The sequence below is a fragment of the Canis lupus genome, chromosome 9 (assembly GCF_011100685.1).
Source record: "Canis lupus familiaris isolate Mischka breed German Shepherd chromosome 9, alternate assembly UU_Cfam_GSD_1.0, whole genome shotgun sequence".
In the NCBI taxonomy this organism is placed as follows: Eukaryota; Metazoa; Chordata; class Mammalia; order Carnivora; family Canidae; genus Canis; species Canis lupus.
In genome coordinates, this window is record NC_049230.1 from 29,837,166 (window position 1) to 30,413,881 (window position 576,716).

The window sequence follows — 576,716 nt, forward strand, 5'->3', positions numbered from 1 at the left end:
TTTTGAACTAGGAAGAGATCTTTTGAACACAGAAAAGAGACCCACTCTCTATACTGAAACAGGGATAGGGGTCTGGAGGCTGGTCCATTCAGCTTCCTCCTCATTTCCCCTCAGCAAAAATCAGGACATCTCAAAAGGAACATATCATCTATTTTTTTAGCCACTGATTTAGATCAACTCACTAACCAAGAGTTTACCAAAGAAGATAAATGTTCAACTGCCAGTAGTTTTAATACTATTTAGTGGTGCCTGCTAACATGAAATTTTCTAGTCCAATGCATCTGTTAACCACTCTCACTTCACCATCAAAATAAACATTACTTCTAATGTATCCTCAAGAGCAACTACATAATTTACAAACAAAACAAAACCAAAAAAACCCATGTTAAATATTTTAAGAAGCTGGCAGAAGGGCATTAATCAAGAGGTCCTTCACATGAAAACTCTGACACATAGGGTGCATGCCCACAAAGTCAGTGGGCTTACCCTTCTTATTTTTAACCCTAAAAATGTAGGCAGTAAATTGGTAACTAGAAAAATGATGAATTCCTGTGAGAGTCACTTCTGGCTTAAACCACTTTTCCCCACATTTTCCATCTAGGAAGTATGGGTGAGTCATTCAATGTGTCTTTGAGGAAGAGTTGGATAGTCTCACTGTAGATTTCAAAACATAGTTCCTGAGATTTGAATTTTACCCTCTAGCAAAAACAGAACAAAAAGTCATAAATAAAAACTCACAACTGCCCATCAGTGACCCATATTTTGCCTCTTTTGCTTTAAGCTTTTTTGTTGCAGACACTGTTCTTGACTCCTTTAAGTGAAGTTCTGAAGTTGGAAAGCAAGGTAAAATATTATAGTGGCCAAGGGAGGTTAGCCTGATTTTTTAGATGAAACAGATGGGCAATCAAGGGATTTGAGCATTCTCTCTCTATCTTATTACATATTTTGAAGTTTTTCTCCAAGAGTAGTGAGTAAACTAAACCTTAGAGAATTAGTTTGATGCAGGTAGACAAAACTCTTCCCTTTTAGTAGCTTTTCATACCCTTCCCCTCACCAGGCTTCAGAGTAGTGAATCCAAGAAAAAATCTTCAGCATCTTCAAACAGTAGAAGGGCTGCTAAAGAAATGCAGCTTGGAAGGGGAGCATCTTATAGTTGGCTTATTTTATTGTATCATGTCTGGCCAGAATCTATAAGGCCATCAGTCTAAAAAATAAGATAATTAACAGGAAAAGAAAGCTTAATTTTTTTCCATATAGTCCCCCACCAAAGAATCACTTGTATTTTATGTTTTAAAACAGGAAGGAATAAATATGTTGGGTTGGCCCACACAACCATTAATTCATAAACTCAGGGATTAACATTTTGCAAGAGTTAACTCATGGTACTCTAAAGCTAAATTATTTCTGACCACATTTGCCTAAAAAATAGAAGATATGAGCATCCCTTCAAGACAACTAACTAAAAATCCTCTCACCCTTGAAAAGAGTGTAATGAAAACTACATAATGCAAAGCAGAAAATAAAACTATTAAAATAAAATAAAATAAAACTATTTGTGTCAGGCTTTTGGATGTGGCATTTTTTTAGGAGTAGACTTTCTTAATTATACTGGCAGAAGTAAATGTACATAAGACGGGCTGACACATGGGAAAAGCTATAGCATCCCAAAGCTTTTGAGAAGAAAGGTGTTATCAATTGGGATTTTAGAAGGTAGCTAATTCATTTATGAATAAATACTCCTTAAAAATTCTCATGTGCTCAGGATTAAATGACTTCATTAATATGTAATGATACTTTAAAATTAAGTGATCCCTTCCTGAGTTCCATTTATGGAGATCAAAAGATGACCACATCCATGTCCAGATGTGCAAATGTAATCAGAGGCAGAAAAAAAACAAAACAAAAAAAAAAAAAAAATTGCGTCCTTTACCCCACCATTATCCTCAATTCAGACACCTGCAGTCACTACCTGCCAGAAACTGAACACCTACTTGATTTCTTTTCCTGATCAGGTACTGATATTTGAAGAAGATATCTTTTCATACCCAAACTGAGGTGGATATCCTTTGGTGGAAATGAAGAAGGGACATGAAAACAAGAATTGGAAAGTTGAAAGGCAGTGGCCTTGTGATTTACATTACATCCCCACAAGCACAATACTGGAGGCAGCAGGCAGTAGGGAACACATGCATGATATTGCAGGCTAAAGCCAGAGGATAAAGCATTTTGTTTTTCTTTAAATTCATTTTTTCTATTGTTGTTGTTATGCTCTCTATTAGTTCAGAGTAACAGCCACTGGGGAGTAAGATAAGATCCCAGCTCAGTATAGTAAAGCCAAGCCAGATAAATCTCTGCTAGATACGGGAAGTTGGATGGGAAACTGTGAACATCAAACTCTCCTTGAGCTGTAAATCTGAGAAAAGGATTCAATTACTATTCAAAGAGACAGCAGAAATAAAGAAATATCCCACACTGTCTCTTGACAGATTCGGAACGGCACCTACCTCACCCAAGAACAAGTGTTCCTAATTCTATAACTCTTTGAAAATATTATCATAAAGTATTGGAAAGGTCTAACAAATAATAGGCCTGGGTGGAAGATAAATAGATGTAACAATTGTAAACTTCATTTTTTTTTATTACCACTTACTGGGCAGTAAGATCTAGTACTATTTTTTACTTGATATGGAAATGTGTTTCTCTCTCAAGATTATCAAAGCAGTGGGAAACCACTTGTCTTCCTGACTCTTTTTGCCCAGCCAATTTATATTAAGGATGAATTTGCCCACTTCTAATATGTCTCACCATGGAGCATTTCAATTTCTAATTTTATACAAGCTTAAAATGAAAAAAAAAAAAACAAAAATACTTGTAAATTCATCTTTTTGATATGTGCAAGTGATATAATAAAAGCAAATTATAATTCTTTGGAGGTCACACACATCAGCATTTTCCTTGCTTTCTTTGGTTCTGCCTTATCTATAATTTTTTGGTTCAATCTGGTTCAATCTGTTGGAAGAATCCCATCCACAAGGACTAACCTGCCAATCACAGTCAGTATAAGATGTAAAATAAAACCTACAGGTCTGTGTTTAGGATCCATAGCCTGTCATCACCACCACTGCCCCCATACCTCAATCTTCTCCACCACCAAGCTCCACTTACCACCCATTCTCCCTTCCATCACTTCACCATCTCTCCTTGTCTCCATCACCATTATCACCATCACCACCTCTTCTCTGCCCTCCACGAATTCCCTCATAACCTCTCATCTCCACTCCTCCCGTGTCCTATTCCTTACTTGACCAATACACTTCCTCCTTTCTTCAGGCCTATTGGAGCTTAGAGATGAGACATGATCTGAAAATCAGGATCTGGAGGCCCTTCCCTCACTGGTTCTCTTCTCTATGCTGAGTTTCTATGGCTGCCAATAACTTGGTAAACTTGAGCTCTCTCATTCTAGAACTTTAAGAGTCCATTGTAGAAAATAAGCTCTTTCTAAACTCTATGCATGTCCCACCTCTTTTCCAAACTAACCTCTGCCCTCAATTCAGATAAGTAACCTCTGCTTGCTTGGATACTTGACTGCTCTTTCATTCCTCTCCTTAAAGAACTATCAAAGAACCCCGTTTCCCGCCCATATCCAGTCTTCATATCTAAGTCCATCTCTCATATCCAAGTCTATTTTGCCTGATTGTTTATCTCACTCTTACCAAATTTTTGTGTCTAGACCTCACACACTGTACCAAAGCCTTACAGAATTATAATAAGTCTTGTTCCTTTGTTTCTGATTTGCCCTTTCCATTTCCCTCTAGAGTCATTTTACTTTGAAATATAAGTCTTGTTTCTAGCAAGAAGTATCACAGATTTAAGCACATAAAATACTACAAGATTTAGCTTTTTGTGTTCAATTGTTATGAAGAATAGGATGGACACACCATATTTGTTGAGAGTCAATCCAATGTATTAAGCTTTTAGACTTCTTCTGGTGTACTGGAAATGTGAATGTTCCCAATTTGACTCCTCTAAAGGAAATATTGCTGAAAATCTATAAGGTTTCTGAAATTTGAGGTAAGATTCATGTGCCTTGTGTTCTTGCTCAAGAAGAAATAGCATGAATGGCATTGTTAATAAAGAAGCTCCATTATTCTCAAAAGTTTAACTTAAGACCAGTTGATTGCCAAAGAGAAAACATGCTGAATCAATTCATATGACAAGTACTAGTTCATTTTCCAAGAATGTAGAAACAGTAACTTGGATTTGGTTCAACCAGTTTGCTACCAAATCAACAATTAGTATAAAAAGGACATATGAAAATAAAACGCAAGGAAGTGGAGGAAATTAAAATGCAAGTAATGCTTTCCTTTTCCTCAGGTTAGACTCCAATGTTTCATGGTCTAAGAACACATAAAGGTTGAATGACCAGAAGTCATGAATTCAGAGAAAGGTCAAAACAATACTCAGGGGTCTACCAACTACCATATCAATAAATTCCTTGCTATGCCACAATGATTTATTTCCCTGTTTCACTGATTTCTATGTCAGAATTAGGAAAATGCCTTCAGCATCCAAAGGTGCATAATCAAAAATAGACTGCAAAAGAGACTTCATTATAAACAACAGATATAAATTCTGGCAAACTTAAAGAGAACATGATTATTGGAAAGATTGTGGATAGCTAACATAATCAATGGAAAGAGTGCAGAACTAGGCTCTGGGTAGCAGGACCATACCAAGACATATAAGTGTTCATACTGGAATGAAGAAGCTTTAAATATTTTCCACGTTGCCACAGCACCACCAATATTGAAAGAAAGAAACTCAATTAGTCAACTTTATCATATGTTCTAACATGCCCACTCCTTGGAGAAGGGATAGAAGATCATGCTGATTAATAGTGCCACCTGGATCATCCATAATTAGAGAAGTTGCTACTGAGGGGTGCCTGCGTGGCTCAGTCAGTTAAGTGTCTTTGGTTCAGGTCATGATCTCCAGGTCCTGTGATTAAGCCCAGGGTGGCAGACTTCCTGCTCATTGGGGAGTCTGCGTCTCCTCTTCCTCTGCCCCTCTCCCACACTCTCTTTCAAATAAATATAAAAAAGCTTAAAAAAAAAGTTGTTACTCAAAAGTTAATTGGAATGCTATTACATAAAAAAAGTGGTGGGCTGGGTAATGGACACAGAATCGCTAGATAAGCAAGAAATTTCTACTACCTTACCCAATATATTTATGTAAGTTACTTTCTCATTATTTTTCTGTTCAAATGCTCCTGGGATGGTCACTCAGCCATTCAGAGGCATTGTCCTGTCAATACAAACAATCCACAGCATTCTTACAACTGAGTATTCAGGACATGGGATGTGCTAATGTGGCACATTATTTGCTCTGCCCTTGTAGACCATGATTCTGAAGAAAACCAACAGGTTGACTTCTGTCCCTGATAATAAATTCAGTGTTTGTCAAATTTTATAAATGTTTTAGCAGAAAAGTTTGAGGGATTATTCTCCTCAGAAAGTTTCTCTACCTCTCCAGAGTCCTCCAGAACAAGGGGGGGATAAAGGCTTTAACCTCAATCACAGATAGGTTTCTCCCCCTGGCTATACTGAATTCTCCTTAGGCAATCACTTGGAATTCAAGACAACTTTTTAGATCTGTCTTGAGAGTACAAAGGAAGGAAGAAGAGAGGGGAAGGACAAGAAACAATGAGGGAAGTTATGCACATCTGCTACCCATTTGGGCTGCAGTTGTTTCACATGCACTAAGACAACTAACCACGATAAAGCAAAAACATCTGTTGTTCTGACCCCACAGTATGCCAAGTGACCAATGTGACTGATTCCTCTAAATGAAATTAATGAACTAATTAGTCTTCTATTGACCAGTCTGAGAATTTATACTGGAAAATGATAGAAGATTATGGAATTCAGATAAAATCAGACTGAGATTTATATCCCTGTACCTCTATTAACAAGACAAAGGAATATAACCCCTCTGAACCTTATTTGGTATCTATAAAGTGACTTTATTTTGCTCCTATTCAGTAAGATGATGTTTGTATAGTGACTTGTGCTTTATAGATGCTCAGCAATGATCATTCTCTTTTGTCTCTCTGGTATAATTAAAGGAATAAACTCTGGAACACACACAAATGTATACTCTTCTATATTCCTCACTTATTAACTGAGCATTGGTTGCAAGTCTACACTATGACGGAAACTGCTCTGGAGACTGGGTATATCGGGGCATACAAGTCAAAAAAAGTTTCTTCCTCATGAAGTTTATAAGGCTAGGGAAAGATAGTAACAAATAAGTAAATAACTACAAAATAGAGAAGAATAGTAGTGAGTGCATAGATAATAAATTCACTATATAAATAGTCAAAGATGGCTGCTCTGAAGAGGTAACATTTGAATAATAATAAAAGCTTACCTTGGATAGATATGGAGAAAGATCAACCAGATAGAAGCAGCAGCAAAGATTAAGGTCTTAAGTAGCAGTGAGCCTCACATTTTTGAAGAACAAGAAGGCCAGCATTAGTGAAGCTTAGAGAGAATGGGATAAACCATTAAGAGAGATCACAAAGCGGGCTCCTGCCAGATCACATAGGGCCTCATAGGCTCTCATGTAGAGTTTAGATTTTATTCTACTCCAATGAAAAACCATGGCAGGGAGGGAGTCTTAAGAAAGTGAAATGATTTGAATTCTGATTTAAAATAATCACACAGACTACTATGTGGAGAATAAATTATTGAAGACCATTATCATCCCCACACTAAAGATATTTCCATTTCCATTCTAATCACACTCTTCCAGATACAGTCTAGGTTACCTGTGAATCTCTTCAAATGCATATTGAACATGAAATTTTGAGTACTATCTAAGCAGTCCCAAGTATTAAGAAACTATTTACCTGCTTCTTTGTACATCTATCAACAAAATCTAAGGTCATATTCACTTTTTAAAAAATAACTGCATGTCAAGATGAAGAGTTACAGACTGACTCCTACTTGAAATAATTTTAAAATTGGGCAAAATATATGAGACAAAGATTTTCAGACATTGTGTGTTAGGTAGCACAGGAAAATGATCTCTAAGAGAAGAAAAAACAAGGTAAGTCCTATAACTGCTCTAGCTTATGACCTGCAAAATTTCCACTGAGTCGAGGAGCTAAGTTTGGGAATCAAGTCAAGGTGGCAAGAGTTCTCAGAGCAAAGTACCTAAGAGAGGAAGGCTGCAGATAAAGAGCCCTGGAGATCTGTAGAAAGTTTCCCCATGCAGTTTCAGCTGAGAACTTAGTGCATATAAGCAAGAAAACAACCTAAACTCTGGGAAAGAATCATCAACAAGGACTAGAGGGAACAGTCATTAGAGTTCACATGGGGCCAAAAATAGTTTGTGTCCCCACCAGTCAGAGTGTAAGAACCATGTGTCATGCATCAAGCATTGAATAGAGTATCTAGGAGGATATTGAGTCAATAACAGAGAAAGATTAGACTATTAGACTAAAGTTTACTCTCATTCCACCTTAAAAAACTTAAAAGCAAATCTAGAAAGGATCCAACAATTTCTGTGTAATTTAACTGCATTTCACAATAAAGCCAAAAGAAAAAAAAATCAAAAGGGAAATTAGAAAGTATTTTAAACTTAATGAAAATTTTTAAATATCAAAACTGGTTAGACACAGCTAACAAACTTAGAGGGAAATTTATATGCTTAGTATTTACATATAATATAAGAAAGGCCCCAAATCAATAATCTCAGCTTGACTTTAAAAATAAAAGCAGAAAACAAAAATTAAACCCAAAGTGAGCAGGAAAAAAGATGAAGTAGAAATCAATAAATAGAAAATACAAAAGCAGTAGTGAAAAATCAGTAAAACCCAGATCTGGTTCTTTGAGTAGATAAATAAAAGCAATAAACCTCTAGCCAGACCAATTAGTGAAGGGGGGGAGGGGAGTCTGAAAGAGAGAATAATTACAGATCCCACAAATATTAACAGGATAAGAAAATATTATGAGCTATATGCCTATAAATTTAATGAATTAGATGAAATGGACAAATTTCTTAAGACACATGTAATTAAAATTCATTCAAGAATAATTACATAATTTGTACAGTCCTATACCTACTAAACATTTTGAATTGTAATTTAAAAACATTTCCACAAAAGGAATTCAAGGATCTGATAGTTTCACTAGTGAATGCTACAAAACATTTAAAAAGAAAATAATTCACTCAGCATAATACCCTCCAGTTCCATCCACGTTGAAGCAAATGGTGGGTATTTGTCGTTTCTAATGGCTGAGTAATATTCCATTGTATATATAAACCACATCTTCTTTATCCATTCATCTTTTGATGTCTCAAGCAGAGCTTTAGACTTCCAAGATGGCCCATAAATATCTGTTGAATATAATTGAATAAGGAATGAATTAGAAAAATATTTCATCAAGGTAAAATGTATTTATTAATTTATTTACTATGTATTTATTGAGTACTATGAAAATGTTTTTGGCCAAAAAAAAAAAAAAATACATCCAAAGAAGCACGATATTATTTTAGAACAACAATTCATCTCCCTTGCTAGTAAAGGCCAGATTTGGTCAATAAATAATTGATAATTTACTGCCTAAAATGAATTGTGAGGGGTGTGTGTGAGTAGCATAGTCCGTTAAGTGTCTAACTCTTATTTTGGCTCAGGTCATGATTACAAGGTCATGAGATAAAGCCTTGTGTCAAGACCATGCTCAGCTCTCAGTCTGCTTGAGATTCTCTCCTTCACCCTCTGCCACTCCCCCCTCTTTCTCTAAATTAAATAAATAAATCTTTTAAAAATTTTTTTAAAAAAATAAAAAAGAAAAAAAGAAAAAGAAAATAATTCTACACAAATTTCTTCCAGAAAACTGAATACAGGGAAATATTTCATAACTTATTTTAATAAGGCCAGAATTAGGGGTGCCTGGGTGACTTAGCTGGTTAAACAGCTGCCTTTGGCTCAGGTCATGAGTCCTGGAATGGAGTCTCATGTTTGGCTCCCTGCTCAGCAGGAAACCTGCTTCTCCCTCTCTTCTGCTCCCCACCCCTAGCTTGTACTTTCTCTCCCCCTCACTCTCAAATAATAAAATCTTTAAAAAAAAAAATGAGGCCAGAATTATCTTTATACCCAAATCAAACAAAGACACTGAAAGAAAGCAGCAAATAAATACCCCCCTTAAATATATCAAAATCTCTTAGTGTTAGCAAATCAAATCTAATAACATTTAAACAGAAAAATGCACAATGACCAAGAAAGTTTATCTTGGAAATGTAAGGCTGTTTTAATGTTTTAAAATTAGTTAATGTAACTAACCATATTAACAAATTTAAAAACAAAGACCATGATCATCTGAATAAATACAAAAAAATCATTTGACAAGATCCAACAACCATTCCTATTTAAAACTCTCAGGAACGAATGGTATTTCCTCAACCTGATAAAGGGCATCTACAAAAACCTTAGTTATTACCATACTTCATGTTGAATATAGAATGCTTTCCTCATAAGATTGGAAATAGGGCAAATGGTATCTATAGTCAGCCCTTTTATCGTTTTGCCCTTTTACATTTTACTGAGGGTTCCAATTGGTACAATGACTCAAGAAAATGAATATAGGGCATCTAGAGTGGAATGGAAGAACAATCTTTATTTGCAGATGCCATGCTTACCTGAGTTGCAAATCATACAAAATCCACACAATCAGAATTAATGGGGATAGTAAGATTTCAGGATAAAGGCAAAATAAAGATAACTCAGTTGTATTTCTATATGCCAACAATAAAACAACCAAAAACTGAAATTGTTTTATTTTTATTTTTTTAAAGATTTTATTTACTTATTCGAGACAGAGAGAGAGAGAGAGAGAGGCAGAGACTCAGGCAGAGGGAGAAGCAGGCTCCATGCAGGGAGCCTGACGTGGGACTCAATCCTGGATCTCCAGGATCCCACCCTGGGCTGAAGGTGGCGCTAAACCGCTGAGCTACCCGGGCGGCCCGAAACTGAAATTTTAAAATATCATTTAAAATAGCACAAAATAGGAAATACATTTTTTAAGATTTTATTTATTTATTCATAAGAGACACAGAGAGAGAGAGAGAGGCAGAGACACAGGCAGAGGGAGAAGCAGGCTTCCTGCAAGGAGCCCAATGTGGGACTTGATCCTGGATCCCGGGATCACACCCTGAGCGGGAAGGCAGATACTCAACCACTGAGCCACCCAGGCATCCCAAAATATGAAATACTACAAAATATGTTTAAGATCTAAAAACTAGAAAACAATGCTGAGAAAAATTAAAGACCTAGAGAGATGGATGTATATTCTATGTTCATTGATTGGATGATTCAGTATTACTAACATGTCCACTCCCCCAAATTGATCAACTGATCAATTCAACATCAGTCAAATCTCAGCAAGCTTTTTGTCTGAAATTGACAGAATTATTCTAAAACATATGGAAATGAAAAGGACAGACCATTAGCCAAAACTTTAGGAAAAAAAAAAAAAAGAAGAAGAAACAAAGATGCATACTATCTGATTTCAAATCTTATTTTGAAGCTATAGCAATCAACAGTCTGCATGTGTAAGTGTGTCATCAATGGAATTTTGACCAAGGTACACAAACAATTCAACAGAGAGAGAATAGTCTATGATAAATGGTACTAGAACAACTGAACAGCTATAAGGAAAAAATAAACCTTTACCTCTATCTCCTACAAAATACAAATTTTAACTAGAAATGAATCACAAAACTAAATTTGAAAGTTAAAACTATAAAACTTCTACAAAAAATTTTGAGAGAAAATCTTTACACTGTGGGTATGGAAAAGATATCTTAAAGGGCACAGAAAGCACAAACTATAAAGAAATAATTAATAAATTATATTTCATTAAAATCCAAAAGTTCTGATCTTCAAAAGATTTTGCCATAAAAAGGAAAAAGTGAGCCACAGACTGAGAAAGAAAAATCTTTGTACGAATCTGTCCAACAATGACTTGTATTTAGAAAACATAATGAACCACTCAATAATAAACCCAATAGAAAAACGGGCATAGAGTTTAATGTTTAACCAAAAAATATTTAGAAACACATAAAATGCATATCATTAGTCACCAGGGAAATGCAAATTCAAATCATAATGAGATACCACTACTAGAATGGCTAAAATTAAAAGGACTAAACATACCAATACTCAGTAAGGATATAGAGCACCAGAAAGTCTCTACACTACTGATGGGTAAGTAAAATGATAGAATCACTTTATAAAAATAATTTGGCAATTTTTTTAAAAAGTTAAACATGGGGGGGTGGGCAGGGCAAGATGGTGGAGGAGTAGGGTCCCCAAGTCACCTGTCCCCACCAATTTACCTAGATAACTTTTAAACCATCCTGAAAACCTATGAATTCCACCTGAGATTTACAGAGAGAACAGTTGGAACGCTACACAGAGAGAAGTATTTTCGCTAACAAGGTAGGAAGGCGGGGGGGGGGGGGGGGGGGGGGGGGGGGGGGGGGGAACAGAAAAGAATCCAGTGGGGGAAGGGGCCCCCGCGAGGAGCCAGGCTAAGGAGGGCGGGGAGAGAGCCTCAGGGACAGGAAAGCCCCGCCCCAGGGAAGTAGGAACTTAAAAAATCCGCACCAGATTCTTCCCAAACGAAAGGCATTTAGCAGGGAACTTGGGCAGAACTGCAGGAAGGACAGTGGAGCCTCCAGTCTCCCGGAGTCACTAACAGAGGAAGTGCGCCTCGGGGGAGAGCGCGCCACAGACTGTGGGCCGAGCCGGGGAAGGGCTGGAGCGCACGGGGCCTGGGGGAGAAGCTGGTGGGTCAGGCGGGGGTTCCTGGCGGAGGGGCTGCGCCCTGCTGCCTACGGGAGCCAGGGCCAGGAGCAGGATTCCAGCAGCACAGGCCCCGGATCCCAGGACGCTGGGGGACACAGCCCAGGATCCTGTGGTCCCCCCCGGGACAGGAGGAGGTGGGGAGGGCACAGGACAGGAGGACGCTCCTGCTGCGGGGCACTCCCCGCCCCCAGCTGTGCAGATCAGTGCCCCCACCCCTGGAGCATCTAGGCCAGTGCGGACTGGGAGCTGCGGGAGTTACTGTGGGAGCTGACTCTAGGGCTGGAGAGCTAGCCAGTGTCACTGTGTCCTTGGGAGGGGCAGGGCCACCAGGGAACTGGGGCCTCACAGGATAAACAGCTCCCACTGAGCCATGCACCAGCATGGGGTGGAGCATCTCCCCCAGGTGCACACACTTGAGAGTCAGCACAGCAGGGCCCTCCCCCAGAAGATCAGCTGGAAGGACAGGGGAAGAGCAAGTTCTTGACTGAGCAGCACTGGAAAGCTCCAGGGGAAGTCAAGGGATTTACAGTATATAGAACAGAGGATACACTTCCTTTTTTTTTTTTTTTTTTTCTTCTTCTTTCCAGTACAACTCCTTTTTATATCAGACTGTAAATTTCCAATTTTTTTTCTCCTTTCCTACCTTACCTACAATATTTTGCCACCTCTTCATTTTTAAGATTCTACTTTTTTGACTTTCATATTTCTACAATTATAGATCCTAGATACATTTTCCACTTCTAGATTCCCTTCAACATACTCAATTATGGGAGATATACAAGATATGTTTTTTGTTTGTTTGTTTTGTGTTTGTTTTCTCGCTCTCATTTTGTTCTACAATGGTGGAAGTTAATACCTTCTAAAACATGACCAGTATACACCCAGAACCAAGTGGTATACCGTGCTGGTTCATTCTGTGAGATTCTTCATTCCCATTCTGCCCCCCTCTTTTATCTCATTTATGTTTTGGTGCTCAATATTGGGGCCCTCTACAAGTATTTCTGGTATAAATAAATTTGGGACTGAGCATCTTCTAACATACAGAACTTAATATACTCAGAACCAAGAGGATCACCCTTAGAAACCCTCAGGTATACTACCTTCTCCCTCCACTACAACTTCTGCACCACCACCATCTCCCAGTACCCCCCCTTTTTTTTCTTCTCCTTTTTCTTTTTTTCTTTTTTTTTTCCTCTTCTTTAGGGTTCCTAGCCTTTTATTTTTTACTACTTTGTTTTAAAATTTGTTTTTCACTTTAATGGTTCCTTTGTTTTATTTCATTTGATCTTTGTTTTCAATTTCTGGTCTCTGACCTTGTCAGAATCATCAAGGGTGAAATTTACTTAGGTGGTGGTTGATATTCTTGACTCAGCCCACTCATACAGCCACTCTGCACTGAGCAAAATGACTAGAAAGAAGAACTCACCACAAAAGAAAGAATCAGAAATAGTACTCTCTCCCACAGAATTACAGAATTTGGATTACAATTCGATGTCAGAAAGCCAATTAAGAAGCACAATTATAAAGCTACTGGTGGCTCTGGAAAAAAAGCATAAAGGATTCAAGAGACTTCATGACTGCAGGATTTAGATCCAATCAGGCCAAAATTAAAAATCAATGAAATGAGATGCAATCCAAACTGGAGGTCCTAACAACATGGGTTAATGAGGTAGAAGAACGAGTGACTGACATAGAAGACAATTTGATGGCAAGGAAGGAAGCGGAGGATAAAGGAGAAAAACAATTAAAAGACCATGAGGAAAGGTTAAGGGAAATAAATGACAGCTCAAAAGGAAAAATCTATTTTTAATTGGGGTTCCAGAGGGCGCCCCGAGGAACAGAGGGCCATAAAGCATATTTGAACAAATCATAGCTGAGAACTTCCCTAACCGGGGGAGGGAAAGAGGCATTCAGATCCAGGAGATACAGAGATCCCCCCCTAAAATCAATAAAAACCGTTCAATGCCTCAACATTTAATAGTGAAACTTGCAAATTCCAAAGATAAAGAGAAAATCCTTAGCAGCAAGAGACAAGAGATCCCTAACTTATATGGGGAGAACTATTAGATTAACAGCAGACCTCTCCACAGAGACCTGGCAGGCCAGAAAGGGCTGGCAGGGTATATTCAGGGTCCTAAGTGAGAAGAACATGCAGCCAAGAATACTTTATCCAGCAAGGCTCTCATTCAGAATAGAAGGAGAGATAAAGAGCTTCCAAGATAGGCAGAAACTGAAAGAATATGTGACCACCAAACAAGCTCTGCCAGAAATATTAAGAGGGATTCTGTAAAAGAAAGATGAAGTCCAAGGAAACAATCCTCAAAAACAGGGACTGAATAGGTATTATGATGACACTAAATTCGTATCTTTCGATAGTAACTCTGAATGTGAATAGGCTTAATGATCCCATCAAAAGGTGCAGGGTTTCAGACTGGATAAAAAAGCAAGACCCACCTATTTGCTGTCTACAAGAGACTCATTTTAGATCTAAGGACACCTACAGCCTGAAAATAAAAGGATGGAGAACGATTTACCATTTAAATGGTCCTCAAAAGAAAGCTGGGGTAGCCATCCTCATAGCAGATAAATTAAATTTTATCCCAAAGACTGTAGTAAGAGATGAAGAGGGAGACTATATCATACTTAAAGAATCTATCCAACAAGAGGACCTAACGATCATGAATATTTATGCCCCGAATGTAGGAGCTGCCAAGTATATCAATTAATAACCAAAGACAAGACATACTTAAATAATAATACACTTATACTGAGAGACTTCAACACAGCACTTTCTGCAATGACAGATGTTCTAAGCACAACATCTCCAAAGAAACAAGAGCTTCGAATGATACACTGGACCAGATGGATTTCAGGTATTTGCAGAAGTTTACATCCAAACGCAACTGAATACACATTCTTCTCAAGTGCACATGGAACTTTCTCCAGAATAGACCATATACTGGGTCACAAATCAGGTCTCAGCTGATACCAAAAGATTGGGACTGTCCCCTGCATATTTTCAGACCATAATGCTTTGAAACTTGAACTCAATCACAAGAAGAAATTTGGAAGAAACTAAAACACATGGAGTTTAAAGAGCATCCTTCTAAAAGGGTCAAACAGGAAAATTAGAGAAGAATTTAAAAGATTCATGGAAACTAATGAGAATGAAGATACAACCATTCAAAATATTTGGGATACAGCAAAAGCAGTCCTAATAGGTAAATACATTGCAATTCAAGCATCCCTCAAAAAATTGGGAAAAACTCAAATACACAAGCTAACCTCATACCTAAAGGAACTGGAGAAAGAACAGCAAATAAAACCTACACCAAGCAGAAGAAGAGAGTTAATAAAGACTCAAGCAGAACTCGATAAAATAGAGGCCAGAAGAACCATAGAACAGATCAAGTAAACCAGGAGTTGGTTCTTTGAAAGAATTAATAAGATAGATAAACCATTAGCCAGCCTTATTAAAGAGAGAAAAAACTCTAATTAATAAAATCATGAATGAAAAAGGAGAGATCACCACTAATACCAAGGAAATACAAATGATTTTAAAAACATATTATGAGCAGCTATATGCCAATAAATTAGGCAATCTAGAAGAAATAGGTGCATTTCTAGAAAATCACAAACTACCAAAACTGGAACAGGAAGAAATAGAAAACCTGAACAGGCCAATAACCAGGGAGGAAATTGAAGCAGTCATCAAAAACCTTCCAAGACACAAAAGTCCAGGGCCAGATGGCTTCCCAGGGGAATTCTATCAGATGTTTAAAGAAAAAACAATACCTATCCTACTAAAGCTGTTATGAAAAATAGAAAGGGATGGAATACTACCAAACTCGTTTCATGAGGCCAGCATCACCTTAATTCCAAAACCAGACAAAGACCCCAGCAAAAAAGGAGAATTATAGACCAATATCCCTGATGAACACAGGTGCAAAAATTCTCAACAAGATACTAACCAATAGGATTCAATAGTACATTAAGAAGATTATTCACCATGACCAAGTGGGATTTATCTTCCAGATGCAAGGCTGGTTCAACACTCGTAAAGCAATCAACGTGATAGATCATATCAACAAGAGAAAAAACAAGAACCATAGGATCCTCTCAATAGATGCAAAGAAAGCATTTGACAAAATATAGCATCCATTCCTGATCAAAACTCTTCAGAGTATAGAGATAGAGGGAACATTCCTCAGCATCTTAAAAGCCATCTACGAAAAGCCCACAGCAAATATCATTCTCAATGGGGAAACACTGGGAGCCTTTCCCCTAAGATCAGGAACACGACAGGGATGTCCACTCTCACCACTGCTATTCAACATAGTACTAGAAATCCTAGTCTTAGCAATCAGACAACAAAAAGGAAAAAAAGACATTCAAATTGGCAAAGAAGTCAAACTCTCCCTCTTTGCAGATGACATGATACTGTACATAGAGAACCCAAAAGACTCCACCCCAAGATCGCTAGAACTCATACAGCAATTCGGCAGTGCGGCAGGATACAAAATCAATGCCCAGAAATCAGTGGCATTTCTATACACTAACAATGAGACTGAAGAAAGAGAAATTAAGGAGTCAATCCCATTTACAATTGCACCCCAAAGTATAAGATACCTAGGAATAAACCTAACCAAAGAGGTAAAGGATCTATACCCTAAAAACTACAGAACACTTCTGAAAGAAATTGAGGAAGACACAAAAATATGGAAAAATATTCCATGCTCATGGATTGGAAGAATTAATATTGTGAAAATGTCCATGCTACCCAGGGAATTTACATGGTTAATGCAATCCCTATCAAAATACCATGGACTTTCTTCAGAGATTTGGAACAAATCATCTTAAGATTTGTGTGGAATCAGAAAACACCCCAAATAGCCAGGAGAATATTAAAAAAGAAAACCAGAGCTGGGGGCATCACAATGCCAGATTTCAAGTTGTACTACAAAGCTGTGATCATCAAAACACTGTGGTACTGGCACAAAAACAGACACATAGATCAATGGAACAGAATAGAGAACCCAGAAATGGGCCCTCAACCCTATGGCCAACTAATATTTGACAAAGCAGGAAAGACTTTCCACTGGAAAAAGGACAGTCTCCTCAATAAATGGTGCTGGGAAAATTGGACAGCCACGTACAGAAGAATAAAACGAGAACATTCTCTTACACCATACACAAAGATAAAATGGAAGAAATATCTAAATGTGAGACAAGAATCCATCAAAATCCTATAAAAAACAGGCAACACCCTTTTTGAACTTGGTCACAGCAACTTCTTGCAAGATACATCTATGAAGGCAAGAGAAACAAAAGCAAAAATGAACTATTGGGACTTCATCAAGATAAGAAGCTTTTGCAAAGCAAAAGATACCGTCAACAAAACTCAAAGACAACCTACAGAATGGGAGGAGATATTTGCAACTGACATATCAGATAAAGGGCTAGTATCCAAGATCTATAAAGAACTTATTAAACTCAACAGCAAAGGAACAAACAATCCAATCATGAAATGGGCAAAAGACATGAACAGAAATTTCACCAAAGACATAGACATGGCCAACAAGCACATGAGAAAATGCTCCACATCACTGGCCATCAGGGAAATACAAATCAAAACCACAATGAGATACCACCTCACACCAATGAGAATAGTGAAAATTAACAAGACAGAAAACAACAAATGTTGGAGAGGATGCGGAGAAAGGGGAACCCTCTTGCACTGTTGGTGGGAATGTGAACTTGTACAGCCACTCTGGAAAACTTGTGGAGTTTCCTCAAAGAGTTAAAAATAGAGCAGCCCTACCACCCAGGAATTGCACTGCTGGGGATTTACCCCAAAGATACAGATGCAGTGAAACGGCAGGACACCCCAATGTTTCTAGCAGCAATATCCACAATAGCCAAACTGTGGAAGGAGCCTCGGTGTCCACTGAAAAATAAATGGATAAAGAAGATGTGGTCTATGTATACAATGGAATATTACTCAGCCATTAGAAATGACAAATACCCGCCATTTGCTTCGACGTGGATGGAACTGGAGGGTATTATGCTGAGGGAAGTAAGTCAATCGGAGAACAAAAAACATTATATGGTCTCATTCATTTGGGGAATATAAAAAATAGTGAAAAGGAATAAAGGGGAAAGGAGAGAAAATGAATGGGAAATATCAGAGAGGAAGACAGAACATGAGAGACTCCTAACTCTGGGAAATGAACAAGGGGTGGTAGAAGGGGAGGTGGTGGGGGGGCTAGGGTGACTGGGTGATGGGCACTGAGGGGGGCACTTGACAGGATGAGCATTGGGTGTTATGCTATATGTTGACAAATCAAACTCCAATAAAAAATATACAAAAACAAGTTAAACATACTTTTGCCATACAGCTCAAGCATTCCACTCCTATCCAATAGAAATGAGAACATATATTCACATAAAAATTTGCACATGAAACCTCAGAGCAGCTTCACTTATAAAAAGCAAATACTGAAAAATCCAATGTCTATTAACTTTTGAATGAATAAACAATTTATGGCATACTAAAGGACGATAAAAGAATGAACTACTGATATATACATCAATATGGATAAACCTCAATTAACACTAAGTGAGGAAAGCCAGGGAAGGAAGGAAGGAAGGAAGGAAAGAAGGAAGGCAGGCAAGGAGGGAGGGAGGGACTGAGGGAGGGACGGAGGGAGGGAGGGGAGGAGAGAAGGTACTCTATGATTCCTTTTGCATAAAATTCTAGGAAATCCAAACTAATTGATTGCTAGAGACAAAAATCAGGTCATTTATTGCTTTGTGGCCTAGTACATTTTTATAAATGTGCCATGAGTGCTTTAAGAGAATATATACCCTCTAATTGTTGGATATATAATTTGTTTATTTCTACTAAATTAAGTTTGTTAATTTTGTTATTCTATGTCCTTTTAAATATTTTTTTTTTCTTTGGGACACCTGGTGGCTCAGTGGTTGAGCCTCTGCCTTTAGCTCAGGTCATGATCCCAGGGTCCTGGGATCAAGTCCCTTATCAGGCTTCACAAGGAGCCTGTGTGTGTCTCTGCCTCTGAATCTCTCATGAATAAATAAAATCTTAAAAAAAAATTTTTTTTATTCTATTCTCCTAACCTACCAATTACAGGGAGACATTTGTTAAAATATCCATTCTGTTTGTCAATTTGTTAACTTTGATTTATATATATTGAGGCTATAGTATTAATCACAAACAAGTTTATAACTGCTACATTTCCTCCTCTCATTAGGTCAGGAAACGTTATTAGGGATCATGAAGTCTATTTTAATATTACTATAGCTATATCAGCTTTCTGTTAATAATTTCTATACCTTTTCCCTTTATTTCCAGTTTTCTATATCCTTAAGTTTAAATGGGTGCCTTATAAACATGTATCTAGATTCTCTCTTAAGATTTATTTGTGAGAGAGAGAGAATGTGGTGGGGAGGGGCAGAGGGAGAGGGAGAGAGAGTCTGTTAAGCAGACTCTGCACTGAGCAAGAGCTGGATGCAAGGCTCTATTCCCAGGACCCTGAGATCATGACCTGAGCTGAAACCATGAGTCAGATGCTTAGCTGACTGTGCCACCTGTAGATTCTCTTGTATCAATCTCATAATCTTTGTTCTAAGTACTAAACTCAGTCCATATACATTTATGGTGATTATTTGCATAATTTGATTTATTTCTATCACCTTACCCTACAAGTAAAAACTTAGTCCATTTATGTAGAGGTTATCTTCAAAGTCAAAAATTAATCAATGTTTCTATACATTTTCTGAACTAGAACTGTGAAACATTTGAACTTTAATCATATACCTCCCAACTTAAATGTTACTTTTGCCCAGTATTTTAGTTCCACTTTTTTTCAATCAACTCCCCTCCCATTAAAGGTTATTTAGGTATATCTTTACAGATTTCTTTGATCAGTATTTATTCTCAAAACTCATTGTGGTTCAATTTTCTTCTTCCTAAAGAACATCTTATATAGAAGGTTTTTTCAGTGAAGATGAGTGGTAAAACCCCTTAGTTTTGCTTTTCTGAGGATAATAATAACACCTTTATTGTGGGTATAGGATGCTTCACAACATATTATTCCAACAGTAACTCTACTAGTATCTAGTATGTATTATCCCTGGGTTACAGATGAGGACATATCTCTGAGAAGGTTGGCTTACTTCACCAGTGAGTAACTGATGAAAGCAGGACTCTACATGGAGCAACTTGACTCCAAAGCTCAAAACCCTAATTTCCCAATGCACTAGGAAGGGAAGTTAGAGTTGGGGTAGGGATCAAAGGGGTGGATGCAGGAGTCTAATAGTGATGCTCCAAGAATAAGAGTGCTAAACAGAGCAGTTGCAGCTTCTGGAGAATACTTAGGACATTTCCTATGCCTCAAGTTTTGCTTTGTTTTGTTTTGAGAAAAAACAAAAATTGAAAGGCTATGCATCTCAAAGTTATACCTTCTCAGAGTAGGCTGACTCTCAGGTTCTTCTATGAACCTCCCATCAAAACATAGTTCTAGCTTCCAAATGAGCCCTCAGGGGAGGTGATAATTCCATAAGTCTTTTTAGTAATTAAACAGCCTTCAAGCACGACTTTTCTTTCACCTTGTCTGATTTTTCCTTTCTTTGGTCACCAGGAACTTTCACCTAGCTTTGCTTAGACACCACCTCTGGTTTTCCCAAGACACTGGCATTCTATTACATGCCTCTCATGTGTCCTGGTGAATTCCACGGACTAAACTATAATCTAAAAAAATATCAGACAAGAGGTATGGAAACTGAAAGGAACTCAGACACTGAAGTCACATGTTCCAGTTCTCTATTAACTCTGCTGACAGAGACATCTGGAGTGTGTCCCTAACAGTCATCCTTTCCAACAGTTGATGGGAACTATTTGTAGTCCCCAGCCCCAAGCTCTTGCTCATGCAATTCTACTCATCCAGAATTCTTTCTGAGTATTCCCTACTGGGGTAAATGCCACCCACCTTCTCAGAGTGGCCCACCACCCACCTCTCACTTAGCTTTCCTTCTTTAACCCACATGGTTTCCTCCCAAAGCTGCACAAAAGCAGTTCAAAGTACTGTCCAACTGTTCCTATCTTTATCTTTTCTTCCCTGGTAGATTATGAGCTCCCCATATGCAGTGAATTATTTCTTTGTAACCCCTTATGGTAATTGCATAAAAATGACAGCATAGTGGAGGCTCAAACAAATTTATGCTGATTAAGTGACTATGTTCTGTGATAAACTATAGCTGTTAATAATGATTACCTCCCCAAGATATGTGAACATGTAGAATAGAGAAAATAGAATTTTCAAATCAAATGCAGGTAGGGTCAAGTCTAAGGCTTCATTGAGTATACTGCTGAGTAGTTATGTGATCTTGGACTATTATCTTACAGCTCCAAATCTATGTTTTCACGTAAAAATGAATTTCCAAGGATCTCTGAGGATTAAATGAAATTGTCTGTCAAAGTGGCTAGCACTGGGCTAGGACATAGTAGAGGCTCTAAATGTGTCAATGTTCCTTTTATTTCCAAGGAGAAAGATTTCTTGGCAAATAAACTCACATTACCTCAGTTTCTACAGAGCAACAACCTCAAGAAATCATTGTATGCAAAATAAATGCTCTTAATTTCAGTCCCTGATCTCATAACTGAGGTTCTTGAAATATAAACCAATAAAAAAACTAGACAGTTTGTTTAAATACATGGATTGGGTGATTGTGATGAACTAAAATTTGAGAAACTTGGATATAAAATACACTTACTTTGAACCAATTTCATTGTAGTCAAGATTCTGGTACACCAGCTGGACAAAACCTCTTCTTACAGAAATCTATCTTGAAAGTGATTATTTCTTCCTGTTTATGCTTCTTATCACAAAAACACACTTTACTTACCATGCATAAATATATATTATCAAACTATTAAAGCATTTGAGGAAATAGCAAAAAGTTAGAAATACTCTAAATGTCTATCAGTAAGGGACAGTTTCTTGGTAGTCACATGATGCAATTACATTCAATAGTGTGAATTCACTAGATCTACATGCATCTAACAACATGGATCACTCTCTAAAATATTGTTAAATGAAACAAGTTTCTAAACATTCACATAAATATTGCAAAATACGAGAGAGTATTAAGTTTTTGTGTATACTAGAAATAAAAACATATGGACTAGAAGGATTCATGCAAAATTTACAATGAGAATTAACTGTAGGTAAGGAGAAGACTGGAATTAATGAAATATAGAGACATCTATTTAAGAGAAAAATGAGAAAAAGAAATTTTTAAAATAGGTAATTTGTCAATTTCGCATTTATCAATTTTCTATCATGACTACATGAATGTTAGTAATACTTTCCATGTTTTTTTTCTATTTAGGTTTTCTTTTCCAAATTAGAAAAGAGTAGTTATTTGAAGTTTAATGTCTGAAAACATTATGAGGGAAATAAAACAGCTATAAAGCAATGAGTGATAGAGATAATAGAGCAACATAAAATAGCAGAAGAAAAGACATGAGTCAGCTGTGATTTCTGTAATTACACTGATTGAATTTTGTGGTTATTTGGGAAAAGGAGGTTCCATTCCCACACGTAACAGTGTTACAAAACAGCAGCTTGAGGTTTCAGGGGCACCTTGCTTCTGATAGGCACGTCTTTCACAGGGCTTTTGGGAATAACTTTTCCAAGACTCATCCTGGCTCCTAAAACTTTCAATCAAATTACACACAAACAGAACCACCTGAACATTACAATTACCCTGTCCTGTCACCTTCTGTATGGAGTAATCCTTATTAATGTTCTAGCACTTCAAAAACCAGGAGATAGGGACGCCTGGATGACTCAGCGGTTGAGCGTCTGCCTTTGGCTCAGGGTGTGATCCTGGAGTCTGGGGATTGAGTCCTGCATTGGGCTTCCTGCAGGGAGCCTGCTTCTCCCTCTGCCTGTATCTCTGCTTCTCTCTGTGTCTTTCACGAACGAATAAATAAAATCTTAAAAAAAAAAAAAAAAAAAAAAAAAAACAGGAGATAGCATTTTGTAAGAGATCTAACAATGTGCCCCTGTGATGTCCCAGCATATTACATACATTATTTTAGTTCTCATGAGGTAACATGCTACCATATGTTACAGGTGAAGAAATGGGTACTTATGAGATTAAGACCCATAGCCAAAATGGGGTGACTATAAAGTGTCATGTGTCTGAGTCCCCACAGAAAACATCTCTACTCTTTCCTGCTAAGAGGGAAAGTATGTGGGGTTAGGCAATAGCAAAATAAATTATGTTGGAGGCAGAAGGGCAATTATTTGTGTCTTAAGTGGTGTGAGTGTGATTATCAAAATGTAGAAAGCAGACAGTCTCTGGATGGCTGATGGCAGATTTTCCATCGCTCTTAATTACTATTCAATTACATTCAACATGTCTGCAGCAACGATAACATTGACTAGAAACTAAGCAGAAGGTTCTGCCTTTTTTTTTTTTTTTTTTTTTTTAGAAGGTTCTGCCTTGATTGATTTTACCTTATCTTGGAGCCCCCAGCCCTAGAGCTCACCTCCAGCCAGACCCCAAGCAAAAGCCCACTAACATCCCTTGCCATGCACCTGCCATCAGTTCAGCTTTGGTTAACAAACATGTAACCACTGAGAGACAGAAGTGATTTGCACTCCCATGTTTCAATATTCAAAAGCCAGTAGTCTTTTCTGCATACTAACTGACTTTCCTGTTTAAATAGCAGCAAATAGAAGAGAATCTTAATTAATATTTGCCTGTAGTGAGAAACTTTAAGGAATAATCTTCTGGGATTAATCATAAACCTACTCCCTTTTATCTCATTCTGAGTTCTGTATGGGATACTTAAAATCCATAGGACTTCTAAAACATTAGATAGGAAAGAAACAGCCCACCTTGGTTTTCCCAATCTCTGCATTTGCCCATGCTTGACTGTATCACTTCAAAGGAGACAGCTGAATGAATGTTCATTTCCTAATAAATTCTTAGAGAAATAAAGACATGGGGAAAACTGTGACACAGGAGCTTGAGTAGTCAGCTATGAAGGCTGCATTCCATTAGCCCTTTAAGACTTTAATAGAGAGAAAGGCATTAACTCAAATTGGAGTCTATAAATGGTTCTGGTCATGCTGCCTAAGTTTGGGATTCCAAATACTACAAGGAAGCTTTGCCATGAAGTTTGTCAATTAATTCCTCAAGCCCAAAGGGGATTCGAAAGAAGATTAAGCCATATGCTACTGATTCATTTACACTTAACTCAGCAATATGTTGTTTAGAAAGTAAGATGGGTGGGGGAGAGCACAAGGGAACCTTGAAGTGCCTTTTTAATACCATTAAAGATTTATTTGCTTCATAATAGTAAAGTAGAGATTATTTCCCCAAATGTAATTCAAGTCTAATCTCACTTAACACCTTCAAAGTAAGGTGAGGTTGGAAACAGCTGGCTTTCAGTTGACTGTGCTCAACACATGCTTGAGAAGATCAGACTTCTGAGTTGAGGAAAGGCAATCTATAGGAAAGAGCTTAAGGGAAGGGCTGATGACATTGCATTTACTGTTCATTTCTCTCCAGTGCTTATCACTCCTCCCAGTTCTTGGTGGGAAGATCATTTCATCTGCTTTTTCCAGCTGTTACGGGCTAAGTGTTGGGCAGAAGTCAATATGGAGACGAAACTTTTCAGTATATTCTTTTGTTTAAAAAAGTCACGTGACTCAAGAACCCAATGGTGGCACAATCTCCATATTTTCCTTTGCTTCAATTTGCCTTCTAACCCATCTCCCTCCACATTTCAAATGGTTCTCAAGCTTCTAAAGGCCAGAGGGGAACTGTTAACAAAGTGTACTGTGGCTGGAAGAAACCAAGGCAAATGAAGAAATCCCACATTTCTTCACATTATAAAGCCTAAATTGTCCTTTTATGGATTTCCAAAATAATAATTTCTATGTATAGGACACTATAATGGGTAACATTTGGAAAGATAATGGCTCCATTGATCATCTTCCTAGAGGCTGGCTATTAAGAAGGCAAAGGTGGTGGCACATTACAAATCTTCTCCTTGGATTTATTTATATCCTCTCTCTATTTTCTGAGGTAACCCAGAAACACATAGAGAGAAATTAAAATGCATAGATGGAATTCTGGAATGTTAGTGATGATGGTAACCATATAGTGTGATTCTCCCTGAATTCCTCCATTAAAAGAAAGCAACTAAAATAGCAAATCACACAGACAATATCCACAACAAAATTTTAACAAAGGATTATTTCTATGAACTCCAAAATATAAACAGGTGGGGAAGGATCATGTAGAGCCAAAAGGCCCTTGTGATATCAGTATCTCTATGGGATGATGAAGAAGAAAGTCATGGGGCATTATGTACATTCTGAGAACAGAAGAACCCCTAAGATTGTGCATTCTCCAAAGATTCCTTGTTGACAACACAGGCTAGTTGAGGACAGCAGAAAACCCTGGGAGGAGCTGTCACACTTCCTTGTAGACATCCGGGTAACAAGGTATCTGTGGAGAAGTCTGAAAGTACTGAAAGAAAACATGACCTATCAACTCTCAAAACTAATCAACTCCCTTTCCCAGGACAAAGTCCCACACTGAGAAGAAACGACCAGAAGGAGATTCCAAATTGAGCAGGGAAGTGATGACAGGTATACAGGAAAAATAAAACCCTGATAAAGGTGGGGGACCACCAGAGGAGGCAGCTCTCAGAATGTACAAAATACTTCACTTTGAGAAAAAGGAATCAAAGCAGCAGCCCTAGAGACCTGAAACTAGAATAAGTACTTCAACCCAACCCTTCTCCCTGAATGTACAGGAAAGCCAGTTTCACATAAAAGTGAGCAATCAAAAAGAATGGAGGTAAAGCACTGTATCAAGTTCTCATGAGCAACTATAGAGAAGATGGACAAATTAACACCCGTACAAATAATAAAAATACACCAGAACAAGTCTGCAACACGAATCAAAACTGTAGCCTACTCTCAAATAAGCCAAAAGGCACATAGATATAAGATAAAGAAGTACAACATAAAAGTAGGTGAAATAAGATGAAGAAAAATAAACTGCCAAAAAACATTACAGAAATGAAAACTAAGAAGAAACACAAGAGGAAATGAAACACAAAAGTTAAGGAAAAAAAAGTAACAGGTATAGAAAAAATTTTCTAAAGAACCAATATACCAGGGACACCTGGATTGCTCAGTGGCTGAGCATCTGCCTTTGCCTCAGGTCATGATTCCTGGGTCCTGGGATGGAGTCCCACATCAGTTCCCCGCAGAGACCCTGCTTCTCCCTCTGCCTATGTCTCTGCTTCTCTCTGTGTCTCTCATGAATAAATAAAATCTTTAAAAAAAAAAAAATCAATTTTTTTTTCTCCAACAGATTTATTTGGAAAGGAATGGATTTTGAGGAGAAAAAACATGGGGCAGAGGTATGGAATAGAAAATAAATACAAACGTAAGCTGTTTTTTTAATTGTTTTATAACCACAACAAATTCGTACAGAGAATGCCCTGTACAAAACAACACAATAAAGGTTCAAAGATCGAGGTGTTCCCCTAGGCAAGGCTGAAGATTTCAGTCTCTGGTATTTGGAATTTTAGTCCTTGGTTTTGGATGGATCACTGGGTGTGTGACACAGTCCATGCTTTTAACCAGATTTGAACAGAAGAATGGCCACTTGGCCCAGGTAGAAGTAGATGAAGTGTTTGGTTTCATGTATCACATAACTACCGAAGTTCCTCCCCACGATGCAGTGCCAGGTGGGGTTGTACTTCTTGTCAAACTCCTTCTTAATATGGGCCGCAATGTCCTTCTCTTTGTTATATTTCTCCAACGCCTGAGTCGCACACTCCACCGAGTCCTGTTGCATCTCCTCTGACAAGCTTTCCATTGTTATGTAACAAATATACCCAAAACTTAGGGCTTCAAACAATAATGACATATTATCTTTCATGGCTTCTGAACATCAGAGAACACATAAATGAGATCAATTATTTCTACTCCGTGAGGTCTACAGCCTCAGCTGGGAGGATTTGAAGGCTGGAATCGACCGAACACTATTCCGTCATATGCCTGGCAGTCAGTACTGGTAATTTTCTGAGTGCCTGGCTGGGTCTATTGGCTGGAACAGCTGTATATGGTCTTTCCAGGTGGTGTGAGCCTCCTTGAAACACAAAGGCAGGATTTCAAGGACAAGTATCCCAAAGAATGCCAGGAGGAAGCTGCATTATTCCTATGGCCTAATCTCAGAAGTTGTAGAGTATCCCTTATTATGTCATCCATTGGTCAGTGTAGTTACAAGGCATGACCCTGATTCAAGGAGAAGAAACAGACTCTGCTTGTGAAGGAAAAGTGTGTCAGTCCCGCTGTGAGGAGGACATGTCGGGAAAATAAATATGCAGACATGACCATCTTTGGAAAAATATATCTGGACACAAGACCTAATAGAATTTCTAAAGTACGGGCACCTGGGTGGCTGAGGTGGTTAAGCTTCTAACTCTTGATTCCAGCTCAAGTTATGATCTCAGGGTTCTAGGATCAAGCCCTGAGTCACCTCTGCTCTCAGCAGGGAGTCTGCTTAAGGTTTCTCTCTGTCTCCCCCAGCTGACATGTTCACTAACACAAGCAAAGATAAATAAATCTTAAAAAATAATAATAATTTCTGTAGTAAACCAACACAATGAGATAAAACAAATTTCAAACTTTAATTGAAGAAAGCTTCCCTAAAAGTTTTACCTAAAATAAAAAAAGTGTTGACATTATGTTCTATAAGGGTACACAACTAGCTGGGGAAAAAAAAAATCAACCCAGAAGAACCCAAAATAAGACATTCTAGTAAAGTTACCAAACTATAAAGAAAAAAGAAAAAAATTCCTTTGGACATTCATGCAAACCAACCAATTCACTTATAAGGGAAATAAAGTGTCATCATATTTTTACACCAGTGCATTATTCCAGATAACAACGGAATAATATGCTAACTTACTATAGGAAAGAAAACATGAAACAAGAATTTCATACACAAATGGACTTTTTAGTTATAAAGCTCATAGATAAACTATTATGAGCATGCAAGGATTTGGAGAATATAGTTCCTTTGTGCCTTTCCAGAGGAATTACTAGAGAATAAGACATTCTAAATGAACCAAGAGAGATTGATATAAAGATTGGTGGAAGATACATTCTGTAAAATACAGATTCTGGCTGTGACTTTGTCTATCACAGAATTAATAGTAGTGTTAATTGGCATAAATATGACTTTAAAAATATCAACTTCTATGCTCCCAAATATAAAATGAATGATGATATGTCCTTGAACTTTGTGGCCTGAAAAGAATATGAAAATCCTTCCATGAAAGCACAGGTACATCATTATAACTGATTTATATTGTGTGATTAAGATCCTAAAGCCAATATTTATCTAATTTATTAGGTTTTCTAATTAAAATGAGTGGTGCTTTCATAGATATCCTGAGGATTTCAAATTGCATAGGTCATAATGTGACTACTTAATGCAGCACTGAGGTCTTGTCAATGGACTCAAATTGACAAGAGCAACTAATTAATGTTACTAGAAGACAGTAATACAGCCGTATTTGACTATTTTTTAATTGACTCTGAATAAAACTGTTCTCTCACTATCTTTAGTTGGAATATACAAAAAATATTCCCTATTTCTTCAAATTATCTCACTATTGCTTAGAAGGTATAACTATGCCTATTTTTAAATATCCTAGAAACATATATGAAGATCTCTTAAAAGGAAAAGTTGTGAGATGTTTATAACAAAATGTTCAATTTTATAAGCAACAAGATCAATAGCAATGGCTATTTAAGTTCATAAACTTCTCAAACTTTGAATAAGGGAAAGGAAACAGGTTTACACTGGCTGTTCCCTCTGTCCTGAACATACTTCTTTCAGATATCCACCTGGCACACTTCCCCACCCCCTTCAAGTTGGCTCCTTCTAAGGGGGAACATCTAGCAGCACCTCACTTAAAAAGGAATTCTCCAACCTTACTCTCTGCTTATTTGTCTCCATGCTTTCAGTTTGATACAAAATACGTTTGTTTTGTTCACTACTATACTCCCAGTGCCTAGAAAAGCACCTGGCACATAGAAAGCGTTCAATAAATACATTTGGATGAAAGAAAAAATAGTGGGTCAGGGAAGGTTCTAGATGAGCCTTGTGATCAAAGGTTGAAAGTCATATGGCAAAGCAATTTTTGCCTTCCAAGCCCTGGAACCCTATCCCAAAACTTAGCAATTAGCTCTCTTATGCTTGTTATATATGCAGGATATTCAAAGATGTTACATTATCACTCAGGATCATACACTGTGTAACTGGGATACTTACTATGAGGCTACGTCTTCAGGTACAAATTCAATGTTCTTGCCACATTAACAGATCCTTCTTAGTAATCTAGTTAGTCACTGGAGTCCACAGATGTTACAATGAGCTTTAAAATCTCAACTACAAGGAAAATGGTGAAAATACTATAACTATAAAGTATAAAGTAAAAGAGAAAAAACAAGTATTTAATGGAACCGAGTGGTTCTCAATTGGGGCAGTTTTGAACCCCAGGGGACATTTGTCAATGTCTGGAGACATTTTTGTCGTTACGTATGGGAGAGTACTACTGGCTTCTAGCAGGTAGAGGATAAGGATACTGCTAAATGTCTTACAGTGCATATAGTACATAAAATTAGCAGTCTCCAGATGTCAAGAGAGCTGAGGTTGAGAAGCTCTGACAATCTGAGACTTATGTACACCCAAGAAGGACTAAGGCACCATGGAATCCAGTATAAGGGATAGAACTATTCTTACCACATTACCTTAAATCATTTAGTTCACTGTTTTCATTTTAAATGTTATTCTTTAACCAATGTACTGTGCTTACATATAAAACCCTTTAATTGGTATTTAATTACTGTTCAATTCTTTTTCTTGTAATTAACTCATTAAATGTCTTACTAAGTAAAAACACTAAGCAAATGAGCTAATTAGTGTCTAATTATCGGTTACTAAAGATTACTATAAATGACTTACAAATGGCTAGCTTCTTTACTACTACTGAGAATTTCAATTGCTAACCCTAAGTAATTGACTGCAATTTATGTAGCTGGGTGTATATGTAAACTGCATGACTGTTAAAGCTGAAGCAAGAAACCTTCATCATTTTTCTGGGGGAAGAAGTACATTAGCAAAAGGAATTTTTGGATTCATGACCACATGCCTCCATCCTGCGGCAGAGCGTGGAATAAAGAGTGGCATATTGGAGACAGAAAAGAAACAGACTGTGGAAGGACTAAACTAAGTTAGAGATTCTGGCTTAGCCAGCACTGGAACATTGAGAGGGAAGCTCTAACTTAAACCAGGGATCAAGAGTCAGAGTCTAACCACTCCAGAAGGTAGGTTTTATTATTATGAACTATTTCATTTATATTACTATCACCTGCTTTTCAAGTGGAGAAACTAGGTACAGAGGGGTTCAGCTGCTTGCCCAAAGACACAGAACAAGCAAACAGATTCAAACCAGCAATCTAGCACCAGAGTTGTTCTCTTTTTCATTAGTAAATGACGCCTTCTTCCTACTACCATGAAAACCCATCTGCCTTTGGCTCAGGATGTGATCCCAGGGTCTTGGGATCAAGTCCCACATTGGGCTCTCTGTGGTGAGCCGCCTTCTCCTCTGCCTATGTCTGTGCCTCTCTCTCTCTCTCATGAATAAATAAACAAAATCTTAAAAAAAAAAAAAAAACCAGCATACAAAACCTACCATTGCATAATGAAGTGGATAGGTTTGTTTCATTGTTGAATTTAGTTTCTAATCCTAAAGAATGGTCAATTTCATAGGCACACTCCCTGGCCTTGAGACACCATGCCATTGGACAAGCTTTATTTTTTTAAAATATTTTATTTACTTATTTAGCACATGTGCATGCCTGAATGGAGGGAGGGGCAGAGGGGAAGGTAGAGAGAGAATCTTAAGCAGACTAAGTAAACTGGGCAGAGAGCCCAACATGGGGTTCAATCTCACAACTCTGAGATCATGACCTGAGCTGAAATCAAGAGTCAGACACTTAACCAACTGAGCCACCCAGACACCCCAGATAAGCTTTGAATCAAATATAAATAGGCTTTAAATCAAATATGTAGCTTTAAATCAAATCAAGCAGATCTGGGTTTGGGTTTCCACTCTGCAGATTACTCTTCATGTGACTTTTGGTAAGATACTGAATCACCTCATTTTTTTTTCATCTGTAAAATGGGGATAATAATGCTTATTCAAAAGATCATCATGATGATTAAAAAAAGATCATATAAAATGTTTACACTAGAACCTGGCATATACGAGGTGTTCATTTACTTTTATTGCTATAGCAAATAGGAATCTGGAAAAATTTTGTTGTAATTATGCTAAAATGAAGTGTTCTATACCCTGTAAATCAAAAGCAACATAAGAGAAGTTTCTTGTTTCTGTGCAACAGAAGTTTTCTTTACACCTCATAATTGTATAGAGTAGTGGAATTTGTAATTAAGGGAGTGGCAAAAAAAAAAGGATAAAGAAATATAAGGAGAGAGCTTTGCAAAGTGGCAGAATCATAGCAAATGAGGTTTATCCAAGGTGCAATTATTTCTAATTGTAAAGAAATATAAGGAGAATTGCCATTTTTGTGGAAGCTAATCTACTCCTATTTCCTATGGGTACACCAAGAAAGAAGAGCCCATAAACTCATTTGCTCTTTCACCACCCAACATTTATTGAGTGCCTACTATCTACTAGGACTAAGATACTCACTTGAAATAGAAATTTTTAAGATAAAAGGAAATAATTTATGGTAGGAGACAATGAGTTTTTTCTATTCCACAAATATTTACAAAATCCTAGTAGTAAAAAGGCAGGAGAGACCATCAAGACCTCAGCCTCTTCTGGAACTTAGCATGAGCAATTCTGTGTGATGTAACAGGAGGCAGGATGCAAAGAGCACCTTCTTCAGATCTAGGGTATACAGCAGTTTCTCAGTGAAATGCTCTCTAAATCAAATCTTGAAGGATAAGTAAACACTTCCTGAGCCCAGAGGCACTGTCACACTGTGGAAATGAAAATGAACACGTGGCTTAGAATCCCAGATCTGACAGTCCTACTCCCTGTGTAACACCAGGCAAGTTATTTAACTGCTCTATGCTTCAGTTTCCCCCTTTACAAAGTGAAAATAAGAGCACCTACTTCATCCTCCGGCAAAAAGTACTGAATACATCAATAAATGTAAAACCCTCAGGATTATATCTGACTCATAATTAAGTGCCCAATAAATTTTAGCCATCATTTTTAATCTTTCCAGTTTCAGTTCAAATGAGAAGTGAATGGCATGTACAAGGTTTCAGAGATGAGAACATGGAACCATTTGGAAAACTGCATGTAGATGGATCTAACCGGAGCAAAGCATTCCTCTAGGGGTGCAGATAGAGCCCATATCCTGAGGAAGAGGCCTGAGTACTTCTCTGACTAATCCAGATGTTATCATGATGGTTATGGGTTGTGGGAGACACAGAAGGATTTTTTTAAGCATGGATTGACTGGATCTAATTTCTAATTCAGTAAGAATGTGGAAAGCAGGCAGGCCAGAGGCAAAACTGGCTGTAAGAAGTCAGCTACAGTGCTACTGCAATTAGTTTCTCAGGTGAAAAGTTAAGGGTCTTAACCTACAGCAGTAGAGTGAGGAATGATGACTTTCTTGTAGGTAAGATGGTTGGGTTAAAGGTCTTGTTTTGACCTCCTGTAAGACTGATCATAAATCTCTTACTCATATACTAGGGTTCACAGTATAAGAAGAAAGGTGTTTGTGTTTTTTTGTTTGTTTTTTTTTCCAGGGCTTGGATAACGTGGCTTTTCTTTCTCTTCCTGTTCCTCAGTAGACATTTACTTTCTAAATACTCCCAAGAATGATGCATTCTAAATGCTTGTAGACTTAGAAAGAATTCAGAAGAATCACTGGTCTCCATGGGCAGGCCAGCAGTCTACTTCTACATAAGACCCCTGAATAGAAGCAAAAGTAAATAGACATACATTGATTTATATCCCCAAGCCTGCCATATTACCAAGTCTACCTACCATGTGTTATAATATCTCCATGTACCATATTTCATTACAAGAGGTGGGAACAAATTTACTCAATCTCATCCATTCCACTGAATTAAATCATGTACTTTTGAAATATGCATCTTAAATTACTAACAACTTGGGTTAGTGCTGTTTCCATAAAATATGCTAATACTTAGTTATGTTTCAGAGAAAGAACTAATTCATCAAGGCTAACTGAATGGTTTTAGAACTTCCTAAGAAGCGCAGATGAATGTGATTTCAGAATCATTTATTGTTAATGTGCAGAGCTAAATTTGTTGGCAAAATTCCTCTGGTATTCTTGGTGAATGACTCCAGGTGCAGTTATTAAGGTCAAATATTATGGTGTCACTGTCAAGATTTTTTTCCTATAAAAACTAAGGGAGGATTACATGTCTCTTAATATACAGGTCCCTAATGAACTATGTCCCACCTGCAGCTATTAAAGCAAGATTCATCTCAATAAAATGTGTGCTTATCAAAGTTCCAATTGTAGTCGTAAGAAAATCAAAGATTCATCACTTATAAAATCATAAAATTAAAGGGTAGAAAGGAAGTTGCATAGCTTATTCTCTATTCCCTTGGCTCTAGATGAGATAATATGTAAAACGGTATACTTCCCTTTGGTATGTGAAGGCCATCTGTGTGACACGTCTCCTCTGAGGGTCAGGGTTGTTTCAGCTGAGCTGGTGGGAAAGGCAGCTGCCCCCTCTTTTTCTCACCATTCCACCTGAAAATTCTACCTTTGGGCATCTGCCAAAGATGCACATTTGGTCAAGAAGCACAACCTTCCAAGGAGAAGGACCATTTATCTTATCAAGGGTATTCAAGGATTTGTACTTTCCTGCTCCAAGTTCTAAACAGATTTATTTAGGACCAGCAGGAAGATGATATAGGACAGTAAATTTTCCAAGACAGCCCTTCTCTGAAAGCCTGTTCCAGAGACTGACAGCCCTCACAGTTTAGAATCTGAGTACAATCTGAATGTATGCCAAAAGGATTTAAAAAAAAATATATGTCTAATCTTTCTCCTTTTTTACAATTAACAAACCCAGTGATATGAAATGACTCCCTTAGGTTAGTTAACTAGATAAAGGTAGACCAAGGATTAGAACTCAATTATCGTACACTGTCCAAATAATCTACATGGCTTATGTAGTGGAATATACTCCTGCTTTTACATCTCTTTTGAGGATTTTTATTTTCCATTTCAATATTAGAGGAAAGGGGATATTTGGCAAATTTAACCTCTGATTTGCAGGATAACTGGGATTTGAGGTAAATGGAGCAAATGTTTACAAGTTACTGACTGACTACTGAATTGTTTTACTACCTCAGATGATATGGCCAAATGCCCCCAACGATGGACATTTCTTGTTTTAAAAAAGTAAGGATCTCAGCAATACAAAGGAAAATGACACTGAATCCCCCCCATGATTTCTGGGTAAGTACATTTGGCACTGGTTCAGAACAGAGGACAAGACTGAATATGCATAGCTAAGAGAGCATGAGCTTGGAACTTTTTACAACTCTTCAGGAGTCTAGAGGAGCAACAAGGGAGAAGCAGCAATTATAGTTTCTAACTCCTATGCCACTTTCTCTCCCTCAGCCTTATAAAATAATCAAATGTACCAACCATTCCTTTCCTAGCTCTGCTTGATATTTAATTTAGTAGGGACTTGTGCTAAGGGCTGCATGCTTAAAAGGATTTATGAGCAGACTATTTGAAAGAAACATTATAGTTTCAGAATTTCAACTCAAACCCACTAAAAAGAGTGTTATTTCCTTGGAATCTCAATTCCTGCAACAAGGAAAACTGTGGAAATCAGAACTACTTTACCTAAAGGGCCCTTTGTGTCCTCTGCACATCTCCATCAGGACCACACATCGTGACCACTAGAAATACGTTTGAGAGTGAGGTGGGGGAATGGGAAGTGAGCAGAAGCTCAGTGGTTAAAGTCACTGAAAAAAAAAAATCACTTAGAGATTTCTACTGGTGTTGGCAGGTAGTGGGAAGACTTATAAAGCTAGATAAGTAGCCAAGAAATGGATTTTTTTAACCTTCCTATTTAAAGTATTTTAAAATGATAAAATGATAAAGAAACCATAGACTGAGAAATGTCTGTCAGGTCTAGTGGCCTTTTAAATATATAAGAATGGAATCTGGGCTATAGCCAAATCTGATGAACTTTCAAATAGGTATTTAATTGAAAAAAGAAAAAACAAAGATTGCTATAAATGAAACAATCAAGAGACAGAAAAAAAAAATCTCTTGTAGCTCTAGAACACTAGTCTGAATGAGGCTAGACCAGAAGTCAGCAAACTACTTATGTATAGGATCAGATAGTAAATATTTTAGGGTTTTCAGACTCAATCTGTCACAACTACTCAACTCTGCCATTATGGTGTGAAAGCACCATAGACAACTTATAGGCAAATGGGCTTGGTTGTGTTCCAATAAAAATTTATTTATAAAAGTAGGCAGTGGGGTGAAGTTAGCCTTCTGGTTGGCTGTAGTTTATGAACCTCTGGCCTAGACTTTGGTACCAGGCTGGCTACTTAGAATCCTAAGGGCATTAACACTGAGGACCTGCTGGGCCATGTGTGCACCCAAAATCAAAGAACAGGAACCAGCCACTCCAGTGAGACTGGTCTAAAAGGGTAGATAGTCTCAAGAGGAGAAAGTGACAATAATGCTTTTCAGTCTCACTATTCAAATAGAGGAACTATATTCCTTAGTCCCTGAGTGATTTGTTTACATTAGCTTAACAACTTAATCAAATATATCCAACATTTCAATAGTTTAATATGATACAATTTTAAAAAATCCTAAGGGCAAATTTCAAACTAAAATGTCCAAAGAAAAGGAAGATATGGGTGTTAAATGGAGGAAATTGAGTTTCCATACATGCCTTGCTGACAGATGCCAAATAAAACTTTGGAATATTCCTTGACTTTCTCTTAACTTGACTGAGATTTTCTCCTCTAAGATTCATGGATTTATGAATTAAGGGTCTACTTCTGATGTGGTCTGCTTTAAAGCATCCTAATTTGTCAATAAAAATTGGATATCATACAATTGCAGAGAGAGGTAAGCTAGTGATAAATCCATCTTAATCTCTGAAGGAAAAAAAATCACAATGCATTTTATAAACATGAGGCATAGAAGTGGTGAAGACTGGCATTGAAATAAGAGACTAACAGACTTCACTAACTTTTCTCAATCCTCTCCCATGAACCGCCTTGTAAATTTAAAATGCAGAAATCACTAGCACATGCTTTAGAGTTTTTATTGGAGGAATTATGTCTTTAAAATTCACACACCATTTATCACTTTGTTTTATGCAGGGGAAAGGAAATGCCTAATGTCCATATGTGTTGTCATTTGTTAAAGGCTTTCCTTAGATATGATGATAAATCAGTCTCCAGCTGTGTGTCAGCAACACTGTCAGACCAAGAAAAGGAACCCGAGCTGCTTTTCATATTTTCAGCTTCTCTTAAACAGAATTTACTTCATCTTCATAGAATCAAAAACCTTAAAGGGAGAAGCTTTAGCAAGTCTCCTCCTTTATCACCTAAAATATTGCCCCTTGCACATACTGGTCTTCTTTTCAGTGCTATAAAGGAACTTCTCTAACTGCTATAATAGTTTCTCTTAGTAACAAAACTCCAACTTTTCTGTTTTGCCTTTGCTATTCATAAGCTCTGATTTATTCTAAAGAATTTCAAGACATTTTTAATAGACTTTCAAAATTTCAAATGAACAGAGTATTTTGAGAATGTAGTTTGTTTTCTTTTATTGTGAGAGAAGGCACAACTTGGATTTCTAGATTACAGAAAAAATAATCCCCCTTTGCCTAATTGCTGGTCATCTGATCTGGTCATCTGATCTTTATCTACAGCTTATTCTTGATCCTTCATCTACAGCAAGTGTCCTTGTACTTGCCACATACAAAGAAACCCTCCTTGTCTGTCTGGTCCCTCTTTAAGGGAATCATTTAATAGACCTGTAACGCCATCATACTCATACAAAAGGCAGTGCCAGGTGTTTCTGTATTATGAGGATGACACAAAAACTACACCCTTTTCTAGTGCAGCTATGAGTCATCAGGGAAAGAGTTGGGACTCAGAGCTAGATCTTGAATCAGACAGCTGTGGCTATGAAATTTAGATCTGAGAAAAGGGAGATTGTAATAACATGTACCTCAGAGAATTAAAGGAAATAATTTATGTAGAAATACTTTGTAGACTGTTAGCACTAATCTGTTATTGTTGGCCTGACAACTTTCTTTTTCTGTACTGGGAAAATCATCTCATGAACATGGCCCTACTCTCCTTTGAGCCAGACTGCATTGGATAGGAACAGACATGAGTTTTGTATCCTCCTCAACATTTTCTGGCAAGTTTTTTGCCTTCCATGCTGTCTGCAGATCATGTCCACGTGTACTTCCTAGCCTACACTGATGTTAGCCTGAAATGGTTGGAGTAACAAAACTCTATTTAGCCATACAGCCAGGGAGGAGGAGGAGGAGGAAGGAGATGGGGGCAAAGAGAGGGGACCAAGAGGTTAGAGAATAAAGGAAGTTTTTAAATGATGCTATGCCAGAGACAAATTATCTCTGTAGAGGAGCTTTTCTCAAGCTCTCTCACGCTTAGAAATGTTTTTGTTCAGTCCTACAGATCAGAGATCAAGTAGAATACAAACACATGAGGAGATGGCATGTTAAAGCTAATGCCAACAAGAAGTTCCCAAAATGTGGAGACCGAGATGAAGACTCTACACTTCAATAGTGAAAGCTGAACAACTGTTAGCTATGGTATTATGAATCTTGTGTATTTTAATATTCTCCAACAGTAAGAGGTAACTAGCCCAGCATAAATTGTGTGAGTTAAGACCTGCCTGAAATCAGAAGCAACCCCTCCTTAAGAATAGTGAAAGAAAGCCAAATAGGGACACCATAAGCACATTAACTTTTCCTTAGTGAAGAGGATTAGAACTTAACCTTAGAATCACCTTATAAAAAACACATAAAACACTTTATAGAATTTAATTTGATTTATATAGAGATGGTTATGCTTCTAGAGTGAGTTTTGCTGCCTGACCTGAGTTAAAAGCAAGTAGTAGTCAAAAATCTGGTATCCAGAATTGGCAAAGGAAGGAGCCCTATCAATCCTAACAGAATTATGCCATCACGTATTTTTCTATCTAGTTTTGCCACATTTTGTGCTTACTGTGAAATGTTTTTCCAACTCTTCTTTTCAAGTATTGTCAGAAGAAACTACTAGACTTTGGAATTTTCAAATCATGGATGTTCATGGTTTGGTGCAGAGTGGTGTCATAAGAGGATTATTTTTCAAATAACATAAACTCAAAATCCTACAAATGAGAGCTCTCAGTAAGAATTATTGAGAGAAGGAAAACTATTTTCTGAGGGGGTATGGCCTCTTTGATGAGTACATCCCACCTTTGATCCTGATATCAACCATATACATTCTCCAAAGACACTACTTTTATTGGGATAGACTAGAATTCTTAAACACAACTTGAATAAAATTAAAGAATTAGCAAAACACAAATGAAAGCACACAAATGTAAAAACAAAATCAGCTTAGAATCCAGTGAATTTAACAGGCATAGTTCTATACACAGAATTTTTTTAAAAACTAGTTAGAACTGGATTAAAATTCTGGCTCTATTATTAGCCATGCAATATTGGAAAAATTTCCATGAATATAATTTCCTCGACTTAAAAAAATTACAGTATTTTTTCATGTTGTATCACATGGTTAAGTCTCCCAATAATAGCTGAATAATCTAGAGGTTTACATTTGATCTAAAATAGGCTAGTCAAATGCACTCTTCTAACAACTGGTAAATTTTTCATTGAGACACAAAGATTGAAAGTGTGAAGTACAGTAACATTTATACCATTGAAAAGACCATAAACTCCTACTTCTGAGATACTAGGGGCTTTTTTTCCCCTTGCTCTTCTATAGGTATGCTTATTTCCTATGACCCTATGAGATACACAAGAAACCTCCCAATAATTGTCTATGGATTTTTGTGTGTATGTGGCCTTAGTAGCCATAACTTGCTTTCTGATTCTTTTGATTCTTGTAATCAGAAGAATGTTGAATCAAAAAGATATTAGGAAGAATATTGCTACAAGTAAAAAAAAAATTTTATTAAAGTCCGATTTGCCAACATATAGTATAACACCCAGTGCTCATCTCATCAAGTGCCCTCCTCAGTGCCTGTCACCCAGTTACCCCATCCCCCCATCCACCTCCTACAAGTAAAAGTTTCTGAAGTGAGGAATTGCAATAGCCCTCCCATGATCCTGAGCTGGGAAGCCTATGATGTAATGCCACAGCAGTTGATTCAACAACTCTTGGTTATCCAGGCTGTGATCCAGGCTGGCCCACTGAATCATCAGATCTTAGAGAATCACTAGAAGTGATTAACCTAATTCAGGATAGGATCATGAATTCAACCCTAGGACCTTTGAATCTGGGGGAGAAAGAATCTTTCTAGTGGCTAATGAGGACATGGAATGTAACACTGGAGCTGCTAGTGGCACTCTTGACACCTTAGAGAACCTGCCTAAGAAGGAATCAACAATAGAAAAGCATAACCAAGAAATAAGGGGAATGGCACTTTGCTTGAGGACTTGGATCTAACCAGGCCTAAATTATCATCTTGATACTAGTCCCTGCAGTCCTCTAAATTCTTTATAAAAAGAACTTCTTTGACGTACTAGATAATTCTATGACTTGTTAAAAGCTTTTAGCCACTAACAACAATGCTGGCTGAAGAAACTTGACAATACCATAACAATCTGGACATATGTGCAACTGCTATCTTTCAAATGATAATGTATAAGTGTTTAAGTATCTAAAGGATTTTTAGAGGTTTGGGGTTGTTTTTATTTTGGATTTAGCCCCACTGCCTAAATGCCTTGGCCAAACTTGATGAGCTTGAGTTACCTCATTTATACATAGGTGATTCCATAAAAAAAGAAGGTCCATCTCCTCTGGTAAGGTAAGAGGACCTACACCAGCCTGTCTACTACGCCTGCTGGAAATGACTGTCTGAACAAGTGTTTTCTCATCTTGTCAGAACAAAAAATGACCCAACTTTTTTGAGGAATGAGGACCACAGATTGTCGGGACACCTTCACCATTTACTTGGCCATATTGGTGAGATTCTATTGACTCTTAATTATCCTCTTGCTGGAATGCTTTATTTTGTTTCCTGTTTCTAAGAAAGACAAGTGGTTGCCTTAAAGCTTGCTTATAGTTTATCTGAATTAAGTGATTCTATTTCTATTCTACTTATCTAGGAGAAAAAGAATATGTTCCATTTCCCTGTTTCTGAAATTAGAAAATTTGTTTCTAATACCACTAATACATAGGCTTATGGCCTAGATTTTTCAGGCACAGGAGCCATTAAATTCCCATTGGCTCCAACCAATTTGAATTTTCTGTAACTTACTACCAAGAGAGCCTTGACTAATACACTACCTGACCCGCAACATTAGGCTTATCTAGCCTTCTAGTCCTAGACAAGCCTGAATAGGATCTGTGTTTTCATCCTCATAGCTCCTTTGCTGATGAGTCTCCTGTGTTCTAGTCTTCACTCATCCCAGTCTTTATAGGAACAATGTAGTACATTAAAGTGCCCACTAAAGTTATATGTATAATGTCAACCCAAATCAATATTAACACAGATTGGTTTTAAACATACATATTTTGATATTCCTAAAAATATTGTCCACTTAAGGGTAGGAATGATACCCTATTTGTCTTTATATGCTCCATATCTAGGAAAATGCTAGACACTGATGCTACTTGCATCAATTAATGGAGATGAAATGAATCAGAAAAATTCAGGCAGTGGGGAGAACTGAAGTGGGTGACTGCTGATACAGAGTCCCTGTAGGCTATATAAAAATGTTGCATGAGAAAATTCTTTTTCTAAGTCCAAGGCAAAAATCATATCGATGAAGCGCTGTAAGAAGAAAATGGTACACTAGAGGCTGTACATAAAATTTGAAGCCCTAGGGAAGGTAGAATTGTCTGTGCTGGTTTAGGAGGAAAGAGAAAGACTACGATTTCAGAAATCATATTGGAAGAATCTGGACACCCTCAAATAATCATAGTAATCCAGCAGGGATAAGGCTTGGTTCTGCCCTGTTACGGAGGCTGCCATGTACATAATGTTCCCAGGGTTCACAGCAGTCGCCGGACAGTCAAAGGAGTCATACCCAAGGAAGGACCATGACTCCTTAGAGGGATGATCCCACCTCTTGTACATGCTTCATTCTTTATTCCATACCCAAGTATCTAAAGCAGAGGAGGTGAGGGAGGGAACAGTAAGAAAGACTTCTGAATAAATAATTTTTAAAGCCTGTGTTAAGAAAAAACTCTAGTCCATAGATAGTCCTAGGAGCAGCTTCTCTGTAACTGAACTAAAGGTTGCCTTAATAGTTAGACTGCTTGGAACAATAGGGAAACTAAGTTGTTTTAGTCCTATCAGCAAAATGGACACAACACTACCTACCCTGTTTTCCTAGAGTTATTATAAGGCCCAATGACAAAATTAACTTATGCATATGAAAGCACTTGGTAAATCTGAATGAGTTTCTTGATTACAGGTTTTATTAATGTCCTTCCTTTTTTTTTTTTTTAATTTTTTATTTATTTATGATAGTCACAGAGAGAGAGAGAGCGCGGCAGAGACACAGGCAGAGGGAGGAACAGGCTCCATGCACCGGGAGCCCAATGTGGGATTCGATCCCGGGTCTCCAGGATCGCGCCCTGGGCCAAAGGCAGGCGCCAAACCGCTGCGCCACCCAGGGATCCCAATGTCCTTCCTTATGCCTAGATTGTGTGTCCTGGCTTTTAGGGTTGGACACTGTGTAAGTCAAGCACCAATTCTGAATTGTTAGTGGAAGCTAATTGCTGCAAACAACAGCCCCCAAATCACAATGGCTTATCACAATCTCTCACTCATGTCACACTCCATAATGGGTGAGCAAGTAATTTTTTTTTTAACCCAGTCCCTTGTATCTCATGGCTTCACCCAACTCTGGGTTCATGGAGCCATCTCTTCTCTACCAGAAGATGGAAAAATAGAGAGAGGACAGCCCGTGAGAGAATTTCATGGGCAAATGCACACTTCTGCTCACATTCTCTCATACAGAACTCCATCATGTTATTGTACCTGACCACAAAAGGATCTGGAAAGAGTAAGCATGTTGGTACCCAAAAGGAAGAGCAGAATTGTGAGCTCTAGATCACAGACACTCAGCCAAGGTACTAATGAACTTATGAACTTCTCCATATTCTATTACATGAAAAGATCCAACCCATCTATGTATTCCCACAGCTTCTGGTTTAGAGACCCACTATAAATCCTAATTAAATATACTATAATCTACTTAAATGCAGGAACTTTTTATCACTTCAGTCCCACAATGCTTAAATATAGAGGGTACTCAAAATATGCTAGTTGAAACGCTAGAACTAGTCAAGTCCTTAATTCCACCTAACAAAATATTCAAGTCCAAAATTATCTGTGGTTTCTTAAACACCTCCCACAACTCCAAGTTGCTGGCAAGAAATGGTTGCCTAGCCACAAAAGTTATACTAAAACTTAGGGCTTTCTCCCTCTTTCAAAACCAGAGACTTTCATGACTAACACTGAGTTTAATACATAGTAGCACTAATTATAAATGTGGTGAGTAAGCAAGTGCATGAGTAATTGTGTGAGCTAACAGGCTACAGACCCACGAGCTTTATAAATTAGGTGAGTTTGCTATTCAATCATTCAAACATTTGAAAATCAGAAATTTCAGTTTTCAGTTTTTAGACCTCTAATTGTCTTGTAGGTTTTTTGGTCTTGATCCATGTGGGTCTATTTATCTAGTTCCCTGTTAACCTGGTAGAAGATAAAGATACCAGTTTTAGTCCTTGACTGAACACTAAGTCATTATATTTTTGAGCAATTTTGCAGTTCCCAGGACTGCCACCTTTCCCTCCTTGGAGTCACAGCCCTTATTTGTCACTCATTTGAGACTTTCTTACCTGCTAGCTATACCAGCTTATTGTCTTATTAGTGTCATCTTTCCAATCATCAATTCTTCATCTGGGAAGGGCTTTTCTTCTCAAATCAGTTGGAAACAGTATACAACTATGGCCCATATGTTCTTTGCTATTTCTAACAGTCACTTTTGCCATACACAAAGAACAAATAAATATTCCTGAGATTCACAGATGAACCTGTTCTACATGCAGCAGACACTAGCTCTGACCATGTGTCAGGGGTAACACTGAAGTATACATTAAGTCATAGCCCCTGACATCCAATAGCATCATTTAGTGGGAAAATAAAGATACTAAAAATTACCTACTATTCTATATAATAAGAGTTATAAAAGGATAAAGTAATATATAAAAGAAGTGAAGAAACTTAATAAACTGTATAGGTTAAAAAAAAAATCCCAGCTCCACCACTATTGGCTGTGTGGCTTTGGCAAACTACTTAATCTCTCCTACCTTCAGTTTCCTCATCTGTAAAATTTTAATAATGATATTTACCTCATAAGTTTGTAAAGAGGATTAAATGTGTTAACATATGTAAAATGGTTAGAATTGTACCCAATTCCAATAAATACCTAATGTTGTCTATTGTCCTGATTAGTTATTACTACTGTTTTTTATAAAGTACAGTGAAGATACGGTAGGTGATGTGCCTAAATCAAGGTGTATCTAAATGAGTATATATTTTCAAGTTTTTAAAAGTAAGATGGTTCTGGAGGTAGTTTAAAAGGCTCTGTGTTAAAAAAAAAAAAAAAGGCTCTGTGTATTTCCAAGTATTATTATTTACTGAATTAGAATTCTGTTGTTCTATCCTTAGATCTCAGATGAAGCCAGTATAACTTATCAAAACTCAGTTTGTACTGCCCAAATACATCGTATTTATCTGTCATTGGAATGGATCTGATAAACATCAGAATTACTGAATTCTTTCTGAATTACTACTGCAGCATGCTAACTCATGAAGTCTTCCAGTTACCAAGCAAGCAGACTGCTTTCTTTGCTGTTTGAGATGCAGAGATTCAAAGGTGAGATTCAGAGCTGAGTCGTTTGTAGAACTGGCAGGCTAGTGAGACTCCTGGGTATCTAGTCATATGATTTTATGGTATAGGATTATAGTTAGGGGGAAGAATCTAGAGTGAGGAGGCTTGAATCAATGACAGAGGAGAGAATTTGATATGGAGGGAATTGCTTGGCATCTGTCTCCCTGCTGGCCAAAGGATTTTAAAATTTGATAGAGAGATATTGCATCCAGAAGATCTGATAAAGGATAGGTGATATTCTGGGAACAAAATGTGCTTTTTCAAATGTTATGAAATGAGACAGAATTGGAGTGCCATTTTCATCACACCATGCCCACCACCAAACCCTTGTTCCACTGCCACATACCCAGGGTACTTTAAGTTCCCTCCTAGCACAAATGGCATCTAATCCCCTGAGGCACATTGTAATGAGAGTCAGGGTGGGGCAGCTACAGAGCCAATCAGAACCTCTACTAGAAATTCTAGCAGAGTACATGAGCAAACTTGTTTTGGGGCACATGGGTACAAGTGCTCATATGCTAGGGACTCTCAGAGGGAACTAGGGGAGTTTTTAAACGGTACTATAAATCTGTAAAATGGGAACAATCTGCATTTACCAAGGGAGAACACAACCTTAGCAGAAGTATGCCATTTTCACTACCTAGTAAGCAACAAGAGTGGGATTCAAATTCACTTCTCTATCCAAGGATCCATTCCCTTTTCAGAGTATCATATTGCCAAATTATTTCATATTGTGGCCATAATACCATAATAGTTACTTATGGGGAACAAAACAAAGAGAACAAAAAAGAACTGTAGACCTTCATATTACTCTAAATTACTACATTGTCCACTATTTCTGCTACGATCTGGAACACACACATACCCAATACCCACCCCACAACACTTCTTTGTACCAGAGGAAGTGTGTCTTAACTTAATGAAGTTATATAATTACTTAATAATTTAAAAAAATAGACTTTCATTTCTATGTTACCTACCCACTTGGCCAAGATGAAAGCCGAGAAGTAAATCACACTAGGATCAAGGTAGCTGAGGTAGTGAAAAGACAGAAGTTACATCTTACATGTGCTTCTCCAAATCTGAATCCCTCCATCCCCAAATGGCAGGAATGCTTAATTAAATCCATATTTTTTAAACACTCCAATCTTTTTTAATGTCATTATTTTTCATCTTTTGCATCTGGGTAAATACTCCTATTTTGGCACGAGAAAGAGAAGGCGGATTCCAGAAACCGTTCTGCTGCTAGGAGACCTAAAGGCCTGAAAATGAGTTTTTGACAAATTGAAGAAGCCACCTCCTTGCCCTGCTCCTAGACAGCATGGTATTTCATAAGGTAGCCTTATCCCTTTCCACTGTACCCCCTGGCCTAACCCAGACTACACTGTTCAGTGCTCTCTCTGGAACCCTCTTATGCCCAGAAAACTCCTATTTCAACGTGCCTTGGAATCATCCAGGACAGTTACTGTGACCAAAGTAGTTTTTTTAAATAGAAGGCCAACCAGTTATTTGGATTTGTATCTCCCAATGATCAGTGCTGCTTTGCAACAGAAAGCAATTTCTCTGCTTTATTAAGCACCATTCTTTTATGCTGACCATATACACTGTGAGTGAAAAGACTCCTTCCAAATATGGCTCCAAACAGTTGATTAAAAAGATTTAGGTATGATCTTGCAAGGTTAGGTATTTCTATACACTCAGCTTTAATTTGGAATTATATCTTCATTTGACTCAAGAGATTCTCTTTAATTTCATGATTATAAAAGACCTCAGTTCTCCCATATGTGCCCAAATTAAGCTAGGAAGACTTGAAATTCACCACCATATGGAATTAGTTTGTCCTTCCTCTGGGTTCCCATGACAGTTCAAACTTGTCTTTAGTTTTATATTTATTAGGTATCTTACGTACTTATATCTTTCTTTACGTGTAGCCAGTAAATGCCTGAAAGACAATATACTTTAGTCATCTTTTTATCCCCAAAGCCTAACCCAGTGCCCAGCAAGTAGCTAATAAGTACCCAGTATAGATGCAGTCAGATTAGAATTTTTCATGTCCATGATAACTACTTTATACCCTCGGGCACTGATTGTACTACCACATCTCATTTCTTTCCCATTTATACCTCATGTGCATCTTCTCTTTACTCCATGAACCAGCACAAGCCTGTCACACAGCCCTGCCTGAAACCACAAGAAAATAACAGTTCTAAGAAGGAGGACATTGAAAAATGTTTACAAAGCTAACAGACATGGTATTGAGATTTTCCTGCTTCTTTACCTGTATATCCCATTTTTCCTCATGTTTATTCAAGCTCAAGCTCTCCATTACCTGTTCTAGTAAAAAGAAGTGATAGCACACATAATTCAAAATAGAAGATCATCTAAATAGTCCCCTTTTCCTTTTGGGGAATGTATCATACAAAAACAAGGCTTTAGAGATATGAGGCTGACATCACACTTCCTATTTACAAGATGACCCTGAATAAGTCATTCAATGTTCCCAAAACTGTTTCTTTGCCTGCAGTGCTAACCTTTACTAGCCATAAAATGAGTGTCTGGATCAGACAAGTCAGTCTATATTCTGCAAATCATAAAATGCAACACATATCTAAGATTGTGTGATCACATTTGGAATGGATTACCTAATGGCAAGGAGTGATGAAGAAGTTGGCATCAGGTTAAAAGTTGGTGCTCTGCCAAGCAAATATTAAAATAAGTTTACAGTTCCCAAAACTAAACCAAGTGACAGTGTGGAAAGGCAGTCCAGTTACATATTAGGTACAGGGATAGCTGACTAAGGTTATAAAAGATCCATGACTGATCCACTATGTGGCTGTTTCCTCTGCAGATAATCAAGAGTTGAGTGACTCACATCAAGGGCACACAACGGCACCTTGTACTACCGTTACCCATATGGTAGAAAACGAAGGTTACTTGTGCCAAATGCAGATCCAATTAAAACTTGGAAAGGTTGCTCCATTATCACATTTGCAGCCATAATTAAATTTGTGAACTGAGAAGAGCTGCCAAGCTTGCCTCTCTGCTTTGGAAGGTGGGACATCTGTTAACATTAGTATGGACATGGAGCATGGGGAGTAAGTCACAAAAATTCTGCTTCAAAATGAACATTCAAAATAAACTATAGTTTAAGGCTCTGAACACTAAGCCTTCTATTGTTTAATGTGCCTCTGTTTACCTGTTACCTTTTTCAATTCATGATTTTTTAATATAAATGACTTTCCCCTGCCATTGCTCATTTCCAAAGTCAAGGTTTTTAAGGATTAATATTCATGTCTGATCACACTTTCAAGAAGGAAGTTGATCTATGATCAGAATCAAGCAGCTTTAAGGAGGACCCTTAGTATTCCCTATGGAGCTACTAGAGAATGCTGGAATTGTATACGACTTGATTCAACCACCTGTAGAAGGCAGCAAAACTGGAAGGCTCTAAAGCATGCAGTTAAGTAATAATGTATTTGTAGGACTTGTTATAGTTGACAAAATGTTTATATTCACAAATTATCTCAAACTGGACAGTAATCTAATGTGGTAGTTTACTTGTATTCTCATTGTGCAGGAAAGTAAGAATCTGAAACATCAAGTGAAATGCTGATAATTTCACAGTTGACTGGTAAAGAAAAGAGGAACAGAATACAGGTTTAATAATCCTACTCTACATATGTATGTATTTCCCTTATAAGCTATATAAATACAAGTCAACAGAGTCATTCACCTTGCTCCCCACCCCATATAAAGAACTAAATGTTTTCATCCAAACAATTTTTTCAAGATTATGACACTGAAGTCTACTTTCTGCCCATCAGGATGAAACCCTAACGTGAACAATGTGAACCAAAGTAATGTTCTCAAAATATTGATAAATCCTGCATTGGACTATAAAGGAAACCAGAAAGTATCTGGGCCCTAATGTGTACGGTACCAAAAGGGGAAAGAGCAAAGTGTGGTAGAAAGAGCTCTAAGTGGGAGGCCTAAGTTCTGGTTCTTATGGCACATCCTTCACTCATTTTAGCATTGCTTCCACAGGAGAAGACATGTAGCTAGAGAACTACCCCCCTGAGATCCTTTTCAGGCTTAAAAACTTCATGACCTCCTGTGAAGGACACTGAGCTAGAACTGCCACCTTATATGTTTCTGATATACTGTCATCTGAGTTTGAATGACACTAAGCTCATGCAGGCTTCACAGTCACCAACGTTTCCCCTATAGTAATTCAGCCCCCAGTCTCTCTCACAAATTACAGTCCATCTTAAGTGGTTGTAAACCTAGGCAAGGGAGCAAACAAATTGCCTTTGTGGTTAATGACAGGACAGCAAGAGACCTCAGCACAGCAATTTATATAGAAGGATTCTCAGAAGAGAATGCTGTCTACTAAGCCTGAACCGGAGATTTCAGTGGTCGTTTTGATGCAGGAAGGCCCGGTCTGAGGACCCAGAAGGTGCCCCGCAGGACCAGCTGAGAGGATCCCTGGCTACATATTGAAAAGAAATAAAACACAAGCCAACAAGGAGTGAAAGCAGAGTTTTATGAAGGTATAGAGTGTGCAGGTACCGACAGAGTATCTGGGAGATTCAGAAAGAAAAAAGGGTCCCGTATTTGCTTGGGGTCTGAGATTTTTACTGAGGATTGTGGTCTGGTGCATGTATCCTCTCAGGCATCCAGGAACTATTTAAAACAAGGATGAGGGCCCGGGTGTCCTTCATAAGTCATTTATTCCTTGGAGCCAGGGGTTCTTGGCATTGATATGTCTAGAGCCAGTGGTCCAGAATGCACATATGAGATCATTCTCACCTTCTTTAGATGTCATAGATTCTAAAGAAATCATTAATCCTTTGTCCCTTACAAGGAGGACATACACTATGTGCATTCTGAGGCATGTATAAAGTGGGGGTGCAGACCCTAGCAAGCACAGAAGCAGGAAAAGGAGCAAAAAGCAGAATGGGGTATGGAAAAAGAAAATTCTGAGAATCTATAACTAGAATCACTATGTAAGATTAGTGAATTCTAGAATTATTATTAATTTTATATATACACACATACATATTTTTATTTTACATGTTTATATATATATGAAGGTATGCTTGTTTATACATATAAAGTGCCTACACACACACAATGTAGGAAGATGAAAACTAGAAATCAAGAGCACTACAGAATACTTTTAAAAGTTAAATTTTCCAGAGAGTTTAACATTTCTGACCTAAAAGCAGAATGCTGTAAGAGCTTGCAGTCTATGAAGGATCTTCACACACATGGCTTTGTTTGATCCTTACTACAACCTTCTGAAGTAAGAAAGGGTATTTTTCCCATTTAATAATGTTAAGGGTAGTCATTACGGATTGTGCCCAAAATAACAATGAAGAGGTCTATTATGCATTTGAAGCCATCAGAGCACATGTCAAAAGCTCACAAAATATACAACTTCTCTTCATATTGCTGTTTCAGATGACTACCAAACTTAATTCAGCCCCATTACCCACCCCAAATGGCAACCAAATGAAATCACTAAACATTCAAGAACATACATATCAGTATAGACAGTGTCCAGGCTTTCTCACTCTCTTGTCAAGTGACCAGGGCAATGTAACATAGAGTAGCATTTTGGTCAGAGTTTAGATTACATGAAAAAGTGTTCCAAATATATGTGAAATAACAAAACTATATATGACTAAATGAATCTTTTTCCTTTTGGGCATTTTCTTCTTTCAGTTTATTATTATTTATGTGTTAGTAACATTTATACAGCAATTATAGTCAAGTGCAATTTACTAAGAAAAATTGTTCCAATACTGCATGAATTTAACTTTCTAATTAAAGTCTTCCGATATATAATCTGTTGACCTTCCGACATTTTACCTAGCTAATTCCTACAAGGCATCAAAGCTCAGCTTAGTTCTGGTATCATTTTCTGACCTCTGTGTTTCTATCACACATTTATTTGGCAATTTACCATCTACACCACTGGACTCAAATCCCTTGAGGTTGGGAGCCTATCTGTCTTTGTATCCTGGTCTCCTGTCACTTACAGGTGCTCAATACATGAGAATAAATGACAGATGAAAGTAGGAAATAGGAGATATGATCCAGTTAACATACTGGAGAATGCACATTTAATGCAATTCACTAAATTACTTTTTCAGCATTTTGGCCAATATTGTAGCATGCCCAACAGAATCTAGACTTCATGTTTAAATTAAACACAAACTACATTCTCAGGAGAGATTCTCAAAACCGGGGGCTAGACAGGGTCTCCAGGAACATTTGGTCCAACCCATACACACAGACAAGTGAGTGTCTAAATAATCCAACAGAGATGCCTAGGTGGCTCAGTGACTGAGTGTCTGCCTTTGGCTCAGGTCGTGATCCGGGGATCCTGGGAGGAGCCTGCTTCTCCCTCTGCCTACGTCTCTGCCTACGTCTCTGCCTCTCCCTCTGTGTCTCTCTCATGAATGAATAAATAAATTATTTAAAATAAAATAATCCAGCAGATTTTGTTTCACTTAAAGCTTCATTTTTTTTCTCTTGAAACAGGAAAATAAAGAGGGTAAAATAACCCTTTGTAGAACAGTTTCCCATCCAAAAGAAACCTGCTCCCTTGCCCTGACCCCTGAAAGTGTCCCTGGAAAACTGCCACTTATATAAATTTTTCCTTGTTCATATTTCCTTCTCCATTCTTTCATTGGCATAATCTCTTCCTCCCTCACACACACTTTCAACTACCGAACAGAATGTCCATTTCACACTGTTCAAAATCTCAGTCTCATTTTTCAGCACTAAAACGATACCGTACCCTGCAGCTTTTCCGACATTCATTCTTTTAAAGGCATTGGCTGAACCAAGTTCATTGGCTGTGGGTTTAATAAACTCTCCCGGGTGCTGGTATCTTTCAGCCTGTCAATTTAAAAACCCTTTCTTGAGCACTATAGATCACTGCAGAGAGAGAAGTGCACTCAAAAAGAGAGACAGCAGGAAAATACCAGAATGCAAAGACTGCAAATGAATGGCTCAAAGGCTGCCACTGATGAAGATAATTAATAGCCCAGTTGTAAACAAAATCACTTTAAGAATGCAAAATGAGATATCACCATTAGGAAGAAGCTGTTTATGTTCTGACACCTTCAGGGGTAATGAATACAATATACATTAAAAATTACCCAAGATGTACATTTAAAAATCCTTAGATTTCCTACTAAGCACTCAACCCCCTGCCTAAAAAACAAAAGATATAAACAGCTCTATCAGTGGTCTTGTTCCTTAATTACTTATTTCATTTTACTCACATAAAATTAGAACCAGTCTTAAGTCCAATCATCCTGAAGGATGACACATTTCCTTCTCTTAAATTTTATCACATTCTCTATACAACATCTCCTTTGCAAAATGTCCACATATGGCCTTGCATTGCCTTTTAATTGTATATGTTTAAGTGTCTTATCTCACCCAACGAAATCATAAACTACTTGAGGATAGAAATAACTTTTATTTCTCTTGTCTAACACACAACAGCTGGCATAGTAAAAAGCACAACACAGGTGCTCTATATAAACTCTGATACGAATAAAATGAGAAACTTAGAGATTGAGAAAGTTTGATTCTTTCGTTCCTTCTGGACTTTACAGAAATGCTATCTCAGGGCTTTCTCAAACTCATGCATTATTGATTTTTACAGGTGCCACCTTTTTCTAAGGAGATATGGGGCAATAACAGCCAACCACAGTGTGTTACACTAATCAGCAACAATTTCGGTCTTATCCTAATCAGAAACCATTGTGCAGTTAGGATGGGTCCCATAAATGACAATCATCTCACCATTGTTAAATGGTGAATACACCATAATATCATCAAAGCAGAAAACTGCCCCAAAGCATTCTCTTAAGTAATCGTACTGAAAGATTAGGCACCAGCAGGTAATTTGGCCTTATCTTTCTCTGGAAAAACTTAGAAGTGACTTGAAGTTGAATAAATCACCATGAGCCATTGTAAGAACAAATCACCCAGGGCAATTTGGTATCTTTCTGTCTTCACACACAAGGGGAAGATCATTTTATAGTCATGATTTTCATATTATATTCTGGGCTCTGTAGTTCTTTAGAGTGAATAATATTCTCCTTCCCCCATCAAATATAGTGTGCCTCAATTGATTCAAGTATAGGTTTCCCAGAAATAAGAGATATCGACACTGGATTAATTGCTTTCCCAGTTTCCTTGATGATGTTGAGACCTAAAACCAATCCTGGAAATATCAGCCAAAAAAAAGAAATCAGAATGTGATAAAAGACATTAAAAAAAAAAAAAAAGTGAGGCCAAGAACAGAGAGGATATGAGAATGCTTTGATAAATTTTTTAAAATAATCATTGTAGTTCCCTGGGGAACCATATTATTAAGTTACTAAATCTGTATGCATTAAACACCTAGTATGTGCGAATAACTGTGCTGAGAAATTCAAGGCATACAGAGATAAAGATCCATCCAAGCCCTAAGCAACCTGGTGATCTAGTAGAAAACATACACACAAAAACAAGCATTAAGTCATCATAAGGTAATATGGAAAAAGTTTATATCAGTGTTTCAGTAGTCTTGTCGTATTTAAGAGTCCATATATCTATACAAAGCTCAGAGGATTCTTATAATTAGTCAAATTTGGAAGAGCCTCAATTAAAGAAATTGTAGTTGAGTTGAGACCATTTACAATATGGAATGATAAATGCATAATTAGGAAACTTATGTTCATTTGTCTGGTTTTGAAGAATAAATAAGATTCCTATACTTGAGAGAAATATAGGGGTGAAGAACATTCCAAGCTAAGGAATAATCTGAGCAAGCATAAAGGCAGGGAGTCACAAAGCATATCAAGGGGAGAGAGGGAACTCAGTCCAGAAAGGCAGATAGAAGCCAGAATATCTGGTCTTGACTGACAAGGTAATGAGTTAGTTTAGCCTTTACTCACCACAGACTAGGAAATAACTGGTAATTTTCCGTCAGAAGAATGGCATAATCACAGTATTACTTATGAAGAATTATTTAGCAATCACAGCATTACAAGAGGAATTGGATTAGTGAAAAAAATGGAAGCTTAAAAACAAAGGAGTGGCTATTGTAATAGCTTAAGCAAAAATGAGGTACTAAATCAGATAGCAGGGGTGGAAAAGAGGGGATCAAACAAAGTGAATCTTTGAAGAATTTATAGAACTTGATTATTAATTGTATATGGAGGAAAATGGAGAAGAGGCAGGAAGATGACAGACATTTCAATGCCTGATAGCCATAGAAGAATGGAGGTTAACTAGAAATAAAAGAATTCAAAAGTGGAGCTAGTTTTAATAGTATAGGAGTAGGATTGGACAGATGATGATTTCATCTATTGAGTTCAGATTTATTGAGCTTAAACTATTTGAAGAATATATAAGTGGAAATATCTGGTATAGAGATGGGGGCCAGAAAGGTAACATAAGTGAATGGAGCAGACCATAGATAGGCCAAACAAAGGTCCTGCGGACACTCTTAATCACACTATCTAGCAATTAATCTTTCAACTCTTTAAATAACAAGGAACACAAGCCCACACAAAAACTTCTACCTGGGTGTTTATAAAAGCTTTATTCATAATTTCCAAAACTTGAATACAACCAATATGCCCTTCAGTGAGTGAATGGATAAACTGGAGTACATCCAGACAATGGATTATTCTTCAGTACTAAAAGGAAATAAACTATCAAGGAATGAAAAGACATGGAGGGAGCTTAAATGCCCATTACTAAGTGAAAGAAGTTAACTTGAAAGAGCTTCATTTATGATTCTGTAAGATATTCCAGAAAAGGCAAAAACTATAGAGAGTAAAATGATCTGTAGTTGCCAGAACTTGAGAAGAGGAAAGGATGAACTGATGAAAGAGTGGATTTTTAGGGCAGTGAAACTACTCTGTAAGCTACTATAATGGATACATATCATTAAACATTCATGCAAATCCATAGAATGTCCAATGCCAAGTGTGAACCCTAATGTAAACTATGGGCTTTGGGTGATAATGTGTTTATGTCAGTTCATCAATTGCAACAAATGTACTACTCTGATGGTAGATGCTGATAATAAGGGAGACTACGTATGTGTGAAGGGAGGGGATATATTGGATATCTCTGCAACTTCCTCTTTGCTAGGAACCTAAAACTGCTCTAAAAAATGAAGTCTTTAACCACACACACACACACACTCACTCACACAGAATAATGATGCCAAAAATTCCAGTGATTCATTTTTATGTTACCATTGACCCTTTATCCTCTACACAAATGCATATACCACATCACATTTCTAATGAGTATTTCTAATAAAAAGCAGGAACAAATATGCAGAATGAGAAAAGGGAGGATTTAAGGAAAGAACTTTCTGGAAAGGAGGTAGACAGGAAGACAAGGGGCAACAATGAAGGCATCCACTTCCACAAATATTCTCTTAAGACTGAAAAATACTTTCTTTTTTGGAATAAATCTTAGTTGTTGATGAAGCTGTGGAGTGCTTGGGACTTCAAATAATTGCTACCAGGGGTATAAATTAGTATAGTTGCTTTGGAAAATTGTTTGCTATTATCTACTAAAGCTAAATATATGGATACACTATCATAACTCAGTAATTCCCCTCCTTCATACAAATCCAACAGAAATGCATGTGTGTTCACCAAAAAGACACATACGAAAGTGTTCACAGCAACACTGTACTAGCCAAAAACCAGAACCTAAATGCCTATCAATAGTGGAATGCATAACTGTACTGTGGCACAACAGTAGATACTATATAGCAAAGAGAAAAATGAACTATTATACATGAAACCTAAATGCCTAGGACAAACATTATAATAAATGAAAGAAGCCAGACACTAAAAATGCCATTTATATAAAGCCCCAAAAGGTAAACATTCTATAGGGAATAAAGTCAGGAGAGTAAGGGTACCTGGGTGGCTCAGTGGTTGAGCGTCTGCCTTTGGCTCAGGTCATGATCCTGGGGTCCTGGAATGGAGTCCCACATCAAACTCCCCACAGGGAGCCTGCTTCTCCCCCTGACTTTGTCTCTGCCTCTCTCTGTTGTCTCTCATGAATACATAAAATCATAAAAAAGTCAGGAGAGCAGTAGATGTTGAAAGGAGGATGAGTGGCTGACACAAAGCTTGAAGAGTATCTCCAAGGCACTGACAATATTCTTTCTTAATCTTAGTGATTACAAGTTCACTTTGTGAAATGTACCAAGCTGTACAGTAATGATTTGTGTTTTCTTCATGTATGTTCTGTTTTAGAAGCTTCCTTACAAGTTGTATAGGATTGGAGGATTAGGCCTGATTTTTTTTACTCAAGATATCAAAAACTCCTCTATGATGATTAGAAACTGAAATTTAAAGGACTTCACTGTTTAATCTGAGTCCTACATATTTTAATATTTATTTTGATTTATGACATAATTAAGATTTTCTGTTGATAAAGGGGAGAACACTTCTACTTTACGGAAAAAGCTTCAATTAATTGATTCTGTTTTTAAATCGGTAGAATCACTTTCTTCGATATTAAGTAACTCACTTGTTTAAGGCATGTTCTGAGGATTGAAAGCTGAGGCTAAAACAAAATACAAAAACAAGTAGCCCAGATTTAATGGGTTGGGGAATTGGGAAGAATGGATTTGGGTCACAAATGAAAGCTATCAGCCTGAAGGGAAGTAAAAATCACTAAATGTCAGTTCATTCCATGGTGGGTTGTTTCTGTAGTTTGGCAGTTATCGCATTCACCTGACATGGTGGATATGGCTTGGAGTCTGAAATACAGAGCCAGAGTCTCCGCAGGGAGTCCTCCCCTAGCACTCTGGCTATTTGGTATGCAAAAGATTTCATATGAGCCAGCATAATATAGGTTAGAGATGAAATAACGTTCCCTTTACCCTCCTCCCACACCCTAATCCACCTGCGTTCACGCGTGCTCACACACACCATGATTCCTTTGATTGGTAGTGGCTGCCTGGAGGACGAGTTAGGGCAGATTCTGAGGCAATATGCAGGTTCAGCAGAAAAGTGTTGGGATGGTTCATCTACGTTTATTAGGAGGGTAAGAGGAAGAATGCAAGGTGACCAATGTATCTCCATTTGCCTGACACTCTCGGTTTTAGCACTGAAAGTCTCACATTCCAGGATTCCACACAAACCAAGACATTCCTCCTTCTACCAGGAAATGGTTACCTGCTTGCCTTCCATGTTCTAGTTCAAAGAGTGAGCTCTTTGAAGAAAAATAACCTGGGCTAGCTCTTTCGCACAGCTAATTTTGTTAAATACCTTGGAAACACCACTTGGTCTCTCAGAATCTCAAGGTTCTTGTGTTAAGTGAAGAAAATCATACCTATGGTATTAGAAGGACAACAGGAAACAACAGTTATAAGATAATGAGCACTGCAGTTCACACTGTAGAATCTCAGGAAATATTGGTTCAGTCTTCTTTCTGGAACTGCAAGTTTTAATTGAGGCTACAACTAGTACCCTTAATCAGGACAAGCCAGTGTGAATGGCATGTGGGTGTGTGAATAGCCCTATCCAGATCAGCTTTCCAAACTGTGTTAGATAAGATCTAATTAACACCCAAAAAGGGTTGCAGGACAAAATACTTTCCAGACACTCTGGGTTAAATAAAGTCAAACAGCCTCTTTCCTGTGAGTCTTCCCAGGAAATTTTTTCCTCATGGATCATCTCTTAAGATGAACTCTCTTCAGAATACACCCAATAAAATGCTGACCCATCCTTGCTACAGGAAAAGCAATGCAAAGTTCATGTCTATGTGAAAAATCCAAAAGTGTTTGCTCCTGAAGATAAAAATTTGTGGATGAAAGGAAGAGCAGTGGTCTGGGAGTCAGAGACCCAGGAGCAGGCCGACATTTTGATCATTACTGAGTTTTATGCCCCTAGTCCCTTCTGCACAATGCAAAAAAAAAAAGAAAAAAGAAAAAGAAAAAAAAATTCTAGAAAGTAACATCCCCTCCCAATATTCCCATTTTTAAAAAAATTATTCCCTTGGAAGCAGCATTCTTCAAATGCCTTGATATTAGAAAGTTAACTACAGAATCCTTTCATCATTTGCTTTTTGCTTCCTTGGCTGTATTTTTTTTTTTTCCCCCTTGGCTGTATTTTTAGTTGTTACTTTTACTTCCTTATAAATGGCTTTTCCAGCACAATCATTATATATATATTATGTCACCAGTTTCCACTGCTGACTCTTTCTCTTCCTTTGAATAGCTTCTCACTCTTCCATATCCTAGGACATGCTTTTCCCTACTGAGATTATGATCTTTCATAAAGCACCTCCACATACAAATAGCCTGGGAAAGAAAATGTACCTTACAATTACAGGGACCAGTGATTCCCAGGGCCATGCAGATAATGCACTCCTGGGTTTTATTTCTACATCTCCACTCCATAAGACTGCAATGAGGACTCTCCCCACTCCCTCCCCCCACAAAAAAAGCATTATGTGAATCAATTCTTATGACAGTAATTGTAATGAGGATAGGAAATGGTACAATTTAAGCATTTGACACCTGAAGCTCCACTTGGTAAAAATCTAATCTATTTTTCATTAGAGTGTCCTCACAGAAGATCCCATGGGACAGGCCAGAAGCCCCTGCTCCACTTGCAATCAGATTAGTCCATCTGGCTTCCTGCCATCTCTAAATGCTGTTCTCTGAACAACAGTCACATGCAGGCTGACACTCCAGTGATTTTTTTTTTTTTTTTTTTTTTTTTTTTTTTTTTAGTTTCAGCCAAGAAAATGTAGCCCATTGTGCTGAAATGTCATGTTAACAGTGCATGCAGAAAAGGTATTGCTTCCGTAAAAACTATGGGATAAATTTTTGATGGTATCAAACTAGACAACCTAAGAATTCAATGCACTATTACCCTCTTACCAACAGGATTTCCAAAGGAACTCAAAGTAAATTATAGCACAGGATTAATAAAATCTTCTTTTGTTTTTAGCTGAGTATTACTCTATATTCCCTAAAGAAAAGTGCTGATAATATTGGGTTGTAACACACAGCTTAGTTTCAAGGCCTGTTCATCTGCTTCTCACATGCAAGCCTGGATCCAACTTTACCACCCCCTGGCCCAGAGCTATAACAAGTATTCAGGTGGAGAAAGAACAGAATTTCCAAATTTTCCATAACAAGCATGAGTTACCGTTAACATATTCATATGGGAAATATCAGAAAGGGAGACAGAACATAAAGACTCCTACTCTGGGAAACGAACTAGGGGTGATGGAAGGGGAGGAGGGTGGGGGGTGGGGGTGAATGGGTGACGGGCACTGAGGGGGGCACTTGACAGGATGAGCACTGGGTGTTATTCTGTACGTTGGTAAATTGAACACCAATAAAAAATAAATTTATTATAAAAAAATATTTAAATGGCTTTAAGGCACTGGTTCAACGAACTACTTGAAGGACCCAGATTGGAATGACACAAGTGAGACATTACATTTCTTAGGTCTGGGATCTAGAGTTTACAGAAATTTGGTGGGAATGCACGGAAAACATTGAAAACCACCATTGCTTAGAGTCTTCTCAAAACTTGTGTTGTAGTTTCCAAAGCTTCCTCTTCTCGTGTACGGGGTGGGGTGGGAGGTGGACTGGAAGGCACTTGTTCCTGCCTTCTTGGATTAATGATAAGGTAGGGTGTTGTGTGAGGTTCAGGCTCTGCTGCTCAAATGTTTGAATCCCAAGGGAACAGGACTATACTGGTATAGAATTCCGAAACTGATATATTGAAATGGCAGGATGAGATTCTAAAAATACCTTTTATTTATGGGCATCTCAAGGGGGAAATGGAAGGAAAGAACAGAGAAGCTCATTACTTTGACCCTTGAACCCTTTCTAGGACAAACGAAATGGGCTGTTAGATCTGAAAAATGGATTACTCCAACTTCCTTGTAGATTCCATTTTCTCCATTTTTTTTTTTTTTGCTAATCATTAACATTTTTAATTGTTTCCCCCACACATACTTTTTGCTTTTAACTTCATGATAGAAGAAAAAAATATATTTAAATAAGTAAAGCTCAAGTGTTCCTTTGATAGGCAGATTTGCCTCAATGAGCTGTCCAGACTAATCCCCAGCAAAGTCACAGATAATGAAATGCATCCTCTGGGTTGACAAGTCAGCGTCGCATAAAATTGAGAAGCAATTTGCCTCCACTACTGTTCTCTGTAGGTAACTACTGCCTCAGGAACATGCCAGCTATGCTAAATGCCATTTCCCAGCACTGGGCTCATAAGCTGACTTCAGAAAGTTTCACTGTGGCAGTTTGGGAAGGAAGATCCTCTGGTTTCATGGGTAAAGCAAATGAGATATTGAGCATCAGGCCAATGCAATCTCTTTTGCTCCCATTGTTCAGTCCTGATAAATAATATTTGTATATACACATGCACTTCCCCATTCAAGTTTTAACAACTAGTAATTTTCTTCTTACTGTAAGTAATCAGCACTACACATCAGGATTTCTCAGTAGGGACACCTGGGTGGCTCAGCGGTTAAGCAAGTCTGCCTTTCAGCTCAGGGCATGATCCTGGAGTTTACGAATCAAGTTCCACATTGGGCTCCCTGCATGGAGCCTGCTTCTCCCTCTGCCTATGTCTTTGCCTCTCTCTTATTGTCTCTCATGAATAAATAAAAATCTTAAAAAAAAAAAAAGAATTTCTCAGTAGTACTTATCTCTGTGTTCTGGGATCCTGGCATGCTGAGAAATTTCAATAAATATTTTCTCAAAGAACTTACAAATAGATTAGCATAGGATGTTTGGTATGGCTAGCCAATATTCTTTAGTAGATTCTACTATCTTCTACTATCAAAAGTTAGTATCATGAATGAGCTTGCCCAGGAGTGGATAGCACAGAGCAAGAAAAAAACCCAAGGCAGACAAAAACCTCCAACCCAAACAGGCAGACCAAATTAAGATGTTTCATCTAAGAACAGCAGAACTACAACCATCAGATAAAGATTCAGAAGCAGGACTCTGGTTCCTAGGAGAATGACTAAACTCAAAGATTAGCCCCTAGTCCTGCATGGTTTACAAGAAAGTGATTTGAAAAGAATGAAGATAAAAACAGTCTCAGGCCTGTGCATAAATACCTAGAAGAAATTATGTTGAGACTGTGGGTATAGAGCTGGTTGATTTCTTCTGCCTTAGGTCTAACTTCTGGTACTGGAGTGGGCCTGAATCTATAAAAAGGAGCTAAGCATTGTAGACTTAGAGGGGAGAGGAATGCAGAGGGTAATACAACAGACAAGGTATGACCCTTGCTGCATTAACATGGAGTCCACCAATGTTTAGATAGAAAGTGTTGAGCATCCTGAAAGGTTCTACACTTCTGGAGTAAAGACAATATACTAGGACTTAAAAGCAGAGTAAAAAAGAAATAGACTTGATCTTGCAAATCATAACACTAAGACTTCACAGGTTCAAAATGATTAGTAATTTAACTGCCAACTAAAACAAAACATTCTCCAGTTGAAAATAAGGGAATCCAATCTTCATAAGGTATCATTAAAATACTCACTACTCAATAAAAATTTAACAGAGATGGAGGGGACACAGTAACATGTAACCAATAGTTTAAAGAAATGTACTCAGTAGCAAACCAAATATTGCTGTTTTCAGACAGGACTTTAAAATAATTCAGATTATAGGAGACCTGAGTGACTCAGTGGTTGAGCATCTGCCTTTAGCTCAGGTCGTGATGCTGGGATCCAGACCCGCATCGGTCTCCCCAAAGGGAGCTTGCTTCTCCCTCTGCCTCTCTGTCTCTCATGAATAAAATCTTTAAAAAATAAAGTGTTGAACAGTTTACAGGAAAAGATATTGAAAACTTCATGAGATTTGAACATTGTAAAAAACAAATCTAAATACAAAGTAATAGAATATTAGAAATCAAAAATTTTAAAAACTTATTAGAGGAGATTAACAAAATTACATACAACAAAAGATTGTTGAACTTGAACTCAGGTCAATGAAAATTATCCAAGTGAAGCAGAGAAAGAAAAAAAAATTGGAAAAAAAATGAACAAAACCTCAGTTACATTTGTAACAATATCAGGCACTCTAAATTCATACAATTGGCCAACTTTACTCTAAATTTGACCAAAAACAGCAACTCACAAATCCAGAAATATCAGCAAACTCCAATGAGGATAAATATATATATAAAAAAAAAATCACACCTAAACAGCTAAAGTTCTGGAAAACAAAGATAAAGATCTTACAATCAACCCCAGGAGGAAAAAAATCATTACATACATGGAAATAATGAGAAAGTGACAGTATCATATCAGAAACAATGATAGCCAGAAACCAACAGAATATAGATTTAGGGCCTGCAAGAATAAAGTCCCCAACCTATAGTTCTATATCCAGTGAATATAGTCCTTAAAAATGGAGGTAAAATACAGATGCTTTCAGGAAAAAAAGAAAGAAAGACACTTTATTGAAAACAGACCCACAAGGATACCCCTCCAAATTTTCAGCTGTATGGAAAGTTTATATATTACTTATTTTTCAAAAATATTGATGTTTCTCTAAGTTTTTGTGTATATTTTTACAGTTTAGACCTCTTTCCCATCTCATTCCAATATATGAATTGACAATAATAGCTAAGAAAAGATGTAGTTATGAGACAGCCAATGCTTTCCCATTACTACATTTTTTTTCCTGGCTTATTATTTCAATTACTATATACTGTAAACAACTTTATTAAATCACTACTATTTCAGATGAGAAAACATGTAAGTTGCCCAAGATAGGTTTAAATGCCACTCCCATTTAACATACTGCAGAACTGTGAAATTTGGGAAGACTGCCTGCGTTTATCCTACAAACTCTACTTCCCTGATCCCTAGAATGGAATAATTACCGACAGTTTCTTACAATGTTTACATATTCATTACATTAAAATCTAATGCCTCGGGATCCCTGGGTGGCGCAGCAGTTTGGCGCCTGCCTTTGGCCCGGGGCGCGATCCTGGAGACACAGGATCGAATCCCACATCGGGCTCCCGGTGCATGGAGCCTGCTTCTCCCTGCTTCTCCCTCTGCCTGTGTCTCTGCCTCTCTCTTCTGTGTGTGTCTCTCATAAATAAATAAAATCTTTTAAAAAAAATAAAATAAAATAAAATAAAATCTAATGCCTCCCCTTATTTTGTACGTGATGGGAGATGAGGATTTAACTATATACTAAGTATTTCCATATTTGAGGGTCTGGATCATCTAGCCTATTCACTGATCAATCTACTTCTGTGCCAGCAGCAGATTCTTTAATTATTATGGCTTTATGGAAAAGAGTTTTGACAGTGGATCATCACAGAAACTGTTAAGCTTTCTGTGTACTGTGACCTTTTGGTACACTGATGACAAACTCCAAATGCAGCCTAAAAGGTTACACAAAATTCAGCTCTAATAGCACAGTTTCCTTCAGTTGGCACTAAGAGTAGGGGGTTGGGAAAGTGTGGATTTGAACTGGTTATTTGCTTTTTTGACACCCCCCCCCCCACATCTAATCTTCAATAAAGTGACATTTTGTTACTTCATTCATACTGCTAATGTAGGAGAGATAACCTTATCATTCAACTCCCTGGGATAAGAGCAGCAATCGGGCAGCCCAGATTTATTAGTTATAGCAAGAGAAAAGCTCAGAACACATTGCTCAATTCTTACCTCATATTTCTTGTATATTTTCAGTCATTATTTCTTTTTCACTCATAAATTTGGTTTTAATAGAAGGGTCATGAATAAGCTTCTGCCTTTCCCTTATCATCCAATGAAAGACCATTTCCCAGGCTGGAATGTAAATGAGGGCATACAAACCTTGCTCTCTTATAATGGGATTTTTTTGACCACGATTTTCTAGTCCCTTCTTTCAAAATTATGAACATTTTTCAGAACACTATGTAAGATAGCCTTTGCTCTTATACATACAAAAACTATGAATGATATGGGAAGTCAAGTTTACTTTCTGAGCTTTCTAATAAACATTTCATAAAAAAAATCATCCCTCCCATAGGAGAAGTCCACAGACAGCATGTGGGGACCTAACATGTGATAAGCTTGGATGCTACTCCCACTGATAGGTCTCACTGTTCTTGTAGAAACAATTTCAGTGGTTAACAATGACCCTTAAGATTTTCCTGCACCCAAGGCTACCAAGAACAATTCACTTCCAACCTGCTTTTCCCCTGTGAAAAATGATACAAGATATAGGATTGTTTTGCATTACCACTCAGACTATTTCTTTAAAAATTTCTCTAGAACCTACGAGAGCCTACGGCAAAAGTTTAAGCTGCTTCTCTAATTTCTGAGGTAAACACCTGCACATGTTTGTAATATTTATGCTCATTGTTATAATTACCTTACAGCCCTTTTTTCTTTCTCCCCTCTCCTTTCCTTCTAGACTCTAGGTCTTTTTCTCCTGGTAATCATAACCTACTTAATGTCTTTTTCCCCTGGCCTCCATGAACTTACTTCTTTCACTCTGTATATCCCCCATCTTGCTTCCTACTATTAATCTTTATCTTTCTGCTTGCTATTAAATGCATGGCTTGAACAATGCTACCTTTCATTTAGTTTTACCTACGTTTTAATATCAGAGAATGTTAGAACTGAAAGGGATCTTGAAATCACCTACTCAGGAAAAAAGAAAAGCAAAAGAAATGTTAAAAATAATAAACATAAATATGATATAAAGAAGTCCTAATATATCAGTAATTACAATGAACCATATGGTCAGTTAAAAGACAGATTTTTTTTTTCATTTCAAAAAAGGACAGAAAAATATGTACCAGGAAAACCCTTTAAAAGTTGATTTGCAAAGAGATACCAATATCCAAAAAAAAGAAAGAAAACCCTATCAGTGATTATCACTAATACTTAAAAAAAGTCAACTCACCTAGAAAATATAACCATTTTGAAATTATATCTTAATAAAAATACCTCAAAATATCAGCAAAAAACAGTAAAATTACAGAAAGAAAAAAAACTAAAAAACTCCCTTCACAGAATAGTTGAACATACCTCTCATTACTGGCATGTCCAGTGCATAAAAAACTAAGATGCTGAAAATCTGAACATAAATAACATGACTGATTAATGGATATATATAATAACCCCTATACTTTTTAAATATATGTTATTTCCATGTATACTAGGGATATTTATAAAAGCATTTATGAATACTGGCCCTAAGTCTCAAAAGATTTCAAAGAATATCATACAGATGTTTTCCTACCAATCCAATTAGAAATCAATAAAAAAATTAAAAGACTTCCCATGTATTTGGAAATTTTAAAATACCTCTTTTTAAATCACTAAAGAGTTGAAAAAGAAATTATGGAAATGTTAAGATACTTAAGTACTTGATATATATCAAACCCTAGGGAATATAAGTATTTAGAAAGAAATTTTAGCTTTAAGCTTATAATAGAAAAGAAAAAGATTGAAATTAGTGAGGGAAGCATAATAAAATTAGAAAACAGTAATCAAGTTAAAAGCAGAAAATGAAATACAAAACAAAGCCATCAGAAGCATTACCCAGACAAATCTGACTTTTTTTTTAAAGAGATAACCTTGATAATTCTCTGGAAGATTAATACAGGAAAAGAGACAGAATTAAAATGTGATTTAAAAGAAGGCATAAATGGAAAAACAAGGAATAACTACAGTTATATTCGATTTTTTTATTGTTATTATTTTTAAAGATTTTAATTATTCATGAGACACAGAGATAAAGAGACAGAGACATAGGCAGAAGGAGAAACAGGCTCCCCGCAGGCAGCCTGATGCAGGACTCAATCCCAGGACCTTGGGATCATGAACTGTGCCAAAGGCAGCCGCTCAACCACTGAACCACCCAGGCACCCACATTCGAGATTTTCTAAATGCTAAGACAGCACTATGAAAAACCAAACATTTTGAAAACTTTGATGAATTATTAGTAGATAACAATTTACCAAAAAATTTGCAAAGCAGACTAGTTTTACAACTACTCTGAAAGTCTTCACACAAAAACTACTCAGGTAATATTGCAAAAGATTTTCACCAAACTTCTAAGCAGCACATATTTTCAAAATTATACAAAATCTTCCAGAAAATAGGAAAATAGGAAATACTTTCTGTGGAATATAATTTTTGCCCATTTTCATCAGTTTCTCGATAGGTTCATGTGAAGAAACAAATAGCTAGCTACATATGGGTGAGTCTGCAGGAACACTCTACTTGGCATTTTTTTTCACGTTGGATTATTAACTTTACCTCTCTTGCTCATGTTTGCAGAGTAATCTGAGAGCATATTTTATTAAAGTTGCCAACTTGGAGTATATAAATGAATTCCAACTCTTTAAAATAAACAAGGATTAAACAAGTTATTTTTTAAGGTAAGAAGATAAAAAAATCAAAATTATTTGTCAACTCTTTGGAGAAATAATCTCCTCTCTTTGAAGCCATCTAAGAAATCACAAAAACAATTGAAGACTTGTTTGACCATCTAAAATGAAAGGCGATGTGTATTAAAAATAAAGTTTAGGGATCCCTGGGTGGCGCAGCGGTTTGGCGCCTGCCTTTGGCCTAGGGCCCGATCCTGGAGACCCAGGATCGAATCCCACATCGGGCTCCCAGTGCATGGAGCCTGCTTCTCCCTCTGCCTGTGTCTCTGCCTCTCCCTCTCTCTCTCTCTCTCTCTCTCTCTCTCTGTGACTATCATAAATAAATAAAAATTAAAAAATAAAAAATAAAAAATAAAAATAAAGTTTATTAAAAAGGGAAACAAGGGGTGCCTGGGTGGCTCAGTCAGTTAAGCATTCAACTTTTGATTGCAGCTCAGGTTACAATCCCAGGATCATAGGATCAAGCCCCACATGGAGCCTGCTTATGATTCTCTCTCCCTCACCCACCCACCCGACTCAAGCTCTCATGCTCTTTTAAAAATATTTATATTTTTTATGTTGTGTGATTTTTATATTTTGTGTGTGATATTTTTATATTTTATATACATATATTTTATATTTATATATATTTTTTTTATATATGGCTTCTAGTACTATGTGGAACAATAGTGATGAGAGTGGACATCTTTGTCATGTACCTGACCTTAGGTGCAGTGGTCAATGGGAATTCTTCCTTTTATATGAAAAATATATATATTTCATATATACATATATACACATACATATATATGTGAATATATTGAATATATGAATATATGAAACATTTGCAGTAAGCTGTTAACATAGGTTACAAGAAAATATCTCGAGCCCACCAGCATATAAAATGGGCAATGAATAGAAACCGTTTATTCACACAAAAGAGGGCTCTAATAAACATATGGAAAATGTTCAACCTCACTATTAATAGAAGTTTAAAGTCAACCTTGAGATAATGTATATTTGAATTATTTAAAAGTTTTAAATATTCACACTAAAGAAAATGGCAATATTGTGTTGAGCTTAGTATTTCCTTAGTATAAGGTGGTATCTTTTGAATCTACTAAAAGAATGCATTTTTATTTAAAACAACAAAAACGCTATATCCATAAAGATAGTGCACTAATACCTTAGAAATATTTTTTATTTTATTGGAGTTCAATTTGCCAACATTTAGCATAACACCCAGGGCTCATACCACCAAGTGCCCCCCCACCCCCAGTTCCCATCACCCAGTCACCCCAAGCCCCCGCCCTAGCTCAGCAAATTTTTAAAGACAATTTGAATGCCCATGTAGGTAATACATTGTTTTGTGTGTGTGTGTGTGTGTGTGTGTGTGTGTGTGTGTGTGTGTTTTAGGTAATACATTGTAAATATAATAATGTAACATGGTACTGCCCAAATGTTATTAAGCAGCTACTAAAACAAAATGAATAGCTATAGGGCATGACAAGTGTTTTGTTTTGTTTTGTTTTTTTAAGATTTTATTTTATTCATGATAGATATAAAGAGATAGGCAGAGACACAGCTAGAGGGAGAAGCAGGCTCCATGTAGGGAGCCCGACATGGGACTCGATCCCGGGACTCCAGGATCGCACCCTGGGCCAAAGGCAGGCGCTAAATCGCCAAGCCACCCAGAGATCCCCGAGCATGACAAGTGTTAATGACAAAGTATAAGCAGATTACAAATTCAGTTACTAAAATAACTACAAAACAATATACACCATGCAGTTGAAAGGGCAATTGAAAATGAAGGAAACCAATGATCAGATTAGAACATACTAAGTGATTTATATTTTCATTGGTTAAACTTCCTTTCATTTTGTTGCAAAACTGATTTTTAAAAGAAATTGTTTTAATGAATAAGAGATGATACAAGCCAGCCTTTTAAACCCAGGTACTTTATTTTTTAAGATTTTAGTTATTCATGAGAGACAGAGAGAGAGAGGCAGAGACACAGGCAGAGGGAGAAGCAGGCTCCATGCAGGGAGCCCGACGTGGGACTTGATTCCGGGTCTCCAGGATCAGGCCCTGGACTGAAGGCGGCGCTAAACCGCTGAGCCACCTGGGCTGCCCAAACCCAGGGACTTTAATATGGACATTTATCATAGTGAACGGATTTCAAAAATGACCATTAAACTTCCAGATTTATTAACATCAAAGTACTCCAAATCACTATTTTTGTATCTTTTTGGGTCAATACCTAGTTAGCACAATTGCTGCATCATAGGGTAGTTCTATTTTTAACTTTTTAAGGAAACTCCATCCTGTTTTCCAGGGTAGCTACACCAGTTTGCATACCCACCAACAGTGCAAGGTTTCCCTTTTCTCCAAATCCTCACCAACATCTGTTGTTCCCTGAGTTAATTTTAGCCATTCCGACCAATGTGAGGTGGCATCTCACTGTGGTTTTGATTTGTATTTCCCTGATGGCAAGTTGAGCACCGTGTTTCACACATCTGTTAGTCATTTCTAGGTCTTTTTTGGGAAAATGTCTGTTCAGGTCTTCTACCCATTTCTTAGCCAGATTTTTTTTTTTTTTTTGGGTATTGAGTTTGATAAGTTCTTTATAGATTTTAGATACCAACCCTTTATGTGATATACCATTTATGATTATCTCATCCCATCCTATAGGTTGCCTTTTAGTTCTGATGATTGATTGTTTCACTATGCAAAACTTTTCATCTTGATGAAGTCCCAATAGTTCATTGTTGCTTTTGTTTCCCTTGCCTTTGGAGGCATGTCTAACAAGAAGCTGCTGAGGTTAAAGAGGTTGCTGCTGCCTGTGTTCTCTTCTAGGATTTTGATGGATTCCTATCTCACATTTAGGCCTTTAACCCATTTTATTTTTTTGTATGGTTTAAGAAAGTGATCTAGTTTCATTTCTCTGTATGTGACTGCCCAATTTTCCCAGCACCATTTATTGAAGAGATGGTCTTTTTTCCATTGTATATTCTCTCCTGCTTTGTTGAAGATTGGTTAACCATAGAGTTAAGGGTCCACTTCTGGGTTCTCTATTCTGTTCCATTGATCTTTGTGTTTTTGTGCCAACACCATACTGTCTTGATGCTTACAACTTTGTAATTCAGCTTGAAGTCTGGAACTGTGATGCCTCCAGTTTTGTTTTTTTTCAACATGCCTTTGGCTATTCAGGGTCTTTTCTGGCTCTATACAAATTTTAACATTTGTTCTAGCTTCGTGAAAAATGTTGGTGGTATTTTGATAGGGATTGCACTAACTGTATAGATTGCTTTGGGTAGCATAGACCTATTAACGGTATTTGTTCTTCCAGTCCATGAGCATGGACTATTTTTTCAATTTCTTGGTGTCTTCAATTTCTTTCATAACTGTACAGATCCTTTACCACTCTAATTTCTATATATCTCATGATTTTTGGTGCAGTGGTCCTTCTCTTTCTTCTGCCTCATTGGCAGATAGAAATGAAAATTATGGGATGCCTGGGTGACTCAGTGATCGAGTTTCTGCCTTCAGCTCAGGGTGTGATCCTGGGATTAAGTCCCACATTGGGCTCTCTGCAGGAGTCTACTTCTCCCTCTGTCTCTGCCTCTCTGTCTCTCATATGAATAAATAAAATCTTTTAAAAATGCAACTTATTTTTGTGCATTAATTTTATATCCTGCAACTTTGCTGAATTCTTGTATCAGTTCTAGTAATTTTTTGGGTGGAGTCTTTGGGGTTTTCTATATAGAGTATCATGTTGTCTGTAAAGAGTGAAAGTTTGACTTCTTTGCAGATTTGGACACCTTTTATTACTTTTGTCTGATTGCTGAGACTAAGGCTTCCAGTACTATGTTGAACAACAGTGATGAGAGTAGACATCTTTCTCATGTACCTGACCTTAGGGGGAAAGCTGTTTTTCCCCCCATTGAGGATATTTGCTATGGGTCTTTCACATATGGCTTATAGGATGTTGAGGTATGCTCCCTTTATTCCTACATGGTGAAGGGTTTTTAATCAAGAAAGAATGCTGTGTTTTGTCAAACGGTTTTCTGTACCTATTGAAATGAGCATAGGATTCTTGTCCTTTCTCTTATTAATGTTGTGTATCATATTGATTTGCAGATGTTCAACCCTGCAGCCTAGGAATAAATCCCACTTGGTTGTAGCGAATGATTTTTCTAGTGCATTGTTGGATTCAGTTTGCTAATATTTTGTTGAGGATTTTTCCATCTAGGTTCATGAGAGATATTGGCCTTTTTTTAATGGTGCCTATCTGATTTTGTAATCAAGGTATATGCTGGCCTCATAGAAGGAATTTGGAAATTTTCCTTCCATTTTGATTTTTTGGAATAGTTTCAAAAGTATATGTATTAATTCTTCTTTAGGTGTTCAATAGCCCCTGACAAGCCATTCAGCCCTGGATTCTTGTTAGATTTATTATTATTATTATTACTGGTTCCATTTCTTTCCTGGTTATGGGTCTATTCATTCTTGTTTTGGTAGTCTATAGGTTTCTAGGAATTTATCCATTTCTTTCAGATTGCTTAATTTGTTGACATAATTGCTCATCATATTCTCTTCTAATTGTATTTCTTCAGTGTTGATTGTGATCTCTCCTCTTTCATGCATGATTTTGAGCCCTTTCTCTTTTTGGTGTAAGATGTCTGAACCAGAATTTAAAACAGTGATCATGAAGATACTATCTGAGCTTGAAAAAAAAATCATAGAAGACACCAGAGAATCCCTTACTGCAGAGATAAGAACTAAAATCTAGTCAGGCAAAAGTTAAAAATGCTATTACCAAGATGCAGTCTCAAGTGGATCAAATGAGGATAAGTGAATCAGAAAAGTGAATCAGTAACATACAAGGTTAAATCATAGAAAATATGGAAGTTGAAGAGAGGGAAGGACACCTATTAGATCACAAAGAGACTTAGGAAACTCAGTGATTCCATAAAATAATATCTGTATCAGAGGAATCTCAGAAGATGAAGAGTCAGGGGGAAAGGAGAAAAAGGTTTATTTGATCAAATTACAGCTGAGAACTTCCATAATTTGGGAAGGAAACAGGTATTCAAGTCCAAGAGGCACAGAGAACCCTCCTTAAAAAAAAAAAAATAGGTAAACACACCTTAACATATTATAGTGAAGCATAGAAGTTACAAAGATAAGGAGAAAATACTGAAAGCAGTTCTGGACAAGAGGTTATTAACCTACAAGTGTAGACACATAAGGCTGGCAGCAGACTGTCCACCGAGACCTGGCAGGCCAGAAAGGACTGGCATGATATATTCAATGTGCTAAATGGGGAAAAATATTCAGCCACGAATATTTTATCCAGCAAGGCTGTCACTCAGAACAGAGGGAGAGAGAGTTTCCAGGACAAACAAAAGCTAAAGAAATTCGTGAACATTAAACCAGCCTTGTAAGAAATATTTTTTTGTAAGAAATATTAAAGAGGGATCCTTTGGAAAGAGAGCCCAAAAGTAATAAAGACCAGAAAGGAACAGAGATGATCTACACAAATAGCAACATTACAGTTTTTACAATGGCACTAAATTCATATCTTTCAATAATTACTCTGAATGTAAATGTACTAAATGCTCCAATCAAAATACACAGGATATCAGAATGGATTAAAAAAAAAAAAAAGACCCATCAATCTGTTTTCAAGAGACTCATTTAAGACCCAAAGACACCTCCAGACTGAAAGTGAGGGGATGGAGAACCATTTATCATACTAATAGACATCAAAAGATACTGAAGCTTTAAAGCCTCTGCCAATTCTATTCTAAAGGGTTTAGATTACTATTTTAGATTATTATTTTAGCAGAACCATTAACAGGCCATTGCATACGCAAAGTAGATCCAAACTCAGATAAATTATTCTGTACGATTTGATGGAAATTGAATGGGGGGGGGTGCTGGTTGTGCAGGAATATCATAGATACTTCTAAAAGCATCCAATATTCAGTTTTAAGTTTTTTTATCTATAAGGTGATAGCCTATCATCCTGAACCTTCTCAAAGACTGCACACATATATAAACACATGCACACAGACACAAATGCTTCACATAAAAGATCTGGGGAGTAAACAATGAAAAACTTAATGTCTGACTCACTACACTGCAGAAAGAAGGGTCATAGAAAGTCAACTATGATTGAATTGAATATCAATGTGAAAAGATGACCTTGAGAATGTAAGCCCATGAGAACCTGCAGAAGTGTGTGGGAAAGTATTAGACTCAGTTCAGAATTTAAATCTCAAAAGACAGTTTGGTTTCACCACATCTAGGTAAATAGTACACATCTGGGTAACAGGATCTTTTATATGTATATACCTATATGTAGAAAAGATGTGAATAAACCTTTCAGAGTTTGGTTCATCCATTTATTCAACAAATATTTATTTAGTGCATATCAATTGCCAGACATGATTGTCAGACACCAAGAATGTGAAGAATAAGACAAAATTCCTTTTCTCAAGAACTGAATGGTTTAATAGGTGAGAAAGATAAGGAAATGGGCAATTTCAATTCAATATAATAAGAACTAAGGAGGAAATAACCCACAGTGCTATGAAAACAAAACTTATGATCAAAAAGATATGGTAAACATACCTCCTAGATTTTTTCAGAGCAAACCCAATTTCAAATAATCTGTCCCCACAGATATATTTAAAAATCTCAAAACTTGTACTCTGATCAAAGATTCAAAAAATACAGCCAACATTTCCATAGTCTATCAAGAGCTTATTCATTTTTATGTTTTTCCACCTTTAAAATCATCTTAGGAGTACCTGTACATGCCAAGATGGAAAAGGCTCACCACACAGCCTCTCTCCCACTGCTTAGAACTCAATACTCTACACAGAATGCTAAAAGCAAACACCTGAGAATTTTGAAAAATAAACAGTATCAGAAAACTTCTAGACCAACCAGTGCTGTGTTCTCTGTTTTGTAACTTTTCCCCCCTTCTTTGATCCCAAGGTAGTGAGGCAAGGAATGCACAGTAGGATCAGATAGTTAAAACTCTGGGGCGGGGGAACCACAACATCCTTTTGCTGGCTACAGACTGAGAAAAGAGTCTCCTGTAAGCCAGAGAATTTTTAAAATAATTCCCAGAGTTTTGGATCTCTTTTCTCACTCTCTTGCCTAGATGTGTCTCAAAGCCAGCCTAAGCGGCAGAGCACCATTGATGGTGATTGTGTGGGTACCTAAACCCTTAAGAGCAAAATACCATAGGAAATGGGGAAAAGGAGGTTTGTAGTTTAAGAAGTGTGGGGAGTTACCCAGTTAAACTTTTCTCATTTTCCTCTTGCCTCATCACACCAAGGGCCAAGAGCAGCCCTAACTGTGTAGAACTAGGAAACAGTGTAAGGGGCTGAAATGCATTTTTCTAGAAGAAGAAACTAAAATAACAGATCCCAGGATCTAGGAAGCTCAAACAAGGCTGGGACTAGGGTGAAGCAATGTAGCATCTGAGAGCATAATTTTAAGAGGTCACTGACTCTCAGGATGTTCAAGTGCCAATCTTATACACAGACCACAGTGAGGGCCTCCTAAATTTTTGATTATCTGACTCTTAAGAAAAAATTGCTGAATGCATTAGAGAAAACTGACATAAAAAGAGAAAAGTGATCTAAATTAGTATAGATTTCTGATCAGGAACTTGCAAAGCCAGAAGGCAGTAGAAGAACATCTTTAAAATATTGAAAGAAAAGAATGGTCAACCTACAACTCTGTATCCAGTGAAAATATCCTTAAAAATGAAGACAAAATAAAGACATTTTTCAGGTGAAGGAAAAAGGTATGAAGTCAGATGAAGAAAAATTTATCACTAGCAAATCTGTTCTAAAGCAGATGCAGTAAGAAATTCTTCAGGTGGAAGGGAAATGCAACTTATAAATGAAGGAAAAGCAACAGCAATGGTTTTTACCTGGATAAACAATACTCTTTCTCAAGTTTTCTCAAGAGCAAAAATAAATGGAACTAAATAAGTAACAGGAAATTCGATGAAACCAAAAGCTGGTTCTTCGAAAAGATGAAATGTATGATCATTAAGACTGATGAATAAGGGATGCCTGGGTGGCTCAGCAGTTGGGTGTCTGCCTCAGGACGTAATCCCCAAATTCCGGGATCAAGTCCCACATTGGGCTCCCTGCGGGGATCCTGCTTCTCCCTCTGCCTATGTCTGCCTCATTCTGTGTGTGTCTCTCATGAATAAATAAAATCTTAAAAAAAAGACTGGTGAATAAAAAGTGAAGATACAATTTGCTAATATCAGGAATAAAGGCAGTATATCACTACATACAACACAGATATTAAAGTACTACAAACATTAAACTCATAAATTCAATAAAATAGTCCAAATTCCTTGATAGACACAAACTACAAAAAACTGATTCAAGAAAGTTAGATAACTGGACTAGTCCCATAGTTGCTAAAGAAACTGAACTTTTGGTTTTAAATCTAACAAAAAAACAAAAATTAAACTTCAGTCCTAGATGGATTCACTGGCGAATTCTACAGAAGCTTTAAAGAAGAAACTATGTGAATTTTATGCAATTGCTCCCACACAAAAGATAATACACCCAAATATCATTTTATGTGGTCAGCATTACCTTGATACCAAACCTAAAGACACTATAAAAAATACAGTACATGAATATAGTTCAAAAATCCACAAAAATAGACTTAAAATATTAGCAAATCAAATCAAGCAATACAAGGACCATGACCGCTTTGGGTTTATCCTAGAAGTTAAAAGTTGTTTCACCCTTCAAGTCAATCAATGTAATTTATCATCTTAAAAGACTATGGAAGAAAAACCAATCATTTCAATAGATGCAAAAGATAGAGTTGAGAAAATTCAATATCCATTAATGAATTTTTAAAAACCGCCCAGCAACTATGAATGTACAATATCTTCCTTAACTTGATAAAAATCACCTACAAAAACACTATAGATAACACCATGCTTTCATTTCATAATGGTGAAAGATTAAATGCTTTCCTCCTAAAATCAGGAATAAGGTAAAGATGTATGCTTTCACCACTCCCATTCAATATTATTGTGCTGAAAGACCTAACCGGTGCATTGAGGTGTAGGGGTGGGAAAAATAAAAGGTATACAGATTAAAAAGTAAAACCCTGTTTTCAGATGATATTATTGTGCATATGGAAAATCCAAAGGAATCTACAAATGAACTTCTAGAAATATTAAGTGTGTTTAGCAAGGTTCCAGGAATCAATGTCAACATTAAAAAAAAAGTTTCTATATATTATGGATCTTTGAAAATAAAAATTGGAAACAAATAACACCAAGTTTAAATACATAGGTATAAATAAAATATGTGCAGAACCATGTCATGAAAAGTATAAAACACTAATGAAAGAAATCAAGATCTAAATAAAGAAATATGCCATATTCATAGATTGGAAGAGTCAACACCTGTCTGTTCTCTCCAATCTGATCCATAAACTTAACACAATCACAATCAAAACCCCATAATCCTATTCTTGGTATTGACAAGCAGATTCTAAAATATATGGGAAAGCAAAGGTACTAAAATAGTCAAATTCTGAAAAAGATCAAAGTCATAAAACTCATATTACCAAACTCAAGACTTAATAAAAAGCCACAATAATTAAGATAGTATAGTACCAGTGAAAGGATTGCCACACAGATCAATAAAACAGAATAAGGATTTTATTAATGCCTATTCATATACGGACAACTGATTTTTTTGACAAAATGACAAAGAATTTATTTTTTTAAAGATTTTATTTATTTATTCATGAGAGACAGAGAAAGGAGAGAGAGAGAGAGAAGCAGGCGCCACACAGGGAGGCCAATGTGGGATTTGATCCCGGGTCTCTAGGATCACCATCCAGGCTGCAGGTGGCGCCAAAATGCTACGCCACCATGGCTGCCCAATGACAAAGACAGTTTAATGAAGAAACTATAGTCTTCTCAGAATTGATGCTGGAACAACTGGATATCCATATGCAAAAATAAAAATGAATCAGAACTTACATCTTTTTATACAAAGAATTAACTCAATATAAAATGCAAAACTATAAAAATTGTAAAACAAACAAAGTGCCTGGGTGGCTCAGTCAGTTAAAGGTCTGCTTTTGGCTCAGGTGACAATCCCAGGGTCCTGGGATCAAATTCCACATTGGGCCCCCTGCTCAGTGGGGAGCCCGCTTCTCCCTCTCCCTCTGCCTGCTGCTCACCCTGCTTGTGTGTATATGTGCTGTCAAATACTTAAAAGAAAAGGTTTTTAAAACTAGGTCTGTGGAGACTTTAGATTCTCCAAAGAGTTCTTAATAATGAAACCATAAGTGTAGTCCACAAAAGGAAAAATCATGATAAATTGGGCTTCATCAAAATATAAAACGTTAGCCCTGTGAAAGATACTGTCAAGAGAGGAAAATATAAGCCACAGATTAGGAGAAAATATTTCCAAGTCAAATATCTGACAAAACTTATAAACAATCCATAAAGAACCCTCAAAATTCTATAAGAAAACAGTGTAATTTAAAAGTGGGCACAAGTTCTGAATAGACACCTCACCAGAAGGTATATGGACGGCAAACATGTAAACAGATGATCAACATTAAAATTTAATGACAATGCCACTATATACACCTATTAGTATGGCTAAACTGTTTTATAAAATGTGGACAAAGCAGTGGCAAGAATGTAGAACTGGAATTTTCCTACATTACTGAAAAATACAAAATGGTCTAGTGTGGAAAACAGTTTGGCCATATATTATAACTAAGCATGTACCATACTAGACTATAATCTCACTCCTAGGTATTTGCCCAAGAAATATGAAAACTTATGTTCATACAAAAATACATATGCAAATATTTATAGTAGTTTCATTCACAATTGCAAAAAACTGGAAATAACAAGGTCCTTCAGCTTGTGAAGAGATAAATTACGATGCAGGCACACAATGAAATACCTCTCAACAATGAAAAATCATGAATTACTGATTCACACGACAACCTCAAATTCATGGAGGAACCTCAAATGCATCTTGTTAGGCCAGGAAAGAGACTCAAAAGACCATGTATTGCACAATTTTTTAATAGGATATTCTGAGCACACATAGATCAGTGGAACAGAATAGAGAATCCAGAAGTGGACCCTGAACTTTATGGTCAACTAATATTCGATAAAGGAGGAAAGACTATCCATTGGAAGAAAGACAGTCTCGTCAATAAATGGTGCTGGGAAAATTGGACATCCACATGCAGAAGAATGAAACTAGACCACTCTCTTGCACCATACACAAAGATAACTCAAAATGGATGAAAGATCTAAATGTGAGACAAGATTCCATCAAAATCCTAGAGAAGAACACAGGCAACACCCTTTTTGAACTCGGCCATAGTAACTTCTTGCAAGATACATCCACGAAGGCAAAAGAAACAAAAGCAAAAATGAACTATTGGGACTTCATCAAGATAAGAAGCTTTTGCACAGCAAAGGATACAGTCAACAAAACTCAAAGACAACCTACAGAATGGGAGAAGATATTTGCAAATGACATATCAGATAAAGGGCTAGTTTCCAAGATCTATAAAGAACTTATTAAACTCAACACCAAAGAAACAATCCAATCATGAAATGGGCAAAAGACATGAACAGAAATCTCACAGAGGAAGACATAGACATGGCCAACATGCATATGAGAAAATGCTCTGCATCACTTGCCATCAGGGAAATACAAATCAAAACCACAATGAGATACCACCTCACACCGGTGAGAATGGGGCAAATTAACAAGGCAGGAAACTACAAATGTTGGAGAGGATGCGGAGAAAAGGGAACCCTCTTACACTGTTGGTGGGAATGTGAACTGGTGCAGCCACTCTGGAAAACTGTGTGGAGATTCCTCAAACAGTTAAAAATAGACCTGCCCTATGACCCAGCAATTGCACTGTTGGGGATTTACCCCAAAGATACAGATGCAATGAAACGCCGGGACACCTGCACCCCGATGTTTATAGCAGCAATGGCCACGATAGCCAAACTGTGGAAGGAGCCTCGGTGTCCAACGAAAGATGAATGGATAAAGAAGATGTGGTTTATGTATACAATGGAATATTACTCAGCTATTAGAAATGACAAATACCCACCATTTGCTTCAACGTGGATGGAACTGGAGGGTATTATGCTGAGTGAAGTAAGTCAGTCGGAGAAGGACAAACATTATATGTTCTCATTCATTTGGGGAATATAAATAATAGTGAAAGGGAAAATAAGGGAAGGGAGAAGAAATGTGTGGGAAATATCAGAAAGGGAGACAGAACGTAAAGACTGCTAACTCTGGGAAACGAACTAGGGGTGGTAGAAGGGGAGAAGGGCGGGGGGTGGGAGTGAATGGGTGACGGGCACTGGGGGTTATTCTGTATGTTAGTAAATTGAACACCAATAAAAAATAAATTAAAAAAAAAAAAAAGGATATTCTGAGCAGGCAAAACTATAGACACAGCAAACAGGTTTATGGTTGCCAAAGGCTGGAGCAAGGGGAAGGAAACAGCTACAGACGAAAACTATGAGAGAATTTTTGTGGAATAAAACTGTTCTGTTAGGACTGCAGTGTTAACAGATACAAGTTTATTATCAAATGAATGCACCATGACGAGTGTTCTACTGCATGTAATGTTTTAAAAACACTTTACACACACCTGAACACATAGGAAAGTAAAAGACCATGGACTTGTGACCTCTAGCAAGAATTAAGAACAAACATACCAAAACACCAAGTACCTAGATTGTTAGGAGAAAGCTAACAATGGTGTTGTAAAGACTTTCATCATGGCATAGATTAACAGCCAATGTTTCCGTACCCAGTTCTCACCTTTAACAAAAAGGTATGTGATCTAATCAAATGATAAGGCTCTTCATGCAGAGAACACATTATATGTAACCCTCTTAGAGCCACTGTACATCTGTGTAAAGCATTTGGAGGCACTCAATGGAAATATGTACATTCACAGACTTTGTTATTACCACAATTAAGGCAAAATATAGCTAGCTAAAAAGATCATGCCAAGATAATGAAGATCTTTTAATTACCAGAGTCTTTGTAGCAAGTCAACTTTATGTTGAACTCAATTTCCCCTTGTCACACTAAACCAGAGAGAAACTCAAAGTGCAATCCTGGAATTTAAGAAATGGAAGAAGCTACAGGGATCATAGACTCATACCAAACTCATTTTAAAAGCATAAAATATAGTATCCTACCTTGTAGAATGCAGGATATAGAATTTATTCTCTTATGATGTTAGCAAACAGTTTCAGACTAGAATAGGAAGTTTAAGATATCTGTATATAAAACAGGCCAAGAAAAAGAAATGACCTTAATTTTTATATGAATCTAGCTCCTGATTTCTTGTGACCCTGCTTTTAAGAATGCATGGATTTTGTTGCAGAGTTTCATAATTGTTTTGGAGATTGTATATATTTATTCATGAGAGACACAGAGAGAGAGACAGAGACATAGGCAGAGGGAAAAGCAGGCTCCCTGCAAGGATCCTGGGATCACACCCTGAGCCAAAGGCAGAAGCTCAACCACTGAGCCACCCAGGCGTCCCTATTTCTGGTTTTACAGATAAGTCAGGATAGTATTTTCTACAAACATGCAAGGGAGGTAACAAGCCCCAACAAACTTACTGCCTTAAACCTCTCATCCCAACCCCAGCCTTATCTGCACCAAGGAGAAGAAAGAAGATGCTGTCTTGCTAGGGTCCAAGAAAATAAAGCCACAGAAGGAGGACAGGCAATCTAAGAGCACATGAGAAGACCCCATAGATTAATATTAATTTCCAGCCTTATCTAATGGAAAAGTTGATATATATCCCCAGAAGAGTTAGGGCACAGGCCAAAGTAGCCTATTACAGGTACAGAATTTCCTAAAATATTATCTTATTCCATACAAAATTTGCATGCTGTCCCATAATTTATCACTATTATAATACACAAATAAGTTTCCACAAATCTCATTTTTAGGAAAGGACCCAAAAGTTACTGGATATGAGCAATGTTCATTCTTTAGCTCTTTGGGTCCTTTTCCCCAAGCACAATACTCCAAGGTGCTAAGTACAGAAAAGTTTGTTATAAACGTACATACATACTATCATCTGGTGAAATTCACTCTACAAAATTTAAAAACACTTTCTCCAAGAAAAGTGACTGAGGACCCAAGAATTTTGGCAAGTTAGAAAGGACCATGAATGTAGATGGACACACCTTCACATCTCACCCATACATTTCAGGAAACAGAGGGTGAACATTAAGATAGGTTGACACTTTCCTTTTTAAACAGTTTCCAACAGTTTTAAACAGAAAAACAATATTTGAGTACCCACCATGTACAAAGCACCATGCTAGGCACTTTATATCCAATAACCTCATTTATTCTCTATTGCATCTCTGTGTGTCTGTGTAACATGTTTTCCAGGTAATGATACTGAACCTGGCTGAAAGTCAACACACCAATTCAGTAGCAGAGGTTTGAACTCCCAGAACTTTCTTACAGCCAGAGCCTATGTACCATGCTTCCTCCCTAATTCTTCCACAAAAATAATAAAATAAAATAAAATAAAATAAAATAAAATAAAATAAAATAAAATAAAATAAAATAAATAAAATTTAAAAAACCACGTTTGCTGTCACTGGGCAATTGAAATAATAAACTAATGCCCTGCATCAGATTTTGTGCCTTCAGAACTAGCTTTAAAAAGTTAAAATAAATTTAAAAATCAAGCTTTGGGACACACACGGTTAAGTGGCTGACTCCTGGTTTTGGCTCAGTTCATGACCTCAGGATCCTAGGATGGAGCCCCATGCTGGGTTCCATGCTCAGCAGGGAGTTGGCTTCAGAATTCTCTCTCCCTCTCTCCCTTTTCTCTTCACTCACACATATGCTCCTCTCCCTAATAAAATCTTAAAAAAACAAACAAACAAACAAACAAAAAAAAAAACAAGCTTTTACTAGAAATCATTCGAAGCTGCCCATTATGATGGTCTTTCTCAAATCTTTGGTAGAAATCAGTTTGACATTGTCTAGGTACATTGAAGATGCACATACCATATAACCAGTAATTCTACTTTGGGGTATAAACTCTAGAGAAATGCATACAGATATCCACCAAGCTTCCCATTTAAGAATGTTAACATCACCTTTGTTTGCTATAGCCCGAAGTGGAGACAGCTCAATAGCCCATCAGCAATAGGGCAGATAATTATTGTTAACTCATACAACTCCATTCATACAATGGCATATGCATAAAAATAAAAATAGATTAGACATACAGCACGAACTTATCTTTCAATGTCGAACCAAAGTAGCTACACACAAAAGGAATTCTTATAGTAGGATTCATGCTACATAAAGTTCAAAACATGCAAAACTAAGCTATGCTATTCAGGAATGCTTGCATTTGTGGTAAAATTTTTAAAAAACCACCTGCCACACTAGGGATTACATACCATGAAATCAATGATAGGAGATACTCTGAAGGGAGAGAAGATAGTCTGATAGATGAGGCCCTCTGTGAGGGTTATGTTAATGTTACAACAGGCTTATTTCTCGACTTGGATTGTATTACAAAGTATTCACTCTATTATGCACTTTTTTCTATCAATAATTGTAAAATGTTTACAAAATTAAACTTTAAAAATAAAACTCTTGGGGGGGAATCATTTCACTTTAGTAAACTCCGACTTCTGAATTCCTTACCTTAATTTCCCGTTTTAATTTTCAGGTGCTGAGAAGGTTGAAGTTGCAGATGAGAGTAAGAATAGAAATGAGGGGCAGCCCGGGTGGCTCAGTGGTTTAGCGCTGCCTTCAGCCCAGGGCCTGATCCTGGAGACCAGGGATCCAGTCCCATGTCAGGCTCCCTGCATGGAGCCTGCTTCTCCCTCTGCCTTTGTCTCTGCCTCTCTCTGTCTCTCATAAATAAAATCTTAAAAAAAAAAAAAAAAAAAAAAAAAAGAATAGAAATGAGGATAATCAAGTGAAACTGTCCTGAAATTATTCAAACTACAAAATATAGATGTAAGAATATATGTAGACGGAAAATAGAATTCATGTTGAAGGTCAACAAACTTTAAACCCATATAAACAACATATCAACCATCTTACACAAAGAAAGTCAGTATTAAGGTTACTATATGTTATGGATGCTTATACACAAAGACCTCCAAGAGGTAAGTTTTCATCTGAATTTTGAAGGAGCTGAGGGACATGGCTTGCCAACAAAAGATTGTGCTAATAAAGGCACATTTCACCCTAGGGAGACATGTAATATGTGCAGCAGGTGTTAGCAAGTTTTAGCCAAAGAATATGAGCATGGGGGAAGCCCAGGTGGCTCAGTGATTTAGCGCTACCTTTGGCCCAGGGTGTGATCCTGGAGACCTGGGATTGAGTCCCAAGCCAGGCTCCTTGCATGGGGGCTGCCTCTCCCTCTCTCGGTCTCTCATGAATAAATAAAATCTTTAAAAAAAAAAAAAAAAAAAAAAGAGAGAGAAGATGATGAGCATGGAAGATGGACTCAGCTGGAGTGTAACTATGGTATAAAGAATAATGAAGTGATATTTGCAATATAAATAATATAAAAGAATCAAGTGAGATTTATATAACACATACAGGTACAAATATATGCATATTTATAACAATACATAAAGAACTCTTCAAGACATCCTCAATTTAAAGATGTACAAAAGACGAATATTTCACAAAATCAGAGATCAAAATAGCCAATAAAGATACGAAAAAGTGCTCACCTAATTAGCAAAAACTCAAAATCAAAATGAAACACCACATACCCACTGAATTCACTAAAATGGAAAAGTCAACATTGCTAAAATACTGGCAAGGATATGGTACAATGAATTTTGTTAACTTATTGGTAAGCACAAAAATTGGAAAAGCTTTGGAAAATGTTTGGTAGCTACCAAGGCTTTGGTAGCTAAACATATATACTCTATGACCCTGCAGTGTCACTCCCAGATGGGCACTCAACAGAAATGAGTGCTGTAGCCAAAGACTAGGATAAGAATGTTGATAGAATGACCCACAATGTCCATCCACAGTACAATGAGTAGATAAACTGAGGTATGGTCATACAATGAAATACTATACAGCAATGAAAAAGAAAAAGCTGATACATATGACCATATGGATTAATCTCACAGATAAGATGGTAAATGGAACAAGTCAGATACTAAAGATTAAGGTTTTATAGTTCTATTTGACATTTTAAAAAAGGCAGAAACCTATCTATAATAGGAAGCCAGAATAGTGGTTGGCCTTAGTGGAAGGAAAACCACCCATAAAGAGGCAAAGTTGATCCTTCAAGCACCCTTCACATGCTCTGTGCCTTGATCTGGATGGTAATTACAGGGGTTTTTGCACATGAAAAAATTAAGCTGTACAGTTCATATTTATATATATACTGCAGTTATAGCTCAAGAAAAAATAAAAATATAAAGACCAAAAATTAAAATATCAAAGTAATTAAAGAAGTGTAGCTCTGGCAAAAATAGGGTAAATTAATTTCTCACGAATTTCCCCAAAATTTTATGGTCATAAGATTAAGAGATTTTTTTAAAAGAAATATCACATTCCTCTCTACTTATAACCCAACCCTAAAACACGAGCTATTTTCATGTACCCATATTCAGTTATATATTCTTTTTCATAGCTTTGTATAGTATACACTGTTACCCAGAGAGTCATTCTGGACACAAATCCCATATAGAGAAAAGTCAGAATTCAGAATCAGAGAACCTAATTTAATCATTGATGGGCTATTTATTAACGGTGTGACTTTCACCAAATTAATCTAAATCTTTGGTCACTTAAAGGGAACAAAAATTTTATCTACCTCATAGAGCTGAGAATAAATTAGGTAATGTGCATGTACAAGCGCTACTCAAAAGTTTGGTAGTTTACATTAACATAGGTGACCATAGTGTGGCTATAATTCTTCTTTCTGCTATTCTCATTTCCTCTATAATTAGCATTTCTACAATGACAAGCAATCTTCATAGTGGTCTGCCTAATTTCCACTCCCCCTTCATTTCACGAACACAAACTCAATTTTATTTGAGGTTGGCAATATGCCCAGCCCAGTGATCAATCAGGATTGATCTAAACCAGTCAAAACAAAGCTGTTCCCAACATCCCAGCCTTCCAACAAACCAGGGTGATGGGTTTCTGTGACTAAGTTCTGGCAATGAAACCAAAGGAGAAAAATCCAGTGGGGAACTAAGGAGTGCTACTGGGAAGGCATTCACTTAACTGGAAAAAAAAAAAAAAAAAAAAAAGACTCTTCTGGCTCTTCTCTTTGCCCTCTCCTTCCTGCCTTGACCTAGACATACTACTTACAGCTTTAAAAGCCTTTCTGTGTAAATGAGAGAAAGGATTAAGAATTTTTCCAGAGACCTCAGCCATGGAAACACCAATGCCCTGCAACAGCCCATGCAATCACCTACCTCTGGGCTTCTTGCCTTATGAGAAAAATAAGTTCAAGTTTCTAGAAACCAGTTAAAGTTTCTGTTATTGCATTTGAGACCATTCCAAACTAATATAGTTTTAATGCCTTTGGAAAAGTTCATCAAATTGATATCATCAAATTAGTTATTTTCCTTTTGCCAGAAATTTAGAATTAGATCAACAAACATTTACAGATGGTCTCCTATGCATTAGTTCTGTGTTATTGAATAAACTACATTCCTTCCCATGAAGGAACTGACAGTGTTTCCAATACTGCACTATTGAAAAAAAAAAAATCCAAGCTGAAAACCACTGTGCATATATTTTTCTTTGGAGTTCTTTCCAAAAGAAATAGCTCTCTTGTTTATTGTGCTCTCACTGACCTTTGGTTCCAGGAACATACCAAGCTCATTCTAAATTAGTAAATCTTCACAAGTAGTTTTTTTTTTTTTCCCCCAGAATGTTCTTCCCTCACACATCAGTGTCTAGCTAAGTCTTTGTCAATGAGACCTCAACTTAAGTGCCACTTCCTCAGTATGGTCTTTCACCCCAATCACACTAAAGCAGTCATCCGTCACAGCATCCTGTTTTAATTATCTGTAGAATACTTGACCCAATGTCCTATTTTTCTTGCCTATTGATTTATCTTTATTGTCTGCTCCCCTACCCCTACCTCACTATCAGAATGTAAATTCCATATAAGAATCTCATTTGTTTGGATCACCTCTATAACTCCACTATATGGAACAGGGTTTGGCCAGCTACAGCCTGCAGCCAAATCCTGCCAGCTTCCTGTCTTACAAAGTTATTAGAACACAACCACTCACATTTGTTTTTATATTATCTATGGCTGCTTTTGTGCTACAAGGACAGAGTAGAATAGTTGCCACGGAGACCAGATGGCCCACAAAACTGAAAATATTTGCTATCTGCACTTCATAGAAAAAAGTTTGCCAATTCCCTATCTGGAAGAAGTATGCTTAGCACAAATTAGGCACTTCATAAATCCAAAAAATGTTAAAATTTTATATTAAAGACTACTGAGAAACTTTATTGGGTTTTTTTTTTTTTTCAGTCTATAGATACATTTGTTCTTAATGAAGTATCAGTCCTGTTTTAGCAGAGTTGGTCTTTCCTGGAAACACTTCCTAGAGGGTAATTCCACACCAAACTTCCAAAAGAACAACTCATCACATTGAAACAGACGATTAAAGTTTAGCTCAGCATACTTCAAAATCATGGGGACATCTCAAAGGCAGAATCTAACATTTCTTTTTCCCCAAGTTAACAAGTTAAATCAGGTTCCACCCGCACTTCTTCATAGAGGCACTCTAGATCTGCTTTTGCCAACCCAAATTACACTGCCTTTTCAATCTTAGCCAATTAAAGTTATGTTTTATATGTTATGCTAACATCAAGGTTTTCCAAAAATTAGAGCACTTTTTAATTCAAATCTTTTTACTGTTTTTAATTACCAAAATAAAACAAAACTGCTTTGAGCCAAAGCTAGGGTTTCAACTCTCATGTCCATTAAGAGTCACTCGTTTTTGTTTCTTAGGAATAGAACGTTTAACAAGATCTGACATAAACAATGGAAGTTTAATACCCAGATGATTTTAGGAATCTACCTCCCATGTTTTTACTTGCTGAGACCTTAGGGTCTTCTACTAGGTATATCCAGGGCAGCTCCAGCCAAGTTTTGTCTCCAGCAGGACATAGGGGTAAGACAGGAGGAAAAATGCAAAGAAGTTGTAGAGGTCTCTAATTGCACCTATTCGACCACCACAAGACTTCTAAAAAGAATCCTTATATCTCAGGGTCCCCTCCCTTTGAGATCTATCAGTTCTATCATAAGCTCTGCATATCTTTTTTAGAATCTGCCTGGTTGACATCCACCTGATTTATGCCTCCACTGAGTCCTTCTAGGTTGAGGTTCTATTTGGTCTTTGTTTGGTCTAGCCCTCAAGCTAGACTCACTCCATCCCTATATTCAAGAGGTCCTCACGTTCCCAGTATGTGGGATTTGCTAAGGGAATTATAATAGGCAAATGTAAATATGTGGAAGGCTGATCTACACTCAATTACTTCAGTTCCCATTTTGTATACAGAGAGCCAGAGAAACTGCAAATCACCGGTGGGGGGTGGGGGGTGGGGGGGTGGAATGGCAGATCTACCTTTGACTAAGAGAAAGTTACTCAATTCCTGTGGACTTCAGGCATGTCATGTGTAATAATTTTCCTTCTGAATCTAATGTAAAGTTCCTCTAGCATTTAGCCACCATTTCACTTTCTTTGGCCTCTATTTTCAAGGCTCCCATAGAAATACTTGAATTGTTACCAACTGAGACATTGTAGGAATAAACTTTTAAAATTCCCTAATTGATACACAAGACAACTTGGATGAATCTCAGGGACATTATGCTGAGTGGAGGGGGAAAAAGCCAAATTCAAAAGGTTACATAATGCATGTTTCAATGTCTGTAACGCTCTCAAAATTGCAAAATTCTAGAAATGGAAACTAGATTAGAGTTTTCCAAGGAGTGGGGTGAGAAGTGGTGAGAAGACAGGGTAGCAATGGATGGGATTTTAAAGGGGTAGCATGAGGATAAGTGAAACAAGTCAGAGAAAAATACCATAGGATTTCACTCATATGTGGGATTTAAGAAGCAAAACAAACCAAAAAATAGACTCTTAAATATAGAGAACTAGTGGTTGCCAGTACGCTTATTGTGAAGAACACAGAGTACTGTATAGAATTGTTGAAGCATTATGCTATATACTCAAAATTAAAACACTGTTAATTATACTTGAATTAAAACAAATTTTTAAGGGGGGATAGAAGGAATTTTTCAGGTGATAAAGGAGTTTTCTATCTTGGTTGTGGTAATGGTAACAGAGTCTACATGTCATAAAACTACACCAAACTAGACACAAGAAGGAGTGCATGTGACTGGCCAACTCTGAATAATCTTTGGATTGTGACCAATGCCAGTTTCCTGGGTTTGATATTATACTACATAAGTTTGTAAAGTGTTACTATCACAGGAAATTGGGTTAAGGGTACAGAGAGCCTCTTTATATTTTTATAGTTTCCTGTGAATCTATGATTTTAAAATTTAAAAACTATTTTAAATCTCCTAATCTTAGTAAAGGACATTGTTGGGTTACCAGTGAGTGTGGCTCTCCCCAGCCACACCTTGGGCAAATCCACCCCACCAGCCCCAAAAGTCTCCTATCCCCCCAGGAAAAGTGTCAAGGGTTATCAGGGCTGCTGTCAAACATATCCCAAATCTAACCAGGTTGCTTCTCTTTTTAAAACACATCTATACAATTAAATTCAAACTCCTTAGTATGACATGCAGGCTCATTGTAAACTGTATCCGGCTTACTTTTCCAACCTCATTATATGCCCTGCCCCTCTCCTGCCAAAAAAAATATTTTCATGCTTGTGGTTCTGATTATACTCTTCTTTCTGGAATGCCTTTCTTCATGGTTGTTCCAGAAGGACTCAGCTGTCAGTCCTCTGCAGCCCTGCAGTATTGCCAGCAGCCAGAGATAGGAGTATCTCAGGAGATATCTGGCCTCCCTCTACAAATTCAGTGTTTTTGAGGCAGCCCAGCTCTGCTCTTAACAGACCTTGCAACTAAACAGCAGCATAGGACAAGTTAAAAGCTCGATTCACCAAACAACCCATCGGAGATTGCTCACATCCTCTCACCCCAGCCAGGATTCCTAAGAGTTTGTCTTGGCCAAGTCCTAAATCCACTCACCAATGTTTTATAGTTATCCCTCTAGGAGTCCTGAAACAAAGCCTAACCTAAATTATCCCCAGAAGGGAAGCATGCTGGTTTTTCTCTCCCATTTCAGGTGTTTACTACACACGAAGATTTCAGAATCACCACAAGAGTAGTGATGACAAAAGGTAGCACAAAGACATGGAATTGAAATAATAAATCAGCTAGACTTTCCCCACACAGGTTACCCCCAAGAGGTTGAGAACAGATTAATTTGCATCACACAACCCCAAGGTTTCACTGGCATACATTTGAGTGGAGAAAATACAGTTCAGCTGCAACTTAACTGGGGAGAAGAGGGGAAGATAAGCCAAGAAAACCAAGTGGCATTATCAGAGCCCAGAATTACAAAGCTGGTCCAGTCCTGGTTTGTTTATCCTGAGGATTTCTGACCATTCTTGGTTCTTCTTTCCATTCCGATCTTATCACTCTGATGACTAATGCCACTGACAAGTAATAGCGCTCCTGAAGGAGGTGCAGTCAAAACAAAATCATTTTTAAAGATTAGGGAACAGATGCATCTGCATAAAGAGATTGAAATATATTTGTGAGATCGATTCTTGACCAACAGAGTACACATTTTTATCTAGCCCTGAGCGGATTTTTACCTAAGCGGGACAGTCTGATTAACCCTATCTCCAAAATCTCATCATAACTGCACCATTTAATTCAATCACCAAGCAAAGCATATGGAAAAGAATAAAGAAGTGCTGATCCTTTTAAATAACTCGGCAGCATATTATCCTTGGTGAACTCCTGGGGGCTGTGTTAAGGTCAGCTTTGTGTTGGTTCTCTGGGACCATGGCGTGTTCTGGACACATTTCTCACCTTGGGCACAGAACTACAGAGGTTCCAGTTCACAGTGACGATGTAGCAAAATCCTGAACATACCTCCTCCCTCAGACATGTGGAATCTACAGCTACATATGGAACAACTTTCTTGGGGGGTAGGGGGGAGAACTAGCTGAGGGACTCCCTACACGTGCAGGAAAGGAGAAGGGATCCCACAACCAAGAGGGTAGGAGTGGTTCCCCCCGGGGAAGGTCACTTGCAAGCAGGAGGGAACTCAGAACTGGGAGCCTTTCCCCAGATCAAAGGGTTTGAACCCAATGGGGGCTCACATTTTAAGAACCATCCCTCAGGAATAAACCCCCTCACATCTTTAACAGGAAGGCAGTGGTGCTGGCATCCAGGAGACCTACCAGACCACAGTGCAGAGTGAGAAAGGGCTCCCGCCCTTAGGCCACAGGCCCCATGGCCCTGCGCAGAGGGAGGCAGCCCCCTGGACTTTCCTGTTCTTGTCTTGAAGTGGTGCTGGCCTGCGGGGCAGGCACCCGAACCTAACACCCACCTAGAGGCCCGCTGAAGTAGCCAGGACAGCCCGCACCATCTGCCTGCGCTCCCTCTGCCTCACACCAGCCTCAAGCAAGCTGGTAAAGAGCTTATATATAGGCTTGTGGCTCCCAGGCTTCTGCAGCTGCGCCCAGGGGCACTTCTAGCTCATCCCTCACAGGTGGCCAGCAGGGCTTCCACCTGTGGGCTTTGCACAATTGGAACCAATGGAGAAAGATTTCTTAACCAGGGCACAGCAAGAGGAGCCCAGTCTTTCTATGAAAGAACTACAGCTGTGCACACTCCGAAACATTTAAGTCTGGAAATTAAGATGGAACACAAAGAACCTGAAGCCTTTGGAACTGGCCACACATGAGCATTCTTAGGAGAAAGGCCCTATTCTGAAGAACAGGATCCTGACTCTTCATTTCTTCTCAACCACTTCTCCCACCAGGTAAGTAATAACCCCAGAACTTTGTCAATCATACTCAAAAGAAGCTATGGTTGTTGAAGCAGAGGATTCAACCCAGTAGATTGAATGGTTCCTTCCTTCCAGCTACCCAGAGCTATTTCAGCCAGTGTCAGAAAGTGAAAGATACCCAAAGAGCAATCAAATCGACGTAGATGCCAAGAAGTTAACTGGCCAATTTGAGGATATAAGAGATGTGCATTAATATAGTCTATCTACACAGATCTAAATACTAGTCACTGCAAAATCTGTTTAGAAACACAAAAGCATATGGGTGCCTGGGTGATTCAGTCAGTTAAGCCCTGGACTACTTGGTTTCAGCTCAAGTCATGATCTCATGAGTGGTGAGATTAAGCCCCACATCAGACTCTGCACTCAGCAAGGAGTCGGCTTGAACAGTGTTTGCTTTCTCCTCCCACTTGCACTGTGTTTGCTTTCTCTCTCTCAGATAAATAAACAAATCTTTAAAAATAAAACACAAAAGCATAGAACTCTTAGTGATTTTTTTAATTCAATGAAGTTATACTTTGAGTTCTAAATGCTTTAATTTTATCATCCATTGACCTTTACCACATGTACATAGAATTCTGCCTCCACCTAATTGTGAAATATTAAATCCACCTGTCACTGTGTATCTGCTTAACCACTTTGAAGAATATTCCTAAAGAAAGTATTTTCAAATCTTTCCAAAACAATTTCATCTAATTAATGGCTTAGGCATATGTCCTTGGGAATGGGTTCAACATACAAGGAACGATGCTTTTACAAAAGCAGCCCTCTACTCACTGTCTTCACAAAGAATTGGCAGGTTATATAAGTACAGCTGGCACACCATTGGAGATTTGTGCCCTCAAACTTACCTGATGGAAAGCATTAATAAGAATTAAAGGCTTTTTAAAAATAATTTAATCTATCTTCAGCTCTGTTTAAACACCTTCCTTAAAGAGGTAGGGCTGAAAAAAAAACAACAACAACAACAACAAAAAAACCAGGTAGGGCTGGTCCAGTTGATAAGCAAAGACTCAGTGCTAGAGGTTTCCAAAAACTTTAAACTAGAGGGTGGCAACCTATCTAAGGCAGTGTGAAAAGAAGCAGAAACATGTACATAAGCCAAAATCTATTGCAATAGCTGAAAAGCAAGATGCCAAAAAGCAATTTAAAAAGAAAAGAAAAATCTACAGTGCCAGAAATGAGAGATCTGAGGGAAAGAGTCAAAAGTTTGAGGTTACAAGGGGCTTACATCAGACAAAAATTACGTCAGAAACAAGCAAGGAAGATCCAAAGTGCTAACTGAAAACACCATTCAAACGCCTGTGGTGTGCTTTCACAGTTGGACAGATAGGAAGGACATAACCAGCTGGCTTAACATATCAGAAGTAGGCTGCAGAAGCCTTTGATCACACCAATGGAAGCAGTGTATGGGTCAATCATCCCAAAATAGGTCACGGATGCTAAATGATTCCTCAAAGCCTTTGTCAAATCACCTCTGTGCAAAACAGATCACACAAGAATGGGCTCTCTTGGCACTGTCAGTTCAGAACCTAATCAATGATTTAAAATTTTTTAAAGGTAGTGTTCTAAACTTTCTACTTAAAATTTGTACTTAGGGTAAAAATGCAAGTCATATTCCTTAATTTTCCTATCAAAATGTTAATAAGTCTTCCACTTTTGCGTCTCTATCTAAAGTACATGGAGCTCCTTCAATGAACAACACAGAATATTGGTACTTAAGAGACACTGATCTTCAACTTCATATTATATTCTATCCATTTAATGTCCAAACTCTGAGACTACTGATATTCCAGAAATATAGGCTAAGAAACTTGCTAAATATTCATTCCCCTCAATCCTCTAAGCTCTATCCCTGAATCAAATCAAATAGCCAGAAAAGCTACGTGTAAGGATTAGTTCCCTGTAGAAATGCCTTTAGAAACCAGTTTAACATTATGTCTTCCTCTTATTGAGAGGACCAAAAAATTTGTCCTCTCTTGCAAAATTACTATTGGAAAAAAAAAATACACAAGTCTAGTATACTGTGTAATGCTTACTATATAAAACATAGCAAAAACAAAATCAGTGTAATTACATCCTTTGATAAACAGAACTTGCCTATTATACTTTATTAGAAAATGACAGCATTGAGATTTTCCACCATGACATCCAGCAAGCTCAAAACTAACATTTTTGCACCTTCTTTTTATTTTGTATTTTTTTACTCTTGTTTTATTTGAGGCCCTCTCAAGTCATTTTTGGAAAGAAGAAATATATAGATTAATCAATATTATAATTGAACACCAGAGTGATAAAAATGGAATGATAACTATAGCTTCATTGTTGATTAAATTTTTTATTAGTGTTCAACTCATGGTTAGATCCATCTATTAATTTCTGATATTTAGAAAAATTCTATGGTATGTATCTACCAACTTCCATTTCATTTTCATCTTCCTGGACATCCAGGAAGAATACACTTCTTGCCCAAACTGCTAAATTTGCACTGTATCCATGGATTCTGGCCTATGAAATTTAGGTGGAATGGTGTATGTCACTTTAGGCATGGCACTTAGAACATTCTATATGCACTCTCTTCCCTTGCTTCCCTAGAAGCCACAATGAGAAAGCAACATTATAAAAAGGTGTAGCCTTCATCTGCCTGGGTCTCCAAGTGACTATGTAGAGTAGAGGGATTATTATTAAATTCATTGGTAAATTCATTAATTGGTTTTTTAATTAATTAGAAAATTAATTGGTACCTATTGATGATTAATGGGTACAAATTGGTAACTTAATTGGTACATTAATTGGTAAATGCATTAATTCATAAATTTTTTCTTGGAATAAGCCATTGAGAGTATAGCATTAACTCTGTTATCACATAGCCTCTTCTCTCCTAACTAGTCACTGTGAAAAATATCATTCATAGAACCCTTCATAAAAATCCCCACCTTTTACTCTTGACTTGGATTACAGACTCAAATACCTTTCTGCTCTATTATCCCAACAAGCTAGACTAGAAAACATACAAAATTATATGGCTTCCTCTTTACATGGTTTGTTTTTTAATTGTGGTAAGATACACATAACATAAAATTTATCATCTTCACCATTTTGAAGTATACAGTTCATTAGTGTTAAGTATATTCACATTGCTGTGTAACCATCACCACCATCCATCTCCAGAGCTATTTTCCCCTTGCCTCTGTGCTTACTAAATAATGATTCTCCAATCCTCCCTACCTCTAGCCCCTGACAATCACCATTCTGCATTCTTCATCTATGAATCTGACTACTCTAGGTATTTCATATAAGTGGAGTCATTAGTGTTTGTCCTTTTGTGATTGACTTATTTCACTTAGCATAATGTCTGTCCTCAAAGATTGTGTTGTACCATGTGTGAGAATTTCCTTCCCATTAAGAGTGAATAATATTCATTGTATGTATATACTATATCTTATTTGTCCATTCATTCATCAATGGACACTTGGGTTGCTTCTACCTTTGGTTATTATGAACAAAATGCTGCTATGAATATAAGTGTACAAATATCTCTTTAAGATTCTACTTCCATTTTTCTTGTGTAAACACCCAGAAGTAGAGTTGCTATATCATATAATAATTCCATAGGTTTTTGAGGAACTGCCATACTGTTTTTCACAGTGGCCACACCACTTTACATATGTACCAATTGTATACAAAGATTCCAATTTCTTCACATCTTCACCAACACTTGTTCTTTTCTTTTGATAGTAGATATCCTAATGGGTTTGAAATGGGATGTCATTGCATCCCATTTTATTTGTATTTCCTCAGTGATAAGAGGTGTTGAACATCTTTCATCTGCTTATTAACCACTCATATTTTCTTTGGAGAAATGTCTATGCAAGTCCTTTGCTCATTTTTTAATTAAGTTCTTGGTGGTTTTTTTTTATTTTGTTGTTGTTGTTGAGTTACCTAGATGGTCTTTTAAAGCCCGAACCTAAGTGACTAGCGCTTTCTTCATCCTTTTCTTTTGGATCCCATTCAGAACTTCTGCTCCCCAGAAATGAATGCTTATTTTTTCTTCTTAAAATAAGCTTTCTCCTCATATGCAGCAAAACTGGGGTATTTTCATCAAATGTAGAGACTAAAGTACATTTTATCTGAGAAAAAGAGGTGAAACTTTTTGAAAAGTTAGAGCTTGGTGTGTGATATATATTATATTATATATATATGATATATATATATAATATATATATATCATAATATATTAATTCACACAAAAAGCCAACAAAGATTAGGTCAACAGTGAAGGACAAGCGAGGCAAAATCAACCAAAGACCTGATATTTATGGCCCTAAGGAAAGAAGCTTAGTTCAGACAAAAATAGCTGAAGGGTCCACAGCAGGTATTCCACAAGTTGGAGTTATCTGAGGTACATTTACAGCAAGCAATTGAATCTTTATTTGTCCAACTCAGAGAATTAAACCTGTCAATCTGGGTCAGGGTGGGTATTGCTAGTTTACCACTGTCCTGCTCCAAAGAGATTTTCTATCTGTTTCCACTGTACTCCATGCAAGTACAGGTATGGAAACATACCTTTACTTACCATTACTATCATGACAGGTACCAGGGCTCCACCCTTTTCCTCTGCGACCCCACCCTGCCTTTCTCTATGGCTTCCAATTGTCTTGGAATCTTACAAGGTGGGAGAAAGTGATAGATTGTTCACATAGGATAAGTTGGCCAGGGACAGAGCAGCTTCCAAGCACCAAAGTGTCTTCCTGCTGGGTCAGTAAGCCATGTTCCAATGACTAGTGAAGAGAAGTCCTCCCTAGGCAAGAAGGAAATCTAGCATAGCCTTGGGCATATGTGATGCAGCATGGTCAATAGCAGGGATGTTGGATGATCACCCACACCATTGATGGAATCTGGTCACCGGGGGTAAACACTCATTGCTTGGGTGGAATCTGTGAAGTATGGGGAACTGACTCACTAGCATAGCATCCCTTGATGTAGGCTCCCCTGAATTCAACCCCTACAAACTTTCTCTGTCATCATTTACTGTCTCCTTTTGTCCCTTCCCCCAGACCTGGAGAATCCTTTCCATACCAGTGAAGAGGAGAAGCCTTGATACTCATCACACCTTCTTCCTAATAGTCTGAATATGAAAACCACCCTTTCCATAACTCTTAGAACCTAAACATAAGAAACTCAAAAACCATGAAGAGGCACATTTTTTTCTATGCTTTGCTAATATATCCTTGCCCTGATAAAAAATTTTTTAAAAAGCAAGGAAACACCTGTGTATCTGAATGAGGGTGGTCAGTGGGTATTATATCAGAAAAGCCACAGTCCCCAGGCAATTACCTCAAGCAGTTCTATTTATATCTCAACACTTGAAGTTTGGCTAATCAGCACAGGAAGTAGCAGAAATAGGTTTTTATTGCTTAAATGTGTAGCATATAAAATAGCATGATGAATGGTAGATATGGAACTCTTTGGGAAAATCAAAAACATTTAAGATGTGCATTGGCTAAACATTCTAGAGATATACTCCACTCTTACAAGAACAGGGTATAAGAATCTGGAACAGACTTCTGGCTTTTTCCCTGAGGGATGTCCTCTATGGCTTGATCCCTATCACCTGATCTTCTATGAAGCCTCATTACAGAGACTTCTAGTTAACTGATAATGACTATGAGATGAACTGAATTCTGCCTCTGAGAAAATGCCATGCCTGGATCCTACAAGTGATGGACAGAACACCCAAAAAGACAGTGAGTAGAGATTTTTGGCACTTGCTAACAGAGTAGATTGTAAAACTGTTTTGTGCCTCCTCCATAAATCGATTTTCCAATAAAGGTCTGTGTGCATAGTAGGATTTGATGTAAGATGTAAGATTGTAGGAAGTAACTAATCCTCACTTATTTTAAATTCCTTTGGAGGCTACCTTCAGGATTTAAGTGTTGACCATGACTACATCAGCTAAGAGGGATAATAAAATAACAGAAAAAAATTTAATATTATAAATGTATTTTTTCCACTATAGGAAGTTTCCAGATTGTAGGGTAAGCACCAAGGCTGTAACACACTTCTATAGTCAACTGTGATGGGGAGTGGAGGGTGTGTAACTAGGAAGGAAAAGTTCTAGAAAGTACATAGAGCAATTCAAAGGCTGTATAGACATAAAAATATTCTATATATGGTTAACCATTTCAGGTATGGAGATGACTGAGTATCCTAATTAATTTCAGGATTGGCTCTGATAAGTTTTCCAGGAACTGTGGAAGGCCTGAATCTTCAGGGACATTTCAGTATATATATTCATTGGAAACCCACGGAGACAAAGGCAGAGAATAAAGCAGAAGCTGACAGTATGGCAGTCTCCTTTTCTGAATAGACAGATAAATTTTGCAAACAAATCAATCTACAAATGAATATGTAGAAATCTCTGGCCAAAACTTGTGTGCAGAAGTATATCACCTTTCTTGTCTTTCTGTAACTGAAATAAAATTATATTTTTGCTAATCATTCAGCCAGGTGATGAAAACTTAATCTCAGTTAGAGTTGCTGCTTCTTTAGTCAAGTTGTGCCAAATGCCAGGGAAATTATATGGTGTCAGTGCTTGGTTGGGTGGGGTGTGGTGGGGTATACACATGTTGAATCTATTTGCCTATTTTGTACTCCTCTGGGAACAGATCCTGAGACAAAGATTCACATGCACAAAATTTGTTCAGAGCTGATCCCAGAAAACAATGGTAGGGGAGTGAGAAGTGAGCTGGGATAAGGAAGCCATGGCAGTCTGTAAGATCGAGCTGCTTTTTGCTGGGATATTCTGAGACTCAATGTAGAACACATTCCTTTTGACCATCTAAGCTCAAGAGACCTTGGGTATTTTTATACCAGATCCCATTAATCTACTGGTTGAGGTGAGGTGTAGTTGCTGGAGGTGGAGGTGACACTGATTCTCCAGCACTGCTGGGCTGCCTAGCAGAGAAGTAGAACAGGCTCAAGAATCAGGAAAAGCCCTGTAGCAGTTGGAAGTCAGGCTGTTGTCATGGCCTGCACCACAGTGGTAGGTAGAGCCAGAGGTGACATATTATAAGGTACCAACATCCTCTGCTACGTTGAGTCCCAGTGTCATTATCTGTTCCCCTAAGAGTGCCTCACTCCCTTCTGGGTTTGTTTGTTTGTTTTAAGAATTTATTTATTTATTTATTTATTTATTTATTTATTTATTTATTTATTTTATTTTTTTATTTTTATTTTTATTTGAGACACAGAGAGAGAGGCAGAGACATAGGCAGAGGGAGAAGCAGTCTCCCTGTAGGGAGCCTGATGCAGGACTCCATCCCGGGAACCCAGGATCACGACCTGAGCCAAAGGCAGACACTCTACCACTGAGCCACCCAGGTGCCCCTCCTTTCTGGTTTTGATCATTAATCCACTGGGTCACCTTGTGGCTTCTCATTCATGATAAGCCTCCTGAAGTTTAACTTTCTTTCTCCTACTTCAATATTTTTCTCTATGCAACGGAGTAATTCAACAAACCCCAACCCATGCAGAGTTGCAAGAGATTCATAAGACTATCTGATCCTCAACTACCTCCGTGCTCACAGACACATGACATGACTTTGCTGCTCCAGTGACAAGTTAGGTAATAAAAACTCTAAGCTTTCTAAGGTCCCATCTTCCCAGCTCATAACCATTTCCTCTCTAGGGTCTTGCAACCTCCCTGAGATTCTATTCTGGAAGCAGCATACAGAGTCTTCAGAAATACCTGTCATTTTTTTATTGCCTTTCTCCCTCCCAGTTAGCCCAAGGAGGTAGGTCAAGATGGGGATACCCCTACTTTTTCAGGGACCTGCAGCATCTAAGCTTATACTACATTGCTTCTCTTCAGTCTGTTTCTACCTTCCAACCTGTGGAATCCCTGTCTGGTCTCCTGGCCTGATTCCTGGCTCTGACTGACATCTTGTATTCTTCCAATTCTATTGTTCTTTTGCAAAAAAGCCACATTTTTCTTGGCTTCTTTTTTTATGGAAATGAGTTTTTATTGCTTAAATGTGTAGCATATGCATGAATGCCTCAGAGCTAGCAGTCCAAATGAGGAACAGAAAATACAAAAAACAAAAGTACAACAAAAAGATTTTGGTAACTATTTCAAAAATATCATGAAGCCATGACTGTCAACCATGCTGATTGCTCTTTTGCTTGATAAGAATTGTATTCATTCATTAAGGAGTGGTTTTCTGCAGACACCCTCAATTTGGAAACAGTCCATTTCTTTATCTGACCGTGTTATTTCAGGGAGTGTAGCAGTGTTTACTGGAGCAGATATCCCTATAATTTCACAGCTCCTTCTTTTCTATCCAGGAGGTGACCAGCACATCATTTCTGTCTCTAAATGAGAAGAGTTAACCTTGCTGCACTTTCTGGATTTACTGTTGGAGGCTTCAGTGTCTGTCCCTTATGTTTCCAGATTTGCAAATGAGACAGAGCCTAGTGTTATCTCACAACTCATGCAAATTAGATGCCAGGAAGGCTATTGAAAAGGGAAGATGGTATCATCTGTCTTGCAAGGGCATTGCTCAGATTGACAGCCCTACAGTTAACCTCCTCTTTTCCTTCCCATGAATTAATAGCCCAGTTCACCCTCCCCAAGAAGTCATCTGCTTTATTGAAATTAAATTCCAGCTACCCTGGGGAGAGCCGCTAGACAGAATCTGTCACTTGTTGCCTTTGTTCTCTCGGACTAGAAAGGTCCATATACTGAAAGATAGATGGTGCTGAAGAATTTTTAAGGAAGATTTTTGATGTGGCTGATGAAAGGGGGAGGGGGAGGAAGTAAGGACATGGCCCTCATTTTCAGATGCCTACATATATATTGGCTTTAGTCAGTAGCATCTATGCTGGGTCCTACCATCATTCTGGCATTTCCCATGATGTCCAAGAGATGATACTGCCAGACTTATTCACCAATATACAGCCTGACACATGATAGCAGCCCAGGCTTAAGATTAACTCAAGCCACCCCATGAAAATATGAGCTGCTGAGGAGTAGCAGGCAACATTTTTTCAATATGTTCAGATGAACCTATAATTAGGGTGCAACTCTCCAGTCAAGAGTTTCACAAGAGACACACAAGTGTTTATGACAGGACTATAATTAGAAACATCCCTAGGTAACTAATTATTCATTCAACAATTATTTATTGAACAACTACTATGTTCCAGGGACTATTCTATGCTCAGGATACAGTGGCAAGCCAGGCAAACATGATCACTGCCCTCAAAAATTATAGTCTTTCTGGGAAACCTGAAAGAATAAACCATAAAATCAAATAAATAAACTAGCTGATTTCAGACTGAGATAAATGTCATGGTGGACACAAGACAAGGTAAGTGATAGCAGTTAGCACTAGGATGGACACACTTTGGGTAGGTAGTCGGGGAAGGCCCCTCTGAAGAGGCCACATATAAAATGAGACATGAATGGTGAGAAGGAGACACATAAAAAAAAACAGACTAGGTTTCAAAACCCTAAGGTACAAATGAGTTTGGGATAGTCCAAGAAGCAGGAGGCCAGTGTGGCTGAAATCTAGTGACTCAGGGGAATGGAAGCGGCCAAAACCCATTGGAATTGGTGGGAAGACTTTGGAGAATTTTCAGCTGGAGTTGGCATCATGTATGTCTTAAAAATATCACTTGGACATTTATATATCAAAGTGGGTGAAAATTGGGTAATTAATCAAGAGGGAGGCAGAAACACTGGTTGGGTGGCAATAGTGTAATCCAGATGAGGAATGGAGGACATATAGATTCAGGGGTTTGGGGAAAATAAAGCACATTGATTTTAAATCAGAAATATCATAATCAGGGATGCCTAGGCTCAGCGATTGAGCATCTATCTGCCTTTGGCTCAGGGCATGATCCCAGACTCCCGGGATCCAGTCTCATATCAGGCTTCCTGCATGAACCCTGTTTCTCCCTTTGCCTATGTCTCTGCCTCTGTGTGTGTGTGTCTCTCATGAATAAATAAATAAAATCTTTAAAAAAAAAGATTAAAAAGAGAGATCAAGATTGATAGTGCAAGTGTTTAAAGGTAAACTCAGATAAAAAGAATTTGACAATAAAACATGTCTTTTTAGGAGATGAAAGGACATCTCAAAACAGGAAGTCTACCACTTGAGACAGGAAGAAAAACATAGTTAAATTTGGTTGTCTTGTAATTCACCTTCAGCTTGATTAATTGGAGAATCAAAGCTTTTGTTTAATTTGAGTTTCTCAAACACAAAAGCTTTTTATGAATAGCATCTCATTTATATAAACAAAATTTCCACAGCATCTTCTCTCAATCTAGGATTCTTTGTTTTAGGTGTTCCCTTTTCAATCAAGCTGGGCAGAAGGAAGCATATAATTTTTAATTGAGGCCTGAATTCTACAGGTGTTAGTGGTGGTGGTGATTCAAAGAAGGATAAAGGTTCAGAATATATATACAAGAGAAGAGATTAATGATATTTTGCTAGTGGATATGAGATAGGGTAAAGAAAAGTGAGGAACTAAGGTAAATTCCTCAACTTTGGGCTTGAGCAATAATGTAGGTTTTTTTTCTTGAGGATGAACAGTTTTTCAATTTTTTATTTTTAGCTTTTTTTTCATCATAAGTGTACTCTTTAATCACCATTTCCCCAGCCACCTCACCTCTGGTAACCTTCAGTTTGTTCTCTAGAGTTAAGAACCTATTTTATGGTTCATCTCTCTCTTTTCTATTTTTCCTTTGCTCATTATTTTGTTTCTTAAATTTCACATAAGAGTGAAATCACATGGCATTTCTCTTTCTCTAACTGACTTAGTTCACTTTAGCATTATATTCTCTAGCTCTATCCATGTCATTGCAAATGGCAAAATTTCATTCTTTATCATGGCTGAATGATATATATATATCATATATATATATATATATCACTTCCTTATCCATTCATCTGTTGATGGACACTTGGGCTGCTTCCATAGTTTGGCTATTGTTAATAATTCTACCCAGTAGTGTGATTCCTGGATCATAGGTAGTTCTATTTTAAATTTTTTTGAGGAAACTTCATAATGTTTTCCAGAGTGGCTGCACCAGTTTTTATATTCCCACCAGTAACGCACAAGAGTTCCTTTTTCTCCACATCCTCACCAGCACTTATTGTTTCTTGTGTTTTTGACTTTAGCCATTCTGACAGGTGTCAAGTGATATCTCATTGTGGTTTTGATTTGCCTTTCCCTGGTGATAAATAATGAGCATCTTTTCATGAGTCTTTTGGCTATATGTAAGTCTCCGGAGAAGTGTCTGTTCATATCTTCTCACTGTTTCTTAAAAGGATTATTTGGTTTGGGGTGTTGAGTTATATAAGTTATTTATATCACTATTTCTTAAAAGGATTATTTGGTTTGGGGTGTTGAGTTATTTAAGTTCTTTATATATTTTGGATACTAACCCTTTATTGGACATGTCATTTGCAAATGACTTCTCCCTTTTAATTTTGCCTTTTAGTTTTGATTCTTCCCTTCGCCATACAGAAGACTCTTATCTTAATGGAGGCATAATACTTTATTTTTGCTTTTATTTCCCTCACCTAAGCAGACATAGCTAGAAAAACGTTGCTATTACTGATGTCAGAGACATTACTACTTGTGCTCTCTTCCAGGATTTCTCTTGCATGTTGCTGTCCAGTTTTGCCAACACCATTTGTTGAAGAGACTTTTTCCCACTGTGTAATCTTTCCTGTATTGTCAAAAATTAATTGACCATATAATTTTGGGTTTCTTTTGGGGTTTTCTGTTCTGTTCCATTGATCTGTGTGCTTGTTTTTATGCCAATACCATGCTCTTTTAATTATTATCACTTTGTAGTATAACTTGAAGTCTGGAATAGTCGTGCCTCTAGTTTTGTTTCTATTTTTTCAAGATTGCTTTAACAATTTGAGGTGTTTGGTGGTTCCATACAAATTATAGGATTGTTCTAGTTCTGTGAAAAACACTAGTGGTATTTTTATAAGGATTGCATTAAATCTGTAGATTGCTTTGGGTAATATAGACATTTTAATAATATTTCTTCTTCCAGTTCATGAGCATGGAATATCTTTCCATTTCTTTGCCTTGACTTGAATTTCTTCCATCAGTGTTTTATACTTTTCACAGTACAGGTCTTCTACCTACTTGGTTAAGTTTATTCTTAGGTATTTTATTGTTTTGGTGCAATTGCAAATGGGGTTGTTTTAATAATTTCACTTTCTGTTGCTTCATTATTAGTGTATAGAAATGCAACAGATTTCTGTACATTGATTTTGTATCTTACAACCTTACTAGATTCATTTATCAGTTTTAGTAGCTTTTTGGTGAAGTCTTTCAGGTTTCTATATTGAATACCATGTCATCTACAAATAGAGTTTTACTTCCTCCTTACTAATTTCGATGCCTTTTATTTCTTTATGTTGTCTGATTGCTGTGGCTGGGACTTCCAGCACTATATTGAATAAAAGTGGTGAGAGTGGGCATCCTTGTCTTGTTGCTGATCTTAGGAGGAAAGCTCTCAGTTTTTCTCCACTGAGTATGATGTTGACTGTGGGTTTTTCATCTATGGCCTTTATTATGTTGAGGTATATTCCCTCTACACTTACTTTGCAGAGGATTTTTATCATGAATGGATGTTGTTCTTTGTCAAATGCTTTTTCTGCATCTATTGAAATGATCATATGGTTTTTATGCTTTCTCTCATTTTTTAAAATTTATTCACTTGAGAGAGAGACAGAGACAGAGACAGAGAGAGCACAAGCAGAGGGAGAGGCAGTGGGAGCTGGGAGCCTGATGTGGGGCTCAAACCTAGAACCTGGAGATCATGACCTGAGCTGAAGGCAGACGCTTAACCACCGGAGCCAACCCGGCACCCCTATGCTTTCTCTTATTGATGTGATGTATCACTTTGATTGTTTTGCAAATATTAAACCACCCTTGCAACCCAGGAAAAGCATTCTACTTGATCATGGTATGTGATTTTTTTTAATATATTGTTGGATTCAGTTTGCTAATATTTTGTTGTGGATTTTTGCATCTATATTCATGAGAGATATTGGCCTATAGTTCTCTATTTTAGTGATGTCTTTTTCTGGGTTTGATATCAGGGTAATGCTGGCTTCAACAAACAAATTTGGAAGCTTTCATTCTTCTTCTATTTTTTGGAATAGTTTGAGAAGAATAGGTATTAATTATTCTTTAAATGTTTGGTAGAAGGGCACCATGGCTCAGGTCATGGTCTCCAGGTCCTGGGATCAAGCCTCATGTCAGGCTTCCTGCTCAGTGGGGAGTCTCTCTCTCTCTCTCTCTCTCTCATCTTTCTCTCTGAAATAAATAAATAAAACATTTTTAAATTTTTTTTTTAATTAAAAAAATATATGTTTGGTAGAATTCACCTGTGAAGCCATTTAATCCTGGACTTTGATTTGTTGGGAGTTTTTTGATTAGTGATTCAATTTCATTGCTGGCAACAGTCTGTTCAAATTTTCTATTTCTTCCTGTTTCAGATTATATATTTCTAGGAATTTATCCATTTCTTTTAAGTTATCCAATTTGTTGGCATATAGATTTTCATAATATTCTGTTACAATTGTTTGTATTTCTATGGTGTGGTTGCTATTTCTTCTCTTTCATTTGTGATTCTGAGTCCTCTGGGTGTGTTTGTGTATGTGTGAGTGTGTGTGTGAGTGTATGTTTTGATGAGTATGGCTAGAGATTTATTAATTTTGTTGACCTTCTCAAAGAACCAGCTCCTGATGTCTTTGATCTTTCTATTGGGTTTTTATAGTTTCTATATCATTTATTTCTGCTCTAATCCTTATTATTTCCTTCCTTCTGCTGGTTTTGGGTTTTATTTGTTCTTTTTCTAGCTCCTTTAGGTGTAAAGTTAAGTTGTTTATTTGAGATTTTCCTTGCTTCTTGAGGTAGGCCTTGTAATTTTTTATTTCTTTGATTTTGTGTTTGACCCATTCATTGTTTAGTAATCTGCTATTTAACCTCCATGTATTTGTCCTCTTTCCAGATTTTTTCTTGTGGTTGACTTCTAGTTTTATAGTCTTGTGGTTGGAAAAGATGCATAGCATAACCAGTTTTTTGAATTTGTTGAAACTTATTTTATGGCCTAATATGTGATCTATTCTGGAGAATGTTCCATGTGCACTTGAAAAGAATGTGTATTCTGCTGTTTGAGGATAGAATGTTCTGAATATATCTGTTAACTCCATCTAGTCCAGTGTGTCATTAAAAGTCACTATGTCCTTGTCAATTTTCTGTTTTCATGATCTGTCCATTGATGTAAGTAGGTTATTAAAGTTCTCTACTATTATTGTATTACTATTGATTAACTCCTTTATGTTTATTATTAAATGTCCTATGTATTTGGGTGCTCCCATGGTGGGTGCATAAATATTATAATTGTTATAGCCTCTTGATGGGTTGTCCCTTTATTATTACATAGTATCCTTTTTGTCTCTTGAATAACATAGATCTCTTTGGAAGTAGGAAGCCTTGAGAGCTTCTGAAACTAAGAATTAAACTTTTTAGAAAATAAGGAGTCTGAGGAGTTTTTCTTACCATATGAATAGATTCAAGCCTCTTGAGGGTAGGGATCATATTATCTATCCATTTATCCAGCAACTAAAATACTGAATGTAGTTAAAGATGTGTAGATTGCTGTAGAGTCAACTCCAAATAGAAAATTGTGTTAATGTGGGTAGAGGGTCAGTAAATCTAAGAGCTTTGAACAGGCTGCCTAGCATAGCTGGAAAACCAATTGTGGATAAGATATAATAATAATGATCATTACAATCACCAGCATTTGAGAGAGTAGCTTGTGTCATTTTTAGGGTACCTTACATATATTGTTTCAGTTAATCTTCACAGAACCCTATGGGATAGATCTTTTTATTATCTTCACTTTACAGATGAGGAAACTAAGACAATTGATGACCAAACTTGCCAGAGTCACATTGGTAGAATTGGCAGAACCAAAATTAGAACCCACACTGACCATGAAACCTTGGCTCAGGACCACTAGTTTACTATGTATAAATGGTGAATATATTCCTGACATTTTTGACATTCACCAAAAGTGAATCAAGAAATTATATGGAAATACCTCTGTCATAAAAGAAACTGAAATATCAAGGAAGGTAGATGAGTCCATCTGAAGTTGAAGAGAGAGCTACTTTCTGACTGCTGTGGTCACAGAATGGCCCAACGCATAGGATGGTAAACCATGACCTCTGGAGCTACATTTGCTGCATACCTATCCACTTAAAGAAACAGTGCCTACTCTCTCCTTTAGGCTAGCTTCTCCAAGACTGGGACCTGTAACCCTAGAAGGTATTTATTTGGTTTTCCTTTCCTCAATATACTAGTGTTCTCCAAAGAAACAGACCCAATAGGCAATTACAGAAGTAGGCAAATCCAAAATCTGCAGGGTGGACAAGCTGGACACCCAAGAAAAGCCAATATTGCAGTTCAAGTCCATCTGCTGGCAGAATTTCTCATTGCTCGTGGGAGGTCAACCTTTTGTTCTGCTGTGGACTTCAACTAACTGAGTGAGACCCAACCATTTTATAGAGGGTAATCTAGTTTCCTCAAAGTTCACCAACTTAAATGTAAATCTCATCTAAAAAGAACAATCACAGGAGCACCTGTGTGGCTTAATGATTAAGAGTCTGCCTTTGGCTCAGGTCATGGTCTCAAGGTCCTGGGATGGAACCCCACATCAGGCTTCCTGGTCAGCAGGGAGTCTGCTTCTTGTTCTCTTTCTGCCTCCTCCTCCCTACTCATTTCTCTCTCTCTCTCTCAGGTAAATAAATAAAATATTTAAAAAATAAAAAGAACATCACAGAAACATGACCAAATATCTAGGCACCATGGCCCAGCCAAGTTGGCACATAAAATTAACCATCAAACTCAATTAGGTAAAATGAGAAAATACCAGTGGGCTCTAGACTTTTTCATGGGAATATGAATATTCTTCTTCCCTGGGAATATCCCAATCTTCTGGAGAATGCAGCATAATGCATAGACTAATGGTTAAATGTCCAAGTGTTGGTATCAGGTCTGATCTTGAGTCCTGGTTCTGACGCTAACTTTGTAATTACAGGAAAGTCACATTCACCTTCTACCCAAAGGTTTCTTAACTGTGAAAAAGAATTCATAGTGTCTCCATCTCCTAGAGTTACAATGAAATAATGGAAATAGAGCACATGGCATGCCTGTTTGGTACCTAATGGGTCTCCACTACTGCCAGCAGAAGTCATCTAACCTTGTCCAGGAAATGGTGAGGACAACTACTTTCATTATTTGGAATAGAAAAATAAAAGCAACATGAAGAATCCAGATCAAAAAATATTCCTAATTCCCCAAAGCTAGACTCATACTATTTTCCTACCTACTCAAAAGCACAATGAGGTCTCTTTCTTTGCACTATTTGGCACATAATTGTATTTATGAGGTTTAACACTTATTTCTATTCTCTAAGTCTATGTGTTTCTCAGATCCACAAGATGTTAATAGGTGCTACCTCCCCCCACACACACACACACACAAGTTCCTGGCCATCTAAGATTTGGAATTTATACAGGCTTCTTCATCACAAGCTTTCTTGGAGCTGTTGGTATGTATAAGGACACTGAAATCTCTGAAGGAGGATATAATATGCAACATTTCAAATTTAATTGACCACAGAATCCTTTCTGAGGGTTGCTCTCCCACAATTAGTGTGCTGCAGCACACTCTTTGGGAAACAATGCCTAATTGTTTCAAGGGTGTCAGGCTTGTCTTTCAAGTTAAACCATAAAGTCCCCAAGAGGAGAGAAATAATTGCTTCTTTTGTATTCCCCATAGCACCAGCACAGAGCAGGAAATAGAGCATTTCAGTAAATATATGTCATTTGATAAAATTATTTTAATTGCTCAATCAGCATATATTCTCCATTTTCAGAGTGCCTCCTCTATGCTGGATATTACCCTAGGCACTAAGAAAATTAAATACAGCCCCTACCCTCAAGAAACACACAGTGCAGTAATAAAGAAAGGCAAATATATAAATACATTACTGCTCATTCACTACTATAATGTCGTATTTACACGATTGTGGAGTGACACAAAGAAGGCAACAATAGTTTCATGGCAGGAGGCAGAGAATGGGAAGGTAGGACAGGGGTGAGCAAAGGCTTTCACTGCAAAGTTGACCACTGAATGAACTAAAGCTTGAGCATGGGGAAGGAATTCTCCAGACAAGCAAGGAGTTAAAGGGAATTCCAGGAAAAAGCATAATGCTTGTCCAAGATCACAGATGTAAAAATAGCACAGCTTGAGATCTCACATCATGAGAGTTCTTTGAAGGAGATTCCATGAGGCAGATCATGGAATACCTGGTATCTTGCATGCCATGTTAGAAAGTTTTAATTGTTCTTGAGGTAATGGGTAGCCAGTGATAGATTGGGAGTCCTTGAAAATGTCAAGGAAGTTTTTGACAGGAAGGGAAAAATAGGACCTAGGAACCACATCCTCCCTGCAGAACTCTCAACTTGAGAACACTGTTGACAATGACAGGGCATGATATCTGTGTTTCTTCCTAATTGAAACAAATCCCTATCATTTTCATTTAATGATACCATAATATCACTGTCACTTCCCCATCCCCTATTCATAGCCCTTTTTGGAATAATACTGTCCCTCCAGTATAATGAATTACTAATTAATATTTGACTATTTTTAAAAAGATGAAAGCTTTTGGAAACTGTGAATGATAATATTATCATAAACTGATCTCGTTTAGAAACCCCATGATATCTGAAGAAGAGAATTATGTCAACAGCATCCTTGGAGATATTTAAGTTTATTGTTTTAAAAAATTACTCCTTAATATGAGGGTATATAAAGAAGATACTTTGGTTGAAGCATGCCATGTAATATCAGAGAATGATTAGGATTCTAGTTTGTAGGACACTAGCAATTAATGGAATTGTTCTTGGGGGAGAACTCAACATATACTTTTAAATGTGTTAAAAATTTTACATGATCTACTGTATAATGTAATATACATTAGAGCATTTGGAGTTTCTGGGATTACAAGTCATGAATGGTATTTTTTTCTGCATTTTCAAACATTTCAAAGACCATATATTTATCACATTTCTTATTATTGAGATATTACTGTGGACTCAATACTTTACAAGGGTTTTTTTCTTTTTTTTTTTAAGATTTTATTTATTTATTCATGAGAGACAGAGAGAGAGACAGAGAGGCAAAGACACAGGCAGAGGGAGAAGCAGGCTCCACATAGGGAGCCCGACACGGGACTCGATCCTGGGTCTCCAAGATCACGCCGTGGGCTGAAGGTGGTGCTAAACCACTGAGCCACCAGGGCTGCCTAGGTTTTTTTTTTCTTAAGGAAAAAAAAATTTTTTTACAGGATTCTTTAAAGATTCTTCTAGAATAAACCTCCAAGTGAAGCCACTCACTTGATCATAACTTGAGATACGACTCTGGGCCTTGAGATAATGGCATTATCCTCTTCCCTTTTTCCCTCAAACCCCACTGATGATTAATCCTTCCTGCTTTGCACAACTTCATTACCACATGCGCCGTGAGTGACTGAAATCCACTTAATGTGTTTTCAGAGTAACATGATTTCACAGAGAATCTTCAATTCCCTGCATGATGGACTAGGAAATAAAGAAAGTCATTGTCTGCCAGATTCAAAGAGGCTATAAACTATTCACCGTATTTGGTGATGCTGTGACAGCAGCGGTCTTCCATGGGTGTAGTGCAGGGAGAAGGGGCACCTGCTCCCAAGAATGACAGGAGATGAGAGATGTATTAACTGCAGGAAATCCCCCTAAATTAAATAAGCAAGCCAAACCAGAAAATAGAAAAGCTCAAAATGACCTGGTAGTCCCCAGAGAAGGCAACCAAATAAAAGACAAATCCCCCAGCTAATCCTGAGGGCTCTGGCTTGAGAACATAATCAGGGACAATCTCACAGGCAAGTAGAGGAGGCTGCTTCTCACCTGGAAGAATCCAAGGGGGTGCTGGTGTTCAAAGTTAGCTCTTCACTCTGGTCCTCAGGGGCAGGGAGTGGGCCACAGGGATCTAGAGTCCCCCTCTCAGCTCTGCCAGTGAAAGCACTCATATTTTCAACCCAAAGTAATCAGATTCAGAGGTTCTAGCACTCTCTAACCATTTTAAGGGGTAGATTAATAAATCAATATGTCATTTAATTAATATACCAGCTGCTGCTGGCGGGGGGTGGGGGTGTCACATAGGGGTGCCCAAGCAGTTTCACTCATACCCCAAGGCCCAAAACTCTAGTTTTATAACACCAGCAAAACCTGCCCTATGCACAGTACAGGCATTACTGTAATACAACATATACATTCCTGAACAACATTAAGTTTTACAAAATTAGGTTTAAAAATCACAAGGTTTATGCAGAATATGGGGTTAGGGCAAACCACTCAAGACATACGTAACTGTACCCTGAGCACTTTTGGTCTCAATGATTGGAAACTCAAGAGATAAGTTAGAGAACCCAAATAGACCACTCAGCAGGTCTGAGAAAATGCACATCGAAGAGTAGATTACAGATGTGCACACAGAAGGAAGTGCAATCTGCCCAAGGCTGGAAGAGCCCCACTCTGGAGAGGGACATCTCAGTAGAGATGCTGTTGTTTCATTTGCTTCATAGAGAACTAAAAAGGCCTCTGTCTGTGCCTCAAACAACAGATGTCTTTTTCTTTCCTACTGAAGACTATAACTCCACTCTTCAGCTCACTTTGCTAAGGAAAAGTCACATGTGAATCAACACCACATCCACATTATGTGATGTCATACCTTCACTTACCAATCACATGTTGGCTAATTCAACACCATAGAGAATTGTGTTGTAGTAGGACAACTTAACTGACTTTCTGTTCTGTATCTCTCCTTCAGACCAGGTAGCCCAGAGTGGAACAGGGAACAGAGATCTGGGTGTCATCATCAAATCACAGGCTACAATGATCCTAAAATGTGCCACCATTTTCTTTTTTTGAATAGCTAATAGTAAGAGGTTGCCAGAGCTTGTTGGAAACAAGCCTGAGGTGCACATGGGCAGATGTAGACATAGCTCCCTAAGAGGATTTATAACATTAGAATGTCTCACAGGAGACAAGTACAGGCTATATTAGTACAGCAGACTTTTCTAGACCTTCAGCTGCACTGAGAATGGGGTAAGGGGACAGAAGGCGGGAGTGGCACTGTGTGCAGTAAAGTAAGAAGAAATGAGAATGTGGGGACACCTGGGTGGCTCACTGGTTGAGCGTCTGCCTTCGGCTCAGGGTGTGATCCCAAGGTCCTGGGATTGAGTCACACATCGGGCTTCCTGCAGGGAGCCTGCTTCTCCCTCTACCTATATCTCTGCCTCTCTCTCTGTATCTCTCATGAATAAATAAATAAAATCTTAAAAAAAAAAAAAAGAGAATGTGGCATCGTGTAAGACAGAAGGAGAAAGTGTTCTAAGAAGAGAGTTGCCAACTGTGTGTAGCGCTGTTGAAAGATCAAGTAACAGAAAATCCTTGGATCTGGCAACATGAAGATTATTGTTTTGCTTGACAAGAGCAGTCACAGAAGAATGATGGAAACAAAGCCTGCTGAGAGTGAACAAGGAGAATGTGTTATAAAGAAGTAAAGAGACTTTAGACTAGGGGCTTGTAAAGGCCAAATAGTAAATATTTTAGACTTGCAGACCTTATAGTCTCTGTCACAACTACTTAATTTTGCCATTATAGGTTGAAAACAGCCACAGATAATATATAAGGAGATGGGCAAGGCTGTGTTCCAGTAAAACTCTATGAGGTGAAATTTGTATTTCATATAATTTTCCCATGTCACAAAACATATTCTTTTGATTCTTTCCCATTTATAAATGCAAAATCCACTCTTCATTCTTAAACTGCACAAAAATGATTGTCAGGCCAGATTTGGACTGCAGGCAATGGTGTGACAACCTCTGTGACAAACCTCTCTTAGGTTTTCTGTGAATGGTGTTAAGATGATGCAATCTGTAGATCAAAAGGGAATGCAAATTCCATGCAGAAGAGACATTTCCTCTATTGTTGTCAAGTCTGCCCTCAATTTCTAACCCAGGACTTAGCACATAATAAATGCTTAATAAATATGTGCTAGACAAATGAATTAATTTAACCTAGATCTATTAAATCTGTTTACTTTCTTCTCTAGCCCACTGCCACACAGGCACATAGCTTAAATTAGAGCCTACAGTAGTTCTCACCAGATAACATAATAATAACCTGTGTGTTGTATGCTGTGATTTCTTCATTCCTTCTGGGATAGGAGTCATACCTGTCCGCCAGACTGACTGCCTGATTACTTAGCCTTGCTTGGAAACTCTTGATGTAGACATCTGCCTGTCTGTTCAAACTTTCACCCTGCAAATACATTTGAGACTGCTATCCCATCTTCTGAAAACATCCTGGTTGAGTGAGGAAATTCCCCACCTGAATCTTGATGTCAATTGCATTAGACTCCCTTTCCTTAATAGAGATACCAAACTAAATGATAAGGCTCAGCCAAGAGGAGTATGTATATGTATCTATCTACATATGCATATGTGTACATACTATAAACAGACATATATGTACATGTACACAAATATATACATATAGACACTTATGTACATATACTCTGTCTTTCCTAATTTCCCTCTTTGTCTTTAGAGAGGCCTACTCTCTTGTCTTTTTCATAGCCTCTGAGCTACTTTGCCTTATAAGCCCATAAACGGGTAAGCCCTTTCAGACCCCTGCAGACCCTCTGGTAGCTATGCTGGCTGGAGAAACAGGTAACCCTGGGTTTGAGGAATGACAAAATTTTTCTTGATCTACTAGCTATTTGCTAAGAACTCTGCTGCACACAGATCCAGGATCTGTGTTTGCAAAGATCACTTGGGAAGACAGAACCAGAGAGAGGTGCTGTCAGCATAGAATTTCCACTATAAAAGTGACTCAAGGAGCAAACGCTCACATTGCTTTTTCCCTCCTCTGAACTCACATCACTTAGAGTGTAAGCCACTTGGAATTTAATCACACACTGCACTGGCATATTAAAGCCCTCCACCCACCTTTTTAGCCTTATCATTCATTGCATACTCTTTTTGATCCCCCACAGGCTATATTTGAGTCACACTAAATTTTCTGCCATTTCCGAACAACCCATTTATCTCTACCTCATTTATTCGCTCATTTTGCAGCCTGCAACCTACCCCTCTCTCACTTCTCTCCAGCCCTCATCTCATTCTCTCAAAGTCCTACCCATCTTTCAAGGCTTCACTATAATTCTCTTTCTCCCAGGAAATTTTCCCAGATGCCTACATTGACATCCACATCTCCAGGCCCTGCCTTCCACTTCATTTTGTTTCTTCCTCTGTTGCAACGTCTGCCACCTTTAATGTGTTTGCATAGATAAAGCTTTGCTCTAGAGTTGTACTAGTGGTTCAAGTCTTACCTCTATCAATTACTCACAAAGGGATCTTAATGAAGTGAGTTGACTTCTCTGAGCTGTTTCTCATTGATAAAATGCCTAAATGTTTTCAAGTGTACTTGAGCACCAAATGAGATAATAAATGGAAATCACCTGACTAGGTGATCAACAAAAGACCAGTTTGCTCCTTCATCTACCCCAATCTGTAAAGAATGACTTTATCTATACAACTTCCATATTTGCTCCTACCCAAGTATTTTCCATTGGGATCTGGCCTATTTTCTCAAGAGGAAAGTAATTAAACCCAAACACCTATACCCAACCTCTCAAGTTAAACAAAAATAGAATCAAGGAGTTATAAAGTAGAAGAAAAAAAATTTTAAAGATGTATTTATTCATGAGAGACACACAGAGAGAGGCAAAGATATAGAGGGAGATATAGAGGGAGAAACAGGCTTCTCACAGGGAGCCCAATGTGGTACTCCGTCTCTGGACCCAGGATCATGCCCTGAGCCAAAAGGCAGACGTTCAACCGCTGAGCCACCCAGACATCCCTAGAGTTGAAGAAATTCTAAGAAAGCATCTGGTACCATTACCTAACTTTAAACCAGTCTGTCACCTGATAGCCACAAGGTCTGCACATGGACCCAACCTAATGGAATCACTGGCCATTATCTAGTGCCAAAAATCCAAGCCTACAAAACTGCTTCAGCAAAAGATTTTCCTCTCTACTTTATATCCTTCCAAATGTGCTAACCGTGCACTATGACCATGGCAATACTGCCTTAGTTTATAAATAAGAAATTCTTGAGAGAAACTACTAAGAAAGCATTCACCTTCTATGACTGTCATTACATGTTTACATTACCAAATCTTTTATATTTCTGATCTTTAATTCTTTCTCCCTTTACACATTTCATTTCAAAGTAATGATGGCATTAGAACAAATCCAGCTTATCCCATTCTACAAAATGAAAAATTTGGAATTGTAATGGTAAGGACAATATGGTGATGTTGTCATTGATCTCTCTACCATGACCAATAAAATCTAGAAGCCTATTCCATGATATCCCTAGACAAAGTGTGGGCTCAAACTCAGTGGATGGACATCATCCTTCTAGGGGCAAGTCTGGCCTCTACCAGATTGAGCAGGAATGACCCTATATGTGAAATGCTTAGAATAGGATATTTTCAATTTGCAATGAAAGAAAAACAAGGCAGGAGTTGACAGCCCCACAAGTAAAAAAGTGTTTTTGAAAAGGAAATTTACCCAAGAAGATGATCACATTGAAAAATCAAATCTCCTCAGGCAAAGCAGACCGTATGCTAGTAAAGGTCAGTTATTTCTTCTAAATCAGAGTTGTAGCAACCAGCTATTTATTTTAAAGTGAGTCCCTTGGTGTTTGTTCTACAGATCCTGGTCTCTTATATAGTGACTACTATAAGGGGGGGAAGGCAGAAATATTATTTCCTATGATATACACCTGGGAATATTAAACAGTGCTTGTTTATTTAAACGTGCTGTTTATACTAAATTCAAAGTGTATTATCCTACATCTCAGTTGATATTGAGATACTTAGCCAAATGCTTAATGCCCAGAACAACTATATTAGATTTACCAGGTATGGTTTAAAAATAAGTAATGTCAGAATTTTTGCAGTAGCTCTTGAGTTAACTCTTAGTCATCCAGTATGATGTGAATAATGCCTAAAATAATCCCTGAATTGTAAAGAAATGATTGAATAGTGCAGAAGAAATACTAGGAATTTGTTTAGGTGGTTCTGAAGAGAGCTGAGAACTTTTAATCAGATTAACAAAAAAACTAAGGCATTAAGAGTTCTGCAACAAGTTCCACTGTGGAAACAGAAGGGTTGCCCACATTGACAAGCAGTGCTCTAACACCAACTGGGTATTCTGCAATTCAACTCAATTCTAATACTCTACGTGGAGACAGTATCAGCTCCCACAGGTTAAAGGCTCAGTCCCACAAGGCTACCCACCATCCCCTCCACTTCAGGTGCCAAATTACAAGTCTAGGTTGTCACCTGTGCTTCTGACCTACTGGCTATGAATCAGTTGTTCCCAAAGCCCCCCTCCTTGGGTTCAATCATTTTGCGAGTACAGCTCACAAAACTCAGGGAGCTCTAGTGATTTTACTAGATCACTGGTTAACTATAAAAGGATATAACACAGCAACAGCCAGCTGAAAGGGATGCATAGGACAAAATATGGGGTAAGGCACAAAGCTTCCATGCTCTCTCCAAGCACACTACTCTCTCCAAATCTACACATGTTCACCAGCCCGAAATCTTTCTAAACCCAGTCCTTTGGATTTTTATGGAGGCTTCATCACGAGGTCTGATTGATTAAATTATTGACCATTGGTGATTGATTCAACCTTCCACCCTTCTCCAGTGGAGGAGGGGACTGAAAATCCAACACCAAATGGATCTTTGGCTGTCCTGGCAACAAGTCACATTCTTAAGTGGGGTCTAAAATCACCTTATTCACATAACAAAAGACACCTTTGTGGCTCTCAGCACTTAGGAAATTTCAAGGATTTTTGAGGATCTGTGCCAGAAACAGGGCTGAAGACCAAATATATATTTCTTATTATAAATCACAATATCACAGGAACAAACCAAAAGTTGGGGTGACTAAGATATCTAAAGGTGCTCCATGCTGGAACTCCTGACAGGGCCAATAACTCTCAGATTGGAGAGGGCCAAAATGCTGGTATAGGAACATCCAGGGAACTGGTACCTACCAGGAATGACTCTTCCTAAGGAGCAGTCAACAATTTAATAGGCTTCCACAGGAACACAGACCTAGGGTTGTCTGACTCTCAGTAAGAAACCAGGTGAATAGCATCATATATTCACCAAGTCAGATCCTATAATAGGGGCTTTACCTACCTCACACCAGTTCATCCTCATAATACTTCTGCGAAGTAGGACTTATTTTTTCCACTTTACAGAGAAAGGAGTTGAGGTCCCAAAGGGTGAATGAGTTTGTCTGAGGTGACACAGCTTGAGTAGCAGAGATAGGGCTCGAACTTCATTTGTATAGTATATAAGTCTGAATACTTAACCACTATACATCCCAGACCCCCAGGAGGTGAGAGAGAAGGGAACCAAAGACTCAAGAGTGGTCATAGGCCAAAGCCAAGAGTAGAAGGAATGTACCTGCTAGTTGACCTTTAAATATTTCAAGTTAAGGGTCAGGTTCTAATGATTTCTTCTGGATGGCCAATGCATTTGTTTTTTCATGCTTTTTCAGGATCCTTTTAGCTAGATTCACATTCCCTGGTTTTCAGTATATGGTTCTGTCTCCCCTAGTTGGTCCAGGGATGGGACCTTTCCAAATTCCCTTGTTAATTCCTTAATGTCAGTCTCCACCCTGTAAGGTCTCTTGATAACTGGCAGTTACTTTAAGATATACCCACTCCACCAACCCCAGTTGGAAAGTTTAGCACATAGATGGGCCCCGACTTCTCTGACTTCCTTTTCCCAGAGGCCCCTTAACTCCATCCCTCCCACCCCACCATTGGGGAGGGCTTAAGACCCAAGCAGGAGGCTACAATATCCTGTAACAGCAGTAATGCTGTGGTTGAGCAAAAACTCCAATTCTAAGGAGACATTCTAATGATGGTAAATTCAAAAACCCTCATCCCTCATTCCAAAAGAGGCCACAAATGAACCTCGTCAAACGCCCATATAGATTCTATCTGTTAAGTGGCAGACAAAAGAGCAAGGACGCTTTTCAGATATTCAGGCTTCAGTGGAAATATACACTGCCGACCTCCAGGCCATTACTGAGAAAACATTTTTCTCTACCAGAAAATTCTAGCAGCCTCTCCTCAGGTTTGGCTCATTGATTCAATGGGTGCACCATACCTTTCTTCTCAGGTGCAACCTGTCAGCTACCTAGCTCCTTCTGGTTTCCAAAAATGCCATATTTTGCTCAGTGAGTGCTTAATTGGTGCTTTAATACCAGCTTAGTTCTCCCTCCATTATTCCTGAACCCTGACAGCCCCATCACTTTTCTCCCCTTTAATGTTTAATGCTATGATGACTGTTGCTGATTAGGACTAAATTTTACCCCAGGATGTCCAGAGAATAAATGTTTTTATTAAGAGTACAAGAGAAGGAGAGCCATTCTGAAAAATAGAAAAGATTCCTGTGATATCCCTCTTGAGACTCATTGAGCAGAGAGCAGAGCTGGCTTGTGGTTATTATTTGATCAGCTAGAGCTAATCTGTGTTGATGCCTCCTGCCAAGTCCTGCCATTTGTGTGTGAATTTTCATCTACTAATACATAATATATAGATCTGGATATAGGCAAATCAATTATCCTGCTTCAAGGAAGCAAAGCAAAACTAATGGAAACATTAGCCTAAGACTTCAGGAACATTGGAGAATTGAAGACCCAGGTATGGGTGTTTTACGAGTATGTGTGAGAACTTTCAAAGAAGAGTGAGGCAGAGAAAGGGTCCAGAGAGCAGAGGGGCAAATTTTCATTGCTTGAGTCCAAAATTACCTGGCTGTTTTGTGTAGAGGACATCTAACTACAAAAACAAAGATTCATGTGAAACAACACCCAGATGATTCCCAGAACCTTGGCTTCCCTGTGTTAAATTATCAGATGCAACAAGATATGTATTTAGCTCTATTGAGGCAAACTAAGGATTGGCATGAACATACACTGGAGAAATTATAAGTAACAGACTGTTCTAGGGAAGATTGTCTGTGCCACGCTTGAATTCTTCAGTTCACAAGAAATCTGAAAATTGATGGCACAGACACAATGTCTTAATGTCTGTGGGGGGTTAGAAGATGTGAAATTGGATGGGGTTGGGGGTACTTTGAAGGCTGGCTTCTACTGCATGCTTGTGAAACTAGTTTAAATCCATCTCTCTCCAGAGACTGATTTTTAAAACTTTTAAAACATACACTACTCCCTTTTAATTATTTACATGTAAAAATGTTACTGGATCTGTTGTTATTTTTCAGAAAACACAGATTTTTTTTTCTGGTGAATTCAATCTAGAATTTTATGATTTAAGACACTTGTAAAAAGCAATTTTTTATACCACTAAGAATTCTTAGGATGGAGCTCAGTGTCTAGCATAAAGTAAGTTCTTAATAAATGTCTAAATGGAAAGGTAGATGGGTGAGTGAATGAATGAAGAGTCTTATATGCATTCAGCTAGAGCATCCTATATGCACATGGCTGTAGGTAGATAATAACTAGATATTTTTAAGAAGAGTAGAAGGACCCTAGGCTCATCTCATCTGAAGGATGCAAGTAGATAACACTCACATCAATGTAAATAACTCAGAAAACAGCCTGAAGACTAGCAGAATAAAATCCCAACTAAATGTAGAGAAGACGACACATGGAATAGGATAGGAAGGGCAGAGATCTGGTGGGGAACTAAACAGGCTCCTGGGACTGTCTGTTGGAGGGAGGGACACTGTAGACACAGAAAGGGAAGAGAAACAGACCCCTACAGCAAGGAGCTTGCACAGGGAAGATGAATACCCACAACTTTTGGCTTCAAGAGCAAGAAAGGCCAAATTTTGTGAGTTCTTACAACCAGTAGCACTTAAAACCTGAAATCTAAAAAAATCAGCAGGCGTGGCTCTGGGAGAGCTGGAAGAGTGAGAGGAAACCAAGTTCTTGCCCTTAAAGAGATAGCACAACCAAGAGCCCATGGAGATACAGCATAGAAGCAGCAATTTTAAAGGTGCCAAGGCATAAAAGAGGGATTATTATTTACTCATCTCAGAGCCTACCACAGGGGCAGAATCACTGGGGAACTCCTCCAGGAACAAAGGAATTGGCAGGTGCCATTTTCCTTCCCCCACTCCAGTATAGAGAGAGGGCTATCTGCAGGACTCCCTACCTAACTTATAGCACTGCCGTCCTGACCCCATCCCCATGCTATACAAGACCCATCTATATGTTGCCTACAAGAGACTCGTTTCAGGCTAAAAGACATGTGCTGATTGAAAGTGAAGGTCTGGAAAAGCATTTATCATGCAAATGGATGTGAAAAGAAGGCCAAGGTAGCAATACTTATATTGGACAAAATAAACTTTAAACAAAGTTTAGACTATAAGCAGAGACAAAGAAGGACACTAAATAATCATTGGGGACAATCCAACAAGAATACATAACAATTGTCACTATTTATGCACCCAACATACTTAAAGCAGTTAATAACAAACATAAAGAAAATAGTCAATCACGATACAATAATAGCAGGGGACTTTAACACCCCACTTACATCAATGGACAGATAATCCAATCAGAAAATCAGCAAGGAAACAGTAGCTTTGAATGACACATTGGACCAGATAGGTTTAACAGATATATTCAGAATATCCCATCCTCAAACAGCAGAATACATATTCTTTTCAAGTGTACGTGGAACATTCTCCAGAATAGATCACATATTAGGCCACAAAACAAGTCTCAACAATTCAAAAAGATCAAAGTCATTTTATGCATCTTTTTCAATCACAACACTATGAAACAACAAATCAACCACAAGAAAAAAATCTGGAGAGATCACAAATATATGAAGGTTAAATAATATGCTACTAAACAAAGAATGGATCAACCAAGAAATCAGAGAAGAAATTTTTTTAAAAAAATACATGGAGACAGGTGAAAATGAAAACATAAGGGTTCAAAATCTTTGGGATGGGATCCCTGGGTGGCGCAGCAGTTTGGCGCCTGCCTTTGGCCCAGGGCGCGATCCTGGAGACCCAGGATCAAATCCCACATCGGGCTCCCGGTGCATGGAGCCTGCTTCTCCCTCTGCCTATGTCTCAGCCTCTCTCTCTCTCTCTGTGACTAACATAAATAAATAAAAATTTAAAAAAATTAAAAAAAAATCTTTGGGATGTAGCAAAAGTTCTAAGAGAGATGTTGGTAGCAATACAGGCCTACCTCAAGAAGCAAGAAAAATCTCAAATAAACTATCTAAACATATACCTAAAAGAGCTAGAAAAGGAAGAACAAGCAAACCCAAAACCATTAAAAGGAAAGAAATAATAAAAAAGAGAAGAAATAAATGATATTTGAAAAATAATAAAAAGAGAAGAAATAAATGATATTTAAAAAATGATATTAAAAAATTATCACTTAAAAAATGGTAAAAAAATAAATGATATAAAAAATATTTTAAAAATGAAATCTTGGCATTTGCAATGATGTGGATGGAACTAAAGAGTATTATTCTAAGCAAAATAAGTCAGATAGAGAGAAATACCATGTGATTTCACTCATATGTGAAAATCAAGAAACAAAACAAATGAGCAAAGGAAAAAAACAGAGGAGCAAATCAAGAAACATACTCTCAACTATAGAGAACAAACTGATGGTTACCAGAGGGGAAGTGGGTGGTTGTTTAAATAGGTGATAGGAATTGGGAGTACACTTATGATGAGTATTTGGTATTGTATGGAAGTGCTGAATAATATTAATTAATTAATATTAAACTATATGTTAACTAGAATTTAAATAAGACTTATTTAAAATTAAAAATTAAAAAAAAAAAAAACAGGATGGATCAATGAAACCAGAAACTTCTTTCAAAAGATCAACAAAACTGATAAACCTTTAGCCAGACCCATCAAAAAGGGAGAGAATTTAAATAAGCAAAATCAGAAATGAAAGAGGAGAAATAACAACAAACACCACAGAAATACAAACAATTATAACAGAATATTATGAAAAATTATATACCAACAAATTGTATAACCCAGAAGACATGGATGAATTCTGAGAAACACATAACCTCCCAAAATTGAATCAGGAAGAAATAGAAAATTTGAACAGACAAATTACCAGCAATGAAATTGAATCAGTAATCAAAAAACTCCCAATAAACAAAAGTCTAGGACCAGAGAGCTTCACAAGCAAACTCTACCAAACATTTAAAGAAGAGTTAATACCTATTCTCAAACTATTCCAAAAAATAGAAGAGGAAGAAAGACTTCCAAGTTCATTCTATGAGGCCAGCATTAACCTGATATGAAAACCAGATAAAGATACCACTAAAAAAGAGAACTACAGGCCAATATCTCTTATGAATATAGATGCAAAGGTCTTCAAGAAAATATTAACAAACAGAATCTAGCTATACATTAAAAAAAAAATTACTCACCATAATCAACTGGGATTTATTCCCAGGATGCAAAGGTTCAATATTTGTAAAACAATTGAAGTGATTCATCACATCAATGAGAAGGCATTAAAGCCATATGATCATTTCAATAGATGCAGAAAAAGCATTTGACAAAGAACAACATCCATTTATGATAAAAATCCTCTGTAAAGTAGATGTAGAGGGAACATACCTCAATATCATAAAGGCCATAGATGAAAAACCCACAGGCAACATCATACTCAGTGGTGAAAAACTAAGAGCTTGCCTCCTAAGATCAGGAGCAAGACAAAGATGTCCACTCTCACTACTTTTATTCAGTGTAGTACTAGAAGTCCTAGCCACAGCAATCAAACAAGAAAAAGGCATAAAAAGCATCCAAATTGGTAAGGAAGAAGTAAAACTTTCATTATTTGCATATGACATAATACTACATATAGAAACCTGAAAGACTCCACCAAAAAGCTACTAGAACTGATAAATGAATTCAGTAAGGTTGCAGGATACAAAATCAATGTATAGAAATTCTTTTGTTGTTGTTAATGTATAGGAATTCATTACATTTTTATGCACTAATAATGAAGCAACAGAAAGAGAAATTAAGAATGTAATCCCATTTACAACTGCACCAAAAATAATAAAATACCTAGGAATAAACTTGAGGTGAAAGACCTGTATTCTGAAAATCATAAAATATTTATGAACGAATCCAAAAAATCCAAAAGAGAACACGGGCAGTAATGTCTTTGACATAAACCATAGTAACATTTTTACAGATATATCTTCTGAAGCAAGGGAAATACAAGCAAAAATAAAGTATTGGGACTACATCAGAATAAAAAGCTTCTGCATGATGAAGGAAACAATTACCAAGACTAAAAGGCAACCTACTAAAGGGGAAAAAATATTTGCAAATGACCTATCTGATAAAGGGTTAGTATTCAAAAATATGTAAAGAACTTATATAACTCAATACCTAAAAAGCAGATAATCCTATTTTTAAATGGACAGAAGACATGAACAGGCATTTCTCCAAAGAAGGCATACAGATGGCCAACAAACACATGGAAAGATGCTCAACGTTATTAATCATCAGGGAAGTGCAAATCAAATCCTCAATGAGATATCACCTCACGCCTATTAGAATGGCTAAAATCAACAACAAAGAAGCAAGAAGTATTTCAAGAATGTGGAAAAAAAGGAACCCTCATGCACAGTTGGTGGGGATGCAAACTGACGCAGCCACTGTGTAAAACCATGGAGTTTCCTCAAGAAATTTAAAATAGAACTACCCTATGATCCAGGAAACACATTACTTGGCATTTACCCAAAGAATACAAAAACACTATTGCAAAAGGATATGTGCCCCTATGTTTATTGAAGCATTATTTACAATAGCCAAATTATGAAAGCAGCCCAAATACCCATCAGTAGATGAACGGATAGAGAATATAGGGGGCATGTGTGTGTGCATGTGTGTGTGCGTGTGTATGATGGAATATTATTTAGCCATTAAAAAGATTGAAATCTTGGCATTTGGCACAACATGGATGGAGCTAGAGAGTATAATGCTAAGCAAAGAAATTCAGTGAAGGAAAGGAAAATACCATGTGATTTCACTGATATGTAAAAGTCAAGAAACAAAACAAATGAGCAAAGGATAAAAAAGAGAGACAAAACAAGAAACAGACTCAACTATAGAGAACAAACATATGGTTATTAGAGGGGTGATGGGGTGGGATGGGTAAAATAGGTGATAGGGATTAAGGGTACACCTTGTCTTGATGAGTACTGAGTAATGTATAGAATTATTGAATCACTATATTGTACCCCTGAAATCAATAGAACACAGTATGCTAACTATACTGAATTAAAGTTAAAAACTTAAAAATATTTTTAAATTATAATAATATTTTTATGAACATTTTAAATGACTATGACCACATTCCAGGATTTGGTAGTGAATCCATCCCTCTATGAATAAAGCAGAAACCAGGTAACAGTCATATATTTGTGAGTAGAATACAGAAAATATAGGTAACCACTGTATGATCTGTTCACTTGAGAAGTCATCATCCTTAGAAATGACAGGAGACCTACCTATAACATGCCATTAAAAAAAGCCAAGCTAAGCAAATATCAAGAGATGCCATAACGTCTGAAATATTGACAGTGGAATTCTAAATAGGTGGGCAAAATTCTGGATGGTTCAGAGAACACAAAAAGCCAGATTTATCTAAAACAAATAATGCAATTTGGTGGTGGCCTATAAAATTCAATATCTTAAATTTGTGTCAGATAGGATGCTGTGATGATGTAAACACAGAAATAATTTTGATGCTAGCACTATTAGCAACTGTCATGTGTTGAACACCCTGTGCTCTATACTTTGACTCATTTCACACTCAAAACAGCATGAAGCTGAGTGTCATTACCTCCATTTTATAAATGAGGAAAAAATCATGGACAAAAGATAAAGTAGCTTTATATACTTTAAAAGATGGAATAGCCAGGATATGACAGAGTTAGCATTTGAACCCAAGTCCATCTGATTCCAAAATTCAGCTTTTGATCCCCAAGAACTCCTACCTTCTGCTTCTAAAAGAACAAATGAATACAGGAAATTAATATTTTGTTAGTTTGCACTAATCCAAACATCATTTTAATACATATCTTCACATCCTCAGTCCCTATGTGAAGATTCTATGTTGGCTCCTGGAGATATGAAGGTGAATAAAGCACAGTCCTTAGTCTCAAGAAACTTACAGTCTAACATAGGAAATAGACACAAGCACAATGAAATGTAACATAGGACCCAGAGCTGTACAGGTAATACAAGTGAGGGATTAATTGTCTGTGTAGTGAAGAAATAAAAATGAATATTTTTTGTCAAAGAATTATGGGTACTTTTAACTGGTATACTCAATAATGAGATTAAGAACTGAGATGAGAACAAAGTGTTATGCCCAATAAGGTAGGTTTCTAATTCTGTTGTCATTTGTTTCTGTGCAGAGCTCTATATGATTATGAAATATTTTATGAAATGTACTACATCAAAAATGAAGCTAGAGGGTCAGGCTCCTTGCAAAACTGAAGCAGAAAAGCAAGAATGTATTCAAGAGTGCAGTGATAATTATTACTAACAGTTAAATTTTCACCATTTTAATTAAATCAATACTTTGGGAAATACAGCATCCTCTGTTGTAGAGCTGACTTTGTTAAAATTTTTTTTTAAGTGGCTGTGATTTTCAACATGTCATTAAACTATAGGCTAAGGTAGTTATAGATAAGTAGTAAAGAAAAGCAATAGAACATCAAATAACTTACTACAAAAGAAATATGCTCATGGATTGACCAGACAAAAGAACTCTATGAATACCTTAGTACCTAATTATGAATCACATACATAATAATAAAAATATCTAAAGATAATCCTATGAACATAAAGAAATTCTCATTATGGAAGAAACACTGTGAAGTAAAATTGATTTATTTTATGTATAAGAGAGACTTATCTTGAAAACATTTGCACAGAGATAAACCTCAGGAAAGTTTTAAAGCCATGAAGAAATTTTCCGTAGGTTTTGTAAAGAACTATTGTCCTTATCAAAGAAGGCTAGGCAGAGATTTCTTCACTAGGCACAAAAAGCATAAACTATCAAAGATAAAATTGATAAAAGAAAAAGTTAATTTCATTATAATTAAACACTTCTCTTTGAAGAACACTGCTAAGAAAAATGAAAAGCCACAAACTGAGAACAAATATTTGTAAAACACATGTCAGATAATAGACAGATATATAAAGATCACTTACAACTCAATAATAAAAAGCAAACAACCCAATTCATAGTGGAAAAAGATCTGAATAGACATTTTATCACAGAAGATACTGTAGTCCGCTTATCTATGGGGACTACATTCCAAGACCCGCAGTGGATGCCTGAAACAGCAAATAGTACCAAATCCTATGTTTGCTGTTTTTTCTTGTACATGCATACCTATGATAAAGTTTAATTTATAAGTTAGGCACAGTAAGAGATTAATAACAATAACTGATAATAAAATGGAACAATTATGAGGATACTCTAATAAGTTATGTGAATGCGGTCTCTCTCAAAATGTCTTATTGTACTGTACTCTTCTTGTGAGGATGTGACATGATAAAATACCCACATAATGAGATGAAGTGAGGTGAATAACATAAATATAGTGATATAGCATTAGGCTACTATTGACCTTCTGACCATTTGTCGGAAGGAAGATCTGGGACCACAGTTAGTTTGCCACAGGTAACTGGAACCATGAGAAGTGAAACTGTGGATTAGGCAGGACCACTGTATACAGATGGCAAATAAGAACATGGAATGATGCTCAAATCTTATAATTTATTGGGTATCTACATTTACAAATTATATCCTTGTTAAGGAAATGCAAATTAAAACCACAATGAGATATTACTGCACACCTGTTAGAATGGCTAAACTATAAAGACAGCCTACTACAGTAGGTGAAAATATAAAATAACTGGAAATCTCACACACTGCTAATGGCAATGTAAAATTTCCTACCACTTTGGAAAACATTCTGGCAATTTCTTAAAAAGCTAAATATATACTTAACCACATGACCCAACCATTTTACTTCTAGGTAATCACCTGAGAGAAATAAAAACATATGCCCAGGGGTGCCTAGTTGGCTCAGTTGGATAAGTGGTTGACTCTTGATTTCGTCTCAAGCCATGATCTTAGGGTCCTGGGATCGAGCCCTGCATTGGGCTCCATTCTCAGTGGGTAGTCTGTTTCTCCCTCTCCTTCTTCTCCTCCCCCTGCTCATGCTCTCACTCTCAAATAAATAAATAAACCTTTAAAAACAAAGCAAAACATACATCCACACAAGGACTTCTTTATGAATGTCCATAGCAGCTTTATTTGTAATAGCCACAAACGAAGGGGAAACGTTCATTACCTTGTGAATGATAAACAATGTGTGGTACACCCATATAATGGAATATTACTTAATAATGAAAAGGAACCAACAATTGATACATGCAACAACAAGGAGGAAGCTCAAAGTTTTATGCTAAGTGAAGGAGACCAGATTTAAAAGGCACATACTACAGACACCATTTATATGACATACTGAAAAGGCACAACTAATGTGAAAGACACATGTCAGTAGTTTCCAAGTCTGATGAGGGTGGAAAGGAGAGGGAACACTGACTACAAGGAAGGAAGTTTCCTAAGTGATGGAAACACTGTATACTTTGAGTGTGGTGATAGCTACACAACTGTGTATATCTGTCAAAATTCATAGAACTGTGCATCAAAAAAGTATAAATTTTGCTGTATGTAAATTATACTTCAATCAACCTGACTTTAGGGGTGCCTGGGTGGCTCAGTTGATTAAGTGTCTACCTTCTGCTCAAGTCATGATCTCAGGGTCCTGGGATCAGCCCAGGTTAGGCTCCCTGTTCGGTGGAGAGCCTGCTTTTCCCTCTCCCTCTGCCACTCCCCCTGCGTGTTCTCTTGCTCTTTCTCTCAAATAAATAAATACTTTAAAAAAAATCATTCAATCAACCTGATTTTAATATAATGTATATGAAATACTTATTTTATTTACCTTTAATGTTTAGTAATAGAAAAATTGTCACATGTAGGAAATCATAAACTATCATTTATTCAACAGTAAAAGCAAAATTGCTACCTGAATTTACTAATAAATTTTTTAAAGATTTTATTTATTTATTTGAGAGAGAGGGAGTATGGGGAGGGGCAGAGAGGAAGGGTGAAAGAATCTAAGGCAGACTCTGCACTGAGCACAGAGCCTCCCACGAGGCTTGATTCCATGACCAGGAGATCATGACCTGAGCCAAAACCAAGAGTTGGACACTTGACCAACTGAGCCACCCAGGCACCTCAATATTTTTGAATTTTTAAAAAGTCAACCATGAGCTACTGATCCTCAAAGATTTCTCACCTATAAAAGAATGTGTATTAAACTGAATGGAGATTTTTCCATTCCACACTTTAAAGTTAATAATTTTTGGCTAACCTTTTGTCATCTCCAAAAAGTCCCACGTTATATAGTTACTTTTAGGATTATAAAATAATAGATATCTGAACCAAATGGACTTCACTGGTTACATTTCTGCTTTCTCAGTATGAACAAAATATACCAATTAGTAGGAGGCCCTTTATGTCATTTTAATTTTAAGGATTATTTCAACCTATGTGTATGACATGTGACCTGTGGTCTGTAGCACACTATCTAATAAGCAATAGTGAAAGGAGAATCACACTTTCATAGGTGAAGCTACTGACTGGCTGCTGCGATTGCAATGCTCATGGAGGCTGACATCCATCAGATGATTCCAGCTCACCCTGTGCAGTATGAAGCTCAGCAATTGCCTCTGACTGAGAAAGAGTATGACTTCACATTATTGTTTCTGAGATTTCTAAAGCAGGGTCTCTGCCTTGGCACGTGATAAATATACTTCTCTCTCAGTTTATTTCCATCTATTTATATGGAATATTTCCCATAAAGGACTCATGAAGCGGTAGACAGGAAGCTGCTTCAGGCACTGGTGGAATGGCCTAATCATTTAATCTTTTGCAGAGAGCTCAAGGAGGGACTCATATCCAGGAAAGAGCTGCAGCTGCCCTCCAGAACAGTTGATGCTTAGCATGGTACTAGGGTGACACATCCATACATCTTAATAAAGCACTGTGCATTAATCTATTAGTAGCAACTCAGGGAAATACTCCAGTGGCCAAAGCAGAGTGGGTATGTGGTCAAGACTAACAAGATAGACGGGAGAAAAATATTACAAAGAAACTTAACAGTGTTTTCTCTAATTCTGTATTTTCAAAATTGAAAAGAATGCTTCACAGTAAAGGAATTGCCATTGGAAGAATCAGCTGGGTATGATGGGGATTGAAGGATAGGGAGCTATTCAAGCAATCCAGATGTGTATTGAGGGTATTTGTTCCCATTGATATAGAGGAAATCAGGAGAAACAACAACTGCCAATTTCTGGAATGTCAGCAACAGAAAAAACAATGGAGATGCAGTTACAAGAAATGTTACTTAATTTTTAAAAATGTAAAATCATACAAGCCAAAGTGAGGTTGGAGATCAGGTAACAGCCAGTTGACCAGTTTCTTGGGCTCTAGAGTCAAAGCTGTTTGCATATAATAGATGAGGTCAAGTGAAGGTAGGCACTACTGCTATACAAGCAGGAGCACTGAACTTAGATTCAAAGGATTTGTGCTTGAATCTCCATTTCTGCTACTTGCTAGCAGAATGTGACCTTTGGTAAGTTATTAAACTTTTCTAGAATTAAGTGAAATAATGAATATGAAAGTATATGGCACTACTAGTAGAAGACACCAAGTAGAATTTTGCTTGATCTGTTCACCTATTCCAGAGACCTTAATGCATGCAGTTAAGTTTTGGATAATGAACATTTATTTTTAAATGTTTTATGGTACACAGTTCATTGGTATAGAACTCATCAATCAAGATGTCAATATCTTTCTTGAGTTGGCCCACACAAATGGAGTCCTTCTTTCAGTTGACCCACCTAAATACCTAATATATACTGCCTTAGCTTGTGTGTACTTGCTGGTAAATTACTTTGTAAACATTCTTATGTCTGTTCACGTGTACATGTCCCGTCTACTCAATTAGGATTATTGATGTATTGAGCCATAAGGCATTTTAAAGAAGAGTTTAGGCCAAACTCTTCATTGTACAGGTGGGAGTATCAAGGTTCAGGGAAGTCCACTAACTTGTCTCAAGTCATATATTGATTGGTAAACAAGTTCTCTTCATCCCCTGGCCAATGCTTCTTTCTCCCTAACTCTCATCACAAACTATTCTAAAAATAAGTATCTAAGGAAAAGAACCAGTTTTCCTGTGATTATTGCTCATTCCTAATATTTAGTATACATTTCATACAACCTAGATGACCAGAGACATTTGAAACTTTCAATGTTTATAGTTGCATGCAGAAATACCAGAAGTATGCTTCCAATGATCAACTCATTCTACAAACCCCATCCTTTTTTCATCAGGTTAATAATACTATTATAGAGATCTTTATGCTCTATAAAACATTTTTGTATCTATTGTCAAATTTGATCAGTTTGGAAAACCTGTGGAGGTGTCAGAGTAGGTAGTATTACCCCCATTTTAAAGTTAAAGAAACAGAGGGTCAGAGAGGTTAGATAATTTCCTTAGCAGCTCATGGGTGGAGCTGGCACTCTAACCAACTCAGGTTTTCTGGTTTAATAATCTAATATACTCCAACTGCACTATGCTACATCATATCAATAGGTATATTCTCAACAAAATATTAATTTTAAGAACTGTACTGGATTGTTCAGAATTCTTTACCATGTAAGTGACCAAAACCCATTCAAAAAAGCTTGAATTTTGTTTAAAAAAAAAAAAAGGCAGGGGAGTGGGAGGCTGGTGGGGAATGTGAAATCCATTGGCTTGATATAACCAAACTATGCAAGGCAAAGGTAGAGCAGCCTTAATGAACACCAAACTTCACAGCTTTATCAGCAAGTGAATGGACTTTCTCTCCCAGTCCCCTTTGGAAATCCTAAGGAACAACTCTGTTGGAGATCAGGAGTCAATTTGTATTATATGTTTATTTCTTAAAGTCTTAGACCAATCCAGAAGCTATTAGAAAATGGGGGAGGGGTGGGTGGGTGCAAGGGGGATGAAAACTAAGGAGAAAAATACCAGTACTAAAATACTTGATTTGTAGCATTTGCTTATCTCTGTGGTGTAAATACTCCCACCGTGGCTGATTTTGAGCTACCGATATGACGTCATAGACCCAAAATTCCTGAAAATTTAACAGTTGGCTCTTGTGAACCAGTATAAACTAGCCTCAACATATCAAAGCCATGTAGCACTGATTAACCATACTTAGACCTAAAGAGGTCAGGAAATTCACAGAAGCCGTGAGTTCATGGCAAATGTTCCTTCCTAACACTGGAAAGGAGAAACAACTAAAATCGGCAAATAGTAATATTGAATACCTACTAAATGGCAGTCATTTGGCTTGTCAATATGAAGATAAAAGATACATTCCCACCCTCAAGAATTTCATCCTCAGAAGGATGATGCACCAGCTAAAGAGTGACAGATAATGTGCGATATACTATAATAAGAACTTTAATTCATTCCTTCATAGATATTTATGGTTCATTCATTACATACTGAGCATTATGCTTACATTTAGATAAGAAAACCAGATAGTTCATACAAAAGTTTTAATGGAGGGAAGGAGCTCCAGGGTAGAAGGAGCATAGAAGGAGACAAGAAAGTAAGAGTTGGGGTCAGAGAGGTAAGCAGGAACCATCATGTATGGAACAGTGGTTTTCAAAGTGTGGTCCCCAAACCAGCAGCATCAACATCACGTAAGAACTTAAGAGATGCGAATTCTCCACCTGTATTCCAGGCCTGCTGAATCAGAACCTCTGGGGTGAGGCCCAACATTCTGGGGTTTAATAGATCCTCCAGGTGGTTGTGATACATCCATGTAATACGTGCATAGAATTTTATAGATCAGGATAAGTCATTTAGATTTAGTCTAAAGTATAGGGTAAAGATCATTGATGATTTTAAGATGTGGGGAGAAGTGTGTGGTATCATCAGATTTGTGTCTTTAAAAAATCACTCTCTTTGGCTTTGCAGAGAGTATAATGTAGAGATGTAAGAGTACAAGCAGGACAATGAATCAGGAGACTTCTTAAGACTATGAATTAGGGTAATCTTAGATTATGACTCTAAGGATGGACATGGAGAAAAGTTGATAGATTAGGGTGTTTTGGATATCCACAGAACTTATTGATACGGTGGATGAAAGAAAGTAAGAAGTCAAGGATAATACCCACATTTGGTTCCCAAACAATGGAGTAGATTGTGATGCCATTAGCTGAGGCAAAGAAGGAGGAGTACATTTGGAGGTGAAAATCAAGAGTCCCCTTATGATGGTGTTATTTTTGAAATGGCTATTAAACATCTGTGTTTATGGCTGTGTCAATTAAGCAGTTTGATATCAGGGTCTGAAGTTTCAAGAAAAAAATGCCAAAGATACACACTTAGAGTCATCAGTACATTAATTGTATGTAAACCCATGGGATTGGATGACATCACCTGGAGAGAGTCCATAGATAGATTAGAAAGGAAGGTTCAGCCCCCAGGCATCTGACATTTACAGATCTAAGAGAGAAGCATGGTCATAAAAAAAGTATCATCTTGAAATAGGAAGAGGCTAAGAAACTATACTTATGGTGTCATGGAATAATCAAGTAAAAAGAATGTTTAAAAACAAAAGGCAAGAGAGCATCAGTTGTTTGAATGCTGCCAAGAGCTCAATAAAATTAGACAAAGAAATTATCAGTGGATCATCCTAGATCATTGGTAACCGTGATGAAAGAAGTTTCCCTGAAGTGATAGAAAAAAAAAAAACACTTAAAATGAGTTGAGGAGAGAATGTGAGGTAAGGAAATGGAGAAAGGGAACATAATTACTCTATGTGAAGAGGGATAGAGAAATGGGAAGGAACTTGGAGGTCATTTGGGATTGAGGCAGGTTTGCACCCCCTGTCCCTGTGTCAGACAGACTGTATTTGCCTCTGACAGCTTTACCATACAGCAGGCAGGTCAGGAAGAAGAAAATAATACCCCCAAATCTAACCAATTACAATTATAATAAATGCATAAAACAGAATGACATTTACTGAACACCTATGATAGGTAGGGTACTATGAGGATATACAGAGAGAAATCAACATGGAAAGATGAAGGCAGTTAGATAATTAAAGGAAAAGCCAGAGTGTGACAACTCTACAGCAGAGGTACAAAGTGTTTTGGGATCAAAGAGAAAAAAGGGATTGATTTTTGCTGAACTGTTGCTAATCTTCAAGAAAAACAGAGGATTGGGACTGTTTTCATGAAGGATAGAGAATTAACTTATAGAGGGGCTAGTTTGCTAGGCACTAATTAAGAGAATAGTCAGTGGAGCAGTAAAAGTGGAAATATATCCGCTCCAATTACATTCTAGAGAATAATAACTAATATTATGTAATGTCTGACTTGTAAAATATCTTTGTATTTTTGTTTTCTGTATTTATGGGAAATAGAAGGGTTGGATACCTGCAAAGTGAGAGAGGAAGAGAAAGGAGAAGAGGGAAGAAATGGAAATCTAAAAGGAAAGAAATAGATTTATTGAGCATCTATTAACCTATTCTATGCCAAACGTTGTTGTGGTGCTTTCACATCTATCCATCAACTCCTCAAATCTTTGGCCAACCTTGCTTGGCCCCCTTTATTTCAGTACTAATCCCTAGATGATCATTTTAGAGAAAACTACATACAGTTTTTTCTGAAGATGTCTCCCAATGAGTGTATGTCCTCCCCCAATATAAATGAATAATAGATTATGATTCTTCTGTAGTTATTAACTGGGCAACTATTAATTGCAAGAATCTCACCTGGGGTGGGTTGGGGAAGGGCAGGGAGTGGGGGAATATTTTTTTCATTATGAAGAATTTCTAAACACTGAGAGACTGCAAAAGGTAATCTTGTATGGTGGTCTCCAAATCCATTGTACAGCTGGATCCTGGGAAATGCTTTTTGAAAATGTAGATGACCAAACCTCCCTCCACCACCAGCACTGAGCCCCTGATTCTGTTGATCTGATGTGCAGGTAAGAGGCTGCAAGGTGTAAAAGATCTTTCGGTAATTTTGATGTGCAGCCAGTTGTGGAAAGCACAACTCTACTACAGGCAGTTCTCTCACAATTTATGTTTTCATGACATGATTTGACTATAATAGGACTGAAAAATCAGGGCATATTGTTTGCATTGCAAGGACAAGTCTCAGTACAAAGGGGTGGCCAGGAACTCACAATGCCAAAAGGGAGCAAGAAAATCTGTCACCCACATGGTATGGCAAAATGCTTTTGCTGACCTATTGCAGCTACTATATTTGAAAGATCCAGAGCTTTGTTTTGCAATAACATTGAATATAACAAGTCATGAAGAAAAGAGTATGAGATGTTCTGCTAATGAGGATGCTGGTGGTTAAAGGGAAAGAAGCCATTTCATTTGAGAAAATTAAACACTGGATATCTGCTCAGTGATATTTGAGGTTTATAATTACATACTTTGCCTATAGAAACACCCTCATTATTGAAAATTTTCAGGAAAAATAATCTATTTTATTCCATTTGAACGGTTGTTTTGATAACACTTTTAAAATGTCACCATGTTTCTTTAAATAATGCAACTAATATTTAATAGCAAAATAGATGACAGTCTCTGCCTGTGAACAGATATCATAATAAATATGCAAATATGCATGTGTGGCTAGAAGCAAGCATAAGGGGCATCTAATTCTGCTCAGGGGGGTCTTAAAAGATTGGTAAGAATTATGTTGAAAAGGTAGGGGGGATATTAAGAAACTACTTATTGCATTTGTTTATCTTAACCTTTTAGGTGTTAAAAGAAATTTTCCAGTACCTTTGTTTATTCTACAATCTCACCACTCTACTAATTAGAAAGTTCTTCTTGAATGCTCTAAATCCCTTTCTATGTAATTCCAATTCACTCCCAAGAGGATGCTTTTGTTGACAGAAATCCTGCTTATAGACATAGCACTTGGATGGTTTGATTTCCCTATAGAGGCAGGTATTGACAGCCAACTCAAGGCTCTTTCTTCTCCCTCATCCTCATCTGACTCCTTCCCAAGGATGAGGCAGGCTTGGGGGAAGACAGGGCTGCCTTTAAGGAGCCAGAGTGCTGATCCAGATGACTATACTTAGACTGCAGGCTATGCTTTTAGGTGTGGAATTTTTACAGGTGCTAAAATGTCTTTGTATCAGCAGAGTCTTTCTCCCCTTTCTGTAGAATTCCCTCAGATACTAGGCATGGCCAGGACTGCTTCAAATGGGAAGAGACCCACCAGCTCTGTCACTTCTCATGCCCCCCTTTCCTAGGGCTGGGCAAGGACAGTGCCAGGACAGGGACATCTTTACACTGAGGCACAGGGCTTTTTTACATTCTAGCTCCCTTGGCATGGCTTCTTCTCCCAGCAATGGGACAAAGTTCCAGAATTGGAAGTGGACTTTGGAGGGAAAAAAGTAAATTTGGCCATTTCCCCACCTTTGGTTCTAAGTTCTTAACTAAGCCAAAAAGGGAACTCTCTATAGTTTAGCTCCCTCTAGAGTTTTGTATTGAGGTTTGAAGACAAATCTTGCTAAAAACAAAGTGTTTACTCTCCTTTGCCTCCATTGTGTTTATATCATTCAAACTGATTTTGTTCAAGTCTTTTCAAGTGACCCAACCCAATTTCATCCCCATTCCCTCTTTATAATGCCCTCAACTCACCTTCCCCACCCTGTGGAAAACACAAGTCAATACTGGGATCTGTGTTTTCAGCCTCAGTTTCTAAAACTGCTACTCCAGGTAACTAAATGTATTCAGGTTGTGCTTCCTACTTCCAAGTAGTAATTTTTCTGTGAAGTCAATTACTGAAGAGTCCAGGTCTTTCTACCCAGCACCTGCCTATTAATTTGCTATGACCAACCTACAACATCTGTCAACTCTTCTCATGAATTAATAGGTCTGTAATTAAAATCCAACAGAGAGCTCAAAAATTAATTAGGACAGGAAACAGCCATGTGAGCAGCATGGAACATAGCTTTCAATAAAGAAAAGACAAGCTTCATGTAAAACAAGGGTATGCCACAGGCCTCTATCTCTGCATCAGCTGGTGCCTACACTGCCTTTTCTGATCAGTTACCTCATTGTGAAGGTGACTCACAGAGGCTGCCATGTAGTGAGCATCAATCCATCGCATTGACTGTCTGACTTGTTACTCAAAATATAATCCAGGGGCGTGTATTTCTCCTGCTTACAGAAAAAAATAAAAATAAAAATTCGGAAGGATCCAATATCTCATTGTTCACACTTGGGTTTTCTTCTTCAGATCTCCATGCTCTGTGCATGGAGAATTCTCTTACATTTTCTGAAGCTTGAGCTCCAGGGCATACTCTGTGGAAGCAGGATGTGCAGTGGTTACATACACTGGAAGCAAATGCATCTGCTTGCTTACTACAGGACCTACAAGTTATCAATACACTGTGCCTTGGTGCCTAGTACATGGCAATTTTGCAAATCTTAGGTGTGCTATTAATGCAGTTTGGTCCCTAACAGAAAAACAGTAATGATGTCTATTTTCACCTGCTCTCAAGAGAGGATGGCTAAGGGATTCATATTAATAATTCCAATGTATTCTCAGATCTGTAAGAAATAATTTCCAAAGGCAGAGTGCCATGTTTTATGCAATGTTTGACAACTGGCTAAACTTTTTTTCTTAACAATAAGAATAAATCAGAGAAATAAAATATCTTTCAGCATAGCTTTTGGAAAAAAAGATAGGTTAACAAATCCAAGTCCCCTTCAAAAATAAAGTACCTTTCTACCCTGAGTGGCTGTAAAAATTGTACATTCTTTCCCATTTTGTGAAAGAAAAGGACAAAAATTTCTTCCCAAATCTGTTATTTTAAGATTGGCAGCCAGAGAAGGGGACCATAAAACACTGTCAGAGATGACAAGGGTTGAATTAAATTCCAGGGACTATTAAGAGTGATGTGAAGGACTCATCTCTGGCCAGGGATAACTGGACATAAAAGAGTATTGATTAATAATGTAACCTTCCTTTAAACTTGTTCCCAGGCAGCCCAAAATCCTTCACTACATTCAGGTGAGAAATATGAAAGGTTTCACCAAGATCTTCAAAAGAAGCAACAACTGGAATAAACTAGACTTGTCATGGAAGAATTTCTACCATATGGAGCCCTAATGCCTCACTGAGCAGCACAGAACGGCCTGAAGGGGATACACATTCATGCTTGTTCCTCGTCAAATGCCCCCAGAGAAAATGTCTGTGCTTTTTCAAGGAAGTTTTACTTAGTGTTACTCTATTCAAAGACCAGAGAAAATGTATAAAACTAACAGTTAACAGAGAAATCTCCTTACATAGCCAGCCATATCTGGTGATGCATATTTGATGTACGACTCTGGTTCCCAATGTATAGGCAGAGGACAGTGTTAGCTAGGCTCTTTGGAGTTCTCAGAAACAGAGATTCACTGAGGTTACCTCTAGCAACAAGGAATCAGCTATGAAAAAAAAAAATCAGCTATGAGGTTTCATGTGGAACTAAGAATAATAGAAGTCCCCCAGGAACTCAAGAATGGCCAGACTGAAGCTGGAATATGGATTAAAAGCTGTAAGATTTTTTTTCAGGACACACAATTCTCAAGACCCATTGTCTTGACAGGAAATTAGCATCAAAATTTTGACAGCCACTCTCCCCACCACCACCAGGTGGTAATCTTCTCAGATTCTCTACTATTGGTATCATTAACCAGCTACTCCACCGTCTACTTGGATATTATTTTTTTTTATCTTTTGGCTTTAGTTTACTGATACTCTCTGACTACTCTTGGCTCCTGGTGTGGCTGATCCTAGTAATAATTTTTGTATCCATCTGTCTATCCATCCATCCATCCATCCATCCAATTTATCAAGAAATACTGATTTCTTCAAAAATCTCATGCCAGCTTCCTTCCAAGGCTGCTCATTACCTTGAGACTGGCTAATAGATTTGCTACCCATACTTCAGGTGCCCTTTCCTAGTCTAATTAGCGAAAATGGTAGCATCAGATGATTTGGAACAGAGACCTGCAAAGTATGGCCCACAGGCCAAATCTGGCCTGCCATCTGTTTTTTTTGTACTCTGATTCATTGATGTATTGTCTATGGCTGCCCTCACACTCCAGGGGCAGACAGAATTAAGGAGTTCCCACAAAGTCTAGAATATATACTGTCTGGCTTTTTACAAAAAGTGTCTCCTGATCTCTCAATTAGAACATGGTCAAGTGTTCGAAGCAAGGACAGGGTTTGTACATCAGTTTCCTCAGGAAGAGCTCAGGAGTATAGCAGGTATTCTGAAGCTAAAGGCCATAAGGAAGCTCGGAATTAAGTCCTTAAGGACAGATGCATACTATAGACCAAATAGATGTACATTTAAATGCATATAGATGATTTTTTTGTGAATAATATATAAATTAATTCACTTAAAAGTGATATTTATACTATATTATCTCTTTAGTAACTTTTTCCCCCTTTATGAATTGGAATGTATCTCCAAGTATGCTGGGGAGCCCTGATACAGAAATATCAAAACAGGACATGATCTGAAAAGCATTTCTATCTCACCCTGGGATAAAATTAATGTTGTTGTATTTGAGCATTCACCTTATAACCTGGGCCTGAGATTAAAATGAAATACTATGATTTCTACCACTTCTATTCCAGGCATCCCAAAACTCATCCTTTTTTGAAAAGAAGCCAATGAGGGAAAACCATAATCACTAGATTCCAGGACTTGACAAAAAGTGAATTTTCCTTCCATCTGCACAAAGAAATTAACTGTGCCCACTAAGTTATGAGTTCTTGGGATGCCTGGGTGGCTCAGTGGTTGAGCATCTGCCTTTAGTTCAGGGCATGATCCTGGAATTCCGGGATCGAGTCCCGCATCAGGCTTCCTCCAGGGAGCCTGCTTCTCCCTCTGTCTACATCTGTCTCTCTGTGTCTCTCATAAACAAATGAATAAATAAAATCTTAAAAAAGAAAGTTATGAGTTTCTTCCTTTCTTGATTGTGAGCACTTGGAGCACAAAGATTGGATTTTACCTCCTACATATATCACTGATTCCTTATGCGTTTGTAGAATGAAGAAGTGAATGTTGCCATATGTTCTCATAGCTCAGTTAGCAAAGCTGACATAGACCTTTAACTGTAAAGGACATTGGACACACCATTGTAACTGCTCTCACCCCTATAGAGATGGAAAAACTCTAAAAGCAAAAGTTCTGCCTGTAAGGGAGTCAGGGGCAGAATTTTTGAGATCCAGACTTGCTAGAGCTCCCTTCCCTTCCTGGGCATTGCATTATTTGTGCTCAGGCCTACAGTAACAGATCTGGCTCTAACCCTATGCTTCACAGACCCTTAATCCATGTGGGTATCTAATCCTCCATGCAAAGTTACTTCCCAGTCTGTGCTTCCGTGGTACTACTGTGTCCACACGTTTAGTCACCACTTAGACTAAATAGCAATTATCATTTACTAGACATTTCTCTCACTAGATGAGGAGCTCATGCTATGCCTCTGTGTGATAAAATTTAATCATGTGTGCTAAGTGAAGGAATGAATGAATAAATGATCTAATAAGGATGTAAGATATAAAGCTTGGTTCTCTCGTGTCTTCCTAACCATCTATGCTAATTGATTGTGACCCACTTCCATTACTAAACCCATCTCCAACTTCACACCTTTATATATTTTTTAAGATTTTATTGTATTATTTATTTGAGAGAGAGAGAGAGAGAAAGCACAAGCAAGGGGAGGGGGTCAAGGGAGACAAAATCTCAGGCAGACTCCTTGCTGAGTGGTGAGCCTAATGCACAGCTCCATCCCATGACCCTGAGATCATGACCTGAGCTGAAATCAAGAGTCAGATACCATTTAACCGGCTGAGCCAGCCAGGTGCCCCAGCCTCACACCTTTCTAATGGTGTAGGCTCCGCAGGCAGGCTTTACTGATATTTCAAAGTTTGCACAACTGTAGATTGTATTTGTCATCCAGAACTTCAAATCCTAGACATGGCTTTTGTTAATCCATTCCCTCCTGCAGCGACCTGATCCTTGATACATGTCAATTCTCCCAAACAACCAACTCCCCTAGACCTCCTATCTGCCTGCTAAATAAAGAATACCAGGTTTTACTCTAGTGCCAGGTTTTAGTGCCAACATAAGACCCCAGGAAAATAAAATGAGCAGAATCATTGTGTTTCCCCTCAGAACAGCTAGCCTTTAGCAGTCAAACCCCTGAAAAACACAGCTGATTGAGGTTCCTGGAGCACTCCCTCCCCATTCAGTGAAGCATTCTGCCAGAAAGTGGCTGCCCCTCTAGGCCTTCGGGAGAATTTGATAAGTTAAACAAGGCTGCCCTCTCGTGGTTAAAAAAAAATTATCTGTATAAAATAAAACGCATTCTATCCTCCTTGTATAAGAAATTCGGGCACTCTATTGAAAATATGAATATTCATATCTTTTAAAAAGCGGATAATTTAAAGTACACTGCGGTAAACTTCTAAAATAAAATTGTAAGTGAGGGGATCCCTGGGTGGCTCAGCAGTTTAGCACCTGCCTTTGGCTCGGGGCGTGATCCTGGAGACATGGGATCGAGGTCCACATTGGGCTCCCTGCATAGAGCCTGCTTCTCTCTCTGCCTGTGTCTCTGCACCCCCCCACCATCTGTCTCTCATGAATGAATAGATAAGGTCTTTTAAAAAATTGTAAGTGAAAAGGTATATTCACAGTTTAAAACCTGCTCTAGATTAAATTATAATCATCAAGTATTCATGACTGGTTCCAGAATTTAAAGGCAGTTGGAATAATTCCTTGATATATGGGATTTCTTTCTTTCTTAGATGATTTATTTTAGACTTTGGTTGCCTTACACAACAGTAACACAAGTTCCCTTCATTCACGAGCAATTATCTAGGAAGTAAGTACGAGGGAGTTTCAATAATTCTAAGACATTCTTTGTTTCCTCTCATATTTTAACATTTCTGATGCATTTTTACAATTGTAGTCTGTCATAATTGATCACCACGCAGCAGTAGAGATGTTGTCATTGCCTGGACACTTGCAATCTATTTGTTATTGCTGGTAACTCACAAAACAACTGCAGCACCTTGATGTTTTGGTCCCAAATCTATTTAAGGACCATTGGGGTGGAGAAGAGAGAGTCCTGCTCCTTGTCTGAAAAACCTTTCATGGACACTCTTTGGTAAGATTAAGAAAGCACCACCATTGAAACTTGCAAAAAGGGTGTCAACAGCTTAAGAGAAAATACTAAGAGAGAAAAGGGGGCACTCTTAAGAAATGATGTGTTCTCAGCGCTCTTGATGACACAAAGGATAACATGGTGCTGGAAAACGCATTGACACACTGACATTTCTAAGTCAAAGAGTGAGTCGAGAGATTTTGATTTTGTATGTGAAGAAAAAAAAAATTTGTTAAATGTATTTTGCTTACATTTTCCTTTTCATTCATGAACAGAAGTCCTATGTACCAAAAAAAAATTTTTTGTCTAGTTCTAATAAGTCTCAAGGGGTTATTTAAATAAACATAAACTTTCTAAGTGATAAGGAAGCAGGAAGTCATCATTTAATTGGGAACTTGTTTTTCTCTTTTAGTAGTCCCTAAAACAACAGTGCATCTTGCAACAGAAGGCATTTCAGCTTCAGTGAACTATGGAAAGTACTAGCAGCACTGCCATCACTGAGTGACACAGTGATGAATAAAACAGACCTTTCTCTGCCTCACAGAGCCAGCCAGTAAGGGACAGACAACTATAAACATGCAAATAAAGAAATGAGACCATTTCAAATACTAGTAAGTGCTGTGAAGACAGTGACACAGAGGAATAGGATAAAGAGGGGCTAGCATGGAGAGGGAGGCTTTAGATCAGCACTACTATAGGGAGAAGTCCAAGAGAGTGCACCATCCCATTACAAGAGCTAAGAGAGGAACTGTGTTCAAGAAGCAGGCAGAGTCAACTGTGACAAATGATATTAGGAGGGAAAGCAAATGAACTGAGCAGTCTGTCCTTAGTATAGTATTCACATTTGAAAGGTATCTTAAAGCTAGCCTAAAGTGGGTTGAGGATGAACGAGAGGTGTGGATATAGGAGCAAATATTCATCTTTATGAGTAGGTCTGCTTTCAGGGGAAGGTCTTACCCATAGGCAATACAGGGTATCTGGAGGGTATGTTTCGCAGTGTAAGTGAGAGCAATAGTAAGTCCTGCGAACAGGCAACAAGTAAACAAATAATTGCACAAGACCATTTCAGATTATAATCAGTGTCATAAAGGGCATAACCATGATGGTATGGTAGAAAGTAGGGAATAGGAGCCTACTTTATTTAGACTTTGGGCTTTAGCAATTAGTGAGCAGCAGTGAGATGCCAAGGCATTTGCTCAGAGTGTTCAAATGTTTTGTCATTTAGTCTTGAGACTCGCTTTCTGAGAAACATGGAATTAGCTCCATGTTCTAGATAAGGAAACAGGTTCTGAAGGAATGATTTGCTGGTCAAAGCCCACCGTTGGTGAACAGAGGTACTGGGATCTGAACCAATCTGGCATCTAAACGAAATGCCTCTGTTCACCTTGCAATCTACCTCCTCTTCTAAGGCTCTCCTATAGAACAAACTTCCCAATAGCAGCCCACTGCTTGGCTCCAGCCTTAGATTCCATTTCTGAGTCTCTGGGGTAGTTCAGAGCCCCATTCCCACAAGACCTTTCTTCAAGTAAATTATTCAACAAATCACACATTATTCATACTGTACTAATAAAAATTAAATGCATGACTGGCATAATGCTTTTGGGTGCTAATAGGATCCTCTCTTCCCAAACAGGTAACACCTACATATTTAAACATGACATTTAGGGAGATATTGCCAAGCCTCACTATTTCAGGCCACCTGGTAGACTGGGTAAAAAAAAAAAAAGATAACTAGTTAATATTTACTGAGCTTTGTTACATGCCAAGCACCATTTTAAGTGCCTACATTCATCATCTCATTATTTTTCAAAACAACACTATGGATTTGCAATTATTTTTATCATCTGGGAGCTGTTATTTGAACCCAGGTGAGCTGACTTGCAAATCTGAGCTAGATTTTCAAAAGAACACACAGGAATTAAATTACAAACCCCAAATGAGTTAAGTGTAACTGATGAGATCATGAAATCAACAGAAAGGCAGTTGGCTTGGGTTATGAAAATACTGGTTCCCTTAATTTATTTTCCAAATTGTGTTTAAGCTTCACAGGAGGGACACCTGGGTGGCTCAGTTGGTTAAATGTCTGCCTGTGGCTCAGGTCATGATCCTGGGGTCCTGGGATAGAGCTCCACATCAGGTTCCCTGCTCAGCAGAGAGCCTGCTTTTCCCTCTCCCTCTGCCCCACCCGCTGCTTGTGTGCGCTCTCTCTTTCTCTCTGTATGTGTGTGTGTGTGTGTGTGTGTGTGTCAAATAAATAAATAAAATCTTAAAAAAAAAAAGAAGCTTCACAGGAATTCAGCCAACAGATGTCCCTTTGTCCCAGAACTCAACGGAGATCCTTAATTGTAAGGATAATGAGGGAAGCTAATGGAAAGCACTTGTTTGGTTTAAAGTTCAATATTGGAGGAAAGGTAACTGTTTAAAGTCAATCAACATACTCCTACTTGGCACTGCTGGATGAGGAACAGTGGGCTAGATGCTACAGGTCCTCCTTGAGATTCATGAATGATCCTTCCTCTGGGGGCAGTGATAAAAAAATTGGAAAAGAGTCTAAGCTTTGGAAGCAAACCCAAATTCACCCCCTGATAATGAGTAACTTTAGCTGAGTGAGTAGAACAGGAATGATTCTTAATTTATAAGATTATTATGAGACTTATTGGAGATACCAAAGCACTTTATACAGTGGCTAACCCAATAAAAAGTAACAAGTGTTAGCTTCCACCCCTCTTATGTGCCTTGTCCTCTCTCATCTTGGGTCTCTGAGTTTGGCTGAAAGCCCACAGACATGGAATAAATAAGTGCTTGGTATGGGGTTTGGGGAGAGAAGCCCTCTCATGGGAAGCTGATACGGGTGATCCCAAGAGCTGGAAGAGAGGGAAGGTGGGGCTTTGAAGTTAATTTCCAGAATTAGAAATAGCTATGATTTAGTATTTTAAACATAACTGTGGAAATAAAATCAACATATATGTTTGTACATCCAGTTTACAAGAATAACGGGTAAATTATTATGTGAAAGACAGTAAATTTTAAAGCTAAGTAATATATTTGTTGACGCACAGGATCTTGGCTGTGTTTGGGAGAACGTAGGCTTCAGTCCAATTTCCTCCCTAAACAGTATTAAGGCTTATGATATTTAAGAACTGCCAGATTGAGTAGTGTCCATAAAGGGAAAAAAGCAAGGGGACAGAGAGAGACAGAGAACACAGAGTAGGGAATCTATTTCCCTTTCTATGGAAAGGGAAAAGTTGGAGACAACTTCAAGATATTTTATTTGTGGAATAATAGTACCATTAGCCCATCTAGGAACATTTAAAAGTCTTGATGCCCTTGATGCATCTCAGGTTTGCAGAATCAGTCTTTGAGGCTGAGACAGGCATCAGTACTCATTACAGCAATCCATGTGATTCTAATACATCAGTAACTGTCTTCTTCAAAAATGTCAGGTAGGATATGGAGATGATAGAGAAAGCAGATGAGTATAATTCTAGATGTATTAAGGTTAGGGTTCTTTTTTTTTTTTTTTTTTTTTTTTTTTTTTTTTTTTTTTTTAAGGTTAGGGTTCTGACGAGACATCCAGGAGGGAATTAAGGACTGGATCTCAGAAAGAATAGAGGAGCTCAAGATTTTGGAGAGCCATTTATGTATTCAGTAAACCTTCGTTACAGCCTGCTAAGTGCCTGGATAGCAAGTCCAGTAAATAGGGTCCCGTTCCCTTGAGGGACTTCTATCTGAGAGGCAGGGAACAGATTTCTAAACAAAGAAGTCATATAAAGTGTTATGGGCTCTAAGAAGTCTATGTGTAGGACTTGGCTGAAAAGCTCAAAGAAAAGCTTGGCAGTGGTCAGAAAAGACTTCACAGAAAAGGGACCAGGAGAAGGGACCTTGAGGAAAACAGAGAAGGAGGAAAAGGCTGACTGTGGAACTGTGGCAAGCTAGAGAGGAAAATGAAGCCCAGTGAAGATCTTGAGAAAGAGCAGTCAGAAAAAGGAGTGTAGGATAGAGAAGGGCCCTGAGGTGAGGGGTGGGGAGAAGGGTGGCTAATGGGAAGGCCATCAGAGGGCACTTCACTAGCAAAGTGTGTGAAAATGTGTTTACTTTGGTGTTTCTAATCTGTAAAATGGTTATAAAGTTACTGGTTTCATAGAGCTATTATAGGATTAAGTGCTTGCAATGTATTTAGAGAGTAGCTACCATATAGTTCTAGTACAGAAAATATAACATTCTTGAACAAGTGCAGAGAACAGCAGGACTCTGTACCAACATATATGACTGCCCCTATACTACCTTCTTCCAGAGGTTTCCCTTAGAATCAAACAGATTCTCTTTAAAAGAGTGGGGAGGAAGGACTGTCGTGCTCAATGAGCAGATTCACCTAGTGGCAATATGAGCTTTGGACTCAGGCAGCCATTATTCTAACTCTAGCCAATCTATGTATTAGCTTTATTTTTCTTAAATTCAGAAATTTCTTAATTCACATCTTTGTAAAAATAAGGTGAATTCTACTTGCTTCCAGGATCATGGAGACTGCATTCAGATAGATTTCTAGTTCCAGCTTACTTCGTGTATTTTAAATCAAGGTTATTTACTTTGCTTCCACTTAGCATTATGACTTACATATAAATGTTTAGAAGTTGCTCTTTGGAGGGGCCCTTGAGTGGCTCAGTTGGTTAAGTGCCAACTCCTCGTTTTCAGCTCAGGTCATGACCTCATGGGTCTGGAGAACAAACTCCAGATCTATAGGGCTCTGCACTCAGGGAGCTTGATTCTATCCCTCTGTGTCTCTTCCCATTCTATATCTTCCTCAAATAAATAAATAAATCTTTTTTTTTAATTTAAAAATCTTTAAAGTCTTTTAAAAGAAATCTGTTCTTTGGAATTGAAATTTTGGTGAGAGTTTTGCTCCTGGTGTACAGAAAATTTACTATTGTTTGTTTCTAGGATTCCGTCCCCTTCTGTGACCTTAACTTGGTTGTGAATTCTACTATCCTGCTTCCAGACCATAATGGCACTGAGTGGCACTGACTTTTTTTTTTCATGGATAAATTCTTTATTTAGACCAAGAGACAGAGCATAAACACGCGTGCATGCGCGTATACACACACACAATGTAAAGGCATTTCACAGGCAAAGGGATAGGCAATGGGGGGAAGAAGCCACGAGAGCAGCTAGGGGCCTACAATGGTTATCATTTCTTGGAATTGCTGCTTAAAAGCTACAAGGAAAAACCCACTCCCAGTGAAGTCCCAGGCCATAAAAACACAACAGAGTTGGAAGCAGAGGGGTCGTGAAGAAAGTGGTAGAGCACAGAAAAGAGAAAGCTGCAACCACCATCACACCCTTCTGTGCATTGGGGAGTGAAAACCTTCTCCCAAGGCAGAGCTGCAATCCTGGTTCTGTTCACCCAGCCATAACATCCTGAACGCACTTTTTGCTGCTGTTTCTCCTGTTCTCTCAAGTGCCTCAATTCGGTAAACACAAGAAAATAAATAAGTAAAATAAAATAAATAAAATAAAATAAAATAAAATAAAATAAAATAAAATAAAATAAAATAAAATAAAATAAAATAAAATAAAATAAAATAAAAACAGAGGCACCTGGGGGCCTCAGTGGTTCAGCGTGTCTGCCTTCGGCTCAAGGCGTGATCCCAGGATCCTGGGATCAAGTCCCACATCAGGCTCCCGGCGGGAAGCCTGTTCTCCCTCTGGCTATGTCTCTGCCTCTCTCTCTGTGTCTCTCATGAGTGAATAAATAAAATTTTTAAAGAAAAAGAAAAGAAAAAAAAAACTTCTCACATAAGAAGTTGCAGAGTTATGTTAAAAATCTGTCTAGATGTTTGGTTCCTTCCTAGTTCTCAATCCCTGTTGGAAGGCCACTGACACCACTAGCAGCCTAAGCTAAAGTTGACTTTCTCTTTAAGATTGTTTGATTGCAGGGTTCAGAGAAAGTGAAATACCTAGAATCTATAACATGGAATGGAGATTGGGTGGGTGATGTCACAAAAGAGATTTTCAACAGTGTCAGCAGGCTGTAGTTACGCCTAAGGAAGTGGATAAATGGCACCATCCAGAACAGCCACTCACCCTGGATAAGCAGGTGGAGAAGATCAATTACAGGTAGGACCAAACCCATTATAAGGAACACCATCACAGTAAAGATGTTTCATTCTAGACGTTAGAATCCCAGGTATTAGCCCACTTAGGTCAAGAAAAATTAGAACAGAAATAGGAAAAAAAAAAAGTTAACTCCTTGGCACCACTGAAATTAGTTTTGACTTTTAAAGTGTAAGACTAAGGACGTAGGTCAGAACAAGTCCTCTTTGATCTCTCTAGTCACCAGTTCCAGGGCCAAAGAAGGGGTTTGTGGAACTGGCCCAAGTTGACAGCAAAAAAAAGCAAGGTCTGGTGGGACAGGGAGCCCATCCGATGGCTAACTGCCATCAGCTGGAGACACCCCACTCTTGGGGTGAGAGACTGTCAACATGGTTAATCAGATGTTAATTGAATGCACAGGAAAAGGAAATAAATTCTGCTTCTGAAAGGCAGCTGGGAAGGGCTTGGACTGCTGAGGCTCGGATTTACATTCCAGAGCCGTCCAGAAGCCGAACACTGTGCTGGAGCTGGAGGAAAGCCCCTCTGCTCTGCGCAGCTTTACTGGAAAACACAGCTCCCGGGAGGGAGTGGGGGAGGGTTAGGAGCCCACAGCGTTCTCGGCGGCGCCCCGGGGTCCCTCAGGAGATGGAGGCGAGACAGAGGAGGCCGCTCCCGGGCGTCCCTACGTTCGAAGCCTTTCCCTCTGGCCAGGGATCACCACCTTTAGAGGTGGGGCCTCGCCTCCCGAGGATCGCTAGGGTGCGAGCGGGGGTGGGAAGTATTTCTATTACTCAATTTATTTAATGGTTAAATATTTATTTGGTGGGTGCCAGACACTGACCTAAGCGGTTTACCTCCTTAATTCTCCCAATAATCCTGAGATCTGTGCGATTAACCCCACATTTCCCTCTCTACTGAAGGGGGAGCAGGAGGCGCGCAGAAGAGCGGCAACCTGCGGAGCGGGCGGCGGCGTCGGAGCGCGGGTCTCTAACCGCCCCCGCCCCCGCCCCCGCCCCCCCCGACTGTGGCCTCCCAGGGCTGCGGCCCGCGGCTCCGCCCGGCACGTGGCAGGTGCGCGGGCGCCCGGTGTCCCCGCCCCCCGCGCCCGGCGCCCCGCAGCGGCCGGGCAGGTCGCGCAGCCTCTGCCGAGCCCGGGAAGCGCTCGGGCGGAGAGGAGGAGCCAGGGGCACCGAGCGGGTGGAGTCGGGAGCCCGAGAGCGGTGGAGGCGGATTTCCTGGGCCCGGCTCGGAGGGGCTACTATGGCGTTTGGCAGGAGTCACCGGGATCCCTATGCGACCTCCGTGGGCCACCTCATAGGTAAAAAGCCGGGGGGGAAGGAGACGGCCAGGGGAGGCCTTGGGGACCCGGGGCCCCTTCTCGCTTGACTCCGTTCTCAGCCTCGTCCAAGTTGGAGGAAATGCTTCCCCTCCCCCTGCAACTTTCCCAGGGCACCCGCACCCCACCCGGCCCCTTCGCGGCATCTCCTTTGGGCTGACTTCCCAGCCCCCCTCCTCCCCGGAAGCCCTCCTTAAAACCTGCGTCCCTTCTGGCGCTTCCTGGGGCGTGGAGCCGGACAGGTGAGCACGCACGGGCCCCAGGTGTGGAACGTTTGGGCCTGTGCGCGGAGAGGGCGAGCTCCTGGGCCAGGGGAAAGTTGTGCCTCCAGTGCGCTCGCTGCGCGCTGCAGGGCACCGTGTGGCTCTCTCTGTTTTCGCCGAGGAGGCAAAGAAGGTTCAAAGGGGCTGAGTGATGTGACCTCACTGTCAGAGGCAGGTCCCTTTAAACCGGTTCTCTCTGGCGCCAAGCCCACAACAACCTGAGTTGTTACTTCTGGGTAAACAAAGAGCATGAAAATGCCCAACCCTGGAGTGAAGGAAGCGAAGCGGGGAGCAAAGGAGCAGTCCGGGGTCACAGGAGGCCCGGGGAGGAACCGTGCACGTTATTTGCCTAAGTCCTTTCTTCTGTGGCTGCACTCTCAATAACGTGCTGGGAAGCAGAAGCCAGGGACTGGACTGTTTTGACCAGCACCAGCCGCCTTCCTCCTCGCTTCCAGTCCTCCCTTGGGGACCAGGTGTGGCACGGTGCCTGTGGATGCCAAGCAAAGCGTGATCATGTCAGGAACCTAGTGGGCTGATGAAATCCTGAGAACCTGGTGGTTACAGGAAGGAGGCTCAGATTTGGACAGTTTTGCCGGCAGCTCAATTAACAAGGAACCCTCCACTCAACCTGAACCTTAGTTCCCACATCTTTGGAAAATAAGAGTAACAATCACAGAGGGGGAGAGGCTTTCTAAACCGGCTATATGTCCCTTTTGGATATTAAAATGAACTTTGAGCAGAAAGATTCAGACTGCATCTTCATAAGCCGACGAATTATTTAATGCTTTAAATATTTACTGATTGTCAGCTATATGCCTAGACCTGAAGAAAGAGGAGACACGGTCTCAACCCTCTAGGAACCTGCAATCTTGTAGGGAAAAACACACAATTACGTAGTAACTACAATACATACCTTTGTATGTAACTACAATACAGTACCCTTGCAATACAAGGAAACTGCAAAAACACTCCAAACTTGTGTAAAGGGAGAAACTTGGTCATGGCTTCTGAAGGGTGAATAGGAGTTTTCTAGGAAGATAGGAAGGTAGGAGGAAGCACATGGAGTGGAGAGCAAGGAATCTGGCAGAAGGAATGACAGTATGTGTCTAAACAACACAAAGTTGGTCAGCTTTGTCCGTGGAGTGCCAAATTCAAATAGCTCTTTTCCTAGATTGGAAACAGGCTAAACTTGAGGGTTCTCTCAACCAAACCCTATTCTTTCTTCCTCTTCATTTTTTTATGAAGAGGAAATTTTCTTTCCATTCCCCCTCTACCTTGTGTTTTCATTCTGAGGATCTTATCCTTTCATGAAGGAAATATATTAAGCTCATTTAGGTTCTCAGATGGCATTTTGTATTCTTTAGGAGAATGGCTAGAGAGGGAAAAATATCTGCTTGTTTGATGAGCATTCAAGTCAGCCTGGTACACATTTGGTTAGTACAAGTGCTAGGAGTGACCTTGCTTTAATGTTCAAAGATATAGACCATTTCAGTAGTTCTGGTCTCTTTCTCAACGTGGCCCTCTCTCCCCCGAGAATAAATGACTTTAAACAAACAAACAACTAGACATCAAATAAATTTGAATGCTAGTTCTACCTTGTACTGGCTGTATAGCCTTGGGTAATTTCCTTAACTTCTCTCAACTTCTGTTTCATCTATAATAGTGGGTTAAATGAAGTTGCATAAGATGAAATACTTTGCACTATGTACTGCACTTTGTAGGTGGCTGCTCAATAGGTGCTTGTCCTCAGAAAGACGGGCAAGCAAGCAGATAGAGATTTAGCCAGCCTATCCTGGCCCTACAGCCTGGTGTTGTGCCTACAGCTTTTATTAATAGATCATTCATTACTGCTGTAATGGCAGCACTCTGAACTTGAGTTCCAATTGATTCCCAAATTACTGGGAATTGCTCAGGGGAAAAAAAAAAAACAAACCCTCTTTGCCTTTTGGAAATATAAACTTAATTGTACTTGCTAGCGAACCCCAGGCAGGTTATTTCAGCAAGACGAGAGATTTTTTTTAATTCTGTTGTAGCTCAAACTCAACAGCTTTTTCTTTGCAGAAAAGGCTACATTTGCTGGAGTCCAAACTGAAGATTGGGGCCAGTTTATGCACATCTGTGACATAATTAACACTGCCCACGATGGGTGAGTACAGTGTGTGGTGCACACATTTGCCTCTGATAAGAAGCATCAGAACTGCAGCACATTTTCTCTTAAACTCTTTGTTTTCTTATTGAGTGTTTTAGTCACCCCCTGGGCACGAGTATCTTTTGAAGACCTATCTAGTTGAAACAGAAAGATACCTACTTATTTCAGCATGTGGAATATCTGAGAATCCATTATAAAATTTTTCTCTTTGCCTTCTCTTTAATAGTTTAAAATTTTGTCCTTGTGAAGCTCAAATTCCTTTTTCTTTAAAGAGAGCAGAATTGTTTCCTTCTTTAGAAATTCCCCTGCTCTGATACCACTATTATATGCTACTGTAACGGAAAAAATATTATCCAGAAGCTAGTGAACTCCTGGTGGTGACCTGTCCACCAGGTTGTCCTGGGCAACTATCATTATTAACCAGGAAATCATCTAGCAGTTTGGTTTTTTCCCTCATTATAAGACATTTTTTTCTAAATGTCAGCTCGCTCATGTTCATGCTGTGTTCTTAAATGATGTGCTATCCTTTGTTGTACTTTTTAAACTTGAGGAGATTGAAGATTTCAAAAAATCATTAAGGCCAACTATTTTGTGAATTTAGTCTGAATTGCAAGTTGCTGTAAGGGATATAATTCTGTTAATTTTCCCGTGCTTGTTCAAGATTTAGTCTAGTTTGGTGGTGAAAAAAAAAAATTACACTTATTGACTATATTGGTTGTATTAAAGTAAGTACTTAGGGTGTTTATGGTATTTTCCCTATAATCTTATTTACCATATTTGGTTCCTCTGAAGGTTTTCTTCACGGATAATACTAATTTTTTCATTGATAATATCAAGGGAATATCAAAGAAAAATTTTTCCTCTCAAAAAAGTATCTTTATTCTTAAACTTTGCTGAGAGTTTAATCCTAAATTCTATATACAATGTTTTAGAAGTATAGATATCTATATACTTATAGTAGTTACAATTCTATATAAGCATGTATAATTGGGGGCAGCCCAGTTGGCTCAGCAGTTTAGCGCCGCCTTCAGCCCAGGGCATGATCCTGGGGTCCTGGGATCAAGTCCCATGTCAGGCTCCCTGCATGGAGCCTGCCTCTCCCTCTGCCTGTGTCTCTGCCTCTCTCTCTCTCTCTCATGAATAAATAAATAAATCTTTAAAAAGGCATGTATAATTGTCACGTAATAGAAATTCTACCTGTGTAAACACAGACAAAACTTTAAGGAAATATGTAAAAAGGGTTTGTTTACTTTTTTCAGTATTTTGAGATATAATTAGCATATATAGCACTTTGTAAGTTTAAAGTGTGTAGCATAATATGACCTACATGTATTATTAAATGATTACCACAATAAGTTAACATTTATCACTCTATATAGTTACAAAAATTTTTTTTCTTGTGATGAGAGCGTTTTAGTGTCTACTCTTAGCAACCTTCAAATATCCTGTACAGCACTGTTAATTATAGTCATCCTATTATACCTTACATCCCCAGGAGTTATTAATCTTATAACTGGAAGTTTGCACCTTTCGACCACCTCAAAGTAAATATTGATCCTCTACTTTTACATAATTCTTTCTTTTATAATGTAAAATCGTAGTCTATCAGAAGCTGACCTACATGGTCCTAATTCTTCCTACATCACCTACCCTGGAAGGTGCTCTGGAAATAGTCTTAATCAAAAATGGTAACCTTCATTGTTTTGGGAATTACATTTCCTGTAAACCAGTTTTGTGCATTGATAGAGGGATAGGGATATGAGTGCATTTCGCATGTAGTTCTTTCTAGGCAATACTATTATGTCAGCATTCCATTTGATTCTCTCAAGGGGATAGATAGTATTGTCTGCTTAGATGAATGAGAAAACAGATGAATGAGATGTTAGGTAACCTGCTCAAGCAGAATCGGGGCCTTGGTCTTCTCTTTAGCCACTCCTCTTTCCACAAGACACATTGCTTTTCAGAGACTGCTTATTTTCAGCAGTGCCTACATTGATGATGTCACTGTATTATTGCTATAGGCCAAAAGATGCAGTAAAAGCTTTGAAGAAAAGGATTTCCAAAAACTACAATCATAAAGAAATCCAACTCACTTTGTCAGTAAGTACTTTTAACGTTATACTCAAGACTAGGATTTCCTAAGCCATAGACACCTTCTGTTTTGGGAAGGGAAAAAAATATGTATATATATGTATTCACAAACACGCACACACACACAATCTGAGATAATTAGCAATAAGTTATTTAGAATATGAATTAAAACTGAGACTTACAGAATTGAGAGAGCTTTGCTGATTGTCATATCATTTAATTTCATGGAAAGAGTGTGTTCCTGGAAAATCAGCTTTTCCAGGTCAGGAGGTCAGAACTGGTAATTCCAAACTTGTAGATACTGAGCCAATCAAGAAGTCTGTATGTGTGCTAACCATGAGGAGAATTGAAGTCTTGAAAAATGCTTCCCTGTTAGCTTTTTACCTCACTTGAGCAGCTCTGTGGAATCCTGAGGTGCTGGCAGCTCATTAAGTTTCAACCAAGCTCTCCTGTGTCATAGGATTCGGAGACTATTCTTTGTTGATTTAAACAGTGCTGTGCACCTTATTGTGTGTGACTTGGGTGTGGGCACTTATTGGATGTGTTCCCATTTTTCTTCTCATCCTTGGCTATAGGACCTCTTCAGTCCCTTTGGTGAGTTGCCATCTTTACTATGGTATGTTTTGCAAGCCCTGCCTGCTGCCTAAGTGAGTGAGCTCTACAGCTTTCTCATTTCTCCCGCATGCTTTTGTTTCCCTCAGCCAGGCACTGGGCCACAGGGTTAGGGCCCTAACCAGCCAGCATCACCCTCCCCTTGGGGGCTCTCGGAGTGTATGTATATCAAGAGGATGATGGGGCTGAGGTGCACACAGGCCCAGTGTTTGAGTTTCATGGGGAAGAAAACTCCTATCTTGCTTGGAGAGTAAGAGAATGAAAAGAAATGAAATGAGTGGTCTTGACACTATCTCTGAAGAAATCCTTCAAGTTAAGATGTGAACATGGTTTTAGAGACCTTTTCCTCCTTTACCTCTTTTTTATCCTTTTCCTTCTGTCTTGTCCTTTACTCATAGCAGCCACTTTACTCATAGATTCCACTCCTAAAATGGAGGGGAATCTAGGCTATCTCAGGGCTACTAAAGATTGGAGAATTAACTGAAAAAGGTAAGGGAAGAAGATGAATTTATGACTGATGTTTTAGCATTTGGTATTATTTCACCTTTTTATGGTTTATTCTGTGTATTGAATGTGTCTTTTTCTTGCAGTACCCAGCCTTCTTGGTAATTCTGTGGTTGCTTCTTATCCCTATCTCCTTGTCTTTCTACATCCTGGTTCCTTCTTTGCATATTGAGCTAGGGCCTTTCTTGAGGAAGCGGGGTTATTCTAGAGGGCTGTCTCTTCTCGCCCTCTGTTTCTCTTTGGGTTCCCATTCTTTGTCCCCTTTAGGTAATCTGATCTCTCAAGCTGTACTACCAGCTAGCTGCCTGTTCCCATTACCTGTTCCACCTCAGATAGCTGTACATCTTTTATCTTGTGTTTTCCACACCAGAACATGAGAATGAGAAAATCTAAAACTTATGCCAAATAAGAGGGAGATCATGGGTTGAGGATCAGAAAAGCTCCTCATAGGATACATGGGTGGCTCAGTGGTTGAGCCATCTGCCTTAGGCTCAGGTCGTGATCCTGGGGGCCTGGGATCAAGTTCCATATCAGGCTCCCCACAAGGAGTCTGCTTCTCCCTCTGCCTATGTCTCTACCTCTCCCTCTGTGTCTCTTATGAATTAAAAAAAAAAAAAAAAAAAAAAAGCTCCTTGTTGTTAGGGTCAGAGTTCATTAAAGTACCTACTTCTTGGGTTTTCTTAAAATAGGCGTTTGACTCATGATAGCCTCCCACATATTTGCCCAATAACCTCACCTCTGACTCGTCACTGCATTGAAAAGGTGTTTATGACTTCAGAATGGACTTTAATATTAACTTAAGCCAGGCCTAATTATGAGGGAAATTAGTCACAGAATCATCCAATGTCTGTCAAAGCAATTAAATGTTTACCAATCAACTCTTTAAAAATTAATCCCCATATGTGATGCTTCCATTTTATTATTCTGAAGTGATGAGAGCCTGTCAAAGTCAATTATAAATGTTCTTTGAAGTATGTGTCATTTGGTTTCTCCATGGACTTGTTAGCTTTGATTAGGTCTGATGGGATTGGACTACACTGTGATTTCCTACTGTCAGTTGGTGAAATTTTGTCAAGAAGCCAGTAGTTTTGTTTTTTAAAAAGCATTTTGTTACCAAGCTTCATAACTCCTAGCCAGAGGCTAACCCTTTGAATGAGTCCATTGTGATAAGCCTCAGCAAGATACTATTATTGTTAAGTGCAAAGCAGTTGAACAGGTTCTTGGAAATCAATTAATTAATAGGCTTTTGTGGAACACCAGATAGGTGGTGAGCTATAGGGGCTACAGAACTTCTATAAAATGTGTCCATTCGTCCAGGAGCCCTTTGTAGAGTGAGTTCATCCCCTAGGGTGGCCATACCTTGGTGGGGTCTTCAGCTTTGAATAGCCGATAGCCTGGTTTACTATGCTTGGTTCAGAAATTTTTTTGCAAGAACTAAAACTACCAAGTAGCTCTTTTTCTTCTAGTCTTTGTAAGAAGAATACTTATGTCAGCTAATCAACATATTCTCTCCCAATAGAAAATTATCCATGGTGGGATGCCTGGGTGGCTCAGTGGTTGAGCATCTGCCTTCAGCTCAGGTCGTGATCCTGGGGTCTGGGGATCGAGTTCCTGTGAGGAGCCTGCTTCTCCCTCTGCCCATATCTCTGCTTCTCTGTCTCATGAATAAATAAATAAAATCTTTAAAAAAATTATCCATGGAAACATATCAAAATAGTTACCATATATTAAGATCCTGCTATGTGTCTGGCTCTTCGTATACATTATATTTCATTTAGGCCTTACAAGAAGTCTCTAGAGGGAGATATTATTGGTTATTTTACAGATGAGAAGACTGAGGCTTAGAACGATAAACAGCTTCGAAGTCCAGCACAAAAGGAGATTAGTGAGGCTTGAAGTCCTTCTCTAAACTCTCTTGGTCCCTTGGCTTCTAGGTTGCCTATCCCGCCTGAGATTATGGTGTCTTGGTTGTCCTATTTCAAAGATAGCTTATCTGAACACAATCTGAACATCGAAATTGTACCAAAGCCCAATTTTAAAATGGAGAAAAGCAACACCTAAATTTTTCTAATTTGCCACAATAGGTTCTAGTACTTAGTGGACTCTAGGGTGAAAGAGGTACCAGTGACGTAATGGAAGAGGTGAGCTAGAAATAATTAGTCCTGAAATTCTAGATTCCAGGGGGAAAACACAAAGGGCCATGATTTGTGATCTCCAGATGTTAACTTTCTCAGCATTTTATGTTGACTCTCTGATTTTATCCATGTAACCTCCTGGGAATGTTACCCATTACCATAAAATATCAGTGATCCAAAGATAAAAATTGGTTTGTGAAATATTTAGCAAGAAACTCCACATACATTTTACCATTATGGAAAGTGAGACTTAGAGGCTATCTTGCCTAATGAGACTGCCTAATGGGTTTGGTGAAGTATTTCTATAAATTCCCATTGAACTAGTTGTTCCTTTTCTCTCTGTATTTCACCTAGTAACTCATCATAATGCATCCAGCAAAAAGTCATTCATTATTCAGCTTTTCAACTTAACTTTCTCTAAACAACTTGCTTCAAAATGTTCATCTGAATAGATTTTGGGTTTTGTTTTTATTTTCTTTTGCTTTATAATTTTTCTGTGTTTCAGGGGCACCTGGGTGGCACAGTCAGTTGAGTGTCCTACTCTTGGTTTCAGCTCATGATCTCAGGATCTTAATACCAAGTCCTGCATTGGGCTCTGCACTTAGCAAGGAGTCTGCTTGAGATTCTCTCTCACTCTCCTTCTTCCCTTCCCCTCCTCTGCTCATGCACACGTGTGCTTGCTCTCTCTCTCTTTCTCTCTCTGAAATCTTTAAAAATCAATATTTTCTGTGTTTCACATAACCACATGTGTTCAGTTTCTATATTTCTGATTGCCTTCTTAGCCATATTGCTCTTAAAACTATAGCTTTCATACCTCTTCTCTTTGTATTGCTGTTATAGTGACACAGCACAGAACGGGCGGAGGGGGGCGGGTCAGTTTTCAGGGCTGCTTTTCTGCAGAGGTGATCATGCCTGTCCTGCTCACATTATGGTTTCTGTGACTTCTCTAACTTGAGAGGTGGCAGCATGGAAAATAGAGATTTGTTTTTTAGATTACTTCTAGAAATCCTTTCTGCATGGAGTTTTTCAGTGCCAGCTCATTTTTACTCAGCCTGACTACTGCTCATGGTGCTTGATTGAAAATGCTCCCCGCCCAACCCTGCTAGTAGAAGTAATGACCCCACTGATCAACAACCCAGGCAGAGTTTTTCTCCATTCACATCCTTAGCTGTTTTGACACAAGACCCTTGTAGAAACTGCCCTCTTTGGACTTTGCCAGTGTTATGTTCTCTATATGCTTCAGTTTCTGTTGGTTGCTCCGATTGCCTTCATTGAGTTTTCTTCTGGCCTGAATAGTGGTGAAATCTATTGTTCTAGCTATTACTCCCTGCTCCTCAAATGCAGCCTTGGTTTCTCATGTTAGGGTCCCTCCCTCCTGAACTGCAGCCATTGCATGGATAGCTGAGTTAAACGTCTCTCCCTGAATGTCCCACCGTCTGTTTTGCCTTCATCAACTTGGGCTCCTGTAACAAAAATATCACCTACTGACTGACTGGCATAAACAGATATTGACTTCTCACAGTTCTGGGTGCTATGAAGTCTAAGCTCAAGGTGCCAGCAGATCCAGAGACTGGGGAGAGCCCACTTTCTGGCCATCTTGTCATTGCATCCTCACACAACTAGGAGAGATCATCTCTTGTCCTTTTTTATAAGGGCACTAATCTCATTCATCAGAGCTACATGCTCATGACTTAATTACTTCCCAAAAGACCTATTTCCAAATACTCTCACATTAGGGATTAGGAATGTCAACATATGATTTTGGAAGGGACACAGACATTTAGTCCACAGTACTGTTAAAATATCTAAAATTCAGTTCTAATTTAAGGGGGTACCTGGGTGGCTCAGTTGGTTAAGTGTCAGAATCTTGATTTTTGGCTTTGGTCATGATCTCCAGGTTGTGAGATCAAGCCCTGCGCTGAGCATGGAGCCTACTTAAGATCCTTTCTCTCCCTCTCCCCCTACCCCGCCTACTTATATGTGCTCATGCTCTCTCTCAAATAAATAAATAAAAATAAATCCATCTCCTCATTTTTACCCTAGACCAAGCCTGCAACCCTATCCACTTCCAAATTTCCATCCAAGATGCCATCAGTCTCCTACAGAATAACAGCAGCTTAACATTCAGCCATCATTTACCAACATACATCAGTTGTACAGTTCGGCCTTCATGATTCTCTTGTCTTTCCTCACACTTGTATCATCCTGGTTTAGGCTTTCTGCATCAGTTCTGTGATAGTGGGTGCCTACTAGATTCTCTATCCTTCCAGGTTCCATTTGTAAAGTGCTGCTTGAAAAACCTTCCCAGAGTATCACTTTGCACCTTTTTCTGAAGTAGAGGCGTGGTGACAAAGTAACAACCCTCCACTGACTTTGTGCAATGGCCAAACTCTTTACATTCACTGCCCATGTGTTTCTCTACAGTTTGCATGATGCCACTTTATCCACACCATCTTCCCAGTGTCTCCCATCTGCCTACATGAAGAAGCCCCTATCAACCAGAGTATTCCTATTCCTCCTGATAATTTATGTACTTTGTCATTCATCCATTTATTTAAATATCACTTAACCTGCCTAGAATATAGCTCTATGCTCATTTGTACTTAAATATTTTTCAAGGCCCAGCTTAGGACCAGCTTTTTCCAAAAGTCTTAAGACCACTTGGCCCTAAGTTATCACTTGACCCTAAATTATTTATCCATAAAGGTCTGTCACTAGGGTGATTATGTAATTTATCATTCAGGCCAAGACATTTTAGAGAGTGAAGGGTATTATTGTTAATAAAGCCAGCACAACAGGAATGTACCAGAACTTCCTGGAAAAAAACTAGGACAGATATCACCCAGTCTGTAGCCCATGTGTCTATCGCACTTCCCATTTGGCCCTTGGCATTTACTACCTTGTATTGTTAATGCTCTGAGGATGGTGTCCTGACTCCCCAAGAAGTCGGTCCTCTAAACACTTACTTCATGCCCTATAGACTTCCTCACATTCCCAGAACCTAATGCTTTGCCATCGATTTTAGTAGACCATGAACCCTGTTTAATTGGAATGCTGATAGAAATCATTACTTAGCAATTTTTTCCTTATATTTAGGAGGTGGTTTTTCCAGAGATATAATTAAATTTTAATTTTTCTGTCTAATGTAGCTTATTGACATGTGCATGCAGAACTGTGGTCCAAGTTTCCAATCTCTGATTGTGAAGAAGGAGTTCATTAAAGATAGTCTGGTTAAGCTGCTGAACCCCAGATACACCTTGCCATTAGACATTCAGAATAGAATCTTGAATTTCATTAAGGTAAGTCTATTGTATGCCTTATGGGATGGTAGACCTCTAAAATTAGGGCTCTAATTATGTACCTCCTGATCAGTTTAGTGATCCTTTACAACCTCAGATTGAGCCAGAGAGTATTTTAGGCTTTCACTTTCCAAGTCCTAATTTCTTGGCATTGGATGGTGCCCTTTTTCTGAATAATTTGGTTATCTCAGTTTTTATCTTATTCATGTCAGATCAGAAAAAATAACGTGTACATTTATTTGGCAGATATGGAAACTGTTCCAGGTTAGACAACAGACTACTTTCAAAGTTATTTGATAGAGGAACTACTATGCTATTTCAGAAATCTATTAATTCTGGATTCATTACAGCAAAAAAAAAAAAAAAAAACAATAAGTACCTATGCCAGGCTTTCTTTAAAATGCCAGGGTGGGAATTTGATGATTAAAAATATATTATTGTTCTAGTCTCTGAAGAACATATGTTTTTATTCATGGCATTCACAACCAGCTTTCTCTTTCTGAGTAAGACACGTAATTGTCAGTGTCTCATGTTTGTTATCAGCTTCAAAATTGTGTTTTGATTTTGCTGCTGCTTTAACTCTGGAACCATCTCTTGAATTCAGACTTGGTCACAAGGTTTCCCAGGAGGTGTGGATGTAAGCGAAGTGAAGGAAGTGTACCTTGACCTCCTTAAGAAAGGTGTTCAGTTTCCTACCTCAGAGGCAGAGGCTGAAACAGCAAGACAAGAGGTAGGATGCCTTCCTTGGGCTAATAGAGAATTAGTATGTTATGAGATTCTTCTCTCCTTGAAAAGAACAACCCTGCCTCCATCCACACTCCATCCAAAAAGTTGAATTTATGAGAAGACCATTGCAATATCTCCTAGAATAATCAAGAAGGTTGGTGTTAGCTGGATCTTTGGAACAACAGAGAGCCAACCACTCAAATGTCCTATGACTTGTCTCTCATTGCGGGCTATCTTTTCCCACATAGTAGATAACATTTCTCTTAAATTTTCATGTTAGAGCTTTAACTTTTTCAGATTCCAAGCTCAAAAACCTTTGAAAAGGGACCAACCTGGGTCAGTTTTCTATTTCTGAACAAATTAACTGAGGTCCTATAAAAATATGGTGGCTCCAGATGGAAATCATTTAGACAGAGGAGGGGACAATTCTCAAAGGAAAGAACTCGTGCTAGACAGGCAAGAGTCTCTACCATGGGAAGTCTTGTATTAAACAATAATGGTTTTTGCATATAAGGTTTTGAACTTGTAATGCTTTGAGTACTGATTATAATTCAGCTCTTAACTTTCAGTAATTTCTGTAATGTGAAAGCAGTCATTCTTCCCTTCTGTAGATTGGTGAGTCCTGCCTTGATGGAAAAGCAGTTCAGGTGTATACCAGAAGTCTGACCTTTGAGGAGGCTTTGTCCAGAGGCTAACTCTTCTATCTGTGCAGTCTGTTCCCTGAACACTAGCTACCTGCCCCAACCTTTACCTGCTATGAGTCTGCTCACCATGCCCCTTTTATTCTTTCTTTCAAGGCATAATATAGTAGTGGTGTAGGACCTTATAACTCAATATGTGATTTGGGGAATATATAATATGGGAGCTTGTTAGGCATATTCCTCTGTTGAATAAATTAAACTCCTCATTTTTACAAGGTTTCTAGGTGACTTCTCTGGACCTAATGTCAAAACACTGGCCTGAACCTGCTTCAGGTTCTCTACTCAGGGTTGGAAATGAGGCATTGACTTTGGGAAGCACTCATTAGCGGAGAAGAAGGCGTTTTGCCAGTTGTGGCTTTAAAAGACTTGACATGAATTGACTTAGCATTTCTTTTTAAAAACTCAAAGAGAGGGCAGCAATAATCTCACATGGCAGTTTATCTTGTAGATCCTTGGTGTAAACTAAGAGCATTTTATTGTAATTTAGTTAATAACTATAATAGCCACCTTTTATTGAATACCTACTCTATTATGGGCACACTATTAGCACTCTTCTCAAAATGCTGGGCAGGTTGTACCCTTGACAATTGACTCTGGGCTAACACCCTCTACCCAGGACTTTTGGTTGGGAGAAGCGATTAAGTCATTTGAATGGACAAACTGGGCTTGGGGTGGCTGTGTTAATTCCAGTAGTAATACTTCCATGTTTCACATTGATAGACCACTGAGATCTCCTCGAGCCCATCAACGTCTGTTCCTACCGCACCAGCTCTTTCTTCTGTAATTGTTCCCGAGAGCTCTACTCTTACATTGGTTCCAGAACAGGTAACAACAATGACAGCACTTTATATACAGTTTATTTTTATTTATTTCAGAGAGAGTGAGCACAAGTGAGCATGCATGCAGGGGGAGGGGCAGAGGGAGAGGGAGCATCCCAATCAGACTTGGTGCTGAGCTCCAAGCCCAAAGTGGGACTCAATCTTACAATCCTGAGATCACAACCTGAGCCAAAACCAAGAATCAGATGCTTAACCCACTGAGCCATCCAGGTGTCCCTGCAGTTTGATGCTGCTGCTTAACATTAGGAGGTGGAGGCACCTTATTACCATCACTTTACAGAGGAGAGAACTGAAGCTTAGTGATAATATGTGACGTATCATGGTCATGTTTAAGTAGAAGGAATTCTCTGGACTCTGTCTGATTCTAAAGCCCAAACTCTCAACCATTGTGCTTGGTTAGTGGCTTTGTCTTTGTGGAGGCTGAGCTGTGGAATGGATCTTGTGTCAACCAGCTGATTCCTGTTGTTCCTGATAAGACCGTCCATATCTCTTTCAGAGAGTTCAGTAAGTGGAAGCCTGTTACTTAGCATTAATTGTGCCAACTGAATTGCTTTTTTTTTTTTTTTGTCTATATGTGTATCAGAGATCCAGATAATCGGTTATTATTGACACTTATTTATGTTCTGCTATGAGGGAACTGTCATTTAAGACTGGATTATTATATTCAGTATTCTATAAAATACTATAAAATTTTATGAAAATCCATGTGATCGATTCCTCTTAACATTGAATGCAGTTGGGGATCCATGGGTGGCTCAGCAGTTTAGCGCCTGCCTTTGGCTCAGGGCATGATCCTGGAGTCCTGGGATCGAGTCCTACATTGGGCTCCCTGCATGGAGCCTGCTTCTCCCTCTGCCTGTGTCTCTACCCCTATATCTCTCTGTCTCTCATGAATAAATAAATAAAATCTTAAAAAAAATAAAAATAACTAAAATAAAATTGAATGCAAGAAGAAAAAAAGTGTTTTTCTCTTGATTTTTTTTTCCTTTTCTAACTCCATGGGAACTAGAAAATGCTCATTTTTTTCCCCATTGATTTTGCCACTAACATTTGCCATTTTGTCCAGATGCCATTATAGTCACCTTCCCCCTTTCCCATATTGGTTCTAATATTTTTCCCCTTCACTTTTTCTTAGAGCACATTTCTAGATTTACATGAGATCTCAAGTCCTTTTAGAAGGGTAACAGATTTTACATTTATTAAAAAATTAGATATTTTATAAATTTGAAAACATTAAATTTCACAAAAGCCTTTTCTCTACTAGCAAATGTCCTCTTGGTAGCAGAAAACAAGGTAACCATTCATCATTACATACTTTTGATTGTGTTGCTTTCCGCAGATTGGAAAGTTGCACAGTGAATTGGATATGGTGAAAATGAATGTGAGAGTGATGTCTGCAATATTGATGGAGAATATTCCTGGGTCTGAAAACCGCGAAGACATAGAGCTTCTGCAGGTATAGTATGATTTCATGGACAGTCAGCCACAGTCTTTTAAGGTGTCTTCTATCTCAAGACTCTAAGAATAGTATCATCTAATTCATCTTCAGTGATTTCTAAACTTAACAAGGAGATGCAAGGATGACTTTATCATGAATGTAATAGTTACTTAAGCATGGTTCTTACTCTCTTACAATGAATAATTTAACAACATTAAATCATTTATAGCCTTAGTCGTATACAATCTCTGTTACTGTTTTAAATATGTACAGGTTGCTTCTATATCCATTTGCTCAATAAATGGACTGAGTAACAACAGTGGTGGTAAAGGATATAGAACTGAGGAGGCTATTCTAGTCCCCAAGGAATTTCTGTCTAGTGAGCAAGATTGTTTTGTCAACAACCAGTTTAAATAAAGTATTGTAGGGATCCCTGGGTGGCGCAGCGGTTTGGCGCCTGCCTTTGGCCCAGGGCGCCATCCTGGAGACCCGGGATCGAATCCCACGTCGGGCTCCCGGTGCATGGAGCCTGCTTCTCCCTCTGCCTGTGTCTCTGCCCCCCCGCCTCTGTGTGACTATCATAAATAAATAAATAAAATCTTAAAAAAAAATAAAGTATTGTAGGTGCTGCAATAGAAATTTATCATACATTTGGGATCCGGGGTGAGGGCAGGGAGAATGGTGAGGGTTTTGGAGAGATTTAGATGAAGGCAGTGCTCCTGCTGTTGGAGGAAGACATGAATGGTGCATTTGGACTTGTATGAGCATGTGAGGAAAACCACAAATGGTTCGTTATTACTGAAACCATGGCCTTCCCAGACGTTTCCCTGTGTCTGTGCATCCATATACTCTTCCCTCTAATAGTTCTCAATTTTAAATTTTAACACAAACTTTAACACATTAACTTTAGAAAGTGGTGGGGAGGGGAGGAATCAGTTTCTAAGTCTTTTTCTTCCAACAAGTTATAGAATCTTACCCTATTTTTACTTTTCTCTGCCTCCCACTCCCGGCTGCTCACGTTGCTGTTATCTTTCCTTTAACTTCGTAGACTGTTAGTAGATAATGTCTTTCTTGATCATTGCTTATTTGAGAAATAGTAAAAATTTCTCTTTCAGCATTACTCCTTGAATATCTTGCTGTGTCATTAATTATCACTAGTGGTAAACTTTGGGTGTTTTCATGTCCAAAAATGTCTTTTTTTGCTGCTGCTATTAAGTTTGATTAGACACAGAATTCTCACTGCAAAATTCTTAAGTCCATCCAAGATACTGCTCCATTGTTCTTTTGTACCCAGTGGTGGTGATGAGAAGTAGGAGTTTGATTCTTGAGTCTTTTATAGCGTTTTTTTTTTTTCTTTTTGTATGTATGAGTTCTGTTTACCTTACTATTTCTGAAATTCCACTATACTGTGTGTAGGGGGATGTATGTGCATATATGCGTTTCCTTTAGCCTGTGTAGTATTTGATAAGCCTTTTTGCCCTATCAATATCTGTGTATCTTAATTCTGGGAAATTCTCAGCTCTTTAGGTATTTCTTTTCTACCATGTGATCTCTTCATATGCAACTTCTCTTAGATGATGAAACTTCCAGTTGTATTTTTCTAATCTCTCAACATTTTTTCTTGTACTTTTCATCTCTTAATTCTTTCATGTTGTAATTCTAGGCAAGTTTCTCCATTCTGTGTACTTCTCTGAAACTTGCACATCAGTTTGTCTCTTCAGCCCTTCTAATGAACATTTTATTTCAAAAATTATATTTTCTTGGGATGTCTGGGTGTCACAAGTCTGTTAAGCATCCAACTCTTGATTTCGGTTCAGGTCATGATCTTGGGGTCATGAGATCCAGCCCTGCATGGAGCTCTGCATTCAGCAGACGTTCTGCTTGAGATTCTCTCCCTCTATTGCTCCTCTCCTTCTTTCTATCTCAAATAAATCTTTAAAAACTTGTTTTCTTAATCAGTCTGGATTTTTGTAACTTTTTCTTCATAGATATGCTTTCCTCTTCTATTTTTCTAAGGATAGTAATTATTTTTTGGTTGCTTTTTCCCTTTGCTCTTTGGATTCTTGTTCCTTGAATGCACATTCTTCATCATTTCTTTCAGTCATATTCCTCAGGTATCTGCTAGATTGGTGATTGTGAGCTCGTTTTTGTGTGAAGTTCCCTGGCAGCAGTTGGCATTCTCTGTGACCCAGCTCACCTGGGTGCTGAGGATAAGACGCAATCACAGCAGCATATGCTTGGTACCATTTTTAGAGTGTGCAAGATTGGTAGGGGATGATGCTGGATGGGATATATGGGTAGCTGATCTTCTGAGTTATACACTTCCTACTTTTCCTGCATGCTAATTCCTGTGGCCATGTCTGAAAAATACTATCTGTCCCATATTCTTGCTTTGATATTTAATTTTTAAATTTTAGTTAACATGCTTGTTACACATCGTGAGTCACAAAATTTATTATCTGTAAAAGCCTTTAATTGTGGATTTTTTAAAAAAGGATTACTACATAGGAACTACATTTAAGGGATCCCTGGGTGGCACAGCGGTTTGGTGCCTGCCTTTGGCCCAGGGCGCGATCCTCGAGACCCGGGATCAAATCCCACGTTGGGCTCCCGGTGCATGGAGCCTGCTTCTCCCTCTGCCTGTGTCTCTGCCTCTCTCTCTCTCTCTCTTTCTCTCTCTCTCTCTCTGCATGACTATCATAAATAAAAATAAAAAAAAAAAACTTAAAAAAAAAACTACATTTAATGATTAATTTTCCTTTTAACCTCCTAATAGGATATATTAATATTACCTTTGCTGGTTAAGTATCCCCTTAGCTCTTGATGTTCCAGTAACTGAAATAATACCTTGTCTCTGCCCCAAGCATTGCTCCCACCTGGTAAGAGATACTCCCATCTCAGTTCTCAAATGGAGAGGTGTGGGCCTGCTTGTTCTGCTTGGTTGTTTCACTGCTGTACCTCTTAGGTGTCTGTTGGCTGCCCCTTGTGCCATCTTGTTCTAGCCTCTGTAGTCTCTAGGCATGGAGCATCCTTCATTTTCCATCCATGTTCTGCAGCATTACTGCTTATGGGCAGCCTTGGATGTCCTGCATTATGCTTTCCCCTAACCCAGAAGTTGGCAAACTGTGGCCAGTGGGCCACATGTAGGCTTTGGTTTATTTTTGTGCCACCCATGAACTCAATGTTTTTAAAATTTTAAAAAAGTTGTTAAAAAAGTTTCTCAAGCTATATCTGCAAGCCTACTTCCAGAGATCACTAAGGAATCAGATATACCTCTTAAGGAACTCTGTACCACTCCCCACCCACTATTACTGGATTTGAGTCTGTGGTACCTCTCAGGGACACAGGGATAAAAAGAGCATTTAAAACCACAGCTTGAGAACATAAAGCTCCAGGTGAGGAGTGGTAAGATCTGGTCTATACAGGTTATTGAGGACTTTATATACCATGCTAGAGTGGGCTTTCACTCTGATGGCAGAAGGGAACCATAAAGGGATAGAAGATGAAGGGCAATATAACCAGATACAATTTTAGAAAGATGCATCTGGTGACATTGAGATAAGTGCTAAAGAAGTGATTCTAAGAAATGGTTGAAGACAACCTTTACCACTTACACTACATTGTACTACATTCTAAGAGAGAAATGATCTCTGTGATCAAATAAGTTTGCAAGTCTGCCTATTACATTTCTCCTCTCAGAGATTCATAAAGCTTCTTAATGTACTAAAGATGCCTAAGACTCTTTGTTTAACCCAACATTTACAAATGTATTTGACCAAAGAATCCCCATTTGCTGAACATGTTAACATCTGACAGATTGGGCTGATGAGCCTAATATGCTTTGAGAAACAAATCAATATTTTGGATCAGTGGCTGCAAGTACATTATTTTTAGAATATTTTACATAGGAAAATTACATGATTTTGCTAAGGATTCTTGGGGTTCTTGGCCTTGGACAAATCACTTACTATCATTGGACTTCATTTCTATACATATAACTTAAAGAGCTAAGAGGATACTTAACCAACAAAGATAATATATCCTATTAGGTTAAAAGGAAAATTAATCATTAACTGTAGTTCCTATGTAGTTAGTAATCCTTTTTTAAAAATCCACAATTGAAGGCTTTTACAGAAAATAAATTTTGTGACTCAGGATGTATAACAAGCATGTTAACTAAATTTAAAAATTAAATATCAAAGCAAGAATATGGGACAGATAGTATTTTTCAGAAATGGCCACAGCAGTATTTCTAATGCCACATGGTCTTCCCAGGCCTTTCAGAGCTTCTAAAGCAACATGATTTATGATTTTTCTCCCCTCTTCATCCATTTGTGGCAAGCAGTCCCTCATTAAAAACATACAGTGAAGCATCCCATTAGAATATGTGAATCCAGCTTTGTGTGTGCTGTCCTGGAGTACACTGAAATGCCTTTTTGTGTCAGTCTTTGGGTGCAGATGTTTGGTTGCATTTTGCAAGGATAATGCTAATACGCTGTTTCGATGCCAGAGTTTAGGGCTGTGTGTTGCCTTGAATAACAAGGAGACTTGGGGTATAAATCAACATTAGAATACCACTCATGGCCCATTGGAGTTGAATGGGTTCTGGCACCTGATCAGTTTTACGGAGGCCTTTGATTGTGTAACTTTATTTTTCTTTTTGTTTTTCATTAGTAACACATAGGGATCTCATGAGGAGTGCTATTCTTATATGCTTTTGACAAGAATTGGAATTTTTTCGTGTACTCTCAATTACTCAGAAAACTATTTCTCTTCTCATAACATTTCTGACACCAAGTGGGTGAGGTTCCACCACGCACACACATTAAACAGCTCTAACACTAACTACCCAGAGTTAGCACAGACCCCACAGGGTCAGGGCTCAGTCCCACAAGACCATCCCCACTTCATTCAGATGCTTGTTGCAGATCTGGGTATTCTATACTTTGGACCAATAAGCTGTAAACTTGGGATTCTTACAACCCCCTCCTTGGGTTGGACTGTTTGCTAGAATGCCTCACAGAACTCAGGGAAACATTTATATGTGCTGCTTTATTATAGAGGCTGTTACAAAGGATACAGATAAACAGTCAGGGAAGAGATACATAGGATGAGGTCCAAAAGGGTTCCAAAGTGCTTGCTACAGGAGCTCTTGTACCCATGGACTTGGAATGTGATTGAGTCACCCAGGCGCCCCCTCATTCTTTCTTGAAAGCTGAGGCATATATGTTAAAATAGTATTATATCGTGTCCAGCATTTTTTTTTTTTTTTAGGTATTTTGTCTTCAGGAAAGTTTTTAGGATCTTGAGCTGGAAACTGCTGGAAACCAAAAACTGTACAGCATGCTTTTTCTAAAAATTGAGATAAAATTTACATGGTAAAGAATTAACCGGTGTTCCTGGGTGGCTCAGTTGGTTAAGTGTCTACCTTTGGCTCAGGTCACGTCCCACATCTATATATAGCTTTTTAAAAGGTAAACTACCTCATGTCATCCTTCCTTGGAACCCTCCAGTGGCTTCCCATCACACTTGGAAAAAAAACCCAAAAAAACCCAACCTCCTTATTCTGGCTACAAAGCCCTCCCTGATCAGCTCCTGCCCCCTTCTCCTTCCACAATACATGCAGCTCTTCTTATTGGTCCATGTACACTGGCCACCCTCCTGGTCCTTGGACACACCAGGTTTGTTCTTGCTGGGGAGTATTTCATGCTTGACCATCATGTTTCCCTAACAGCCAGCTTTTTTTCCTCACTCTCAACTTAGTCTTACCTCCTCTGAGAAGCCTTTCCTGACTTTCCAGGCTTTAGACTCTGGGCTTTTGTCTCCTGCCCCTTCACCATTTCATCTTCTACCTAGGCTTCAAAGCTTGTCTTGAATATTTATTCAGCTGCCTTTGCTTAATAGAATGGAAACTCCACAAAGATTATCTCCCCTATTGCTCAGGTTCTGGCTTCTAGAGCAATGCCTGCCATAATGGACTTACTCAGTAAAAATATCTTTGATAAATTAATGTTTTTTCCCCTAAGTTTTGTGTGGTTTAAAATAAAAAACTTTGGGGCACCTGGGTGTCTCATTTGGTTAAGCATCTGCCTTTGGCTCAGGTCACAATCCCAGAGTCCTGGGATTGAGCCCCCCACGTTGGGGATCCCTGCTTAGCAAGGAGTCTGCTTCCCCTTTGCCCCTATCCCCACCCACCTCCACTCATGCTTACTCTCTCATACTCAAACAAAATCTTAAAAAAAAAAATAAAATACTTAGCCTTGCTGTGAGAGACAGTGTCTTCATTTCTTTTTTCTCAATTAGATAGCAAGTTGTCCAAATAGCATTTACTAACAATTCATACTAACTCCATTACTTTTAAACACTCCTTCATTGTATTTTATATTCTAATACAAGGGCATCTTTCTGGAGGCTGTTCTGTTTGTTTGATCTGTTTATTCTGCCCTTTGTTGGTATCATGCTATTTTAATGATCCTAAGTATGTAATTTCATGCCTTTGTAGGGTATGTTAGTGAAACATGTGGCATACTCAGTTTGGATAAGAGGAGAGTTTAATCAAGGTACTATTTATTCAGCAAGATATTGCAGGATTTAGGGAGACCACAGGTGCTAGCTCACTATCCTGTGCTACTAACTCATATCCATAGGCATAAATAGGCAAGAGGGAAGTTTTGCCAGAACCCAAAAGAAAGAATGATGGAGAAAAGCAGCCTTGAGAGTAGAGGTGCTTTTGGTGGAAGGATTAGAGGGGGAAAAATATAGCCAGATCTCCCTCTCTTTCCTTCCTTCCATTTCCTGCCAGTGCATGCTGCTTGTGAACTCAATCACAAGTGAGAGGGCAAGGGACCTGGTGATATGTTCCCTGCAGGCCATGCCCCAGAGCAGAGAGTGTGGATGGTGAATTTGGAGGGTAAAAGGCATTCAACACATAAGAAAACTCTTAAAAAAAAAAAAAAAATTCATTGGCCTTTCTTATACAGTATACCAGTGGTCACAGTCTTATGCAATTTGTTAATGTTAAAACAGGCCTCTGTATTTGGAATCTCTTCCTGTTTTGTCTGTGGGTATTTACCTGCTACCAACTGTTCTGTTTTGGGAGAGTTGTTTTTTGTTTTGTTTTTTGAGCCTGTTCCCTGTCTGTGTTCTTCCATCTGAAATCTGGTATATTTGAATTCCCTTTTCTCTTCTTCCAGGCCAGTCTACACAGTTATATCCTGAAGCTCCTGCTCTTTGTTAGACTTCCAGGCAGTAAAACTATTGTATAGTGGGCACCTTCCCCTGCTGCCATATTCTCATGGCCTTTGACCTTCATTGGGGTGGAAACTGGATTTCATTTCATCTCAGTGTTGTGATGAATCAAAAGTGTCTGCTCCAGTCACAGAGATGAAATATAGCATGAGTCTTGCCTTTGCTTTCTTAGCATTTTACACTTGGCTTAGAGCTACTTTACTCTTAACCTTGAATATCTGACTTCCCTGTACCTCTCATTTCAGTCTCCTCTTGTTTTTGCCTAGCCCTAGTAGGGCAATGAAAAAAAGAGAATGTTTTAGTCTTCTGTAGAAGAAAACAAGTTCTGATTTAAGAGTACAACTGGAGAAAGCCTTGGTCTTGCTTAGTAGATAAGTTTATAATTAGGTGAATTTAAAATTTCATCTCATAAGGATAATTTGTTACCAGTTGGGAGGAAAAAAAAAAAAAAGTAAAATGTCCTTCAGTGGGGATGCCTGGGTGGCTCAGTGGTTGAGCATCTGCCTTTGGCTCAAGTCATGATCCTGCGGTCCTGGGATCAAGTCCTGCATCAGGCTCCCTGCAGGGAGCCTGCTTCTATCTCTGCCTGTGTCTCTGCCTGTGTTTCTCATGAATAGATAAATAAAATTGTAAAAAAAAAAATTCTTCATTGGACACTCTTACTGTCTTTACCATTTAGAAACTTGTAGAAGGAACTTTGAGTGTCTCTGAGATCATCTCCCTTCCTTTACAGAAAGGGGATGATCTGCCCACACAGTGGCAAGTCATGGAGCTGGGGGGAGAGCCTTGTTCTCCTAAACCTATATTCTATCCATTTACCAACTTCTCATTTTGAGCCCAGAATCAACTTTCTAGTATGGGTGGCTAACCTATAGCCACCTATACTATTCTAGCCAGGTTGGAAGCAACCTGAAGGCAGTAACCAAGTCATATGCTTCTAAACCCATACAGTTTATGCATGTTTATGGTACATGCTTTGACACTGAATGAGTTCACTAAGTACCTGCTGAATTGAATAGATCGATGCTCTTTGTTGAGGAATTAATGATTTAGGGCAAAAGAGCTAAGGAGTTACTGAAGACAAAGACTTTTGGGGAAATCTTGAAAATATTTGGTTAGGAAAAAGGAGGATTCTACTAAATTAATTTGCTATTCACTCAGCTGACCTCTTGTGTAAGGAAAAGGACTACAAGCAGGTGACACAGAACTGTTTGGTTTTAGGGTGAGGGGTAGTTTTTTATTTTATTTTATTTTTTTGCAGATAGAGACATTTTCTAAGGGCTCCTGTAGTCTGAGTGAGGAGGATTGAGAGGGAGGAAATATGTTATGGGCTGATAATAGGAGTATCACCCTACAGATATTATTTCCAAAGACGGCTTGCAAGAAACACATTTTTCCCCCATTTTCACTTTTTCACAGGAGATGTTCAGGCACTCCGATTTTTCTTTTTATTAAGTTGCACTATGTTGCTGAATGTGGGCTGGTTATGGTTGGAGTTGAAAGTGCAAAAGAATCTCCTTCCTTAATTCTTGAGTCCTCTGTGGGGGACTAGGAACCATCTGGATGTCAGAAGAGACTCTTAATGAGCTCTTTTTGTTTTGCTCCAAAGACTTTTGAATTGATTGTTAAATTCCCTTGAACTGAGAAGTCTACCTTTGCTTTGATATGATATTTCAGGGGGCAGTTCCAGGGGCTCTGTGATGGACATATGCACCAGCAGCTGTTACTCTGTGTTTTGACTGTCTCCTTCTGGCTCCCCACATCCACAGCCCTGCAGGTGCCTGCCGTGGGGAACTTCTGACCCATCCTCTTGGTTCATGGTGCTTGATCTAGGCTCTTTCCAGGTGGCGTGGCCCTCCTCTGAGACGAACATCAATTGCAAAGATCAGAGTGGGCTGGCTTTTGAAGAGGTTTTACAGATTCTGCTCTGCAAACCTGCTGAGAAATATGGTGTTCCTTTCATGTTTCCATTCCATCTGTCTTTAGAGAGGGCAAAGGGAGGGTCGTCTTGTGACCGAGGGCTATTGATGTTGGCTGCAAATTTCATTTCAAATTAATTTCTACATTTTTGTCATGGGCATCTAACAGCCATTGTATTTCCTTGATCTTGACATTGCTCTAGCAAGGCTGCTAGTGAATAAGAAGGAGAATAATTTCATTACATTCACTAATGGAAAAGTTCTCATTCATCATGGGGATTATATTAAACATGTTCTTTGTTCTTTCCTCAGTATAATATTGGGTCCTGAGTAAAGGTGTATTACATGATTATATTAGCTGTTAAATTTCCAGTGATACTTCCTTATGCAGTTTATACATTTATTGACTACCTGCTGTATGCCAGACACTATGGGGTTTCAGCTTTACCATTTCCTATTTTTATAACAACCTGCAAGATAGTCATTATCCTTGTTTTTTAGATATGTAAAAAACAAAACTGAATCTAAAATTTAACTAAATCCCATATCAGGAATGCATATGGGAGAGGCCTTTGGTCTACTGAGTCTAAAATCTGTTCTCTTGGGTTGCCTGGGTGGCTCAGTGGTTAAGCATTTGCCTTAGGCTCAGGGCATTATCCCAGATTTTTGGGATTGAGTTCTGCATCGGGCTCCCCACAGGGAGCCTGCTTCTCCCTCTGCCTATGTCTCTGCCTCTCTCTCTGTATCTCTCATGAATAAATAAATAAAATCATTTAAAAAAATAAAGTCTGTTCTCTTTGTATTCCAGGAGGCCATATGTAAGCCAAATTTAGCTTACCACCTGTCTTTGTTTTATTAGGATATGGCCGCACCTACTTATTTGCATGTTATCCATGGTTGCTCTCATGTTATAATGGCAGAGTTGGGTAGTTCTTTTTCTCTGACAGAGAACATATGGTCCAAGAGTATATTTAATACTCTCTGAGCTTTTAAGAAAAAGTTAACCAACCCCTGCTGATAGTGGCCACATCATTAGCAAATAGGACAGTTTTTCTGGCTGCAGATTGTGGTTACAAAACCCAGAATCTATCCTTTATCTGTCCATATGGCTTTTTTCCTTTTTATTTCCTTTTATCTTCTAAATATTTTTGTTAGAATTCTATAGAGGGTAGTGGCTTTTACCTCTGAGTCCAAATGCCAGTTATTAATGGTTTGATTAATTTATTTGGAGATTTCCTGTCAGGGCTCTTGTAATAGATGGTTTGAGATTCTAAATGGTTTAGCCAGCTCTAAGTTTTTCAGTGGGTCTGTCTTTCTTGAGGAGAAACGAGTCAGATAATGGAATAGTATGATGATATAGGAAGTTCTGTCACTCTCGTTTTGAGAGTGTACTTAATGTATTATTACATTTACAAATTCTAGCTGAGGTGAATTTAAAGAAACATGAATATTAATTTTATGCTCCTCAGGCTTGCCTATAAGGATATAAGTGTAAGGCAGCAGTTTTCAAATTGCCCATGTACATAAGAAACACCTCAGATGCTTACTTGAAAAAACAAAAAAAGTAGATTCCCAGATCCTCAGCCCTGGAGATTCTGAATGAGTGGGTCGGCTGTAGGTACTCCTGATGCTCATGAGGAAAAGTTAGTTTGAGGAGTACAGTCCGGGCTTACTGCAGTGACTCTAGGTAGTCCAAACAAGGATAGCATCCCTGACTTTTTTTTTTTTTATTTTGTTTCCGTTTACCTTGGAATGTGATGTTGTAATTGTAAACTTTATTTAAGTAAAATGTAATAGGAAAATTATGCCACTATAAATGTATTTTAACTACTACTTTCTTCTACCACTAATAGTGACAGTGAGCATTTTGTGTTTTATGTGGTGCTTTATAGTCATAGAGTTCCTCATTATACATATCTCATTTGCTTTTTATGTCATCCCTTGAGGTAGATGTGGCAACTAGTATAACTTCCATTTATCAAATGTGGAACCTGAGATTTAGAAAACAAGTGATTTCTATATTCTGCAACTTGTGAGCAGTACCTCATATACCAGTTATAATTTCTAGTCATTTGTTCTGTGCAGTGTACCATAGTATCCTTATAATACTGTTTTGGTTTTTTAGAGGAAAATATAATCATGTGTAACTCATTACCTTCTGATAAGGATAAGCTGTACATAAATACTTTGGTAATCTCCCATAAGTAACTCATGATGGAAGTGATCAACCAGCATTTACAGATTGGCCAGTTTCTTTATAGAACTTCTCTAGCATGGAAAAAGAAATTTTTCTCCTTTCTTTGACAGAAACTTTATAAGACAAGTCGAGAGATGCAGGAGAGGATCATGGACCTGCTCATAGTGGTGGAGAATGAAGACGTAACCATGGAGCTGATTCAAGTGAATGAGGATTTGAATAACGCCCTCCTTGGATGTGAGAGGTGAGCTGATGTGTACCCTCCTCAACCTCCTCCAAGTCTGGTTCCCCCCTCCCCCGTGGCTTGGCATTCTTATGAGAGTGCCTACTGGGTAAACATTCAGTTAGGATCAGGAACAGCTTGAAGACAAGCCTGCCTTCCTTCCAAGATCGGGAATGTGGTCCTGGCCTTCTGGGAGCTTGTGATATGGCTTGCACAAATGAGAGCACATCTGAGCAGTGCCAGTAGCATTCTTGGGCATTCTCAGGCAGTGTAAACATCTGACCATAGCAGGGCCTGGATCTTATTCACTTGATCATGTCTGCACAACTCAGTGGAGACTCAAATAGATGAACAGTATAAACAAAGCATCTTAGTAAAAGTGAGGTTTGTCCTAAGTTTGAGATGGACAAGGACATAAAACAGTACAGAGGGGAGAGGAGGATATTTTATATGACGAAAGTAGTCTATACAAAACGAGAGCAGTAGTGAGGACATTTTGTATATGAATATTTCTTTTTAAATTTCTATTCAGAAAAGTAAGAAGGCAAGATTTTAAATATTTATCATTTGTCACTAACATTTTAGTGTTTTTCCAACATTTTTTGTAGCTATGATCATGTAAAGGACATACACTTTTGTTTCTCTCAATTTTATTCACAAGTATTTACGTAACCCTATGTTTTAAGTCCTTTTGATAATGTTATTGTTTTTTAAGATTCTGCTGATTCATTTGAGAGAGTGAGTGAGTGCACAAGCCAGGGAAGAGGGAGAGGGAGAAGCAGACTCCTCACTGATTAGGGAGCCCGATGTGGGGCTCAATCCTAGGACCCCGGAATCATGACCTGAGCCAAAGGCAGTCACTTAACTGACTGAGCCACACAGGTGCCCAAAATGTCTTTATTTTTGGAGAATCCCTTCTAAAATATCTAAGGGTGAAATATCATAAAGTCTATAATTTTAAATATTTTAGCAAAAAATATATAAATATGGCAAAAAAATGCACCATTACTAAATTTAGCTGATGAATGGGATGTTCATTATGCTGTTCTCTTTACTTTCCTGTAAGTTTGAACTTTTCCTAATAAGTTAAAGCAAATGAATCTGAGTTAACAGTTAATGTCACCTATCTCAAACAACTTATTTCAGTGCTTTTAAAAAAAAAAGTTGTACATAAATGCACCCAGAGATCTATTATTAGGAACCTGAAAAAAGAAAAACCCATAGCTCCAGGCAAATCTCATGGTCTCTTTCCAAAACTATCCTGGGACTTCCTGTTACAGTAATTCTAGAGCATCTGAGCTCCCCATACTTTTTCTAGGTCCTCATTTCTCAGTAGGAGTGGTGTTGATAATTTAGGTGAGGCAGTTTTCCCATGTGTGGACCCTGCTTAGTGGTTCCTATGGGAAATAGAATAGGGCTGGACTTAAAAAAAAAAAAAAATTCAAATCTTGATGATTTCCAAGAAAATTGCTAAAGTAAGCAATTGTAAGACTTAGGTTTGTTCCTGTCTCTTAATTTCTTCCTCCTCCTCATTAACATCACGCTGAGCCTTTTAACTTATTGACTAGAGTTTTTTTCTGTTCATCATGAGTGAACCAAGAGAATCAGTGAAATAAAACCTCCATCTTTTACATACTGCCTATCAGAGACTGCAACTATTCATATGAAGAGATGACCGTGTGTTGACTGAGCAAGTGAGCTCAGCGACTGGTATTGTCTGAGCACTGAACAAACTCAAATTCTTGCCTCTTATTTTCTGTGGCATAAATCTTAGTAAGTGGAAAAATAGCTCAGAAAAACTACATGGCTGTCAGCAGAGTGCTGCCTTCTGGTTTTCGTCTTGGGAAATTCTATTACAAACCATTATGACCACGGACTAAAAGCTTTTTTTTTTTTTTTTAAGATTTTATTTACTTATTCATGAGAGACACAGAGAGGCAGAGACACAGGCAGAGGGAGAAGCAGGCTCCCTGTAGGGAGCCTGACGTGGGACTCCATCCAGGGTCTCCAGGATCAGGCCCTGGGCTGAAGGCGGCGCTAAACTGCTGAGCAACCCGGGCTGCCCTAAAAGCTTCTTCTGAAGGGGGATGTGTGTTTTTTGGATCTAGATATCAGGAGATTGGGTTACTTCTGTGAATGGCTCATTCTTTTTTTTTTTTTTTTAATTAATTTATTTATTTTATGATAGTCACAGAGAGAGAGAGAGAGAGAGAGAGAGAGAGAGAGAGAAGGGGGCAGAGACATAGGCAGAGGGAGAAGCAGGCTCCATGCACCAGGAGTCCGATGTGGGATTCGATCCCGGGTCTCCAGGATCGCGCCCTGGGCCAAAGGCAGGCGCCCAGCCGCTGCGCCACCCAGGGATCCCATGAATGGCTCATTCTGATTCTGCTTTGAACCATGTGTGCCAGAAACAACTGCAGTCATTTGTGGGACAGAAACACTTAAGATTCAGACAAATGTTTTGTGTCTAGAAAAGCTGGTAGTCTTGGTGTATTAGTTTCCTATAGCTGCTGTAACAAATTATCACAAATTTAGTGGTTTAAAACAGCATAAAATTACTATCCTACAGACCTGTAAGAGTCTGAAATGGCTCTCACTGGGCTAACATCGAGGTGTCAATAGGGGTATGTCCTTTTTTTTTTTTTTTTAAGATTTTATTTATTCATGAGAGACACAGAGAAAGAAAGAGAGGCAGAGACATAGGCAGAGAGAGAAGCAGGCTCCATGCAGGGAGTGTGATGTGGGACTGGATTCCGGACTCCAGGATCATATCCTGAGGCAAAGGCAGGCACTAAACTGCTGAGCCACCCAGGGTCCTGGGTATGTTCCTTTTTAAAGGCTCTTGAGGAAAATCCATTTGCTTAACTTTTGCAGCTTCTAGAGGCTGCCCACTGTCCGTGGCTCATGATCCCTTTCTACCATCTTCAAAGCCAACATCATCCAGTTTAGTTTTTCTTATATTAGATCATTCTTGCTGCTTCTTCTGTCTCCCTCTTCACATTTAAGGACCTTTATGGTTATATTGCTGGGCTGTATACTCTGTTAAGGCAACCTTCCATTTGCCATCCAATTGTACAATTGTATAAAACAGTTGTACATAAATGCACCCAAAGATCTATAATTGGGAACCTGAAAAAAGAAAATAAAAAACCATAGCTCATAACTTATTCACTGATCTAATGACTAGGATATAGATATCTTGGAAGGGAAGGAGCTTCATTCTGTTCATCCCAGTCTGTTCCCCAAAGATTCACACCCATCCACATAGAAAATGCATTTACCCTATGCCAACATCCCCCAGAGTTTCTGCTCATTACATCTAGGGAAGAGTTGTGCAAATAAGGAAACAGAAGTTTGTTACTCAAGGCTTGATCTGTGAGGGTTGTCCATACTTAGCACATAACTAATGTACAAAAAGCCAATGCCATAAGGAGGTAGAAGAAAGCATGTGTTTGGAAAGGGAAAAATCCTTAAACCTAAGTGCATGTTCTAATTTAGTCTAAGCTTTTTTAAATGTTGAGGTTCATGGAGCCGATGTGTCAAAATACTGTATGTTTCTAAAGCAACTCCTAGTTTGCAAAGCATTTCCACATTCATCCACCTGTATTATCTTTCTAGGGGTCGCCTCTGAGAATAACTTTCTGAGGAAATGCTTCAAATGCTGCTATTCTCTTTTAGCAGATATAGAACTGAGGATCATAAATTATATCCATGATCCTATAGTTATGTGATAATAAAGCTGACACTCTATCCTTGGACTACTGCCTTCAACTTCATTATTCTCTCAGACCTATTGTTTATCTATCTGCTCCTCTTTTATTCCCAGTGTATAAGCAATGCAAAACTTAAATTGTAAAAGGTCAGTATTTTTAGTAGATATCAGCTATCTTATAAAAATGAAGATAAAGAGTGAAAATATGTTAAATGTATTTGAATTTTTATGGAACATTACTTATAACGGCAGGGTTGGAAACAATTTAAATATTTGAGATTAAGAGTAGTTAAATGTGGGGGCTCCTGGGTGGTTCAGTTGGTTAAGTGTCTACCTTTGGCTCAGGTCATGATCTCAGGGTCTTGGGATCGAGTCCCACATTGGGCTCCACACTCAGCAGGGAGTCTGTTCTTCTCTCTTTGCCTCTCCCCTTCCTCATGCTTGCTAGCTCGCTACCCTCACACTTGCTTGCTCTCTCAAATGGATAAGTAAAATCTGGAAAAAAAAAAAAAAAAAAGGTTGTTAAATGTGTGCTACGTTTATAAGGTAAAATAGGCACCCACTAAAAATTGCATTTCTGAGTAACTGGAAAAATGCTCACAACATACTTGAATTAGGATACAGAACTGTGTGAAGTATAATTGCAACAATTTTAAAAATAGATTAATTTACAGAAAAAGATACCAAAAGGAAATACATCATGATGTTAACAGGGACCATTTCTAGATGATGGAACTGCTACTAGTTTGCGGGTTTTTTTTTTTTTTTTTTTTAAGATTTCATTTATTTGAGAGAGCAAGTGCATGAGTGGGGGGAAGGGCGGAGGAGAGAGAGAGAGAGAGAACTTCAAGCAGACTCTGCATCCAACTTGGAGCCTGATGTGGGGCTTGATCTCATGACCCTGAAATCATGACCCAAGCTGAAATCAAGAGTCAGACGCTCAACCAACTGAGTCACCCAGGCACCCCATTACTAGTTTTTATTACGTATTCCTTTTTTAAAAAATATTTTATTTATTCATGAGAGACACAGAGAGAGAGAGAGGCAGAGACACAGGCAGAGGGGGAAGCAGGCTCCATGCAGGGAGCCCAACATGGGACTCGATCCTGGGTCTCCAGGATCATGCCCTGGGCTAAAGGTGGTGCTAAACCACTAAGCCACCAGGGCTGCCCTTATTATGTATTCCTTTTCTCAGTTTCCTCTAAAGACATTACTACCCCTATAAACTGGGAAAAAAAAAAATTTTTTTTTGAAAAAAGTTATTAAAGTACTTTATTGGGAGTTGATGGGGACAAGGCTGATTGTCTTTGTCTTTGTTCCTGGATATTAGAATGTAAATAATTTATTAAGGATCGTGGCATTTTCATATCTGTTTTCTTATTTTCTAATATTTATTTATTTGAGAGAGAGCATGAGCAGAGAGGGAGGGGCAGAGGAAGAGAGAGAAGCAGACTCCCCACTGAGCAGGAAGCCCAATGTGGAACTCAATCCCAGGACCCTGGGATCATGACCTGAGCCAAAAGCAGAGCCTTAACCAACTGAGCCACCCATATGCCCCTCATATCTGTTTTCTTTTAAATACTTATATTTTGCTAACTCTCAAAACAGATTCACTCGGAACCAACAAAGAATTTTGGAGCAAAATAGGAACCAGAGGGAAGATGCCAATGTAAGTGAAGAGAAATGCTTTAAAAAAAAAACAATTGAACATTTTACAAATTGTACAGTAGGGAATAATGCTTACCCTAAAGTCTTAAAACAGGAGATTTTGTTAATAATTTGGGGTGGTTTTGGTGGTGTAGAGTATTTGCCGTAACCTTGATGTTATTAAATTACTAATAAGAGGTCATAAGAAGATTGTCTAATCAGCTACTCGTGTAGATGGTGAGATGGGATTCGTATGAGTGTTGCCTATTGAATAAAGTGTTCTCCTTTGAGATACATCCAAATAGGATTTTCCTTTAAAAAAAAAAAAAAAAAGTCTCTAGGGAGAAAGCGATGATAAATTACCTAACACATTTTTTCTGAATTGTGTTTTTGTTTGCTTTGTTTTCAGACTTCCAGTGAACCTTCTGCCCCATCCTGTGATCTTTTAGACCTAAGGCCCAGTCCACCAATGCCCAGGGCTAGTCTGGGAGAACTCACCACCATGAATGCTCAGCTTTCAGACTTAAGTAAATAAGCACATGAGCCTTTTCAGACCAGCAGAAGAGCTTGATGTGGAACAGTTCTGCTTGGTTTCATGATTAAATGCAACCTGAGAAGGATTGAAGTCAGTTTAAATATCAGAGAACTGTATTAAGAGATATAGCTATTTCTTGGCAAATGGTTGGGTCAAACTCAGTAACGGGATGTATTGGCAGGGGTGGGGAGGATTAAGTCCCTGGAATTCGTTGAATTCACCTGGCCTGCTTTTATAGAGATAGTTCAACTTCATGACCAAACTTAAAACTACTCTGAGTCACACACTATATGACCTTTGGATTTCTCTGCTATGCTACAGCATTAAGTAAGGGAGTATTTGATGCAATAGAGAAAGTCAGGAATTAGGAGGACTGAGCTATATGGTGGTGAAATGTGCAGAGGAAAAAAACACAGGCTTTTGAGGTAGAAGTCTTCAAAATCCCCTTTTCAACCTTTTAGCTACCCAAACTTTGAGACTTTCCTACTTTGGAGTGTCTCACGTAGGATTATAGGAGGTTGAGATCTTGGGGAGGAGAGGGTAGAGCTCCATTTATGCCCTAGTTTTTTACTTTTGTACTCAACAAGACACAAAATCCCTTCCATTCTAGCTCAGTTTGGGATTTTTAGAAAACCCAATATAATAACATTTATTAACTTCACAGTATCCTCTCTTTGTGGCAGCATTTCTCTTTCCAGTTACCATTAACTGTCCTTTAATTTCTGTTAGAGTGAATGATTTTATGGTGGCAGAAATATGTTTTGTTTTTGTTTTTATTGTGGAAAATCAAACAGAACAACTGAATGACAATGTTTTAAAGCCAAACAAGTCCGTTTTGTGTTCTAGATTTCAGCTCTCCAGGTCCTGTTAGAACAAACAACTTGAAACCTAGTCTTCATCCACAGGTGGATTTGCTAGCCTTGGAAAATACAGAAACACCCCTGTAAGTATGTCCAGTAATACTCCAAAGATAATACCATCTCATTCTGATTCCTCATATATAAGAAAGCATAACAGAAGAGGAAAAGTAGAGACTTAAGAGTCGGGCAGTCCCAAGTTAGAATCTCAGCTCTGCGTTCAACCAGCTGCATGACCTTGGATGAGAAACTTCATGAATGTGAGCCTTCATTTTTCTTCTGAGAATACTTTCTAGGATTCTTGCAAAGATGCTTTGAGGTGCTGTATGTACCTCTTAATACAGTACTCAGTAGGTGATAAGCCTTCCATAAACTGTTTCTGTTATTTTTCAGTGGTAACAGGAGATGGGGGAAGAATAAGGGAAATTCAAATGACAAGGGAGTTAAAACAAATAATGGCCACACCAGTTATGGGGCACTTGCCATGTACCAGCCACTTTGCTAAGCTATGTTTGTTTATTCCATTTAATCTTGCAGAAGCTCTTGGACCTATGCTGTCATCATTATTCCCATTTTACAGGAGAAAAGGCTAAGATTAGTTTATACAGCTATGAAGTTACCAGGTCAAATGAACTGATAGTTCACTAAAAAGAGATTTACAAATGGCCCACAAACAGATGCAATGATGCTCAACCTTATTAATACTTACAGCAATATAAATTAAACTACAAAGACTTTCTGTTTTTAACCTTGCAGATTGGTAAGAGTCTGAATCTTTGTTAACATGCTTTATTGGCTATGGAAAGACAGATCCTATCACAAAATTATGCAGTTCTTATGAGGGGCAAGTGGCAATATCAATCACAATTATAAATGCATTTACTTTTGAACTCACCATCTCATTTCTAGGAATTCATACTCGTTTCTGCAAGATGAGATGTTTACAAGATTATTCTTGACAACATTTGGGCACAGCTAGTAACTGGAAATGACTCAAACATGCATCAGTTGTGGCCTAAATATCTACCCAATGTATTACCATACAGCTAGGGCACAAAAGTAGACTCTCTTTGAGGGACAGTCACCAGGATATTATGAAGTGAAAATATGTGCAAAGTCATGTGTGGATACTATCTGACGTTTGCACGAGGAGGTAGGAAATAATATAAACATTTGCCTCTTTGTGTAAAGAAACAAAAGTTTGCAGAGGAAACTAAAAAAGGCACGATTCCCTTAAGGTCAAGAAGAAGCAGGATAGAGTAGATACAGAAAAACAAAAACAAAAAAAAAATAAACCAGAGGTTGGATTTTCTGTACATAAGAGGCTGTTTTCTTCCCTTTTTAAATGTATATATTTTAGGTAATAGATGATGCATTTCCTTGATTCAGGTATCAAAAGGATATAAAAAGATATACAAGGATAGGACTTGATCTAACCCTACTCCATGCTTCCTGTTCCCTCTCCCCTGATGTCATATCCTGCTCCTATCCTGGTAGTCATTTTCTTATTTGACCTTCCAAAGTGTCTTTAGGTAAATAATGAATATGTTTTTTTCTCCTTTATTAAATGCAGCATACTGTACATACTCTTCTGAACTTTGCTTTATTTTCTCACTGGACTATCTTGCATATCTTGATAAAAATACATATGTTTTACATCAGTGGATTTAGATTTATTTTTAGAGTTGCCAGTGTTTTTTTTTACCCAATGTATCCAATCACTATATTACTTTTCTACTTTTGGTGTTTAGGGGGTGGTAGGGGGCAGAGGGAGGGAAATGAGAAAGGAAAATCAAACTGGGAAGAAATAGAAATGAAAGAAGATGATGAGGAAAGCATCATGTGTTGGGAAAGAATAGTGTCAGTGGCTGTGTCACGAATGACTAGTTGGGTCGGTACCTCTGGCCTTGACTGTGATGCAAGTAATGTACAGTGCTGTGGGCAAATTTCCAGAAAGTTGCTTAGTAAAATACTGTGATCTAAACTAACTGATTCTGTTTCCTTTATGCTGCAAACTGTATTGGGTAGTGAGAAAGGGGTGACTAGGTGAAATCCCATTACAAAAATGTCACTAGAAAGCTTATAAAAAGATCAAATCCTAGCTAAGGGCTGCTTATTTTAATCTGTAACATCAAGAATCTCATACTTGAGTGTGCATAAAAATCACTTGGGGGATCATTAAAAAGTAAAATTGCTGGCCCTCAGAAATTCTGACTCAGTAGTAGGACTCTTTAGTTTTAGAAAGCATCCTAGGAGAATCATAAAGCAGTACTTTGCTGATCATATATTAGAAACCCTATAATGGTTGTCCACTCAACATCCAGATATCAAAAGTAACTACAACTCTTGGGACTCACTGGAATAAAAGATAACATGTAATATCAGTATTTTGTTTTCTAGGCTGAGACTTTTGAATCTGTTTTCTGATTTTCAAAAGAGCTTATACCTGAGTGAAACTATAGTTAGACCAGCTTTTACAGTATCAGGAACTGAAGCACTAAAGTTGCCTTAGCATGTATTCTGGGTTAAATCCTATGCCAGAGATTACATAGGAAAGGTAAAATCAGCCATCAAAAATGTCTTAGAATCTTGAGAATTTTCCACTCCTCTGTGTTTATTCACCATCACAGAACAAATGAGTGATAGAATTATTCATAATAGAAAGGAATCTTTAAAAACAATGATTATGGAATGAAGAGTAATAAGTCATATTTATAGTCCACTTACTATCAGGCAACAGGCCAAAAAGAATAAGACATATTTACTAATTCCTTACTAGTGCTCCCAGTAGGCTTGGGAGGTAGATATGTCATCATTCTCACTTCTTCACAAGTGAAGAAACCAAGGTAGAGGAAGATTAACCTGCCCAAAGGTGTTGCCTAACTAGTAGGATTCAAATAAAGTGTGTCTGATTTCAGTGCCTTTTTTTCCCCTGTGTTTTATTTTATTTAAAAAATTTCTGTAAAGTAAAATTCAGTCTACTTAAAATTGTTTTTCTTTGGTGTGCAGTCCTATGAATTTTAACATATGTATAGATTCATGTAACCACCACCACAGGGTACAGGATAGTTCATCACCCCAAAAACTCCTTTGTAGTATTCCTTTATAGTCATACCCTCTCACACTCACCCCCCAAACACACACACCCAGCAACCACTAATCCATTCTCTGGTACTGCAGTTTGTCTTTTCAAGAATGGCATCTAAATAGAATTATACAGTGTGTCCTATTTCTAGAAAAAGTTATATAAAATTTAAGCGCATGTGCACTCAGTGTTATTTTGTCTTGGTGAATTGACCCTTAAAAGCATTAGGTATAGTTCCCTGTTCATCCCCTGAGATTTTTTTTGCCCTGAGATCTACTTTGATATGAATATAGCTGTTCTAGCTTTCTTTTGATTAGTGTTTACATGGTATATTGTTTTCCATCTTTTTACTTTTAACTATATAAAAATATTCAAAGTGTCTTTATAGATAGCATATAGTTGGGTCATGCATTTTTATGTCTCCTCATAATTTCTGCCTTTAATTGGTATAATTAGACCATTTAATGTCATTATGTTTGGATTTAGGTTATCATTTATATAATTTATTTGTTCTCTTTGTTGGTTTTCTTTTTTTTCAGTTTCCTCCTTACTTCAGTCTTGGATTGTTTGAATGTTTTCAGTGGTCCATCTTATCTACCGCAAGGGTGACTGTAACCATGTAGTTTATATTATGAGGGGGGAAAGGACTGGTTGCTCTAAGGATTGCAATGTACATAATTCAGTCTACTTACAACCACTATTGTACCATTTAAAGTAAAATGTAGAAAATTTAGAGATTCTCCCTTTATATTGTAGTTATTTCTATGTGTCTACATTAGGAAAAAAAAACAAGACGATGTTATAATCTCTGTGTGCAACCCTCAAATGTATTTTAAAGAACTCAAGAAGAGGATTTACCCAGTATTTGCGATTTCTGTTGATCTTCTTTTGCTTTTTTGTAGGATTTCCCTTCTCTCTGAAGAATTTCCTCAGAAATTTTTTTAGATCAGGTTTATTGGCACTGAAAAAAATCTCCTTTTACTTCATGTGAGAATGTCTTTATTTCATCTTTGTTCCTGAGGGATGTTTGCAATGGCTGTAGAATTTTGGGTTGATGATTTTTTTCTTTGTTTTTAAACGTTGCTTCCCCCCCCCCCCCCTTTCTGGCCTAAGAAAGGGAAGTCTATATCCGTTTGTGCCACTGTTCTCCTATAGATAACATGTTGTTTTCTCTATGCTATGCTTTCATGAATTTCTTTTTTCCTGATTTTGAACAGTTTGATTATGACATGTCTGGGCATGGATTTCTTTTGGTTTATTCTGTTTGGGATTTGCTGAATTTGTTTCCTGTGGTTGCCATCAAAAAACGCACAATAAACTGAGTGGTTTAAAACCACAGGAATTGATTTTCTCATAGTCCTGGAGGCTAGAAATCTGAAATTCAGCAGAGCCACACTCCCTGCAGGGCTTTACAGGAGAAGCCATTCTTTGTCTCTTCCAGATTCTGATGACTAGGCATTTTTTGGCTTCCTTGGTTTGGCCCACAACACCTGACTTTCTGCCTCTACTTCATGTTTTCTCTCTTCTGTGTGTTTCAAATCTCCCTCTGGTTTTCTCTTTAAGATCACTTGTCATTGGATTTAAAGCCCATTCAAGTAAAATAGGATGATATCATCATATTAGGATCCTTAACTTAATTACATCTGAAAAGACACTTTTTCCAAATAAAGTCACATGCACATGTTCCAGGAATTAGGACAAGGACTACTTTTTGTGGGTGAGGGCACCATTCAACCCACTGCACTGCATTTCCTGAATCTGTGGGTTTATGTCTTTCACCAAATTTGTGGTTTTCAGCCTTATAGTTTTTCAAATATTTCTTAGAAACTACATGTTATACTGTCCCTCTGAGACTTTTGATGACACAAATGTTAGACCTGGTATCATTGTCTTGTAAATCCGTAGAGTTCCTTCCATTACTTTAGCACTCTTTTTCTTTTTAGATGGGTTCATTTCTATTGACTTAAAATTCAAGTTTGCTGCCTATTTCCTCTTTCATCCCCATTTTGCTATGGAGCTCATTCTGTAAATTTTTTAAAATTTCAGTTATTGTATTTTTGTATTCTAAAATTACTGTTCTTTGTATCTTATTTTTCTTTGAAGCAACTATTTTTCCATTTTTTCATGAGTGTTCACAGTTTGTTGAAGCACTTGTGTAATAGCTGCTTTAAAATCTGAGATAATTTTAACATCTGCATCTTCTTGATTGCCTTTTCTTTTTTGCCTGTTGAAATTTTCCCAGTTCTTCACCTGCCTCATAATTTTGGATTGTATCTTGAGCATTTTTAATGTCATGGTACACTTGCTTTTATTCAAATCCTGTTGAGGATGGTACCATTTTGACTTTGGAAGGCAAACAGCCTCCTTATGTTCATGCCACATCTTCAACCTGCCGCATTCTGTGCTAGATTTGGTAATATAGAGGTCACTGGTTCCAGCATAGTTATATTTTCAAAGCCTCTGTGGTGCTATTCAGATCTGTCTTGTGTATGCCACCCTGAGATCTGGATGACTATGTGTTCAGTTTTCAACATCTTCTGCATCCCCACTAGGATCAAATCCACAGAGGCACAGGTCAAGAAGTAAGCCCAGTATTTTATAAACAACTTTGATTTTTTCCAAATTTCTCCTGCTTTGTGATTTCTCTGGTGCTTTCCTTTTCTAGGATTTACCTTTTTGAGTCAGACAGCTAGAGATTCAGTTACCCTACTATATGCCATGCATTTCCTTGACTGTGCTTGTGTCTGGGACCAAATGGCAGGACAGAAAGGACAAAACAAAAACAATAAGAGTTTGCCCTGTCCTTAGTAATCACAGTTACCTTGTTGGAGAGGAAGGGTCCCCTCAGATGAACAAACCTCTACAGGTTCCTGTTGCTTCTACTCTCATTGCAGCCACTTTGGGATTGCCTCAGGTTTAGAGGTTGAGAGAAGAGAAACTAAAAAAAAAAAAAGGGGGGGGGGATAAGGTATTTCCACTCTACCTCTGAGCATTAGGACTTCTCTTTCCTGCTTCTTGAGTGAGGAGAACAAAAGGGCTTCTCCTGGAATCGTCCTCACTGCCTACTCTTGGGTTTTAGGCTGCATTGCATTCAGGTTTGGGAATACAAGAGGGAGGGGGGAGAAAAGGTAAGTTCACCAATGATTTGGTGATACTCACATTACAGTCTTATTTCCCAGTCATCCAGTAACTATTCATTCTTTAGCCCTCAAATATTTGTCTCATGCATCCTATCCAGGTTTTATAATTGCCTTCAGTGGGAGAGATAGGGCAAAGGGTGTGTGTTCTATCTCCTGAAGAACCAGGACCCTTCCTAACCTCTATTCTGGATTGCTTCTCCTCCTTCAGGATATGATGGTGTGGTAGCCACTCTGATGGAAGAACCGAAGGCTTGTTCTCACTGGTTTATTATGTATACTTCAGGATCTCAGGGCTACCAGTGCCGGGGATAGTGCTTTGTCTTTATTCTCTTTGGTATTTGGGCACCAAAAGCTGGTGGGCATGGACACCAGAAGGCTATTGTTATATAAAATTAATTTATCATTGCAGCCTGAAGGTACGCTTTAGGTTTTGTGTGTAGGAAGTCATCTTTTTGCATTTGTATTCTCACTGTAGGGTAATCATGCTGTCTTATCCTACTTTCCTAGGTTTGCCCAAAGGACCAGCCAAAACATCACAAGTCCTCCACATGAAAATGTAAGTAGAGCAGCCCTTCCTGGGCAGCACGCCTAGTCAGTGGATTATCATAGCTGAGAGGAAATTCCTGGTTGTTAAATCTCCTGTTCATTGTTTTGTTATATGTTCTGTAACGTGTGATTCAGTCCTTGTTAGGATCTCTCTTTATCTTCCTTTTAGTCTTTCAAAATAGACAAATTGAATCTTAACTTTTGTTAAAGGATCAAAATTCCTTTAGTGGACTTCAGGAGGCTCTCATTCCCACCCCTCTGAGGTCTCCAGTGACCTCATTATTACCAGATCTAGTTCTGCAGTTTTCAGTCCTCATCTTACCTATCAGCAGCAGGTGATAGAGTCACTCACTTCCTCCTTTTGCGTACATGTGGCTTTCAGACACCACTCACTTTTCTTCTCTTGTCTGAATTCCACTTCTCCATCTCCTTTGGTGGCCTCCACTCCTCTGCTTGCCTTTTAGTATTGCAGACCCCACAGTTTAAGCTTCCAACTTTTTTTTTTTTTAAGATTGTATTTATTTATTCATGAGAGACACAGAGAGAGAGAGAGGCAGAGACATAGGCAGAGGGAGAAGCAGGCTACTCGCATGGAGCCTGACTCGAAACCCAGAACCTGGGATCACGCCCTGAGCCAAAGGCAGACACTCAACCACTGAGCCACCCAGGTGTCCCAAGGCTTCCAACTTCTCTTTCTGCATTCATTCTTCCAGTCTTTTGGTCTCATATCTTAAAATGCTATTCAGATTCTGACAATTTAAAATTGGCATCTCCAGCCCATACCCCTCCCCTAAACTCAGAACTCACAAATCCACCCTCAGCGTAATCTCTTTCTGCTTTCTTCCCAGTCCTGGCTCTCCACTTGCTCTTCCTGCCGTCTTCCCCACTTCAGTAAAGGATCCCTCTATTATTTCAGTTAAGTCAAAACCTTGCAAAACAGTGCTTGACCTCTACCTTTTCACCTTTGCCCTTCACAGTATACCTATCATCTAGCCACTTCTCACTGCCTCCACTTCTGCATGCCAGTCCAAGCCATCAGATGGATATTGCAGTGGCCTCCTAAGGGTTACCCTGCTTCCGCCTTCACCTCCATTTCCACCCTCATCCCCATCATATAATCTGTTCCCAAACCACAGCAATCTTGGGGAGAAAAAAAGTAAAGTCCTACATTACTTAACTGTTCAAATCCACCTGATTTTCTTCTTATGTTTTACTCTGTAAAAACCTGAAATGCTGATCTCACCACTGCCATTATCTCTCCAACCTTAACCTCTCTTCCTTGATTCACTCTGCTCCAACCACACACTGGTCGCCTTTGCTTCAGTGATGACCTTGTGTCCCTCAGGTACTCATAGCACCCACTTTGGCCAGGGCTCTGCTCAAATGTTCCCAACAGTCAGGCATTCCCTGACCACTATTATCAGAGCAGTAGCCCACCCCATCTACCTGGCCTTTCTTCTCTTACCCTGTTGCTTTATTTTGTTTCATTTTGAGTACTTGTTATCTGACATCTATTTACATTTGTTGATTGCTCCAAGGGAACAAGGATTCAGCCTGTTTTGTTTACTGTGCCTGGCATCTAGTAGGTCCCCAAACATAGTTGTGAAATGAATGAGGAAGTTTATAAGAAGAGAGATTTCTGATTTTAATCTTTATCAGTCCTGATTTGATACTGTCCTCTTATGCCTTTCTGTAGGGTTAAGATTTTCCTGTTTGAGGCTGAGATTTTTTAGTCCATGTGAAACAACAGAATCTAGACTGAGCCATACATGTCTGCTTTTTTCTTTTCTAAAGCAACATGTTAATTTCCCACCTTATATGGGAAATGAGGTGCAGTGGGCATGGAACCAGAGAGAAAATGGTTATTACCTAAAAAAAGTAATAGTTCATAATTTCTAATTCTTGTCCAGTTGGGAGTATATGGTTCTTGAATAGTGTTACTATTCAAGAAGCCTGGGAATCTAAATATTAACAAAAGAAAAGCTTAATGTAGAATTTTTATTTGAACATTATGCTATGCTTTCTTCAGCTTTCAGAATATTCAAATTCAGTATTGCTACAACCAGTTAGTCTGCAGAACATTTCGGCAACACCATCAAGCCAGAGACTGCCTTCCTTACCCAGCAATCATCCAGGTACTTGAGATCTGTTATTTGCATTGAATAAGGAAACTTGTGGGAATATAGGAGTCTGACAGAGATTTACTGCTGATTAAAAATAGGTATACAGAAAGGAAAAATGAGGACTTCATGTGCCGTTTTAAGCTCTGTAAATTCATGGCAGATACCATTATGACCAACATTGAATAATAAAAATGCTTGTGTTGTGCTGAATGTTGTATTTGGAATGGTGAGGTAAATGAACCTTTAGCTGAAGTTTGGAAGTTCTTTTGTTCTATATAGATTTGTTGCATGTGGGAGTAGTATTAGAATATCTATTGTAAAAAAAAAAAAAAAAAAAAAAAAGATTATCCATTGTATTTATTTCTGGTTGTCAAAGTTTCTTAGCATCTTATGTTTGAAGTCTAAATCATAAAGAGAATATTAATTGTGCATGTGTTCTTGAAAAACACAATGTGTATTCACTGGTTGGTGTGGTATGTTGTTTTTTGTTTTTTGTTGTTTTTTTTTTGTTTTGTTTGGCCTAAAGCAATGACAAAGAATGATCTCCAGCCACCCAATTACTACGAGGTAATGGAGTTTGATCCCTTAGCTCCTGCTGTCACTACAGAGTAAGTCATTTACAAAATGATTAATTTATTTTTCGTCTTGGTTCCCTTTGGTACCAGAGCTAACAGGGCTTGGTTATGCATTTCATTTTGTTTAGGTCTAGGCAGAAATTGATGACCTTATTAAAAATGACTTATGAGGCTTTATGGAGGCCGTTGCTCTTAATGGTCTTATCGTGCTCAGCCTTATGACTAAAAAATAAAAATGCTGGGGCTGCACATTAAGAAATAACCGGAACCATCATGTACATTAACGGGTTCCTTGTAGATGCCTTGGGAGAAAGAAAGTCAGGTTCTCTCCAGCTTGAGAAGGACACTCTATTCAGACTGCTGATAAAAGTAATACCACATTGAGGAATTATTCTGTTCTTGAACTACTAATCACAAAAAAAATTAGTCACTACATGTCAACAACATGCTTAAAAAAGAGTAATAAAGCATTAGTGTAAACGTGTCCTTTTTAACTTGAAATCTTTAGAGCACTATTTTATGATTTCATATTGGTCAGTGTATATAAATATTTATGCAACAATAGGCTCATTAGCTTTTAGCTTTAATATAGTTTGACGATTACCCTCAAAATTGTTAAAAAGGATTAAAACAAGTTTATAAAAACCATTGTTTAGAAACTGGCAGCCTTTAGGCAGTCTCTTGCTTACAGCTGTGTTTTGTTTGACCTATGTGGGGTTTAAACTGTGCATTTAAAAATTAATTGCCAAAAATTAAAAACTGGGGTATTATTTAAAAAAAATTCTAAACTTCTGGATTCTTTTGATACTGTGGCAATGCCAGGCCTGCATTTTTATATGCTAGCAATTGTTTAGGACTGAGTAGTAGCTGCCTCATTAAGACAAGGTATGCTCTGCAGCTCACCAAGCCCCAACTGGCCCTCTAGCTCCATTTATTTGATCTGCCTGGCATGTGTTAAGCATTTGAGGTTTTAACCCCTGGTTTTAAATATAGTGACCCATTTTGGAATAATTTATAAATTTTAACAGACTTAGGAGTTCATTAAATTTTTTCTAATGTAAGATTGCAGAATTTCTGTAGGTCATCCTGCTTGATAAAGAATCACTGAATGTATTAGTGGGCTAAGGAATTAGAAATCAAATAGCATCCAAAGAGGCAGATTTTATTATATTCCAGTTAAATAGGAAATTGTTGTAAGTAGATACGACAGTGCAACAGATACTAAATGTGAGAGAGAGAGTAGAGAAGCTAGAGGTAGATCTTTGGAATTCTCTACCATTGTAGAGAATTTTCTTACTTTTCTTACATTGTTTTCCTTCTCTGAAAGTCATCTGAAATACGGGGAACTTCTCCCTAAGGAAAACCACATTTTATAGAAAAAGCTCTGGAATTTTCACATCACTAGTTGTCCATGAACCCTAGGTTAAGAATTTCTGTTCTAGCAGGACAAGTACGGTATTTATGAAGTTGTATACATCTATATACACGATTCATTTGGCAAATACTTGAAAACTGTGTGCCAGGGACAGTGACTGGTGCCTAATTTATAATGTTGAGCAAGAGACATTCTCCCCATCCTCATGGAGGTTAAATCTAGTGTGGAAAAGAAATCGTGGGGCACCTGGGTGGCTCAGTCAGTTAAGTGTCTGACTCTTGATCTCCATTCAGGTCTTAATGTCAGGGTCATTAGTTCAAGCTCCATGTTGAGCTCCAAGCCTACTTTTAAAAAAAGGAAATCAGGCAAATATGTATTTACAGTTTATGTTAATGGTATGAAAGAACATGGTGCCATGAAGCTAATTTAAATGAGGGCTAGAGAAAGCTTAAGGAAGTGACATTAAGGCTGAGACGTGCAATTATTAGTGAGGTGACAAGTCGGAATCCATGCTATAGATAACAATAGGTACAAAGATGCTAAGTAGAGAGAGTTTGGGCACATTCAAGGAAATGGAGAAGTCAAAGCCAAGAGCAAATAGAACAGGGAACCCTTTTAGATGTGAAATTGCAGCTTGGAAACTAGAGGGGAGTGCACAACTATGATGAACCATGGCTGAGAAGACAGGACAACTGACTGCAATCTAGTTAATGAATTAAGAAACAGGAAATCCTTGGTGTAAAAGCTGTTTTGCTAGATTGATGGAGACAGAAGCCAGATTTTAGTGTGTTAAAGGGGAGAGGAAGTAGGGATGATGATTGTAGAAACTTCTACATGAAGGGATGGTGCGAGGTAGCTTGGTAGCTAGAGGTTACTGAGTTTCACTCCAAGTAGACAGGGGATTAAGGACTGCCTTGTTTTAGAAAAGAGAAGATGCCGTGGAGCATTTGTGAATGCTGATGGGTAGGATCTAATAGACAGGGAGGCCAGAGGTTCAAAAAGGAAGAGGACTAAGTGGGTAACGTGTGAAAAGCCAGGGATAGATAGGATCACAGAAGCAGATGGGGTACAGATGAAGGCAGATTTGAAGATTTCGTGATAGGGAGATGAAGTTTCCATTTAATAAATTAAAGCATTTAACTTATTTAGAAGTGAGGTTTCTGACCAAGAGTGGTGAGAGGAGGAGGACCAGAGATTTGAGAAGTGAAGGAAGTTGAAATAGTTTTGTGGAAACACATTAAAATTTCTGGACCATCCTGGGGCCTTATTACATTGGGGACCATGGCTTCATAGCGCTATGATTTTCTTCTAGATTTTTTTTTCCTCTAGCCATGTTTTTGCTATACTGTATGAATGATGCATTTGTACATATAGAAGTTTTCTTAGCTACAGGCCTATGTAAAACATATATGAAGACCTGAATGATGCCATAAAAAAATTACTATAAATGAGGTACAAAGATGACAGTTATTAGCCAAAGGAGGCTCAGAAGTTTAGACTGTAATAACCTAGGTCAAATAAGGTACAGTGTTAATATTTTTAAATGTTTTGAAACCTAGAAAAACTGAACAATTTCTGTTTTTTGTAAAGTAGAAAGCAAACTATCCAAATTTGAGCCACATTTTTCATGAAGTCACAGTAGAATGAATTGGTTCTATGAGATACATATTTATAAGAAAGATGCATGGGAATTACAACATTAGGCTCTAAGAAAACTATACTGTAAGCTTCAAGGACAGAGATCTGTTTTTATTCACTGATATAGCCTGAATACCCAAAATGGCACCAGATTCTTTGTTAAGGTATTAGCAGTTAAAAGCTAAATAGTATACTTTAAAACTGATATATATATATATATATCTTGCCATGATTTGTTTCAGAGCGGTTTATGAAGAAATTGATGTTCAACACCAGAAAGGAGCTCAAAATCAGTGACTGTTGAGGTAGACTTCAACTTCTATAACTTACATTTCCCATCCTATAGAATTTCAGTGTAATTGTCACTTTCTGTACTTAGGATTTACATTTTATAAAGGCCATTTGAGTCTGAGCCTTTGGGAGAAACTTGTGTACTAAGATTTTACTCAAATTGTAATGAAATGTAATCTCTGTGAGCTTATTAGCTAAAAATAATCTTTGGAATGTGTAGGTTGGTTTATAGTACAGAAATATTAATATGAACAAAAATAATGATCATTAGAAATGTCTTAGCACTGAAATAGACATTTATCTTTTATGTAAAGTTAATACCTCGTAACTGGTAGAGCCCACTCATTGCTCATCCAGATGTACCTGGATTCTTCCTATTTGCTGAATTAGTCATCCCATTTTACTTACTTTTTTTTTAAGATTTTATTTATTTATTCAAGAGAAAGATGCAGAGGTAGAGGGAGAAGCAGGCTCCTTGAGGGGAGCCTGATGTGGAAGTCGATCCCATTTTATTTACTAATAAATGCATGGCCAGCAGTAATCCATTAATCTTATTCTCCTCACCTCCACCCATGGAAGGTAGTACATTCCCACCTTTCTGCATTAGATTGTGACTCTATTGTTATTATCCATGAATGGGGAAAAAAAAGGAAAGGATACAGGTTGTCTATATTTTTTTTATTTTAGATGAAAGTGGATGACCAGCTCACTAACTACAAGTGCCAACTTTCTAAAGGTAGACCCTGTGCAGTTTTCAGACCCAGAAGACAAGACCTACCAACACATCAGAACCTTGGTGGAACATTTCTCCTCCGCAGTAATGAAGTTTCACAGAAGAGTACCTGTTCCAGAGGAACATTTTATGCTTCCAGACCACAGCTTAAACTTTATCTCGAAAGAACTTAGCTGTCTCATATTCACTTAAAACTTAAGCAGAAGAAAAATTCATTTACTGAGGCCAACTAGCTTAATGACAGCATCTTATGTTTCACAGGGCTTCCTACCTTTAGAAAAGAAATCCTCACACAGCTGTGATAAGAGTAGTAGATGAAGATTATTTTATTACAAAATAATTCCGAAGACTGAGTGCCTTCATTTAACTAAGTTGAATGTAAAAGTCAATTTGTACTTTTTTATAAATATTACTCATTTAGAATTTGCCTTCATGATTGTAGTTTATATTTCAGGTACCTTAAAGAGGTCACTGGACTCTATAAAGTTGCCTTTAAACATGAATCTTTGTAATACTAAATGATCTTTTTTTCTTCCCCCTTTACTGTAATATTCCTATTTGGAACAAACACTACTGGAAAACATTCAGAATAAATTGTGCATTCATTTATGTCAAAAATTACAATGACAAATTACTATTAAAACAGGTTAATACCTTTTTTTTTTTTTTTTTTTTTTTTTTTTTACAGAGTTTGTTCATAGAACTTCTGATGTCAGTAAATCTTCACAATCCCACACTTACATTTTAACATTCAGGGACTTGAACTATCATAGGAAATGCTAGAATCCTAAGAAACATATTTCTCCATTTTATTTCATTTTCATGATGCCAAAATTTCAGAATATAAAGTAGCCCTAGTTACTAAAGGAAAAATAGTCAAATCTGCAATCAGAATGTAATCTCTGGGCAAGCTGTTAGGGCTCAGCAATTCCTCTTCTATTTTGAGCTTTTAAAGTAGGGACTACTCACAATAAAAGAAAATAGTAACTTTTAAAAATAATAAAAGTAGGCAGAAGTTTATGACCTAGAGCCTAAAACAGATAACCATGGGCATAATCAAAATATTCACTGCTACAAGTATGAAGGGCTAATAATCTGTAAGAGGAGCAAGTAGAATTAAACTGAACCATCAAGTCTCTGCCTACGGATTAAAGAAACAGAGCAGTTTCCTTTAATATTATCTAAATTTTATTATCAATATTACTTTTATTATATTCTATGGTTTTGAACAGTCATATATTCTAAATAGGCATGTGGATTCCTTATGATAGAAACCGTTCAATTTTATGTAGGGTAAATTAGCTGATAAAACAGCATTATATAATATTTAAAATAGCTTCACATTACTGTAGAGTATTTCTCCCCTGAGAAGACATCTATAGATTCATGATTTTTCAAAAATCACAAATCTGAATCAGGACTTAGGTGCAGACTTCAATGATAGCCTGGAACCGGCAACTGCTGCCCCTCCTTTGCTTCAAAAAACGTATAAGAAAGAGTGATGAGATCAACATTCACCATTCTTGGATCTTCAGCAAATTCAGGATCAATGTAGAAAAACACTGGCATATCTACTTCCTCTTGTGGATTAAGCCTTTGTTCCTCAAAACAGAAGCACTAGAAGTTATAGAAAAGTATTTGTTTAGTTTCTATAAGAATGGGTGTTAACAATGGTTCATTTCTTGGCTCTAGTAAGCATACAATACTATAAAAAAATATAACTAAATATAATCTAAGTTCTGTGACAGAATGACAGTATCTTTGATTTTTGCTTTAAAACAGACTCAAGGAGTGCCTGAGTGGCTCAGTTGGTTAAGCACCTGCTTTTGGCTTAGGTCATGATTCCAGAGCCCCAAGTGAAACTCGCTGCTTAGTGGGAAGTCTGCTTCTCCCCCTCCTTTTGCCCCTCTCCTTCCCACTCATGCTTGCTCACTCATAAATAAAATCTTTAAATTTTTTTTTTTTAAAAACCAGAGACTCAACAAATTTGGAGGAGGGGGGAGGTGCAGAGGCAGTGGGAGAGACAATCTCAAGTGGACTCTCTGACCACAGAGCCAGCTCCCAGGCTGGATCCCATGATCCTGAGCCAAAATCAAGAGTCCAGTGCTTAACTGATTGAGCCACCTTGGTGTCCTGCTCTTCTTCTGATCTTAAGAGCAGACACCCTCATCTCAACTTCTGCATAGCTGTTACAAACAATGGGAAAAAAGTTTGTTTAGGAGAAATGAATTTTCAGAAACTAGTTTCTACTAAACCCTGTAGTAAGTTTAGTACTAAAGTTTGCATATAGAGCTGTACCTGTATTTTATTGAAATACTGTCCAGCTTCAAATGGTACAACATTGTATGTAGAAATTCCAATTACTGGTTTGTCTGTAGGATTCTTAGCTTTATAAAACGCCAGTGCAGTCTCTCCTGGTACTACCTGTTTTAAGGAAATATACATTATCAATACTTTAAATCTTACAGCTCCTAAATTAGTCATATTATTTTCCCTACTAAATAAGTCATTTTTCCTATTACACCACAATACTTTACCTAAACTAATGTTGAGGGTCAGCAAAATAAATTGTGAATATTACCCATGAATATCTGCAGACATTTCCATCTGCAATTTTACTTGCAAATGTCAGTGGAACCAGTGCTCTATTCATAATTGTGGATTGTCCTCTTGTATATCTGAAGTATTCAAGCAATATAATATGCATTAAATTATTTAAAATGTCCAAGGACAGCCAAGCCTATCATAGCCCAAGCCTCACTTAACACTTATACTTCAATATCATATGATTGACATAAAGATTCTAAGAGGTTACCAACTAGAATAAACTTAGAATAAAACTGAATAGAACTTTTGAAAGAACAGATTTTTAAAACTTGCAAGGCTTTAAAAATATAGATTTCCAAAGGATCCAGTCATTTGTACCAATTTAGTCACTTATATCTTGTATACTACTGTATGATTAGAATATTCAAAATTATTAACCTATAAAACCCTCAATCATTGAAGAGATTCACTTATGTTTACTAACCTGGGTGGACACCAATATTTATAAGGGTGTTCCAACAAGGGTCACAATGAAGCTTTTCTGGCTATTCCCCAGCTCATAATTTCAATTAAATCCTCTAAGATTCCAATTAAGATTTTAGTAAATTTTTAAGGTATACCTTTTCTGAAGTAGAACATGACTATTTAATATGATTATTTCAAAGCTTTTTTTTTTTTTTTTTTTTTTTAAAGATTTTATTTATTCATAAGAGAGAGGCAGAAACACAGGCAGAGGGAGAAGTAGACTCCATGCAGGGAGCCCTACATGGGACTCGATCCCGGGTCTCCAAGATCAGGCCCTGGGCTGAAGGTGGCACTAAACTGCTGAGCCACGCGGGCTGCCCACTTCAAAGCTTCTCAATTATTATTATTATTTTTTTTTTTTTGAGAAAGGGATACTTGTGATATAAATCAGTAAACAACTATTCATTATAGCCAATGATTTTCAACTTTTCCCCCTTATCTATACCTGAAAGTCAACTACATACCAACAGAGAGTGAACTCTTAAAATGACTCTAATAAGAACAGATGACATTTTCCATTGTTTCAAACTGACTTTTACTACAATATCATATAACTTAAAGTATATTGCTACATTAGGTATCACAGTCAAAAATAGTCTGTGAGTAATAAAAGACATAGCAATAGAGTCTCAGTATTTTGAGAGTAAGTTTACATGAGTATTTCCTAAATTATGAAACAGTTTAAGAGACGGAATTTTTAAAATGCAAAAAATAATCTTTTAATAACTACTTTATCACTTACATATATTTCTGTTTGCTGAGGTCTAAAATTCCACTGGAGACTTGCATGCACATCTGCATTAAAGGTGACTTTAATAATTCGATCCTTAACAGGCACCATGTTTTCAATCTGGTCTGATGCATGACCTGCTACTGCTGACCCTCCAAGACCAGTAGTCTAGGTATTAAAGATATTAAGAATATTACAGGATAATATGTCAATACTTTCAGGTGATGATTTATTCGATAAAAACAAATCTTAAAAACAGTAATCTAGTAGAAATCAAGTTTTTATACTGACACTGACCATCTCCTATGAATGTGTCAATGGTTTGACCACCTTTGTAGTGTCAAGGGCCTATGTCTGTTAGAATGACTTCTATTTCTTCAGTAATCACTTGGATTACCAAATGAGTCACTTGGGAGAAAGAGACTCCCCAGTGATAATATATAGCTCAGAACTTTAGCTTAACTTTCCATTAAACATATTTCTACTTACTGTGTTTCATATAAACTATTAGTCATTAATAGAGGTAAAAATTACCCACAACTCTATCATTTCAATGAAACTAATTAATTCCATTATCTACGGTCCTGTCTGATCCTTTTCCACATCATAACTTTTATAACATACATTAGTTTGTAGTTTCACTTCTGTATTCTGCTTTTCTCAAGCATCATTAAGTGTTTTTCCATGTTGGTAAATGATTTTGTAATTTTTTTTTCTGTTCTTTAGTTCAGCTTTTATACATTATCAGTTAATGGGAAAAACTGATCCCTTTGGCAACTGAGTCAACTAATCACAAGACATCAGGGTAATCTGTATCTGATATTTCTTGCCTATCTTCACTGGCATTAATTATCTCATGATCAGAGATGTTTAGAAAAAAAATCCTTACTTCCAGGGTCATCATTCTTCTGATGCTTGAGGTTGCCAGAACTCTGGTCTCCGGATAATTAATCTGTTACTATACTAGGAGAAAAATACCAAATTTGAGGCTAGGGGAAGACTCCCAGCAATATGTAGTATCACTATCTTCTATTTATTACGCAAGTCAATTAACTGCACTCAACTGCCATGCAACATTACTGAATTACTTTATAAACCTACAAACTGCATTAGATGGCAAGCCTTTACTTATCCTTGTTTAGTAAATAAATTCTTCTGCCCGAGAGAGCTATAATGCTTAAGTTTTAAGATGTAACTCCTGAAGAATGTGAGTCACTTGATTAAAGATTCCTGAATGTATTCTGACAGTCTTTGAATTTGCAAATTTGATAGAGAAATTAACAGAAAGGGGCAATGAAAATATGTCCTGGGCTCTAGTCTAGTTCTGCTACTAAGTTGAATAAATCTTACTTTGGGGCAGGGGGCTACATTTTCCCATACTCATGTGAGGTCACTGTATTAAATCAATTATGTAATTCCTTATTTTTGGCTCTGAAGTTCTGTGATTCTAAAAGTGAAAGGGATGCTCTTTTGGAAATGTCCCTATGTAATATCCAACTTGATTTAAGATTACAAATCAGAATTTTTTTTATCCTGCCCTGTATTTGCACACACATGTACAAAATATTGTCATTCACTTCAGTGTGAAGCAGAGTTTCTCTGGCACTAAGGGCATTTTGGATTGGATAATTCTTTAGGTTTTTCTGGGGGTCTTTGGTGGAGAGAGGGGGGAGTGTCTGTCCTGTGCAGTGTCGTATGTTTAGCAGCATCCCTAGTCTGCCCAGTAGGGTATCAGTAGCATCCTCCCTGATCACTTCCCAGGTCGTGACAACCAAAAATGTCTTCAGACTTTGCTGAATTCTCCCTGAAGAATAAAAGTGAACCCCTCTTCCTATGGTTTGCAGAGATTTATATTTGATATTTTGGATTCAGTCTGGTTCATTGATTTAACCAACTGCTAGTTTGGGGATTCATGCTAGGTCCAGGCTGCCCTCTGATGCAAACTAATTCACATTCTGCACTCATTCTCCGGAATCAAGCTGCTGCATGCCTCATAAATGCTAATATTAAAAGACTGAAAAAAGTCTTTTTGACTTCTCTTTTGGTTATTACGGAAAACAATGGCAAGTTAATCACCAAAAGGAGAGAAGCCAGCCAGTAAGCCAGGCATTAACAATACCGGCAGGAAAAAAGCAGTTAACCTGTGATTGCCAACTTCACTACACATTGGGATCACCGGAGTAATCTTTAAAAAATTACTAATGCCTGGCTCCCACTCCCAAGACATTCTGATTTAACTGCTTAGGGATGTGACCTGGATGTCGGGATTTTTAAAAGTTCTCCAGATGAGTTCCTCTCATCAAAACGAAGAGTTGGGAGAACCACTTAGGAAATACTTAGTGAATGAAATGAATGTAGCTCTCACTTAGGTTTTTTGAACAAACTCCTGGCCCCTTCTCAGAACTCCTAACCAGAGTCTCTGGTGTTAAGGGAGCCCTAACGGGTTTATTAAAGCAGCTCCACTAGCGAACGGTAACGCTTAGAGAAAGCAGCAAAATCTCCACTTTAAGAATGAAGGAGAACCAATGCGACATAATGTCTGCCTTTGTTTATGGTCGTCAAATATTATTGTGCACCGAACCGAAATCCCCTCAGGGACTTATTAAGTCACGGAATGCTGGGCCCCTCCCCCAGAGTTTCTGATTCAGCGGCTCTGTGGAGTTTTTCACCCAACACGGTGCACTCAAGTTCCCAGGTGATGGGACGCTGGTCCTCCGCAGGAACCACACCTGAGGAACAAACGCATTGGGGTTTCTGCTCGAAAGGGGAGCCTTGGGTAGTAAGCACGTCGCGGTCAGGGCTTAACAGTGGAGGGAAGCCCCAAACGCCGGACTCGTGCTTCTGTGTGGGGATTAAACCGATCTGCAAGCATAGCCCCCACGTTTCCAGGGTTACCCCTCGCACCTACACCGTACACGCTTCACAGAACGAAGGTACCGATGCAGTGTACGTTCCAGGAGCAAACACGTGTGTGAAGGGGCAGAGGCCAAGGCGCACGGCTGGAGGGTCTCACCCAGCAGGGAGGTCGGTAGAAGCACGCTCGCCGCAGGGCCTTAGCTTCTACTTGGAGCGTTACCACTAACTCCTGGTAAGCGCCGGCAAGTACTCGCTACAGCCCGTTTCCTCTCAGGTAGCGGCTAACGTCAGGCGTCCCGTCCGACAGGACGCGGAGGCGCGACCGCCGTCCCTCCGGGAGGCAGCGCCGGCCCCTACCTGGCAATACAGCCGATAAAGGGGTACAGCGGCGTAGGACGCTCCCAGCATGCCCACGGCGGCCGCGGCCACGTACGTGAGCACCGTCTTGTTCCGACGCCGCCAGTCCTCCTCCTGCGCGCGAGTGAAAGGGTTCGTGCTCTTCGGCCGCCGCGGCGGGGGCTGCAGCGCCAGCTCCGGGGCCGGGCTCGGGCGCCTCCAGGTCCCGAGGCGCCTCAGCGCCGTCTCAGCACCTCCTGCCCCACTCGTTCCCGGCCTGAGACGGGGCACTACCCTCTCCGCGGCCCTGGCCGCGAAGCCACGGTGGCTCCAGCGCCAGCCACAGAAGGCAACGGGTCTCCACGGGGGACGCCAGAGCCCTCCCATAGCGCCCGGGGGTGGGGGGGAGAGAGCTCCCGGAGTCGGGGACGAGACGGCAGATCTCGCGAGGCCTGCGCGGTCTCGCGACATCTGGGGTGAGCTTGCGGCTGCCGTGGCTACAGGGCTCCTCAGGTGGCGGCGCCTGCGGTCGCGCTACGGAGGCCCGGTTGCCGGATTACGGGTAAGTTCGCGTTTTGCTTCATGACTTTCCTCCCGCTTTGCTTCCCTCCGGCGCCTTATACTAGCTTACTCTGAGGGAAACGCCATGCGCTCCGCGGGGGTGCAAACGCCTCATCGTTTGGGCTCGTATCTCTGAACTTCCTAAACTCCACCATCCTTTGTTTCGACCTAGCGGCCCTCAGCCGCCGGCCCGCTGCTTACTGCCCTGGACTTGAGCTCAGGGACCACCTCTTCCAGGAAGCCTGCCTGGTGTTCACCACAGCGCACAACAGCACTCACACACGTGTGCGTTCCCTCAGCCCCTGGGAATCGGCTTCCGCTTCTCTTCGGATGCCCTCTAACCACTTGTCCGGTGAAAACGACCAGTCCTGGAGCAGAGAGACGTTGTCAAACGAGTTTGTCCAGAGGAGAGTGACCAAGACAGGAACATACTTTAAGGCAGGATTGAAAGAAATGGGGGATGTTCATCGTGGAAGAGAACCCTGTCGGGGATGTACTACCTCTTCTTCGCTTGAGCCAGAGGACACACTAGGACCTGAGGGGAGAGGCAGCACGGCCTACTTTGCTGTAATGGAAGGAAAAAGCTTTCTAGGAACTATAAAGGAGCTGATGAAAGCCCCCATTCTGAGGTTTGGCAGCTCGGGGGTGATGCCTGCATCCCACTATGGCCTTCTGTCCTTAGGCCAGTTATTCCATCTCTCTCAGTCCTGGTGGCCTTGTTAATAAAACGGAAATCATAAGAGTAAACGAGAATATGCATATCAAGTGATTTTCATTGTGCCCGAGACCTAGGAAAGCTAGTAAACGTGAGGCTGCCTTTCTTGTGTGGGGGTGTTATGGTTTTTTTTTTTTTTTAGATTTATTTTATTCATGAGAGACACAGACAGAAAGAGCAGCAGAGACACAAGCAGGCTCCCCGTGGGGAGCCCGAGGCAGGACTCGATCCCAGGACTCTGCGGTCACCACCTGAGCCAAAGGCAGACAGACGGTCAACCACTGAGCCACCCAGGCGTCCCATCACACTCTCTTTCTAATGACTGGTGCAGGTATAATTATTCCCACTTTATGGATGACACATATAAATAACATTTAATCTAAAAAAATTTTATTTATTGCACTTTTCCACAAGCCAGACCTTGTTCAAACTTACTGAGGCTACCGCACAGAGAAAAGCAAACACAATCCCTTCTCTAAGGAAGTGTACTTTTTACTGAGGGATTCTGGAGATAATCAAGTAACAGATATATAAATGAGGGAATTTCAGATAACAGTACAGTGAGACAATAGAAGAGTGTGATTGGGAATAATAATGAGAAGGGTTAGTGAAGTCTTTCTGAAGGTGTGACATTTGAGCCTAGTCCTGAATGATGATAAGGAACCTACCTATACGGTGACAATTCCAAACCATACAGAGTCCCAGAGGCAAGTAAGATCTAGATAGCATTGAAGAATAAAAACAAGGCCACTGTGTTCCTGGCATAGAGAATAGGGAGGAAAGTAGTAGGAAATAAGGTCAAAACAGGTAGGTTAGGGGCCAGATAATACAGACCATTTTAAGCCATATCTAAAGGTTTGGATTTTATTCTGAAAGTAATAGGAAACTACTACAGAGTTTAGGTTGAAGTATACAGGTGATATGGTCTGATCCCACATTTTTTTTTAAAAGATTTTATTCATTTATTCATGAGAGACACAAAGAGAGGCAGAGGGAGAATCAGGCTCCCTGCAGGAAGCCCGATGTAGGACTCGATCCCAGGACCCTGGGATCACACCCTGAGCTAAAGGTAGACGCTCATCCGCTGAGCCACCCAGGCATCCCTGATTCACTTTTTGTTTTAAAGGGTTTTGTTTATTTATTTGACAGAGGGCCAGAGAATACAAGCAGGGAGAGGAAGAAGCAGGCTTCCCGCTAAGCAGGGAGCCCAACGTGGGTCTCCGTCCCAGGACCCTGGGATCATGACCTGAGCCAAAGGCAGACACTCAAGCACTAAGCCACCCAGGCCCTAATTCACATTTTTTTAAAAGCTTTTATTTATTCATTAGAGACACAGAGAGAAGCAGAGATACAGGCAGAGGGAGAAGCAGGCTCCCTTGCATGAAGCCCAACATGGGTCTCTGTCCCAAGACCCAGGGATCACGACCTGAGCCAAAGGCAGATGGTCAACAACTGAGCCACCCAGGTGCCTCCTGATTCACATTTTTTAAAAGACCTTGGTTGTGTTGTGTAGAATACATTAAAGGGAAGGGGGCAAAAACGGAAGTAGAGCAGTTAGGAGGCAATTGAGGTGAGTAATGATGGTCATCTTGAGTGAATATGAGTAATTATTAACTTGTTGTCACAGGGCCAGAAAATTGCAAAGCCAAAAATATCTTCTGAATCTTTCCTACTTTGGCACAAAAACTTGAAAATGCTATGATTCTACGAATTTATTTGTATTGTTTTGTGTTTGAAAATCTTTTTCATCTACCTTAGTTCTTATACCAGATTATCAGCTTTTTCAGGATAAGACCTGTCATATATTAAGTTTCTTACAGCATAGACTCAAACCTCATGCAAACATAAATGTCACTGAAACCAACAATACATTCCCTTAGCCATTTTTTTCCTCCAGGCCCCCAATACGTAGCAACAGATAGCCATATAAATACATCAGTAATAGTGTCTTTGTCTTGGGATCTGTTATTTTGTTTTGTAATTTCAAATGAAACTATTCCTTTCCAAGGTGCAATAATCTTTTTTTTTTTTTTTTTAAGATTTTATTTATTTATTCATGATAGACAGAAAGGCAGAGACACAGGCAGAGGGAGAAGCAGGCTCCATGCCGGGAGCCCAACATGGGACTTGTTCCCGGGACTCCAGGATCGCGCCCTAGGCCAAAGGCAGGCGCTAAATCGCTGAGCCACCCAGGGATCCTCCCAAGGTGCAATAGTCTTGATAGCGGTAAAATGGTCTTAGCTATAGTTCTCATGAGTCTGGGTGTGCTTGTAATATTGCATACATCATTATGATAACTAATGCTAACCCATGAGTTTGACCATGAATGGAGGAGCACCTCAGGGCAAGGTTATTATCTGTTCTGCAGGTAGAGGTATTGATTACAAACTTAAAATATTAAGGACTGGACTGACATTTCAGACTTAGCACCTTTAATCTGTAATATCATTTTTTAGAAGTAAACCTTGCGAACCCTTTCTAGTTAGCTTTGATCATGTCCAATTTTATATAATAGGTAAAATTTGTTGTTATACAAGCCATTTGGGGAGATGGGGGTGAGCAAAATGGGTGAAGATGGGAAAAATGGGGGAAAACAGAAACCATTGATAGTCACACATTTTCTTATCTGATTATTGGTTTTCAAGCTTTATGAAGACTTAAAGATTATAAAGATGAATCGTTTTAAAAATTTGGTTTGTAATTCCATTTTTGAGTGTTTTTAATGCATAATATAACTTGAGGAAACTGCTACTTAAATCTTATCATGTTAGTCCCTGAGCTGCATTTCTCAGCTATTTGCCTAATAAAACTACTAGATCCATTTGGCAGTGAAACATCTAGCAATTATTCCAACAGTACTAAAACTGTTTATTTAGCTGCTATTTATTATAATAATCTCCTCATCCCTAAACAAGAAAGAGTAATGCATCTCAATAAATATTAAGAACAAGTGAATTGTAGTTCATTTGAGAATAAGCTGGGCAATCACAGTTTTCAGTGATTGCAGTGATGGCATGAAGTTGTCTCAGTAAGTCTTGATCTCCTAGTTTCTTATTTCCTGGCAACTTAACCTTTAAGTCACATATTTGAGGAGCTACTCCATTTAAAAGATCTTCAATAAGTTTATATATTTGACAGACCAGGTGAAATGAAAACAAGTCATTCATCCGTAGAGGGCCTTTTTAAAAAATGTTTATCAGGATCAGGGCCAGCTTCGTGGATAGATGACCCATGCAGTCAATAAGAGCCTGTTTTTTAAAGGGCCCTTTCAGCCCTGGTGGCTCAGCGGTTTAGCGCCGCCTTCAGCCCAGGGCGTGATCCTGGAGACCTGGGATCGAGTCCCATGTTGGTTCCCTGCATGGAGCCCTCCCTCTGCCTGTGTCTCTCTGTCTGTCTGTCTCTCTCTCTCTCTCTCTCTGTGTTTCTCATGAATAAATAAATAAAATCTTAAAAAATAAATAAATAAAAATAAAGGGCCTTTTGCCCCAAATAGACGGAATGACATTTCAGCATAATTTGGGCTAAAGCCATGTCAGCCTTCCTGGGATAAGCAGAGTTAAAAGCAGAGGCAAAAAACTGGGAAAAATGCAAAAGCAGAGAACCCAATCTCAGGAAGTAAAAGCGAAGAGATGAGGCAAAAGGAAAATTTAGGTCTCCTGAGAATAGTCAGGATCTATGAAATAACATCAAGCAAAATTCCAAGCTCCTTAACATGCCCCATAAGACCCTAGGTCATCTAGACTCTGTTTGCTTTTTGAACTTCATCTGCTGTTTCTCTCTCTCCCCACATTCACCATGTTCTAGCCGTACTTCTTTGTGTCTGTAAATACCCCCAATTTTTTTTTGCTGCCTCAACACCTTTTCTCTGCCTGGAATACTTTGTCTCCCAGTTTTTTTCCTGGCTGACCTATTGTTTGGATCTTAGCTGGAACACCACTACCCAATCTAAATCAGCCCGCGTCTGTCCAAGTTACATTGGTGTATATGAAATCCAGTTTGTTTGTTTCCTTTTTTATTATTATTTTGCTCTCAACACTAGAATGTAAATGCCATAAGAGCAGGGACCTTGGCTTGTTCCCCACATTATCACAAGCACATAGCTTAGTGTGCATGGTTGTACTGAGTAAATGATTGGGGAATGAGTGCAGGAATGAAAGCAAACAGAAGGCAGCCGGTAGTGTAAGGAAACTTTTGAGAGCAGTGAGCTGTTGCTCTGATGAAGATCTCCTGTTTGAGATTAGAACTCCTTTCAAGCAGTTTTCCAGTGTTTTCCACAGGGTTGGTCTGTGTGTTCCAGGCAGTTGCTATGTGTCCACCCCCAAGGCAAATGAGCAGCATTCCTGAACTGCTTAGATTCTTTTTTTTTTTTGCTTAGATTCTTAAGAAAAAATTCATTAGCAGTAGGAATATTGCCTTTCGGTACAAAATAAAGAAGATAGATTGCCTTTGACTGATACTTTATATCTTAATCTCTTAAAACTTTCATGTTATTTCTTAAAAGATCAGTTAAGTAGTAAAGTCAAGCCCAGGGAAGGAAGCCATTCCTGATTATATGACCCTAGGATTATTTAAATACTAATACTGTCTCAAAGAATCTGTGCTGTGATAAGGTATAAGACATGTTGCCACAGTTTCTAAACACTTTGTTTTGTGTCTTCAAGTATAATGCTGAATCTATAGGTCTAACTTTACAACAAGAAATATTTAATTGTTTTCATATTTTAATATAGCAGTTCTAGTTGATCTATAAATAGTAAGCATTTCCAACTTGTCTGTCACAGAATCCAAACAGATTATTTATTAGGTAACCAGCACTATCATTCCCACCTTAATGTAAAATTTTTCCTATGCAAGTCCTTTTTTTCCTCCCTTCCAGTTCCTTCCAAATGACTTGACTACTGGCTACCCTATACCACTCATGGACCAGACTGTGTCTTTGAGGTGCATGGACATTTTATAAGGAAAGTCCTCCCCTCAAAAAACTCTGAGGAGCTTGTAGTTCTGTAAGCCAGGAACAGAATTTTTTTTATTGATAGAACCAAGGAACCTTTAAAAATCACCTGATGAATGATCTTGTCATTCTACATACGGAGAAACTGGGGAGCAGAATCGTTCAGTGACCACTCCAAGTCCTGTGGCTAGTGGACAGCACACATGGAACTCAAACCCAGGTATCTTAACTTCTAGACAAGTGCTCATCCCAGTGCAATGCCCTTGTAAAAATAAAACGTGTGGCAAAGAGAATTCCAAAGTGTTTCTTTTTAAATAGGCTAGAGATGATTAATATGAGAGGAAATTTACATTAAGTACTATTTGTACTGTGAGTTTCTTTGCTATAAGTCTTCTTTTTAAACTCTAGGAGGGAAAAAGTGTCTATTTTTACTGCTTGCCAATTTGCTTACAAAGGATTAGTTATAAGAAATTATTATTTTTTAAAGATTTTATTTTTTCATTTGAAACACAGAACGAGAGAGGCAGAGACATAGGCAGAGGGAGAAGCCCTGATCCGAAGGCAGATGCTGAACTGCTGAGCTACCCAGGCATCCCTATAAGAAATATTTAAAGGGTATAGCCAGTTTTCTCTGGTAAATACCAGGTCTATGTTATTTTTATTTTCTCTTTCGCTTTGCAACATTTGCTGATACTTTAGCAAATGGAGATAAAAAAAGAGAATGACATAAAGGGAAATTACATCAAAGGAGACAGAACCAGAAGGGGCTAATCTATCTTCTTTCTTTTCTTTTCTTTTCTTTTCTTTTCTTTTCTTTTCTTTTCTTTTCTTTTCTTTTCTTTTCTTTTCTTTCTTTTCTTTTCTTTTCTGAGAGGGGAAGACAGAAATGGGTATGGGGGGTGGGCAGAAGGAGAGGGAGAAAGAGAATCTTAGGCTGCATGCCTAGCGTGGTGATGGTGGTGGTGGTGATGATGATGATGATGATAAGAAGAAAGGAAGAAGATGATGATGATGATGGTGAAGGTGAAGGTGAAGGGACCATTTCAGTGTAAAGTAGTAAGCCCATACATCTCTCCTTTATTGCCACACCTTGTCCTTCTTCCCTTTACTTCTAGTTTCTTTTCACTTTAGAAAAACAACTAAATGGCATAGAGTTCCTGGACTACACAACTTGTTGAATACTTTGAAGTAAATAATAGATATTTTAAAGACATTAAATAAACAACAAAGAGATTAAAATACCTAGGTATTAAATAAGCAAAGTGTGAGACCCATATGAGACCCCTTGGAAACACTACAGAAGGCCACAAAAGAAGATTTGAAGAAATGGAAAGACATACCAGTTCTTGGGTAGCAGGACTCAACCATATAGATACTTCCTCAATTATATAGTACTTCCTCAATTATAAATTTAACATGATTCCCCAAAAGTTGGCATAATTTTGTTTTGTTTTGTAAACAGAATGAGATTTTGAAGTTAATATGTAAAAATTACCAAAAATAGCCAGGAAAACTTGATTAACAAAAGAAGTAATGAGGGAGTGTTGGATTTACTATGTACAAAACATAAAGCCTCATCATTAAGATAGACTAACCAGTGGGCCAGAATAAAAAGCACAGAAGTAGGCTCAAATATTTATGAGATGGATTACTTATAGTAATGTTGTTGAGGCAACTGAGTGATATTCTTGGGAGAAAATAAAAGAGTTGGATCTATACCTTATACTGTACAATAGGATGGATTCCAAATGGATCAAAGATTTTTAAATAAGACTATAAAAATACTGGAAGAAAATACAAGAGAGTTCTTGATAACCTTGCAGTGTATAAGGACTTACATTTGACTTAAAACCCACAAGTCATGGAAGATTGATAAATTCCACAGGCCTTTGTATAACGACAATAACAACAAAATCCATAACTAAGAATAAAGGAGGAAAAATATATTTACATTTCTTAATGCAGACAGAGGAGATAGTCTCCCTGGGAAAAAAAGAACTCCTAAAACCTAGATGGAAAAAAGTTAACCACAAAAAAAAAAAATTGGCAAAAGATATAAAAATAAAGTTCACATAAAAGGAGACACTAAATGGTTCTTAAAACATAAAAACAAATGTTCATCCTCATCAATCTTAAGATCTTAAGATACTGGGCAGCCCAGGTGGCTCAGCGGTTTAGTGCCAGCTTCAGCCCAGGGTGTGATCCTGGAGACCCGGGGTCAAGTCCCACGTCGGGCTCCCTGCATGGAACCTGCTTCTCCCTCTGCCTGTGTCTCTGCCTCTCTCTGTGTGTCTCTCATGAATAAATAAATAAAATCTTAAAAAAAAAATCTTAAGATACTATTTTCATCAATAAGATTGTCAAAAATCCAGAAGTTATATAATACACCATGTTAATGAGAACATGGAGTATCAGGCACTATTATTGGATAGGTGGTAAATTAGGGCAATTGATGATTGAGGGCAGTTTGGCAATTTCTATCAAATTATCAAGTGAAAAAAATCAAGTGTATATAAATGCTGATCTATTTTTGTGAATTTGTCATACAGATAAATTTGCACACATGTGATGTGACCCATATGTAGGGTTTTCATTGCAGCATGTTTATAATAGCAAAATATGTGAAACAATTTAAGTATCTATCAATAAGGGAATAAATAAATATGAGAATAAATTCCATAAAATGGAATGCCATGCAGCTATGAAAAATTTAAAAAAATTAGGGAGGACCCTGGATGGCTCCATCAATTAAGTATCCAACTCTTGATTTCAGCTCAGGTTGTGATCTCAGGGTTGTGAACTTGAGCCCTACATCAGGCTCCACACTGGGCACGGAGCCTGCTTAAGATTCTTCCTCTCCCTCTCTTAAAAAAAAAAAAAAAGGATGCTATGTAAAAATGGAAATAATTCCAGGTTCTACATTAATTTATAAAAACGAGATTGCACAGCTGTGCTTACAGTTTACAGGACTACTGCATACACCAGAGGACCTGTTTACATCATGTATATGACCCATACGCTCAGGGATTATACAGTGCACAACATGAACAGCTGGATGCTTTCTGTGCATTGTACCTCCTTTCTTAGTCGAAACAAAAGCAAAGGAAACAATATTCATATTTGTCTATGCATAAAGGAACTAAAAGTATTCACAAGAAACAAAAACAGGGGTACTTAAGTATGTGGAAATAAGTTTGAAGATAGGATAGATATATACATCCATTGCGTAGATCTCATTGTAATGTATTAGCAATTTTTAAAAACTAAAAAACATACTATTATCAATAGTATGAATATTCATTCAATATTATAATTTCATCAAGTTAATATTTACCATCTTTTCTGCCAGATGTTTTTATCCCTTTTTCTCTATTTTTGATCTAGTAAAAAGAACTAGTTTTAGAAAGTATTGAATGTAATCTCTTTGGGAATATAAATTAAGTCTATTCAAACTTATGCATTGTAGGCAGATTTTTTTTATCTAATGAAATTTCTATATATAATTTAAACTGTTTTCATCAAAGTAAAGCTCTCATTTGTTTTCTGAAATAGACTTATTTTATAAAACAAGATTTTTTCCCCCAGGGTTCCACTTTCTCTGTTGTTGCTGACCTCACATTTTTCCCTTATGAGTCACTAAACTAGAAAAACAATATATTTTTCTTGAATTGGCATATTTTTTTTTATGTGTGTGAAACTTCTGTGTCATTCATTAATAATGTGAAGTTGTGGGTGTGTGTGTTTGTAACATTACAGAACTGTTGGTTGGGCGGCTTGCTAGCTTCTGTAAAGGAAGGAGTAGAGAATAAAAAGGGAAGGAAAAGGCATTTTATGAAATTTAAGGCTTAAGGATATGATAATGGATACCTGTTCATTAAAAAAAAAAAAAGAAAGAAAGCCTGCTATTTGGTGGATAAAACTAAACCCATTTCTGTTAGTTTAATCAACAGTATCATCTCATATAGACAGCATATTAGTACTTTTAAGACTGTCACCCTATATTTTCAGAAAATGAAGTTTTTCTACATAAATCAGCTTCCCCAGCATGCTGTAGTGAAAAAAGGTTGGGTTTGGAGCTAGAGAGAATTAGGTTCACATTCTACTTTAACACTGTGTAGCCTTGTGGTCACAGTTTCTCCGTGACAAGGTTTTCATTTATGTAAATATAAATATGTAATTATACCTGCCTTGTGGGGCTCCTTTGAGGGAAGTTAAAATCCTCATTTGGCCACATTGGTGCTTAGTAATGATTCTGTTCTGGGTGGAGTGGCCTTCCTCCATGCTCCCCCAGCCCCCTGTGCACACACTGTCAGAGCACTTAGCACCCTCCTGATGTCTGTTGCAGCACTTAGGATACTGTCAGGCATGTTAAGTGAATGAAATAATTTAAACACTTAAATTTCATTTCAATACTTTAAAATAGAAATATTTTTAAATGCCTTGTTAAGTTTGACATTATATGAAATCTGTTTTTACATTTTAGCCACAATATATCCATTAGACAAGGGTATGTTTCATCACTTGGGGAACTCTGTGTCCCTTTAGGACAAATCACCACTAGATGGTGATCACCACTAGGCTGGGATCTTATTCGCTTTGGCGTCATTTCTCTGCTGGTTTTAATCTGCATGCTTCCCATGCTTCTGCCACAGGGACTGTGAAAGTCGAAGCAGGATTTTAACATTCAGGCCAGTGGAACAACACTATGTTAGGTTCCCAGAAGGTGGTTGGCTCTTTCTTTAAGGCCTATTCAAGTTATTTACAGCAGAATGTGTGGTTTCTCCCTCATTCAATGGTTAGAGAAAAGCTGACATAATCACCTTGATTTTAGTTCTCTGCCTCAGTTTTGCTCTCCCTGGAATTTTGGTTTTCTGAGTCCTTAGCCTCTCTGGAATTCTGCAAGAAGAGTTCCTCCTGAATCTCCCTCCAGCTGTTTCTGAGGCCAGAATTTTGCTTTGAATCAGTTACTGGTATGCAGAAATTTCCCCTCAGCAACTCAGAGATATATAGCATGCCATCCCTGTTCACCCCAGTACACAATACACATGTTCCCATGTTCTCTATGTGGGCTCAGACTCACAAATGTTTAAGAAGTCAGGGTACCTGGGTGGCTCTGTCAGTTAAACATCTAACTCCTGATTTTGGTTCAGGTCATGATCTCAGTATTGTGAGATAGAGCTCCCCGACAGTCTCTGCAAGGCATGGAGCCTGCTTAAGATTATCTCCCTCCCACTCCCCCTCACCCAGCTTGCATGTGCATTCTCTTTCTCAAAAAAAAAAAAAAAAAAAAAAAAAGGAAACAAAGAAAAAGAAAAAAAAAATGGAAGCCTTGCCCTAGTTTCAGCTTCTTAGGTCCTTTATCAGTTATCATCTCACCATCTATTTTTTGTCCTCTAGCAATTTGTCAAAACATTTTATCTGATGGCTCTTCTCCCATTTATTCATGAACATTATGAGTTTATACTCTTATAAAGTGGCCTCTTTGAAGGGAAGGAAGATACATGCCAAGGTCAAGCTTTTACATTTTCTACATTTTTTTTTCTTTAGAGAATTTTTTTTTTAAAGATTTTATTTATTTATTCATGAGAGACACAGAGAGAGAGAGACAGAGACAGAGACACAGGCAGAGGGAGAAGCAGGCTCCGTGCAGGGAGCCTGATGCGGGTCTTGATCCCAGGACCCTGGGATCATGCCCTGAGCCAAAGGCAGATGCTCAACTACTGAGCCACCAGGTGCCCCTCTTTAGAGAATTTTAGTTTTAAAAATGTATCAAAGTATACTTGACACACAACGTTACCTTAGTTTCATGTGTACAACATAGAGATTCAACAACTGTACATGATGCTGTGCTCACCACAAGTGTAGCCACCACCTGTCACCACACAACACTATTATGATATCATTGACTATATTCCCTATGCTGTACTTTTCATCCCTGTGACTTATTCTGTAACTGGAAGCCTGTACCTCCAACTCCCCTTCACCTGTTTCTTCCATCCTCCCAGCTCCTTTCCATTCTGACAACTTTAAATGAAAATCAGATTTTTAAAAATTTAGCTTAAGAGATTATATTGAGAGAAAGCATACATATGTGCAAGTTAGGGGAGGGGCAGAAAGGGAAAGAATCTTAAGTAGATTCCTTGCCCAGCAAGGAGCCCCACGTGGGGCTCCATCTCATGCCCCTGAGATCATGACCTGAGGTGAAATCAAGACAAGGGAGCCACCCAGGTGCCCTTAGATATAGTTAATTTATAACAAACAGTACATATTTATAGTGAGAGAATTTGGTAAATTTTGATATGTGTATGTATTTGTAAAACCATCACTACAGTCAAGGTAGTGATTGTACTATGAAGAAACTAAGGCTTCGAGAAGCCTACAAACTCAAATTGGCACCCAGGTGTCTGTGATGCCAAGATCCATGCTCAAGGCTCCGAAGTCTGAGTGCTAGTTAGAAAAACAACCACTGACTGTTTCTCATTTGTGTGAGGAAAGCACACAGTTTCTGAATCTAGCTATTCATTTCCTTAATAAGAAGGTTGTGCTAAATATTCTTAGTGTCTTTTAAGTTTCTGTACTTTATCCACATTTCTTCTGAAGAGATGATAAAGCTCTATTCAAATACAACTTTAATTAAATGAAACTGCACCTTTCTCTTTAATTTTCACAGAAGAGCTATATGAGACATTAAAATCATATGTATTTTTTTTTCTTTTCATAGGAAAGTATTTAAGAAGCTTGTGGATTAATATGAATCAAAGTAATATAAGATCTGCAGGAAGCCCCTCAAAATAGCTGGTAAGATGATAGGAATTTGTTTTTTTCAACAGTGTATTGTATAATTATTTTATAGACATTCTGCCTATAAACTTTCTAGCCTTGTGATTACAAAAGATATTTGTCACACTTTCATTAGTATGTGATTTTTATTTTTATTATTATTTTTTTAAGATTTCACTTATTTATTTGACAGAAAGAGAGAGAGGGACAAGCTAGGGAGCAGTTGAGGGAGAGGGAGAAGCAGGCCCCTCCTCTGAGAGCAGGGAGCCTGATGAGGGGCTCAATTCCAGAACCGTGGGATCATGACCTGAGCTGAAGGCAGATGCTTAACTGACTGAGGCACCCGGGTGCTCCTGTTATGTGATATTTTAAGTGTATTAATGGTGGAAACTATATGAGTTACCTGAAGTTCAACTGTATTCTTCACCTCTGCCAGAAAATGCAGTTGTTTTTTTTTTTTTTAAAGGTTTTATTTATTTATTCATGAAAGCCACAGAAAGGCAGAGACACAGGCAGAGGGAGAAGCAGGCTCCCTGAGGGGAACCTGATATGGGACTCAATCCCAGGACAGAATCATGACCTAGCCAAAGGCAGACACTCAACCATTGAGCCACCAGGTGCCCCAGAAAATGCAGATTTTACATAGATACAGATAATGACGTGGATGTAGTCCTATAGCCATGTCTATATGCAGAACTGTTTTCATATTTCTCAGATATTATCAGCAATGACAAGAGTGCCATAGTTCAAAATATATAAAATACATCTAACATGTATATATAGATACATATTGTTTACATGTATATAATTTTTTTAAGCAAAGTTGAATTTGACAACTCTTAAGACATGAAAATTTATTTTCTATTTCTGCATTCTTAGGAAAGGAAGAATTTCTAGACTCTTCATCACGATCTTCAATTACACGGTTAAATCTAAGGCTCCTGTGGTAAAATCATGAATAAAAATACATCTGCTGTGGTATCATCCAGTCTACTTGAAAAGTAATTTTTAAGTAAATTTTTAAAAAGTAATTTTTAAATCTAATATGTTTTGAGCTATCATAGTTTGAAATATGTAGAATGGTAATGAACTTTTTTGATTGAAAATTTTATACAGTTAACTGAGTTAAGGTAGAGTAATAAGTTGATCAATTATTACCTTCCAACATAAATCAATGTATGGGATAAATTCTGCATTCTTTTTTATAATTTTTTATAAAAATTGTTTTTTTAAAAATTTGGTCTGATTGTTTAGAATATCTAAAATATTTTATGATTCCAAGTTAAAAATAACATAAAGTAACAGTGGTTTTGCGGGGTAACAAACCACCCAAAATACCTTGAAACAACAAGCATTTATTCTTTCTCATGATTTGATAGGTTGGCTGAACAGTTTTTCTGTTATGTACCAGAAGTGCAGGATGGCCTCATATGTTCTGGCACCTCATCTGGAAAGGTTGGATGGCGTCTCTTTGAACCTGATCTCATTCTCCAGGATGCTAGCTCAGGCTCTTTCCCATGATGGCAGAATGTTTCCCAGCAACACACCCACGTGTTTTTCAGATGTCTTATTTCCCTCACATTTGCTGATGTACCATTGGCTGAATCAGTTCGGATAGCCAAGTCCAAATTCAAAGGGTAGAGATACAGACTTTACTTTTTATTTTTAATTTTTAAAAAATTTTTTTAAGATTTTATTTATTTATTCATGAGAGACAGAGAGAGAGGCAGATGGGACTCCTGAGTGGCTCAGCAGTTGAGAGCATCTGCCTTCAGCTCAGGGTGTGATCCTGGTCCCGGGATTGAATCCCTCATTGGGCTCCCTGCAGGGAGCCCACTTCTCCTTCTGCCTGTGTCTCTGCCTCTCTCTGTGTGTCTCTCATGAATAAATAAATAAAATAAAATCTTAAAAAAAAAAGAGAGAGAGAGAGAGAGAGAAAGAGGCAGAGACCTAGGCAGAGGGAGAAACGGGCTCCCCACAGGAGCCCAATGCAGGACTCTGTCCATGAGCCGAAGGCAGACACTCAACCACTGAGCCAGGTGTCCCCAGACTTTACTTTTTAATGGAACAACAGTAAAGGCGCATTCCAAAGGGCACACAGACAGGGATGGGAAGAATTGGTGGCTGTTTTGCAAACCCGTAACATACATATAACAGGATATATTCAGAGAAGTCATTCTTGCCTTTCATTCACTCCGTGACCTCATTCTTCCTATAGATAACCATTTTTATTCTTAGTTCTTTTTCAGTGCTTCTTTTTGCATAAGCAAATACATATAAATATATACACATTATATAACAGTATGTGTATATATATGATGTGTGTGTGTGTGTGTGTGTATATATATATATATATATATATTTGTATATAATAGTAAGCACGTGCACACCAGCCCTCAGGTTCATAGGTCTTCCCTGGAGAAGAGTATCAGGCTAATTAAATTGAGGATGTCTTTCTCTGACACCTCCTGAGAGCACTGGAAAAATGTAGTCTCCATGGGGCACAAGCAAGGCCCATCTCTGTGGTATGGAAAGAGCTCCATGTACAGAGCTCTGTGCCCTTGTGCTGAGCAGTTTTACTTTCTAGTACAGCATAGAGTTTTGTCCAACTCTTAAGGGAAACTCAAGCCCATGGGAAAGAATCCTATAACTGAAGCAAGATGGCCGCAAATATCCAGGCTCTGCCTCTTAGGTTCTACTCACCAGCATGTTCTTAACAAAAAGGCAACATGTTATATATACTTTTTGATCTTGCCCTTTTTTTTTTTTTAACTTCTATCCTAGTGATCATATCAGTCTATAAATGTCTTCCTTGGACCTTGTTATAACTGTAGTATTTTATCCTGTGAATGTACTATAGTTTATTCAGCCAGTACCTTATTGACGGACAGCCATTGTTTGCAAGTTTTGGAGATTACAAATTATGCCAAAATGAATAACCTAATATACAAATCATTTTGTATTTTTTGCCAGTGTATCTTTGAGATGGATTCCTAGAAATGGGATTTCTGGGTCAGAAGGTAAATTTAGAGATTACCAAATTCTCTCTTTAGGATCTATGCCATTTTACATCCTCGTCAACGGTATACAAAAATACCTCTTTTCCTGAAGCTTTGTCATCCGAGTATATTGTCAGTTTTAAATATATGTTGATCTGATAGGTGAATAGCAATATCTCTGCCTGGTTTTAATTTGCAATTCTCTGTGATTAAAGTTGAGCGGCAGAACTATTTTTAACAGCCAAAACAAGTAAATAATATAAATTATTAGCATAAGGGGGTTTTAAAATAAGGTCGTAGCAAGTAAATGCTATATGGAAATATAGATATTCTATTGGATTAGAAAAGGAGGTCTCCATTACTGAAACAGTAACGTATGGTAGGGATGGTGTATTTTCACCATTGGAGGAACTTCGCATTTAGATGGTTTAAGAGGTTATGGGAGGTACTTAATGAGGTACTTTAATTCCCATTCCCCTTCCACTCTCTCATTCCTAGGCTTCAGTCTTATGCTTACAACTTAATATTCCACTAAGAGTGGGCTGAGCTTTTGAAATTTGTAATAGTGAAACATTATGGACCCAGTCCTGATGGCCTCTTGTCCTAGCTAATTGACCATTGCCCTAGAAACCAGACAAGCCATCCAACACTAGAGCCTTAATTTAGTATAATAAAAAGCAAAATATTTAAAAGCAGGGAGGTTTGTAAGATTTTTTTTTTATAGTTTAATTTCTTTCAATTTTTTATGATTTAACTTTTGAATGCACTTTCTTAAAGATATCATTAGAATTTCTATGGCAAAAGCTAAGAAAGTTTTTTCTAAAAGCTATAATCATATTTAAGATATAAGGCAACTCTTTTTTAATACAGTTTGAGTTTTTTGATATGTTTGAAAATAGCTGAAAGTCCTATTCAACAATGGCTTTAAATACGGCAACAAAGTAGATCTTATACCACAATTTACCTCTGGAGTTATACCACAATTTACCTCTGGAATAAGACAAACTGGGTTTCCATTGCTGTTCTCTGACTTCATAACCTTAGACCACCAAGTTAACCTTCCCAGATTTTGGTGCTTTTAGAAAAATAAGAGTAATAATCTTAAGAGTTGTAAAAATAATTAAATTGAATGGCATAATGTATATATATTGATGAACACAGTGCCCAGTACATCACTGGTAAGCGGGCAGCTCTAAGCCTTATTTCAAACTGTTCCAAGTTTCTGTTCTGATAGGAGTGTTCAGAAACATAAATAGGGGGGTATACCTTGCACAAAATTCTTTTGGCAGTAATGACATTGCTCTTAAGTTTGATGGAAATTATGGATGGAGCACATGCTTTCTATGAAAACATACTCTTCCTAAATTAAAAAGATAACTTTTCCTTTTGAGATTCAAATGGAGGTCATATTTATTTTGTTATAAATGGCCTTTTAAAAGACACTTTAAGTGTCTTTTACCAATAATGTCTTTTAAAAAGTCACTTACCTAACTCATTAAAATCTTTAATTTTGGAATCCTTCAGTGTAATCTAAAAGTCAACTAAAGGCACATCTCTTCAGATCCCTTTAATAAATATTTACATTTATTTAAATTCTATGTTGAAGGTATTTTTCTTTGTTCTGCTCTAAAGAAATAAGTACTATTGTTGTGATTTTGTCTATGGTTTAATTGTTTCATAGGAAAAAATAAATAATAGAGGTAATAGAATCCATTTGTTTGCTCTTCTATCACCATACTTTTCTAAATGTCTAGATCTAAGAATTTGGTTTAACAATTAGTTTAAAGAGAAAGTAGGCAAAGATCTCTAGGCTAACCTGTGAGTGCTAATTTACTTTATCTTAGGGATCCTGCCTTTCAGATGATTACAATTACCAAGGAAACGGGCCTTGGTCTGAAGATCCTAGGAGGAATTAACCGAAATGAAGGTCCCTTGGTATATATTCAGGAAATCATTCCTGGAGGAGACTGTTACAAGGTAAAAATGAAAATAAAAAATAACACTTCACCAAAAAACCCAAACCACCAGTGATGAAGTTTGTTTACCTACTACATCAAGTAATTTTTTTTTTAATTTTTAATACTAGCTGAATGTCCACTGTGACTTTCTCAGTGAAAGATCCTGCAAGCACTAGAAAGATAGGCCTTTCCTTCAAGGAACTTTTTATCCCCATGAAAAATGTTTGTAATTAAAATAATTAATTGAGGGGCGCCTAGGTGGCTCAGTCAGTTAAGCATCTGCCTTCAGCTCAGGCCATGATCCTGGGGTCCTGGGATTGAGCCCTGGGTCCCTCATCAGGCTCCTGGCTCATTGGGTAGCCTGCTTCTCCCTCTCCCTGTTCCTGCTCTCTTTCTCATAAATAAATAAAATCTTACAATAATAAATTGATAGCAGTGATGCTAACTCTTCATCTGTTATCAGTGGTAGCAGACTGCAAATTTATACTTAAATACTTTCTCTTGTTGATGTTTCTTAGAATTTCATTGTTTGGAAAGGTTATCAAAAAGCATTTAATGAACTATATTCTATATTTACCACTAGAGAGCAGCACAGAGTTATTAATGTGCCTGGACAGTATTTGGTCAAATCCAACTGAAGAAAACAGCTAGAACAGAGAAAGGTAGAGACAGAAGATTAACTAGGTTTACAATACTTACATTTATTTTTGTATGCTTCCTCAAGATGGAGAGTTACATGCACATACAAATCAATGCAAATACAAATCAATGTAATTTTATTTTTAAATGTTTTTATTAATAGCATTTACTGTGTTTAAATATTGTTAGGTTATATTAATAAATTTTTGATCTGCACAAAATTTCTGCATAGTGGATGTATTCATACAATAGGAGACACAGGCTCATAAGATTATCCTTACTAAGTTCCTAAGCTGAGCAACTTAATATTTTTTAAATGCATAGGAGTGCTTTCACTTGCTCTAATTTTATTTTAGTATATTGTTTCAGAGCTAACAATATAGGCAGTCCTCAAGTTTATAGATGGATTATATAACACTTATATTTCCAAACTTCATATGTTAAGGGGGCTCCTGGAACTCAGAAGGAATCTTTATTTAATCATAAATAGCTGCCTGATTCCCCACCATCACCCTCTTACAAATGCATGAGTGTTCTCTAATGGCAAAAAAAAAAACCCAAAAAACAAAACAATACTGGGTCAGTGACCAAAACACCATGTTTCTTTGAAAAACACATTCAGGGGCACCTGAGTGGCTCAGTGGTTGAGTATCTGCCTTCAGCTTAGGCTGTGAGATCCCAGGGTCCTGGGATCGAGTCCTGCATCAAGCTCCCTCTGAGGAGCCTGCTTCTCCCTCTGCTTATCTCTCTGCCTCTCTCTCTCTCTCTATGTCTCATGAATAAATAAATAAAATCTTAAAAAAAAACACATTCAGAGTTCAAACTTGGAGCATCTTGACATGTTTTTTCCAATTGAAATAGAAGGAAAGATCCTCCCAGCTCTAAGTGTTAGAGGCAGCCTATCGCAGGAGAACAAATCCACTAGGTCCTGAGTTAAAGAAATATGAGAACTCCGAGGTCCTTTGTACCCCACCAGCCAGTACCGTATCAGTCTGGAGTCCTCAGTGTTCAATCTTAGACTTTTTTCTGGCTTAGACACTTCTTTGAGCTTTATACCCACATACCCAATTGCCTGGTCAGTATTTCCATTTGGATCTCCTTAAGGCATCTCAAACTCACTATATCTGAGGCAAGACTCATGATAGTCACACCACACCCTCATCTGCTCATCTCTTCCCAAACAGAGCTTCTTCCTCTGTTCTCAATCTTAAATGACGTCTTCCATTTGCATAGTCAGAAAACCTGAAAGCATCCCAACTATTTACTCTCCCTTAATACCCATACCCAATTTATTAACATGTGCTGTTGACTTTTTTTTTACTCTATAAATATCTCTTGAACCCATTAGTCTTCTTGACCTCTACCACCATCACGTAGCTTTTTTTTTTTTTTTTTGAAATTTTATTTATTTATTTATGGCAGACACAGAGAAAGAAGCAGAGACAGAAAGGGAGAAACAGGCTCACTGCGGGGAGCCTGATGTGGAGCTCGATCCCAGGACCCTGTGATCATGACCTGAGCCCAAGGCAGACTCAACCACTGAGCCACCCAGGTGCCCTCCCACCCCACCCCCGCTTTTTTTTTTTAAGATTTTATTTATTTATTTATTTATTTATTTATTTATTTATTTGAGAGAGAGAAAGCACAAGCAGGGGTAGAGTCAGAAGGAAAGAAAGAAGCAGAAGCAGACCCCTGCTGAGCAGAGAGCCTGACATGAGGCTCAATCCCAGTACCCTAAGATCATGACCTGAACCAAAATCACATGCTTAACCAAATGAGCCACCCAGGTGCCCCCATCACATAGCTTTTTAACAGACCTCACAATAGCTTTGTGTGCTCTTATGCACCATGTATATCCACCCACCCCCCACTGCAGCCTATCTTTCTAATACTCAGTTGCCTGCAAGGCTCTGTATAACATGACCTCTGCCTTATACTTTTCTGACTCTCCACTCTTATGCTTCCAGAGTGATAGTCTTTCAGTTCCTGGAAACTCTTATTTGCTGTTCCCTCTTGACTGGGAACACACCCATGCCCTTACCACCATTGCTTCGAAATATCTATTCAAAGACTGATTCCTAAACAATGTGTTCTGTGCCTCCAGTTTAGGTCAGATCTTTTTTCCTACATGTGCTCCTTTATATCACCTATCTCAGTTTGTAAACACACATCCATATCTGTGATTGTTTTATCAACTCTGTCTAAAACATAAGATAGTATGTTTTCTAAGTGCAAGGATTCTGATTTTATTCACAATGATATCTTTCATCCCCAGTGTGATGCCTTGCACATACTAATTGCTCAGTTAATATTTATGAATGAATAATCCCTTGGTCATTCTGTCATCTTTCTGAGAGTTGCTAATCTGCCTGTTTGCTATTCTACTGCCACCATCTGGCTCCACACCAAGTACTTCTCTTCACTGGCCCATTGTGTTAGATTCTGGACACGAAATTTCTTTGAAGTTTTCAAACGTTTTTGTTTGGTTTTTCTGCTCTTAGTATAAGGAAAGCAAGCAGTAATCAAAAGCTTTTCTTCAAACCTAATACTATATTTCATATTTCATTTAGCTGATTCTATGACATATATTAAAACACATACATATAAGCTCTATCAGATGAGTCTTACAATCAATTTCATAGTGTAATTGTCAGCATTGTCTTCTTTTAGTGATACATAAAATAATAGTGTATCTTACAGTCAATGTCATCTTAAATATGATAAATAATTCAGGACTTTTTTTGGGGGGATCAAACTCCATAGGTAAAGACAATGATCACACAGACATAGATACTAGTGGCTAGTCATTGTTCACAAAGGATTGCAGTAGGACATATTTATCTTTCAGAGGAAATGTATTTTCAGAATATGCTGAGCATATCCCTGGAACTGGGACCAAGGCCTCCGGTGTAAAGAAACCAGTCCCATTGATGAGAACTAAAGAAGTAGTGGTCAAGAAGGTTTACTTTACAAGGCACTCTTTTTTCTCCTTTGCTATTAATTATTTCTGTCAGAGCCACTTTAATTTCCTCAGACTGTTTCCTGGCCCTGCTTAATTTATTGTTCATTTATTATGTACCTGGCATTATGCCAAGGAGACAACCATGAAAAGACATGGTTCTGGCCAGCTGAAATAATCAGTGCTGTTAGTTTGGAAGTTGTTGAGTTAGTCTCTAATGGGAGAGAAAAAGATGTGTAAACAAAAGGGACAGTACAAAGTAAGTAATAACAGAGGTAACTAAAAAGTGCTTTTGGAGCAGAGAGAGAGGAACAAGTAGTAATTCCAGGCAGTTGGGACAAACTTACCACTGAGAACTTGTTTGCATTTGACTGTGAAGTTTGAGTTTATCAGAGAAGTGGTGGGGTTGGTGGTAGCATTCTAGACAGGGATTAGGATGTGTAAAAGCATTAGGGTTCCGAAGACCAGAGCTGGTTTGAAGAACATTTTCTGAGAATAGAATGAAGAATTTATATGATGAGGAGAAAAGGTAGATGGTGAGGCCAGAAAAAGCTGGTTGTGGCTAGTTTGTTGTGCTGGGTTTGGTAAGTTAAGGAGATACAGCTTTTCCTATGCATGGCCAGCCATTAGGGTTGGGTTTTTTTGTTTGTTTGTTTGTTTGTTTGTTTTAATTTTTCCAGAGACGGGAAATAGGGTAGAGGGAGAGACAGGTTCCCCACTGAGCAGAGAGCTCAATGTGGGACTTGATCCCAGGACCCCAGTAGCATGACCTGAGCCAAAGGCAGTCACTTGACTGACTGAGCCACCCAAGCGCCCCTACAAGTGAAGCAAGAGGGCTTGGTTCTTGTCTCATGGAGTCCAAGAATGAATCTTGTGGACAAAGGAGAGCAAGTAAAGCGATAGAAGTTTATTAAGCAGATACAGAGAAAGCTCTCAGAACTGAGAAGGGTCCCAACAAGGTTGCCACTGAGGGCTTTTTGGCTGGCCTTTTATGGAAAACCTGAGTAGGGAGTGGATGGCCTTGAGATTTCTTTTGCCATCTTGAGTGAATGACATGACTGTTTTGAGTCTCAGTGATTACGGGATAGATGTCAAAGGAAGATACTCCCTAATATTTTGGAGCTAGAGGGCCAGATTTCTGTCCTTACCTCATTTCTGTTGCCTTATCTCTATTGCATCTCAGTGTCCTTGGAATTTGTGGAAGCCTGACTCTGGGCCTTTCCCTTATCTTTCCCTGCCTAACCCCATATGCCCTAACTCAAAAAAAAATTTTTTTTAATTTTTTTTTCCTAACTCCAAAATTTTTAATTTGAGAAGTAACAGGATTAAATTTGCCATCAGTGTGAAAATTACAACAGGCATGAAATTTTGATTCAACTCTCCTTTATTTAACACCCACAGTGTGCTAGGATTTTATGTATTTTATTTAATTACTAATAGCAAGTTTGTATGACAGGTATTTTATCTCCACTTTACAGCTAAGAAAATGGAGTCTCTGGGGCTCCCTTGCTCAGTGGGGAACCTGCTTCTCCCTCTCCCTCTATCTGCCGCTCCCCCTGCTTATTCTCTCTCTCTCTCTCTCTCTCTCTCTCATGAATGAACAAAATCTTAAAAAAAAGAAAAGAAAAAAGAAAATGAAGTTTCATACAGATTGCACAACTTGTCTAAATTCACATTAATAACTGGCAATAGAAGAAGTTGACAGTTCCTGAATGTATGGAAAAGGAACCAGAAGTCTTGCAGGAAAATTCCTTAGTCTTTAGGAAAAAGAGTTCATTAAATCAGAGTCAGGCTGTATAGATGGTGTGGTAGTAAGCTAACATGTTACTTAGAAAACTATATAATGGTCATTATAAATGAACAGCACTGGTAGTTTTTAACAACTGTTTAAATGGTCAGGAGTACTTTCAACATTTTTGTAAATGTCGATATGAAAGAACACAGACTATGAAAGTGCTTGACATCTTGCCTGTCGTGTTGTACATTCACTCAGTAACTGCTGAATCAGAACCCAGACAGTGTGGAAGAGGCTTCAGCATGTCCCCGAAGTTAGTATCTTCACATATGCATTTATCCAACTAGGGCAGGATTCACTGGTTTGAATGCCAGACTCTTACAGAAATAGCTTTGTTTGAGTTTGCAGGTTCTGACTTTTAAACAGGTTCAGAAATTCACATGATCAGCTAAGATCTTGTTCTAGGAGGCAAAGGAAAAAAACCTACGACGTTAAATACTTTTTAGAAAGAAAAAAATACATATAAATACCAGAAGCCTTATTCTTCCTCTCTTCTCTGACTCTTGTCCTGCTGGAAAATGCTACTTCAGTACACTGGTGTACTTTAATATTAGATACATTATATTGCGTTCCTGAGAATTTTTTCCGCTGTGCTGCTAATACTGTACAGTCTCAGAGGAGAATGTGGGAGATAGTAGATTAGCTGACACCCTACTGCCTACCTCTGTTTTCTGCAGCCTTTTTTTCTGGAACCCTGACAGCTGGCTGTGGACTGTATAAGATATATGGACACAGGAGCTACCTCAAATAATTTTAAATTTAGTTCTGTATTTCTTGTGGATGAGATTGTGTGCCTCCCCCCAGCCCCTTTCTCTCTAATTGTTTATGAACACCTGGCTAGCAAGTGTAGAGCTCAAATTTGTATTTAGGTCTGTCTAGCTGCCAAACCTCATGATCTTTCTACTTCTGTCCACTGCCTCAGAAGACTCCTGCCCAAATGAAAAAAATTGACAATATTTACTATTATTTACTATCCGACACTCGATTCTAAAAAATCCTTTCTTTCCTTGTCCGTGTCCTTTATATGCTTTGCTCTAGTGAAACGGCGCTTTCTTCATTTTCTCCATTTTTTTCCCCCTAAATTGTTGCTAGGCTTTGTGATACAAGTGAATAATAGTCTAGCCATTAAATTTCAGCTTTACTTTAGTAAAGGTGATTCTAATAAGGAATTATTTATTAGGTTCCAAATGGTCAGAGCTAGATTTAATAATGATATTTATTTAATTTTATTTCTTTCTTTTAAAATTAGATTAAAAATTTCTCTATTTGACACTTATTTCCAATACCAGTTTTGGTATATGGAACCAAAATATAATTCAGCTAGTTAGACACATTGTTGGGCCAGATGTTATCAGCTCTGTTTATTTTGGGAAATGGAAAATTTCTTTTCTATTTTATCTTTTAAATTTTTTTAAGTAGGCTCCATGCCCAGTGTGGGGCTTGAACTCATGATCAAGAGTTGTATGCTCTACTGAACTGAGCCAGTCAGGCACCCCTCGTTTCTTTTTTATGTGATATTTGACACATGTAAATGAAGCATAATAATAGAATGAATACCTATGAATCTGCTTAGAGTTCACCACTTAAGAAGTAGAAAATTTTACAAGCTACAGAGGCATTCCTCATCACATTCCCCACACTCCCCACCCTTACTCTTGGAAATAAGCACTCTAGGATTTTGTTCACTCTTCTCCATTATTAGCCTTATCTTATTGCCTGTGGCAAAAAGGTTGTTTCTCTTATTTGTTGCCATATCATCTTAACCTTGAATAAATAACTGCTGAAACTAAAATTTTGTGTATCAAATTACAAGCCAATGTACATGAGTGACTAAGTATGTCTGGGTAGAGTTGATTTAAATGCATATGTAACCAAACTGTAATAAAGTTTGGGCCCAGGCAATATAGAACTGTGTTTGTAAAATCTTAACAAAATCAGCATTTTCATTTTACTGAATATGTAGGATCCATATGATGGATACTCCCTCCATACTGCCAAGTTTTTTCCAGAATTACTATTGTGTTTTACTCCTTATACGTTTATCAGTGGAAGGGGGAGAAATCATTTGTGAATATAGCAATCGTGTTGTGTTCTCTGACTTTGCTAGTTATATTTATAAAATATAAATTTCCAAATATTTTAAAATCAAATTCCCTTTTTCAGTTTAATTTTTTAAATAATGTTTTTAATATAGAAGGGTCATAAAGTCATGATGCATTTAGATGGTTTATCTTTTATATACTATTTGAAATAACATGTTTCTATAAAATTTTTTGATAAATATTTTATATTTATTTATCTTCCTGTATTCAGTGTTAGAGATAGTGTGGAGGCCGAGAAAAATTAAGGCCATCCCACCTAAAGTTTAGCATTAGCACAAGTATAGCCATCTTAGGCCCCTGTGAATAAGAGCTGAACTTTATGGGGGAAAAACTGCAGAATTCCTCAATGTCCTCAGCAGGGAATCCCATATCAGAAAGACAACAGAGCCCATGCCCATGGTAGAAAGTCCCATATTAGAATGAGAACAGAACTCAATGCCCTTGAAAGCCCCATATCAGAATGTAAACAGAACTGAGAAATTCCTCCACCCCTTCTGAAAATCCCCTAGACCAGCCTATAAAAAACCCAGCTGTAACCCACTTCGGGGTCCAAGTCCCTGCTCTGCTGTGTCAGGTATACTTGGACCCAAGCTCAAGCTTGCTAATAAACCCTCGTGCACTTGCATCGGTGTCGGCTCCTTGGTGGTTTCTCGGATTCGCAATCTTGGGCACAACAATAGCACTGAATGTCTTTATTTATTTATTTAAGGTTTATTTATTTAAGAGAAAGAGAATGAACAGGGAGAGGAGCAAAGGGAGAGGGAGTCTTAAGCAGATTCCACATTGAGTGTGGACCCAAACACAGGGCTCAATCTGATGGCTCTGAGATCACAACCTGAGCCAAAACCAGAGTGGGACACTTAACTGGCTGTGCCACCCAAGCATCTCTCAAAATTATTTTTGTTTTTGAAAAAAGACATTTAGGGGGCACCCGGGTGGTATAATCAGTTAAGCTTCTGACTCTTGGTTTCCATGTAAGTCATGATCTCAAGTTCATGGGATCCAGCCCTTTAGACTCCCGCTCAGTGGGGAGGCAGCTTGAGATTCTTTCCCTCTCCCTCCTCCTCCCTTCCCATCTGCTCTCCTCGCCATGCTCACACTCTAATAAGTAATCTTTAAAAATTACTATTGTTATTTAGCAGCAGTGTAATGAAATCACCATTATTATGTATATGGATGTACAGATCAAAAATCAGTTATTCAAGGGATATATCTTAAATATGGCTTTGAAGAAAGATACTTCCTTGAATTTGTGGAACTTCCCTAAATGCCAGTAGGGTGAAAATCTAGCTTTTTAACCATATAAGCTTTTTCCCCAGTTATAGAAATAGTGCTTTCTGTCTTTGTGTATATAAATGATAATTGAGACATTGTCTTAGGAACTGAAAATGAAGAGAGCTCATTCTTTTTCCACTTTGAATTAAGAAAAAAAAGGTGAAGACTGAGAAACTTATCAAACAAATCCATTAAATCTTTTTTTTTTTTTTTAAGATTTATTTATTTATTCATGATAGAGAGAGAGAGGCAGACACACAGATGGAGGGAGAAGCAGGCTCCATGCCAGGAGCCCCACGTGGGACTCAATCCTGGGACTCCAGGATCACGCTCTGGGCCAAAGGCAGGCGCTAAACCCCTGAGCCACCCAGGAATCCCCCAAATCCATTAAATCTTATAATCAATAGACTGTCTTACCCAGTTAGGCTAGTTACAGCCAGAGCTGGATCTTAGCAGACAATGTAAGGCAGCTGGTTATAAGTGGTCATCATTAATAGGAGATGACTAAAGCTGTATGTATAACCAGCTAGGCCTGAGTCACTGGAGGTACAGCAGATCCAGTAAACAGCTGAAATATGGGTAGGATCAATCTAATTAGGATCCTTGACTAATTTTAAGTCTTACAGTGGAGTTAACCTTACCAATTTGGTGGGATGAGAGATTCAGGAATGCTCAGAAACTAAAGTGAGTAAGTGAGTAAGTCTTGTATTCTGAAATAGGCTAGCATTATTTGACTGACTTTATCACAGAGTCAGAGCTGTATCTATCTCATAGTACCAAGCTTTTATTTTTTTTTTTTCTTTTTAAGATTGTATTTATTTTTTCATAGGGGGAGGGTGGCGGTGGCAAAGACACAGGCAGAGGGAGAAGCAGGCTCCATGAAGGAAGCCCGATGTGGGACTGGATCCCGGGTCTCCAGAATCAGGCCATGGGCTGAAGGCGGCACTAAACCGCTGAGCCACCTTGGTAAGCCACCAGCTTACCAAGCTTTTAAAACAAGTCTTTTCCTGGTGTACCAGGCTATGTCTTCAAGTACGTTTTCAGGATTTTTCGTGTGCAAATTTAGCTCACATGTACATGAGACTGTCCCATTCCATTCATGTATGTAAGCAAACCAGGCCTTAGTTAAAACTTTTTGCTATCTAAGTTCTTTGTCCAAGGTTTTCTTCTTACTCTTTTTTTTTTTAATAATTTATTTATTTATTCATGAGAGATATATAGAGGGAGGCAGAGACACAGGCAGAGGGAGAAGCAGGCTCCCCACAGGAGCCCAATGTGCGACTCAATCCTGGAACTCCGGGATCACACCCTGAACTGAAAACAGATGCTCAACCACTGAGCCACCCAGGCGTCCCTTTCTTACTCTTTCTTTAAGAGACTGTTCACTAACTTTTTTCTTTGGTTTAGTTGCATCAATTAGTTGTTTCTTTTAAAACAGTTTCTTTATATGTATTACTACTTTTGTTAGGATGGACGTTTGAAGCCAGGAGATCAACTTGTCTCCATAAATAAGGAATCTATGATTGGTGTATCCTTTGAAGAAGCAAAAAGCATAATTACAAGAGCCAAGTTGAGGTAACTATCCTATCCATAAGATAGATTGAGTTAGCATGTTTCCTCAAAAATAGTAACTTAAGAGATTTAAATACTTTAGACCCTAAAATAAGTATGTATTTTTAAAATTTACTTATTTATTATTTTTAGAGAGCATATGCATGAGTTGGGGTAGGGGGAGGCAGAGGGAGAGAGAGAGTCCCAAGCAGACTCCCCATTGAGTGGTAGAGCGCAATGTGGGGCTCGATCTTACAACCCTGAGATCATGACCTGAGCTGAAATCAAGAGTCGGATACTTAACTAGCTGAGCTACCCAGGCACCTCCTAAAATAAATAAATTTTAATAATACTTGATACATTATCTTAAAACTCAGTTGTATCTATACTATATCCATAAAATTATTTCTTTTTAATGCTAGGTCAGAATCTGCTTGGGAGATAGCATTCATAAGACAAAAATCTGATGGCAGTCATCTAGAAAATCCATCTTGTACATCCCTTTTACAAGCTTCCGGAGAATATGGACCTCAAGCCTCGACATTTAGCCTTCTTCCTTCTCCCCCTGAAATACTAATTCCAAAGACCTCATCCACTCCCCAAACTACAGATACCACTTTATCTTCTTTTAACATTAGTCAGGTAATCTTAACATTTCTCTGTATATTTTTGCAGTCCAGAAATCCCCCATATGTTTTTATGTTTGTAATATACATGTAGAATTATAGTTTTGATAATGTATTTTAAAACAATTGGTATTTTCTTGAAAGTTCTTTTTTTTCTGTTTAAGACTTTTCTATTGTGCTGTCAGTAGTATAATTTTTCAAGTCAGTGTGTCTTTTGTTCAGAAAGACAGGATCAGGAATGGCCTCACAGAGATATGCCTAGGTGTCACTCAAAACTATGTTAGGAATGTCATATTTATTTTCAGAAAGTCTCTAATATGGTTTAATTTATTACTATTTCTGTTTTCTGCTTGACTGAAGACAGGCAATGTTCCTTTTGTTTCTTACCTCTTTTCCTGCACAGTGAAGCTAATCCTAATTACTCAGTGTAGGTGGATATGGTTCCCTTATGTGTGCATGCTAATACCTAGTTCACCCCAGTACAATCACACAGAAGGGGGAGTTTCTACATCGAAATTGACAGTTGATTACTAATTGCTACAATGCCTTAACAAATCAAAGATAAAATAAAGCATATACTCTTAAAATATTATGTTAGCACTAAAGCAAAGTAGAAACTCAGGTTGGCTTTTAGGTAATGGAATAAAATTTATCAATGGTAATTTCAGTTTCAGGTATCTGCTAATAAGATACAGAGTGTAAGATTTTGTCAGCCCCTTATACTTTTTTATTTGGGGTTATAATACCTTTTCAAAGATAAGATGCATGGCCTTATATTTTGCTGTTCTTGGACATGGTAGAGCTGAAAGCAGTTGTTACCTTTATTTCTGAAACGCTTTGTTTGGAGATAAATATACCAAAATTTTAGAGATCTCGTATTTTTTGGACCGCTGCTTTAATCTCTTAAACCATTCTTTTTATGTTAACGTGAGCTTCTAGTCTGGTCTTTGACCTACTTTGGAAAATGACATTTCATGTTCTTCCTTTTCTTTCATAGATAAAAACTGGATACAAGAAAACAGAACAGACTCCAATTACTTCTTCAGAAAACAGCCCTGCGGATATGTCTAATACAGGTAAATGCACATTTAATTCTTCTTTTACTGTTATTTCTTTCAATTACTCTTTCTCAATGAGGAGTACATAATGTGACTTAATAGACTTTAAAGAAGGGTGCATTATGCCTTTTTTCCTTCAATGAATAAAAGACCAAAATGAATGTATTGTTCAATGGTCCCTATCAGATTATGTCTTTTATTAGAAATTTTTCTGAACAAAGAGTTGAAATTTTAAGATACATTATCATAATGGTGTCTGTGAAGCTGTAATAATCAACGAACTGTTGAAATCAAATCATGTAAACTCTTCTTTAAATCAAGATTAGGTTGCCTTGTCCTTTTAGTGAAATACTGGTGAGGTTTATTAAATGCACCTTACAGAGAAATTATAGATGGGAGCATAGCTTAAGAAAAGAAGTATTTGGGTTTTTTTAAGAGATTGTATAGATACAAATTAAAAAAGAACATCAGTATTATGAATTGAATATTCTTAGTTATCATCACCATGAAATGATTTACTGACTTTTTAAAACAATAAAGTATTAATTAAGCCACCCATAAAAAAAGAATTTTTATCAAACAGCAAAGTATCTATTAGTGGCTCAAACATCAAGAAAAAAGCCTTCCCTTTAAATCATGTCCAGAAATTAAATACAACAATAATAAAAAAAAAACAGTGCATATAGAAAGGAAAAGTTAATTACATGTCTAAAAATTATAATGCAAGTTGTTACCTGTATATTTTAATTTTTAATAGCATTAATCTCTATCAGAATTGCAGAATAAAGACAAATTAGCATGAGTTACATAGTATCTTAGTCCATTTGGGCTGCTGTAACAAAATATCACAGACTAGCTTATAAACAATAGACATGTATTTCTCACAGTTCTGGAGGCCTGAAATCCAGGATCATGCTGCTGGCATGGTCCCAGTGAGAGCCTTCTTCAGGTTGCAGACTTCCCATCATGTCCTGACATAGGGACCTGTAGGGTCTCTTTTATCAGAACACTTTTATCAGAACATTACTGAGAGCTCCACCCTCATGACCTAAGCCTCTTGCAGAGGCCCCATCTCCTAATACCATCACCATTAGGGGTTAGGATTTTGACATATGCATTTGAGGAGGATACAAACATTCAGGACACAACACATAGGCAGTACACTTAACAGGAATTTATAGTGGATTCCAGAGTAGTTTCCTCTGATTTGGAGCAGTATTTACCAGAGGGTTGTTAGCAAGCTCTAGCACAAATTACATGCCCTTTTACTTAGTGGGATTCTTTGACTCTTAGAAACTTTATTAGTATATCTCCTTTACGTAATTTCCATTCTCTTGATGTATTGTTTTTATTTTAAATTATGAACACATGTGAGAAAAAAAAGATAAATGAAAGACGCAAACAATGGTGAGGATCCATTTATGTAACATATTTTTAATTTTGAAAGTAATTGAACTGCTCATTGCTTCTCTTAGTCTTTTATTAATTTAGTAAGCTTTTACTGAGTCTTGTCATGGACAAAGAAAACATAGTTCAATGGGAATTATGAAGGAATTAGGATATTTTCCATGAGATACTTAATAGTCTATGGTGAAATGAAGCATGGGGTTAAAAAAAACTTCATTATTCAGATTAGAAAGCATATATGTATGTGTTTATTTTATTGAATAACTACCATTTGCAGTGTTCTCTGTTAACTAGAGCAGGGTGTGGGTGGTTTCTGTACTCGAAGGAATATACTATCTTGTCACAGTGTGAAGATGTGAACAAAGTGGATAAGGAAAGAAGTGGCCCATGTGTGGTGTAGGGAAGGCACAGGCTCTGAATGCAAATGTAGAAGTTCATTTCTTTGCTCCTAGCTTATTAGCTGTGTAACCTTGAAATAGTTGCCTCATGGATCTTTATGAGTATTAAGTAAGATCATGCATATGAAGCACTTAGCATCATAATGGGTACATAGCATATGCTCAGTAACTTTTGCTGTTATTATTGTTAATATCACAGAACCCACTCACTAGAGTGTAGCTCAGATGATATTCCAGAGGCTGTTTGTTTTTGTTTTTCTTTTTTTAAAGATTTTATTTAATTGTTCATGAGAGATAGAGAGAAAGAGGGAGAGAGAGAGAGAGAGAGAGGCAGAGACACAGCCAGAGGGAGAAGCAGGCTTCCATGCAGGGAGCCTGACGTGGGACTCGATCCCGGGTCTCTAGGATCACGCCCTGGGCTGAAGGCAGCACTAAACCGCTGAGCCAACCGGGCAGCCCTAGAGGCTGTTTTTAGAGCAGAAACCAAAGCTCCCATCTTTTAATTCAATTTTTCATCCTCTCCTCGTCCCCCAAACTAATACATAGGAAAGAATTTGTCACAACATGCAGAAATTTCTTAGCAAAAATCAAACATCAGATCTTGAAAGAAGTGGTAAACGTCAATGGTTGGATGAAAGAGATCTTCCTAAGTGAAGGAAGCACCATGAGCTAAAGTACAGAACAAAGGATGAGCTAGATGTCAGGTGACTGTAGGAGGCAGATCTGATTAGAGCAAAGAGATCCCAGAGTAATGAATAAAATGTAAATTCTACATCAGTGACTAAAAGAAACAGTGCTATACTTTGTAATAGGAAAATAATTTACTGAAAAATATATTTGAGTGAGCTGTGTGAAAAGTGAATATTAAAATGCAATTAAAACAACATTTTTCTAAAAAAAAAAAAAAACAACATTTTTCTAGGGTAAAATTAGCATTGAGTTAGTCCTATTTTTTTAATTTTCACATAAATGTGGTAGGCCAGATGTTTCTGAGGGAAAAAAAAAATTCAACTCTAAATTATCTCTAGGTAACTTATATAAATTGTGATAAGCACTTAATTATAGATTGTTCCCAAATTAGACCCCTAACTGTCACATCTAAACCCCCTTAGCCAGTTGGTATTTATTCAAAAAATGTAAACAAGTTTTAATGTTAACCTCAACAGAAATAAGCTGAATTAAGGGAAATCTTATCCCTGTTCCCATCTCAGAATTATTCCAAAGTATAAAACTGGTTAGAATTTTGAAATCTACATAATACTTGAATATGTTTTTAATCTATTCTATTATATAAATTTCTGATTCAGAACTCAGAGTTGTTTACTATTGCTATAAGCTGACTAATGCATGAGTTTATAAGTGAGCTAAAAGCATACTAAAGACATTCCTAAAAAAAATTGGTAAAGAATTATTGCATGAAGAAATATTATCATTACTTTAACTTTACCAGAACGTGAACTGTAATCCTCCCACACTAAGGTTTTATAACTGAAACAAAATAGTGATGGGGGGAAAATATCCATGAAGGGTTCACCGTATAAACCAAATGGTTTTGATCCTGTCCTCTTAAAACATTCCCTTTCTTCTCCTAAAAAGAAGACTAGAAGAGAAGATCCAAGAGAATAATAAGCTATCTTTTGAAAATCCTCACTCCCCCAGAGAGGAACAAATCAAGAGCTTGAGGCCAGTGTTGAGAGGTGTCACCGGCAAATGGGGAAAGCTGTCTGTCTATGAGCAGCTTTTCAGGTCAAGCTACTCTGAATCACCAAAGCATGCCAGATTTATGCACAAATCCTCCTAAGGTTTGGCTAAAAGGTATAGGTTTAGGGGAGGGTTGACTGAAAGAAAGTGAGATTTTGTTAAGCCATGATTGCATGTTGTTAAATGGAAGGTTAGTGTAATTTTACATGAAATCCCCTATTTAAATATCTCTCTTTGTTAATATTAACAATATTCAAGGGGTGCCTGGGTGGCTCAGTCAGTTAATCATGTGGCTCATCATCTCAGCTCAAGTCTCCATCTCAGGGCCGTGTGTTCAAGCCCCATGTTGGTCTCCACACTGGGCATGGAGCCTACTTAAAAACAAACAATATTCTATAGTGTTTATAGTAGTTTTCTGTGATTCCTTATTTTACCTTTACAGTACCTGTAAGGTGCACTATTTTATTCTACAGATGAGAAAACATGGTGAAGGATACGGACAACATTTAGAAAATAATGGCTTTGGGAATCACAAGAGACTAGGACCCTGACATGGTCACCTACTAGCTGTGTGATCATAGACCAGTTTCTTTACCTTCTGGGCCCTTGATCTCTTCATCTTTGGGATGGGAATAATAACACTTATGCTATTATGGCTATAATAAAGCTTAATGAGTTTATCTATATGAAGTACTTAGAGCCCTGCCTGGCTAAAAGTAAGCATAGCTAAGAGCTGATCTGCTGTTATTTCCACTGCTACCATAGCAAATTTTTATGCTTAGGTGTAGGAATATATATAAGTGAGAATGCATGCCTCAGTATGAGTGGATGCCGTGTGTTTCCCCCTTTCCCTCCCCACCCCCCAGTCCTTCCACATACTTAAAATTGAATTGAGTAATTCACTCCCAGGGTTAGGATTGTTGGTCTGGAATCATAATTAGGCTAGCTTGGGTCCACCTAGTATGTGTTCCTTAATTGCAGGTCAGGCACCAAGCTGAAGGTCATGGTCAGCCCTCACAGATCCAAACATTAAAGATGAAAAATAAAGTTTGACTTCTCTGTTCTTTGGTCTTCTATACCACTCTACTCCATGCTGATCTTTTGTGTCACACTGTAGGTTTGGCACAGAATTTTTCTTAAGAGGAAAAAAAAATTATATATATATATACACACACACACACACACACACACACTATTTTTTGCCTCATGGCTAACAATTAGGTATCATGATGACAAAAGAGACTTTGCTGCTTTTATGAGAACTGTAAAAATTAAAAAAAAAAAGAACTGTAAAAATTCTATTATACTAAAATCACTCTTTTTCAAGGTTTGACTCCATTTGAAGCTAAAAGTCAGTAACCATTTTTTTTTTATGATCTTGACACCTATAAGCTATATTCAAGATTTTACATAGAATGTTAAGGATGTGTTAAAGGTTTAGAGGAAGACTATTTATTTTCATATGCGCTTCTTATGTTCTTAAGAAAGAGAATGCAAATCATTTTGTACTTAGAGACAGATGCTCTGAGAAATTAAAAAAAAATTAAAACACTGCATAAAGATGTGACATTTCAAAAAGTTTTTTCTCTTCCTCTTGTTTCTATGTAGAACTAGTAAAATATCATTTAGAAGTGTATTTAGAATAGTGACAATTTAGATACAAGGATTGACATGAATTACAGGAATTTGTTTTCCAAACTGCAGCATATTAAGGCAAATAATTTTTCAAGGTCTAATCCCTTGTTGGCATCTGGTCTCTTATTCATGTAACAAGGACAAAGGCTCATCTACCTAATCAGTATAGGTTGAGAAGGTGTTAGGATTAAGTGAGAGGTATAGGAAACTCAACTCTTGGAAGTCCATCTATGCTCCTTGAAACATAACCTTAATGTAAAGTAAGAAATAGGATTTTGGGTTCCAGAAGTTCCTAGTGTGTATCATACTTTATGCACAAACTTGAAACAGTTTGCAGTTATGAGGTTTTCCATTGTACCTTTAGAACTCATGTAACAAAACCACTTTTGCCAGTGAAAGACATATCTTTTTGAATTCCTAATATGATTTTACTTATTTCAGAAGAAAAAAAACTTCACTTTACAATTAGTAAGGCATTGTAATGATGGGGTAGTGGTAAGATGTATGTTTGTCTTTTTAAATTAATATTTCTGTGGGATTTAATACGTAATTGGACATTCTTTTTATATTTTATATCTTTTAGTGCTCAAGTGAAGCTAATTTATATGATACATTTTAGATTTAAAGAAAAAAAAAATCATGAAAACAAAAGTGAAATCTGCCAACTGATTAGCCAGAATTATTTTTAAACAGCAGGAGCCCAGAACACATCCTGTCAAATGAAAAGTTCTGTTCCAATTAAATTTCCAATTAACATGCACCCTGTTGTCTCTTAGATATTGCCCCTGCATGGACTGATAATTATGGACCACAAGGAAAGAAGATTTCCCTAAATCCCTCTGTTCGCCTTAAGGCAGAGAAACTGGAAATGGTAAATACTTTAAGTTTCCATTTTTCTTCCATCAAACAACAGTAAGGAAGTGTTCTCATTCTTTGAGAGGATAAAGGAAAGACTGAAACCATTACTTTTTTGAGGAGTTACTTATTTGCAATTAAATGAATGGCAGTTTGTGTTTTAGTTATTTATGTTTGAGTTGAGCAGCCAACTCATTCATACAAAATAGAAATAAAACTTTTTGAAGCCTAAATTGACACCAAATTAATCAGTTTCCTCCTATGTAGGAAAGACAAATGTGATGTAAAAAAAAAAAAAAAAAAGACAAATGTGATGTTATACAATGTAAAATTAAAGGAAACGGAATGAATTATGACCAAGTAGAAAAGTGTTTTAGAGCTTTTCCTATCAGGTGACCTGGGAGCTCACCACAGAAATATGCAGGTCCATAGTTTCTACTTTCCTGTCAGTTTTCATGGATAATCTCTTTTACATTTTAGAGAGAGTTGAAAATGCACTACAATAAATAACACATTGCATTTATTCCCATATTCGTACCTTTGCAATCCTACACAATATACTCTTTCCAGAGTCAACCTGAATCTTACCCAGTATTCATATCCTAATTCAGTTGCAATTCCTGTGTCCAGATTTTGCTGACTATTATCATTTGGGCCAATACTGCCTTATTTTGCACATCTGTAGCACTTAACATCACTTTGTGGTACTATACTATCTTTTTTATATTTTGTTTTGACAACAAGATAAAGTTTCTTCACAACAATATCCAGTATACCTACCACTGTTTAAACACTTGACTTGAGCTCATTAAACTTTCCAGTTAATTAGATACTTAAGATATCTCCTTTTAGGTTTTCAAAATCCTGAATGTCTTTTGCTAACTTGTACTCTCTTTTTATTGGTGGCTAAAATGTAAGTTCAGGATGGTGCCAAGGTTTAGAATTAGTTAATATTAACATTTAAAAAAAAAGGGTATTTGAGGTTTAAAAATGTCTATAAATTTCTACAAAATAAGTTATTGTTTTTTAATGGTGTTGCTTTAATACGCATTTCTAAACATCCAAGATGTAATACTATTTCTCCAGGTAAGAAGAAAGTTATCCAGCTAATGACTTCACTTGGCAGCCTTTGTTCCTTTATTTGGTTTAAATTTTCCTAGCATGTGATTTTTTTTCTAATTAATTGTCTTAGAGATATGAAAATCATCTACATTTGTATTGATTCTGAGAAATTTGAATTGTTTGTTGACTCAGAATTTCCAGGTTTTGGTCCTCCTTTTAGCCTAAATAAATTATTTTTCTGGAAAAATAAAATGGTAGTTTTACAACAAAGGCAACCTACATTCTGTGTTAATTCAATTCATCTTCTTGCTTTTAGTCAGAGTATATTTAGGGACTTTATTTAGTAGAGCATTCTTTGTTTTCAGAGCTTGAAATGGTATCTTAATAAGAATTTTTTTCCAAAATCCAAATTAGCTCCTCTTTACCCAGATACTTGTTAAGCTACTCTTCCTTTTTTGTTTGGTTACATAATAATGTAGTAATATTTGTATCATTCCATTTGAAATATTTCTATCTTTGTAAACAGATTCAATTTTCTTATCTATTATATTTTTAACATACTTTACTATTCAGTAACAGAAGGCCAATGTGATCAAATATTTGTAATGAAATAAAATTCGCTTTTTCTTTTATCTTCTATAAATATATTACATGTAGCATCTAGGAAATTTGTGTTATAATATTTCACAAGGTAAAGGTGTTGACTGATAATGTGGTTATTAAATAATTAGCCTACTTGGTACCAATTTTTAAGAAACACAGAGAAGTTAAAATTTACTGAAGGAAATTACCTGTCAATATATATGTATATATGGCATTGTCTTCAGGAAATCCCGTTTTACTAGCCTAAGTAGACAATTTTGTATCAGGATATACTGAAAAGTTATTTCTAACACTGAACTACTTAATTCCTTGTCTGAAAAATGGATTGCCTCTTTCTACAAATACTCTGAGGATGATTTAATATACAGATATTTTAAAATAATTTCACCATAGTTATTTTCAGTGCTGTAGTTTTTAAAGCATTTTTATGAGTACTATGGGTCTCATTAATCCTAATATTAAACTTATAAGTAGGCATGGTAAATACAGCAAATAGGTATAAGTTTATTAGCTGGCTTAAAAACCAAGAATTATTGTGCTTCTATGCTATCCGTATTTTTGTACCTGAGAAGGATGCTTTGGAATACAGATGCCATTTCGCTGATATTTACTTTACCTCTTGCCATTTCTGTAACATTTGAAGAAAGCTGTAGTGAGCGATGGCATACCCAGTGTCTGATTACAGTTAATGAGATGTTCTTTGTATTAGATTGGGCAGTATGTGACGAATATTGTAAAGAAGTGACATTTTAAAAATTCATCATTCAGACATTAGAAAGAGCTAAGGCATTTATTTGTCCAATTAAAAAATTTGCATTTTGTTTAAGGTTAAAAGATGACATTATTTATTCAAGAAATTTTTGGAACCTGTTTTTTGACAAAAATAAATTGTTTCCCATTTAAATTTATGAGCTTACCTTACTGACATGCTGTATTCATCTAGAATAAATCTTTAAAGTTTGGCTCTAGATCCATTTCCATTGTAGCTGATTGCATTTTGTAATTTTATTATTACTTAGTATGATAATAATGACATCTTGTACCTTCTGTGATAGGTGTTTTGTTTGCATTGCTTTTGTAAAATTATTTTTATTTCTTTGTATGAAAATATCAGTCAAACACAGAATGATTATATTGTACATATACAGTTTAAAGAACAATAAACAGGGATCCCTGGGTGGCGCAGCGGTTTAGCGCCTGCCTTTGGCCCAGGGCGCGATCCTGGAGACCCGGGATCGAATCCCACATCGGGCTCCCGGTGCATGGAGCCTACTTCTCCCTCTGCCTATGTCTCTGCCTCTCTCTCTCTCTCTCTCTCTGTGACTACCATAAATAAATTTTAAAAAATAAAATAAAATAAATAAAGAACAATAAACACACCTGTACCCAACACCCAGCTAAGAGTCAGAATTTGTGATATTGCCTGTGTGTTTCTTCTTGATCATATACTCCTCTCCTCTAAATTTCAAGTTTATCATTTATATGCTTTTGTTTTTTGAGAAAGAGAGAAGAAGAAAGAGAGGCAGAAGAGAGGGAGAGAGAATCTTAAGCAGGCTCCATGCCCAACACAGAGCCCAACACAGGGCTCGATCTCCCGACCCAGAGATTACGACCTGAGCCAAAATCAAGAGTCGGATGCTTAACTGACTGAGCTACCAGGCACCCCTCATTATATGGTTTTTTAGGAATTGATTTACTAAAACATTATGAAGTCAGTGTTTGTTTACCTTCAGTGGTACTTGAGGTATTGCCAAAATTTTCATTTCTTTTTCTCCAGTTCCTAAAAAAACACATGGCTCATTAGTATCTGTTCAGAAAATAATTGTTGGATTGGTGAATTGTTTTCTAAAGTAGTTTTACACATTTTCATTCCCACTAGTCTTAAGTAAGAGTTTCCATTGCTCCATATACTTTATAATTAATTTTAATTATAATGCATTTTGATTTATTTCTACCATTTTATTAAAATAAAATTTTTGTGCTTCTTACTGCCACTTCTTTCTCCCTCCCTCTTTGTTGTATTCTTTGGTTTGATTATGTTTGACTATCTGGTTGGTGGGTTTGAATTTTACTTCTTTTCCCCTAACTTACTTAGAAATTATGCCTTCTTTTGTTATTTTTTTTAGTGATTATCTTAAAATTTTAACATGCATATTTAACTCAGTGGCAAGTTAATCAAAATCTTCATAGTTCTTTTGAACATACAATGCTTTTATGATACTTTAAGTCTAATAAGCCTCTTCCAAACTTAAATGCTTATTATTGCCTAGTCTTTTAACTTGAGTTGAGACATTGTTTCTTTAGTTAACTGTGTCTTTGCAGCCATCTGCTACTTGACTATTGAGCTTCTAATTTGTTATGATTTACCTAGTATTTTTATAATAATATCTGGTTTCTCACTTTTATTCTTGATTCACTTTTTTCTTTCTTTCTTTTTTTTTTTTTTTTACTTAAAAAGGATAAACAAAATGTAGTATATACATATAATAGGTTAGTATTGGGCTATAAAAGGGATAAAGTTCTAATACATGTTGGAACATAGATAAAGTTTGAAACATTAAGTGAAAGACCCCAGACACAAAAAGCCGCAAATATGAGTCTATTAATATGATATGCCCAGAATAGGCATATCCATAGAGATAGAACACAGATTAGTGGTTGCCTGTAGCTAGGGGCATGGGAGAATAGCAAGTGACTGCTAGTGAGTATAAGGTTTCCTTTTAGGGTGATGGAAATTTTCTAGAGTTTGTGGTGATGATGCCCAACTTGTCAGTATAGTAAAAGCTTCAAAACTATGCACTAAAATGATGAGCCTTGTGGTATGCGAATTATATCTCAAGAAATCTTGTTATTAAAACAAAAAGTCACATATTGATATATACAGTATGGTACCATTTATACAAAACTCAAACTATTTTTAAAATATTCATCATATATTTTTTTTAATATTAATTAATTTGTTTGTTTATTTAAAGTAGGCTCCATGCTGGGCATGGAGCCCAACAAGGGGCTTGAATTTGTTTTTGAGATCAAGACCTAAGCTGAGATCAAGAGTGGGATGCTTAACCAACTGAGCCACCCAGGCACCTCATCATATATATTTATAAAAACATGAAAGAATGGTATGCACACATGCCTGGGAACTGTCCATAAAGAACTCCGTGAAGAGAATATAAAAAAGTAAAAATGCTAAATATGCTAAAACAGTGAGAAAATATTTATAACACACATAACATAAAATATTGCTATCCAAAATATTTTTAAAAGTCCTACAATCAATCAAAAAAAGACTTACCAATACTTTTCCTGAATATACACGATAAAGAAAGTTGAATGCATATGCTAGAGTAGATATGTATAAGAATGTTCATTGTTGCATTGCCAGTAAGCAAAAAACCCCAATGTACTGGAGGATGGATGAATAAATTGTGACATATTCATCTAATCAGATATTTATCATTGAAAGTAATGTGCTGATGTTACAATAGCATATAACAGCATGGATGAGTGATGAAACCACACTGTAGGGTGAAGAAAGCAAGTTTCAGAATTCTATCTGCAGCATTTTTAAGCTGAAACATAGCAAAACAAAATAACATGTTAGAGGTACCTATGTATGTGACCAACTTTAAGATAAATCATGTGGGAATGATAATCTCACAGTTCAGTAGTAGTTACCTCTTGTAGAGTAGGACAGAAGTATGTAGTGACATGAATTCAGCACTATTGGCAGTTTTATAATTCTTAAATGGATTCATGGAATTTTTATTTTATTGTCTTCCTTTACATATTAGTTTTTAGTTTATATCAAATATTATATAATAAAATACTTAGGAATATTAACCAAATATATGACAGGTATTACCTCTTGGGAGAAGTTCAAAAGGGACTTACTTATACAATGTTTGGTTACATTCAAAATTTGAAGTATATATACTTGAATGCTAATGCACTATTACAGCAGTTTTAAAAAGCATACAAAAGATGTTAAAATGTACAAAATAGAAAGCTATAATATATTGATAATTTTAAAAGGCATTACAAGCTTTGTGCAGTGGCAGTATCATAGCCAATGAGGTTTATCCAAGGTGCGATTATTGCTAATTAAAAGGCATACAACACTGTATATAGTATAATTATTTAATTATTGTAATAAATACATAATTTATGTATATTTAATATATAGGTGCTATAATCATAGAAAAATGTAGAAAATTATACACCAAACTGCTAAATAGTGTTTGTTTCTGGAGCAGTAGTTCTCAAGGTTGGGGGTGCTTTGTTTTTTGGGTTTTTTGTGGGTTTTTTTTTTTTTTTTTCTTTAGATGACATTTGGCAATGTCTAGAGACATTTTTTGTTTTCGTATTTGGGAGAATGCCACCAAATTAGGAATCACTAGCAAAAAATACTTCAAAAATGTGTATGAAAATTTAAAACATATTGCTAAGTGATTTATGAGTCAAAAACATCACTAATAAACATATAAAAGAAGTTTAATCTCACTTGTAACTAGGGGAATTTAACAATGTACTGTTTCATATTCAACATATTGACAAAACTTAAAGTGTGAAAACAGCAAATGCTCTTAATATAGAAAACTAAGAGATCTTATACTAGTGGTGTGTGTAAATTGCTACAACTAGTTAGGAGAGCAATTTTTCAATATCTAAAGTTGACAATATATATACATATATATATACAATGCATGTGACTCAGCATTTTCTCTTCTGGGGATATACTGTAGAGAAATTTTCACACATCCATGCAAGGAGATATGTGTGATGTTTTGTAATAAAAAAATAAATTGGAGTAATTATAAAAGCTCATCAATCAGAGAATGTTTAATTTGTATTCATACAATGGGATACCATTTAAACTAGTTTCACAGATAAGAATATTAAGCAATAATATTGAGGTACAAATAAAAATATAAATATGTTTATAGTATACTATTGACGTAAAATTTTAAGTGCACAAAAGTTCATAACATTAGGGAATATATGTGGTAATGGTATCAAATCATGGACAAGAAGGATACAGCAGCCTTAGGATAGTGATTTCTGCTGAGGAACAATAGAGAGCTTTCAACCAAGTCTATGTTTGTTTCTTAAAAATACATATGATTTCAAGCAAATACTAGTGAGTACTTGAATACATGGATGTTCTCTTTCTGTGTGTGTTTGGAACATTTTTAGGGAAAGAACACCAAAAGTCAAGAACCATATTGCCATGTTATACAAGGCAAATACTTATGACTCTGTAGACAGGCAAGCAGATGATGCTTAGCTATGCTCTACAATCACTTTTTTTTTTAAATATTATTTTTATTTAAGAGAGAGAGAGGGTGTGAGTGCACAAGTAGGTGGAGGGGCAGGCAGAGGGAGAGGGAGAAGCAGATTCCTCGGTAAGCCGAGAGCCATATGTGGGTCCTAGGGTCATGACCTGAGCAAAGGCAGATGTTCAACAGATTTAATCACCCACAGACCCCTAGAATCACTTTTGACTGAATCTTTCCTAGTATCCATCTCACTTGTCTCCTTCTCTCACTGTACCCAGCCACCTATATACATTAACCAGTATGTATTTCCTGTACACACTTCTATTAAATTACATATTGCACTAGTTACATTTATTTACACGTTATCTCACCCTAGAGACTATAGCTCTTTGTGGGTAGCTGTATCTTCTTGTTCCTTTTGCATACTGTAGTACCTGACCTAGCACTTTGTAAATATTTGGTCAACAAAATGATGAATGAGCAGATTCCAAAGGAGGGAGGAATTTATAAGGAACAATTAACCAATATTACACTCTACCTACTTTATAGGTTTAATATGATTGACATGAAATATATTCTTGCCAGAATCCAGTAATAAGGCATGTAGTCAGGCTCTATGTATTAGTTAAGATTAGGTTTTGCTTATATATATAACTGGAGAACCTAAAATAAAAGTGGTTTCCATTACAAATTTATTTCTTTCACACCAAGAAGCCTTAAAGTGTATAATCCAGGGCTGGTAAAGTTCTACAGTGTCAGGGACACATGCTCTATCCTTCTGCTCCATTATCTTTATTGAAGTAGCTCATGAACCAAAATGACTGCTGGAATAGATCCTTTCTTCCATCTTTCTTTCCTTCTATCTTTCTTTCCTTTTTAAATTAATCCCAGAGAGAGAAAGAGAAGGGACATGAATACTTTACATATACTTTTGAAAGCCTTCCCAGAAGAACCACACAATACTTCACCTTTCATTTCCTTGACCAGTACATACTCTCATGTTTCAAGCCTAAAAGTGGACTGAGAAACATCTTTTAGCCAGATGGCAGGATTTCTAACTAAAACTATGGTTCTGTTACTAAAGAACAAAAAGAGAATGAACACTGGAATACAACAGTCTCTGAATTTTTAATCTGCTATGGGTACTAAAAGAAGGTAAAGAAAAGAAAAACAAGGGAAGATAGAGGTGGATTCCAGAGAAAGCTTTCTATTTTACTGTCTGTAAGCTTGCCTCTAAATAAGCTAAAATTAGAATATTTTGTATTTAACCCAATTCCTATCAACTTTAGTTTTGATCTCGTTTATTAACAAAATATCCAAGTTTTATAGTGCTACTTTTAGAAATTAATGCTTAATCTGATTTAATAGAATTTCCTTGATAATTTTTTCTTCTCCCATATCACATATTTGCAATTAAGAAATTGAGTTTTGGTTTTAGGGCTATGCTTGTTAATTTGGCATTAGCCAAAGTAGCTAGTCTTGCAAAACAAAAGAAAAACAAAAAAAAAACACACCAAAATACTGAAGTGGTGGTGAAATCAGGAAACTGTATTTCATAGAAAATTAATCCATAAATAGTCAACAGACTTTCTCTGGGCATGTTATTCTGGTTCCTGTTCCCAATACTGATTCTTCTCACTGCGTTGTAAAATAAAGTTGTAATGAAATTTTATTCTTTGGAGATTTGAAAAATTACTTTACCTGAGTCCTTTTCCTTCCAGGCTCTAGATTATCTTGGAATTCAGCCCACAAAGGAACAACAGCAAGCCCTGAGACAGCAAGTGCAAATAGACCCAAAGGGGACAGTGTCTTTTGGAGGTAATATTAGGTTTATCGTGTTATGTCATCACAGAAACTTGGTAGGAGAGTTATGGTGACCTATTTTCATTAGGAATGCATCTTCTTTAGAAGGAGAGAGAAAAATAAGACCACATCTATTTCAAGTTCCTTAGTCAGTACCTAAAAATGTCTAGAATTACTGACCTGGCTGGGTCAGCAGAAAGGAGACCCTAGAATCTTCCAGCTCTAAAATATCATCATTCTATCCTCCTTTTTTGTTTGTTATTTATCGCATGAACATTTCTTTGGTAATAATAAAAACAATACAAAGTATAGAAGTTCTAATTCCACTGCTGTGGAATTTCATACTTTTTTTCAGCTAATATAACAGAATAAGTATTTTTATGATGCTGTATAATTATTCTTATTAAATTTAGCATAATATTGACATACTTAGTTGTACTATAATATTAAGCCTTTCTACTTTTGGGGAATTTTGGTGGTTTCTCAATAGCTGATATTATAAATGCCTATATTTAATATCATAGGTTTTTTTTTCCCCTTCTCTTTCTTAGGATAAACTTCTACAAGTGGTTCAAACTTTTGATAGATATTAATAAGTTGTTTTCAAGAGACATTTCACACATGTATTTGTTCTACCACTAGTAATGTTTGAACGTAACAGTATTTTATATCCTTGACAGCATTCAGTATTTAATTTTTTTTGTTATTCAATAGATGCAACATTGTATCATTGTAAAGTATCTGTATTGCTAAAAAAGAATTCACTTTTTGGTTTCAAGGTAATGGAAAAAATATACATTTGCTTTCCTCTCCTTTTGAAAATCACCCCCAAATAGGTAGGGGAACAGAAAACAGAATTGCATGTATTAACCAAAACTATGATATGTAAGGATAGTATGTGGATGAGGAAAGTAAGTGAATTAGTGAGTAGAAGCAATAAAGCCCAAATGTCTAAAGCAATAGAAGAACCACAATGGGAAACAAGCTGATCTATCCCTGAAACGGCTTAGGAATTAAAAATATCAGGTACTTCTGAAGGCTAGGTGTAGGCAGGGCATTTCAAATAGGGTTGTTAGAAATCTGTATAGAAGCTTTTATGTATGCTATTACCTGCCCCCTCTCAAGCAGCCCAGGATCAAACAGTCCCTTATACCTGCAAAGGAAAAGAAGTATATTCTCTTGAGGAATTAAACCAGAGAGATCCTGAACCTGTAGTTGCCAGCAGTCAGGGAATTTAGAGGAGTGTATGATGAGTTATCACTCACAACCACACCCAGATTACTTGGTGAACTTTGCAGTCGTGTTTATACTCTATAGGCAAGAGATTGTAAGATTCTCTACTAAAGAAGCTGCCCCAAAATGTCATTTGGCTACCTGATTGCTCTGTAGTGAAACTGGCCAGATGACAAGTCAAGCTTTGTACACAAAATTTCCAATCAGAGTTATTGTGATGATTCTTCTTAAACATGAACTCATAGCCAAGGGTCATTGGACATTTGGAGAAATTCTCCAACATAAAATATAAGAGCCCAAAACTATGTGACAAAGAGAAAAACAAGAACGCTGAAAAAAGGAGGAATAATGCAAGAGCAGGAGAGAGCTTCAGACACAATGAACATCTTTGAAAAGGTAAACAAAGAGAAAGCATCCAGGAAATAAAATGTAGGATATTGTAGAGTAGAAACCATCAGAGAGTACAAACAGGATATTTGGAAGTTAAAAATACAATAGCTAAAATTAAAACATTTGAAGATACATAGATGAATGGGTCCCCCACATGTCTGAAGAAGCTTACAGTTTGCTAGCCAGCATGGGGCAATCTTAACAGGTGTTAAGAGTATATGCCTTGGAGTCAGATCTTAATTTGGAATTCTGCTCTGCTACTTACTTGCCATGTGGCCAAGGGAAGTTTGGCAGTTAACTTGTCTTAGCTGCAATGTAGAAGGGAGAGGATAGGAGTACCTACCTCAGAAAATTGTTTAGAGAATGAAATTGCAAAGTACTGTGCCTAGCACACAGGCTGTTATATAAAATATTAGCTGCTACTATTATTATTAAACCTCCAGCTCTAACTAGAAAAGCTGTAAGTCACAATATTGTCCTATGTTTCAGAGAAAGTTCTTGCTCACAGTAAAAAGAGTTGCAGAAATAGATATGCCTGTGATAGGTATATGCTTTCTTGTTGTCTTAACTGATCTATAACTTCAGCAAAGTTAACAAAGGTAAGTTAAAACCAGTTTATCTGTCACTTTTTGAGTTTGTAATTAATCTGTCACTTGAGCTAATACTACTTTAAGGTAATCCACTGAAAAGCAAGTTAAGTTTGAAGCCTTAATTATAATGCATAACTTCAACTTCATTTAGAAAAGGGTAAGATGTATTTAGATGAGGTTAAATGCTATGTTCCTACTGAAGTGTATTCCATTTCAGATTTTGTCCAGGTTGCCAGAAACTTGTTTTGCTTGCAGTTGGACGAAGTAAATGTCAGAGCACGTGAAATTTCCAGCATGTTAGATTCACAGGTAGAGTGTGCCCTATAGAATTGTCTTGATTGTTCTTGGATCATAAGTCTTGACTGCTGTATGTCACATATGTGGCCTTTTTCTTTTTCATTTTTCACTTTTAAAAAAATATGCAAATAATGTATGCTTCTTAGTAAATATATAAAACACAGATTTATTTAAAATCAAAAGTAAAACTTTATCTTGATCTCTCCTATCCCTCCTCTCTATTTCTTTATGCTACTCCTCCCTGAATTTATCACAGAAAAGTACTCATAAGTGTATACCCTCTGAAATTTTGCAATCTAAACCATCCTCATGTGTCAGCATCTAGATTAAGAAACAATATGAAGGATGGGGCACCTGGGTGGCTCAGTCAGCTCAGCATCCAACTGTTTGTTGGTTTTGGCTCAGGCCATGATCTTAAGGTTGTGAGATTGAGTCCTGCATCAGATTCTGCACTCAGTGAGGAGTCTGCTTGAGATCCTTTCCCCCTGTTGCTTTCTCCTTCCCACTCTGCTCCTCCCCCTGCTCACTTGCTCTCTCACTCTCAAAAATAAATAAATAAAATCTTAAAAAGAAAAAAAAAAGAAAGAAACAGAACAGGAAGGAAATATATTATGAGGACCCAGATGCTCTCCCACCCCCCATGTTCCTTTTCTATTACTCCCGTTTTTCCCTCTGCATCCTTAATCAAGTAACTAGTCTTTTGCTTTTTTTGTGCTTTATGTAAAATACAATTGTGAAGCCCATTAACTTCATAAGTCATTTGCTCTAGAGAACTTTGACATTTGGGGGTGCCTGGGTGGCTTCATCAGTTAAGCCGCCAACTCTTGATTTTGGCTCAGGTCATGACCTCAGGGTCCTGTGGTTGAGCTCCATGTTGGGCTCCACGCTTAGTGGGGAGTCAGCTTGAGGATTCTCTCTCTCTCCCCCCGCCCCTTCTTCTGTCTTCTCTCCCTCTCAAATAAATAAACCTTAAAAAAAAAAAAAGAACTTTGACATTTGTGGCATTTACATTGTCAAATTTTTCAGTCCTTTTCATTGCAGAATGTGTTACTGTATCCTTCAGGAAGGTCTTCCCAATTTATCAATTTAACTCACTCAAAATCTATTCTTTTTTTTTTTTTTCATTTTTTTTTCAAAATCTATTCTTGTCTATGCTTAAGTTAGGGCCCCAAATGGGCAACCCCTTGCCCTTGTTCCACCATCATTTCCTTAATAACTGTCCTTCTCCACTTTTGCTGCCAACTTGAAATACAAACTTTATTCTATGCTAAATTTCTGTCTAGATACATAGATCTGTTTCTGGACCCACCACACTGTTGCATTGATTGATTTCTCTATGCCAGTACATTACTATTTTAATTATTCCAACAGTGTATTTCTAGGTTCATTATTATGTGGTAAGCTAAGTCCTTCATTTTTTTCTTTTTAACTTACTGATTTTTGATCTTCTAGATGATCTTTAGAATCATTTTTGCTGTGGTAATAAAAATTCAGTTGGAACTTTTAAAAATTGGAATTGCATTGAATTTAGAGAGTGGTTTGAGAGAGATGAACATGGTTTATTTCTCCATTCATTTTGGTGTTTGTTGATATTTTAGAAAGAGGAAATTATATCTTGCTTCATATATGTCTTGAATATTTCTTGTTATGTCTGAATAGGCATACTGCAGTTTTTGTTGCTGTTGGAAATGGGATTTTTTTTAACCATTGTATTTTCTAATTGATGACTAGTAAAAATATTAATTTTTTTTTAAGATTTTATTTTTAAGTAATCTCTATACTCAACATAGGGCCAGAATTTAGAACTCTGAGATCAAGAGTTGCATGCTCCACCAACTGAGCCAGCCAGGCACCTGAAGATATTAATTTTTGAACGGTTATTTTGTGTGATGCCAGTTCATTGAACTCCCTTATTCTAGCTGCTTTTCAGTTGTCTTGGGTTTTCTGTTTTCTAGGTAGGCATTTTAAATTAATTATATTTTTGTCTCTTCCAAAAAATTTTAATTTTTTCTGAATTACCATTGGAACAGAAGCTGCAAAAGTGAACAAAAAATTTTTTCATGATATTGGAGCCATTTCACATTTTTAATTTTTCAAAGAAGCTAGCATTATCTTATTTAATAAATATGATTTATAATCTTTTTATATTTACTTATTTACAAATCATTTTAAAATTTTTAAATTTATGAATAAAACTTATGCCATTTATATTTTTCTTCAATAGCTTATATAGTAGAAACTGTATAGGTTCCTTTAAAGTTTGAAAATGTTTCATATCACATGGTCAGGGCCTAGGTCTTTTTGGAAGAGGAGATATTTTCTATTTTTTTAATGTCTTCTAAGGTTATTTTATTCAAGTTTTAGTCTTTTTCTTGAATAATTCTGTTAATGGACATCTTCCTAGAAAATTTCCCCTTTTATCGATATACTAAAATTTATTTAAAAAAAACAGAATTTTTTTAGGTTTTTAATACATTTTAACAATACTACTTTTTATCTCATAGATGGTACTACACAATTTTTACAAAATCACATCCACAAGTTTATATCTATATTTTAATTATCATTCAGTATGTAACATTTCCATTGTCATTGCTTCTTTGACCCTTATTTTGCACAGTTTCTAGTTATATAGCTCCTTTCTGGTTGCTGATTTCTAATGTTCTTCACTCATAATACAGCCTTTGATATCATAAGCTGTATTAGACATATGTAATTTTAGAATTGTTATATCCTTTTTTTAAAAGATTTTTATTTATTTATTCATGAGAGATATATAGAGAGAGGCAGAGAGACATAGGAAGAGGGAGAAGCAGGCTCCCCACAGGGAGCCTGATGTGGTACTTGATCCCAGAACTCTGGGATCATGACCTGAGCTAAAGGCAGATACTCAACCACTGAGCCACCCAGCTGCCCCTAGAATTGTTATATCCTGACAGGATATTGAATCTTTATCTCTAGAATGCTTCCTGTCTTAAAGTCAACTCAATCTAATGATGAAGCGATACCACTTTTCTTTTGGTTAGTGTTTTGATTAGGTTTCCAATGACTACATGTATTTCTCTTTAGTAAAGAAAACTTTTATATAACCCTTTAAATGTATCTAATAGAATCTAAATACCATAGTTTTTGATACTCATAATCATTTTATGTTAAAGAAAATTCATTCATGAATTCTTATTCTCAGAAAGTTACCATCTTTCCTTTTCTTCTGCTTTTATTTGTATCCCATATTACCCTAGAATGTTACCTTGATAAATTATAATTTCAAGAATAGATATACTTAAAATTAGTCATTGGAAAAAGAAATCAGTCATTGAGCACCTTATCATTCTGTTACAAAATACATAGATGATTAAAATGTATTTGTTTTAATTCACTGTATTCATAAGATCTGACATTAAAATTTTCTTTTGAATTGAGTATTAATTCTACTTATTGGTACACAAGTCTACTTATTGGCATACAAAAATATAAATACATAAATTTTGATCAGTTATTTTTATAAAGGTAATTTTTAAAATATAAATTCATTATTTCAGTGGATGGATTATTTACAATCCAGCTGTGTCATTTATAAGATTTCCATATTTGCATGGGCATTTTTGGATTCTTCGTTAATGGTTTACTTTGCTTCATAAGTATTGGTATCTGATAACACATTCTTCCACTTTGTTGTTCTTTTTATTTATTTTTTTTATTTTATTTTTTAAAATTTTATTTATTTATGATAGTCACACAGAGAGAGAGAGAGAGGCAGAGACACAGGCAGAGGGAGAAGCAGGTTCCATACACCGGGAGCCTGACGTGGGATTCGATCCCGGGTCTCCAGGATCGCGCCCTGGGCCAAAGGCAGGTGCCAAACCGCTGCGCCACCCAGGGATCCCTGTTGTTCTTTTTAAATGTTGCTTTGGCTAATCCCTTTTCTCGTCCAAATAAGTTCTAGGAAAAATCTTACTGTACTGAATTTCTAGATTATTTTGGGAACAATCAGGATCTTTATAAATTTCAGTCTTCTCTGTGAACATGTTTTGACTTCTTATTTTATCTTCTTGAATGGCAAATAATACACTTGATATATTTTTCCCAATATAAGCTTTATTAGTCTTTTGTTAGATTTATTCCTAGTTACCTTTCACTTTTTTGCCCTTATAATAAATGGTGTATTTTTTTGTTTTGTTTTTAAGACTTCATTTTTTAGAGCAGTTTTAGGTTTACAGTAAAATTGAGGGGAAGGTACAGAGATTTCCCACATGCTCCCTGCCCCAGCACATGCATGACCTCCCTCATTATCAGCATCCTGCACCAGAGTGTGGTACACTCATTACAACTGATGAACCTACACTGACACATCATTGTCACCTGTCGTTCATAGTTTCCATTACATTTACATTGCACTCTGGGTGCTGTACATTCTGTGTGAGTTTGGACAAATGTATCACAACATGTGTCCATCATTGTTGTATCATACATAGTATTTTTACTGTTCTGATCTTTACCTGTGTGCTTTGCCTATTCATCTTCCCACATCTGCACCCCTCACCCCTGGCATTCACTGATCCTCTTACTGTATTCATAGTTTTTTTGCTCTTTCTATAATGTCATATAGTTGGAAGTCATACAATATGTAGTCTTTTCAGATTGGCTTCTTTCACTTAGTAATACGCATTTAAGGTTCCTCCATATCTTTCCATGTTTTTTCAGTGCTGATTAAAATTCCATTATCTGAATATACCACAGTTTATCCACTTATCTATTAAAGGACTTCTTGGCTGCTTCCAAGTTTTGGCAATTGTGAATAAAGCTACTGTAAACATCCATTTGTAGGTTTTTGTGTGAACATAAGTTTTTTACTCCTTTGGGTAAATACCAAGGAGCACAATTGCTGGATCATATGGTAAAGGTATTTAGTTTTATTATTTTTTTAAATGTTTATTTATTTATGATAGTCACACAGAGAGAGAGAGGCAGAGACATAGGCAGAGGGAGAAGCAGGCTCCATGCACGGGGAGCCTGATGTGGGATTCGATCCCGGGTCTCCAGGATCGTGCCCTGGGCCAAAGGCAGGCACCAAACTGCTGTGCCACCCAGGGATCCCCGGTATTTAGTTTTATAAGAAACCATCGAACTGTCTTTCGAAGTGGCTATGCCATTTTGTAGTCACAATAGCAATAAATCAGTTTCTATTAATGAGAATGAGAGTTCCTATGATCTAGTTGTTTGGAAACTTTCAAGAGATCACCCAGTCTCCTAGAATTGAGGTACTGATTTATCAGAACCAATTCAGTAACATTTAAGGTAGGAAAACTGAAGCTGTAAGAGCACTGTTTTTTTTCCATTGTTTCGGGTGGAAACAATGTTGACAACAGAGCATTGTTATTGCCAAACAGTTCTCAAAGCTACTATCCTCACCTTTGATGAGGAAAGGCAACAGTGGTTGAGTGGCATAAGAGAAATGGGGAATTCAGAGTACTTTGGGTGAGCATGCAAAGCTTGCTTAACAGCTGCAAAAAATACTGGTGCTCCAAATTAGTAATTTACTTCCTTTCTAGCCAATATGATTTTAGGGCAGATAAGAGTGTGTTCAGTCTTAATACTTTGATGACAAACACAAAGTGCCACTGGTAATTGTGCAAGGTCTTCTGCATGCCAATAATTTCCTGTCCATGGCTTCAGATCAAAATGTTGTGCAGTTGTCATTATATCAGTTTATAAGGCTTCCTTTGTTGTGTTCTGCTTGTCAACATGTAGAAGATATCCCCATAAAATGCTGACTTTTTTTTCACTTGAATCCATAATAATACCTTTTACTTCACCACACTTACATATATAACTGAAACAAAAATCTCAAAATAGTACTTACGTTTTCTATAGTATTTAATTCTTATTTAATATTCAGTTCTAACTATTTCTGCTTAAAATACACTAAAGGGTCATATACCACAGTTTGAAAAATACTATAAAAATCACTGCTTGTCAAGTTCATCAGAAACAAATGAAAAATATTTTATTATTTTGTAGTAGTATTCCTAAGTTTTTTGTTGTCACTATGGTGCTTTATCTGAAGTATCAATTGATCTCGTTGAGGATGCTGACAGTCTGTGAAAGTGGGGAAATTCCACTGTGGTTATCCCCTCAACCATCTCGTCACATACAACAGTCAGATTTTATAATCTATCTGTTAGGGATGGTTGTTTTTTTACTTGTGTTTCCTTCTTCTGGCTTGTCTTCTCCTTAATTTATTTTTTAAGAATATTTTTGCTGAAGCATAATGGATACCCTATAAAGTATAAAAATCTCAAATGTGCAACTTGATGAATTTCTATTAGTATCTCATGTGTAATCACCACTCAAAGGCTCCATTGTACCAACTTTGACCCAGTTAGCCGCCATTCCCATCTTTACAATGGAACCACTATTTTGACTTATATTAGCATAGATAACTTTGGCCTGTTCTTGAACATCAAATTCAATAGAATCACACAATATATACTCTATTATAATGAGCTTCTTTTGCTCATCTTTTCATCTGACTCATAAGATTTATTGAGATGCCATATTTCAAGAAGGAAGAATTGCTGAGTCAGTCTAAGTCAATTTTTTGTTTAGTTGACAAAAAAAACCTTATTATTTTGGAATAATATGGCATTTAGAACTAAAAATATAATTATCTTACTGTGATTAGAATCATCATTGCTATATTTAAAAATTCTGTACTGAACTGTACACCTGCGGCTGGTGCAAGGTTACACACAAAAGTAAGGTTGGAGTCTAGTTTTAGCAGAATTCTGAACTTAGCAACAGCAGACTACAGTCTATTATAACATGATGGGTTTACCATACTAATTAAATATCATACAGGGATTATCTTAAAATCACAGAGAGAACACTGTAAATTCCCTAAAGTAGACTTTTCACAACTTAGTTTCTTTCTTTTTTTTTCTTTTTTCTTTTTTCTTTTTTTTTTTTTTACTTAGTTTCTTTCTAAATCAATTTAGTGGATCGCAACCCCTATTTTAGAAGGGAGGAGAATAGAATGGAAAATACTAGTGAATTGTATATGAATGAGTAATCTTTCCTTTATACTGGAGTCATTATATAAAAGGTATTTCTCATTATGTGTAGCATTATGTACTCATCTATAAAACTTTAAATATATACAATGAACAACTACAGTGTGCATGGCATTGGGTAGCTGCTCTAGCACATTATTAAAATAAATAAAACTCAAGCCTGAGTTTAATTTCTCGGAATTTAAGATATAGTGTAAGGAAAGTCATGTGCACAAATAATTGTTTAAAAAGCTGTAGCATTGTGTGATAAAGCTATAGTACTGATAGAGCTCAGAACATTTAGAGAAGATTCATAACAGTTAGCATTTGAGTGAGTTTTAAATTATATATAGGATTTTATCTGCCTAAAAGGTAAACAGAAAGTAATGAGAATTAGCATGAATAAAAATATGTAATTTGATGGAAAGCAGAGTAATCTAGTTTTTTAAAAAGGTGAGTTGGGGGATACCTGGGTGGCTCAGCGGTTGAGTGTCTGCCTTTGGCTCAGGGCGGGATCCCAGAGTTCTGGGATCGAGTTCTGCATCAGGCTCCCTGCATGAAGCCTGCTTCTCCCTCTGCCTATGTCTCTGCCTCTCTCTCTCTCTCTCTGTCTCTCATGAATAAATAAATAAATCTTTAAAGAAAAAAAAGATAAGTCGGTACATGCAGATGACTGAAGGAAGTTAGGGCTAAAGGGTAATATTACACTTAGAAGTTTGTACTTTACAAGTAGTTAGTGAGGAGCCATTAGGGAGAATAGTGTTGACATGATCAAAATAATAGTTTAGAAATAGTAATCTTATAATAGTCTTCGTTATCTTATAAGGTAATGAAACTGATCATAAGTAGCTTAGATGGTGGACAAAGGAAAGAGTCTGAATATAGAATATTAAAAACTAAACTATGGTGAAGGTGAGGATAACGGGAAGGAATGGGGAGACAGATATATAATATTTACCAACAGCCACAAGTATATCACCATTAAGAATTGCATTTGGGTGTAAGAATCAAGGGAGAATAAGTTAAAGATAACTGCAGAGTTTTGATCAGGATAAGATTAATAATAGGGTGGTGCTATTAATAGAACTAGAGAAATAAGAAATGTGGAGAAGAGGATAGGTTGGATTTTAGAGAGTAAGTTCAATATGCTTAGAGGTGTAAATAACCAAGAGGCCATTGGAAATAAGTAACTGGACGCAAAGGGAGATCTGGGAATGATTTGGAGGGTGATATATAGTAAGAGCGTGGCAGCGAACATGATCATTCAGGGAGAGTTTGTAAAGGGAGAAAGGGGCAAACTTGGGGACGGTTTGCCCCATTTAAGGATATCAGAATTACGCCCTGAGCCAAAAACAGATGTTTAACCACTGAGCCACCAAAGCGTTCCTCACTTCTCCTATCTGAAAGACTGCCTTAAGCCCATACTTACAAAGCAATCGTGTTCTCCATATAGTCCTTTAAATTATATTTTCTATACCCTTTTTTTTTTTAGTTTTGTTACAATTTATACATGCAAGATGGCTGTAATTAGACTTGGATTTTTATCTCTGATTAGATTATGATTGTTTTCTACCTTGTCATTAACTGTCAAAGAGATCGTGCTAGCAGTAAAAGAAGAGGAATTGCCATCTCTGGTATTTTGTGGTGGTGGTTATTCACTTGTACATGAATTATTAATATTACCTTCAGTCCATAGTTCCTATGCAGGAATCTTTTTAAGCTGGCTGGCTGTTAACATTGCATTTCATTTCATTAAAACAAGGTGTATAATCGAGTAATGAATAATTGAGTAATGAACTTTACTGGATTCACTGGGTTTACTGGGTTCATAAACTTTCTTGGTTGATGATGTCCAGCATTTTGTTAGCCTCAGATACCATGTACTTGGGGTGGATCTTTAGGGAATAGTTTATGTTGATGACTCAAAAGTCTTTTTGACATTATAAATACAATTTTAGAATTTGTGGACTTTTAAGGGAAATTATATTGTTAAAGTAATCATAAAGATGATAACAGGTATGTATACTTTATAATCACCTAGATTCTATTATAAATAACAATGCAAAGTTAAGCTCAAATCAAGTTACTCCAGAATCTTTAACATTCTCTTTCATCTAATCAGATGACTCCAAAGTAAGAAACTAAATTTTGTTATTAAAATGCAAAAACTTAACACTCGTCAAAAAGGATTTCTGTACTAGTTGTCAACATTAGCATCTAATTCATAACATTTTTCTTATATTTTAATGTTGATAGCTTCTTCCCTGTGATTCCTCAGAGACAGATGAAATAGAAAGGCTTAAGCGTGAAAGAAATGACGCCTTGGAGGAAGTGAATGCACTCAAGGTAATCTCCAGTTTTGCCTCCTTTACATTTTGTTGAGAGAAAAGCAGAAGAATATTATTATATTTATTATAAGTTATCAAATATTTGATATTATTTGTGTTCATATTAATGTCAAATATTTGATAATTCATTTATTTAATAGGCCTTTAAAGAGGTCATTTTTTTAGTTTACAAACTTATTATTTATATTTCTTAATACCCATGTAAGATTCAGTGTAGACATACCTGCTGATCTGGCTATTTCTCACCTCCTCTGTTCTCATATTGGTGGCAAGGATGAGAAACCTTGATTAGATGAGTCAACAAAGCAAGCCATGACAATTTTGGATTCTTAAATGTTCACTGGGAAATACATTTTCTCCCATGTTCATGAACATGCTTCAGAGACCTCTCATTTTGGTAACATAATTTAGAATTATGGTAATATAATTAAGAGAAAAAAGACACGCAGCGTGCCCAAATATACTTTAAGATTTTAATTCTTGGGCAGCCTGTGTGGCTCAGCGGTTTAGTGCCGCCTTCATCCCAGGGCGTGATCCTGGAGACCCGGGATGGAGTCCCACGTCTGGCTCCTTGCATAGAGCCTGCTTCTCCCTCTGCCTGTGTTTCTGCCCCTCACCTCATAAATAAATAAATAAAATCTTAAAAGTTTTTGATTCTTTTTATATATTTCCATTCTATATTTAATAGAATATTAAATTCAAATTATACCCTAATTTTCACAGAAATCCATTATATTTTCCAGATCTTCAAGAAAAGCAGATAACTACTTGATATACTCTTAATTCACTATAGGAATATATTTTTTCAATTATTTTAAGTTATTTTCTGAAATAAGTAAAATTCTGTTTATTTACTTAATGTTCATTTTATTTTTTTTTTAGATTTTATTTATTTATATGAGAGAGAGAACATGAGCGGATGGGAGGGACAGAGGCAGAGGTAGGGCTCAGTTCCATAACCCTGGGATCATGACCTGAGCCAAAGGCAGATGCTTAACTGACTGAGCCACCTGGGTACCCTTTAATGAAAAATCTTTGCAACTCCCTAAAAAAGGAAGAAATTTCCTTTCTGCCTTTTTAAATTCCAACTTCAAGAGGAAGCCATTGTTAAACACACTTTATCCTTTGAGACACTTGTTCTCTATTATTTTTCTCAATTAAATTTCTAAAAATAAATATATGTGTTTATTTTAACTTTTATGTAAATCTCTTCATACTGCACACTTTTTTACAACTTCTTTTTCTTTTTTCTCTTTGCTAGCTTTATATCTTGGGCTGCTTTTCAAGTTAATATGTACAGATCTGCCAAATTCTTTTTTTTTTTAATAAAATAATTTTTATTGGTGTTCAATTTACCAACATACATAATAACACCCAGTGCTCATCCCGTCAAGTGTCCCCCTCAGTGCCCGTCACCCACTCACCTCCACCCCCCCGCCCTCCTCCCCTTCCACCACCCCTAGTTCGTTTCCCAGAGTTAGGAATCTTTATGTTCTGTCTCCCTTTCTGATATTTCCCACACATTTCTTCTCCCTTCCCTTATATTCCCTTTCACTATTATTTATATTCCCCAAATGAATGAGAACATACACTGTTTTCCTTCTCCGATTGACTTACTTCACTCAGCATAATACCCTCCAGTTCCATCCACGTTGAAGCAAATGGTGGGTATTTGTCATTTCTAATGGCTGAGTAATATTCCATTGTATACATAAACCACATCTTCTTTATCCATTCATCTTTCGATGGACACCGAGGCTCCTTCCACAGTTGCCAAATTCTTCTTAATGGTTCTCCTATCATCCAGTGGTTCTGTCCTAGGTTATTTAGATAGCTCCTTGTTTTTTCTTTTTTATAAGATTTTATTTATTTATTTGAGAGAGAGAGAGAGAGAGAGAGAGCACACAAGCAGTGGGGAGAGGCAGAAAGAGAGGGACAAGCAGACTCCTCGCTGAGCAGGAAGCCAGAAGTAGAGCTCAATCCCAGGACACTGGGATTATGACCTGATCCAAAGGCAAACACTTAACTGATTGAGCCACCCAGGCACCCCTAGCCTGTTCCTCACTGATGAATATTTAGGCTACTTCCAGTTTTCCACTACTAAAAATAAGTCCATCATAAATAGCTTTGTAGATGTGTCTTGGGCAATTTCTACAATTGGAAAAATACAAACTGAATACATTTCTGAAAGTGGAATTGTTTTATGGAAGGATATGGAGATATTAAATTTTATATATTATGAAAAAGACTTTACCAATTTATGGTCCTTCCAAGTATGTACAAGCATTCCATTATTAAAGGAATATTTTACAGACTTTTTTACAACTTGAAACCACTTCTATATTTTTTGGTATAACAGTTAAGAGTAAAGATGGAAAAATATAAATTTAGTTTTAAGAATAAATTGACAGTAATTTCCTCATATTCTCTTTGAAAACATCTCCAATGATGGCTGTCTTAATAAGATGGCATTATGTATAATTCATCTCTGCATAAGCCATTAAATTTTATGGTTCATCAGAACTTTCAAAGGTGCCTGGGTGGCTCAGTCAGTTAAACATTGGACTCTTGATTTTGGCTCAGGTCGTGATCTCAGGGTTGTAATATTAAATCTGTGTTGGAGTATGTGCTAGGTGTAAAGCCTGCTTAAGATTCCCTCTCTCTTTCAAAACAAAAAACCTTTCAGAGGCTCTCAGATCTTTTCATTTCCTTAATGTTTATCATTGTTAAATTTACTGATATATTTCAGTTTTTATTTAAATGCCAGTATGAATTATTAGAATTTTAACTTAAAATTGCATTTATGTAACATTTAAACAGGACTTCCCGTAGGAGCTCTTCAAAAAATCGGGGTTCACATTTAAAGTCTATGACCTGTAACTAAACATATCCTAATCTGACAGCACCTGAAATCCCAGATATAGCATATTCTGTATTTTATAATTTCCTTTACCCAAAAACCTATCTGTTGACTGAGAACCACTTGCTTTGCCATGTAAAAGAGTATATACAGCTATAAATACTTCTTCAAGGTAACATGTGTACCTTCAGTTTTTCTACCTGCCTTGTACACACACAGATAATAGAGGTTGTTAAATGAAGTTCATAGAGTGTGTAGGTGTTCTCTCATCACTTGCGACAACTCTATTCTTCATGTATAATTTGAGGCACAAATAAAAATGAAACCAAGATCATGATGCCAGTGGCTAATTTTTATTTGACAAGAGTGATTTTTTAAAAGTACTGTGGGCTTTATTTAACTTAAAGCCTTTCTGCAAAGTTCAGATTGCTACTGCTTTGCAAAGCTGAATGAAAATAGATGTATTTTCCATTTACAGGTGCAAAAAACTAGGACACAGAGTGAAGGTGACTTGCTATAGAGCATAAAAGCATGAGACCCAGCAGTTTCTTGGCTCCTAGTCTGTGGCAGATTCATTAGATTGCTGTATTATATTCGTCTTCATATACCTTCATTTCATATCTTAGATAAGAATGAGCTGAAATATACCAGGAAACAGAATGCTTCTTATAAACATTGTGGTATTGCCATGAATATTTACCACTTAGTTTAATCTTCAAGCAGTTCCTCTGTTCAAGTTGATAGTAAAATGGTCCTTAAATTTCTTTTAGTATTTCTGATTTGATCAATAAAATAGGGATTTATTTATGTTATGTTTTCAAAAAGTTGAATGTTTTAGGGTATGTGCTTAAGTTAATTTTAAGTTTGAAGGTAATATTTAATTTGCATGCATATTGCCATTTATTCTATCTTTGTAACTATTATTTTACATTTTGGTTACACTAGTCCTATCTTCATTTGTATGGATAATCTTCCAAGCACAAAGTAAATTAGAAAAACAATAGTCTATCTAGTTTCATATGTCCTTTTTAGTGTAGCAATAGACCTTTACTTCTAAACTGTAATAAAAATGCTCTTCAATTTGAAAGCTTTTTGGTAATAATTGCTATTGCCCAAAATGTATTATTTACACATTTTCATCCTGATTAAATTATTTTGGAGCTCAAATTTCGAGATTGTACAAAATGGCTAATTAACAGAAAATGCATTTATATCACAATTGTGCTGTAAATGACTAATTACTTTTAAATGGCATGTGTAAAGCCAGAAAAGTGACTGAGAGCTACGTTTTCAGATTGTCGCAATTGGATGTTTGGAGAATTTATAAATATTTAAATAAAGCCCTAAAAATGATACTCATTGGTACTTCATAACTTGTTTTTAACTCTTTGGTTTTTAAATACAGGAAAAGTTATTTGAATCAGAAAGGCAAAAGAAACAATTGACAGAAGAACTCCAGAATGTGAAACAAGTAAGTGCATGTATTGTATATATGTGCTTTGTGTTAATGTGGGTAAACATATGAGGTATGCAGCAGTGATGTTGTATAATATCCTGGACCTTACAGATGTGAATAATATAGTATAAAGTAGCATAAGTTTTAAAAGCACTTTCAGAGGCTGTATCTGCACTGAAGTCTTGCTACTATTGCTCAAAGAAATTGCCTCCAAAACCAGATAACCATGGTTATCTGAAGTAAATAATCAGTCACATTGCTTTTCTATTTTTTCTTTTATTTTTCCTTTTTCTTTTCTTCTGTTTCACGTACCTCATTTTATTAAAATACAAAGCAAGAGAAGCCCTCCAAGGCAAAGCATTTTTTACTTTTATTTTTTAATACTAAAAAAGTAAACATTTATTTTTACTCTGCATCATTCTTTACAGAATTTTAGGTAGCTTGCAACAAAACAAATGCAATGGTACTATCATAAGATAGATATACAAATAAAATATTGATAAGCATAGAAAGATTAAAGAACATAGGGAGAGATCAGTGGTAATCACCTGATTTTGAATTTCCTGAACATTATCTCCACAGAAAACATAAAGTCAACAAAGAGAGCAAATAAAATCATAAAGGATTCATACCTTCAATATGACTGTGACATAAAATACCACATCCTTTAAAGTACATATAAATAGAGTAAAAAATTTTCCAACAAAGTCCTGCAGCCTTCCTGCCACTGAAACTTTGGGATACAAAGAACAGAGCCTTCAATGACTCTGTAAAAGAACAAGAAAAAACAAAACAATTAGATGAAGTACAAACACAATCCCCTCTAGAAAGAAAATCCAACAGTGAGTGCCATAATCTAAACATAGATCAGTATTGGGTGGTTCTCAGGACTTGAGAAAGTGTGCAACCAGAAGTGGCAGCCTTGGAAAATTATTGTTTCTGGAGAATAACCAAATGACCAGAAACAGAGTGGTATCCCTTGGAGATGAGGCAATAAGGAAATAAGAGGGGAAAATTAAAGATCTTGCAGGAATGAAAGAGAAACAACACATACCCATCCTTGCCGTCTACCCCCACCATGACCACCACCAACATGATCCAGAAAGAAACTGCACAGAAGAGGGTGCTGTTGAACTAAGAACGCTTTCTATGGGGGAAAAAAAGGAATAGGAAAAAAAAATAAAACTGTCCCCTTTATTAGAAAAAAACTGTGAAAAATTAGAAAATATAAATTAAAGCTTTCCTTCTGATGAAAACTCTCCAAAACAATTCAACCACAAAGCTGAAGAAAACTAACACAACACTCAAAATTCAATTAGATATCCCCAAAGCATTTTGCACTAAGAAAAAAACACCTTAAATCAGAAATTTTTATAAACTTAGAATAGAAATGATATTTTTAAAAAGCAAAAAGAAATAAAATGCGAGTTGGTAAAACTTAGGAAAGAAATAGAAGAAAAAAACAAAAGCATAACAGAAATGAAAACTAAGTTTATAAGTTATCCAAGAAAATATACAGAAAAACTAAAAGGCATTTGGGAAAAAAATCATAGCCAAGAAAATGATAATGAAATAAGTAAAAGAATTTCTTAAAGTAAAACAATTGAATAACACTAATATTTAGAACTATAATCTATAAAAACTTCCAGAAATAAGACCTGAATCTATTATTGAATACTAGAGAAATATGACCATAGAAAGATCAACTCTAGGACATATCCAGTAAACTTACTAGATTTTAGAGATATATAGAGGAAAATGCACAGTGCCTCCAAGGGAAAAGATCAGACAACTTACAAAGGCAATAGAATTTGACCAGCATCAGCCCTCTCAAAACAACAAAATAAGACCATAGTAGAGTAACATTTTCAAGAAACTAAAGGAAAGAAAGTATAAACCAAATTGTATACAGCCAAGCTGACTTTCAGATAATCAAGGTCCTGGAAAAACCATTTGGAATGTGCCAATATTCAGGGAATACTGCACACATGTAGTATTCCTGAGGAATCTAGGAAAGGTTGAGTTTCACCTAGCCAAAATAATTACTGGAATAACTGCCCAGAGTTTCCCAGAGAGTGAGCATTTCACAGATGTTATTTTATAGTTGAGACTAAAATGAGAATGAGTTTGCAGGTAAAAGAACAACACGTTAACAGTACGTCTGACAAAAAAAAAAAATTAAAAGATGCAATTTCTTTTTAAAAAATGAGAGGATAGGGCAGCCCCAGTGGCGCAGCGGTTTAGCGCCGCCTGCAGCCCAGGGCGTGATCCTGGAGACCCAGGATCGAGTCCCACATTGGGCTCTCTGCATGGAGCTTGCTTCTCCCTCTGCCTGTGTGTGTCTGCGCCTCTCTCTCTGTGTCTCTATGAATAAATAAAAACCTTTAAAAAAAATGAAAGGATAAAGGAGGGGGAAAAAAAGAGGAAAATAGAATATAACAGCTTCATTGTTTAAGTAAAGGTATCATTTAAAACTGATGTCAAATAGTAAAAGATTGAGTTAAAATAAAAAAAAAGATTGGGTTAAAATAGAGGAGATTTTAGGCACTATAAAAAATAATAATACAAAGGTAACCTATAGAATGAAAATACAAATCCTCCTAAATACAAAAAGGAAAAAAAAAAGCAAAAGGAACACACAAAATAAACACATATATGTATATGATAATTTCAACAAAATATGATGAAATTGAGACCAAACATAATAGTTACTTCAATTAACATCAATGGGATTAACTCATCTATTAAAAACTTGTCCTAGAAAAATATAGTTTACCAAAACTGACCTCAATAGAGATAGAAAGCTTAACAGACCAATTTCCATTAAAAAATAAAGTTATCAAGAAACTAGATAAGATATCTAGAAAAGGACCAGGCCAGATGTTTCACAGAGAAATTTAAACAAACCTTTGGCAATCCCAAAACTACATAAGTGTCCTAAAGAATAAAAAATTGAAAGAAAATTTCCAAATTCTTTTTTTGAAGCTAGTGTAACATTGATGCCTAAACCTGATAAAAACACAAAAAAAGAAAATGCAATTAGACTAGAATAACAACTAGGGGCATATGAATTAGGAAAAAAAAAAAAAGCCATCTGCTTGCAGATGACATAATAGTAATCCAGAAAACTGTAGACAGTCAATGATAAAACTAACTCAATGAAAAATTCACAAGCTAGCAAGATATAAATATGCAAAACCCAATTTCATCCATAGACACAAATAATAACCAGTTAGAAGTTTTAACAGTTGAGAAGCCAAAAATGATGTAGAAAAATTGGCAAAAGACATGGACACCCCAAAAATGTTATTAAAATGCCCCTTAATTATATGAAAATATAATTTTTCTCATAATAAGAGAAATACCAATTAAATCTATACTAAGATATGACTTCCATTTTTTAGTAATCATAGGGGAAACACTGGAGGAAGACATCTTCCAACAGAAAACAACTTTAAAACCTGGATGTTATACAATAGGCAATTACCAAAGAAATTAGAGAGTGAATATAATCAGACAAACTGCTCTACCTGGCTTTAAGCCTGGAGCTAACATAATCTGACACTGTTGGAAATAGACCTACACTTAGAGTCATTTGATATTCCAAAAGGTTCACAGATCATTCACTGGGGAAAAGATGCTCGTTATAATACATGAGAGTAGAATAAGGGAATATTTGAGAAAAAGAAATGAATCTCAGCCCCTACCTCATGTCATACTCAAAAACTGTGAATGGATTAGAGATCTAAACATAAAAACATTAAAATAATTAAATTCTAGAAAAAAACTTTCGTGATCCTGAGTTAAGTAATGTTATTAAACTGTAACCTAAAATCAGTAAATTTTGCTATATTGAAATTTACTATAGATAAATTCTGCCTCAACAAAGGTTTGTCTGTTTGGTGTTTTTTGGTTTTTGGTTTTTTGTTGTTGTTGTTGTTGTTTTTGTTTTTGTTTTTCCTTTTGGTCTTTTTAAGAAAAACCATACCAATACCATTTCTCACCCATCACATTAGCAAAAATTCAAAACTTGACAGAGGGCAGCCCTGGTGGCTCAGCGGGTTTAGCGCCGCCTCCAGCCCAGGGCGTGATCCTGGAGACCCGGGATCAAGTCCCACATCAGGCTCCCTGCATGGAGCCTGCTTCTCCCTCTGCCTATGTCTCTCTCTCTGTGTCTCTATAAATAAATAAATAAAATGTTAAAAAAAAAAAAAAAAAAAACTTGACAGAACTCTGTTGGTGAGGGTGTTTCAAAACAGGCATTTTCATTGGGAATGCAAAATGGTACTCCTGTGAAGAACTGGTAGTTCTAACAAATCTACATATCACTTGCCCTTTTACCTGACAATCTCATGTATAGGAAGTTGCCCTGACGATACACCTTTAATAGAATTAAAATATATGCACACAGTATTGCAATATTATTTGTAATTAGAAAATATTGGAAACTGCCTTAATCTCTCTCGAGTAATGTGATTTCCAGAAAATACTACCAAGTAAAAAAAACAAAATTCAAAAGAGTGTATATAGTATGCAGTATTTAATAAACAAGAGCAGTTATATATCTATTTATCTTTTACAAAAGACAGCAAAGGAAGAGTAAACTACACAGTGATGAAGCTGGTTATCTATGATGTTGGTGGACACACAGTGGATAAGATATAGGAGGGACTAACACCTATCTGAGAATAACTTTATACAATTTTTACTTAGGGGTGCATGTTAATATTATATACATTCAAAAATAAAACAAGCAATAAAAATAAGAGAAAATGAACTTAACGCTGCAAACAAATGAATCCATTCGTATTTCAAATGAATACCATATGCATACTAAAGGAAAACAAAAGAAAACCAATTCAAGTAACTTATGAACACAGTATTTGTGTTCAGACTTTGACAGGTTGGGGTTGAATTGGAAGAGAATTGCAAACAAATCCTGAACTTTTTTTTAGTATTTTGTTGTTTTAATGGTACAGGCAAAGCAATTCTGAGACCATTTTACATGTGGCATATAGGTTTTAGCAAATGTGTTGTCATTGAGAGCCAGAATCTCAATGAAAAAGTATAGCCATATAAAACAGAAGGAAGGAAGTCAAAAAACAATCCTGTGGTTCGGATTCCAATTTGGAGATATTGTAAGCGTGTCATTTCACGCTAAAATATATATGTGTATGTGCATATGACTATATATGTGGTGTATCTATATGTATGTGTATGTATGCATATACAAATTGTATATCTGCATATATATGAATGAGTAATCTATATATATTCATTCCCTGGCTCTGTCAGCTATAAGAGCCAAGGAGCAGACACCCTAATAGCAATGAGCACAAAGCATATCTAAGTGCCCAGATATCATTCACTACTAAAGGAACCCAGTTTCCTTGAAGAAATGACTAATTTAAGTATTAGGGGAGGGTAAGTACAAGATGAACTTGGAATATTTCATCTAGCCAGAAAATAAGGAAGTGCTCAAAATGATAGGGTCATGTCGCAAGGAACAAGCTTGAAAAGGGCTCCCGCTGGCCAAATCTGGAAGAACTTGATTACCAAAATAATTAAATACAGTATGAATTGCAGACCATTGAAAAACTCGTAGTAATTCCTAAGTCCATACCATTAGTGAATAGATTAATTAGTTAATTAATGGGAAGAAAGGAGAGCTCTTGTTCATTATAGACTACTGTTGAATGCTGATGTAACTACAGAGAGGCCGCCAGATCTGGGAAATCAGCATTTTGCATCTGTGTTAGTATAGACTGAATCAGGCTGGAGTCATCAGATGCTAAATCTAGGGGGGAATTTTGATGAAGAGCAGAGTATTTACATATTTACATGATTTTAAAGTAGCTCTCTATAAACTGCTTATTAATTGCTAGGGGAAAATAATAATTATAGAGTAGTGAAATAAAACAACACCTTGACTGGTGCTAAAAATTGATAACACCAATGAAGAACAGATGGAGAATGTGACTCCAAATGTGAAACCTTGAAAAGGACACATCACCTATGTAGTATTCTGGCTGAGAATGTGTAACCTGAATCTAGCCATGAGGAAACATTAGACAAACCCAAGATCAGAGATAGTTTTATTTTTTTTTAAAGGAGTGTGTTTGAGAGAGAGAGAGACAGAGAGACAGGGAAAAGGAGCACAAGAGAAAGGCAAAAGGGTTGTATTAAAAAAATATCAGTGTCATTAAAAAAAGAAGAAAGAAAGGCAATAAAAAGCCCCAGATGAAAAGAGTCTAAGCAGTGCAGCCCGGGTGGTTCAGCAGTTTAGCACCACCTTCGGCCCAGGGCGTGATCCCAGAGATCAGGGATGGAGTCCCACATCAGGCTCCCTGCATGGAGCCTGCTTCTCCCTCTGCCTGTGTCTCTGCCCCCCCACCCCCGCCCTCTGTGTGTGTGTGTGTGTGTCTGTCCCCTGAATAAATAAATAAAGTCTTAAAAAAAAAAAAGAGTTAAATATAGGGAAATATAAGACCTGGCCATAGTAGATTGGATCCTGCACTGAAATGGGAAAAAATGTTCTAAAGGATATTATTGAGTCAATTGACAAAATTGGAATACAGATGGTAGATTGAGTAAAAGTATTGAATCAGTATTAAATTTCCTAAATTTGACAACTATACTGTGATTATGTGAGAATATACTTAAGAAATACTGAAGTTTTTAAGGGTGAAGAGCCATGATATGTGTAACCCTCAAAAAAGGCTAAGAAAAAAAATCGTGTGTGTGTGTGTGTATATATATATATGTATTTTGTGTATATACATCTGTATTCATGTGTGTGCATGTATATATGTGTGTACTTATATATGAAAGAAATTGAGAATATTCAGAATCTCAGCAACAGCAACCTTGAAATATCAGCAGCTTACAAGATTACTTTATTTCTCACTCATGAACATGCTAGCAAAAGGATGAATCTGATGAATTAGGTATATCTGAAGAGTATGAGAATGTTCTTCATATTATACCTAATCCTTGCAACCCTTGGGTACATTTGAAATTATTTCAAATAATTTTGAAGCCCAGGTGACTCAGCGGTTTAGTGCCACCTTCAGCCCAGGGCCTGATCCTGGAGATCTGGGATCAAGTCCCACGTCAGGCTCCCTGCATACCATGCAGGTGCCTGTTTCTCCTCTGCCTGTGTCTCTGCCTTTCTCTGTGTCTCTCATGAATAAATAAATAAAATCTTTTAAAAAAAAAATCCAAATAAAAAGTTTTTGAAAGTCCTCTATTTTTTGGCCACTTTTCAGACTCTTATTAAGTATTTTTATACTTTGGTATGCCTTTTTTGTTATTTTATTTTTAAAGATTTTATTTATTTATTTATTTATTTATTTATTTATTTATTTATTTATTTATTTATTTATTTGAGAGAGAAAGAACATAACCAGGGGAAGAGGGAGAGAGAGAAGCAGACATCCCCAAACAGGGGCCTAATATGGGGCTTGATCCCAGGACTCTGGGATCATGACTGGAGCTGAAGGCAGGCACTTAATCAACTAAGCCACCCAGGCTCCTCTTTTTTGGTTATTTTAATTCTGTGTCTTCAATATTTGCATCAGTTTATATGGCCAGCCTTTTTTACATTTTAGTGTTTGTTTGCATCTTGAAAGTAGACATTTATACATCTTTGTTATTTTTTACATTTAGAACAAATTAGAGGGTGGGGTGTTTTTCTATGTTTAATTTAAATTTTCTTTTCTCCTAAATGTTTAGCGCTTAAACGCTTTAGGATATCAAGCATGCTTGACAAAATAATTCCATTAAGGGCTAATTAAGAAATGAATGTAAAGAAATATTAAATTTTGGGGGTTTTTTTCCTCGCAATACCTATTTCTTCCACTTGAGGCCCTCCTGTATTTATTTCTCTGAATTGGATTAGTTTCTGGTTTTAGGGAAGGTCAGGTCTTCATGAATAAATTATCTACGACAAATCTGTATCAGAACTTTACAAGATTCAATAGGAAAAAATGGGACATAAATGAAAAAACAAACAGGAAAAGGAATCTTATATGAAGAATGGTGAATTAGCATGAGGAGTAATGTGGGAGATAACGGACTTTGGAGATAGACCACACAGGTTTATCTGGATCCTACCTCTTTCTTTGCTTTTGACCTTGGGCAAACTACTTCATCTTGCCAAGCCTCAGTTTTATCATTTCTAAAAAGAGTTTGATAACAGAATCCCTCAAAAAACTGTCAGAAGTATTAAGATAAATAATATAAATGTGAACAGCTCATAGTAAGCATTCAACAAATATAAACTATCATCGTCATTATTATAAATAATAGAAAAAGAAATATTAGGTGCTGAAAAAAGATGTGGGAATGATTTGTTTTAACCATTTAATTTAGAGGAGGAAAATCTAATCTGGGTGTGAGAATAATGGTACTTTTTATAGAAAGGGTGACACATACTTGAACTGGGCCAGACATAGAAAGGAAAGAGCATTCCAGACAGACAGCACAGCATGCAAATCATGCTACAAAAGAAAAAGTCTTGTTTTGGGATGCCTGGATGACTCAGTTAACTGTTCAACTCTTGATTTCAGCTCAGGTCATGACCTTAGGGTCATGAGATTGAGTCCCACATCAGGCTCTGCACGGGTGTGGAGCCTGCCTGAGATTCTCTCCCTCTCCCTCTCCCCATACCCTCTCTGTCTCTAAAAAAAAAAGTCTTGAGAGTCAGAATAGGCCTTTTGCACACTAACTGTACTGCTATTTGTTAGTATGTTTGTGTCTAAAAATATAATGATATCTGTCTTATAACTTGTTCATAGGAATTTAGAGTTTCAGAGCTTAAAACTGTCAGGAATATAGTAGGTTCCTCAAAAATAATAGCTTTGATGTATATTCTTTTATCATCATCATCATCATCATCATCAAAGGCCCAGGAATATAAGGGAGCTATGGACAGAAGAAAAGTGTTAAAAAGTGAAATTTGAGTTGGGTGTGTTGGGACCAAAGCACATAGGCATTTGGATACCAACCTAAGATTTTAGACCACAGACTGCCTCTGAAGATATTTGACAAGGGAAAAAATGATCAACTTGCTTTACCTATAATCTGACCCCTTTCTTTCCTACACATTCTGTATCTAACCTGTTAGCCCTAATTTTTAAAAATTGCAGAATTTTACCACTTTTCACCATTTCCATCACTAATCTAAGACACCATCATCTGCTGCCTGTGTTGTAATGACAGCTTCCTACCCAAACACCCTGCTCTTACTCTTGCCTCACCGCCATACAGTCTAATCTGAACAGAGCACCCAGAAGGATCCTTTTAAAACTTAAAGTGAGGGGCTACCTGGGGGGCTCTGTTGGTTACCACCTGCCTCTTGATTTCAGCTCAGGTCATGATTTCAGGGTCCTGGGATTGAGACCTGCATCAGGTTCCGTGCTCAGTGCAATCCGCTTGAGATTCTTTTTCCCTTTCCTTCTGCCGCTTCCACTTATGTTTCTCTCTCTCTCTCTCCCTCTCTCTCTCTCTCTCAAATAAATAAATCTTAAAATCTTTAAAAAATATTTTTTGAAAACTTAAGTTAGGACTCTCTAGGGGTTTCCATCTCAGAGTAAAAACCAAAATCCTACAAGTAGTAGCCTACAAGTAAATGTGAGAGCCTACCTGATCTGCCTTCTCCATGTTTCTCTTACCTCAGTGACCTCATCTCTTATCACTCTAGCCCCTCCCCTCCCTACACCATCCACTCCACTGACCTCCAGCCCTTACTATGTGTGGAGTTGTTTTGTGGTATTATTAATTGCTTTCTTACATGTTATATGCTTGTCATATTTTTGTCCTTTATATCTCTCAACTGGAGGGTAAGTTTCAGAGGGCAGCTATCTTTGATGTGTTCTCTGATTTATATTAGAATAATATCTGACATTGATTAGGTACTCAGTAAATATTTGATTAATAGATAAAGGATGAATGAAGACTGTCAATACTTAAAAATATTAACAGTAAGTTGGGAAGTAACTGAAGATCAGAGAAGAGACTTTTGTGATAGTGTAGACCAGCACTGTCCAGGAGAGATATAAAGAAAGCCATACTGTTAATTTTCTGGTAGCCACCTTTTTAAAACAGTAATAAATAGGAGAATTTTTTTTTTAAGATTTTATTTTATTTTTTATTTATTCATGAGAAACAGAGAGAGAGAGAGGCAGAGACAGGCAGAGGAAGAAGCAGGCTCCATGCAGGGAGCTGGATGCAGGACTCGATCCCGGGTCCCCAGGATCAGGCCCTGGGCTGAAGGCAGTGCTAAACCGCTGAGCCACCCGGGCTGCCCAGGAGAAATTATTTTAAATAGATTTTATTTAGTATAATATGTGTAAAATATCATTGAATGTGCAATGTTAAAAATTCATTGATGAGAGTTTTTTTTTTTTTTTTTAAGATTTTATTTATTTATTCATGAGAGAGAGGGGGGCGGGGCAGAGACACAGGCAGAGGGAGAAGCAGGCTCTATGCAGGGAGCCCTACATGGGACTCGATCCCAGGTCTCCAGGATCAGGCCCTGGGCTGAAGGCAGCACTAAACCGCTGAGCCACCCGGGCTGCCCTGATGAGAGATTTTTACATTCTTTTTCCGTACTGTATCTTTGACGTCCAGTGTTACATTGAGAATATATCTTATTTTGTACACTAAATTTTCAGTGGAAATACTGGATCTGTGTTTCGATTTAATAAGATTTATTATTGAAAAAAAATTCATATACCCAAATGTTCCAAACACACTTAAAAATTTTCTACTAACTGAATGCCAAAATCTTTTTCTTTTAATATTTGCATCCATATGGATAAAACTATTTCATTTTTTTCTAGAAGACTTCATCTTTCAAGCAAACGTATCTTTTCAAATTAAGTATATCACTAATTCTTATTACTATTAATGTCAAATTCGAAGGAGTATTTTACATATTGAAAGCAACTCTAAACTTAGTATCTCCGTAGCATACCTCAAATTTTTCTTAGTTTTTATAACTAATTTACCTAACACTATTAATAATTAAAATCTGCATATTGATTTATGGTAGAAAAATACATAAAATCATTGTTGATGTGTAGTATTAAAAGTTTTAATGTCAGTTTGAATTCTTATACTTGTTCAGCTTCACAAATAAGGTTTTCCTTTTCTTGGATCTTTAAGTTTAGCTCATTTATGTGCAGTGTGATGGTTTTTTTTTTTTTTTTTTGTCTTTGTTGATTGAATATTAGGCAAGCTTTCCTTTTGTTTTAAGAAAATTTTGAATTGATGTTAAAAATATGATAAATCTGGGGATGCCTGGGTGGCTTAGGGGTTGAGCGTCTGCCTTTGGCTCAGGGTGTGATCCCGGGGTCCTAGGATTGAGTCCCACATCGGGCTTCCTGCATGCAGCCTGCTTTTCCCTCTGCCTATGTGTCTTGCCTCTCTCTCTCTGTCTCTCGTGAATAAATAAATAAAATCTTAAAAAAAATATATGGTAAATCTTTGTAAAACTCTTCTACAACTCAGCCAAGGAGCATTAGCAAAGAACATAGGATCATTAAATTCATTGTCATCTAAACTTAATGAAAAGTTACAGAATTTGCACATATATACCAAATAAAGTTAACTGTTTGGTATATGACATTTTTCACACATTCAGCTGCAAAGAACTTTGCACATATACATTACACATGTATTGTACAGTGGAATGCAGCAATAAAGAAAATAATCTCTTGTTTGAAAATGTCAATAAATTTGAATTTTTTTTTAAGAGTTTATTTGAGAGAGATAGTACATGCAGGAGTGGGGGGAGCTTAGGGAGAGGGAGAAGCAGACTCCCTACTATGCAGGACTCCAGGGACATCCTGGGACTCCAGGATCATGACTTGAGCTGAAGGCAGATGCTAAACCAACTGAGCCACCCAGGTGCGCCAATAAATTTGAATTTTTGATCCAACATAGCTGGAGCACCATCCATTATGATAATCAGTTTTATTCATTGTGCAGCTTAATCTCTTCTTTGAAAGGTATAAAAGTTAAAAATAGATCATAAGTTTGATGTTTATGCTGCAAATTGACAGCTTTTTGTCATAAATTTGGAAGTCCTTTAAGATAATATCGTGTGAAGCTTGAATTAGTGTCTCCTATATCACATGGCTCACCTAAAGCTGAAGACAGGTACTTGTAGTGTTTCAAATTTTGAATCAATGGATCACTGATATTGTTAGAAAGTTCTTATGTTGTAGAGACATTTGTTTATAACTTAATTAAAGCTTTCATTTTTGGTAAAATATCTCTTCTAGCCTTTTATTATAAGTGAAATTACCATCTTGACCTAAAAATAATTTACTCTTTTGTGCAACAATCCAAGCCATCTTATAGCTGGCCAAAGGTGGTCCAGGACCACTAGTGTCAATAACACCTAGAACTTAGAAATGCAGAGTCTCACATGCCACCCCAGACCTACTGAATCAGTATCCATATATAACAAGTCCTGAGGTGATTTGTAGACACCTGAATATTTGAGAAGCACTTGTCCAGATAATAAGCAGTAGAAGGTTTAACCCGTTAGTAGCAATGGAAGTACACCAATAAGGTCTGTGTGAAAGATGCCATGAGAATAGAGTCAACCAGACTTAGCAGTGCTAGAATGTACAGTAATAGAGCAGTCAAGGCTCTGTAACTTAGTGATTGAGAGACTGTAATGATTCATAGTATTCATAGTATTATTTAATGTATATTTTCTAGTTTTAATACAAATAATTTAAAATATGCGTGTGTTTGTATATACAAACGCATACATACTGGCACAAATATTCATTTCAGAATTACACACAATAAAAAAATATACTACCCAAAATCAACCATAAAACTTCATTTTTTAAATATATTGACTATGCATACCATTCAGCTTCTTTAATGTATATAGAATGATATTATTCTGTTTGGGTTTTTTTTAAGATTTTATTTATTTATTCATGAGAGACACAGCAAGAGAGAGAGGCAGAGACACAGGCAGAGGGAGAAGCAGGTTCCATGCAGGGAGCCTGATGTGGGACTTGATCCCGGGTCTCCAAGATCATGCCCTGGGCTGAACCACTGAACCACTGGGCCACCAGGGCTGCCCTATTATTCTGTTTAAGAAGATTGCAGCGATACAAATGAATTGTTAATGAAAGAGTTCCTGTGCTTTGTTGAAAATGTTAAAATTCTAACTTCTCAAGAATTTCTTTTTTCACAATTAACAAAACAGTCTTTAAAAATGACAAATAGAGAATGTCTGTAACTCTCTTTAAAATATTTAAAACCCAGAAACTTGAGTTGTATGAAATTTGGCAATGTTCTTTTCCCTTTGTTTGGTACCCTTTTGTAGGTCTTGACATGAAGTTAGCTCAGTACTAATAACTACACTGTGTAAATCCTTTAAATACATGGGTAACCTGATTATTAAAATACGACTCAATTGATTTTCAATTTTTTTTTTACAATGATGGTTACCAGTTGCTTAAAAAGGGAGGAGAGAAGACAATTGAATATCCTTTGTTCACTCACTTATAAACTTTTAATTGCATTATTGTGAGACAGTGGCCTGATCATAAAAACAGAATAATCTCTCCATTTGAAGGTCAATTAGTTATTTTAAATTATGGAAATTTGTTTACCTTTACTTAGTGTAGTGGCGCAAAAAGAAAGCAATGAAGAACTGAAAGAGAGGGGAAAATGAAGGGAGGAGGAGGAAAGAAATCAGTAAAAAGGAAAGGACGCACTATGAAGAGACCCTTTCTCATTGGAAGGATCAGGTGCATTGCTTTTTTCAACCAGGGCTGGCGTACTCACCGTTTTATAAGGAATTGGCTGCACTGTTCTCTAAAATCTCAGTATTTTTGATGAGTTTTTATGCCTTACAGAATAGCCTCACCTTACTGTTTAAAATCATGAGCCACAATTTCCCACGAAATTAGACTTCTCGTTATTTTTTTTTTTCAAGTCCTAACAACTTTTAACAGGCATGGGCCGTTCTTCTAACAACTTCCTTTGATCAACAGCTTTCTAAAACGTACTCTCATGCTTAAGTTGTTTCAAGTTCCTTTCAGCAGTGTGTTATGACCTAAGGCAGCAGTGAAGTGGTGAACAGTGCAAAGCCAAAGTATTCGGCTTGTCTGAACCAGCCTTTGCCTTAAAGAAACCATGGGAAATTGCGTTTGGCAACTTCTTTAGGTTTCAGATAAGCCCAGTTGCAGTCGGCCTCACCTGTGGAAAGATTGGTTTGAATGCTTGACAGGAGCATGAAGCCCTGAGGCAGAAACATAAGGTCAGATCAACACAGGAGTCTCTATGGACAGTTGAGGTGTCTTGTGAGCTGTTTTGGTTGATGGATGAACAACAGAGGAACCTAACAACAGATTAAATATATCTCTAAAAGTAACAACACTACAATGTGATTACTAAAAAAATATTCGTGTTTTCATGCTTTTGAAGATTGTGTTCTTAGTGCCTTTATTAAAGAAATAGTAAAGACTTTAATTTTTAGAAACGATATCAGTTCACACACTTTATTTATTTATTTATTTATTTATTTATTTATTTATTTATTTATTTTTTAGTGATCTGAACTTTTTATAGTATTTCAATATAGCACTAGTAGATATTCTAAGATGCTGTCTCATCTTTAGAAAGGAAAAGAAGAAAAATACATTTATATGATGTGTCAGTCTTTTCTGTTCTAAAAGGGTACTATAGTAAAATATTCCTATGTTTCCATTTCAGATGGTCACTTGTGACCTCAAAATGTCAACTTTTGTTTTCTGTTAAAAACCCTCTTTACAAGCATCCCTCATGCTACTCTTTTATAGCCACAGCCACCTCCTTCCGTTCTTCCTCCACTAACGCCTTGCAACCAGTAATCTGTTCTCTATCTCTATAATTTTGTCATTTCAAGAATGTTATGTAAATGTGATCATACAGTATGTCACTTTTGAGCATTGGCTTTTTTCACTCAGCAAAATTCCCTTGGGACACATCCAGGTTGTTGCATGTATCCATAGGTTTTTCTTTTTTATTGCCAAGTGCTTATAAAACTGGTGAAATCTGATTATGTTTGGTGCATTGTATCAATGAAGTTTTCTGATTGTGATACTCTATTACAGTCATGCAAATTATAACCACTGGAGGAGGCTTATTGAATACGGGGAACCTCTGTATTATTTCTTACAGCTGTGTATAATCTACAGTTATTTTTTTTTAAGATTTTATTTATTTATTCATGAGAGACACGGGGCGGGGGAGAGAGAGAGAGAGAGAGAGAGAGGCAGAGACACAGGCAGAGGGAGAAGCAGACTCCATGCAGGGAGCCCAACGTGGGACTCAATCCCGGGTCTCTAGGATCACACCCCGGGCCGAAGGTGGCACTAAACCACTGAGCCACCCAGGCTGCCCCTACAGTTATCTTTAAATAATTTATTATAAGCCAAAACCTAAGCCTTTTTAAGAAAAGGAATTATAAAGCTCTTAAAATGATAGCAATCTGAGTAGAGAAACTTACTTAAAAAAAACTTGGTCAAATTTATTTTCCAACATTAATTCCCTTTTTGTGAATCAAAATATGACCCATGTACTTTCCAATATTAGACTTTGCCCAAGGAACTGCCTAAGTTTAAGACAGCTTGCTTGGAAAAGGAACACAAGAACAGCCCAGTTGGCATCCCTGTTTGCCCAGACACCAGCCGTATCCAGTGATTCACTGGACGTGAACGTGACATTTTGATCAAGCATTGGCAAACAAAGATGTCTGTTTCAGAATCCCCATTCCCAAATAGTTTTCTTTTTATGTAGAAAGGTCTTACCATTTTAAGAAAATCTGAGAGAAATTTTATCCTGTTGATAGTACAGAACCCATTTGAATGCAGATCAATTAGAATCACAGAATTTTCAAAGTTAGAGGAATTTGGAAGGGAAGTGATCTTAATCTTCATAGAAACCTTCCAGTTCATTTGATGACAGTATTTTCTGTAGTTGTTTGGCTTAGATAGAACTGATGTTGGGGTTCTGGGTTCTCTGCTGTGAGCCACTTATTTTCTGGCTGTTCAGGGACCAGTTCAGCACTCTGTCATCAATTGTTTCACACATGCCTTGTAAGCCTTACAAAGGAGACTTGGCAAAGGAATTTAAGAAACATTTATTAAATGCTCTTTTCTATGGATGCACTGGGAAAGTTAAATGTACTCTTTATGAGGAACTCTTAATCCAGTGAGAAGACAGTAAAATAGGGCAAAACCATTACTTCCTAGAAAGCATTGCAGAATAGGTGCCTTCTAGCTGGTAAGTTGTCAGAGGCATGTTTGTCTACCAAAATAGGCATTACTCCCTTTAAATTTTCTTATTTAACTTAAAAAGGTACAACTTTCTAATATTTCAATAGTTGCTAAAGCACACCTTTCAGGGTATGTTTTAAACATCTATGTAAATGGCAAACATTTTATGTTTCTTGATGTGAGAGCAATATATATTAATTTGCTGACAAACTAGTAAATTTTACCCATGGAGGAAGTAGTGATAAGGCGGTTGACACTATAAAACTCTTATCTTGGCAGTTTATTTTACTATGTGAGAAACACTTTCAGTACTCTTACTTCAGTGTGGGACTCCTGACATTGTGTTAAGTGATTTATTCACAAATTATTTCAGAATTAAAACCAAGACTTCTCTAGTCATACCTTAACCCTACATAAATAAATCACCCTTTTTGAAAATACTGTACTTTGATTTATTGATATCCATGTTAGATACCAAGGATTGTCTGTGACCGGGAGTTTCAAATCAAATTGTGAATTCCATCACAATTCTTTAATATTGAAGGTAGCTGATTCCCTGATCTGATTGCTGGTGACATTCTGCTACTCCTGACCATATGCCCTTCATGTTATCTGTATCCCCTCCCATTCTTTTTGCTACTTGGCTTCTCATATTCTTAAAAACTGTTTTCCCTCTTTCCTAATCATTTTATAAGATCTCCTGACATTGTAGTTATTAACCCTCTTTCTACCAAATATTTTGTAAATATGTTCCCCTATATACAAATTGCCTTTCTAATTTTCTCAAAGACTTTTTAATACAGGTGTTTTTGTGTTGTCAAATCTTTTTCTTTGTGCTTCTCCTTTTAATAATTTTTAAAAGTGCATTCCTTGCCAGATTTCAGGTACACATAACCTAATTTTCCACTCCCCTGCCCCCATTCTGTCTTTATTTAACCCATCTTTGAAATTATTTTGTTTGGTATATGGAATGAGATGAGGGACTACACTTTCTACTTTTGTTTTCCCAAATAATTTGTTGTGGCAACTACTCAATGTGTTGTGGTATCTTTATTACCATAGATTAAACTATATATAATCTAGGGTCTGTTTGGGGCTTTCTGATCTTTCAATTGCTTTGTCAATAAATATTTATTGGGTGAATGAGAGTTTTATATAACTCTTCTTTGGCCAATACCAACTATTGTGTAGCTTTATTTATGCCTTAAATCTTTGAGCCATATCTCACCCTGTTTTTTTCTTTCTTGTTACTGTTTTTCAAAATTTGCATACCAGTTCTAATTTCTTTTTCTTCCAAATGAATTTAAGAATATTATTATCTTACTATCTAGCTTACAACTTAGAACTCTTGGTCAAGTTCCTACAAAACAAAACACAATTTAGTAAAACTGTGATTCCAATTGAATTAAAACTCTAAAAAATAAATTGGAAGGAATATATTTGTTTTGAAGCCATCTCTCTTAAACCCCAAACTTCAGATAAATTCTAAATGTTTAATAGCTACTAAAAAGTAGCCTTTGAGTTGTAGCAAGTTTCAGTGAGCAGAGTTTACATTCTGTTCAGGAAAGGAAATTTCGGATACTATAAATGTTTCCTTCAGTACATTTGTAATCAGAATTGAAGAAGTAAGAAAATAGTTTTTCTTTTATGTCAACCTCTACTAAACCAGTAAAATGCAAGGTTAGGGTTAAATACATTTAACTGGATTTTTTTTTCTAAGATTTTATTTATTCATTTATGGGAGACCCAGAGAGAGAAAGAGAGAGAGAGAAAGAGGCAGAGACACAGGCAGAGGGAGAAGCAGGCTCCACCCAGGGAGCCCGACGTGGGACTCGATCCCGGGTCTCCAGGATCACGGCCTGAGCCAAAGGCAGACACTTAACAGCTCAGCCACCCAGGCGTCCCATTTAACTGGATTTTAATTTATTAATATTTATATTGTGAACAAGTTACATGGTAAAATTTATCAGATAGCTGTCCCAGTGTGTCTGTCTTTGATTAGAGACTTCTGTTTATAGACAGAGATTGAAGATTGTTTCTTTGGTTTTCTTTGATGTTCAGAGTCAGAGCTCAATTTTGCACCTTTTGGAGAATGAGGCAGGTGCAGGTAGAAAAGCTGACAGCTCTTGGGAGGGTTAATTAGAGCTAATTATAATTTGATTGACCTGCTTTTCTTCCAGAAAGCTTAACCAAATCTTCCTTTGCAAAATGAGGACTTTGCTTTTTCAGACAAACTAAAGAAAATATTTGTTTCTTGGATTTGCAAATGTCTATCATTTTACACACTTTACAAGAAGTGTCACCACATAATTTGTGGAAGAAGGGATATGGGTGGGGTGGGAAAGGACCATCACGATTATATAGTCCTTGAGACATATGTTATATTAGCTCATGTTGAAAAATGTACTTTTTAGGGAAATATAAACTAGTGTGCATAACTTTTAAATCTATGTAATGAAAAATCAAGAAATACAATTGTCAAACACAATGAAGTATAACTGTCCTCCATCTCACGCAGTTTTGATATAATCTCATTTGCTTTATAAAAATTTATATATAAAGAGCATATAATGAAATGATTTGCTTTTCATTAAATCATTTTCATAGCATGGTTTATGGTTATTGTAATTATTTAAATGAAATATGGTTCTACTAATAGTCCCATAAAATTGAAACGTCTTATGAAGAACTTTTCTAAGAAAGCTTCTTACCTGATAAAATTCTCTAAGGCAGTTACTATATATGCAAAACAAAGTTGTCATTTTTACAGTCAACTCAGCTATATCTCATTTATGGTAAGTGGAGCACTTGTTCATATTAGAGTTTTACTCTCAGTCAAGACTCTTTGGCTTTGGAAAGTTAGGCAGTGAAATACTTAATATTTTAATGACAGTTCGAGATAGCAGTAGGAGATACTAAGTAGCATATGATTAATTACAAATAACAAATATTATAAAAGATAAAAGGAAGGAAAAATCAAATCAATGTAAGCTGAAGTAGTCTGACTTCCCAGAGAAGGTAAAATCCCAGAGAAGGTAAAATCTAAAGTAGATTTTGAATGATAGCCAAGAACTGAATGATGGAAAAAGAGTCAGTCGGAGAAGGACAAACATTATATGTTCTCATTCATTTGGGGAATATAAATAATAGTGAAAGGGAATATAAGGGAAGGGAGAAGAAATGTGTGGGAAATATCAGAAAGGGAGACAGAACGTAAAGACTGCGGTAGAAGGGGTGGTAGAAGGGGAGGAGAGGGGTGGGGTGGGAATGAATGGGTGACGGGCACTGGGGGTTATTCTGTAAATTAGTAAATTGAACACCAATAAAAAATAAATTTAAAAAAAAAGAAAAAGAGGGAAAATGTATACATAGTGGAAGGAACAATCATCTTGGAGTCAGGAGAGTTCAGTGTAGGGAAATTTGGTAAGTAATATACTTGGATATAGTAATCATGTAAGAGAGTGCTAAAGCTGGAAAGATAGATTTGGAACAAGTAGAGAGCCTTGAAGTATGAAGATTGAGAATGTGTTTTATCATACTACCTAAGGTTATCTTAGATTTGTTACCTGAGCAGTATTTTAGGAAAATTGATCCTTCAGAAGTATGCAGAATACATGAGAGTGAAGAACACAGTAGGCAAGGTGATCATTTATGTGATTCTCATAGTACCTAACGAGGTGATGAAAACCTGAATCAGTAATATAGTGGCAAGAATTCAGATTAAGGAATGGCTGTAAATGCATCATGAATGAAGATTTCACAGTGCTTAATAACTGGTTAGGTATGAAGGTGGGGTGGTGGGCTGGACATATGCATGGAGGAGGAGTACGGAAAGAGAAAGGAGAAAGCACATATCAGAGGCACGTAGAAAGTTGTGTGAATTCATTCTCTCCCCTAAGTGCATCCATGTTTACAGAACAAGTTGTAGATTCATTCGTAAATACCTGCAAATTACTTTGAGATCCCGCTTTGAGAGAAATAGTTTACATGTTTTAATAAATCTGATATACAAGTTAAGGAACCTATATATAACTTGCTTTTTTAAACACTTTTCCTTCAACAGCCTTCTTCCTGCAATAACCCTTAATCTTTTTCACAAGCTGTAGTGGGACTGAGACCAACAAGCATTCTCCAATGAGTGAATGTTGGAAGCTGATAAGAGAAGTATTCTTTCGGGTTTGGTAGCAAAAGTTATATTACACCACGACATATATCTCTTTGCAGTCTCTTTTTTTCTCCTGTCGGCCATTGACATTTTGGAAGATTTACTGATTAGCTTAAAAATTACAGATTTTCAAAGTTTACTGATATGAATGTGCTAGCCTAATTAAAATGTGCAACTGCTGTTAATGTTTTTTCCTTCTACTTTAGGGAGCCCTTACAACTTGTAACTAGTGAAGGAAAGGTTTTACATAATTGTCGCTAACATTAAAAAGACCTGTGCACATTATATTATTATGTTCCCAAACAACTTCTCTAAAGTTCAGTAACTGATATTACTAATTGATTGCCTCAGGAAAGCCCTTAATAAATTGTCTAGTCTAGCTCTCTAATTGCATGGGAGATTATGTATATCTTTCAGAAGCAATAAAGAGGGAACTGTTCCAAGAACTGTAATTATTTCTTTAACCTTCCTGTGAGAGTTGTTTTGATGTTATAAAGTAGGCATTGTTATTTCCCATTATACAACTGAACACACTGAGTTTGGTAGAGAATTAGAGAATTACACAGCCAGGAAAAAAAAAAAAGTCACAGATTAAAGAATCTGACCTAGCTATAGCTCATTCTAACATTCATGTCTTTTCTTCTATATCATGTTCCTTGTGGGAAAGAAGTGCTGGGTGTGGAAAAACACATAGCACATTGTCTTTTGTCTGAGCTTGTACTGCCCTTTGTATGAGTTTATGACACCCTCTGTCTCCTTTGTCAAAGGAGAATTTGGTCTCATCTTTCCCAAAATTCATTGTGAAATTGTAAGGTGAAAAAAAAATCCTCATTTTACAATGGGGCAGTACAAGTCACAGGTATTTCCTCAGTGTCATCACAAAAAAAAAAAAAAAAAAGCCAATTCAGATATTTCAAGATTCCTTTCCAGGCTCTGTGCTCATACTGCTCAGTATTAAAAAGCAGAATGCTTCTGTTGATTTTTTTCTGATTGCTATTACATCTTGGTTTCTCTTTTCTAACTTTCTAAACTGAATTCATCTCTACTGAATACAAAGTAATTCAGTGAACTGGCTGCAGCATTTACCCCCAACGGGATTTCGGGCTCATGGTGAGGTACTCAAAAAATTCTGGCTCAATTGTTACTGACATGGGAGGCTTTACAGTTATTTATTAGAAGACAACCCGGGAGGAAAAGGAAAAAAAAAATGGATTTATGTGATCCTGCATTGCTAAATACAGCACACTGCTGCTGTCTCTTTTTTTACTGCTTCCTCTAAAAGTCATCATTTCAATGCACTAATCTTTTAAGCAGCCATTCAGTGGGAATTGGGCTAGAACTTTGCTAAGGGGTCACATTTACCAACCTGACAGTTATATATTGACAAAAGAAATAGCTTGAATTTATTCAGCATCAAAACCTCAGCATCTTTTACCACCCAGCCGCATTTCACACTGTATTACCATCAGTGAACTATCATAGCTATATAAATTCCATCCAGATTCTTCATTTAATTAACCAGCATTCTTTGAACAAAAATAAAAGTGCTGTTTTTATAGAGGAATAAAAGCTGCATGAAGTGAGTGTGAAGGAGACAAATCATCAAATTAGTTATTATTCATTGCAGCTATCGTGAATTCTCTGCCCTCCTCTTTCTCTTCAGCAGCAATGTATTTTTCTTCTAGCTTGAGTGAATGGAAAACGAGGAACGGTGTATCAGCCTCAAAGATATTTTAGTATATTATAATGGCCACATCCTAAGCTCATGGGGGTTTGGACACTGATGATATTACCATCCATGAGTGATTTTTTTTTTTTAATCATTTTATGTAGTTGGAGAGACAGTATGGTGTTGTAGCTAAGAGCATGGACTTTGTGACTATACTGCCTGGGTTCAAATCCTAGCCCAGCCACTTTTTGGGTCTGTGATTCTGAGCAAGTTACTTGACCTTTCTTCGCTTCAGTTTTCTACCTATTAACTGAGTATAATAATAGACCTCACAGAGTGTGGAGTAACTGAGCTGGTCCGTGTTAAACATTTAAAGTAGTGCCAGCATTTACATCCTGTGTGCACAGTAGCAGTCTGATGTGAGGTTGATCAAGCAGTGACACTGATGACATGGTCACCTGGCCTGAACCAATCAATGTGGCTTAATAAATATTCTTTTATTTCCCCAGACCTTTCTTTCTCACAGTACCCTTTAATGATAAGACCACAAGTTTTAAAAATAAGGAAATCAAGTTCTTTGGGTTTCTTGTTTTTATTTGAGTATAGTTGATGTGCAATGTTACCTTAGTTTCAGGTGTGCAACATAGTGATTCAACAACTGTTGTGTCGTTCCCGTCTGTCACACGCAACACTGTTGTGATACCATTGACTCTATTCCTCATGCTATACCTTTTGTTCCTGTGACTGAAATCAAGTTCTTTGAACCAGAGGTATATTAGGCAGCTGATTGGCCACATCTCCATCCTGAACCCTGCTGCCAGATTTAGCTTTCTAAAGCACTCTGTTCTCAAATCAATTTCTGCTCAAAAGGCCTGATGATTTACCTGCTATAAGCCCTTTTGCCTGTCATGCCATTTCTGCCAATCCCTGGCTCTTTTCCTGTCTCTCTTCAACCTTTTTTTATCCATTGTTCTCCCAGGAAGCATCTACTCCAGTCAAAAATTGATCTAGTGCCGTTTCTCAAACGTACCACATTCCTTGTCCCTCTTCCTTTGTTCACATTGTCCTTTTTGTCTATCATGCCCTACTCTGTTCTTCCACTTATCTAAGACATACTTCATGCCCTGAACTGAGTCAGGAAAGGAAAGGCATCTTTTATCCCCTTTGTATTTTTTAGCGAATAATATGATGATCTAGATGCACTAGTTGCTAAGTAAATGTTAACAATAATGAAGTCTTCCATTAGCTGTCCTTTCAAACTACATTTAGAATCTAAATGTTACAGTTTTACACTTTATACCATCTCCAACACTGTCAGCCTTGTTCATGCCACAGTTACTTTATGCCTGTCCTCCCTGCTCCACCCTTGCCCACCCCCTGCAGTTTACTCTCAACCCAAGAGCAAAAGTAATCCACTTATAATTTAAGTCAGATCACAATCATTTCTCTTCTCCAGACCTTCCAATAACTTCCCATCTCACCCTGAGTAAAACCAAAGTTTTATGATGGCCTACAAAGCCTTTTAAGATCTGCCACTCCACTCCAGCCCTATCCCTGCCCTCACTCCTTGTGTCTTTCTACTCCCTTTTCCTGTCCCTTACCACTCTCCATTTAGGCCACACTGGCTTCCTTGCTGTTCTCTAAAGATGCAAGGAACAATTCCATCTCTGGACCTTTGCATAAACTATTCCCTTTGCCCCAAAAACTCCTTGGGAAATCTTTATGGCTCCATGCTTCCTCAGTTCTCTGATTAAATGTCTTCTCAGTGAGATCTTCACTGATAATCCCTTATTTACTGTCTATCTTCCCCAGCTATTGTGTAAATTTGGGATGGGGAAGGGTTTGAGGGAGGACTTTTTGTCTGTTTTGTTAGGTGCTCTGTCCTCTACCTGAAACAGAATCTGACATAAACATTTATTGAATGTATGAATGAAAAGTTGATCTTTAATAATATGTCCATATTCCTAACTCTCCCTTCATTTCAAATGCATTTAGACTCAAACAAAAGCAAGCATCCTATAATAGCTCTGAGAAAATTAAAATAGCCGTAGTTGAATATTAGCCATGGTAATTGGAGCAGAAAGTTCCATTGCAGAGAAAAGAGATTTCTGTATCAAGTAAAGAAAAAAAATTGTTTACAGTATAATAACTGCCATATTAAATTATATTGGTGTCCTTAGAAGACTGTCGTTGACCTAGCACCAAAGCACATTTTGAAAGAGCAAGTGGTTTTGGTTACCCTATCCTCCTCCTAAAGTGGAGAGTGTAGCTAGTACATAGTTTTGTTTTGTTGGGTTTGTTTTGTCATTTAGTAGCAGAGTAAAATGGTGCAAAGAGCATTAATGTTGGAGTTTGGCAGACCTGGATTTAAACTCTGGCACTACTATGTGTCCTTGGACAGGATATGGAACATTTCTGAGCCTCTGTTTAATCATTTATAAAATGGTTTTTAATAATACCTTTCTCTTGATGTTCTGGAGGTTAAGTGAAAGGAGGCATATGTGAATCGTCTAAGACATAGCATGTTTAATAAATACATGTTATGTATTTGTGAACATTGCACCCTAGAGAAATAGCTATATGTTTTGCTACTGAACTTCACCTTTGACTTAAATCAGCAGTTAGAATGATGTCTAAAAATAAGCTTTGGATCCTGGGCTTGGACCACAGGGAAATCCACAACCCTGCAAATCTCTCATCCTAGAACATGAGTCCTACCACCTACCTGAGTTCTGCAGAAGCCTACTCTTTCTATCTTTTGAACCAGTTCTTTAATTCTGTTCTTCAATTTTCAACCCCCTTCTACTTCCCTTATTCCCAAAATGTTATGCGAGATGTGTGAAGTTGGGGATTCCATACTGAAAATTATCCAAGAAATCAACAGAGGAAAAGTAAGATCAAGCATTTGTTCTACATAATAAAATAACATGAATCATAAGTTTTAAATTGACATGTCTTCTATTCAGTTTGGGAATCATAACTTCCAGAGGAAGGAAAATGTTTTGTTTCAACCACCAAACTGTTTTTTAACATGGCATTTTTTTTTCCAATGGCATGAATTTTGAAATCCTCAGGAAGCCAAAGCCGTGGTGGAAGAAACCAGAGCCCTGCGAAGTCGGATCCACCTTGCTGAAGCCGCACAGCGCCAGGCACATGGGATGGAAATGGACTACGAAGAGGTGATCCATCTGTTAGAGACCGAGATCACAGATCTAAAGGCTCAGCTTGCTGATTGTTCAGACCAAAATAAAGTAAGCAAAACCATCCTCTCTTTTAGTTACCATGGTTTCCTTGCTGTTGTCATGTATCCTGTTTTCATTTCCTTTTCATCTGTACTTCTAAACTAGGTCAGTGTTTGTCTTCTATTATTCAATGATAGGATGATGTGTCACAATGGGATGGGGGGGGGGGGGTCATGTGAAGGTTGTGCCTCCCTTTATCCACATAGCTTTGGGGTGGAAAAGCATGTGCCCCAGATTTATTTGGGTCATTGGTCAGCATTGTACAGCTCAGGCATTAAGACCTGGAACTATTCAACATATAATTGATTACATTGGTTTTCTCCTTTTGTTCCTAAACTTGCTAATTTGCCTGGTGGGGATGAAAGGAGGAGAGTCTAGGGATGGGTTTTGCTCTTTGATTAGAGCATTCAAGGAAGTATGAATGTTAAATATTTTTTGCCCAGGGCCTAAGGTAATTAATAAAAAGAAACTCAGTTTGAATTTAATAGGCTTCAATTTCAATAGCAAAATACCAAATACTACTCAGAAATCAAGGTGGCTTTTTCCTATGTGGTTTTTTTTTTTCCCTTTGTGATTATTTTTAACATACTACATACTATATTCATTGAAAGGCCTTCAAAAGCTATAATAGACATACACATTTTTATTTCACCAAGGTAGAAAATTAAGTAAATTGAAATACATATTTTATAACTTTTAATGAGTTCACTTAGAATAGGTACTTATATCTCTAACGCACTCAACTTTTTAAGAAAACATAAGGCAAATTTGAATAGTTTGTTTCTTTATATATATATAAAATAGTTAAATTCCTTAATTATACCAAGTGGAAATGAAACCAGTTTTAGAAAAGCAAAATACATAAGAAAATCTGAAATTTTCTTTGGTCAGCTCTTTTACTTTTCTCACATCTGCCCATTTAAACCAATTCTAAAAGAAAGCTGATATTCTTGTCACCCCTTGATAATATACAAGGCCAAGGGAAAATCATATTACTTGAAAAGGCGGCAAGACTTAGAAATATTACATACATTTATTATTTTTGGCCCGGTGTTTATATTCTGAAATACATGCTTAATGTCATGTAAGTGTAGTATGATTCTGAAAATATTGGGAATTATCAGAATATCAAAAGTACTGTTTTATAAAACTGTGTACTTTTAGAGGGATAATCAACAGTCTTTAAAAATACTTTCTCAGTAATATTCAGAGTTCTTATGGAATTATTCTTTTTTTTTAAGCATAAGTTATTTGTAATTCTCTGTCCTAGCTCCTAGCTGATACACATTTTTGTCCTAAGTCGTCTAGCAATAAAATTATTCAGTTTTTCTCTTTTTTAGCATAATGGGGTCTCATGCCATTCCTCGTAACAAGGTTCTAAGCTTAGCCCTTAACGTGTCTCTGAAAGAATGATCTTTTGTTTCCTTTTCAAAGAAAGAATACTAGACACAAGCATCTCAACATTTCCCAAACTCAATGCCAGTGGAGAAAGAGAAGGAAACTTCTTTTTAATTATTTGAGATTGCTTCAAGAGACATTGACCAAGATATTAACAGGACTCAGATTCAAACATTCATTTTTAAGACACAGATTCTTTTTGTAACAGTGTTTTTATTTTTCACTGTAAGCTTTCCCTTATGTTATCTCTATACTCACCTTTTTTATTTTTGTTTCTTTTGTTTACCCCAGCTTAGGAAAAAAACATTGCCAGCACCTTTGAAGATCCAGTGTCTGTCCCTAGTTGCATTTCCCTCCCCTGCCCTCAGAAGTAACCACTCTCTTAGATTTAGTATTAACCATTTTCTTGATAATTTTACCACATATGTTTATATACCTCTTAACAATAAATGTTGTTGAGTCTTGCCTGTTTATCAACTTTACATTAATAGAAATATCCTACATGTATTATTCTTACTTGCTCTTTTCACTCAACCTTTTATTTTTCCAATTCATCTATTTGAAATTTATAGCCAGTTCATGTATTGTCATGGCTTTTCTGTACTCCTTTAAATGGATATACTACAGTATATTTGTCCATTCTGTATTTGATGAACAGTCCAATTGTCTTTATTATGAACAACGTTGCTAAAAAAAATTTTTGTGCATATATCCTGCTCCACATACATAACAGTTTTTCTTGAGTTCATATCTTGGAGTGGAACTGCTAGGTTGAATGATGATCCATCAACTTTACTTTACTTTTTCTTTAATGCCTAATTGCATTTAAAAACTCTTAAACCAATTTTTACTCCCATCAGTAGTGAATGAGAGATATTGTTTACCCCACACCCTTGCTGACACTTTGTTTTCACTTACTTTTAATTTATATCAATCTGGTAGGTGTGATAAGTAAATCTCATTGTGGTTTAATTTGGATTTCCCTGGTTACTAACGACTTTGAGCCACTGGTATGTTGGGACCAGCTGGCACTGGCTCACAATAGGTGATTGTGTGCATCTCTTCTTAACTGCATATTCAGTGACATCAGGTTGGTAGCTTAAAATCAGCCATAGTAAAGTTATTTATACTCCCCTATGCTATAAACCAGGGCTTTAACCCCTGGCCCAGATACCCAGTTGAGTATATATTTATGTACTTGTTAGGCATTTGTGTTTCTCTGTGAAATGCCTCTTCATTATATTTTCCATTGGGTTCTTCTTTTCATATTGATATGTAGTGATTGTTCATATGTTCAGTTGCTATTCCTGTATTAAGTTATATGTTATTAAAGTCTTCAATTTATGGTTCGCCTTTCACCCAATGGTAAAATAAACATTGATTTTCATATAGTCAAACTTATCAGTCTTTTCCCTCATGTCTTTTTAGAATTTATTCCATTCCCAAAAGTATTCTTTGATATTTGCCTCTAAAAATTTTAAAGTTTTGGGGGCACCTGGGTGGCTCAGTCAGTTAAGTGTCTGCCTTGGGCTCAGATCATGATCTCAGGGTCCTGGGATTGAGTCCCACACCTGGCCGGCTTCCTGCTCAGCACGGAATCTGCTTCTTTCACTCCTTCTTCCTCTGCTCTTCTCCCTGCTTGTGTGCACTCTCTTTCTCTCAAATAAATAAAATATTTTTTAAAATGTTAAAGTTTTAAAGTTTTGATCCTCTATAATTGGTTTTGTGGCATTATATGGAGGTGGGGATCCATTTTATTCTTTCTTTATTCTGAATGAATGACCAACTATCCCAGTACCATTTATTCAAAAGTCTCTTCTTTCCTAATTGATCTATAAAATCAGTTCTGTCATATATCAAGATTTCATGTGTGCCTATCTTCCTGAAGCCTCTCTATTCTCTTTCACTGGTCTATTTGTATGTTCTTATGCCAATTACACACTGTTACTGTATCTTTTACAGTAAGTCTTGATATCTGATCACCCTGCCTAGTACTTTTTCTTTAAAAGTATATTAACTACATATTTTTAAAAAGTATATAACTACATATTAACTACATGACCCTTTGATCTTTTATATGAATTTTAGACTTGGCTTATAAATTCAAGCAAAAGGGGGAAAAAAAGCTGTTGGAACTTTTACTGGAAATGCATTAAATATATAGATTACTTAGTGAAGAATTTACATATTTATGATTGAATCTTTATTAATAAACTTACCAGTGAGGCACAAAAAGTTTAACTGCATTGTGTCCAGAGAATCTAGTCTATAGCATAACAACTCCAAAATTTTTGATGGTTGCTTTGTGGCTTACTATATGGCCAGTGTTCACAATGTTCAGAGTGAGCTTGAAAAGAATTCTGCAGTTTTTTGATGGATTGTTTTATATGCAGTGTCCTTAGTTTATATGTAGTGTTTTAATTGTATATGTGGTAAATAACATATAGCTGAATTTTTTCTTCATCTTACTGATTTTTGACCTTTAATTAGAAAGATCTTTCCATTTACTCTTATTTGCTAATGTACTTGGCTTCGTTTTCACCCTCTTTTAATTTATGCATTTTATGTGTACTGTGTTTTTTGGCTGTTTTTTTAGTTGTTATTTCTTGCCTGTTGTTGTTGTTTTTTTTTTTAATTGGTTTAGATTTTTCCTGTGTTCCCCAGCTCTCATTCCATTTATTTCCTTCTGCTAGTTTAGAAAGTATATACTCCATTTCTAATTTTTAATGATTATCTTAGAAATTTTAACATTTTATTTTAAATTATAACACAAATCACTAGCTTTCCCCTTCTTCTAAATATTATAAGCACTTTAGAATATAAAAGATAGGATTTAGAACATAAATCCTATCATCCCTTCCTACTCAGTTTCTATTTTTGTCAGTATTTTAGTTCCTTCTTGACTTTTAACACCATAAATTAGACACTATACAGTTCATTTTGTGCTGTCAACCTTTGTTTAAATAGATCCTCATGTTTACCATTTTCTGTGTTCAGCATTCTTTTTGCATCTCAGACCTTGCTAAAATTATTTCCCTCATGAAGTACATGTTTTAGAAATGTATTTAATGAGGATATGTTGGTAACAAATTCTCTTCAGTTGTGTTTGTCTGAAAACATCTTTATTGAACTTTTGCTCTTGAAATACATTTTTGCTACATTTAAAGTAAGTTGGCATTCAATTTCTTTCAGTGTTTTTATTCCATGGTTGTGATATCAGTACTCAATCTGGTATTTGTTTGCAATCTGTTGTTTTTTTCTAGATGATTTCAAGATCTTTTTATCTTCAGTGTTCCGCAGTTTGACTGTGATGAGTCATGTGTTGACTTATTTTTATTTACATTGCTTGAGATTCACTGAGCTTCCTCATCTAAGGAATAATGTCTGTTGTTATTTCTGAAAAACCCCAAATTGTTATCCTGAGCAATTTCTCTTTCATTCTTTCTGAACCCTCATGTGTAATTCAGATTGGGTGTATGCTAGATCTTCATCTAGTTATATTCTCCTTACCTTTTCTCCTTCTGTTATATTTTCCATTTTTATTTTTCTGCTGCATTATGAAAGCCTTCTTTACCTCTGCCTTCCAGTTTATCCATTCTCTTTTCAACTGTATCTAATGGATATTAAACCCATAAATGAGCTTCTAATTTAATTTTTATTATATTTTTATTTTTAAGATTTATTATTTTATGTTATATGGATCTATTTTTATAGTTTCTTTTCCCTTTGTTATGCTTTAAATTCCTAATTTTTGAAACCTACTAAACATTACTTTATAGTTTGTATCTGATCACTCCAATATCTGCTGTCTTTATAGGTCTGATCCTATAATTTGTTTCCTTCAGCTGATTTTATTCATGGTAGCTTATTTCCTGAGGTCATGTTCTTTTGGCACATAATATGTAGGAATTCTTTGAGATCTGGATTTAGAAAATATCCCTCCACAGAAGTTTTGTGTTTGCGTCTACCAGTTTGGAACTGTTTTAAACTAAAATTTCAGCTTATAAATTTATAGGACACATGGGTAATACAAATTATGACCTCCAACTTTCATGAGTAGGGGCTTGTGATTAGAAATTATAGGCTTTTTTTTTTATAGGCTTTTTTTAACCCACTTGCCAGAACCAAAATCGAAATCATATATTTATTTCTATAAGGTTTTTTTCTTTCTAATTCACCTATTAAAGTTCTCTCATTTGCCAACTGTGCCCAAAGATGTACTATCAGAGCAAATTATGCTGCAGTGCATGCATATTCCTATGAAAGGGTTTACCCAGCATTGTTGTTGCTTGTCTTCATGGAATTCCTTTACTGTCCATGAGATTCCTTTACTTCCCTGCCAGCTGAGCTTTACATTGGATCAGATTACATTAAATATATATGCATATCTTCAGCAATTTTTGTTGTGCCACGTTGGCAACAGTTTATGCCAACAGCTGGCAAGCTGTATTGTCCAAAAAAAGAGAGAGAGAGAGAGAGAGAGAAAAGCCATAATAAACTGGATTTAAATGTATATTTAAATGTATTTTACTATAAGAATCAACAAACTCATATATAGTTTATCTCAAAATTTGCAGCATCCCTGTGCAGTTTAACCTTTAAATATGCAATTAGTAAAATGCCCTCTCCAAGTCAGAAGATATGTACAGTAAGAGAAAATAAGTAATATGATAATGTTGGATATTGGTTAATATAAACTGAAAATAGGAGCCACTGATATAAAAATCAAAGAAATGTGTAAGACCTTCCTTTTGATACTTCTGTCCAGGAAAGTGTTCAGGAGTTAAGAAAGAGAATCACAGTGCTTGATTGCCAATTGCGAAAATCAGAAATGGCTCGAAAAACTTTTGAGGCATCCACTGAAAAGCTTCTTCATTTTGTAGAGGTAAATTTTCCCATTATATTACTTTATGTCCATTTTAAAAAATCTGTAAATGACTGACATATATTTAAATGTTCTGGTGTTTGGTGACTAGTGAAACATTCTCTGGCTCAAAACAGCAATGCTAACCTATAATCAGGTTTAAAATGGCATAGATAATGGAAAGACCAGCACCAATAGATTGTTAAGAGAAATAATTGAGATAGGGTTAAATGATCCTAAATATATGCTATGTTTTAATGAACACTTTCTCAAAACTCTTAATACTATTGTTTAAACATTATTTGATAAATATTTGCTCTATAAATAAATATTTTCATAACTATTACATGTCTGAGTAGAGTTCCATGTCAGTGTAATTGATTTTTCCCTCCATGTAACAGAAGTACCTTTTAATCAACTGGGAGTGGGAGATGGGGGGAGGTTATAAATTTTAGTTAAGACATCTTACAGATATCAAACTTACATATCTCCTTTACTGTCATGTTTTCTCTAGACTATTCAAGAATTATTTTCTGATAATTCTTCTCCTTTATCAAGTTTAAGGTAAGAATATTTAATTGTTTCCTGTAGAATATGATTACATTTTTCATTTTGTAATTGTGACTAAAATACTAAAATCTTTTAAATAGCCTTAAGATGCTACATAACTCCTATTGGATGCTGTTTTTTAATGTCTTGTGGAAATAGATACAAGGACATGTTGTTTTTGACTCCATCTCTGTAAGAGAAATTCCTGGAGGTATTTAGCCAGTCACTGTAACCAAGTACTCTAAAATTGAGGTAGGAATCACCTATCTTGTTTTTGTTAGGAATTCTATAAAGATGGGATTACCCTAAAGTTCTCTAAGCATCTGTATATGAGTAAAAATTACCTTAAAGATCAGTCTCAACCGAGCAGATGAGTTGTTATGGCAAAGAGAATTTTATAAAACAGGTTCATGCAATCAGTTCTTTCATTTTCAACATTTAGTAGACACAAATAAAAGAAATATATTTGGAGAATACACCTTGATTTTGTTATTCACAGTTTGTTTCTAATTTAAAGTTTCCTACTAAGAGCTACAAACATACTAATAAGATTCATGTATTTCAAACTGCAAGTTTATGGTCATTTTGATACATAATGAAAGATAAACAAAAGGAAGTTTCCTGTTTATATATATTTTCAAAGCAGTTTTTTTCTCCTCATCTTATAATAGCTGCCACCAGCAATGTACTTCTACTTCTAGCAATGCATGCTTGAAGAAACAGGAAAACTATGCCCTTTACTATGAAAACAACAGTTTAATAAATGAAGATGATTCATCATATTCTTATTATATTTTAACGTTCCACATAGCATTTTTTTTTACTTTAGAAAAATGTCTACAGTAGTATGCTTTAAAAAAAATTTTATTATTGAAATGTAGTTGACACACAATGTTATGTTAGTTTCAGGTGTACAACATTGTAATTGGATTATTCTAAATGTTATGTGATATCAGTACACTTTTAAGCTCATTTTATTGTAATGCTTTATTCTAATGAAAGATCTGACATTTTATTGCTATCTGTGCTGCTTATAATGTAAGATAATTATGTGAATTTCAGTTAATTATTTTCAATAAGAATGTTAAAATACTCAATCAGATTCCCCTGTGTGGATAGATGTGTCCCCCATCACCACCCTCAGAATCTCCTTGTGACCTTGAATAATAATTCAAAAGTTTTGGTGTTAAGAATGATCATTTAAAAGCCAGAGCCTGCCCTTGCCTTAAACAGGTTCATGGTAACCTTAAAAAATATTAAGCAACTTTTCACCATATCTTGGAAATTTAAACTCTACGAAAATATGATTCAAGCTTTTTAATATACTATAACTTCTGTAATAAATTTTGGCCTTTGTCTTTCAACACAGAATAAAGGCTCTGTATTTGAATTTGAGAATTGATGCTTTAATTGCTTCTTGTGAATTAATCCATCATGCTTATTGAAGATGGATTATAAATAGTAATAATAAATAAATAATAATGGTTTCATTACCAGTTTAAAATGATCTCTTTTCAAGTAAAAGTCTCAACATAATGGTTTTTTGCAGTAAAACCTTGCATTTTAAATTACACCAGAGCATATTCATTTCAGGTGACATTTACATCTTCAAAAAGTGATATAAATGCTCTGTGATGTTTTAGATTTTATATAATTTCAGTTCAAAAAATTTCAAAAATAAAGATACGTTCAGGAGCAAATAAACATAGAATTTATATTTAATATTATAGGAAGTGATAGTAAATGTCCATTTAATAAATTTATGTTTAAGTGCTTCATTTGAATTTTTGCAAACTAAAGGGCTACATTGTGTTAGCATGACATAAGCACAAAATAAGTCCAACAAATGATTTATTCCTCCTATTATGAGGTCAACCTAGTTCTTATACATGTCTTTGTTACATAATAAAGAACTGAAAACAAACGTTTTGTGATTACTTCATTTTATGGTTATAAGAATACAATATTCCCAGAAATACAAATATTTTTGTACCTAAGAATTCAGATTATTTAACCAAGCAGATTTTATTATTTGTACAATAAGTTCAACTTTATATTGTTGCCCTTCACAGTGAAAGACCTATGCTAGCTTCTCAGACTTCCCTCACACCACTAAGAAGGAATGGACGTAATATCCCAGCAACACTGGCACTTGAATCTAAGGAACTTGTTAAATCTGTTCGGGCCATACTTGATATGGATTGTAAGTTTTCTGCACTTTTTTCACTTTTGTATTTTTTTTAGTAATTCATTTAACAAAACCAAAAGGAAATTTCAAGCTTGACAGTTTAATTTTGTTAAATGTGTTGGCTTGCCTACAGTAAAATTAATAGCTAATCGTTAAAATCTTAAAACACCTATTGTAGGAGGAGAATATTTACTTTATTTAACGTGCCTGAAATGGCTTCCAAGAGAAGATAGCTGATTAAGACATGTTTTTACCTCTACTTCCATCCAAAGTCTCTTTGAAATGGAAGAATAAATACAAAAATAAATCCACGGCAGTGCTGGAAACCTGAAAGATTAGAACCAACATTGAAGAATTTTTGAATAATATACAACAGATGGAATAAAACTGAAGGTACAGCCCAGCTGAGCAAAAGACCCCCAAATACAATAAAGATGAAAGACAAAACTGCTGAAACAGTGAGTTAAGTAGAACCATGAGAAAACTTCCAGGATCGCAGGCAGGGAAAACTAGGAACAGACCTTTGGGCACCCGGCAGGATAATTAATTAAAGAGCTATGGAATAGCTGAACCAGTTCCCTGCTCATCAGAGCTGCTAGCTCAAGCATTTACTCCTAAGCCAGGGCCAACAGAATACCTCTCTTAAAAGAACTGTCAATGGATGCCCCCAGAGTCAGCACTGAGCAAGAAAGAGAAGCAAGGCAACTGGCTGACTAACTTGCAATGTCCCAGCAGACGGGCAGTCCTTGGGGAGAGCTTAAACCATTGGACATTTCCATCCTCCCCTCCTGTCTCCCAGCACTTGTGCTTCTTCACAGATTTGGACTCCCTTTTTACCTGTTTGTTCTTTTGTCTCTTCCCTTGATGTCAGTCTGTCTGTGGGTTGTCTTGATGTTGACCTCTACCACTCTACTATCCCTGTTTGCCATTCTCAATCTCCCCTCTGCTGAGGACCAGATATCAAATACGTATAACTATAAATGTAGGAATACGATACAATTCTTGTTAAAAAAGTATCCAAGTAAGTTTTGAGTAAAGTCCTGGGTAGTAAATGGTTTGGCTTTGTAGAGGATAATATTCAAAGACTCTTTGGGGTAACTTTTAACTTCCAAACTATATTATAGAAAGAAGATTGGAAACCATGCCTCTAACAGTATATGCTCAATCTCTACAGTGAGGTTTTCTTTTTTCTTAATTTTGTATAACCTATTACATTAAAAAAAATCAAATTATATTTCAAAAACACTATAAGAGCTCTTTATGTAAAGAAATTATATAGATTTCAGGGTAGATGAAAATAATCACTCCTAATGTATTATGTGTATACTCAGAATTTTCTATATTAGACATTTTTAAGTTAGGGTGGGAACAGTAGAGGGAAACACCTGCAACACACATGCATAACCCAGCGGACATTGCCATCATTAATTTTAATTACCTTGCTAACATTAACCTTTACATTTGTCAAACATGATTATTCAAAGAAAATATTTGAAATTCAGCAGAACTTCTTTGGAAGAAAAGAGAAAAATTCCATCTGCACTTTTTATCTGTCATAAGATTGTACCTAGCCTCCTATTTAAACTAGCAAATAGTTTCTACGTTGTCTTTTTATTTAGAAATATAATTGCTAATATTGGCTATATTCCCAATAATTTTATAATTTTTCTGACTTGTCTTTTTATGTTTGATAATTCAGATGAACTCAGCTCATTTTTTTTCTCTTTATGCAGTAGCTTTTTTCTATATGTAATGAAACACAGAAAATCACTACCATGAGGTAGATAATTCAGCTGCAGTCTCTAACCTCATTTCCTTTGGTGTGACTCTGCATATTTCAAGTAACAATTTTGAATTTTCTCTTGGGTAATTGCCTCAACTTGCTTCTTAACAAAAGTACACTCTGGGATGTTATACTAGGGGATTTCCTCAGAAATGAGAATCAGATTTCTTGGGTGTTATCACTTAAAATCAGTCTCTGGGGAATATCTAGAAGATAATTCTGAACCTTTTTTGGATGGTGGCCTCCACTGAAGTCTGGTAAAAGCCCTATACCAGATATGTGCAGTTATACACATTTGCATCCATCTTCAGTGTGTTCATAAACCCCAACTTAAGAACCTAGACATAGGATCACAGAGAACATGAATGCTTTCTACGTGGCCAGCCAGCTCTCATCAGGATGCCTCTAGCAATGAAGAAGTACATGAATCTTAGAGGCAGCCTAGAGGAGCAGTTTGAACCCGTGTAAACAGTGCTCTGCAGAACCTCTGATGATCCCTAGAGGTGCCCCAGGGAGCACCCCAATTAGCCATCCAACTTCGCTGGGCAAAATACTTAATCTCTGGTTTTCTTTTGCCATATAAAAGGTGGAGTTCGTAATATCTGAAGTAGCAGGATTGGAGGATCAAGTGAAATACATGGAGACTAGCTAACCAAGCACCTGGTAGTATAAGATGTTCCATAAATGGATTACTACTGCTTGTGCTAATAATGCTGGTACTGCATTATTACTATTTTAAAGCAGCTAATTTAAATATACGTTTTCTCTGTACTAAGTATTAAGTAATTATTGTCTAAATCTTCTTTGAATTTAGATCCATTTGAAAATATGGTAGATGAGAGCTTTTCTTAGTATATAATAATGTTATTTTCGATTTTGAGTTAGAGTGTAACCATCACAGGAAACTGTGGTTAAATGTCTGAATCAGCATCTTATCTTTCAGTTGTTTTTTGCTAACTATAACAAAACTTTGGTATGTTCCGTTATCCTGCCTCCACTGAAATGTTACGTAGACAAATAGGCATTTTTGATTAGTTTTGGAACCCTTAAAGGTGCTTGTATCAATCTCCATCAATATTTACATGGTCAATACCATAATGTTTTAGTATGCTCTTTATTTGAAATAACTACTTAGTTTGAACTGCAGTGTTGATTGACACCTGGATTGACGAAAAAAATAGTTCTGTAATAAAAGCAGTAAGAAGCAGTTTTTTAAATGCATAATAAAATAATATCTGGGCAGATATTCTATAGGAGGTCTTTAGTAAGAACTTACTGATTTCCTGATTTCCTGGTAGATTGGCAGCACAAACACAGGCATCTACCCTCCTTCAAAATTCCCATGAAAATGATAAATGGAATATAAAAATGGAGTAAAAATCTTCAAGAGCACTGGCAGTTACAGGCAAATCCCAAAAAGTTTTCAATAGGGCAGGTAGGATCCAAATACAGTGAGAGCAAGAACAGCCAACCTGTTACTCCTGCTGAACAATGGTGGAGATTATGGGAATAATTGGAAGTCACTATGGCAGGACAGTAGCTCTTAATGCATTCTAATTTGAAGGGGTAATGAATTAAGCCAATGAATTAGGAGGTAAATGGACTCTTTTTCTTCTTTTATCTTGGTGAGTCAGTGGCATTTTTGAAATCCTCGGGATTCACAGATTCTGTGTCGAGCAGAAAGCCAACTGGGGCTTGGTTCTTTAGACAGCATAGACAGCATGTCAGTTACATCTGACATGCACTGGAGCACTTCACCCAGGTTAGTGGCTTCTGCCCCAAATGCCATGTGCTCTTTACAGCCACCTCTGGTCCTGGCTCCTTTCTTACTCCCCTCAGACTGTTAGATCAACCTTATAACACAAGTGCACACTGGCCAGCTCGCAGCCAGAGCTTTGAGAGGGTAACACCAACAACAACTTGGTTGAATATCAGTGCAACCGGGGGATTTACACATCTTTCAAGGTCAAAAGCCAATTCAGAGGAATTCTTGGGTGGTTCAGTGGTTGAGCATCTGCCTTTGGCTCAGGTCATGATCCCGGGGTCCTGGGATCAAGTCCTGAATCGGGCTCCCTGTGGGGAACCTGCTTCTCCCTCTGCCTGTGTCTCTGCCTCTCTCTCTCTCTCTCTCTCTCTCTCTCTCTCTCTTTCTCTGTGTCTTTCATGAATAAATAAATAAAATCTTGGGCAGCCCAGGGGGCTCAGCAGTTTAGGGCCACCTACAGCCCAGGGCATGATCCTGGAGACCCAGGATCGCATCCCATGTCAGTCTCCCTGCATGGAGCCTGCTTCTCCCTCTGCCTGTGTCTCTGCCTCTGTGTGTGTGTGTGTGTCTCTCATTAATAAATAAATAAAATCTTTAAAAAAAAAGTTTAATAAAATCTTTTAAAAATTCAGAAAGTTCTCTTTTTTATAAAGAGAAATACATAACACATGTATATATTATATGTATGTGTGTGTGTATATATACATATTTACCCAAACACATATTTCATTCAACGTCTTTTAAACAAATATATATATATTTCATTCAACGTCTTTTAAACAAATATATATATATATATATATAAGCATACCAGTATATGATCATGAAAACGTCTACAGTACTAAAGCAAGAAAATAGAGCTGTCAAGATTCAGAATAAACTACCATCTACCAAGATGGCAGAGTGATCTCATGCCAAACCCTCCCCATTCTGCTCCTACACTTAGAAATGACATTTAAAATTATGTTTGTGTATTTAAAAAATGAAAACCAAGGAATGCATGTCTCTCTGCACCAAGAAGAACAGAGGGTAAAATTGTAATGATAAGTGAGCTCTTAAGCTTCAGAGATTCACGGGATTGAGATGAGCAGCTGGAGCCAAGGTTTCTACACCCACGAAGACCCAAATGATGCCTGAGCAAAGGAAGCAGGGAGCAGGAATCTTCCTGTGGAGAATATACTTTCTTTTCTTAAGTTATATATTAGACAAAAAAAAAAATCCATCGAATTTAGGAGCCATCTGGGCCTACCACTAATTAAAGTTGAAAGTAAATATTCTCATCCACTACAGGTGGGAATATAATTTGGCACAATGTTCCTGGGAATCAATTTTGCTACATATATCAAGAGATTTTAAAATATCTATTTGAAAAATGTTTTTGAAAGTTAAAATAATATTTTAGTGATCATATATTAACCTAGTAATACACCTGTTGGTATTTTGCAAAGAAAATATTGAGCAGTGTGCATAGATATGCATATGTAATTATCTGCATCACAGCATGTCTTATAACAGCAGAAATATGGATGTTCAACTGTTACAAATTGTCAAATAAACCTGTAATTTTCACTTGACTAGTTGAAAACAAAGGTGAACTTTACCCCCACTATAACCATGTGATTACATATATTTGTCTATGTGAGCTTCCTGCATCCATTCAGGTGTCCCTGTCTGAAACTAGCAATATTTTAACTTTTAAAATTAGAATGTCAGTGATAACTGCTTTTTTGTCTTTATATTCAGAAGCTGCTTAGAAGTTATTTAGGCAGATGGTAAAAGGTTCTTATGAGAAAAAGGGGAAATGCTGTACTGCAACATTTGAAGGACTTTATAATAATTTTTTTTAGATCCAGAAGTCAGATTCAATACAGCATCTTCTCATTGTACTTATTCTAGGTCTCAAACTATCATTACTGCTTTTCTAATTACCTCCCGCACATATTTTTATTAGTTGACATGAATTTATCAAAGGAAAAGCTTTATATTTTTGGTGAAAGTCAGCTATCCTGTTTAGAATGGGCACTATAGTATTCACTTCTTCATAAAGTTATCGTTGCTATTTATATTTTTTTTCTCTCCTAGAATTGGGGCAAATTGTTCCAAGCATAAGGGGATAGTTTAGTGACTCTGATGTTATTTCACCTGTTTTTATTGTAGGGTAGACCTGTTCTCTAGTGGCTTGATCATTCAGAGCTAGATAATACCCATTGTAAATACTGGTGTTGTCACACCATTCAGGGAAAACCATTAACTCACATATTCTCTCGTATTGTTGCAATTTGAAAGTAGGTCACTGCTGTGATGTTCCATTAAGAAAATATATCAAATGTAATCTCGGGTGATCTCTGGAAAGGAAACTGTGCTTGGGTTATTTAATTTTGCTTTACATGAGCAAATTATTGTTAGCTTCAAGAACAATAAGTAATTTCTTTCCTGGTACAATTTTTTTCCAGGAAAAAAAAAGTGACAGAAAAATATGTCACAAAAAAAGGTAACCATTTAGGTTTATTACTTCATTCCTTCATGAACTATTTATTGAGTATCTGCAATCAACCAGACCCTGACCTAGGCAGTGGGGTACTAGCTTACAAAGCCCTTGCTGTCAAGCTGCTTAGGTAGAAATGGACAAGCAAATTAGCAATAAGTGATTCCAGGCAGCAATGACTGTTATGCATACAATAAATCCACCTGATATTATAAGTGGAAATGTTAACCCTCTTTGAAGAGGTGAATTTGAGTCAAGATTCATCTAGGAGAAAATCTATGGGAGGAGTTTTTCTGGCCAAGTACAAAAGCCTTGAAGTAGGAACAATCTGACATATTGGAGGGACAGAAGAAAGCCTGGGTTTCTGATACATAGGAACGAACAGATGAATAAGCATGCGATAAGGGTGGAGATGTAGAGAAGAGAAAGACCATACAGGGCTTTGAACACCATTCTAAGGAGTATGGATTTTATTTTGAGTGTCATAGGAGCCATCCATGGTTTTAAGCAGGAGAAAACTCTGATCCATATTTTAAAAGATCATCCAGGCGTTTGTTTGAAACTGGGCTATAGGTGTGGCAAGAGTGAAGAAAGCAGGAAGATGTGATTGACATGAAACAGGATAGTAGCTTGGGCTAGGTTTGAGTAGCAAGGAACAAATATTCATTTTTAAAAAGAGACTAATATTTCATGGGGCCCCTGGGTGGCTCAGTCGGTTAAGCATTTGCCTTCCTCTCAGGTCATGATCTCAAAGTCCTGGGATTGAGCCCTGCCTCCTCCAGCTCCCTGCTCAGCGGGGAGTCCACTTCTCCCTCTTCCCCTACCCCCTGCTTGTGCATGCACACTCTCTCTACCTCTCTCTTAAATAAAATCTTAAAAAAAATAAAATAAAAAGAGATTAGTAGTTCATCAGTGTATGTCAGAGTTTGGAACACCTGAAACTCAGTATTAATGTTTAAACTTGATATTCATGTGCATTCTGGGTCAGTGAGTACCCAGAAGTCCAGATGCACAAAGCAATGATCTGTTGTCCTCCTGGATCTTCGACTATCTCATGTTTTCCTGTTGCTTCTTCTGCACATTAATTAACTCTTAGGTATTTGCCTTTTTCATTAAATAAATTCCTGAGAATTGAAGTGCTAAAGTTACTTAGTAATGCCAAATCTATATAAATTATTATTTTCTGTTGGTACATAGGAAGAAAGCAAAATACAGTTTGTCGGTCATAAAAATCAGAAAGGCACCATATTTCCAGTATTTAGCATACACAAAAAATATCTAGTGTGAATCAGTCTCAGAACTACCACATGATAAGTGTCCTCATAGAAGACCATTTCCAGGGAAATATTTCAGATACATACTTTAATCACATATACTACCATTAGCTAGAAACTATGAAGGCATGTCCAGACAAATAGACTTAATTCCTCCCACCAGACAAGAATATAGTTGTCAAGGGGATTACAGGATGTACAAGGTAGAAGTCTATATATACCTTAGTACTAATATGGGAATGTAGAATGATTTCCAACACAGAAGCAGGGGGGAAAAAAATACAAGGACTGCCTCAAACTTCCAGAAGGCATTGATGTATAAGTATAGTGTATTTTCTCTCTTCCAAAAAATGGAACTCTCAATTCCTTCACCATTAGAACTGACTGCAGTAATAGAGTGTCTACCATGGGACTCATGTTTCAACCTATAACCTGACAAGCAAAATATGAATGATGCCAGAAAGAAGTATTTTCCCTCAAGACCTGAAAATGTCCTTATCCAAGTGGAATACATTCTTTCAGGTTAATGAAATAGGTGTTCTCCAGGTTCATATGAGGACAGAGTATTAACAGCTCATCTCAGAGGAGACAGTGGCAGTAGCCGTCATGTGTTGTAACAGCTTTACTAATTATTTAATATGATATACCAGTTCAGAATAGATCTAGAAGTTTCTGCCTTTAACAGTAGAGTATTAGTATTACTACTACAGATAAACATATTTAAAGATAATAATGCCATAGATAGTTTGTAAGTACTATTTTTCATCTATATGTTTTCACAGCAACCCTATGAGACAGGCATTATTGTTTCTAATTTGAAAGATATGAAAAAATCAAGGCTCAGAGAACTTAAATGATTTACCTCAGTCACATGCTTGGAAAGGGCAACCCAAGACCCCTGACTCAGGTCTTTATTATAAAGTCTTGTGAGTCTCACAGAGGTCTAGTTAAGTCATCATATCACAATTGACTTGGGGTTTTTTATTTTTTGGTTTTTTGAGCATAGAAAATGGAGAGGTATTCTCAGTGGTAGCTTAGATTTGATAAGCTATGATGACCTCTTGGAGTCTTGGTTTCCTATCTGGAAAGTAGGGATACAATCTTCCCAAGATTGTCTCAAGGATTGAGTGAACTAGTGTAAAAGTGCTTTGTAAATATAAAGCACTGTATAAATAAAGGTTGTTTTAGAGTTTTTTTATCTTAGTTAGAATCATTGACCAAAATTTACCTCAGCTTAAATAATTTTTATGATTTACAGATATTCAGCATAAAACAACAAGGCTTAAGGAACTTGAATAACTTCCAATCAAGTCTAGATTCCAACCTAACTCATTGACAGCAATGTTTTTCTAAGGAGGTCGTATTGGGAGAATACCTGTATTTTCTTTTTTATTAGAAACCTTTATATTGTTTGATTTTTTCTTTTTTTTAGAGTGAACATTCAATTCTAAAATTTAAAGCATGCTTTTTAAAAGTAAAAATTTTTAAGCATCATCGAAAACTTAATTTTTTACTTAAAGTAAAAAATAAAAGCTGTCTTTGAAACCATTTACAAAATGATGCATATAGAAGGAATAATAACTGTGCCTTGATAAAGATCTTAAACCTGAAGATACAGAGTTAAGAACTGAATCTTTAATAGTATTTTTTGAAAACATCTGACTTTATGAACTTATTCAGCCAACATTACCAATTAGACTAAAAAATGATTAGGTCTTGGGACTCTACAGTGCTATTTGTGTTTCTCATTTCTTTTATAATAACTACAAAATGCTAATGAAAGTTAAAGTTCAAGTAGAATAGAGCATTGAGAGTGTGAAAACCTGCTTCTAGGGCAAGATTTTTTAAACCTTAGGTAAATTCCTCAACCTCACTTTTGCTCCATTTATGAAATGGAAAGAAGGAGCATTACAGCTCATTATATCACAGGATAAAATGAAGTATCATTTGTGAAATTGTCTTTGGTTTTTACATAAAAAACAGTTGTTTGCACCCTAAATGATATCTTTATCAAAAAGATAGATTCGTTTTTACTTGTAGAGAAGCAGAATAGTATTTTAAGAGATCGTATCCTACAGGGTTCAAATTTCAGCCCTACTACCTAATAGATTTATGCCTTTGGGGTTCTGTAATCTCTCTGAGTCTCATTTTCTTCATCTCTGAAATTGGAGATGTCACCAGCTCATAGGGTTGTTTAGAGGATTAAAAGTAATATATCTGAAGAGGCTAGCTGATTAAAGATAATGTTTATAAAGTGGCTCCCATCTGGTAGGTGCTCAATATATATCATCATTATCACCTTCATCATTCATTGTCAGTGTATAAGAAGAGAATTTTGTCGTGGCAGCCTAGTCCAATATAAACTATTCTCTCCCCACCCCACCTTTTTCTTTTCTTTTATCCTTTCCTTTTTTTCTTTTCTTTTCTTTCTTTCTTTTTTTTTTTTTAAGAGCTGGAAACCTTAGAAGGTGGCAAAAGATTTCTACTCATGTCAATTTATGTAATCTATCATTATTAAATTACTCCAACGGTTGTAAGAAACCAACTGCTAAAAACAATTGCCAAGTAACATTTCATTCTTTAAATGAGCAATAAAGAAGCCCAGCTTTAGCTCACATTTATTTAATGTCTGTGAAGTTTGAAACAATAAAGTTTATGTCTAACTGGAAACGTCAAGGGTTCTCCAAATGTCATAGTCTTTTTATGGAGAGGGAAGCCTTGCTGAACTTGTCTAGAAGATAGCAGTACTGAAACTGCCTAGGAATGGGTACAGCTAGCCACCAATTCACTGCAAACCCTCAAACTACACTTGTACAGGCATTTCACCCATCCAAGGAAGGAGTAAGCCTTATAGATACCTGACAGAAGAATGCTCCAGAGAGTAAGTACAAAAACCCTGAGGCAGAACAGTGCCTGCTATGCTTGAGAAAATAGGACATTATGGATGAAGAGGTCTAGTTCATGGTATCATTTAATTCTCAGCCTGTTTGCTTTCATAACGATCTATTTCTTTTTCAGAGTTTTATTTATTTAAGTAATCTCTACATCCAACGTGGGCCTAGAGCTCACAGCCCTGAGATCAAGAGTCACATGCTCTTCCTACTCAGCCAGCCAGGGCACCTCAACAGTCTATTTAATGTTGGCCTCCTCTTTACCTCCAGATCTCTATTTCATTCCCATATTTTATTCTCTTCATAGGACTTCACACTATTTTTTGTTTGTTTAGTTGCTTACTATCTGTCTCCTCCTCCTATCTGAGCTCCTCTATGAGCTCCTTGAGAACAGGGATCTTGAATATATTGTTCATTATAATTTAGAATAGTACCTGGCACATGGTAGGTGTTCATGAGATAGTTCTATTTTAAAATTGTAATCAATATTTGTTTAATAAGATATTTAATATATATGAATGTTTAATATATATGTCTTGATGTCATTTACTAAGGAGTGAGTTTAAAATAATGAAGCATCATTTTTATTCACCAGAGGGCCACATATTAACAATGATTGTTAGCGAATACATAAGGAACCCAACACACACACTGTCGACAGATATTACTCAACTCAGTTCTCGTAGACAGCAGTCTGTCTCTGAGAGTCTAAAACATACATTTTTTTGACCCTTCAATTTCATTTCTAGGAATTTATTAACTAGAAAGAAATACCCATCCATATGAATGAATCTAATATATAGCAATATCCACTTATATATACAAATAGACATCAGCCAATTCTCTCCACAAATATTTATGAGTACCTACATATGAGACACTGAGATCAGACTCTGCAAATGTTGAGGATGCCCCTGTAGTAGAAAGAAAGCAGCTAAAGCTCAGTCATGAGGTAGGAGAGACTTGTAAAAGAACAGAATTAACTCTTTTCTCTTGTATGTATGGACCCTAGGTAGGTGCCACACACCATCACCTGGAGCTTTATGACCAAAATATTTCCATGAAAAAACAAAAAAAACAAAACAAAACAAAAAAAATTTCCATGAATGACCAGATCTGGAAGAAGGGGAGTAAGACTACAGGCATTTTCCTGTCAGAAATCCATGAATGTGAATGAGGATGCTGCTCCAGAAAGAGCATTAGAGCTGAAAAAAAGAAAGAAACCAAAGTAAATCTGTAAAAGTGGACTTTAAACAACCCAGGCAGAAAAAGAATATGAATGATCCTTTCATTAATGTGGATCATTAACTGGTGTGTGCCAAACTGTTGTAATAGAGAAGCACTTCAACTACCAAAACACCTGCTGGGATTGTAGTTCTACCAAAAGAATCTAACAAGGATGCAATTGTTTAATTATGTACATATAGCACAGATTCCAGGAATTAGGTACTTATCTGGACATATTCCAGATTCCAGGTTTTGTTTGTGGTTTTGTTTTTTGTTTTGTTTTGTTTTGTTTTGTTTTTCATTTTAAACTTGGGTTGGGCAGCCCCGGGTGGCTCAGTGGTTTAGCGCCGCCTTCGGTCCAGGGCCTGACCCTGGGGTCCCGGGATCGAGTCCCACGTCAGGCTCCCTGCATGGAGCCTGCTTCTTCCTCTGCCTGTGTCTCTGCCTATCTCTCTCTCTCTCTCACTCTGTGTCTCTCATGAATAAATAAATAAAATCTTTAAAAATAAATAAATAAACTTGGGTTAAATGGGTTTGTTCTCACATTTAGAGACCATGGATGGGAATGTGGCTTGTGGCGTAATAAATCCTAGAAGATGAACTCCACTCAGAACTTCACTTACAGTCTCAGCAAATGGAAAGGACAGAGATGTACATATAAATTGAGGGAGATGTCCCAGAGTTCTGTGATGAGCTTAAATGTTCAAACAAATGTACAAAAGCTGAACAAAGAACCTAGAACTAGCAAGAGGAACTTTCTTAAGAATAGTGGCAGGAACATACAAGCCAGGATTAACTTCAGCTTTAAAAAACTTTAAAGGTGAAAAGAGTTATATTTGAAGCAATAATAAAGAGAAAGAAGATTTGGTATATTAAGTTAACATAGAGGGGGAAAGTCTAAGTAATGTGGTAGATCCTCTTTGAGTGAGGGTCCTTACGATCCCTCCTTCCCAGCGTTCATACCTTTGTGTGATCCTGTCCCCTGGAGGATGTACAGGACCTGTAATTTACTTCTAACCAATAGAGCACAGCAAAGATTGGATGTATATGATAATATTGAACAAGATTTTAGTGCCCATCTTGCTGGAGTCACCCACTCATTCCTGGCTTCAAAGAAGTGAGCTACTATGTTGGGAGACCCACTTGCAAGAAGCTGAAAGCAGCTTCAGGCAGATAGCCAGGGAAACAGAGGCCTTTAGTTCTATAGCCACAAGGAATTGAATTCTGTTGACAATAGCAAAACCTTCCCCAGTCAAGTCTCAGATGAGACTGCAGCCTTGTGAGACCCTAAGCAGAGGCCTTGGCTATGCCATGCCCAGACTCCTGACCTACTGAAACTATGAGGCAATAAAATATAAGTGTGTTATGCTAAGCTGCCAAATGTGCGGTCATTTGTTACACAGCAGTAGAAAAATTATATCATAAACTACTGCCATCTGCATCTATATTCCCAGTTGTGAATATAACCTTTTAGAGTGCCATGGCTAGAATTTTCCTTGGAAATAAAACATTCTGTCCTATTAGAATAAGAGATACAAATTACATTTAGAGATTTGAGTCAACCTTCACACTCCCCATGAGATGACTCCTCTATCCCCTTCAACTCTTTGACTCTTCTATCCAATCAAAGGAAATTTGGAGGAATAATAGAAGGTATACTTTTTTTACAATCCCAATTAAGACACCAACCTCTAGAAACAGGTGCTATTGTGTTAGAAATGCTGTCATGAGTCTTCCTTAGAGAAGCAGCTCTCCCTCCTCATCATGTGATACAATCTCTTTCACCTTAGCACTCCCACTGCCTATATTACAATGCCTGACACATGGTTGATTCTCCATGCCTGTTTGGTGAATGAATTCCTTAAGTTATACCTCACCCATAAACACAATAAGAAAGAAAGTCATCATTCCCTACTGTGGTGCTCTTCTCAGACCTTTGGGCAGGAAAAGGCAAGCATGATATTTATTTATGTGCAAGGAAGCAAATGAATAAACTCAGAGAATACGGAGATGAGTGAATTGCTTTTTGTAAATAAAAGGAACCTTAAAAACCTAATATGAATACTGATTATTTCATAATTGTCTTTTTTTCTTTTCAATCTACCAAGTTGTATTCAGTTTTATGGGAGAGACATAGTCAGTGTTGGTAGATGCCAAAAGCTTAATTGTCTGACTCCAAATGATACTGACATAATAGACTCATTTGCTATGCTTCCATTCTCTTATCTTCACATCACATAAAAGTACAAACCTTTTATAACCTGACAATAATTGAAATGCCTTTATCTTTTATTCATTTTATTTTCAGCTTCCTTCTTTGTAGACCTCTAGTGGAAATATAATTTTAGCATCATTCATTCCTGTTTAATACACTGAATGCCTTGTCCATTGTACCTCATTACAAGCAATCTGTGAATTTTTTATAAATATTTTTGTTAATTCATTCCTAATTGTGCTGTTGGACATTACTGATGACAAAATGCCCAAAAGATTTGGTTTCATTTACATAACATATACGTGGAAAATGAGCAAAACTATCTGCTTCATTGCTTGCTGTCCATTTCAGAAACATGATATTGTTTTAATTTAAAGGAAATGGAAGTATTTCAACTCATAACATTGTTATTTATGAGTGAAGAAGTTACATATCTGTTGAATTGGAACTTTCATTTATAAAAAGTGGCTCAAGGTACCCAGCTGGCTCAGTCAGTGAGCATGTGCCTCTTGATATTGGGGTTGTAAGTTCAAATCCCATGTTAGGTGTAGAGATTACTTTTTAAAAATTCAAGAAGTAGCTCAGTGGCCATGTATGTTGCCTACGAATGTGGTTTGTTTTTGTTTTTTATTTATCTAACAAGTGCTATATTCTCCCTTATAGTCTATTCTCTAGTGTCTTTAATGCATAAATCAGACCCCATCACTCCCCAAGTCAAAACTCCCCAAACATTTCACATTACACTTAGAATAAGATCCACACTCCTTACCATGGCTTACAAGGTCCTTCTTTTTTGCCCTAGCTGTCTGATCTCATTGTTTACCACCCTTCCCCTGCTCACACTCTACCAGCCATACTGGTCTATAGTTCTTCAGCCAAACTCTTTTCCACCCCAGTGCCTTTGTACTTGCTGTTCCACTTCCCTGGAATGGTCTTCCTTCAGATCTTCACAAGGTTCACTTTCATGTTCTGGGTGCTCTAATGTCATTTTTTGAAGAGGTTTTTCCTAGCCAATCTATCTAAAATAGTAGCCCCTGTTACCACTATCAATCATTCATGATCCCTCTACATTATTTGTTTTTCTCATAGCACTAATTGCCGCCTGAAATTGTGTCTGCCCTATGAGAATGTAAACTTCAGAAAGGCAGGGTCCTCACTTGTGATGTTCACCGCAGCCCCAGTATCCGTCATTACAGCAGTTACTCAGTAGGTGTGAGTCAACTAATTAAGTAAATAAGATCATGGAGGTAGGTTGTATAGGACTACTATACAACAACTGAAGAGAGAAACAAGAGAAGTCAAAATGGCACTGAATTTTTAAGTCCAGATTATTGAAGGGTGGTAGAAGCATTAAAAGTTGCAAGCAACCCAGAGGGGAAAACAGTTTTGGGAGAGAAGAAAGACGAGTTCAGTATTAGATATTAGAAATGCTGGTAGACATCTAGAGGGAGATTGGAAGAGACCACAGGACTAGAGATGTTGCTCCAGGGATTATTCTTGTAGTTCTGATGGTTGAAGTCCTAATAGTAGAGAGAAAGATTGTAACACAGGAAGAAGGAAAAGTCTTTTAGGGACAGCTCAGAGGAGGAAGAGGGGCCAGATGGGGAACAGTCAGGATGATAGAAGTAGAAATGAAGAGTAGAATATTGAGAGGTTAAAAAAAAAAAAAAAAAGCCTAGGAAAAGAGAATTTCAAGGAGGAGTGGTAAGCAACGCTCAATGCTGATAACAAGAGGACAATATGTAGGAAATGGACTGGTAGTGATTGTAAGCATTTGTGACCTACAGCGGGAAGCTCCAGTAGATTTGTGAGGGCAGAAATACATTTTACACCAACACTGTCTTGAATGTCAGTTTAATCTTTCTTCTATGATTCATGAGGCATTTCAATATCTCTTAGGACCTCCTGGTCATATTATAAATGTCAGTTATGTAACTCTGGTTTAAAAGGTGTAGGGTTAAGGGAAAAAAGGTACAGGGAATTGAACTGAACTTATGCTGATCCTACAGCATGTGTTGGAAGTTATAGTCTGAACGTGTCCCTGCCTGGGCCCAGGTTTCTGTGATTTTTCTAGGGAGGGATGCCATGTGCTCTGATAGCTGTCAGCAACGTGTCATTTCAGCGTGTGCCTCGTTTTTCTAAATTGAGAAGTGCTAAGATAAGAGGGAGAATGTTAGTTAGGCCAGCAATATTTTTATTTTATTGTCTACTGACATAAAAAAAAAAGTGTTAAGCTTTATTTTTGTTATTTTGCAAAGATCTGAAAAAGAATGAATAAGCAGGAAAAATTGCCCATAATCCACTACCTGGAGGTGATCATTATTTACATTTAGCCTTCTTACGTTTGGTGTTTCCCACCCCGCCCCTCGCCTTTTTAAAACTTCTAACACTGTTATGTTATTTTTATATAATAGCAGAAGGAGTACAGTGGCTAACAGCGTGGACTCGAGAACCAGGTCTCCTGGGTTCAAGTTCCACATCAGCCTCTTATGAGCAGTATAACCTTGATGAATCTCATAACCTCCCTGTGCCTCAGTCTCCTCACCTGTAAAATGTAGGAACCATTAATTCTCTTATAAGCTCATTTGTTCTGATATCTGGGGTACAAAACAGAGTGGATCCCATATCCTTCCCACCTTTCCAATCTTATTTGTTCCATTTTCCCCTCTGCTGACAGTCATTTAGAAAAACTTCTCATCCTTTTTGTCATTTGCCTCTCTCTTTCCCCTCATGTTCTGTACTTTTGTCATATTGTCTTGAAAGGCAAATGTTGTTTATAAATAAAATATGGATTAGGAGCCCCCTCTACTCCTGGAGACCGAGCTAAACTGAGAAACTGAGGAACCCAGTTGAGGATTATACTTGTCTATCATAGCCATAAAGTTGTATCGCCCTGTACCCTCACATTCAAGTCAAATATGGCCTGGGTCTGTTCTGAAATAAAAAAACAAAAGGGTAATAAACTAATTAAAGCATTTGATTGTCTGTATCAGAGTTATTATCCTAAAAAGCCATTAACCAAACAATGATAATCAAATGACTGGATGGGCCGTTAACAGTAATATGTCCCTTAAGGCAGCACATCACTACTGTGTGTGCTGTGTGCAGACTTTGTGACAGAAATGTCTGTAAGACTAGGCTAACTGTGAACTATTTAAGTAATAGAGAACTCAAGGGAAATTTTCTTTTTTTTTATTTTTTTTACTTCAAGAAGGGTAATTGATCAAATTACCCTTTATCCTGTTTACTTCAGGAAAATAATTGGTCAAATACCATCAAGGCAGAACACCTCTCTAATGGCTTCATGATTGAAAACAAAACTAAGCCCTGAGTTCTCCCCCATCAGACTGGACAGGTCCCCTGGGTATGGCAATCATGGATCCATTTTCCAGAGCCAACTTTGAGTATTTTGGCACCCTTTTAATTACGGTTCTGATTTGGGGCTATGAAAAAAAAAAAAGAGTTGAAGTATCTGTAATGTCCTTTCTTTGTGAGCAAAGCTTTTGTCAATTTGAGCCTTTCCTAAAAGCATCTTGGTGCTGTCCTAGTCTTATGATGTAGGTTGTAACCCAGAGGCGGGTCTGTCTTTATTAGTAAGATACTGACAAAGTTCTGTCAGATGCATGGCTATGCTTCAGGTTGGAGAGTTTTTGTGAGCAGAAAAAATGCTTTTATTGCTGGAGAAGATGGTGAATTGACATTAACTTAAGGAAACAGACAGCGGCAGGTTTTTCTAAGTATCTCGCAGTAAATCAACCTTCAAAGACTTCCTTCGGAAACACATTGGCTCTTTTTAAAAATATAAATACGTTAAACAAAGTTCTTAAATCATGGAGCTCTTTTTTCTAATCTGAAGGCAAGAAAAATATACCAGTACATAATATGACTTCCTAGAGAGTTGAACAATAGAAAGCACGGGTGTGCTGGCTGCATCCCACTGAGCTGTGGGCTTCATAGTTCTTTGTGTGTCTTCATTCGTTAGGGGTTGGGAAGGAGGAAGGTCACATTTACGTGGCCGCTTGTGTCCTCTCAGACCTTGAAGTTTTCTTCTAAAGAATGGTGAATTATATACATCTTCCCAAAGAGAAGAGCAAATTTTGTTCATTTTCTGAATTTTTTTTAGCTACATTCTCTTTGTTGTTGTTGTTGCCCTTTGAAGTAGAAACCGTCATTTGTTTTCTCTTTAATGAAATGCAATGACATAATTATTTTTAAATAAGCTGTTTACCAGAGTATTTGAGGCTCTGGCCCAGTCATAGTTCATAATAGTAATTCCTCAGCAGGGTTCTGCCAGTAACGAACCTGAAGTTCAGAGTTATAAAGCAATTGCAGAGTAAAGCCAATCTAAACAGTGTCATTTGTTAGGAGACTGAGACATCATCTCCCAGCACCTAGCATTATTCTTTAACAAACAGTTCAGGAGTCAAATCTGAACTAAAATTGACTAATCAGAAATGATCCATGCACTAGGTTTAACCATCGTGGGAAATAATAGAGGAAGATTTCGGTTCTTTTTCTGAATTGTTAGTGACGATATAGCTCAGGTCTCCTACCTTAGTATTAATAGTCCAATAGAGGAGTATAGACAAATTCCAGGAAATAATGTCCTTGTTTGATAGTTTATATGTAGACTAAAGCATCTGAGCTGTGTTCTCAATTTCTCAAGAACTAAAAAGTTTCATGAGAAATGCACATTTGTAAACATTTTTTTAAATGCTCAAAGGAGATAGTACCATTTCCCAAAGACCTCATCAATGCATTCAAAACATTGCTGTGGAGTGTATTTGCATTCGAGAATATAGTTTAGATATTTTACTGTCAAAATATTTTGTGGTGCTTGTGTTATTTTCAGACACCTTTAGCCCCTAAATTACATCACGCAGATATGTGTTTACTGTGACATCACATTCAGAAAGCCATGGAAGCATCAAATCTGTTGGAATGTACAGGGCAGTGAGCATGCTCTCTTTCCTGTTTAGTTGTTGGCTTGCCCTGTGACATGCCTAGTTTCCCTTAACTTGGGGAACTTCTCTTAACTTCTCTTAATTCTAGTGCCTAATGATGCTACAGAAACTTAATTGGTATTTAAAACAGTTTTTGAGATTTCCAGATAAAGATTTCACAGAAGCACAAATTTTATTATCTGGCTTTCTGTCTAGTGGTTGCTCTTAGTACACATTGAATATAACCTCCACAAATATGAAGGTAACATGTTAATAAGACTGTGTGGAGGTCAAAAAGGATAATTATGGCTATAACTAATTATCATGTAACTTAACCAAATGTAATTACAAAGCATTTAATTGTTAACTTTTCTTTAAACATGATTTTCTTATTTGAGCAGAAGGCAAAAGAACAAAAACAAAAAAGCATTGAGCCTTTGTGTTCTTCTTTTATAGCAGTGCTCAGTTATGTGACCTAGATTTCCAAATCTCTGTAGTATTTCCTGTACAAAACCAGTGTATTCCCTTTCTGCACACCTACCACTACTAATAAAATGTGAGTCAGCTACATAGAAACACTACCTATGTAAAGTTTTTAATCAAAATCTTTTGTTAATGAAAAACAAGTACATAGTGCTATTATAATGCAGATGAGCTCATGAAGTATAATTAAGAATCTTTCTAGAGGGAAATTTCTCAGGAGGTAAATATTTAAAGATTCACTTTTAAATTTTTTTTAAAATGTGCTTTTTCGGGATCCCTGGGTGGCGCAGCGGTTTGGCGCCTGCCTTTGGCCCAGGGCGCGATCCTGGAGACCCGGGATTGAATCCCACATCGGGCTCCCGGTGCATGGAGCCTGCTTCTCCCTCTGCCTGAGTCTCTGCCTCTCTCTCTCTCTCTCTCTCTCTCTCTCTGTGACTATCATAAATAAATAAAAAAAAATTAAAAAAAAAATAAAAAATAAAATGTGCTTTTTCTGTCTACTTAAACATATTTTTTATTTTTATATCTGATGTCACCTTAGAATTCTTGGTAGGCAGAAACTTGGACTCTTTAATTTGATACTGTAGTAAACAAATATTTTTTGTGCTATTCTCTTCAAAGAATCTTTCTTGTTATTATAATCTACTGTTACAATCTCATGGTTTTGGGCTTTTTTTTTTTTTTTAATGAGTATGTATACTCCGGAAAGCAAAGCACCCTCCAGCTCTGTCATGTCAAGTGATATAGCAGATTTCAGCCATACTATGACCTTTCCTCTTGTTGCCACCCTTTATGTAAAAAAGACTGGGTTGCGAAATTTTCCCTTTGTGATCCATTCAGATGTTGACGATAACCAAAGTTCTTAGGCAACCATTATGCTATAACATTACTGTCAGGAAACTGGACAGATTCCAGGTTACTTCAATGAACATGCAGCTCATGGTCAGAGCTTCCCAACACTCTGGCCTTGACTAAATAGCACAGCACTCATTCAAGAAGTATGTCTCTTAAAGAAACGCAGACCTATTCAAATTGGCTACACTAATAGTCAGAAAATTTTTTAAAAAATAGTTTCAGCTATATAGATATAAGGTCAAACATCTGTGTTGAGTGAAATGCTGACTCTAGCTGTTTCCAAAGGTACAGATATTTACATTATATGAGCAGAACAACTGAATGATGGATTGAATGCTTTTAGCTTGTATTTCAATTATTACCATAGTCTCCAAGAACTTCTATAAAAGGATTTGTTCCCTCCTGCAGTCATCTCACTGCTTCTATTTCTTCCTTCCCTCTCTTCCTTTCTTCAACAAATATTGATTGAGTACCTACTATGTGTCAGACACTGTATGTTGAGTAAGGGTATAAAACAGACATGGCCTCCCCAGAGCATACATTTGATAGGGAGTAATTGCACATCTTGTAAAACTTTTATTATATACTTACAAGTGTTCTAAAGAAAAAAGTAAGGTGCTATTTATTTTCCAGCAAAGATTTTTGAGGGCCTACTGTATGTCAGGCATTTTGTTAGATTCATGGTAAACCGGGATGAATGAAACAACATCATCCCTAGCCTTGCTGAGCTTATGTAGGGTTGAGGAAAACGAATAATAAACAGGAAGACCAATAAATGTCATTCAGACTGAGAAAGTGCAGTGGCTGTAGTGTACATGTTGCCCTAATAGAAATGAGAGGAGGACAGGGATGATTGGTCTGCATGATAAGCTTTCAAGTGGTGACTTGCAAGATGACTAGGAGTCAACCATCTAATGAGCTAAGTAGAGAGCATCCCAGAAGATGCTCATCCCAAGGGAAAGAGCTAGCTACCCACTTCAAGAGATGAATGGAGGCCAGAATAGATTCACTTAGTGAGATGGGGAAGATTTCAGGGAGGATCTGCTTTTGAGAAACAAATTAATTTTGGAAAAATTATGTCTAATTTGCCTATGAGACATCTAGGTGGAGACTTTATTGGGGTATTGCTTATATTAGTCTGGAATCAGAAGAAAGGGCTGTGCTGGCCAAATTTGAGAGTCATCAGCACGTGTAGGGTTTTTAAAGTGACAGAAGTTATGAGATCACCGAAGATTAGGAATTTAAGTTGAGAAAAGAAGGGGATCCAAGACTGAATACTAAGAACAAAATTTAGAGGTCTATAGAGAAAGAATAAGCTAGACAAAAAAAAAGTAGTGGTCAGAAAGATAGATGGAAAATAAGGCAAGTATAGTATTGTGGAAACCAAAAATGAGTGGTTTAAACACTTTTTTTTTAATGTATTTATTTATTCATTCATTCATTCATTTATTTTAGAGAGAGGGTGCATGGGGAGGGGGGAGTGGCAGAGGGAGAAGAGAGTGAGAATCCTCAAGCATACTCCCTGCTGAACATGGAGCACAACATAGGGCTGAGTCCCAGGACCCTGAGATCATCACCTGAGCCAAAATCAAGAGTTGGCCATGTAAGTGACTGAGCGAGGCACCCCAAGAAAAGCTGAGTGATTTTAAAGTATATAATTTTGAATAGTTAAGTAATTATCCTGGTAAATAGTAAAATTTTAAAATATTACTCTCAGTAAATTATAAAATACCCCACAGTCATTAATAGTGTGTATGTGTTTTTAGAACCACTTTCTCCAAAAAGTTAGAAAATATTTTAATCAGGTTAACCAGCCTATCCCTTCTCTCCATAAAGCATACTGATTGATCCCCATGGGTGATATCTGCTCCTATCTGATAGGCTTCTTTCCAGTACTACCCTGAACTTAAACTGGTGCCAGTTAAAATGTATTACAGAGTTGGTTGTGTTTGTTTCCAAAAGGATTAATGCCAGGTATACTTGCTACTATAAATTAATTGTATAATTTGTAATTTAATGAAATATGAATATGGAAATAGTTATTTTTAAAAAATTAAGTTAAATGCTTTAGAAAGATTTGATAAAGGTGAGCTTATAATGCTATTGATTAGATGTGAAGGAGTCATCTATAAAAGATTGGGGGGAAATTATAAAAGTCTAGATGAGTTCTGCTCTTGGATTGTTTCATAACTGTTTTTTGTTCTCAATCAACTTTAAAGAAACTGAAACTGGAAATGATAGCTGATACATTTTGAGTGTGGTTTCTGAAAAAAAAAATAACAATACAGAACCCTAATCAGAGGACTAATCAACATAGAAAAAACTTTGGCCTATAAAGATTGACAAATGAATGTATACTTATAAGTTTTGATTCAAAATAAAATATCTAAGTATATAAAATAAAAATATATCTTCATATATGTGATTCTTTAACTGATGGTTAATCTTCTACTGTAGCCAAAATCTTTGTATCCAGTTCTTTTTTTTTTATTTTTTTTAAGATTTTATTTATTTATGAGAGACACAGAGAGAGAGAGAGAGAGACAGAGACACAGGCAGAGGAGAAGCAGGCTCCATGCAGGGAGCCCGATGTGGGACTCGATCCCAGGTCTCCAGGATCATGCCCTGGGCTGACGGCGGAGCTAAACTGCTGAGCCACCCGGGCTGCCCTTTGTATCCAATTCTATCATATGTCAAATGATACAAAGATAAACTTTAACTCAGCCTATGATATTAGCAAAATGTATTAATAAATTATTGAATAAACGGAACCTTGCAATATAAATTCATTCCTTTTCTTTCCTGGTTAAGTACCTCAAACAAAGAAAATTAATCTTTAGATACTTTGAATTTCCTAAGCATATGCATATTGTGTTTCTGCCCTCAGCCTTTGTATTTGTTATACTGATAATTTTTAAGAATGTATTTGATTAGTCATCAAATCAAACCAACATTTTATAATCTCACTTTTATTCTTAACACATAACCACAATTAAGGTTACCAAATCACACCTCTCAAGTAGAAAATATTATACATTAAAAGGATTCTACCTCCTACCCCCTTATTTTCTGGAATTCTCTTTTTAATTAATTTCAGACCTTTCCCAAGCTACTTAGAGGACATGAGAAAGAATAATTTTTAATACTGCTTCATCTTAAATATTTCTACAGATTTAACTGCAAGCATTTAACTTTTTATCAGTAGTAATATTTTCAAATTAAAACTCAATACTTTTTTAAGTATTTTATTTATTCATGAGAGACAGAGAGAGAGAGAGAGAGAGAGAGAGAGGCAGAGGGAGAAGCAGGCTCCATGCAGGGAGCCCAATGTGGGACATGATCCCAGGACTCCAGGATCACTCCCTGAGCCGAAGGCAGATACTCAACCGCTGAGCCACCCAGCGTCCCTTAAAACTCCATACTTAACTGTTAGATGGTCAGTGATCAATGTGGGATGGCAAGTGATTGTGATTAGGTAGGTCGTGAAATAGAAGACAGTGATCCAGTGGGGAAAAAATAAAGTTTAAGATTCCCAGGGTTTATAAATTAGATTCCTAAAGTAGACTTGACTTACTGGATTTTAAATAGAAGTGTTTACAGGTACACACACATGTCTGATAATCAAATACAATGTTCATGGTTTCTGCCGATAAAGAGTAGCATGCTTGTGCTTGTGTGTTGCTCAGGAGGCAGCTTCAATGCCAATGTAATGCTTTGAGACATTATTATATATAGCATCAGAAGTTAAGTCTTTGGGCCATCAGATAGGAAAAACAGAAAGACAAATTTTGTAGCAGGAAATTTGGACAATTAGACATATCCAAAAATGTGAAGTTCTATGTTTTTCCCATCACTACAAAGCCTGGAGAAGTCCCAAAAGACTTGTAGATATATTGGATGAAAATGAATCTTTTCTTCTGAAACCCCTTCTGTATAGCTGCTGTAGGGCATTGAGCATTTTGTGCCTTAAGCAAAGGGCATGTGAGTTCATGGGGGATGAAATACAACCAACTGGATGCTCTGGTACAGGACTTCATCTCCTAGAGGAAGGACCACCTTTTTATAATTCTCACAGGAAGTTCAGTACCATTGCAGGCTCCATACCCTCAGAGTTGCATTGGCTCAGAGGAGGTGCTATATTCTAGCCGTTGCACAAGGAGGGAGTACCATTTTCAACACAGAATAGAAATGTTTTATTCATGTCACAGGTTAGCCATGGCTATTTTCATGCATGTGGGTCTTGCCTCCCATTTTTTTCATTCCAACACTAAGAGTCTCTGTAAGCAAATGAGAGGAGATGGATTAAATATTCAATTCACAAGATAATACATTTGGAACCAAGTATGTCTGAGGAAGAAGACTCAGTACCCTCCAGGAGTTAGCAGTCTATGGAAGGAGGGAAATAAAATATTTGTGCAAATTATCATAATGCAAAGTCGAAGACACTAAGTATTTTATGAATGATACAAAGTGCTAATAGCTCAGAAGAATAAGTAGGGAAATTGTTTTAAAATCAGTAAAACATTTATAGAGAATGAAACATTTAAGATTTGGCTCAGAGAAATTTTGAATGGCAGTGATGGAACCAAAAGGAAGTTGAAGTGAATGGGAGACAGGAAACACGTCGTAATTTAAAAGCACTGGAAGAATTATAAGATGCAAGATTGAAATGGATATCTCATTATTTATGCCATTAGAAGCAACCACAGTTGAGAAAATATCTCAACATGAATAATTAACTATATGCCCATTTGCACTGATACCTGAGGGTCCCCCAAAGTTTCAGGCCTACTTATTCTGACAAACCTGGTACCTTAATATCTTAACCTTAAACCACTCTCCTGTTGTTTTGTTTTATTATCACCTATGGCTAGTTCAATGTTTGCCTGACTCTGTCAATCATATTTGAAACTATAAAATCAGGTACTTGCTTTCTCAGCCTCCTACATCTGGGGGTAGCACCACAACTCAATTCTGGCCAATGAGATACCGACAAGAGTCTGCTTAGAAATTTCTGGAGAGGCATTCGATTAACAGACAAGGACAGCCAGAGCTGGACCACCGCTTTTTCCTTTCTGCCTTCAATGTGGATATAATGCCTGTAGTTTTGGAGACCCTCTTCAACCACAAGGTGAAAGGAGTGAGGATGAACTGCCTATACACGAAGGATGCTACAGTAGAAAGAGCCTGGGACCTTGGTGTTATTGTTGAGAAACCTCCCCGGCTCCTAAAAAGTAAACCCCTATATGTCCATCTAATTGGGTAGTTTGTCACTTTCACCTGAAAGCATTCCTTGTGAAAATGCCAAATTTTTCTAAATCTCTCCAGGCAGTGTTGCTTTTTTTTTTTTTTTTTTTTAAAGATCTGAGGATAAGTCTTAGTTCTTGAGGTGTGAGAACTCATCAAGCCATTGTTAGCACTTATTGTGCACCAAAGACTATATATCACATACCAGAAAGTGATACAAATATAGATAAACATGGTCCTTGCCCTCAAGGAACTCATGTTTTACATGAAAGAGTAGTAAGTGCTGTGATAGAACCTGGTACAAACCATGGAAGTACCATAAAGGAGGGAGATTGGACTCTGCCAAGGAAACTGGGTGAGGATGCACACAGAAAGTACCATCTAAGCTGGTTCCGGATTGAAGAGCAGAAGCTTACAAAGCAGAGAAGAAAAGGAGTCAGTGACTGTAGGCAGAATTAATAGCCTGTACAAATGCAGAGATGAGTGAAGGAGCATGACCTCCGTTGGGAAAAGCAAAAGTTCAGGGTAGTTGGAGCATTTTTACTTTTTTTTCTGGTATGACTATATTTAAGAATGAAAAAAAAAAAGAAGAAGGAAGATCGATTTTATTCTATGCAGTGATTGATATCATTCATAGAAGGCAGTTAATTTAAACTCCATCTAAATGAGTTTAAGAAGTCAATACAAGAACCAATCAGAAGTTTCTCTCTAGATTGTAATCTTTCATATTTAGATATGTGTATTTATGTTTGATTTCTTAAGCAAATAAAAATATTAAAATTAAAAGAGAATTGCTTTAAAACAAGAAACCTTTAAGAACTTTTGAAGCATTTCTTTAATAATAAGTACTTAAAGTCCTTAGTTATAGGTATTTATCCAATCAATAAAATACATCCTTAAATAGGTGGCTCAGTGGGTTAAGTGTCCAATTCTTGATTTCGGCTCAAGTGAATCTCAGGATTGTGGGATTAAGCCCTGCATTGGGCAGCATGCTCAGCGGAAAGTCTGTTTGAGATTCTCTTTCTGCCTCTGCTTCTGCCTCTCCCCCTGCTTATGTGTTTTTTCTCTCTCTCCCTCTCTCTCTCTGTCTCTCATGCACACACGCATACACACACAAATGAATAAAATCTTTATATATTATCATATATATAACATATATGTATTACCATATATATGGTGTGTGTGTGTGTGTATATATATATGTGTGTGTGTGTGTGTGTGTGTGTATATATATATATATATATATATATATATATATATCCTTAAATAAAGATCATTATCTCAAATCAAGGTGCACTTGAAAGTAGGAAACTACATTTTTAAATTAGTGAACCAGCAAAGTAGTTGGATAACCTTCTGCCACAGTATTTTGTTATCAGGATCCCCAAATATAACAACTTTTCTTTTTGTCAGTAATTTATTAAACTAATTCAATGAAGGGGAAAAGAATGCATTGGGGTCTTACTATAGCTGAGTAGAACAGTATAAAGTTAAGGGGAGAGTTGGCCAAATTGGCTCCTAACTTACTTGGAATGCTTGTTTATATCCATCAAACCATGTCAATATATAAAAATAAAAATTGGCTAAAATTGTGTTTTCATCCTGAATTGTCCGAAATTATAATCATCACTGATCAAATGAGAGATAACTCTCATATTTCTTAGCTTCTTATGATATGGATGATCTTTACTAAGTACTGCCAGACAGAGAGGTAGGATAAAAGAAAATTGGAGTAAGAAATGATATAGTGTGACCTAATGTTACCATAACAGACCACCTGATTACAACATCAAGTAGCAATGAACAAAAGAAAGAGAAGGGGAAGAAATAAAAGAATATTGTATAAAGAAAATATGATTTGAAATCCTAGGAGATAATGCACTCCTAATTATACTCAGTACTTCGTAATTTGTATTCACTAAAATACCTTCTATCTGATGATTGGTTACTGCTGCATGTCTAGGCTGTGCCGGGTTGGGTTAACCTAAAGATGTGACAAGATGACAGGCTAGGTCACCACGGACACATTATCAAAAATATTTGGGTAAAAAGAGAAGTGTGGCCCCCATGATACCATGAGAAGAGATGGTAGTAACAGCTTTCTTTGGAGAATCTGAGGAGTAAGATGGAAGTCCAAATGACAGAATAGACCATGAGGCCAGAAGGTATGGAAAGCAAGGCAGCAGGAGCAGAGGTCCATCATGCATCAGGGTGCTGAGTTTCTGAGTCTGCAAATAAGATGTATGTGTTTGGGCCTGACCTTCACTTACATGGCGCCTGTTTACATGCTATTTGGGAAGATATGATTTAAGGGATTTATAGAATTTTTTTTAAATTTATTCATGAGAGACACACAGAGAGAAGTAGAGACATGGGCAGAGAAAGAAGCAGGCTCCCTGTGGGGAGCCCGATGCAGGACTCAGTCCCAGGACCCCAGGATCACGAAGCCACCCAAGTGCCCCCAACTCTGATTTCTATTAATATTTTTATATGTAAGCATTTAAAAAATAAGTAGGAAAAATAATAGGATGAAATTGGTTTAGAAACGTCATTTGTCTCCAGCCTCACAACAGATTTTCTCAAAGTACTGGATTTAAGCCCTTAAGACAACTTTATTTTTGTTGTACCGATTGGCAGATTTTATATTTCTGAGTTCAAGTGCTTTAAAGAGTACGAATTTACCTTTATGTAGTCAAGCTTAAGTAATTCTGTCAAGTAAGCTGATTTACCAGTGTGCAAATTTGGATCCATTTTATATAGCTGTGTTAGTTAGCTCAAGCTTCCATAACAAAATACTGGAGATGGGTGAATTAAATAACAGAAATTTATTTCTCACAGTTCTGGAGGTAGGGAAGTCCAGAAACAAAGGCATTTACAGAATAGACTGTGGGTTTCATTCTGAGACCTCTTCTCTTGGCATATGAGCAGCCACCACCTCTCTGTGTCCCCACATGACCTCTCCTTTGTGCATACATGGGGAAGGTGTCTCTTATGAGGACAGTAATCCTGTTGGATCAGAGCCCTCACCCTTAAGATCTCATTTAACTTCTTTTTTAAAGATTTTATTTATTTGAGAGAGAACACGAGCAGGGGCAGGGGTTAGGGGGAGAGGGAGAAGGAGAAGCAGACTCCCACTGAGCAGGAAACCCAGAGATGAGGGACAGATCCCAGGGCCCTGAGATCATGACCTGAGCAGAAGGCAGAGGCTTAACTAACTGAGCCACCCAGACACCCCTGACCTCATTCAATGTTAATTATTTCCTTAAGTGCCCCTGTCTGCTAGTACAAGGACACTGGGGGTTCAGGCTTCAACATACAAATTTTATGGGGATACATTTAGTTCATAACAATAGCAAACTGTTAAGCAGGCAGTAATGAATAATTGAGAGCTAATACACTATTTACATTTGAAAAAGAGGTCTGAGTACATTTTTACATTCAGCATAGAAATTGTTCAAAAAGCATTGTCACAGAATGTCATAGTGGATGATCACTAGATTAGAAGTTACATTACTGTCTTTCTCTATAATTGACTCCATGACAAAGCTCTTCAACCTATTTTGGTGTCAGTTTCCCATTTGTAACATCAGACAATTGAATAGAGGATTCCTGAGCTCTCTTTCTATTCAAAAATTCTGTTAGTTTTGCTTCCACTATGGCCAGGTAGGCTCCTAGATGACTAACCATCCTGCCCAACCCAAATTATAAACCCTGGGCAAAAACAAAAACCAACCACCTAAAGTCTCTGGAGAGTAAATAAAATCAGGCAGATTCCAGGGATTAGTCAAAACTTGGAAGAAGAAACCAACATGGGGTAAGTTTTTCATTTGTTACACTTTCAGGGTGAGGATATAGGACCCAGGGCTGGGACTAGGGTAAGGCAAGCAAGGCACCCTAGGTGCATCACTGTTGCATGCTGACACAGCACTTTGCAAGCCAGAGAGTTAAATTTTGCACCCTGGACACCTCGCTTGCCTCATCTTATACAAGCCTTATTATTAGCAGGACCCATACGGCAGTAAAAGTCTGATAACCTATAGTCTTTATAGACTATGGAACTAGAATATGAAGTTTGGGGCAACTGTTACTACTAGAAAGTGAAGGGGAAAGCCCAGAGAGGAGACAGCCAGGTGTAAGGAACTTCAAATTCTGTGAATAACCTTGGCCCAAGTCTCTGGCTGAACCCATGCTATATAAGTTCAGGGACCATTGCAATAGCCCAGCTTAAGCAAAAAAAAAAAAATTGAACTGAGATTTGAGCCATTGCCCGAGAGATAGATCTTATAGCTTGGTCCAAACAACACTCTTCAGAGTAATATAGGAGAATTTATAGTTTCCACAATATAACTTTCATAATTTATTAAACATAAATCAAAGTTACCCAATGTAAAAACAAACAGGAAAAAGTCGTGTTTTTTTTTTTTTTTTTTCAAGAGAAAAGACAAAGAACAGAGGTCAAGTCCCCGAAGATCTAGATGCTGGTACGAGGACTTTAAGAGTATCTGTTATAACTATGTACAAGAAAATATACTCAACAATCAATGCAAAAATCGGCTGTCTAAGCAGAGAAATGTAAATAATTCTTAAAAACTAACTGGAAATTCAAAAAGTAAAAGTTATAATATTTTTAAAAATTGGAACAGTGTTAGCCTCTGGGGGGATGATAGTTAAGAATCCACTGGAAAAGGATCTTTCTGGGATGATGGTAATATTCTATATCTTGAAAAGGTTTGGGGTTACATAGCTCTAGGCATTTGTCAAAATTCAGTAAATGTGCACTTAAGATTTGTACATTCCACTATATGTACATTTTCCACCAAAGGAAAAAATTCTGGATAGATTTCCTAACTGAAAGGTCCCTATGTCAGAGATCTGCCTACAAGCTGACAAAGAAACTCTAGTACATGACGATGGTCTTTGAAATTCATTCAAAAGTGATTATTGAGTGACTGTATTCCATAGTGATGAGCATTTCAGGTAGAAAGAACAGTATCTGGAAAAGCATAGAGGGAAAGACAGACATAGTATATTCTAAGAAATAGCTCAGTGGCTAGACAAATGGGATTAATAGGACATGAAGATGAAAACAGACTGAAGCCATATTTTAAAGTGTCTTTTAAATTTTTTTTATTTTTTAAGATTTATTTATTTATTTGAGGGAGGGGCAGAGGAAGAGGGAGAGAGAAAGAATCTGAAGCAGACTCTCTGCCGAGCGTGGAGTCTGATGTGGGGCTCGATGTCATGACCCTGAAATTACAACCTGAGCCAAAATCAAGAGTCAGACATTTAACTGACTAAGCCACCAAGGACCCCGACATTTTTAATGGGGTTGTTCATACCACTGCTTTGAAAGATTTCCCTCTGCTCTTTTAAATTAATAGGTGTAATTTATATACAATAAAATGTAAGTATACAAGTCACTGAGTTTTGACAATATTTGCGGTTACATAGCATCACCATGATTCCAGGACTTTGCCATGTGCCCCTGTATAATCAGTCTCCTCCATTATTCCTGGTCTCAGGCATCTACTTTCTGTCACTATAGTTTTACTTTTCCTAAAATTTCATATTATACTAAAAGTATGTAACATCTTCTACTGATAATATAGAGCTTTTATGATTTGTCCATGGTGTTGTATATTAATTATCAGTATTGCTGAGTGATGTTCCACTGGATTGATATTCAACTTATTTATCTAGTCACTAATTGATGGACATCTGAATTGGGGCTATTACAAAAGCTCATATGAACATTCAAGTATGAGTCCTTTTATAGATATGTGCTTTTAAAGGGGTTCTGAATTCTATACTATGGATTGTTAAAAAAAATTTTTAAGTGGACATTATATTGTAAGTGCTAATCTTTGTAGAGGAGGAAAGGCAAAGATCAAATACTTTTATTTGAATTTGTAACTCATTCATATTGAGTTTATCTGACTGCATGCAAGTTATTATTTTAAAAATTCCCTTGTTCTACAAAGGGGTTTTTATTGCTTTTCTTTAAATCTTTTTAAAACATACACTTCATAAAAAGTTAAATCTTAAAGACAAATACCCAAAACATTTGATTTTATGATTTGTTCTATTTTGCCTGAGATCCTTAGCAGACTTCCAGATAAACAGACTTCTTTTTTTTTTTTTTTTCATTCAAAGACAATGTCAACAGCAAAATGCTACATGGTTAGGAATTAGCGATACTTAGAGTTATCACTATCCTCAGTATGGGAAACATTGATGATCTTGATTTTTGTTGTTGTTTTTAATGATCTTGATTTAATTTCATCTGGTCTATGTCAGTGTTTGTAAAATTGCCTATCTGATGGTCCTCCACTACCCTGTTGTCAAAATCTACAAATAACAGTTGTGCAAATATTTGTGAGAAAGTTCGCCTGGTGAGTACAAAGAACTTAGAACAACAGTAGAATTTCAAATATGTGCAAGATTCACTGAACCGTCAGCCGTCATGGGAGGCAGATTTCTCTAGTCAGTCAACAGAAAGTTTCTTGAGTAACCAGTGTATATGTGTGTAAGGCACTGTTCTGAACCTGGTCACCATGCTACCAGGCCTGGGACAGTAAGCATTCAATAAATGTGAGTAGAAAAGGTGTTGAGCAAAGTTTCTAGCAGATCAGGGTCTGGGGATTTAAGGAGCCAACAGCACTATGAAGAATATTCAGCAGAGGTTACCATACTGGACAGGTTCTAAAGGAGATTTTGACTGGCTCTACCAGCTTGGATAAGATTCTAAATCAGGTCAAGCGATGGGACCTGAAGATTTGAGGCCACCATAGCCAAACTTACTTTACCTGCGAAACTTAAACTGTGCTTGAATTTAACCTGCCCTAGTCCCTTTTATATATTGTCTCTCCTGCTTTTTTTTTTAATATAGTCTGTAATTATACACACAAATATAAGCTTTATACCCAATTTTGTTAGGAGCAGTGAGAATTTTTTTTTCATCTCTTTATCATCTTTACCTTCTGGTCTCTCATTCTCTTGCTTACTTCTCTTTTTCTATCGTTTCTCTTCTCCTATTGAAAAATAAATGAAAAAAAAAACATTTTTAGTTTTCTGGACTTAGTTGGGAAGAAAAGTTTATAATCCCATGTCTAATTTAAATTGTCGATTACTTTGATAGTTTACACATCTCCTTTAAAAATAAAACTGAAATTTAAAAAAATAAAAATAAAACTGAAATTAGTTACAAAGTTCTTTTAATTTGTATATGGTTTTTGATATATTTTTGTCAGTGACATTTCCTGGGAACAAAAAAAGTCTCACACTTCTGATTTAGACACTATATGAAATAAATAATATGATCATTGTGGTAGATGGAATTTTAAGGTGCCTCCCCCCCAAACTCCTGGCCACTGGTATATATACACAATTTCTACTAGTTATTCAACCAAATACTAATCTAGGTGCTGCTGTGAAGAGATTTTGCATATATAATTAGTTGACCTTAAAACGGGAGATTATCCACACAAGCCCTTTAAATCTGAGTCTAGAAATCAAAGACAGAGAAGTTAAATTGAAAGCTTGAAAAAGATGCTACATGCTATTGCAACTTGAAGAGGGAGGGGTCTCGTGGCAAAGAATGCCAGCTATGTTTAAGCTGAGAGTAGCCCTTTAAGTCCTACAGCTTCAAGGAACTGAATTCTGCCAACAAAAAAATGAATTTGGAAGCAAATTTCCCTCCAGAACCTGGGGATGAAAACAAAACTCAGCTGACGCCTTGATTTCAGTTTTAATACCCTGAGCAAAGAACCTAGTCATGCCATGCCAGACTTCCATCCTTCAAGACTGTGAGCTGAGAAGTGGGTATTGTCTTAGGCTGCTAAGTTTACAAGAAAACATATACAGCCATAACATATGTTTTCTTGAAAGCTCACTTCCAAAATACATAATTTCTAGAATTCTGGTATTCTGGTATGGGATACTTTTATAAATATGTTATGGTAGTAGAACACTAATGACATTCCATTGATGTACTCATGAAATCACCTTAAGAGGTACACTAATTGCTCTTGTCAGTTGAATCAAGCATTTTGACCAAGTTAACAAACTGCTCTTCCTGTTTTCTTAGATCAAGTCTGTCTGCCTATTACTCTCAGGCAACCTGCTAGTTGCAGGCAAATAGTGGTGTCTATTTTGGGCTACCCAACATACTGCCGTTAGATTTAACCAGTGAATATCAAGCTTCCTTGACAGTAACTCTACACCTCTAGTCACTAAATCAGTTTTCCTGAATGGTGTAGAAAAAATAAGTGGGGGACGCCTGGGTGGCTCGGTGACTTAGCGCCTGCCTTGGGCCCAGGGAGTGAACCTGGAGTCCCTGGATCAAGTCCCGCATCGGGCTCCCTGAATGGGGCCTGCTTCTCCTTCTGCCTGTGTCTCTGCCTCTCTCTCTCTCTCTCTCTCTCTCTCTCTCTCTCTCTGTATGTGTGTCTCTCATGAATAAATAAATAAAATCTCTTTAAAAAAAAGGAAAAAATAAGTGGAATTCATTTTTCCCCCTTCTACTAGGTCTATTAATTCATGTTCAGTAGCCACTAACCTCTTAATATGTTTATTACTCTGATAATAGCAGTGCTTTAAGGAAATCCTGTTTATCTTCATACACTAAAAGGATTAGGAACCCCACCCACTCCCCTTACACACACATACATCATCTCTTTAGACTAATTATACAGAGAAAGATCTCACACTCTAGTGAGGATAGCTTCAGCAAGTTTTATGCTGATTTATATTAGTGCATGGAATGAAGTCCATTTTATGTCCTTGATTTTGAGCAAAACATGCCTACAAACAGATCATTCCCCCAGCGTATAAATGCCCTAAGATAATTGCCAATAGAATCCTGCATTCTCACCTTCAGTCTGGGTCATGAGATGAGAGTTAACGGTATAAGAAAGAATGCTTAAACTGGCTTCTCAGGTATCTGGACCCCATGATCTTAACTGGAAATAAAAGACTTTCAACTGTAAAAACACTGAGTTTTGCATCTGTTGGAAAGAGAACCGTAGAAAATGAATATTAGTTTCTTCCATCCTATTAAGTGGACACTAGTAATATTTGACCAGAATGGTGACAACAAGATAAAGAGGACTATGAACCACCAAATAACCTCTACAAATATTTTTACCATGTTGTTCATTTAATGTTACAGCTTTTTAACTTGCTCAATGAGTGACTTCTAACTAGAAATAAATTATATCTAATTATGTTACCATTTAAACTTCTGAATTTGAGACATACAAATATAGAAACATAAAATCTTTCTACATTATATATGTCATTTGCTTTTTTTTTCTCTCTCTCTGCTTGTTTAAATGGTGTATGTAACCATGTGGTAAAAACTCAGGCCAGGAATCTAAAATTATATCTGTTTACAGTTTATGCAAGTCTAATTTCAAGGAGTGTTTAAAGCACAATTCAGGAAATCTATATAGTTTTTTAAGAGATTATTTCCTTAGAAATTTTTTAATTTTTAATTAATTTAATTTTTCCTTAGAAAAATTAAATATTTTTATATTTAAAATACTGCATTATTTGGTTATTTTTAGGTTACAATCATCTCTCCGTATAATAGATTCCTTTTTCATAGTAAAATTAGCTAGTAGTTCTTTTAAAATTGGTACTGCGATTCAGACCTACGAATTAACTTGTACAATTGTAAATCTAACATAAAATGTCTCTAAAATAGACTGCTTTGTGTTCAAGCCTAAAAATTATTTCGGTTCCTTTCAAAAGAGCATTTCTCTGGGTAGTAATGCAGAGATTGAGATAGGGGAGTTTTGTTTTCTTTGTTGTTGTTGTTGTTGTTGTTGTTGTTGTTATGGTTGTTCAAAAAGCTAGGCACAAAGGTATTTTTTACCATTTTGAAGTTTGGTGGTTGACCATGCACCCAGAAGTTAGGGAAGTGGAAGCAGCACAGCACTGGTTAAAAGCATAGGCTGTAGGGATGCCTGGAAGGTTCAGTGGTTGAGCGTCTGCCTTGGCTCAGGGTCTGATCCTGGAGTCCTGGCATTGAGTTCCGCATCGGGCTCCCCACAGGGAGCCTGCTTCTCCCTCTGCTTGTGTCTCTGCCTCTCTCTCTCTGTGTCTCTCATGAATGAATAAATAAAATATTTAAACAACAGCAAAAAAGTATAGGCTGTAGCACCAAAGTGCTTGAGTTCAAATTGTGACTGTACCATTTATTAGCAGTGTGACAATGGGCAAGCTACTTAAATGTCTGGGCCCCTGGGTTTCCTCTTATCAGATAAGGTCAATAATAGCACTGATGGCAAAGGATTGTTAGGAGGATGCAGTGAGTTAATGTTTATGAGACAACTGAAAGAATGTCAGGCAAAAGAAAGCTCTGTGTGAACATTTGATAAATATACAGCTGACTGTTAGGGCACTGTTTCTCCACCTCTCAGACTAGGCTGATACAGTGTCATGTAATCACTTAATGGACAAAATGGTATTTCTCTCCTTTGATTTTTTTGGAACTTTATGTCTGTTAGGACTAAGGTATGGGCTCCACACTGGTTATACTGGAGCTGGTTACTACTGGCTTGCAAGAATTTTGTGTGCTGTCGAACATGGCCATTATTAAAAATCAAAATTTTAAACTGTAAATTAAATTACTTTTTTAAAACAGTAATAAAAATACTCAAAACTCACCACTTCCTAATCATTTTCCTACTATCATTTTCCTATACTATCATCTTTGTTCTTATGTATGTCTGTTACATCTGGGAACACTGCACGTTGGTGTACCACTTGGCATTGCTCCCCAACACTGTAGTTAGTGACATCGCATTAGTAGCCTGAAATCAGTTATAGTAGGAGTAATCACACTACAGAAATAAGCAAATGCTATAAACAAGGGCTCCTCGCAGCACTAAGAGCTGGTTGCCAAATATTTACCATCACCCATTCAATGAATGGGTGAAAGAGACTCTATCATTTCCTGTATTAAGTAGCAGATTGTAAAAAATGTTCTATGCCTTAATAGAGATATCCCCTGTGGATAATTTAATATTTATTTTTTATATTAGATATCCCTTACTGTATATATCTCTAGAACTATAAGCTCTGAAGAATGAGCTGTTTTTCTTCATGACTATGACTAATAATGCTCTCCTTTTGTGTATCCTTGTATAGTTTACATTATCTTATAACAATCTCATGATAATCCTTAGGCAAAACAATGGCTATTGATCACTGTTGTATACTGTAGATGAGAAAGTTGAAACTCCACAAGATTATTACTTTTCCGTGGTTATTCAACTTTGTAATTGAAGAACATGACATATAGATTTGGATTTTCTGACTGCAAATCAAGTGAAAATTCTATTATGTTATTATTGTGATATTCTCTAGGGAAACCTTACTGTGAGTTAGATCTCTCTCTATCTCTCTCTCATCCTTTCCCGACCACCACTCCTCCCTCCCTCACCCTTTCCTTCCCTCCCTCTCTTCCTCTCAAGATAACAGATCCTAAAAGTAAGATGTATTTGAGCTTTTATAGCAATTACACTAGCAAGTGTTTTTCAAGTAAATTTGGCTGTTTGAGTTCTGAGATCGGTGGTATTGTCTTTATTTTGTTCTCAGAATTCTCATTCTCCACTCTTCTAAGCCCTGCTCCTGCCATCCTGTCATCCATGTGAACCCACCACCTTTACTCTTCCTTTTTTTCTGCCCCCCACCCCTGCCTGTTTTTTCCCACCTTATTGTGGTCCCCCACTTTCACCAAGAGCCTTGGCATCCACAGATAGTGGTTCAAACTCCCACTCAAACCTCCCACTTTTCTAGCTCATTGCATGCTCTATTATCCTCAGACTACCCACCTATCTTTATCCTTCAGCCTCCACTGTAGCTTTTACTTGTCTTCTCATTCAGTATATAACCCTGTAAGTCTGAGGCTCATTATTCCAATCATTCTCACAAATCCCTTCAATTCACGTGGCCCTCTATCTTCCTGTCACACCATTTCACAAGACTCCAGGCCTCCACAAACACAATCATCCACCTTCTGCACAATATACCTTAGTAATGAACATTGCTACAAGGTTATGCAACCATAACTCACCAGATTCCACTAGATCTTTTACTGTTTAGTTATCTTAAAGTCCGATATTTTGTCTATCCTTGGATCTGGTTCTGTTGATAGTTTTATCTTTTGACAATGATCTCTGTTTTTTCTCTTATTTTTTCCCTTCTGACACAGGCAGAGGGAGAAGCAAGCTCCATGCAGGGAGCCCAACGTGGGACTCAGTCCCAGGACTCCAGGATCATGCCCTGGGCCGAAGGCAGGTGCTAAACTGTTGAGCCACCCAGAGATCCCCTGTATTCCATAATTTTGATTCAGTGTCAGACATTGAATGTATAAAACCATAGACACTGGGATAACTATTATTTAACCCCAAAAGTGAGCCTATCTCATCCCTGTTAGGCCATTAGCGTGGCAGGTGGTAGAGGCAGGCATGGAGAATTCAGTCTCCTTTGTAGGCAAGCTGGGTTTACATATCATTTCTAGGGTTACAATGAATTTAGCATCCTCCAGTGGTTGTCTGTCATTCTCTTATGCTTATGTAAGGTCAGGATGCTGGAGGGTTTTTTTCAGTGTTTCTGCTCCATCCTCAGCTGGCAGGCAGCAGGCTCTATACACATCACAGTGGATGTGGATATTGAATGTTGCTCCTTTGCCCTCCCCCACAAGTAGAGGGCTCTTGCTTTTTGCCTAGTGCAAGGTTAGAGGTGTATGTGGAGAGTAAGGGTTGGGGAGAGGCTCTTGGTTTTCTCTCCCCAGTCTCTGGTTTAGCAGGCCCTGTGCCCAATTCACAGGGGAAGGACTTTCTCAGCCTTCTTGTCCCTCCCCAGTGGCAGACAACCTACCTCCTATTCAGTGCTCAAGTGGGTTTCCTGCCCCTCTCCCTGTGGAAGTCAGACTCTGCTCTGTATAGGTGTAGGATTCTGGATTTGAAATGTTTCCTGCCCTTGCCGCTCCAGTGACCTAAGTGTTGATGCAGGATGAAGACATCAGGTTTTTTACAGCTCCTTGCCCCCAACCAGGACAAAAAGTTTTTTCTTGGAGTCTGGACAGGCATTGGGGGTGTGACAATTTCTGTCCCCAAGGAACCAATGTCTTTTTGTCTTTTGCTTCATGTCACTCGGTGTCCTGTCCAGGGTGAGGAGTATCGGGGAGTATTTCTTGCTTTTTCTCCAGCCACAGCCAGCTATTCCTTCATATCAGGGAGGGTTGAGGCCTGTGCATGTTTTATACCTGTCCCCTATAGCAATTGGCCATCATCTTGTACTCATGCAGGGCCCAGAACATTGATGGTATACCTGTTCCCCTCCTCGAAACTTTGCAGGTATTGCATGAACTTGCACCACCCAATGGGAGGGGGGCTCCCTCAGGTCTCCTGCTGACCCCTAATCTTTCTTGTAAGAAAGGAGCTGTTAAGAGATCCCTGGGTGGCTCAGTGGTTTAGCGCCTGCCTTCAGCCCAGATTGTGATCCTATGGTCCCGGGATCGAGTCCCACGTCAGGCTCCCTCCGTGGAGCCTGCTTCTCCTTCTGCCTGTGTCTCTGCTTCTCTCTCTCTCTCTCTCTGTCTCTCATGAATAAATAAATAAAATCTTTAAAGAAAAGAAAGGAGCTGTTTATAGAGAACAGATTCTCCTTGGGGAGGGCGGGGAGCTCCCAGGAATACTAAAAACTATCATGCTAGCCCATAAGCAGCCCTTGTTATGATTTTAGATGTTTTTTTCTTACCCATTTTTATGGCAACATTTCTTACTGTGCTCTGCCAAGAGAAAAGAGTTCATGTGCCCCATCTTTTCTTGGAGGGGCTCTTCACCCTTTGGAATTCAGTTCACTTCAGGGTCAACTCAGGTAAGGAACTCAGTCTCTGAGGGACTCATAAAAATCATTATATTTTTCAGGTTGTACAGCTTTCCCCACATACGGTGGGAGCAAAATTCTTTGCAGTTTTCCTCATCTTAATGAGAAGCAGATCTCCTGCTTCTTTTTTAAGAAACTCTCAAACAATTTTAACATGCCCTGCAAAACCCCATATAGTCATATTTGCTTATCTGTCCAGCCAAATCTTGTATCATTCTCTCCCCTCCTTCATTCACTATGCTCCAGCAACAATGATCTCTCAGTTCCTCAAATGTGCCAAGCTTTTCCCATCCCTGGAGCCTTTGCACATGCTGTTTGCTTAGCCTAGAGTGTTCTTCCCCATGTCCATACCTTCTTAACTCCAGTTCCACCAGAGATCCTTTATCCCACACTCCCATTCAAACTAGTACATATATTACTTCATCGTTCTTTTTCACAGCTGGACAATATCCCTTTATCGGGATATGCTATCTTCATTCAGTTCTCATTGGTGGTTATTTATATTATTGCCAATCCTTTTTTAAAAAAAAACAATTAATAATCTGGTACAGAGAGCATATCTGTGGGCTAAATTCCTAGAAGAATTGCTGGATTAAATGGTACAGGGAGACAGAGAGGGTAGTGCCTAAGAGTCTGGACTCTGCCACTGGCTAGCTATGTAACTTGAGCAAATGATTTCACCTTTCTGTGCCTCAGTTCCCTTGTTTATAAAATGGAGATGATAGCAGTATGTCTTAGAATTGCCATGAGGCCTGACAGTGTTGGTACATGTGTAGTACTTGGAACAGTGTCCAGCATATAGCCATTCAATAAATGTCAGAAATGTCAGTGGTTATTATTAGCATTTAGGATTTTACATCGATATTGACAACTTTCCATAAATATGTCATTAATTTATACTCCCATCAGTATGGGAATGACTGCCTCTTCACACTCTCAACACAGTGTCTTATTCAACAACTTTTTAATCTTTGCTAACATATACATAGCATCTCATAATAGTTTGATTTGTATTTGTCTCATTAAGAGTGAAGTTAAGCATATTTTTATGTGTTTAAGTGCACTTGTCTTTCCAATGTCCTGAATGTTCAACATGTTCCATAGACTCCTATTTGTCATTGGCCTTTTCTTACTGATTTGTAGCTCTGTGTGTTTGGGGATTTAGGCTTTGTCTCTGTTGTTACTCTTTCACAGTATTCAACACTCTTCTATCATTGTACTTATTTATATTTTTAATGATGTCTTTATTTATTATTATGTTTTAAGGCTCCATAAGACCAAGGTCATGATTATTTGTTCATCGTTGCATGTTGAACACAAAGTAAAATACTGAACACATAGTAAATGATCAATACAAATTTGATGAATGGGCCAAATATGACAAAGAGAATCTCGTTACCTAAATAGACTGGAAAATTGGAAGGAAGCTGGTTTGTATGAAAACATGATGAGTTTAGTATGGGATATGTTGAGTTTTAGGTGACAGCTAAATATGTATAATACTCTTACTTTGGCAAGATATTCATGAAGATTTTGGAGTCATCCCCATGAAGTGGTTGATTGGAAACAGATGATCTCTGATGGAAAGAATGTTATGTGAGAGTCTATAGACAAACACTTCCAATCAGAAACAATTTCAAGTGATTATGGTTGTCATAATAGTTTTAAGATAGAGGAATGGAGAAAAAACTTAATGCCTTGGAATAATAATGATTATTGAAAAGTATTTAGGTCATGTTACAATTGTACTGAAATCATTTATTTTATTTCTATAAAATCATTTACTAATGGAAAACTGAGTCTATTGTAAGCATACAAGCTTGTGGAAATCAAACGTTCTCTTTTTGTATAAAGTAAACTACTTGGTTTATCAGTGTTGTGTTTCTCAGTTTATAATTGGACAGTGATTATGTTTTCTAGTACTGAACTATCACGGAGAGATTATTAATATCAGTTTAGTCTCCAGTTCTGTTTTTCAGATTATAGTAGCTGCACAAAAAAGAAGAAACCGTTCAGTCTTCTAAAAAGAAATGCTTATTTTTTTTCAGAACAGAGGATTTATCCTAACATAAGCTGTGTATATTATTTAACACAAAAGAATCATCTTTATGGCTACTGTCATTCAGTAACCATATTAACTAAGATGGATATGGATTAGTACCTTTAATAAGTCTGTTTTGAGTTATAGTCCTTGTTTAATAATTGTAAGAAAATAATCAGGGCAGGAATTCTATTCTGATGGCACAGAGAATGTGCAGTACTCCAATGTCAGTCTCAATTTTTAAATGATGCTGTGAATTAAAAGATACTAAAGTGTACATTTTTTCTCCTTTTCATGAAAAAAACCCGTCACTTAAAATCTAGAAGTATATACATAATGGTTGGACAAACAAATCATTTGGACAGAAACCTTAGTCACATTAGAATGACTTCCTATGTAATTTTCAGCTGTCTTTGCCTTATTGACCAGATACTCTGGTATTTCTGAGCATTTTTATCATGAAAGCAAGATTCTCCTATATAGTCATGACACTCTTCCCTGCAGGCAAGGTGGTTGTCAGTGATTAATAAGATGATCTGTTAATAAAAAAAAAAAAAAAAAAAAAAAAAACACAGAAAGTGTGAAAAAAGGAAATAAATCCACTTGAACCATTGTAGCAAGCAGTTTATCATGGCCCATCTAGCTGGGCAGGTACTACTAGAAGATATGGATACAGTGTCACTTCAGGGGCTTGAAAGAAGCCAATCATTTGCTTATGCTGACTTCCCAGAAATGCTCATTTTCTACTTTCTTTTTCTTTAAGATTTGTTTTATTTATGAGAGAGGACAAGCAATGGGGAGGGGTAGAAGGAGAGAGAGGGAAGCAGACTCTCTGCTAGGCAGGAAGCCTGATGTTGAGCTCTATCCCAGGACCCAGAGATAATGACTTGAGCCAAAGGCAGATGCTGAACTGACTGAACCACCCAGACGCTCCTCATTTTCTGCTTAAAATAAGAACATTTATTCACTAAGAGAGCAAAGAAATTGCTAGGTGGCCTGTGTTAATCTACAAAGGAAATGGTTACAGAATTTTTAGACAAGGTCCTCTTTTATACAACTTGTAATGGATTGGAAATAGATATAAAATAAAGCTTTTCTTTTCTTAATTATAAAAACAACATATTCAAAACTGTTCTCAAAGAATAATCTTGAAGAAGTGAATGATGACGGAGTAAGGTTTTATTTCATTCAAATAGTTACGGATTTGTGCATTTTTGCTCTGCCTCATGCTGAGACTTAGGGGAATGGAAATCAGTGGTCTATTGTGGAAGCTCAGTTACTTTTCAAAGTAGACTACCTGAGCCATGGAGTCTGTTCTTTAGTGCATTAATGTATATTATACCATCAATGGAGCCATGACTATCCAAGATTAAAGGACTGATCCAGAAGGTCAATTAAAATCCTTCGCAGCACGTCAGGATATAGCAGAGAGATAGAAACCATTGTATTCTAGAAGAGTATCATCCATAGCTGGAATATAAGAGAATGTGGCTACCTCAACATGGGCCTATTCTCTTGATATGATGAGGTCACAAATGTACTCATTTACAGAAATATGGCCAAATAATTTCTTGCTTACTTCAATCTGCATTTCTTTATAGCTCACTAACTACTCTCAATCCCATTACAGAAATGAAAGCTAAGTTAAGCAAATTGTTTGGCCATTTCTGTTTAGTACACAAAATTTTTAATTAACAAAATAAAATACCACCATCCATTGTAAATCACTTTGCTAAACTTTCAGACTTCACAAGGAATTTGGTCTTGTCCAGAAGCTACTTTCAAACCCCTGCTGATCTGGCACTCGTGCACCAATTCCCTGTAGAGCTGAACGGAAGAATGTAAAAGGAGCCAATTAAGGAAACTTTGAGCCAGAATAGACAAGCAGGGGCCATCTTGTCCATCCTCTGCCTTCAGGCAAAAACCATCCCCTGCACCAAAAATTTTTGCTTGAATCCTGCTGACAAAAATGCTCACACCATGTAAATGACAAGTCATAATCCAGTTAATGCAACTAAAGCAGATTGTTAACTGTTTGAGACTTATTTATTGTGTTCTAAAGATGCTGAGTCTGAAAGCTCATCTGAATTGTTTTAATTCCTCCTCTCGAGAAAATTATTTTGTACAAGAAATGTACTCAAATAATTGTAAAGATGGGGGAAGTTTGCATCCAGGAAATAAAGTTATCTTTATCATCTTATTAAATGTATTTTTGGTTTCCCTTCACTCTAGACCTACCTTACGGGTGGGAGGAAGCTTACACAGCAGATGGAATCAAGTACTTCATCAAGTAAGTACAAGCATCTCAACCAAGTAAGCAATTTCCTTCACATCTGGAGGGAACCTGGAAGTTGCAGAATAATCAGCAAAACCAAGAATCCCTCTTGGAGGTTACAAAAATTAGTAACAAGAAATGAAGCCTCACCATTTTCATTTCATGTGATTTAAATGCTAATATCAGATATTGTGTGGGGGGGGGCTAGTAATTATTTCAAGGGAAACGGCAAAAAGTTGGAACAAGATCATACTTTGAACTTCAATGTTGGCTGCCTGAATTCACTTCTGGCTAAATACATTAACACTTATGAAAAGTTAACATCTAATGAAAAAACCGACTTTGTATGTCTTAACACTTCTTAACAATAATACTAATAGTAATCAGCATTTTTAATTTTTAAAAGTGTACATACTTTGTTAATTCTGCAAATATATTTGCTGTGTGTATCAGGCAATGTTCCATGCTTTGGAGATGCAATAGTAGAATATATAGACTAGTTCTCTGATGTCATGAAATTTATCTAATAATGAGGAAAGACAGACAGTAAGTAACTAAACAAAATAAACAAGGCATAGTATGAACAAATGCTATCTCACTGGATTCCCAGAACACCTTTTGAAGTATTTGTGCCTTATTTTCCCTGTCTTAGAGATGAAGAATGTAAGAGCATACAACAGTTGCCCCAAAATCCACAGCTACTAAATTGCCAAACTAGAATAGAATCAAAGTCTTTTGACTCCAGGATTTTACTGTACTAGACTGTCAGTGATAGAGAACTGTCTTTGAAGTCCTCAGCAGTACTACATATTCTAGCCACTGAACTGATTAGTTTTACCATGGACAAAGCAGATTGATCTACCTCCCCTCTGTTATGGGTAGCTCCTTTCATGTCAGATTTGGCATTGTTGAGTACTGGGTGTTGGCAAATTGAAATTAAATTTAAAAAAAAAATTGGCATTATGAGAACACAAAGGAGAATCCCAAAACTCTTGAGACCTAAAAGACTCCCTTTATTGCTCTTTCTAGCAATTTGTTCTTGTTATGCATTTGGAGAGGAAAAGTGAGGTATTGTCTCGATATCCTTTCAGATGTGCAAGTATTTTCCAAAGCAGTATCCAGATTTTGGGTTCCTAAGCTCTGTCACTTTATACAGGCTCCTATATCCCTCCTCACCTCAGTTTTCTTATCATAAATTAAGGGAAGTATTGCCTACTTCATAGAGTTGTTAAATGTTAAGCTCCTAGCATAGAACTTTGAACATAGTAGATGTCCAGTAGTCATCACTAATTTACAGTAGAGAGAAACCCATAATGGTGGGGGAAAAAACATGAAAAATCATATGACCATTGAAAACATTGAGAATTCAAAAGCTTCATACTTAAAAAGATTTGAGAAAAAAAAATGAGGGGTAAACCTGACAAAGTGTTTTTGTGATGTATTTTATTCTTATGGTCTCTAGCAAAGAGTAATAAAGCAAAGGTGTTTATAGTGAATAGAGAAAGGGACTTTTGGAATAGAGGACCCAGGCATCCCATGCACGGAATACATTTAGCACCACACTGTTCACTTCCAGAATCATCTCTTTTCTGAAAGGAAAGTTGTGCCCTGATATGCTGGGTTAACTATGCTTGGTTCTTGGAAGATTTGAATCAGGGTACTGTACTGTAGAGGTGGCTGGAAAATGAAAAGCCACATTCACCTTTGCATTGTTGTTGTTTTTTTTTAACTTTGTAATAATTAAGGAAAAAGATGTAGGGGAGAGGAAGATGAGCATTTTTTTTTTTTAGTTGGGGGGAAGCAGGGAGGGACAGAGGGAAAGAATCTCAAGCAGACTCCCTGCTGAGCATGGAGCCTGACACAGGGCTTGATCTCACAACCCTGAGATCATGACCTGAGCTGAAATCAAGAGTCAGACACTTAACCAACTGAGCCACCCAGGCACCCTGAAAGTGAGCATTTATTGAGCACATCTGAGACTCACTCAGTAACCAGGCATTTGTTAGGTGTATTCTTCTATGCATTGTATCATTTAATTCTCCCAACAGTGTGGAATGAGGACACAGCCTGGCTCTTCTTAGGATGGTATTATGATGGTGGTGAGTTGTATCCTGCCCTCAGACATGCCTGTCTCCTAGAAAGTCCCCAAAAGAAGTTCCTGATCAAAGGAAGGCAAACTAGCATTCAATTATTAACTGGTAATCTGGTTCAGAGGCCTTTGAAAAATGTCAATAAATGAGTCTGAACCCTGTGGGAACTCCTTAGCCTCAGCTGGCTGCCGGTATATCCTAACCCAAAGCTGAGTGTCATCGCCTCACTAGGGCCATGTGAGGAAATGATACTAAGGACACTGTCACTGACCACCAAAGATGAGGAAAGGAGCCAGAGATGGCCAGACAAAGGTTGTTTCCCATTGCCTGGTACCCAGTTGGCTGAAGCCACTGTGCCTTGTAGACCAGAACAATCGTCTGGGGCTGGGCTCCTACTACAAGGAAGAAGAGCATCCAAGGAGAGGAGAGGAGAGAAAGAATAAATAATCCATTTGCCCTGAGGTCTAACTCACGGTCCTGTGGAAGGAATAGAAAAAGATGCTACGTTTATGTAGTCTACTCCAGCATAGAAAATATATCCCTTAAACATAAACCTAAATATATTCCTTAAACCTGTCTTTTGGAAGCCCATCAGTTCTCTTCCTTGACCTTAATTTTGACTTATAAAGAAAGCAGAAAAGAGGTGATAAAATAGATTTGTTCCCTAAAGGACAATGGTGTCACCATTACAGTTGGAGAAACTATGTGGAAAAGAGGCTAATTTGATCAAGGCCATACAATAGTAAAATTTGCAGAGGTAAGGTATGTAAAGCCACCCCCCAGCACACACACACACACACACACACACACACACACCCATACACCCATACACCCATACACCCATACCCATCCATGTTTTACCACCTCCACCTCCTCATTTTAATGTAATGTGTTTCCATGTGACAAAAAAAGATGTTTTAAACAAGTCTTGACCTAGGGAGAGCTCTATATTTTATCCATTTTTAAAAATTATATTTATTTATTCATGAGAGACAGAGAGAGAGAGAGGCAGAGAGAGAAGCAGACTCCATGCAGGGAGCCCGATGCGGGACTCAATCCTGGGACTCCAGGAACACGCCCTGGGCTGAAGGCAGACGCTCAACCACTGAGCCACCCAGGCATCCCTATACTTTATCCATTTTTAAATAGCAGAATACAAACTTAGTTCTAAAAATAATCAGCTTTCTCCTAGTGATTAGAAAGGCCAACTAGTAAAAATAAGAAAACCTAACGCAATACCAGTGTTTCCTTTACTCAGCCTCATGGAGGAATGGGCTGCTTGCCTGAGTTGGGTTTTTCTGCTAGAAGTTAACCCCATTCAAGCACCAATATTTATTTTAACTTAACTATTCTTAATCAGACTTTTACTACTTCCCTGCCTTCTTATAATGAGTCCACTGAATAAAATCTTTATGAATGTCAATCTTATGCATAATATAGTGAGTTCTGCAGGGGGATGTTAAGCTATATAAACTAGAATGGGACCCAGCTGTCATCTCTTGCTGGTCTCAGTGTGCCTGGCCATACCCTTATCCCCTATTCTCCTTTTTTATCTTTTACACGTTTCTCATCTGAGGAAGACAGGATGCCAGATAATCAAACTAATTTGAATTGCTTGTTGTTGGGTGTGGGCCTACAGGCATTGTATGAGGCAAGTACAGGAGTTCTGGTGCAGGTGGAACTGATTATAGGAAAGCCATCTGATGGAGGGGAGAGAAGAGCTTGAGCTTTGGGTTTGGAGAAACTTGGGTCCAAATGCTGGTGTCTCCACAGAATAGCTGAATGACCTTATGTATCTTTACTTAAGCTCTCTGAATGTTAATTCTCCATATTTATAGAATGTAAATAATATTAGCCTTTCATAGGGTTCTTGTCCAGAATGAATGAGATTATATATGTGAAAAGGCTATCATAGCACCTAACCCAAAATATACACTTCTAGCCAAGTTTAGCTCTTCTTACTCTCTCCCCTCACTCTTAACATTCTGATGGGGGTTACTTCCTGGCTCTTAGCTGCTGTGTTCAGTTCAGACAAGTGATGTTGCCACATCCAAAATGGCTGCATGAGCAAGCATCCATTGTATGTCCTTCTTAGAATTATGTAGCTTTTTTTGTCTTATTTTTTTCATCTTCATCCTCCCACTTACCGCAGCTGAAATTTTGAGCCTGGATAGCCTTTGTTTTTGAGGTAGAGATGTTCATTTACCAGGTACACGTACTTTGGAGGCAGGAAATAGCAAGTAATGAACTCAGGTCATTGCCTCTCTCACCTTTAGTTAAACAGGACAGTCTGAAATTGCCCTTCCAGGATACTGGAGGTGATGATGGTCTGTATACATATAATCTCTTCCCTGAAATTGACACCTGTCACTGTCTTCCTGGAAATTGAATTGTTCCATCTGTTGGAAGCCAAGCCTCAGGCAAAGGAACAACTGTCAGTGCTGTCCCAAGGATGCCCAGACGAATATAGTCCCCATTGAATATTCCTGCACATGTCCATGGCACAGCTATTAATACTTTGTAGTCACCTACTTAAGTTCTGATGCAAGAGAAGAAAGCATTTTACCTGGTATAAATAAATTTAATCAAAATGTTGGCATTGCTAGAGCCAGCGTTTCATGAAAAGAACTAACAAACATGTATCTGTGTGTGTGTGTGTGTGTGTGTGTGTGTGTGTCGCAATATGTGTGTGTAATATGCATATAGCAGGGCTTGCTTCACTTGTATGTGTATGCATACGTGTGTGTATATATATACACATAAACATACACACATACACATACAGTTTTCAAGGGAAAACTTCCCTATTTTCTCCTTAGAGAGTTGCAGCATTCTTAAATTTAACGACAAAATATCAGTTATCTTGATGGTGCTATGATGAAATTATCTGGTTAACTTAACCATTTTCCCACCCAATGTCTTCCCTTTGAAAGTTGTATACTATGATAGATTGTAGTAATCCTTTGATATGATTCCACTTTAAAACATGTTATAAAATTTAAACAAAATTATTAATGAGAATTATGTGTGATAATAAAACTGAATTTATTACAAATAGACAATACTGCTATGCTGCTTTCATTGTGTTCTTTTTCTATTGAAAAATTCAGATTCACTGTGATTGTTGATCATAATCATATTAACTCTATTGCCACATGATAAATTTCTCCCAAAATTTACAGCTTAAAACAGTGAACATTTTCTCACCCAGTTTCAGAGAGTCAAGAATCCAGGTGTGGTTTTACTGGATCATTCTGGATCTTTCTCTCTGGCTTTCTCATGAAGTTGTGATCGAGCTATTAGCTAAGGCTAGGGATTGAAGAGTGCCTTAGTGGGGCTGGTATATTTGTTCCAAGCTCACACATATGGCTGTTGGCAGGAGGCTTCAGTTCCTTACCAAAACATAGACTTTTCTCCGTAGGGCTGCACACAGCAAGACAACTGACCTCTCCCAAAACAAGAGACAACAGAAAGAAAGCAAGAAAAATGCGAAGACAAAAGCTACAATGTCTTTATAACCAATCTCAAAAGTGAGTGATACACCATCACTCCTGCCATATGTCACACACACCAACCCTGGTACAGTGTAGAAGAGTGTGAATGCCAGAAGGTGAGGATCATTGGGACCTGTCTTAGAGAATGCCTACCACAATGCTATTTCACAATATATGTAAAACATGCATTTTATATATATACATATATATGTGTGTGTGTGTGTGTTTGTATGTGTATGTTAAATGTATATGTGTGTATATAACCTATACATCTGTATAAGTAATACAGATATATCAGTATTAGATACTTGCTGAAATTATACTATGTAAAGTAGGGATTTTTCCAGTAGTTGTAATCATTTGTTTTTAAAAGTTAAACTTACAGTTCTCCATGTGTTCATTTGTGTTGATACACCTTTTTTTTTTTTGATACACCTTTAATGTGAGATCTCTCCTCATGTTATAAAATCTTTGTCCATTACATAGGAATAAGTATACTTACAACATTATGAATGCCTATAAGTGGAACCTAAGAAGTCTGTAATTTCTGAATAAAACAAAAGTTTTAGTTTAGAGCAGGGAAGGCAAATAGATTTCAACTCACTGTCTCAAGCATTGTTTTATGAAGTATTCTGAGGCCATGTTCAACTTCAATGATGTCTGATCAATTAGATGTCTGCTCTGGGTGCAGAGTGGAAGAAATATAGGGGACACGTGCCACATCTTTCCAATCTTTAGTTTCCTAGAGCATTTTGCTAATGCAGAAACTCTGCCAGGATGAGCAGTGATAATACAAAGAGTAGGTTGAAATAATGAAATAAACAATGACAAGCCACCTAAAAAAGTTCTTATAAGATAGTATTCAAAAGCTTTTCCTTAATGACTCTAAAAGATAACTGATTTCTGGTAGACATGGCTTTATTCATTTGTCTCCAGTCAGAGAAATTAATGACCTTAAATGATTGTCTTGATTAACTTGAGGTAGGATATCCTATTAGGTTTAGGATAGGAAAGAATGTGGATCATGATCTATATATGAATAAGACTTTGCCATTCTCGGCATACTATATTAAAGGCTTAAGTTACCTTGTGTCCTCTCATTTATAAAATAAGTAGAAAACACAAAAAAGAAAAATTGGGGGTTAAGCTTTCTTACCCTCTAACTTTATAAGTAGAGCCTATGCTGGGTAATTCTAATATAATTAGAAATCAGGGAGATTGGAGGGGAGGATGGAGAGGAACAGATGGTTTCTGGATTGGAAATAATAAGCTACTACTTTTGACTTTTCCTAAATCCTTGGCAGACTAGGTTAGCTCCTTTTTAGTGGACACCGTCAGGATCCCTCCTGAAGACCTCATTAATTTGGCTACTTTGATTCATTTTGGGTGAGTTAAGAAATACCCATTCATAGACTACTATAAGTCTAAGGCTTACTCAATGAGGTATCAGGGCAATTTCTATGCACCTAACTTATGCATAGATAAGGAAAGTGCATATAAGCTCCTCACTATCTTCTCCACTCATGAGAATCCTGAGCATTTCACTCTTAATGAGACCATAATGAAGAAATCAAAAGATGACTTGAAATATTTTGTCCCCAAACACTTCTTAGCTATGAATAAAATGTATTGAAGCCACTGGTTTGGAAGTAACCATCTATGTGACAGCTGGTTTAGAATATCCAGTAACTAGTACAGTGCCTGGTGTATGTAGGAACTAAATAAATATTTATCAAATGCATGAATACTGTCATTGCCAATTTGGGGAAGCAAAATTAATAAGAAAAAAAAAAGTTTGGACTGTAATGCCCTGGATTCTAGTGTTTATGCACCACTTGTGATTGTGACCTTGGTATAATGCATATTGTTTTCCATTGTCTGTACCTCCTTTTCTCATTCAAGAGATAGTAGATTCAAGATTCAAGAGATCCAAAGATAGTAGTTTATATCTCCTAGGCTTGTTTTGAGAATTGAATAAATTAAGGCAGGGGAGGCGGGTAAAACCCCTGGCAAAAAGCTGGCACATGGTGAGCATTGAACAGATATTAGTTCTCCTTCCCTTCCTTTATTTTCTAGTACTGCTATTGGACAGTGAAGGGGCTTTAAATGACAGCTGCAAACAGAAACCACTGGTCAAAATCTGCACTTTATGCCACTCTCTGGCCAGTAAGAAGCCCTGTGACAGGAGCTGAGAGGTTGCATTGCTCAGGAGCCTGAGACAGCTAGCTCTGGATTTTCTATAAATATCTATGAAAGGGTGTAGCAATACGAAGTGCTGTATGAGCAACTGTCATTTAAACGAAAGGCCAGCCAGCTGGCTTAGGTTATTCAGAATGGCAAAGCCCACTGAAATGAATAAAACATCCAGATCTAGACAGCCAGCATCAAACTCTTTTTTCCCCCATTTAACCAATGACAGGTATGGCTGAGGCATAAAGTATGTTTTTTTAGCATTTTATTGGGATACTATAAGTAAATCCTCTGGGATTGCAAGAAGTACTTTGGAAATTCATCACCTTTCTGGAGTTATACTTTTATTTAGCCAGATGTGGAATTCTCTCTTCCTCCATGACCCTTTATTTAAATTAATTAACAAATACCAACTTTTTTGTCAAACACATTCCCTTCCTAATGTGGTTGCTGTATTAGTCTGCTAGGGCTGCCAAGACTGAGTAGCTTAAACAGCAGAAATTTATTTTTTCATAGTTCCAGAGGCCAGAAGTCCAAGGTCAGGATGCCATCGGGATTGGTTTCTGGTGAGGCCTTTCTTCCTGGGATATAGACTGCTACTTTTCACTGTGTCCTCACATGGCATCTTGTCCATATGTGCACAGAGAGATTGAATTCTGGTGTCTCTTCCTCTTCTTATGAGGACACCAGTCCCATTGGACCCAGGGCCTCACCTCCATGACCTCATTTAACTTTACCTCCCTAAAGTCCCAATATAGCCCATATTATGGGTTAGGGCTTCAATATATGAATTGGAGGATGTAGAGACACAATTTAGTTCACAACAATTGCTTCTTAAATTACTTCCTATAATTCAACAGCGCCTTCTTTTTCTTTATCCAGTAATCTCCATTACAGTGCAATATATTATTTTCCTATACATTTCGTATACATTTACCAAGTTTTAGGCACATTTGCAAGAGTTAATCCAAAGCAGTGCCTTTTCTCTTGTGCCCTAATCTTTAGTGGATGAAGCAGCTAAGGGGAATGGGAGTATGGCAAGGAGAATAATGAGCCCCTCCCACCCAAAGATATCCTCATGTTAATCTCCACAGCCTTTGAATTCATTAGGTTACGTGGTAAAGGGTCATAAAGGTTGCAAGTGGAATTAAGGCTACTAATCAGCTGGTCTTAAAATAGGGAGATTATCCTGGATTATCCAGGTGGATCCAGTCTAATCACATGAGTCCTTAACAGTGGAAGAGGGAGGCAGAAGAAGAGGGTCAGAGAAAGAGATGTGATCATGGAAGCAGAGACAAGGAGGCTATGTTGCTGGCTTTGAAGATGGGGGCCACGAACCACAGAATGTGGGTGGCCTTTGAGCTGGAAAAGCAAAGAAACGGAATCTCCCCTAGAGCCTCCAGAAAGTAATGTAGCCTTGCCAGCACCTTGATTTTAGCCCAGCAAGAGCCATGTCGGACATCTGAGCTACAGAACTGTAAGCCAGTAAATTTGTGTTGTTTAAAGCCACTAAATTGTATGTGGCAACTTGTTACCGCACCAACAGAAAGCTAATACAGGAAGTCTAATACAGACTAATTAGTCTAAAGCTAATACAGAGGTGGATGAGAGAGGATAACAGTTATGACTTGGGCCTACAATGTGTCAGGCGTGGAACTAGAGCATTTATACATGTTATCATCTCTTGACACCCTTGAGGCAAGTGGTATGTGTTTTCTAGATTAGGCCCTGAGACTGGGAGGTTAAGTAACTTTCCCAGAAATGCACAGTAACCCAGTTAGTACATGATCAATCTGGGATTTCCAACCAGATCTGCATAGTCTTTGTGAAAGAATAGTGAACTAAGGGGACTTGAACACTCTTAGCCACAGTTTCTTCAATTGTAAAACTTGTAGAGACAAGTCAGGCTTATGAGCTTGTATGAAAAGCAAGTTGGGAAATCAGTGTCAAAAAACATTGTAAAGTACAAAATGCTTATCTGATGTAAAGTCTTCTCCAGCTGTCACATTCCTAAACATCCATATCAAACGAATGATCTAGGACATTGAGGGAGCTGGAGGGGTCTTCTTAGTTCTTACCTGAACTTTGTTACTTAGCATCAGCATTAACCTGGCCCCTTTATGAAAAATCTCCATCCTTTTGTTGGGTGTTAGATGGCTTTGGCTACATCCTGAGTTATTTCAGAGGCTGAAAATTCCAGTGTAATAGAATCACTCCATTAATGGTTAGAGAATTGAGGGGATAGGGTGAGCTCTTAGCCACCACTTAACCATCATATTTCTTTGTCTTTCGTAGCATTGTATACTACCAGTTAACACAAAATTGTTTAGCTAACAATAGTATTTGTTCAATGTAAACAATTATAACTTAAATCCTGGGATTTGAGTAAGTTTACATATAACTGGCTACTTAGCTAATAACTCTAGTCAGTATTGTTTGAATTATCATAGTGGTTCAGTTATTGCCAAATATATGAATAGACCTTTTCAAGTTACTTGGATGTTAGAATATTGGGGAGGAGAGTTAGTAGTCCCCGTTATTTAGCAATTTTTATGCTATTTAAATCCTGAATTTTTTCCTGTTAAAGTTGGGTTTTTATATGTGTATTTCTCAATCAAGTGAGGCTACTGTATTATCACATCTCAGGATTGTTTTATCTGATCCTCAATTATAAATAAGCTAGCCTATCACTTTTGAGCATTTTTACTCATGATATACTAAAAATATCATTGAAAAGTCTGATGGATCTATGCATCATATATATATTGACCTTCATTTTATGTGAGCCTCACACTGAGATTGTAAAGATACATAGAATGCTTCTCTGCCCTCTGGAAGTTAACAACCTGGTGGGCAAAAAGACAGACGTATTAAGAATTCAATTTCACAATGTGAAAAGTATAAGACCTCTGGGGAAGCAGGCTTCATGCTAGTACTTTTTATTTGTACATAATAAAAATATGAGTTTTGGGGATCCCTGGGTGGTGCAGCGGTTTGGCGCCTGCCTTTGGCCCAGGGCGTGATCCTGGAGACCCGGGATCGAATCCCATGTCGGGCTCCCGGTGCATGGAGCCTGCTTCTCCCTCTGCCTGTGTCTCTGGCTCTCTCTCTCTTTCTCTCTGTATGACTATCATAAATAAATAAAAATTAAAAAAAATAAAAAAAAATATGAGTTTTGTGGCAAGTGCTTTAAAAAATGCCTTAGACTGTGTAATCTGTGATCAGTCAACACATCTTTAATTATCTCATCTTATAAAACTGAAGGGCCCTTTTTGGGTGATCATTTAACCCATCCCAGAACTGCCATATATATTGTTGTTGAAACCCACCCAGATAACAGAGCCTCAGAGAGGAGTTTAACAGAATGGCTAAATTCCCAAAAGTCAGATTTGGGTCCAGAGCCTGACTCTAACACAGTTTTATGACCTGACGTAAGTTATTTTACTTCTTTTAGTATTAGTTTCCTCATATATAACATGAGGATGATAAGTATAACTTTTTCTCTTCTTCAAGATAAACTAAGGTTCTAAAAGACAGTTAAGTCCATTGATTCACAAGTCCAATATGGTACTATTAGAAATAGTCAGTATTGTAGTTGATGAGAGAACTATAAAGGTTGATGGCATGTTTGATGTTTATCCCATAATGTTTTACTATAATTGAAAGTTTCTGCTTTATAGTACTCATTCTCCAGTGGCTTTTGCACTTATGTATTACAGAGTCAATAATACTTTGCTAGAACACATTAAGGCTATAGAGATGGTGGCAGAGGGACTCTTTCGATGTCCCATCCAGTTTTGTGATTTTAGAATGTTCAATTATTTTCTGATAAAATATGTACACTCATATTTTTATATTTTTAGTGTAGTTAGAAAAATAATATTAGGGGGATGCCTGGGTGGCTCAGCGGTTGAGCGTCTTCCTTTAACTCAAGGCATGATCCCGGGGTCCTGGGATCCAATGCTGCATTGAGCTCCCTGCAAGGAGCCTGCTTCTCCTTCTGCCTATCTCTCTGCCTCTCTCTCTCTGTGTCTCTCATGAATAAATAAATAAAATCTTTTTTTTAATATATTAATATTTGAATAAGTAAAATTAGTTGTAATTTTGTTTCAAATAACTAAGTTTTTTAAGGCTTCAAATGTGGTAATTAAGAAAAATATACTTAACCAGATGTTTATTAAACTTATTTTATTAGATAAATAAAGTGAAACATCTGAACATTACAAATTAAAGTAACTTCTATATTTCATGCACCTGTATTCATAAGTGAGACTTTAAGGTGGACCACTGGCCATGGTCTTGTAAAGTTGTTTCCAATTAAATTTAGTTTTCATTAATCTATATTCTGACAGTCTTTTGATTATTGACCTATTTAAAGTAGCATAAAAATATATATTTATTGCCTGTCTTCTATATTTTAGAAAGCCAGCCTCTTTAGTTTGGAGAAGTTGTACATGTATTTACTGGGGAAGTAATAGTCATGGCTTCATTTTTAAATACTCTCTTCTTGCTTGACGAATTAGAATGATACTAACTTCTATAGTAAACTGCCACCTTTCAGTGGCTTAATACTCATATACTAACTAGTCAATGCAGAGTTTCCTGGCTGATGAGTGGCTTTTCTTTTCTTTAGCTGGTGACTTTGGTACCAGCTCCTCCTACCTCATGGCTCTGCAATCCCCTAGGTCCTCAGAATCCTCTGCCTTCAGTTAGTGGATGAAGAGTTAAGAGTTAAGAATAGAGAAGGTACTCCAGTTTCCTAAAAACCACTGGCCCACAAGAGATAAGCATCAAGTCTCTAAGTGGCAGGAACTAGTCACATGCTCACATAAGGATAGCCTGGACAGGTGGTTTCTGCTTGAGCAGCTACTTCCTGGTAACAATCATGTGATATGGAAGGGAGAACATAAAGTTTGGTGGGCACTGCCGGAGGGTACATGAGAATGTACAAATAAACAAACTTGAAAATTCTGTGTTTATTAGTATTTAATAGTTTAGTGTATAAGTAACAGTAGGACATGTTCTTTGAGGCCTTCTATATTCTTTAATCCTATCACAGTGAAAAAAATTGATCAATTTTTAAGAGTTGCCCAAAACTGTAATCTGTGACTATAGGACAGTTTCTTTGTATCATCTTTGGACCTGGGATGTTTTGGCTCTGTACAGTAATTGACAGCAATATAAACCTGTGTATATGATTTAAAGAATGTAATTTATATTTTTCATATTCTTCTCAGGAATTTTCAGTGTTCATCTTTAACAAGTCTAGTGACAGCAATTTTTCCAATATTTTGCATAATTTATGTATTATTATAGCTTTAGATTCTTAAAATAATAATGATGTGATACCTGAAATGTGAAGCTTTTTTAGTTAGATTTAGTTAGCTTTTTTAGTTAGATTTAGTTAGATTTTTTAAATTTAAATTTTTTAAATTTTCAAAAGATAAGTATTTTTTTTTTAAGATAAGTATTTTTTATATAAATTGCCATAAATATGTAGCAAAAAGAAATTTGTCTTGAAGACCATAAAGATTTGGATGGGATCCTGCTAATATTGGTCAGAGTCCCACTGTATTTCCAAATGTTTAATTACAAAATACTGGAAATGTTTTGTGATATTTACAAAATTAATTACTGAGAAGTACCCATTTTGAGTTTAGGGATGTATTTCCAAAATTATGTAAGAGGGAATTCTTTATATCTCAGTGGGACAGTTCGCAATTTTTTCTTAAACATGTTTCTCTTAAACAGTCCATTCCAACTCTTCATATTACTATCCTAGTCATTCTCATAACCAGCGTCTGGCAAGATTATATACTGCCTCACCAAGATTTGGTGACTTTTTAATAACTTTATTAACATGGTTCACTTTCTGTTCTTACCTTCTAATTTGTTTTTAATTGGGACTACTTTTTAAGTATAAATCTTTTATTGTTATTTCTATGTGCAGTTTATGGCCAGTTGTAAAATTTTCCAGTAATTCCAAGATACTGATGCCAGAAACAGATTGAAGTAACGTATATTACTTATCTTTATTTTCTTGTTCATATGAACATTATATGCATAGGATTATCCCCCACCCTCCAAAAAAAAAAGACATTGCAAGTTAATTACTTAGGTTCATTATCTTGCAACCTTATCTTAAAGATGACCTAATTATATATGCAATCTTGCTAAATTCACAATGATATATAAATAGTGCCATTTACAATGAAGTTTAACAAAAGAACCTCTTTCATCATCACAGATGGTTATTAGAATGAATTTCTTCAAAGCTAGTGCACTTTTTGTCTTTAAACCACTTTTCTCTTAAAGGCTGTCCTAAATTTTTTATTTTGAAAGAAAGCATTTTGCATGCTAGGAGGTAAGAAACATAAGGAGAGTAATTATAATGGGATTTAAATAATTCACTTACATTTCTTTGCCAATAAAATAAAGCATGTTCTTTTAGGGCTTTTTTTTTTATAAGCCCTAAAATATGTCTTTCAATTTACTAATATTATAAAAGAAAAAAAACACAACACTATCATCTTCCTAGATCAACTATTACTGTTTTCCAACAACAGATCTGGCAATCACTCAGAGGCAAGTAGTAGGATGCTTTTTATATTTTCAAATATATCTGAACTGCTGTTGATTGCTCCCCAAATCAGGTCAGATGCACACTCTGCCGGAACATTTGCCAGAGGTAGTGTATGTTCAAATGGAACATTTTTACATTCCATAGTCAGCTTCATTTATTCTCCAGGCCTCTAAATTTTTCATACTAAGTAGGAGCATCTCACTTTATGAACCATGGGGTTTTTATTAATTAAACAGAGTCAACAGGGCTGATTTATTCTCTCTCTTCTCAGTTGAGCTACCAAGCACACAAATCAGAGAGGAAATATCTCTAATACTAGAATGTTCTCCAAGCCAGTAAATCTGGGATTATCTCATCATACCGATTATGTCAAAGCTCTTTAGGCACAATGGTCACCAGGACATAAAATGGAATGCTATACACACAACTGGCCCTGCTCCAGCATCATTCCAAGTTTTTCTTGCAATAATCACAAAGTTCTAATTATCAGAACAAAAACAAACAAAAACAAAAACTAGCCATGATCATTTATTGAATATCTACCCTTGCCAGGCACTTCACATGCATTACCTGAGTTTTAGAAGCTTTGGTTTTTGTTTTTACAAAAGACCGGGGTGTAAAATATGTACATAAAGCACAGAAACCTTAACCTTTTGTTGGTTGTTTTATTTTTTCTAGGAAGTAGCTGTTGTAAGTGCATGTTTGATGTTCGGGTATGTGTTTTTTAAACATATACCAAGAAGTATGCTGTGAACATAGTTTAATCAATATTTTGTGGTGTTACTTTTGTATTTGGAAGATCAGATGTAGATTTGTTGATAAGAAAGCGCTTAGTGAAGTTTCCTGGCAAGGATGACTTTCTAGTGGAACTTCCTATTAGTCATTGTTCAGAGTCAATAACTACATTTTTTCCTAGAGATTTTGCTTTTGTTTCATTTACATTACAAATTTAATGGAATGTCCATATATAGGCAGTAATAATGGCTTTAGCATAAGAATATCATTTTTCAAAAAGTCTAATAGGAAAGCATGCACCTGAACTTGTCCCTGAGGTGGTTGTTCCTATTTGCCTTCCTTCCTACACTCCCTAATTAGGGGACATTGTTGGGGAGGGAAAATTTATAATAATTTAAAGTCTCTTCTTTGGACTCAGATATTACAAATGTGCTGGTAAACATCAAAGTAAATACACCAAGATTTTAAAATTAGCAAAACTGTCTCATCAAGTTTTTCCTTTTAGTTTTAAACAGGTGCTTTGTACAGAATGATGTGTCCTCATTTCACCTTGCAGCGGCATCCTGGCCCTCTTATGTTACACTCATTAGTATTTCTTTAAAACCACTTTCAATTTAGGCAGACTTCCAGCTTTCCATACCTCCCACCCAACCCCACCCCAAGACCTTGAAATGAAGTTAACCTGTGCAGAATCCAATGCTTTAGTAAGTTTAGCCTCCGTAATAAGAAATCCAGTTAAACCATAAACCATTTTAAAGAGATAATAGTAATGTGGATTACCTTCAAGAGAATAATGATTTTTTGTACCACTTAACCACACTCTGAGCTTTTGAAATTACAAAAATGTTTGGGCCTTGCCACCTCCACTTTGATTCTTATAAAACAACTTAAATTCATTTACACCATCATGAAACTATCAGTGATCTTCCATGGAAAGATGAATTTTAGTATTTAAAATGAGGAGTTGAACAATTTGTATTGGGGGATATGCATGGAATTAGGGATATAGGGTCAGAAACAAACCAAACTACCACTGACAGTGAAACTGCCCATTTGTACTAAGTCCAACATTTTCCAGTTATTGTCATCAACAGCCAATAAAGTAAGTGCATTTTTGTGATCATTCCCAGATCGTGCTCTGTGGGATACTAGTCCCATGGGTGCTAGCAGGGGCATGTTAGTTTGAATAATACTGCATACTGCTGGAGAGTCTTAAACATGTTTATATAGTTAAGGTTTCAGGAAATCCTGCAGTAAAGAGACCCATTTAGCTCTGTTTAACCTAATGTTGTATCTCAAACCTATTTGACCATAGAATTATCTTCTTTACCTAAATGTTACTAAAAGCACATTAAATACACACTTTGGAAATGTTATTCTGTAATGTGGGAGAAACTTTTAGATACCCCCCCGCCATTTTATCTGATCCTCGTGCCAGCCCTCGATCTAAGACATGATACTACTTCCAAGGTTGAGTTTGAATAGGAGGAGGGGTGGGGTAGATGGATCTATATGGATGAGGGCAGTGAAGTAAGCCAGTGGAAGAAAGGATATTGAGGAAGAAGAAATAAAGCATCCTAATTCTGGGAGCTGCCTGTCCAACAGTCAGTAGCTGGGCAGATAGTGGTGGATTTAGGAGATTCATTAGGCAAACGCTGAGCGTTGGACACTAGGTCTGAGAAACACCATCTACCAGGTACAGGCACACTTTGTGATGTTTCACCACTTCTTGAACATGTCCTGGACCTGTTGGACATCCTTCCTTACCTTTGCTTTTGTTCTTCCCTGAAATGCCTAGTCATTCCTTCTGAGCACATCTGTTAGGCACCATAAATTCAGACAAAGAAACACAGTTCCTGCCCTTAAGGAGCTTCTTACTCAGAAGTCCTGAAAATAAACAGGCACATATATAGACTATCATAAGACATAAGATCAGGAGCACAGATTGGAAGAATTTTGAGGGAGATTTGGTTCTTTAGAATTAGTATGAGTTAAGTAGATAAGCAAGATAGGAGGGAAGAAGACTATAGCAGAGAAGAAAGTATTGTTGAGGCAGGTTTTAAAAAAAAAAAAAAAAAGTATTTCATACTGTGGAGTATGTATTTGATCCAGAAGGCATGGGTTGACATTGAACTTTTAGGAGGTGAGCAACAGTGTATGATTTGTCATTTAGAAAGATCTCTTGGCTGGAACAGAGATTAAATTAGCAAAAAAAACAGAACAGGCAGAGAGACAAGCTATTTCAGTGGCCCAGGCTATAGTGCTGGAAGAGGAGACAAAGTAAAAACACCCACAGATGTTTCAGCAGGATAGTCCCAGGACTTGAGAACTGAATGTCGGGTAAGGAAAATCAAGGAGTCAAAGATGATACATACTCTTACATTCCTTTTTATCAAAGAAAGAAAGAAATGGGCTTTGTTGGGCAGCCCCGGTGGCGCAGCGGTTTAGCGCCGCCTGCAGCCCAGGGTGTGATCCTGGAGACCCAGGATCTAGTCCCATGTCTGGCTCCCTGCATGGAGCCTGCTTCTCCCTCTGCCTGTGTCTGTCCCTCTCTCTCTTTCTCTCTCTATCGCTCATAAATAAATAAATAAAATCTTAAAAAAAAAAAAGTAAAAACTAATTTAAAAAAAAAAAGAAATGGGCTTTGTTGAATCTTAAAACTTTCCAAGACTTTTTAAAACTGTTGGTTTGAGTTCCAATTACTTCCTGTCACAAGGGGCTACAGTAGGGAGGAAGCAGTGTCCCCGGGATCAGGACTAGCATGGATGGGTAGAAGGACAGACAGTCTTTCAGATTATAATTGCATTCCTTGTTCTTCTCAAGTCACGTAACACAGACGACATCCTGGATCCATCCCGTGATGAGTGCACTGAACCTGTCCTGCTCAGAGGAGAATGAAGAGGATTGTTCCAGAGAACTTACCGATCAGAAGAGTTGATGGTCTTCTGTAGGAAACTGAGCTCCATGGTCTTCTAATGTCTTATTCCACGTGGATGACTCCCAACAAATAGGAGCAAAACACACTCTACTTATTGAGGTTCTGAAATAGAGACTCTGGATTTAGGCTATTTTTATAACACTTTTTTTTTCTTGTGATGAGTATTTTTTACTTTTATTGAAGTGTAATTAACATGCGGTGTTACATTAGTTTCAGGCGTACAATATAGTGATTCAACAGTTCTATAACAATACTCAGTGTTCATCATGATGAAGGTACTCTTAATCCCCTTTATCTATTTTGTTCATCCCCCCACCCACCTCCCCTCTGGCAACCACCATCTTGTTCTCTGTACTCAAGAGTCTGATTTTTTTGTCTCTTTTCCTCTTGTTTGTTTGGTTTGTTTCTTCAATTCCACATATGAGTGAGAACATACAGTACAGTAAAACTTTTTTTTTTTCCGGTAAAACTTTTTGATATAAGTGTATACACTTATAAGATCAATTGCCACTATAGTAGTTGTTTAAGAATAATCTAGTTGTGTTTTTTGAATCATATATAATTAGATTTTATAATATGTATATTTTTTCATATATAATTAGATTTGTAATTTTATATATAGTTCTTTATAGAGTATCACATACAGTGGTTTTTATAATTAGACTTACTGGAAAATTATGTGAACACAGTGAAGCACTTCATTTATTTGATAAGCCACTAACTTTTTATATTAGTATCTTAGGAAAGTGATCTGAGCAAGCCTTTCAGGGTTTCTTAAAGATCACATTTGGATAACTATCTCATAGGCTACAGAATATAGTTTACATGTTCATGGGGCTCTCTAATTTACAAAATGCTTTTCAGACCCTGTTTTATTTAAACCATGCAACATGCCTGTGAGGCAGAACCAGTGGGTATTTTTATTCTTGTTTTCAGTTAGGGAAATAGTGGTTCAAAGAAATGAAGCACCTTATTCTGAAGCTGAGATTCACACCTGTCTTCTGATTCCACGTCCAGCCCCCTTTCCATTGCACCCCGCTGTCCCTACAGAGGGAGATCGCAGCCCAACATGAAGGCCACCGTGGCTTTGTTGATACAGCTGAGCTCCACAGCTGTGCACTCCAGTGGCCTTGGAGATTCAGGAGACACCTCTTCAGTCAGGGCCCCCCCACACACAACCCCACTATTCTCCTCTAATCCCTGTGCCCTCACCCCAAACATTCACCAAGTCAGGGCGTGGTTCTATGATGCCTTTTCAACAGGCTTCTTTGAGCAGCTCATGTTTTTATAAAGTAAAGGGAGTGGCCCACAACAGGGGGCTGCCCTGCTTAGGCTGCCCTTGCCAGAGGGAACATTTATGGGGAGCTGATGAAAAGAGGAGCATCTGGAATCTCCTCTGCTATCAAGACATCCATGAACTCTCCTGCTGTGAGTTCAAGACTGGTCTCATGATTGCTGATATCACCCTCTAAACTGCTTACACTTTTCATCTTCTGCTATTTTGCTGTAAGGATGCCACTAGACAGTTCCTGGAAGAAATGAACTGTTGACTTAGAGGGCTAAAGATTTTCTCTCAGTTTAATGATTTAAACCTGGGGGTGGGGGTTGGGGTAGAGTAGAGAAGAAGTCATTTTAAATGTCCTGGGCATTAGTTAGATACCAACTGAATGATAAAAAGGGATTTATTCATATCCAATATTATGATATAGTTAGGTAATAGACTTAGGAAGAAAGTAAGAATCATTAATTAATCAGAATACCCTGCTCCCCCACCATGTCTGATAGGACCGAGAAGTTACTGTTTGTCACTCCCTTCATCCTCCTCACTCCCTCTCCACCTCTGAAAAACAAGTAGGAGAAAGGAACCCCAATCTTCAGGATTATGTGACTCAGTGATTTTCAAAACATCTTTGGGAAAAAAAAAAAAAGACTCATTTGTTAAATGAATTCTTAGAATCCCAATATGTGGACTAGTTTTTGTTTTGTTTTGTTTTGTTTTGTTTTACTATTGCTGCTCTGCTTGAAACAAGAGAAGCCTGAAGCCCAATTAAAGCAGCACCTAAAAAAAAAAAAAAAAAAGCAGCACCTAGCCCAGCTGTGCAAACCTATAACCATCTTAATAGATGAGTAAACTGAGATCCTAAGAGGTCACAGAGTATGTTAGTTGCCAGGTCAAGATGGGACCTAGATCCTAAAGTCTCCTAGTCTACTAAGTTTCATATGGCACGTAATATAGATGTATATTGTAAATACAGGTCTGTGTTGTGCTCACCCATTCACTCCTGAATATATATAGGATTTATAATTTACATCTTGAATGATAACATAAAGTCAAATCCAGGCTGATAGGCAGTCATTAGCCCCAAGAAAAGTTTCAGAATGGCTGAAGAAGACTCAAGCTTCTCCTGACAGCTATGTGAATATTAGCAAGCTTCAGGGAGACAAGTATTGAGAGAAGTCCCTGAGGGAGATCTTTCCTTGTGTCCCCCAGAGGTGAGTGGGATTCTCAAACACCTGAAGTTTACTTTTATAAGTTAACGTTCTGTAATTGTGAAAGTACATACTTTTTGTTGTTGCTAAATTGACAGTATGAAATTTCCCTCCCTCTACTGGGAGTGTTTTTCTAATTTGTTTCTAAGTGAAGAAAACACAGAGGAGATATTAGAATCACTTGAAATCAAGGTCCTCAGGCATGCATTTTACTGACACCTCATATGTTAACTTTGCTCTTTTGTGCTACTTTCTTCCTTGCTTCCTCATGGAATACATCGTGGAAAAGGCCTATGAAAATTATAATGATATTTTTTGTTGAGGATTTTGTGCCATACATTGTGATGGGCAGTTTGCAGAGATTACTTCATTATCTTCTTAAAACAACCCCATGAGGTAGAAACTATAATCATTCCCACTTTGTAAAGAAGAAATTTAGGATTAGAGAGAGTTGCTAATCTTTGCCTAAGGGTCACAGAACACTTACATGTGAAGGTAGGGTTCAAGGCAGGTCTGGCCATAGCCTGTTCTCTTAATCTACTCTGCAGAGCTGCTTAGATCCATTGTGTGTGATACTAGGGGCAGAGCTAGGGTCTGTGGGTCAGGTTTTCAAAGGGGCAGATTCCAGCTCAGTGCAATAAGGAACTTTCTGGAATTTAGAGCTCATCAGGAAAGAACTCCCCTGGAGGAGGTGAAAGCACTGTCCTAGGAAGTGTTCAATCTGAACTCCTTATTATGAGAATGGTATTAAGGAGGTTCAGGGTCTGAATTGGCACTAAGATTTCTTCCTCTTTATGCTTCTATGACCTCTCAATGCCCCAAGAGACACTCAATGAAACATGGTGAGGACTCATTAAAAGTCCTTATCCAATGCAAATAGAACCCTCAGATAATTTTTTTTGGTGAGTTAACATTTATATAGCCAGTCTTTCTTTAATATAAATCAACCCTATTGACGTGATAAACTTCTCTGTTGACCCACTGGCTCAGATTTTAGGATTAGAAAAATCTCAATGTTGTTATGTCCTTCCACCTCACTTCATGAAAGAGTGATTAGGGTTGGTCACCCTTACTCCTTTATTCTCAGGAGTACTTACTGAGTACCAACACTGTGCCAAGCACTGTGTGAGGTACTATAGCAAAGTAGGACAAAATAACCATTTCCTGGCTTTTCTTGTTCTTGGTTAAAAAGTGAAAAGTTTTTCAGGTGGACAGAGTTGGAACAGCTTCCCTTTAACTTTTGGATTTTAAAAATAATCTATTTCCATTGAAAAATCAAGTAGTATGGAATTGTATACAGTAAAAAAAAAGTTCATCTCACTTTTCAGACATAGTCCTCATAAATACCTTGATGAGTATGTTTACTCAAAGTTAATCGGTACTATTAAGCAGCTTGCTTTTGACATAATTTATTGTGGTCACTTTTTCATGTCAGTACATAGATGGTTGTATTTCAAATGTCTGAGTAAATATCACTACCCAGATAACTCATAGTTTCAGCAGCCATCAATCAGTCTGTTGATGAACAGTAAGTTGTCTTCTGTTAAAAACAATGTCACAGTGAATATTCTTACATTCATTAACTCCTCTTCTTCATATATATGTGCACTCTTGTGCCAGTAGGTCTATAATGAGAATACATTCATGAAAACTAATTACTCTATCAAAATTTTGTTCATTTTAATTCTGGTAGATATTCAGAAATTCTCCATTAAAATAGGACCAATTTACATAGTGCGTGAGTTTGTGTTCTGTGTATTATAGGACTTTTTTTAGGGCAAAGACTGCCAATAAGTTTTCTGATCATTTTTGCCCTTAGAAGAGTAATCCTCTTTTTATCACTAAGGACCTGAATTTTTTTTTCATCATTAGGTTTTAGTTGTCCCTTAGCAACAGAGAATGCCTCACTATATAGAGGGGAGCCTGGCAGTGACTAATTCACTATCTGTGGAACACATCATTACTCTCCTCTTTTTTTTGACATTTCCTACTTTATATATAATGGTGGTGAGAACCCACTTTGTAAGTGAGCTAACTTGGGTGAAAGCCCTTAGTAAAGTGCGAAACACAATGCAAACACATCTTTGAGCCTTGGTTTCCCCATCTGTATAAGGAGGAGGGCAATCCTCTGACTCTTCTCAAACCAATTTAACTCAGCAACCATTTCCTGAGCACCTGCCAAATGCCAGACCAGATGCAGGGTCTTAAAGTTACCACACCAAATAGTTCTGATTCCCAAACCAAGAAACTCATAATCTAAAGCCTCTTTCTTTCTTTTTTCCTCAAAACTCTTTTATTTTTCCTTAAAGGAGTAAAAAGTCAGAGATTTGTTTAGTAAGAACCCCTGAAGAGACGCCCTTTATCACTCTCTCAAATTCAAATAATTCCAAAATAATATTAACACCCCTTGATTTGAAATGAAAGAGAAACATACTGTGAGAAGGGGCTCTCCAATAATAAATGCTAAGCAGCTGTAAAAATACAGAATCAAATGATACCTCCATAAAGTGTTTGCAAAATTAGAAAATATTATCCTTTTTCTGAGGAGGGAATGGACATTTTCATTTTCTCTGCTAAAGTGAAATGCACCTTTTTCAGGGACCAAAAAAACTTGAATCTTACCATCTACAGAACAGAAAGAACTGGACTACCATTAAAACAACTTACATACTCTGTTGCACATAGCTTTTAAGGAGATGAACTTTAAACAGAATATGCCCATGGAAACTTAACTTGAGAAATAAAATACCCAAGATGTTTTAACCACAACTATCCACATGTGGTATTATTGTGCCTGCATGATGATTATGTAAATGTTATATGAAATACTGTGTGTGCTTTCTTCATACGACTTTATGTTTAACTAATACTACTTTCATTAATTTTTTAAGTTTGAGTTTTACTTTCAGGGGTCGGGATAGTGTGAGTGAAAGTGCAATCAGATTAATAGCTCTCATTGCCCACTCCCCCCCAACCCCTACTCCCACATCACTAAATTATTCTCTGTTACTTCACTTTGTTTATTTCTTCTCCATTACTTATCAATTTTTAATGATCTGTTTGTTTATTGTCTTCCTTATTAACACTGAGAGGACGCTCCATGTAGGCAGGGATTTCTTTGCCTTGTTCATACGATAGGAAGGATCTAGCACCATCAAGGAGGATTTCGCACAGTGGCTGTCGCATAGTAGCTGTACAATTCATATTTGCCAATATGAATTGAATTTGAATGTATAATGTACTCTCCATAACCAAGGCTTAGTCTCCAGTTTAACTCTTATGCATTTGTATTCATTTATATTCTTAAAAACTTAAGTGCTATTAGATGCCACTAATACTTTGCTAACTACTAGAGATGCAGTGCAAAACAGACATGATCCTAGCCGCCATGTGATTATATTTTCTACAAAGGAAGTTCAACTGAAATTAACCAAAGCTTTTCCCATTTATTTTCTTTCTCCCTCTTTTTTATCACATATTTGAACTTTTAGGCCATTTAATGTTCTTGCCTCAAGAAAAGGGTGTGATATTAGCACATGCTCTTTTGAGTTTCAAAAGTCTGGTTCCTTAGGGAACTGAAAGGAGTTGTGATTTAGATCAAAGTTTTGTGGGTGTACATGAGGAGGAAGAGTAAGGCTTTCCTACTCCTTTCTAGGAAATAATTCTCATGGGTGTGGGAGGGAAGAAAGATCACAATTATTGGTGGAACTCAGAGAAAGGGCCTGGGCTCCACATCCTGGGCCACTTTCTGAGAGAAGCAAAACCCCAATTATATTTGTTAGTTTTGAAAGCAGAGGAGAACCATTCCTAACTGTCCCTAGGATGGAAATGACTGCATCGTGTATCTAGGCAGATGGAGCCTTGGACATCTTCACTGAGCTTCCTCTAGTCCAATGTAGTCCAGCATGGAAGATCAGATTGGTTTCTGTGAACCCAAAAGGTTCACAGGAGTAGCAGGAACCTGAGTGAGGATTTTTTCCATTCAATCCACATGGCCTCTCAGTGAAACCAAGTTCGGACAGTGCATCAAGCCATCCAGACTTAGAGTACCTTGGCACTAGATAAACCTCCTGGAGTCTAGCAATGACCCCAAAGAACAGAGGGAACTGCAAGTTGGCTGACGTTAGTGTTGTTCAAAGTCACTAATTCCCTACTCCTGATGTTTCCTTCCTCATGGAGGAAACTCCTTTATAGTAAGAATATTGGCCTTCCTCTGCCTCTGCCCTCTCAGGCAATGACTTCTACACTTGGAGAATCTGGAATAAAGAATAAGACAGGTACTACTTCTAGAACATTCTTAAATATATTCCCTTTCCTATGTTCCATGCAAACACTGTCTATTTGGTTTTCAGCTCTTTGCCATTTACCTGGATAAATTGCCTACAGCAATGTAGGCACTGTACCTTCTTGCTTCTCTAGCACACCTGTCCCCATCAATATGCCCACCCCATCACATTTCTGTCAAAATTATCTTTCTGAAGCACATATCCAATTCTTTTTGGACCCTTGCTACAGTAGTTCCCTTAGCACCTGGCATTATCTGACCCTTTCCACCTTCTCTCCAGCCTCATTTCCTCATCAGATTCCTTACTATCTTTCAAGGTGCATTTTCTGTTCACCTCTTCCTTGAAAATCTTGGCACATGCTGCCTTCCCCATGCCCAGCACCAGTACTCTATGGATGCTACCTCTACATTTTTTCATATGCCTCTGGCCCCTCTTCCCACTTGGGAATGGTACACCAATGACTTCCACACCAAGAGAAGTTGCTGACCTGTCTGTCCGGATGTGCACTGTGTTACTACATTTATTTACTAATTTATTTTTATACCATATACTGGGTTGCTCTAGTCTTAAAGACTTGAAATCTGGTCCTACCTACTCTCTTGGGCTTTCTTTCTCCATGTGGTAAATGAAATCAGAACTCTGGTTAAAGCCAATGAGTCTCTCTCACTACAGCTGTCCTGCTTACCACCAACAGGTAGAGGAGGTCGATCAGATATGATTGGGAGGAAAATGGGAAGACAAAAGACTGGCTCAAACTCTTATTTGTCTATTTGGTGCACTGGGGTGTTTTTATCTAGAACCCTGGAGGGGGAAATGTTAGCTAGGAGGAGTCACTCTCTAAAATCCCACTCCATCCTCCCTCTAGCTGCAAACCTTTTAATAAAGCCTTCATTACACTATATTTGCAATTAATTTGGGCAGCAAAAGGAGGCATGTATCTCTCCTACTAGGCTTTGAGCCTCGTAAATCAAAGTCCATATGTTATTTTTTTATCCCTCCCACAAGACATGGTACAGTAATCAATAAATGATTACAGAATACATTTTTAAAGTAATTTATTGTTTTCAAAAACTCATTTAGCTGTTTCCTACTTCTAGCAGAGAAAGACAAAGTGAATGAAAAAAGAAAATGAGGTAGGAGTTTAAGCCTGTCTACACTAGCTAGTTCTGCTAATGTTGGAACAACGTAATGGATTTTGCTGAAGAAGAAAGTGTATGTTGCCTCAATTTGGCCAAAGAACTCTCAGTATAAATGCAGTGGAAGGATTGTAAAGCACATACTCATTGTTGATTTGCCCAAAGTTTTGAAAAAATATAACAGAATGATTTTGGCATGGAGGGGTAGAAAAAAACCTAAAAGCAAAATACAAGGTTAGTGCATTTCAAGGCAATAGCATTCAAACTTTTGTTCTTATAGGTTAATTAATCATGTTGCTGAAGAATTGATTTGGCACAAGGGAGCTATGTGTTGCCACAGTACTCTGAAAGTGCAGAAATTATCCCATCTATAACTAAGCCCCTCTGGAATTGCTTGACTGTTGCTGTTTCACAATGGAGAAATCCATCTTTCATCAGCAAAATACAGGAAGGGAAAACAGGAAAACAAAACAAATGGGGTGGATAATAGACTTACCTTGGCTTATAGGCAGTCCAGGTCAAATATTTATTTGAATGGAATATGGAATGATGTTGGTAGGCAGATCCTATTTCTCTATACTGAGCAGTTTTACCATTCAGGGAAGTAATCAATACATTTAATCTAATGCTGGCTGTTTTATTTTTGTACGGGGAATCACATGAGTTATATATAGTTTTGTGATCCCTACAAAAATAAATAAAATAAAAAACTGGCAGTAAACCAAATGCATGAATTACTTCTCTCAATGGTAAAAGTGCTCCATTGAAGAAAAATATGAAAGAAATGTGTGTGTATATAAGTGTATTTGTACATACCTCATGTTCATATATGTACCACATGTATACACATATACACACTTTGGAAGAACATGAAATATTTAGTAGACTAAAGTTGCAAAACTTCAAGAATATGAACCAACTGGTGGTCCTCACTCACCAATGGATCTCCTACTGTGAATCAAAGATGAGAAGTCTGTGAAATAATCTGTTTTCTCAAAATTGTCAAGATTGTTCATTGATTATATTCCTTCTGTTTCAAGTAGCATATTCTTGACTATTATTTCATCAAACTTAAGTCTCTATCCATCCTAAGACTTGCCATTATTTTATGGATCACTAAAAATGAAAAAAAAAAAGAGGCATTAAAATATGACATAGTATTTGCTAGTAGAATAGAATTTTTGTTCTATGTCCCCTTTAAATAAATCTAAGAGCTGTTTGAACATAGATTTTTATCATGTATATATAGAAAGGAAAATGAAACACAAATAAATTGTGATATTTCTAAAACTTCTGGATATTCAGAATGGAACTCTTCTGAATCTCCTTTTTGAATCACAGTTGTTACCCACATGTTTTCACAATAACATCCTTTCTATGATCAAAATGAAGCATTTCTTAAAGGAATGGTCCACTCCTGTCTTTAGGATTTTCTCCCTAGTCTTTGACATCTATTCTGCAGTTTTGATGCTGGCACTTTTTATCTCTTCAAAAGGATTCAGTACAAGATTTTTTGACAGCAATCAAGATGCACATTCCTTCCTTAAATAGTCCTTAAATGCTCTATTCACTGAAAAGTGAAGGTGTAATGGTTCATTCATGCCATAGGAGAAACAACCAAGCCTATGCATGCATGGGCAAAGATGACTGTATCGTTATGATTGCCTGGCCAACAGAACATATCTTGTAAGATGTTCAGTTCCCCTGAGATGAGGAAGTCTGTGAATTAGGAAGAAGAAACAGTAGGGAAATAGAGAAATAAGATGAACATAAAAGGAGGGGGGAAACCCCCACAAGTGTGTGATGTCTAGCAAAACCCACTATAGGGATTTGGAGGGCATGTAAATTCAGCCCCACAGGTGATTCTGGAGAAAAGGTAAATCCTATCTCAGTTGTGCAAGTCAGAGGCCAGGGAGTGCGCAGTATTTATCTCCCTGTACCATCTGTCATTGGTTTAGCATGGGAGGCATAGGAGGGAGATGTACATTTCCAGGCACTTCTAGTTCTGTATAGAAAAATAGTTTCCTACAGCCCTCCAACAAAGAGATGCAGGTGCTGGGTATCAGAAGTGAAAGCCCACAGGCTAATGTTCACAAGAATGGTAGAGGATGGGGATCCCTGGGTGGCGCAGCTATTTAGCGCCTGCCTTTGGCCCAGGGCGCAATCCTGGAGACTCGCGATCGAATCCCACGTCGGGCTCCCAGTGCATGGAGCCTGCTTCTCCCTCTGCCTGTGTCTCTGCCTCTCTCTCTGTATGACTATCATAAATAAATAAAAATTAAAAAAAAAAGAATGGTAGAGGAGGAAAAAAGTGGTAGAAGGATCTGGGGTACAAAAAGTGTGTTATACATCCTAGTTTCAAAGACATTTAAATGAAAAAATGGGTGTCTTAGAATCAATGAAATAGAGTGTTAAATTTCCTTGTTCCTGGATCATCCCAACCCTAAAATTGAGTTAAAGATGAAATGCCTTAACAAATTAAAACAAAATGTCCTTTTGGAAAAATTATTTAATTCAATCAGAATGATTTTAAAAGCTATTCCTAAAAATGCTAACAGAAAATACTTGAAGGAGATCAAATTATTTTACCCCCACATTGACAAGAGTCAAATGTAAATGATCCAGGGCACATAATTCTGTATTATTTTCTCTGTGAAGTGAATCTTTAAGGCTTTAGTAGACAATCCAAACTCCCTCAATAGTCTTTTCCAGTGTTTTCTTTCCTGCCAATTTCAAGGAGATTGGAAACAAACTCCCCATCCTGTGATATAAGGCTTCCTTAGAATTATTGATCACTTACTTGAGAACTTACCTAAGATATGACTTTTTTTAAGAAAGTATTTTAAAAACACAATAATATTCTATGTTAGGATACATAACATTAAATTTTCTCAAGTATTCTCAGGGCATATAAATCACTATAAACTTCCTGGAAAGCATTCTTGGAATATCTGTTGAGAGCCTTAAAAATATTCATATATTTTGACCCTGTAGTTCTACTATGAATTTATCCTTAAAATTGATCACAATTTTTTACCAAAAAAAATCTTACATTGAAAGTTTTCCTGAAGCGTTATTTAAAATGATAATACTTTTATGCCTCAAAGTAGGAGAATGTCTAAACAAAATATGGTATCTAACATGATGGAAAATGTTTAATAATATTTAATGACTCAGGAAAAGTATCCCAATATAACAGTAAATGAAAACAAAATAAAATAGAATTCTGTATACAGTATGATACCAACAGTATTTTATATATAAATACTATAAGAACCTTAGGAAAATGTTAGATGACATTATTAGTGATAATTATTTTATTCATTATATTTTTCTGCACGTCAAAGATTTTCTACAGTACACGTCTCTTATAAGAAAAAATAAATGTTAGTAATATTATGTATGTGGGGAAAAAAGTATATCTGATTTGATTATATTTATTTTCCCTTATATTTCCTAGGAGAATTTTCCTTTAAAACTCTGTATACAGTCTAGTGAAAATTTGTCATGTTATGGGGCTGGAAGAATGAATATTTGGTCTATGGTATGAATGAGACCTGACCTGTATTCTTCATAATTATATTGATTATTGTGGAAACAACAACAAAAACAATTGTATACAGGGAGAACACCAGCTGGAAATTGGTGGTGTTATATGACCAAGTTATATGTGTATTATATGACCACAAGCCAAGAATCTACCTGAAGCTAGGAGAGAGGCCTGGAATAGAACGTTTTCTGGTGCCTTCAGAAGGAGTGTGGCTCTGCCAACACCACAATCCCTTGCCTCTAGCCACCAGCACTGTGAGATAGTAAGTTTCTGTTGTTTAAGCCACCAGTTTGTGGTACTTTGTTCCAGCAGTCCTAGCAAATGAATATACCCCCACCCCCAGATCCAGAATTGACCCCTTTAAATTAGAAAAACAGTCATAATCACAGTATTAACTACCTTGAGTGACTGCTGGTCATTTTTTGTAGATGTGAGTTCTTGTCCTATGAAGATCAGAAGTCACCTCTTTTGGAGGCATACCTGACTCTTCTCTCATGGAATGAGCTCATTAGACTGTGAGTACAAATGAGCAAATGCCCAGCCCTGATATATCAAGAGGCTCACAGTTGCACATTAGAATCACTCAGGGAGATTTTTAAAATTACAAAGCCTAGCCTAACCCCACACCCATTATATCTGGATCTCTGGGAGTAGGATCCAGGCACCTGTCTGTTAAAGATCTCCTGGTGATTCTACAATATAACAATGTTGAAAATAATTTCCCTGGCCTGTCATGGGATCCAGGTAACTAAAACCTCCCAGGTAACAGGCTGCCAAAAACAAAAGTTACATACTTGGGTACATATATTTTGATAGTTACAAAATTGAAACTGCAACCTCAACAATGCTTACAATCAGGCACACATACACATATCTTCCAACTGCATGATCTCCTTTAGTAACACCTCCCCTTTTTGCACATTTTAAGACTGCTCCTAAATCCCATAGTTTTTGTTGTTGTGGTGGTGGTTAATAATAATGTCACCAAACTCACTCACACTTACATAGATGTTACGATTTAAAGTTAGCATCTCACAATACCTGGTAAAGTAGTCAGGGTAACCATTCTTTCTATTTCATATATGAAAAAAAAGGAGGCTCAGATAAGTTATATGACTTTCCCAAGTCATGTTAGGGTTACCAACTAGTCCTGATTTACCCTGGGACTTTCCTGGTTTTAAAACTAGAGGTCCCACAAACTGGGAACCCCTCCTCTGTCCTGGGCAAGCCAGGGTGGTAGGTGAACCTGTACTAGTGGCAAGAAGCTGAAATGAGTCCCCCACTCTGAAGGACTATAGAGCTTCTGTAAGCCAATCCCTCCTTTCATGGAGGAAAGAAAATCTTGGGTAAGTCTCCAGAACCCCAGCTAGAACTGCTTCCACTGTTAGATGTTGAGGGGCGCCCAGGGCACAAAGAAAAAAAAGTGACTGTCTCCTCTCCCAGCTATGCGCATGGTCCATTCCCTAGGACTGGAAATTCCTATACCACAAAGCAGAAAGCTGTGTCAGCCAATAAGTTTTATTTCAGTTTTTCCTTTTGTTATTAGGTTGTAATAGTTTGGGTTTATTTAATATTTTAAAAATAATCATACAGGGAATTGACTTTCTTGGGGGGCTATACAGTTCTATGAATGTTTAACACACATGTAGATAGATTTGAGCAATGCCATAATGAAGGTATAGAAGTTTTATCACTGCACAAACTCCCTCCTGCCATCCTCTCTTAGACACATTGAATGTTCTGGCAATCACGGCTCCATTCTCCATAACCACAGTTTTGTCTTTTTGAGGATATGTGAATAGTCATCCAGTGTATAACATTCTGAGACTGGCTTCTCTCACTCAGCCTTCGAGAGTCATCCAGTCTGTGACATATACCAGTAGTTTGGTCATGTTCACTACCCATGAGCATTCCACTGTAGGGAAGTACCACAGTTTGTTTATCTATCCACGCATTGACAGACATTTGGTTTGCTTCTAAGTTTGGGTTATCTCAAATAGAGCTGCTATAAACATTCATATATTGGTGTTTGTTTTTCAATTATGGTTTAAAAAAAAAACATGATCTAAAATTTGTGTCTTGGTTTTTGTGTAAACATAAGTATCTACTTCTCTAGAGGTACCTGGAAGCAGCATTGCTTGACCATGTGATGTAATAGTTTTCTATTGCTGCCATAACAAATCACTACAAATTTAATGGCTTAAACAGTACCAATGCATTATTATCTCACAGTTTTATAGGTCAGAAGCCCAGCATGGGTCTTAGCAGGCTAAATCCAAGCTATTAGCAGGGCTGCATTCCTTTCTGGAAGCTCTAGAAAAGAACCCCTTGGGGATGCCTGGGTGGCTCAGTCAGTTAAGCATCCAACTCTTAATTTCAGTGCAGGTAATGATCTCAGGGTCATGGAATCAAGCCACATGTTAGGCTCCCTACTCCCTGGGGAGTTCCCCTTGAAGCCCCTTTTCTCCACCTTCAAAACCAGCAAGAGCCTGTTGTGTCCTATTTATATCACACCTCTCTCTGACCCAACAAGAAATTCTATGCTTTCAAGGACTCATGTGATTAGACTGAGCTTACCCAGATATTCTTGGATAACATCATCATTTCAAAGTCCTGACCCTAATCACATTGCAAATTGCAAATCCTTTTTTGCCTTTAAAAGTAGTGCTGTCACAGGATCTGGGAATTAGGGCATGAGCACCTTTGGGGGGACATTTTCATGTCTACCCATCTTTTCAAGAAACTTCCAAGCTATTTCCTAAGTTGGCTGTACCATTTTACATTCCCATGTGCTATGTGAGGGTTCCAGTTGCGCCATGTCCTTCTTGAACTTGGTGTTGTGATTATTTTATTTTAGCCCTTCTCATGGATATGTAGTAGTGTCTGAACATGGTTTAAATTCACATGCCCCTCATGGCGAATAATGTTGAACACTATTTCCTGTGCTTATCTTTCATCTGTATATCCTCTTTGATGAGATGTCTGTTGAAGTCTTTTGCCCATTTTAAAAACTGAGTTGTTTATTCTCTTGCTACTGAGTTTTGAGAGTTCTTTATACATTCTAGAGGCAAGTCCTTTGTCAGATAGGTGATTTTCAAATATTTACTTGTCTAAGTCCAGTTTTACTACATTTCACCTAGATAACAGTTGTACACATACAGTTTTCCTGCACCTCAGGTTCTGCTAAGGTTGGCCTAGACTACAGAGTGATTCAGTTTTGGATTCTAAGCCAAGGTATGTCAGATCTGAAAACGGCTCTGCCTTCTCCTACTTATAGTAGATCCCAGATATCCTGAAATCACAATTCAGTCCATTCGTACATTCTTCTTAGAGAATACAACTTCTGCTCTATTAAAAAGAAATTATGAGATCACAGGATCTTAAAGGAAAACCTGATGCTTAAACCCATGGCATCTACAACTTACTTCACACCAGTGTCCCTACCATCTAACCAACATTGTGTGACTGTGGATGTAGCCTTTACAAGAGAACCTTTACCTAAGTCAAATGACAAGAAGTGACACTGAATTTTGGGAGCACCACAGAGCCATTCCTAACAGAGGGCAGAGATCTCCCATATCACTGAGTTATATAGATATACAGACACCAAATCTGCTTCAAACAATATGACTTCTGAGATCTAAAGACGCCTACTGATGCTCATAGAGGAAATGCTGAAAGTTTGGCAGAGACAGAAAATTTTATTGCAAGCCTTCTGGAAATTCCTATCTATGTCTGTATAATAAGGCAGCAATTTGAAGCTGTCTTGAGAGTTACCTCCAAAAATCTAAAATGGCCAGAAACCATCCCAGAGAATTTGAAAATCATAATCTTACCTGTACCGAGTAGAATTCTTTATCAGAAACCTGACAGAACATAGAAGCCACCACAGATGGTCCAACTGAAGGCACTACTTATAGATATTTGGTGAGGATTCAGAAAACAAGCAAGTGATGATGAAGTGCCCAGAAACCAGCAACAGCTAGAAGCCATTTCCATCTTTAGGGCTGAGGGATAAGGGAAGACAAAATGTTGCCAGAGACCCCTGAGAACTGGACTGTGGAAAAGGCTGCAGGGGTACAGGGACGCAGCTACTATCAGAACATCATATCACAGCAAGAAAGGGCAGAAAGGAAGAGGCTATGTCCTGACCCTGCTCTCCTCCCATCCTCCCTCCTGCTGGGGATGCTTCCCATTGCTGGAAGGAAGCCAGCCCAAAACACCCAGCAAATGATGCCCAGGGAGGCATCCCACTAGGCTCCTCTTCTTCCTGGGGCTGAGGGAGCAAATGGAGGATAACCAGCATAAGGAGTAATCTAGAGATTCCAGATTTTTGTGCAAGAGGAGATCTGCTAACTGAAAAATATCATCAGAATGAATAGACAAACTATTCATTCCATGATGGAGAATTCTTGCCTGCCTGCCTGCCTGCCCTCTAGGGGCACAGGTGCTGCCCATCGATGGGATGTGCACAGTCCTCACTCTCACAGAGCTTACAGCCCAGCAGGAGAGGCAGATGAATAGATCCAGCAGAGGGGAGGAAGAGGGTGTGACAGATACACATAGTGGAGGCATCTAACACAGGTAAGAGAGATCAGGACCGGTTTCTGGGAGGGAGTTATGTCTACAAGGAGATTTCAATAATTTGCAAGTATTAGGCAGGTATGTGGGAGAATGGGAAGGTAAGGCAGCTTCCCAAGTAATGGCAGGGAGATGAGAAGAGAGTGTGATATAGTGGGGTCCAATACAGCCAGAGCATAGTTTGGGGGGTAGACAACAGGGTAGGGGCAATGGGAAGGTCTTAAAATAAGTCTAAAGAAGTGAGCAGGCCAGATCTCAAAAGACCTTAGAAGCATGTCAAGAAGTTTGGACATTATCCTAAAGATAAGGATGAGGAATGGAAAGATTACATGCAAGATAACAACATCATCAGATTGTTTTAAGGCTCCCAAGGTGTGAGGGACAGATGGGCAAGGAATAAGAATGGAAGGAGCTTTCACAGACTGGCCCCCTTCTCCGGCTGAGACCCTGGTCAACTGGCTCAAAATCTCTGAGCTTCGGTTCCCTCACCCCTAACGACAAAGAAATAGCCGAACCTGCCCAGCCTACCTCACTGGATTGTGGCAAGCCATGGAATGGACATGAACAGGCTCTGGCAGCTAGAAAGCGCTGTTATAATCCCCAGCAACATTACGATGAAAATAAAATGTGGCTGATATTGTTATATTTTCCAAGGAAATCTGCACAGTCCTCTGACCTGTTTCCCAAACACCGGAGAGGAAATTGAGAGTGAAGCACCACCGGAGCCAGCACCCTGCAAAGAGCGTGCGCATTCCACGGATTTCGAAATGGAGATCCTGTCCTCCTGGCTGTGTGGTACATGATCCCTGTCCAATAAATATGAATTGATGAATGGCTGAGTGGGGCTTTGTTTTGTTTTGTTTTCATTTTTGCAAACCCTCTTACGACTGCAGAGGGAAATCTAAATTAATGCCATATGCCTGTAAAAATCCCTCTGACATCTTTTATTGTAATGGAAGATGACAATGGTTATCAGAGCAGAAGGAACATGCTTGAGTGAAAGTAAATACCAAACACCTTTTGGGAAACAAAGCACCTCCTGGTGACCTTTGCAGCTGTTCAGCTTCCTAAAGTACAGCAGCCTGGAGTTGTCTAATGACAATCTAACCAGGGTTTTCCCTTGTTTCCAGGAGTGTGCCTCCTCCCTCTCTCTGGGCTGTGCAGAATTTTAAATGTCACAGTAATCACATCTTTCCCCAGGATAACATGAAATATCATTGGAGCTTAATGGAGATGAACAAATGATCAAATTCAGATGTTACTGATATATTACATTGGAGGAATTACATCTATTTCACGAGCTGCAAATCCTCTGAATTTTGTAACACAGTAAAAATGAAATAGCAAAAGCTATTTCTGAGTCCCTACCGTGCCTTCTACCCTGTTCCAAATAATTCACACCTATCACCTCATTGAATCCCCCTGACAGTCTTTCAAGATGTCATTATCCCCATTTAACACAGATAAATTCACTGACCCCTCCCCCTTAGGCTATATGGCCTTGTTGAAGTTACTTAGCTGCCGTAAGCCTCATCTGCAGAACAGAAATAACCAGACCAAATTTATAAGATTGCGGAGGATCGTATTGAATAGGATGTTATGTGCAGGATGTTAGTGCAGCGCCTACTAGGCAGTCATCACTCACTGTATTTAGGGTTCTCCAGAGAAACAAATCAATAGGAGATACATATATCACATATCTGCATATATATAATTAATTATAAGGAATTGGCTCAAGCAATCATGGAGGCTGAGAAGTCCCACCATCTGCAAGCTGAAGACTCAGGAGAGCTGGATATGTAGTTCCAGTCTGAGTCCAAACACCTGAGAACCAGGAGAGCCAGGTTCAGTCTGAGTGTAAGAGGAAGCCAGTGAAGCCAATGTCCTGGCTAGAAAACAGGTAAAGGGAAAGAATTCTTTCTTACTCAAACATTTATTCTATCCAAGTCTTCAATAGATTGAATGGGACCCACCCACATTTGCTGAGGGCAGTCTACCAATTCAAATTTAATATCCAGAAATGCCCCCCACAGACACACGCAGAAATAATGTTTAACCAAATAGCTGAGCACTCTATGGTCCAGTCAAGTTGACACATAAAATTATCTGTAGCACTTACTAAATGGTGTTTTGTTAGCAATATTGTTATTGCTGTGAACTTGGCATTCTATGTCTGTCTAGCCACTGTATCACATTGCCTCAAAACCAACGACAGTCATTAGCATAATGATAATGAAATCAAAATCCCCATGTAATTTTTTTCTTCCCTCCAAAAATTGTCCAATATCTTGCACACTTAATTCATGCCAAGGGTTCTAACCGATGAGATTGTTTTCCCTAAAACTCTTGGGAAATGATAGGAATGCATGTTAGTAATTCAGAAATAGGACAATGCCACATATTGATCCCTAGAGCACTAAAAGAAGGTTGGGGGGTGGCTAATTAACAGTGTCTTGCCAGTTCTCTAGGCTAGGGCTGTGAGTGTAGGTAACCAAGCAGGGAAAAACTTAGACCCTGAATTAAAGGCACATCCTCAGGCTGAAGCATCTTTTCGGAGTCTCCCATATCACACTAAATAAAAAGAATAACAAGTTTACATCTGAAAGCAAAAAGATATATGTACAGATGTCTCTCCATTCAAAATATCCCATGGCACTTTCCTGAACCCAAACCTGTATTTCCTTTACTAAGATGCCTGCTTTCTCTCTCTCTTTTTTTTTTAAGATTTTATTTATTTATTAATGAGAGATAGAAGGAGAGAGGCAGAGACACAGGCAGAGGGAGAAGCAGGCTCCATGCAGGGAGCCCGACGTGGGACTTGATCCCTGGTCTCCAGGATCAGGCCCCGGGCTGAAGGTGGCGCTAAACCGCTGAGCCCCTCAGGCTGCCCAGGTGCCTACTTTCTACCCCCCACCTCCATGGCTGATGATTGGAATGCAGCCCTGCCACATGCTAAAATTGTTACATTGAGCCACATACCTCTGAGCTTCAGGTGCTCCCTCCACTGGGCATAGAACCAAGTCCACAGAGCCCTTAGAAAAGTTAAGGAAAGTTTTTTTCTTTTTTCTTTTTTTTTTTTTAATTTTATTTATTTGAGAAAGAGGGAGAAATAGCAGGAGCTGGGGGGAGGGAGAGAAGGAGAGGGAGAAGCAAACTCCCCATGGAGCAGGGAGCCCAACACAGGGCTGGTTCCCAGTACCCTGGGATCATGACCTGAGCCCAAGGCAGACATTTCACCAACTGAGGCACTCCAGGAAAGTTCTTAGCTTTGTGTCTGGCACTTAATAAGGCCTCCATAAATGTGGGCTTCCTTTTCACCTTTCATCTCCCACCTCAAAAAGTAATCTTTCCTTAAATTACTATTGTTCTTAGTTGGCTGAGAAATGGCATTCATTCTTTTCTGTATAAGGAGACAGCTAGAGCTGAAGCAACCATCAAGCCTACTGGTTATCAAACTCTACCAATCTTCCTTAGGGGATGTAAAGTAAGGAAGAGATGTCCAGATGTGAGATTTCTTTTTTTTTTTTTTTTCAGGTGAGATTTCTACCCCTGCCCACTCCTCCACTTCAACTAGATTTCATTTTGTTCACTTGATGTATGAATGCTTCAATTTAGAATTTCATTTTAACAAGAATTCCTCAGACGATGATTACAAACCATGATCTAATATAATACCATTTTAGAGATGAAGAAACAGAGTCTCCAAGTGTAAGGCAACCAATCCTACAGCCATTGGAGACAGAGCACAGGTCCCCTAGGTTATGGTGCTTTCGGTCATTTCAAGCTGTAACACATCACTATGACTGGGGTGGGAATTGTAATGTGATATGAGAGGAAAGCCTCTATCATCCCAGGGAAACACAGAGTTGGCCCGCATTTACACTGAGAGGAGTTTCCCACAAAGAGATTTCAACCAGGAAAATAGTTCTTCTTGTAACCCAAAAGTCATGATGGTTATATAAGCTGCACCATACAGCCAATAGAAGTCCAAACCCCTCTTCTGGGTTTCTTTCTATTCCAAACCTTCATCCTACCTCATGTCAACTGACACAAAATAATCCATATTTTGCTTTCTGCTATAAAAGTTGAGTTTATTTTATTTTACTGAAGATTGAAGGATGGTGTCGATATGTAGGGGGCAGGGGTACAGGTGTCACACAACTAAGCTCATACCTCTATCACACTGGCATCTCTTTCTTAACCTTTCCCTTTATTTCTCCTCACCCCCTCCATTATTGTTGCCACATAAAACTCCAAATTCTCCCATTTTGTAGAGCTATTCCATTTTTCTCCCCTTGAATATCCAATCTATCCAGGTGCTCAATAGATTTGAAAAAGTCTTCATTGCTATCAATAACCACCCATCTTAAAATATAGTTATGGTTATGGATAGAAAAAAGGTTTAATAAAGCCTGAAAATGAATTGTATTCTATTATAGGAAAAACAGAGGCATCTATGAAAAAATGAGAAATTAGTGCAGTGGCCTTAAATATTTCCTACTTAAATTTTACTGCCCTTTGGAGTGCTGTCATAATCCTTGCCACTGTCTTGCCCAGTCCCTGGAGAATGTTAGATTCACCTTAAAACTCACAGCACAGGCTTGGGACCTAATTCTTCTCCTTGGTTCCCTTAAAGCACAGGGAGGGGGGCAATTTCACATTAAGGTAATTAAATAGCTACTGAAATGGTGGACTAAGTAGTCCACCCAACACTCTTAATGAGAACAACTAGAAAATCTAGATATTTTATTTTAATCTGCTCGAAGTCACTGGAGAGCTAAAAAAAATAAAATAAAATAATAATTTTTAAGAAGCAATGAGAAATTATGAGACATTTGAAAAAAGATTGACACCAAGAGAGGTAAATTCAAAAATTGGACCTCTTTACTCTTTTTTTCTTTTTTTGACCTCTTTACTCTTAAAGTATCTGCTTATTCCAGAAGGGTTTGGTAGAGTCCAAGTTACTGAACAGAAATTTTAACAGATTGATTTGAGTTAGAGAAACCAGAATTAGACTCCAGAGTCACCAAAGAAGCACTGATAAACTTTGGAAACCCTATAAGCTCAACATCCTCTGAGTAAGGGTAAAATGGAAGATTAACCCTTTAAGAATTTGAAGCCAAGATTCAAGTCATTTCAGTCCCTGAAATTGAACTAACATGACCGCAGATTTCTAGTGCCTCTGGGATATCTTCCATAAGGAAACATAAATCCTCTTTGGAAAAAGAAAACATTGTCATAAGCCTTTTTCCCCTAATTTTCATCATACAATGCCAGGACATAATAAAAAAGAACAAAGTTCTATGAGAAGACAAGGAAAAACACACAAGAACCAGAGAAAACAGAAAAAGATCCAGGTAGTTCTAGATAATAAAATTATTAGTCAGGACACCTGGGTGGCTCAGCAGTTGAGCGTCTGCCTTCGGCCCAGGGCATGACCCTGGGGTCCCCAGAATTGAGTCCCACAATGGGCTCCCTGCAGGGAGCCTGCTTCTCTCTCTGCCTGTGTCCCTGCCTCTCTCTCTCTCTCTCTCTCTGTGCCTCTAATGAATAAATAAATAAAATCTTTAAAACAAAATAAAATTATTAGTCATAGACTTTAGAATAATAATGCTTATAAAAGGGATAAAAGACAAGATTCTGAGTTTTGGTGGATAATTGGAATCTACAAAAAAATAATCAAATGGAAATTTAGAACTAAAAAAAAAAAAAGTACACAGTAACCAAAAGTAAGAACTCCATGGATGTGTTTAACAGTTGCATTAGGCACAATGTAAAACAAGAAGATAGAAGGAAATATCCAGAATTATTCAAGAAGGAACAAACGCATAAAAATATAGGAGATTTAAGGACATACGAAATACACTGAAGGGGTGCTTTGGGTGGCAGTGTTGGTTAAGCATCTGCCTCTTAGTTTCAGCTCTGGTCGTGATCTCAGGGTCATGAGATAGACCCACACATCTCAGCATGGAGTCTGCTTGAGTTTTTCTCTCCCTTTCCCTCTGCTCCTCCCCCTCGGGCTCTCTCTCTCTCTCAGATAAATAAATAAATATTTTAAAAAATACATTGTAAAGGGCTAACATATGTGTCATGAGTCTCAGAGGGAGAATATAGAAAGAATGAGAAAGAAGAAATATTTGAATGGGGCATTTGGGTGGCTCAGTCAGTTAAGTGTCTGCCTTCAGCTCTGGTCATGATCCTAGGATCCTGGGAGGAAGCCCTACATCGGGCTCCTTGCTCAGCAGAGAACATGCTTCTCCCTCTCCCTCTGCTTGCTGCTCCCCGTGCTTGTGCTCTCTCTCTCTCTCTCTCTGTCAAATAAATAAATAATCTTTTTTTAAAAAGAAATATTTGAAGATATGTTGGTTGATTTTTTAAAAAAAACTAACAAAAGGCATTAAGTCATAAATTCAAGAATTCTTATAAATCCCAAGCAGGACAAAGAAATCCACACTTAGACACATCATAGCAAAACTGCTGATAACCAAAGACAAAAAAAAAAAAAAAAAGATTAAAAATCAGATAGGAGAAAAAGAGAGACATATTACTGTCTCAATAGGAATAATGAAAGACAGAAGACAATAGAATTATTTCTGCAAATATCTTGCCACTTTAGAATACCTAGCAATAATAGCCTTTTAGAATAAAGGTGAAATGAAAATTTTTCAGAGAATAATAGAATTCAGCATATCCATAGCAAATGAAGTTTTTTAGGAGAAAAAAAATTATCCCAGATGGAAGCTTAGAGATGAAGGGAGGAATACAGATCAATTAAAAGAGTAAATATATGGTTACAATTCAGTGGATATTGGCTGCATTAAGCAATAATAATTATGTCTGGTAATTTAAAATATCTGTAAACTTTATTGATATGCAACAATAATAGTATATGAATTAAAAGGTAGAGTTCAAATATTCTGAGGTCCTTGCACTGTACAGAAAGAGTGTAAAAAGTATTAAGTAACACTAACCTTTGTTAGGTTATAGGCACATGTTGTAATGTTTAGGGCAGCCAATCTCCAGGGTGAATGTTTGTGTCGACCCAAAATTCTTATGTTGAATCCCTACTCCCTAGTGGGATTGTATCAGGAGATAGGGACTTTGGGAGGTAATTGGAATCAAATGAGGTCATGAGTAGAGCCACCATGAATGAGACTAATGCCCTTCTAAGAGTCATGAGAGAGCTTGTTTTCTCTCTCTCTCTCTTTCCACCAGATAAGAATATGGGAGAGAATTTGGCCCATCTGCAACCCAGAAGAGGTCTGTCACCAGAACCCAACCATGCTGACACCATGATCTGTATCTTCCAGCCTCCAGATCTGTGAGAAATAAATTTCTACTGTTGATAAGCCACCCAGTTTATGGTATTTTGTTAGAATAGCTGAAATTGACTAAGATACCACCAATAGATTAGTACAAGTATTTAACAAGCTATAAGAAAAGGAAAATGAAACTGAAAAAATTCAATCAGTATAAAAGAAGATAAGAAATAAAGAATACAGAAAGATACATTGGTTGGCATAACCAGGAAGCTTGCAATAAATAAAATGAGAGATTCAAACCGAAGATAACAGTGATAAATTAATGTTAATGGACCAAATGTTCCAATTAAAGGCAAAGATTTCCAGGTTTTATAATAAAACAAAGCTCAACTATCAACTGTTCACAAGAGTCATCTGAAACATGGAGATATTGTAAAAGGATGTAAAAAGTGGGCAGCCCGGGTGGCTCGGCAATTTGGCTCCGCCTTCAGCCCAGAGCATGATCCTGGAGACCCCGGATCTGAGTCCCAGTCGGGCTCCCTGCATGGAGCCTGCTTCTCCCTCTGCCTGTGTCTCTGCCTTCAGTTAGCACATCCCTATAAGGAGTGCGCTATTGGGACACCTGGGTGGCTCAGCAGTTGAGCTTCTGCCTTAAGCTCAAGTCCTGATCCTGGGATCCGGGATTGAGTTCCACATTGGGCTCCCTGTGAGGAGCCTACTTCTCCCTCTGCTTATGTCTCTGCCTCTCTCTTTCTGTATCTCTCATGAATAAATAAATAGTTTAAAAAATTTTTTTAATAAATGTATTATAAAAGTAGAAAGACAGAAAGTGATGAGCTAAGCAATCATCTCAAGAAATCAGAAATAGAAGAGCAAGTTTCAAAGAAAATGGAATAAAGGAGAAAAATAGTAGAAGCAAAAATTATGGAGAGAACAAACTTAGAATAATCAGCAAAGACCAAAGTTGATCTTTTGAAAAGAGTAATAAAATTGACTAGCTAGTAATAAAAGTAACTATCTAGCAAAACTGATCAAGAGAAAACAGAAGAAAAATAACCTTTGTTAGGTAAGAAAAAAGAAAAAAATAATTACAGATCTTACAGATAGTAAAAAGATAACATGAGAATATTATAAACAGTTTAGGTCATTAAATGTTAAACTTTGATAAAATAGAAAAATTAACATTAAAAATACAATTTATTAAAACTAACATGGGAGAAAATGGGATATCTCAATCATCCTATAACATCAAAGAAATTTAATCCATAATTTTAAACTTCCTACAAAGAAAACTCAGTGCCAAATAGCTTCACTGGTATATCCTACCAAACATTTAAAGAAGACATAGCCAATTATATACAAACTGTTTCAGAGAACAGCATGAAATTGAAAAGACCCAAATTTATTTTATGAAGCCAACAAAATCGTTATGCCAAAATCTGACATGGGCATTACAAGAAATGAACAGGACAGGATCATCTCAGTCCTGAAGATGCAGAAAATCATAAACAACATATAAGGAAATCAAATACAGCGGTGTTTATAAAGACTTCATGTATTATGACCAAGAAAGGTTTATTCTGAGAAAGCAAGATCGGCTTAATGTCCAAAAACTTGAACAGTTCACTCACCACATTAACAAAATACAGGCTAATTATCATATTTTCATCTCAATGGAGAAAAAGCATTTAAGAAAAAGAAGTTCATCTCCATTTTGTGATTTTAAAATCTCATGGCAAGCCCCAAATAGGAATTTTCTTAATCTTATAAAGGGCACCCATACAAAAAATCCACAGCAAAAATCACACTTAGCGGTGAAACATCCTATGATGTACCATCACCTTCAGAACAAATCCAGGCTGCTTTGTCTTTTGCTGTCTCCACACATGAGTCCTGAGCCCTGGCCATGGACAATAATTTGAAGCTTCCCAAACTGCAAGATTATGTAGACCAACCCCGTTGCACACATTCTCTATTAAACAGAGGTCCTGTTGCTATTGCACCAAGTAATTATTTATAAGCACCTCTCAAATTATTGCTGCCATTAAAACATAAATGAATTTATTACCAAAAATATGAATTAAACAAGTACTTCAGGACAAATATGAATTTTCAGGATAAAAACAGTATGTGGAAAGAAAAGCTCTAGCTATATTTCAAGCTACCATCAACAGGGAAAAGAGATTTTAAGAACTAATTGCTCCACCATGTATTAATCTTTTGAATACAAATCAAATTAGAAGAAACTTGGGTGGTTTTGTTTAGTAAATCAAAGCATTTAGTGTTGTAAAAAGCTAAGTATATAAGGAAAATATATTGTTACTGGAATTCAAATGGGAAAAATATGCAATGCAATTGCATATGCCTCAGATCCTAAAAGATGCATGATGTTTACATCAAAAGAACCCAAAAAGAAGTATGAGAAGAAGGCTAATACGAGGATAAAAAAATGAAAAAAAAATAAATAAATAAAAAAATAAAAAAAATGAACTCCTGACTTCGAGAAGAGGTAATAAAACGACAGAATCATTTTATCTGTGTTGTAGTGCATGGTCTTTGGAGGCAGACCAATCTGGGGAAAACTACACAAGATCCTTGTCATCTTCTACCAATCAGTTAACCTGTCGGAGGACCTGTTGTCACGAAGTTTAAAATGGCAGATGGATGTGATGTAAGTCTTCCCCCCACCAACCAAAAAAAAAGGTCTTTTTTTCTCCACTCATTCCTCTTGCTCCACTTCAAAGCTACATCCTCATTTTCCAAGATGACAAAAAGAACAAGACAAGATGCTCCAAAATTTCCTTAAGAGATCCAAAATTAAAAGCTCATTCCTCAAATTAAAAGAGACAAAGAAAAAAATAAAAGAGACAAAGAAACCACAAAAGGTAACCATTCAAATGAGCCTCACAAGCTTTGGGGCTAAGGAATTCACTAATGGAAAAGAACTGCTTTATGCAGATAGAGTTATTTTGCAAATCTGTTCCAGACCTCTGCTGAAGTTTCTGCCTCCCTCGGGAATGTATTGCCATCATTAATGCACACTGGAATGGCCAGCATTCCCTCCAACTGGCTGTGCACAAAAGTAGGTTGCATACTCACTCACAGAAGGATGATTTGCAAAAGGAGACCAGAGAAGCAGGGTGTTCATGCGTGTGCAAAAACCTTGCCGAGAAGATGACGTGTTACATTAGAGGTGATCAAGCTTCAGAAGGAACCAAGAAAACTCAATTATGCTGTTAAGAATGTGCACAGCCAAGTATGTGCTGAAGTGTGCTCTTCCCTTGATTCTTGCCAAAAGGGCTAATGTGCAGCACTACTTATTATGTTATTGTTGATTTTTTTAAACTCCAAGGCTCTGTGGAACCCTTTAGTAGAATGTCAGAGACTAAGACAAGTCCCAGATCTTGTGAGCCAACCCAAACCTGGCTGGGCTCAGAGACAGATGATATGCCATCTGGGGGCTGGCCTCTGTTCCTCTCAGAATGGCTTTGGGAGATGAGGACATGTCATTGACAAAGCTTCCTCCCAAGGGTATGAGGGTGTGTATTGAGAGGACACATCTGAATTTCTTCCAGGGAAGGCTGCCAAGAATCCAGAGGTGGGAGGAAGGAGCCATCTAGAGAAAGGGATGGCTGCAAAGGAGATAAGCTTCAGCCCTCCAGAGTTGTCAATCAGGGATTTAGAGGGGCTTAGAATGAAAGCAACACAGAGGAAATAAAACTTTCATAACCACCTTTAGGACAGGCAGACATAATAATTAAAGATCTTTGCTCTGGCTGAAGAGCCCAGAATGATCACATCACAGTTACTCTAGACACCATGCTGATCTCTACATGCATTATCTCATTTAATCTTAATGATGTCCTTGCAGCAGGGACTATATCTCCTCCATTTTACAGATGGGAAAATTGAGGCTTTAGAGAGATAAATGATCATAATGCAGCTAGATCAAGACCTAAAAGCAGTGAACATTGATTCATAACTGGATGCTGCCTTGCCATTGAGAATAATCCACTGCTTGATGAGGAGGTGTTTAGCACCCCAGAAGCATTCAGTAAATGGTTATTAATGAAATAACTTATGTTGAATAGGGCAGATCAGTACTTATTATAAGGGTCAGCACGGGATTATTAGAGACCTGGTGTTAATCATCTATGTGACTTTGGGCAAATTGCTGGACCATTCTGGGCTGCATTTTTCTAAAAGGAGTTTAGACTAGATGCTTTCTGGGTTATGAGACAATGATGAATGAGTCATATGGTGAGCCACCATTTAAAATAAGCTACCTGCTGAGTGATTATTTGGGCTTACATAGGTCCCTAATAAATTCTGTGCTTAAATCCAAAAAAAAAAAAAAAAAAAAAAAAAAAAAAAAATAAAATAAAATAAGCTACCCCACTACTCATCAAGTCTAACCAGAGCCCCAGTGTAACTTTGACCCAAGTCCCTTCAGCTGTATGATGAAATTGCTTCTCTTCAAGAGAAAAAAAAAAAAAAATGCGTGGGGCCGGAAAGCACATGCATTTTTCTAGAGCACCCTGTGGCTTGGTTGGAGAGGACACTACCATTAACAGAAGGGCCTTTTATCACAGTTGCCACTCCATTGTCAGTGACCAGATTGTCCCATTTGTCTCCATCAAGAGCACTGCAGCCACACTGGATTTTAAAGGACCTTATGAAGGGCTTCTCTCTGCTCAGCCTGATGGCTCTTTTCTGGCAATTGAAATGCAGAGTTCTTTTCTATCAAATGGCTACATAAGGACAGGAAAAACCTATTAGAATGTGCTCAGAGCACAACTGTGATCTTGAATGTTTTCAGATGCTCCTTTTCTCTTCTTTAAAAAAAAAACAACCTTTTTTTTTTTCTTACAGCCATTAAATAATAATAGCTCATGGGCAGAATTTATTGGACTATAGAACTTGTTGTTATGTGCTATGACCTAACCATACAACATCTTTTTCTCAGTTACCACCTGACTGCTTCCAGACATGTTCATTCCCTCTATCCAGTCTCCATCAAAGCCTCCTCCTTTGGAAAACCTCCCTTGAGTCCATCAGGCAGATGTGAGTACTTTTTGTAGGAATGAATTATACTTGAGGCCAGGACCCATGATTTCTCTCCTGCCATTCTCAATATCTCATAAAATGCCTGGTGCAAGGTAGGCATTGAATACATATTTGGTGAACAGATGTTGAAAGGATGCTTCAAAAAATCAATTACAGCTGTAAGTAGTAGATTAAATGAGGTATAAGTTATGAGAATATATATTTTTAAATAATGGTTATTGATGGGTCTGTAGCCAAACAATAATTATACTGATGACCATTTTTTTCTTTAGACTTTATGAAATATGTGACTTGAACAGACTCTGAGCTGGGAGAGGGGGACATATATATTTCTTGACAATCCAAACACGTTTGTATCAGAGCTTACGTTGAGTCTTAACCCAGTTCATACCACCAATGAAAGGATCAATCAGCAAGCATCTACAAGAATAGCCATCAGTGCCCTGATCTAGTGCCCATCTAGTGCCCTAGATCTGAGAAAGATGGAATGAGCCACAGTCAAGTTACATGCCCAACCTGGAAAGAAGTGGCATGGTGTGGAAGAGTGAAGTTTGAGTTCTGAATGACTCGTGTTAAAATAAATCTATACAAGGAATTAAATTAAGAATATCACTCTTCTCAAACTCTGACCAGATAGTTCTGTGGCCCTATTCAGAGACCAAGTTCCTGCCTTGAAGAACAGATGCCAGAGAGAAAATATGAAAGAATCCTCTATCCCCTACAAAGGGAGATGTGATTCTGTGAAAGGAGTGACTATAAATACAGTTAGATGTGGGTTGAAATCCTGCCTTTGAGTAACTCTGTGACCTTGGTCATGCTAGTTACCCTCTGGGCATCATTCTTTATCACTAGAAAGGTAGAGATAGTAACACTTGTCACATATTTTGAAAGTAGGCAATAAATGTTACTTTCCTTCTCTCCAGGCAGTAGGCCAGTAGAGGGGGAAACTGATAGGGAAACTTCTTAAACTAGAAAGAAATTGGCCAGATTTCCAACCGGGAAAGGTTTACTGTTGAAATAAATTGTTCGTGGAAAGAAGCCACAAAGGTAGGTAAATTAGGGCTCTGGACCCAATTCCAATGTGGAAAGTGGGACAAGCTTTCCCAGACAGCACCAAGTTCTCTGGATGCCAATTGGGTGTTTTATAATTCAACTGAATTCTAACACTCCCTATGCAGAAGTAGCACTGGATTCCACAGGTTGAGGGCTCAGTCCCATGAAACTGACTCTCACACTCCCTCAGCCTTCAGATGTCAGTCACCAACTCAGGTCATTATCTGCTTCTGATCAACTAGCTGTAAATCAAATGTTCTCAAGACCCCTCCTTAGGTTGGATTAAAGTTCTGTGAGAACAACTCAGAGAACTCAGAGAAACATTTTACTTACTAGATTACAACAGCCAAGAAAAGAGAATCTGAATGACCAAATATATATTTCTTATAAATCACAATATCACAGTAGAAATCTTCAGAAAGTAGAATTTGTGTCAAATCACTCATTTTAATTCTACAGATATTTACTGAACACCTACTATATGAGAGATCTTGTTCTGGGCCCTCAGGACATGGGGAGAAATAAGAGACAATCCCTGCTAGCAATAAGTTCACAAGGTGTCAGAAAAGACATTCATTGAAGATGCATATATAAGTGATGAGCATTTTGAAGTGTGCTATGAAAGCACATGGGAGCACAAGATCTCGTCTATACTGTCAAAGATTGCTTATCAGAAAGTTCCACTGATGCTGAGAACAAATGAATGAATAAGGATAAAATGATAGATTTTGTGTTTTTTACCACTCAAATTATGCGGATATTTCTTGCATTCCTACTATGTGCTAAACCTTGAGGAAACAGATAAGAAACTCTAAAGGTCTCTGCTCCTCCAAGGCCTCAAAATCCACTAGAGAAGAATAAAATAAACTGAAGAGAAGCCAAATCCTATCATAAATAAAAAGCTTTAAAAACAGGGGAGGGAATGGTGGATCTGCTCTCCCAAGGGGAGATGAAAAGCATGCCAAGGAGGGAATCCAGCATTGGGGTTTGGATGACAATTTCCATGCTACCCCCTGGGCTTTTACACTGTGAATATAAGTGATGCCTGCAGTGCCAGCTGGTATTGTTAACAACTTGAAGCATTAATGTAATACAGTGATGCCCTCAGAAAATAAATAGAGCTGATAAAGAAATTAACGTGTTCAAAAATAAATGTATCATCTGCTGACTTGTTCACATCTTCACACACGGTAGAGTTTACTCAGAGCTAGAAAGAAAGAATACAGTTTAGCATTAAAGTTAAATTCACAAGTGATAGCGGAGGGAAGATCATTGTCCCCTCTGCAACCTCATATAGGAAGTGACTGGAGAGCTTCCATTTCTAGGGCCCTTTCCTGTTTTCAAACTACCTGCACATTCAAATCATTTGCTATGTCCAAGAAGTCCTAAAAACAATGAGTGTCCTTCCCATTCTATAGTTAAGGAAGCTGAGACTCAGGAAGAATAAGCCATTTCTAGTGTCACATGCTGGAGAGTGGTGAAGGGAATATTGGAACCCAAGTTTTCCCTCTAATGATCTCTGAATACCCCAGGCTAGTGCTTTTCAAACTCTAATTTGCATGTAAGCCACCTGGGAGTCAAAATGCAGAGCAGGATTCCTAAGTCTGTGGTGAGGCCTGCAGTTACTGTACTTCCAACAGGCTCCATGATGCTGATGCTACTGGGGAAAGGGCACTCTTCATCATGAAAGAGAGTCATGGTCTATATATTTCAGAAGAAATTATCTTGAAGGATTATGACAGTGGATCATCCATTTTTCTCAAAATAACAATTTTTATCTAAATAATACCTATTCTCCTTTGACCTTTCTGGGGCCATGGAAGACTATAGTTGATTACCCTAGTCCTTATTCTTGTCTAGGTCTCTTCTGTCTCTTTCTAGGTCTAATGCACTCTCGACTCTCTGACTCTATTATCCTCTCTCTTGTGCTGGACCATCAAACCACATCCTTGAGTTAACAGTAATGGGTTGTATTGTGTCTTGCCTTCTGAGCAAAGGCCCACTCAACATGCTGCCTTGCTATATAATAGGCAATGACAATTCATCTTCATAATTCAATCAATACATACTCACTAACTGCCCCAAAGTGCCCAGGAGGTACATGCTTCAGGATGGCCTGCCTAGAAATGAGATATAAAATGGTTTGGGAAAAAAAAAAAAAAAAAAAAAAAAAAAAAAAAACAACCTCCCATGACAATCCACTCTCAATAGGAAGCAAAGGAGCTGCTGAGCCAAGCATAATCTACTCATTCTTCATAAATGTGTTAATCAAGTCAGATAACTCCTTTACTCCACCCATCCCCTCCAAGGTGCAACAAGCACAAGGGAGGAAAGTAGGTTTCTTACTCCCAATTGAGTGCCTTCTGCATGGAAATAAATACCTGAAGAGGGGAAAAATCACTCTTCCCAAGAGTGATTAGCCTCCATTTTAATAAGAATTTCTAGGAATTTGCTAAACACTTTATTTGGATTACTTCATTTAATCCTCACAGTCATTCTCTGAAGTTTCTACTGTTTTGCAGATGAAGATACTCAGGCTTAGAGGGGTTAACTAACTTTCCAGTGCCCCATCCTTGTGTGTGGTGAAGCCAGGATCCAAACCCAAACCAGTGTGACCCCTGGTTCTATATCTTTGGCACTGTACCAAAACAGCCCCTCTAACAAGGGAACTGACATCAAGAGAAGTTAATTTACTCAGATACTAATTGGTAGACCCAGATTTCAAATGTGAAATCACATCTGTCTGACTGCAAATACCATGTACTTAAGCACTACACAAATGCACAAGAGACCTAAGAAAAATTTGAGTGCCAACAAACTTCAGAAAAGAGAATGTGAATTTATCCTGGAGCACTCATGAAAGCTACATAGAGGACTGGTGTTTTGTGATGGGTATTCAAAGATAAGCAGGATATGTTTTGAGAAAGGCATTCCAGTATGAAAGGCCAACATGAATTCTAGATTGTTGATCAGGGAGTAAGCTTAGAAGACATCCACTCTATGAGGAATGTGAGGAATCAGGGACCTAGCATGTAGGGATGAGTAAAGGAGAGAGAAGTGAGGCGACCAGAGTAGATGAAGGGATCATGTGTACAGGAATCAGAAATAATGTTGAATAAATGAGCCCAACTGTGAAGACTTTAAGCCAGGCAAAAAAGTGTGGGTTGTCTGATTCTTGAGCACAGTATGAGAGAACAACCGGCCACAGAATCTGTCAGCAGTATCTGTCATGATTTGGAGAATGACAAGCCCTAATTTAAGAAACCCAGTGAGGAACCTGGTGAGGACCTCAGTCCAAAAAGGTGGTGATGAGGGCCTGCACTCAGCTAGTAAAAGACAAACAGGAAGGAAGAAGTGGCTCCGAGAGTCATTCTTAAGCCATCTGCAATTTGGTGATATGAATGTCTGAAAGAATGGAGAGAAAAGAACAAGTTTCTAAGCTGGAGACTTGAAATTGTCATTTGAAAAAATGGGAGAAATAGATATTTATCTTTGGAACCACCCATCTCTTCTTTCTGAGCCTCCTCCCTGACCCCTCTTCACCTGCACCAAGATTTGATCGCAGGAAAGGGCCTAATTAATCCCTACTGCAGATTTGTATGACAGGCAAAGACTAAGGCATCACTACTCTCAGGAAGAAAAGCATTGACAATTGAAAGGTGTTTTTTAGTTGTCCCAATTAAAGAAATCCAGGCACAAGCAGCCAACAGAGGAGGAATCTGAGAGAAAAGGGGGATGGTGCTGTGTCAGGCCTTCCTCTGGCATGATGCTCCTAATGTGCCAGGCACTCTCCTGAACACCTACATATATACCTGCATTGAACCCTAAAAACAATCCCATGAGGCTGACACTATGGTCCCCACTCTAGAGATGAAGGATGAGGCATAAAGAGTTATACCTTGCCCCAAAGTACATCACCAAGAAGTGATAGAGCCAGGATATGAGCCCAGGCAGGCTGGCTCTTACAAGATTAGTCTTGATGACAAAATCAGAAGTTGAGGCAGTACAGTAAAACTATTGTAACAGCACTTTTGAAACTTTTTTAAACAATAGAAATTCTTATTTGACTTATTCCAAGTTATATCTTACCCAGGAGATAAATGATGGATAGATAAATAGATGATAGCTAGATAGCTAGATAGCTAGATAGCTAGATAGCTAGATAGATAGATAGATAGATTGATAGATATAGCTGAACTATACCAGGTCAAGGGAACAGAGTGACAGGAATCTGGAGCTCTTTGTACATGACCTGTCCTTTTTCCCACATTGCTGACTCTAAAGCTCCTGCATGGTTCCATGGAAACGCAATCTAAACATGAGTACAGGGCAGCCCCGGTGGCTCAGCGGTTTAGCGCCACCTTCAGCCAGGGTTGTGATCCCACGTCGGGCTCCCTGCATGGAGCCTGCTTCTCCCTCTGCCTGTGTCTCTGCCTCTTTCTCTCTCTGTGTCTCTCATCAATCAATAAATAAAATCTTTAAAATAAAAAAAAATAAACATGAGTACATTGCAAAGCATCTAATTACTTGCCCCTCCTGCTCAAAAATATATACAAGGAGAAGCAGAGATTGAAATATCCCCTTATTCATAGACCCAATCTGCTAATGGCTAGATTAGAAAATGCTGTAGGGTCTCCTACTACCCTCTCTGAACTAACTCACAGGTGCAGATAGAGGACACAAACATCTATTACAAGTTCAGGCAGGTTGGAGGTCAAGAGAATGAGAGGCAAGAGACTTGGCTATACATGAATCTTGTCTAGAAGAGAAATGTTAGGATTTCACTCTTCTAATCCACCTCACACATTGCTGGGAGAGAGGAGTAGATAAGCAGGGTGACTTTCACAACTCTAGGGGCACCATTCCCATAGAATACAATCTGAGTGATGTCCTTGGATGGAGAGATTGGTGGTATATTCACAGTATGTAATGACCCATAGAGCCCAAGTGTCAACCAATCAAAATGAGACCTGACCATTAAGTAGTCATACTTGTGCATATCACCTTAAAATCAACGTGGAGAGGGAAAATGGATGAGAAAGGTTAAAATATGGTGGACATCACACAATTAGAGCACTTCTGACAAGCCACCTTACTGTTCACCAGTCATTGATTAGGTGCCCACCCTGGTCCAATTAGTAGGATCAAAATCAACTAATACTCATATGGTGCCTTAGATGAGACTGTGGAGCTGAGGGGCTATTCTGAGTCTCAGCTTTTCCAGTTTACCTTTGTGCATCCAGAAAAATCTTTAAAGCCCAGTTCAAAAGCCTCTTAACCTCCATGAAGGCTTCTTTGCTTACCCTGAATGCAGATGTTGTTTCTCTTCTATATAGGCTCTCTTAACAGTTTCTATGATACTTTTACCCTTTAATTATGCTTTTTTAATGCCCATCTTTTCTTTGCCAGATTATACTATAAACTCCTTAAGGACAGGGAGTATGCTTTATTCATCTCTGTATGCCCGTGATTCTCATCCAGTGGTGATTTCAATTATCACAGTTTGGAGTAAATATGGTGGAAGGTGGAGGGTGCTCTTGGCATCTGGTGTGTAGAGGACAAGGATGATGTCAAACATCCTACAGTGCACAAGACAGCTGCCCCCTCCCTGCCCTCAATATCCTATATGTTCAGAATGTCAATGGTACCAAGGTTGAGAAATTCTTCTGTATCCCTAGTACTTGGCATATAGTAGGTGTTTAATAAATGTTTTCTCAGTGAATAAATGGATAAATGAATGGTTTGTATTTTCCTAAGTAGATTATCTCTTACCTGAATCCCCGGTATGGATTGGCTCAGGGATGATGTGATTTGTATCTATGGATGGATGGTCAGTCATGATGACTTGCATTTTATAAGATGACACATGATTAGTCTGCTTCTTTCTCCCCTTCAATGATTATCCATTGCCTATAGATTAAAATGCATACCCCTAAGGATGGCAAACAAGGCCCTCCATGACCAACGCCTGCCTACCATGTGCCACTCCCTACAACATGTCCCATTCTGTAAGTGTTGGACAAGCCAGTGGATCTGCAGTTGGTACATAAATAGCTAAGTAATAATACAGTTATAGTGAAGAATGTACATACATCCCAGAATGTTTGTAATAAATCCAGCCAATGATTTTCCTTATTGATAGTTCTTAATATAATAAGGGAGACCCTTAGACCTGTGGATGCCAAACTAGGATGCCATGAACCAGTGGTTCTTAAATCTAGCTTCATATTAAAATCATCTGGAGAGCTATTAAAACATTAAGACAGTTAAACACTTCAGGCCCAACCAATTAAATCAGAATCTCTTGGCAGGTAGGGAGAGAAGGGCATGATTCAAGACAAAACAAAACTACCCTGTTTTGCGCAATGTCTAATGTACAAGAAAATTGCCATGTAGATTGTCAGCTTTTCACAGATGGGAACTTTCCAAAGATGTCAATGGTCATAGGAAAATGTGGTTTCCCACCAAAATGAAAGTGACCAATGAAAATCTTCTCCTTTAAACAGAATGGGAGGGAGAGTGGGGCACAGTTTCACACAGTGGGAACCAAGCTAAGGGAACATACACTGGAAAAATTGACCTGATTTCCTTTAGAAATTCAGACTAGGACAGTGTAGGGAGGATTGTGGCCTAGCTGGATTTGGGAATGCCAAACCCTCTGGTTTCCTCTCAACTTGTTCTTCAGTTATGGGAACTATATGATGCACAAGTGTGGTGTGACTGTTCATAGATACTACGTTGAACTAATGATAGTGAACTAATGATAGAGATCTTAACTATTTTTTATTTCTTATTTTGATGAGAGTCTCAATGAGGAGTGCACATCAAAATTATCAAGGAAGAATTTTGAAATAAAAATCTCTGGACATAGAACCCATGGTTTTTGGTTCTTTACCATAAATTCCATGAGTGATTTTTCAGGGTTCACTCCTTGGTTAATTGTCCCTACTTTAAATAAACCAGCATCTGATATAAAATCGGTTCACCAGTTCATCAGACTTAAAAGCAAACAAGAAAGACCAGTATCCAAAGAAAAAGAAAAAAGGAAGAAAGAATAGTATCATCTTCTGAATGTACTGAATTCCTGTTTTGAGATGGTTCACTTCTAAAGGCATTTATTCCTAAGTAAACTAAAAGGTATGACTTGGAGACCAAGTGGCAGACAGCTCATCCAGGACATGAACTGCAAGTAGGCAATGTTCTGTTAATAATGCCAGCATCTGTTCTGCATTTTCAACTGGAAAGCAAGTATTTCCCATCTAACTCCACCAATTCAGTCTTTGGAGTACTAATAAAGGCTGTGACAGATTCTCTCTTTCCACGCCAATGAATTGGGTTGGCCCTTTACAATCACTAAGATTAATTTACAGAAATATTTAATAAAAATCTTTCAAGGAAAAAAAGACCATGAGATGCTTGTGGATTGGAGCATTGGGCACATGCAGCTAACATCACATCTATGCCAATGGCCATTTGCCATTCTGTTTTAGGTCTACATCTGCTGCTGCTTAGCAAAAATTCCATTCACAGCTGTCCAGATGAATCAAATGTCCAATTAGCATTTCTTGCTCGGTGACAGGATTCTGCCCAGAACAAAAATTTTAAAACAGAAAGCACAACAGAACAGAAACTTCTATTCATATTCTTGCTGAAAACTATACTCTGAATTCTCGGATGTCTTAGGAAAAAAAAAAACTTATAGGAAGCTAACAAAGTCCTTTAACAATGTGTTTTTTCCCTAGATGCAGTTAAGTTCAAAGAATTTCAGTTCATTATATGCATGCCTTCCTGATGAAAAGCCTCAGTCTGTTCTTTCCTGTTCCTCAGTTCTAAAGACCATCAAAATCATAAGTTTGCCATCATGCTACAGATGGAAGATGGAGTTACCTTCCACTAATAAAACCAACTCCTGTTTTCAACTTAAATGTCTAAGATAATAGGAAAATGAATTCAGACTGATCTTCTGATTTTCCTCAGTGGTGATAACCAGAATTTGTTTTGTACTTGTACGTTCAAGTATGCTAAGGTACTTGGCAAAATAATGAATTCCAACTCAAAAAGACTAATTGTAGAATAGCCCAAAATCTACTCATGTCCTCCATTGTTAAAAACCTTTTCAATGGTTTTCTTTTTTTTTTTTTTAAGATTTTATTTATTTATTCATGAGAGACACAGAGAGAGAGAGAGAGACAGAGACACAGGCAGAAGGAGAAGCAGGCTCCATGCAGGGAGCCCAATGTGGGACTCGATCCCAGGACCCCAGGATCATGTCCCGGGGCCAAACGCAGGCACTAAACTGTCCCATTCGATGGTTTTCCAATCTCATGTAGAGAGCATAATTTAGCTTTTAGCTGTCTCCACACTCATTGTGAGCCTGTTTCGTCTTGGTTTCCATGACCCAGACACTGGCCTAATTTCAGTTCTCTCTTGCTCAGTAAGCCAACTTCTTCCCTACCGCTGGGCCTTTGCACATACTGTTTCCCCTGAATACTTCCCCTACCTCAGCCTTTTAGAGTTTTACTTCCTGTGATAGTCCTTCTTTGATCATATCTATTTAGCCCCCATCATCCTCCTATTGTAAAATCTAATTCCCTTCTTGGTTTCTTTGTAGCATTTATGATAGGTTGTTAATTTATTTTTTTATTCCTGTACTTATTTTATCTATTTATCTATTTATCTATTTAGCCCCCATCATCCTCCTATTGTAAAATCTAATTCCCTTCTTGGTTTCTTTGTAGCATTTATGATAGGTTGTAATTTATTTTTTTATTCCTGTACTTATTTTTGCCTTTATCTCCAACTAGAAGGATGATCATAAAAGCCAGAGCTTAAGTTATTCTTGTTCATCATATCTCCACTGCCTAGCACAGTGCCTTTTACTTAACAGCATCTCAATAAATGTCAGGAATCTTTTAAAATGAATGAGTGAATGTCTGAATTCATGAATGAATGAATGTGAATTAATGTATTAGCAATGTGACCAAATGATCCTTTACAAAGAAAAGGATATTTTTCTTTTTTCAGTCATGGCTAATGAAACTATCTTAGGAGGTCTTTCTAAATTAGGGCTTTTTTTCTTTTTTTTCTATAGAGGAAAACTTTCAAAGGGACTTAACTTCCATAATAATAACTGCCATTTGTATAGCACTTTGTAGCTCACAAAGTATTTCCTTATACTTAACCATTATCATCTTCTCTATATTAGAGGAGAAAAACTAAACATAGAGCTTCTGTACCTTCTTAGTTTCCCAAGATCACAAATTAATAAGGGTTAGAACTAGGGCTCAAACTCAGGTCGAAAGGTACTTAATTTACTGGTCTCTCCTCCCCCTGCCCTCCTCCCAGCCTCATTATTCTTTCTGTCTTGCAGTCAAGTTACTCCTGCCAAAGTCTGGAGATGATTTTCAGAGGAATCTACCCTGAAGGAGAAATATAGTTTGATTTCAAATTTGATAGAATGTACAGCTAAATTAACTTGCCGGAGAAAATCCATTTTCTAGGAGCAGTTTCAGCATACACTTTTAACAATTAACAAACATAATGCATACATTAAAAACAAAAACAAAACCATTTTTAAAAAGACAATGGAAAAGGCTAAGTCAACAGAGGCCACGCTCTGTGCCTCTAACTCAATGGAGAGTCTGCTGCTCTCTATCTTATTAGGGATGGTCCCAGGAAGCAGACTCTCCGATATTTTTTTCTCTCTGGAGACAGTTGTATATATACTTTGTCTAATGGAAGTACCCCTATAGTTAAAATTGTTCCATTCACTGTCATTTCCCCATGCCAAAGTTGATTTTTATGACAAGCTTCACTGTTCACTTGCAGCCCAGATGTTACCATGGCAGCGTATAAGCTGTGGCTGCAGAAATAAGCTTCCCTCCAGTCACACGGGTGTTTAAAGCAGTAATTACAAGAGCAATTTTTAAGGCAGCTCTGCTTTATTATATTTTTACATAATGATGGCACTGTTTTATCTGAATAATAAATTTTAAAAGTATGATTTTTTTATTATTATTATGTTTTATTCAAACAATAAAGATCAAAATTAAGAAAGAGAAGGAAAGAAGAGAGAGAGGAGGAAAGGGAGAGAAAGCGGAGAGAGGAGAGAAGAGCTACGTTCCAGCATCTTGTGTTATTAATGAAAATAAATTTAAAGATCCATTTTCTTTTTCAATATTAAGATGCCTTGTAATTACAGTATTTCTCATTACCATCAACTTCCAATTCTGTTCTCAGCATGCCTAAGAAATTTGAACATATTCCAGGCAAGAAGAAGGCCAGTCAGGATGTAACTGCTAAGGTCACAGTGAAGAAAATATTCACAGCAGAGACAAGGAGGACCAAGATAAGCCTCACTAGGAGATCTACTCTGTCTGTATTTGCTCCATCGGCAGTTTTTCTCTTTTAAACTTTTGAGTGCATAGCCATGCTGCAAGAGCAGCAACACAGCAAGGCTGGGTATGCATAGACGCTCTTGACTGCTGTCACCAAACAGAACTTGCTACAAACCTAATATGTCATCATATTCAGAGTCCTTGTTATGCCGCAGGATAATTAGCACAAATGGTAAATATTTCACATGAAGGGGGAACGACACATACTTTGTTGAAGCAAGATGTTGCTCTTTTTCTCTTGGCCTTCATTCTTCAGTGTCATTTTGAACCAGTGGCAATCATTTATCTTTAACGTATCTAATATAAGTAAGACACATAGATGTGGTTAGACATACACATAAATGATGACAGAGAAAAACAAAACAAAACAAAACAAACAAATGATGACAGAGTCAACTCAAAAGCTAAGACGATTCTGTGCTCCAGACACAAATCCTCTTCTCCACCATGACCCAAATCTTGCTTTTCTCTTCCACAAAACAGCCCTTTCCACATTCTGCTGTTGTGGTTCTTCAGTTCTTGGGAATATATGATCCATTTTTATACAATTCTCACCTCTGGCCCTGATCTCTTAGATACCGGAAAGCCCAAGGAAAAAGCAAAGGAAATCTAAATAGATACTGCATATCAGGACTTGTGGTAGGTGCTTTTGCATGGATGATTTCATTTAAATTTTTTGGGAATATAACCAGTCTGATGTTGTACATTTTTGTAATGTACATTGTATATTTTTATAAACACTGAAGTTGAAATTTAAAGAGTGACTTGTTTAGCTTACTTAACAAAGGTAGTGAACCTGGCCAAGAGTTCAGACTCCAAATTCCATGCTCTTTCCATAGCAACACACACAAACACACACACAAACACACACACACACACACCTCTTGAGTATAGGGTTGTGGATAACCTCTGCTGTTCAGGCTGAGAGAATGTAATAAGCATTGGTTATTTCTGACCAACATCTTATCCCTGGGGATTCTACCCATCTCCTGAATGGATAATTCCAATGGAGCTGGAAACAATCGATTCTTTTCTAATCATGCTTCAAAGTCTAATCCTGGTACTATTTTCCTCCTCCAAATCTGAATGGTCCAGAGGGTGGGCATAATAGCCAAGGAAGGTCAAGAAGCATTCATCTCTGGAAAGTGGTAAATGGACCATAGGAAGAACCTTCTTTCCACTGAGTTTGCTAATCTAGAACAAAGTAGTTCTGGAGCTGCTGGAAATTTTATTTGCTGACTTCATGAAGGAGCTTGTCTGCTGTAGTTGAGAATAAGACAGACCAGATGGGATGTTTTTCCACTTTCTTATACTTTTGCATGTATGGTTCTCTACATCTAGAATACGTAGTTTGCATTTCCATTCAAAAAGAAAAATTATATAGCTCGCTCCTGTCTCATCTCCACTATCGATTCCTTGAGGAGCTGTGTCCTCTTTATTTGAGTTACTTGCCCCTACTGTATACTCGTGTAGCATCTTGCACTCACTCCTGTAATTGAAATTATCTCACAGCACAGCAGTTACTGTTTGCCATCTTTCCCACCCTCAAAATTATGAACTCCTAATAGTGAGTGTGTCCTGGTTATCATCGTAGTCACATCAGTTAGGAATGTTGACAGGTACATGAGAGATGCTCAGTGGTTGTAGAAAGGATAGATGGTAGGAGACCTTGGGTAAGATTGAAAATGTTTCTTAAGCTCCAGAAGGTGTTGAGAATTATCCTTCCCAACCAAATAGAGGAAAAATTAGCTTCAAATTTTCTGAAATTCCAAATTCTCTGAAATTCTCTGGATAAAACTAGAACACAGAAAAATTATAGGCAGATATATTTTAGCACAAGCTAAGAAAGAAATTTCTACTGGTCACATATATTCCCAAATGGGACTATTTGACAAACTCACTAGTGGTATTCAAGTAAAGGCTGCTATAATATATGTTTCAGAATTTAGGTGATATTTTTCCATTATTTTTTTTCTTCCATTTTTTTCTCTTAGGAAGCTAGCCCTAAATCTCTGTGGTGCCTTTTTTGAAAGCAGTCATTTTCTTTCTTTTTTGATTGGTTTCAATAGTTTGTCTTTGATTTTTATCAGTATTACTATGTTCTCTATAGATGTGAGGGGAGTTTTTTGTTTATCTGCTACTTATTATGATTAGAGTTTATAGCACTTCTTGAAAATATGATTTGATTTTTTTTGGTCATTTTTGGAAAATCTCAGTCAACATCTCTTCAACATGCTTCTGCCCATATTCTCTTTCCTTTCTTTCTAAGACTCCAGCTAGATATATGTTAGACCATTATACCGTGTCCCTATATGCTCCCATTTTTATTTTTTATTTTTTTAAAGATGTTATTTATTTATTCATGAGAGATACAGAGAGAGAGAGAGAGAGAGAAGCAGAGACACAGGCAGAGGGAAAAGCAGGCTCCATGCAGGGAGCCTGATGTGGGACATGATCCCAGGTTTCCAGGATCACACCCTGGGCCGAAGGCAGGCACTAAACCACTGAGCCACCCAGGGACCCCCTGTTCCCATTTTTAATTCTATTCTCTCCTTATATCATTCTGGATGTTTTCTTCTGGCCTATCTTCCTTTTCACTAATTTGCTCTTTAGCTGTGGCTAATCTGATGCTAAACTATTTAGTTCTTAATTTCAGTTACTATATTGTGCATTTCCACAGTTTATATTTGCTGCTTTTTCATAGTCTCTAGTTTCCAGCTGAAATTCTCTGTTTTATCATCCCATTTCTTGAACATACTAATCACAGTTAATTTAAAGCTCATAGCTGAAAACTCCAACATCTAGATCATCTGTGCATCTGTTTCTATTTCTTCTATTTTGTTTGATTCTCTTTTGTGAATTCTTCTCTCTTTGCCTGACTCATTATTTTTTTAACTGAATTATAAATATTGTGAGTGAAAAATTATAGAGAAAATTCAGGGCTTGAAAAGATGTTATCTTCCTCAGAAAAGACTTGATTTTACTTGTTAAAACAGTTATAGATGTAGACCACCTTAATCACCTGAATCCCTAATAGCTGGAGTTCACTCTTTGAGAACTAGGATTAGTCTATTTCAGACTAACTTTGTTCCTAAAATATAGATCTTCAAAGATTCCAACTGAAAACCTTGGCTTTCTATGTATTAGGAACAGTATTCCTTGATGGACTCTGTACTCAATTTTTGGCAGCACCTCCTTCATATGAATCAAAACAAAGTAATCAATCTCTCAGCCACCAACTGACACAGCTGGACTCAACTCTATGGGCTCTCCTTTCTCTGAGTTTTTGCCCTCTCAAATACTTATTGCTTTCGTATCTCTTCAATACCTTCAAAAAGGTAACACACACACACACATACACACACACACACAAACATACAAATACACATATAATATTCCAGAATGTGTCTATTTATATCTATATCTACATTTACATATCTTGCAATTTTGGTAATTTTCCAATACTTTCAAAGAGAATTTTTAAAAAGAAAAATAAATAAATAAATAAATAAATAAATAAATAAATAAATAAATAAATAAATAAAATTTTATCCAGGCTTTCTAGTCATCCTAATGAAAGGATTTGTTTGAAAAAAGTTAGTGTAGCACTGCAGGAAGTAGAATCTTGCTTTAGTATTTGTATGGAAGGGTGGAGTTTCACTGGATAAATCTTAAACTTTATCTGGAAGAGTAAATGCAAGAAAATAGCCAAGAAACATTTTTTTTCAGTTAAGAATAATTTGTCTTTATACTATAAAGCTTTAGTAATAAAACTGTATGATACTGAGATAAGAATAAACAAATGGATTCATATAAATGAAAAAATAAAATTGTTGGCTATACTATATATTTGTTATGTATTATATATAAAGGAGGCATTTGACCTCATATAATATTAATGCCAGATGAATTAAAGAGCTACAGATTCAAAGAGCCATAATATTGAAGTAGATTAAAGAAATCCTTCCTAGGTTAACACACAAAGTAAAAACAAATTAAAGATAGTCGATATTAAGTAAAACTTTTGTAGGGCAAAAGATACCATTAGTAGTGTTAAGAGGTAAACAGATAAGCAATAAACTGGGAAAGATAAATGACAGACATTTATGTTTATAGACATAGATTCAGAGAGAGATATATATCTGTCATATATATATTTCTTCAGTCTGTGTGTATACATGTTCATAGAGAGAGATACAAAGATAGAAAAACAGAGAAAAAACTCTAACATTTTCAATAAAAAGATAAATTATCCTATAGAAAAGTAAAGTGAAGAGATAATTTACATAAAAACAAAAATTTTTAAATCTATTTGAAGATGCCCAAACTCACTACATTAAAATATCTAAAAATAATAATAATAGTAAGGTAGTTTTTTAGTATTTCAAACTAACAAATATTTATATACATTCTTGGCAAGGGTGTGAGGAGATAGGAGCTCTTATGTAGTCTTGGTGGGAAGATAAATTGATGCAAATTTTATGGAAGACAATTTGGCAGTATTTACCAAACTTTAAAATATGCATATCATTTCACTTCTAGGAATCTCCTCTACAGAAATATTGGCACTTGAATAAAAGGAAATATACTGAAGCATTATTTCTAGCAGTATAAAATTGGAAACTATCTAAATGTCCCCCATGTAAAGGAATGGTTAATTAAATTTTTTTGCATACATTAAATAGCATACTATAAATCTATTTAAAAGTACAAGGCAGTTCTAGACTTACTATCACGGACTATATATTGAATAGTGAGGAAAGCAAGGTATAAAAATTGTATAATATGATGCCTTTTTAAAAAACTCTACTGCTGTGATTATTACGTATATGTTATGTGGGTGTATTGGTGTGCATGTGTGTGACTGGCTTATTATGTGACTTGAAATCAGTAACCAACAGAAAATAGCTGTGCATTTCTTTCCATGATCTCCCCTTCCCAGTCATGATAACTACAACAGGCATCTCTGTAGCCTCCTTTCTGATCACTTGAAGATAGAAAATATAGCCATCCTGAATCAAAACTTCGATGTCATATCCAATTAGAAACTTCTCCACTTTACCAACACAGTCCTAACCATAGGTTGGAGACCAATAACGGGGCAGTAAAGGAGGGGGGAATGTATATTCTTATACTCTTTCTTCCTTTCCCCCACCCTTACTGATGTCTCCAACAGGGTCAAGTCATGGTAAAGGCAATTTTCAAGGAAAGAGCCAAATGTCTTATGTGGCCACTGCTATGATAATCCTATGTCAATGATCTCTGTCCAGGAAGACTCTCTCATGTAGGTTTCGTATGGAGGTGTATCTGGGAGTTCTTCGGAAACACTGATGGGAACCTTCAACATAACCCAAGGGAGTCACTCTCTACCTGTCCCCCTTTAACCTCTTACCCCACAACCTCTTACTTCTGGGGTCCCTGCACCCTAACAGGCCACCCTTTGGAGAGGGCTCCAGTCTAGTGATTCTCCATTTGCAAAGCTCACACTTTCTTTCCCCACCATGTACAACTCACCAGACTGCTGACCCTCTCCAGGCTGTGCCATCCCAGGCAGCCTCAGACAGACTCCTGCCCTCAGGCTCCTTCCTGAAGGAAAGTAGTCACCAGTCACTGTGTGCATACACACCCCAAACTTCTACAGATGCACTGCAGGTTCTCCTCAGAACCCTCTAGCCTTGCTTCATGTCAGTGCCCCCACCCAGTATCCAGCTCCACAGGCATTCAACCTGGGAGTCAGGCCTATTTCCTTTCTCACCCTCATGAGCCATTCATTCATGTAGGGGGCCACCTTACTGGGCCTGAAATAAAAAAGAAAAGCCAAAGACCTCTCTCTCTACTCCTATAAATTACTTTCAAGTTAATTTCTAGCTACTTTACACAAGCTTAATGGTGATGTCACTGATCTCACTTTGCTTTGTTTCAGTAAATTCTCTGTGGGTGGGTATTGTGCTTTCTCTTTAGAATATGGGTCATATATACCTATTGTCTTCATCTTTGCTGCATTAGCTGAAAATCCAAAATAATAAGAAATACCCCATTTAGCATCCTGTCACATTTATACCACATCTCCCCTCTGCTGCATGCAGATACATATATGTAGTTTGTTTATGAATGGAACAAGATGTAGAAGGATACCCACAAACTGAACACTGATCAGCTTTGCAGTGGAATTGGGGAACAATATGAGGGTAACTTTTGCTTTTCACTCTGTATTTCTGTGTTATTGACTTTGTTTAAAATGAGCATGCAATTCTTTTGTAACTTCAAAAACAGTGAAATAGTGATGATAGTAATAATAATAATAAAATATTGATAATATCTACCATTTTTAAGTCTCAAAGTACCAGGCTGTGTGCTAGATGCTTTATTAACACTATCTGTTTTAATCCTCTCCACAGCCCCATCAGTATGCCCTCTTGATAGATAAAGAAACTGAGACTCTTTGAGGCCAACTTGGCCGAAATTCTAAACTGTGCTGGGTCTAGAAGCCAGTGTAGTCTGCCTCTAGAAACCCAGGCAACTCTCCTGGTATGTCCTCATCCTTCATAGCATTTAGCAGGTGAGAAACACTCAGTGTTGCGTGGGGCATGGCACAGCTGCCACCTCATGTCCAGACCCAACTGAGGCACATCTAGTGCTGTCCTCTTTTTTTTTATATTTAAGATTTTATTTATTTATTCATGAGAGACACAGAGAGAGAGGCAGAGACACAGGCAGAGGGAGAAGCAGGGTCCATGCAGGGAGCCTGATGTGGAACTCGATCCTGGGACTCCAGGATCATGCCCTGAGCCAAAGGCAAACACTCAACTGCTGAGCTACCCAGGGATCCCTAGTGCTGTCCTCTTAACTGACAGAGGAGCAATGGTGTGGAAGAAAGATCTGAGCTGGGGAGTAAAAGACCCAAACAAACAAGCTGAGCTGAGAGTTTAAGCTTCTCTGAGCCTCGCTTTGCTCATCTGTGCATTTGAGACAAAAAAAACCACTTACCTCGCAAAGTGAGGTGAAGGCTCAGTGAAACAAATATGGCGAGCACACATCTTGCTAACCAGGGTCAGTTGTTTTTAATCAGTAGTTCATTGTTCCTAGTAAAAAGTGAGCAGCCTGGGATCCATGATCAGCTATTCTACACTCTTTCACATCTCCTGCTGATGCTTTGGACAGTGCTACAGACTGAATATTTGCATCCCCCACTCCCAAGCCCTACACCAAAATCCTACCCCCTCCAATTTAATGGTACTTAGGAGCAGGCCTTTGGGAGGTGCTTAGGTCATGAGAGTGGAATCCTCATGAATGAATGGGATTAGTACTCTTAGACCCCAGAGAACTCTCTCATCACTTTCACCCTGTGAAGACAGCAAGTCCTCAACAGACACTGGATCAGCTATTGCCATGATCATGGACTTCCTAGCCTCCAGAACTGAGAGAAATAAATGTTTATAGTTTATAAGCCACCTAGCTTATGGTATTTCTTTATAGCAGCTCAAATGGACTAAGACAGATGAAGCACATTACATTAGTGTTGTCCTGCAGGTCATATCATGGGCTAAAAGACAGCTTTGGCTTGCTGAGAACATCGCTGTCCATCCCACCATTCCTCTCTTCCAACAGGATTCTCATTGGTGTCAGTCATAAGGTCTTTCAGATTCCGTGGGATTTAGGACATCATTAAGAGGCAGGCTGAATGTGAAGTCTAGACTGCTCGCTGGTGGTGGGTAGGTTCACAACATAAGTTAGGGTGTAATGTTTGGGAGGTGTGCATGTGTATTTGATAGGGAAGAAAGATGTGAGGTGAAAAGGGTGGAGGTCACTAATGAAACACAGATTATCTCCCAAACATGCTGATTCCTGCATCTAGAATATTTACTGGTCAACATTCAAGCAGTAGAAAATGGAATCACTGACACACTGTATAAACCTAAATTTTCTAATGGCAATCTATGTTATTAAACCTATAATGAGAAAAAGTCTGAACAGAGGAGCAGTCTAGCTTATTAAGCTATTTTTTTGCTCTATTTTTCATTTTATAAAGAGATTCAAATTCAAAGCCTATACAAGAAAGAAGTGCTCATACCCCTTTATGGAGTTATGTTTGTTTTATTTACTTTAAATTGGGCTTAAATTAGGCCTCAGAAGGAGGGAATTCATTAAAATCCCAATATGTGATGTTGGCAAGTTGCCATCTTAAAGTCCTGTATTCCTTCCTTTGATAGGATTCAAAGGGAAAATCATAAATGCCAAAAATAAAACTATGGTTGTGCTTGATGTGCCAATTATAATGTTTTCATCAGATTACAAAATCATAAAATTAGAAAGATAAGGAGGAAAAAGATTAATTCTTGATAACTGCATATCTTTTTCCTCATTTAAAATATACATAGACATTGTGTACATTATGTGTATTTTCTTCTAGAATCTTTCTATGAAGATGCCCACAAACTCACAAACACACATGTATGTTGTAAAATTGGTGTCATACATTGTGCAGAAATTTGTATCCTGCTCTTTTCCACTTAATCTTATATCATTCCACTTAATCATTATATCATCCCACTTAAACTTATATCATTCCTGCCATGGAATGCTATTTTAAAAGAGGATTTTTTTTAAATGGCTAAATACTACCCATCATAGATTAGGCATAAATCATTCATTGAAGAGACCCTATCACTATGCCTGTAGGGGCTATTTCCAGTGGGTCATCATCCTAAATCATGTTATGAGCAGTAGCCATGTTTAAATATAAATTTGGAATCATGTATCTTTTTAGATTCTTAGAAATAAAATTTTTGTAGTCAAAAAGTGCACATTTTAAAGCTTGTGGGATATTTCTTGTGAAGTGCCCCCCATGATATTTGTTATTGTGTGACTCCCATAAGAGGGGACATGGGCCAAGATTTCACCCTACCTTCATCAGCCTTAAGCATCATTCATTTCAATCGTGGCGATTTATGTGTGTCTTTTCATGTTTTTATACCAATGTTACTGTTTGTTTAATTAGAATTTTTTCCTTTTTTAAATTTAGGGGTATTCATCCTTCATTCTGTTTGTTTGCAAATAGGTTTTCCAGTTTGTCATACACATTTACATTTTGTTTTTGGTGTTGGTGACAAATGGCTTACATTTTTCAGTTGCTAGATATAACCTTCTCTTTCAATGATCTCTCCTCTTGCTTTTATGCTTGCAGTCCTCATCTGTCCCTAATTAGTTTACTATCTGCCAATGCTTTATTCTGGTTTTTAAATTTTTAAAAAATATTCAATCTATATAAAATTCATCTGCTGGGAACTATAAAATAAAGATCCAATTTGATTTTTTAAAAAATAGATTTAATTATGTCAAATTAGTTTTTGAATACTCTCTTGTTCTGAGGACTAAAGTGACCAAAGACTTTTTAATTATCTCAGAGAAGCCTGAAATGTCATAGGTCCCATCCTGGATTATATCCAAGACACTAGGAAAGAATTCATTTTTCAAATGGGTATGCAGGAGCAGTGGTTAAGAACAGAATCAGGTTATTTTCCATTATACTGTTCAAATGCTGATGTTCAACATGACTGTTACAGTAAACAAGGAAAAAAGAAAAAAGTCATAAAGGGAGTCAAGCAAATAAGAAGAGTGCAAATCATGCCCCTATTAAAAAACCTATAAAGAAGATTAAGAGAAATTAGTTTCTGAGCAGGCCTTTTGCCCCCAAGATCCTCATTTAAATAGTAGTATTAATTATCAGACCATAAAACTCAATGGACACAAAGAATACAACCTTGTAAAATTTTTCTCTGACTCGTTTAATACCTAGCCAGAGCCTTCATTCAGTCTGATGTAGAAAACATAAGCTATTAAATCAGATAAACTCAATTAGTTGTGATTTTTTTTTCCCCAGGCACTTTAGGATAAGATTTAATCTATGTTCTGCTCATCTCACCCTCAAAGTGCCATCCAACTTTGAGAGGGACTTTGGTGGATGTGGTGTCTGGTCTACAGCTTCCCTCCCATATCTGATAGAATTTCTTGGGGTGTAAGGCACCAGGTATAAACTCTGGTCGCTACCTTGGGTCCCTTCTATATCTGCAAGCATATGCTCCATTGTGCCTTGTCTTCAGAGAACAGATCCACAGAGGTCACCTTCCTCACTCTGATGGCCGGGCTCCTCCTGTAAGTGATCCCCTGTCAGCCACTCTGTGTCCTTCTAAGAGGCATGTGGAACTTTTGGCTATTATCCTGTGCCTCTCAGTTGTCATAAGTGCCTGTTGGGTGTGGGAGGTGGGGGAGGAAGTGCTATCTTGAGCCCTTTCTGCTTAGACCTGCCCCATCCCCATTTATGCTATAAACTACTTTCTAAAGTAGGTGTAAAAGACTTCTCTGAAGCATTGCTACCCATTCAGGATTTATCTGGGGAGCAAAATACAAATCTCTTCTCAGATGTGCTCCATTCTGCTATCGTGGGTCTCTTTCATGCTGATTCAGGGGCAGAGTAAAAGGGACAGATTCATCCCTGGGACTGACTGGCAGCTAAGCTCCCTTATCCTCCCCTGAAGCTCCTCTTCACCCAGGCTGTCATCTTTTTCTATAGAAAGTTATGTAGGGAATTAACTCTATATCTGGCTTCCTTCGGAGTTTTAGCCTTTGACAACAAAACAAGACAAGAAAACAACCTTATCTCATGCCTCCCCTGCAAAAATAAAAGGGCTTCCATTTTAAGAGTAGTGCCTCTGCTCTGAGTTTCAAGAGTCTACTTGGATTTTTTTTAAGGTAGGATAGAAAGAATTCACCTTTATTCTTTCTAAGTCTCCTAGCAGTGTTCTCTTAAGCACTTGATGCTGCTGAGTCAGTGGAAATAGGATCATGGTGGGAAGGAGGGAACCAAACCTTACTGAATATTTCTAAGTTTTAATCTGTAATGTGTGTGTTTCCAATCTCCAATTATCTAACAAACATCACCACATGTACACCCACTTCCTCTCTGCTCAGAGCCAACGAGAAGGAAGCCAGCCATTCTACAGTTTCCTGAGCCAAAGGGCGGGGAAAGAGACTCTACAGCAGACATGTACACGTCCATTAATGACAGGTGCACTTCAAAGTGACCTGAACTGATGGAGGTCAGTGGGGGAGATTTCTTCCAGATGTTTGCTCTCCTACATCAGAAGTACCCCCAGCAACAAAGGGTGGAAATAAAGGCAATCTTACCTGAAGGAAACTACTGTTGGGACAAGAACCAGATTTAAGCATCCAGAAAATTATTTGTTTCCATGTAGTTTTACTTTTATATTATATTTGACAATATGTAATGAATGACAAAGAAAGAAATTCTATCCCCATGGGCCCTACAGAGTGGACAGTGAACACATTTTAACCTTGTAATAAAAAAAGCCAGATTTATATGCCTCCAACCTGAAATGACTTTGGAATTGTCAGAAAAGTGAACTGGGGAGAACAAGGCCCCACCTCTGTTCATTAATCAATTTGAGGTGTCTTAATTAAATTCTCCTCTGAGCCCCAAGAAGGTGAAGAGAGACTATAAGGTATAACTTGAACAAGACTCTCCCACAACCACAATATAAGTAGGAAGAAATAATGTCTGGATCTTTCTGACATAAAAGGAGAGAGGATTATTTCCCTGTCGTGCATTCTCTGTTTAAAGGACTAACATGTAGGAAAGAAACTACATTTATTTAGGGTTCTTATTCCACACACACAAAAAATAATAAATAAATAAACAGAATTAGGCTTAATGTCTGGAAAGAAAGAAATTTCATGGAACGCCTGGGTGGCTCAATCGGTTGAGTGTCTGCCTTTGGTTCGGGTCCTGATCCCGGGGTCCTGGGATCGAGTCCCACATGGGGCCCCCACAGGGAGCCTGCTTCTCCCTTTATGTGTGTCTCTGCCTCTCTCTGTGTCTTTCATGAGTAAATATATAAAATCTTTAAAAAAAAAAAAAAGAAATTTCACATTAGCATCCAGTGAGGAAACAGAAACCAGGGAGAAGATAAGAGGAGAGAAGTATAGTCACTGCTAAGGGTACAAGCAATAATCCATAGTGGTTTGATACCACATCCCCAATAGAATCACTGGTCCCTAAATTCTCTGGTCTCCTGCCTTCCCCTCAAAGGTCCTGGGAGGGATGGGGTTCATTCATTTGCTTCTTGCTGCTGGCTTGTCATTCTGTCATGCTGTGACCTCAGTTTGCCATGTGGTGGCCTCAACCATCCTCTTGGCCACCTCTGCTACATTCTTAAACTCAGGGCTGTCATTATCCTAGATTGACCTTCTCATTGCCAAGGACATAAGGGAAGGTTCTCTACCCAGCATATTATAACTTCTTTACAAGCAACCCCAAAGAGTGGCCTGGCTTTTGTCATTTTCATTTGTTTGTTCATTCATTCATTCAACATGTATTCAATAAATGATTAGCAGCTACCACATGCCTGGCATTGGGCCTGAAACTGGGGTAACAGTGGAGAAAAGATGATGATGGTCACTGACTTCATGGAGCACATGATCATTGCAATGCTGTAATTATCTTCCTTTTCCAAAAAACTTCTGATAATCTCAAGTTCAGAGAAACACATGAGGTGGTACTTCAAGGCTCATGCTTGAAAGAATTCATTCCCACCAGTGGCCACCCAGTATCTCAGAACCTTCTTGTCTCTCCATCTGGAGATGATCTTCCTCTTCACTCAGGCCTTTCCCCCCTACTTACCTTTCTTAAATATTTTAATACCCACATCACACAAACCTACTATTGATTCTATTTATCACCATTTTTTCCCAAGAGGGGTAGAGGGCCATTATGAAAATGAAATTTCATCAGCCCAAGTTGGTCAGTCATGCTGATTATATTATATTCAACCTACAGATGTGAATACTCATATTATAAAAATTTATAAGCAATGAACAGTGAAGTTCATGGTCAAAATAATAAACAGAGGGTGCATTTGGTATTTTTCACATAATTTTCCTCCTAACTGAATAGTAAGGAACCTATTCACAATTTTAGAAAAGAGTGACAAGATCACTTTTATACCCCCCATCCTATACAATGTATTTACAATTTATGGGGCTTTGGAAATGGGAGTACTTAAACAGAATTAGGGTAAATTATAATGGGTCTCCAGCTTAGTGGGAAAAGGCATCCAGTTAGTTTCTTTACACTTTCTCTTCAGTGCTTTTACCTTCCCTAAAATGCTGCTTTGCAGAAACAACCTCCATTCCCTTTCTTCTTAAAGGATATTCTGATAAAAATATAGTTAGGTAGCCAGAGCTATAATTTTACCTTGTACATAGTGACATACTCTACTCATGTGGTTTAAGACATTTGTGGGTTTTTTTTTAAAGATTTATTTATTTATTTTAGAGAGAGAGAGAGAGAATACAACCAGGAGGAGCAGAGAGAGAATCTCAAGCAGACTCCCTGCAGTGCAGAGCCTGAGGCAGTGCTCGATCTCACAATCCTGAGATCACAACCTGAGCCAAAAATCAAGAGTCAGACACTTAACCAACTGTGCCACTGAGGAGCCCCAAGACATTTATGCTTCTGAGCATCATTCCCTGAGATGGGGAGGCTGGATCATCTGGTCTCCTGATGACAAGTCAGGCTCATTCCTACTATCTTGAGAATACTCCTTGTAGATATTATGGGAGGTAGGTTTATGGTGGGGGTGAGTGTGTGTTCAGAACCGAGAAGAAATTGAGAACGATTTCTCAATTTTTGCAATGCAGGCAGGACAAGGCCTAAACCATCATAAACCTCTGTGAAATTTTAATCCTCTACACTGTCATTGACTCACTTACTCCTGTGATGAGAGGGTGCTCATGAGGTCAGTAAAACTGACTAAAGATAGTCAAGCAGAAACAGGTTACCCAGGGACCTCAGAGGAGTAACAGCTGTGAATAGGACATCCCAGTAGTAACAACAAAAGAGAAAACTGGCATGACTGTCTTGAATGCGCAGGTGTAAAAATGATGCCTAGAAATACCCTAATTCTCTGCAGGACTTTACTGACTAAAGGCAGAATCATCTGAGTGGAAGAAACAATGAAATACACCTGAGAATTCTGAGTTTGTCAGCAAAATCAATGCAGAAATATGATATGGAAGATTTTCCTGGACAAGGGGAAAGCCAAGTTGATCACACCCTAATAGATATCAACCCTGCAAAGGAAGACTATGGTGATAGAAAGGGGTTGGTCAGCCAAAAAAAGTATAGATAAATGAGGATTAGAGAGGCAAAACTTGACATCCTGTGCCCAGTCTTACCCAGAGGAGAGAGACCATACATCTGGAAGATTTACCACAGTCTGTATATCCTTCAAGAAACTATACAGTGAATTTGTTAAGAATGTCTCTAGTGCTGGATTAACCTAGTTGGAACACCAGGACCCTAGCTTACCTACCTACTTGCTTATTTACTTACTTATTGTCTGGAACAAGATACTTAAATTTTCTGATTCTTGGTTTCTTCATATGTAAAATCAAGATAATATTAACAGTTCCTTGTTGCTCTTTCTTTCTGAGAATATGATGAGACTACATTTCCCAGCCTCTCCTGAAGTTTTTGGGGTGACCAAGTGACCAACTCCTAGCCAATAGTATATGAGCAGACAGAATCTGGAACTCCTCCGGGCTTGACCCATTAAAAACTTCCTATTTCAAACTTCCTCCTCTTTACTTTCTCATTGGGTAGATGCAGTAGAGCCTCTAATATCCTGGATACCCGAATGTCTGTGTGGAGCAGAGGTCTTTTACCAACCTGGAACCACCTTAGGCTATGTGTATGTATGATGAAAAAAAAAATTAAGTTCTATTGGGCAAACCATTATTCCTTTGGAGATGTATTTGATACAGCAGTTAGCCATCTAAACTAGTACACCATTGATTATCCTGTTACAACATATAGGATAGTGCCAGCACATAGAAAGTGCTTAAGTTTTGTAGCTTATTGTTTCTTATTCTTGGCTAGACAAAGCTTCTTTGAGGCTGGTGAAGGCTTTAAAATGGAAATTGGTAAGTCAGACTCAGCTGAAGTTTGTTTTTTTCACTTGCTATATTAGCCAAAAAGCACTACATGGACCATAAGTGAGATGATAAATATGTGCTGGCATGAGTGAACAGCTCTCCAATGCCTTCCTTTTCAAGTGACATACTCGAGATGGGGTGGGCTCAACAGCCTACACAGAGTGAGGGAGTTGTCAAGTCAGAAGAGCCTAGAACTGCACACTCATTGTATTCAATAGCTTGGGATTAGGTGAAGTGGAGAGAGAGGCTACATCAGATCATGTCTATAACATGTCATTTGAGCTTAGGTTTACTTTTACTTTTTTTTCTGAACCACAGTTATGTAATGTTCTTCCTTCCATATTTCATTCCTACCACTCCACTGGGTCTACTAAAGGTTTCATCACAAGAGGACCACTACTGTTCTTCTGGCTTTCCTTGCTCTCCAAATTAACACATATTCTGATTAGCTTTCTTGTCCTTTGTATGTTAAAACTAAAGCCTAGGAGTGAGGACACAGCATTGGCCACAAGAAAGGAAATCCATATTACACATAATATATTAACATGATCAGGTGTCCATCAGCCACACAGTTGTCATTCTTTATTCTCCATCCTGCTTATTTTTTTTATGACATTCATAGCTATTTAAAATTCCATTTTTTATTTATTTGACTACTTATTTATTATGTGCCTCTTTCCACTGATGTAACTCTATGAGGATAGAGACTTTATCTCGTTTGCTGCTCTAGCCCAGTGTTCAGAATCAGTGTGCCAATCTCCAAACAGATACAAAGAAAAATTTTTTTCAAGTGAATAAATGAATTTGCTGAATGAATGTATGTTTGTCATGGGTCAAGATTCCTGGATCTGTTCAATTCTTGAGGACTGATCAGAGTTTCTAGACCAACAAAGCTAATTACTGGGCCCCAGATTACTTGGGTCTGCTACCAAGGTCATGTTACTTTTTGGGTATGTGTCTGGGTATCCAGACAGCTGGAATCTTCAGGCAAAGTGACTCTAGAGAATAATAAAAATATTTGGGAATGAATATATTTGGGAATGGAAATTTGTACATTACCCAACTGGAGATGAATCTAGCTTATTGTCACTCTATTCATTGCTATTCATTATTCTCCTTTCTGGTGTCAAGAAAAGATTAGAGCCCTTGGGCTTACTAAGCCTGGAGGGGAAAATGCTGAGAGGAGATATAATCTGCTCACTAGAACAAGTCTTTTTAAATTCATCTCATGTCTTTTTTGGTTAGGGTCATTAAACTGATGGATCTGGGGAAATGTTCTACAATAAAGTGTTTTATGCGGTCTCTCAGGTTATCCTCAGAGACAAGAAAGGAGGTGGTGGGAAGTTGGTTGGCCTATGATTGAATGGCAATCCCTGGAGGATGCAGCAGGGATCTTTGGTGATGGATTTCAGTGGATTTGGTATGAATACCTGGAATACACAATGATCAAATCTATGTATCACAGACAGAGCTAGAATAAGAACTAACACACAGGTGACAGAATCAGGTCCCACAAATCTCTTATTGAGCTGTAAAAATGGACCAAATATAGCAAGACTGAATTTAAAGGAGATAAGTATCAAGGCATACACTTGGGTTCAACAAATTAATCACATATTCCACCCAACTCAATTCTTTTAAATTGACCAAACCATTCCCAAGCTACATAGTGAATATCCTGGAAAACTTAGTCCCTGACATCTTACAAGAGCGGAAGTCTAGAGTCCTAATTCCCAAGGTCATAGCTAATTCATTTTTTGACCCAGTCTGTTACCACTCCATTTCTTGACATTGGCTGAACACTTGCCCTTTGGCTCTGACCATGAGCTCCCCTCTGCTACTATGATCCTATTTCCCCTGCTTTGACCTCTTCTGGTTTATACTCTAGCGCCTTTGAGCCCAGTCTCCAGGACCCATACCAGCACATTCTCTGACCACAGAGAGTTTAAAGACAGAATGCTTGAAACATTCACCAGTCTTGGTACACATGAGGAAAATGCAGGCCCTTTGTTTGTTAGAAGTACAACACAAATGGTCTAACCATGAGATAGGTTAACAAAATATCAACTTGAGTCATTTTGCCATATTCATGGTGCCAGAAGTTAGAGAGGTTGTTGCCACTCTGTCCACTCTGTGATAGTCAGACCACATCTTGAGATAGGACCTGCTTTTATGTGTTGAACATGATGGTGTATCTTGAGAAAGAATGGTGAGAGCGCTTGAAACCATATCTTATGAAAGAATGTTTCCCCCTTTATTTCCAGGGAAGAAGAAAAAGAAGGGAAGAAATCCCTTTCATTTTACAAAAGCAAAACTTAGCTGAATACAAAGATATGCTCAATGCAGAAAATGTGGAGAAGACAGATAAGCATAAAAGTATATGTATCTTCATTTTTTCCCTTTCTTTCATCTTATGTATATATATATATGTATATATGTATATACACATTTATGATATCAATTCATACTTTATTGCTACCCTTTTGTACTTTATAATATATTAAGATGTTTTGACCATGAGAATAATATTACTCTATAGTAGGTTCATTGAAGAATGCATGTGAAAACATTTTAAAAGTATAAAGAAGGGATTTTTGGTTTTGAACTTTAAGAAAATACCATGTATAACTCATGCTAATTTGGATGTTTTTTATTTATTTATATTTATTTTTTTATCCTTTTATTTTTTTAAAGATTTTATTTATTTATTCATGAAAGACACACAGAGAGAGGCAGAGACACAGGCAGAGGAAGGAGAAGCAGGCTCCATGCGGGGAGCCTGATGCAGGACTCGATCCTGGAACTCTGGGATCATGCCCTGAGTTGAAGGCAGATGCTCAACCACTGAGCCACCTAGGCGTCCCAATTTGGATGTTTTTAAAAGGAAAACATAAATTATCAAAATTGGCTTTAAAAGATGTCCAGTTAGCTGTGTCTTTAGCTTGAGGATCTCTGAATGAAGATCCTGTCCACTTGGTCACACAGTCCCCACCTTTGAAACTTTTCCACCCTCTCTCTAGGGTAGAGGAAGGTGCCCTCCATTTGCCATGCTCCATGCCCTCTCTCCTCCATGAGTTATGTCAGGTGGCTGGCTTGGGCAAGTGCCAAAGAAACAATAATCACTGCTTTCAAACTGGCTGAAGAAGGCTAGGAACTCCTGGTGATTTCAGGCTGTTTTCCAAGCTGCTTGCTGAAGTTAGAAGTGGGGACAGGGTTCTTAGGAAATTGTTTGCTACCACCTTTCCAGACTCATTGCTGGGCCCCACAGATCATCAGCTCTCACCTTCTCCTTCTGAGAAGGAATGGAAGAGAGGATGAGCTGTTACATCACCTGGAATTCTACTGTCTCTGATCATGGCTTCCTCCAATAAGGTATCAACACTAAATCCCCCAAAAGGTACCATGTCAGCTATGGCCCACTAAGTATTCACAGAAATAGGGCCACCTGAGGACATCCCCTCAAGCTCTGGAAAGAATGGGATAGAGATCAAAACCACCCTTCGGAGTGTACAACCAAGACAGACTAAAGTATTCCCACTCCCCATATAGACCTAGTGAGGACCTGCCTCTGAGCCTTGTCTCCTGCTATGTCCTCTGTATAGAGTGTATTTTCCCATCTCGTGACAGCTTACTTGGCTTTAAGTGCCAGCTCAAAGCAACCTTGCACCAGGAAGTACCAATGATTTTGTCTTCTATCTTACATGGCACACACTGTCCTATCTCTTAAGGCATTGTTTTTTCACCCTCCTGTTATACTTACAAATGCAAATAACTTAACTTCCCCTCTGGCCTAGGACTTCTTTATGGCCTGGTCAATGGCTGATTTATTTTTATTTCCCCCATGGGCAATCAGCAAACAAATGAAGGAGAGGGCTGGTGGGTGGGGGATGGGCTAGATGGGTGATGGGTATTAAAGAGGGCACTTGTTATGATGAGCACAGGGTGTGGTATGTAAGTGATGAACCACTACTCTACTCCTGAAACTAATTTTTCACTATATGTTAACTACCTAGAATTTAATTTTTTAAAAGATTTTATTTATTTATTCATGAGAGACACACACACACAGAGAGAGAGAGAGAGAGAGGCAGAGACACAGGCAGAGGGAGAAGCAGGCTCCATGCAGAGAGCCTGACGTGGGACTCATCCCAGGTCTCCAGGATTAGGCCCTGGCCTGAAGGCGGCACTAAACCACTGAGCCACCCGGGCTGCCCAGAATTTAAATTTTTTAAAAAATCTTAAGGAAAAAATAAATAAACATCTCAAAAAAAAAATTGCATGTAGAGTAGTTAGCATGGCACCTAGCATATAATAAGCTCTCAGATGTCAGCTATCTTATTTTACCATTTTTGTGTGCAAATCATGAAACTTTTTTCCCAAATCAGCAGCAATTTCTCAGAAATATTTGGTAAGTAATTCCTTTTGGGGGCTGTGAAAATAGGGACAATATAAAGGAGAGACTTTCAATAAGCTGTTTATAAATAATTAGGCATTGTCTTTGTCTGCTATAGCAAAATACCACAGACTGGGTGGCTTATAAACAATAGAAATTTACTGCTCACAGTGCTAGAGGCTGGCAAGTCCAAGATGAAGGTGACAGCAGCATTGTCTTCTAGTAAGGATCCCCTACCTGTTCAGAGCAGGTGCCTTCTTGCTGTGTCCTCACACAATAAAAGGGGCTATGGATCTCTCTGGAGACTCTCTTACAAGGCACTAATCCCATTCTTAAGGACTCCATTCTCATGACCAAAGCACCTCCCAAAGGTCCACTTCCTAATATAATTTGAGGGGAGAGGATTTCAACATTTGAATTCAGGGGAATACCAACATTTAGACTATAGCAGGCAAAGTATGCAGACATAAAAAGAAAACACTTATGGGTACAGAGGAATGTCTGATCTCTCTCTCTCTCTCTGGCTGTCTCTCTCTGTCACACACACACATACACCCCTTTTCCAGATGTCCCTTGGGTTAGAATTCTGCAAACAGTATCTCATAGCAAACATTCTTGACTCTGTCTCTAGGGATGAGCCCTGAGCCAATAATGGAGGAAAGCGATCTAATCACTGTTTCCCTTGAGGAGCCTGTGGTTGCTCAGGATAAAGAAAGCCTGTAATAAAATGTTGTGCATGAATTGATAAAGTAACTATTATTACTGTGGACAATGGAGTACAAGAAATAGTGCCCGAGTTCATTCATTCATGCTCTTTTTTTTTTTAATTCATGCTCTTGAAATTACACTTCCCTGATTTTGTTACACACCAAATCCATCTTTTACAAGGCGAAAGTGGATATATACGTGAAACCAATATACTTCACAGACCCAGTTTATAAAATAATAGGTTTCATTTTCCTGTTAATAAAATCTACATGACTCTAGGGTTACACTTGCGGCTATGAGGTTATTCTTCCCTGCCCTATGATTACCTTTCCTGTGATTCTAGCCTGTTGGGAGAATTAAATAAATGATTACAGGGATAGTGCTTGGACTAGTGTCTACTTTGATTCTAACAGAGTAGCAAGCACTCAAGAAATATTATTTATTATTATTATTATTGCCATTAATATCATTCCTAGTATTCCCAGTTAGCCCGTTGGAGCCTGAATTTGGCGAGCCAGCTCGAAGAAAAAGATGCCACACACATAGTTATTCACAAATATTCTAGCTCCCTTACTTTCTTGGCACTAGATAGAACTGTTCTCACTCAACCATTCCTGGTCAGGGAGCGGGGAGGGCATGTGACTAGTTCCATTGGCAATGCCCGGCTCCTCCTGGTTGGAATGTTTGTTGGAACATTGCTGATGCAAGACCCACCAGAGTTCTGTTTTCCCTATGCCAAGACCGGCAATTTTTCACACAATGGCTGTTCCTTCTATCTCGGTCTCCAACAGAACAATGACAAGATGGAGCGGAATCCATACCAACCTGCAATGGGTATGTAATATGAGCAAGAAATACTTCTTTATTCTTTTAAGCCAATATTCCCTTGGTGATAAGATGGCTCAGCCTTGACCACATGCTTCATCCTCAATTTGACCATCAAGCCCCTGTCACCAACCACACCACCTCTCTATCATAGTGACATTTTGTGATCCTTTCGCATCTCCTTGTATCAATCAGCAATATCTCAGAAATTTGCAAGCAGTGTGAAACGTCTAAAGGGAAAGAAAACGGGAGTTTCCAGCCCTTGAAAAACTTGATTCCTTATGCAAATATGCTCAAGTCTGCTCAGTAATCTTTAAGCTCTCTATACCAGGGAAACAGATAGCTTTGTCACAGCCGGAACTGGTCTTCCTGTTCCCACACATCAGGCACCTTTCTCCTATCCCTTCAAAGCACGGGGCAGAAATCCCTGATGATCACTTCTCAGGACTTCTCCAATTTTCTGTCTTCAGACCTGTCCCTACAAGGACTGTGAGGTTTTTTTTTAATATCTGAGATTTAAATCCCTTCCATTCCCTACCCCAACTGCTTAACACAGCACATGGCTTTTGAGGGGCCTAGCCTTTGAAGACCTATTTCAGGTATCATATCCTACAAGAGGCTCTTTCTTGATCTCCTCCTTCTCCCCCACACTGCCAACTATGGTAGGGAGCCGTTCACTCTCTTATATTCTCCCAACCCTGATAAACCCTTATATTCGTTTACTACCCTTATTTGTTTACAAATTTGTCTTCTCCTTATAGGCTGAGATTTCCTGGAAAGCAAGCCTTCCACTGATTTTTGTTTATTTTCTTCATAGCTCCAACAACTAATGCATCCCTGGTCTACCCTGCAGGCACTTAATGTATGTTCAATTATCAGATGAACATACAACCTATATTTCCATAAAAATTCACACATCTGGTTCATACTTCAAAGTCTGTAGTATGATTTGGGCTTTAGGAAAAAGAAACGTGTAAAAAAGATTTTCACAGAAAGAAATAGAAAGGGAAAAAAACCACAAATGTATGGGTGTCAGTCAAAATCAACATCTATCACTAACAACTGTTAAAACTTCCTTCAAATGCTATGTGTCTTAAAGACTCAGATGGACACTCTTAGGTTTCTAGTTTTGGCCTCTCCAGACCACAAAACAGAGACAATGGCATGCCATTCCTGTAGAGTTGCCCTCATGAAGCCCAAGAGTAGGTGCCTCCTCAAATTTTGCAACTGAGGCTTCATTTGCCTCACGCTGGTTCAGGTTCGGCCCTTGGGAGTTCACCTTGATCTTAAGTTGACAGGTGTTGAGTATCTGAACACCCAGTGTGCTGGAGGAGATCCTTTCCCTTATGGTGCAAACATGCCAGTTACAGGCATGCTGTGTGTGTAATGTATACTCTGATGACATAGCATGCAGCAGACATGGTGAGTACATTTCGAATCACTCTTGACTCCTCCCTCTCTTCCCCATATAACCAGTCAAGTGGTGGTAAGCCGCCTTTTGTCCTGCTTTCCTAGGAAAGGATGATAGGAGGGGGACCAGAGCAGGACGGAAGGAACCTGGCTCATGCTTTAGGGCGACTATAATTGGCTGACTGATGTGTGAGCACATGTGGTAGACCCTTGAGTACTCTCTCATGTAACTGGATGAGATTTGGAAAGGATGAGCAGGTGGGAGCAAGAGTCAGTGCAATTTACTTTTTTTTTTTTTTTAAGATTTTATTTATTCATGAGAGACACAGAGAGAGGCAGAGATATAGACAGAGAGCTTCCCTGCGGGGAGCCTGATGTAGGACTCAATCCCAGGACCCTGGGATTATGCCCCTTGCCAAAGGCAGACACTCAACCACTCAGCCACCCAGGCACCCAGCGTCCATGCAATTTAGATAATTAACATGCCTCTATATGCCCAAGGGATATAAACCTGGGCACATGGTTCCTTACATTTCTAACATCATCTGTCACTCCTTTTCAACACAAATTCCCCATGGCAAGTCTGATCTCTAATCTTGAGAATACTAGATTCATTTCTACTTCTACTCCTTTGTTCATATAGTATCTGACCATTTATACAGCCCTTCCCTTCTCCCCTGTTTATCTTACCTAATCTGAGCATTCTGTCAAGGCCCTCTTCTATTTGCTAGCTTGTTCCACCAATTTCTGCCTATGTAGTCTTCCTCTGCTGTGAATACCTGACACACTACATTATCATCCACTTAGGCACTTAACTGCATGCTGTCTCATATCATTATTTTAACATTTTCCAAGTGTCTATCTTATCTGCCTGACTTGACCATATTCCCTTTGAGGCCAGAGTCTTGGTCGTGAATATCTTCTATTTCTCTCCAAGAGCCCATGTGTATCCATATATTTACAGTAGGAGTCTAATAGTTATTGGAAGGCCGATAAAAAAAATGGCACATAAGTGTGGTGTTTGTATACTTACTTTATATGATCCTGCCAAAATGACATCATTTGATCACTCACTATAACTCAAGTTGTTTTCTGAGTAGTGGAGCTAGATTTCTCCTAATTTGTGATGCTTAGATTCCCTCACTGGGAAGGTGTACAGAGAAAATGCACATGTACAGGCTGCATAATGCAGGGCAAGCAAAGAACTATCACCCAATCCATACCTGAAAAGTTGACCCTTGAATAACACAGGTTTGAACTTGTAGGTTCACTTATACTTGAATTTTTTTCTGATAAATTCAGTACAGTACTGTAAACATATTCTTCCTTATGACTTTCTTAACTATTTTCTCTAGCTTACTTTATTGTAAGGATACAGTATATGGTACCTATAACATAGAAAATATGTGTTAACTGTTTGTATTATTGGTAAGAATTCTGGTCAGTTATAGGCTATTAGCAGTTAAATGTGGGGGTTGTCAAAAGTCATAAGTGGATCTTGAACTGTGCTGGGAGCCAGTGTCCCCAACCCCTGTGTTGCTCAAGGGTCAACTGTAATAGTGTTATTAGTAATAGTAGAAGTGATGTGAGGGGCATCATCATTGCTTCCTCAACATCCAAACCCAGTTGGTTTGTTTTATCTAGTTTCCCCCAATTTATTGTTTCAGGTATGAGTACTTGATCCAACCCAGGCCAATGAATTATTAGATATATTCTACTGCCTCTAGGAAAGAAGGATTTTCACCAAGTGAGAACTTTCCAAAGCTTTAGATGAAGCTGACACCATGAAAGGCATGGCAGCAGGATGGAGAGAAACCAAGTCCTCATGATATTGTTTAGCTCCTGAATCGAACTATTCCTGAAGTCCACCTTATCGTTGACTTCAATTAAGGAAACTTTCTACCTGACCCTCATAGTTAGGTTTTCTGTTACTTGCAATCAAACATATTATAACTGATATATTTTATATATACATTATATATATATATATATATATATATATATATATAATAACTACAATGACAATAATAGCTGCAATACAAACTCACAGAGTAACCGGGAGAGCAAAGGTTAATTACCAAAGCAATACTGTTGTGTAGGCTTTACTGTGCAAATGTTTATTGCTGAGAGTCTCTTAGTTAAGATGTCTTCCCTTAAGTGATAAAACTTGGGAGAGTATCTTAACCACATAGAGGACCTATTGGGTTTTCATCTGGGAAGTTAAAAAAATAAATATATCTCATCAGAGTTGATCGCAAAGCTTGAAACATTAAGCTACAAGCTGAACAGAATAGGAAATGCCGCAGATACTATAGGCGACAAACTTTCCAGAAGCAAATGATTTACGTAAAACCCGATGCCCGGCACAGAGTCAGAGCTAAACGACTCCTTGCTTTTAAAATTTGTATTTAAAAACAAATTAATCATACAGTACAAAATATAAAGGTCACAAAAGTGTGTAAGTATACAGTCTCTATCCTCCTCTCTGACCCTCAGTCATCCCAATATACCTCCTTTACCAGTTTCTTATGCATATTTCCAGAGCTATTCTATACATTTACAGAGATATGTGTGCATTTTTGCACACAAATGCCAGCATCTCATACACGCTGTTCTGCTCTAAGTTTCCTCGGATCGCCGGATGGATCCTAGAGGTCTCTCTCACCTCTCTCATCCTTCTAGAGGTGTCTATAGAACTAGCTGTCCATTTCTGTTTAACAGCTGCAGGGAATTCCAGATGCGCCCAATCATAATTTACGTCCCCCGTGAATTTGACCAGTTTCATTGCTGGACAGACTGTTTCCCATCGCGCGTGATATCAAACAGGGATGTCTTCTGGAGCGACATTTCACAGAAGTGGGAGCCCATCTGTAGGACAAATTCCCAGTCGTGGAATTGCTGAATCAAAGGGCATTTTGTGCAGGAACTCTGTTTTAATTTTTGGGTTCAGGAATATTGAATTCGATGAAGTCGTGGGGGGCGCCCAAGCAGCTCTCCAAAGCTGCGGGTACAGGAGGGAGGAGCGCGCCCGCCCGGCCCCCCGCGGGTCCCGCAGCCGCAGCCGCAGCCGCAGCCGCAGCCGCAGCCCCCTCCCCGCCCGAGGCCCCGCCCGTGGCCCCGCCCCCTCCCCGCCCGGCCCCGCCTCCCCGCCCGTGGCCCCGCCCCCGGCCTCCGGGCGGGAGCACCCGGCACGTGCGATTCCGCGTGAGCCTCCCGGCCGGCGTGCCGCCCGCAGCTACGCATGCGCCTGCCGCCGGGGAAAGTAGGTCAGACTCCTCCTCCCACGTGACCTGCTCCCCTCAGCTACCCCCGGCGCCTCCCCGCCGGGGCGCAGCCGGGATGCGCTCCGCAGCCAACGTGACGGGGCCGGGCGCGGGGGGAGGGGGGCGGGCCCCGGTCCGCGAGCGCCGGGAGCCCGCGAGGATTCTCCGGTTCTCCTCCCTCCGGAGCGCGCGGCTCAGAAGTCGGGCGGGCGGGCGGGCGGGCGGGAAGGGAGCGCGGCGCGGAGCCTCGGGGAGCGGGGCCGGAGGAGGCCGGGCGAGGAAGGCGACCTCAGACCGCGACGCCGGCCCAGGGCTGGGCCCGCCTTGTGCTCTCGGAGGCTGTGCTGCCTCACAGGAGGGACGCGCGGCGCGTTTCAGTGTAAACCGAATCACACCGACCGTTTGCAGTCCCCATTTGCAAACCAGGTAACTCGGACGTTCAGAGAAACAAACTTTGTGATAGGACGCACAGAAGGATGTTAGCGGCTCCTGGGGGTTTGCAGGAAAACTCCATAGGCCCCCTGTGCAAACTCCAGCCCACAACCCGCCCCGCCCCCACCCCACCCCACCCCCATCCCCATCCCCATCCCCATCCCCATCCCCATCCCCCCGCAAGACACTCCCCCTAGGGGGATTTTAAGCAGATTTCTCACCTTCCACAGGAGGCCTAAGAGGTGACCTGAGAGGTGACCACGGTGCTAATGGGGCTGGGTGTGTAGGGGAAGGGGTGGGGTCGATATGAAAGCTGAAGCCCGAGTTTTATCCATTAGGAATAATATTGCTTCTTGCCCCTGCCCCTTCTGACTTTTAACTTGTTGCACAGAGGACAGACTCTGCCTCCATGAGTTGCAATCAATGGGGGAGACTGACAAGCAAAATCAATGGGATGGGAGGTGTGCCCAGGTGTTACATAAGCACAGAGGAGGGCCCCAAGGATGGGGTGGGTACCCTGAGTCTTGAAGGCTAAGTGGGAGTTAGCTGGCAGAAAAGTAAGGCAGAGGGGGTGGAAAAGGCTTCCAAACAAAGGAAACTACTAAATAGTTACATAATATTTCCCTCAAGGGGCCCTTTACTATAATTGCCTTAGCCATGCCTATGGCTGGAACCTATACTGTTTCCGTTTATATTATTCTGAGCCAGTCTTCAATGAACATAGTCGTGCATAACGCTCTCACCTGTCCACTTTCAAATCAATCCCAGGAGAGGGGTGACTCTATAAAAGATACAAATATTTGGTAACTTTCGATAAAGTGTTGTCAGATTAATGTCGTCCCCCCCCCCCCCGATATTTCACCAAGTTGCACCAAAGAGAGCATTGAAATATTTAGCATTCAGGCAGCACCGTTGCCCATTATTTATTTCAAATCACTGAAGCCTGATGAGATGAACACTTGATTTAGCAGAATGCCATAAATCATCATACATCACTTCTGGGTTTTGTGACCCACGGTAAAATTCACATTCAATTCAGGTTTGAAAAAATGAGAAACTATCAGCCCAGTGCATTTAATCCTTTACAGGGAACCACCCAGCAGGTGCAAGGTTGGGGTTGGAAAGAGGGTAGGAGTGAGACAAACTAAAAGCACCAAACGCCTGTCTCTGGTTGCTCCTTTCTCACTGTGAATCAAGAGGAACAGAGAAAGTGGCTCCACGCAAGTCAGAACAAGCCAAGAGGCTTCCACACAGATGTTAGAAGAGCAGCGAGAGGCCCTTCTACCTTGCAGGAGGAAGGCTGGTCACGTGTCTAGGAGCAAATTCTGGGTGCTACCTAACTCGGTCTCTGTAGGCATCTGTCCCTGCAAGGAGAAAACAATCCTGTGACATTCAGAAGAACATATAGCAAAAGGGTAATTTAGGTCATGTGGGCAACGAAAGCAGAGAGGATCTTGCTTTTTGCCCGTAGTAAGCTAGGTCATTAAGGAAAACAGAAGCATGATGCAGTTATGATTTTACAGAGACACGGCTTTGTTCCTACTGCGGTGTTTCCTTACTATCCATGCTGCACCTTGTGAAATGACCTTCTGCTTTAGGAGGGGGGGTTGCTTACCTCTCCTCAGCTCCAGGGGCCGGCCTCAATTGAAGTAACAGATGGGGGTAGTACCATTGCTCTTTTCATGAGGATTACGGGAGTTTATTCCGCAAAAGCACATTCAGTTAGAAGAGTATCTGGCACATGTTTAGTGCTCAATGAACATTTGTTGTTGATACTAGTGTAACAATGACTGGTTCGATCAGAGGAAGACTGGATTTGTTTCAGTGCTTCTGTGATGCGGTTCTTTCTCCTCGGATGGGGGTGAAGAAGCGTGTGTACCTACTGATGTCATCTTTCCACCTTGAGGGGAGCCATCCCAACCACAGGCCTGATAAATAAGGAGGGGCTGAAGAGGCCACACCCTGATTCAACTGTTTTTGTAGTCTGAGCTACCTCTGGATATTTCAGTTGTTTGAGACAGATACATCCCATTTGTTACTTTCGTTGGCTTTTCTCTTATTTGCCACCAGAAGCACCTTCACCAATACCAAGCCCAGGTCCTCATTTTAACTGAAGGGTCAAAATGATACTGGCTATCCATTCTGAGCATGAATTTATTAAAGAATGGGATTAAATCTTATCTCCATGGCAGATGGATATAGTGATTCAGTGTATTCATTTTCTGGGGCTGCCATAACAATATACCACTGAGTGGTAAGACTGGGTGTCTGAAACAAAAGAAATGTGTTTGTTCACAGTTCTGGATGCCAGAAGTTGGAGATCAAGGTGCTAGCAAGGTTGGTTTCCTCTGAGACCTTTCTAAGGACTTGTTGATAGCCACCTTCTCCTGCTGTTTTCATGTGGGCTTCCCTCTGTGTGCATCTGTGTCGTTTCCTCTTATAGGGACACCATTTATATTGGATTAGGACTCACCCTGACAACCTTAGTTCAGCTAAGTTACCTCATTAAAGACCCTATTTTCAAATATAGTCACATTTTGAGGTTCTGAGGGCTAGGACTTTATGATATGAATGGGGTGAGGGGCATAATTAGCTCATAGACATTAATGATATAATGTGGATTATTTGAAACCAGATCCCCTCCCTTATTCTACTCCCCATCTCTAAGGATGTCGTTTAGGGTGTGTGTGTGTCTAGTGTAGGGGCTGGGGAAAGGAGAGAGACTGAGTGTAGCAAGTATAGATCCAGAAGAACAGGGCAGCCTGGTGGCTCAGGGGTTTAGCGCCGCCTTCAGCCCACAGCCTGATCCTGGAGTCTCGGGATCGAGTCCCGCATCAGGCTCCCCGCATGGAGCCTGCTTCTCCCTCTGCCTGTGTCTCTGCCTCTCTCTCGCTCTCTCTATGTCTCTCATGAATAAATGGATTTAAAAAATAAATAATAATAATAATAATAAAATTACAGACACTTAAAAGAGAGAGTCAATAGATTAGATCCAGAAGAACAGCACACAATGAAATTCTAGCTAAGTCTGCCTTGAGATATCTGTCCTCAAAGAACAATTGATGACAGGAAAGCAGATGTAAAGGTAGCTTCGGTTATTTTACTCTTTGGGGAGATGGGTGACTTTTCCATGCAAAGTGTTTCAGGCTGACTTTTTTTTTTCCTCCTTAACACTTCCTGGTTAAACTGTTGGTGCTTTATTGAAGAGTAGAATCTCATTTCTAGACATGGTTGAGCAGCTGTTTGTATTCGTTGTAATGTCAATAAGGCAAGTTTCCAAAAAAGAATGGACAGCTGGTTGGCATTTATGGAAAGTTCTGCAGGTATAATGTCATGCATTGCCAGCTCTGAGCTGCAGGTTTGGTCCAAACCTTTACCTCCTCCCCATTCCTCAGTCCTTTTGGCCGATGGTACTAAAGCACCTTGTATTATAAGTACAGCTCACATTAACGAAAATACATCTGCAATCAGGAGGGGCACTTCTTTTTTTCCAGAATTACATGTTAGAAGTTTTATTTGGTTGTGCAAAAAAAAAAAAAAAAAAAAATCTAAGTAATTCATAAAATTCATAAAGTTATACCTATTTTGCCATTCTGAAACAAGGTATAATGTTTTGCTACAGAGCCAATGTCCTCTAAACAACAATAAAACTTTGTATGGCATTTGCAATAGATTGAGAGCAATATTTGATATCTGTGTTCTTTGTTAAATCACTGAGGTACATTCTGGAATTACAGCACTAACATAACAAGAGGTTTGAATCCATTAACACTCCCGGAGGGTTTATTCAAGGAAATTACATTTGTTTGCTGAACTGTAAATTAAACAGGTTCTAGGCTTCCAGTCCTTCATATTTGCATCTCTGTAGCTGCATATGGAATTTGTTCTTACTGGACAGGAGGAAAGAACATCCAAGGAGAGAAAAAGAGGACACATTACTCAAAACATAGAAAAAGAATTTCCTGCTTCCTCCAGAAGTCTAACTCTTGGAGGAGTGGAATTAGAAGATATTATGGAGTCAGACAGAACTGGCTCAACTCTGACCACAACTAGCCTACATGTGTAACTCTACAGCTCTTCTGAGCTTCAGGACTCTTACCTGGACAGGGTGGAAGTCACTCATGGGGCATGTGGCTCTGAGGATCAGAGTAAAGATGGTGTATGTAAAGGACTTGGCACGTAATAGGCACCTTCAAGTGGTTCCTGGCATCATCATTATTATCTCCTAAGCAACAAAAATAGGTGGATAAGCAAGGATTTGGGTTTTCTTCATAGTTTCCTCTTAATGAGAGAATTCGAAAGGAATTAGACTAAATTTAGAAAGCTCTAATTTGACTGTTGGTAAATAAAAATATGCCAACTTGGAAGTAGCTACTTCTCTATAGATGAAGCACAAAAATGTGTACAAATACTAAGGCATATGTGATTTTTCCCAAGGGGGGAAAAAAAAAGCCCTTAAACTTCCTTTGAGCTGCACATTAGCTGTGAATTTATAGCTTTACTTGAAATCCAGTGAAAACACATACTCCCTGGAGTTGACCTTCTGCTACAATTTGACACCATCTTTTTCAATACAGGGCAACTGGATTCAAACAGGATAGTAGTATTTACAAGATCTCCATTCTTACAGAATCTAAGATTAGTTAAGTACAGAGCAGGTGGCTGTAAACTGTCCCTTCCTTGTTGTGAGGGCAGGGGAGAAGAGAATTGAGCCTTTATTTTTTTTTAAAGATTTTATTTATTTATTCATAGAGACACAGCTAGAGAGAGAGAGGCAGAGACACAGGCAGAGGGAGAAGCAGGCACCATGCAGGGAGCCCGATGTGGGACTCGATCCGGCTCCCCAGGATCTGGATATTTCAGTTGTTTAAGGGCTGCAGGCGGCGCTAAACCGCTGCGCCACCGGGGCTGCCCAAATTGAGCCTTTAAAAAAAGAAGAAATTAACTTCTTTAAGTCCCGAACTTGCTTAGGGCAAAATTCTTGTATCAACCTTAATGTCCAGGAAAATGGAAGCCAAAAGGAAGGAAGGGTTGTGATGTTAATATCAGACACTCAAAATCCAGGCAAAGTAAAACTATCATGAAGTTTAACTATCATAAATCTTTTTGCACCAAATAATATAAAAAAAATGTAGAAGATAACATGGTTGAAATAACATATATATATATAAATGATTTACCTTGTAAATAGAAAATACATGCTCTTTTTAAAGTGTTGAAACATTTTTATTTGAATTTAATTAACATAAAGTGTATATTATTAGTTTCAGAGGTAGAGTTTAGTGATTAATTATTTGCATATAATACCCAGTGCTCATCACGTCTAGTGCCCTTCTTAGTGCCCATCACCCAGTTACCCCATCTCCCCAACCACCTCCCCTCCAGCAAACATCTATAAAAATAACTACATATTCCTAACCTTACATCTAAAGGAGCTAGAAAAGAACAAACAAAACCCAAAACCAGTAGAAGGAGAAAAATAATAAAGATTAGAGCACCAATAAACAAAATAGAAACTTAAAAACCAATAGAAATAAAAGCAACTGTATTTTGGGATGGATTCAAAGAAACACTTGATAAATGATCAGATATTGATGAAGTGTTACCAGTGGTTATCTCTGAAGGTAGGGGTCAGAGTGAACTTTACTCTTTTGTGTGTTCTTTTTATATTGTTTGAAGACTTTCTAACCAACATGTATCATTTTATAAGAAAAAACGTGATTATTTCATTTAAAAATAATGCCTAATAATTACTGGACACCTACTGTGCTGTAGGTATAAGTATTAAGCATGTGTCCTGACATGTCATTTCATTTTATCCTCGGGTTTCTCCCTTTCCCACACACATCTTTCTCTACTTCTGTAATAATAGAAGTTTTAAGTGGACATGTAGATTACATTCCCCAGCTAGATATTACATTCCCCAGCTTCCCTTGCTGCTAGGTAGCCAACTAATTGGATGCTCCTAAAAGAGAATACCCCATGGTCATCTTTCCTCTTTTAACCTTTCTTGCTGCTAAAATATAGACTAAGTGGATGTGGTGGTGAGCCATATTCCACCAAGCCAAACAGGGCCACCAACTAGAGAATGGGGAGTAACAAGAGAGAAAACCTGGTTCCTGACACAATGGAGCCCCAGGTCAGCCTTGAACTATTTGCAATCAGATTGTTTGGGGTGGGGCTGGGGGACAGAATAAACATCTATCTTATTCAAACCACTATTAATTTGTATCCATTAAAGCTGCCCCATCAATATTCTGTCATTGTTTTATAATGTATAGCCTTTATACACAATTGTAATGTGTTTTATAAACATAATTATTTAAAAATTCACATTATGTTGAATATATTTTGGTGCTCACCAATAATCCTTATATGTGTCAACATCCCCTTTTTAATAAATACTTTATTCTAATCTTGTTCAGTGGCCCGTGAAACATCTATTCATACCAGAAGGGATATATGGGTGATATATTCTCAGAGTTCTTCATATTTAAATAGTATCTTGACTGTTTTTAGATTTCTTGAGTCATGCCTTTTTGCCCTAAGTCTCTGGATATTGCTTTTTTTTTTTTTTTAATTATTTATTTATTTATTTATTTATTTATTTATTTTTTTATTTACTGGGCTGAAGGGAAGTGTTGAGATCATTCTGATTATTTCTTCTTTTAAAGTAATCTGTCTCTCCTGCTAGGGTGCTTGTAGACCATAGACTTTTGGAATAACAACTCCTCAAAGATTATGTGACAACACTGGTCAGCGTTTAATCATTTTAAAAGAACATACTAGGGGATCCCTGGGTGGCTCAGCAGTTTTGCACCTGCCTTTGGCCCAGGGCGCGATCCTGGAGTTCCGGGATTGAGTCCTGCGTCTGGTTCCCCGCATGGAGCCTGCTCCTCCCTCTGCCTGTGTCTCTGCCTCTCTCTCTCTCTCTTTCTCTCTCTCTCTCTATGTCTATCATAAATAAATAAAAATAAATCTTTTAATAAATAAATAAATAAATAAATAAATAAATAAATAAATAATGAAAGAACATAGTAGACTCTTCAGTGTATAGATTTCTGGCTTCCAGAATAAGAAAGTCATTCCGTTTCCTTATTATATGATTTAATTTTTCTTTTTATTCTGTTCTCTTCAAAAACATCAACTATCATAACTTATTCATCCATTTCACAAATACTAAATAAATCTTGGCCACCACTCTTAAAAAGAAAAAAAAAAGACTTTACTTATTTAGAGAGAGATTGTGGGGAGAGAGGCAGAGGGAGAAAGAGATCTCAAGCAGACTCCACATGCTGAGTGCGGTCCCCAATGTGGGGCTTGATTCTGTGACCCTGAGATCATGACCTGAGCTGAAAGCAAGAGTAGGACACTCAACCGACTGAGCCAGCCAGGTGCCACAGGCCACCACTCTTAATATTACTATGTGCCAGGCATTGTTCTAGATGCCAACAATAGAGTAATGAAGAGGATGGACAAAGTTCCCACTCTATGGAGCATGCTTTTTAGTGGAGGAGGCAGAAAAGAACTAGACAACGTCATTTCAGATAGGTATGTTTCAGGAAGAAACACCAGGATGACATGTCGGACTGCCACAAAGCAGTGGATCAAGGACAACTTCAATGTTTGAGTTGAACCCTGAATGACTCGAAGAAACCATTCATCCAAAGATCCCTGACTCCTTTTTGTCACACTGTACATGTAACCCCTTAGAAAATTCTGCTGAAGGTTTTTGAAAGTGATTTCAAAATATATCTTGAGGTCAAATCACTTCTCATCACCTTGGCTGCTACCACCCTAGACAGGCTACCTTTATCTCTCAACTGGTCTGTCTCCTTCCATGCTGGTGCAAGTCCTCCCAGTCTGCTGTCCTCTTCTACTTCCTTCAGAAGAACTTCTGAAAATTTAGTCACATGCTGTCATTGGCTTGCATAGATCTCTACAATGGCGTCCTATGACAAAGAGGGTCACTTTCTACCAGAAACCATTTATTTCCTCCTCCTCTACTAATATGATTACCCAGTTTTAGCTAGGCACATTTCCCAGCTTTCCCTACAGCTAGTTTTGGCTATGTGATCAAATCCTGGCCAATAGAATACAAGCAGAAGTGGCGTGAACAATTTCTAGCGTGTGTCCTTAAAAGGAAAAGAGTTGTCCTTTCTTTCTTATTTCCTCTAGTTCTTTTGGCTGGCATATGGACCCATGTGGTTGGGAGCTACCTTCCACCCTCAGACTGTTACATGAGAGAGGAACTTCTATATTATTTGAATCATTGCTATTTAGGGATGTCAGCAGAAATGATGTGTGGTACTGCTTAATCATTCCATTAAAAGAAAAGATGCTTCCATTTCTGAATCCGTGATGCCTGCTGCCTCTGCTGCATCCTCCTGAGGATGGCAGAGCCACCTACTAAGTCCAGGGTGCCGACTTATGGACGGTTATATGAGAGACAGACGTACTCAAACCTCTTGGAACCTCTCTACTTTGGGGCTCTCTTTGCTACAGCATCTTAGATCCTGACTGATAACGTTTCCTTTCGCACTTAAGTCTGAACTCCTTAATCTGAAGAAGAGTATAGCCTATCTCATAGGGAGGCTAACACCTAGCACAGTGTTTGGAACAAAGTATATGCTAAAAATATACCAGTGCCCTTCCCCCACCTCCACTCAGCACATCCTTTTCATGCCTGGAGGCCCTATGGTCAGTGTGACTGAATTTTAATGGGAAACTAAATACCTGTGATTAGAAAAGGTTGCTCCGAAGAGGATAGCATCACTACACACTATGTCAGAAGATGTTGTATTTTTGACATTAAAAAGTTGCCATTTCTTTGGGAAAGTGAGGCATTATTGATTTCATGCCTTATCACTCTCCTGGAGAGCTTGTTGTCAGATCTGTGCCTGGGTTTTCTCTGAGCACCTCAGGAATGGATTCATTAGATACTCAGCAGCAGAAACTCGATGTGTTAGCACCACTCTTATCTTAGACCTTTAAGGCCTGTGAATATCAACCCACTTGCCAGGGCATTAATTAAACTGGCCAACAGTCAGAGCCGTGATTAGGAATGCATGGAGTAGTGAGGAGAGACCTCATCTTGCTCAACCCCCACCAGCTGCTGCCACTACGACGAAAAAGGCCACCAATGGGGTTTCTATCAAATACTAATAATGAGATACTTGCTTTACATATGTTTCCTTCATTCTTTACAGGAGCCCTATAAACAGTCGTGATGAACCCCATTTTATTGATAAGAACACTGAGGGTTGGGGGATTTGGCTGTTTGTCCAACAATGCTGAATGAGTCCATTATAAATTAAGCCAGATTCTCTTCCATGTCTGTGTGTGTTAAAAACTTGTTCCTCCTCCCCACTACCCCCTACCCCCAACCCTAACCCTAACCCTACCCGGAGCTTCCAACATGTGAGAAAGAGGTGTGAGCTCCAGAATGGGAGTCAGGAGAAGGGAATTCTCATGACCTTGGCCACTTTGAACTCCATCTCCTCATCTGAAAATGGAAGGATGTGGAACCTGCAGCTGGTGAGGAATGATACTTCACAGTCGGCATAGCAGGCCAGCTTCTCTGCTCTCATTACTTATGTTCACACACATCCCAGGGGCCATGGCCTCCCTGTACTCCCCAGGGAAGCCGAGGGTTAACTGCTTCATTCACTAAATTTTTATTGAGTACCTTCTAGGTGCTCGATGTTGTGCCGGGGTCACACCCACGAACAAGATGCATAGGATATTTGGTCTTGCTGAGCTTCCACTTTACTATGGGGCCCTGGCCATAAACAGACAAACACTACACAGTTAAAATTATTTGGAAAGAAAGCTTTGAGAAAAAAAAAGAGCAGCTCAACTTGAAAAGGGCAGCTGTTTAGGTGGAACAAGCCAGGCTGCAAAGGAGGTGGGAGTTCTAAGGGAAGTGGCAAGAAGCACACCAGGCAGAGGAGACAGCGTGAGTAAAGGTCCTGTAGCAGGAAAGAAGTGGACAGCTTTGACAGACTGAGGCCTGAGTAAGCAAAGCTGGAAATATGATCAGGGACCAGAATCTGTGGGGCAGGCCTGGAAAGCTGTGACAGGGAGCTTAGATTTTCACTGAAATGTCGCAGAAAGCCAGAGAAGGATTTTTAACTAGGTAAGAACAGTGAGCCGACATCCTGATCCTTTTTTTTAATCCTAGTGCTTTGGGCGGGTAAATTTTATTGAAGTTGAACATATATTCAGAAATGTCTACGTACTGTAAGTGTTCAGCTCAATAAATTTTTAGTTATGTGGAGATCTTTAGTCAACCAGCATCCAGAACAAAACATCACCCCAAGCCCAGAGTCTCCCCTCCTGTTTTGTTCCATTTACTTGTAGACTCCCATCTTGTGTCCTCTCCTGCTCCTAGAGTCCTGGAAGTGGTGATCATCAAATTTTTTTAAAGATTTATTTATTTGAGGAGGGGGTAGGGACAGAGGGAGAGGAAGTCTTAAGCAGACTCCCCACTGAGCCCCTATGCAGGGCGCAGTCTCTTGACCCTGAGATCAGACCTGAGCCAAAACCAAGAGTCAGATGCTCAAGGAGAGTCACTCAGGTACCCCAGTGATGATGGTTGTTAAACACAGCCACTATTTTTTTTATTTATATAAACTTACATTTAAATAAGTTATTTTAACAGCAAAGGCAAAAACTTCTAGGAAATACAAACAAATGTTTAGTGACAGAGACAGATCATGTGGCCTGGAGATGGAGGAGGGCGGGGTGGGGCGGGGTCACCAAGGGGCACGGGGAAATTTTGGGGAGGGTGGATAGGCTCATTATCTTGATTGTGGTGATGGTTTCATGGGTGTATACAGATGTCAAAACTTGTCAGATTGCATACCTAATCATGTGTAGTTTATTGTATGTCAATTACACCTCTCTAGAACTGTCAAAAAGAAAAAAAAACATGCTGGAACATAGCTCACTAAATATTTGTTGAAAAGTTAAATATAGGCTAGATTAGGAGAGTTTGAAGATGGGGGAAATCAAGAGTGTAATTTAACATCTGAAGTTATTTTAATCCTGGATTATTAGGTAGCGTTAGCTGTTGGGGCTTTCCAATTTGTATGTGAGTGAGGTGCTGGAAAGATCATTTGGCACACACAAAAATGTAATAAATATTCAAAATTCACCACTTCCTAAATATTCTACTACATTTTATTATTTATGCTCTTGAGGTTACATACCTCTATTGTATGTGTCTAGTGTAAATCCCACATAACCTACTACAGCACAGCCCGTCCCAACGCGGTATTCTGTGACATCACATCAGTGGCTTGAGAATGGCAGAATAAGGGTATTTACATCAGAGAAATCAGCCAGTACTACAAAACATGGCTTTCTTTTTTTTGGTTTTTGGACAGCCAATTGTTAAACATTTGTCAGTCTCCCAAGGGTAGCCACTACTAACCTGCCTTCTAAACCCATAGAAAATTATATAGAGAACATACTCTTGGGGGGCTGATCTCTTTGGCTTCATCCACATTGTATTTGTGAAATTTATTCATAGCATTGCATGGACTGGATTCGATTCATTAAGGGGAGAATGAATAGCAGAGGTACAAGGATGGGAGAGGTGGACACCAGTAAAGGGGTACTTCTAGCCAAATTTTGCTGTTGGGATAGTATCTGAAAATGGAGTTAGGAGAGGGAGGCAGAGCTTTGAGATGGAACCCAGTGACTGGCCCTAATCCCAATGTCAGAGAAGGTCACAGCTTCCGGAAAGGTTCTTGGACCTGGAAACTGCACAGAGCAGAAGGGATTGAGGACTGTATAAAAGGTGAAATGCATCTTGTCTAAAAAAGGGGCACCAGGTAAGGGATTTGTAACTGATATTGCAGGATTAGGTGTACAAGAAGTGAACGTCTGATAAAGGAGACGAGACTCTTGTAGATGAGGCAGATTGCAACCATGAAACGAAGACACCCATACTTTAGCAGAAAAAAGCAGGTATTATCGTAGATCCTTTGTTTTCAAGACCTCTTTAGTTTGAAACAGGATGGGGAAGGTGACTAACACACAGGAAGAGAAAGAGGAGGATTCTTATCTCAATGGTAAAATTATACTTATAAGCTATAGAAAGGAGAAAACCAGGATAAGGATTATAGGGAGGAAGGGTTGATTTTATTTTTCAAGGTTCAACATACAGAATCCCGAATAAGCTGAAAGAAGAGGAAATACTTCCATTCTTTTGTGTGTCCATTCATTCATATATTTAATGTCTGTGTTTCAAGCAGTAGGCTCAGCATACTTGATGAAGAGGCAATGTCTGAGCCTAGAACTTTGCTTTTAGAGAGAGAGAAAGCATGTACAATATGGAATAGTCCTGCTTTTCCTCCCTCTCCCTCTCCACCATCACAGCAACATATAAGGGAAGATGTGCTCTGCCAGAGGGGAGAGCATTCCTTCTTTTATTGCTCATTTTTCTCTAACTTACTAGTATCCTCTTGTAGAACTGTCTAGATATCATGAGAATTAATGTCAAGATAAACTCTAACACTGATATAGGGCAACATTGTTTACAGTATGGTCCCAGAACGCCACACATCAAAATAATTTTCTCTAGTAGGTTGAGTTTTGTACCCTCAAAAAGATATGTCCAAGTCCTAACCAGTGAATGTGGTCTTATTTGGAAACAGGATCTTTGCAGATGAAACTAAGGATCACTAGATGAAATCCCCCTATATTTAGGATGGTTTTCAATCCAATGACTGGTATCCTTATGAGAGAAAAAGATGGATATTTGAGATGTACCAACAGAGAGGCAAAGGCATATGAAGTGGAGGCAGACATGGGAGTGATAGGACCACAAGCAAAGGAATGCCTGAAGCCTGCACCAGCCAGGAGAGGCCAGGAAGCAGTCTCCTCAAGTGCCTTTGGAAAGATCATGGCTCTACCAATACCTTAATCTTCAGCCTCCAGCACTGTGAGAGAAAATTTCTGTTGTTTCCAGACACCTAGTTCATTGTAATTTGTTAGGGCAGCCCTAGGAACCTGATACCCTGTCGAAAATGCAGATACTCAGACACAAATCCAGACCACTGAAGGAAAATCCTTAGCAGCAGGCCTGGGAATCTGCATTCTAGCAGCCTCCTCTAAACTTTGGTGTATAAAGTTTGACAGCTAATTATAAGAAAGACTGTGTGTGGTGTCTGTCATCCAGGTTGAAAATAGCCCGATATTTCAAGATTTGTTTTTAATTAAAAAAAAAAGGTAATCCCACAGGCTGCCTGCCATTTTCTTAGCAAAGAATACAGGATTATTAGACGATTGTATGAAATACTCAGATTACTAGTTATTGGAGACTTATAATTACTTAGGCTCTGACGGTGTAGCAACTGGAAGTGCAAGCGTAAAAACATGGTGGCAGGTTTCACTGGATGGGAAAGCTTTGAATCAGTGTGTGCAGAAACAAATGAGGAAGGAGAGCTGAATGGTCAGGGTTTTAGTTTGGGCAGGTAAACAGAAACCCAAGCTGGAGAGGTAATGGAGAATCTGGGAGCATTGATAAAAAACACGACAAACATTCATTTGGGGATAAAAGCTGACGGGGCAAAGGAGGAAGGACCAAGCTACCGAACTCTGTAAATGATATTTCTCACTCCTTCTGAAGTAGGCACGTAAGAATAATTGCAATGTGAGAGTAGAAGGAACAATCCTTGGTAAAAACCCATAAGTATGTTTAGGTGATGGCAGCTGACTCTGTTTGGCATTGTCGCCACAAAATCTACATATTTGCACACCCAGTCATTGGGCATCTTCATGTTGTCTTCTCAGTAGTAGGTATGGTGTTCTAGTGACAAATGTCAAGAGGAAAGACCCACACCCTCAAGGGGCTATAGGGAGTATGGATGTGTAAGCAAGTGTTTCAGGAGGCCAAGGAAGGACAAACTTTTCTGGGGGGCTTTGGGAAAGTTTCTGCAGGGAGTGACAGCTTAGCTGAGCCTGGACCATTGAGTAGGCAAGAAAGTGAGCATGAAGTGTGAAGGCATGATAGCTCTGATCCACCGAGTTATACTTTGTGCCAGGCACTGGTCTAAGTTTTTTGTGTGTCTTAGTGCACTTAATCCCCCACCTGCAAGGTTAGTACAGTTGTGATTCTCATCCTACTGTTGGGGAAACTGATGCACCAAAAAACCCAGTGACTTCCTCAAAGTCACCCAACTAACAGATGGTAGAGCCAGCATTAGAACTCTATCAGTGGTCTTATTCCAGAGCTACCCATCTAGATACTGTGTCCTGCTTCTTCCTGGTGAGGCTAAGGTACAGGTGTAGGGAAGGGGGTTGGGCAGGAACCTGACATGAGTCTGGAGATGGGTGCTCAACTAGAATGGGTCTACACATGATAAGAAGGTTGGGATTCATTCTACATGTAGTGTGGAGACATGAACGGCTCATAAGCAAGAAAAAAAGAAAATGAATATTTTTGAGAGGTGATTTTAGTGGCAGATTATTTTGGGGTGGGAATGAACAGTAAGTAAGCCATTGGAATCTTCTAAGGGAGAGCTGAAAGAGTCTTCACAAAGACTATGGCATTGAGGACAGGAGGGAGGGGGTATTTCTTGCTTTTCCTTCCTTTTCTTTTCTTTCTTTTTTCTTTCTTTCTTTCTTTCTTTCTTTCTTTCTTTCTTTCTTTCTTTCTTTCTTTCTTTCTTCTATCTTTTAGAGAGAGAAAGAGAGAGAGTATATGCTCACAAGTGTGCACCTGGGAGGGAAGGACAGAGGGAGAGAGAGAGAGAATCTTAAGCAGGGTACATGCTCAGCACAGAGCTCAACTTTGGGGATTGATCTCAAACTGGGAGATCATGACCTGAGCCAAAACCAAGAGATGGCTACTTAGCCAACTGAGCTACCCAGGTGCCCCAAGGGAGAGGGTATTTCTGAGAAATAATTAGGATCTGGCTTTGACTTTAAGGATGGCATTTTGTTCTCAAAAAGCTAAATTGGAGCATAAGGAAGAGAAGAGGGTCATTTCTGCAGCTTTTAACTTGGTTATTGGGTAAATTGGTACCATTATGGGAAGGAGGTAATAGAAAAAGAGGAAGAGTTTGGTTTATTTGAGGGAAGGAGGAAAGAGGGATTGATATTAGGGTTATATGGCAAAGAGAATTAGATGCTCATATATTTGGGACTTACTGCAGCACTGGGGCATCTAAGCTTACTTGGTTGAGTTAGAAAATTGCACTAGCCAGTCCATATTGTTTTTGTTTTTATTTTCTCTATATTATGATGGCTTGACATCTTAACATTTTTTCCTGGCTGGGATAGGGTGAGGGACCCTCCCCTTGGGGGCTAACCTGTTCTTAAAGGTAGCAAAGAAATGTGCCTTTGATATGCAAACTAACCAATCCGGAGCCATTCTTCATCTAATTCCAGCCTGGAAACCTAAAGTTCCTTAATTGGCCCAGAGTTGGGTGCTGGGCCACTAGGGACCACCAGAATTATTCAAATTAGCTAATCCTAAATTCTTCACCCCATCCTGCCTTGCCTTTCCTGTGTAAATTCCAACAAAGGCCATGGCCTTGGTTCTCACCTTGCTGCTGCCCTCTGCCTCTGCCCAGCACAGTGCTTCCTACCTTGGCCCTCCATGGCGTGCCCTGTGTCTGGTTTCTAGGACCTGTGAATAAACTTCTTTTCCTGAGCCTCTCTCTTGTCTCCTCCTGTGGCCACACCTGACGGACCATCGCCTAAAAGAGCACAGAACACAGGCAAATTCACCAATTCTGTCTCCAAAAGAACCTTTCCTTGGCTTCAGATTGCACTGTTATCCTTCACCAAAAAATAACTGAGAAGAGATGAAAGAATGTGTTCACTGCATTGCAAATCCCTTTCTTCTCATGGAAAAACTGTTCTTGGTAGAGATAGGATATTATCCTCATAGTTTGAAAGTGTTTTGTTAGACTACCAACTTTCATTTTGATAAAATACTTAAAAGGGTCTGAGGTCAACTTGTGCATTGTTTTGCATTTAGTTAGCATGTATAGGTGATTCGTGGAACTTGAACCCAGCACCTGAAAGCAAGGTAGCTACTCTGTGACTGGGAAATGTAAGAATCAAAACATTTAAAAAAATGAGGTTGTAATACCCAAACAGGTTATCTTTAAATATGTGGGAAGGAGACCTAGGATCCACCAAAGGCCAACCAGGGCCCTTTAGGAGAGGGGAGCAGTTGCAGGGTGCTGGTGGCTCAGTATTCAGACAGACCAAGGTTTCTGAAACTCAGCCCTATTGACATCTGTGAGACAGATTAATTCCTTGTTGAGGGTTGTCCTGTGCATTGTAGAATTTTAGCAGCATCCCTGGCCTCTACCTACTTGATGCCAGAGCAGCCCTACCCCTGGACCCTGAAGTTCTGACAAATAGAAATATCTCCAGACACTGCCAGATGTACCCTGCAGGAGGGGGCAAAATCCTCTCTGAGAACCACTGAAAGAGACGTAGATTGGTTTCCAGTTTCTGCTACTTATTAGCTGTGTGACCTCAACGTGTTGCTCAACCTCTCAAAGTTCTCAAAATATCCTCATCTATGAAATGGAGAATACCATGGGCATTTGTGATGTTGTCCACCAAAGACTCCCTCCTCTTGGGAATTGCTCTTCCTTCCACTTCAACCATTTGATCCCTGTTGGAGTGGTCACATTCTTACCATCTATAGGCCATTGCTGTTCCATCCAAGAATGAGCAGCTGATCTAAGCTGGGCCCATCAGAGCCCTTTTCCTGGATTTCTTAAGCTAAAACTCAGAGGGTTTGTCCCTCTGTAATGGAGAAAAACTAGACATGAACCCCTGAGCTGCTGGAAGTCATGCAACCTAAAGTCAGGAAGAGGCTGGTCTGTAGGGAGAGAATGAAGTCAGCACAAAGAGAGAAGCATGAGACCATGAAAAGACAATTGAAAAGGTTTCAACCCATGCCCCCCATTTTCCTAGGACAGTGTGACTTTCGTTTATGACACAACCAAGGATCTTCATCAATAAGAAGTATTAACACCTGCCTCACAGAGCTGTTGCAATGTTAGACTGCAGTGGTGCACAGAAAGCAGGTAGCATGATGCCTGGCCCAGTCAGGGCTCAGCAGATGGTGGTAGAAGAAAGTTCATTCTTTCTCTAGTCAACTTTGCATTCCAGCAACTGAACAGCCTGTAGTTCAGACTGTGCACTTCTAAGCCTGTGTCCCCTGTACCTGGCATTCCCTCTGTCCTGATCAACTTCTATCTACAGAACCCTCCTTGAAACTTCTCTATGGAGACTTCCCTGACCTGCTCCAACACAGTTATTTGCTTCCCTGTTCATACTCCCTTTTTATCTATCAATTTGTACATATTGCACTGAGATAGGTATCTGGTTAAGTGTCTGTCTCCCCACCTGACTGCAAGGAAATCCTTATTTCTTTTCTTTGCTTTCATTCTCAGCATCCAGCACAGCACTTGGCCCAAAAGAGCCTTCCACTAGTCTTTTCTGCATTGTGGGGAAGGGACTAGGGTACTGTCTTGGGAACACAGGCCTGTTAAAAGCTCAATCTTAATGTTATGTGCTTGATTTTTTAAAAATTAATTTAATTAAAAAAATAAAAAACATTAACAGGTAAGGAATAGTGTGCTTGGGCTTAGTAAATGCAGAGTCCAAAGAGTCAGGAATGTTGCCTCTTGCACCTTGCAAAATCCAGCAGATGTGATGCCTATGAGACATAATGCATAGATCCTTCAGGATGCTTCCTCCTGGTCCTCTCACCCTGGCTGTGAGTCCCCACGGTGGAAATGTCCAAATCCACTCAGTTACTCAGTTGGAAAGAAGTCACTGCAAGGCTCTGTGCACCTGGCTGGCACTGCCTGATGTCATTAAGGCCATCTGATTTACTTGCCTCTTACTCTGATTCCATGCTTAGCAAAAAGCTCCCATGGAGAGTGTCCCTACAGGGCAGGGAGCACACTGCCCAGCTGACACAAATTTTTAAGTACTGCTTAAAGTTGAAACATATCTGATATGCCTGGAGCATCTTTCTAAAGGAAAGCCATGCCAAATTAATCTGGTTGCATATGGTTTGTACCATGTGTCTGAGATAAAGGAGTTGCCTTGGCCTCTAGTAATTGGACCAATTACCAATGTCCCAACAAAGACACTCATTTATAGGCATCTGGTTGGCCAATCAGTTATGAGATGTCTCCTGTGAAACCCTGCCCAATGCAAGAACTCCATATAGGATGGTGACAGAGTCTACAGATCAGAACCTCGGTCTTGGGAGGAAGGCACAATGAATGGAAAGAGGCTGGTCCTGTGTCCCTGCTTGATGAGAGCCCATTGTTCTAGTTCTCCCCAGGTCTGCAGGGTGCTTGTACTTGTTCCATGAGTCCACGCACGCTCCTAGCAGTTTTATAGCCTTCCTCTCTACCGGTTAGCCTAACCAGAGATCCATCACCTCAGGGCATCTGGTTGTGTATTTCTGTTGCACCTTAAAAGCCTAGCTTGGAAATTATACTCTAGAGTGTGGTTGATGTAAGTCAATTTTGCTAAACTTGGTCCACCCTGGATCCTGAGCAATACTAAATTCTGATTCATGGTGACTCCATACCTCTATAGCTCAACTGTTTTCTAACTTCAGTTATATCTCCTAGATTTGAAATAATTTTCACTTGTTAATTAATCCACAAATTTCTATTCTTCTCACCCCTTAAGAAGATAAAGGAAATGGGCATCCTTGCCAGCTCTGCCTGAGGGGCTCTTTGGAATCTACTGTATTTGCTTTCCCACTGATCTTCAAACTCCAATTTCTTTTGGATCCTGGAAGCAGTAGAAGGTGTCTGCCCTGGTGAGAGGAAGAAGGAGGTGAAGAAAAAAGAACACATGTGTTCAGATGGAAAGTAGCCTCCAAGATCACACACTACACAGAGATGCAGTCACAGGTGGGAGCATTCTCCAGAAAATGCAGATATGTCCCAATTAACAAGTCCTCACATTTGCTTAGCCCTTCACAATTTACCAAGCACCTCCAGATGCGTGATCTCATTTAGTCTCCCTAGCTACTCTGCGAGCTGGGAAACGCAGGCCTTAGTTTATATTTCACACAAAGAAAGTTGAGATCAGAGAGGTTATCCAAGGTTATAGGACAGGGGCAAAATTTGAACCGGTTGGAAGGCCAGTGAGTTTATTGGATGGATGTTTGCCATTCATTTATAGTATCCAGGTTAAGAGAACAAGCTCCAGAGTAAGCAGAGCTTCTCCATGTATTATCTAGCCATAGGAACATGACATGTCACTAATTTCTCTGACCTTCATTGTCCTCATGTATAGAATGAGGATAATAATGTCACATACCTGGGACACTTGGGTGGCTCAGTCAGTTAAGCATCTGCCTTTGGCTCAGGTCATGATCACAGGGTCCTGGGATCAAGCGCCATGTCATCGGGCTCCCTGCTCTGTAGGGAGTCTGCTTCTCCCTCTCCCTCTGCCTCCTCTCCCCTTGCTCGTGTGCTCGCTCACTCTCTCTCTCTCATTCTGTGTCAAATAAATAAAATCTTTAAAAAAAAATGTTACATACCCTTTCCATTGTCGTGAGTAATAAATGAGATAATATGTTAAAAGTGTTTAATGCTGTGCCAGAAGCCAGTTAAGGGCACAATACATGAGCCTTCTTCTCTTCATACTGTTGTTACTATTATTTTAGTAGGAGTAGTAGTAAATACCGAGATATGTCTGGCCCCAAACCATTCCATTGCAACACACTGCACTGATCTTTTTTTCTCTCCTTTTTGCCACATATATTCCTTTCTTTCTTTCTCTCCTACACTGTTTTCCTTCTCCTACCTTCCTATCACCATAAAGCCTCTGACTCTTAAACACACACCCTTGGCTTACTGCCTCTGATGGCTGTCTTAGTCCTTCCCACTCGAATTTACTTGAGCATCACAGGACTCAGAGAAGAGGTAGGAAAGCCTAGCCATGGTCTTTTACATGAGTCATCCTCTGGAGGAGAGCTTAGCATTCCCAACACGTGTTTTTTGTTTTGGGTGTTTGCATGTTCCTGTCTTAAGCAGATAGATTTGAGGGTCTCCAGGAATTAAGTTAATGAAATATAATTTTTCTTTTCGGTGTTTTAGCCGGGTTAGAGGTTTCAGGAAGGAGAAGGACGAGCCAGGTTAGGCCTAACCAGCTGAACTTCCATGTGATGCCTTTCACTTCTGAATTAATTCCCTGGACAAAGTGCCCTTTCTGGCAACAAGATAAACAGGTTCATCTAGAGGTTTGGCTGCTGGTGTATAAAGCCCTTCATAACCACAAAGTTGGGCTCTATCCACCCCAGGCTCCCAGCCCCTGGTAGGGTACAGTGGCAGGCATTGTATGCTCAGCAAGGTTTCACACCCATTGGGAATCTGAAACACAGACACTTCTTACACCTCAAAGCTCTTTCTGCAGACCTGCAGAGCTGGTGCCGACATGGATGCCTCCCCTCTGCACCCACTGGGCTGTGAGAAAGACTTCCTTGCCCAACCTCAGAACTCAAAATCCTGAAATGACTGGACAGGTGGAAACCACTGGCTGGGCAGAAGCTGATTTCCAGAGCTTCAGAGCAGAGTCAGGCTGTGCTGGTATCTTTTAAGAAGTTTCTGAGAAACCTTTCTTTTATGATCATTCCTATTTTTAGAATAGTTTCACACCTCAGGAGCATCTACTATATCCTTTCCTCCTTGAAGAGTTTTCCACTGACTTGTCAGATGTTCTTTTTAGAATATTTATTTGTTTGCCCTTTTCTAACAAAAGATTTTATTTTGACTCTTTTTTAAGCATTGAAATATTGAGAGTGGTAACCAGGAGCATCCAAAAGATGAATATTTGCTCATGTACATAAAAAGCAAGTTGGTCATTGTTTCTGCCTCTGGGCTTTTATTTAAGTTAATGTGGACAACTTTGTAGAAGGTCTTGTGACAAACCAAATGAGCCATTGAAAGCAAGCCATTTATTTTAGCTATGAACTTTGATGAACTTTGTTCTGTTGCTTGATAACAATCAGAGCCTAGGAAACTTAAAAATAACATTATTCTATCCTTGAATATTTTGTCCCTTGAGGTCAAAGGTTTTGACCACCCACAAATATACAGTCATATAAACCCACCAAATCAACTCAAGGGGGAAATGAACATCTTTTTCAGTAATTGCTATTAGAACAATTGGAAGTCCCTACAAAACAAAAGAAAAAAAAAAAAAAAACAGAACAAAACTTCAACCCCTACCTCAATACTATATACAGAATTCATTTGAGAGAGTTCATAGATCTAAATGGAAAAACTGTAAGAGTTTTAGAGGAAAGTATCTCCAGGACTCCAGGTGGTCAAAGGTTTCTTAGTTCACAGAAATAATAATCATAAAAAATAAATTGGTAAATTGAACTTCATCAAAATCAAAAACCTCTGCTCATGGAAAGACAACGTTAAAACATTAATGGGCAAGCCACAGAAAGGAAGAAAATCTTCACAACACATATACCTGGCAAGGGAACTTGTATCCAAAATATATAAAGAACTCCTAAATTCAATAAAAACAAGAAAAACAACCCAATTTTAAAATGGGCCAGGAGCTTGAATAGATACTTTGCAAAGGGAGATATATAATGAATAATGAACACATGAAAAAGTGGTTAACGTAATTTGTCATCAGGGAAATTCAACTTAAAAGCACAGCGAGACATTGCTATCTACCCACTCAACATGACTAAAATTTTAAGAAACTGACACCACCAGATGTTGGTGAGAATCCAGAGCAACCAGAACTCTCAATTGCTGCTGGCAACGCAGGAGAATTCACCTACTACAGAAAACAAAACTGTTTGGCAGTTTTGTTTCTTTTCTTTTCTTTTTTTTTTTTTAAGATTTTATTTATTTATTTGATAAAGACAGGTCACACAAGCAGGGGGAGTGGCAGGCAGAGGGAGAAGGAGAAGCAGATTCTCCATGGAGCAAGGAGCCCGGTGATGATAATGTGGGGCTCCATCCCAGGACCCCAGGATCATGACCCGAGCCGAAGGCAGATGCCGACTGACTGAGCCCCCCAAGTGTCCTGGCAGTTTCAGATATATCTCCACCCCATGTTGTACCAATTCCACTCCTTTTTTGTTTATCCAAGAGGAATGAAAACATGTCCTCAAATTGTGTCTACCAATTTTCTTTCTTCATTTCTTTCCTCATGCCATTCTCTTCTGGAGTTTCTTTTTTCCTATTCCCATCCCTTTGATTTCTGCATAGGCAAATATTGTGTATCTTTAACATCCTGGTCTCCGAGGCTGGTCCTCAATGCAGCCCATGTCTAGAGTTGATCAGAGGACCTGAATTATATAAATCAAATTCCCAAAAGACTGGTTGATCAACCAGGATGTCAGTGTATCCATTTGCAATGGGAAATGTAATTCAAGCCACAGTATTAGGCTCTCTCCAGTGGTAAGAAAAAGATCACTCTGGGAAACCAAATTACTTGAATTGATAGGGGTTTTGTGGGAAAGTGAGGACGTGCAGGGAACCAAGAGCAGGTGAAGCCCTTTGGAGGTGCCAGGAAATGCTAGTGGACTGTTATCCTTTTGTGCACCTGGAATCTATAATCCGTTTCTAACCAATCTGAGAGGTTGCTCTCGGCTCTCCTAGTTGGTGGGTTCACACGTAGGTAGGGGAATGAAGGCAGGGAAGTAGCCTCTTCCACTCTGAAAGGATGGTGGAAGAGTCTTTTGTTTTGTGAGAAATAGTATAATAGAATGGAGGGATTTGGGAAATTCATGAAAGATCTTTAGCTCTGTGCCAGCTCAGACAACTTATCTGGAATCCCTCTCCTCATACAAGTACCTGTGTCACCTTCATCTATGCATTTTTGCTCTTTTAAGACTACATTGAAACGTTTGCATATGTCAGGCCATAACCTATTACATTAGAATTATGTCTTATATATCTTTTTCTCCCCAGTTCCAGCATAGTTCTTGGCATACAATTGGTCTTCAACAAAAGTAGGTGGCATTAGCTGAAATTCTGATGTTTTCAGAATTTGGCTAAAATTTGAAACATCATCACACTATCTTAGAATGTTACTTTTTCATTATAGTTTTAGAGTGAAGAGAACTGTAGAGGTCATTTGATCACAGCCCCGCTCAGAGGGGAAGGGATTCGCTAGAAGTCACCCTGCCTGGGGCAGTCTGTGCTCATTTGTGGCCCTCCTGGTCTTCTGGCTTCCAGGGGCCTTCTCTCTTACACCTCCCTCCTGGGGCCTTCAGGGAAGTGGAACCCATCCAGAGTCCACCATATTCCACCTCAGACAGCCTTTACGAAGGTCTTTGTGTCTCCTTGAAAGAACATTTTCTTTAATTTGTGTCTATTACTTCTTGCAGACTCTGCCCCAGATCATGCTACCCTGATCTTAGTGAGGAGATGTGGGGAGAGAGAAGACCCTGCCTGCCTGCCTGGAGCTCTTCAGGCCTGATGCCAGCGTCCGCCCCACGCAGGGAGAGGGCTCCACACACCAGAGCTGTGCAGCGCTCCAGCGACCCTGAGCTCCGAGGGCTGGAACCCACAGGGCCAGATGCTGAAGCCGCTGCTATGGCAGTGAAGACCTAGACCCTACAAAATTATTTTAATATTCTGCAGATCTTGAAACTTAAGCCGGGCACAGTCATCTGTACTCTCCTACAGCAGGTATTTCTGAAACCCCGTTTAGTGTGGGTGTGTGTCTGTCCTCTGCCCTCTACCCCAGGCAATGCCCTCCTGACAATGTGGGAAACCACTGACAGCACTCCCTCTTTCATTCCCTTTTTCACTTTACTTTTGTATCTCATTAGAAGTTCTGGCATTTAGGGATCCCTGGGTGGCTCAGCGGTTTAGCGCTTGCCTTCAGCCCAGGGCCTGATCCTGGAGACCCGGGATTAAGTCCCACGTCGGGCTCCCTGCATGGAGCCTGCTGTGTCCCTCTGCCTGTGTCTCTGCCTCTCTTTTTCTGTGTGTGTCTTAAAAAAAAAAAAAAAAGGAGAACTTCTAGCAAGTAGTTATTTTTCAATAGTTTTGGGGACGGGGCAAGAGTGAGAGGGTGCCAAGCTTGGCTGCGGCCAGGAGAAATATTTAGAAGAGTATTTATCTTGCATTCGATCTAAACCAGTCATTCTCAAACCTGCTGCTCATTGGAACCACCCCGGGGAACTTTAAAGACTAATGACGCCTGGATGTCAGCCCAGAGGTCTGATTTAATTGATCTGGGATGCAGCCTGAGCATCTGGGCTTATGTTTTTGTTGTTGTTGTTGTTGTTGTTGTTTTTAACTCCTCGGATTATTTCCATGTTGAAAACCACTGATAAAAATTCCTCATTCCTCTTCCTGCCCTGAAAAAGTGGGGCTCCCTGACCAGGTCGGTGACCCAGGAGATCTGGCAGCTGTCTCTTTACGGCGGGCCAGCTCTGCAGGGTCCTGGAAAATCCGCGCGCGCGACGACGCTAAACACGTGGCGGCGGGGCGGGCGGGGCGGGTGGGCGGGGCCGCGCGTAGCCCCGCCCCCGCACGCCTATCGGCGCGCGGTGCGGGCCCTGACGTCACTCTTGTCAGGGCCGCGGCACATGGGCGGCCGGATGCGCTGAGCCGGGCGCTGCGGGGCCGCGGAGCGCGGGGGAGCGGCGGCTGCGGGCGCGGGGAGGGGGGTGGGGTGGGACGGCGCCCAGCCTCGGGTGCTGGCGCGTGGGGGCCGGGCCGGCGCGGTGCCTTCCGCCCTTCTGCAGCCATCTGCATATTTTTTTTCTCTCTTTCTTTTTCGCAATTTTGAACATTTTGCAGGACGAGGGGTTCGAGGCAGGTGAGAGCATCCTGCCAGTCGCCGAGGAGCCCCCCGGGCACTTGGCGCGCTCTCGGGGGACCGTCTGCACCGGGAACCCGAAAGTTTTTTGTTTTTATTTTCCGATGCAGATGTATTTATAATATAGACAGAAGTATTTTTTTTTTTTTTCTTGTCTCCACCGCCTTGAAAGCGAGTACTTTTGGCAAAGGACGGAGGAATAAAAAAAAAAAAAAAAAAAAAAAAAAAAAAAGCTCAGCAACATTTTGGGGTGGGGGGGCGGCTGGGTTTTCTTGTTCTTTTTTTTTTTTTTTTTTTTTTTTTAAAGAAAAAAATCTTGAGTGCATCGCGATGGAGAAAATGTCCCGACCGCTCCCCCTGAACCCCACCTTTATTCCGCCTCCCTACGGCGTGCTCAGGTCCTTGTTGGAGAACCCGCTGAAGCTCCCCCTTCATCACGAAGACGGTGAGCGCTGCCTTGCTGGCTGCCCCGCTCTGGGAAGGAACGGCGCCCCCGGGGTCCCCTTCCCCGGCCGGGCAGCCCTGCTGGAGCATCCATCCCCTCCCTCCCTGTCCCCTGGCGCCCTATCCCTGCTTTGTTGAAATTCGAAGAGCTCACCCATCACCCCCCTCCCTTCCTACCAAACGATGAGTGAGATGGGGGGGGGGGGGGCGCGGAAATCCCCTCACTGAGCAGCGTTTAAAATAGCTCTGGGTCCGACCCAGGCGCCCTGGGTCCCGGGCCAGCGGCGCAGGTGGGAGTCCTAACTTGACAGGTCAGTGTTCCCTAGCTTGAGGCTCTCCCGCACGCAGAGCGAAGCCGCCGGGCGAGGGCAGAGCTCGGCGGGCTGGGAGGACACACCGGAGGGCCTGGCCCGGCTCCGTTGCTGGCGGGGCGCGCGGGGCGCGGGGCGCGGGGCACGGGGCGGGGGGTGGGTCTCGCCGCGTAGCCTGGGTCTCGGGATCCGGCTACTGTGGCTGTTACTTGGCATCCGGAGCTCGCGAGGGGCTCGCCTGCTACGGGGAATTCAAAAAGCGGGGTGGGGGCTGGGGCTGGGGCGCGCGGGGCGCGCGGGGCGGGGGGCGGGGGGAGCGGTCTCTGGGCGGGAACCGTGCGCACCTCCAGCTCTGACACTTTCCCCGTGCACTTTTCCTGGTGGGAGGGGAGAGCGGAGCAGGCTCACGTGTAACCGCGCAGGAGCCTCCTCTGGCTTGAGCCTTTTCTTGGTAAGTCCCAAACCTCCCCCAGGCCACCTTGGCTGGAGCGGGAGAGGAGGGGTCGGGCGAGGAGGCGCGGGACCGAGCCGGTGCCGCCAGGGACTCGTCGTTTGGGCTGATGCGGTTTCAAGCCTTCGATGTCACAAGAGCAGATGCGAACCTTGCGGCTTAGAGTGTAAAAGTCTTTGAAAGATCATTTGGTTACAAATAGCTTGGGAGTACGCATCTTCTCTCCTAGCGGGGTGGGGGGGGGGGGGGGGGGGTGGAGGGACAACCTGTTGCATTGCAGAAGTTGAGGGGTTTGGTTCGCCTTCTGCAAAGCTGAGCTTCCCTCTTAACTCTCCTTTAAGGAGTAGCACTTGGGAGGAAGGTGCTGCCTGCAGTCTTTTGCATCTGTGGGTGTTTCAAGTCAAATTCTCAGGAGATGAGACTAGAGGATTAGAATGGATGGCAGCGGAGGCTGTGTTTCTCTGAGGAAGAAACTCAGAAGCCAGATTCCCTAATCCCAGATTCCACCCGCGCCTGAGTACTAGAATGGGCAAAATCCAGAGCAGTGTTTAAAGACGTCCAGGGGTGAGCGGTACTTGCAGGTAGGACATAGCTGCATGCCTCCATCATTAGGTATGGAATCACCTTTCCAATAGCTGTGCTTTTGACAGATTGCATACATGTATAATTTTTGTGAATTGGATCACACTTAAGCCTTTGGAGAAGAGGAGGGGAAAAAAAACCACACAAAAAAGAAAACCCCCTTTTGTAAAATACAGGGTGCCCCAGTGGCTTTCTAAACAAACATATGTGGGCTGAGGAAGTTCTCAGTTTTTTTCCTCTGCCAGTGTGAGGCATTGGTCGAGTTCCTTCAAGTCTTAGAGCCTCTATGTTTTCATTTTAGATGGGAATAATAGCTATTTGCAGATTTATTGTGAGACTTTTGGAGATTATATGTGGAAAGAGTCAGGTATATAATAAGTGCTCAGTGCACGGTTTCTTGCCTTTTTTTTTTTTTAAAGATTTTATTTATTCGAGAGAGGGAGAGAGAGCAAGAGAGAGAGAAAGAGCAAGCATGAGTGAGATGAGGGGCAGAGGGAAAAGTCCTCTTGCCCCTCCCTCCTTGCTGAACAGGGAGCCTGATGTGGGGCTGGATCCCTGGACCACGGGATCATGACCCAAGCTGAAGGCTGAAGGCAGATGCTTACCCGACTGAGCAACCCAGGCACCCCTCAATGCATGGTTTCAAAGGAGGGTGGAGAGTCCCTACTTTACCAAAATTAGAATCCCCAGCTCACTGGCTAAGTCTGAATGACCTCATATTGTTACTGTAATGAATTTCCTGGAAGAGAAATCATGCCTGGTTATTGGCTGTTTTCTTAAAAATCACAGCAATTGTATGTAACTGCAGGTGTGACTTTCTCACCGTAGATCTAAATTATTTGTCTCCTCAAATCACGTTCTTCAAAATGCATTCCCTTGTTTATATCCTAGATCAGCTTGTAGCCCCGTCCCAAGGACTAATGCTTTCTTTCCAAAGTAAATAGGAAGATGTTGAAAAACAGGCAGAGATCCATGTCCTGTCTGAACTTTTAACTCTAGATCCACAAAAGCCAGCAGCCAGAGAAGAAACCCTGGTGTTTGTGAGAACATTTTGAACGTAGGGTTTTGTAGTGGAGGCTAGGAGGGGCGATTAAAGAAGCGACACTTTTTTTTTTTTTCTTTTTTAAAGTCCAACTTTCCCCGTTTTCTGCAGCATTTAGTAAAGATAAAGACAAGGAAAAGAAGCTGGATGATGAGAGTAATAGCCCGACGGTCCCCCAGTCGGCGTTCCTGGGACCCACCTTATGGGACAAAACCCTTCCCTATGACGGAGATACTTTCCAGTTGGAATACATGGACCTGGAGGAGTTTTTGTCGGAAAATGGCATTCCCCCCAGCCCATCCCAGCATGACCACAGTCCTCACCCTCCTGGGCTGCAGCCAGCTTCCTCCTCGGCCCCCTCGGTCATGGACCTCAGCAGTCGGGCCTCTGCACCCATTCACCCTGGCATCCCGTCCCCGAACTGTATGCAGAGCCCCATCAGACCAGGTAAATTCTAAAAAGATTCTCCCTTCAGATGGGGAAAAGGGTGAAAGGGATGGACGGGATGGGGGCAAGGGGTGGGGAGAAGGCATGGATATCTTCACAGTCTAGGAGACTGGCCAGTTCTGAAAGAGGAATCTTGTGTTTTACTCACAGCCCTGGTTGTCCCACATCAGTGATTATCTGTATGTTCAGGAGAGTCAGCTACATGCAGATTCTATGGACCTACCTCTCAAAATTCTGATTTTTTAGGTCTGGGGTGAGGGCCCAGGAATATGCATTTTAAACCCCGGGGACTACTGATGCAGCTGATCCAAGGACTGCAGTTTAAGAAACCCTGGCCTACAGTGAATGGTTTGGATACTGTAGGCACCCACCTCCTCTATTGCCCCTTGCCCTCCTTCCCCAAATACATAGATATAAGATCTTGCTGAATGATGCGAGTAGACCCTCTCCAAGGCTGTGGCTCACCTACATTCATTTTTCTCTCACCTGAAGGGAGTGTGGGGCTGATCCCTTTTTCATCCTTTTCCTCTTGCGATTGCATTGATTGAGGAATTGAATCTAAAAGCACCTCTTATGGTTTAGCGTGGTTTAGCCTTCTTTGGGGCCAGAACCCCATTATTCCTATAAACCAAATTGTTCTTACTTTTTTCTTTTTCATTTCCATGTATGTCAAAGCCCACAAGGTTGACTGTAAGTGGTGGTGAAATATTACATTAGAAACATCACCTGAAATGTCCAGTACTTCCAAACCCACTGCTCAGTGCTCAGCTATAAACACTGGTTGAGGTGGCTCAGCTCTGGCTTCATGCCGTTAACACTGCAAAGTGCAAAATGAACGGGAAGAAAGCATTTCACGTGTACAGGTGACCAGGAACAAAGATTCAGCCGGATAAATTGTCAGGAAGGTCACCGAGCTAAGGGCCTTTGCTGCAGGGGAAGGCAGAAAGCAGGACAATGGGGGACTTGTACTCGAGATGATTACTGAACTCCGTGTCCTTGCCTCACATAGAATTTCTATGACATGCAGAGTGAGATTAAAATGGAAGGAAATGATTCAAAGGAGGAAGAGAACACCCCTGCCTTGAAATATTAGTCCTGGAGTTAAAGTCTTTCTGTGCTGGACTCCCCCCCCCCCCCATCTTTGAAACCTACTTTGAATGATAACTCAAGGCCACTGGCTGGAATGGAATTAAGTCTTAACCTCTGACCATCCCAGGAGGCCGCCACAGAAGCTGGGCAACAAATTCCTTGATGTGACCCCAAGCTCTTATTCCTTGGACAGGCCATGGTTTTGTGTCTTCCTAGGTACAGATAATCAGTGAAATAACCATTTAAACCAAGGAGACAAACTCTGGGAAACAAACTAGGGGTGGTGGAAGGGGAGGAGGGCGGGGGGTGGGGGTGACTAGGTGGCGGGCACTGAGGGGGGCACTTGACGGGATGAGCACTGGGTGTTACTCTGTATGTTGGCAAATTGAACACCAATAAAAAATAAATTTATTATTACAAAAAATAAAAAAAAATAAACCAAGGAGAAGGGGCTGGAGCCCCAGTGAGAAGGTACCTGGTATCTCAGTCACTGCAAAGAGACTTAACCACTTTGTGCTTTAGAAAGTGATGTAACCTCTCAGAGCCTCAGTTTACCTTTGTAAAGAAGGGTATAATTTTTATGGGATTGGGTTATTGTGAAAATTATACGTAATACGTATAAAGGGTCAAATGACTAGCAGTAGATATTCTTTTAATGAGAACAGTTGTCATTGTTGTATCTGTGTCAACTTTTATCATTGATTTTAATTGTCTTCTGAAATATGTTCCTAAAATACTTAGGAAGAATATATAACCCTTCCCACTTCTGGAGAGAAATATCAAGAGATTTTGGCCAATATTTATTGGATTTGTGTGTTTCATCCTTAACTCTTATACTCAATTGACAGGTATTTCTCTATCCCCTGGCAAATGTGAGTGCCATGTTTGAAATACTGTATTTTTCCCCAAAAGGCATGTGAATATTGTATGCTCACATCTTGGTTCCTACTGAGAGTTCAGAATCAGGGTTTGAGATTTGAAGGCTTCCTTAGAAGCCATTTGTCAGAACTTGCTAGAATCAGTATTAATAACTCTCAAAAACTTGGGGTCCCCCAATCCATGATAAAAGACTCCTGGTTTTCAGCAGGAAGTTTTGTTTGGTCACAGCGGAAAGGCACTAGGATCAAAGGGGGGCACCAGAATCTAGAAATAAGCTCTTTATTTAAATGTCTTTTTTTTTTTTTTTTTTGGTAATGGAAACATACTTCAAAATAATCTTCTTCTTTGAATTGAAAACTCAATAATACTCTTAACAAGAAGGGGAAAAAAAAGTTTAAGGGTCTTCTTTAAATACCAAGTACTAAGACAATAACACTCTGTCATAACAACTCGTGTAGTGTTGGTCATTATAAAGATTATAATGCAAAATAAAAATCTAAGGGTATGTCCCAAACAAAACTAAAAAGGAAGAAAGTTCTTGATCCTTCTGTGTAATCACAGTGGTGGCCAGAATAGAAATACCAAGTTAATCTTGAGGAAAAGAAGTCCTCAGAAGGGAAGAGCACATGTGTGGCCTTGAGCATTCTGGGAACTGTATCATTTCAGTCTAGGTCAAGAGTTCTCAACCTTGGCACTGTTGAGGTCTCACGTAAGTCTTTGCTGTGGGCCACTGTCCTATGTGTTGTAAGATGTTCAGCAGCATCCCTGGCTCCTAGCCCTTAGATGCCAGTCATGCCCTCCCTGCCCCTACCCTGTGACAAGTAAAAAATGTCTCCAGTCACTGCCAGATGACCCCTGGGGGCAAAATCACCCTTGTTGAGAACTAATGATGTAGACTTTCAATTTGGACAGCAAAATCTAGGCATAACTCAGGATCTTGCCATGCGTGCGTGGATGCTTTTTGCCTCCTGTAATGTTTTCTGGCAAAACTTTTGAGAAGGTCAGGCGACATTAGGTTGCCAAGAAGAAATATAATGTTAATAAGAGCACAGTTCTATGCTGTTAGTTGATAAAACTATGACATTGGGCAAATCAGGAGATAATTGCAAAGCAATTTCATTAAACATTTGTTTTCTATATTTGCTCAGCATGCATCTTTTGAATTATGCTAAGTAGCATTGTGCCATTAGTGCTACCTGTCTGGTTGAAAGGAAATTAAGCCATAAGTTGACAACGAATGTATTCCTGGGTCTGCCCCAAATGTGTCTTGGAATGGCCAGTTGAGCATTCTTATGAATTCTCTTACGGCTTACTGTGACTGCCCCCCAAGCCCCTTTCCTGTTTGTGCACCCATCCTTACTCCTCTGTCTGATCAAAGAATAAATCAAATATCTGAAAAAACACAGTTTTCTTTGAAGAACCCAGGGATCTGTCGAAACCTCCTGTGGCTGGCTATTGGGTGATGGCTAAGCTTTCTGGGCTGACACCTTGATTCAGGAAGAGTGGTGCTTGCTGGATGCTGTAGCCACCTGCACCGTCTTCTCTGTCATCCAAGGTGCAACATTTTGGATGGCCTCAGGTCAGCAGAGATGGCAGGAGTCATCCTGACCACTTTGATGTTTGCCTTACAGATGCTATCAGAGATAGTACCCGGGAGTGTTCTTCTGGAGGTATGCACTGGGTACTGGAAAAAATAAGAATCTGTTTGCCCAGAGAATTGAGCGATTGCTTTAAGGACAGCAGTCCCTTTAGGGAAAGTCATCTGTAGCAGACAAAGGCAGAGTTATTTTTAAATCACATGCTTGTAAAGCCAGATTTGAAATCGTTTCCTCTGGTGGTTTTTCTTTGAATAGCTTGGGGGTGTCCTACCACTGTTAGACCCATATTCAGCTGAGAATTAAGAAGGCTGTCTTTCTAGTTCTGAGCACAGAGTCGGGGTCATGATGAAGGCTGGTTACGGAGCGAAGTGAAAACCCTTCCATGTGGCGGCGTGGGGGAAGAGGAGGGCGTAAGTGGGTGGCAAAAGAAGAGTGGGGAGGTGGGGGAGAACCCATTGTACCTTTGCAAGATGGAATTTGTGCTCTGTTTCTGCTGACCTTTCTTTATAATCAGATTTTGGTGTGGAAGGAACATGCTGGCCATGGGATCTGAGTAATGACAGAGGGGAGTTCTATGCTGGTGTTTCTGGGATTTATGGGCGGTCCTGCCCAGGCAACAGGATTCTCTTGCTTTTCTCAACATCATGAGATGAAGCTTTGGTTTCTCCCTACCCTTAAGGGTGTGCAGTTCAATATTTTCCCATCCAGCACACTGATAGGTCTGCAGGTTGGGAGCATCACGATTGATAGTTGCTGTGCACTGTGCCTCAAGCATCTTGGAAGTGTTTTGCATTTGTTGGGATCAAGGACATCATGAAGGGGAGAGAGTCAGCTTTCTTCTGGAGGCAGGCAGACTTTTTTCTGCTTCTTGGTAGAGTTGACCTTCCCCACCACACCCTGTAGAGGACAGACTTGTCCTTTTCTCTTAACTTTGACCTGTTGTGACATTTCCTGGACGGTAGTTCCTAGTCTTCTGGCAAGAGGTTATTTTCAGGTAGGTATGGAGGGCAGGGTGGTGGTTAAGAGCATCAGCTCTGGGCCTGGGGGCTTGGGTTCACATCCTGGACCTACATTGGTCTGCTATGCAACTTTGTGACAATTTCCATACCTCTTTAAGCCTCAGTTTACATCTCAATAGTGTGGAGATGATAAATAGTCCCCCCTCCCGTGGGGTTTTTGTAGGGTCAAATGAGGTAGCACCTGACAGAGTTTGGCATGGTGTGTGGCACACGAATACTCAGCCCCTGGAGCTGTTGTTCTGATGTCAGTGGCATGGGAGCAGGGAAAGAACTAGACTGTATTCCCAACCCCCGTTCTCCATTTAGGGATTTGTTTCATCCAGTCCCCTTCTCTCTGCAAAAATAGGACATGCTTTTTTTTTTTTTTTTCCAGCATGCCCAATCCTTCTTCTGTGTAGCCTGCTTGACTTTGCTCCTTCATTCTGGGTTAGGACAAGTGACTTCCTGGTGTTAACCCAGCAGCATTGCTTCTGGGTTAGCAGCTCCTGTTCTGCCAGTGTGGAAACAGCCACTCGCTCAGTGCCCAGCACCGTTCCCCCCGCCCCCCCCCAGCTCTCGTGCGAGCCCTGGCAACCCTGGCCATCTGCCTGTGTGACCGTGTGCTTCAGGCACGTGGCTGTGCCCTGATGAGCTTGCCCAACTCTGGGTGGTGTGCTGGCTTGCTTCCGTCCCCCACCCCAACCCTTGCTTCTCCTCCCAGGCGAGCCACAGCAATTGCCAGCAAGAAATTGTAATCCTGACCCTGGCATGAGAAAGCTGAGCCCTGTAGGGTGGTTCATATGCCAGGGAAACCTGCTCTGTCCAACATTGTAGCCAGACCCCAAACTCGGCCTTCTCTCCTGCCCGTCTGCCCAGAGGCCCTGTCTTCTGTGCACTGCTGTGGCGGGCAGGATTCCTGTAGGCCAGCTCCTGCCAAGGGTCTTGGCAGAGTGTTTCCAGTTGAGCGCTGTGCCTACCAGACTAGAAAAATAGCAATATGAAGACAGAGCTAGGTGGGGGAGAAAGAGGTGGGCAAGGTGGGAAGTGAAAGGCTTTGATAACATCCTAATGTAGAAAGTGAGAGAATGAAAAGATAGCAGTGATTTATTAGGCTTCTCTTGATCCTCTCCTGCAACCACACTGATCACTCTTACCTGGGAGTCATTTTTTATGTCTCAGCAGTGAAAATGGAAGGAAGAGGGAAGTAGCAGGGGAAATTTAGGACTGAAAAAACATTGGGAGAGAATATGTGAGAGAGAGACCGCGAGGGACAGGGTCTGCATTTGATTCTGTAATGGAAATGGTTGAGAATATCTTTCACTTAGCATATATCTGGTATTCCTCCAGCAAATGTTTTGATCTGAAGCCACTAAACCATTGTTTTGGAATAAACTTAAATTTCCTGAAGACCTAAATACTTGCCACAATACCCATCGGAATGGCCCTGTCTGAGACAGCTTTGTATGGGCAACAGAGCAGTGTCTTAGAGCTTACGGTCCAACAAACCAGCCAACCTGGGTGTGAATCATGACTGCCGTGTTTGCTCATGATCTCCAGCAGGTTGTTTAAATGATCTGCTTCTGATTTCCCATCTGGAACTTTGGAATAATCACTGGATCTGCCTCATGGGGTTGGTGAAGATCCCGTGAGCCAGTGCATGTAGAGTACTTGGCACAGTGCCTGGCACACAGTAAGCGCTCAGTAACGGTTCGTAACTGCTGTGAGTGGCAGCCTCATTACCATCTGATGTCCTTTCTCCTAGGAGGACCTAGCATTGGTCTCCTGGTGAGTCTGCGTACTTCCCTTCCCTAGCCCATTAAGGCCTCTGGTCAAGGAATTTCAGTTTCTCCTCTGCTCCTCTACATTGTCTCACTTGCTCCTCTCAGCCTCTGAGTTTCAGATAACCTGGGGTAGCTAAGGGTAACCTGTAATCATTCCTCCTTGCTCGTGAGGTTAAAAACCAAAACAGACAAAATGTAGTTCAAATAAGCTCCTGATTAGAAGATTTCTCCCTGACATATTTGCTAGTAAATCAATCAGTCAATGTTATTATTGAATCTTTAATCATAGGCATTAGTGATTATACTTAAAAGCAATATAAGGACCTCGGGAGTCAAGCCAAAAGGCATACTATGGTGCCGGAGGAGGAGAGCGCTCTAGTTCATCCTCCTGCTTATAAGCAGTATTTTACAGAAATATTCCAGAATAATAATTCCTCTTTCCCCCCAAATGGCTCTGTAATGGATAGATCCTTACTCTTTCTGCACCTTCCTTTTCTCGTCTACAAGGTAACATCTTGGTTGGGTTTGTGTGAGCTTTCTAGAGCTAATGTGCACAAAGGGTCCAGCATCGCCCCTGGCACATAAGGGGCAAGCCTTGATCACAAGTCAGTCCCGTTACTCTTCACTTGTAAATGATGGGAAGGTTAAGGAACAGCAGAGGAAGTTTTAGGAGCCACTGGACTGTCCCCAGAAATAGCGTCAGCTTTCTCTTTGTGGTGTAACCTGGGGAAGACAGACCAGGGTACAGTTAAGCTTCTGATCTCAGAGAGATGGCAATTTAGTAGGGAAGGTAGGATTTTTAGATAAAAGGATGAGTGACAAGACAGAGTGGATGTCCTTGGTGCCATACGATGGGGACAGAGGCCTCTGATAAATCTCCTGGAAAGAGGAGGTGAAGAGTAATCAAGAAAGTGAGTAAAATGTTTAAAAATAAATAAAGGAGGAGTGCAAACAATAAGAAAGCCCCAGACCTCACAGGAAGCAGCTACTGCCCCGGGTAAGAGTTCCTGAGGCTAGACCCTGTGTTGGCTCTGGGAAGGAGAGGTGGAGAGCCAGAATGCTGAGTGGGTGGTGGTGTGGCAGGGTTCTAGAGGCAGGAATGCCCTCGGGGTGTTTAAGGAACAAGGTGTAGATCCAGTTTGGCTGGGGCAGGAGATCCGTATGAAGGAGTCGGGGAGATGAGTCTAGAGAGGCAGGTGCCAGGCAGGCTGGCAGCTTCATGAATGCCAGGCTGTGGCGCTTGAACTTTATCCAGTAGGCAGTGGGGAGCCACTGAAGGTTTTCGAGGAGGGAAGTGGCATGTGGACATTTCCACTTGGGTTCAAGGTCGGATTTGAAACGTTTTTAGATACTTCACAATAGTTTCCTGTGGCAGAGCGGGACTTCCTTATTATTATTATTATTATTTTGAAAATAAATACTCTCCCTTGAACATCAAACAGCTTTTGCAAACACAATGTTCTAACGATCTAGAGAAAGTAATTCAAAAACACAGGGTTTAGGTTTCACTTATGAAGCCCATCATTTTGGGCTTTATGATTTCAGTGATTGGGGGAAACACTCTTTGGCAAGGAAATCGTTTGAGGGATTTGAATGGTTCAGAATTTAGAAGTCCAAAAGCAGGCCTGGTCTCATAGGAGGAGAAAAATAGATTTTAATAAACCCAACCCATTAACATTCATCATTTTTTAAATGCCTCTTTTATAGGCTGACTAGGTTTGCAAACAAGTGTATTGAACTGACTTCTGAGTGTGGTTTTTTTTGGTTGTAGTTCTGTGTATATATACGTATGTGAGAAAAGAACACGTTAATGTCTCAGTGATACAAATAGTACTTGATTATAAGGATTACCTGCAGCAGTAATATCCAGCTAAAAATACTTAGCCAAGTTTCTGGCCAGCTTATTAATTTTACTCCTGAGAGACAAAGGAATCTTTATAGTCTTGCATTCTTGAGTCCTGACCTTGTATTTGTGGCTTCCTTCTTCCCTGAAACCGGAATTAATTGTGCATCATGCTTAGGTATGGTGGATATGGTGTGTGTGTGTGTGTGTTTGTGTGTGTGTGTTGCATTGGGAATGGTGCTACAGCAAAGGGGCTTTGTGTTGTGGGGACAGGGTCTAGGGGATGAGATGGGGACGCCAAATGGCACATGCGTGAAGTGACTTGCCCAAACACCCCTGAAGTATACTCTGATATCAAGCCAAGATTACAGAAAGCTGGAGGAGTTGCCCTAACCCAAACCAGTTAACTTAAATAAAAAATAACAGTCAATGTGTGCAATTTCACCTCCAGCTATGTACAGTAGACAATTACAGGAGTGTTGGCAGAATTGAGTGTCTGTTGGGGGAAAACCATACAGTGCTTGTTTCTGTGAAATTGGCTTCTGGTAGATACACACTCCGTGACTGAAGGTGGAAATTCCTAAAATGTTTGTTTTCTTTCTCTCCTGACTTTAACAAATATCGTTGCTCTCAGCTCCCTACCCATCGAGCTCATAATGGGAATCCAGTCTCACTTTCTGTCCTGAAAAATCACCAATTCCGCTGTCACACAAGGTTCCTAAAACTTTTGTTTTTAGAAGTTTAATCTGGGATTTTTTTTTTTTCATTACTGATTTTTGGAAGAATGCTTTGGAATTTGGGGTCTTATAATGAGAGATGGCTTGTGGCTAATTAAACCCCTTTCCCTCTCAAATCTTGCCTGGGAGACGTAGATTCCTAAAAACAATGAGTGCATGCTGCAGAAAGATGCTCCAGGGAGCTACAACACTAAATCATCTGTGACAAAATGTTCTCTTAGAAAGTGGGATTGCATAAATGGATCAGCAAAAATAAGTGCTTTGGCAGAAAACTCCTTGAGTGGGGAAGAGCAATGCTTTCTTTTCTAATTAGCTCTGAGCTTAACAGTCTGATTTGATGTCTTTGCTACGGAATCTAGGCCTGGACAGCAGAGCAGAGAAGGAAAGTCTCGTTGCTGCTCTGTCACTGCCTCTGCACTTAATGGAAAGAGTTAAGAAGCGAGGCTGTCCATTCATGCACAATAAATGCCTCTTGAATTGAATTGAATTGAATGGGAAAAGTAAGGTTTGTTTGGGGAAGGATGCCACCTGGCCCTGACCAATGGGAATCCATGCTGTAAACCAGATGAACAAGATCATCTAGAAATGCAGTAATCAGATTACCCAGCTCAGAGATCTCAATACCCCAAGATATGAAGAATACTTCTAAGGAGAGTGGCAAACAGTTAAATTCCATCTGCCCTGAGGATTAAACCGAAGACTTAATTCACCTTAGAATGGATTCATTATGCTGTGGGCTTCGTTTGTTAGTATCACTAAGGTGATTATGGAGGCTTTTACTAGAGAAAAGTTTAAAAATAGGATGGGGATCTTGGATCCAGTCAAAATAATATTGCTTTTAAGAGACCAAAGGCCACTGTAAGATGTAGAGAGGAAAGAGTGATGATATAGAACAGGTAAAGAGAGAAATAAAGCCTTGATAGACTTTCTGAGGATACATTTATAAAACTGATTGTATACGAATTTCATAGAATTTATTTCATTAAAGTTGATTTCTTTATATTAATACATTTTCCCAGGAGACATAAGTGTCTTTTTTTTCTGATAGAATCTAGCCTGTGTTTATTTCAAATAGCCAATGACCACCTGAAGGATTTTTAAAATGATATTTATATGTGTCAAAAAATAAGTATTTTTTAGCATTGCAAGTGAAATTTACTCAAACAAAATGGGCCATTTAGTGGCATTTAGTTACTGGATTCCTTACAAGTTTGAAGATGAATGAAATTTCACTACTACAAAAACTAGATGTGAAGAAGCAATTTAAATTTATTTATATTCTGTTTCTCTTTCTACCTTTAAGCTTTCCTGATAGTCACATCCCATTGATTCAGATTTTGTGATCATTTGACCTTTAATTGATTAAACTGAAGTTTACATCTTTATTGTCTTTATGAAGAAGATATCACCAAGCAGATTAATTATGCAAATCTAGTCCTAGGCACATTTAACTTATTTGAGTACAAACTAGTCTTTAAAGACCTTACCTGTGTGTATATAAACTGAAACCAAAAGCGTATGAAACCAGAAGTGTATGGGTTCATTTACGGGCCATCGGAGAGGATGTCTTAGACCAATCCCCAAGGATGGTGTTGGGTGTTTTTTTTTTTTCTCCTTGATTTCGACTAATGAAATCATCATCTATTGGAGCAACTTTCTCTCATTCTTCCCCTCTCTGCATCAAAGGGCAGCATAACATGGTCATTAAACCTCTGACCTGAACTTCAATCTTGGCTCTGTAAATCTTCTGCCTTTGTTTTTTTGCTCTATACCAGATAATTCCTGGAGGAGTAAATGAGGTGATATATGCAAAGCCCTTGAGCAGTGCTCAGCATATGAGTGGTAGCTTTCGTCACTTGGATCTGTATTCTATTCTTTCTTCTCTTCCTCTGCCCCCAACATCACCGTGTGGACACTTAAGTCAGGGAGAGCATCTTGTGCTCCAGCACCGATGGCCTGGAAATGGCTCCCCACCTTCCGTGTCGTTGTAGGGAAGGATGAGTAATGAGGCACAGTGGGGCTAAGAATCCTGTGTATTGACTTCTGTAGAAAGATCTACATCACCTGGGAGTTCTGGTGTGGTCCCTCTGCTTTCTTGGGTGGCTCTGCTAAGAGATGGATGCTCCACAAGCCAGGGCTGTGTCTTTCATCTCCATCCCCCTACCATCCTCTGACTCTGTGGCTAAAAGACCTTGAGGGGGGAGGATCCCTGGGTGGCGCAGCGGTTTGGTGCCTGCCTTTGGCCCAGGGCGCGATCCTGGAGACCCGGGATCCAATCCCACGTCGGGCTCCCGGTGCATGGAGCCTGCTTCTCCCTCTGCCTGTGTCTCTGCCTCTCTCTCTCTGTGTGTGACTATTGTAGATTTAAAAAAAAAAAAAAAAAAAAAAGACCTTGAGGGGGGAAAGGGAGAAATGGAATTTATGTACATTTCTTTGGGGGTTTTCAAGCCTTTCCCTCATGCCATAAGATTTATGAGTTGGGCTTCTCTTTGGTGACACTTTTAGATCACGTGTTGGAGAACTAGCAGCCTCCTAGTTGTTGGTGATGAGTTGTTGGCTGGAGGAGAAGCAGGGCGGTAGGTCCCCAGTGGTAGCCGACTCTCTGCTCTTTTGCCCCTCCTCATGTAAATCCCTTGGAGGCTTTCTTCTTAACTCTCGCTATAAGATGGAAAAGTAGCAGGGAGGTCTCCAGATAGGAAAAATGGACCCTTCTTTTGAAATGGAATGGGAACGTGAGGAAATTGAGAAAACCAAATTATTTGGAAGAAAAGTATGAAACTAGTTTTTACACAAAGGAGATGATGAGAATTTGATTAATTTAAGAATTGGGATTAACCTGATATGACTTTGTTTTTTAACCAGATTAGAGATGTGGAGTTCTTGGCATAGGTCTTGACATAGTACTTTGTGTACTGTACATATGGGTGTGGCAGGATAAAGCTTTTCAAGGTACAACAGTCCTGTTTTAAGATTAACAAAGTACATCAAACTAAGCAAGATTTCCCCCTCTTGATTCCAGCTTAAAGCTCCCTGCACATATTTTTACATCTAATGAAATATCTCTGTGCTTCTATAAAAGAGTGGGCACAATGCTCCTAAGTTTAAATCAGCTAAATGCATAGGAAATCATAGCAATACCCATTATGTGTTAAAGCCAGGATGATGCTAAGCATTTAATGGAAGAGGTTGTAGGAACCAGCTCATATTAGAAATGATGTTGGTTCCTGGAGCTTAGTCTGCTCCCAGGAGGATTGCATATTATGGCTATGTCGCCAAAGTACGTTTTTTCTTTTCTTCATCAGCCCTTCCACTCTGATTACAGGCAGCTTAAAAATAAATTTGGGCACGTCTCAGTGGCCAAAAACCATGGAGATCAGGATGAAATCATTTTTAAGGCAGAAATAACAAGCTTTGATAAAGATATTCAAAGAAACACAGTCCTAATAGCACGAGCATGTCACGGTTGGACCCCTTAGGCACTAGATTAAATTGGATTTGGAGTCTGAGGTCTCCTGAGAACCCATGATACCTTGAGCAAGTCACTTACATTTTGAGCCCCTCCCCCACCTTTTCTAGCATGGTCTGTGGCAGCCAGTCACAGGATGATCATGGGGTTAAATTACATTAAATGGGCTAATCCGTGAACAGACCTGGGATCGTGCCTGTTCAGTTGTCACTCAGTTTTCATTCCAGAGTGAGAATCTGTTTTTTGTTTTGTTTTTTTGTTTTTAAGGTTTTATTCATTTATTTGAGAGCGTAAGGGAGAAGCAGACTCCCGGCTGAGCAGGGAGCCCAAAGTGGGGCTCGATCCCAGGACCCTGAAATCGTGACCTAAGCTGGTGGCAGACCCTTAACCTACTGAGCCACCCAGGTGCACTAAGAATCTGGTATTTAAAGATTACTTTCTAAAAGGTACTTGTACTTCAGTGTTTGGACTCTTCCAGATTTCTGTGTTGTTGGGCTGAGTCTTTGCAAAGCCTTGTGAAGCTTCTTTAGTTACACTAAAAGACCTCTTTTATAGTCCCAGCTATGCTATTAAATATCTTAAGTGAGTGGTCAACGTCTCTTTGGGTTTTACTCCTTCATCTGTAAGATGAGAATAACCTTCATTCTTCTAATTTATAAGTATGTCATAAATATGTTAGCCAATTAGAAGATTGACCAAAGTAAATTCAAATTAAAGTGTGCATTAGGTTAGCATTGTTATTTCCATTAGGTTTTAGGTGGAAGGGGGAATGGGGGGATGAGGGTGCCTCAGTGGCTCAGTCAGTTGAGCTTTTGCCTTCAGCCCAGGTCGTGATCTCAGGGTCCTGGGATCGAGCGCAGTATGCAGGGAGCCTGCTTCTCCCTCTGCCCCTCCTCCAGCTCAAGCACACCCTCTCAAGCTCATGCCCTCTTGCTCTCTCTCAAATAAAATCTTAAAAGAGAAAACATGTAGCAGCAGTTTGAAGGTAGGCCATTTACAAAAAGCTCTGAATCTGAAATCCACCAAATCGAGGTTCTAGAGCAAGTTGGCCAGGATTGGGTTGTGTATTCCTGGTCACAGAATGTCTCAAGGCCTCTGTTTTCTTATCTGTAAAACATGGGTGCTATTTTTATCTCTGTGACTCTGTTCTAAGACTACTATGAGCTGGAAGACTAACATTCAAATTTTGGTGCAAAAAATGCAGAGCCTCGGGGTGATGGTACTGCTCCCAAGCAAGCAGATGGATTAAGAATCTGACATTTTGCCACTCATAGAGAATGATGGCGTTTAAAACTAAAGCTGAAAGGCAAAAAACCATCTGACACATCTGGAAAAAAAAATGCAACAGTATTAAAGCTAGTTTCTTCTTTAAAAATGGTCTTCATTCTGAATGGGAACCCCTGGCTTCTCTCTGGTATTCAGCATTCCCGAGTAACCCTGAAAGCAGGTTCTCTGGCTGGAATTATTGCTCTAGGAGTTGGATTTTTTTAGCAGTGGTTTATTAGCCAGACAAAATAATTTTTAAAAAAGAGAAAGGGAAAAATAAAAGGAAAACCCCAAGGCCCACAGCTAGCTCTTTTGAAGGGCGGTGGCCAGCTCTGCTTTTGGCTTGCTCCCCTGCATGTCTGGATTCAGGTTCGTAGGGGCTCCCCCTTCCCCACCATGGCAGTAGGTTTCACCTCCCAGCTGGCTGCAGTGGATTGCTAGGTGCCTGGAATGTCATCTTGAAAGACTCAAGCTTGGTCTGGACTTAGGGGAAAGAGTTCTGTGATGAATTAGGGATGTCTGCCATGGGCATAGGTGGGACAGTATTTGTGCCAGGTATTTGCTGCCCTTACAGAGCAGGTTGGGAAGATCCTGGAGTACTCATCCCTCCTCTGGGCAGAAGATCAAGGACTCGGGCCAGTGCGGTTTCTGGTGTCCCGGAAAAGTGTTATTCCAAGCTCCTGGCACATACTGTTTCACTCTCTGCGAGAGGCTTATTCCGGTTAGTTTGATAGAATGGAAGTGAAGTCTGTTGATTCTGCACCATGATCACAGGGCAGGAGTTACAAGAGGGACAGAAGTTACAAAACCAGCATCCCCATCAGGTTCCAGGGGATACTGCAGTGGAGGTCAGGCTTGGGTGGGGGCTCACTGCAGCAGCAGAGGCGGCCACAAACCACCAAACCTGGCAGGCTGTGGCCAGCAGTCCTGGCTGCAGATTTCCCTGAAGTGACCAGGGGGCTGGGCCCCCAGTCCCCCACACGGTGATTCTTAACGTTTATAGCAGAAGTGCCACCACCTTCTTTAAGAAGGCATCGGAGAATTTACTAGTTTGCTTAGGCTTGGGATGACCTTCTGTCATCCATGCTGATGGAACCGATATTCAGAAGTTTATATCTCTTCAGTTTTAGAATGAGCTTCATGTTTTTGTGCTGTTGATCTGCTTTCCTGGTGATGTTTGAACCTGTAATGCTTTCACAGCTCCCCCAGTGTGCTTCCCATAGGCACCCAAATGTCTCCTAGCTTTAGACCCACGTGCTGCGCCAGTGGAATAATAATGATCACATTTTATTGAGAAATTACTATGTGCTCCCTGGGGTCAAGGTTTCTGGGTGACAAGAGGTGGGTCCAGGGGTGTGTGAGGCAGCGGGGTGGTGGCTTTGAGGTTAAACATTGTCAGTGGAGAATCTAGAGAGTGGACTGAGAGAGTTCGCAGAGAGTGGACCTCACTTACTCTGCTCCTGTGGTTTTCTGCTGTTTCCAATGACTGCACTTGAGTTCTGCATACGATTAACTTTCAATTATCCTGAGGCCGATTAACTGGTTTGCAGATTAACCAAGGTGAAGGCTCACCTGGGCCTGCAAGGTGCGCATCAACTCAGCTGCTCCATAATTAGCTAGTTATAGCTGATTGCCTGCCCCTGGTCAAGGAGCCTGGGGGCTGGGCTCCTCCTGCAGAGGGAGGAGAGCAGAGGAGCAGTGATTTCTAGGACTTTCCACTCCCTTTAACCAGAGGAACCCATTGGTGTGTCAAGTCCTGCAGTCTCTAACATTGTCCCTGAGAGGTTCAGAAGCTCCCTAGGGCCCTGATACTCTGTCCCTGGGACCTTCAGCCTCCACACGCTCTCCACGTTGGAAAGATCAAGTTGGCCAGAGGACATAGTAAATTGGAAACTTCTGGAGGTTAAGTGATCTGCTGTGTGAAAAGGAGGCCCAATGAGCAGGGGTGGCTAATCCCCACTTTCCCGCCTCAGCCTGTGAACCTCCTCCCCAAAGATGTAGATTGCCAGGCTTGTCTTGGTTGCTCATGATTCCCAGCCCCATGGTTGCTTGTGTTCATAGAAAGTTGATTGTGTTTGCTGGGCCCCTGTGGGGTGAGGAAATAGAAATTTGGTGTGTTTGCCACCCCTTACACCAGATCAGAATATCTACAGTTTAACATAAGAGTCAAACTGCCATATTTGGGGTAATCTCAGTTTTGTGGGGAGGTGCCCAGAATCCCAGGAATACTCCTAATCTTGAGAAGGTGTTCATGAAGGACTACCAAGAAAGGATAAACATTGGCATAGGATCACGTTTGATGGGATCCCGTGGATTATTTTTATTTCTTAAGCAGCGTTCACCTGAGCACCTAATATGTCTTTTCCTCCCTGACTCTGTTCTCATTTTGTATTTGCCAGGCCTGGAATGCCTTGCCTTGATACAACTGAGTTTGCCGGCACCTGCGGTCCCTTTTCAGCCAGGACCATGGGTTTCCCTGGGTCCTTCTCCCTGGCTCACGTCTTCCCAGGGCTGCTGGTGTGTACCGTCTAGAGATCACATTTTATTAACACAAAGAAATCTGCTTGGGCTGCCTGGCTCTTGCAGTCACGTGGAGAGAAATGTGTTCCTTCGGTACACCAGCCTGCAGCTCTCTCTGCAAAATACAGTCGAGAGCTGGGCACTGGGCCAAGCTTACATTTCACTTTGGAACACACTTTCGCATCACTCTTTGGCAGAACATCCACGGCAGTGTCTATTTGGGGAGTAAGTTAGAGAAGTGTTGTTTCCCTCTTATGAGTGTAGAGAGATAGGACCTTTAAAAAAATATTTGACTTTTCCCCATCTTTGCCATCTTCGGTGTGCCCAGGTAATAAGGGATCCAGCCAAACGTGGAAGCTGCGCCTGGGAGACAGCCCCATCCCTCCCAGGACCTCCTGTTTCCCTTGCTAAATCAGTAAACACGGCCAGGACCGCCTGGGACAGTGAAGCTTAGGCCAAGGTAATAACATCAAAACCAAAGTCCAGGAACTCTTGAGCAAACTAGTTACCCTCCCAGATAAAACAACTTCGTTGTCCAAATCTTTCTTTCTGAAGATCTAAGACTTTCAGATGTTGGTCCAGGGCCAACCACTGAAGGAGGAACTTCAGCAAGCCTCCTGGAATGGCAAACGCTGTTAAAATAAACAAATGGACCCCTTCCATTCAGTTTTCCCTCACTGGTCTATTTTTATTTATTCTGCGCGCCCCTTGTACTTTACTGTTTTGTAATACCCACCCCCACCCCCTACTTCTCCACCTCTGGTCCCATCTCTCCATCTTACTTTTCTTACGGACCAAGCTGATCATTTTTCCTCCAGGGAAACATATATCTAATTTCAAAAAGAGGTATCAGAGGAAAGAGACGATATAATATATTTCTTTTGATATCCCCTCATACTCAAGTTATTATGGGTGCCTGCCTTAGGTTTGAAAATAAAATTGGTTCTGGAATTTTAAGCCCTCCTTAGGAAAGACCAAAATGACTCAAAAGCAAAGATTTATGGGAATAATTACTAACTTCTCTTCTGTCAGTGAAATAGAAGACTCTCTTGTAACAAGTGACAAAATAAACTCTTCCTTCCCAGTTGTGCCAACCCATAAATTCTGTAGGGATTTCCCAAGCGCTGAGCCTTGTTCTGATTCTAGTGTTTTCTGCTTTGGACTGTTGCTGTACCATCCAGCCCTGCAACAATGAATCAAGATTTAAAGAGAGTTTTTCCAGCAAGGTGCATATGCCCGGCCGCTGCTTCAGTGGGAAGCCCCCTCATTTGTAAAAGCTGCCCAGAACCTCAGGGACCAGGCTACAGCCTCCTGCTGGTCACCTGGTAAAGCCTTTGCTTACTCTGCAGAAGTGGAGTGACAGAAATGCATTCCGCCTGTCTCAAAAACCTGCTGGTAATTAGCTGTAAAAATAATGCCAAGCTCTCACGTGGCTGGTAGATGCATCAGCTCCGTGGGGGGTGAACCAAGTGCTACTTCACCGAGTAATACTATTGCAATCACATCAGTCCAGGTGAGGTTAGAGAAGGTTCCTGGGGGAGATGGCCGTGGCCCTGAAGTTTCAGAGAGGTCTCCTGAAAGTACTGAGAAATGGTGATGTTCAGGAGTTCATTTGAAGCTTTGTTCCCCTTCCCCTTATAAGTCAGGCAGGTGTTTTTTTAGTCGCATTTTCTTTTTCGATCAACAGAAGCTCTAGCAGATGATTGAGAGGATCTGTAGCCAGCATCAGGTGTCAGTTCTTCCATTGCTCTAGTGGATTCTCTGCTTGGTAGGTTAGCCACAGTAAATGTGTAAGCCCTGGCTGTTTGCCATTTGCCACCCAGCTAGACACCACCTCAAGGCTTCTACCCCCTGCCCTCACTCGGGGAAGTGTTCAAGGAATGTAATTTCATTTTATAATTAACTGAGGCAATGCACACTGCATTTCTTCATGCATTTTAATGGCAGGGCAGTTATCACTCAGAACTATGTACCTTTGAAAATCAGTGGGTTAAGTTGTTGGTCTTGAGTTTGGCCTGTCCTCATACCAGTGTGAGTATTTTAATCCTTCAGGATTTTTTTTTTTCATTTTGCACAAAGTGAAGTCGATGAAGGCATGTTGAACCCCATCCTCTTATCTCCCAAAGCACTTCTGCATATACACGGTTGGTGCTTATTGACTCTGCACCTGACTCTCGGTTTCTCAGAGATAGGGACTAGGCTTTTATCTTCAGCACTTGAACACATGCTTTATACCATAGTTGGCATTCAGTAAACATTTGTTGAAATAACAAAGACATTACTTTCATTATAAGTGGTTTTGAAAGAGAATGTGTGCGAACTTTCATATATCTTCAGTGGTGCTGACAGGATTATGTTCAACATGGTGAGCCTTTGCAAAGGGTCAGCATGCCAGGATGAGCTCCTTTGGGACAGAGCTGAGTTTGAGTGGTCTCGGAGGAGGCAAAGTGCAGCCATACACCCCCGCTGACATGGTGAGAGCTTCAGAGCTGCTCATAAGGCTCCCGTGAGCTGCTCTTCTGTGTGAACGTTTTGCTATTTTCCAATTAACTATTTAATAGTCAAGGATGAAGAGTATTTTTGAGCCCGACGTGGGACTCGATCCCAGGTCTCCAGGATCAGGCCCTGGGCTGAAGGCGGCGCTAAACCACTGAGCCACCCGAACTGCCCAGATGTTTATTTTTTAAAAACACTAGCTTATATTTCTTTGGTTCATAGACCTGGGAGGTACTCCTTGGTGTGTGGTACGTTCGGGGGGTAACTACTTTGAGTGTAGGATTTGATTGGTTTACGGAATGGCACTTCTGTCCACACCAGCCAGCGGGTAGGGTGCTAAAACAGACATGGCCCTGCTGAAGGGGAGAGGGGCTTCTTGGGCCAGGAGTTGGAATGGGTTGGTCCCTGCATTTGTCATGTCTTCAGCATTCCCTGTTGAATCCATTCTAAGTGCCCTACGTGCTGTGCGCCCACAGCAGGGAATATAGCAGGAACCTTCTGGCAACGCCCAGAGATGCTGGGCCCTTCCCACAAGTGCCTCTGCTACTCCATTTACTCTGCTTCAGTTTAGTAGTATGCTGGGGAAAAGCCCAGCCCTCCCACCAGCGTGAGGTGGCAAAGGTCTCTGGCTAGAATAGTGTGCAGAGAATTATTCAAGCAACTGAGGTGCCAGAAACATTGTTTTGAAAAAAGTTTTAAAATACAAAAAAAAAAAAAAAAGTGCATAGCAGACACCCTTCCTCCTGTCTCCCAGAATTAACCATTTGACATACTGACCTTATATATTCATATACAAATGTATGTACACAGTTGTCAATGAAGTTAAACATTACAGATTGAGTTGTGGCCTTGGGGAACTTTTTAAAAAGAGAAATGTGGTAACTCATAAAGCAGCACTGAAATAATTAAAAGTCTGTTTCCTCAGGTCTTAACCCCTTCCTTGCATGTTGTTTCCATGGTATTAATAAATTAGCCTGTTTTTAGTCTAGGGGAGAAAAAAGACCAGGCTAGTTCCATAGAAAGGTTTCACTTTTTTTAGAGGGTGGGGGGCGTGCAGTGCTCCTGGGGGTGCATACATTCCTTTGGAGCATCTCTAAACCCTGGAGGCACATACCTTCCTCCCTTCATGCTGAAGACGAACAGACAAATACACAAAACCAACACAGAGAGGAGGGCTTGGTGCAGCCGGAGCACCCTAAGGACGCGGGGTTCTGGGAGCCACTGGCGACATGCCTGTCAGGTGTGCAGCAGCTTGTCACTGCACGCTGTCTCCTGACTGATGACATCCTGAGGATCAGTCAGCAGTGGGTACCAGTTTTTCTCTGAACATAGAGCTTCCATCAGACAGGATGGGTGGAAAAGCAATGACACAGGAAGAGCTAACCCTTCTTTTGTGCTTACTACGGTCTGGGCACCAAGCTAAGTGGTTTCCATGTATTATCTCATTAAAGCTCAAAACAACCTCTGGGTACTGCTGTCATTAGTACTAGGGAGGCACTACCAGCATCCTTTAGTAGGTGAGGAAACAGGCCCAGGGAACCGAATAAATGCTGAAGGGAGCACGCTTAGTGGACTGCAGGGCTGGAGTACGAGGCCACGTGGTCAGACACCAGAACCCGCCACTGCTTCTTGGTAGAAGGCATGTGGCCTGCGGAAGGTAGAAGAACTCCCGGGACCTCTGACCACCTGTGTCGGTGGTACAACAGTGACGTTTGGACCGGGAAACTAGCTGTGGGAGGAATGAAGGCAGAAGGAGCCACTACAACCTGACCTGAGTGTGTGTCTGTGGCCAACTCAGTTCTTGGCCAGTTCCCGGGGAGTCTGATTTTAAAGGACATGGAGAGGCTGATTTTCAAAATACAGGCTTTACCAATAAAATCAGGAAGGATTTGACTGAAAAATGAATTCTGCACTTTGGTAGGATTCTCAAGTCCACAGTGCCTTCCAAAATAGTTTTAAATGTGAAACACCATGAAATAATAAACATACTGATCCAGGAGATCTAGGGATGCTCTAGTGGGGTGTTAGGAATGTTTAATGCCTCTGAGCTCAGCCCACAGCATGGTTTGTATAAGTCAAGACAGGATTCATTCATCCTTCTGGTGCCCACCCTCTGCTGACCCGGCCCAGCACAACAGGGAGACACATAGTCCTGTGGGGAAGCATGCATGGGTACGTGGTGATGCTGGGCATCAGCTCTGCATTTGCCATCAGCTAGATGAATGGAAGCAGTTGCTTACTCTGTGTTCACCTCCGTGTGCTTCTCAGAAACATGCTTGGTGAGCGCTCCTGACAGACTCAGACCATGGGGCTGATATCTCCTTGAGAGCTGCGTATATGAAGCAGCATAGAGCATGCAGCCAGCACTTGGTAAATATTGGTTCCCTTCCCCTTCCTGTGTGTGAGGCGAGTTGTATGAGTGAAGCATCAGCAGTTCGGAATGCAAAAATAGATCTCCATGTGAGGATGTGGCCTCTTTTCCCCGAGTGCAGACCAGATGTCAGGCTGCCTGGTGAGGACTCCAGGAATGTGGTGGCTTCCTTCTTTGGGGCTTCGTTGCTTCTCCCCATATGGAGAAGCCTCCCTTTCAATGCATTTCTTGGATCAGAAAAAAAAACAAGAATGAAAAAGAAGATGGTATAAAAGTCTTGGGAATGAACTTTCTGTATTCTCCCTCTTAGAAAGGATTTGTGATGTGTTATTTAGATCTTAATTGCAAGTCTGATACCCAGTCGTCATATCATTATCCCTGTTACTTAATAACATAATAAAGATTAATGGAGAACCACAAGCAAATGAACATTTGTTTTGGAGTGCAATTACCCATTTTCTTACCAGATATTTACTGAGGGCCAACTGTTTACCAGGCGCTGAACTAGGTATTGGGGTTTCAGACGTAAGAAAGATACACCGTCCCTTGAACTTGAGAAGCTCTTGAGGCAAGAGTGGTCAGCTCCGAATGGGGTGTAGAGGGAATATCAGAGATGATCCTTGATTGTGTCTTGAAGAATGGGCAAAATTATGTCAATAGGAAGGATATATATATATATATTTTTTTAATTTTATTTATTCACGAGAGACACACACACACAGAGAGAGAGAGAGAGAGAGAGAGGCAGAGACACAGGCAGAGGGAGAAGCAGGCTCCATGCAGGGAGCCCGATGCGGGACCCGATCCTGGGTCTCCAGGATCACGCCCTGGGCCGAAGGTAGGCGCTAAACTGCTGAGCCACCCGGGGATCCCAGGAAGGATATATTTAAGTGACTCATTGAGTTTTTCTTGACTGATATTAAGAATTAGTGTCTATTAAATATGCACAGTAAAAAAGCTCACAGCAAACAATTCAGATCATAGTGTCATGTGATAACACTGACCTGGAATGAAAATAGGGGAAATAAAAGCATAAAACGAATGCATATGGTGGTTGATCCACAAAGGGGCTAGCTCCTTCCTACCCAGAAAAGGGAAACTTTGCTGTATGGTGAGGGACCTGGTGCTCTGCACTTCCAGGGCAGCCGAGCCACGTGTCTTGAGCGTGGTATGTTTAAAGAAGATGTTGGGAGGTTAGAGGCGGCATAATTGATGTGATTTGACAGTTGCTGTGGCAACACACCCACTTCCAGAAAATCAGTGTTAGTGGGAGGGCAGAAAAACTCGTGGCACTTGCCCTGGGCTGCCCTGTGCCCCATACTTTCTGGGCCAAAGGTGTGGATGGATTTAGGACAAATGCCCCACATGGCTGACTACCGCCTGGCTTGCCTTTGTGGCATTGATTCTGGAATGAGATAAGGAGGTGAGTAAACCAGAGCAAAGACAACAGGGAAACAGTGCGGAGGAGGAGGGGGTGGTCTGAGCAAGCATTGCCAATTCCTTTCAGGAAAACATCTCCCCAGTGTTGTATTTGAGTATATTGAACAGCCCATGGATTTCTGTGAAAAAATACATGTGACATAAATATGTGTAAACCTCTGTTTATGGAAGCAGCAGCAAAGAATGCTTTGGGCATAAATAAAATCGTCCTTAGAGTAGTAAAAAGACTTGGGTTCATGAAAAATTGCTTTTGACAAGTTTTGATGGAAGCGCTGGATGCTTGCCTCTGGGGCGCCATCTTCTGGCAGGTGGGGAGCATGACATGGTGTGAATGCTGTGTGGGTGGTGGGTTTCCTTATTAACAAGCTGGAGTGTGATGGCCTTCCAGCCTTCCAGCCTTCCAGCCACAGGGGCTATTTCCCCTAGGTCATCGGTTCTCAGCCTTGGCCCCAGTTGCCAGTGGAGCTCTTTGAAACCATTTATTTTAAAATGTTGAATTGCAAAAGTAATATAGGGTCGTCGTAAAATTAAGTCAGAACTGTACACGTGTACAGCTTGAGTTCTTATATCTCATTCCCAGATTTAAGTGTCAACAGTTTCTTGGACACTCTTCCATTTTCTTTGTTATTATAAGCACGTGTGTGGGGGGGATTATGGAAATATATGTATATATACACACTATACATAGAACAGTGTCCATACTAGGGTGCCTGGGTGGCTCAATTGGTTAAGCGTCCCACTCTTGATTTTGGCTCAGGTCGTGATCTCAGGGTCAGGAGATGGAGCCCTGCTTTGGGCTCTGAGATGGGCATGGAGCCTGCTTAAGATTCTCTACCTCTCCCTCTCCCTCTGCCCCTTCACCTCCTCCCAGCACCAGCTCACACATGTGTGCACACGCTTGCTTCTCTCTCTAAAAAAAAAAAAAAAAAAAAAAAGAGAGATTAGAGTTGTACACTATACAAAATGTTGTGCAATTTCCCCTTTTTATTTAATACCTTTTGGATACATTTCCACAATAACATATATAGCTATTCTACTAACTGCATGGAATCCCATTGTCAGGCTATGCTGTAATTTATTTAGCAAGTACCTTTAGCTTGTTTTCATCCTTGGTTGCCTTTTTTTTTTCTTGTACATGCGTGTGGCATATCCAACATTTAAATTCCTAGATGTGGAATGCTTGATCAAAATGTATAGGACCCAAAGGAATTGTTCTAGTTCATACTCCCACCAAAAGTGTGTGAAAAGACTATTCCCTCTTTCATTAAAACAAAACAAACGGAACACAACAAAGCTACGGAGCCCAGGTCCCCTTTTCAGAGCTTCTGACTGAAGTGGGAAGGGTGCTGAGCACCTGCATTTTTTTAAAAGCTCCACAGGTGAATCTGGTCCTTAGCCAGGGTTGGGAACTGTGACCTTACACAGAGGGAATAAAATTAAGGGACCGTGCTTCTCAGTGATGATGCCTTGGTCATGCCCTTTCAGATCCATACAGCAAGACTTCCCTTCATGTGGTCAGTCGGTTGGAGAAATGGAACCATCCATCTTCTCTGAAGATCTTGTTGAAGTGGATGGAGGTCTTTCTTTAGACAGATAGAAACATTAAATGAGTCTGTATTAAAATAGTGTAGGATTCAAACTACAAGAGCCAGAGAGTGAACACCTAGGTACAGTTTGAGACTTTTCTCACTATTCTTTAATTATTTAGCCATAACTCATTTCCTCTTTTTATAGACCTTTAAGAAAGAATCATTTTGTTCTTGTGGTATGGCCTCCAATTCCATCAGAAATAGTAGGTAGAGTTTGTGGGTATTAAAAGTCAATACCTCCTCCTTCTCTGATATCAGTAGGAAAAGTCCCCAGGCTGGCACACGGGCTTGCCAGCTCTGGGAATTAAATTGTCTTTTTTCTCTTGCTTAGTTAGCCTCAATAGGGTGGGGGGAGGGGTGGAGGAGGGAGAGAGAATGAGAATAGGCATTTCTTCTCCAGGAGACTGGTTTTAAGAATTATCCATCTTAAAGAATTATTCCAGTTATTGACCTTCTTTCATACCCTGTTTCAGAAAAAAACAATTCACCAACCATTGGGTTTCTTTTTTTTATCCTTCCCCTTGAGGCCATGCCTTCCCGTCTTCTTCTGTAAGTCTGTCCACTGAGCTGCTGCCAAAGACGGTGCCCCTGGCTGTGTGGCTTTAGGAAGCCGCATGACACCTTCACCCTTCACACCCCCGACCCACCCGAGGAGCATTTGTCTTCATCGAACAGCATGTATGTCTTTTCCTTTTTAAGGAAACTGTCTCCTGCCCCTCCCACCTGTCATTTTCATGGCATATCTTTATAGTTGGTGTCCTTGTCAACCAGCTCACCCCAGTGATTAGGTCAGAACTGCCTTCTGCGAAGGGAGTTTCGTGTTAAGAAATCTGAGCTTTTTGGCATGGGGGGTTATCACCACGTCAGAATGGCAGAGGATTTTAGAGGTACTGGGATATTCTTGGTCCATTTCAGACTATGGTGGGGCTTCCCTTGCCATGCATGTTCCTAGTGGGCACTGGCTTGAGGAACTAAAGGAGAAAGTGTTTGATAATGACATGGCTTTTTTTAAAATTTATTTATTTATGAGAGAGAGAGAGAGAGAGAGAGAGAGCGCGCGGGGCAGAGAGAGAAGCAGGCTCCATGCAGGGATCTCGACGCGGGACTCGATCCCGGGTCTCCAGGATCACACCCTGGGCTGAAAGCGGCGCTAAACCACTGAGCCACCCGGGCTGCCCATAATGACTTAGTATCTAGTTTCTGTTTACCCGAGAGGCACACAGATCTCACCTCATGAGAAATGTAAAGGTAGATTTTTGTCCCATTCTGATTTCTCCCCAGATCACATCAGGCAGGAGCCAGATGGGTTTAGCTTGGCTACAGACCCTTTGTGCAAGGTGGAAATTTTTCAGTTTTTCTGAAACAGCACATTTCTAAATAACTGGTCTAGGATATTATTGTAGTGTAGGAACTGTAGGATGATAGGCTGATTTACTGCAGGCTTATAAATATGGGGACAATTTATTGTGTCTCCCTCCCCCACCAACATGGGGTAAGAACTAGATTTAATAAACCCCTCCACATCTATTACTCACGTGAATCAGCAGCTGTTTGGCTGTTTCCCCCCTATGTGGGACTTGAATTTACTTAAGAAAACCTGAGTGTATGTCTTTTCCCAAGCCTTGGCTTGCATTTGAATGTAAAAATCAGTAGATGGCTGTAACTATATATTTTACTCCATAACTTTCCCTTTCCCTCTCCCTAAACGACTGAGCCTGAGCTGTCACTTCTTTATAATGTAATCCTTTCTGTGACGCCTCATCACAAAGGTGTATGCCATCAGGCGATGACAAGACTTGTGCAGTGAATACTTATATGAAGCTGAAATCCCCTTCCCCCTCCCCGCCCCCGGGGCAGCAATCACAAGGGCTGGTACTATTAGGGGATTGCTCACCTCACCCCAAATGAGACACTGAAGGCACAACATCCATTTTGTTTAGGTAACAGCTGACTCCATGGAATTAAATTGACATTTTTCCCCCCAATAATCCACACCCCTGGCTTAGCATAAACCCCTCTAGGCAGTTCCTATTGCCTAGCAACTCTTATTTAGCAACCTTTCAGAATTATCATTAACTAAGAAGGAAAGAGAATGTCCCTGTTCCATGTGATATACACAGCCTGTGGTACAGACATCTCTGATTGTGGTCTGGAGAGGGGATCTCCCCAGGCATTTTCATCCCCCAGCCTCCCTGCCTCCACTGCCCATGCCCTCCAAAGATATACTTGCCAGATCAAAAATAAAAAATAAATAAAAAGTCGTGGGAACTTTAGGCAGTAGGAGTGGTGGACAGACAGCAAAGGGAAATATCTCTGTTAGGCTGGGTTGCTCAGCGTATAAATGCCCTTGCAAGCACCCCTCACAAAATACCCCCCAAGAGTTTGGAATAATAGACACCTAACATCCCAAAACACGTGTCAGAACCCTTGGATCCTTGTGGCACGTGTAGGGGCCAGGGAGTGTTGCTTGGAGGAGATTGTTGGACACCAGCCGTTGGCACCACTTTTGCTGAGGGATATGTGTGTGTACAGGTAGAGATGTAGAAAGAACGTTTGGGCCTTGGAGCTAGCCCTAATTTGAATGTAGGCTCTTCCAACTATTTGACCTTGAGCAAATTATTTGATCTGTCTTGTTGTATTGTTTCTCATTTGTTTAATGGAGGTAATAATGTAGCTCCTTGATTAGGAGGCACAGTGACTGCCCATGCGGGATTAACAACATAATTAGCAGAACCATCTTTTTGGTCAGTCCCATTTCACCAGCTTGTCCAAGAACTAGTTTACCTCCTCTGTCTCTGGCCTCTCCAAAGTATCCTCCACGGAGTGCTTTTCTCCCTGTCCCTAAATGTCCCTAAAGCATCAGGGGTTCCCTGGGATCTTTTCTCTGGTTTTCTTCATTCCCTGTGTCCTCTCCTGGGGGGATTTCAAGGTTAAGTCTGTATGTGTCGTTAGGGTTGCTCTCCTGAAGCGTAGACTCATGTACAAAGCTGAGCTCCATGTGCTCCAGCTTCTTCATCTGGAATGCACCAGCACCCCAGACTCAATGGGCCCACAGCCAGACACTGTCTTTATCTTGCTCTTTCCTCTTTTCCCCATATTGAGTTGGCTCATAGTGAACCCTCCTCATCAGTAACTCTTGAACCTACCCAGTCCTCTACCATTTTGGTGTGGGACCTTCATCTCTAGACTCCCCTCTGATCTCTCTTCCACTTGGGTGTCACAGCAATATTTCATCAATTGCTCCCATTCCCTTGAGGATAAGATCTGACCACCTGCAGCCATTCTTTGGTCTCCACTCTTACTACTCCTCTCTGCTCTCTGAGCTCCAGTCATACCAACCATTCAATTCCATGACTGGCCCATGAATTTTCTCGCATCTTCATGCCTTCACATATTCTATTCCCTTTGCCGTGACCACCTCCTGTCCCTTGACTCGTCTGGTCAATTTCAGGAGTCCACCAAGATGCCCGCTCTATCAGAGAAAGCTATTCCTGATGTCCCTGCAGGTATCTGGATTAATGATCAGCCTTTGAACTCCAACCTTTGTATCCCTGGGCAAGGCTCTCTCAGAGCACTTAGCACTTGTATTCTAATCATCTGCTTGCTCACTGTTTCCACCTCCAGTCTGTATGTTCCGAGGGGTTGGGTTTTATTTATAAATTCCCAGAGCCTAGTCTATAGTAGGTGCTCAATGAATGTTTGTTACACAAATGAATGTTTTCTGGTTTTTTAAAAATTTATTTATTTAAGATAGAGAGTGTGGGTGCATGGCAGGGGGAGGGCAGAGGGAGAGTCTCAAGCAGACTCTGTGCTGAGCCCAGAGCCCAACACGGGGCTTGATGCAGGGCTCAATCCCAGGACCCTGAGATCATGACCTGAGCTGAAATCAAAAGTCAGATGCTGAACCACCCAGGCACTCCCACAAATGAATGTTTTAATCAGCCAGTCTTTTTGAGGGCATTGGCCTTCCCCTGAAAAGATTTCTAATCTGAGAAAGTTGGATTGCTTAGAAGTTGTAGAGTAACTTAATCTGGTAAAAACTCTAGGCTGGCATGTGTGTAGTACAATATGATAGAGACATTAAATGTGAGGGATGTTAAAATTTGCCACCAACACTGGGGCAGTTAGCAGGAGGCGAGCTTGAATTAAATCCCAGTGGGTGGCAGGACAGGTAGAGGTAGAGCGGATATAAAGCAAGAATGTCCAGGAAGCAAGGCAGAGCAGCTTGGCTTGAGCAGAGACTACAAGGTGAGGGCAGCATGACTGTTGGCAGTGAAAATGGGGGGCAGTGGGGAGCCATTGGCTACCTTTGATCCTGGAGATGTTCTAGGAAGAGTAACCTGGTAGCTCTGTTGGCCGACAGGATTGCAGGTGGCAGAGAGGCCAGGGAGGAAGGTACTATGATGGTCTGGGTCCTTCATAGAATGGCCTGCACCAGCCCCCAAATGGGAATCTAAACCACAAAGGAAAACCTCCCGTGAGCTTCTAGGGATAATTTATTTCCAGAGCTGGAATGAGCCTTTGCTGTCATTCCAGCCTGGCATCCTGTTATTTAATGGGTGGCCAAAGGGAAGCCCAGGGAACCTCTCCAAGGTTTCCATCACCGATGGAGTCTTCAGATTCGGATTCATGGCTCACTCTTTGCTCCAGCATGAGAGGTGTGTGGTTAATATTTGAAGTCTAACAGAATGGAGAAGTGGACAGTTGGCAGGCTCAAGAGGCTGATGGTCTCTGGAAGCTTAGAGGATGGGTTTGGTCTAAACACCCTGGCCTGGAGGTGACGGTGAGCCTGGGGGCAATGTGCAGTGACGCCCAGATTGGGGCCAGGACTCTGTGAACTTTGGTAGGAGAGAGCGCTGGCCGGGGGCCAAGGCAAGGAGGCTCTGGAAAAGCATGTTTACTTTTGGGTGCTCAGCTTGGAGTCCTGCACAGGAAAGAATTTTTGTGAATCTCCTTGAGAAGCTGCAGAACCACAGACACACCTGAATCCTATTCATGTTCATCCGGAAACTAGGGCTTTAAAGCAATCCTGTTTTTCTTCCTATGTTTGTTTGGTTTGGTTTGGGGGTTGGGGGAGGAGGAAGGGTGTTGTTCAGGGAGAGTATGGGCTGTTTGTTTGCCACAGGTTCCTGGGTTCGCAGGGAGCGTCAGCCAGCCTCGCCCCTTATCTGGTCTCCTGTTTCACTCCCTCCCCTAAATCCAAACAAAAACTTTAACATAGCCCAAAGGAGAATAGACAGTTTAATTACTCGCCATGGCAGCACTTTGAAAACTGCCGGTTTCAAATGACTAGGCCTGCACATTTTCACCAACTCAGACAATTAAAGAGACTCTGGGGACCTGGGTGGTGCTGATTCTAGTGGTGCACGTTGTCATTAAAAATGGAAAGAGCCTCTGAAAATAGACTCCAGGTTGGGAGAGCTTGTTTCTCTGCTTGATCAAAGTTAGCCCCATCCTACGGGGACCCAGGGAAATTGCTTCGTGGCTCACTTTCTCCATTGGAAAAGATGCCCGTTGGTCCTGCCTACCTGCCTCCTACCAACCCAGGGTTGTCAGGAGGGTGGAATGAAGCTGGAGAGATGCAACATGCTGTTGAACCAGGTCCAGATGCAGTGGCAGGTGCAAGCAGGAGCCTCTTCCGTCAACTGCTCCTCTGTGGAAGGTGGCCGGTCTGGATGGCATCCCTACCACGCACCCCATGGCAGGGGTCTGACACTGGACATTCAGGATCTGCTCTGTCCTCTCCACATGTCTCTTGTTACTTCTTTTCTGGTATGTGGAGTCTGGTGTGTGAAATGGTCATTCTTTGTCACTCCCATCATCACCCTGGCAGCTCTGGGAGGCATTGGGCCTCCTCTCCTTCAGAAGGGAGAGCTGGAGCACAAAACAATTTGAAGACTTTGAGCTAGCCAGCAGATGGCTGGGACTTAACCTTCTAGTTCCTGGGTCTTCATCCCACTGTGCACTCCCTGCACTTGCAGAGGGAGCCGATCTCTTCCCACCGTAGCTCCACAGCTTTGGGGTGGAGTGGGGGCAGGGGCAGGGGCATGAGTGTGTTCCCTGCTCAAAACCCCCAGGGGCAGGGCTGCCCCATCTGAGATACGCCTCACTTAGGCCTCAGTTTCTGGCACTGAGTTCGTTTCTGGCCAGTCTGACTTCTCTGCACTCTGAGGTGCTGTGCCAGTGATGGGGAGAGGCCCTTGGCCCACCGGGGAGGAGACAGAGGGTGCTGGGTCTCAGGGGCCATGGCGAGAAGGCCGGTGGGCCCACCTGGGCCCTGACCACTGGGCTGGAACTTCTGTTCTGCCTGCGTGTGACTGACTTGCAACAGGCTGTGGTTATGAGCTCCTCTGGCTTCACCTTCAGTTCAAGGAGGCAGGTTTCTTGCTGACACCGTTGGCAAGAAGCGTGGTGATAAACAGCCTCGGAATGAGAGGCCTCGTTAATCCGGTCCCAGCTCCTGCCAAGTTAGGAGCTGCCGAGTCAAGTCAGGGCCATTTCGGGTCCTGAGGCACAGTCCTAGGGCAAAGTGCTTGTCCTGGCCATGGGGTCACAGAGAGGGACACCGTGGCTTGGGCTGCAGCTGTGGGACAACCGGTGCCAGGCAGCATGAGGGAGGGACACGTGGATTCCACGCCTGCTGCGGGGCTCCCGTCCGCCTCCACGGCCCACCCTGTCCAGCCCCGCTTGGCAGATGAGGGAACAAGACTGCTCGGCGGCAGCCGCGGCCCAGGAAGCGAGCGACCTTTGCAACCAACTTCATGGCCACACAACAATACGTTAGACACCCTCTCTGCCAGGAACCCTCACCCTTCTCTTCGTGAGCCATGGTCTTTGGCTATCCCGCAACTTGTTCAAGATGCCAGAGAGGAGACATAGTGTTGCCGGGAGCCCCGACCCCGTGGCCAGCAGTGGTGTTGTCAGAGACGTGCCCTTAGCACAGGCTGGCCATTCAGGGGGACTGAGGTAGTGGAGGGGCGGAGGGAAGAGAAGAAGGAACAGAGGGCAAGGAAATGAGTGGCTGGCTGCCCATAGCTTCCCGGGGGCTCTTGTCCATGGAGGCTATTTCCACCTCTTTGGGGGTCCATCTGCTGCTGGCCCATGTTGGGCTACAGAGAAGGGAATCTGCGGGGTCCTCCCCATGCTCTCCTGCTCCTTTGAGAGGAAAGCGGAGTAGAAAGAGCATGGGCTGTGGATCAAGTGGACTTGAGTCTGAATTCCACCTCACCTTGCCCCTGCAGATTTCTAGCTGCATGACTTTGTGCAGTTGGTTTCACCTCTCTGACAAATGTTTCCTCATCCATAAAATGTGGGACACTATCTACCCCTTTGGGCTGGGCTGATGGTTCAATGGAATGTTCTACATTAGGCTCCTAGTCCAGGTCCCACTACAGGACTCTCACTCCTGAAGCACAAAGTCTCTCACTTTCCACTGATGCAGGGTTAGGCCCTTTGGCCTCCATTTCTAGGGCATTTGCACAATTAAAAACTTGGGTTTCAGGGGCACTGAGTGGCCCAGTAGGTTGAGCGTCTGGTGCTTGATTTCACCTCAGGTCATGATTTCAGGGTCCTGAGGCACAGTCCTAGGGCAAAGTGCTTGTCCTGGCCATGGGGTCACAGAGAGGGACACCGTGGCTTGGGCTGCAGCTGCGGGATCGAGCCCCACATCTGGCTCTGCTCTGCACTCAGTGTGGAGTCTGCTTGAGATTCTCCCTCCCTCTGCTCTCCCCCCCTCTCTAAAATAAACAAATCTTTAAAAAACAACAACAAAAACTTGTGTTTCAGTGTCAGAAAAATGGGGAGGTGAGTCCCTGTTTCATCTGCTAATTGGGCAACCTTTGGCAAATTATTTAGCATTTCTGAACTTGTCTTAAATCGTTTCCATTTTTCCCCACATCTGGAACAAGAAGATACTAATCATTCCACATTCACACAGCCCCTGTGAGCATTAGATGAGGCGGCCTGTCAGTGGGGCCTGGTGGGGAATAAGCGCCGCCCCCCAGTCAGCCATCGGTACGATGGAGAATGATTGCCCAGTGGCTGGGCACGCCTGCCTACCAGCCCCCGGGGTGGCACCGCATGCTCCCTGATGGTCACACGTAAGGGACTGAGCTGGCCTCTCAGCATCAAGCTTACCTCAGACTTCTGTTGATGGTCTGTTACTGTGTGGAGGGAGTTGTGGGAGAAGAGCTGCTTAGATGAAAGCCATCTTTGCATTATGCCTTTTGGGGCACCTGTTCAATGGTTGTGGATGGCACTTACTGGGAACCTTGTCTGAGTCTGACACAGTGTGTGTGTGTGTGTGTGTGTGTGTGTGTGTGAGAGAGAGAGAGAAAGAGAAAGAGAGAGAGAGTCGGTCTTGCCTCATGTCCATGTGTCGGCTGTGTAAGGTGGCTCAGGACATCTGAACAGTGTCAGGGTCACGTCCACTTCCCAGCAGCTGGGATCCAGAAGACATTTCCCATTTTAGTCTTCAGCTAACCCTTTTCTTTCCCGTCATCTTTCTTCCCCTCTCCCTTCTCTTCCTTTCTATGCCCTTCTGTTCTTCCACATTCCCTCCCCCCTCCCTCCCTCCTTCACTGTTTTCATTCATCCTTGTATTTCTGCTTTAGTTTTTTGATTCCTTCTTCCTTCTCTTCCTGTTCTTCCTCTGCCTCATTCTCCTGCTTCTCTTTGGTCTGTTCTTTCTCCTCCTCTTCTTCCTCCTTTTCCTTTCTAGGGACTCGAATGGTCTTCTCTTGAACAACATTTAACACCGGCTCCTGAAAGTATTATGTACAGAGTGAAGCAGAGTCCCTTCTCTAAAAAAATGATATTTTAGTTTCTGACCTTAAAAGTGAAAGATGCTCATTATAGACAATTTGCAAAATATAATAAAAAGAGAAAATAGTCCCTGTTCCCTAAAACAGTCCTTGTTGGGATCTGGGAGTATTTATTTCTGGTTACTCAATAGTTTGTACCAAATGCCGCCTCCATGCAGGCTCCATATAGAATAGGGATAAGAAGCAGCAAACAAGACAAGGTTCCTTGTCCTGGTGGTAGAGCTTCCATCTAGGTGGAGGGAAGCAGTCAACAAACGTCAAGCAAATACAAAAGACAGTTTTGGGGGGGAGATAAATATTGTTGTTGTTTTTTTAAGATTTTATTTATTTATTCATGAGAGACACAGAGAGAGAGAGAGAGAGAGGCAGAGACATGGGCAGAGGGAGAAGCAGGCTCCATGAAGGGAGCCTGATGTGGGACTTGAACCTGGGACCCTGGGATCACGACCTGAGCCAAAGGCAGACACTCAACCACTGAGCCACCAGGTGCCCTGGAGATAAATATTGTAAAGGTTACTAGATGGGTGGTTGGAAAGGTGGGTGCAGGGGGGGTTAAGTCACAGGATCAAGGAGACACCACAAGCTGGTGTCTAAATGATTCAGGAGGACTGGGCAGGCAGAGAGCAGGGGAAGAATGGTTTACACGGAAAGAAGGCTGAGTACAGAGGCGGGGTCCTGCTTGGGGTATATGAGGAGCAGAAAGAAGGCCAGCATGGCTAAGCATATTGAGTGAGGAGGAGTCTTGAATGTTATCATATGTGGCAATGGAAAGCCTTTGGAGGGTTTTGGTATGGGGGAGTGCCCTGCATAGGTCTGCATTTTTAGAATACCTTCTGGTAGCTGCGTGGAGAGTGCATTGTGGAGACACAAATGGAAGGAGGAAGAGCGGTTGGGGGGATGTGACAGTAGTTTGGGGGGAGACTGGGCTGGCTTGGACAAGGGGGCATAGTCTTTAAATTTTTTTAAGTATCTGTGATTATAGGATCTACATTGTGTAATTATGTATATATCTATATCATTTATTATTTTCCAGGCACTATGCATTGTGTTAAGCACTTTATTTATATATACATTATCTCATTCATTTTTCACACAGCCTTCTGAGGCTGGCATAGTAATTCCTTTGCAGATGAAGAAACCAAAACTCAGGGAAATAACAGAAAGTGGGGGGTGGGGGTAGGGGAAGGACCAATAATCCTTGTTCTTTAAAACAGACCTTATTAGGAAATTGGGGGTGGGGTATTTCTTTTTGGTCCTTTATTCACCAACACCCAGGTTTGTACCATATTGGTGGCAGAACCAGAATTCTAACCCAAGTCTGACTCCCTTCACTTTAACTGCCATCCTGTATGTTGTAAATCCTGCTAGACTCTTGAAGTTACTGTATAAGCATCTCCCGGTAGGCAGTAGTTCAGCTTTGTAGATCACTCATGTGTTCTTATGATTATACCTACCAAATAGTCACACGCATAAATGAAGGTTCATTGTTTACTTACCTGGAAATGCTGTGGGTCGGTCACATGGCTCTGCTGACCACGACTGTACTCACCACGAGGGAGCTGACCTAGACTGGCCTGTTTCATGTGCCCATGTGCCCTTCACTCCCCAGTAGGCTAGATCGAGCTTATGTCTGGGGGGACAGAGTGCTGGAGAGAAGAAGCAGGAGTGTGCAAAGTCTCTTTAGGTCCAGCCACAGGACTGACACTGTCACAGCTGTCACACTCTGTTGACCAGTGCAAGTCACAATGCCAGCCCAGATTCAAGGAGTTAGAGAGATAGGCTCTGCCTGGAACTGCAAAGCCACATGGAACAGAACATGGGTAGAGGGAAGGGTGAGGCTTTTGACCATTAGGAGGTAGCTGCTTACGCAGACCTGCTTGATGAACATGCGAAAGCTGTTCCTGCTGCCGGAACAGAGACTGGCTAATTGGCCTCAGAGTCCACAAAGCCTATATCCTTAGGATGTACTTGTGAGATTTTTATTTAATCTCTACACATATCGTGAGCACTCTTTAGAAACTTGCTAGTGTTACACAGTCTTCTAAGTTAATTGGCCCCCTGTAACATAAGGCATTCTCAGAAGCAGGGGTGTTTTGTAGCAAAATAGGCTGTGACCTCGATGGCAGTTTTCTTCTGAAAGCAGTGGGTGCAAAGAGGGTAAATGGTGCTATTTCAAATCAAATTATGACCATCCAGGGTTCAGAAGGTGATTGCAAGCAACGGACCACAAACTGGTTATGGAGAGAGAAAGAGCTTGGACCAAGATCTGGGAACAACCTTTGAATCACAAGGAAGTTCACCCTCAGTGCTAATAGAGAACACTTTGGTCAAAACCAGATTACTTTCTCTTCTCTCAGCCTTCCTTCATAGAGAATAATACTCATCAGTGATAAACACTAGAGTATCATCTGTCCTGACATTACAGCTGCAGATCTAAGGTTTTGTTTTCTTTAACTGCCTGAATGAGAAGCAAAACAGAAAGGTTGGAGGTGTGGCAATAAGTCTTGAGGATGAAATAGCAAATACAACTATGACTTATTATTGCTTTGACGCAGCCATAAATTAAACCATTGACTTGAAAAGAGATAAGGACACAGGACACATATTGCTGCTGTTCCCATTCACTGATGACTTCTAGCCAATCAGCTAACCGAACTCAAGGTGCTCACTTCTTGTTAAAGCATATAAGAATAAGAAATAGCCAATCTTATGTTCTAGTGTTTGGAAGTTCAGTTATGCCTGACCTGTGACAAAAGTGGAGGCCAATTCTGGGTTTGAAGGTCATTTCTAATCTTCTTCCAGATTTAAGTTCTTTTGTTCCACCCTTTCCTCCAGAAATCCTCCCTGGCCCTTTTGGAAGTGACTTTCATCAAGATGTTTTTTAAAAAGAAGAAAACAATGTGCCAGCAAACTGCAGAGTCTGCATCATGGGGTTGATCTGGTCTACCCTGGATCTTTCAAAGAAAGCCTTGGAGAAACCCCAGGCTCAAAGTTAACAAATACAGGAGAAACCACACCATCATCTCAACAGATTCTAAAAAAGGCACTTGAGGAAATTTAATGCACCGTTTCTGATTAAAAAAAAAAATCTCTCAGTACCATATGTGGGAACTGCCTTACTTTGTCAGGCAGTTAGGATGCTAGAACAAACCTTCATACTTGAACACTTCATATTAAAAACTTTTTCCCTTAAAAGCTCGGACAAGCAGCAGTCTCTACCCATCTTACTCCTCCTTGTAGCAGAGTCTAGCTAATGCAATGAAGTTTTATAAAAACTAGGAATTACAAACACTGAAAGGAAACAACTGTCCCTAGAGGCAGGTGATAAGATTGTGTTAGTTTTCTCATAGAAAACTAAGTTGGCAATGCTAGAGCAATTAGGACTAATAAGAGAGTAAAGTGGCTGGATTTAAACCCAGCCTTTTAAAACCAGTAGCTCCTCTATGCCAGCATTAACCAATTTGGAGGTATAACAGGAAATTCACACTAGGAACAACTACAAAACGTTTAAGAGATATACCTAGCAATAAAGTGAATAGTTAAAATGAAGAAAACTTTAAGCCTTAACTGCTAGATGTAAGAAAAAGACCAAAAAATAAAAATAAGAATGGATAGATATGCTGTGGGTATACTCAAAATTTTAAAGACCTCACTTGTCCCTAAATTGACTTATAGCTTTCATGCAATCTTCATTCAAAAATCTCAGTAATGATTTTATTTTTTTTTATTTTTTATTTTTTTTAATTTTTATTTTTATTTTTTTTCAGTAATGATTTTAAATATAACTTAGTAGATATATTCTGGATTTCATCGTGAAGACTGTAAGAATAATACCAAAGAAATTTTTCTAAAAAGAACAGTAAAGGGTATAGAATTTGCCTTGTCAAATATCAAGCCTTACTGATACCATTATATAAAGATATTTGGAAAACATTAAGTAAAACCCCTTGTTTATATTATACACAAAATTAAATTCAGGATCCCTGGGTGGCTCAGCACTTTAGCGCCTGCCTTTGGCCGGGCGTGATCCTGGAGTCCCAGGATCGAGTCCCACGTCAGGCTCCCTGGATGGAGCCTGCTTCTCCCTCTGCCTGTGTCTCTGCCTCTCTCTCTCTCTGTGTCTCTCATGAATGAATAAATAAAATCTTTAAAAAAATGTTTTAAAAAATAATAAATAAAATTAAATTTTAGGTGACTCACAATTCTAAAAATCCATTATAGTTGTTCAGAGAAAAGTATAGAGTAATATACATATATAAATACATATATGAAAAAATACATATATGTATATATAGATACATACATGTATGTGCATATATAATTTTTGCATGGAAGATACAGAAGTTAGAAGCCAAAAAGGAGACTTCAAGATATTACTACATTACAATGTGAGGTCTTGCCAATACTGAAAAACTCTATAAGTAAAGTCAGTAAACAAACAATAGTCTGGAAGAAAATATTTTCTGTAGATAAACCAGATGAAAGAATTCTACCCAGCCTGTAGAGTTCTTACAAACGAGTAAGCAATAAAATCCATTTAAAAGGGGACAAAAGGCAGGAAGAGGTAGTACATAGCAATAGAAATAAATACTCGATAAATACTTGAGATGTTCAGTCTCAGTAGTAATAAGGGAAATGCAAATTAAAACAGTGGTGATATTTGTGTCTATCAGACTGCCAACATTTAAAAAATTAATATTGTGGAAATGCACTCAAATGCTGGTACAAGTGTAAGTAGATATGACAGTTTAGCAGAACAGTTATAAAATGCACGTACCTTTTGGACGAGCAGCCCCACTTCTAGGAATCCCTTCTACAAAAATACCTAAAAACTTCTCTGTTGGGAATAAGCAGGTAAATACTCATCCTCCCCCACCCTTTTTGAAATATTTTATTTATTTATTTATTTATTTATTTATTTATTTATTTATTGAAATATTTTATTTATTTTAACTGAGAGAGAATGCAAGAGCAGGGAGGAGGGGCAGAGGGAGAGAGAGAGAAGCAGACTCCCTACTAAGCAGGGAACCCATTGCAGGGCTCGATTCCAGAACTCTGAGGTCATGACCTGAGCTGAAGGCAGATGCTTAACCAGCTGGGCCACCCAGGTGCCCCTTACCCTTTAAAAGAACAAAGTAGTTCTTTCTGCACTGACATGGTATATGGTATATTGAAAAAGTGATTTAAGATATGTGGGTAGTATAATCCTATTTGGGTTAAATTATTTATGTGTGAAAACTAAGGTTCACACCAAGCAGTTAAGGGCAGTCACCTCTGGGAAGAGGAGCAAGATGGACAGGGGACAGGGGACAGGAACACATCTTGACACATTTCTGCATTTGTTGAAATTCTGCAATGAACATATTCAGTAATTTTAAAAATTTATATAATGATACACTCTTAGGCTGAAAATTTTTCCATTAAAATTTTGAAAACCCACAAAGGTAGGACAAAATTAAAGACCCTCCTTTCCATTACCCAATGGCAGTGTTGACCTTTTGGAATAAAGGAGGGAAAAATGAGTCCAACAGAATTAACCCAGTAAAACATTGAGATGAACAAGATGGCATGAGGGTATCTGTGGGGAGAAAGAGGACCTGGTTGTGTTCCTCAGGTTCACTTGGGTGCGTTGCCATTTGCCGTCTGACACTGGGGAAGCCACTGACCTCATCTATGGTCCAGTTAGGTTTTCTGCATTCTGCAGGTAGGCCCGACCTACTGCTTTTGAAGAAAGAATACGAAGAAAGTTTCTGCCTGAATGTGAGGGGTTTTTGTTAGAATGTCCACGAATGAATGTCAGAGCCCAGCATCTCAGAGGGCCACTGGTAAATGAGGAATACTCTTTGTAGAAGCTGACCTCTGAAGTAGGTACCACGGTGAGGAGTGGAGTGGGCATAAAGTAGATAAATCATGAAAGACCATGTTGTCCAGTAGAGGAGGGGTGCGTGTGTGTGTGTGTGTGTGTGTGTGTATGTGTATGTATGTCAAGTTTAATATTTATAAAACAAAAAGGAGAACATTGCAATATAGCATAATTATAGAATTCTGAAGTACTTAGGAGGAACTTGAAATAACTTGAAGCAATTAAGTTTGGGAAATATTAATTACGAGATGCTTCCAGAGGGTAGGAGAGGGTGCATATGCCTGAGCATGTGCCGGTGTTATGGGGGAGGTGGTGGTGGAATGGCGCCGGTGGTGATAGGGCATTGGGTAGCTTTGTTACTAAGTTCAAAGAGAATTTCTAAAGGGAAAATAAAATCCCTGTTTGACTCAGATATGGCTCATTTTCTGAGGCAATGTCAAGAGGCACAAGATCAAATCTAGCTTGACACCATCCAATACCGAACCCAGCAGTCTCTAGAAGCTATAGCTGAGCTGCGGCTTGGCTAATGAGAAATCTCTGTCCTCTGCCAATGCCTCGGGGGCCCATCTCTTCCTCTTTGGCAAGCAGGACACAAAGAGAGCTCAAAGCAGAGTGAGGACCTGAAAGGTCACCCAGAACATTCATTTGCAGGCTCCCCACCAGGCCTTTCCAGAAAACAGATGAGCGTGGTTTTACAGTTCAGCTAGAATGTGAGCCAGTGGCTTCGTGCTTCAAACTGGGGTAGGTTTTAATGAAACCTGAAGGATATTTCACACATCGTCCAACCATTAGCAATGAGGAATTGGGGGAGCGATGTGCCAAACACAGCCAGGCTGTATCCTCTCATTTATTTTCTGGGTGTGAAAGGAGCAATTGTAGAATTCAGATGAAATTAGAAGTTGAGATTCAGAGCTGCCTATGTAAACATTGCAGTCTGTCATTAAGTTCGCTTTCACCAGTAGGACACATTCTGTTGTTCTTGGGACGTCTGTGCGGTTCCCTGGTTGGGCCTGCAGAACCCCCCCGTAGAAGTGGGGGCCTCTCCAATGTGTCCTTTCTAATTTGTGAAATGCTCCTTGAAACTACCCTCTTCCCACTGGGCCCACTGTGAGCACTGATGTACGCCTGGGCGGGTCATCACAGCAGCTGGAGGCTGAGCTCCTGTCTCCAGCCCTGCCTCGTCCAGTCCATCCCTCACACGGCCTGAGTCCTCTTTCCAGCCTCGAGCTCTGCTTGTCACTGGGAGCTCGGGATCCTTTTCAAGTAGCCCCACTGCCCACCCGCCTGACTACAGCTCTTGCATTTACACCTCTCTCTGCTCTGTCTTGTGCTCTGTGTCCGTGCTATCCAAAAGATAACCCTCCGGCTTGTTTTTGTCCCTGGATTACCTTTTTTGCTAATTACTGTTTACCTCAAGCTGTACCTACACCAAGTGTCACCTCTAGAAAGTGTCCCTAACCTCCTTTGTGTTAGGTACTGTCCCCCACACTCTGGAAGCACACTTCTGTCCCAGAACCTTCACTGTATTCTAACTGACTTGTTATGGGTCTGATTCCCTGACTTGCCTGGAAGACACCTTAAATTTAGGTAAAAATCAGTGGCTGGCCCGCAGCTGGTGCTCCATGAATGTGTTATAGGGAGGAATGAGTGCGTGTATTTTTTTAAAATTTGTTTTAAAAATTAAAAAAAATTTTTTTTTTAAAGTTTGCACACATGTGTGTGGGTCTTTATTTTGCCTGATGTGATGCGAGTAAAGTCATACTCAACCTGCTGGGTCCTCAGTAATGTGGTGAGGATGAATACAATGAACAATGTTAGTCATGTATTAAGCTGAAGCCTCTTGCCATTTATCCTGGAGTATCATCTGGTAGCTGTCTAATGGGGCTCCGGTAGTATTTCTGAATTAAAGCTCCTGTCTTGCTCCAGGTCAGCTGTTGCCAGCAAACCGCAATACACCGAGTCCCATCGATCCTGACACCATCCAGGTCCCGGTGGGTTACGAGCCAGACCCAGCAGATCTGGCCCTCTCCAGCATCCCTGGCCAGGAAATGTTTGACCCTCGCAAACGCAAGTTCTCTGAGGAAGAACTGAAGCCACAGCCCATGATTAAGAAAGCGCGCAAAGTCTTCATCCCCGATGATCTGAAGGTAAATTGGAACTGGTCATCAGGCTTTGGGCAAATGGAAGGTGGGCTCAAGAGGCAGATTAAAAGGGTGACCTCCAGAAAAAAAAAAAAAAAAAAAAAAAAAAAAAAAAAAAAAGGGTGACCTCCAGGAAGATCACGTAAGCAAGTGAACAAAGGACTTGTGATTTCTGATCCTATTTCTTGGCATGTGACTCTAGGCAAGTTGCTTTCTCCCTGGGTGCCTTCTGAAATATGCCTTTCATGTCTTGATATAGCACAGAAATAAGGAGAAGCCGTAAAATGTTGGAGCGATTTACAACCCATGAAGGAAACAAACCTGCTACTATCTGCAGGAAGCCTGTGAAAGCCCAATAAAATCAAACCAAAATCTTTCAGGGTTGGAAAGAGAAAGGAAATTATTTGGAAGAACATCTGGACCACAAAGTCCTCCAAGGGTTACTTCCCTTAGGAGATTTATTGATAAGTAATTGCTGCCTTTTCCATATAGGCCTCAGAGAGTAACAACTGGAGACCAGGCCTCTCTCCACCCATGGATGACTTGGGTGGGATTTTCTTAAGGAAACCTGTGGGTCCCCTGGTGTAATTTATATGTACTGTGTACTCTGTCTCTTAAACAATGGTCATTTGAGTATCTCAAGAAAAGGTTACTTTCAGGTGGTTGTTTCTTTTCTGCTATGTTGAGAGGACACGTTATCTATAAAGGAAAATAGATTTATCTGACAAAGTCTGATACAACTTAAAACAAAATTAATCTGACACATTTAATAATAATTAGGAAGAGAATTCTCTCCAAAATTATGCCATGTCCACTTATCCCAAAATAGAACCATTTTTGATTAGCTATGGCTTAGAATTTTTTGTGTTTATGCTTCCTTCCAATCATATGGACAATAGGGATATGATTGTATACAATCAAGGCATTGAAACCAGGCATAATTAGCCTCTTTCTAGCTTCTAACCTGCCCATTTCTCAAAATTAATTGTGATGCGAATGGGAAGTCACTTATAGACTGGGAACATGGGAGTTTGGGCATATCTTCTTGGAACCAATTTGGACCAGGTACCTGTTTTTGCCATCTAGAAAGAGCACTGGAGGAAAAGGAAATCAGATTGAAATCACTGCTGTCATCTACATACCCAATATTATTTTGAGTGGGGAGGACTCATCAAATGTCAGGACTGAATGGGACCTCAGAGGCTCCTTACACCAAAATTACCATTTTGCAGTTGAGGAAATGGAACAAGGAGTAGGGTGAAATAGGGTGAACACTGCTAGTTAGTGGAAGGCCTCGTCCCTGAGTCTTCTAGTGTCCAGAAATGTCACTGTGGGATGTTGGCTGGGACACAGGCCACAAGAGGGGGCCTTGGGTGACAGACTAGTAGCTGTCACCCTAATAATCCAAAGAGTGAAGTTCATAGTAAACGCACCACGAAAACTAAGCCAGTTAGTTAGGGAACTGATGGTCAGAGTAAGGGTAAGAAAGAACCACTGGGACTAGGTCCTGGGCAGTAGGGTATCTTCTTTCAGCTGAATGCTTTTCCTCACCTGAGCCGTCTGGTCCTGTGTGTATCTTAGAGCTCATCTCTTCAGCTAAACCATGGCAGCATGGATCTCTTTTTGAACAGAGAGGAGTTTAGAAGGATGATCCTGAGCAGTAGCTCTAATTTGCAGCCAGACCTTCCCGGGGTCTCCACATTTACAAGTTCAAAGCAAAAGAGCAGACTTACTGAATAACCCAGGTAACCCTGGCAACAAAGAGGCCATGGAAAACAGTCTATGCTGGAATATGCACGGTACTGCTGTCATGGCCAGGCCTGACCTTCTCCCATAGCAGGTGGGTAGCGGGCAGGAACATTCTCCTGCCAAGTGTCCTTGGATTCCTTTGGTTGTGGGTAAAGGCTCAGGCCACAGACCATGATCTCATATGGAAACAAGAAGCAGAGCTGTAACGTGTTTCTCCTTTTGGCAGAGAGGAGTCTTCCCCTCAGGTGCCTACACCTCCCTGGAACCATTCGTTTGGGTTAGCATGCGTCTCCTGGGAGGAATGAGCAGTGTGGGTCCTGGGATTCCTAGCTGAGAATCAGTTTAATCACCCTGATGTCTTAACACTTTTTACTGCTCATTCACTCACTTGACAGATATTTTTCAAATGCTTGTGTATTCCAAGCCCTGGGGATATCCAGAAGTGAGCCAGAACTAACATTGTTCCTACTCTCAAGGAACTTCTAGTCTGGCAAGAAAAAGGGATCGTTGACTTGTCATGAGGGGTTTGGCAAGGGGAGGCAATGTCAAACATGAGACCTTCAGGAAGATGATGGGGCAGGACTGGGGGGCCCCTGCTGGGTGGGGTAACCTGGTAGCCAGATGGCACCTGCTCCTGGGAACAACGGAGAAGAGGACAGTGCCAAATTTGTCGGCCCCACTCAATGTCCTGCTTCCCCCTCCTCCAACCATTCCGTGGTAACAAAGGGAAGCAAGCTGGTTTTCTGGTCCAGGGCAGCCCCCTCTTCCATCATTGATTGTGGCCTTCTGCGTCCTCTGCTCCACTCCTCCTCCTAGCTCCCCTCCCACCCGAGATGGTCTCCATTTTACACCTTTCCAGCTCACCTGCTTGTGTGGACAGGTGAGGCTGTGAAATGAAAACAGAAGCAAAAAGAACTCTAAGAGACAGAAAAGTTGGTTGTTACCCTGAGAAAAGCTGCTGACTCCCTGGTCCTTAACACCCAGTCACACACCTCTAAGTCCGTGGCCTACAGCAGTACACCCCTTCCCTTCCCTCCACCCCGCCCCCAGCTTCTGCCATTTCCCAGGGTCTTGTTCTCATGCACCCCTTTACCTCCCAGGCTCCTTCCTGTTCCCCTGGGTCAGGTTCAGATACATTCTAAGTCAGCTCCTCCTCCTTTGAATGATCTTGGAAACCACACAACCAAGGAACGCTGACTGTGGTAGATTTACCGAGACTATGAGGGGTTAAGATTGGGGCTCACATTGAAGTAACCCAACAGCTGCCGTCCAAACTGGAACCTTCACTGTTGTTAATATGCCCGTAGGTCCTCCTAGCTCTGGGGAGTCATTTGACTCTTTTTGCTCCTCCTAGATCACCCCATTCAGCTAGCCTGGCCTCTCTCCCCTTCCTTCAGTCCTCTGTCCCCTTCCTCAAGCACAACAACAAATCCCACCAATGGCCACCCCATACTAGCCCCGAGCTGGTTTAGCCAGCTGTTCTTCAAAGGACAGCCCTCTTCTCTGGAAGAAGGATGCTAGTACCAGCTATTGTGAAGATCATCTTTTTCACTTAGTTACATATTATTATGAAACATGAAGAAAGCCAGGAGTGCTTTATAAATAAGGTACCGGTATCAGATCATTGCTGGCCGGCAGAAGGTGCATGCACCTGCGTTCTCTCTCACACTTCCTGTCTCTCTGCAGGGCACATGTTTGCCAAGGGTAATGGGCAGGCATGGGATGCACCACTGATCTTGAGACGTCCTTGCAGCCTTGGTCCCCACTCATGTGACCTCCTCCAATGCCAGCTGCCCTTCACAATCCCGGGGGGAGGGTGAGAACTGTCTTCAACTCACTTACTCTAGGTGACCGGTAACTGCAAGGGTTAGCCTTGTTAGGATGGAGGGATTTGCTGTTGCAAGTTGCTGAAAAGAGAGAATTGCAGAACACACCAGGTGGCACCACAGATGAATTGGTTAGGCCTAAAAGAAGATTTATATTTCTTCGTCTTCCTCGGAAAGTTTCCCCCTTTTTTTGGCAAGGAGAGCAATGATGGGGGGGGCGGGGACTGCACACGATGCTTTCACACCGACCGTGTTTAAGTAGTACCCAGGTGAATAAAGGCCTAAGAGTTAAATAGGAAATTAAATTCTTTAAATGCTAGCCATCAACATGAGCATATTGATCAGAGGCGGGTGGAAGTTTTTTGTTTGTTCTTTAATTTCTGTTTTTAATGACCAAGGCACTAGATCAGAAAGATAGAAAAGGTGAAAGATCCTACCTCTCTCCTTGGCGTCCCTCCTCCAATCCCCCTTGTAGAGGCACCACTTTTAATAGCTTGGCACAAATCCTTCTGGGCCTCTTTCTATGAATATACAATATTATGATTTTTTTTTAACCAAAGTGGGACGAGGCCATACATATTAATCAGCAAATTGCCGTTGTTTCCACCCACAGAGTGGTATGTCATGAACATCTCTTTGGTTCAGCTGGATCATTATTTGTAACAGCTGCAGAGTATCCTTTTGTAGGACTCCCATCATCATATAGTCATTAAATCTCCTACTGATTAGTTTCCCCCCTAGAGACAATGCCGCCGTAAGCATGCCGCGCCCGTGTCTGTGTGCAGGTGCATGCGGACGGGCGGACGCTGAGGCCGCAGCAGTGGAGCTGGTCCATCCAGGGCGCCAGGTGGCCTTGCGGCAGGGTGGGAAAGACTTTGACCAGCCAGCCCCGTGGGAGGGAGGCGCTCTTACACTGTTCCCCAAGAGCGCAGAGGGGCCTGGTGTAGTTCGGGGTGTGAGGTGGGCCCCCCGCCTTCGTGGGCCTCTGGCTGGGCCCGGTCGGGCACCTACCTGCCGGGCAGAGAGAAGGGCGGGCGCTGGGACCCGGCCCGGCAGGTGCGCCCTTGCGCGGGAGGCAGGTGCCAGGGGCGCAGCGGGCCGGGGAGGACACCTGAAGCCTAACGCCTTGTCTCTCCCTCCCCGTGACCAACGAGCAGGACGACAAGTACTGGGCCCGGCGCAGGAAGAACAACATGGCAGCCAAGCGCTCCCGCGACGCCCGGCGGCTGAAGGAGAACCAGATCGCAATCCGGGCGTCCTTCCTGGAGAAGGAGAACTCGGCCCTGCGCCAGGAGGTGGCTGACTTGCGGAAGGAGCTGGGCAAATGCAAGAACATCCTTGCCAAGTACGAGGCCAGGCACGGGCCCCTGTAGGGCGGCGGGTCCTGTGGGCCTGCTCTCGAACGGAGGGACCGAGTGTCCCGCCCGCCAGCACGCGGCCCGGACCCACCTCTCTGCCATCAGCACTTTACCGGAGGCCTCGACCGGCCGGCGCTCTGGGCGCACCTGCCCCTGCACCTGCCGCCCCAGGCAGCCCTCTCGTCGTCGTCTTTCAGTTCCGAAAGGAAAGGTGCCGTGTTTCTACCGGACTGCGGAGGCCCGCACCCCAGCCCGCGGGGCCCCCGCCGCCCCCTCCCGTGCCCCCCCGCGCCCAGGGGCCCCGGTGGGCTCTCACCTGTCCAGACTACGAGCTCTCGTTTCTGTTTAATCCGTAAGTGACCATGCTGATAAGGTGCACAGAAATCACTTAGCACTACACTGCAGCTCTCGCTCTCCTCTCTCTCTCCCTCTCTCCCTCTCTCTCTCTCTCTCTCTCTCTCTCTCTCTCTCTCTCTCTCTCTCGGTTATAGGTTGCTTTCCTCCTATTTTCCGTTTTGGTGATAACTGTCTTCAAATTTAAAGTGCTGTTTAGATTTATTAGATTCCCATATTTACTTACTGCTATCTACTAAGTTTCCTTTTAATTCTACCAACCCCAGATAAGTAAGAGTACTCTTCTAGAACACAGAGTGTGTTTTTGCACCGTCTGTACCTAAAGCAATAATCCTATCGTACGCTAGAGCATGCTGCCTGAGTATTACTAGTGGACATAGGATATGTTCCCTACCTAAGAATTTCACTGTCTTTTAAAACACAAAAATTACAGTAATGCATTTGAGCATGCCCAGAACATCCCCAGGACAGGGAAGCAGAGGGAAATGCCAGGTGTCAGAACGAGGGGTTAATTTATCAGTGTAGGAGCCAAAATAAATTGCATCTTGGAACAGCTTTTGACATTGATATGTCTGGTTTTGTTTTCTCCCGTCCCTCACCCTCCCACTTTTCTAGATACCTTTTGCCATACCCTCTTGATATTCAAAACAATTACTTAAGATTCAGTTTTCCCCATTTTTTTGGTAATATATATATTTTTGTGAATTATACCTTGCTGTTTTTAAAAATCAGTTAATTAAGTTAATAAGTTGATGTTTTGTAAGACCCTTTTCCCTAGTGGTGTCATTTTTGAATGCTTCATAAATTAATGGTTCTGGAGCTTATGTTTCTAATTTTCTGTTTGCTTTTTGAACGTATGTGCTCTTATAAAGTGGACTTCTGAAAAATGAATGTAAAAGACACTGGTGTATCTCAGAAGAGGATGGTGTTGTCACAAACTGTGGTTAATCCAATCAATTTAAATGTTTACTATAGACCAAAAGGAGAGATTATTAAATTGTTTAATGTTTATACAGAGTAATTATAGGAAGTTCTTTTTTGTACAGTATTTTTCAGATATAAATACTGACAATGTATTTTGGAAGACATATATTATATATAGCAAAGAGAAAAGGAAAACTATTCCATGTTTTAAAATTATATAGCAAAGATATATATTCATCAATGTTGTACAGAGAAGAAGCGCTTGGGGGTTTTTGAAGTCTTTAATATTTTAAGCCTATCACTGATACATCAGCATGTTTTTTTGCTTTAAATTAAAATTTTATGACAGCATCGAAGCTTGGTGTGACGAATCCTGCTCTAAAATATATAAGGAGCTTTCTTGTTTCCTATTAGGTCTCGGAGAGAAGTCAGTTAACGTCACCCAAAAGCACAAAGTGGATGTTAGTCAAATATTTATTGGATGATACAGTGTTTTTTTAGGAAAAGCATCTGCCACGAAAATGTTCACTTCAAAGTTATGAGTTCCTGGAATGAAATAATCACTGCAAGCACCCCAGACAATTCTGTTCTCCTCTGTGGGCACGTGCGTCTAATGCAATATAAGGTTGATATTGGTGTTATGTGTATGGTTTATAATTTGATAGATGTTTTGACTTTAAAGATGATTGTTCTTTTGTTTCACAAAGTTGTGTAATGTCAAGAGATTCTGCTGTTATTGCAAAGAAACATTTTGTGCTAGATTAAAACACCCTTTCATCAGTGGGATTTTCTACTCTCCTGCCTCCAGAGTATCTAATTATTTAATGACCTGGTGGTTTCCTGGTCAGTCCACCAGCAAAGCTTCTGTTATAGGGTCATAGTCTTGGTAACCCTGACCAGTAGGATATTCCTACTTAGAAATCCCTTTTGTTCCGAGCTACAGATTATGGTGGGAAATGGGAGAGCATTGGAATCAAAATGCATGGTTCAGATATACGACCAGTAAAATAAATAAAACCTGTGGCCAAGTTCCGAAGCAGAACTGAATAAGTGATATTAAGTAAGAGACACGGGTGGACATGCAAAGTTGGCTTTTTTATAGGTAAAGAGACCAATGGCAGCAGAATTATTAAGTGGCAGTAGTTACTAAAACAATGACAAGCAGTATCTTTTAAGTGGAGAAGTGAGGCACCATGGACCATCCAAGTTAACTACAGTATGAGATGGTAGCTGAAAAACCGTATTTGAGCCCTGGTCTTTCTTGGAATTAGGCTGTTTGTATCAAATGAGGATCACAAATGTTCTCTGCAGAAGAAATAAAAAGATTATAATAAAACGTATTCTTTGGTGTGCCAGGAGAGGTTTCAGAAAACCTACCTCGTCTTAAAATGTAAAAACTTTGGAGTCTGTATGCGTGCCTTCTATGTAGGTCATTGTCACCACACACACATGAACACTCATTCCTGGACTCACTGCTTTCTGTCTAGGGCAATTAACTAGTAAATAAGGCAATTCTGCTAAATGGCGTGGGAAGTCATGGCCCAATCTGGAATGACTTGGATCAACCAGGGTCAAATGAGTCCTGCAGACTGCAGCTATTAAAAGTCCTGTTGTCATTTTTCACCTTTTCATCATAAGCATCTTTGGGAGATTAATTACTTGGCCATTAAAAATGAATCCAAATCATGTCATGCCAACATCATTTAGACACAATTTGGAATGAGCGGCCTGGGACTTCCTGACAAGGTCATGCTATCATTTCTGTGGACGAGACTTGCAGAGGAAGGCAACAGCTGATCAGCCTGTCTTGCTGCCCATGCCACTGGAGGCTGTAGGGAGGGGTGGGAGGGCTGTAAATGATCATATCCTCCTTTTGAGAAAGTGCCCACCTTCTGACCATTCAAAACACCCAATGGGCAAGACTGTGATGGGCCTTTCGTCTTCCAATGTGACAGGCCTGTGTGAAGCCATCTCTCAAAGCAGAACAACTGGTTGAGGACAGCACGGATGGGATTTGGCATTGGGTGGGTAGGATTCTATTACTAGATAACCTACAGTTTCCTTCCGACTCACTGGTTTTGTGAGGGAACACACAATAATTCTAAATGTGCATATGGAAGGTCCTCTGATTTTGGAAGAGTCAAAAAGAATTTTAGGTGGAGCCTCTCTCTTTCACCCACCCCGAGTAAAACAACAGGCATTTTGTAACATGCAGTTATGCTTGGTTTGGGTTTTTTTGTTTTTTGTTTTGTTTTTTTGTTTTTTGTTTTTTGTTTTTGTTTTTGTTTTTTGTAGTTTCTCTAGTTTCCCCCAATGTTCCTTTTAGGAAAACTCACACTTTCGCAGAATTAACCAGAGCAATCCCAAGGCAGGCTGGCTTGGCCTCTTTGCGGGTGTGGCATGCAGAGGCTGGGATTTAACCTGGGGCCAGCAAGCTGCAGGTGATAGGAAACCATGTGGTAGATTTCTTCTGTTCTCAGGGCGCCAGCTTCCTGCTGAGGGTTCCTGGGCCTCACTGGAGAGGCCATGGTCTCCTCTTAGCTTTCTCTATAATTAATAATGTCATTCTAAAAATGAGCAAAGCCTTATCTTAGATCTTGGTTGAATTGGACTTGCCAACTGAAGTCAGTACATTTTGCAGAGGGCCAGGTGTGGGTAGAGGAGTGCATGCGTGTGTGTGTGTGTGTGTGTGTGTGTGTGTGAATATTTAAGTCTAATCGTAACATCTTTAATTCTGGAGCACCTTACCAAACGTAACAATAACCATAACCATTATCCTTTTGGCAACACCACAAAGGTTGCATCTGTTAAACAGGTACAAACTAATGTGAGGTCAGTTTAATTGTACACCAAGATATTGGTGGTGTTTATGCTGTTAAGTCCAAACCTTTATCTGTCTGTTATTCTTAATGCTTAATAAACTTTGAATTTTTTCCTTTCTTTCATGTATTTTTATTGACAGTCTATTAGAAATTAGGTTCTGTTCCCAATCCTATCACCAAGAGACCATTTAGAGATTAATTACTTCGATGATAAATAATATTACTATGTAATCAGTGATACATTACTATCTATTGAGTACTTACGTGCCAGACTCTTTGCTAAACACTGACATGGAATATTTTATTTAATCCCATATCAATTCTATGAGGTGGGGTCTATCATTATTCCCATTTCACAGAAGGGAAAAGAGAAGGTGTGGGAGGTTAAGCAACTTGTCTGACATTATGTAGGTAGAGGTGACAGAAATGAATCCTGGCCCATTGGATGGGCATCATTTAGAGCACTGGTTCCCAAAAACCAGTCCAAAGACTGGTTGGATGTATAAGAATAAACCGGGAACATATTCCAGGACTACAGATCCAGTAACTCTGAGTCACTAGAAAGAAAATGAATTGTTTAAAGGCTTCCAGCTAACTCCCATGTGTGGCCAAGTAATTGGAAGCGAAGATTTACAGACTTGACCTTAATTTGAGTTCATGACTCAGGGGAGCCATGCAGAAGCTTCAAAATTACCATAATTACCTGAAATTGTATGCAACTTTTCATATATAAACATATTTATTTTTCTGTAGGGGAGATCCACAGCTTCCCCCTTCCACCCGCCCCCCCAAGGAATCTGTAATGCAAGATGGAATAAAAACCACGTTTACGGATTTATAGAAGGGCAGACACAGTGCAGTGGTGCTCAGGCCTGGCAGCCCATTAGTCTCACCTGGGGAGCTCCAAACACTGGCACTGCATGGGCTGTAGCCCAGGCCAAGGAACTCAGCATCTTGGGCATGAGAGAAGGGAACTCTGGGGTGAGGATCTCGGTGACTCAAATCTGTCACTTAGCAGGTGTATGACCTTGAGCAGCACTAAGCATTTTTTAACCTAGACCTCCTCTTCTGTGAGATGAAGCTGTAATTTCTACCTCTGAGGGTTGTGGGGAGAATGACTTCATAAAAAATCATAAGCCCGCAACAAATACCTGTCATGGGGGCCCAGGAAAGGGGAATGTGGGCTAGGAGCAATTTTTCCAATTCACTATCTCAGACCATTTGTTCCTTCAAAGTGGACAGGAAACAATTCTCCTGCTCAGAAGAAGGAGCAGGTGGCTGGAGGAATGAGGGATGCCACATAGATGTGGTTTCGTATTCTGACATCCCTAATAGATCATAGCTTGGACACAGGTCAGTAGGCATCCACTCCGTGGCGTCTTCCCATTTAGATCGCGCTGTTAGGGTTCAGCTCTACTTTCATCGCCAAACACCTTTCTCCTCTCTGAGGAGAGTGGGAGTAGACACAGATACCTTAAGATTCTCTTTGGGTGACTGATTTTATATATGGCCTCTTCAAATCTCTTAGAGGAGGTGACTGCCTCCCCCATGCCTGGAGAGGCTCTGGCCTCCAAGATGGCAGGAACTGGTAGGAAGCCAAGCTGTATGGAAGCCCAGTCATTCACAAGCGCTCCGTCCCCAGGGTCCCTTGCCTGCTGCCCATGGGGGATGGCTTTCCATTCAAACTTAAAATATAACCAACTGCCCAACCATCAAGCCCCCCTCTTCAAAGTATATGAATTAAGTTCCCTCTTTGAAAATCACTGGCTTAGAAGTCTCTTTGGGCATCTTTAGCCAGGGACTGGGTGAGAATTATTGAAATCTTGCCTTTGTAGTCAGGAGATAGCTTCTTGCTAATAAATCAAAAGGACCTTTTAGAGAAGAAAGGCCCGAGTGAAGATGGTGGTGAGATTCCTCTGCCTGTCTGGGCTTTGAGTCAGTGAGGACTTGGGACCAAAGGCCCCTCTCTCTGACTTCTTTTCATCCTGCAAACCCTGGCTCAGTGCCAGGAAACAATTGGAAAAGCTAACAGTCACTGAATCCTAAACCCTCAACCTGCCACATCTCATTTAATCCTTATGCTACAAAATAGGTAATATTCTTATCCCTGTTTTGCAGATGAAGGATGGGCTCAAGAGAGGAAGTAGGAGAATTTAAGCCCAGGCTGAAAGGCTGATTTGAGAGTTTGTGTTCTACACCACTCCAGTGCACGCTTTCAAGTCCGTGCTCAGCAAAGGTAGACGGCAGTTGCCGTGGTTAGGAGGGTGAGCAGGGGGCAGGTGAGCCTGGACGTGAGTCCCAGATCCCTCACTCACCATCCATCCAACATGGACAGTTCACCAAATCGCCCTGAGTTTTAACTGTAAAATGGGCATCACAGTAGTCTCCTTGTAGGGGTCTTACTCGAACTAAGTGAGAACGTGCATCTAAAACACTTAAATAGATGCTCAGAGTGTGATAGGGATTCAGTATTTCCTTTTTGTAATAATAATAGTAATTGTTAGTAAAAACCGCTGGCGATGTGCTACGACAGAGTCAGACCATATATTATATATTTTAGTGGATGCATTTTCATTCTGCAAATACTTGATTCAAGAGTCACCGCTGTGTTTTCAAGACATCCGGGTTCTACATGGATGAGTGAACTGGGGAGGGAGTGTGGCCGCTTCATGAAACAAATTGTGTTTCTGAGATGGATTTTATAATCATAAAATTCATGAAGCATCACTAATTTGAAGCCAATTATGCTGCCTTGGATTGGGATTTGGGAGAACCTTTTTTGAATCAGTGTACTGAATGGTGCTAAAATGGTGACACTTGTAGCTTGAGAATGTCCCCTGCTCACACAGGGATGAGAAGTCCTGGTGATTCCCAGGAGCTCTCCTGGTAGCTTCTGTTATCAGGCCTGCCTCGGTCTCCTTGCAAATACTTATACCTATACTGTATCTATACCTATACCCATATCTATCTTTATACATACAGTTGCATGCACATACAGTTGGCCCTCAAACAGCACAGTTTGATTTGTGTGGGTCCATGTATATGCAGATTTTTTCAATAAATACAGTACAGTACTGTAAATGTATTTTCTCTTCGTTATGACTTTCTTAATATTTTTTCTCTAGCTTACTTTATCATAAGAACACAGTACATAGGGACACCTGGGTGGCTCAGCAGTTGAGCATCTGCCTTTGGCTCAGGGCATGATCCCGGGATCCGGGATTGGGTCCCGCTTTGGGCTCCCTGCAGCGAGCCTGCTTCTCCCTCTGCCTATGTCTCTGCCTCTCTCTCTGTCTCTCATTGAATAAATGAATAAAATATTTAAAAAAAAAGAACACAGTACATAATACATCTAACATACGAAATATGTGTTAAATGACTATTTAGTAATCAGTAAAGCTTCCAGTCAAAAGTGGCTATTAGTAGTTTAGATTTTCAAGAGTCAAAAGTCATATGCAGATTTTCAACTGTGTAGAGGGTCAGTATCCCAAACCCCCATGTTGTTTAAGGGTCAACTGTACATATATATAAATATAAATTATATATATTAGATGTTAGATATGCATATATATATTCTATACTATAGGTATGTTAACTCCTACTAATCAGCCACAGACACAGGCCCAAGTATTGACTATCCCTGATGAGGGTAAGCAATATGTCAACGGCTTACCAAATCCATTCCTTTTCCTTCCAGACATTCAGCCAGACCACTTTTTCCAGCCTCCCTTGCATGTAGTGTGGCCATGCCGCTGAATTCCAGCCACTAGAATATGAGCAGATGTGAGCATGGCTATCACTTCACGATTGGCCCAAAACATTACCATGTGGTCCCTTTCTCTTCCCTTCCTTCTGGCTCCAGCAGGTGTCCTGAGAAGATAAAGACAAGGAAGGGACCTAGGTCTCTGAGTCACTGAACTATCACATGAAAGAGGAAAAAAACTTCTCTGAATGAAACCTTTGAGAGACTGGAGTTGGCTATTGCAATGTCCCACTTGCCCTGATATGAGGGGCTTCTGAAGTCCAGTGACCTTATCTGATATCTTGACATCTTTGCCACTCCCCAGGCTAGTGAGTGGAGGACAGTTCCTGGTTGGAATCCAGGCTCATCCCCTCTCACATACATGACTTTGAGGTTGGCCTACCTCCTGGACAGACCTCCCACCCTGGTTGGACCATCAGAACATTACTGCCTACATGTTGCCTCCCTGTGTCCTGCATTTGAACACTGTCCAGAGCTGTCCAGCTGCTCTCAGGAGGGCCAGTCTCTATACTGGGTGCAGCCTTCCTAGTCCTCATACCCTCCCCCATCTAGACTCCTCCTGGCCACATAGGCCTTCCTCTATTCCTCACCCCAGATTGTAGATACTCACTTAGAAATGAGGCCTAACATCTCTTTGAGCATGATCTCCCCATTTTTTCCCCTCACGTACTCCCTAAAATTATTTTTAAAACATGAACCTGCATTTCATATTATAGAGCTAGCATCCAAAATATGCTATCACAGGTTTAAATAGTTGCAAAGGACACAGTAACTGCTCTAAATTTTGGCAATTTAAGGTAAGCCAACGTGTTGCTCTTTTTAACGGAGCCAGTGACCCCTACCGATCTAATACCTACCAACACCCATTTGAAAAAATGCGGTTGGAATCTGTGCTTTACTTCTTCTTCCCTCAAAATCATTATTTCTGTTGTATTTGTTCAATTTGTTTCTCAGGTAATACGTTTTTGTGTTTGAAAGTCTTGTATTGAGCCTCCATGTTTTTAAGCCAGAAGATCATGTCTATAAACTGAAATTATTATTTTTATTTTCCCAGAACAGAAAGCTCAAAAAGTTTAAAATTTTTTTCTTTACATATGATTGACGGTTACCTTTATTTCTATTATGTAATTGATAAAACCATATCATATATTAACAGTTTTGATAATTATTGATCTTAAAAAGCAAAATTTTTTAAAAATTATTTATTTATTGGAGAGAGAGAAAGCATGTGAGAAGGGGGAGAGTCAGAGAGAGAAGCAGACTCCCTGCTGAGCAGGAAGCCCAATGTGGGGCTTGATCCTGGGACTCAGAATCATAACCTGAGCCAAAGGCAGCTGCTTAACCAACTGAGCCACTTAGGTGCCCCCTAAAAAGCAAAACTTTAGTGGAACTGCCAATCTAGGGAAATAAATGTGCATAGTTTTGGTGCCTCAATAACAGGAGGGTTCACCAACAGCCAATCACCTCATTGTCCCCTTGTCCCCAAAATGTCCCAAATATTTTGATACCTGGAACTAGAGCCCTAAACCACAGTAAGATTTAGGGTGGGTAAGAGTATGCCTATCTTTGGTAAAGTGAAAGGAGTCCGATTGCCTAAGGAAGGAAAGAAAGGGAGAACCAGCACAAGGCCTCCGTCACAAGCACTTTCACTGACAGATTGGTTTAAGCAAAAGTACATATAGAAGTTAAAGATCTAGGGATCCCTGGGTGGTGCAGCGGTTTGGCGCCTGCCTTTGGCCCAGGGCGTGATTCTGGGGAACCGGGATCGAATCCCACATCGGGCTCCCGGGGCATGGAGCCTGCTTCTCCCTCTGCCTGTGTCTCTGCCTCTATCTCTCTCTCTCTCTGACTATCATAAGTAAATAAAAAAAAAAAAGTTAGATATTAAAAAAAAAAAAGAAGTTAAAGATCTAGACATCCCCTTAAAATTGGCCAGTGCACACATATCCCTTGGATGTACTCTGCGTAGCACTAGATGCATGGCTCCGCTAGTCTGAGGATCACGCTGGTTCAATGTCGTGTGGGTGGGATTATGAAGCAGAAAGGTCATTTGGCCATGTCTTACATTTTGAAGGGCCTCAAATTAAGATGTTTGATTTGTCACCAAAAGCATATATATTCACAGAGATAGAATGACAACTGTCTTGAGTAACTTTCTTTGGGGACTTCTTTGTCTTTTTAAGATTCATAAAACAGAACTGGCCTTAAACCTCCCTCAACCTCTGCTGGGGAGCAGGATGGATGTGGGAGGGCTCTGCAGGGAAGAGGATGCTAGAGCAAGGGGAGGAAAAGCAGGAGTTTGTCAGGAAAGATGGGGAGGGACATCCCAAGTAGCAGTACAGAAATGAGAGAGAACAGAACCCTCCTGGGAGTGATAGGACTGTTGGATGTAAGGTATGAGGGGGAGAGTGATGGGAAATGAGGTATGGCCAGGCCATGAATATCCTTGCACACCGCTTTAAGGCCTTTGGACTTTATCCTGATCAAAAGAATGACATAAGCAGTTCCTGTATTAGAAAGATGATACTGGCAGCTACTGGGAAGATGGATTGCAGGGAATTAGGAAGAGTTGAGGGAACTTTCTACATTAGTCTTTGAATAAGGCTCTAGGGATGAGATGGATGGATAGATTCAAGAGCTATTTAGGGAGCTTGAATCCATGGGATTTGGTAGAAGAGTCAAGGACAGCTCGAGGGTTTTATTATATGATCTCAGTTGATCAATGGTTCACAGCCAGGGATGCACAGAAGGATCATCTGAGGGAGCTTATAAAAAAACTCATGTCTGCACCACCCTGAGACTTGCATGGAAGGCCAGCCTATCTTCCTCAGAAAGCTCTCCCAGTTTACTCTCCCTTGTGCCCCCAGGTGGAACACTGCACTGAGCCTCAAAAGACCCTGGGAAGGATGTGGATCAGAAATCACAGCTTCCACTTTTCACTTTAAAAACAAAACAAAACAAAAACCCAATGCTTAAAGAATTTTGAAACCAGAATTTCTGGAGGAGAGCATCCAATTAGAAAATGGGAATGCCAGAATTTGTACTCATGCTCTTTGGACTCCAAGTCTTCTTTTGTGCCAGATATGCTAATCCTTGCCCATTGGCCCTATACAGACTCAAGTGTGGCTGATATGTGTGTACTTTATAAGCCCCATGTCCATCCATAGCTGCCTGAACCAGGAGGGACCTCTAACCCCAGAGAAGCAGCTCCATCAGGTCCACTGAGAATTTGATCTAACCATGGCTCTCAAACTTTGCTGCTCATTTGAATCACCTGGGGGACTTTAAAAAAAAAAATCCTAATTCTCAGGTCATACTTCAAACCAGTTGTATCAGAATCTGCTGGGAAGCGTAGAATCCAGGCATCTAAGTTAAGAAAAAAAGTCTCAGGTGATTCCAACTTCAGCTTGTGAATTAGTGACTTAAGTTCTCTCAAAGTGTGGTCCATTGACCAGCGTCATTTGCATCACTTGGGAGCTTTTTAGAAATGTAGACTCTTGGGCCCCGTGCCAGACTTACCAAACCAGAATCTGCATCTTAACAAGATCTCCAGGTGATGCCTGTGCGAGCTGCAGTTTGCAAAGCACTCCTCCAAACAGCCCTGGAGAGACTGAATAAATCAGTGGAGGAGGGAATGCAAATTAGTAAAAGTCTTTGTAATCCTGCAAAGTCCTTGGACCTCACTGATTCCTGTCCTTCCTGATGTTTAGTCGTTCAGCCTCCCTTGGATTCAGTATGCTCTCTAGCATTATAATTACTTCTACCACCACCACACGTTTGATTGGGCTAACTTGAGCAGGCTTCTGTGTCTTGCAACCACGGAGGCCGCAAGACTCTAGCTTTTAAAACTTCCTTCATGGGATCCCTGGGTGGCTCAGCGGTTTGGCACCTGCCTTTGGCCCAGGGCGTGATCCTGGATCGAGTCCCGTATCGGGATCCCAGTATGGAGCCTGTTTCTGTCTCTGCCTCTTTCTCTCTCTCTCTCTCTATCATGAATAAATAAATACATCTTAAAAAAAATAAAATAAAATTTCCTTCAGCTGGAATCAACCAAAGTGCTCTGCGCAGTGCTTCAGTATCATAGCAGGGACACTAAGTCATCACTGTGTTTTTGGTGCACGGTCCCGAGTTTCTCCTAAATGCTGTCTCTTCAGACCCAGCTCACCGGAGATGTGCAGCATTTGCCAAAGGTCAGTAACTATGTTTCTCTTTAAGTTGGGCTTGAGGATGTAGCCTGGAAATAGCACAGGTTTTGGAGCTGAATCAAACCTGGGTTCAAGCCCTGGCACCCATTGATTCAAGAAACAAATAACTCATGGAGCCCTCACTACGGAGAAGCCTTTTTTAGCTTGTAACGTCATACTTAGTCTTTCTGAGCCGCGGGGTCATTTAATGCCATCTCAGTGTTGGTCGCATTAAACAAGATAACATATATAAAGCACCTAGCAACCTGGAGTATTAGATACTCAACAAGTATTAGTTCTAGTCTGTCCCCTCACGTTGCCTAACGACCACCACCCTCCCAGCCCCTTCTACCTTGACCTTGCAGGAGACAAATAAGCTCCTGGGAGTGACCCAGGATTCGTGTCCTCTCTCTGGCCTTTGAAAGTCAAATGAATTAAACAACATGCGGAGGCACTGGGCACTCGAATCCCTTAGGCTAGATTTACTTGTAAGGTTTCCACCCTAACATATTACAGGAGAGGGACGGGACTGACAAAGGAATTTGGGAGAATCTCGCATCTACTACCCTTACTTTAAGACGAGGAATTGAACATTTGCTGGTGGAGACTGGAATCCACCCTAGGTTTGCAAACTTCTGTCTAAACTCATGCAGTGGGGAACCCTGGTGGCTCAGTGGTTTAGCGCCGCCTTTAGCTGGGGTGTGATCCTGGAGACCTGGGATCGAGTCCCGAGTCGGGCTCCCTGCATGGAGCCTGCTTCTCCCTCTGCCTGTGTCTCTTCCTCTCTCTCATGAATAAATAAATAAAATCTTTAACAAAAATAATAAACTCATGCAGTAACATCAGCCTTGAGTCTAAGAACCATATCCCACCTTTAATCTTCACTCAGAGATAAACTGACAGAGTGGAGCTTCATGGACCTTTGAACCCCATAATCGTGAATTTTCGAAAGCCTCCCCAAAGTACCACGTGCTCAAGCAACCCCAGGATGCTTGCTTTACTTGTTGTGCCCAAGATTGCGAATCCGAGAAACCACCAAGGAGCCGACACTGATGCAAGTGCACGAGGGTTTATTTACAAGCTCGAGCTTGGGTCCAAGTATACCTGACACAGCGGAGCAGGAGCTTGGACCCCGAAGTGGGTTACAGCTGGGTTTTTTATGGGCTGGTCTAGGGGATCTTCAGAAGGGGGGGAGGAATTTTTTCCATTCCAATATGGGGGAGAGGGTGGGAGAGTTTCTTAAGATCTGATATGGGATTCTCTAACGAGGGCAATTCTGAGCTTTATTGTCTTTCCGATATGGGATTCCCTGCCGAGGATATTCTGCAGTTTTTCCTGTAAAAGTTCAGCTCTTATTTCCAGGGGCCTAAGATGGCTGTACTTGTGCTAATGCTAAACTTGAGGTGGAATGGCCTTGATTTTTCTTGGCCTCCACATACTAACATGGCTCCAGATTCTCCTAGATGCACCCCCACCACCCAAATAGATTGCAGCCCCCAAGCCACTTCCAGCTAGATATTCCTAAGCCGTGAGTGACCGGGGAGCCCAGGATGCGAAGAGCGGGGATCCCTGCCTTTGCACACGGACGCGAGGCCGCGGCCCGTTGGGGACTGGGAGGCTTTCCCAGGGCTTGGTTAGGTGGCCCAGCAGGAGGCCCCGGAGGAGCCGTGCAGGAAGGAAAGCGAAGGGCCGGCTCCTCAGGAATGGCTCGCTGGTGGGGATGCTCGGGAAGGGAAGGGTCCCCACCTGCGAACAGCCCGGCGCCCTGAACGCTGCCTCGCCTGCTCAGCTCCTCCAGCCCCGCTGCGAGGTGCTCAGGGTGCGACACAGAAGGAAACTGAGGCTTGGCCGCGGGGGGCGAGCCTTGTCCAGGCTCAGAGAGCAGGGGGGCCTGTGCTGCAGGTATAGGTCGACGTCCCCCCCTTCCCTCGGGGGGCTGAGGCTGTGCCGCCCTCCGCCCACCACCTGTGTCTCTTCAAGGCCCTACCGACACACCCCAGCTTCCTCAGCTATAATTAATGAGTTTTGAATAAATTTTTTAAAATAACCAATGCCTTGGCCGGGGTGCTGACTCCGCGGCCTGCACCCTGGTGCTTCTCCACCCGCCACCTCTGAGATGGGCCAGGGTCATGACGGTGCCGGCAGGCCGGGGCGACTCCGCCTGGACAGGCAGGCCTGGCCTCGAATGAACCTGCTGCTCCTCCTCCTCCTCCTCCTCCTCCTCCTATCTTTTCTGTTCGGAGCTTTGAAGGCCGGCAAATGAGCAAATGAGCGTCCTTTGACAAGGCTCCGAGGCGGCCCCAAGACGCCCCTCCGGCCCCAGGCCTGCTTCCTCTCGGGGCAGGAGGCTTTGCAGAAGTCCCTTCGGCCTCCTTTCAGGTTCCCCGGCCCCCCGCCGCGGCCCCAGAACTACAGAGGGAAGCGGACGCAGCCAAAGCCTCATGAAAAGGAACCCTTAGAAGACCAAAGTGCCTTTCTTTCCTCTAAAGAAGAGGAATCTCAGAAACAGAGGAAAAACAGCTTAAAAGAAGAGAGGAGGTGGGGGAAGCAGAAAGAGGAGACTTCCCTTGGACTTGGTCCTCCAGTTCTCAGTGGGAAGCGCGGGTCGGGGCTCTTGGGGGCAAGAGGGACATTCTCTTCCCACCTCGCCTCCCTCCCTCCTGCGAGCGGTGGTGGAGGGAGGATGCGAGTGGGTGCTTGTGGAAGAGAGGCGGCAAAGGCTGTAGGAAAATCAAGGGTGGAGATTCACGGCCCCAGGCAGATGGATGGACCCGGAGAGGCCCAGACTTCCGGGCCCCTGACTGTGACTTGCAAAGGCCCCGGTTGACTCTCTTAAGCAATCCCCATTCACCAAAGTGTCTGTGTGAACAGAAAGCCCTGTTCCCATTGGCAGAAATCCACCCCAAGGCACTTTTAGGATCACACAGTAATGTCTGAGTCAGAGGACGCCTTTGAGATGTTGCGTCTGGTAAATCCTTTCATTTTTCAGACAAGAACATTGTCCAGGGCAGGAAAGTGACTTGCTGACTGTCACAGCGAAATACAAGTCGAGCGACCCCTCCTTCCTAGGCTGTGCTCCGTTCAACAGAACAAGCACCGTGTCTCTCTTTTGCTGTTTTCCAGGTGGACCCAAGGGGAAAGATGATCTGATCTTTGCTTTGCTAATGGAGAAGTGGAGGAAGGAGAGCCCGATTCCCTCAGTGCACTGTCCTTCAGGTTTAAGCATGGTCCTTAAGTGTCCGGATGCTACCCATTGTTCAAGACAACTTGAAATGTCACTTTTCCCATGGAATCTCTAGGCTCCTGGTTGGAAGCAGCTCCTCCCTGCTCCTCTGAACCTCTTCTGACTTCCAACCCAAGCTCTCTGTCAACCCCTCTCTTGAGATAACCAGCTCCCGACAACGATACCTTTGTCCACAACTTAAGATATCACCATCTTTGAGACTATGTACGGATTGCAACCAAATCTAATTCTAACAAATGCAGTGTATAATCCTTATTCTTTAATGCATTTCTGCATTTTTTAAATTTGTTTTTAAAATAATTTATTTATTTATGAGACAGGGAGAGAGAGGCAGAGACACAGGCAGAGGGAGAAGCAGGCCCCATGCTCGGAGCCCGATGTGGGACTTGATCCCAGGACTCCAGGATCATGCCCTGGGCCAAAGGCAGGTGCTCAACTGCTGAGCCACCCAGGCGTCCCTATTCCTGCATTTTAAAAAAGATTTTATTTATTTAAGAAAGAGAAAGCATGACCACGTGCATGGGCACATGTGAACAGGAAAGGGGCAGAAGGAGAGGGAGAGGCAGAGAATCCCAAGCAGACTCCTCACAAGTGCAGAGCCCCACCCCAGGGCTCAATCTCATGAGATCATGACCTAAGCTAAAATCATGAGTCAGATGCTTAACCAACTGAGCCACCAGGCATCTCTGCATTTCCGTATTTTTATATTCTTTGTGCAAAGAGTTAAAAAAAAAAAAAACACAAAGTTTAAAAGAAAAAAAAAAGATCAGGGACATCTGAGTGGCTCAGTGGTTGAGCTTCTGCCTTCGGCTCAGGTCATGATCCTGGGGTCCTGGGATCAAGTCCTGCATCAGTTCCCTATAGGGATCCTGCTTTTCCCTCTGCCTATGTCTCTGCCTCTCTCTCTGTCTCTCATGAATAAATAAATAAAATCTTAAGAAAAAAAAAAGATGTGATCTCAGAACACTGTGATTCCATGAAGCCTGCCTTACCACATTGATTGTTCCCCTAAAGGATGCATCCATGGACAGATGCATACCAAGGGCTGGGGGGGGGGGGGGCTGGGAGCAGGATGGATTAGCCCTGGGTATAGACATTAAGAGGGTACATTGTCTGAAGTGATTTTTAAAAGGATAATGTCAAAAAAAAAAAAAAAAGGATAATGTCGATGTTCTCTTTTTTCAGCCATTTTTTCTGTTCTTATGGTAGAAAATTTTTTCAGTTTTTACCAGATACAATAGGAATCATGATGGATTTTCTATTGAGGGTATTTTAGTAGAAATTTTCAACTGTGGAGACTTTGGAACACTTTAAGATAAATCCTGAAGGGACACAAAAACATGGACAGTACTGCAATTTCTGGAATTTACTGAGAAATGAGATATTTTCTGTATCTCTGCCAAACTTGCCCAGATGAAGATAGTAAAGTTCCTGCTTATAAATTTGTTACTTTGTGTGAAGGAAAATTTCAGAATTAAAATTGGTAAAAAGTTGTTTGATAACCAGGAGTGAAGGAAATAGCCCTGACGAATCTGGCTACTGAACGTGAATTTACAAAGACATAATTTTGACAAAGTGACAAATTTACAGAGGTTAAGAGACAAATAACTTGTAGTATTATTCTTCATCAATTGCAACAGACAAAACATGTAGATGTATTTTTTTGCCTTTAAAAGAAAATACATCAATATAATTTTTAAAAGTATTAATCTGGTACTCCTTTCCTTTTCCATTACACATTTTTTGTTGTTACTGACGTGATTATGTGTATGAGTTCAATGAGAAAAAATTTTGCAGTTTTCTGGCCATTGTTATTGATTTTCAAATAATTGTGTTGTACAGAGGAAAGAAGGCTACAAATGATCCATTCCCAGTACATCCCTCAGTGCTCCCCCCCCCCCCCGCCATGGTGAACACAATTTCCTCTCAATCCTCCAACAAGATTTGCCTCACCCATCCCTCACAGCATCTTGGAAATGAAGCTCCTATGGGGCTATGTTTCTGGCCAGTTAAGGTTTATTAGTTGTGTCTTCTCTATTAAATTGTAATCGCCTTGGCTCTGAGTCCTTGTCCATTTTTATGATGTGAAAGGAGAGATACAATATCCTCCCTTGGAATCCCCTGTATGAGAGGGCTGCTTTGCCTCCATGCTGTGGACGTTTTAGGCCAGAAAATTCTTTCCTGTGAGGGGCACGCTGTGCATTATGGGATGTATCATTAGCATCCCTGGCCTCTCCCCTCCAGATGCCAGCAGCATGCCCTTCCCCCAGGCGTGACCACCAAAATTGTCTCCAGAAATGGCCCTGGTCTCGAACCTCTATTTAGACTGAGCGTCTGCAGCTTGTAGTTGACATGGGTGTGGAAGAGGCCCTCCTCTACGTTGTTGAACTTGGACAAAGCTCCTAGCATCGCTGAGCCTCTGTTTTCTGCATCCGTAAAGTTGGACTAAGAGCGTCTATTTTGTTTTGGTGTGAGGTTCAAAAAACATAATGTACATGAAAATGACTCGTGTGCTCTAAATCTATTTGTGGTTGTGTAAGGTCATTATTACAGAGAGGTCAAAGTTTTTAAACTGCAATTCAGTTGTGGGGGAAAAAATGTGTAGCTCTTAAAAGAATCTATAATTGATTTCATCTTTATTTGAGTCCCCAGAAAATGTAATTGGCCAATTAAATGTAATTTCTTCTTTTTCCCATTTAAAACCGCCTTTTCCATTCAACTTGATCTCTTTGGGCTAAGAATTCAATCAATTCAAGATACAAATGTCCAGGGAAGTTTCCGTCAAGATAGCTCTCCACCTTTTTCTCTTTCTCCAGATTGTGTCTGGGTAGGGGCGGAACTTAGGAGTCCTACGGTATTGGGTTCGGGAGGCTAGTCTCAGGTTCCTGTGCTGGCCTTGAGTCACCATTGATCTGTGGGCTATTTCAGACTGTTCCTGGGTATCTGCCTGAGAAAGAGAGTCCCACCTTGTCCTTTGGAACTTCGTGTTTGATCCCAACTCCCTGCAGCTGCCTTATCTACCACCTGGATCTACTTAGGTCCTTCATTTCTTTCAGCCTCTTCATCTCCCAGAGGCCCAGGATCTCCCATATATGTTGCCCCGCACTGAGCTAGAGTCTGAAAGTCTCAACAAGTCGGACCTCTGGCTCCCTTATCTGGACACCGTCCTCAGTTCCTGTGCCATGCTGGGTGCATTCTGGACTGCCCATGGGCTATCTAAGACATGTACATATCCCAGGAGTAAGTTATCCTATTTCCCCATTGGAGTGCTTCTCAATTCATGCTACACATCCTTTACCCCCCTCCCACCCACAACACCCCAGCGTTCGACCTTGATTTGGGGAGCAGAAACACCCCCGTCTCAGACCTATAAATGACTCTCCTCCTTTCCAGCAGCACTACAGCCAACTGGCTGCTAGAAAGAAAACAGGTTTATCAATAAGAGAACATACATTGAGATGTATTTCAAAACCATTAGCAGTTACAGCAGAGTCTCAGGGCCAGGTGATGGGAAAGAAGAATCCTTGGAAAATGAAAAGCATGCCCTAAACTGCCTTCAGACTTCAGCCAACTATCCTCCCACACACAGACAACCTCCCGCCCTTGAAAAGCAAAATCTACCCTCAGAGAGAATGTCTCCTAAATCTCCTTGCCTTTCATTGTTTCTCTACCTTCTCTTTTTTCCTCCTTGTTTTTTCCATTGTCATCTCCTTCCTCTTTGGATTTGGGTTCTGGTGTGGTTTGCTTTTGGGAGTTGTCCCCTGGAAAGAGGCCCTTGGGTTAGCCGAGGGCTCCCTGCTTGCTTTCCCGTCTTTTCTGGGGAAGCCGGGTTGACACAGCTGCTCTGGCAACCAGTGTTTCCAAGGAGAGCCGCCAAGCATGTGGAGCCTCTGCAGGGAGAGCAGGAACAGCATCTCCTCATGGAAAAGCCATTCCAGTGTGTTTCTTCAAGAACCATCGACAAGGGCCAAGACAGACTCCAGGCTTATTCACCGGCCTCGAGAGCCTTAGGATGCAACTCCCCATGGTTCCATCAATAGCTTCCTCTGAAAATTCATATCCTACAACTCGTTCAGGGCCAACTATGCATTCTTGGTAGCACCTCCAAACGTATGCTACACATGCACACACATGGACACATCTCCCCTTGGACTCTGTTGAGAAGCCTGGATTAATATAATGGAACTTCCTCTGCCACATGGACTAAAATAACTGGCATCCCCTTCTGGATGGATTTTAATTAGGAAAGACACAGCATTTAAATTATGCTTATTACTTTCAGTTGCTTGTACAGGCTGTGGATTCAGGGAAAAGAAATGGAAGTCATGTGCGCTGGATTCTCTAATGTGATGGTTCTGGAAGGGGAAAACATGCCAAAGGAATATTTAATATCCTTCTCCCCTTCTAGGCAGCCTGGCTGAGAAAGGAGGTCCGGGTTCTAATACTGTCGTTGTCATCCTCGTCATCATCATCAACATCATCATCACTAATACTCCTTGAGTGCCTACTCTATGCCAGAGCTCTGGTTAAGAAGCATTTTATATGCATTATCTTAATTAGTCAAAAGAATTTAGTCAACAGACCCTATTGGGGACCATCTATTTCTAGGGAAGACTAAGGATGTACATTTAGCATCAATCGGGTTCCTCCTTAGAGCTACCATATACCTATCTAATGCTGTTAACCATACATATGTGATGAATTGATGTTTAAATAAATGAGTGATTGAATGTAGTAGCAGTGCTCAGAATGAATCGAATACAGAGGAATTATGAGTAAGAATAGACTCTGTCACCCCCCTGGGCCATCATGGCCACAGATCCTGCTTTTGGGTAGACCAGATAGTAGCATATTGTCCCATTCCATGATGGATAACTTTTGGGGGGAATGTAAAGTTTGGAAGAATAGGGAATATTTTTGTCCCCCAAATTTTTATTTTATTTTATTGGTACCTCAAAGGGGATAAACTTTATGAGACAATTATGATTTTAGGCAAATGACATAACCCATCTAACTTTCTATTTCCTTAACTGTATAGTGGCTATAAATAGTACCTACCAAAGAGAGTTTTCTAAAGATCACAAAAGATCAGATACAGCCAGGGATTTGGGGCTCAATAAATTAAATGACTTTCCCATCATTACTCATTCAATCATTCAATGAGTATTTGATAATTCTGGGCCATAACATATTCTAGATGCTAGGAATACCCCAGTGAAAATGATACACAAGGCTTCTTAGTGGGCCAGGGGAGACGGACAATAAGCAAATAAGATAATTTCAGATTACAATAAACACCATAAAGAGAGTAAAAGAGAGCAGAATGAAAAGGCTGTGGTGAAGGCAGGATGGGGAAAATTTAGATGGGTCCTCAGGGAGGACCTCTCACAAAAAGGTGCCCTTTCAGCTGAGATCTGAATTATAAGGGGGGAAATGCCATGCCTAGGCTTTCTTGGGGGCAAGAGAAGTTCAGTTAACAAAAAAATGGCATCTGTAAAGGTCCTGAGGCAGAACTGACTATGATGTGGAGATAGATCCGTGAGCTTAGTGAGTGAGGAGGAGAGGGGTCCCAGGCAGGGCTAGAGAGGTAGGCAGATGCCAGATCATGGAAGGTGTTATAGGACCTGATGAGGAAAAGATCCCTCTGGCTGCCACATGCAGAGCAAATTATGGGACCTATACATGAGTTATGTGGAATAGTTGAGTGCAGAGGTGATAGTGGCCCAGACTATGGGTAGCAACTCTATGCAAAGTTGCTTGGATCCAGCTAGTGAGTAAGGGAACTGAGATTGGAACCAGGCTTATGGCAGTGTCTGTCCCTCTGGCTTGCTGTATGCCAACATAAGTATTCCTGCTTTTTTTTTTTTTAAATGGATTTACCATTTAACAAATGGTGAATTTGCACAGCCATAAGGCCACGGGGAGCTGCTAAGGTCTACACCTGAACAGGAATAACATGTCAGCGTCCCAGAGGTTTAGTGTCGTGGAGTGCTGGGCATGAAAGGGGCCAAGAGAACCCAGTAAGGGCAGGAGAAGAAGGGCTGGCAAGGTGTTGGGGTTCCCTCGGGGAATGGGGCTTCTGAGGCACGCACACAAAGGCGGACACTCAAGGAAGAGGAGGAGGCCCATTTCCATGTAGGCTCCATGACTTTGTTGGCAGCACAAGAGCAGAGAACCTGTGCAGAGACTGTTGGGAGGAGCAGGGTCAGCAGGAGCCTGGGGCTTTCAGAAGGACTGGGTGGGAGCATGCCCCCCACTTTGGAAACCTGAAGGGATGAGCCCCCCATCCCCAACCTCTTCTCAGTAGTTCACGCCCTCTTTGGAGGTGAGGAGGAAATAGTGCTGTCACTTCTAGATGCTCTGTGTTCCTCAAGCGCCCTGTGTACATCTCTATCATTCTCTCTTAGACCTCTTATCACGATGTTTTGTTTGTGGATCGGTCTCCCCATGGGACAGCGGTCTCCTTGCAAGCGTCTTATTTACTTTCTTATCCTTGCACCATGTCAAAAGACCTGGTATGTGGTAGGCAGTCAGCAAAAACTTGCTGAATTATGCAAGGCATGACATTCCTAGAAGCACAGAACTGAGGAACTGCTCTAAGTTGGATTCTAAGAATTTATAAATCAACAATCCCAGGCATTTTAACCTTTGTGATTTCCAGACCCTTTTGAGAAAATAATGACAGCCATAGACCCCATTTTCCCTAGGAAAATCCATATGTAAAAAAAAAAAAAAAAATTTTTTTAGAGTTTTTTTTACAGATGGGAAAATTAAAGACCAGAAAACGGAAATGACTTATCCGAAGCTACTAAACTTCTCTCTGACAGCCATACCTGGAACCCAGATGCCTGACTCTCCTCTCCTGGGTCCCTTCCACCGTGCCTGGGCAGAGCTGGCTAACACGGGGACTGTCACAATTATCACACAGAAGGTACAAAGATAACAATCAGAACCATACCAAGAACTGGCCCTGCGGAGAATTCTTAGAAAACAGATGATTGCAGAGATACTAAGCTGCTCTACTGGGTGGCAGTGATCATGCTATGCCTACTCTGGGCAAGCCAGGAAGAGTCTGAGGGTATTTAAGTCCTGAAAGTTAGTGACTACTTGGTTGTCACCGAGAACAAGGCAGTAATACCAACTGTGTGTTCGGGGATCCAAACCTAATCGGAAGCACTAATTAGCTCATTTTCAACCTCCTGGGTACGAACACCTCAAAGAGGCAAAGCTCTGTCTTTGCATATAGATTTATGTGGGACAAAGTCCCAAGGGGAGGCAGGGATGCGGAGGCTCCTCTGGGCGGCTAACGCAGAAGGAAACACAGATTTCTGCAGGTCTATCGCAGCCCCTCCAGCTCAGAGACAGAGAGACAGAGAGACAGTGAGATAGAGAGAGTCGGAGGACGTGCTGGCAGAAGGGAGGAGGAGCTGAGTGTGCTGTGAGGGAGCAGGAATGGGAACACAGGTTCCTCACAAGCCTGTGGGCCTTTACGGCCCCAGGACGCTTCCGGACAAGGTCACATCTCAGAAGCCTCCAGCCCTGCTTGTAATGGCCAAGGAGACCTGGCGAGAAAAGTCATAGGGCCTGGAACCATCCTGGCTGTTTCCTTCCTTCAGGAGCCATAAGGCTGGGTTCACAGGAACACAGAACCAAAGAAAACACACTCAAAAAAAGGAGAGAGAACTCGCTTCCCTCGGAGGCCCGTGATTGAGCAGCAGATGTCCAGTCGGGGGAGCCTCGAAGCCAGAGCAGCTGTGCCGGGGCTGCCAAGCCACCTCTGTCCCCTCCGGCCCGGCTCTTCAAACCCTGAGTCCCTGGGCCTGTCAGTGTGACAGGCGCCTCCGCTGCACCCCGGGGGGGGGGGGGGGGGGGGACACCACGTGAGTCCCCGGCTTTCGGGCTGCAGAGCGGTTGATTGGAGGGGGAGCCTGACGCTGTCACATTCTCCCTCCCTCCCCCATCACCCCCCCCCAGGCACCTGGCAAATTTGCATTCAGTTCTTCTCCGCTCAGAAGTTACCTCTTCCATGTTGCTTTTATTCATTCCTAGACTCACTTTTTCTTCTGTGCTTGAAGATGAGGACAGCTAACATTTATACCTCCATTGTGTATGTGCCATCCAGCATGTGCTACTTACAGCCTCTTCAGTCTCAGAACTAGGAATAGCTGAGATTCTTCTTCAGAACTCCTCTGCATTTATCTTGGCACTCTGAATCATTTGACTAACCATATTTCCTTTCTTTATTGCCTTGGATGCTAAGAGGCCCAAAGCCACATTTGGGACCCCCGTCACCAGCAAAGATACGTGGCTACTCTTATGATGTGATCTGAGATGCTAACCTTGTCTCGTGTTTCCTATCCTGGCTTTTTCTTGACCCTGATTTTAATATCTGCTTAAAAAAAATTATTGGGTTACTTTTTTGTTTTGGGTGGTAAACTCAAATCCTATCTGAAAGGGGTCATGGTGCAAATACAAAGTAAAAGGTGTTGTCTCTCTATCTCTGTAATTTCCATAGTAAGCCTTGCAAATTTCAAGGAGCTCAGAGAGTTTGCATAACTTATTCAAGACTGTGAGACTTTTAAATCAAAGAGCTAGGGGGATCCCTGGGTGGCTCGGTGGTTTAGTGCCACCTTCAGCCCAGGGTGTGATCCCTGGAGCCCAGGGTGTGATCCTGGAGACCCTGGAATCGAGACCCATGTCGGGCTCCCTGCATGGAGCCTGCTTCTCCCTCTGCCTGTGTCTCTGCCTTTCTGTCTCTCTGTGTGTGTTTCTCATGAATAAATACATAAAATATTTTTAAAAAAATAAAGAGCTAGGAGTCAAATCCTTATCCTTCTGACTTCAAAGCTCATGCTCTTGACATAATTGCTTATACTTGGTGAGCACTAGCTATGCACCTGGTTTCACGCCATGTCCTACATGTATTATCTCATTTATTCTCATGACAACCCCATGACGCAGTTATTATTATTACAACTATTTTACAGGTAGAGAAAGTAGGGTTCAGAAAGATCAAATCATTTGTCCAAAGTTGCTCAGCTTGCTGAGATTCAAACCAACAAGGCCTGAACTTTGAGTCTCTGCACTCTTTCTAGATTCTCTAACTCAGAGATAAGCATGCAAAGAAAAAAAAAAATCAGATTCCTAATGAAATGTTTGACTCCAGTGTCCCCATTGCCTGGTTATATCACAAAGGCTTATCAACTGACAAATCCTATTGGAGCAAGGGTGTCTGGCTAGAAGTAGGTATTTCTGAGTTTCACAGTTCTTCATGGAGCAGATGGATCAAAAGCACAAAGTCTGTGTGCAGTACTGGATTTTAAATGCCAGCCTGAGCACTGACAGCGAGGAAGATAACTACCTAGCGCCCAAAGGGTGGAAAGAAAAGCCTTTGGAAAGGGCGACACTGCTCCCAGGCGCCATCTGGCAGTAGAGGTGGGGGATTGCTCCCAGAAAGAAACGTACCTGCAGGATAAAAATACCCAAGTACAATTTACTGGGGCTCTGGTGCATTGAGTGCTTAACTGCATAGATGAGAAACTTGAAACTCACAGTAATAAGTACTTTGGCAAGTGATCGGACCGCAGTTTATTTAGCCTATCTGGGCCTTTATTTCCACTGTACCGTGCAAAGTCTCAAAAGCAGCGTTCGTTCCTTAGTCGCTCCTGCCTTCTCCAGCCCCTCACAGCTGGAATTGTGAATGTGCCACACTCCCTATTGAGGCATTTGTGGAGACAGACAGTAAATATGTCAGCAGTGAGTGCTAACAGGGCTCTTGTCCTTCCTGCACACACAGTTGGCCCAATTCACAGTTTGGGACTCCTGCCCTAGAGGCTAGGTCTGAGGCTCTAGCCCTGAATCTCAGTCAGTTCAGCTGGGCCTTATGACCCCATATTACTCCCACAAGTCCTCTCTCCCAGGGAATGGGGGACGCTGGATTCTCTGTCCACTAATTATCGACGAAGCGCTGTTATGAATACCCAAAAAAGCCAGCCCTGAACCACGGCACAGCCCTCTGAGGGTAGTTTGGAGCTCTGGTGTTGATTTCCCACACCACACCTAGAGTTACCTAATGGCACCTGGGCTGCCTGTATGGGAAGAGCCCCTGCTGCTAAGCTGGTTCCTCCCAGATGGTGCTCTTCCTGGCACCCCCATCACCAGGGACAAGACAGGGGAGGCTGAAGATGAATTCCTACACAATTGCTATTGTCCTTTGAGAAATGTCTGGAGAGATGGAAAGGGGCTAGAAATTTGAGGAAAGACCAAATGTTGCCTCATTTTTCAAAAAGGGGCAATGATGGATCGTTGGTACTTCAATAAATATAACATTCTTTAGAAGCAAATGATGTGTGAACAGTAAAGAAATAGTGAATAATAGGAGTTGGGAAAATTCGCTGTGAATAAATCATGTAAAGTTAACTAATCTTCCTTTTTTAGAAAAAGGTGTCTTACTGGTAGATTTTGGGATGCTAGAGACACAATTTGGAAATAAGTGCCCAAACTAGTTAATGGAATAAATGTCCCCCTGGAGGAGATACCCTGTGGAGCCCCAAAAGGCTGGTTTGTGCTCCAACTTGGGCCAGTAATGTTGTCTATGACTCAAATGAAACCAAAAAAAGCATACTGACTGATGCCAGCATTCCAAATTATTTGACATCTTGGAACAACAACAAAAATCAAGAAAATGAAATTTAATTAGTGAAAATGAAAAGTCTTACACCTACTTAAAAACAATCAAATATGGAAGGAGTAGCCAGCAGCTCAGGAAAAGGACTCAGGGTTCTAAGGACTAGAAGCCAAGTATGAGTGAGCTGCTTGATGTAGGGACTTGGCAAGCATTGCCCCTGGGGGCTCCGATTTCCATGGGGCAAAGACTTCAGAAAACTCACCCTTCCATAAAAGCAATGAGAACACTGACAACAGTTATCAAAATCAACATTTTCAGAACTCTAGAAATTAATGAAAGTCTTGCAACAATCCAAGTATTTATTCAGGAAAAATGGCTGCATCTCATCAGAAACAATGTGCTTTTTGGCATCTTGTCTATTCCCACCCATTGCCCATATATTTACACAAACATAAATATATATGATCTATAAAGATACAACTACATATATTACATACAAGTAGATATATATTACTGATTATATATGTGTGTGTATATAACATGTGTATTTAACATCTTCACAGTGAGCCTGGTACAGAGACACCACTTAATAGACATTAGCTTATTAATGACCCCTCTCCCTTTCTTCCCTTTCTTTATTAGTTCTGCCTCCACACACAATCTGTTGCTAGATCCCCTTCATTCTTCTTACCTAATTTTCATAGCAGGTGGAAAATCCTGGCAAGAATAGTGGCCTCCTGGGTCCATGCCAGGGCTCCCATTTATAAGCCTGGGTTGGGCTGGGTTGTCTCTGGGAAGGAAGAGGCAAATGTGAATTGTAACCAAGGACCAGAACCAAGATTAGTGCCAAAAGTTGGGCTCAGACCCGTGATGTACCCTAGGGAAAGGCAATAGCATGCGAAGGAAAGCGGGAGAAGTAGAGCAAGGAGGAGGCAGACAGAGGGCAGAGCATGAGGCCGTGACCAAGTGAGCACACCCAGGGCACTGTGGTGTCGGGTCCTGGGTTTTCTTTCTGCTCTACCTCCCTCCATCCTTAAGTCATCCTTTATTCCATGTCTTCACCCAATCGCTTCACCGTTTGGACAACTGCAGTCATTTTCGAGCTGTGCTCCCTAGAGATACACCCAAGGCTCTTCCAACACTGAACATGGTCTTGAAAACCTATATCCAATTCACCAATTCACCATTAGGGGAGCTGCAAGAAGGTGTGAAAGAGTCCTAGGTGATGACCCAGGTGCCAGGCACCTGCTTCCGCCAGCTTCAGTCACTGTTTCATGGTTCAGCTTCATTTTTATCTTCTTAACTATTGGGCTTTCTCCTAAAATTTAGTGTTATTAAGAGCTTTTACTTTCATTAAGTTTGGCTTTGCGCTGGTCTACTGCAACCTTGCCACTGGCACCTCTGCACTTTTCTTTTCACTCTTTTTTTCTGTGCTCCACTCTGAATAAATCATGCTAAGTACCTTCTTCTTTAAGTTCCCTCCTCTTTGCTCCAGCATATCGATTGACTTTTTATCATCCTCTGAGCAAAGGTCAAACCCTTGGCTGAGCCTCTGCGGCCCTCTTCAATCAGAACGAAAGGAATGGGATGATGCCGTATGCTGTGAGGATTCTTGATGCATGGCACACACTCTCTAAGTAAATAATAACAACTGCATATCTATGATTGTTCCTGAGGGGAACCTCTCGCATCCTCCGGTCTCCTAGAACACTAACTTGCACACAGGAATAGGACCTTGTAAATCACATGAGACTTTCCTCTTGAAAGTATAAGTCCCATGCCTATATAGCTAAGCTTCCAGTTGGGGGAATGACCCACTGATGTTTTGGAAGGGTCCTGAATTGCTATCTTCTATAGAAAATTGTATGGTGATGTTTAGGAAGTGCCTCCAACTTCCATCTTCTGTTGCGTGGAAAGATATCTACTTCTGGCTGGCCTACAAATATAGCCATGGGGATGAGCGAACCAAGGATCCCTTGAGCACTCCATCATTACCACCTGGCTCTTGATGCCCCCTTGTGGCAATCTGGCACCATGCAGAGGTTGACAAGATGAACAGAGCGTTGTCCTTCAGTGGGTGCCTAAATCTGAGCCAACTAGTTCCCATGCATTCATCCATTTATCCCACCACAATCCTCTTAGGTAGCTTCTATGATTTTTACAACCTGTTCTAAGTAACATAGCTAACAAGTGGGAGAAGAGAGACTTGAATCCAGGCTGGTTAGATAGTTGGTTCAGCTATCAGGCCCTCAAAATTACTTTAGATATTCAGCCTGGAGGCCATCATGTGATTGAGAATTCTCACCAAAAGATTAGGTACACATTAAACTAAAAAGATAGGCCACATTAAACTCCTGTATGAGGAACTTGGACTTGAGGGCACCAGTGTTTTTAAGAATCTTAAGACATACCTAAAATTCTGGGGGCGCCAGTCGGCTCAGTCGTTTAAGTGTCTGCCTTTGGCTCAGGTCATGATCCCTGGGTCCTGGGATGGAGCCCTGCATAGGGCTTCCTGCTCAGCAGGGAGTCTGCTACTCCCTCTCCCTCTGACCCTCTGGCCCTCCCCCCTGTCCTGCTCTTGCTTTGTCTCTCCCAAATGAATAAATTAAAAAATCTTAAAAAGAAAGAGAAATATCTGAAAAGCTGCAGTTGATGAGAAGTGGAAATACACTGAAATGTTTAAAAGTCTTATTTCCAATTGGATTCACAAAAGTGAGATTTTTTTTTTTTAAAGCAGGTAATTTTTTTAAAGGGAGGTTGTGCTGCTAGACTTGATGCTAACATGCCTAGAGACACTTTGGTGGATACACAAAGATGAGTTGAAAGATAGGACTTCTGGAATAATGGAGTAATAGACTTGGAAGCCTTTTTACTGAGCAAAAGAACAATTTAACTGAGAAAATTATTTTAAATAGCCATCACCTAAAGTCTCTGGAAAGTGTCCTAAGGGTATACAGCAAGGAAAAACATTCTTTCAGGAAAATCTGTAAAATCTCAATTAAGAACAGCACAAGTCTGTGGCATCTGAGCTATGTTCTGATCCATTATCTTCCCCAGTAGCCCCATTAAGATTTTTTATTATTATTATTATTCATGAGAGACACACAGAGAGAGGCAGAGACATAGCAGAGGGAGAAGCAGGCTCCCACTGAGCAGGGAACCTGATATGGTACTCGATCCCAGGACCCTGGGATCACGACCTGAGCTAAAGGCAGACACTCAACCACTGAGCCACCCAGGTGCCCAATAGTCCCATTATATGGAAGCTCTACCCAGGTCATGTGCAGCCACAGGGCTCCAGTGTCCCATAGACACCAGTCTGGGACTGTAGTTTGACTTCTGAGGGGGCAGGATGCTGGTGTTTCTCAGATCCCAGCCTCATTTTGTGGATGTTCTATTCCAGATAGGCATACCAAGAAGACTGGGTTCTCCTTTTGTTTATCTAGCCTCCACTTGTTGGGTGGAAGCTCTGCTCCAGGCATGGTAAGTCCGCAGTACTGAGGCCCTGCTTGCCTACATCCCAGCTTCCTTGCAGGGCAGAAATTCCATGCTGGGAAGGGCAAGCTGAGAAGACAAAAGTTTTCCATATCCCCTTCCCCTAGAACTCAATCATAGAGCAGGATGCAATCCTGGGAAAAAAGGGGTCTCTGTACAAGGAACTTGAACTTGAGAGCACCAGTTAATGATGTGCAATAGGAAAGCTATTGCCTTTGAGAGAGAAAAGACCAGGTGCACACAAAGAGACTGGCCTTTCAGCGGAGGAGGACACGTGATCCACTGAACTAGGAGCAGAAGCAAAGACTGATGCAGACACCAGCACGTGTACCGAATTGGTCAAGGAAAGGCAGCAGGCCTTTCATACGATGGCTTTCATTTTAATCATAAAGAGAAAAACTAGAATAGGAAATTTGGGGAGAGAACAGGAGAGCAAACTTACCAGATGAGAGACAACAGGAATCCAAGGCATCACAGTGTACCCATTTGAAGTGAGTTATTCATTTAGAGTGACAGCAGTTTGTTCCATATTGTGGTTTCCTATAGCCATTCCTGGAGGCGCTAGTGTAGAATCTGTTCCGTTTGTGAGGTGGGTGGGATGGAAAGGGTAAAACAAGGACAGCAGTAGGGGCGTGATGACATTGGTAAATCATGAAATAGAAGTCATAAAGAGGCGAGTGATGTCGAGAGAAGGCCAATGAATAAAAGGAAAAAATAAGTGGTTGGACTCAAAGGTTGGAAGCCTGGAAATTGGATGTGCAAAAACATGATATTTGGCAGGGGTGCAGGTATTTAACGATGTCTGGGGCAGCATCTTGGGCACATGGGTTGAAATACAGTTGAGAAGTTCACTGAGTTGATGTGCAAAGCATTGGGTGAGCAGCCTCCCTTATATATAAGCTCAGTGGCACTGACTGCAGGAGACAGTGACGGTGAATCATGTTCTAAAGTCTTCAGTGAAGGAGGGTGAATGACAACTAAGGAAGGGGCAGGGGGAGTTGTGTAGGATAGCATGAGCTTCAGAGGAGCTGGGTTTGTTGCACTGTTGTGTGTCTGGGGTTGCGTTTGCTTTTGTAAGAGGGCAGGGGAATAACTGGCAAACAAGGAGGACCATTAACCTTCCATTGGACCCTGAGCTACAAGAGAGTAAGGGGGCACAGAGTGACGTTGGGTTTCAACTAAGGCATGTGGGTGTCGGAAATAGTCGAAGATGTGTTCCAAGGTATAGATGAGTTTGCTGATCACTTCGTGGGAGTTTCTGGTGGCGGGGGTGGCAGGGAGGGAATGAGTAAGGGGTGAGTTAGATGAGGGGATGTATAGATATGCTTTTATTTTTTGAAAAAAAAAAAAGGCAGGACTAGCATTGCTGATTGTTTGGTATATAACTTACTATAATGTAATTGGTTAATGATGTGTATAAAGAATAATCTCCTCCTACTCAGTAATGTAACTACAGACAATCCCACCAGCCTCTGATTTTATTTTCTATTTCTAGCGTTTTAAATAGCTTCCCCAGTCCATTTAGACATCTCAGGCCTTCACTGGGGGTTTGTGGCTTTGATTCTGTTCAGCCCAGCTGGAAAACAAACCATTAGGAAACGCATTTGGACCTCACTCTGTGTCCAGCAGAAGCAAAACAGAGTATCTATTTCATTAGCACACCAGGACCTGGGAGAGGTGAGAATTCTCTGGAAAGAAAAGTACAAGAGGGCTCAGAGAATGTCAGCCAAGCCCACAAACTCTATTTTACTTCTTTCCAGACCACATCTCAATCAAAGCGGCTGGACTAGATAAGGCTCTTCTGGTTTAAGATGCTGAAATTGATATTCAGATTAAAGGTAATGTGAGGACGGCTTTCTCAGACCAAGGGTTTTGTGTGAGGGAGAACAGCAGGCAAATCAAAAGAAGTGCTGCGGCTCCCAAAGAAAACGAGAACAGGAGAGGGTGCTGGGAAAGTGGTTTAGATGACCAAAAGAAAGGCTGCCCTTGTCTACACAGGTCTGGCCTGCCCGTCAGACAAGTCAGACTGTGGTCGGCCATCTGCTGCTCTGAAGAATGACAACGAGCCACCTGCAGTGACCCAGCTTTTGATTGCCTCAGCAATGTGCTGGGACCACAGGGACCCAGCTCCTCTTCCTCGTGCTGGGAAACACGTGGAGCCGTTCGCTGGAGATTCATCTAAAGATATGACATTGATAGATTAAATGGGAGAATAGATCCAGGCTGCCTAGGGCATAGGAGGGCTACTTCCCTTCCATTGCATGTTGTTGTAAAAACACAATGTAACAGTGGACAACACACCTTTCGGCTAAAGAATGGTTTTCTTTCCCTCTGAACTTTAAAATGGCAAGAATTACAATGCTGAAATTATCACTGCTGCTGCTGACTCTAAATGGCTCTTTGCCTTGGGTGGGATTCCGTGTCAAATGAGTCTTCCGAGGGTCTCCATCCAACAAGGTTTAGGCAGCGAAGTTGCCTCACCTGGAAGGTGGTCTCGCGGTGATGAGAATAATTATCCTTCTCGAGATGCTCCTGTGTGTCAGCCGGATGCTGTGCTAAACACACGTGATCTCTTTCCCCCAGAAGCTCTGTGAAAGAGGTATCAGTATCCCAATTTTATAGATTAAAAAAAAAAAAAAGGAAAAAAAAAAACAAACCCTAAAGCTTAGGAAGGTTCTGCTGCTCGGTCAAGACTATTTTATTAATGATCAAATTCATAAATAAAGGCTATCTTTAACTTCATGTGAGTGGTGGAGCACAGCTAGCCTTTAATTGGATTTTAAAGCCCTATGAATTTGTTACCTAAGCCTGGGTCACTGTGATCAAACACAAGTTTAAAATGACAAGTGCATATTCTTGCCTATCTCATTTTTCTTGAACACTAATGATTTTGATCAAAACATAGCTTCCACTATAGGAATCTGCCTTTGGGTCTCTTGTCTTCTCATGCCTCATTGTCCCTCTGGGCAGGCCTTACCTGTCAACTCAACTCTGATGACTTCAAATCTTTAATTATAGCTCAATCTCTTTCCTGAGTTCTAGACACATATATGCCCGACTACCCATGAGATATCCCCTCTTCGGGGTTCTTAAAGGACCTCAAACTCAATAGGTCCCAAACAAAACCCATCCCATTTTGTCCCAAGTAAGTTTCTCCTCTTCTAGTCTCTATCTACCCAGACCTCCATAACAGGAATCTGCAAGTCTTCATAGACTTTTCTCTTTCTTTCTCTTCATATATCTATTGGTGGCCAAGTCCTATAGGAGAGAGGTTCTCAAGTGAGGTCTCCAGATCACCACCACCAGCAACATCTGGAAACTAGTTACAAATGAAAATACTTGGACTTCACCCTAGTTCAGCCTCTTTGAGAGTGGGTCCCACAATCTGTGTTTTAACAAACCCCCTAGGTGATTCTGACACCTGCTGTAATTTGAACTTTTGTAAAATATCTGCTCGATTACCCCATTCCTGAAGCTTTTACTGTAACCACTTCCTAACCAATGTACCTTTCTTTCTCCACTCTTAGATCCCTCCACGCTATCCTCCCCTTTCCTAACAGAATGTTCCTTCTAAATGCAAATCTGACCATGTCTCTGCCCTACATAAAGTCTTCAATGTTCCCCCAATGCTTAAGCAGCACTGTCTACTAAAAATATAACATGGGCCACATATGTAATCCTTTTATGTGGCTCCTGGAAAATTTTAAAAGAAAAAAAAGTGAAATTAGTTGGAACACTGTTACTGAACTCAATATATCAAAAATATTATTGCAATCTGTCACCAATATAAAAATCATTAATGATATATTTTACATTCTTTTTGCATGCCAAATCTCTGAAATCTGGTGTATATTTTTACACTTATGTATCTCAATTCCAGATGTCAAATTTTCATTGGAAATGCTTGACTTATATTTAGATTTCATACAATTTACAATGGAATCGGAAAGAACACATGATGTACTTACCCAAGTTCTTCCAAACTACTTAAAAGTTTTCCATAACTGAATTGAATCCATTTTTTAATTTAAATGAACTAAAATTAAAGATTAAATTGCTCAGTCATACTAGCCACATTTCAAATGCTCTATAATCCCATGTGGCTAGTAGCTACCGTATTGGGCAGTAGGGTTTAGAAGACAAAATTCTGACTCATCAGTATGGCTTCCCAGGCCCTCTATGAACTAGCATCTCTCCAAGTTCATCAGCTTACCTCATCTTCATCCCTTGCTGGACGCAAAGATTCAGTAACACGGAAGTGCATTTCCTAAGATATTCCACGTCATTTCATGCCTCGGGGCCTTTTCCATGACACCTCCTCTCCCTCAATTTCTCAGTTTCCCCATCCATGTGTCAAAACCCACCTGCTTTTTAGGCTCACTCCGAGAGGCACCTTTGCTATTAAGCTTCCCACCTCTCCCCAGAACTGACCAACCAATCCCTCTGTAAGCTGAATCAAACTCTGTGTAAATCTTTAAGAGTCACATAAGATTGCATTTCACTTACTTGCTCATGAATTTCTCATTACTACAGGATGTACTTCTAAAATCTTGTGTTATGTATTTTTTTGTATCTCTTGCACTTAGAACTTCATCCAACGCTATCAGACACTTTAAAAAATGTTTGTTGGGTTAGCAATAGTTAACATCAAACTCATACCCTTTGCTTCTGTACAAGACTGTATGTTCTGGTGACTGTTGGCATTCTCTGGCTTGCTCAGGCCATGTCTCTTAACCTCTCTGAATCTTGGTTTCCTCCTCTGTAAAACAGGTGATAATAGCTGCCCTCTTTTTTTTTTTAAGATTTTATTTATTTATTCATGAAAGACACAGAGAGGCAGAGACATAGGCAGAGAGGGAAGCAGGCTCCCTATGGGAGCCTGATGTGGGACTCGATCCCAGGGCCCCGGGATCACGACCTGAGCCAAAGGCAGATGCTCAACTGCTGAGCCACCCAGGTGTCCCAATAACTTCCCTCCTTATAGGGATGTGCTAACTGAATGCATAAGGGATGTAATGTGCTTGGTAAACTGTGACAAGTTAGGCAAACCCACCGGCTTATTATTATTTCATCTCAGAAGGTCACCAACAGAAACTCGAAAAGGGATCGCCTCCTTTATACAAGAGTCTACACTGCCTAAAGAGGCATAAGAAGAGGGAACTCAGTGCATGGATGAGGTTCCTGATGGTGAGGACAGGCTGCCCCTGTCCTGCTTTCTTCATCACATTACATTCCTAGACAGAGAAAATGCTGCTTTACACTTTTCACTGGTTCTGGTGTGTCCCTCAACTGTGGCATCTGGCTTTTTTCCCCTCTAAGTCTTATCTTCTTGTGGTGTTTCTGAATACAGGCTGCTAGACCAAAGGTCTCTGGAGTCAGGTGGAACTAAAAAGCAAGAACAAAACTGTAAAGCTATTGGGTCTTAAGACTGACATCACAGTCCAGGTGTAAGCTATAAAGATCTAACAAAGTACTTGCTGAGCTAGGCTCCCTTCTACCCACCTCTATCTCCTAAGAGGAAGAGCCTCAGCAGATTTGAATGAAAGCAGAGGATGAGTGCACTGAGAAGGAGCCCTTCCCACAGTCAGCTTTAAAGGGGAGTAGGGTGATAATGTCCCCAGGAAAGTATGAGTATGCAAGAGTAGAGGAACTCTTCCCTGATTCTTGTCTGGGACCTGGGCAGGAACACCTGTGTGCACGTGTTCCTCATCCTGTGGTCTGAGAGCAGAAGGCAGAGATTATTACTCGAGAGGCTGAGAGGGTCTGAAACAGCCACTCGCGGTTTCCTCTGCTCCAGAACAGTGTGGGAGAATGCCAGAATTCCCTCTGTCTCCGAGGTGGACAGTGACAGCCAGCAGGTGGATCCTGACAGTGTCTGCACCATGATGAAGCAGATGGACAGGCAACCACACCGCAGGTAACCACACCTGAGGCTCAGGCAGAGGTGGCACAATGGTGATAGGTGACACCCGGGGATTCTTTTTTTTTTTAATATTTTATTTATTTATTCATGACAGACACAAAGAGGCAGAGACAGGCAGAGGGAGAAGCAGGCTCCCTACCGAGCAGGGAGCCCGATGTGGGACTCGATCCCAGGACCCCAGGATCATGCCCTGAGCCAAAGGCAGACGCTCAACCACTGAGACACCCAGGTGCCCCGATGCCTCCCCTACCTCTAATCCTATTCAGCACCTGATGCTTAGAATTGAGACAGCCTTAGGAAGTCCCAGAAAGGAGGAGAAGAAAACATGGAATTGACTGAGACAGATTGCAATTGGCTTGACTAAAGATTCAGTCAGGAGGGGCCGGGGAGGATGAAGACATTAAGTCAAGTTATAGAAAATAACAAAACAGGGATGCATTTCTGATACCCATGAGATATCTCACATCTCCTATGAGTCATTGTTTATGTGTCTGGATCCCTGCTGGATTGTAAATTCCTTGATGGCATGTGCCGTGTCATGCATCCCTGCTTCTCCCAAGCCAGGGTTTGCACCTCATAAGCTCACCTGACAGGTTTGTGAACTTGCTCTAAAATGAGCTGAGTTGCAGATAATATGTTTTCTTGGCACACCTGGGCTGCGTCCTCTCTTTTCCGTCGCTTATCTGCTGCCACAGCTCAGGAAGCATGTATGCATTCTTTCATTCACACGTTCATTCAGTCCCTCACTTGGAAAATATTTATGGAGTTCTTGAACTGTAAAGCTCTATAGATGTGAGTGAGGAGGGGAAGCAGAGATTGAAAGTGATGTATTTGCATGCTTCGCTTTAAGTTTTTAAGAGTCCTTTCCTATCACTTCATTTTGGCTTCACAGCCACAGCAGAGGTGAAGGGATGCAGATGGTGTCAACTTCACTGTTCAGGTGAAGAAAAAGACAGACAAGCTGAGATCTGACCAAAGTGACACAGAAACTTGTGGTAGAGATGCAGAGGTGGGGAAGGGGAACTTCAGTTCTTCTGATTCTTTGCTTTGTGCTCTCAGAACATATGTTTGGGTTAAACGTGCAATCAGCCAATGGATAAAGCTGCCGATGGCCAGAGCTAGACGAAATTAAGCAACAAAATTAATCAAATAGTATTTATACCCAAAGTATAAAATAAATACCCATGAGTCTGTAGTGATATAAAAAAAATGATTGAGTAAATAAATACCTGGGGGAGAATAGCCAGATATCTCTGAAGAATTCCAGATAATTTATTTAGTCCACTCTAAAGGAGGTGGAGCAGAACTCTCCACTCCTTAAGTGTGAACTTCCTTCCTAAGTACATAGCATGAGGAGAAAAAAGAGTAATTCTACAGTGAAGAAACCTGACAAGCAGTACCTCAGGCAAGTGATCCAGGTCAACATCAATACTGATAAGTCACATTGACTGTATGTGCCCTTGGTGTGATAATGAGAATGGCACTTTACTTCTGTGATTATTCCTCCCAGAAGCCCATAACCCCAGGCTAACTATGAGAAAAACATCAGATGATGAATCCTTGTTGAGGAATTCTACAAAATACCTGACTGGTACTCCTCAAAACTGTCAACATTATCAAAAGTAAGGAAAGTCTGAAAAATTGTCACAGGCAAGAGGAGCCTAAAGAGACAGGATGACTAAATAGAGCCTGGATGGGATCCTGGAATAAAGAAAGGAAATTAGATAAAAGCTAAGGAAATCTAAATAAATATAGACTTTAGTTAGTAATAATTTATTAATTTGGTTGACTAATTCTACCATCATCATAGCTTTCCTATAAATTGAAAATTATTCTGAAGTTGAAAGTAAATGAAAAATGAAGTAAATTTAAAAAACAATGTTAGTGGAAAAAAAGCTCAATAATATTTTTTTGCCAGCATAAAGGAAAGGATGGGAGGAAGGTGTTATACAAGGTTTTACCCTGCTTCCCACGAGTCAGTGAGGTTTACAATCAGCCTTGGTTGAAGTTACACAGAAAAGAGTCCTCGTTTTCCTATCACACATATGTGACCCCTCCACTGTCTGGCTGAGTCTGGACAAACACATTTGCCATGCCATCACCGTCAGAATCTTTGTTTTCTAGGGTCAATATGCCTATGGACGCCTGTTAGGTAATTCCTCTGGTTTATCTGGAACTTGAATGTCCACTATATCATCCAGTTAGTTTTCAGAATCCAGGAATAAGTGAGAGATTGGGAGTCAGAGTACCTTTGAATATCACCTAATTGCCATGCCCCTGACTTGACCTTTCTTAGTCTGCATTTCTTCATCCATAAAATGATCCCTGGGGTAGTACAAGGTTAAATGGTATAAGGTATGTGAAAGCTTTCTATGACCTAGAAAGGACTATGAAGTTTTATTTTGGAATGTCCTTGTCTTTGGGAGACTAGGACGGGTGTGTCTTTTCTCCTTTAAACAGTACTCTGGCTTATTCAATCAATTCAATTCAACAGACGTTTGTCAAGCATCCCTAATATGTTAGGCCTCATCTGGGTAATGGTGTCTCTGGAAACATAAGAAGATGGGGAAACTTCATTTTTTCAGAATCTTCATAGGAAAAGCTGTGTGTGTGGCTGGAAGGATGAGCTGCCTGGGGTGGGGATTATAACCCACAAAAGCCATGCATCAGTTATAACATGCTTGATTGTTGGGCATTAAAAAAACAAATTAAAAAAAAATCAAAATGGCCTGAATGAGTTGCTGGCTTACCTAACTGGAAGGTCCAGAGTCAGGTGGACTTTAGGGTTCAATGATACAGTGGCTTACCCATAGCAACAAGGATGTAATTTTTTTTCCTTTTTCTGTTCTGTTATCTACATTGATGGCTTCATCCTATAACTAGCTCCCTACAGGGTACGGGATGGCTGCCAGCAGCAAGTGGAGCTCTTAGCTTCCTTGTTCATAAAAGATTAGGTGGGAAGGGCACTTACAAACCTAAAGCCATAACTCATGACCTTGACTACCCTATCTTAATCAGCCTCCCCTACCTCCAGTCTCTTGCAAGTACCTAACGATGCATTATTTCCTTTCCATCTTGAAACACTGTTTATTTTTTATTTTATTTGTATATTTACTCATTTATAGTCAGCTCCTCCCCCCACCCAAATATAAACTCCATTAAGTCATGAATTTCCTCTTATTCACCACTGGTCCCTAAACTACGCTCTAAGGAGAGCAGGTCCCTCCTTGATCTATAGGAGAGAGGCTGAGTCTGCTGCAAAGGGTTTTCCTTCCCTGTCCTCCTTCCTAGGGCCATGCTGATTCTTGCCCAAGTCCTGATTGCTGGGGGGTAGGTGCTGCCAATCAGGATTTTACTAGAATAAGAGGATCACAGGTGCCAGGTGGAGAAATGCCTTTTTAAACAAAGGCAGCCCAAGTTGGTATAGTCTGGGTGGAAAAATAGGACAGTTGGGTGGAGAGGCCCAGGTAAAGATGAGAAGGAAGACAATACTCTTGGACAAACTGTCCTCAATGTAAGGAGGAAGAGTGCTAGCAGGGCAACTCAGTTGGTAGTCAAGTGGGTGAAAAGCAAAATGACACAAGATGAAGGTTCAGGACCAAGTCTGAACAGAGGGTGGGTATGCCTGAGCTCCTGTCATGCAAGCCTTCTGTCTGCATTCCTGAGCATGCTAACCACGCTGTGCATGGCAGTGCTCCAAAGGCTCTGCGAAATAGTACCAAGAGCTCCTCACATTTTAAGAGCATTTCATAACTTACAAAACATATTCCCAGACATTATCTCACTTCATTGTCACAGCCATTCTGTGGGGTTAGTTTGATCATTCCTATTTTGCAAGTGAAGAAACCAGCCCTCAGCGTGACTTTCCAAAAGCCACACAGTTCAGGGGAGGGAAGGCTGGACGTGGATTTTCTTCAAGTCCTGAGTTCATCCTACCTTGGTGCAGTTGAAGAAGGATGGGTCACAATTTCATGAGATGGGAATGTATCCTTAGGCTGTTTCTTCTGTTTTGCATTATGCGTCTTTCTGTTTAGAGCTGAGTCGCTGTGTACTTCTGAGTCAATAGAAAATTTCCCATAATAACAATTTTTTTTTTAATGTTAAGAATAGGGTCAGGCCCTGGCAGAGAAAATCAAGAAATGGTCAGGCCCCGAGGAAGTCAGGTGCTCAAGGGTCTGCTGGGCATCAGCACTTTAAGGTTTGACTTTAAAAAAAGAAGAAGAAGAAGAAGAAGAAAAGAAAAAAAGAACATTTGGGAATAAGGAATAAGAAAAATCATGTGTGTGCTCAAGCAGCTAAAAAAAAAAAAAAGGCACAAAGGAATGAGTTGTTCCCTCTGGGTTTTATATTCTCTTGCCAGATCCTTTAATTATGCTTCTATTCTTTTTTCCCAAATTAAATTTTCCCCCAGACTTAAATAAAGAGCAGATGATGTTTCGTAGAAGGCTTAGTAAAGTGGCCGTTCGGAAGTTATTTTTGCCGGGGTGCATGTTCTGGCTTGATCTCCAATTCACTGTGTGATCTTGGGTTATTATTTACCTCCTAGGAGGTTCACTTTCCCTCCAACTCTAACAGAGGAATCAGAACATTTGCCACCCAGTGGACCCAAGAAAACTGACAAAGAAGACAAGGTGATAGCCATGAAGGCAGCTGGAACTCTTCCAAAGAGGAATGTCTTAAGCTAGGAGATGTTATTATTAGAGAATTCTTCAGAATCAACTGGGTTTGTGGGTAGCTACAGTCCAGGCTCCTCAGCTGCCTGGGAATTAAAGCTGGAAGGACTCTAGTAATCCTGGCTGGATCCTGGCCAGAACGAGACCTCGGATCTTTTGAAACTGGTGCTTTTTCTGCTTCCTAGTTGATCTGGTTGGTTTGACGAAGCTTTCACTGTGTAAGGTGTTATCAGTTTGCTCTGGTGCTTCAGGAAAGAGATGGGGTCAGTCTCTGATTGTCCATGCTAATCTCAAAGAACAGGTAATCTTAAGGAGTGTGGGTCATTTTAATTCAGCATTGCAATAAAAAAAAAGTTTTATCACCTTAATTTTGTTTTGTTTAAGCTGAGTTTTTTTAAGATGGAAGGGAAAGGTGGCCCAGAGAGACACAGGATAGCGAGAGGGAGGTTATCTGGAGTTGAGCCTGGCTCAAGGCTCTCCCTCTGCTGTCACTTGTGAAGATGTCAGTGCACATCCAACGGTCTGATCTCATTTCTTGTCTTCTCAGCACTGATGTCCTTTCAACAAATGTTCCCTTCAATACCAGTGACCATCAAGTCTTCATTCATTCATTCATTCACTCACTTATTCAGTACGCATGTTCCAAGTAGCACCTATATGTCAAGAACCTCTTAAGGATCAGCAGTACAGAGATTAGTAACCTATCCTTACCCTGAGGGCTGTGGTGGGGGACTGATGAGCACAATGTAGTATGATTAATAACTATCACAGTGGAATTCCTTTGGAGAATGTGAAGGAGGAGCCCCTTCTAAGCCCGGCAGAGTCAGGAAAGACTTTTGGGAAGAGGTAACACTTGAATTTGGTCATGAATTTAAATAGGGATGTTCAATGTGGATGGAGGAAGGTGAGGGCAGGGAGGGCATCCAGGAAGAGGGAACAGCATATGTAAAGGCATGGAGGCATGATAAAGCAATGGCGTATTTGAGGAATAGCAAACCTTGTGATTGGCTGGAGGGTACCTGAGAGCAGGAAGAATGAGTCCACACAGTAAGTAGGTACCAGATCCACCACTAAGCTTATCCTGAAGAAGGGGGGGAATTATGTTGGAAAATTAGACCAGATTCTCATTTTAGAAAGAGCACCTAGGTAGAAAAATAGAGACTAGATGAGAAGTGTGTGAGGTAAGAGGAGTGGGGTAGATGGGATGGGGTGAATGACATGGATGGGATGGGGGTAGATGGGGTGGGGGTAGATGGATGGAGTGGATGGGGTGGATGGGATGGGACAGATGGGATGGATAGGGTGGATGGGATAGGATAGGGTAGATGAGATTGATGGGGTAGATGAGATGAATGGGATGGGATGGGGTGGATGGAGTAGATGGGGTAGATAGGGTGGGATGGATGGCAGAAGCAATCCATTGTTGGGAACAGTCCTAGTGAACAGAATGGATAAGGGTTTCAACTCAGGTGGTGCCTGTGGAGGAGGTACAGGGTTCAGGAGAGACTTAAGAGAATACGAGATTTGGGAACTGGTGGAATGCAGGGGATGGATGTGTGGGAGGGAGGGGTCCAGCAGGACTCTCAGGTTTCTGGCTTAGGTGATTGTGTAGATGATCCTAATGTTGGCTTACACAGCAAATATAGAAGGCACATCAGGTTTGGGAGAAGAGAAGACTTATTTAACTTTGAAAATATTGACTTTGGGCAGCCCGGGTGGCTCAGCGGTTTAGCGCCACCTTCAGCCCAGGGCCTGATCCTGGAGACCTGGATCGAGTCCCGTGTCGGGCTCCCTGCATGGAGCCTGCTTCTCCCTCTGCCTGTGTCTCTGCCTCTCTCTCTCTCTCTCTCTCTCTCTCTCTGTGTGTGTCTCATGAATAAATAAACAAAATCTTAAAAAAAGAAAATACTGACTTTGAGGTTGGTATGGGACATCCATGTGAAAATAGCCAATGGGCAAATGGGTTTAAGGATTTGGGAGACAGGAGAGTGTGGGGCTAAAGACCCTCACCATGCATGTGGGTGAGGTCACTGAAGGCTAGAGGGCTGAGGAGGACCCTGGGGAACCAATATTTAAGGACCAGCTGAGGGGGGAGACGGGGATGAGCCAGGAAATAAAGGACTCAGGCCAGAAATGTCGGGGGTGAGGGGACACCAGGAGGCAATGTCAGGGAGGCCAGGGCTGGGGAGATAGAAGAAGGGAGATAGAGTGTGCCATCAAGTTCCTCAGTGAGGATAAGAATCATACAGGCCCCCAAGCAGGGCAAGGGAAGACAGGGTTGGTAGAGCAAGCCCCAGGCAGCAGAGGGGCTTGAGCAAGAATCTCAGATGGGAATAGGGCCGGTGTTCACACTGGGTGAGAGGAGCTAAGTGGGAGAGCAATCCGCCTGCATCCCTTTGCCCTAATTCTAGCCAAAGCCTCTTTCACAATCTTTAGAACACCTCTGAGGAAGAATTGTTGGGAATGGAATTCAGCACCAACAGACTGGCAGGTCCTGTGATAGGAACTTTCTGCAAATAATCTCACCGCAGCCCTTTGAGACTGGGAGCACTATCTTCCCTTTCACATTGAGGAAATCAAGGCTCAGCACAGCCAAATTGCTTGCTCCTCTCTTTCCTCTCTGCTGGTTGTCAGGTCACAACCCCCAACACATGTGGCACCTGTGGGGAGCCAGTTCTATCGCTTACTGGCTAAAGGTCCTAAAGCAGATGAGTGAAGAGTAGAAACTTGAGCCAGAGATAGGGTGCCACTCCTGCCACCGATGCTCCACACAAGTTAAACCAATGGGCGAGAGAGAGAAGACACTGCACAGAGACTTTACTCCTAAATGAGCAAAGGCCAGTAGGTATCTTCAGCTCTCTCCCAGTTACTAAGTAGAAAATCTCTCCTCTAAAACAGCTGGACAATTTAAGGCTGCTTGGGAATACACTGGCTTATTTTTTTTCTTTTTTTTTTTTTAAAGATTTTATTTATTTATTCATGAGAGACATACAGAGAGAGGCAGAGACACAGGCAGAGGGAGAAGCAGGCTCCTTGCAAGGGAGTCTGATGCGGGACTCGATTTCTGGACCCCAGGATCACAACCTGAGCCTAAGGCAGACGCTCAAACTCTGGGCCACCCAGGCATCTCCTCACTGTTTATCCTTAATATTGGTGCTATTTTTATTTTATTTTTTTATTTTTTTTAGAGAGAGAAAGTGTGCATGCACTCAAGCAGGGGATGGGCAGAGGGAGAGGGAGAAAGAGAAAATTAAGCAGGCTCCACACCCAGCCTGATGTGGGGCTCAATCTTACAACCCTGAGATCATGATCTGAGCTGAAATCATGAGTCTGACGCTTAACTGACTGAGCTACCCAGGTGTCCCAAAATTGGTGCTCATTTTTAAATTAACATTTATATAGTGTTTAACCTCTGAGGTTAGTCTTATTACTGTCACCTCCATTTTCTTTCTCTCTCTCTCTCTCTTTTTTTTTTTTTTTTTTTTTTAGCATCTGCATTTTAAAGATAAACTGAGACTCAGGTCAAGCTGCTCATATCCTTTCCACTACTTAGGGGGTAGGGTCTCTTCATTATTCAAAATCCAGATGCTGGGATCTTTCTAACACCTAGAAATAGATGATTTCAGAAGGAATTCCACAAGTGTGCCCGTGGACCATACAGTAGCTTCCGAGGCCCCATGGATCCATCATTCGGTACCCCTGGTAAAGAAAAAGTTGTCCATGACACATATTAAAATGGGAAGGCTGACTTTATTCAGGGGGTGGCTACTGCAATGGGTTCTGGAGTACGGGGAGATTCAACTCCACTCGGAGCCAAGGAGCAGTGGGAAATCAAGGCTACAGAGAGTCCTACTGCAGGCAAACCAAGGTTATAAGACATTAATGGTGGGGAATGAGGAACTTCATTTGCTACTGAGAGTGGGGGATTTTCCCTAAATTGACCCAGCAGGATATTTGCTAAATTTGAACTTAAACGGTCAGGGACAGAGCCCAAGGTCAGGGACTAGTCAGAAAGAGGATTTGAGGAGGCTGACCCAAGTTTGGTCAAAGAAATCTTTATTACCCCTATGGTCTCATAGCCAAAACTGTTCTCCACTCACTCAAAACAACTCAAGTCAAAAAAAAAAAAAAAAAAAAGAAAGAAAGAAAAGAAAACTCAAGTCAGGGGCCTCCTGTGCCAGGCACTTACTATGGTTTCTGCAAGAGTGCCTTTGCCAGCAGGTGTCTTTGTGGCCAGAGTCCTTACCCTCTCAGGTCTTCACACAATGCCCCTCTTATCCACGCAGCTTCCCCAAGTGCCCTGTTTTTAAGTGCACAGCCACACTCCCACCCCAACACCCCCTACCCCGACTTTTTCTCCGTAGTACTTATTAAAACATACTATATGTTTTACTTATACGTTTTACTCATTGTCTGTTTCCCCCCAGCAAGAATGTAGTCCCACAAGGCAGGGACTTGGGTCTGTCTGGTTCACTGTTGTATCCCCAACAATTGGAGTAGCATCTGGCACACGGGACGTGCTCATTCTTTGTTGAATAAATTGGACGCCCAGATTAAGGTCTCCACAAATACCCTCAGATCTTGGTTACCTATGTCAACAGGAAAGGATAATAATCCCCAATGATGGATGATCCGTCCAACCAATTCATAATGTACTTTACCATGTGTTATTTCAATGTTAATACAGTAACACAGGGATTAGCGCAGATGAACCGTGAAATATTTGCCTTCTATAAGAATTCTATGGTGTTATGTGGGTGGTGTCCCAGAAATACTGGGACAAAGAAACTCATCTAGGATGTAGGGTTTGCTGCAGAAAAATTCACATGCATACAAGATCATCTTCCATTCACACACACTCATATATAAGGGACCCTCAGTCGGGACTGAATAGATATTATCACTTCCCCTTCCACACAATCCATGCATTTCCCAAGGGCACCTTGTGCTGTTCCTGAATCTGCTCTGCCTCCCCCTGCCACGTGCCCCTGCACATGCTCCTTCCTCTGACTGGAATGTTGTCTTTCCCCTAACCTGTATCATTACCCTGCCCCCTCTCTACACCTCTCTGTAATTCCTCACTCACTCTTTGGAGTCTCAGCTGAAATACTGCCTCTGTAGGGAGGACTCTGACTCCCCTGGGGAGAGTTAATCACTTCCTCCACCAATAATAACATCCAATACAAACACCGTGATTATGTTGCATTATAATTGTTAATTTGTTCCCAGTCTGTCCTCCCCAGGAGACTCTAGAGCCCTGAGGGCACTTACTTTACTCAGTACCATACTGTATCCCTGGCCACTAACATGCCTGTGACACATAGCAGGATTGCAGTGAATGATGAGGGGTGGGGAGAGTGCTACAGGCATTGCAGATGCTGTAAACCAGGAAGGAAAACATCTTGGACCAAACAGGGGTTTCTTATTCATCATTTCCTGCCTAGGAAGCTAGGGAAAACCTGTTTCAAAGGAACTTGACATGTGTCAACAAATGTACTGCTGAATAGAGGGTTGTCATTCAGGCTAGAGGAATATACATATGAGGGCAGGTTTACCACAGGGATCCTTTATTTTTTTAAAAAATATTTTTAATTTTATTTATTTATTTACTTATTTATTTTTAAAGATTTTATTTATTTATTCATAGACAGAGAGAGAGACACAGAGAGAGAGAGAGGCAGAGACACAGGCAGAGGGAGAAGCAGGCTCCATGCCGGGAGCCCGATGTGGGACTCGATCCTGGGTCTCCAGGATCACACCCCAGGCTGCAGGAAGCGCCAAACCGCTGCGCCACGGGGGCTGCCCTCACAGGGATCCTTTAAACAATGAGTTTCTTCAGTGTTCTCCAAAACAAGAGCTGAATTGGACAGGGATCTCAAACTCAGTCCAGCAGACTTTTTCGTGTAAAGGCACCTCTGGTGAAAGGCTAGTTAGATCAGCATCATTTTCTCCAGTCTGTACATACTTTGCACTGGTGTTCACTAGCCCCAGGCATCCGGATAGTGCCAAAAACCAGATCAGCAAAAACTTGTCAGGTCTCAAAATCCAGATTAAGGGAGGAAGGGCAGAGAATCATAATAAACGCAGGGTTTTTTGTTTTGTTTTGGTTTGGTTTGGTTTGGTTTGTTTGGTTTTTCAATACAGCATCCCCAATGTCTAATCCAGTCCATGGCACACACCTGATACCCAAAAAAATACCTGTTGAATGAGTGTATGACTAGGGGGCTTTATAAGATCACCGAGAAAGAAACAAGATGGAGAAGGCATTATAGCATTGTAGTTAACAAGCCACTAAGAGTTGGTCTGGTAGGTAAGTCTTCCAAAAGGCCTACTCTCGTGACAGCAAATGGTGACCAAATTGCTGTGGGTTCATAGTCTGAACTAAAGGGCTTTGGTCTAAGTGGAGTATGCATGTTCCCTCGGGCACAAAGACAATTGCCCAACTTCTTCCTTTTCTACCATTTTCCATGTAGAATTCAGCCTCTGTCTCAAGAAATAGTGACTATTTAAGAACATTTGCTACAAAGGGCACAAAATCATCAGAAAGCCTGGGGTGACCACATGTCTTAGTATATAGCCTTGGCCAGAGGTTGATCCAGTATCATTTTTAAGGGTTAAGACATGCACAAGATTTTTTTGAGTGGTACTAAACTGTTCTTTCAGGTTGCTTTGTATGAAAAATCTTTGCAGGTGAGCTATAACCATAATTTTAAAAGCTTGGCCATATGGGAAGGAAGCTAACATTTATCTGGTGCCAATCATATGCCAGAATGCATAAACTAGACACTGTTAGTATATTATTCAATCCTTATGACTGCACTATGAGGGAAGTGCTATACCCCTTTTGCAGATAGGAATTGAGGCTCACAGGTAACCCATAACTTGCCTAAACTCACCCAATCTGTCACAGGCTGGCTGATGATTCCATGCCAATTCGAAGCACAGCTCACAGATGGGCTTTGGAAAACACTCGTGATTTTAAGAGAACCAAATCCTCTTGATCAATATATTTTCCTGACTTTTGCAGTAACTGACACATTTGATTGGGCATACCACGTTTGGCCCGGCACAGAACAGCAAGAAGGCCTGTGACTGCTCCAAGGAGATGAGGTAAGGCTCCAAAGCATATTTTCCAAAGGCCCCCTTAAGCCCAGCTAGTCTATTTTGGCTTAAGCCTTCTGACTGCAGAGAAAGTCTGAGTGATAATGAGCTGTGTAGGAGCAGGAGAGTGTTCTGTTGTGTTGAACAGGCCCCTGATGAGAATAGCTTAACTCACTATGGCTAGAGTGCACAGTGGCACTGTTTCTTGGAAAAATCATATCACCAATACATTGCAGGGATGTAGGTGGAATGGCACAGAACATAAGAACATGTTGGCACTATCTGTTTAAAATAGCAAAAGCAGCAGCAAAGATATGAATGCAGTAATTCTAACCTTGTTAAACTAGAAAACATTCCTTGGGCCCTCTTGGGAAACTTTATTTTGCTTCAGAAGGAAGGAGATAAGCCAGCTTCTTCATGGTCAGTTTCATTTGGAGATAGTCCCATTCTACTTCTCCTCTAATTGCCATTGGAGAAGAGTAGACCTAGCTGAAGGACATCCAGTAAAAATATGGAGGTTTGGAATAAGTTTTATTTTTAAGAGGTCTTCCTTTGGGAAGACCCATCAATAAACCTTGTTTTTTGTTTGTTGTTGTTGTTGTTGTTGTTGTTGTTGTTGTTTTAAATAAACCTTGTTAACCAGGAGTTACACTCCTGCGAATGAAAACAGATTCCAGGCTTCCTGGGTTCGATGCAGTTCTGCTACTTACCTTAGACAAGGAAACTCATTCATCTGTGTTTGTTTCCTCATCTGTAAAATGGGGATAATAAAATGATCTACCCATAAGGATTTCTGTAAAGGTTAAATGAGATAAATCCATGCAAATTAGCATAGTCCCCAATACATGGGAAGCCCTCAATTGTTCATTATTACCTCACATACCCAATCACAAATATGGGCAAATCTAGGCCCTGATATCACTGCAGTACTGTTTATAATAAAAACTGGAAACAATCTAAAAATGCAAAATTAAGTGAATGATTAAGCAAAATAGGCTGCATATCTCCAGTTCAGAAAAATGGTGGAGTCACTGACAATTCTGGCTATGAAAACTACATAATAGTTTGTAGATGCTTATAAAATAAGTGGGGGAAAGCAGTATGCAAAATTACATATATGGCATATTTACAGGAAATACATGGAAATGCATTAGGATGAATGAACTCTGGGTGATTTAAATTTTTTCTGTGCTCTATTTTCCCAAGTGTTTTATATACTTTCAGAGTAAAAAAATATACAAAATAATATTTAAGTGTTGTTAAAGTTGCTGCTTTTTGAGTGTAATCTCCACTAAGCCTCAAGGGTTGTAGAACTGTTATTTTTATTTTATTAATATGTTCAGAAAAAGAGGACCTGAGTGAAGGTAGGGTAGGTAAAATAATTTTCCAGGATTATAAATCGTAAATAGTTGGTTCTCTGGAAGCTTCAATAAACAAAGCTGTTTTTTTCCTTATTTGGGATACACTAGCTAATATTCCCATGACAATTACTCATCAGCTTTCTTGTGGTTGCTATAAAGGTTCTAGTTGCCTCTTGGTCAGGGAAGCCAGAAAGGCCAAGGACGATAGAAGTTAGGCTCCTGGCAGGCAGTTAGAGCCTGCTACAGTGCTCATGAGAGACAAGAGGTACGTGGTCCAAACCACTTCATTGTCTCTCTCCTTTAGCTCACTGAGCTCCTACAGTGAGCCCAGTGCTATGCCACAAGCTGAGGACGGAAGTGGATGAGGCTCAGCTCCTGTCTTGAAAGTGGTCAGCCCTGGGAGTGGAGAAGCAAACTCAAGCCCGATGCAATGTGACAGGGGCCACACTATCAGTGCTGTATGGTCCTAGGGGGGAGGGCATCTGATGGCGGTTGGGAATGAAGCAGTATTTGCCAGTGTAGAAGAAAGGCTGGCAAAGGGCATCTCAGGCTGAGGAAAAGCAGCTACAAAAGCAGTTGCAAAAGCACCAGGAGGGCACAGTACTGAGGGGGTAGGCTGTGAAACTCACTGCGGGGTTGGTGTCTTATGGGGCTTCAGTCTGAGAGGGAGGACCAGGAGTCAGCATGTGAAGACACCAGGTGGCTGGCCTGAGTTGTACAGGCTAAGGGTCAGTGGAAGTTTTAAAGCAGGGGGTGGAGGGTAGGGGTGGTGGGGAATGCCATGCTCAGACTCTACTTTGGGACGATGATGCTGGTTGCAGTGTGGAGGCTGCGCTGGTTTGAGGTGTCACCCATGGCGGGGGTATGGTGGATGTGCCTGCAGCAGTCTAGGGCTGCTCGCCAGGGCTTTGTAGAGCCTTGGAGGGAAGGGGGTATGAGCAAGCAGATCAAGGAGTTGTGACGGAGTCAGAAGTGACAGCTCTGGCTGACTGCTTGGATCTGAGGGTGACACAAATCACCCTCAGGATGGATGGGAGACTCTGGCCATGGCTTGAATTAAGATATGGGACTTCAGAGAGATGGGCTTGGTGGTGGGGAAGGAAGGAAAGCTGATGAACTCAGTGTGGGACAGGCTGAGTGAAATGTGCCGAGGGGCATCTGGGCAGTTGATGAGAGAGGTCTGATCTTTAGAAAGTAGTTTTAGGCTAAAGATACTGATCAGGAAGGTGAGAGCACAGGAGTGGGAGGAAGCTCTAGAAATAGTTACCCTGGTAGACTAGAGGACAGAATTATAGGGAATAATAATGCTTCAAGAGTCTTTAAAATTAGGTTTGATCAGGATGCCTCAGTAGCTCAGCGGTTGAACTTCTGCCTTCGGCTCAGGTCATGATCCCGGGGTCCTGGGATCAAGTCCTGCATCAGGCTCCCTGCATGGAGCTTGCTTCTCCCTCTGCCTGTGTCTCTGCCTTCTGTGTCTCTCAAGAATAAGTACAATCTTAAAAAAAAAAAAAAAAAAAAATAGGTTTGATGGAGGGTTGCCTGAGGGTTTACTGAGGTTCATTCATGCTGGATGAATTTTCAAGTTTCTTGATTGGTTTGTTTTGCTGACTTTGAAAATGCAGTCATGTGTGTGATGACATGCATTCTCATCCCAGCTCCCTGACTCTGGAGAAAGGAGTCCAACCTTTTTGACTCTGCTTTTTGCAACGTAGAAAAGGGGAGAATGATGTTGAACATTCACAGGTTTTGTTTGCAATATGATGTGTGTCTGGTTGCTAATATACAAGTGTGTAACTTCAGCTCTATAGTATATTCTATAAACTAAACCAAAAGGGCTTCTCTTGGTAAAGATATATTATTTATAAAATTTACGATCTTTAGGCCCCAACTAGCATATTTTAAACTGAAAACATGTGATTCAATGTCTGAATTGGCTCTGGCATTTCAATTATTAAAAAGTGGACTAGAAAGTTCTAGATGACAGGCAGCATTTGTGTTGACTGACTTTTCAAAAAAAAAAAAGGCTAGTATACAAATTAAAATGCTAGATGAGCTCAAGCTCTCAAAAATGCATTATCATCTTCACAGTCATCTAATTTAGAGACAATGGAACAAATCCAAGTAACAATTTTATTCTAGTCTATAGCACAATTTTTTACATACATTTTAGTGGTTTCAACAGTGTTACTTTTGAGCAGACTTTAAATGAATCCACAAAAGTTAATATATTAAAAACAAAATATACACAAAACAACAGGCATCAGGATGTTCAGAATCATGCAGATAGGGATGGTCTGGTTGGTGTTATCACCGGGCACCTTGCCTATGTAAGAATTTATCAGCAAATACCAGTTCTGTTCTTCATTCCCATTGTAATTCACTTAAATCAGAGCATTCTAAATATGCACGCCCAAAATAAACCCTCTTTTAAAGCCATATAGTACAACATTTCAATGAATAAGCCTAAATGTGTCATTAAACCAACTATTCCACTGATCAAACCCAATTCTAGCAAGCAGTCAATATGAGCACAGATCTAAAGGCAAGGTTATCTCATTTATTAAAACACCAATAGGAGATTAATAAACAAAGCAACTAATGTTAATCTTAATATAAGACACTGAAGGAAAACCAAAAATAATATATTAAATACCACTCGACTGAGCCAGGATATAACCCATGAACTACAGATGCATGAGTTTCTACCTGTCAAACAATGCTTTAAATATTCTTCTACGGAAAAGAAAAAAGTATATCAGGAGATACAGAGGAAAGATAGGAATGTGAATTTGTGCATCTAATTCCACAACTGAAAATGAGTATCAAACTGATAATATTAAGCTAAGTGACAATGACTTAACTGACGGGCACCAAACAGGCAATACCACTATTTACTGTAATTCATAATACTCTTCAGGAATCTTCAGTGGATGACCACTCTAATAATACCATCATAATATAGTTGTGAATACTCATCCACTGTAGAAAGAGACCCTGAAGAAAACATGGCAAAGGCATAGAGAAAAAGTTGAATCTTTTGAAAAAGTTAATGATATCAAAATACTTTTCCATCACTGGTAAACCAAACTAGGTCAAGTATATGCCCCAAAGCAGCATGGAATTCAGAGTCAGAGGTTGGCAGAAAAGTTTGGAAAACCGCAGTTTTTAAAAATTGGCAATCCCCCTATGCTTAATAAAACTATCAGAAGAGGTATAATGTTTGTTCATTTGTGGAATGTTGACAGCTTGCTGCAAAAATTCACATGAATGAGGAACCGCAGATGCGCTTCAATGAAATATTCTTTAAAAATTTACAAAAAATGAAAATTTCTATTTAAAAAATAACCATGTTATGCCAAGATGAAACATGGTAAAAGTAGTGTAAGTTCTGTCCATGATTCTTCACACAGCTTATGGGAAAGTGATAGAAACAATTTTCTCTTAAAAAGGAATCTTTGTTATTGCACTGACTTTTACAACCTGACCTAGTAATTTAGAAAAATCATGTAGGAAAATCTGTAAAATTAAAATACAAAATTCTGTTTGTAAACATCGGCTGGCCAAGTCTATCCGGAGTCCTTCATGATAGTGGAATGGAATGAATAATTAATTCACTACCTTATTTATCTGCTGTGAGGCGGAGAATTCTAGAACACAGCTTTTAGACTTTCACAGTAATTATATTCAAAAGATAGAAAGTCAGTGCAGTTGTCTTTTTTTTTTTTTTCCTCTGTGCAATTTTCAGCTCTTACCCTACTTCCAAGTGCCATAATTGAAATAATACTGGTTTTGAGACCTAGTACAGATTGGTCATAAATGTCGCATAAAGTCTGTAGGACTTCGATAAAGGTATTTCCAAATGGCATAATAATGCACCGCAGCTGCCGTGGCCACAAACAGGTGCCAGATGGCATGGGCAAATGGAATGATGCCATCACTCTTGAAGAACACAACTCCCAGGCAATAAATTATGCCCCCACAGGCAAGTTCATGAAGTCCATCAGTGTTATTCTGTCAACAGAGGAAAAAAAGAAAGAGGTTTTGATGTTACTCTTGAAGTGACAAACTGAAGAGATCACTGCAATTCCCCAAAGCTAGACAATGAAGGAGCTTCCCAGACAGAATCCTGATCTGTAAACAGGAACTAAACCTGAGTCTCTCATGCACCCACCTGGAGTACCCTTGGGGGCTGTCTTGATTGGGGCAGGCAGTCGGGCCCCCCTTGTAAAAAGCAGCACACTCCGCTCACCTACAGCATGCTGAAGCGGACTCTAATCCATCCAGATACGGGAGTTCATTTTAAGCAAGTATAATCTTTGACTTTCCACCTTCTTTAAGAGCTTCCTTCCCTACCAAGGCACATCCACACTGCCACATTTATAATGGACATCTCGGCCCAGGTTCGCACTTCCCCCATCCTCTTCAAACTCTGTTCTACCCTGAGACTTCCCCTGCTTATGTGAGCCTACGGCTTCCGTATGGCTGACATGGGCAAATTACAGCTACAAGTGGCCTCGGAGATCAGACAGCAGGGAAGGATAACATACTTCCTGACCTTCTAGATGTTGCCGGGCCATTTTGTCTATGAGCCCAAGTGTTTTTTAGCTCAGCAGGAAGTTAACAGTCATGTGTGCTTTATAACACAAAAAGGAGAATTTTTAGGCTGCTTGAAGACTTGGCCCATCTTCAAAATTAAACTAAGTTGTATGAATGAGGGGAAGAGAACAGAGGCGGGGCTCAGGAGGCTGATGAACAAGTCAGTCCCCTGGATTCCTGATGACTAGGAATAGAAAGGTCTCAAGTTCTGCAGGGTGGTGAAAACCAAGCCAGATTTTGGCAAGGCCTTGGAAGGGGATGGGTTGTGTGGGTGTCCCAGAGGCCTGGGCAAGCCTGTGAGCCCTGGAGCCTTGGACTGCAGCCAGGTCCAGCTGGGAGCATGGGAAAGCTCTAACACAGCCATCAACCTGAATGGGTCGCATGCACCTAGACAGCAGCAGCAACGGACAATCATGAGCTAAGAGCCAGGCTGAGGATCTAGGGCCACAGGTAAGGATCAGTCCTTTCAAAGTTCACTAAGACCCCATGGTTTTTGTACGAGCAAAAGATGGGGAAGGAGCCAACCCACATCGACTGACAACAGGTTTCTCATTAACCTTTGAAAAATGAAAGTGTCAGCCAGATCGGTTTTTATCAAAAACAAACAAACAAAACCCCCCAAAACAACCCCCTCCCAAAATACCACACATTTATTATTTCCTAAAGATTACAAAGCAACTGATATCCGTTAATTATACAAAATTCTATGTGTATGTGCATTAGGGGTATTTTTCTAGAAGGTATTCATCAGATTCCCAAAGGGGAATGTAATTCCCAAAGAGTAAAAAGTTACTCGTCTTATATAACACAACCTCATTTTAGAGATGAAGAGAATGGAACCAGAGGAATGAAGTAACCTGAACAAAGCCACAAAGCTGGGCACAGCCCAAAAGATACCACTCTTTTTTTTCTCTCTGCTAAAACAATAAGCAAGAGACCAAGCCAAGTATAGAGGATGGTTCTGACATATATTCTGGTAACAGTTCCTCAAACACCACATTTAACTTACCAACTTTCAGAGAACCAGAATGTAGTTAATCCTAAAACAAAACCTGTTTTCTTCATTACCTATGTCATTGCGCTATTACTTTATCCCAGGCACTCTTTGAAGTGTTTCCATATATTTACTCATTTAATCTTCACAACCCTATATCAGGTACTATTAGTATCCTATCTTTACAGAGGAGAAAACTAAAACAGAGAGATTACATAATTTGCTCAAGGCTATGTAGTGCTTAAGTGTCAGAATCAGGATGTGAACCAAGGTGGTCTGGTTTCCTGAACTTACATTCTTTTGTTGGGGAGGAATGGGGGGAAATGGGTAATTTTTTTTTAAATTGATAATTAATTTACAGAGTGCAATGCATAAATATTAAGTGAACATCATGGGCTTTGACAAATGCATACACCTATCTAACCCATACCTCAGTCAAGACAGGCAACTAGCCCAACACCCTCTCCCAATCCTGGACAATCTCTTCCAGGCAACCACTGCTCTTACTTCTGCTATTACCACAGACTACGTCTATCTGTTTTAGAGCTTCACATATGGAATTATACTGTACGCCTATTTTTGTGTCTGGCTTCTTTTTTTGTACAATTATCACATTTCTGAGATTCCTGCACATGCTTATCTATATCAATCATTCTGTTTTATTATTATTTAGCATTCCCTTGATTTATTTAATTTGTTTATCAGTTCTTTCCATCCAGGCCTTATGGAGTCTTTTTGTAGATGTTTTCATTTCTGTTCGGTAGAACCTGTTAAGTCATAAATTTATGTTTAATTTTACGATACATGGCTAAACCATTTTCCAAAATAGTTATACCATATTACATTACCCCCAATGATGAGTTGGAGTTCCAGTTATTTCACATCTTTGCCAGAATTTGGTGTTGTCAGTCTCCAGGGTATATTCTGGTAGCACATTGAGGTTTTAATTTTCATTTTATTTTAATTTCACTTTAATTTTAATTTTCTGATGATTAATGATGTTGAGCACTTTTTCAAGGGCCTATTGGATGCTCATGTAACTTTCTCTGTGAAGTGTCTGTTCAAGTGTTTCACCCATTTTTATAGGATTGATTCTTAATCACTCATTTGGATTATTTTACATATTCCATATACATATCCTTTGCCAGATACATACAGAGAAAGCAAATATTTTCTTCCAGTCTGTAGGTGTCTATGCATTTTCAAGTTTATTGATCTTTTCTTCTGCAGTATCCAATCTGTTGTTAACCCCTCCAATAAATGTTTTTCTTAATACACTGTTTTCAAATCTAGAATTTCTACTCACTTCCTTTTTTGTAGTTCCATTTCTTTTCTAAGGCTCATTTGTTTACTCATTATGTTTTCAAGTCCCTGTATGCTAATTTCAACATGTCTGTCATCTTTGGATCTATTTCTATTGACTTGCTTTTTCCTTAGGTGCATGGTGTCACATTTTCTTGCTTCTTGCTTATCTAGTAATATTTGGATAAACGGATGCCAAACTGTTAATATATAGATTTTGCTGTCTTCCCTTCAGTAATGTTGAGTTTTGTTCTGGCAGTTTATGTACAGAGGATCAATTTTATCCTTTTCAGGTTGTTTTTGGCCTTTGTTACAATAGTTCCAGGACAGTCCTTACTCTAGAGCTGGAATAGTTCTTCTCCTAAGGTGTAGAGGTCAACTTGCTAGGTTCAGTTGAACACCTGTGTTGTTCAGCATGGTCTCTCCACTGTGGCTGGCTGGACTCTGATCAACCTTTCAGCACCAGGCACTTATGGACTCTCATTATCTCACAACTCTCCAAAAGCCACTCTTGGCCAGGGCATGCAGAGTCTTGCCCTGCACAGGTTCAGCTTTGTATCTGGGCAAGGACTCAGGGAAATCCCTTTGTACATTTTTGGAGATACTTCTCTGTGAAGCTCCCTCTTCTCCAGGATCCTACCCCAAAACTGCAGCAGGCTCAGTAGCTAAAATACTGATTTCTGTTTTCTCTACCCTGACTACTGCTCTCTGGTTCCACTTTTTTTGGTTGCAGTTTGGAAAGTGTCCCCAGGGAGAAAATTGGGGCAAATTTGAAGCTCATCTTTCTATTCAAGGAACACAGCCTTGTGTCTGTGGTCCAATGCCAAGAAACAATTGCTTCAAATATTTTTGCCAGGTTTTTTTTTTTTTTTTAATCATTCTTTATAGCAGAAGAGTAAGTCTGATAGTCCAATATTCTGACCAGAACCAAAGCTTTGAGTGTCCAGTCATACCGTTTGTTAGTTCAGATGGCTTAGGAGGTTCTTTTTGATCTGGTCTCTATCTCCCTCTCCAGCTTTATCACAAGACTTGTGCTATCTGCAAAATTATCCACCTTGTGCAGAGGCACACTCAAACAGGTACACACACACTCATATTCCAAACAATGAACTATTTTCAGTACTTCAAAGGTGCTGGTGCTTTCCCCCTCCCCAGGGCTTCCTTGATGCCAGATTCTTTCCTATCCAATTTGCATCATCCCTACTATCTCTAGGCTTTTTTCTCTTTCTGAATCAGCTTGAGGATCATTTCCTTTGGTGCTTGGGTCATGTGCTCCCATAGCAGCCTATGCTTTTCCCAATCAAAGACATTATAAAACTTTATGATACCTTTTCATTTATATGAATTTTAGGTTCCTGCTCAGTAGGAATTTCTATGGGGGGAAATATGAGGATTATCCTGTTTGACTATCATAAACGTTAGTCACCGACTATTGTACAACTTGTGAAAATGCCAAGATTTAGGCTAGTAAAAATACTGGATAAACCAGCTTCTATGATACCCCGAAGGAATTTATTTGATGTTCTACTCTAATGATTAGTAACCTACATGTACAGACCCTGCTTTATGTTGCTTTGGGTGTCCTGATTTGCCCTCTAACAATATGGCCTTCAAGGCAGATTTTCTCGTTTCCATCATTCACCTCCTCCCCTTCACTATTCCTTGTTGCCTTTACCAACTAAACTATATTTATTTTTGGTGCTAGGTAATTACAAAAGCTATCATAAAGCTCTTACCTTAAAGAAACATATTTTGTGACATTCTCATAAGATATATTCTCTGAAAAAAAAAAAAAAAAGCAAACCTCTATAGCTCCTAAGTCTTTTACAGGTGTTTTTGTGACCATGGTAGGGGCTATATACATTCTTATAATGTGCCTATGAGCTCAGGAGTGAAATTATAGGTACAATTCTTCTGACCTTTGTAGACTGAGAAAAGAATCCAAACTAGATACATTATGAATTCCTTAATTAACACAGTGGCTAATGCCAAAAAATGTAGAGCATAAGACACTGGAGCTAATGGCACTACATAAACTAATGGTACAGTAACCAGCTGGATGGGATCACAAGGCTATAACGATATGCTTTATTTTCAAACTGAGTGATAGATACACATGGATTTCTCAACAGCAATTCAATTTGAAAGGGAGTTCAAAATATATACACTGACCACCTACTACAGGTAATGTTATACTTCCACCCACGAAAGTCCTTAAAATTTTCAAGTAAAATTAGAAAAAACAAAAAAAAAAGTCACTTTCCTGAGAAAGAGAAATAATACAACTTAAAAGCAAGTAAGTGAAAGAAAAGTAAGAGTGAAGACTTTTGGGAAATACTAAATAAAATATTGACACAACCGACATCTTGTGGTCCTTTTAAGATTTAGGAAGTCAGTAATTTATAGTTTTTTCATTATAAGACATCCAAAAAATTACCCTCCTCCATGGATTTATGGTTGAGACACCCAACAATTCAGGCAGAAATATCTATCTGCAGATGACTGCATGCCTCTTTGGGAGAAGGATAGGGAAGGGGTGGGGTGAACAGAATGGTTGTCCAAAAGAAACACATACAGAAGATTATTATATGGAAAGAAACATACTTCAGTATATAACTTCCCCAAACTACAACCAGTAGCTCCTATAGATTTCAGGGACTTTGTTGTTATATACTTTTTCTTTGGAGTCTCCAGTTAATAATAGACACATCATAACTTCAGAAAGAAGAGTCCCACCAATTCAGAAAGAAATAAGGTGAAATACTTAAAATTATGAAGCCATTTCTTACCATTGACGTCACCACCAAAGCTGGAGAAAACCCCATTGTGAGATAGAAAAAGAGTTCAACCACCTTATACCTGCAGGATAGAAAGGCAGCTAATTTTATCTTCCTGTAATACTTAGATCATTTCCATACCAGCTTCCCTCCTCCTTTAAGAGAAAAATGCAAATTCTTAAACTATTCCAATGAACATATTTTCCCAGTAGGAGACCTTTGGGCTTCTAATTAAAATACTACAGTTGAGTCACAATGAACTAGTATTTCTTACAGGATTGAAATGGCATCAAATGCCACATGCGATTTGGAAAATGTTTGCTACCAAAAGTGTTATTATTGCATCCAATCCACCATGCATTTCCCCCTCCCAATCCCAGAGTATTTGCCTTCATCATCACTCCAATCCACAGCTACAAGAAGTTGAAATTATGAAGAAGGACAGAGATGTCGTGTGGGGCCGGGTTTATCAGTGGCAAAGGGATGGAAGCCCTAAGGAATAAAGGGCATTTAATTTTGTCTCTATTTTGCATCTGCACAAACTCTGACTTGTAAGGCTCATTGCATTAGGCTACAGAATGTCTGAAAATGCTAAGAAACACACTGTATTAAAATTCAACTTACGTTTCTGCCTAATCAAAGTAAGCTCTAAGTTCCTTGGAGGCAGTGGCCAAGTTTCATTTATATTTGGATTTGTAAGGCCTAGCACAGCACCTGACATGATTTAGGTACTCCCTAATATCTGCCCAACCAAATAACCAAGGGCCAATCACATCTCATTCTCCATGTTTTATACTCAGAGTCTACCAGGAAATAACCTTATCATGGAACTGGGAAGAATGGATTTGTGGGTTTGGTATAAAAGGAGGCCTGAAATAGGAGAAAAAATATCTATTTCACCTTACTTTCTATTTTATTTAAGGATGTAAGTTAGGGTCAAGTTTGAGCCCAAGAAGCAAACTGTTCCCTTGGATTTATATACATACTACATAACACTACTCAGAATTGTTAATTGTGGTCAAAGATGCATTTAAGTGACTTTCAAAGTCAGAAGTTAGTGAAAACTGCCATTTTGTTCTGAAAAGAAGAAACAACTGAATACTTTATGATAAACACAAATTATGTTTGTATATGAAAGCTATTCTGCCAATAGCAATAGATAAGCTTATAAACTGCATTCAAGGACAATGATTTCATGCTTGTGAATTTCTCAAGTTCAGGTATGTGAAATAATGAAAAGAGCCATGGAGTAGAAACTAGGACACTTGGGTCCTACTTCTAGATGAATTGCTAATTTGATGCACATCCTAAATGGCTTCATTTTTTTTTAAGCATGTAGCTGGAATAGATGACTTTGAAGGTCTCCTCTAGGGCTGTGATGCTAAATTTCAATAAGCTTTCCTTTTTATATTGCTTAACACTTATGACTATGGACTATAAATAACAGGTTAAAAAATGTGCCCTATGGTTAGAATATTAAGAGTTTGGATGCTCTTCCAAATATTCCCTTCCTCAGAGAATCCTAGTTTGGAAGTCTTTTGGGTATGAACCCAAAAGGGAGGTGAGTGTTGTTCTGGTGCTTATCTATTAACTTCAATCTTCACTGAAAGCTTGAGAAGCAGTTATTTTTCTCATGTGATAAGTAAAAATCACAGAGGATAAGGCTAGTTTGCTGATAAGGTCAAGTCTCCTATGGATGTGAAGTAACATCCAACTAAAATAGTAGTCCATCTTGTCCCTCAAATGCATCCTATCACACATGTGCCATTCAGTTCTTCCCAAAGCAATTATCTACCAATAATGAATACCAAATGGTTTCGAAGATTTGTTAAAAGCAGTATATATTGTTTATGTATTTCTACTATTCTGAAGTACAAATATAAAAAGCAAATTATGTTGTAATGTAGATAAAATTTAGGCAGTTAATTTTAAAACTATCAAATGTAGATTATTTTCTCTTACTTTTCATGGTAGAGAAATACATAAATGGTTCCTCCAGCTGCCATGAGCCAGATAAACCAGCGCATATGAGATGCCAGGGGTCCAAGTTCACGGAGATTTAACCTAAAAAATGTAAACATGACAACAAAGAACAGAAGTGATAAATGAAGGGAATTCATAGGACCTGTGTTTTCCTCTAGGCTTGAAAACTGGGCAAGTGCTGGCATAAAACCAGGATGAAAAGGCATTCAACAGGTCATGGAGGTATTTAGGCAATTTCGGTAAAATTAATAATTCAAAGATAAAATTGTTAGTTGACCTTTAAGACTTAGAATTAGTTCCAACGTGGTTTAAAAATAGAACCAGCTAAAAGGAGATATGCAGAAGTGAGTCCCACCACACCTGTGATGCCCGACTTTCCTTATTAGGCAGACTGCTGTCAAATCAGCTTAATTCTGATAATATATTTGGGAGCAGATTGCTTACAAAGCTTAATAAGAACCCTGAACAGAATCCTCAACCAGGATCACCTACCCACAGCAGATACCTAATACATGGACCAAGTATCTCCATTACCATCTCTCTGCCAAGGCGGAACATGAGAAGAATTAACTCAACATATGTTATGAAAGACATTTTGTCAGAATTTAACTGTGGGCTCTTGTAAAGCCTGAATTTTAACATGCTGCAAATTCATTTGTATTCATTTCATATTAAGAATAGCTATGAGAAAAAAATCAAGTGTTATTCTGATTGACTATGACTACAAAATTATTATTTCCAAACAGAAAAGGCACCACCTGCCTATTGAAAACTACATGGGAAAAGGTTGCTTACTATAATATTTGATTCTTTAGCTTTTAAAAATTTTATTTCCTTATTTTAAGTTGTGGAATACTTCCCCAAATCCTGTAAGTGTTCTTGCTCCAATATGATGCAGAACTATAATACAGTGACAATTAGGGAGAGAACACACTTTTTACTCTAATAGATAATTAAGTTTCTTTGTAATGATGGATGCTACGTAAGTCAGAATGTAGAAGCCTGCTGTTTCTAGTGACTATAGCAAAGTGAATTTCTGAGTGTTTAAAACTGAACCATGTCTTGATAGAAGGAATCTAAAGTTCCTTTAATTGTAGGTTTCCAGGAAACAAAAGATTCTATCTTATGTATACCAAAAGGGCAGAAAGACTAAAAAATTGAGCAGAATGCGAGGTATTTTATTGTTTTTAGTACTTCATTTTTATTTAAGTAATCTCTATGCCCAACGCAGGGCTCAAACTCACAACCCCTGAATCAAGCTGCAGCCTCCACCTACTGAGCCAGAATACTAAGTGTTTTAAATAGCTAATTAATTAGTTATCTTACTCATACAGCTAATGAAATGAGAAGTGCACTCCATATATAGTAGCTACTGTGCTGTGAACTGAAGACAAATGGGATAAATTTTGAAAGTGAGCTTGTTTGCCTCATACATATTTATAGCATTTCCACTTAAATGATTAGATCTCCAAGTATTCTGAGCAGCAGCAGAAGTATATAGAAAGAACGTGGAAGGCTAAGGTGACATATTTCGAAAGTGAGCGTGCTACCTAGCACACAGTTCCTAGCACTTCCTCTTGAACAATCCAGTGCCAGATATATATTCTGAACAGCAGTGACATTTTTTCCTTAAAATCTACAATCTGACCCAAGTTTTTTTTTTTAAAAAAAGCATCTATGCGTGTGTGTGGGAGGGAGTGCGGTAGGGGCACTACCCTACACATACACACGGGGCAGGGACATGAGGAAGTTAGGGAAGGAAGACAGACATTCTATCCCAAAAACACTACCTTAAAAAATAGAAAGACAGGATCTTACCATGGAGCATAAGAAGCAGCAATGAAGAAATAAATAACCATTCTATCACACATGTGAAAACAATGCTCCACTGTCCTAGTGGGGGGAAAAACAAGTTAGGCAAAGTTTTTAGAAAATTTTCAGACTCGCAGCATGGGTTATCATTCCACTATGCTGTAATTTCCACTCCTGTTCTAGTTTCTTGTGGCAGTTATAACTTGGCTCTCAAAGTCCCACAGCTATTTTTAATGATATAAAGCTACAAGTAAAAGCTTTATATTAATTTTAAGCTTGCACATACAAAAGTCACCATGTATGAGATACAGGGGGCAGGACCCCACAGTAATCAGCTCTGAATTTATTCTGGTTAAAATAAATAAAATCTGTCTGTGCTGCTGTTTTACATTTCTTTTAGATCTGATGTAACAGAAAAATGAAATTCCTTGAGGGCAGACCATCTCTCAACACCTATCATAGTGCAGGGCATGAAGGAGTTCATGTCTTTCTAGAACATCTTCAAAGCAGCTCTCATTTCAAATATCTTAGTGTACACAAGAAGTTATAATAAAGGAAATTCAAAAATTAATTTAGGAATAGCAGTAACAAAACAAAACCAAAAAGGGCACATTTGCTGCAAATGGGTAGCCACCTGGATTTCTAAGTGAGCTCTTCCTTCCAAAACAGAAAATTCAGGAAGTGTACAAAGATCTGGCTCACTGAGGTCTAGCCAACCAGTGGATTATAGAGAGAATCTGCCCTTTACTAAGGTGATTTAAAAGTATGAATGCACTGCATCGTCTTGAATCCATTCTCAGTGTCCAAGGGGTGATACCTGTAACTTGGGTGAGTGCTGGCCTTAGATTTTGCCTCACTACACACACGGTGTTGACCAAAGCAAGTTGAGGATGTTTTAGTCATGGCTATTGTTAGTCATATGTTAGTAAAGGGGAAATAATTTAGGTCTTGGATCTAAAAAAGCAAACACTAGATTAATGCTTCTCAAGCTTGACTGCCTATCACAATCATCTGGGAAGCTTATAAAATATAGTCATAAACTCTAGTCCAGAAGATTGTAATTTTTAAAATGGCTAGAACATGGGATAGGGGATGGAGGGATGAAGAGAATCTTTTATTATTATTATTTTTTAAACTCTTTGGATGATTGTGATTCCTAATCATGTCTAGGGCCTTTCTAATTCTGCTTTCTAGACTGCTATGCACTTGTTACAGCAGGTAAAGTCAGACCTGTAATTTTATTCAAGATTCATCCCAGCTTCTCTGACCCTCACTTATATCACAGGGTAAATAGAAACGACAACATTTCTATCATAGGAGTATGTGTGAGGAGTATGTGTGATCACCTAGACCATGTGTTCATTAGGACAGCATCTAGCACATAATAGGTACTCAATAAAGGTCCATTCTTTTGCTTCTAAATAAGCCTAGATTTGGATACATAAAAAATTTAGGGCAGAGCAAAAATTCACACTTATAACTCTAGCAGTGCTAATTCAAGGTTCAAGAAAGCCTGGTTTCTATTACACTTTCTTCTCCAGAGCCTGGGAGGGAGGCCCTAAATAGTGAAGTAGGTATCTACAACTCTTTATTGATTCAGAAATCTAGATATCAAAGCCAAGTCAGCCAAGGCAACCACAAGCGTTGGATTGTGCGAGGAAGATAATGAAATACCCTGGCCTCTGGTCCCTGTGACATTGTGTGCTAGGGAGACAGAGACTTTTGAGGCTCTCTTGTGAGCATGCCCCAGCAAGCCCTTGTGATCCAATGCTGTGGTTTTATTTTAGGTCCAAGAAGCTGTCACCCTATAGGCAAAGCTGGCAGGCTGGGAACTGTAAGCAATACTGAGAGGGGTATGGGAGTCAGAAGTCTGGGACAATCAGACTCAGCTGGTATTACTGACCGGAGCAAGGCAAGCCACTTCTGAGACTCAGATTCCTCAGGTGAAAAATAAGGGGTTTGGATTAGATGACCCCTAAGGATCCTTCTCACTCTGACACTATGACTCTACATATAAGGAGACCAGTAATCACCTCACGAATCCCAAACCCTATTCTTAGATAAAGCATGTCTTTTTAATAATAGATTGTTTGAATAGTTTGAGATGTTTTTGGACATTCTGTAAAACCAAAAGCTATATTCTAGTATTTTAAAACACTCTTAAGTCTGCTCTGAATCCTCCTTTTACAAAACAAAATTTTGCACTTTCAGGTTGTACAGAATCCATTCCACAAGCAACTAAATGGTGTGCTTCTCGCTTTGGATTCTCCCAAATTAATCCTTCACTCAGAGGAGGAATGCATTCATGTCCTTCTTATTAGGAGGCTAGCAGGCCTGGTGTGCCTTGCAAAGCACTTGACAGCTAATAGTAGCAAAACATGTGAATTCTGTTTGAGTAAGATACACAGGACCTAATTCTGAAAGCTGAACTTTGCAAAACAATAAACCCAAACTGTAGCCAACCTCCTTACATTACAAGCCCTGGTTATTTGTAATTTTCAAATCATTTTGGCATGCACTGTCTCATTCACCCATCGCAAAACCCTGGGAGTCGGGCATCATTATTGTCATTTTAGTGATGAAGAGATGGCAGCTCTGTGGGGTCAGGTAACTGACAGAGCTAAGTGGCAGGGCTGGGCGCACTCCGAGGTCAGTGTACTTAGTCACTACCCCACAGCTGCTGTGCTCTTATGGTGTCCTTGGTGAGCTGACAACCTTAAAGGACAAGTCTCAGGATTTTACATTCTAAGTCCCGGGGAAGCAGTGCAATTTTGTTGGTGGCTTATGAGTAATGCCTGCTTTCTTAGATACATATGGGGGTTCTCAAAGTCTGTCCAATCCATAGGAATCTTCCTGGATAACAGCACAGCATTATAATCCACAAGGTAAGAAAAGGTCTATCCACTCCGTAGCTCTGACCTGATTGAAACATGCTGGTATGGGAGGCTAGCCTGGGTCAGCTATTCTGATCTGGCAAATGGGCAGGCCACAAATGGTACCTTAAGTGGCTCTTCTTCCACGACACAATGTGAAATACTGTGGAAACGATGAAGAGGGCGCAGAGGCCCATCCCGTAAATCCATGCGGTGATCTTTTCCCAGCAATCGTCTGACAGCCGATGCAAGAGGGCACTGCCCACGATGGCTGGAACAATGAGGAACTGAGGGAAAGGCAAAGAAAAGTAAATATCCTAGGTTTTACTATATTGAGAACTTTGTTAAAAATACATAGGTTTCAGGGCTCCTGGCTGGCTCAGTCAGTTAAGTGTCTGCCTTTGGTCGTGATCCCAGAGTCCTGGGATCCAGCCCTGCATCCAGCTCAAAGCTCAGTGGGAAGCCTGCTTCTCCCTTTCCCTCTGCCTGCCACTCCCCCTGCTTGTGCTCGCGCTCTCTCTGTCAAGTAATAAAATCTTTTTAAAAATTACATAGGATTCCCAGGGACAATTTTAGAAAGATCATTTTAAACACTTGCCTCTCCTGGGTAATCCTAACAAGAGCCAGATGGGCTGGTTGGTGGCTGCCCTGGGCACAGCAAATGCTGTTTAGGGCCCAGGAACAGTGCCCACCAATCAGTACACAAATAAGCAGGTAAAGGAGGCAACATTACTCAACTGTTGCAAGGCAGTTGTTTTTTATCCTAATTTCATTACACAAGAATATATTTCATCCTATTCTCTAATGTGATTTAGAGTAGGCATTTTGGGACCTCTGGGTGGCTCAGCGGTGAGCGTCTACCTTCGGCCAAGGCATGATCTTGGAGTCCCAGGATTGAGTTCCGTATCGGGCTCCCTGCAGGGAGCCTGCTTCTCCCTCTGCCTATGTCTCTGCCTCTCTCTCTGTGTCTCTCATGAATAAATAAATAAAATCTTAAAAAAATAAAGTAAATACATAAAAATAAAGTAGGCACTTAAAATATTCAAATGCCAAGCATGTATCCAGATTTCTCAGGGAGGGCATACTTTTAAATGTTCTTTCCTATTTCCCCCATGATCTACTGAAATCTCAACATTTCAGCAAAGGGTTAAGTGAATGAATCGAGGTCATAAGTATTAAAATGTACACCACATACACAAAATCAACTGTGCAATCATAGGTCCTGATTTTTAGTTTGGATCTGTACATTCCACCAACCTGGGAACTACTGCAAAGTGAAAGCATTAGGGGGTTATTTCATTTTTAATAGCACCTTTCAAGTAAGCAAGACTAATCCATTCATACCTATTCAAGTAATTTTAAGAGAGAATCTTACAGAGAATTTTGTTTTCTGTGCCAAAGTTTATAGTCATATGAACACAAATTTCAGTGTCTATCATATGAGTAGGAGTATGATTAGTTTTTTTTGAAGACTTCATCTTTTTAGTTTTTGGTTTCCTGTAAAATTGTCCATTTATAATAATGGACATCCTCAGGAAAAATAAACTTTTATTAGATATTAGAATAAGCATACCTGGCAAAGAATGCAAACTTGAGCAATCTTTTTGTCCCCAACACCTACGTCTGCCCTCTTGCAACAAAATATCACATCCTCTAGATAAGATCAGCATTGAATTTTCAAATGCTGAAGTTTTCATTGGCCCAGATGGTATGAGAAAATTAAAGACAGTAGTTTTTCTTAAGACAGAACTTTATGTATTTTGAGATTATGTCCTTTCTACTTTCTCATGTTAAAGTATCCTCTCTCTTTAATGAAATGAGGACAATGGAAGTTTGTTTTGTCTGTTGTAGAAATGTTATTGCTCTATGAAAGTCAAAACTCAGAGATACGGTTTAGTAAATTTAGTAAGATGATATTTTCTGTCCTAAAAAATTAACATGGAGGTTTTGTCAGTTTTTCCTTAACTTTGTTTTATACTAGTATTCCTTAACTTACAGCATACCCAAAAGACATAAGGGATCATTCAGATCCTTCTCCAGCAAAAATATTCCTAAAGGTGAACTGTACATCTCAACAGTCAAACCATATTATATTTTAAGTGCTCAATATAATGCTAATTAACAAACACTTTATTGATTACTTTTATTGGTCAGTGGTATGGAAACTATTATGGTACACTGTACCTGTAACTTTCATCAGTGCTTTGCTGATAAATAGAAAAAATAATGGATGTATATTGGAACAATAAGAAAAAGAAGTCTTTTTTTATTATATATCATACATATTACATATTACATATTATATATTATATATATTGAATAAATTATTATTCAAACTTTTACATTCCTCATACACATACAAATACAAAACTTTTCCTTATGGGCCTGTGGATAATTATCTTTGGAAATAATTTTACTTTTAGCTGTTAAATTCATCAAACATTTGGTCAAGAATAAAAAAAGATGGGTATCCTGACAGGTATAGAAGATAAATTAGACCAATGCATTCTTTAGTCCAAGTTGGTACTCTAAACATTTTGATCTTCTGGTCAAAGCTCACTTCACATAACTGTGTCACTAAGGCAAAGACAGGAGTAGATCAAGTCTAAAGAATTCCAGCAAATCCTTCTTGTCCCCAGAATCTAAGCTATGGGTCCAGGGAGATTGTACATTAGAGAGGTTACTCCAAATTTCATTACTGTAGCTCTTTTACAGAATTCAGGGCAGGCTAGTCAGGTATTAATTTTTCCTCTTTGGCAAGATTCCAGGATATTAATTATTTAAATAAAGGTCTTTTTAGTCCTTAAGGCAAAAGGACATCCGGTGATAAATTGGGACGATGTTTCAGTATTAATAAGTATTATCTGAATTCTACTACTATAATATATAAAAGATTCTTCATAAAATTTGATTTAGCTAAGGAATGACCAGTGGCATGGATCTATTAGATTATAAAGGAATCTACTAGAAACCAGTTTATTTGGGGTTTGCCTGGCATCACTGTTTCTTTACAGAAAACCTTATGATTATTCTTTGGGGAAGAAGATTAAAGACATGAAAAGGCACGACTAGAATCCAAGCAAATTTTATTCTAATGACATATGTACACAAACTATGTGTTGTACTAACACTATCTAAAATAATTACATGAACTTGTTCTAAACACTCTTCATGAAAGGATTAGATTGGCCTCCTTTTTTTCTTATCTTCATACTATATAGCAGCTACCTCCTTTCCTTCAAAAAGTCTCACTAAATGCAACTTTCAAAGAGAATAATGAAACCATAGATAAAGGGAAATTTATAATGACACGACAATGTCAGTAACACATTAACAGGAAAACTAAGAAAATATATTCATAAACACCACACACAAAGAGAAGAAATGCACCAAAGCATTAATCAATCTCTGGGCAGTTTATTTTTTTTTTATACATTCTTCAGTATTTTCTAAGTTTCTTAAAATGAGCATGTTTTGCTTTTATTAGGAAGAAAAAAGTTCACTAAGAATTTAGGGATCGAATCAGCTTTTTCTTCAACAATGTGGAGTAACATCTGCTCTGAAAAGTGGATGCTGTGGAAGTTGAGACTGTACGGCTACCTGTTTCAAGGGATCACTTAGTAAGAAAAAGAATCTTTTTCAACAAATCTGTGCATCTTCCTTGCCACATGAACACAGCTGACTGTCTTGAAAAGGTGATTCTCTTCATTCCAGAGCCAGTAGTCCTCCTAAGTAGTTTTCATTGGTTTTCCTAGAACTAAGGTAATTCACTATTTTTATTATTTTAAAGAAGATATTGTCAGTGCAAATCAGTTTAGGATGGACAGAACTGGAGTAGGTCAGAGCACTCATGCTGTGGTAGGTGAGGTCCCAGAGATAGATAGGTATATCCAGCTATGGGCGGAGGGTCTTAGAGATAATTGCCCCTCCTCCCACCAGAGTCCTCTGGGAAGGATGCAAAGGGCAGAATGTGTACTCACTGCATGTGTGTAACAGTTAGCAGCATGTTCGTAACAGGTTGGTTTGTAGCGGCCATTGGCTGGGGCCCGGTGGTTCATGAACCTGGACAAACAAAAAGACATCACGTGAAATAAGCTCTAAGTGTATAAAGAACAATGGGGAAGGCTGCCAGTATCGTTTGGTCTATTCTAATTGAAGAGGCACTGCTGGAAATACCTAGTTACAGGAATAAGACCAAAGCCACTAAACAGGTGTAAACTGAGCCAACAGCCATGATCTGAAAGCAAATGCCCTAGTTTATTGGATTAAGTATTCTTTCAGTTTGCTCAAAAGAAAAACCTCTACCGACCAAAAACAAACAGAAATCAATCATATCTACCCCCCTTCAACTTATAACCCCCCATGCTAAAACCAAAACCAAAACCAAACCAAACCAAACCAAACCAAACCAAAACAAACAATTTAAAAAAAGGCATAACCAAATCTTAAATCCTAGGTAAAGAAGGCAAGGGAATTTTTCTAAACTTTACAAATGCCAGTAACTGCCATTCAAAGGAAAGGGATACAATGCAAGGTTTCAATTTTCTCTCTCGAAATGTATAAAGCTTTTATAAATCTTTACACCCTATGTTTCACGATCAGCAGGCCCATACAACTAGTTTCCCTATATCATATTACCTGTTCCAGCACCAGACAGCTTAAATAAATGATGCCCGGCTGCCTCTAAGTCACCTAAACTGGAGGTATGTTTTTACCTGAATTCTCCCAGAGTTAAAAACAGTTTGCTTTCAAATCCAAATATATTAACTAGTACCTAATATTCTGGCTATAAAATTCATACATACACACAAATGTATGTATAGATCTAAATATCAAAATCTGTTACACATATAGACACATACCCACATTCCATAATTCCCTTTGGGCCCACTTTGTGGAAATAGCATGAATAGGTGAAAACCGTGACTATCATGGGACCTGAAGATATGAACAGCATCCTTCCACTTCAGTGTGTAGATGCGGATCCTCTAAAACCCAACCCACACTCGTGCCATGTTTCATGAAGGATGCTGGCTTAGTCTGTTTGTTCTCTGGAAAGGCAGATGTAAATTCAGGAAGATAAAAAAGCAGCTGCCCAAAAGAAGCAGATGCAGAGAAACAAAGAGAGGTAGAAGAGATCCAACAGCACTCAGGTCTCAGAGGCCCTGCTGCATTCCTGTGCTTGGAGCCTGCAAGACATCAACAGGCTTTGAGCTATTATAAATTATCCTTTTGCATGAGCTAGTTTAAGATGGGGAAAAGGGGAGAGTCACCTGATGCTACTGAGTTCTGACTAGTTATATCTTATTTAATTACCATGATGAAAAATGGTACCAGGCTGAACCAAATGGCAGAACCAGGTCTGAAGCACATGGTCAAGCCATCCTAAACAGTGCCTGGCTTAGGAACAAAAGACTAGCATTTTCTCCCTGAATTAAAAGGGCCTGTTTGTTAGGGGTGCTTGGGTGGTTAAGTGTCCGTCTTCGGCTCAGATCATGATCCCAGGGTCCTGGGATGGAGCCCTACATCGGGCTCCCTGCTCAATGGGGAGCTGGTTTCTCCCTCTCCCTCTGCCTCTTCCTTCTGCTCCTGCTTTCTCTAATAAGTAAATCTTTAAAAAACAAAAATAAAATAAATAAATCTTTTTTAAAAAAATAAAAGGGCTTGTTATCCTTAGAACAAATAAATAAGAAAGTGGCAGTTCCTGTTAACCTAATACACAGAGTTCAGGTGGAAAATCCATTGCGGAATGAATCTGGGACAATGAAGATATTTCTCTTGGACCACCAATGGGTTAGTTATCTAACTAGTGTGCAGAATATACGGTATTGAATGAAATTTGTCAGATGGTTTGAAAACTGATTAAGAGAAGCATACAGTTAAAAGCTCCATAATTTATCCAAGCTATTCTTGCACATAGATAAAATAAGCCTTTTCTCCCCTGCTAATCCTTTAAGTAATTTTACTAATTTCCTAAGGGACAAGAGTGTTGCTACATAGCTCTTATTAGTAAAAAGGAAAATAATTGCACTCTTGAGAAGAATGCTTCAAAGGCATCCCAAGCATTCAAGGATGTACCTCATCATTACCCCCAGACATAACAACAGAGCTATAAGTAGCATACCCTATTAGGAATTTTTAAAGGGTAAAGAGCAAGGCTCCAAGATGGTAGAGACTAGATTATATTGAGAGTGTTCTGTTTAGGGCACAGTAAGTAGGGTTTGTCTACCCACCACCAGGCTGAAGACTAAAATAGCAATTTATATCTCTGGCAGCCCAATCTAAAAATAGTCAAGCCATTACACAGCAACAGGGATAGACTTTCACATTTTCTCCTAAAAGCAAAGAAGCTGGGTGGCCATGTTTGTGACAGCTTAGTCCCTGCCCACCTGGAATCACTCAGGATAAAAATAAACTCATAAGTTATAGAGAAAAATATCCCACCCATGTGACTAAAGGTAGTCCCTTATGGCCAGAGCCAGATTCATGGAATAAGGCAAGAGAAGAGCAAGTCTGCAAGGAGCCTATCACCGTCTGGAGCTCACTGAAAACCACCCCACAATGGGTTCTGCTGAGAAATTTACAATGCAATTTCCCCATTTCTCTCATCTGCCAGGGTACAATCAAGCCTCCAACAGAGCCTCCTGAAGGAATCATTCCTAAAAGCTAAATGGAAAAGCAGAAGTAAAATGCAAATTAACTCCCACTCACTGAACCTATTCTATTCTCTTCCCCAAAAAAGAATGAAAAAGGTTCTCAAGTGTTATAGAAAACAGCACCCATTTATGGAAACCGCCTCTACCTAAGGCTGAGTAACCCTAAGGGTTATCCAGTTATCTGATGCTAGAAGAGGGTATCCACTAATATTTTTACAGGGTTTTAAATCTAAAAAGATTTAGTCCTGGGTATGGGAAACACACTTTTAAAAAGCTATTATTTAATTTTTGAGGGAGGGAGGGACAGCGGGAGAGGGAGACTCTTAAGCAGGCTCCATGCACAGCACTGAGCCAGAAGCCAGAAGCAGAGCTCAATCTCAGAACCATGAGTTCATGACGGAGCCAAAACCAAGAAACTGATGCTTAACGGAGATGCCCAGGCACCCCTAATAAAACTATTTTTAGTCAGGTTGGTTTTCTCCTCTCCTAGCTCTGTCTTTCAACACTCTCTCTTGCTTCCCCCTTACCCAGCATTCTTAAGCCTCCAATCCCCCATGACAAAATTTCAAAACCTTGAGAGAAAGAACAGAGGGATGCCTGGGTGGCTCAGTGGTTGAGCGTCTGCCTTTGGCTCAGGGCATGTTCCTGGAATGCCGGGATCGAGTCCCACATCAGGCTCCATGTGAGGAGCCTGCTTCTCTCTCTGCCTATATCTCTGCCCCCCGCCCTCTGTCTCTCATGAATAAATAATAAAATAAAATAAAATAAAATAAAATAATATATATATATATAAAAAGGAAAGAACAGATAGCCCAAAGCAGTGTGCCTTCTGAATGTAGATCTGTGACCGACCAGCAGATCTGTGAGGCCCAAGGTCAAATCCCAGAAGTTGTCCTTGATTCCTATGTATTCCCCTTTTCCAAATACAAGTATTGTCAATACTACTTCCCAATATATTCCAGATCAGCCTACCTCTCTACAGTTCCACAGACCCTACCTTACCCATCAAGACATTTACATTTCCAGTCTATACAAACATGAATCTCTTAACCAGTCTCCTTGCTTGTCCCCATATAGACTCTTTTCTTGATTCAGCAGTCACAATAGTCTATGAAAACCAGATCACAGCACACATCCCAACTTTGGCTTAAAACCTGCCTTTGGCTTCCCCAAGTGGCCCACAAGCTGGGCCCACTGCTTCTGCAACCTCAGGAAGCCACCTTCCTCTCACTCTCTACCCTCCAGCTACACCACATCCTTTCTGCTCCTCAAACCACCAACGTCTTATCTGGCTTAGGGCATTTGTGTTTGCTGTTTATTTTTGCCTAGAACATTCTTCTCCAGAAGGTTCAACTCTCCTTACCTGTCAAGCTCAGCTTAAATATCACTCCCTCAAAGCCTTTCCTGACCATCCTACCTAAAGTATCATTTCAGCCTTCCCCAACCTAGCAGAGCCCTTATTACAATTAGTAAAAATTGGTTTTTTTCAACTTGAGCATTTTTTTTTTCATCTTTCCCCACTGTAATGTGAATTCCATAGCCTTTTTGTCTGCCATTTCATTTCCAATCCCAAGCACAATACCCAACTTCTTGCTGGAACTTAGTAAGTAAATGCTGAATGAATGAATGAATGAATGAATGAATGAAAGAAAGAAAGAGAAGAAAGAAAGAAGAAAAAAAGAAAGAAAAGAAAGAAAGAAAAAGACAAAACAAAAGATAGAAAAAAAAAAGAACCATAGAACGAAAAGAAGAAAAGAAAAGAAGAAGAACCTCCATCCTCCCTCCCTCCCCCCCCTCCCTCCTCAACCGAAGAAAAAAAGAAAGAAAGAAAGGAAGGAAGGAAGGTTCTAAAAATAAATAAATAAAAAAGAAAAAAAGAAAAATTCTGCCTGTTGTTAACTATTTTATCTAAGGGAGAGATATCCCATTGCCAGTTATTTTCACTAGGGATCCAATAGGTTCTGTATGTAACAAAGAGAAATAGGCAGTCTTAGGACCAAAAGAACCTTGAGTCTCATGAAAAGAAAATTCTTAAAGGCTAAAACCATGGATATTCCAAGGTTCTTTCAAAAGGACTTGATGGAGCAACATAAGCCAACTCCTACTGGCTTAGTATCTTATTATATTAGCCAGTTTATGAGTGAGCATGGTGTTCTGGAAAAGTGTCCAATGCCAGAGGTGGTGATAGTGGTGGAAGACATTTAACGTAGTAATTAAATAAGGGAGAAAGCATATGTATAAGAAGACTACCCCATGCCTGTAATTCAATGTTTTGAAAACACGTGTTTTTTAAAAAAAGCAACAGGCAGTGCTGGGAGACCCTAACACTTGTGAATAAGGTACTTTATCACATCATCAGTTTAAAGCTAACCAGTGGTCACAAGGCTGGCACTGAGGCAAGGAGCATACTTTTCCTCGGATTTTCAGAGGCCAAGACTGGAGAAATGAGTATGCACCAACAGCACCATACAGAAGCTCTGTGGGTCCTGGGCCTCCGCGCTGTACACATGATATTGTGTGAGCAGGGAGACAGAAAAAGGTGAACTGGCAGTATGGGTGGTGGAGAGAGACAGGAAACTGAATTGAAACCGATCTGCCCTTTCTTAGCCATGTGACTGTGGCAAGTTCCCTTTTATTCTCCAACCCTATTTGCTTGTCTATTAAATGGGTATAAAATCTGTCTTCCAGGGTTAGAGTTGAGAATGAGATGAGTAACACACAAATACCCAGTCACTGCCTGGCACAAGTAAGCACTCAATAAATGTAAGCAATTATTCTAATCAGCCAGGGATGCAGTGATAAGAGAAAATGACTCTGGGAGAGAAGGGTGTGGGGAGACGCAGATGTGGAAAGGGTAAAGCAAGAGAAAATACGCTCTGTGTCCCAGTGGCATTTCTCCACATCCTAAACTTTTTGAGAAGCCAAGCATGCTTAAAAGCCCTCCACTTAAGGCAGTGGGCTAAATTTCCTCACAGCCTTCCTCTGCAGAAAAGGCAGAACTCTGGAAATTTATCCAAAGCCACAATGACCACCAAATTTCCATGATGAACAAACCAGAAAGGTGTTCATTTCTTGTCACTTAGGCATAGCCACAAACTATGGCCTAATGAATTGTTTTTGCTGCAATCAGATGCTCTTCAAGGGAGTCCTGATGAATCTATCAGGAGGGGTGGCACATGCATTCAAAGACAGTATGTCCCTCCCTCCAGTTTCTCTGTAATCTATCTACCTATAACTTTTCTGGATGCTCAAAAGATATATAAGGAACATGGCTCTAAGAGATGATGAATAGTACTCCCAGCATTTTAATGTTGTACACCATAAAAATCAGTACTTTTTTTGTTAGTTTGTATTTGCAGGCTTTATGTCCAAGATCAAATTTACTTTGAGAAACGGCTTTCCAATTTTGTCTGTAACAGAAAAATAAGAAATTATGCTATCATTCAATCTCCAAAGAAAATCAGGGTAGGTGTAGGTGCCATCAAGAAAATAAATGTTAAATATCCATTGACAGCGTGCAGTTACTGAGAAAATTACACAACGTCTATGCCACACCAAAATAAAATGCCTCTATTTTTCATTTTTAAATGAATGAAGTAGAGCACAAAATCACATTACTACACTGATAATAAAGACTGGGTAGGTTAGCATCCAGCAAGAGTAGTTCAATCAGCTAAGAAGGTAGGATCTGAAATGAAGGTGTTTTGTTGTGTTTTTTTTTTTTCCCCATTTCTCTTAACGTTGTTTTAATGTTTGTGCAAAGTAAAGTGGAAGGGGGGGCTTTTATTCAAAGGATAGGAAAGAAACACAATCAAATAAAGAAGGGTAATTTCACAGAATATTGCCACTGTTCTCTGAAAACAGGAAGAGCACAGATGTTCAAAGAAGTAAAACCAAATCAAACAAACCACATGCACAGGGCTTTACCAATCATGCCTGAATGCATGTTACTTTCTGCCTTAAAGCCCCTCCAACCTCATTCCTGACTTCATGTTCTAAAGCCAGACATCATGGGTCCTTTTTGCCTATACAGGCACTGATCTGTTCCCACCACGGGAATAGTGCCAGGCATTTAACACCCTGAGTGATGAGCAATATTCAGAAGTTAACCCAAGTCTTCAAACCCATCACTCTTATTCTAATGGCACAGCCCACCTCAACTCTTTCTATGTGCATTTTTGGCTCCTTTACCCTTTGGGACTGAGGGAGGAATGAGAAGAAAGAAGCATAATGGGGTGAGTGGGCATCAAAGGATCAAGGAGTTGGAAAGGGAAAAAAGCGCAGTCTGAAATTCTGAAATACAATGTGTGGAACACTTAACAATACCCTCCTTGGAAGATTTTTCCTGCGTTTCTTGGCTTCCTTCAAATTCCCCATCACTGCACACTAGCGAAGGTCTGGGAATGGGGCCACGGCTGACAGATTCAGACAAAGGATGGAGAGTGAGACACAGGGGCGATGAACTTTCACCCACTTAGAACGAAGAAGCATTAGAAGGGGGGGAAGGAGAAGGCCCAGGGCTCCCTCTGAGAACCATGGGCCAGCCTCCATCCGTTGCTAAATGTCAGAGACCCGAGTCCGGATTAAGGCCACCGCGCCCCCCGGAGCTGGGGTCCCCGTCCCCCCCCCCCACCCCCCGGCCCTCCGGTGAAGGAGCTGCCGGCCAACCTTCCGGTGGCGCCTCCTCGGTTCCTCCTCCTCGTTTCCTACACGGGCGCCTGCCTCAACAGCAGCTCTCGCCACCCGAAGGCTAACCTGCCCCTTCGCAGTGCCCGACACAGCACCGCCCTCGGACGCTAACCCTGCAAGCGAACAGCACTGGCAAGGCCCGGCCCCGGCCCGCAAGGCTGCAGCACGGGAGCCTGCCTCAGTTTCCCCGTGGCTAGGGCCGATCGCAGACAACGCACCAGAACACCCGGCACCCGGGTTGACAAACCCCGCCGCAGGGCGCAGCGGCTGCCCGGCCCCTGTTCGCGCGCCCCCAAAGCAGGGAATGAGGGGTGGAGGCCAGAGCCAGGGCCGGAGGATCCGGGGTCGGCGTCTGCGGCTGGGGTTCCGGTCTGCAGAGAAGGGCGCGAGCCCTGGCGGGATGGGGTCGGGTCGGGCAGGATGCGGTGGGGTGAGCAACGCGATCGCCTGGAAGGAGGGCGGGCTCGGGGCTCGCGGCTCGGGGTCCGGAACCCGGGCCACGCACGAGATCGCGGTCCTCGGAGGAGGGGGATCGCCCAGGGGCCGCACGGTGGGGACCCCCCCCCCCCGGAGCTGCCCCCCCACCCCCCGCAAGGTGCGGGCTCCGCGGGGGATGATGCCTCCAGGTAGGGAGCCCGGACCCGCGCCGGACGAGGCGGGATCTGGGACCCGCTGGCGGCAGCGGCGGGGCAGGGGCGCCATCCCTCTCTCACCGCTGGAATCGGTTCTTGAACCGCATTGATCCTCCGCTCCTTCTCGGGGCCCCGGAGCTCCGTCTGGTCGGCGCCGGCGGCAGGGCGCGCGGCCCGCATCGGCCTGGGCTGCTCCGGAGGCCGCCCGCGTGCCCCGCGGACCGCTTGGCCGGGCAGGGCGGCGTGGGCCGGGCCGGGGGTCGGGGCAGGGCCGGGGCCAGACCGGGCGGCTGGGGGCGGGAGGGAGGCCGCTTAAACGGCCCCGGCGCCTCCCGCCTCCCGCCTCCCGCCTCCCGGCTCCTCCGCCCCCGGGCGCCCGCGCCCCGCCCCGCCCGCCCCGGGCCCGGCTCCACCCCTGCCAGCTCCGCCCACCTGCGTCCGCCCGCGGCCGCCGGCGCGTCACCACGCCGGGCGGCCAATCAGCGCCCCGAGCGGCGCGGCGGCAAAGCTGCCATTCATCCCGCGGAGTCCGGGCGAGGGGGCGGGGCCTCGCGGCGGAGGGGCGGGGCCTCGCGGCGGAGGGGCGGGGCCAGGAGAGGAGGCGGCCTGGGGAGGCGGGGCCCTCCTGGAAGGGGCGGAGTTGGGCCAACCCGCGAGGCCCAGGCCAGGGGGAGAGAAATTGCGCGGGAGGAGGTAGGCCAAGACTCTAGAAAGCAGTGGTGCAGCAGGTAGCAGCAAACCGGGGCTCCTGTCTGCGCTCCAGCCCTGGCTCTGTGGCATTCATTCGGTCTTCACCGTTCATTTCTTCGTAGCTCTGTTCATGTATCCTTCACCACCTTGAGGCCTGCGCTCCCCAGGCTACTGAGCGAGGCTCCAGGGCGGATTTAAACACCTTTCCTTGTCTGCCATGGGAGAAGTCGGTATCACTAAGAAACCCTGAGATTCAGTGAGAATCACAAATGGGGGTATCCTCCACAGGGACCTTTGTATTGCTGTCCCCTCAGTGCTTCTTTTTTTAAAATCTAGGCAGCTTCCAAATAAACCAAATAGTACAGGTGAATCAGGGTCCTGTTGCTAAACCTAAACCCTGAGGGCTTGCTGGAAGAGATGTTCAAAGGAAAATGAATGATGGGTGGCTTCTTGATCCTTTTTCCCTTATCACTCCGGGAGTTTAGGTGTGCACCCCTCCAGGGTGCCTGTCCACACCCAAACTCCCACATCCCAAACTGGTGACTCTAGAGGGGCTTTTAGGCCTGCTTGTTAGGACTCTTTACTCTGCATGCAGTGGAGCATTGAAAAGCTGGAATTTCTTTCAACCAGAATTCTAGCAACTTTTCCTTGAACATCTTCCAACTGGCAGGTACTTTCCATGGTTATTTCATTAATTTTCCCAGAAACTCCAGGAGATAGGCATTATCTTACTCATTTCACAGATAAGCAAGCTGGGAAGTTTAGAAACTTGCCAAAGGCAAATCCAGGATTTGTATCCAGTTTTGCCTAATAGAAAAGCCTCAGATCCCTTTGGCACACCACACTGCCTCTCTCTAGGGTTTGTAAGTAGTATATCTCTTTAAAACAAACAAACAAACAAACAAACAAAAAAACAAAAAAACCCTTTTCTATACCATGTGAGAAATATGAGCATGGATTGAAAATTTACTAATCTGTTCTGTCTGGCCACTAGGCTAATAAATGAGTGGCAGGGGGAAAGATTACAAAGGAAATAACTAATAAAAATAGATTGAAAAATAATATGAAATAACATAAGGTTTAAAAAAACAATGAATCAACAGATGCCAGGTCATATTCTATCTGTGACTTGAGAACGTACAGAGAAAAGAGGGTATTTAGAATGTGGTGGGGCTAATTAGGGAAAAGAGTACAGCAGAAAAGGAAGTCTGGAGATGGATTTTGAAAGATATGATGGGCATGACTTGGCACAGCCTTTTAAAAGGGGAGAATGGCTTGAACAAAGATGGGAAGTGGTTAATATGGGGAAAATTGGTGAGAGGCCACCTGGATTTGGAAACACCAATATGAGTGGTATTTACCCAAAAGAACAAAAATGAGTGAGATAAAAATCAGATTAAATGAATAGAATAAAAATTCCTTGACCTATAGTGGTCACTTCCACAGAAATGCTGGAGTATTCACTGAAAGTGGCTTATTTAAACAATACGATCACAAATTTAAATCAGCCTCATTGTTGGTAAAACTCTTCCCTAAATGTAAAAGCAATCCTCGAAAGATAAAAATAAAACACAAGAACCAGCTTTGAAATAATTATGTAAACACCTGCCACACCTTTTTTTTAGTGAGGTGTCCATTTGGCTCTGTTTCTGAGGACAAATCCCAAATATGGTTGCAGAAAAGAGGTACTAAATTTGACTTAGAAATTAGTGTTATGGGAGGGGAAGAAAATGGGAAGTTTTTCTGCATTAACAGGATGTGACATTTTTGTTGAGCTCAGAGACATAGTTCTTTTTTTTTATAAATTTATTTTTTATTGGTGTTCAATTTGCCAACATATTGAATAACACCCAGTGCTCATCCCATTAAGTGCCCCCCTCAGTGCCCATCACCCAGTCACCCCCACCCCCTGCCCACCTCTCCTTCCATCACCCCTAGTTCGTTTCCCAGAGTTAGGAGTCTCTCGTGTTCTGTCAGAGACATAGTTCTTTCTGCAAAATGGTGGGCCTGCACTTGCATGGGCATGGCCTGTGCCTCGAAGAGAGATTTTATGATGGACCAGATGCCAACTACAGAGGAACCTCTTGGGAGAACACCTGCCTGGCTTGCTGAAAGAGACAGAATTTCTGGATAGCATGCTGACCATACTAGGAAGCACCTGGAACCCAGTCCTCTGGCTGCCGTCGCCCAACCAGAATGTAGTAACTCTGCTCAAGACTGTGATTTCAGCAGATGCTCAGGAGGGTTGCTGAACTTCTGGTTGCAGATCTTATT

At 39.3% G+C, this 576,716-nt stretch overlaps 5 protein-coding genes, 1 long non-coding RNA gene and 1 pseudogene across 43 annotated transcripts; 4 read left to right on the plus strand and 3 right to left on the minus strand.

Moving 5' to 3' along the window:
• Positions 1–26,922: 26,922 nt before the first annotated feature.
• LOC111097539 lies at positions 26,923–46,375 on the minus strand. Its single transcript, XR_005364054.1, has 4 exons — positions 46,318–46,375; positions 45,175–45,226; positions 29,282–29,398; positions 26,923–27,290 (listed from the first exon to the last, which is right to left on the minus strand). It is a non-coding gene; the product is annotated as an uncharacterized LOC111097539 (long non-coding RNA).
• Positions 46,376–145,496: 99,121 nt separating this feature from the next.
• On the plus strand, positions 145,497–194,108 carry TOM1L1 (target of myb1 like 1 membrane trafficking protein). 3 transcript variants are annotated; one of them, XM_038547788.1, is made up of 16 exons: positions 145,497–145,537; positions 149,174–149,258; positions 151,283–151,361; positions 157,753–157,902; positions 158,507–158,632; positions 160,050–160,154; positions 161,508–161,624; positions 173,081–173,214; positions 178,514–178,574; positions 178,962–179,079; positions 179,934–180,030; positions 186,677–186,725; positions 188,745–188,850; positions 189,365–189,446; positions 192,669–192,731; positions 193,405–194,108. In XM_038547788.1, exons 2-15 carry the CDS (start codon positions 149,221–149,223, stop codon positions 192,721–192,723), a joined length of 1,317 nt encoding a protein of 438 aa, XP_038403716.1. In that variant the 5' UTR covers positions 145,497–145,537; positions 149,174–149,220; the 3' UTR covers positions 192,724–192,731; positions 193,405–194,108. The 3 variants fall into 3 exon arrangements, with proteins under 3 accessions (XP_038403716.1, XP_038403714.1, XP_038403715.1); XM_038547786.1 differs by lacking the exon at positions 145,497–145,537 and adding an exon at positions 146,641–146,831; XM_038547787.1 differs by lacking the exons at positions 145,497–145,537; positions 189,365–189,446 and adding an exon at positions 146,641–146,831.
• A 507-nt stretch (positions 194,109–194,615) lies between these two features.
• COX11 (cytochrome c oxidase copper chaperone COX11) lies at positions 194,616–200,889 on the minus strand. The gene is made up of 4 exons (XM_038547789.1): positions 200,466–200,889; positions 197,265–197,420; positions 195,749–195,874; positions 194,616–195,067 (listed from the first exon to the last, which is right to left on the minus strand). Exons 1-4 carry the CDS (start codon positions 200,829–200,831, stop codon positions 194,885–194,887), a joined length of 831 nt encoding a protein of 276 aa, XP_038403717.1. The 5' UTR covers positions 200,832–200,889; the 3' UTR covers positions 194,616–194,884.
• STXBP4 (syntaxin binding protein 4) lies at positions 200,873–414,528 on the plus strand. 29 transcript variants are annotated; one of them, XM_038547755.1, is made up of 21 exons: positions 200,873–201,006; positions 213,393–213,469; positions 214,331–214,452; positions 214,831–214,906; positions 218,311–218,427; positions 228,647–228,753; positions 229,152–229,371; positions 230,353–230,431; positions 236,331–236,425; positions 245,075–245,171; positions 247,587–247,678; positions 256,975–257,064; positions 261,332–261,397; positions 286,589–286,765; positions 292,923–293,039; positions 293,533–293,582; positions 295,640–295,770; positions 339,096–339,153; positions 369,059–369,145; positions 385,440–385,537; positions 414,267–414,502. In XM_038547755.1, the coding sequence occupies exons 3-21, from the start codon at positions 214,406–214,408 to the stop codon at positions 414,323–414,325; spliced, it is 1,863 nt and encodes a 620-aa protein (XP_038403683.1). In that variant the 5' UTR covers positions 200,873–201,006; positions 213,393–213,469; positions 214,331–214,405; the 3' UTR covers positions 414,326–414,502. The 29 variants fall into 29 exon arrangements, with proteins under 29 accessions (XP_038403683.1, XP_038403689.1, XP_038403687.1 ...); XM_038547761.1 differs by lacking the exon at positions 214,831–214,906 and adding an exon at positions 216,425–216,471 and having other exon boundaries at positions 218,295–218,427; positions 414,267–414,501; XM_038547759.1 differs by lacking the exon at positions 214,831–214,906 and adding an exon at positions 216,425–216,471 and having other exon boundaries at positions 414,267–414,501.
• On the plus strand, positions 242,118–242,240 carry LOC119873527 (annotated as a pseudogene).
• Positions 414,529–446,566: 32,038 nt separating the features above from the next.
• Positions 446,567–496,994, plus strand: HLF (HLF transcription factor, PAR bZIP family member). Of its 6 annotated transcripts, none has more exons than XM_038547795.1 (4): positions 446,567–446,717; positions 450,800–451,135; positions 491,820–492,040; positions 496,767–496,994. In XM_038547795.1, the coding sequence occupies exons 2-4, from the start codon at positions 450,940–450,942 to the stop codon at positions 496,980–496,982; spliced, it is 633 nt and encodes a 210-aa protein (XP_038403723.1). In that variant the 5' UTR covers positions 446,567–446,717; positions 450,800–450,939; the 3' UTR covers positions 496,983–496,994. The 6 variants fall into 6 exon arrangements, with proteins under 6 accessions (XP_038403723.1, XP_038403719.1, XP_038403718.1 ...); XM_038547790.1 differs by lacking the exon at positions 446,567–446,717 and adding an exon at positions 447,703–448,303; XM_038547793.1 differs by lacking the exon at positions 446,567–446,717 and adding an exon at positions 448,432–448,613.
• Positions 496,995–547,554: 50,560 nt separating this feature from the next.
• On the minus strand, positions 547,555–574,089 carry MMD (monocyte to macrophage differentiation associated). Of its 3 annotated transcripts, XM_038547798.1 has the most exons (8): positions 573,834–574,089; positions 565,756–565,837; positions 561,902–562,062; positions 558,909–558,983; positions 557,070–557,171; positions 555,120–555,189; positions 554,067–554,109; positions 549,344–549,449 (listed from the first exon to the last, which is right to left on the minus strand). In XM_038547798.1, exons 1-7 carry the CDS (start codon positions 573,857–573,859, stop codon positions 554,068–554,070), a joined length of 558 nt encoding a protein of 185 aa, XP_038403726.1. In that variant the 5' UTR covers positions 573,860–574,089; the 3' UTR covers positions 549,344–549,449; position 554,067. The 3 variants fall into 3 exon arrangements, with proteins under 3 accessions (XP_038403724.1, XP_038403725.1, XP_038403726.1); XM_038547796.1 differs by lacking the exon at positions 554,067–554,109 and having other exon boundaries at positions 547,555–549,449; XM_038547797.1 differs by lacking the exons at positions 554,067–554,109; positions 558,909–558,983 and having other exon boundaries at positions 547,555–549,449.
• Positions 574,090–576,716: the final 2,627 nt, after the last annotated feature.

Excerpts from the sequence above, each read along its gene's own strand:
- TOM1L1 (XM_038547786.1), top strand. The coding sequence starts at position 146,774 with ATGGCGTTTGGCAGGAGTCACCGGGATCCCTATGCGACCTCCGTGGGC. Across the intron at positions 161,625-173,080 it reads AAGACATAGAGCTTCTGCAG|AAACTTTATAAGACAAGTCG; the intron begins GTATAGTATGAT and ends TTTCTTTGACAG. Across the intron at positions 189,447-192,668 it reads GCTCCTGCTGTCACTACAGA|AGCGGTTTATGAAGAAATTG; the intron begins GTAAGTCATTTA and ends GATTTGTTTCAG.
- COX11 (XM_038547789.1), bottom strand. The coding sequence starts at position 200,831 with ATGGGAGGGCTCTGGCGTCCCCCGTGGAGACCCGTTGCCTTCTGTGGC. Across the intron at positions 197,421-200,465 it reads TTTATCGGCTGTATTGCCAG|ACTACTGGTCTTGGAGGGTC; the intron begins GTAGGGGCCGGC and ends TTTAATACCTAG. Across the intron at positions 195,068-195,748 it reads AGTATTTCAATAAAATACAG|TGCTTCTGTTTTGAGGAACA; the intron begins GTACAGCTCTAT and ends TATAACTTCTAG.
- STXBP4 (XM_038547755.1), top strand. The coding sequence starts at position 214,406 with ATGAATAAAAATACATCTGCTGTGGTATCATCCAGTCTACTTGAAAA. Across the intron at positions 214,907-218,310 it reads CTGGCACCTCATCTGGAAAG|ATGATTACAATTACCAAGGA; the intron begins GTTGGATGGCGT and ends CCTGCCTTTCAG. Across the intron at positions 286,766-292,922 it reads ATTGTTCAGACCAAAATAAA|GAAAGTGTTCAGGAGTTAAG; the intron begins GTAAGCAAAACC and ends ACTTCTGTCCAG.
- HLF (XM_038547790.1), top strand. The coding sequence starts at position 448,189 with ATGGAGAAAATGTCCCGACCGCTCCCCCTGAACCCCACCTTTATTCCG. Across the intron at positions 448,304-450,799 it reads CCCCCTTCATCACGAAGACG|CATTTAGTAAAGATAAAGAC; the intron begins GTGAGCGCTGCC and ends CGTTTTCTGCAG. Across the intron at positions 451,136-491,819 it reads GCAGAGCCCCATCAGACCAG|GTCAGCTGTTGCCAGCAAAC; the intron begins GTAAATTCTAAA and ends GTCTTGCTCCAG.
- MMD (XM_038547796.1), bottom strand. The coding sequence starts at position 573,859 with ATGCGGTTCAAGAACCGATTCCAGCG. Across the intron at positions 562,063-565,755 it reads CTAACTGTTACACACATGCA|TTCCTCATTGTTCCAGCCAT; the intron begins GTGAGTACACAT and ends CCTTTCCCTCAG. Across the intron at positions 549,450-555,119 it reads CTTTGGTGGTGACGTCAATG|AATAACACTGATGGACTTCA; the intron begins GTAAGAAATGGC and ends CTCTGTTGACAG.